The sequence below is a fragment of the Lepidochelys kempii genome, chromosome 18 (assembly GCF_965140265.1).
Source record: "Lepidochelys kempii isolate rLepKem1 chromosome 18, rLepKem1.hap2, whole genome shotgun sequence".
In the NCBI taxonomy this organism is placed as follows: domain Eukaryota; kingdom Metazoa; phylum Chordata; order Testudines; family Cheloniidae; genus Lepidochelys; species Lepidochelys kempii.
Genome location: NC_133273.1, coordinates 8,751,100 through 9,230,837, shown reverse-complemented (window position 1 = coordinate 9,230,837; position 479,738 = coordinate 8,751,100). Strand labels below are relative to the sequence as shown.

Sequence of the window (479,738 nt, the reverse complement as noted above, 5' to 3'; positions counted from 1 at the left end):
TGGGTGGGTGTGGGTGTGTGGCAGTTGGCGATCGCTTAGGGGACGGCTGTTTTCAGGAGATGAGGGTGATGGGCGGGGGGGGGGGGGGCGTTATGTCAGCTGGAAGGTTTGGAAATTAAAGCGCCTAACTTTGGCGCATTGGGTAGGCAGAGAGAGAGCCCCAGGCGAGCTGTGATAGGTTCCAGCGTCTTTCTTTTATTCATGAACCGGGGAAGGGGCACTGTTGTGGGGCCGAGGGACCAATAGCAGAAAGCAGCTTTAACGCCCAGGCATATATAGGGGTTGGGGTTTGTAATTCATTCCTTGGCTTGGCCTCGTTTGCAGGGAAGGCTGGGGATTTTGTGGGGGGGGGGGACGGACAAACGGGGGGAGAAAACTTTGGGAAAGCATCTCCCCGTGGTAGACACATTCCCTTCCCAGGGCACGGGGGCTTCAGCTGAAGGAATCTTTAAGCGCTTACCAGCATTAACCCCAGCAAGGGCAGCCCGGAGCGCCCGGCTTGCCTTGGGCGACGCCTTTCTCCTCCAGTGCTGACTCCTCTCTCAATCCTCTCTCATCAGGGGAGGTTTTGCCACAGCTAAGGACTCAGTAAACATTTAACCCAAGCAACCCTTCTCCCCAGCCTCCATGCGCCCGCATCTCTCCAGCTGGCTCGCTTTAGGGGATCTCTCTCTTTCTCTGCGACTCGTTTGAATCCGCTGACCAAGCTTCTCCCCGCGGCAGGTTGAAAATGAACCTCCCCCCACGCCCACCCACCCCCAAATGCGGGGAGCAGAGAGATGAATCCAGTGCGAATGTGCCTGGTGGGAATAAATGACCCGGAGAGTTAGAAGACCCCAACCCAACCGCTTTGTATGTGGACACATAAACCATCCTTGGCGCCTTCGCAGCCAAACGATATCACCCCTTTCCCTATGCTTCTTTACGAGTTTCCTTCGCTGCGATTTAAGCCCTATTCACGTTTGTATGGGGGCTTTCTCCTCTTTCATCCCCCCAAGTGCCTGGCCCGGGGAAGTCCCGACTGCTTCTCTCCAGACCTGGAGACAAGTTTCTCTCTTGTCTTAGGAGACCCTCCACATCAATCTGGGGATCTGTTTTGGGGGCGAGGGGTAACCAAAGAGTCAAATGCGGGAAAGAGCAAAGTCAATAGCCAGGTGGAGTGGGAAAAGGCCAAGGGAAGTTGTGTAAAAAACTCTCCTAAGGATCCGGGCAAAGATCACGCCTTGATCTATGAACCCAGCCCCACAGACCTTCGCGTGGCCCTTTCTCGAGTTGCCCTGTGTGGCTGGCTCATCATTCGTGTTTCTAACCGACAAAAGGCAGGTTCGAAACAACCTGACTCCGGAGTGCCTTTCCCCTCTCTTCTTTCTTCTTCCCGCTCTTGGGCAAACAAAACTCCTGCCGGGGGAGACTTGCCTCCAGGGAAAACATTTTGCAGGGTCGGTCCCTATTTTAGAAGGTGGTGCTGAGAGCACGGGGGCGTTTGCCACAGAGGTGATTGCTCCCCCCCAGGTGCCATCCACTAGCGTGAGGTGGAGCCGTGGCTTCCCCCTGGGGGACTGTCCCGCTGACCCAGGACAGTCTGAACAAATAGCAAATGTTTCCCTTGAAGGTGGCTGCTTTGGGACTTGAAGGGAACAAAACTCCTTCTCAGCAGGGCATGACGCCAGGGCTTTGCGGACTCTTTTGTTTGCATCTGTAAAAGGACTTTTCCTGGAAATCAGGGAAAACTTTTTCTTCATAAAAACACACGTTGTTGCGACCAAAATCAGGTCTCCCAAACCCTCTCCCATTAAATCGGATCCCCTCCCTCAACGAAAAAGAATATTGCCGTTGCAAAACTAGCCAGAATAGGGAAAAATTCCCAAGATAATATAGGTTTTTGATCACTTTTCCCTCCCGTTTTGTCTTTTCTAATAATAATCAATATGCTGCTAGATAAATGGGTGGTTCTGAATCTCTCTTCCAATAAGGCAAGGGCATATCAGCATCTGCCCCCGCCTAATGAAAAGTCCCCCCCCCAACTAGTAATCGGTCCTCCCATTATAAAATTTCTCCATGCCTGAGGCGTTTGAGGTTGACAGTCTAAAGCGGCAATCCAACCATTCAAAGAGACCTCCCCCCTTCCGCTTCAATTTTTCTATCCTTCCCACTTCTCCCATCCCCGGCCTGGTAGATCTCAGGCACTTTGCAAGGCACAGAAAGAAAATCCCTCCCGTTAAAAGTCGCTTGGAGTTGAACCGTTGCAGCGTGTGTGTGTTTCCAAAGATGACCAGTTCCCAGATACAGTAAAGAACTTGAACTAAGTGATGAGAGTGAGACCAAGGGTTAGTTGATTGACATTGGTTTTGTGCCAGACCGTTATGTTTCAAGAAGGGAGAGACAAAAAATGGATCCTCTCAATTTCTTTCCAAAGAGTCACATCGCTTCAGATATTTTCCATCGCATCCCTTCTTTCCCCCTTCGCTTGTCAGCTCCTAAACTTTTCGGAGAAGCACCCTGCAAAGTGACTGGGGGGGTGGTGGTGGTGAAGGGATGCAACGGAACCGTCTGAACTGACTTTAAGATCCATCTTCGCTGCATCCCTTCGGCGTCGCTCCAATTCGTTATTTTCGCGTCAACTTGTCCTCACTTGGTTGGGAAAAAAATAAAGTTGAACATTGAACGGCTCTGATTTTTAATGCCCCCCCAGCTGATTAAGGAAATGGGGGGGGGGCGGAAATCTTGTCCCCATTAACCCTCTTGCTTAGAACACCTCCTGAGAAAGAATCTCTCTCGATAGTCCTGTAGACACACGATTATTTGAAAAGTGCCCTGCCTTCCCGGCTGCTCTAAGGTCACCTCTCTCGGATAAAAATCCCAGAGCAAACGTAGGATTTGTTTTTCTTACCCTGCCCAAAGGAGCAGGGAGTATTGAAAAAGATTTGACACTAGAAACTTCAGAGCCCCCCGCCCTTCCTTTTGTCCAGTGTATTTTTTGTAATAATCGTCTCCACAGACAATGAGTAGTCTCGCTTGATGAAGGCATTATGGCCAAGCAGGCTGAGGTAACAGCAGCCCCGATCCCACCTCTCAGGGCCAGATTGTTGGCCTTGGACACTTGATTTCCAACTTTCAGCTCTACCGATTGCATCGAACCCAGAGCAGGAGCCCAGTGTCAACTGGGCATTTATCATACAACCAACGAGGCAAAGATGGCACCTGCCTTTTTTGTGTTGGCATTTTAAGCAGCCCTTAATTTTTCAAATTGTGTGTGTGTGTGCTGGGGGGGGGGGCAGTAGGTGTCTATCGGGGGAAGCAGGTTGTCAGCATCATGGGAACTCCATGCCTTGGAAATGCAAGGTGGTGTGTGTGTGTAATAAGCGTGCACCGCTCTCCTGGTGGAAAGCAATTTCACAAATAATTTTTCCAACAATTAAGGAGTGTGCAGGGGTGAAATGGCAATTTCACATGCAGATCTGGGGGCTGCAGAGGAGGGGTTGTTACCTGAGCGCCCAAGCGGAGAGCTAAGAAAGGGGGGGACCCTTTTTGCCCCTTCCCCCAATGCTTTGCTTCATTACCCATGTGCACAAAGGAGAGCCCCCTTCTTTTCTCTCCTGGGAGCGCTAAGCAATAGATTAAAACAAGCATCAATCAAGAAAAGGACCCGAGTAACTGCTTAAAGAAACAAGACAGAATTCCTCTCTTCTTGAAAGGGACTCCTCACTTCTCTGCGTATCTCCATGGTTTCCTAAGGTATGTTTCTGGTTGATAAATGCTATATATCACTGCTCCCTTTGGAGAAATGGCTTGTAAATCAGCACTGAAAGACAACTCATAAGGATAAGGGAATAGGAGTGTTATTTTCCCCCCTCCACCTTCCCCCCCCACCCACTCCCCAGCTCATCTTCCTTTTGCTTCTGGTGGAATTTAGAGCCACTCAAAGGAGGGGTGGCATATGTAAATTGCGGAGGAGCTGGCTAACATGGTGATGCGTCCTGTCAAGGTCTGTTTATTAAATTCTCGACTCGAGGAAGGCATATAGGTTAAGCTTGCCCAGGAAAATCACTTAGGCAACGAACGCGCTGCCAAAAGCAAAGCTGCCCACCTCACTCGCCCGCTTAGTCAGTGTGCATTTTAGAGACAGGCTATTAATGATAGCTTTTTAAAAAAAATTCTTATTCTTTATTTATTAGGATCATGCCTGTGAGCGTCTATTTTGATACTGCTCCAAGAGAGGATTGAAAGGAGAGACCGTCTCTTCAAAAGATCATTCAGACCAGACTTGCCTTTTAATACGTGCTTTTGAAAATATTAAAAGCTGGAGAATTTGATCGTTATTTTGTTAAAATGTAATTAAAAAAAAAGCCGGGGGAGGAATTATTTAAGGGAAAGTTACTCCCTTCTCCTGAAATGTACACGACGATTACTCATGTGAGGGTTTTTCACTTGAAATTTCGGTGTAATGAGGTTATTTTAAAGCGATTATTCGATGCAACTCTCTTTCAAAGGCGACCAATACGCCTCGAAAACCGGGGATTTAAAAAACCAAATATTTCGGAAGGGCTTTGCCGTTGTATGAGAATGACCATTGCAAAAAAATCATTAAGAAAAAGTCACACGCTCGTTCTGGCAACGTTTCCCCCCCGGGAAGAAGAGAGACGGGATATTTGCAGCGAGCATCGAAGACAAGAGGAAGGAGAAGTCGTTTGTTATTTAAAAGCGTACTCCAGCTACATGCCACGAAAGAGCTGGTTCCCAGGGAAAAGTAAAACAAACAAACAAATAACTAAAAAACAAGATCTAAAGGGCACAAACTCGACACATGACAAAGACCTGATTTGCTGTTTGTGTAAAAACGTGAAACGAAATTGACATGAATATTTTCTTGCAGAAACTAAAGGGCTTGATCCAAAGCGTATTGAAATGGCCCAGGGGTGACGATGGGCTCGGCGTGAGGGTTAATTACCTTAATATGTCTGTATGTGTGTAGCTCTATTCTAGTCTGTATCGGCGCTTAAGTTATAACACACTTTATCATCACAATATCGACATATGTGGCCCTGCTTCCTGGCCCGAAAGATCCCCCTTCGAGGAGTTCTGTGTCCAGGTGACTTGCCTTTAGTTTAGCCCGTGCTTTTTATGTAGGCGGATGGACTGAAAAGTGAAAAAAAAATCGGGTTACGAACATTTAAAACCTGCTGCCACTGAACTCCCGGGCTCCAATGGGAGCAGAATGCGACCCCTCTAGTTGGTATGGAGAGAGCAGCGCTGGTCTTTAATGCTCGGTTTGTGAGCCTGCGTCCTCTGCCTCCCCCCCCCCCCAGCCCCCCTTTCTTGGGAAAACAAGGCTCTGTTTATTCGCGATGCTCTTCACTTAATTGCTTAAAAAATAAGACGTCCCATGCCATCAGGTCACAACAGGGCTTTCTTCAAGCCCCAAGGTGGAAGGGAGAAATAGTTTGACGTCCAAGATTGCATTTAAAAACAAACAAACCCCAAACTGGTTTGCAATTTCTTGCATGTCCCCACACTCTCTCTCTCTCTCTGTGATGCAGTCCTTGCAGCCTCACAAGGAAGGCTGCTAATTTGTGTGTAATGGGAATTCATTTATTTTCCCAGGGACTTTCTCAAGGGACAGCAAGGCACAAACTCCCGAATCAAACTCCGTCCAGCTCCGCTCCCTGGCAGGGTCCCGAACAAAAGGCGAAGTGTCACAACGCTCCGGGCTGGATGCCACAGGGCTCCTCGGAGCGGCCTTGCCATTGGGCCAGGTTTAATTTGCCCCGAGTGCGGTCTTAATAGGATGTAAGCCGCGCCCTTGAACAATTACCTTGTCAAAGCCTAACATCGATGGAATGAGCGAAGTATTTTCATTAAACAAATCAAACTAATAAGGCGGGCACTGGGCTTGCTCAGTCTTTGAACCCATCAGTTGGCTTTAGAGAGATTCAGCCGAATCACACTAACTTCTATCCCATTGGTAGTCGCTGCTTAGTTTTCCTAAAGAAGATTAAATACTCCTTGCTCAAAGGCTCAGTTCTACTCGTTGTCAGGGTGCAACATCCTAATTGGGTTTGCTCTGCCTTACAAAGTGCTTTCCCTATACCCTTGCTACCAGGCGCAAACAGCCTCCTTCAGATGGCATTAAGGCAGGGGTGGGGCTGGGGATACTTCCCTCCCTCTGTGTGTTGGGTTTATTCACCATATGATGTGGTAAAAGGATACATAATAATAATCAGGAAGAAGCTGATTGAGAGAAGCTGGGAATGGATGATGGGATGGACCACTTGATGGTTGCCCTGTTCATTCCCTCTGGGGCACCTGGCCTTGGCCACTGTCGGAAGATGGGACACTGGGCTAGATGGACTCTTGGTCTGACCCAGTAGGGCCCTTCTTATGTTCTTACTGCCTCTCCCCTGTTCAGCAGCCATCTCGCAGGGCTAAAGCAGGACACTCCTGCTGATGCGGAAGGGTGTGTCTGGGAACTGTATGATCCTTTGTGCTCCTTCTGGGGGTTGCTGCATGTGGTTTGGAGGGGTGTGTGTGTGTGAGGGACACGGGTGGATTCCAGCTGCCTGCAAGCTGAGGCAGCGTGTCTAGTAGCGAGAGCAGGGACCGAGGTTTTCAACAGTGACTAGTGGGTGGAAGGAGTCTGAGTTTCAAAAAGTGGTGAGCACCTGCCCTCTTAGCATCTAGGGGTCTCCACTTGGGCACTCAACACCACTCAGCACTTTCTAGGGCCCAGCTCTGCTCCTGGTTCAGCCACTTGATCTGGTCTGGTCTACCCTCTGGATTAGCCCCAGTTCCGCAATTCAGGACCAGCAACGGGGCAAGTCCCCAAGCTTCTGCCAAGGAGAGCTGTGATTTGCCCCCTGGCTCAGCTTCCTCCAGTTTCAAGCAGGGTTTGGCTCCACCCTTGCAAGCGGCCTATGCAGCGGGGGAAGCCTATCCGCTTCTCCTTGGCAAGTCACTTCCCCCACTGTGAAGTGGGGCAGATGGATATTTGACCCTTTGTGGAAAGCGCTTGGAGATCCTCAGCTGAAAAAGCGGCTGGAGTTAAGTGCAGAGACTAGTTATATTCCACTGTGTGGTCTAATCCTTTCAGGAAGACCTTGGTGCCAATGAGAAGGAGGGTGAAAACTCCTGGGGGAATGTGGCAGCGGAAAGGTTATGGGAACGGTCCAGATGAAGAGCCTGGTTGTCACTGAAGTGGATGGAATTGGATTCCAGCTGCATATTTGTTTAGGTGAATTAAAAACACAATTCCTGCTTCCCAGAGGGATCACTTGGTTCTAGTTATACAGTTAGTCTTACAGGTGTAAAATAGGTTCCCTTTATGCTTACAGACTCATTTCTTTTTTCATTTGAATTTCAAGGCTTTATTCCCTTCTTTGGATTCAAGTCTCCTACCTGAACCTGATTCTCCCTACTGCCATTAATTCCTTCATCACTGAAATGAATCCCATTTAATTCTCTATCGTGGTTGTTAAGATAGATAAAAAAAAAAGTGCATTTGCAAAGGTTCCCCCAACCCCTGCTCTCTCTCTCTCATCGTTCCCAGCTCACTTGTGTCTTGAAAAGACTCAGAATCAGAAACCTTCTCATCCTTATTCATGGTGGGTTTTCTCTCCTGCTCCTTTTAGAAATGGGGCCATAGGTGTTACTTAGAACTGGAGGTGCGGCTGCACCCCCTGGCTTGAAGTAAATCCTATACATATTTACAGTTTGGTTCCTTTGGCTCTGAGCACCCCCCCCCACACACACCCCCACTGTACAAATTGTTCCAGCCCCCCTGAATGGGGGATGGATCTATTAAAAAGATCTTTGTTTTTTCATAGATTCCTCCATTCTAAGGCCAGAAGTGACCATTGTGATCATCTAGTCTGACCTCCTGTGTAACACAGGCCAGAGACCTGCCCCGCAAATAATTCTTAGGGCAGAACTTTTAGAAAAACATCCAATCCTGATTTACAAATGGTCAGTGACAGAGAATCCACCGCACCCTGGATAAATTGTTCCAGTGGTTAATTACTCAATGGTTATTTGCAGCACTTTACAATTTGGTCCCCACTAGGAGGGCCATGGGACAGATCCTCCGCTGGTGTAAATAGCATAGATCTGTTGACTTCAATGGAGCTATGCTGACTTATGCCAGCTACAGAGTTGGCCCATTATATCCAAGTATGTTGCCCTCAATTCTTTCCTTCATCTCCAATCAATCAATTTAATTTGGATCAGGGAGACACACTTGAAAACCACTGGGATAAAACCAGAATCTAGGTTCTTTGGGAGGTTGATAGGTGAAGAAAAAAAATGTTATCAAACTTATGCACAAAACAAAATCAAAGGGAATCTGCTTCCCCCCACTGGACAGAACAGTTCTGATTATTTATCAGAGTGGAGAGTGAAGGGGGGATAGGAATTAGCTCTGCCTCTGGTAGATTTCAATTTCCCTTCTCTGTGAACAGTGTTAAACCCTCCTTACCAAGAAACAATGTTTATCCCTGGCCACAAAGATGTATCTGCTGAGCAGAAGTGTGGGCTGGATTCTTCAATCTGTTCTACCACTTTCATGCCAGCGAAACTCCAGGACAGTCAATGGAGCTGGTGTAATACAGTGTGGAATCAGGTCCTCTGTCTTTACATGCATCAGATAGCAGGCGATTTCAAGAAAACTGCCCCGGAGACGAGATCCCAGGATCCTCCCACAAGAAGATCTATCCTCCTTCCCCTGACAATTGCTCAGGAATTACTGAACATCCTCAGCTCCCATTGACTTCAATGGACCCAGCCCTGAGGCCCTTATGCAGAGTCAGGCTGTGATCCCAGCTACACTGGTGTAACTCCAGTCAGGGTAGTGGATTTACTCGAGATTTACGCTGTGATGTGCCTGAAAGCAGATTTGAGCCCTCAGTTCTTACTTGTCCATCCCTAGTGAAAACTCCAGTTGAAGTTTTTCAGGCAATTCCTTGTGGTTCCAAATGCAACTGGAGTTAGGAATGGAGCAACAGACCCATTGATCTTCTGGGTCCCGGAGCTACTGGCCTTCCAGGAAAAACCAGTGGAATCCCGGTAGGAATCTGCAGTGACCAGCAGAAACTAACAGAGATCAGGTGAAAGATTCTAATGGAATCTACTGTCATTTCTCTTAAGCCTTACTTAGGCAAACTTACCTTGACAGCAGTGGTGAACAAGCACTAATTAAAAATGGACTAAGGAATGTAGGATTTGGCCCAATGGCAATGGAAAGCACAGCAGCCCTCAGAATCAGGCCCTAATTTTGCTATGGGTAGGGCATCTAGTGAAGTTGGTTGCAACTTATCCCATGCACCGTCCACCATTTTAGCAAACCATAGATTATCTTTTCTGAATCAGTTTCTGAAATACCAAAAGTAAACTCTGGGTATATTTCTCTTCTTGCTTTATCCGCAGAAGGCTGAGGACAACTAATGTCGACAAAGATTTCTTTGCATATATTCCCAGCCCTCCTCCCCAAACTTTGTTAACCAAAATTAAGGTTGAGCATACATTTCACTTTAAAACCAAGAAGCATAAAAGGTTATAGTTTAAAAAAACAATATAAAACTCAAAGAAGTGGAGTTCAGAGTTTCTTACATTAACCTTAACTCTGCCCCACTAACCTTAACTCTACTCTATCCTCCTTTATCCTCTGATATATTCAGGGTCAGCTGGCTGGCTTCTTTGGCCACTACTGTGGAGGGCAGGGACTGTGGGTAAACAGGCAATGATAGGAATGAGGGAAAGGAATGGGGCCACGTGATTCTAAATGAGGTGGAAGCAAACGGTTTCCAGTAGCTGTAACTCATCTGAGGGGGATCTCTCAGCTCTCACTGAATCTTATCCGGGGAACATGTTAGGGTAGCTCTGGAATAGTATTGGTGCAAGCACTCGCATCAGTGTAAAGATGAATTAGGGTGGCTTTGTGGCGCTCATCTCACTTAGCCACTTTCACACCCATCTGAATCCATGGACCAGTAGCATTAGTCCAGTGTAAATGTGAAGAGAATCAGGCCCAATATTTCATACAAATTGCCATAGTAACTGCTATTTGAAAGGCACTATGCTGCAGCACTGAATGGTGAATGTTTGTGAACACAAACTGCAGCAGAAGGCTGGTCTTGTGGTTAAGGCAGTGGGCTGGAACTCAGGTGAAATGGTCTCAGTTCTCAGCCCCCCTGTGCGGGGCTTTGATTGAGTCATTTAATTTCTGTGTCACTTCTCATTGAAATGGGGGCAATACCATGGTTGTCAGTCTTATTTATTTAGACTGTAAGCTCTTTGGGGAAGGCACTATTTCTCATTCTGGGCATTAGTACAGCACCTGGCACAATAATAATAACACCACCTAGCCCTTATATAGCATTTTTCATCAGTAGCTCTCAATGTGCTTTACAGAGGAGGCCAGGATCAGTATCCCCATTTTACAGATGGGGAAACTGAGGCACAGAGAAGTAAAGTGACTTGACCAAGCTCACCCAGCAGGCCAATGGCGGAGCTGGAAATAAAACCCAGACCTGGGTTCCCAACCAGTGCTCTAACCATGAGCCCACGCTGCCTAACTGGGTTCCAGCTCTCAGTTGGGGTCTTTATGTGCCACTGTAATGTTTAATATGGTTTGTGTGTAAATTTACCTCATGTTTCATGAAGCTAGACCAAACGTATGATTTGGCTAGTGCTTTGGACAACTGCTCCCCTCACACATTGGTACTGAATAGTTTTATAGTTTATTTTCCCTGGTCCTCTCCCAAACCAGTAAAACCTGTACAAAATGCTCTCATTTAAAATGTGGGCAGGCTGAAACATCACTGTCTCCTCTCGGCAGGGTCTGTGCTCATGCTAACGTGGCATTTGTTTCTTTGTCAGTGTTGTCTCCTCCCTGGCATGTCACCTAAGCCTGGCAGGGCCTGTTTTAATCCTCGAGAACTGTAATTCTGTCCTTTCCAGGCTGTAATTTGAGAGAGGCTAAGAGTCCCTTTTCGAAAGCAAGTTTGAATTTCAGGAAGTTCTAGAGCTGGAAGGGAGGCAGTTAAGTGGGAAGGAGGTTGAAGCCCCACCGAGAAAACTTCAGTTCCCCGCTTTGCATTCACACCAGGTAGCTTCTAATTACACCAAATGTAAAAGGCCAGAAGGTGGGTGGAGGATGCCACAATAGGAAAGAAAAACATTTTATTAGCTAGTAAACTAAAGAAGAGTCCGCCTGCTCCCCTCCCCCCGCCAAGTCAAGAAATACTGCTCCATACAAACAGCTCTTCGTGTCTTTTAAGAGTTGCAGTCAAAAATAAAGTGGAATGTTTTTTTTTCCTAGCCTTTAATAGTTGGGATGGAAAAATATTTAGCATATCAGGGTTATGGGCCTGATTCATTCAGCTGTTTCTTGGATGAGTTTTACCCCATCCTCACACCATCAAGGCTAATTCTCCTTAAACTCCATTTTCACATGGGCACAATGCCCTTAGCATAAGCGGAGTTACTCCTGATTTACGTCTTCTGACTGCCATCTTTAAAAGGGATGGTCTTTTCCTGTGTCTGTAGAGTGCTCCGTGCAATGGGGCCAATCCCCGTGGGGGCCTCTGGGTGTAATAGTTATAATGATGACAATAATGGGGCAGCGTGGGTCAGTGGGTAGTACTCTGAATGAAAAGCTTACCAACCTGGATTCTATTTCCAGCTCTGCTACTGGACTTGTGAGGAACCTTTGGCACATCACTTATCTGTGCCTCAGTTTCTCCATCTGTAAAATAGAGGTCGTGACATTTCTTTCCTTTGTAAAGCACTTTGAGATCTACTGATAAGAGCTAGACGTGCTCGAGATTTAGCTTTTGTATCCGAGATGCAGTTGCTTCCCCCCCTTCTTTTAAAATATTATTTAAACCATTTTATTGATCTTGTCATAATAATTATGGCACCAGTTCACAATAAGACAAATCAGTAAAGGGGAAAACTCTCACTTTCAACATTCATCACATTTGTGTCAGATGAAGAGAAGTCCTCAGAAACATGGAAGGAAATTTACACGTGACTCAGCCTTATAGCACTTTAATCTCCTGCAACTGTCATTTCTCCTTGGCTTAGCATAAGAATAATGAAATAGCCATTAAAATTAAAATCAGTCCCCCCCCCCCCCAAATCTAATAAGGACCCAGTTACATCAACATCTGAACCATAATCCAGAGTAAAGGCTTGATCCAAAATCAATGGGAGCCTTTCTACTTACTTCACTGGTTTGGAACAGGCTCAAACTGAGCTATCGTCCTTATCTGGCATTTGGGAAGCAAGAAAGGGTTTTTTGTTGTTTTGTTTTGGTTCTGCTTATTCAAGGGCCCAATTCTATCATCCTTATTTGAATCGATAGGACCCAAATCCTGCAAATGAATTCAGGCAGGCATACTCCTGGGCTGGGGTAGAACCTCAGAGAACGCACGGTTCCAGCCACATAGATTTGCTTGTTGGACTGGGGCCTTGCTTCGACAGCAGTCCCATTGACTTAAGTGGGGATACTGGTTTAGTAAAGTACCACCTGGTGTGAGTAAGGGTGGCAGAATGGATTTTATACCAGAGACAGAGGGGTAGATTCTTAGCTGGTGTAAAATGCCCTAGAGCTATGACAATTTCCATCAAATGTGAATCTGCCCCTTAAGACTCTTTTCTTGACTGGAAAATTTGCACCAGTGTAAGGAACTGCTTTAAAAAAACCACACACCTGTGCAGAGTCCCTAATGTAGGCACACTCAAACTGGTTTAAACCATGTGGAATCTGGTTTAGTTAATTCACTAAACTGTTATGTTAAAGCATGATTTAAACCAATTTGAGAGTGTTTACGGGAGGGGTTTGCTCTGGTATAACGAATCCAATTAGTTTACACTGGTGCAAGAAATCCATGCGCAGACCAGCTCAGTGAGACCTATTTTGATCATAGTTGTGTTGGTGTAAATCAGGAGTAACTCCATGGAAGTGGTGTAAGTGAGAGGAATATCGGGTCCAGGGAAATTAAGTACAAACTCCACTGACTTTAATGGGCTGTGGATCATGCTCTGATATAACAAAACGCTGTATCAAAAACTGCAGCCAAAGAAACTTTTGCAGTCAAGATAACAGAGGAAGGAAGCAAACCAGTTGGAGTTGGAGGAGCTCTTGGGTATGTATTTTTGCAGGGACTGTTCTCTGGGAGCTCTCTTTAATTTGGTGCTGACTTCTGAACAAAGAAATTCTCCTACTTGAGACCAGTTCAGGGCTCTGAGATGGAAGATAATCTAGTTACTAATGCACCATAAAGTTGAATAAATATCTGCTGACAAACCCAGAAAACAATGCAGAAGGGTATTTTTCAAGAGTCAATTTTCATTTCCTGAATTTTCATTAGAAAAGTAATGGATAGGTTATTCCTCTCCACTTTGTTATTTTTTCTCCTTAAATCAATTGTTTGTTTAATATCTGGTGTAGCGGGCAATAAATTGATGCAAACACATCATTGAAAGTGAATTATTTGTTTTCATTTGAAAAACTGAATTTTACAATCAACCACTGGAGATGACAATTGAGGGCCTGCTTCCGGTCCCCTTGAAGTCCAGGAGAGTTTTGCCATTGACTTCATTGGGAGCAGGACTGGGCCCGTATACAATATTATCTATTAAGAGCTAACCTTGCAGATTGCTAGATTCTGACTTTAATGAGAGTTGAAGGGGAGTGGTGCTTCCCAGGACTGAGCCCCATCTGTTACAAACACAGAACCTGATTCTGATCTTCGTTTTACTGGCACAAATCCAGAGTATCTCCCATAGACTTTAATCGAATTACTCTGGCTGCATGTATGCCATTGTAACCGAGATCAGGGTTTGGAACTCGTTTTTTAAATCAGTTTTTTAACATTCACAAGGTATTTTATAGTCTCAGGGAAAGAATACCTACCTACCTTTGGAAGGTCTTACCCTCCTCCACAACCCCAACAATTAAAAAGAAACAAGTCATGATTTTTTCCTTCTTCAGTTAAAAAATATGTTCACTGATTAGATGTTGAAACAGCTACTCATGTTATTTCTAAAGCCCGTGGTTACATTTCTTTTATATGATGCCGTATCTATAAAGGAAGGGTCTTTTGCTTTTAACATTCAGGCTGTATTTGAATGTTTGGTATTGATAGGAGATAGAGAGCTGCATGGAAATTAGCCTTCACAACCCCCGGTATGGAAAGACCAGTTAGCAACTATGCTCAGCATATAAAGTGACCCATTCCCTTATCGTAATCCATAGAACCACTTCCCTAACATCACCTCCACTATTCAAGGGAAAGGTAGAACTATCTCCCAGGCTGTAGCTCACTAGATAGCCGAGGAGCCATATACTTATCACAGAGCGCAGCGGGCATAATGGGAACTGAAAATTGCTCTAAAAAGTTACCAAGGAATTAACTTCTAAAGGGTGGAACTCCTCCAAGGTGGTGAACGAATAGCACTGACCAAGCGGTTGCCATACAGAATCAGATTCAAACCTGAGCTCGCTCCTGCGACAACTGCCCCTGGCTTTGTTCACAGGAAGTCAGTTAAGGCCCCCAAGTCAGCAAAGCACTTAAACACGGGCTTACTAGGGCTTCCAAGTTAAGCACACGCTTTGCTGAATCAGGGCTTGACAACATATCTTTAATTAAAGAAGGAAATGGCAGATACAATGAAATGAAGAGCCATACAATAATTATATTGGATAGTGACACAGCCCCTCTTGGGGCCAGCCTGGCTGCTGAGTGCTTCCTGGTGTCAAATCCAAAGAAAGCTGGAAACATGAAGCACTTTGCATGAGGTGCTCCTCATCCTATGGGGTCTGCCCTTGCTCCTGAAGGATCCGAACGTCCCACAGCACTGGGGCCCCACCCCTGCAAGCTCATTCGTGCAAGCAGACCCCTTAGGCCTGTGTGAATGAACCCACAGGAGCCGGGGCCTTGGCCTTGATCCTGCCTTCAGATGAATAATCCTCAAGTGAGTGAGGATTTAGACCTTGGATAGGAGTGGTGGGGAATGGTGCCCTCGGAGCCAGTGAACTTCCCATTCATATGTCCTCTCTGTGTGTGGGTCTAGGGGGCAAAGTCTAACATAGATGTTGGAACTAGGGGTGCTGCAGCACCCCCTGGCTTGAAGTGGTTTCCATTATATCCAGGGTTTACAGTTTGGTTCAATGGCTCTCAGAACCTCCACTATAAAAACAGTTCCAGCCCCCCTGCAGTCTAATCACCCAAACTGGAGTTGGACCAGACAATATGTTTAAAGTATTTTAATTTTAAGGGGAATTCTTATTTTTGGAATATTCTTAGGCACAAGCCCTTTATGGGATGATCTGCCAACCACTGTGACAATCAATAATCCCACATTTTGAATAGCATCCTTAGTTGATTTGGGTTATTTTAAAATCAAACTGATTGAGTTCTATAAATAATAAAAGAGGAACTCTGAAATGTTACATGTTTTCCACAACATGCTTAATAAAAGTTCCCTAAACTAGGTAAAAAGATATCATTTTGTAGCCAATCCACTGAGTGGAGGGCAAAATAAATAAATAAAAAAAATAAGGGCAACTATAAGGATGAATGGAAGCGTTTAAAGGATACGGGCTGGGTCATCTGCTGGTTTAAATTGATGTAGCGCTGATTTACACGAACTGGGCTTCTGTCCCATTGATTTCGAGCTACTTTGATTTGCATCAGCTGGGGACCTGGCACATTGACTTCAATGGGGTACAGCGATTTACAAGAGCAGAGGATTGGGCCCAGAATTTATACTTGGTTGTAAGTTACGGTGCATTTCAGACAGGAGTGGAATGATTAAGCTCAGATGTCTTTATCAGGTGATTTCCTTTCCAAGTTTCATGTCTCCTTGATGTTTAAAAGTTTCAGTTGTGAAACAAATGCAGTTTTGTAGCCAGCGCTGAGATCTCTGCGCCAGTCCACTGGTGCAAGAGCCAGAACCTGTGGATTCTTGCTGAGGCTTCTGTGAAAGGGGAGGCAGGACTGTTCCCTGCTCCTGTTTGACTCTGCTGAACCCCCTCAATTCAAACGTGAAGGGTGGAGCCGGGTGTGGGGACAGTGCCAGGGAAGAGCCTTAGTTTGCTGTACTTGAACCTCCAATGGTTATGGTTCTTCGAGTGTGTCGAAGTTGGGCCCTGATTCAGCAAACCACTTAAGCTTTTGTTTAATTTTAAGCATGAGCTTCAGTCTCCTTGAAGCCAACGGTGCTTCCGGTTAAGCATATACTTAAGTCCTTTGGTAAATCAGGGCCTTAACGTTGCAAGAAGCAAGAGGGACCCAGAAGAGCAGCATGTAAGGGATAGCTTTCCATGAGCCAGAGATATTCTTCCTTGCAGCAACCTCTCCAGTCTCCACGTGCTTCTAGAATGGTGCAGACAACCGATTCCTCAGTTTCCTGGCAGTTCTGAAAAATTGAAAGAAAAAACAAAGGCGGGGGTCAATCCAAAAAGCCCAACATTTCCCCAGTTTTCCAGTGAAACAAAACATACATTTGTTTCGGATCAGGCAGTTGCTTTGTTCAACTCAAAAGGAAACGTTTCGATTACAAGTGTTTAACATTTTTGAAATTTTTAAAAAATAAAACTAAAAGGAAAATTTGAAACAAAGCGGTTTTGATGAAAACAATCGAAACATTTGCGTTTTAAAAGGTCAAAACCAAACCTCCATTTTTAAGGTTTATTTTGGTCCAAACCAATGCGGTGAAAGTGACACGAATTCAGGAAAAGTTTCAATGTTGCCAAATCTGTATTTTTTGCCAAAAACAGTTTCAGACAATGAAGTTCACCCAGCCCTATTAGCACCTCTCCTGGATCCCACCTGCCAAGCCCCTACCCCTGTAAAGGAGGATTAATTTTGAAACTCTAGGAGATTCAGCTCTACTCCTGACTCTTTGTGACCGTCGGTGAATTATCTGTAAAATGGGTATAACAGCACTCACTTCTCATGTCAGTCTAAGAGTCTGTGCAAGGCTTTGAAATTATTGAGCCATGAGCAATGTTAGGAGTCATCTCTCGGGCTGGACTGCTGCTGCTGCAGTTTTGCATTGTGAGCAATGTCCCAACTGCCAAATAATCCACAGGGCCAAAAACAAAGGCCGCCCCAGATGTTCTGAAAATACTAACAACTGGCAGGCGATTGACATGGATGAGCCGCGCTTGTTCAGCACAATCAACGATGACCAGGGAAGAGCAAAGATAAACAGCAGGAAATAAGATACAAGACTATAACACAACAATTGCAAATTATAACCAAAGATGTTGATACATAAGGGAGAGTTAACCTCTTTGGAACGGGGACTGCCTCTTATTAAGTCCCCTATTCTACGAAGATTTCCTCATACTTTTGACTTTATGCATAGCAAGCAGTTCCAATGGAAGTAAAGTTAAGTGTGTGCATAAATTATTGGAGAACCAGGGTGTAGGTGTTTCTACAGCTCCCAACTCTATGGGACCCTGATCCAATACTGTTAGTAGTAGGCTTTGAGAAGATTTAGTTCACATTTGCTCAAATGAGTTTGTCTCATTGATTCTTTTATCCAAATTGCTTTGTTACGTCAATTTATTATGTACACAATGCATTTATGCTTATGTTCATCATTCAATAAGTGATGTTTGCTTGTACTGTTATACAGTAACTCTCTACAAACAATAAAACTTTATCAAGAAGGAAAATGTTTCTTCTTCCCAGAGATACATTTTGTAGTGAGAGGATAGTTTTATTTTACACTCATTTATTCTGCCCTCCCTGAGGGCCAGCCTTTGACCATCCTGCCTACAGAAATCTCTCTGAAATCTCTGGCTGCTTGAAGACCTTCAGGTGGCTTCTGATCATCTTGTTGAAGAAATGTATCTTCAATTAAATATGTCTGCGGTCCCAGGCCAGCAAAGCATTTCAACATGTGCTTAAGTCCATCCCTATTCAGCAAGGTTCTTAAGTAGGCATTAAAGATAAGCTGGTCAGAAAACGGATTCTGTCCCGCTAACGACTGACTTTAAAAAAAAAAAAAAAAAAAAAAAGAAGAAGTCCTGAGCTTGGACAAAAAGCCAAAATGCTGAAATTATTCATTACATTTTTTTTTATTTCAGGTCTACCAAAACAGTGTTTCAACTTTGACCCATTTTCATTTTAAAACATAAAATAAAGTAAATTTTTGAAACAAAGTAATTTCAAACCAAAAACAATCAAAACTTTTCTTTCTGAAAATGTCAACACAGGACCTTTTGAAAACATTTTTTTAAATTGAGTTAAAAAATTACTTTTACTCGATACTTTTTTTGCAAAAAAAAAAAAAAAAAAAAAAAAGGGCTGGTTTTGACAAGACACCATTTTCCAATGGAAAACTGTTTTGATTAGAGTTTTCCGATAAGCTCTGGTTTACGCACATGCTTAAACACGTACGAGAAGACAATGGAACTTAAGCAAATGCCTAAAGTTAAGCATGTGCTTAAGTGCTTTGCTGAATAAGGATGGGCCACTGAATTGAGGCCTAAAGGAATCACTGTATTCTGGATTCCAGGTGCTCTGGAATTTTATAACGTCTAAGAGGTTTAGAACACCAGGAAAATGACCTCCCTTCCTCCTGCTCTGTTGGCAGCTGATGACCAGAGGCTGATCTGCAGATTTTATTTTCTTATCCGAAGCTGTCCTGCCTTCCCCAGTGCACCATTAGAGACACTTTCAGTGCAGGCATCATCCACTCAGAAGCTCCTGCTGCTCTGTGAGCGGTCACCTCCACCTCTACACTTTGCTGCAGAACAATGCGTGGGTTATTTACTACCCTGCAGTCATGCTCCCCAGGCCCACTGGTTTAAAGTCGTGGAGGCCAGCGTGATGGTGGTGGGGAAATCTTCATTCCAGGCTCTTCCCTGGCTCTCCCAGAAACGTTGACCTTTCTCTTTATCCGCACAAAACTTTGTTCCACAGCTGCCTGGTCTCTGAAATGAAACCGTTCACGTTGCAACAGCAGACGGTTGCTGCCACCTAAAGGCCAACGTTAGCAAGTAGAAAAGGCGGACTTGTGGCACCTTAGAGACTAACCAATTTATTTGAACATAAGCTTTCGTGAGCTACAGCTTACAGCAAGTGTTCTTCAGAGGAAGGACTAGCTAGTACTGCTCTGGGGACCCCTTTGAAAGGGCCGGTGTACGCACAGAAGTTGCGTCGGATTAGTTACACCGGTTGCACATCACACCTTTAGGTAGGGCGTGACTACAGGGGGACACGCAGGAAGGTTAAGGTGACTCAACTAAAACCCACACCTCCTAGCTGACAGTTAGGCCAGCAAAACCTCCAGCGTAGTTACAGCTATGCCAATCCAAGACTGCTTCTGGCAGCATATCTAGTGTCCTTTGGGGAGGTGGTGTTACTATACCAGCAAAAAAACTCTCCTTCTGTCACCATATGCTGTGTCTACACTCGTACAGCTGTAGCGTCAAGCCTGTGCCGTGTAGATTAGCCCTTAATCGTCTTCCACTACAGCAAACTCAGGCCACTTTTGCTCCTGGATGAGAGCATTCCCATGGATGTTTAATGCACTTTAACTTTCCACCTTTAGTTGATTTTGCCTTAACTTTCCTGAGTGTCCCCCCTGTAAACCTGGCCTCAGATCAGTACAACTTTGTGTGCAGACCAGGGCAAAGAGAGAGAGAGAGCTCTCTTCCCGGCAGACCCTAGTTCCAACTGCTTGGCCGTCGAGGTAGTTCATTATATTGAAGGGTTCCATAGAGCACAGTCTGAGACCCATTGCAATAGAAGAGATGAAACAGGGACTAGAAATATTTTAAACGGTTACTTGTAGTTTGATTTGAGTCTTCTCTGTGCCAGAAACTTCCTTCCCAGACCCAATTGCAGTTGTTCCTCCCAGTACTGATCCAGATTTCACACTCCATGGCAGAGCGGATGTTGTCTAGGCTTGGTTGCCGCTGGGGTCTGTCAGTCTAAATTGTCACTTCCATCAGATAACACTATGAACTAGAGTCTGGGTTTAGTTTTGCCCCTGGAAAATCTTTCAGCATTTATTTCAGATTTACACCAGCATAGCTGAGATCAGAGTCTGGCCTCATAGCTACAGTCTCCTAAAGTAAAATGATCCTAACACACTTCCAGAAGGTGTGCAGTTAGGTAGAGATTAGAGCTGTTAAATTTTTCACAAAAAATGTCATCCCTTTTTTGTGTCAAATTTCAATTATTTTAACTTGAAAAGCGATGACTTTTTTGTATATATATATATATATATATATATAAAAAGACCAATTTTCCTACCAAAATTTGAATCAGTTTTGAGCAGGTTTCACTGAAATTTTGAGTTTCTAAAATTTTTGACTGTGTTAGTAGAAACACCTGGTAATTTGTTAATTGACAGAGAACCAAGACTAATCTTTTCTCTCTTGCCCTCATGTGTGTCTGCACATCACCCAGCACACAGCTGGAGCTATGGAATAGTTCAAAGAGGAAGACCTGGAAGAAAGAGCCAGTCACAGTAACATATGTTGCTTCTGGATTGGAAGTTAAAGTTGTATGCTGTGGCTTAGCTGGTCCAAGCCTGCCAACCTTTGCTCACAATAGCCCCACCAATGCTCTTACTGGCTTGCCTGTATATTTAAAAGCAAAAGTGTGCTGGGGACAAGTGCCAGTCACATAACCTGTCAACATTTGCCTTCCATGGTTCATGGAAGAGGGAATAGGTAAGAAGGTGTGTGTGTGTGTGTGAGGAGACTGGTTTTCAGAGGGAATGAGGAAATTGGCAAGGAGGATCGTTAGCAAAGAGTTGTCCTGCTTGCCACATTTTCATTTCATCGCTGATCGTAGGAGAAGGCCAGCCGAGTGAATAAGAATAGGTTGGTATCGCTTTAAATAGTTTGTGGGCCCTCTGGTGGTGCTCACTGTGTTTTATTTTTCAGGAGCTGCCAGCACCATTCAGGGCAGCAGTGTGTGAAGGCCTGGCACGATTTGTGTATATTCCGTAAACACGGTTCTTTGAGACCCAACTATGCCTGTGTGGTTTCTTCATATTGTTTTGTCCTGTGAAGAGCAAAAGACAACAACCAGCATTTCACATATACCTCAAGCCATTTTAAAGCTCCCGTAAAAAATATTCTCCAATCAGTATATAACTTGTTCTGCTGAGAGTCATATGATACTGGCCATTATTCCAGCCTAAGAGTTATGATTGTCTTGTGGTGAGTGCAGCTCAAACCCTTTGGAGCTTGGGTTTGGTGTGTGGCTAGAGTCCATTGCTTCTCCAAATTATGTGGAATCCCTGAGTCTGCAAAATTAGATGGGGAATCATAAGATTTCCAGGACTCCTGCTTGTGTGGGATGGAAATACCAGGCAAAGAGCCTTTCTGCTTCCAGCCCAGAATGTAGAAGAGAAGAGGCAAGCAGGAGAAAGAAAGGAAAAAAAAAAAACCCCAAACAAAACAGGAAAGGAAGTTAAGCATATTTTTCAAATTTCCTTAAAGGTTTGGTTTGAGTTTGTGTTGGATAGATCTGGAGGGTTCTTATTTTATTTAAATCTTCTTGTCCACCTCTAATTATAAACTAGTGGAACCATTTACTGTAATTAAAGCATGGTCCTGGGGATCCAGGAAAGCACCCACCACTCTGATCACCCTCCTTTGCACCACTCTTCCCCTCACCTGTGCCAGTCTTCTCTACTCAAGGGCCCAGCCGATGCCACTCAGTGAGGCTTTTTCTGTTGATTTTGAAGGGTGTTGGATCAGGACTTTATGTTGTAGCTTTTCAGGGGAGAGACTGGGCCAATTTTCAGAAGTGCCTAAGTGACTTAGGAGCCTGAGTCCCCTTGACTTTCATTGGGAGCCAGGGCTTGTCTACACAGGCACATTCAGGAAAGTTAATCTGTGTGTGAATTTAAAGTGGATTTGTTAAACTGTAAATAACCTTTCAACTGATCTACTTTGAAAGTTAATGCAGATTAACTTTCCTGAGTGTTCCCATGTAGACACACATTTAGGTTCCTAATCACCTAAGTACTTTTGAAAAGCTCACCCACTGACTCTGATTATCTGTTTGTATAGCACTTACCACAGTGCGACCCTGGCCCTGACTGGGGCCTTTAGGAGCTATGGTAGGACAAATGCTATGTAATATAATGACAAAGGGCCTGACTGATCTCCTATTGGTTTGATTTCCAGATGTAACTCCATTGATTTCAGGGGAGCCACTACTGATATACACCACTGTAAGCGACAGCACAACCAGCCCCATGGATGATACTGTCAAACTGCTTTCTCTTTTCAGGGAGAAGCAGAAGAGGAGACAGTGGTGGGGGAATAGCCTTTATTGTAAAACAGGCACAAGCTGCAAAATCCTGACTGGAATATGGCTGTGTCCTGGGAACCCCCTGATGTTCAAGGGTGGTTGATCTGGGGTTTTGGCTCAGGACCAGTTGTCTTCTAAGTCCCTGATTCACCAAAGCACATACTTAAGGCCCATTGTTGTCATACGTTAAGCATGTGCTAAACTACTTTGCTGAACTGGACCCTAAATCCAGAAATGGGGATTGAATATTTTGTCATGAGGTTTCTTGATTTTATGTGGTGAGGGCAGGGATAGATTTGTTCTACTAAACCAACCAGACTCCTCAGAAAAAAGAAGAGCAGGGGGTGGGCTCTGGCCTCCAGAATTCTGGCATCCCACCCATCCCAGACTCCTCTTCGTGCGCACCCCATGAGCCGTCCTAGACCTGGCCACAGTGCCGGAGTCCTTTCTTCTTCTGTAGCACGTGCTAACTGCCAGGGCAGTCACGCTTTCCCCCGGGTTGTCTTGTAAATCAGGCGCTGATTGCACAGCGAGTTCTGAAGGAAACAGATGAGCCTCAAGCTTGGCTCACATGTTATGGGAAGTCACTCATTTCCTGCCCTGGGCTCTCTGGGGAGAGAGACTTCTCTTTGACAAGACTCTTAATTAGCCAGAAAGTTGGGTCATAACCACTGCTGTGTCTCCCCTTGTCATGGTTAGACTCTAGGGGGTGTGAAAAATTGAAACAGTACAATGAGCGTTTAGAGAAACTCAAGTTAATTTTAGAGAATGAAAGGAGGAATTTTTTCCCCCTGTTGATAATGATTTTCAAACCGTGAATACCCCCAGGAAAGGAAGAGAAAGGGTCTCTCTCTAAACAGCTTTAAAAACATATCCCTCCTAAGCACCTGTGGCTTAGGAGGTGGTGCCAGGCTGCATTAGATGCTTGTGGCATAAAGACTCCAGCCCAGCTACTGGAACTAAAGTTCAGGGCTGTGTGTCATGCGTTTCCAAAGAGCTCAGAGTCTGCATGACTCTTCCTCCCTCCGCATGCGTGACAGGCACGCCTCACAAGCTCCAGAATTTGTGTTCGGTGGGCAGGAGAATCCAATGGAGGCAGAAAGAGACCACCTACCTTGGAAGCTGGAGTTCATCTGGCCTGGTGTGAGAAAACCACCCAGGCTGCAGAAAGGGATAAGGAATCTGCAGACATACTTGTTAACTGGGAAAGAGCTCGTCAGGTGCTTTACAGAGTGGACATGCTGCCAGAGCGCGCTGCCAGGAACTGTAGCAAGGGGACTTTGAAGTAGCCAGGGCTCCAGTAGCTTCTGTTTGTGGCCAGAACATATTGACAAGCTCAAACAAGAAATGCATCTTGAAGGGCCTTAAAGACACCGGGCCTGATCCTCAGCTGGTATAAACTGGCATTACTCCATTGAAGTTAAATGGCTTTATATCAGCAGAGGACTTGGCCAACTGACTGTTTAAATCCCATCCAAGCTGCCTGGGAGGTAGGTATTACCCTTATTTTAGAGATAGAGGGCTTGATATGGGCCCCACTCAGACCTACTGGAGAAGGGGCAGCAGGGCGTCAGCTGTGGCTGATAGATCCTTAGCCACTCAGCCTGGGCATATATTAAAGACGTGTAGCAGCTGCTTTAATTTATACCAGTGGCAAGTGAGGCATACCCAGCCCATGCCAGGCCCCCAGGATGACTCTCACATTCCTCCCTCTCTCCTTACTCAGAGGCAACAGACCTGTTGCCACCAGCTTTCTGCTGGCAGAGAGTTCTGCTCAGGGGAAATTCTCTGCCAGCCACTTTAAGGCCTCGTTAAAGCCATTTACGAGATGCAAAGTGAGCACAGCAGACCAGAGAATCCAGTCCAGAGAATCACTGAGATAGATGGGAGTGGACTAGTGTCTCAGAGGGCCTGGATCAACCCAACATTTGGTGACCCTTCCCCCCTTTCAACCCTACCACCAGGGCCCCCTGCAGACTCTGTGATCTTCCTTTTCAAACTTTGTTCAAAAACGATTTCTTGGAACTTCTCAGTACTTGCTACATGGTCAAAATGGGAGGAAGCTCGGGAGTTGCTTATAAAGATCCTGATCCTGCAAAGGGGATGTAGTAGGACCACTGCCTCCAGAGCACCCTAACTTGGCAAGGGGTGGCCAAGCAGGTAGCCCACCCTCCGTTCCCTCCTGGGTCTCTCAGTAACTTTCCATAGTCCTAAGTATTTAACCCAAGATTCCCTTTCTGGGGAATAATTCATTGAGTCTCTGCACAGTTTCCAGGGGCCCTCCAGGCCCAAACCCTTCCCTCTTGGCTAAGGGATCACATAGCCAACTTCCAAGGCTCATATGGGGCGGTGCTTCTCCCTGGTCCCTCTGAATTGCCCTCCAACAGTTCCACCCAGGTTGGCAACAAAGTCTTTCAGGAAAGTAAACTCAAACCAAAACCTTCATAACAACATTGGGAGCAGTCTTCCAGCCTTGGACACCAGATCACGCCACCTCAGTCCCTTCTCACCTGGGCTGTCTCCTGCAGGAGCCTTCCCGCTCTCAGCTTCTCGGGTCCTGCTCACTCCGTCATTCCAGGCCTCTCCCTTCTCTACCCCAGAGCCCTGATTGGGTCACAGGATCCTCCTCTCACTTGACCTGCTTCATTTTCCCCACCTGGGGAGGTGAGCTCACTGTGTCACAGGTGGGGCTCCCCTTAAAGGGCCTGTCTCCCTGTGACAGGGTCCCACATGACCTCTTAAACCTACATGGAGTTTCCCCTTTGGCTTTTCTGGGCCCACACAGAGGTATAAGTGTACACGCACCTGCACTGATATGCGCCGGCCTGGTGCTATAGTTCTGAGATTAGTTCAATGGCCACTGTTCATCAGTGCATATAAGTTTTATATGTCACCCCCACTACACTCATAGGTGTTATGCACATGATATTGGTATAACATACACATGTCTGTGTTCGCTAATCGTGCTACATTGTACCATGCTTATTCTTGCTCTCTTATGCTACAACACATATCCCACGATGCCCTGGGAGAAATATAGCTCAGCACTAGACAAAGGCAAATACGGAAATGGTCAAAAGCTAGACGGATGAGTGTCATGAAACTAAGGCACAAGGCAATAATGTAAGATGCTATGTATTAGGGACTATATTCACACCCCATGTCATGAGGAATTTCCAACATTCAAACCAAAAGATGGGGAAGGTATGGGGAGGTACCCAAGAAAAAGCTGGCACAAGCTGGTGAGGTAAACTTAAACTTTAAGTGACTTGAACAGCGTTGTGTAACTTATAAACAGCCATGCTGTGACGGCTAGTTTAAGGGGGCATTTAGGAAGCACATCTTCTGCGTAAGGCGACCTGAACGCACTCTGAGCATTCACTTCCTGGGAAGGACTAACTCTTTCTTTCTTGTACCATATTGCTTTGTCTTTGGACAACAAATTTGTCTGAGCTTAGTTATTTGATCTCTTGAACATTCTTAATACTGAACTGCAAGTATAGTCAATTAGTTGGCTATAGTTTTAGTCGATATCACCCTGGCCTTAGAGGCCATTGTGGGCAGCCCTGGCTGAGAAGGGAGAGTGGGTTAGTGGTTAGAACAAGGAATGGGCATCAGGACTCCTAGGTTATATTCCCAGCTTTGTCACTGATTTGCTGTGTCACATCCTTTGTTTGTGATGTGCCTATCACATAAAATGTGGGCGTGTTCTGGGATGCAGCCTAAAAGCAGCTAAACTGATTGTCAAGTCACTGTGGTCCTCTGTTCCTCAGTTTCCCCAGCTGTGGGAAGGAGGTGACAATACTGATTTCCTTCTCGGGGTGGTTGGGAAGCTGACTTATTTAGTAAATTAATTCATGTCACGTAAAAGTGTTTTGAGATCTGTGGTGCCATCCAAGGGCTAAGATGTTCTGCAAAGACTACACGAGAGCTAAGGACTAAGGCCCAGACCCTCAGAGGTATCTAGGTACCTAACTCCCATTGATTTCAAGGACAACTAGGTGCCTAAATACCTTTGAGGATCCAGGCCGGTGGGCTTTGGAACCCAGGATGTATCCACGTACTCAAGTGCATGTCTCTATCTCTACATCTTCCTCCTCCAGTCACTACTCTGTGCCTCAGTCTATTGTCTCTCCGTGATGCTACACAAGTTTGTACCAGGCCTGCATCTTCCCCCCTTGCCTGCAGATTGCCTCTCCAGCTCTTCAGCTGTAGCTTCCACCTCCTGCCCCGCTGGATTTCAGTGAGACGGATTAATGGGTTTGCCATGTCCCTTGTGCCTTACCTGGACATTCCTGCCACGTTCACGACAATCTCCTGGGCTCCTCTAGCTCCGCAGTGACCTCCTGTGGCAAAAAGTGGCCAAAGGAAAAGCAGCTCAGCTGTTAACTGGTGGGACTGACAGGAATCATCATCATAATCTGACACGCTTATGCAGCACCTGGCAGGAAGGAGAAGAACTGACCCTCAGAGCGCTTTTTCAGATTGCAGGACACAAGACATAGCGAGGACCATTTTGCCCACCACTGACAATAAGGCAAGAGGGACCAGTTCGTGTCAAATAAGGTTATTCCACTTAGGGGCGTAGCCAGGGGTGGACCTGGGTGGGACGCAGCCCCTCACTTAGCAGCCAGGCCCACCCAAATCTGAGCGGGGGTATAGTGCTGCCAGAGTGGCACAGAGAATCACTCGGGCACCTGTAATCCAGGAGGGAGCTTTGTGCCCTCACTTCAGAGAGCTAAGCTCCGGCAGCTCTGCCTTGCCATTTTCTGAGCCGCCCCACGCACGTGCCCAGCTCGGCAGGTGAAGCCCTGTGTCTGGGGGCACCAGGGCTAGGAAGAGGGTGTGGTATAGGGGGAGATGCTGAGCTAGCAGCTGCTCAGGGGCTGCCTGTTGGCCAGCGGCGCTCTCTGCACGGCTCATCCCCTGCGCGGCTGGAGGCAGCGGCAAGGCCAGTCTCTCTGCAGCGCTCCCAGGAGAGGATGCACTTTGCTGGGCAATTCAGTACAGAGTCCGGGTCAAGTTGCATGCACAGGCAAGCCCCTGTTCGTGCCCCTGCAGTGCAGCTGGGGCTGAGCCCACAAAGGGGCCATATGGCCTGCAGGAGATGTGAGCCCCCAGCTGAAGGGCAGCAGCCCATACCCTGCAATGAGGCAACCCTCTCTTCCCCCGCTGCAGAGTCAGGGTGCAGCCGAGGGGATCAGAGCTCTCTGCCCCAGCCAGGCTGCACAGCCAGCCGACATGGCCACTGGATAACACAGGCTGGCATTGCCCGTCCACCCGAAAGTCGGAGCCCACCCAAATTTCCACTCCTAGCTATGCCACTGCTTCCACTTCTCTTCTGTATTTCCACAACTCCCTGGGCTCTTCTGAGTTAGTTTCTGCACCTGATCCAATCTGGAAATGCAGACTTGATCAACTCAGATAAGATTTGGCTAAACACCCAGAGTTCTGATTATAATCTAATCTAATCTATCTAATTGCTTATGCTTACGTCCCCTTGAAGTCAATGGGACTGAAGCAGGTGCTTACAGTTAAGTGCTGTGTGGAATCAGGGCCTAGTTACTCCAAAATTTCACTGGTGCAAGTGAGATCAGAATCTGGGGCCCTTTTCGGCAGAACTCCACCTGTGATACCACCAGTTTGGTGCAAGGGGCAGCAACAAGCAACATTTGTCTGAGCCTTGCCACGCAGCTCCAATGTGTCCCAGAGAGAAGGAGATGAGGCACTTGTCCCGCAGGGTTTATTCGACTCCCGCAGCAGGAGCCCCAAACTGAACCAATGAGAGAAGCCTCTCCCTTGGGGTGGTGCAAATGTCGGAAAAGGGGCAGAGGGCAGCGGGGAGAGGCAGGGAAAATGTGTCAAAGGGGGAAGCAGCGGTTGAGCAGACGTGTGAGAAAAGGCAGGCGGAGAAGCGCGTCTAATTGTATTTCTGAGAGCCTTCCCGACGGCATGACATCATCGGCCAGGCGCACTGACAAGTAAGTCCCTGGAGCCGGAGCCCCCACTCCCCTGCAGATTTATAAGGAAGCCAGGGCACTTCTGTCCGTGCCGAAACCGTAGCCCCGTCTGCCTTTACATGAAAGCGTGACCGGAGTGGTAAAAGGAAACGGCTCCAGAAGGTAGCTCTGGTTTTATGGAGGATGAAGCAGGGGGTTTACTTTACACAACTGTGGATCCGGGGGGAAGGAGCTGTGAAATGCCAGCTTGACAGCTCGTGTGGATTGGGCCCAGCACCTGTTATCAGCTCTGCCTGTGGAATTAACCATCGGGGTGCGTGGAGGGGAGCGGGGAACCCCGGCTGAGGAGCAGACGTGGCAGGGAAGGATTCCAGAGTGCTGCCACTCTGCCAGGCCCAACTCCCGCAGCGCAGACCTCTCACTCCATCTCAGGGCCTGAGCCGGAGCGCACCCAGCTCCCACCACGGGGTTTGGCAGGAGCTGCGTTTGCCCAGCCCCTCCATGGGCTCGCCCCCTGGTTTGTGCTGATTTATAGGAACACTGCCTGGGCCGGCTCCTCTGCTGGCATAAATCAGCCGAGTTCCTCTGAAGTTAGCAGACCTTCACTCGGTCACTACAGATGAGGATCTGCCCCAAATATTTCTGGGGACCCCTGGTTTATTTTGCTGTTGAGCCCACCCTTTTGGGAGGCAACAGGACCCAGGGCCCAGGATGGGAGCCAGCACACCAGGGTCGAACCCCTGGGTGTGATGTCTGATCTTGCTGGGTGCCCTTCTCTCCCATTGAGACATTCTCCTGCAAAGTGCTGGTCACCCCTGATGAGGTGCTGAGCACCTTCAACTCCCAGTGGAGCACCTGGGAGTATCTGGCCCTTAACGTGTGACCTCCGGCACATCTCATGGGGTCTGTCTACACTGCAACGGGGATGCTACAAATTTGGATCCTGCTTTATATTAAGGTTCCATTTATACATGGTTGACATAGACTATGCACACCTTCCAGCCAGAGAGCCCCCAGTATCAGGGGGCCACAAGATTTTTAATGTCTTTATTCTCACAACACTCCTGCAAGGCAGGGAAATACTATTAGCCCCATTTTGTAGATGGACAACTAAGGCACAGAGAAACTCAGCATCTTGCCCAAGATCACACAGGAAGCCTGTGGCAGAGCAGGGACTTGAACCTGGCTCTTCCAAGTCACAGGCTATAGAATCATAGAATCTCAGGGTTGGAAGGGACCTCAGGAGATCGTCTAGTCCACCCCCCCTGCTCAGAGCAGGACCAATCCCCAATTTTTGCCCCAGATCCCTAAATGGCCCCCTCAAGGATTGAACTCACAACCCTGGGTTTAGAGCAGACCAATGCTCAAACCACTGAGCTATCCCTGCACCCCTTGAATAACCCTTCTTGGGAGTAGTACCTGTTATACAGATGGTTATAAATACATCGGTAGAAGATGTTATGGATGGTTATAAAAAACCTATTGACCTGTTGGAATCTATCTATGGATTAATACTTTATTAAAGCATTTATTAATCATGTATGAACCCACTATAAAATAGTTATGAATGGAACCACAGTATAAAGTGTGACCAACATTTGCATCATGTTACCCCGTGATCTCCTCCTTTTAAAATACAGACCTTAGCAGATGTGTTTCCAGAACTTATGCCCTTGGTTCATTAAATTGCTTTAATAATGTGCAACAGGTTTGTTTGTTTAACAGCAATTAAAACAAGAAAGGGAAAGTGCATGCACCTGGTTCCACCTCCATTAAAATAATAAAGGCAGGAAAGTCCAGAAACCTGTTTTTTTGTTCAAAATTAATGCAACTATTTATTTAACATAGTGTTTCGGGGTAATACAAAATGGCTGTGGTACTTCCTCAAAATGTCAGGCTTTTGCCAAACAGCTGAAGTGCAATGAGTCAGGTACATTCAGGATGCTTTATTGTCTTTTTCAGTTATTAATCTAGATGTTGACACCTGGGCATGAAGCCATTAGCCTGTAGGAAATTCCAGCTCATACAGCATGCTGCGGTTCATTTCCTCAGCAACGTGGGCTTCCATGAGCACATCAGACCTATCCTCCACTCTATACACGGGCTTCCCAAAGAATAGAGAGGCAAGTTCAAGGTCTTATTAGACCTTCATGATGGTCGATGGCCTGGGTCCAGGATATCTAAGAGATCATCTGAAGCTCGAGGATGAGGACCCCGGTTGACAACTCCACTTCTCTGGCACAACGGAACTTTCTACCTTAAGGGTGAAGCTTGTCTGTGTGGGGGACAGAGCTTTCTTGGGGTCCAGACCAAGACTGTGGAGTGAATTCCCACAGGAACGAAGGACCCTCCCAAACCGCACCATCTTCTGCTCCAAATGCAAGGTGCATTTCTTTGACCTTGCCTTCTCTGACATAGATGCAGAGCAGTATGAACTTTAAAAATCCCCAACCAAAATCCTACTCCAACAAAACACTTTACTGCACACACAACTCTCCACCAGTGGGGAGGAGGAGAAAGAGAACAAACCATATGTGACACATTAGTCAAGTTGCTCAATGTGCTACTGGAAGGTACTCAGATACTTTAGTGATTAGGGTTGTATAGGAATCCATATAGAATAGACTAGACTAGCTCAGCAGTAAAGATGAGCAGGAAATAGTTGTCTCATCTCATGAGAGCGTCTACGATTTTGAAAAAAACTTCTGTTCCAAACTGGGACAAAAATTGAAATCTCAAATTTTTGGGACCTGCTAATCTGAAAGAAGATTCAGATTGGGTCCATTTAAATGTTTAATCCTGATCATTTTAAAGTGTCTGGTTTTGATTTTGAGCTTTTAAAATGTTTTGTTACTTTATTTTTAGTGTATAAATTAACTACAGTTTCAAAATGGAAAGTTCTTTTGAACTGAAGAATGATCCTTTTCATCCACGAGATGTCCAAATGGCACCTTTTGACAATTTGGAGACTTTTTTGTTTTTTTCCCTTCAAAATGATTTTTTAAATCAGGAGATTCGTCAAAACTGACCCTTTCCTGTGAACAGGTCTGGTTTTGATGAACTGGCATTTTCCAACAAAAAATGTTTCACTGGCAAATTCCCAACCAGCTCTTCTCATCACTCGTCAGTAAACCCCATTTGACCTAGCCCAGACCATATTCAGTTCCTGTGGTTGAATAAATACCTTACTTAGGTTATAAGGTCTTTAAAGCAACGACTGTCTTTTTGTTCTGAGTTTGTGAAGCCCCTAACACATTGGGGCTCTGGTCCATGACAAGGACTCCTAGGCAGTACCACTACTAATTAATAATGAATTATGTTCACACTGAGATCAGTGGAATATTTGCCATTAGCTGCAACTGGAGCAGGAGGGGGCCTTAAACTTTAATTTAGGTCCCAGTCCTGCCAACTGCTCTATTCAAGAGGACCCCTGAGCCTACACAGGTTTCAGACCCCACAGCCTACACAGCCGTGTTAGTCTGTATTCGCAAAAAGAAAAGGAGGACTTGTGGCACCTTAGAGACTAACCAATTTATTCGATGAAGTGAGCTGTAGCTCACGAAAGCTCATGCTCAAATAAATTGGTTAGTCTCTAAGGTGCCACAAGTCCTCCTGTTCTTTTTGAGCCTACACAGAGTCTCATTGAAGTCATGGGGACATGTGCCCTTGTGGACCAGCTGGGAGGACGGTGGCTATAATTTCTTAACTAGACCCTTTCATGCTATGAATCTGATTGTTCAAGCATCTGCTGTGATGAAAAAACCATTATTACCATTTACATCACAGTAGCACCTAGAGGTCCCAGCCAAGACCATGGCCCCATTGTGCTAGGCATGGGGCCCTGGAACAGGAGGGGCTGTGGCCCTATAACTTTTAAAAATGGGAGGGCTAAGCCTTTACACTTTTTACTATCTGTAAGGGCAAGAGGGAGCAAGCAGGGACGGAGTCTTGGGGGGAAGAGGTGGTGTGGGGGCAGGGCCTTGGGGAAAGGGGCGGTGCGGGGGCTGGGCCTTGGGGGAAGGGGCAGTGCGGGGGGCTGGGCCACGCTCAGGTTCCGGTGTCCCCCATGTTTTTAGGGAGCTTCCACCGCTCCTGTGCTAGGCACTGTACAAACACATAGTGAGAGAAAAGCTAGAAGGGGAAACTGAGGCATAGACAAGGGAAATGACTTACCTAAGGTCACACAGCAGTTTAGTCCTGTTGGGATCCAGGAACTAAGCGCAGGACTCCTGCATTGTACTCCAGCGTTCTTTCCACCAGACCTCCCCACCACTCTAAAGAGCAGCTATTTTACATCTAGTTGAATTATCCCTGTTTAAAAAATCTTTACCCAAATTAACTTGGTCACTTACTCCTGTAGCCTACAGGCTTATAGCCTTTCATCTGATACTTGCATTTGTGATTCCTATAGGACTTTTGCAGATAAGAACCTATGCAAGTATAAGTGAAAATAGGCACAGAGGTTTCAGGCATGCAATTATCACATACAGGGGGGACACAGGTATGTGGTGCTATATAGTCTGTATAGGACTGTGCACAGGCACATGGTGCCCCCTGTGGGAACGTAGGTGCAAAAACGTTATGTACTGATAAGTTGCCAATCAGATGCTTGTAGAATAGCGTACATTGGCATGATGGGGTGTATAAACCCCACACTAGCAAACCAGTGCTTACTCTGTGCCAGGGCTTGCCAGGGCTGAGCCCCAGAAGCTCTAGGCTTGGCAGTCCATAGACCTGGCACCTCTGGGCTTGCTGTCAGTTATGAAAGTAAAAAAAATGGCTTGAGCCCTGGCATTACAAATTCAGCACTGTGGGAAACAATGTGTTAATAGGAGCCTGTGGCCTAAGATCCCTGTGAGCTGCACGGTGACACAGCAGGCTATAAAGGGCCACGCAGCCACAGGGCCCGGAGAGGAGAGAGGTAGGGCATGGGTGGCGACTGGGGAGGGGAACAAGTTGGAGCACGCAGGGCTGCTGTGGGCCCCTCCCCTGGAGCTCTCTGCTGCCCATGAGGAGAGGGCTAGGGGGAGTCCTCTGGCCCCAGCCCAGGGCCAGCCTGCACCCCAAACTCTTCATCCCTGGCCCCAGCCCAGGGCCTGCACCCCCAGCCTCGGCCCCAGCCCAGAGTCCCCTCCTGCACCTGAACCCCCCATCCCTGGCCCCACCCCAGAACCTGCACCCCCAGTCAGAGCCCTCACCCTCCCACCCCAATCCCCTGCTCCAGCCTGGAGTCCCCTCCTGCACCCCAAACCCCTCATCCCCGGCCCCACCCCAAGAGCCTTTCCCCCCAGCCAAAGCCTTCACCCCCCCAATCCTCTGCCCCATGCCTGAGCCCCCTCCTCCACCCCAGAGCCTGCACCCCAATCCTCTGCCCCAGCCCTGAGCCCCCTCCCACACTCCAAACCCCTCGTCCCCACTCCCGCCAGACATCATCTCCATATTGGTGCACAGAACAAAATTTGTTCTGCACATGCACGTAAAAAATTAGAGGGAATACTTCGTGTGGCCCAATTAGCCCAGTGGCTGACACCTGGAGGGTGGGCTGGGTCCAATTTAGTATTAGTCCCAGCTGGGGAGGAGCTGGGTCATTACAAGAGGCAGGAAAGCTGAAGAAAAGAAATGTGCTCTAGAGTCTCTGGTAGAGGAGTCTGCAGAGCTCAGGAAGACTCCTGCAGGGTCAGGGGCTGACCTATGAGGAGTAATTGGAAAACTTGCCTGCAGTACAGCAAGTTGTGTAGTAGTAAGTCTGGGAAGCTCTCTACAGTGGGGCCTGAGAGGACAGACTGAAAGAGACTCAGATGCAGGCTGAGCCCAGGAAGACAGGAGATGGTGCAAGGCAGGAAGATGCACCTTGGCTGCTTGCAACAGGATCCCTGAAGTGGAACCCAGATAAAAGAGAGGATCTGGGTTCCCCTATGGGCCCACAACAAGGGCTACTGGAACCTTCCCTGAAATACGTGGTAAGGACTCTCAGGCTAGGTGTCAGTACAATGGTTTCACTCTGGGTCTTCAGCCTATTATGCTGTTGGGCACTTGGCTTATCCTGGAAGAGTGAGGACAAAATGTGACCTGGCTGGAGACTCAAGTCACAAGATGAAGTAGAGTCTAGAGACCACCAACAGACCTGAAGGGCCTTGTGGCTGGAGTAACGGAGAAGACCTTGTAAGGCTGTACATGCTGACTGGTGAGTAACTTTATCACAGTGGGTATTTGGTGCAGGCTTTTTACATTTGGGGGAAGGGATAGCTCAGTGGTTTGGGCATTGGCCTGCTTGACCCAGGGTTGTGAGTTCAATCCTGGAGGGGGCCATTTAGGGATCAGGGCAAAAATTGGGGATTGGCCCTGCTTTGAGTAAGGGGTTGGACTAGATAACCTCCTGAGATCCCTTCCAATGCTGATATTCTATGATTCAGTATGAGCCCAGTGTTGCTCCCTTCAAAAGCACTGGCAAGCCTCCATATTGCTGCCGTAATGCAGGAGCAGAATGAGAGTGGTGTCATTCTAGGGATGGGTGATGCAGCCGGATGGGAGAGGCCTGAGCTTTTAATCAAAATTTAAAAACCTTTCCTGGTACAGGCACTGTGCTGCCTTGTCCCACCCGTCACTGGGATACAGCCAGGGTTACCACCTTTGAAATGCAAAAAACCTAGCACTTCCCCCCCCCCCCCCCCCCCCACAAGGCAAGCGTACTGCAGCTCCAACCACCAGGCAAAACTGCAGCCCCCCTTCAACAGCTGCTTATAGTACCCAGAGAGAGAACACCTATCGATAACCCCTTGCACGTCTCTTCCCTCTCGTGTGACTCCAGCCCTCTCTCATGCCCCCTTGTTTTGGTGGGCAGGCAGCTGCTGTGTTCCACAGTTTGGGTCTGTTATTGCTTAAGGCGAAGAAGTGGGAACACAGATGCTGCAGCGTTATAGCTGGACGCAGAAACTGCTCCTCAAGCCACCTGTTGCCCACAGGCTCCCTAGCATTCCTTCAGGGACGCTCTTCCCAGGTTAGCAGAGCACAGGGGCCGCTGTGTGTTTGGTTGTGGGGCTTTAACCTCTTCTGTGGGGTCAATGCACCTCCTTGTACTCGGAGACCTAACCATAAAGCATGGCTTCCCTTCATGTCTCTGAGTGGCTTGGTGGGGGGTGTGTGTGGGGGGGGGGAGGGTATGTTAACTGCTTTATGACCTAGCCGAAGGTTCTGAAATCCTAGCATTTATTATCGACCTATATACCACAGGGCAATGCTCGAGGCAGAGTACTGAAAGGAAACAAAAGTGTTTTCCCTTGTAGGGTTCCAGGTTCCTGCCAGCTCAGCTTCTCTAGTCCGCACTAAATCTCTGCAATAAAGTTAATTGCTGATCTGCTTTAGTTACACAAATCATTGCTATGAAGGCCTCTAAGCAGTGCTAGCAAACTCTGTGTTCTGCTATCCCACCATGTGCTGTGCCCAGTGTAAAACTGAGGGTAGACTTATTCATACTAATTATTTCTACTGTGAAGTATAAAACTACTTTAAGGTCGTGTGTGTGTACACCTCCAGTTCCCTCTGGGCCTGATTTGCTAGCAAAATGGCTTCTAGGGTTTGTGTCTGTGTGTTGAAGCAGTTGTTGTTTTTACAGGGCCCAAAAGCACAGGCATGAGTCTTGCTCTGCACCCCTTCCCCCAAGATTTCAGTGCAGACGTTTCTGCTGTCCGGTCACAAGATGATGATTAAATTCCTTCCTTCCCACTTGGCCTTTCAGTGAAAGCCAAATCAGGATTCCTCATGTGAACTCTCTCGCATCACATGCACACGCCCACACCCTGACACACATCACATTTACACTCGCTAGCATGGAAGGCCAGGCTTGGTTTGAGAGGCCCCTTTAGATAAACAGAGGGCCAAATTGGTCCCTAGTGTGATGCCATTGACTTCAGTGCAGTTACACAACAGATGCATTTGATCTGGTGTGTGTTTGCAACATTTCATTTTCTTGCCCTCTATTTCTGTTGTTGCATCTCCGTTTCTCAAATGGATGATCTTAAGAGGATCCAGGAAAGTCGCACGTGTAACTAAGAACAGGTAGTGGGAAATGCTACCAACCCCCGAAACAGCAAAATATCACATGCTCTGATTTTATATTAAATCGGCCAACAAAATTAAATGTGGAGTGCAAGGGAAGGGGAGTGCGCTGGGGTACAGATGGAGGAAGGAGCAGTTGCCTCTACCCCCCACAAGAAAGCTGCTTCCCAGCTGACTTACCATCCACAAGACAAAAAGAAAAGGAGGACTTGTGGCACCTTAGAGACTAACCAATTTATTTGAGCATAAGCTTTCGTGAGCTACAGCTCACTTCATCGGATGCATACCGTGGAAACTGCAGCAGACTTTATATATACACAGAATATGAAACGATACCTCCTCCCACCCCACTGTCCTGCTGGTAAAAGCTATTACCAGCAGGACAGTGGGGTGGGAGGAGGTATCGTTTCATATTCTCTGTGTATATATAAAGTCTGCTGCAGTTTCCACGGTATGCATCCGATGAAGTGAGCTGTAGCTCACGAAAGCTTATGCTCAAATAAATTGGTTAGTCTCTAAGGTGCCACAAGTCCTCCTTTTCTTTTTGCGAATACAGACTAACACGGCTGTTACTCTGAAACCATCCACAAGACAGTCTTTCACCCCTGGGGATGGTGGTGGGGTGGAGATAAAGGATATTGTGGTGACACCTTGAAGAGGAAAGTATGAAAGGACCATTTGTAGCAGGCCAGACAATAAGGAGAAGCAGGTGGGTCAGATCCACCAATTGCGATCGGGCATGAGATGCCAGTGGACTCTCAACTGCAATGGACCATAAGGGGTGCCAATGGATTAAACCCACCATTTGCAATGGGCTGTAAAGACACCATTGCAGTAGACTCTTCCATAGACAAGGCATTTGCTACCCCAAATATTCAGTTCTCTATACAGCAATGCAAGGCATGGATACTGCACCATGTTACTGTAGCCTTTAGAGAAATGTTCTGAAGAGTGATGGAAAGACCAGATGGCCCATTATCCAGGTGGCCAAACAGTCACTGAAACCTGAAATATGTAAAGCCACAATTGCTCTTCAATCATACAGAGAGCTTATGTAACGCCAACAGACCCCCCCCCGCCCCCCTCCCCGGTCGCCAGTGGACAGGATCGAACTGGGGACCTCTGGAGCTTTGTGCATGAGCCAAAAGCCAACTGGAATTTAGCTAAGGCTGTAGAGCAGACTCATTAATTGCTCTCTAAGTGGTCTTGGTGCCACTAGGTGGGATAGGACACTACACCCAGAAGGCATGTGGGTTACACTTGCTTAATGCTGTAGCTATCCAGAGTACTGGAGAAGTGTTCATTATTCAGCACCTGGAGAGCTGGCTGCCTTAGGATCGCTTGGTGTAATGCTGGGTGCGTTGACCTGGTCAGAAGCTTGCTTTACCCCTGAGGTACTGTAAATTCTGGTCACGAGTCAAGTTTTAATTAAAATGGCCATTTGTGAGCATCCTGCCAGCTCTGCTGCTGATAAAGTGTAAGGACTTTTACCCCGGCTGTATGGGATCCTCATTGTCCGGCTGCTAACTGCACTCCTTCTGGGTCTGTCTAACCACAGTTCCCTCTGTAGTTTCTGTTGGGTCCAATACTCCTAGATCCCTGGCTTTGAACATCTGTGTAGAGTTGTTAAGCCCGGCTGAAACAGTTCTACCCTGTTTGCATCCGATGAAGTGAGCTGTAGCTCACGAAAGCTTATGCTCAAATAAATTGGTTAGTCTCTAAGGTGCCACAAGTCCTCCTTTTCTTGTAGTTCTACCCTAGAGGGTGCTGCATTTCAGTGGTGGGTAAACTGATTCCCATATAGTCTGTTGGTGGAGTTTATAAGGTGCTTTGGGATCTTTCTGAACAAAGGGGGGGCCCATATCTATTACCCATTAATGCCTCTGGATGCCAATTGTACAGAATCTGAGAGGTCTGTATTCTTGCCCCTTGAGACTGAGCTTATTTATACTACAGTAGCACACAGAGGCTCCAACTAAGATCATGGGCGTGGGGTGCTAGGTGCTGTATAAACCCATAGGAAACCACCTATGCTCTGAAGAGTTGACCGTCTAAATAGACAAGAGACAAAGGGTTGGAGGGTAATCCAAGGCGTGGAGAGGTGAAGTGTCTTGGCCATGGTCACACAGCAGGTCAGTGGCAGAGCTGAGCTCTGCCACGAGTCCTAGTTGAGTGCCCCAGCCCCTGGATGAAGCTGCCTCTCACCTAGTCTGTCACCTCCACCCCCAAATCCCCAGCTGAATGCCCAGAAGATGTGGCTGGCAGCGTTCACTGGATTCCATCAGGTGTGTGAAATTGCAGTGCTGGTGAATGCCCTCTGCCCCCATTTATCACCGTCTGGAAGGACAGGTTCTGGAGATGGGCAATGCCAGGTGACGGTGGGGTCTGCTCGCTAGCTGTAACGAACAAGTGAGTAAGGAAAAGCAGACTCCCTCTCAGCATGCTGGCTCTCTCTTCCTCCTGCTGCTTTTTCTTTCCCTCCCCTTCTCCATTTATCACCTGCTAAATATCTGCTAGTGAAAGATTGTTGCAAGAGGCAAAAACAGGTTTTTCCTCTTTCCCTCCATTCTCATTCACCCCAGGAAAATGGCTGCTACTGGGCAGCCCTAAAAATATCCCCTCTCCATTCTTAGCGCTAAGCCTCCTCTCGGGGGAGTGGGGGGCATCATTTGTTTTTTCAGGAGTGCAGGCAAGGTCTCCTTTGCCAAGATTATGTCAAAGTTGGGGGGAGAGACCGAGCCCTCACCTGTGCTGTCATGTTAATGTCAAGAGGCAGAAAATACAGTAGTGCGAATAGATATCGAAATGACAAACTACTCAGAAGGGGGAAAAAAGATGCAGAAGTTAACCCTTTCCGCCATTCCTGAGACCTGGTGCGTGTGCCTATGCCCACAGATCCTGGATCAGATCCTCAGCTGGCGTCCATCCGTGTAGCTCCATTGTAGTTTGATTACACCAGCTGAGAATTTGATAAATGTATCTCCCTGCAAAGGTCGTGCACCACAGTAAATCACTTTTTACTGCGGTGTGTCGCTACATGTGTCCTACGTGCCGCCCCCCCCCCCCCGGTGTAGACCAGGCGTGCGAATGGGGGAACTGCAGGATTCCACCCCAGGCATGAGGCCCTGCTCCTGAGGGGGTGTGCTCAGAGACCAGAAAGGGGACAGAGGGGCAGCCAGCCCTGTAACTGTGGCATTGTTTGGCAGGAATGCAATGCCGGTGCAAAGTTCTCTAGTGCAGTGGAGGCTGGTGATCTCTGATAGCAGGTAGGAAACCCTGGTGCAGCGGGATGCTTAGCACCAGCTGATGGGAGTGTGTAATGCCTGCAATCTGAGCAGGGTACGTGCTGCCCGATGCGAAACACGAGGGAAATAATCCTTTCACCTGTCCACAACACAAGTTTCTCTAATGCCATTCTAGCTACGTGCCTCCCCTCCAGAGCCGAGGGATCCTCTCTAGAGAGTGTGTGGAGAGTTCCATCTGTTGGGGCTTGATGTCTGAAATGCTCAGCGCCCAAAGCTCCAACTAAAGCCAATGGGAACTGGGGTGCTCTGCACCTTTGACAATCAGGCCCCAAGGTCCATTCAGTCCTTGGCCCTCTGTCTCCCAGGGGGAGCTGTGAGTGACTGACCCCAGCTGGGATGGCAGCTGACTGCTGTGGGGACAGATCAGGGTAACTTGGGCAGAATTTAGCCCAAGGGCCAGACCCTCAGCAGGGGTAAATCAGCATCACTCCACTGCAGTGAATGGCCTATGATGATCTACACCAGCTGGCCTGGAAACTTTAAGCATCCTACAGCATCTTACTGAGGCCCAGACTTTCTCCATTCATCCTCTCTCAGGTCAATGGGGTTTCTTGCACCAAATCATACCCCTCATGTGGACATGCTGCACTGGTGCAGTTAGCCTCAGACTGAAACCACTTTGTACGCTGGTACAGCACCTCTAACCTAGGGCTTTGCACTGAGATTCATTAGTGTAGCTAAACTGGTGCATTCCTCCTCCTCCTCCTTCCAGTGCAGACTTGCCCTCAGCCCACCGCAATGCTCAGCGGGGGTGTGCATGTGAGATCTTGGCCTCCCTAAAAGCAGTTTTCTACTAATTTCAGTGTGCCCAGGATTTCACCCCAGGTCTTGACTCTCTGAAAATGCAGAGAAATCCTCTTCCACCTGAGCGGATTAGTTACATTCACACTGCGTGTTACCTTTGCGTTCCAGTGATCTAAGTGGTTCCAACAGATAGATTCTACGTAAGCAGTTTTGGGTAGTACCCAGTGGTAAATTTCACTCTGTCCCCTCTCGTACTGCAACAATAACTGCTCGCTCTTCCTCCAGGTTCCACTCCCTTTTCATTTTTTCCCTTTCTCCCCCTCTCCTTCTCCCATCTCTTCTTCGCCACATTCACAGCCCCGGAGTCTCATCCGACTGCCTGTATAATATTTACTGTGCTTCTCTAGTTACTCCTCCCTTTATGGCCTGTGAGCAGATGGCGCGTGCCCGTCCATTCCAGGGTATGGAGAGCAGACAATGAATTTCCATGATTTGGGGAAACTCCTCCTTTCGGTTCAGCAGCGTCAACAAGCAGAGTAAATCCATGAACTCACTATAAAACTGATCAAAGCCAAGCCATTGAGAAATTGGCAAGATATACAGATGTGACAACAATAGTTGTCACTTGTGTAGTTTTGCCTTGTTCAGTGCAATGACCGAGGACTGTGAGGCCTTGTGTTCCAGAACTGTACAAATCTTTGATTTTGGGACAACATTTATTTAGGTTATGAGAAACCACCTGAGAGGTGGAAAAGCTAGTTTAGGCTCTGTAATAAATTGCACATGCCTTCGTTATGGCTGGGTGGTTTGTTTTGAGTATTTGACTTGTTTTGTATTACTACTTTTCTGCTAATGTCTGTAGGGTGTTTTTTGGTCTCTGCACCTGTTTTCACTGGCGTACATGGACACAGCATTTTAACCTGGAATCCTAGTTCAGAAACTTGGGTTGGTAGATGGGCCATCGAGAGACAAACTGAGAGACAGGCAGGTGTTCCCTATCTAAGCCCCAGAGCGATCCCTGAACCAGGGAAGGAGAGCCACTTCTCCACCTGACTGTGTGAACTGGTAGGTGTGCTCAGAGGCTGCCTAGATGTACATAAAATGGGCTGGTAGGGGGAGGAACTCTCCTTCATAACCTTTAGCCCAGAGTGCTCACCCAGGCAGTAGGAGAGCTCCAGTTCAAGTCTCTTCCCCATCCCATGGGGCGGAGGGATTTGACTAGGGATCTGCCACCTCTCAGCTGAGTGTCCTAGGCAAGGGAATATTCCAATGTGGGACCCCCCTCAGTCTCTCCTATTGCGGTTGCTCCACTCTAATTAAACAATTGAATGATTAAATATTAATTGGGCTGAAGAAGGCGTGAGAGTACTACAGCCTGGTAGTTTGACACTCCTCGAGAGATAGCAGAGCCGTGTTCAACTCCCTAGAGCACTGGCTTTTTGTGGATCGCATTCTAAGGCACCCCTCTTCCCCCCGTTCATTGTGTACAGAGCCTAGCTGCCTGACCCAGGAACACTGAGCAGCACAGCTGGTGACTCTTTTAGGCACCTAAATTCCTTGGTGGATCTGAGCCTTCACCTCGTTGTCTCAGTTCCAACGGCTGTGAGGTGAGACTTAACGAGTCTTCCTTTCTCTGCTGTGTCGATTGACACAGGAAGCTCTTTGGGACAGGGACTCTCTTGTTGTGGTGCCCAGTAATCGCTCTTGGCCCAGAGTGTTTGAAAGAGATCCTCTTTATAGAGCTTCCTTGGTTGCGTCCGAGAACATGGGCTTCTCCATCACCCCTCCCCTAGACCTCCTGTGTGGGAAGCGAAGCTAAAGGTACTGTTCCAACACCACCTTTTCCTGTCCCAGCGAAAACTTCATAACGCTTAACAAGCAACGTTTCTCCAGTACACCGTCCCAAGTACTTGTAACCTGCCTGCTCACTAAACGTACTAACAATGTTCAATTGATCTCTGAGGCACCTTGCACTGTTATCTAGGCTTTGTGGGTCTCCCACAAGCCTGACTTTACACCAACTTGTGGCACTGGGGACCAGCAGTTACATGTCTAAACCCAAACTTCACCAAAAACTCTTTAAATTCACGCCAACTAAATTATGGACTGTTGTCAGACACTATGATGTCAGGTATATTGTCTCTAGCAAGAATAGATTTGACATGCATAATCATCTGTCTAGCGGTAATATCTCCTAGTAAAGCTATCTCGGGGAACTGAGAATAATAGCTTAGAACAACTACATAGTTTCCTCTCAACCCCCGCCCTCCCTCTGCCAGTCAACATGAATCTATGCCTACTTTCCTACAGGGGGACTAATTTTTCCTGTGCCACCAACATGGTGTCTTTTGCTTGACGAGCGTAGCCACTCAGTTAGCTCTTCTACTTGCTCCGATTCCCAGAGCAATGAACCTACCCAGCACCTCTCTTAGCCTCTGCCTTCTAGGGGGATGAATTGCAGGGCAGTTGGGCTCTTTCAGCTCAATTCTGTTGAGCACTTCCCTAGCCTTTCGGAGGTGTTCTTAAATTCTTCCTCAATTGTTTGGGTCCCCTGCCCCTCCAATGAGTGCATCCTCTTGATGAGACCAAGGGCTTGACCTACTTTTAACCCAGTAATGGGTACTCTCTCTCCCCACCCCCTCCCCACCATATTATTAAAAATGGTATCTTTTCCAGTTTATTTACCCATACATCCAGTTTGCATGCTCCTTTAGTGGGGACAAGCTCACCATGGTAAGCCCTGAGTTTTAATTTTTACCTTCCTCTACCTGTGGCTTGTCTTTTAGCGTGAACACTCTCTCTGTGATCACGTTGGCTTGTGCGCCAGCATCCAACTTAATTTTAAGGAACGTTCCATTTGCTTTTAGGTTAATTGTTCATTTTGATTTTTATTTTTGCTCCAATGGTGTCCATTACTCCTATGAATAAGTCAGTGAGGCGGTGGTGGTGTCATCCCCTTTGTCCAACCTGTGCACACTGACTCTGGTGGTGCTTGCAAAGTGATGTCTTCCATTGCATTCCTTGCATCTTTTCCCACATGCCAGGCATTGTCCTGGCTGGTGCTGACCGTGTGTAGCTCCATGAGCTGTTCTTGCTTGACACTGACATTTAGCTCTGAGCCTTTCTGCCTCAAGTCTCTTTCTGGTGGTATTTCGGACTCTCCGTTATATCTAGTGTCTCAACACTGTTCTCCCTTCATAAAATTCCATTGCTTGGCAAATCTTAATTACCTTGCCAAGGGTTAATTTCAGGTCTTCCAGTGGTCTGCTTTTTGTTTTGTGTGTTTTTGTTCCAGATCCCAAGGACAATCTGGTTTCTTATACTCAGGCCTCAGTTAGCCCTGGCAAATGGCAAGATTCCCTCTTCAGCCTTTGATCAGTCAAAACCTTTCACCACCTATTTTTGCACCCCCAGGTTAAAAACATCTTTCCTGTTTCATTGTTACGTGGAGTGCAGTACTCTTCCGATTTGTGTGCTACTTCGTAGTGAGCCTTTTCTTCCAGAGTGAACTGAAAACTGCTAAACACATCAAGTGCATCAGAACCTTCAGAAATAAGGCTGCCTACCTCCGAACTGTCTGGCCTTTCAATGGCACCCGCTGCTTGCAGCTATAGAGTGAATTGCTGTTTAAACCTCTCCCAGTTGTCTTCCATATTTCCAGAGTTTGAGCTTTTAGCAGCTCCACTCTTTCACTTATTTTCCATGTGTTCTCAGTGCCACGTGGTGGTCAGTAGCTGGCATTAGAGAACATAATGACCGCTCTGGGAGCCAGAAATCAACCTTCAACTCTATCAACAGGGGACTTAAGTCTTTAAAGATCAGAAGCATCTGCTTCTTCCTCAGCCACTAACTCCAATCTGCCTCTTACCCACAGCTAATGTTGTAATTTTGCTGTGGCAAAGGATGAGAGGCTTGGCAAATCTGTTTGACTTATGAATTCTGGTTGATCTTATGAAATTTCTGAATCATTGACTGCCTTGGTCTTGATGGATGTGGAGGCTGTCAGGACTGTCTCATGTATTTTTGCCCCCCAAACAAGACCAGAGACAATAGTTGAAGCTTGATGGCTTCCATTCAAGTGAGTGCTCCTTACGGCAATGGACTGGCTGACGCCTAGGGAAACCAGTCCTCCTTTCTGACAAACTTGGTTGGGGTTTGAAGCTGTAGAATTTCCACCCCCCTCTCTAGGCTTCAGAGCCTGAGCTCCAGCCTGGCTGCAACTTCAAAGCACTGTTTACACAGCTATTTTTAGATTACTAGGATGAGCTATCATGCCCCCCAGGTCTGTCAGCCCAGGCTGGGAGGTTCACTGCCACAGGCTGTGTGGATCTAGCCCAAGAGACTCGGTGGTACCGAGTCACAGGAAACTTGAGAAGGAGGGAGAGACATGCATGCTTTCCAAAGAGGGGGCCCTGCTTAACTGTAGGACCAACTGAGGAAGAAGGAAAGTGGCCGCAGAGGAGCGAGGCACTCCATCTTTTGGAGAAGAAGCCATTTGCAGGAGGGTGATCCTAGACTCAGTAGGATATGTCTACACTGCAATAAAAGACCCGTGGCCTGGGTCAGCTGACTTGTGCTCATAGGGCTTATGCCATAGGTTATAACATTGCTGTGTAGGCATCCAGGTTTGGGCTGGAGTCTGGGCTCTGAGACCCTCCCTCCTCATTGGGGCTCAGAGTCCAGACTCCAGCCCAAACCTGGATGTCTACACGGCAAGGTTCTAGCCCTGCAGCCCAAGCTCCAGGAGCTTGAGTCAGCTGGCCCAGGCTCTGAGACTAGGTGCTCTGGGTTTATTACAGCATAGACATACCCTCAGAGAACGACCCAAATCCAAAGAACGCACCAGAGTGGTGAGGAAACTGAAGCAAGCATCTGTGTGTACGCACTTATCATTTCTTGTGCTTGGGGTGTGTGGGTTTTTGAAACCCTTTATAGCCTGGGTGTCTGTTTGGTTCAATTAACTCGTATCCCTGAAGAGATGAACTGTAAGGCAGAGTGCCCACAAGGTTGGAGGTTTGCAAAAGGATGTACTCAAGCTACTGGGGAGTCTGGGGGGGCACAGCGCTGATCCTGGTGGCCTAGGGAGCTGACTAAGGCAGTCCCATTTCTGTGAAGGGGTATCAGATGGCTAGTGCCAAAGAAGTGGGCCCAGAGAGGCCAAGGAAAGACAGTGCTGTGGCCTATTTAGAGCAAGGGAAGCTTAAGAGCCCACTGGCCCAGTGTGGTGGGACCTGATCACAGGAGGCTGCGTCCAGCTGGAGAGCTCTGTCTGGGCTGCGTGGCACAGGATAATTTAGGCCCTCACCCAAAGCCTGTAGGAGTCAATGGAAGTCCAACACAGACTTCCATGGGTATTGGGTCAGGCCCTCAGAACGTTTCAAAGATGCTTCTCCGTAGGGAAAGGGAAGCTCATAAACACCTCCTGAATGGCAGGGCTAGAGAGGTGGGGCCAGAGCTGCAGCTGGTGGCAATAAACATATCTTTGTCCAAGTCAATGGCACTTCCATGCTTTACACCACCTGAGAATCTGGCCTATGTTTTTTTCCCTTGATTGTACTGCTCTAACTCCCTAGGAAATTAAGAAAATACTCCCTTGTCTCAGTCTTCCGGCTCATCTATATGGGCTTAGTGGGAGGCTGATAAAGTCACTGGTGGTCTGGACCCCAGGTAACTTTATTGGGGTTTGGTTCTCCATTCCACTGATGGCTACCTTGTGGAGTAATCCGTATCTGAGCAAAATGGAGGCACTGTGCTAGCAAATCGGGAGCCAGAGCCTCAGCTAGTGTAAGTACAGCATATATTTGAAGTTTAATGGTGACTTGCATCAGATGAGCATCTGGACCCAGAATAGCAGCATTTTGAACTTACTCTTCTCAGGTATACCTGACCTCACAAGGTACAAGGGAATGGAGAATCAAGCCACGGACATTTGTCTTTCTGTCTCTTTTTCTGTCCTCTAAAAGTAGAGATTGAATATCCTTACACAAGATTGTACTGTAATTTGGGGTACCCCAAAATCTGCCCCCCAAATTCTTGCCTTATGGATCTCACAGCTGCTGATAGTAGACCAGCCCCCATCTACTTGGGAAGAAAACGTTGGTATCGTCCCCCTGGTTGCTTTGACCATCAATAGCAGTTCAGAACCCTGATGATCTTTCCAAAAGAGCAAAGGGACCTAAAACTGGTTGGAGTTAAGTATAAACCTTAAACGCTAGTTCAAACAGGCCTTAAATAAGTAGAAGCCGAGAGAAGCTGGAATCGGGCAGTTAAGCAGGCTGAGACTAGACTGTATACAAAGATCATGATGATGGCAGTATGTATTCCCCCCCCCCCTCGCGGTTTTATTGCTTCTGGGAAGTCCTGATGTCTAATTAGAATGCTGCCTGTCGAACAAACAGCCATTTGTGAACTGGCATGCCTAGATGCTTGAGTGACAGAACATGAAAAACATGACTTGGAGTAACCGAAAAGAGGCCAATTGATAAGTGACAGCTCGGGTCAGAAATCTTGCCTTGCCTCCCAGTGGTGTCCAGTCCAGGAGGATGTGGAATTGCATTTTGTGGATGAGTGTTTGTTTTGCTCTGAGGGAAGGAGGGGAAGCGAGAGGGGATATGCCATGTGACTACCGCTCATTTTATAATCTGAGCGGCCTAGTTTAATTCCTCAAAACATGGGCATTCTTGGAAAATAATACACTGCTCTCCTGTACCACCTTTCAACGGAGTGTCTTGGCATATGTAGTAAACATTAACTAGACCCGCTTATAAAGCAGGAAAGAATTATTCGCTCCCTGGAACTGATTGCAGGGGGGAACCTGGACACACAGCAGTTAAGTGTCTGGCCTAGGTCCATAGACTAAATCAGTGGCAGAATAAGGAATAAAACCCAGGTCTCCTGATAGGTGCTCATTCTACTACACAACACCTACTGGTAGTGTTGCTCTGTTCCCTAAGACTAGGTAATATGCATTTTGTTTTGGTTTCATGAATGGGAGATTTATTTACTCCTTTTCCTGGGCGATGAAGAATAGTCTCCTGACCATCACACCATTACTTGTTTGTTGAATGAATGAAAAAGGTTTCTGTGTGTAGTGATTTCACTTCTTCGGGAACACACAATGCTTTGCAGGGGAGTGTCACGTTTGTACTCAACCTTTTTTGTAAACTATCCTGGATCTAAAAAAATGAGTTGAGAATGTCCAGAGTGAAGGTGACCTGCAGGCTAGCCCTAGACATAGGAATCCCATGGGTAGGGAGTCATGTTTGCCATTGGTTTGTGGGGGGGGGGGGCGTGCTGAAAACTTTGAAGACTCTATTCACTGCACTAGAGCTGAGTGAATAAATGGTGTGGTGGTTTTGTTTTTGATTAGGTGGGTAAACTGAAGAGAAATTTATTTTTTCCCCTGCCCCCCAGGTTTCGGGGGGTAGCCGTGTTGGTCTATATCAGCAAAAACGAGTCGTCCTTGTGGCACTTTAGAGACTAACACATTTATCTGGGCATAAGCTTTCATGGGCTAGAACCCACTTCATCAGATGCATAGAGTGGAACATATAGTAGGGAGGTATAAATACACAGCATGACAGTAGGGAGGTATAAACTCCCATCTTTCCATATGCTGTGTATTTATACCTCTCTACTGTATGTTCCACTCTATGCATCTGATGAAGTGGGTTCTAGCCCACGAAAGCTTATGCCCAGATAAATTTGTTAGTCTCTAAAGTGCCACAAGGACGACTCGTTGTGTTTGGATTTTTTTCTTTCAGTTTTTCTTGCCAAAACAAACAAATTGCAATAAAACAAATCCCCCCCCCAGTTTTTTCCTTTTATTTAAAAAAAAAAATCTAGCTAAATTGAGAAACCATCATTTTGAAATGAAAGTTTGAAACACATTTGACCTCTTGATAAGATGGATATATATCTATATCTTCAGGACTGAAACCCAGTTCAACCAGAATTTTTATCAAACTGTCTAAAATTTCACCCAGTGCTACACAGGATTGCAGATTTCCGATGTGTTAGGCTGATGGATGCCAGAATGGTCCATCAAATGGAAATGGAGAGTTTTTTTCCATTTCAGGATTGAAGATGAGATTGAGCATTTGCCAGGAATCCCTGATTAACTGAGATCCATTCTGTGCTATCCTTTGGATGAAGTAAGTCTTTCAAGTATATGACCAATAGGCCTTAGGTTACCAGTTACAGAAATGCTGTTCTTTTCTAAAGACTCTGTAGCAGAAATTAGCAAACACTCGGACTTTAAAAAAAAAAATTAAAATTGTTTTGACTCAATTTGCTTATCTCTACATACCCATGGGTATTCCAGAAAATGAGTTTGCTGGCTGGCTGCACTAGTGAACTTTAAGCCAGATTTGAAAATTTCTGAAGAAGCACATTTAAAACTCATAGTAGGAACTTTGCACCGGAAATGGGATTATAAAAATTACACCCACCCAATCAAGGAATGGAAACCTGGTGTGTGACAAGTAACTTCAGTGGTGCTTGACAGCTTACACCGGCCAGGAACTTGGTCCTATGTGTCCCGATGGAACAGCTTTAATTTTGAATTTCGAACGCTTGCAGTAAACTGATGGTAATCCAAGCTTCAGACCCAGGGGTTAGCCCCCAAAAAACTTGATCACTGGTAATTTTGAATAATAAATGGATTTGAGAAAAGCAGTCTTTTCATGGGCAATTTATGAAGAGAAAAATAAAATGTGTTGAATAAATCAACTGTTACAAATTATTGCCTGGCTCTAGGCTGGGGTTATGTTGTAGAAATCTAAGGAAAGAAGCTGATTTATCCATTTGTGTTCTTGCTGAGAAGCCTTAAGGAGGGTTTACATCAGTGAAAATAATTCTACATGTAAATAGTAGCTAGCCTGGTTCTGCAACATGCTAAGTCAAAAGTGGGACAACTCATGGTCTTTAAACTGGTGCAAAAGAGTTTGCAGGATCGGGGGTGCCTTTTTTAGATTGTAAACTCTTTTTGGGGCAGGAAATGTGTCTGACTCCCCCCCTCTTGTACAATTGGGCCATGATACAGACTGGGCACTACTGGAATACAAATAAGTTATGGAATAAGAAGAGAGATGTAAGAGAGGCCTAATGTTATAACCCTTGTGATGAGTAACACTAATGCAATTAGCGGGATTACTCAGTTTGAGCAAGTGTTACAGAAATAGTCTGTTTTATAAAAACATGTTGGCACTTACAGCTGCTGGGAATTCTTAAACCATCTCGTACTGTAGCTGGTAAATTTTATCTCTTACTCAAGTGTAGGACAGACCCTCAACTGGTTTCAATCAGTGAAGCTCCATTGAACTCATGATTTGCACCAGCTGAAGATCTGACCCATTTGTGTGTCCACTGCCCTGTCTGCAATAAACCATGTTTTTCATGAGAGTGCCCTGTGTGGTAAACTGAAAAGAAATCACTGCATGCTTTTAGTAATTTCCCTTACTTTGTGGTTACTCGGCGAGCTATATAGGTGGTTGCTCTGATGTAAATTCCTCTTGCATTTCTCCTCTGGCATTTTCTTGGTTAGGATAATTGAAGCTTAAATATACATCAATATATGGAATACCACTAGCCCTCCAAAGATCTATAATGCCCTTCCTCTCCTCCTCTCTTCTCCCCCTCAAGCTATGCATGTGACCTACTCTCATTATTGGACAGACCCATTACTGTCCTAGCTTGGTCACAGTGGAGTTTTCTGAAACTGAGACACATGATAGAAGATGTCAAAGCATCATCAAAGCCAGCTTTTCACAGGGTGACCTTGTTTGCACAGAGCCCTTTGTGGACTGCAGCATTAAACTAGCCTTATCAGGCCAAGGGAGGAAAGCCTTAAACAACCAAGATAACAGCCAGAGGGCTTTCTTACTATTTATCTAACATGCTGCATTAAGGGAAGCAGGAACTCCGGGCCTTTTGGAGGTAGTTGGGGTTTTCAGTGACTGACGTGCTCAACATGTGGGAATGTAAGGAGATGTGGAGGGGCTGTAGACAGAAACTATTCCAGGTAAGCACAAGGTCATCTTCAGTTTCTTCCCAGTGGCTGCACCAAAACTTCATTCCAAAATGAGTACTGAAAGCTGTTTCAGGTTCTCTTCCCTCCTAGGATTTGCATTCCCAACTAATTCCCTGCATGAACTATCTACCTAGCTCAAATATATATCCGCATAACTAAGCTCCAAGGGTCTGGGCCAAAGGACACTGAAGTTAGTGGAAAGACTCCCATTGACTTCACTCAGCTTTGGGTCGGGCTCCAGAACCAAGCATTGCTGGTGGTTCTACATTTTTCACCTTATTCAATCAGTGCTAGCCCAGAGATGGCGTTCACACAGAATCATAGAACTGGAAGGGACTTCAAGAGGTCATCTAGTCCAGTCTCCTGCACTCATGGCAGGACTAAGTATAATCTAGTTCATCCCTGACAGGTGTTGTGTAACCTGCTCTTAAAAAATCTCCAGCGATGGTAATTCCACATCTTTCCAGGGCAACTTATTCCAGTGCTTCACTGCCCTGACAGTTAGGAAGATTCTCCTAAATTGCAGCAAGGGTGGGTAAGCTGGACATTAAGCCCATAGCTTCTTGTCCTAGCCTCAGAGGTTAAAGAGAACAATTTTTCCTCACTCTTCCTTGTAACAACATTTTATGTACTTGAAACAGTTCTCCTATTTTTTGTTCTCCAAACTAAACAAACCCAATTTTTTTTCAATCTTCCCTCACAGGTCACGTTTTCCAGACCTTTTATCATTTTTGTTGCTCTTCTCTGGACTTTTTCCAATTTGTCCACATCTTTCCTGAAATGTGGTGCCCAGAACTGGACGCAATGCTCCAGCTGAGGCCATATCAGCGCTGAGTAGAGCAAAGAATTACTTCTCACGTCTTGCCTACAACACTCCTGCTAATACATCCCAGAATGTTTGCTGCTTTTTGGGCGGGCTTGTGATCCACTATGATCCCCGGATCCCTTTCTGCAGTACTTCTTCCTATGCAGTCATTTCCCATTTTGTATGTGTGTGCAACTGATTTGTTCTTTTCTAAGTGGAGTACTTTGCATTTGTCCTTATTGAATTTCATTTTATTTACTTTTAGACCTTTTCTTCAGTTTGTCTAGATCATTTGAATTTTAATCCTATCCTCCAAAGCACTTGCAACCCCTCCTTGCTTGGTATCCTCCACAAACTTTATAAATTTACTCTTAACAAATCCATGCTGACTGCTACTTATCACCTTGTTATCTTCAAGGTGTTTGCAAATGGATAGCTTAATTATTTGATCCATTATCTTTGTGGGTACTGAAGCTAAGTTTACTGGTCTGTAATTCCCTGGTAAATCCTTATTTCCCTTTTTATAGAGTGGCACTACATTTGCCCTTTTCCAGTCTTCTGTACTCTCTCTCCCATTGTCCATGTGTTTGTGTTTGTGTTGTGTTTTTTTTTTTTTTTTTTTTTGTTGAAGATGATCACTAATGGCTCAGATACTTCCCCAGTCAGCTCCTTGAGTATTCTAGGATGTATTTCATCAAAGTAATTCATTCAGCACTTCTGCCATTTCCACATTTGTTAATCCCTCTCCTTCATTGAGTCACAGGCCTACCCCATCCTTGGTCTTCCTCTTGCTTCTAATACATTCGTAGAATGTTTCCTTGTTACCTTTTTGTCTCTAGCTAGTTTGATCTTGTTTTGTGCATTGGCCTTTCTAATTTTGTCCTTACATAGTGTGGTGGTTTATATCCATCCATTGTAACTTGACCTAGTTTCCACTTTTTGTTGGACTTCTGTGCTTCAGCTCATTGAAGATCTCCTGGTTAAGCGAGGATGTCTCTTGCCACACCTCTGATCTTTCCTGCACTGTGGGATAGTTTGCTTTTATGCCCTTAACAATGTCTTTTTGAAAAACTGCCAACTCTCTCTCTTGAACTGTCATTCATTCAGGTGCAAATTTTGGTGATCATTTAAAATGCCTGAATCTCCCCCCAACAAATAATAAAAGATAAGGCTTTCTATATACATTTTTATCTCTTCCCCCTACTTTAGTCCAGTTAGGACTTGAGAACACAGGTCACCCAGCCCTTCCTAATTACTTGTGTCAAGTTGTTGGTATCATGCTGTGCTATGTTATCTAGATCGTCAGATGGTTTGAATCAGCATGGCTCTGTTGAAGGTGATGGGTTGATTGTCGGCTGGTGTAAATCAGTGCAACTCCATTAAAATCAGGGATGGTCTAGCTACACTTAATCCTGCTTCAGCACAGGGGGGAAGATGGGTGGATTTAGATGACCTCTTGAGGTCTCTTTCAGTCTTACATGTCTAAGATTCTATGGTTTCTCTACTCAATCTATAATAACTAGGGGTCTGGAGAGACCTCCATATGAAGACTGTGGGTGGTGCTGGAAGGGGAAATAAGAGGAAACATGATCATTTACCAAGGGATATGGTGGATTCTTCATCCCCTGGAGTTTTAAAATGGAGATGGGATGTCTATGTTGTAGCTCAACCAGAAGTTATGGGTTTAGTGTAGAAAGTATTGGGTGAAATTCTCTGGCCTATGTTAGGCAGGAAATCAGATTAGATCAGTGGCTCTCAATCTTTCCAGAAGACTGTACCCCTTTCAGGAGTCTGATTTGTCTTGTGTTTCCCCTCACTTTAAAAACCACTTGCTTACAAAATCAGACATAAAAATACAAGTGTCACAATCACACTATTACTGAACAATTGCTGACTTTCTAATTTTTACCATATTATACAATCAGTTTGAATATAAATATTGTACTCTACATTTCAGTGTACGGTACATACAGCAATACAAACAAGTCATTGTATGAAATTTTAGTTGCACTGACTTCGCTAGTGCTTTATATGTAGCCTGTTTGTAAAACTCGGCAAATATCCAGATGAGTTGATCTACCCCCTAGAAGACCTCTGTATACCCCCAGGGGTTCACGTACCCCTGGCTGAGAACCACTGAGCTAGATCATAATAATCCCTTCTGGCTTTAAACCCTTTGGATTTCTGAAAAGGATAAACGCAATGAAAGATATACAGAAGGTAAATAGGAACATTCTGTTTACCCTTATTCCTAATATAAGAACAAAAAGACATCCACTGAAACTGACATGCAAACTGAAAACATTGCGATTGTAACACATAATTTGCCAATAGAACTCACTGACCTGCTGTATGTCCTATTACTAAATTGGCAGAATTCAATTTTTATTTTTTAAAATTTTGATGGATAATATCGATTGTTTTCTAGCATTTTTTTTAAAGATATTTTAAATTCAGTTGTGCAAAATTATGGGGGGCAGACAATGGGGGACGGGGGTCAGATTAAAAAAGTTAAAGCTTTTATAACCTTAAGACAAACATTGTCAACCTTACATGTCAAAATATACAAAGTAAATATCCTTAAATCAAACCCTAATCGGTTCTCAAGCATTTTTCTTTGTCTATCTGTAACTGTCTATTAATGATGGAAATATTTTTGAGTTGGTTTCTGTGTGTATGGTGAAATTGACATTTACGGATAAGAATATAATCCTTCAAGACAGTAATAGGTAAGCTTGGAAGCAAAAGATTTCAAAAGCAATATCAGAGCATCCACAGTTATTTCTGATGGGGTGGGGGAGGGGGAAAGCAACTCATCTTATTGTTAATGTAAGGGGTATTAAACCTTCATGTTTCAGAACATAAGACCACCACTAACTTTTCAGAAATGAGGAAAAATCTTCCCATATGGGCATGTCACTCCATAATTGTTTACTAGGGGTTGTTTTTGCTTCAGTCTTCACTTAAAAAGGTTAATTGTGACCATATGCTTAACACATTATTATTAACAACAAGGGGAAAGGATCTCAGGCCAGAGCATGGAAAGCATAGGTTACAGAATAGTTGGGTAAGATAGATACATTCAAGTGGGCAGGGCCTGATATTTCCCAGAGTGCACTTAAGGAACTAGCTGAAGCAATCTCTGAACTATTAGCAATTTATCTCCAAGAACTCATGGAGGACTGGAGAATGGCAGATCTATGGTATTTACCTTCAAAAAATGGGAAAAGGAGGACCTGGAGAATTACAGACCGGTCAGCCAGAAAGATACTGGAACAAATTGTTTAATAACCAGTTTGCTCAAATCTAGAGGATAAATAATAGCCAGCATGTATCTGTGAAGAACAAATCATGCCAAACCAACCTAATTTCCTGTTTTGTTGTTGACCGAGTAACTGGCATAGTGGATAGAGGAGAAGCAGTAGATGTGAGATCTAGATTTCAGTGAGACTTCTGACAGTTTGATATGACCATGTCAGACACAAACTAGGGAAACCATGGTCTAGATGAAATTACTATAAGGTGGGTCCAGAATTGGTTGGAAAAACCATGCTCAAAGAACATCTATCAATGATTTACTCTCACATTGGAGAGGACACACCCAGTGGATGCCCACAGGGGTCTGTCCGGAGTCCAGTACTATACAACATTTTCAATAAGGAGTTAGATGATAGGGCAGAAAGTGTGTGATTAATACATTTTTGTGGATGACACCAACCTGAGGGTTTAAAGCACTTTGGAGGACAGGATTAGAATTAAAAATAATCTTGATAAATGGGAGAGTTGGTCTGAAATCAGCAAGATGATATTCAATAAAGACAAGTGCGAAGTACTACACGTAGGTAGCAAAAATAAAATGCACCAATACAAAATGGAGACTAACTGGCAAGGCCATGGGTGGCCAGTGACCCGGCCATTAGGGGATGCTAGTCCCTGATCTCTCCCCATCTGCCCCCCTTCTCCACAGGATCCCAGAGCACCCCCACCACAGCCTGAGCAGCTGGGGGTGAGGCCCCAGCCACGTTGTGCCAGGTAGCCAGCCCCAGGCCTCTGGGTGATGTGGCCCCAGCACCAGCTGCCATGACTCACTGCAGGAGACAGGCCAGCCTGGGCCAGCCAAGGCAGAGCTCTCTGGGAACCGGAGGAGTGGGCCTGGCCTGAGGGCACGCTAGGCTTTTTGGGAAGGCCCAGCCTACCCCTGCCTACGATACTCGCCGCCCATGGGCGAAGCAATCATGCTGCTGAAAAGGATGTGGGGATTATAGTGGATCACAAATTGAACATGAACTAACCGTGTGAAGCTGTGGTGAAAAAGGCAAATATCATTCTGGGCTGTATTAACAGGAGCATTGTATATAAAAGGTAATTGTGAGGCCTCAGGTGTAGAACTGTCTAGTTTCGGGTACCACGTTTTAAGGAAAAACTAGAGGGGATCACTAAAAATGACAATAGGTTTAGAGAACATGACCTGTGAAGAGAGGTTGAAAACTGGGCATGTTTAGAAGAGAAATTGAGGGGCGGGGGAGACTTTGATAAGTCTTCAGATACATTAAGGGCTGTTAGAGGGGGGTGATCGATTGTTCTCTAAGTCCATGGAAGGTAAGACCAGAAGTAATGGGCTTAATCGGCAGCAAGAGAGGTTTAGGTTAGATATTGGGTTTAAAAAAACACCTTTCTAACTCTAAGGACAGTTAAGCACTGAAACGGGTTATCTAGGGAGGCTGTGGGATCCCCATCACTGGAGGTTGTTAAGAAGAGGTTGGACAAACCCCTGTCAGGGCTGGTCTAGGTTTACTTGGTCCTACCTCAGTGCACTGGGGATGGACTAGGTGCTTCTCTAGGGCTGGAAGGGGCCTCCACTTCTGTGGTTCTCTGAAAGGCAGTTGGGCATTTCTGCCTTTGAGGAAAAATCTCCTAGTGAGGTTTGTTGCACCTGCCACTGAAGTGCTTCGAACTGGCCACTGTCAGAGACTGGATATGGGACTCGTGGCCCGTTGGTTTGCTACAATGCAGCAACTCCTATAATTGGAATCCCTTTCACCAGGGGCTAAAGGTGTGTGCATATTTCCCCCTTCAAACCTCTCTACTTGTAGCCTTTCAGTGCTGGCGTCTGTGAGAGAGCTCTGAGAGCTTCCCATCCTTTCCCTCTCTTCCCTCCAGAGAGGATTCATGCCTCCTGATGTGCCTTTAATGTGTGAATGTTTGAAGACCTAGAATCCTAGAACTGGAAGGGACCTCGAGAGGTCATCTAGTCCAGTCCCCTGTGCTCAAGGCAGGACTAAGTATCATCTAGACCATCCCTGACAGGTGTTTGTCCAACCTGCTCTTAAAAATCCCCAATGATGGAGATTCCACAACCTCCCTAGGCAATTTATTCCAGCGCTTCACCACTCTGACAGTTAGGACGTTTTTCCTAATGTCCAACCTAAACTGCCCTTGCTGCAATTTAAGCCCATTGCTTCTTGTCCTAGCCTCGGAGGTTAAGAACAATTTCCCCCCCTCCTCCTTGTAACAACCTTTTATGTACTTGAAACTGTTCTCCTGTCTCCTCTGTCTTCTCTTCTCCAGACTAAAGAAACCCAATTTTTTCAATCTTCCCTCATAGGTCATGTTTTCTAGACCTTTAATCATTTTTGTTGCTCTTCTCTGGACTTTCTCCAGTTTGTCCCCATCTTTCCTGAAATGTGGTGCCCAGAACTGGACACAATACTCCAGTTGAGGCCTAATCAGTGTGGAGTAGAGCAGAAGAACTATGAGCTGGAAAAGGGATTAATCGAATGTTGTTGTTGTTAGCTAAAATTACATATTACAAAGGTTATGGAATCTCATTATGCAAATATAAACCAGAATTTGCGTTTTGCTCACCATTCCCACTTGAAAGGAAAGAGCTCTTCTGAAACACATTCCCACCCATTCCCCTTCACCCCTACCAGTACTTCCTCACCAAGCTAATCTGCAGTCAAATCATCATTCGGTCTTGAAATTTGTTTAAAATATTTTTCTTTTGAATTTTTCACAACAGCATTAAATTTGAGTCAACAACTTCTGATCCACTAATAACCCCCAGGTCCCTTTCTGTTGTAGGACTGTCTAACCAGGTTATTCCTCTGTTTTGTACTTGTGCATTTGAATTTTTTTTCCCCTTCCTAAATGTAGTGAGAGGCGCTTGCCATGCAAATTGTTGGAAAAACATATGCCAGTCCAGATAGAACATCTACTAGCCAGCCCTCACCATGACAAGGAAGAAACGTGATGATGGGGAAAACCCATCTGAAGTCCGTGGCTGTAGCAGTAAGTATCTTGGTATTTCACTTGCACGTTTAAAAACCATGTCCTCAGGTGAGCAGAACTTTTGCAAGGCTGAAACGGATGTGCCCTTTGATGGGACAGAAAGATATTGTCAGAAAGTTTTACCAATAGTCTTCCCCTGCCCCCCAAAATTCAGATAATTGGGGCCTAATCCTGCATTGATTTACACCCTGTAGAATCCTATTTAATTCAATGGGCCTGACCATTAGACTGAACTGGAGTTTAGGGACAAAAGTAGTTTGCTTGGGGTTGCCCAGCCACCAAACCAGTCCCCCGAGTAAAGTAGAGCAACTTTGAGATTTACATCACTATTGATGGCTCACAAAGGCTATTTGGGCAGCCAGAAATTTATAGGGAGTTCCCTGACACTGCTTCTTTCATCAGCTCCATCCCCACACCCACCAGGGATGTAGAAGCTTCTATGGAGACTGAACACCTCTGGATAGTGATGGATTCTCCCTACCTAGGGGAATCCTCCAGAACTTCTGGATTCATGGCTGCTTAGTGATGGTAGACTGGCACAAAGCCGCTACAGTGGAGCTGAGGATCGGGGCCGACAAAACTGGCTGATTTTACACAAGAAACTGGGCTTCCAATATCTTGTACGAGGTCAGAGCAACATGTCTGTAGATTTTTGGACCAGCATGCCCAGTCTCCAAGATGCCTCAGACAAGGGCATACCTGGCTTTAGCTTCTGAAAGCTTCTTGGCCCTGTAACTAAGCAAGAAGTAGGTTGCTAAATCTTCCTGAGGGAGAAGGTTCTAAGGACCCACTCCAGATCTGTAATTTCTGCTCCTACTGGCCTAGAACCCAAGTGCCTGGATTCATAGATTATAAGGCCAGGAGCAACCACTGTGACTGTCTAGTCTGACTTCCTGGAGAACCCACTCCACATCACTTCCCTGAATTAATTCCAGTTTAAACTAGAGCATCTCTTTTTAGAAAAATTTGCCTGTGATAATCTACCACAACCTTCAGTTAATTAATCCTTTGGCAGAATTTACCATCACAGTTAAATGTGTGCCTTATTTCCAGTCTGAAATTATTACCTACCTTCAACTTCCAGCTATTGGATCTTGCTATAGCTTTCTCAAGGCTATAATTAAATGTTCATTCCCCCTGCAGGTACATATACAGGAGAACCTCAGAGTTACGAACACCTTGGGAATGGAGGTTGTTTGTAACTCTGAACAAAATGTCATGGTTGTTCTTTCAAAAGTTTACAACTGAACATTGACTGAATACAGCTTTGAAACTTTACTATGCAGAAAAAGAAGAATGCTGCTTTTAACCATCTTAATTTAAATGAAACAAGCACAGAAATTTTCCTTATGTTCTTTATTTTAAAAAAAACTTTCCCTTTTTTTAGTAGCTTGTTATAGTACAGTGCTGTGTTAATCTGTGCTTTTTTTGTGTTGGTCTCTGCTGCTGCCTGCTTGCATACTTCCAGTTCCAAATGAGGTGTGTGAGACTGACAGGTCAGTTCATAACTCTGGTGCTCACCCGAAAGAGATCGGAGCATGGGTTCAGAAGTTCAGCATTCAGTATTTTCAGGACTCCAGTCTGAAGTGAAATGATTTTGAGGAGTTGAACCCAGTGCACAGAGCTGGTAGCAAAGAAAGCACAACTGCCACCGATCCAAAGGCCCTTCATTGCCAAAAGAGCCCTCTTATGGGATGGGGTCGGCACATAGGGTTTCTTTGGTTCTAGCTTCCTTGGAGCAGATTGCCAGTGGATACTCCCATTCCCATCTTGTTGCCAGTGGGGTTTGGAGCCATGGCCCTCCTTGGTTTCATGCATGGAGTCATCTAGGTCTTAGCCTGTGGTTCATTCCCATCAGCCCAAGGGGAGCCTCTGCTGTTTTTTGGGAATCATCCGTGCTCGGTTGGTTGAGATGGTGGAAATAAAAAGCCTGGCTTGCCTATAGAAGAGAAGCAGGCTTAACGCCTGTGCATTAAGAATGGCTACCCAGGGATTTTACAAAGGCTTGAGAAACCTGATCTATGCTGGGAACTTTTGCTTTGAGAACTGGACTCTGTTGATGACACCTGAAACTGTTTCACAGTTAAGGTTGCATTTTTTTATGAGAGAAGATTGGATTGAAACCTATTGGAAAGCACTTGCCACCACAGCTTGGGAAGCCTTCAATGGATCGAGAGAGAACAAAACCCAGAGCCATCCAGTACGGGCAGGAGCCATAGGTGTGCATGGTCTTTGCTTTTTGTGGGTTTGGTTTTGTTTGCTCACTGTCTATCTGGTCTTTCCCTGGCTTTTCCTTACTTCCCACCCCAAGATTTATGTGTCTAATAGGTGTGAATCTCTTGCTGTGCCATTTTGGAGTGTAACAGTGCAGCCCAGATGGTCATAGATCTGGTCTTTGGCTGCTCATCTGATGCCATCTCTACTGGCCCTTACCACGGTGAGAGAGGAGTGAGGAGAAAACTTCCTCCAATAGCTGGACCTTGCCTCTGATCAGTCTTCTAACCTCATCTCAGATGAAGCAGGGACCAAGCGTGCCCTGGAAAAGAGCTGCACTTCCCCATTGCCTTGGTGGGAACTGGTCTAGGAACTGATTCTATTGGGCACTGGCTCTTTCATACCCTGGGAATGCTCACCTGGCCTGATCTGGCTGCTTTCTGGTCCCATATGTACCACCAAAGAGCCAGGATGCAGGAGGAACATAGGACATTCCCTTCTGCTCCTGACGCTTAGATCTTTGAGGCCCGTCAGGATTGGAATCCAAGTTCTGCTGCCTTGCCCAGGAGCCTGCCTAAGTTACCATCGCCTGTCCCCAGCTGCCTAAAGGCAGAAGTTTGGCCCATTAACTGAGGCACTGAGACTCCTCCGAGCTCCGTCCCCATAAAGGGGTTGCCTGAGGACCCCCAGAAGACAGCCTGTTGTGCAGGACTCTTAGCCGTCCAAGGTAACGAAAGTCCAACTTAACCTGTTACATGAAATTTGTTTATAAAAGTCAGCAAAAGTTGAAGGCCAACAGACTGGGAAAAACTGGAGTGTTTAGCTTCAAAGAGCTGTGCTCAGAGGCCTGTAAGTCTCCTAGAAGAGTTGCAGGTTGGCATGACGACAAGCAGAGATCCTAGAAATGGAAGGGCGTACTCACTGTGAATGTTAATGGGATGAGGTTGCCACCCCCTGTTGGCCACTGGTTTTTCTGGGGGTCACTAAATGGAGGGGGAGGGATGGGTGGACAAGAAAGGGTGAGCTTCACCATTATGGCTGCCACCCCTACCATCTCCGGGTCTACCATGTCACCGCTGGGCCTTCATCATCCTGATCATGAGGCATCCTGACCAGACCGGAGAGAGGGAACTTGTGACCTTGCCTCTACTGGCTTCAGCTAAATCTGGAACAGTGCCTGGAATGTGAGACATGGGTGCCTCATGTCCTTTTTCCTCCGCCACCTCACTTCTTTCCTGTCTCTCTCCTTTTGCCGTCTGGCTTAGTTGGCCAGGAGTGCATCTCTTGCAACACAGCCGTGAACCCATGATTAGTGAGGCAGCTAAAAGCAATGCCCTGAAAAGCCTGAGACGGGTACAAGTTTGCCAGGTGTTGGAGGGGCTGATTGGACCATGGACAGGACCCTTCTTTCTCTGGTTGCAAGGAAGAGTCCACACCAGAGATGGAAGCTGGACAGTCTCTGTTGTTGTTTTCTGGCTCTTTGTGTGTTTTATCTTTGAGGAAACAGGATGAGACTTTAGCAGTAGCAGCAGCTCCAGACCATCTCAACTCACTCCTTCTCCTTCCAATCTTTAATATAAACCAAAAGCCTGTCAAACGGGGTGGGAGGTGGAGTTGGTTGGTTCCTTTGGAAAAAAGCCTCTCTAGCTAAAGGGAATGAGGGCTAGCATTAAAATGAAACCCTCACTTAATACTTTACATTTCAAAGACTGCATTTCTTTCCTCCTCCTCCTCCTTTCTGTGCCTTCACTAAAAGGTTTAAAAGATTTGTATTTTTATTTTTTCCCTTCATGGTGGTTGTGTTACAATGGGAGTCATCAGCGATGACTTGATGTGAAACCCCAGACCGAGTGGGCCAGTTTAATGTTGTAATTGTGAGCTAACAAACTTTGAACACCCCAGTTGTTTTCCTCAGTGCCTGCTCCAGGGGAATTCTCCCCTGACTGCACCCAAGGCCCGTGTGACTCATCTACACTGACCATTGTACAGGGGCCAGTGTGGGCGTGAGAATCTTGCGAGCAGGCTGGCTAACCTAGTGAGGAGGGCTTTAAACTAGGTTCACCGGGGGAAGGAGACCAAAGCCCTGAGGTAAGTGGGAAAGCGGGATACCGGGAGGAAGCACAGGCAGGAATGTCTGTGAGGGGAGGGCTCCTGCCTCAACCTGCTGATCGCCCCTCATTCTCAGTATATCTCAAGTGCTTATATACGAATGCACAAAGCCTTGGAAACAAGCAGGGAGAACTGGAGGTCCTGGTGATGTCAAGGAATTATGACGTGATTGGAATAACAGAGACTTGGTGGGATAACTCACATGACTGGAGTACTGTCATGGATGGTTATAAACTGTTCAGGAAGGACAGGCAGGGCAGAAGAGGTGGGGGAGTAGTACTGTATGTAAGGGAGCAGTATGACTGCTCAGAGCTCCGGTACGAAACTGCAGAAAAACCTGAGTGTCTCTGGATTAAGTTTAGAAGTGTGAGCAACAAGAGTGATGTAGTGGTGGGAGTCTGCTATAGACCACCGGACCAGGGGGATGAGGTAGATGAGGCTTTCTTCCGGCAGCTCGCAGAAGCTACTAGATCGCATGCCCTGGTTCTCATGGGTGACTTTAATTAATTTAATCTGCTGGGAGAGCAGTACAGCAGTGCATAGACAATCCAGGAAGTTTTTGGAAAGCGTAGGGGACAATTTCCTGGTGCAAGTGCTAGAGGAGCCAACTAGGGGGGGAGCTTTTCTTGACCTGCTGCTCACAAACCGGGAAGAATTAGTAGGGGAAGCAAAAGTGGATGGGAATCTGGGAGGCAGAGACCATGAGTTGGTTGAGTTCAGGATCCTGACACAGGGAAGAAAGGTAAGCAGCAGGATACGGACCCTGGACTTCAGGAAAGCAGACTTCCCATCCCTCAGGGAACGGATGGGTAGGATCCCCTGGGGGACTAACGTGAAGGGGAAAGGAGTCCAGGAGAGCTGGCTGTATTTCAAGGAATCCCTGTTGAGGTTACAGGGACAAACCATCCCGATGTGTCGAAAGAATAGTAAATATGGCAGGCGACCAGCTTGGCTTAACGGTGAAATCCTAGCGGATCTTAAACATAAAAAAGAAGCCTACAAGAAGTGGAAGGTTGGACATATGACCAGGGAAGAGTATAAAAATATTGCTCAGGCATGTAGGAATGAAATCAGGAGGGCCAAATCACACCTGGAGCTGCAGCTAGCGAGAGATGTCAAGAGTAACAAGAAGGATTTCTTCAGGTATGTTGGCAACAAGAAGAAAGCCAAGGAAAGTGTGGGCCCCTTACTGAATGACCTAGTGACGGAGGATGTGGAAAAAGCTAATGTACTCAATGCTTTTTTTGCCTCTGTCTTCACGAACAAGGTCAGCTCCCAGACTGCTGCGCTGGGCATCACAACATGGGGAATAGATGGCCAGCCCTCTGTGGAGAAAGAGGTGGTTAGGCACTATTTAGAAAAGCTGGACGTGCACAAGTCCATGGGGCCGGACGAGTTGTATCCGAGAGTGCTAAAGGAACTGGAGGCTGTGATTGCAGAGCCATTGGCCATTATCTTTGAAAACTCGTGGCGAACCGGGGAAGTCCCGGATGACTGGAAAAAGGCTAATGTAGTGCCAATCTTTAAAAAAGGGAAGAAGGAGGATCCTGGGAACTACAGGCCAGTCAGCCTCACCTCAGTCCCTGGAAAAAATCATGGAGCAGGTCCTCAAAGAATCAATCCTGAAGCACTTACATGAGAGGAAAGTGATCAGGAACAGTCAGCATGGATTCACCAAGGGAAGGTCATGCCTGACTAATCTAATCGCCTTCTATGATGAGATTACTGGTTCTGTGGATGAAGGAAAAGCAGTGGATGTATTGTTTCTTGACTTTAGCAAAGCTTTTGATATGGTCTCCCACAGTATTCTTGTCAGCAAGTTAAAGAAGTATGGGCTGGATGAATGCACTATAAGGTGGGTAGAAAGTTGGCTAGATTGTCAGGCTCAACGGGTAGTGATCAATGGCTCCATGTCTAGTTGGCAGCCGGTGTCAAGTGGAGTGCCCCAGGGGTCAGTCCTGGGGCCAGTTTTGTTCAATATCTTCATAAATGATGTGGAGTATGTTGTGGTTTGCACTCTCAGCAAATTTGCGGATGATACTAAACTGGGAGGAGTGGTAGATACGCTGGAGGGCAGGGATAGGATACAGAGGGACCTAGACAAATTGGAGGATTGGGCCAAAAGAAATCTGAGGTTCAATAAGGATAAGTGCAGGGTCCTGCACTTAGGACGGAAGAACCCAATGCACAGCTACAGACTAGGGACCGAATGGCTAGGCAGCAGTTCTGCAGAAAAGGACCTAGGGGTGACAGTGGACGAGAAGCTGGATATGAGTTAGCAGTGTGCCCTTGTTGCCAAGAAGGCATTTTGGGATGTATAAGTAGGGGCATAGCGAGCAGATTGAGGGACGTGATCGTCCCCCTCTATTCGACATTGGTGAGGCCTCATCTGGAGTACTGTGTCCAGTTTTGGGCCCCACACTACAAGAAGGATGTGGATAAATTGGAGAGAGTCCAGCGAAGGACAACAAAAATGATTAGGGGTCTGGAACACATGACTTATGAGGAGAGGCTGAGGGAGCTGGGATTGTTTAGTCTGCGGAAGAGAAGAATGAGGGGGGATTTGATAGCTGCTTTCAACTACCTGAGAGGTGGTTCCAGAGAGGATGGTTCTAGACTATTCTCAGTGGTGGAAGAGGACAGGACAAGGAGTAATGGTCTCAAGTTGCAGTGTGGGAGGTTTAGGTTGGATATTAGGAAAAACTTTTTCACTAGGAGGGTGGTGAAACACTGGAATGCGTTACCTAGGGAGGTGGTGGAATCTCCTTCCTTAGAAGTTTTTAAGGTCAGGCTTGACAAAGCCCTGGCTGGGATGATTTAATTGGGGATTGGCCCTGCTTTGAGCAGGGGGTTGGACTAGATGACCTCCTGAGGTCCCTTCTGACCCTGATATTCTATGATTCTCCAACTTGGCCATTCCAGGGATACACCCACTCTTCCTCTTTTCTCACTGAAGCAGCCAGAAACAATGCCTTCGGATGCTCCTTATGCATCTTTTGCTCCTCCTTCAGCATGGCCTTCATGACATCAACCCATGGAATCCGCTCCATGGTGATCCTTCTGGATAAGGACATACATGCTATGAATCTTACTCTCCTTCTCTCAAGTGCCCCCAAGAGGATTTAGTTTCATCTCTTGTGCCTTGACCTCTTAGGCATAGTGGGGAAGAGGAAGGTGTGCAAGCAAAGCAGACTTACAAAGAGAAGATCTGTGATGGGGCCTGAATAATTTGCGCTATGATCTCTCTGTTTGGGCACAGAGATTCCCAATACTGCTCGTTTGACCATCAGTGATGCCCACTGGGATGGATATAAGGAAAGCCAACACCACCACTCATCTTCAAGCAGGCCAGCATCTTAATATTTGGTGCAGCCTCTAGCCTTACTGTTAACAACATGGGGAATATATTGCTGTGGAGACAGCAGACTGTTGAGACACCCAAGACCAGCTTGGGTGGAGTCCCCTGTCCCTCCCACCCTGGTGGTCTCAAGTAAGTTGTATGAATTCCTTCACAAGTCTCCCGAGTGATACCGTCTCTCCTTTATCTGTCACACAGATGCTCTTTGATTTTTTTTTTTTTTTGCCTGCCTGGCTGTACCTCATCGATTTGCTAAGCTGCATTTCCTCTGTTAAACCTCCCATGCATTTTATTTCATCTTTTTAGAGAATCAAAACATCTGCAGCAGAAAAATCAAGTTTGTTTTCCCTGGCCAAGAGCTCCAAGAGAAAACAGCTGCCCTCTTATATTCCTGCGACCGTTCAAAACAGGGGAGAGAAGGGAGTTACCTTTTGGTGAGGTCACAGCACTGGTCTGGGAGACCTGGGTTCCAGTCTCGGTTCTGCTACTAATCGGCTGGGTGACCCGGGGCAATTCACTTCTCTCTCTGCCTCCGTTCCCCATCTGTAAAATGGAGATAATGATGCTTCTTGTTTAATTAAATTATTTGGTGAAAGGGGCTGTCTCTTACAACATGCCTGTACGTCATCTGGCACAATGGGGCTTTGATCTCCATTTGTGGCTACAGTAGTACATACAATAACTCCCTGTGATGGGCAGAAAAATGTTCTTTCATGGTAAATGTAATCAAAACCAGTTATTAAGGAAGACCATGAAAGCAAAGGGAATATACAAGTTCAAGAGACCCAGGGTGAGCTATATCGCAATGTTACCCCATTTGACACTGGTATAACTCCATTGGTTTCAGTGGGAAACTAGGTCCATAGGCTTCTTTCTGAAGTGCAGGACTTAGTGAAAATGCAGGAAATTCAGACTAGCCTCAGTCTATAAAAAGCAGGTGTTTGAGGCTATTTAGGTGTGTTCCTGTTTCTCGAATTTCTTCGTGTGTGGAGGGAATGGACCATATCATTGGTTCTTCTAGTCTAATATTCCACCTCTGACAGTATCCAGTACTTGATGCTACAGAATAGCATGAAACCCACTTCCCCGCAATGTACCTGGCTGCTTGGATGATGGGGTTGAGAGGTGGGCTCAGGAAGGAATTTCCCACCAGACAATTGAGATCAAACCTGAAGTGTATGGCCATATCTCTGCTAGCACCTCGAACACCGGTATAAAGGTTTGTTACTGGTCACAAAATGACGTTTTCCCTGAAGTAGCGATGGGAGCCGAGTGTCAGGTTCTATATGCTGGGAGCTTAATTCTCCATTTTGAAGCAAGTTGCTCGCACGCACGCACGCATAATATCAGAGTAGGAAAGATATCACGGACTGCCACATGAGCTGAGCAGGAGTGGGAGTTTCCATCCGGGAAGTACTACACGTTTTTTTTTTTTTTTTTTTGGGGGGGGGGAATGATTCTCTAGAAGAACAAAATTTTATTTATTTATTTTCATGGCAGCCAGGTGCGGAACAGCTGCCCAACTTTTCTGGGGAGCCTCAGTCCTGCTGGAGGCTAGCATGAAATCTTCGGAGGAGCCTTGGAGCCAAGACTGTCCAGGGGGCTGCCCCTCCGTCAAAAATATGGAGATCTCAGGCTCTTTGGCATTCTGCCTGGTGGACTGCCCTGGAGCTAGGGACTGTGGAAGCTCTAGGAACCTGGGTTGCCAAGAAGCTGTGACCCTGGGAGCCACAGTTCCCATGCTTCCAGGCTGTTGGCTCTTCATTGGCCCACCAAGAGGGCTGCCAAGGAGCTGTGTGGGCAAGCTGGCAGGAAACTGCCAGAAACCTGCCTGGCCTGCTTGTTTTGAAATGTGAGTAGCAGGCAGTATTCTGTCAGAACTCTGCCTGGTTTCCATTTGAATTTTGGCAAAATCGACATTTTTAAAAAAAGCGTGGGCTCATAGAAATGTAGGGCTGGGAGGGAACTCGAGAGTTTACATCTAGTCCAGCCCCCTGTGCTGAGCACGATCAGCTATATCAGCCCAGACTGGTGTTTAGTCTAACCTGTTCTTCAACCTCCAGTGACAGGGATTCCACAACCTCCCTTGGAAACCTGTTCCAGAGCTTCACTCCCCTTAGAGTTAGAAAGTTTTTCCTAATGTCTAATCTAAATCTCTCTTGCTACAGAATAAGTACATTAATCTTGTCCTGGCTTCAGTGTACATAGAGAACAGTTGATCACCGTTCTGTAACAACTTTTAACAAAGCTAAAGACTTTTATCAGACCCCCCTCCCCCTGTGTTATGAAGACTAAACATATCCAGTTTTCTTAATCTTTCCCTCAGAGGTCCAGTTTTCTAAAGCTATAATCTTTTTTTTGTTGCTTTCCTATGTACCTTCTCCAATTTCTCCATCGTTCTTTAAGTGTGGTACCCTAAACAGGACCCAGTACTCTAGCTGAGACCTCACCAGTGCCAAGCAGAGTGGAACAATTACCACCCGTGTCTTACATACAACACTCCTGTTAATACACCCCGGAGTAATAGCCTCTTTCACAACCATCATGTTGCTGGCTCCAATTCCATTTGTGATCCACTGTAACCACTAGATCCTTTTCTGTGGTACAACTGGCTAGCCAGTTATTTCCCCATTTTCTATGGGTGTATTAGATTTTTTCTTTTTAAGTTTAGTACTTTACATTTGTCTTTATTGAATTTCATCTTGCTGATTTCAGACTCACTCTCCAATTTATCAAGATCATTTTGAATTCTAATCCTGTCCTCCACAGTGCTTGCATTCCTGCCAGTTGGGTGTCATCCACAAATTTAATAATCATAGTTTCTGCTCCATCATCCAATTTGTTGCTGAAAATATTGAATAGTACTAGACCCATGACTGACCTCTGCAGGACCCTACTAGCTATGTCCTTCCAGTTCTGTTCCACTGGAAAATTTCCAGCTAGCTCTAACTGTAATGGTAGGTTTATTTGTGGTGTATTATTCAGCCACTGGATGTCTGTATGCTATATAGAGTTCTAGGCAGGCTGTAGATCCTGGTAAACAAGAGAGATAAAGCTGGGTCTCAAGATGGGTGGAAGCTGGTTTATTAGTTGTAATAAACATCTCCTATTTAAGATGAACTGTGATTCTCTATATCATGACATGGAATACATGGTTGGTGGTTCACACTGGAAGTTTAAATCATGTTACATTTGCATTAGCCCTTGCTGCTATTGTTACAGTAGCAACTAGGACTCCTTTGAGCTGGGGGTGGGACTAGATGACCTCCTGAGGTCCCTTCTAACCTTGATTATTCTATGAACTAGAGGCTCCAGCTGAGGTTGAGGTCCATTGTACTGATGCTGCAATGCAGAGAGTAAGAGACAGGCCCTGCCCCCACCAGCTATAAATAGACAAGATCATTAAAACCTGGGAAGGGAACCAAGAGGTGAAGCACCTTGCCCCAAGTGTCACAGCGGGTCAGGGGCAGAGGAAGGAACAGAAAGCAGATCTGCAGTAAGCCATGCTTCTGTGCTCAAGAACTGCCTGTCCACTGAGGATCTTTGGAGGGGCTGTAGGCCAGATCCAGGGAGGTACTCATCCCTTAGCAAGAGGAGGCAATGGATATGGAATCATGCCCTCCATAAAGTCAAAAGACATCTTCCCATTGACACTGATAGGTGCTGGATCACGCACTATAATCCAGCTATTAATAGCTGCTTTGGAGATGAATTCCTTCAGACCTGGGCCAAATCTTCTATCCCCTCAACCAGACTCTGCTATAGATCTTCACTCCCCCATGCCCTTGTCTGTGTGTCTCCCCAAATACAATTTGCCATGCCATTCGTCATTCAACAAATCAATTGTTTGCTGCCTTCTGGCGACGTCTTTGAGCAGGAAGGGTCAATAAATACAATCCGGAGCAATTTATTAACTAATAAAATGGAATTCACTGCACCATAAACCCTCCTGCTACAACTGCCAGAAAGGTCTCCGGTATCTTCAGCAGCAAACTCCCCACTGCACGCTTTAGGTTATAACCTGCCCCAGACTCATGTCTGCCTCCATGCTCCGTCTGGTCTCCACACAGGGTGTACGCAGCCTCTTGGCACTGCTTCCTGTGTCCTGCTGAGTAATAAGAATCTACTGATCAAGGATTGACAGTGGGTTAAAGACAGAGTGACCTTGAGGTGGTTGTTCTGGAGCCAATCTAGTTTGGTAGTGAGTTTGAGTTGGAGCCAGGGGATGGCTCCTTCAGTCCTCCTATGCCTCTATATAAATCCGTGGTACAACCACCGCTTGAATAGTTCAGAGTAACAGCCATGTTAGTCTGTATTTGCAAAAAGAAAAGGAGTACTTGTGGCACCTTAGAGACTAACCAATATATCTGAGCATAAGCTTTCGTGAGCTACAACTCACTTCATCGGATGCATACTGTGGAAAATACAGAAGACATTTTTATACACACAAACCATGAAAAAATGGGTGATTATCACTACAAAAGGTTTTCTCTCCCCCCACCCTACTCTCCTGCTGGTAATAGCTTATGTGAAGTGATCACTCTCCTTACAATGTGCATGATAATTAAGGTGGGCCATTTCCAGCACAAATCCAGGGTTTAACAAGAACATCTGGGGGGGGGGGTCCTTACCCATAACTATTTTACATTTGGGGACAATGTATACCTTCAAATCAGCGGCACTGCTATGGGTACCCGCATGGCCCCACAGTATGCCAACATTTTTATGGCTGACTTAGAACAACGCTTCCTCAGCTCTCGTCCCCTAACGCCCCTACTCTACTTGTGCTATATTGATGACATCTTCATAATCTGGACCCATGGAAAAGAAGCTCTTGAGGAATTCCACCATGATTTCAACAATTTCCATCCCATCATCAACCTCAGCGTGGTCCAGTCCACACAAGAGATCCACTTCCTAGACAATAAACGATGGTGACATAAACACCACCCTATACCGGAAACCTACTGACCGCTATTCCTACCTACATGCCTCCAGCTTTCACCCTGACCACACCACACGATCCATTGTCTACAGCCAAGCTCTGCGATACAACCGCATTTGCTCCAACCCCTCAGATAGAGACAAACACCTATAAGATCTCTATCGAGCATTCTTACAACTACAATACCCACCTGCGGAAGTGAAGAAACAGATTGACAGAGCCAGAAGAGTTCCCAGAAGTCACCTACTACAGGACAGGCCTAACAAAGAAAATAACAGAACGCCACTAGCCGTCACCTTCAGCCTCCAACTAAAACCCCTCCAACGCATTATCAAGGATCTACAACCTATCCTGAAGGATGATCCAACACTCTCACAAATCTTGGGAGACAGGCCAGTCCTTGCCTACAGACAGCCCCGCAACCTGAAGCGAATACTCACCAGCAACCACACACCACACAACAGAACCACTAACCCAGGAACCTATCCTTCCAACAAAGCCCGTTGCCAACACTGCCCACATATCTATTCAGGGGCCACCATCACAGGGCCTAATAACATCAGCCACACTATCAGAGGCTCGTTCACCTGCACATCTCCCAATGTGATAGATGCCATCATGTGCCAGCAATGCCCCTCTGACATGTACATTCGTCAAACTGGACAGTCTCTACGGAAAAGAATAAATGGACACAAATCAGATGTCAAGAATTATAACATTCAAAAACCAGTTGGAGAACACTTCAATCTCTCTGGTCACTCGATTACAGACATGAAAGTTGCGATATTACAACAGAAAAACTTCAAATTCAGACTCCAGTGAGAGACTGCTGAATTGGAATTCATTTGCAAATTGGATACAATTAACTTAGGTTACCTTGCATAATGACTTAGCCACTCCCAGTCTCTATTCAAGCATATTTCCCCTTGTTTTTTCCTACCCCCCCCCACTTCCTCAGACGTTCTTGTTGAACCCTGGATTTGTGCTGGCAATGGCCCACCTTGATTATCATACACATTGTAAGGAGAGTGATCACTTTACATAAGCTATTACCAGCAGGAGAGTGGGGTGGGGGGAGAGAAAACCTTTTGTAGTGATGCTCACCCATTTTTTCATGGTTTGTGCGTATAAAAACATCTTCTGTATTTTCCACATGCATCCGATGAAGTGAGCTGTAGCTCACGAAAGCTTATGCTCAAATAAATTGGTTAGTCTCTAAGGTGCCACACGTACTCCTTTTCTTTCCGCTTGAATATTGTGTGCAGGTCTGGTCATCCCTTCTCTAAAAGGATATATTGAAATTGGAAAAGGTGCAGAGAAGGGCAATAAAAACTAATTAAGGGTCTGGAACAGCTTCTGTATGAAGAGAGATTAAAAAACTGGGACTTTTCAGTTTGGAAAAGAGCTGACTGGTGGGGATATGATAGAGGTCTATAAAATCTTGATTGGTGTGGAGAAACTGAATAAGGAAATGTTGTTTACTCCTTCACATAACACAAGAATTAGGGGTCACTCAAGGAAATTAATAGGCAGCAGGTTTAAAACAAAGAAAAGGAAATATGTCTTCACACAACACACGGTCAACCTGTGGAACTCATTGCCAGGGGATGTTGTGAAGGCCAAAACTATAACAGGGTTCAAAACAGAACTAGATAAGTTCATAGAGGATAGGTCCATCAATAGCTATGAGCCAGGATTGTCAAGGATGCAACCCCATGCTCTGAGTGTCCTTAGCCTCTGTTTGTCAGAAGCTGGGCTGGATCACTTGGTTGCCTGAGCTGTTCATTTCCTTTGAAGTAGCTGTCATTGGCCACTGTCAGAAGTCCAGATTCTGGGCTCGATGGACCATTGGTCTGATCCAATATGGCCATTCTTAATAGTTTCACTGGTCTCAGACCAGTGTCACAGACTCTTCCACCACATTGGCAGCATTTGGCCACCTTGCATAGGAATTTCCTACTGGATCAGAAAATCACTCTTAGTTTGTCCAACTGGTTACAACAAAGTGCTGTGAGGTTATGTTTGCCCTGGTTGGCTAAGATGGATAGAAGGAAAAAAAGAGAGAGAGAAGGGCTATAAGAGAATGGACGAGGGTGGGAAACTGATACAGTATGATGGTAGTGGGCAGAATAGGAAGAGCCTTAGATGTGGGAGGAATCATGGAGCATTGGCTCCATGAGGATATTCAGAATTCTCTCGCGGCTGCTCAGAATATGAGAGACGCACGACACGGTGTGCTGAAGGTTAAAGCTGGGATTTCCATTGAATTCCAAGGAGACTTGGGTGCCTACCTCAAAGCAGCAACAACCCTAGACCCACCCCAGACTGTTTAATACAGGGAGGGAAATAACTCCGTGCCTCAAAGTAGCAAAGAATTCCCATTTTGAGTCTAGCTTTATAGAAATAGCCTGGCTCTATGTTTCTAGTCCCCCAGTGCCATGCAACGTGGGTCCAGCGGCCTTGCAACGTAAGCAGTGCTTTGAATTCAGCTCGGGACCTCGGTATTTTGCTGGGACTTCCCAAATGTCTGGCTAGCTCAGGCAGAGGTAAAGGAGAGAGAATGTCAGTGGAACCGCAGGAGATGGGAGGAAGTATAGTCCTGTTTGCTACTTAATGTTCAAGCTTTCAGGTCGGCTCAACTCTTCCTGCTTTCAGCCGCGGATGTGCCTATAGATTAACTTGGCTAATGATTTCCACCTCCTTCACCTTGGAGTGCTTTGAAATACTATTTACTACTTGTGTTGCAGAAGCACCTTAGAGCCCCAAGCATGGGCCAGGACCTAACTGTGTGAGCTGCCATAAAAAAACCACACACAACATAATCCCTGCCCCAAAGAGCTGACAATCTACGAAGAAATAATGACAGAGGTAGCAGTTAGTCAGAGCTGGACGAGCGAGAGTTACAAAAGAGCCCACACAAAGCTAGTCACCGCTTAACAAACCCCTTCCCTGCTACTTTAAAGAAACGATCAAGTGGAGGAAGGAAGTTTTCTTTTCCTGTTAGTGCAGCCTGCAATTAAACAAATGGCCACTAGATGGCACCAGTATGCTGTAGTTCTCTGAAAGTAGCACTTTATAGGGCCGCATCAGGGAAATGTTTCCCCCCCCCCCAGCAGGGCCATGTAGAGAACTCTGTGACAGTTGTCCCCTGAGGGATTTCCCCTCCTTGATACCCCGCCCCATGGAATATCGGATTTGAATGCACCCAAAACCTCAGAGTGAAGCTTAGCTTAGAGCTGCCCCGTTTTGCTTGAGTTCAGTTATGGATGATCTAGCCCAGCCCAGCCTGCCGTGGAAAACTTGCCAATCTCTGAGAGCCGGTCACTGATTCTGGCTCAAGATTCACATGGGGAACAAGACCAGGTAGTTCCAGCTAGTGCACACAGCTCTTGTGCAAAGCCTTTCACTGACAGGAGCCACAAGAGAGTAACACGGAGGGTCAGCTTTTCAGAAGTGCATAGCCCCCACCACTCCAGTTGAAGTCCTTGGGAGCTCAGCACCTTTGAAAGATCGGGTCTTATCACCCGGTTCTGGGATGCAGACTGGCCCTTTCAAAGCTACTTCCCTTAGGTACCTCGGTCCCAGAACCCTGCTGTTAGATGCCCTGTTGCTGCTGGGTTCCAAAGCCATGTGCAGTGGTGTGTGGAGTATGCAACTTTAAGAACCGCGTTGACTTTGAGTGGGTCAGGGCAGCTGTAAGATGGCAGCTGCTGGAGTTGATGAGGGATTGAACCTAAGAGGGAAGTGGGGCTGGATGCAGCTTGCAAGAAAGTTCACTGGGCGAATGTGGGAGATGTGCGATAGTCACATGTTGCACTCCCTGGCCAGGAATGGTTTTAAAACTGAGGTTTTATTAAACTTAATATGCCCCCCCCCGGCTCTCCTGCCCCCTCACCCCCAACAATTGCAGCTGCCATAAACCCCATACCGGATCACCACCAGGGGGACCACACCTTGCTCCCACTCTGTTTGTTTTTTCCTCTTCAGCTGAGCTCCAGCCCTTAAAGGGACAGGGCATAGGTAAATTAACCCTGATGTTCCCCTATGCGTGCCCCACAAACACAAGTTACTGGGCTTGATACAGGAGTCACTGCGTGAAATTCTGTGGCTTGAGCTATACAGGAGGTCAGATTAGATGATCATCTGCTCCCTGCTGGCCTTAAAATCCATGAATCCGTGAACTGGGTTATTCGGCTGTTACTTGATTTTCTCCATGTTCTTCTGATCCAGGTAAAGACATTTGGCGTTCAGCTGAAAGGCGTGACTGGAGGGCTGGATTTTCTGGAGACCTACAAGTCGCTGCACCTTTATAGTTCTGTGAACTCTGCCTGCAGCATGTTACTGAGGGCATGTCTCCACTACAGCCCTAAACTGATCTATGCTAGGTCAACTTACAGCCACTGCAGTAATTACTGCAGTGGCTGATGTCCCCACTACCCTCCTCCTGCCAGTGGTGCGTGTCCTCACCAGGAGCGATGCCACTGACTGAAGGGGGGCTGAGAGCCAGGGCTCTCAGGTGTGAGCAGCTCCCCGCTGGGCTCTCGGCGGCGGCTGCTGCTGGGAGTGGTGGGAGGGGAGCTGCCTGGGCTTCTCGGATCCCAGAGCAGGAAGCCTCCAGGCAGCAGCCCAGCTGGCAGGGTGCTGGAACAATTTGTACAGTGGGGGTGATGAGAGCCATTGAACCAAACTGTAAACCCTGTGTATGATGGAAACCGCTTCAAGCCAGGGGGTGTGACAGCATCTCCAGCACCCCTCGTTCTGGCACCTGTGCCATCTGGGAGTGAGGAGACGGGGGCAACTGGGCTCTAGCTGCCCAGCTTTCTTGTCAATTTCATGGCTCTAGGGAGAGTCTTGAAATTGACAAGACCACCAAGAGCCCATGTAAGTAATGCAGTGTCCATGCAGACACTGCGTCGCCCTAACTACACCGACATACGCCCTACGCCGCTCATGGAGGTGGAGTTATGTTGGTGCAATAGGGCACTTATATCAGCGGGAGCACGGCTGTCGTGCGTACACTGACGTAATTAGGTCAACGTCCACCTGACTGTGTAGCATAGACCAGGCCTGAGTGACACACAGGAGATAGGTGTAACACCGACAGACTCCGGTCGTCGGCGGGTGGGATTGAACCTGGGATCTCTGGAGCTAAATGCATGAGCCTCTACTGTATTAGCTAAGGCTGTAAAGCAGATTCGTTAATCTCTCTCTCTAAGTGGTCTTGGTGCAACTAGATGGGACAGAACCCCACGCCCAGGAGGTGTGTGGGTTACATAGGCACCTAAATACTTTTTGAGGTTCTGGGCCTATGGCAGTTACATAAAAACATCCATCCATAGCTTATTAATTATTAAGTCTCCTACTGCCTCTGAGCTAATGGACCTGGTCTTAGTTTGGGCAGTAGTGGTGCATGCTTTTTGGTCCTGAGGTCCCAGCTTTAATGCCCGCAGACAACTCACCCAGGGGTGTTGTTACACTGAGTTTGGGGTGTGGTGATTCCTGGGGTATAATAATTTGTTCTCCACAAGTATTTAGATGACTGCTGGGAACTGGAGAAAGCATCCAGGAATCCCCAGTGACCCCCCGGCTGCTAATGTGAATCTGGAAGCCCCCATGGGAAAGCACATCGTGTGTTATTCTCCTGTTTAAAATGGTTCAGTCATCCAGTCACGGAGCAGAAAAAATGCCATGGGATTTAGCTGGCCGACTGCATGACACAAATAAACGAAGTCTGCAGACAGCCCAGAGATGTGGTTCTCCTCTCCGGCGATGCTGCGAGGGCCAGATTCTTAGTTGGTGTAAATCAATGTAGCTCCACCAACTACAATGGAGCTATGCTGATTTACACCACTTGGGATCTGGCCCCTAGATTCTATTCCACTTCCTTGTGGTCTTTACAAGGGCCGTGTTTTTGTTCCCTTGGCACCCCCCTGCCGCCCTCCCCCCCAGTGTAGCTGATGTTTCTGTCTAACAATGTGCTTCCTGTTTGAAGGAATAATTTGTTGTTTAGAAAGAACCGACAGGATTTGCTAAATGGATTGGCTCCAGTGAAGGGGCTGGGATAAATTCTGCTCCCAGTTCAGCCGGTACTGACACTGACCTCCGGTAGCTGGATGGTTTGACCTTATAGGTTTACTCTATCCCATGTCAGTATAAAGACAGACTTATGTGGGTTAGGGGAATCTAGTTGAGGTTCTTCAGCCAGAGGTTGAATCCAAAGTTCATTCCAGGGCCCTTTTAGGATTCCCTCAATCCAGGGGCCTGCAACCAAATGCTGGTTCCTTGCAGTGGGATGTGGGGCTTCATTTTAGCTTCTTGTCCCAGGTAATCCATGCCAGCAGTTCGTCATCTTCTCCCAGCGCTCCTAGGACTTTCTACCCAGAGTCTCTCCCAGACGAGCACAGGTCACTCCTCCTCCTCCTTCTCTTCCCAGCACCCCTACCCCTGGGCCGGCAGGAAGCCCGAGAAGGTGGGCTCCCTAGTTCTTGTTGTAGGACCTGGGAAGCATGATTGAATTTTCAGACCGTTCCTCCAGTCGGCCCATTCGTTTTCCACTAAAGGAAGCGCTGATGTGTGGAAGGGAATGTTGCGGTTTTATGTGTTTATAAACTACTGAAGACATCGCCGATCTGTGCTTTGCGATTTTATTGGCCATAAATCCACACTACAGCAGCAGTTTATTGCGCCATAAGCAGACAGGTGGCTGCCCCTTTTACGACCCTTAAAACACTGTATTTCTTGACGCTTGTCCTTTTATGCATCTTCCAAGAATGGAACTGGGGCTGCCGGACTCGTTCGAGGCCTGTGGTCAAACGCTTTAAAAACAAAAGCCCTTGGAGGACGGGAGTTGCCTCCATGGATGTAGATGCAGATCCTGGCTTACCTTGCAAAGGAAATGAGGTGGGTGCTTCCTGTCTGAGCCTGGGGTGATGACGGTCTGCGTGGCTGAGCTATCACACAATTCTTCTTGCTTAGGGGGGAGCCCAGGAGAAGGTACTGCAGGTCCGGAGCATAACTGTGGGGGGCGTCAGGACTGGAACAGATGGAGGTGCGGCTCCTCCAGAGCCAGGAGCCCTGGAAGAGTTGTGTGAGAGGGCTCCCGGACTGCAGGAACAAGGATTTAGTGCAGAGCAACCATGAGGTGCCTAGGAAGAGCCGGGAGTCCTAGAACTGGGCTAGCAGGCACCTTACAGGGTGGGGTCGCCAGACAGGCCGGATTGTTGGCGGGCTGAGCACTGGGCTAGCCGGGGCGCTGTCAGTCTGGAATAAAGGCAGCTAGCCAAGCTGTGGAGGGGATTGAGCAAACTGTAGCAGACTGTTTGTTTGGTGACCGTAGCCCTTTGCAAACGATCCCCCATAATAATTTTTTAAAATGAATTTGCTTGGCAGGCGCTGCGTATCAACTTCAAAGCCTCAATGTCGTCCCACTGGCTAATGGGGCTCTGACGCCACCGGTTTTCAGGGGTTAAATGCTCATTAGTTCTTGTATTCATTAATGAAGCACTCTCCTGTAGCGCTTTCCATGCTTAGATCTCGAAGCATTTTACAAAGGAGCTCAGGAGTGTTATCCCCATTTTTACAGATGGGGAAACGGAGGCACAGAGAGGCAAAGTGATTTGCCCCAGTAAGGCCACTAGCAGAGCCAGGAACAGAACCCAGGTCTCCTGAGCCCTAGTTCACTGTTCGAGCCACTAGGCAACTTTGCCTGACCCTATGTCAGTCATCAACTGAGCTTGTGCTGTGGTGGTTCTTAGGGAATGAAAACTCTCCTTCTGGATGTCCACCTCGGTGTCTGTCTGTCTATCTACAGGACCAATCACCCTAGTATCTAGGGACTTTGGATGTCAAAATCTACACTCCCGTTGAATAGCTCATGGGATATTGAGGATTCTCATAAGTCTTAATGAGGAGTCCTTGTGGCACCTTAGAGACTAACACATTTATTTGGGCATGAGCTTTTGTGGGTTAAAACCCACTTCATCAGATGCATGGAGTGAAAAATACAATAAGCACAATATATATATTACAGCACATGAAAAGATGGGAGTTGTCTTACCAAGTGAGGGTTAGATGCTAACGAGGCCAATTCAATCAGGGTGGATGTTGCCCAATCCCAACGGTTGACAAGAAGGTGTGAGTATCAACAGAGGGAGTGACCCATCAACTCCCAGTCTTTATTCAGGCCTAATTTGATGGTGTCCAGTTTGCAAATTAATTCCAGTTCTGCAGTTTCTTGTTGAAGTCTGTTTTTTGAAGTTTTTTTGTTGAGGAATTGCCACTTTTAAGTCTGTTGTTGAGTGAGTGTCCAGGAAGACTGAAGTGTTCTCCGACTGGTTTTTGAATGTTACAATTCTTGATGTTTGATGTGTATCCATTTATTCTTTTGCGTAGAGACTGTCCAGTTTGGCCAATGTACATAGCAGAGGGGCACTGCTGGTACATGATGGCATGATCACATTGGCAGATGTGCAGGTGAACGAGCCCCTGATGGTGTGGCTGATGTGGTTAGGTCTTATGATGGTGTCCCTTGAATAGATATTCAAGAGTTGGCAATGGGTTTTGTTGCAGGGATTGGTTCCTGGCTTAGTGTTTTTTGTTGTGTGTAGTTGTTGGTGAGTACTTGCTTCAGGTTGGGGGGCTGTCTCTAAGCGAAGACTGGCCTGTCTCCCAAAGTCTGTGAGAGTGATGGGTCGTCCTACAGGATAGGTTGTAGATCCTTGATGATGCGTTGGAGGGGTTTTAGTTGGGGGCTGAAGGTGATGGCTAGTGGTGTTCTGTTACTTTCTTTGTTGGGCCTGCCCTGTAGTAGGTGACTTCTGGGTACCCTTCTGGCTCTGTCAATCTGTTTCTTCACTTCACCAGGTGGGTATTGTAGTTTTAAGAATGCTTGACAGAGATCCTGTAGGTGTTTGCCTCTGTCTGAGAGATTGGTGCAAATGCATCTTGTGGCATCATCCCAGGTGGGCTATTGCTTTTGCAGTGTACATTATTCATGGGGGATGATGGGAGGGTTACTGGAACAAGCCATCCTTACCGATCAGTATCTGACAAACCCTGTAGTCTCTTTAGTCTCCCGTCTCTCAGTCAGTCGGCAAATGACCCTTTCTTCCCTGTCTCCCGGAGGCTTCTGAGGAGCTGGCCTCCAACCTCACTTGGGACACTAGGTGCAGAACGTATTTCATTTCCAAGCCAGTCATTTTAACAGGGAGCATCTAGGCTGAAAAATACGATATTGTGGGTCACAGCCTATAGGCAGTGCAGTCCCTGGATCTGTTGTTTATAGGGGAGGGTCCCCCACTTCCAAATGCTCTAGAACAGAGCAGGGATTAATTTGCTGTTACTAGCAGTGAGTGAGACTGGGAAGGAGAGAACCTGAATTGCTCGTGTGTGTGTGAAGGCCCTAAACCACTAGGGGTCAGTAGAACCAAAAGATTGGGAAGAGGCCCCGCCAACCTGGCTCCTTGGATTGTATGGCTGTATGCTATCGCAGGGACTGCTGCCTGGTCGTGGTCCTCGGAGCATGTAGTTGTTTCTTGTCTTATGGCCATTTTATGTCACTGCTTTGTACCATTAAAAAGAGAAATTTGTAACGATCTGTGCACTGAGGCAAGGAACTAGATGGACAGGGCTGAGGACTCTTGGCCAGAGAAGGCACAGCATGGGCAGGAGCAATACGAGTGTCCCGCTGTAGAGCAACGTCTGTCACTATAGGTGTTAGAAGTTCAGTTTCCAAGTCCACTTGGTCATTGGTCACCAAAGGTGCTGATTAATGTCAGTGGCCTCTGACCCTCCCAAGATATTTACTGGTGGGTACCTGAATATAATTACAAAGGAAAATCAAGGCCACCCGCTGTGCAGATGTTAAAGATAGGGAGGGTTTGTAACTTCAGGATAGCGATGCCTTGAGCTCTCATGGGTTATGGTGGCAGTTGAAAAATAGAGCCTTGTGTAATAATTCCCTACCTTTCTCTGACCCCCAAAGACCTCAAAGTGCCTTGTAGACATTTAGGGTGCGTCTACACTGCAGTCGGGGTGTGGACTTGCCCGAGCTAGCTTTAATCTAGCTAACGTGAATGTGTAAGCATGGGAACTACGGGTGTGGGGGGGTGTGCTGCAGCACCCCCAGGTTTTGCAAGGGGTCCCGGCTGCCGGCCCAGTGCCTGGGACTCTGCTTTCAGCCTTCATGCGAGGTCCTGGCTGCCAGCCCTGCGCCCGGGACTCCGCTCCTGGCTCCACGCCCAGGGTTCGGGCTGCCAGCCCCACGGACAGGACTCCGCCCCCGCCCCCAGCTGTGGCCCCAGCCTCTGCCCCCTACTCCGTCCGCATCCCCCCTTCTGAAGACACAGCCCTGCTCCCGGTCCCAGCTCTAGGGGGCAGTGAGGGGCGCGGACAGGGGTAAGGGAGGGGGGCGCATCTCAGCACCCCACTCTGAAAACTGTTCGAGCATCACTGCGTGAATGCCAGTAACAGGGATCCCATGGCAGCAGAGACTACAATACGGACTAGTCACCCAAGCACCCAGGGTCCCAGATGTGCTTATACAACCCGGGCTGCGGCCATGCCACTGGTTTTGGCATCCATGCTGGCTAGATCAACGCTCGCTCAGGGGTGTCTGCACATTGCTGCACTCACACCTCCGATTGCCGCCTAGACACACCCAGAGTGAGCTGAGTCTCAGTGAGAGATGGTTTGGGTTAGCCACAGATGTGGGTGACACACGCAGTCGGTGGCAGAGTCAGGAATAGGGGCCCAAACTCCTGACTCCTAGTCTTGTGCCTTAGCCACAAGCTTATCCCCCACCCCCAGTCCCCAACACTGTGCTGTATTCCTCATGCAGTTAATCCTTCTCGCTGTTTGCTAGGTCTCAAAGGGGCAGGTACTTGTCAGCACTGACATCATGATGCCGATAGCCTAGCACTGTAACCATGGTTCCAACAGCAGCCGCTGCTCTGGACCAGCTCTCTATGCCCTGGCCCTGATCTGGCCTTCTGGTGAGCCGTCAGTTTGAACAATGCTTGGATGGTGAAGGCTGATTTCATGCACAGAACTTGGATGCTCTGGTGCTAAGTCGGGGGCCCGGAGCAGATGGCGTTGCACTTGCCAAACCTTAGCGCTGGCATGGGATTGCAATTGACAGGGGGAGGGAGCAGCACGAACCAGTTGCTAACTAGTAATTAAGCAGTGAACTGTGTGTGACGGGTTGGATCATGGAAACCCCCTGGGGACTGCCACCTGATGTGCCAAGACTACTTCTGCTCCTGCTTTCCTGCCCTGGCAGCTTAGGACTTCAGTGCCCTGCCTGGTTTGAGCCAGACCCGCTAGCCGGCTGCAAACCCAGACCCAGCTCTGAACCATGTCCCCTAACAGCTGTAGGCTTAACTGAAAGCAGCTTACAGAAGTGTTCCTGTCCTGGGCACTCAGATGCCCAACTCCCAATGGGGTCCAAACCCTGAATAAATCTGTTTTACCCTGTATAAAGCTTATACAGGGTAAACTCAGAAATTGTTCGCCCTCTAGAACACTGATAGAAATGCACAGCTGTTTGCCCCCCCCCCTTAAGTATTAATACATAGTCTGGGTTAATTAATAAGTAAAAAGTGATTTTATTAAATACTACTCGGAGCCACTTAAATCCTACTTTCTGTAACAGACAGAACAAAGTGAATTACCAAGCAAAATAAAATAGAACACGCAAGTCTATGTCTAATCAAACGGAATACAGATAAAATCTCACCCTTAGAGATGTTTCAATACGTTTCTTTCACAGACTGGAGCTGGACATCTTCCTAGTTTGGGCACAATCCTTTCCCCTGGTACAGCCCTTGTTCCAGCTCAGGTGGTAGCTAGGAGATTCCTCACGATGGCTGCCACCCTTGTTCTGTTCCACCCACTTATGTATCTTTTGCATCAGGCGGGAATCCTTTGTCCCTCTGGGTTCCCACCCCTCCTTCTCAGTGGAAAAGCACCAGGTTAAAGATGGATTCCAGCTGAGGTGACACGATCACATGTCCTGTGAGACCCCCCAAGCCTTCATTCTTCCCCGCCTGACTCACAGGAAGGCCTGCCTGCAAACAGAGCCATCCACAGTCAGTTGTCCTGGTTGATGGGAGCCATCAAGATTCCAACCTACCATTAATGGCTCACACTTTGCATAATTACAATAGGCCCTCAGAGTTATATTTCATATTTCTAGTTTCAGATACAAGAGTGATATATTTATACAACTAGGATGACCACACTTGGTAGATAGCTTTGTAATGATACCTTACAAGAGACCTTTTGCATGAAGCATATTCCAGTTACATTATATTCACACTCATTAGCATATTTTTATAAAATCGTATAGCATGCATCACACTGGAAAAGCAGGAGACCTAGCCAGCTGATGGAGAGACAGGTGGAGGGGCAAACAGACAACATCCAAGGGACAGGAAACGCCCAGGAGAACACAGCAGTGCTGGCAATTTGCTTTAACAATATAAACCTGGGCTATCCTACATACTCACTTCTAGTCCCAATCTTCTCACCCATTTCCTGAACTGCAGCCATTCAATCTGCCCTAGCTATCCAATGCAACCAGCCAGCTGCACAGAGCATGGACCCTTGCCTGCATGCTCTTCCTTCCTCTTTCATTAGTCGGAAATCTTTGGAAGAGTTTAACAAGAGCGAAGGGCTGATAGCACTGGCTTGAGTCTGTACAGAGCAGCCAAGTATTTCTTCAAACTTTTCCTGCACTGGCTTTGCTGATGCATCTCAGTGCTGACCTCCTGCAGCATCCCTGGCTAATGCAGCTCTATGTTGATCCCACTTCTGACCTGCAGAAACTATGGCTCTGCTTAGCCTCTGCTCTCCTCCCACCACAGAAACCTGCCAGTCCACACAGTTCTGACCACCCGCCTGCCTTACTCCTCCAACACCGATTCCTTCTTCCTTCGCGCAGTTTAGCTGCAGCATTTCCATGCTGGCCTGGAGGTAACACCTACCATCTTAGTCTTGGGTCCCCTCCACCTCACTGCCAACGAACTCGCAACCGCAGTTGCTCTGAAAGGAGCCACTGACCCCTGCACCTCATCATTGGGCCAGGTCTTAGATTCCTAGGCCTGGTCTAAACTAAAGAGTTAGGATGACCAACGCAACATTGTTCAGGGGTGTGAAATTCCACACCCTTAAGTGGCAAAATGAAGCCGGCCTAACCCCTGGTGGAGATAGCGCTAGGTCCATGGACCTAACTACTGCATTTTGGGGAGGTGGATTACCTAGGCTGATGGGAGAACCCCTTCCGTCAGCATAGGTTGTGTCTACTCTGAAGCACTACAGCAGTGTGGCTGCACCGATGTAGACATTGCAAGTGTAGACAGACCTCTAGATTCCAAGGCCAGAAGGGACCACTGTGATCATCTGTTCTGGGGGTGGGCAAACTACAGGCTGCATCCAGCCTGCCAGCCATTTTAATCTGGCCCTCGAGCTCCCTCTGGGGGGCGGGGTCTGGGGCTTGCCCCACTCCAGCCGGGGAGCAGGGTCAGGGACCCAGAAGCAGTGGCATGTTCCATCTTTGGCTCCTGTGCAGAGGCGCATCCAGGTGGCTCTGCTGCGTGCTGCACTGTCTGCAGGTGCCGGCCCCCCTGCTCCCATTGGCTGGGACATAAGCTAGCTAGCTCCAACAACAGTAGCAGGGAAGCCGTGGCTGTACAAGCCCACTGGGGACCCCTGGTACTGGGGACCAAGCCCACTCAAGAGGCTAGCCCATGCTGCTACCTGTGCTGATGTGGCTTCACTGCTATTGTGATTGGAGCTAACTAGATCAAAGCTAGCTAAGGCATGTCTGCAGTCACACCTCTGATTGCAGTGTGGACATACCTGGGTACTAACGTCCCCCAGGGAGTAGATTGAAACTTTTTGTCTCACTTGTGTCCTGATGTAATGCCCTGGTAAAGTGTCTCTCACATTCCCCTTTAATGGCTATTTCACCTAGAGGATACCCACCTAGGGGTGTTAGTTGATTTATTCCTTTAGCTCAGGTAGTGGAGGCCTGGGCCACAGTGCTGCAGATCCATGGTTCAAACCCAGCTAACGTCACAGGATGGGGGTTGTTACGTACGTCAGTTTCTATATTTGAACTGAGGTCTCCAGAGTTGAAAAGCTAGTTAGTTTTTCAACTTCTTCCTGTAAGTATTTTTAGAGGCTGTTACACATCAAGGTGGGGTTGAGCAGGGACCCTGGGCTCTGTATGGCCCCATGGGGCTAGAACCCAGGCCCACAGAGCTGCAAGGCAGCTGGCATCTCCAGGCTGCCCTCCAGCAACAGCTGTAACCAGCTTTCACTCCACTTTCCGTGACCTGCTGTGGACACAGACCATGGGCAGTTCTGCCTCAAGGGTTTGACCGACACCAGCCCCATGGCTCCTGATTGACTCCTTGACCTATATCAACCGAAAGGGTGTTCCAGGAAGTACCCAGGCAACAGTGTGAATTTCCTGTAGCTGTCACGACTGTTCTTGCTCTTTGCTCCTTGCTCCTGAATTCCTGGCTTTGACCTCTGCTTGATCTGAACTTTGCCTCCTGACTTGGGTACGCCCTGACTACGCACTCCTCTGCTACTCCCAGCCTCCGGGTTGGCCCTGCTCTGACCTGGCCCTGGCTGGGACCCTGACAGGGGGTACAGCAGGGACAGGAAGAGGTAGCATCAGCCACACTTTTGGCTCTTGAAAGAAGAACCACTAGGCAAGGACAAGGAGTTTTGCTATGGGGTTTTCAAAGGAGGTGAAGCAATTGGGCGCCTACCTGCCATTAAAATTCCACGGGACTTGGGCACTAAATCCATTAGGCACCTTTTAAAAACCTAGCCTTAACATCTACTTTCCCTCCTTAAAATCAAGAACTAAGGATGGGATCTTCCAACCTGAGACAAAGGAAGCAAGGAACAACTGCCCTGGAAAACTCTGACGCATTGGTTCCAAGTATCCGACAAAGGAAGGCGAAGATCCCTTGTCTCTGGCTGACACCAGCTAGAAGCCTACAATGAGCAGTCCTGAACTTTTCTATATTTTTAAATAACACCTCCCTACAAGAATGACAGATGGAATGGACAGGGCTGCCCAGCGGCAATCCTTGACGGCAAGACAGATTGGAGTCTAAACGCAGGACGTTGGCTAGGATGAGAGGAGAGCAAGAAGATAACTCTCTAGCCCCTCTGGCCTATTTGTATTCTTCCCCGAGCCTTGAAAGACACATGTTCAAGGAGAATTACTAGCAGTGGAGATAGACCATAAAGTGCTCGAGTCTGTTATCAAGTTGGAGAGACATTGCCATTGACAGAGATGGAGGGAGGAGAATTCACTCTGTGAGATAGAGTGGCAGGCTTGGAGATGCTACCAGCAGAAGGAGATTGCAAACCTTCCCTTTGATTAGGTGACTAGTCCATGTGCCAACAGTTTCCTGTCTTCTGTCCATGCATCATCCATTGTCGGCATGCAGACAAGTCCAGCCCATCTTCTTCTCTTCCCAGGCACTGTCTAAATCCAACCTCCATCCAAAGTAGGGCCTAGAACTCTAGATGAAGTTCTGCTTCTCTTGTGGGCTGCACCATTTAGAGTGGAGACAATTATTCAGTTTAGGTTCTCGCCTTCTCTGGGGAGTAGCCCACGCAGTCTATCCCAGACCCCATTCTAAGCAGGGACAGTAATTCTTTTCATGTGCTCCTGCTCTCTTGGGCTACACTGGAAGTGACACACAAATCAGTTCAAGTTCTTGTACCTCTGGGTTTATTAGCTGGGCACAGGAATCCTGCTGTGGGTTTTCTCTCCATTTCCCATCACAGTAAGAGAGTTCTTTGTGAGCTGGATGTTAGTGCAGAATTAACTGACCTGTTCTACCGGGGACCGTCCCAGGAAAAAACTCCCCCTGCCAGAATGTCTGAGGCTAACCCGCAACAGACTCGGCTGTTCTTCTACTGGTCGGTTTTCGTTTTGCTGACGTCCTGAAAGAGGAAACGTCAGTCTGGCCGCCTTCACAGCCCTTCCCCTCTTGGATCCCCAGTGCCAGGAAAGCAAAACGAGAAGAAGTGGGTAAAGCCGAAGTGACGAGTGCTGAGGCAGCTTTGATTATGTGTTGATGCAGCGTGTTGTGATGTAAGTGAAATGAAAGAAGTGCCTAATGGATTTGGACAGTGGAGGGAGCGCTGATGCTTTCTCACCTACTTAGGCCCCCAGTACTAAAGCTGAGAGGGAAACCAAGCTGAAAGGAGCTTTGTACAGCTCCGCTCCCGGGCAGCAATTTTAACAAGAATCCTTGTTCTCTCTGTCCTCCAGGGTCTGCGTAGTTCCTGGTTTTGGGGGACTCCCAGCAGCAAGCTGTCCATGGGGGCCAGATGGGCCAGCATAGGTGTCTTGATCTGGTTTCCATCCTATGGAATGGGATGTTAGATGGGGTGGGATCTGAGTTACTACAGAGAATTCTTTCCTGAGTATCTGGCTGGTGAATCTTGCCCATATACTCAGGGTTTAGCTGATCGCCATATTTGGGGTCGGGGAGGAATTTTCCTCCCGGGCAGATTGGAAGAGGCCCTGGAGGTTTTTCGCCTTCCTCTGTAGCATGGGGCACGGGTCACTTGCTGGAGGATTCTCTGCGCCTTGAAGTCTTTAAACCACGATTTGAGAGCTTCAATAGCTCAGACATAGGTGAGAGGTTTATCGCAGGAGTGGGTGGGTGAGTTTCTGTGACCTGTGATGTGCAGGTCACACCAGATGATCATAATGGTCCCTTCTGACCTTAATATCTATGAATCTATATACAGGATTTACCGTTTGGTTCAATGGCTATCAGCACCCCCATGGTATAAATTTTTCCAGCACCCCTGTGGTCCAGTGAATAGGGCACTGGCCTGCTAGTGAGGACACAGGGGCTTAATTCCTAGCTTAGCCACAGACTTCGTGAGAGACCTTTGGCATGTCCCTTAGTCTTTTTGGCTATGTCTGTTACAACCCCCCCCCGCCCCCCGCAGAGGCAAGTCTCAGAATTTGGTTCTACAGCCTTGGGCCTGTGCACCACATCCACCTTCCTTGGGGGTCCCGTGTGATGCAAAATCCTTGTGCTGATGGATGAATTTCACTTCCAGCGATCACATGGAGCCAAGAATCTGCCCTAAGTCCCTGCCCCAGGCAACTGACTGACTGTAGGCCACTGTCTCTTCCCCGAGCCTGCCCCATCCCCGCAGCTCCCCCTCCCTCCCAGCTGAATAGCTGTTCCACGGTGTGCAGGAGGGAGGGGGAGGAGTTCATCAGCGGGGCTGGTGGCCCCGGACTTGACTTGTGGACACCCTGGAGTATCCTCGTGGAACCCCTGGGGTCCACGGACCCCAGCTTGAGAACCGCTGGTCCAGGGTGACGTACATTAGCAGTGATCACGTGGCACCGAGCTTCCAGGTCTGCCACAGTCCGAGGTGTACGCTGAGGATAGTTCTCCAGTCATACATAGGTGTGTGGTGGGGGGAAGGGCAGGATGGAGAGTAGGCAGAGGCGTGAGAACAGAAATCTAACTAAACAGGACAAAAGGCACAACTATGTCTCCTTCTGCTAGGATGCATCCATCTTTCACCCCCTCTGGTACAGTGAGGGGCAGGGTACGTTAGCATGGGTCACTTGTCTGCTTCAACAGCTGGAATTGGAAAGCAGCTTCTAGTCCAGTAGTTCCCAAATCAGTGGTGCATGAAGCGGTCCTGGTACCTCAGACTTTTGTTGCTGGAGCTTTAGTTTCCACCCCCTTGTGCCAGCTGGAGAGCCCTACTGAAGACAGTGGACCAGCTTCTGTTGACTTGAATAGGATCAGGATCAGGATCAGATGATGAGTTCCTGTTCTGGGCTCCAGTGGGTAGCAGCTGCCAACCTCCCGTCCAGGTGCGCCATAGTCCATCACGGGCCTTAGGTGCAGCAGCTCAACGTTCAGACCCTACAGTGTTGAGGGTCACAGATGTGCATCGATGGAATTACTGCGGGCGGCTGCTGGCACTAGCTGGTCCACATGAGCTCTTAGGCTGAGGGAAATGGAAGAGAATTGTCCAGAAAGTAGTGATCGGCCCAACCCAAGCCCTCGGCTCCAAAATCTGAACCTGGATTCAAATTTCACAATTGGCCCCTATTTCTAGAATAGACCAAACTAAAATCCTGGATTCTGTCCCCCAAGGGGTTTCATCTGAAGCGGTGGTTTTCAAACTTTGTGTATTGGTGACCCCCTTTACACAGCAAGCCTTTGAGTGTGACACCCCCCTCCCCCACCCTTATAAATTAAAAATGCTGGTGGGGATTTAATTTAATGGGGGCTCGGGGCTGTCAGCTTCCAAGCCCCTGATCGCAGTTTGGGAAACCCTGTTCTAAAGTTTGTAGCTCAGGCTTATCTCTGTGGCAAGGGCTTAGCCATGATCAATTCTGAGGCTACTGGATGCAGACAGACCTTAGGCAGTCTGGGAACCAGAGAAAACCCTAACCCAGCCTGTCCCCTAAATCCTGGCCTGAATTCAGCATTCATGGAACGGATTGCAGATAAGTGGGTCTTAATGCTGGCAGAGTTGCCCGAGAAAGTAGGGAACCATAGTTCTGAGTCTTTCTAGGTCCATCCCCTGCCAGCCTGCAGTAAATGCTTACCAGTGTGCAAACAGAAGAAATCATGCCTCCCCAAGCAGCTGGACTCTGCAATGCGACATTTTAGCTCGCTGACCCCTTTTCGCGCTAGATGGGCTTGGAAAGAGGCCCTGAAGTGTTGTAAACTGGAGCAGCAGACGTTGTAATCCTCCCAGGCAGTTACTTCCACCCAATATGAAAACATATGGCTAATTTTAGGGATGCTGTAGCCAAAGTGTATCTGAAACTTCTAACCAGCCGAGAGCATTATCGTAACAAGATTTCATTCTTAATCCGATATGGCACGAGCTGAACACTCGCACTCCACCTTTGCCAGGTCACTCTGAATACTTTCACTTCACAACACACAGGGCGACTGCATGGTTACAAGCTGATAAGCAACTCTGAGCATTCATTAAGGACTGCTGCAACTCTCTCGACTCACAGGATCATGCGAGGTTGGCTTTTTGGCATTCCTAAGAAAGTGAGCTTAAGGGAACAGTGTCAAGGCTGGTGGGACCAAAATTTGACCAGCCTTCTGAAAACCCCTGGCATCGGTTTACAAACGCCACAATGTTATGCAGGTAGTTGTATTTCCTCAAAACACATGCTCTTTGTCTCTTTGTCTTCAGCACACGAACAACTGTACAATCCCAAACCAAAGTGAGCAATCCAATACTCCTAGGCTACCCTACAATAACAAACCAATAGATACTGTCCAGCACCTCTAATAAGATGACAGTCTCTGGGGCCCAGTTTATGAACGTTGGGTTCTTTTGTTGAACCAGCTTAAGCTCAGATGCTAGGAGCTGATGCTGACTTCTGCTCATGGGTGGGTCTTGTTAACTCTAGCCAGTGGGCAGATGATGGGGGAGGCTGGCTTGGGCAAAGGGAACTAGGACATCGGAGGTGCTGCGGGGAAATCTTAAGTATGGCTAAACTTGGGCTGAGGGTTCTGTTTTGTTCCTGTTGTTCTCATTAAAGCCAAACCTCAGGAAGGGGGTAACTTTGGACCTTACACACTGTGTCTATACTGTCTTTGGAGCAAGGTCTTTGCACTCGGCTACACTAAAAGCACAGCCTAGCTCTCGTGTGTTACCCCTAAAAAAATTAACGGGTTTAGTCCAGCGCGAATGAGCTACCCTATGATAATAAGCCAGTATGTGAAACCAGGAAACCAGGCAGGGGTGGAAACGATCCCGTGTTTAATAAGGACACATATTCTGTGTATTAAATGTTATTTTTATGGCCATTGTTTTTTCAGCCATACGGATCTGCTGCTTCAGCCATCCTATATCTTCCCAAATGGGAATGGGGGAAAGACAATTAGCTGAGAATGCAATCCTTGTGGTGGCTGTGTTTGAATTCCAGATAAAAAGCTCCTCTCCAGGTAGGCCTATCATGCAGAAATAAAAAATGTCTGATGCTTGGCTAGGTGCAGATGCTTCTCTTTGTGCAAAGGGATGTTACCACTTCATCTCTCTGTTTATTTGTTGTGGGGAGAAAAAAACCCCACCCAACCAGCTGTGTCAGACATGGAGATCTCTTGTTGCCTTGTACATCTGTCACCAGACTAGCTCTGTCACTGATTGACAAGGCCTGTGTGTGGGGAATCTGATACGGTCACTGAGCTGCCTGTATTGATTGTCAGAGAGCAAGAAACAAGGCACTTACAGAAGGCAATGCGGCCTATTGGGTAGGGCACTGACCTTAGAATTAGAATTGGGTTCTGTGACCAGCTGTGGTTGCTGGGGTAGGTCACGTCCCCTCTCTGTGCCTGTTTTCCCTCCTACCTCTCATCTGTTGTGTCTATTTAGATGACTAGCTCTTCAGGTCAGGGACTGCCTCCTACTATGTCTTTGTACAGCACCTAGCACAATAGGGCCCTAGTCTCAGGTGCAGCCTAGAGCACTGGTGTAAAGCAAATTAATTATTAGTTGATAGGGAAAAGTCCCCATGCCAATGGTCTCCTCCAGAGCCATTGATGTTTATAAACATAAGCCCATTTAGGTAAATGCTAAAGATTGGCCACAAATCCAACCCTAGGAAGTTTCAGATTTTAGACTCCATTGAGCAGGCATTATCTCTCCCATGGGTTTGAATTGGAAGCCTGGCTCCAAACGGCCCTGAATGTGGGGAAAGCTCAGGTCTGGGTTCAAACTCCCCTCTGGTATTTCTGCTTGGGTCGTATCTCCAGTGCAGTATTGAAGCTAGTCTGCCCTATGGAAATGGAGGATGATCCCAAATCAGGCGGATCCCTTCAGAGATCCTCACCTTCCAGTGTTCGTATCCTCTATGCTAGCACAGGCATGGGGCTGGGACATAGCTGTTAGGGTTGGGCGGTGGGAGAGGGGAGGGCAGGCTGGAGAGAGAGGATGAGGGGTGTGCACAGGGCAACAAGTGTCTTGGGAGTCGGCAACACTGAAGAAATATACAGAGCAAATATGTGTCAGGGTTTAAAAGACAGGCATTGTTTCAGATTTTAGAGATCCACTTAGAATCATAGAATCATAGAATATCAGGGTTGGAAGGGACCCCAGAAGGTCATCTAGTCCAACCCCCTGCTCGAAGCAGGACCAATTCCCAGTTAAATCATCCCAGCCAGGGCTTTGTCAAGCCTGACCTTAAAAACCTCTAAGGAAGGAGATTCTACCACCTCCCTAGGTAACGCATTCCAGTGTTTCACCACCCTCTTAGTGAAAAAGTTTTTCCTAATATCCAATCTAAACCTCCCCCACTGCAACTTGAGAAGGTTACTCCTCGTTCTGTCATCTGCTACCATTGAGAACAGTCTAGAGCCATCCTCTTTGGAACCCCCTTTCAGGTAGTTGAAAGCAGCTATCAAATCCCCCCTCATTCTTCTCTTCTGCAGGCTAAACAATCCCAGCTCCCTCAGCCTCTCCTCATAACTCATGTGTTCCAGTCCCCTAATCATTTTTGTTGCCCTTCGCTGGACTCTCTCCAATTTCTCCTTCAGGAGAGTCCTAAGGGGGAGAGGAGCCAAGCGATTTCATACCAACATAGCACAGACACACACAACACAGGACCCTCCGGCTATGGTAACAGGCTGGAGCAGAGACAATCCCAGCTTCTTTTATCCTTCATGAGACTTCTTAAGATAAGGGATCTGGTGTTTTTTGACACCAAGCCCAGTGACTGTCTTTTTCCAAGGCACAGGCATCTCAGGCTGGCTAATGCCCTCAAAACCTTCCTGCAGTTGGGTTGAGCTTTTAGGCACTGAGGAATGGGTAGGGGCATGGGAGAAATCTCTTGTGGGACATGGTTTGGATCTAAGCTGAACTTCCATCAAAGTTCAGAGAGTTTGGGGTCATGATTCCAGATCCAAAACAGCCTAGCTCTTTAATAGGGTTATCAACCCTCATGCTTCAGGGCATAAACTAGCCAGTCTTGGGGATCAGGAAGAAACTTTCCCCGAGGGTAGGTTATACCATAACTGCTTTGTGTGAGGGTTCTTGCACTCTCCTCTGATGCAGCTGCTGTCGGCCACTGTCAGAGACAGGATGCTAGGCTAGCTGGACCTTGGGTCTGATCCAGTGTGGCAATTTGTGTTCCGGTTGGACCATTATAATGAAGTTTGGATCTGGATCCATATCCACATGTCCCCAAACTTCAAGTGGGGCTTTGGATGTAGCAGGCTGGTTCCCACCCATCTCTGACTCTGGTAGCTTCCCTGAGCAGAGCAGGGGGGCTTTTTAATTTGCTTGGCTTCTGCAGATGTGTTCCAGACACGTCCAGTGGAACACACCCACCATGCAGCTTGGCATGCCATCTGTGCTGTGATGCCCCATTGATTTCAGTGCAATGCATGGGCAGGGCTCCCGGCAGCATGGCGGTGAAACCTGTGTGACTTGCTGGCTGTGTCCTGCGCCTGAGAAATACGCACAGGTGGGAATTAGAAAGCAAAGCAAAGCACGCAGAAGCAAGAGGGTGGGGAGTAGGGCTCGCTCGTAACAGTAGTGTGTATTTTATTACTTTAGGTTAAGAATCTTGTGCTCCAGTTCAGATCTCTCACTGAGCAAACATGGCCTGGTTCTGTTAAATATAAATTGATTTCAGTCAGAACAACTGGTCTGGGAAAACCTATCTGCTTCAGCAAACAAACAGCGGTGCTTACAAGGCTGACACTATCATCACGGCACTGTGCAGCTGGAATTCTTACTTAAGAGCCTCTCTGTACAGCACAGCCAGAGCCGGGTTCAGGGTGTTTGTGGAGCTGCCCAGGCAAGAGTCAAGGCAGGACAGGTTGTTTGTTTAATGGGGGCGTGATTTTAGTGCTCATGACGTGGAGCGGGAGCTCACCTGAGGCTGATGAGGCAAGGATGAGCAAACTTCCCCCATCCTGTCGCTCTGCTAATGCCTCTGATTCTTGACTTGAAGTCCTCCCTGCTGTTCAGTTTTTGGGGTCCCCTGCAGACTAATCAAGGCACCCCTATCCTCAGCTGCAACACCCCCTGTTGCCTTAGCCCTTATTACCTATACCAAGTTCTTTCTCCTGAGCAGATGCTGTTTAGTCATGTAGTGGTTGTCGTGAGGTGAGGAATTTAGCTGCACCGAGACCAGCAAACTCATGTCACTTGTGACCTGAGAAAGAACCAATGATTTTAGTGGAGGAGAAACCAGTGAGAACATGGCCAGGGTACAGAGTGATTAATCCAAGCGCTGCCTCTGAAACCAGCTTGGACTTTTTGCCCCTAAAGCAAGAGCCCTTCTGAAATCCCGGGCCCCCTCTTTCAGCCCCATGGCAAACGACTAGCTCTTTTCACACGCATTCCTCCTGTGTCTGACCTATGCAGGCAGCATCAGACTCACAGGAAGGAGTGAGCTGGGCAACAGTGGCTTGTGCTGCATCTGCTCGTCACCCTCACTGGGGCCCGGGGGATGCGCAAGAATCTTCCCTCTCTTCAGTTATGGGGCTGAGGGGAGTGATGCCGCTAGTGCATCATGTGATTCCCCAGTGGGTCCAGCTGCCCCAGTGCTGGGCCTTCCATATAGAATCGCAAGACTGGAAGGGACCTCGAGAGGTCATCTAGTCCAGCCCCCGCACCCATGGCAAGGCTAAATATTCTCTAGACCATCCCTGGGAGGTGTTTGTCTAAAACTCTCCAATGACAGAGATTCCACAGCCTCCCTAGGCAATTTATTCCAGTGCTTCACCACCCTGACAGGAATATTTTCTTAATGCCCAAGCTAAACCTCCCTTGCTGCAATTCAAACCCATTGCTTCTTGTCCTATCCTCCGAGGTTAAAGAGAACAATTTTTCTCCCTCCTCCTTGTAACAACCTTTTATGTGCTTGAAAACGGTTATCATGTCCCTGCTCAGTCATCTCTTCTCCAGACTAAACAAACCTGGGCCACTGTTGAGGCCCTCCATGGTATTGGAAACAGGACCGTCCTCACCTGCACGTAGGTAGTAAGTGACAGCAACAATTGTATTTATGGTAGCACCCGCTTTGTGTTGGATTATCTATTATCATGATTGATTATTTATTCTGTGGCAGCACCTAGGACCCCAGCCATGGGCCAGCCCCCCTATGGTGCTAGGCACTGTATAAACATAAACGCAAGGAGGAACGTCCAACCCAGGATCAGTCACATAGACAAAGATTAGGGTGGAAGTGAATATTAACATTCAAGGTTAGATTTAAAAATCCACAGGGTGCATGTCTTCCGTTGTGGCCTTAAGTCTAAATGTCAAATGGTTTTCTAAGGAAACACACACAAGGCTACCCGTGATCACTTATGCTGTAAGAGCACCATCGCCCTTGTAGCCTGGGTGTCAGGAGCACTTAGTTTCATGGCTGTCACACTTAGACCACTTAGGAGGTGGCATCCTCTTATCCTAGGAGACGCCGTGCCTGACGGTATGCGTTAATTCCAAGACGCAGTGCGAACAGCAGCATCAGCTGGAGTGCATGCTGGCTGGGTGCCTGTGTGGTGTGTCTTGTCAGCCACTTGGGTTGCTCCTTCAGGTCTCCCGTACGCTAGGAAAATGACACCTTGCTGACAACAGGTGTTGTCAACGGGTGCAGAGCTGAGCGTGGTGCACCCCATTCCTGATGCCTGTTTTCAGCAAGGTGCAATTCTCCCAGAGCAGATAAGGCCGACATCTATGTCTGCCCTTCCTAAGTGACAAATGTCCTCCCCCATCAGCCTGGATTTCCAGATGACATGTTCCTTTATTTCCTTCTGTGAAGGCTCATTTTCAGCCATGGGAATCAGCAGAGGAACAAAAAGCCTCACATTGAATCCTGTTACCCCGGGGACACCTGGCTTTGTCGTGCCTGGTGTCAGTTGTGATGCGCACATGAGAAGAGACCACGCAATCAGTAACAGGCTCCCTCCTGTCTCTCCTCCTTCCCATATTGCCTCCCATTTCACAGTTTCCTTCGGAAGCCGGCGGCTTTAATTTGGCATTTCAGGCTTCCAGGATTATTATTATGTATGTTCCTTTTCTAACGCCGTGAAATTACTTTTAACAAGGAAGTGCCAATTAGTGGATTTGCAGAGCAGGTGTGAAATTTGCAAGCACTGGGGGAAGTTGGAGGAGAGCTAAAGGTGAGTATTGTCTGCTGTTTCTCGGCCCCTGCCTTGGCTGGGCATTTGTGTGAAGCTACCTCTGTGAACATGATGAATATGGGGATGGAATTTCATATTTCCCTTGAGTGATGTCTCTGGCCATTAGCTGGAGACAACTGACTTTACTAATTGCTCAGTTCATGGGGGAAGGAGGTGCGCAGCTGGTGCTTCCTAAATCAATGCCTCCTCTGGGCAGCTCAAACTCAAAATACTTGCAAAGGAAAAAGAAAGGCAGAGAGGGAGAACAGTGGGAAATGAAACATGAGCCATTGCTAGGATGGGTTACCCAGGGTAATAGGTCCCTGGTGTTCCTTCTGACTAGATCCATCTTCTGCCCCACATCCTCTGAGTGCATTCCAATTAGGCACAAAAGTCCAGTCTAGGATTTATTATTGATATTCTCAGGTCAAACAAGAAGTCTAGGGAGAACTTAAAGTGCACTCAAGAAGCCATCTTTTGGAGATTTTGAGTTTGTTTTAGTCAGCCTGCTGCAGATCAAGAAAAAGATCATGGGCCACATCTGCATAGATGACAGAGGGTGTCAACATAAAATTATGGTGGGAAAGGTCTTCTGCTGGCAGTTTTCATCTCTACAGGTGGTGGCATCTTACCAGTTTACAGCCTCTCTACCTCCTCTATCATCGCCAACTTCAGGACAATAGATTAGGGCAGTGGTTTTCAACCTTTTTTCATTTGCAGACCCCTAAAAAATTTCGAATGGAGGTGCGGACATCTTTGGAAATCTTAGACAGAATCTGCGGATGCAAGGTTGAAAACCACGTTCTATGGTAACGACAACCTTTCACGGACCCCTTAGACATAGTCTGTGGACCTCCAGGGGTTCATGGATTGCAGGTTGAAACCACTGGATTAGGGTGACGCTGGAAATACTGATGCACCATAGGGATAAGAAGTAAAATACTCTTGCCTCTCTCACAGCAAAACAGGAAAGATCTCAGGAAAAATTAGATCTGTTGGAAATCCGCGGGATTCTTTTTCTGGGTGGGATGTAAAAGTAGCTACCCGATTGTGGAGACACTTTTGTGATGGAGCATGCAATGTTAACCCAGACTGCAGGGGGAAATAATTTTAGGAACAACAGATGACACTTGAGAATCAGATTAGGCATTCAACTATCCAAATCCCAGCCACCAAAAGAAACACTGATTGAATTGTTCCTGTGATTCCCATACATGAAATTCAGGTGGGACTCAATTTACTGGGGAAAGGGCTATTTATACTGCAGAAGATGCAAGTTTTCCCAAGCCTGCCTAGGGGAGGTTCTTGTGGTGATCAATGAAAAGGTGAGCTGCTGAGATAAAGTGCAAGAAAAGCAGGAAATATTTACAGTATGAAAACTGCTGAATTCTCTTTTCAGCGGGTCACAGTCCAGCAACTCAACCCAGGCACAGAGAGTTTGCCTTTCTATGCAAGTGAATGGAGACCTTGAGACAAATTCTTTGCTGATGTAAATTGGGACTGGTCCATTGAGGTTAATATCTCATTATCAATTTGCACCAGCAGAAAATTTGGTCCCTTGATTCTGTTCCTATTCAAAATCATTTTGGATGAATACATCATGACTCAAGCTGTGCATAGTCAGGAAGGTTATATGCAAAAATTTGTCGCAATTTTGTTTTGGCCCCAAATGTTTACTTTTTTTTGGTGCCACAATGGAGTTTTCTCATGAAAATGGGAACAGTCAGAAGCTCACGTGGTTTGACACCAAATTTGATCTCCAGCCCAATGAAATTTAAAATTTAAAAAATGTAGTGGGTTTTGTACAAAAACAACAGGCCTCTTTTGGAGTGAAAATGAAAGACAAGAATGGTCTGATTTTCTACTGGGAAAAAAATGTGATTGGCGGGGGGTGGTCAGGTTTTCACATACACACAAGTCCATTTTCACAAAACAACAAAACACAAATCTCTGCTACGGTGATGTTTTCAAATGTCACTGCCAATATTTCACTCAGTGCTCCGCTTTCCCCTAATCTGATCTGTAAAGAAGCTGTACATCTAGGGCCTAATTCTGGTCTTGCATATAAGGGTGCAAATCAGGAGGCATACCATCGAAATCGATGGCGTTACACTAGTGTGAAACTGGCCTAAGTGAGAGGAATCTCAAACCTTTTTTGTGTTGTCCGATTCTTTTGATTGTTAATAATACTTATATTGATTGCCAGTTGATTAGAAGGTGATAAGGTTCTTGTCCTAGAATCAGGCTCTGCAGAACTAAAACCAATAAGTTCAATATCTTGTAGGGACCCTCGATGTGTGTGCCAAAGACACACACTGAGGGTGAAGTAAAGCCTTAGAGATTTTTATTAGGATCAGTAATAAAGCCAGGAAAGCTCTAAGCCACATAAGCAGATAGGAATAATACAGCATTGGGGATATTTGTCATATCATTCTTTGCATAAGCTCTTAAATTTCCATACTTGCTCCCTTCCTTGAGGACCTGGTGGTAAGAGACAAAGGACCAGCACTGTCTCTGGCATACCAAATGAGGTTCCTCAACACCCAAGACTGATGATAGATAACCATAGAGCTGAAGGGTCAATTGGTGGAAGGCTAACAATGATTGAAAAGCTCCTCTCTACATGGTGGTTTGCCCTGTTATAAGGCCTGAGTGCTATTATGAATATTCATGATAATGCTCAGCCTGCCATACCCAAATTTAACTTCCTCACCCACAGAATATTGGGGAGCACTTCTCCAGTAGGGTAACACATTAATACCTATCAATGCCACTTAACTCATTACCGTACCCATCGCTTCTTTCTTAAGCAGATTTGCAGTTATTATCTCCATGTTCCTGCAGCTGTCGTTTACCGTTAGTTTTTAACTCCTGCCATTGAGCAAGCTATTCCTAGTTTCCCCAAATCTAAGAGGAACCGTTAGGCCATTTATCTATGCCAAAGGTCACAAGCAGGGCTGGCCCTAGACCAAATGGCATCCCAGGTGCCCCCCCCCATTTGTTAAACTTTTGAATACCTTATGCTTTATTACATTTGTAGCCCAGTTCATGACTTTGATGCATGATTTATCCCCGTCATATGCTAGGATCTGTAAATCTGTATTTATTCATGCCATATATAAACAATAAAAAAGTTCACTTCCTCTAAGCTTATAAAAACTTTTTAATTTTAAGAATAACTGAAATGTACTAACATCAAGAAATTGAACTGTGCACCAACATTGGGTGGACCAGTATTAAACAGTGTAACAGTAGGTGACACTAGTAAAATGTTAACCCTAGTCTGTTAGCAAAAAAGGTCGCTTTTCTCGCCTTTGCCCTCGTGAACTGAAGCACAGCATCGGAGAGATCCAGAGACTGGCCAATGGCATTTTCAAGCGATAAAACAGCCAGCAATGTCAGTCCCTCGTCAGCCATCATCGATCCAAGATATCTTTTAATGAGCCTGAGCTTCTAAGAGCTTAGCTCTCCACTCGTGACTGTGACCGGCAGCATGAGTAGAATCCTCAAAGCTATCCACACATTAGGAAAAGCATTTTTCAGCTTTGCATCATGAATGAATTGGAGAATTTGAAGTGGAGAGTGCTTCCCATGTTACAAAACATGATGGATGTTATTCAATTTGACAACAGGTCTTTATCATTTATGTCCGAACATCCCCCACGTATCAGCGTCCAGTGAAGGTCATTACAATTGTTCAAGAGTGTTTTCCTGTCCGCTGGCTTACTTAGGTCATAAAACCCCCCAGGTCTTTTTGTAGTGCTTCATTTGTTCAAACCTTTCTTCGATGGACACTTGAGCAAAAACCTCCCTCTTGAATTTTTCTTCCAAGCCTCATCTCTGCCCTCATAACCTGTCTCTTCTTCTAATGAATACGAGTTTCCTTGAAGACAAGCTCAACTTCTCAGTTTTCCTTCCTTTCTTTGGCAGCAGTGATGGCATCTTCAAATCTGTTTAGGTCACAATGAAATCAAGGCAGCTTCTCATCAAAGTAGTAGCAGTCGTGACATCCATCAACTGAGTTTGTAATGCTTTACTTACAACGTTACAGGATATCATGCCAAACCATAACTGAGATCAGAAATTGGAAGTCCGTGATCTGGTTTTCCAGGCTTTGCACCTTGTGTTGGATTCTGGCCTTGGCTTTATTCCATTGTGCCAGTCCCATCAGGATGTGGTAATGTTCATAAATAGTTTTGTCAGGCCTTTTCTAGTTGAGTCGTCCACAGACCGGAAACAGATAAAATGTTCCTTTACTTGGATACAGCCATCCTTGTAATCAACAAATCTTATTGTAAATGACATCTTTTCACTGTGACTAATGTCGGGAGCGCAGTCCATTATTACGGCCTAGTACTTCGCTTTGCCGAGCTACATCAATATCAAGCACCTTCCTTGCCATAAGGGCAATCAATTCATTTTGAATTGTTTTGCTGCAGTAATGGTCCATAGCTTCTTTATGAACTACTCGACGTAAGTGCTCGCACATGTCATAGTCGCATTTCCCAAGGAGCTCTACCAAACCAAGGAAATTACCATTATGTTCAGAGAACAACTTATCCAGCGAGCCAAATTATTCTTTGCAAGGAAGAGGGTAATTGAGATCAGACATTCGAGCATGTTCTTCCACTGCTGGGTTTCTACATTACTAATGCACTGGTTTTCTGCATCTGTGCATTTATTCAGCTTGAGTCTGGACTCGACCTCCATCCCAATTGCAATAGATTGCAAAATGGCTGGATGACTTTTCATGGGGTGCATTGGCTAATTTGTGCCAGTAATTATACCCAGAAAGTGCATGCAATGATTTGGCATTTTTGTAAAATTATTTTGCTGCAAAACCAGAACGCTTTGTCAGTTGATTTTGAGTAAACTAGCCAATGCCGATTCAGTTTCACACCATTCTCGAACACTCTTTCACCGTGTGCCGTAGAGAAATGTTGCTTCTGCTCATTTACTGGAAACGTCATGTCCTCAATTTTTCCTGGTCTGTTCAAAATTGCATGATCAATATCGGCAGAGTATAGGATCACCGGCCATAAAGCAGGATCTGATGTATCGATTTGTAGCGTACAGTTTTTCTCACTGCGGTTCCTGTCAACATGTGAGGCTGATTCTTCTTTATCATCTCTCCTTTACACCACCAGGAAAACCGGATGATTCTTGATTACTTTCCTCACATTTCCATTCCTTATCTTCAGGTAAATCTGCTAATTCCTTAGGAATAGGACTGCCCTCATTTACGCTTCGCTCCTCAATTTCTTCTGCACTGGGATGCTCGCTACTGCCTAAAGTACGGTCTATGTTGTGCTGTTTCAGATATTTTCCCATCAAATTTGCCCCGTGCTGCAAGCTAGCTTGCAGTTGAGCTTTTCGCGTTCCTATACTAAAATCCTGTAGGCTTCTTTGGGAGTATCTTTTATTTTCTATGGGGGAAAACAGACCATATTAGGGAGCACAAAAGTCTATGTTCTGCAGTTTTAGAAAGTCATCAAAGTTACGTGTTAAGCATGGCAAAAGAAGTAACAGTATTTCTTTTATATTGTGGCATAGGTAGGAATTCAATAGCTATCTCTGGCATCTCATTAAATATGTCTGTTATTAGTCACTACTTACACTCTTCAAGTCTTAAAACACAAGTACACTTTCACAAATACAATAAAACAAGGTTCACAATATCGCAGCTTGGCTCTCACTTCATTCTTCTATCTCACTGACAGTCTGGCGATGCCTCACCCCTTATATACCCACGAGGGCACGGCTGACAACATTCCAGGCGGTTCAAGGAAAACATAGTTCTTTGGAAGTCTGGAAGGTTCCACAAAATTCTACAAAGGTCCAGAACATTCTGGGAGGTTAGTGAAAAATGAATCCACATATGGAATACCTGACATATTTTACTTCAAATGTTCTATTTTCCCTTTTGTTGCTCACCACAAAAATAGCCCCATGAGCCTGGCACCCCCCCAAGTCTGGCACCCCAGGTGGTGACCTGTGTTGCCTGCCCCTAAATCTGTCCATGGTTGCAGGCCTACTTTACTTAACTATACTTATGCTAACTCGCTTAAGCTAATGTCTTACAGGATACGGGCCGTAGGTTTCTTGTATTACAACTGAATATAATAAAGGCTAAGCTAGCCCTATGGGCTACAGTTGTAGGGGATAAAAAAGAATCAGCGTTAAGAAGAATCAGGCAGCAAAGAAGTGATAGACTAGACTTGCATGTCACTGTTACTCAGTGAACTTCTATTGTATTTGTTTTCTAAAGATCTGCAGCCGTCAGAGGAACGGAAGGTAATTGCTGCCCTGTTTATCGACAGTGAGCACAAAAAGCCTGTTTCTGAATCCAGTTAACACCATCACCACCACGACCAAACTGAAACACTGCATTGGAAACCCTTGTCATTTATGCTAGTGGATGCCATGTGGGGCTGCAGAAAGAATGCCAGGGCAGACATTCAATTAACAGAACTGGGCAGGAACCGTTTTTCACGTCCCTTGAAAATTTGCAGGATTTCAGTTTTTTTCCCCCATGAAACTGAAACCTTTTAAAAGTGTTGGTGAAAAAGCTGAGGGGGAGAATCTCCACCACCACCCCAGAATATCCAGTAGCCTGGTGGTTGAGGTGTTCATGTGAGAGATGCTGATTCAAGTCCCTGGTCTGAATCAGACAGAGGATCCTAACCAACAGGCTATTGGGTGGTATATATGACTGGCAATTCCATCCTGGACCTGAGAAACCTTCCCAGTGAAAGTGTTATTGAAACTGGACCATTCCCATTGAAAGTTTTGGTTTTGACTATTTGGCATTTCCCCGTGACTCTGCCCCCACCCGGCTCTAATAACTAGTCCCATCTATTGAAAGTGCTATTGGCCCCCATCACCCCAGTGTCTGAGCATCTCACAGTCATCAGTGGATTTATCCTCACAGCACGTGCGAGAGCTAAGACAGGGCTATCACCACCATTTGACAGCTGGGAAACTGAGGCCCAGAGCGGTTAAATGATTTGTCTGTGGCCGAGCAGGGAATCGAGCCTGGGTCTCCCAAAGCCAGACTAGCGCCCTAACCACTGGACCATCATCCTCTCTGACAAGAGGAAGATGCAACAAAGACCAGGCCCCATTGTGGCAAGCTCTGTACAAATATAGTAAGAGACAGTCCCTGCCCCGAAGAGTTTATAATCTAAGGCCATGATTCTAAACCACCTTTCAGCTCCTCTGGGGCCTGGCCTGACCTATGCCCTGGCAGAATTTGGGCCCCTTGCGACACCCTACTGGCAGAGGATTTCTGGAGCTCACCATGTTCTGTCTCCACTCTCTGCCGTTGCCCCCAGGAATGCCCCTTTTACTAGGGGTCGGGCATTGAGTGGCAAGAGCTGGCTAATCTAGCTCTGCACCACTCAGGGATTCCTGCCAAATTGATTGCCCCGTTTTCACTCTTTTAGGCTGGAGAACACTACCCAAATGCACAGAGCAGCTGCAAGCGTCAGGACCTGGAGTCCTGACTGCAGGGGATGAATCTCTGGGGGATAACACAAAATTTTCTGGAGATATTCAGGATTAAAATGTGGTTATCAGGTGCAGCTCCAGTGGCAAAAAGGGGCCAGAGTTGGGGGGCTGGATCTGGCCCAAGGTTTGGCTAGTCTGACCCTTAGGTCCCTGTTTAATGAAGGACACTTCAGAAACTATTTGTAGGCTGTGCTGACTCCAGTTGTCCTTTGTAAACAGAAGGGAAGCTAGCAGACTCTCCCTCACTTCTGTGTCTACCGGCTTTTAACTTTCAAGCAGCATCAGCCCGGAGGCTAATTCTCTGCAGTTTCCCATCGTTCAGCTCCATTAATTGTGCTTGACCCTGGGAATGCTCTCTCTATTGATTCTTAGCTATATTAAGTTTCTCACACGCACACCCCGCATTGACTGGGCACCCGACATTCCAGAGGCTTTCTGAACAGCAGTTCGGTATTGATGGTGACAATGTGGGGGTCACTGCCTCTGCTTTTCAGTTACCATCATAGTAAATACAACTCTCTCTCCTTCTCCATCTCGGGATCTTCTCCTTCTCTAGGAAAGAGGTGAACAGCTCTCAAATTGCACTATCTACAGCTGGCTTGAGAAGGGGAACCCAAGATCCAAATTAGCCATACTGATTGACTCTCCATGTCGCTAATACTTCCATCAGCAAATAAGACCTGTTATCACTAACAATCCCTCCGATTAGCACCTGTCCTCAGTCACACCCCAAAGTTCTCCAGCCATTTATGACTCTGCTCCTGCTAGTACCTCTGCCCTGCATTGTTTCTGGTTGGCTGGTTTTCACTCTGGATGCTGTGAGAGGCCACAAGTGTCTGGACGTGGAGTTCCAGCAGCAGGGGATGAATTGCTGGCTGGAGCGGAATGTGCCTGGAGGTAACCACATTTTGGTACTGAATGTGATGAGTTCGGTCTATCACCTAAGGGGCTGAGACTACCTCTGAGCCGGTTTTCCCTGCCAGCTTGGGACTCCAGAACCCTGCCTTGTTGAGCCAGACACGCGAGCCAGCTGCAAACACGGACCCAGGTCTGGTCTACGTCCTCAAAGCTGCAGACTTTGACCAAAAACTGCTCAGCAGGTCACCTATCTTCAGCACCCAGACACCCAGTTCCCAATAGGATCCAAGACCCAAATAAATCTGTTCTACCCTGTATAAAGCTTATACAGGGTAAACACATACATTCTCCACCTTCTATCACACTGATAGAGAGATACGCACAGCTGTTCACTTACTCTGGGTTAGTTAATAAACAAAAGTGATTTTTATTAAGTATAAAAAGCAGGATTTAAGTGGTTCCAAGTAACAACAGACAGAACAAAGTAAGTTACCAAGCAAAATAAAACAAAACACACAAGTCTAAGCCTAGTACATTAAAAACCTGTTTACAAGTAAAATCTCCCCTCAGAGATGTTCCAATAAGCTTTTTTATGGACTAGACTTCTTCCTAGCCTGGGCCGAGTCCTTTCCCCTGGTACAGTCCTTGTTAGTTCCAGCTCAGGTGGTAACTCAGGGATTTCTCATGACTGGCAGCCCTCTTTGTTCTGTTCTATAAGCTTTTATGTCTTAGGCACAAGGCGGGATTCCTTTGTCTCTCTCTGGGTTCCCACCCCTCCTTCTGAATGGAAAAGCACCAGGTTAAAGATGGATTCCAGTGTCCTGTGATATGCTTACATGTCCCTGTAAGACTTCATTACCCACTGGCTAGCACCCAGGTACACAGGAAGGCTTACAAGTAAACAGAGCCATCTACAACCAATTGACCTAGTCAATGGGAGCCATCTAAATTTTAAACCACCATTAATGGCCCGCACTTTACATAACTACAATAGGATCTCAGAGTTATATTTCATAGTCCTAGTTTCAGATACAAGAATGATACATTCATACAAATAGGATGACCACATTCAGTAGATTATAAGCTTTGTAATGATGTCTTCCAAGAGACCTTTTGCATAAAGCATGTTCCAGTTACATTATATTCACATTGAAAGCATATTTCCATAAAACATATGGAGTGTAACGTCTCACTGAGTGGGACTTTGTCTCTAACCTTGGGCTCTGTAGTGGACCCTCCATGTCAGACTTGGAGGGAGGCCACTCTGACATGTTGCTGCAGGCAACAAAGATGAATTAGCAGTTTCTAGCCCAAGCCACCTGGCTAGGGTAGACAGTAACCACAGTCTAGGGGCTTGCGGTCTTCTGGCTGGGGCAAGCAACAAACAAGGCCCAGGCCTTTTGGCCAAGGAGGAGTAGGCGGCCAATCCAGGGTTGGGGTTGGCGGCAGGGAGATCGGGGGACCGGGGCTCACCCTACTCCACTGTGTCCCAGCCCAAGGCCCTAAGAGTAGAGGGGATCCTGCCGAAACACCGCCGACTTGTACTAGGACAGCACAACCTGACCAAGGTCTGATTTCCCTGGGCTACTTCCTACCCCAGTCCGTTGGTGTGGCTCCATAACCTGCAGATTCTCTGTCTCTGAGGGGTAAGTGGTGGACAGCAGTCCCAGCAACTCTTCCCCACTCTCTGGGGGCAGGGTGCTGCATGGCTTGGGGTCTAGTCTGGAGTTCTGCAGCGGGCTAAAGATGTCTGCCTCCTTCGCTGACTCTGGCCCAACTGAGCAGAACCTACTACTTATACTTCATGTCTCTCCCCTCTGCTTCCGGCACAGGGGGTGGGGCTGGCTTGGCTCCCCCCACCATGGAGGGGTGGGGTTGGCTTGGCTCTGCCCACTATGAAGAGTGCAGTGGACCCTCCATGTCAGGCTTGGAGGGAGGCCACTCTCTTCACTACAGGCTCCTGTAAACTGGGTGGGACAAATGCAGGGCAAAGGGAATGGCTGACCTAGGATCTGAGAGCACTTTTAAAACCTTGCAAACAGGCTATAGACATGTTGCTTTACCCACCACTGAAATGCAGCCACCTCTGAGGTGAAAGATGGTCTCCGTGTGAGTGCAGGAGTGCCCCTGGTTGCACCCTGCCACCTGCATTGCAGCCTTGTCTCTCCAGCATGAATCCTGAATTCCCCTTTCAATCAAAATTTCTCTTGCTGGGCACGTCCTGGTTCCTGTAGGTCTGATGCAGAAGGTGGAACTGGGCAGAGAGCTGGCAGCACTGAGGGACTGCACAGAGCAGGGTTTGGTGCTGTCACAGCTTGCCACAAGCATTTTCCAAACAGATTGCCAAGGGGCACAGAGGGTGGATGTTGCTGGGTTGTCCTATCTGCAGCAGGGAGATAGCATCTGGCCCATCAGAAAGCTCTTGCTCCTACTGGCAGCGTTCAAGTTCATTGGGAATCTGACAGGAGCATGATAGGATTTTGCTGTGGCCGTTTATTCTCTGTCTATAATTATTATTATTGGATTTGTTTAACTCTCCAGCATGAGGGGGTTTGAACTGGGCCGGATCCAGTTCTCCAGCCTCCTGGTATTTTTCTCTGAGCCTCTGTCACTTTTGGCACTGGCTCTAAACCCTTTATCAGCAGTGGCCAGTCCAAGTATGTTTCTCTGCTCTGCTGCACACCAACAGCCAGGCTGCATTGTCAGTTTACATTCTGATTGGATTGACACTTCCCTTCTGCAGATAACGCAAAGAAGGGGGGTGGAGGAATCCTAATTTGCCCAGAGCCAAGGGCTTTGCATGTTGGCTCTTTGAAAACAGAGGTGGAAAGGCGGCACGGGCTGGGTTGTCTTGGAATGCAGAGGCTCCTACAGGTTGACGTTGAACAAAGGGTTAATGGCTGCAGTGGCTCGCTGTAATGAACTCCAGTCCTGTAAGGAATCACAGCCATGTGCCTGCTTTCTGCTACTGCTAGGCTGTGCATCCAAGAGGCTGCTAGTAGGAAAGTGCCCTCTCTGATGGTGATGCTAGGAATAGAGAATCAGGCAGGCTGAGAGTTTGTCGTCTAGCGGAGCACTCTGAGAGAACATAGGAATGGCCATGAGGGGTCAGACCAATGGTCCATCTAGCTCAGTATCCCATCTTCCAACGGTGGCCAGTGCCAGACGCTTCAGAAGGAATGAACAGAACAAGGCAATTATCAAGTGTTGTCCAGTCCCAGAATCTAGCAGTCAGACACTCAGAGCACTGGGTTGCGTCCATGACCATCTTGGCTAATAGCCATTGATGGACCTATCCTGCATGAGCTTATCTAATTCTTTTTTGCATCTAGTTATACGTTTGGCCTTCACAACATCCTCTGGCAATGAGTTCCACTAGGTGACTGTGCGTTGTGTGAAAAAGTTGTTCCTTACGTTTGTTTTAAATCTGCTGCCTGTTAATTTCACTGGGTGACCCCTGATTCTTGTGATATGAGATGGGGTAAATAACACTTCCTTATTCACTTTCTCCATACTAGTCATGATTTTATAGACCTCTATCATATCCTCTCTCAGTCGGCTCTTTTCCAGTCTTTTGAATCTCTTCTCATATGGAAGCTGTTCCAGACCCTTAATCATTTTTGTTGTCTTTCTCTGTACCGTTCCATATCTTTTTTGAGATGGGGTGACCAGAACTGCACACAGTATTCAAGGTGTGGGTGCACCGTGGATTTATATAGTGGTATTATGATCTTTTCTGTCTTATTATCGATCCTTTTCCTAATGGTTCCTTACATTGTTAGCTTTTTTGACTGCCACTGCACATTGAGTGGATGTTTTCAGAGAACTATTCACAGTGACTCCAAGATCTCTTTCTTGAATGGTAATAGCTAGTTTAGACCCTATCATTCTGTATGTATAGTTGGGATTATGTTTTCCAATGTGCATTATTTTGCATTTATCGACATTCAGTTTCATCTGCCATTTTGTTGCCTAGTCACCCAGTTTTGTGAGATCCCTTTGTAATTCTTCACAGTCTGGTTGGGATTTAACTCTGTTGAGTAATTTTGTATCATCGGCAAATTTTGCCACTTCCGTGTTTACCCCTTTTTCCAGATCATTTATGAATATGTTGAACAGCATGGATTCCAGGTCAGATCCCTGGGGGACACCACTATTTACTTCTCTGCATTGTGAAAACTGACTATTTATTCCTGCCCTTTGGTTCCTGTTAGTTACTGATCTATCAGAGGATCTTCCCTTTTATCTCCTGACTGCTTAGTTTGCTTAAGAGAATAATATAATGGCTTTTCTTGGGCATCTGGTACCTAGGGTGAACTACATTCTCAGTCTATCTGAAAGCCCATCGTGGTATACACGTGCACAGATAATATCATGCATAAAGCACTGTGGGCCAGATCCTCAGCAGGTGTAAATCAGTGTAGCTCTACTGAAGTCAAAGAACCAGCTGTGTGTGTGTGGAGCATGAGGCCTCACCATTCCCCTGCCCCATGTCCTGCATCAGGAGTGATCAGAGCTGGGATCAGGCCACGTCGCATCCATTCTTCAAAGTGGAAGCTGCCCAGGCAACGTGTGATCCTAGGATCTTGTCGCATCAGAGGTAGAGGGGAATCAGCCACAGTACCCAGGGCTGTGTTCCCAGGGGTGAGCCGGGGGGCACTTTGCATTGTCACAGCTGCCACTCTGCATGGCCAGTGAAACGGAGGAGCAGCAGGACAGAGGGAAGCAGCGGCTTGAAGCCTCCTGTCTGTTGCTCATCTTGTCTCAGCAGCTCCCTCCTGTTTTCAAGCTTGCGTCTCCCTTGGAGTGAGAATGCAACGAGGAACGGAGGCTGTGAGGGAGACTCGGGCAGTGGAGAGAGACCTCTGGGAGGGCTAATCACAGCTGGGAAACAGGTGGGCTAAAGTTCTTGTAAAGAGCCAGCAGGACCTGTGGGAACACCCAGCAAGAGAAGATGTCCGTGGTAGGAAATCCTCTGTACATAGTCACTCCCTCCCTCCTAGCTCCAGGGAGCAGAGCGCGTGGCAACAGCCTGGCACATGGCAGTGCTGGTAAGAAACTGGATGTTTTTCCCTGGCTCCAACCACGACACTGGGGCCGGGCTGACAATGGTCAATAATCCTGTGTCACACGGCCTGGGTCAGAGTGCAGCGATGCCTTGATACCAAGCGGAGATTAGCCAAACTCATGATGATGTGGGCAGAGCCAGATTTGTAGGCTCCTGAGAGGTGAGGTGCCTGCAGCCAGAGACTGGGTATGAAACCCGCTGGCTCGAGCCCTTGCTGCTGGCACAGAGCTATAAAGGAACAAGTCACACAGAGGGAGGGGTCCCGCCAGCTTGGTCAGTTGGCGCCTGCGGAATCCAAGCTCTGGAAAATCGAATTTTTGCCCCTAGTGATTTTCTTGCTATAAGGCAGCTCTTCAAGGTGTTGCATCTGCTGCTGGGTAAAGTCAAAGATGCCTTGATCCAGGGCTCGTTGGGCTGATTCGGTTAAGGCATGCCAGTTTCATAGCCAACAGTACAGAAGGGAGTGGCGTGGCCAGCATCACCTCCGACCACCTTTGATTGCCCTAACCCCATGGGCCCATTTTGCAGACTTCTCTCCCTCCCCCGCCCCACCGGCTGCCATGGTTTGGTGGCTGGGATTACTGGACAACCTGAATTCTGCGTGGGGGTGGGGGGACAACCTGAATTCTGCTGTGAGCCCGTGTGCCAGGTTGCAATGTCACTCACTCACTCAGATTTGGCCTTGCCATCCCTTGTCATGACCGAGAGCTGGTGGACCCAGGCTGGGTGCTAGACCTGGGGTGAAGGTTTTCTGAATCTTTCAGAGAAGATCCAGACTGGTATGGACAAGCACTGTTTGGGATCACCAGAAATATCCAGACATTACCCAGAGGCAGGCGCGGGAAGATATTTTTCCGGATGCGTCCAGGTTTTTGTGTGATGCGGGACACGTAGTCCCATCAGATGACTTCTGAGGGATGTCTCGATCTTGATTCGGGCAGGTCAGTGGGTCAGGCAGGTGGAGGAGCAGTTACCTGAGAAGAATGAGAAAGCCAGATGAGCAAAAGGGGAATGGTTAGAGGGAGAAAGAATTGACGGGACACTGGGTCTTGTACGTGACTGGCTGAATACAGGTGCGCTGGGTTTTGCATGTCACCCTGGTCTCCGGGCTGGTGTGTCTCACCTCTGGATCACGCTAAGGAGTCATATATGCGACTTCACAGGCAGATCTATTGGCTGGTGTGTCTAATTCCTGGGTCAAGTCACTGATGGGCCCCACCCCCAGTTACACCCACTTGATATGGTTCACTCCTCTGTTAAGAAGTAGGCGTATTATGGCTCGTCGTTCTTTCCAGTCTGGGTATCTGCTCTCATGGAGGATAGAAGTTGTATCATTGCCAATTGGTCATTTGGAGAATGTCTACTGCAGGGTTTCTTGCACCTCCTCTAGTGCAGGTGGTACTGGCCACTGTCAGAGACTGGACATGGGGCTAGATGGGCCCCCAGTCTAGTCCAGCCTGGCCATCCTATGTTCTTAGAAAAAGATCACACCAAAACTAGTATGACCAGAAAACTAGCGTGGGGAATTGTACCTTTAAGAGGCCATGAGCCACTTGGGACCAGTTCTTTTGTTACATGGCTCACGTTATGCTGGGCTGTTGAGCTAGAACACCACCACTAGGTCCCCCATAACTCTGGGCCCACGAAGCAGCAGGTTGCTCCTAACTAAGCAGGTCACCATAGAGATCAACTCAGATTCTCAGTACTGTAGTTTCCACTAGCTTTTCCACGTCCAGATGTCCGCAAAAGTCTTTATTTCTGCAAGCAGACAGGGAATTGTGTGAAGGGAAGGGGTTCCTGCAAAGTCAGCCGTTAATGAGCTGGCTGCATGGTCTGGAGAGCTTTAGAGATTAAACTGAGAGCTTTAGGCTAATTCTTTCCTGCTATTTGATTTCTCATGGGGACTGTGTTGGAATGAAACCAAACTCTGGGGGGATGAGGGCTGTGTTCCAGAGGGGGAATGCTACAGGGACATGTTCTGTGGTGTTGCAGACTTAAGGGAACACAGAGGGGCTGGAGGTCCCTGTGGGAATGTTTGTACATCTCCTAGACTAGCTGCATATTAGGGGTGTGTGTGGTAATGAGAGTTTGTATTTGTGTTTGCCTCTTTCATGGACTTCTTTTTAGTGGAGCTATGGAAGAGGGTGTAATAGCATGAGAGCTTTTTTTCTTATGTTGCGTAAGTCTGTGGATGGATGTGGGAAGACTAGATCTTGTACTACCTGGGTCCCATCAATGGCTCCTTAAGGCCAGGGAGAGACCTACACACAAATGCCAAAATATTCTGCTTTCTTAGGGTTCCAGTGGAAGCCAAAGTCAGATGCTCAGCAGGTATCTTCATTCACACCCCCACCTTGAGGTCTTCCCCTTTGCACAGGCCCCGTCACAAGTGACATGCATGTGAGTTATGGTGAGTAGTGAGTGGGTGGTCATGCTCAGAGAGGTCGGAGTTCAGCTTCTGCTTCAAACCACAATATCTAGGAAAGCTTCTAAGGCAAGAACTCAGCCTCTTCTTCTGCTTGTGTTCTTGAGAGAGGATCCAACATCAGATTGTTCTTAGGCCACTTTCTCATGCAGCCAGGTCTCTCCTCATACCCAGACTCTGGGGATGAGGTCCTGGATTGGATTCTCCTTGCCTGTCTGCTTCCTCAAGTAGTCAGCCCTCTCTTCTTACCCACGCTGTGGAGATGGGATCCTGGACCTTCTACCCATGCAGCCAGCACTCTCTTCCGACCATGATGATAAGGATGGGATCCTAGATCATGGACTTTCCCCATGGAGCCAGCTCTCTCCTCCCATTAGCCAGCCTCTTTCCCTTGTAGGCATGCCTCTCTCCTAACCTAGGTAGCAGTCTGAGTACCCCAGACTGGGCTTCTCTGGGTTGGCCGCTTTCCCAGCAGCTGGCACTCCCCATGGCTGATCAGAGAGGCTCAAGGATAATTGTGCAGTAGTGAAGATGCATAGGTATGGCAGGCAATCAGCATTAATTGTGCATGAAACTAACTGCCCAAGCGAGTCATCTGCAGATCAGTAAATGTCTGCCCCGGGGCTAGTCCTGGAATCTTCACTCTTTGGCAGAGGCGTTTAACGAGATCATAATGGAAAATAATAGGCCTTCGCCGTTCCAGGTCCTGCCTGTTATCTTTCATGGCCTGCTTCAATCTGTCTTGGGCCATTCACAGGATGTTAATGGATTTTTCTCTCGACTCCGAAGGGCTGTAGAGGCTGAAGCTAGTTACTGTCTCCCGAGACATCTGATCACACGTCCGGGTTCTTGTATGTCTGGGCTGGTCCCAGTTAGAATGATTCCCAGTCAAACTGGATATTTTCCTCTAAACGAGCATATAACCACTGAGGTGTTTTTGTTTTTTTTTACATGGGAAGCAAAGATTATTTCAGTTCCTTACTGCTGTCAGTGTTGAAAGCCGAGCTAATAGAAAAATGCTAATGATTATTTTTTTGTGGGAAATCTCTAATTTTTTTCTAAATGTCTTGCAGAAATATTTGTTGTTGTTTTTTTTTAATCTAAACATTGATACCTGAAATTTTGGGGGGGAGCTGGGGATTTGAAAGGCCCTGCATCCTGTTATCTGCCCCCTGAATTAACCAGCCCTCCTCCTGTCTCTCACCTCTAAACCAACAGGCAATCCATGAATCTCAAAGGGAGAGGCAGTTTGAATAAGCCTCCCTGTGCTCTGGTTCTTACCCAATTTCCTCACCGGACCCCTTGCTCTTTGGAACCCAGTTCACAGTCTCCTCCCCATCACTGCAAGCTCCCTGACTCCAATTCAGTTAATATACCTGTCCCAGATTAAGTCCACACAGTCATAGGTGCTCCCTCCCATCAATCTATGAAGATCTATTGGGATCTTGTAGGGCTGGGGATCTCTCCACTGGGATTCAGGTTGTCTGTTGCAAAGTTCCCTGCTTTAATGGGGGTGAGGGGAATCCAGAGTCCATAGTGTAGTCTTGATGGGGTTGGTTTTGGAAAGTAGGTGGGAACTGGATTGCGGCGCCCCAGAGCCCAGCCCTGGAACAGAAGGGGTTACTGTAATATGATCTAATCTATAGGGATTCTTGTACCTCATTTGTCACCATGGGACCTTAGTGCCATCGGACGGGATTGGGGTGCATTGGCTGAGTTGTTCAGGGAGTCCAGGAGTAGGACAGCAGAGGGTGCTGATGGTCTGGATGCGGGTGTGTGGAGAAGGGACTATGTTAACATGGAATTGTGTGGTAGGAGACATCATAGGATGTGTGTTAAGCGAAATTGTGTAGTGGGGCATGGTGTGGGATGAAGACTTGTTTGCCGGTGAATGTAGAGTGTCACAGAAGCTTGGACTCTTGGATAGAACATCCACCCAGACGGCCCATTTGGATCTTCGGTGTGAGGGGAGGGATTGAATTTAAAGGGATGGTCGGTCGGCTCCTGAGGAGAGAGGGAGTGGGATCACAGAGGGGGTCTGGGACCAGGCTCAGGCAGGAAGTGCTGCCAGGGTGCGATAGGATCTGGCTTTCCCTAGTGGAGTAAGAAGTAGACAGGTACGGAATGCCATTGCTAGGTTTACTCTTGTGAGCGTTCGGAGCGCACAGAGAAGCTCTTGTTATCTCACTCTAGGTGAGACCGGCTTGTATTTTACCCGCCATCCCTTTCATCCGCATTGAACGAGTGTTTCTGCGGAGAGGAAGTTTAAGTGTTGGTGCAGAGGGGAGGGCTGAAGGCGTGGGTGGGGGAGCAGGACCCGACAGAGCAATAGCTGCTTAAGTGTGTGTTTGCGGGGGGCAGCGAGAGCACGTCTTCCCCTTCAACCTCCCTCATGCCGCTATGGCCTATGGTCTCCCCGGCGTGTGGGAGTAGCTGGGCTGCTCCAGTAGCTTCTTCCTGATGGTTGCAGCCATAATGAATGGCTTGCCTGGGCTTCCGCTCCTCTTGCTTAAGCATTCCCGCTAGGACTGTGGCAGGGAAATCAGCCGTTCTGGCTCTGACACGTGTGGCTCTCCCGGGAGCTCATTTAGGTTGTGCTCATTGCAAGCTCATCTTCTAAATGTTAACTGCTAGGCCTTCCCAGTGGCTCGGAGAAGGCTCTGTTCACTGTTCTCCCACTGGGGCCCATGATGAAGGGGTCCTGTTTAGGCTACAAACTGCTCCAATTAGGCGATTGCTTCTTCTCTTCCCATCTCCGTTTTATATTTCCTGGCAAGGAAGCACAGCGCTGGCTCCGCTGGGAAAAACAGGCCTTGCCTTGACGGGCAGGGCATTTTTCCACCCTAATAGGGGATTTGGTGCTTGCCTGACAGAGGGCTTTGCTGTCTCCGAGGCTATCTAGCCACAGGACAGGCCTGTCTCGTGGGCTGCCCCATAGGCCTCAGCGCTGACCGGGAGGAACCTGCACTGGGCTGAGAAGGGCGTTGAGGTGCCATGGTCCATTCAGAACTTGGCTGAGACTGTGACAACAAACGGTCCAGTTGTGACCCTGCCTCATGGACGCCTCTCCACTGGGACCCAGCTTGGTGCACGATCAGATGGTAACAACCCATCACTTCAGAGCAGGAGCTGTCTTTGGACCTACGACCTCATCTCTCTTCCCCACGACCCAGCCCCTGAGTCACCCAGTCCTCTTGTCTGGTGTGTTCCCTGCCCCCCACCCCATTCCACCACCTTCGTGCTTCAGGCATATATTTAAAACTGGCTCCTGCCTCCCCAGAAGGGGGAAGAGAATGGAAAGGTAAGGAAGGGATTTAAGCGGAAGCCTTTTGCAATGGTGAAAGAGATGACAAGATTATTTGTCTAAGCACCCAAAAGGAGATCGAATTGTAAAGCTGCAGCGATTAAAGGGAAGCTTTTGCAGAGACTGGAAAACAGCAGATTCGTCCCTGGACAGCTCCAACTGGCTAAGCTGCAGGGAGGCTCTGCATTCGCTCAGCTGAGCATCGCTGCCCCCTGCTGGGCTCGAGCTTGGTAGGAAGGTTCTAAGGCACAGTGGGCCCCAGACTGCACCCCTCAGCCATGCCGCTGATGGCAAGAGTTTAACCCATTGCAGGACTCTGGCCAGGGAGACCGTGGATGGGAGGGGAGGCCATGGGGAGAAATCTGTGCTGCCCCATGTCGACGGCCACAGGACCTGACAGTGAGTTTCAGCTGTGCAGGGGAAGGACATAATTTCTGGAGCATGCAATGGGATTCCACATCTGCCCTGTTGCTAAAGCCATTTTTGAGTCATGCAAAAGAAGAGACAAAGACAACACTCTCTGGAGCTGTTCAAGATGTTTTTTCTCTAAGGTGCCATAAGTCCTCCTTTTCTTTTTTCTTTCTGGGTTTCCTGTGAGTTAAAAATGACCGTATTGATTTTATTTGGTGGGGAAGAAAATTCTCCTTTGGTCTGAGCCCTCAGATGGCCAACTCCAGCCAGGGGTGGATTTTTTTTTATAGTATTTCTGATATGTGTTTATGATGCCATCACTGACACATTCTAAACTATCACATGGCTATAACCCCTGGAAAAACTCCCTGCGGGATTGAAAAAGGGTTTGGCGAATGCTCTGTCTTTGCTGTAGCTAGTGAATCAAAAGCCATCAATGGCTTAAGCAAAGGCCAGAGCATAAAAAGGGGAACTTTATGCTGGAGTCTGGGCATATTTCATTGCCGTGCTTATTCACTCTGAGCCTGTCTCCCTTCAAACTCTGTGCAGATTTTAATTAAATAGTTATTCACAAGGCTGCTGTTCTGGCTTGGAAGCCCTCCAAATGGCTCTGTTTGTTCCAAAACTATCACAAGGGGACATGTTCCTCTCCCCCTGCCGATTCCATTCCCCACCTGTCGCCTGCCAAGGTTCATCTTCCGCAAATACTGCTAATTATGTTTATCTGGCTGCAAGCCGGCTCCCCGATAGCATCTTTCATTAACGCTGACCTCTCCACGCTTGCAAGGAGCTGGCTGACGTCCCCAGAGCATTTCCGGGCTCACTCTGGCCTGTGACATTTAACCTGCCATTACTAAGGTGGCAATGCCATTCAGCAGTGCAGTGCGGCTAGGCTCAAAGCCTAATCCCACCTGCCTCTTCTAGCTGAATAAACCCAGCCTGGAAGCATGAGCTCACCTCTGTCACCCTGCTAAAGGATGGTCTTGGGGGTCATCCGAGGGGTGCATTGGCCGGGGATTGATTAGACCTGGAGCTGCACCGTTTCAGTGAACTCTGAACCATGCCTATGTCAAAGCTGGGTACTGGTTTTGCTGGTGGGAGGTACCATCTTGCCCTTTCAGAAAGGGGCACAGGCAGCCAGACCCTTCACTGGTATAATTCAGCGCATTTCCATCGACTTCCTTGAGGTTACACCAACTTATGCCAGTAGAGTTTCTGTCCCAAGCTTTTACTTGGACTCCTTTCCATTCTCTACTCGGTAGATCCTTACATAGTGCCCGCTCTTCTGAGCGCCGGGTACATAACAGATTTTTTGGTGCATTGGTAATTTTTGCTAAATCAAAAAAAAAATCATTTGGAGTCAAACAAAATGTTTTGCTTTGACAAAATTGTTTGAAATTTTGACCACTTTCAAATGTGTCTGGATGGTTTAAAAGAAAATGGAAGGCAATTTGGACATGAAAAGCCACCGCAAATCACAAGTGTCTCCACAAAATATTTAGTTTCCTTGAGGGAAGGGAGAGGGACTCAGGGATATGAATCCCTGAGACCAAGTGAGCCTTAGGGGAGAGGGGTCTGACTAGGAAGAGTGGAAGCAAGGTAGGAAGAAGTCCAGCGGTGAGACCAGTAAGGTTAGGGAAGCTGCAGATCTTGGCTGCTTGGTAAATGGCCTTGGACTGCAACCCAGAGAAGAGGGCAGGCCTGGGTTCCCCTGCCAATCACTGCCGAGGGGTACTGTTTGGGGCAGTGAATTCGAAGACTGCCTGTGTCACTGCAGGAGAGACAGGGTCAGGGCGGTGGGCATGAGGCCTGCCTGATGCCGCTTGAACAGGAAGACTTTGAAGGACTCCCTGCCGGAAGGGGAAGCTACTTAGTGAGCTGGCTGGAGAGCTCAGTCACAAAGGAGAATCAGCAGCTACTGGATAGGGTTACTAACTTTGGTTGGACGAATTCCTGGCAGTTTCATCACATGATATTATCTTTAATCTTTAATTCCTGGAGAATCCTGGAGGGTTGGCAACTCGATTCCTGGAGCGAGCGAAGGGCTGTAGACTGAGAGAGAGAGAGAGAGATGGAGAGTGATGGAGTGAAACTGCAGGAAGGGGCGTCGGCTTGGAATCAGCTCATTCCCAGACCCGCCAGGAGGTGGCGCTGCCCAGCAGTGAGCAGAGCTGCCTCTCCCAGTTCCTCTTGCTCAGCATGTACGGGGAAATGGACCCCTGTGCAGAGTCAAAGCTGACACAAGGCCTATGTGACTTAAGTGCCATTCAAGGCCTCGAAATAGGGCTTCACTGGGGCACACAGGTCTTTGTGCTGGTCCTTCGCAAATGGATGAATTTCAGTCTGTGGGTATGTCAACACAGTGATTGGGAGATGTGATTGCAGCATGGTAGTCAGACCTGCGCTAGCTTTGATCCCCATGCCAGCTCACTAAAAATAACCGTGACATCATAGTAGCATGGGGGGTGTCATGGGATAGGTACTTACCTGCGTGGCTACTCCATACCACCACGGCTACACTGCTATCATTCAAAGCTAGCTTGGGTTTGCCCTGTCCTGATTGCTGTGTAGACATACGCTGTAGGAGTAAGGCCAGAGGAATCCATCAGGAAACCTTTTCTAATTGCATTCCCAGCTCTGTTCTGCAGACTCAGATACCTTATACACGCTACTGAATTTATGGATCCTTATGCAAATAAATAATGTTGCCAAATCTCATGATGTTTATTGTGGGTCTTGTGATATTTGTGGGGGTTCCTTGGAGTCACGTGATATGTGAGAACCTCAGCTTTCATTTTTTTAAAAAAGGAAGCTATTAATCCTCATGATTGCAAGGTAAAAATATGATTCAAGTGCACCCTAAAGATTTAAAAAACAGAAGCTACATAAAAAGAACTCAAAATATATTAAATATCATGGTTTTTAAGACAATCTTTTGATCTGGGGGGCCTGATGCCTGGCTTTTTGAAAGCCTGGGGTTGGCAGGCCTATGGAACCAAGCCCAAATGTTGACGCTTGTGCTCATGTATAGTTCTAATCCACTTCCCTTTAGCTAAGGCTGAAAAACTATTCCCAGGGCTTTCTGTCCCTGGCACCATCATGTATGTTCACTTTCCCCTTTCCGTGAGCACATGTAGCTCCCATCATTATTGTTCATGGAAGTTGCACAAAGGTTAAAAGGAGAATCTATCTTATAGTGGCCTTTTAAAGGAACCTGGATTCTGAAGCCATTCCAGCATTTGTATTTCTTTTACTGATCCCAAGTGCCTTTTACAGTGGCACTATGCTTACAAAAACCATAATTTTATCCAGATCCGCAGATCTGAAATGGAGCATCATATTTAACCTAGTGACAGAGGCTTGTGAACCACTTGTGTATGCTGGGGAATTAAGGAGTGCTTCGTTTTTTTTGTTTTGTTTTTGTTTGTTTTTTTGCAGCAAGGCACTGATTGGTAATAGGCAAACCTCAGAAGTTTGGTTCCCAGATGTACCCAAAAAAGTGAATACTAATCTAAAGATGTAGGATTTGCAATATCCATGTGCAACTCCTGTAATAACAGGCTTTTCTCAAGATATTTCTGCATCTTGTTATGGTCATTACCTGGAAGATCAAAGGCATGTGAACATGCAAAATAATGAGGACATGTTACCTTAACCTGCAATGGATTAATCCACGCAAATGATGGGAGAAGCCTTAAGGCATCATTAAACAAGGGGGTGACATCCAGCAGTGATGAGAGGGGAAAAGGGATAGGCAAAAGATTTCCCAGAAAATGTTTCCATGATTGTTTGAGTCTGACTGAGCCTGGTACTGTGTTACGGCTCAGTGGATGGTCTCTCTACTCCCTGAGCAATTGGAGTAAGCTACAAGGGACGAAGGCAAGTGTTATTTCTTCTCATTCTTACGGTCAGATGGTGAGGTGTAATTGCATGCTAAATTGTATTACACTGTTCAGCCACTAGGTGGCACTGTGTGTAAATACCTTATTTAAGCAAACTTCAGCCATACCTGAGAAAGCATCTTATAATGAGTGCATCCGGTGTGTATAAGCAAGCTCTGTAGCCGGTCCATATCTGGTACAGAAGTACATGACATGTTGTCAGAAGTAAACTAAGGAGGTCACCAACATGCCCCAGAGATCTTCAGCTTTGACAAACCTTCAGAGTGGACAGACTAGGAATGATATTTTTGCAAGGTTTCACATTGCTACTAAGCTCCACTAAGAAACTGGAGATATACAGGTATCTTTTAATATATGCTGTGGAGAAGCAAGCAGGGCATATCTTTAAATCCTTTGTCTTGACTGAAGATAGTCACAAATGACTATGAAAGGGTCCTGGCTATATTTGATGCATAATTTGTACCTCAGAGAAATGTGATTTATGAAAGAGCATGTTTTCACCAGCGAATGCAAGGACCAGGGAAAACTATTGAATGTTTTTCATAAGAGCGGAGCATACACAGCTGGAAAACTGATTTTGGGGAATGTAAAACATGAAAATATCAGAGACAGGCTGGCTACAGATAAAAACCTTCCACGGCAGCTCAAATTAAAAAGAGACGTAACCCTACACACAGTTATTCAAATAGCAAAACAGTCTGAAGTGGTGAAACAGCAAAACCTAGAGTAGTGGTTCATAACCTTTTTTTCATTTGCAGACCCCTAAAAATTTCAAATGGAGATGTGGACTCCTTTGGAAATCTTAGACACAGTTGAAAACCACTGTTCTATGGTAAGGACAACCTTTTGCAGACCCCTTAGACATAGTCTGTGGACCCCCAGGATCTGGGGACCACAGGTTGAAAACCACTACGCTAGAGCAACTTGACAAACTTGAAAAACCTGAAACTAGCTTAGAAACCGCAAACAGACACATGAGTGTTAAAAGTTATTATCATAAAAGCCCTGAGGCCAGGAAAGAGAATTCCTAAGCTAAGTCTCTGTTTACGCTGGCACTTCGTCCGCCAACCCGCACCCGACAAAAGTTTTACCAACAAAAAGTGCCAGTGTGAACAGGGCTTCGTGGGCAGCAGCGCTCTCCTGCCAACAAAGCCGCTGCTGCTCGTGGGGGGCAGAAGTTTTTTGTCGGCAGGAGAGCTGTGTCGTGTAGCCGTAGCCGAAGAGGGACATATTCCAGCCTCCGTGCACAGGGTGTGCAAAAAGCCTCATGTCCGGTCAGGGACACCTAACAGACTGATACGTACTGAACTTGAAAGATGGTGTGATAGTGTAAATGGTAGGAACATCGAACTTAAAGGGAGAGATGGACTGGAATGCTAACATTGTATTGCCCTGTTCCGTCGTTAGGTGGCACGGTGTGGCAAAATACCTTATTTAAACTAACCTCGGTCATACCTGGCAGAGCACTAAAGGATCCTAAGACGAGTGTATCTGGTGGATATAAGCAAACTCTGTAGCCAGTCCAGATCTGTACATGACGAAGGGTGGGCAGATGTGACACTCGTAGGCACAGATGTTCAAAAGAGCTCAGCTCCCCGTGAGAACAATGGAGAATTCCAGTGTGCGCTCAGCCATTGACACCTGTTAGTGGCAGCCATGGGCAACAGAAAGAATCAATCTGTCACTGAGTCTAACCTCAAAAAAGGTCTGGATTGAGTTCTGGGCAAAGTTATGGATTGGTCTCTCTTTTTTTTTCTGAGCAGTCTCTTTTACTGAGCTTTCAGTATTGCCAGCGTGACCTTGGGACCTGATTTTATGGCTATCTTGGCCACAGGCGCCGACTTTCCAATGTCCTGGGGGCTGCGCGACCCCTAGTTCTGCCCCAGGCCCTGCCCCTACTCCACCCCTTCCCCCCAGGCTCCACCCCGCCCCACCTCTTCCTGACCATTCCACCCCTCCCCCAAGCGCGCCACATCCTTGCTCCTCCCTTCTCCCCCTCAGAGCCTCCTGCACACCGCAAAACAGCTGATTGTGGCAGGTGGGAGGCGCGGGGAGGAGTGGGGAGGTGCTGATTGGCGGGGCCCACTGCTGAGCAGGTGGTGCTGGGGGGGAAGTTTTGATAGGGGGGCTGCTGATGGGTTCTCAGCACCCACCTCCTCCCCCCCACCCCATGGATACTCCAGTCCTGGAGCACCCACGGAGTCGGTGTGTGTATCCCTAAGTGCATAGTGGGGACTTGCTAAAAATCCTGTTTGATGGATAGAAGCAGAAGTGATCTCCCTCCACACTGGGCATCACCTTGAGACTGCCCAGCTGAAAAGAGCTGGCTGCAGCTTTGATGGACAGGGCGGCTGGGGAATACAATTATGTGTATTATTGAAGTAGAAATATCTCTCAAATCACATAATGTTTTCCTTGCGCAGATAGGAGGGATTGATTTTCTTCTTGTAATCGGCCTGACATTTTAATGTGATCATCTCTCTCAGCCTGGCTGGGTTTATTGTGTTATTTCACTATTTATTGTTATTTAAACTTGTTTGGGGTGTTTTGTCATTCTGGGATGCACATGCTGGAATTTCATTAAGATATTCAGCTATTGATTATGGGCATAGAACTGTATATTTGCAAGCCTCTGCACTTCGATACATGGTCTCCCATGGCTATTTGTCTTCTGACCTTTTCACATATGTTGGTGAGATTGTTCTGCAAGTGGCAAGCTAATCCGTGTGAATGAAAAACCCTCGTAACAAGACAACTCCCATGTTGCAAACCCCAATGAACTTCTGAGCACCGACAATATCATCTCAAGAACCTGGGGCCGGCTGTGCAAAGGCACTGAGCACCAGCTGCTCCTGTTGATTTCAATGAGAGTTGTGGATGCTCAGCACCCTGGAAAATCAGACCCCAGAATCCCACACTTCTAGCTGCCCGTTACACCTTGTAGCTGAGGTCCCCTCCATGTTTCACCAGTGCTGCTGCATTGCCTGTCCATGAGTCATGGCTTCCTCCTTCATGTCAATTGATGTGCTGCTAAAAGCCATCAGGTTATAGGTACCAGCTTTTCATTTCCTTTTCTGAAGGCTCCCATGTGGCTGTTAGTGCCGGATGCACTGTGGTACCTGAGCAATTTCTGTTTCAGTATGACATTTGTTTTCTGTGCCTCTAAATTTCCAGGCCTCTCCCTGTCTCCTGGAGGCAGCTGCTGTTTTGTCTTTGGTTCTGACGCAGCCTGTAGCAAGGGACACCCACACGCACACACCCACACAGACACCCACACTCAAAAGCCATTTAGATCACAAGGGCACAGGTGCTTTTTGAGCAGGGCTAACTCAACATGGTTACCTGACATCTGCCCAGCGTCCCACAGCAGCCAGGTGCCTTCTTAACAGCCCGTACTCAGACACAGAACGTCCCTCATGCGCCTCATCTTACAAATGTCACCCCAAGCTAAACAGAATGACTAATAATTTGGAGAGTGCATGGGTGGGAGGAGGGGAGATTTCCCATCATCTGCCTGGCTTCTAGTCAAAGCCATTAGTCCCTTGCTCTCATACAAACTGGAGATGGGAACAATCCATTAGCCTCTCTCTGCCATGGTCTCCAAAGCTGTTTTGTGGTTTTAAACTAAATCTATCTAAGGTACTACTCTGTTTCTCATGAATGATTGTGGGTGCTCAGATACTGTGGTAATGTATCTATCCTCACATGGCCCCTCTGAGGTAGGGAAGGGCTATTAACCCCATTGTACAGATGGGGGAACTGAGGCACAGAGAGGCTAAGTGACATGTCCAGGGTCATACAGGACGTTTGTGGCAGAGCAGGGACTTGACTCCAGGTCCCCATGTCCCAAGCTAATGCCCAAGCCACTGGCTCATCTCTTAAGAGATTTATGTACAGCATAATAGATCTCCTGGTTAGGCTGGTTTTTGATCGGAATTTCCATACTGGACCAGACCCTGAGAGAAAGGCTACTACCAGATGCTTTAGAGGAATGTGCATGAAATGCCGATTTAGGCAGTTATGGGAAACCTGCCCCTGGTGAAATCTCTGCCTAACCTAGGGTGACCAGACAGCAAGTGTGAAAAATCGGGACGGGGGTGTGTGTGTGTGTAATAGGAGCCTATATAAGAAAAAGACCCAAAAATCGGGACTGTCCCTATAAAATTGGGACATCTGGTCACCCTAGCCTAACCCCCAATAGTTGAACGTTGGTTTAAACCCAACATTTCATCCTAAATAATTCTTTACTTGGTTTCATTCATGATTTAGTTGGGGATTGGTCCTGCTTTGAGTAGGGGGTGGGACTAGATGACCTCCTGAGGTCCCTTCCAACCCTGAGATTCTATGATTCTATGAAAAAAGAAAAGGAGTACTTGTGGCACCTTAGAGACTAACCAATTTATTAGAGCATAAGCTTTCGTGAGCTACAGCTCACTTCCTCAGATGCATATTGTGGAAACTGCAGCAGGCTTTATATATACACAGAGAATATGAAACAATACCTACTCCCACCCCACTGTCCTGCTGGTAATAGCTTATCTAAAGTGATCATCAGGTGGGCCATTTCCAGCACAAATCCAGGTTTTCTCACCCTCCACCCCCCCACACAAATTCACTCTCCTGCTGGTGATAGCCCATCCAAAGTGACAACTCTTTACACAATGTGCATGATAATCAAGTTGGGCTATTTCCTGCACAAATCCAGGTTCTCACATCCCCCCCACCCCCATACCCACACAAACTCACTCTCCTGCTGGTAATAGCTCATCCAAACTGACCACTCTTCAAGTTTAAATCCAAGTTAAACCAGAATATCTGGGGGGGGGGGGGGCTAGGAAAAAACAAGAGGAAACAGGCTACCTTGCATAATGACTTAGCCACTCCCAGTCTCTATTTAAGCCTAAATTAATAGTATCCAATTTGCAAATGAATTCCAATTCAGCAGTTTCTCGCTGGAGTCTGGATTTGAAGTTTTTTTGTTTTAAGATAGCGGCCTTCATGTCTGTGATTGCGTGACCAGAGAGATTGAAGTGTTCTCCGACTGGTTTATGAATGTTATAATTCTTGACATCTGATTTGTGTCCATTTATTCTTTTACGTAGAGACTGTCCAGTTTGACCAATGTACATGGCAGAGGGGCATTGCTGGCACATGATGGCATATATCACATTGGTGGATGTGCAGGTGAATGAGCCTCTGATAGTGTGGCTGATGTTATTAGGCCCTGTGATGGTGTCCCCTGAATAGATATGTGGGCACAATTGGCAACGGGCTTTGTTGCAAGGATAAGTTCCTGGGTTAGTGGTTCTGTTGTGTGGTATGTGGTTGTTGGTGAGTATTTGCTTCAGGTTGCGGGGCTGTCTGTAGGCAAGGACTGGCCTGTCTCCCAAGATTTGTGAGAGTGTTGGGTCATCCTTTAGGATAGGTTGTAGATCCTTAATAATGCGTTGGAGGGGTTTTAGTTGGGGGCTGAAGGTGACGGCTAGTGGCGTTCTGTTATTTTCTTTGTTAGGCCTGTCCTGTAGTAGGTAACTTCTGGGAACTCTTCTGGCTCTATCAATCTGTTTCTTTACTTCTGCAGGTGGGTATTGTAGTTGTAAGAAAGCTTGACAGAGATCTTGTAGGTGTTTCTATGATCCCACTATCCTTCGTTGTTTCCACTGCATTGTCAATAGTTGTCCTCCTTTGTATTTACACCCTGCAGACATATGGGCCTTGCTCTTGCTGACACTTAACTTTACGCATGCGAGGGGCTCCTTTCAAATCAAGGGGCCTACTCATATGTGTAAAAAAACAAGCACGTGTAGAAAAGTTTGCAGGATCAAGGCCCTGGAGAGCACTTCACTATCCTCTTTTAGGGGCCGATCCAAAACCTACTGAAGTCAATGGACACCCCCTCCTTCCCCCTCCCCCCCTCCCCCCACACTGTGGACTTTGGAACAGTTTGGCCTCATGCACGCTCAAAAAACACTAGGTCTCCCTGCGAATTAAAAACTTGTGATCACTTACTGTGCACTCCTGATTAATTGCTTTTGGTGCTTTGACAAAACTGTATTTTGAAACACCCAGGATGGATGGAAAGCACAGTAATGATTGTGGCAGGTTATGGATCTTAATTATGCCATTTGGGGGCATTTACAGTAATAAGGATATCGTAATAGGGCATGTGATTACACAGTAATAATCTTTGTAAAATTGACATGAATGAGTTTAAAAATTAAAACCTGCATTGAGGATATTTCCACATTCACACCCGTAAAATGTACCTTTAAAGAACATTAACCTTGGGTCAAATATACTGAGATCAAAAGCGAGTAACACATAATTATACTTTGTGCCTCACAGCACCATCATTTTTTTGACCACTAAGCACTTTATAAGCTTTCGTTAATCCTCAGCACCCCCTCCATTGTGAGCCAGGTAAGGCACATACCGGAGATCCCCCCCCACCATGGAAATGCAGCCACCTCTGAGATTGAGCATGGCAGCTGTTTGACAGCCAATAACAATGCTGTGTAGTAGTTTCAGAAGAATAATGAAGAATAATTTATACAACTGAAAGGATAGGGGACATTTTGAGCGACATAATTGTATAACCCAACTTGGAATTTTGGTCAGGACCCCTGGGTTCACACGAGGGCTGTGTGAACCATTCTGTAGGACCCAGAACACCCCATGCACAATCAAGAACCCATACCGACTATCACATTTGTTAGCATTAGTTCAGGGTCATGAGCCATTGACTAGAGCTGGGTAACATTGTTGGCCAAACTTTGTGTTTCGGTTTTTTGGGGGTTTTTTTGTGCAAGAAAAAAGGCAGATTCAGCAGCGCCAAAACATGTGGATAAATTGGAAAGAGTCCAGTGAAGGGCAACAAAAATGATTAGGGGTCTAGAACACATGACTTATGAGGAGAGGCTGAGGGAGCTGGGATTGTTTAGCCTGCAGAAGAGAAGAATGAGGGGGGATTTGATAGCTGCTTTCAACTACCTGAAAGGGGGTTCCAAAGAGGATGGCTCTAGACTGTTCTCAATGGTAGCAGATGACAGAACGAGGAGTAATGGTCTCAAGTTGCAGTGGGGGAGGTTTAGATTGGATATTAGGAAGAACTTTTTCACTAAGAGGGTGGTGAAACACTGGAATGCGTTACCTAGGGAGGTGGTAGAATCTCCTTCCTTAGAGGTTTTTAAGGTCAGGCTTGACAAAGCCCTGGCTGGGATGATTTAACTGGGAATTGGTCCTGCTTCGAGCAGGGGGTTGGACTAGATGACCTTCTGGGGTCCCTTCCAACCCTGATATTCTATGATTCTATGATTCTATGTTGCAAACCCCCTTTGATTTTGCTGAATTGTTTCAGCCGCCCGCCTTCCCCCCCATCCCCACCCCCCCCGAAAATTACAACTGTTTTATTTGGCCGTTTCATGGGCTCCTCCCACCATCCCAGGATTTAAATTTTCAAAATCAAACATTTTGATTTTTCGAATCGAAGCAACTTTTTGTTTAGAAATTTCCTTCAATTTAATTGTCTTCTCAGAAAGGTTCAAAATGGAAAGATTTAATTTGGGGCTGAACGGAATGCTTTGTTTGACCCCCTTGGACCTGAGGGGTTAGTTAGTCCAAACCGCAACTGGAGATGCCTCATCCACACTGCTATTTTTAGCCCAATAGCTTGAGTGAAGCTAGCATACGTCTGTCTACCTCTGCTGGGGGGCACGCTTTCTTGATTGACTGCAGTGGGCTTTGGATCAGACCTTGATATCTTTATTATCACCATTCCCTGGTTCTCCTCCTCCATGACTGTGATAAAATTCACACCTTTAATTTTATTCCTAAAGTTTCTTTTCCGTGTGTGACGGGTTGGATCACGGAAAGCCCCTTGGGGACTGCCACCTGATGTGCTGAGACTATCTCTGCCCCTGCTTGCCCTGCCAGCTTGGGACTTCAGTGCCCTCCCTGGTTTGAGCCAGACCCTCTAGCCTGCTGCAAACCCAGACCCAGGTCTGAACCACGTCCCCCCGAAAGCTGCAGGCTTAAATGAAAACAGCTTAAGAAGTGCTCCTGTCTCCAGCACTCAGATACTCAACTCCCACTGGGGTCCAAACCACAAATGAATCCATTTTACTCTTTATAAAGCTTATACAGGGTAAATTCATAAATTGTTCTCCCTCTATAACACTGACAGAGAGAGATGCACGGCTGTTTCCCCCCCACCCCCAGATATTAATACATACTCTGGGTTAATTAATAAGTAAAAAGTGATTTTGTGAAATACAAAAAGTAGGATTTAAGTGGTTCTAAGTAATAACAGACAGAACAAAGTGAATTACCAAGCAAAATAAAATAAAACATGCAAGTCTAAGCCTAATACAGTAAGAAAACTGAATACAGATAAAATCTCACCCTCAGAGATGTTTCAATAAGCTTCTTTTACAGACGAGCCTCCTTCTAGTCTGAGTCCAGTAATCACTCACATCCCTGTGGTTACTGTCCTTCGTTCCAGTATCTTTCAGGTATCCTTTGGGGGTGGAGAGGCTATCTCTTGAGCCAGCTGAAGACCAAATGGAGGGGTCTCCAAAGGTTTTATATAGTTTCTCCTTGTGGGTCTAAACACCTCCCTCCCCCTGTGTAGAATCCCCTCTACAAGATGGAGTTTTGGAGTCACATGGCCAAGTCACATGTCCATGAATGACTTAGTTCTCTACAAAAACAACGAGGAGTCCTTGTGGCACCTTAGAGACTAACAAATATATTTGGGCATAAGCTTTCATGGGCTAGAACCCACTTCATCGGATGCATGGAGTGAAAATACCGGAGCAGGTATAAATACATGAAAGGATAGGGGGTTGCTTTACCAAGTGTGAGGTCAGTCTAACAAGATAAATCAATTAACAGCAGGATACCAAGGGAGGAAAAATAACTTTTGAAGTGGTAAGAGAGTGACCCATTACAGACAGTTGACAAGAAGGCGTGAGTAACAGTAGGGAGAAATTAGTATTGGGGAAATTAAGTTTAGGAACATTCCCAGGAAAGCTCAGATGTGGATTGGCTTCTATCAAGGTCCATTGTTAGCCAAGTACTTCCATTTACTTGAATAAACCCCTCACACTATGTTGATCAAATCTGCCTTAGGTGCTTTCTACAGCAAACATTTCAAATAAAAGCATAGAGCCAACGCCCCTAACTTCAGATATAAAAATGATACATGCACATGAATAGGATGAATAGCAGAACATAACCTTTGCAAAGATATGTTACATGGCATATGTAGCATAAAATATATTCCAGTTATGTCATATTTACACTCCTAAGCATATTTCTGTAAAGCATTATGGGGTGCAACGTCACACCTTGGTCCCAGCCCTTATGTTAAGGGACTCATTTGCTCTTGTTAAAGGATTTTACCTTGCAGTGCCTCCTTCAAAACGTGTGAAATCCCTTTTGCCCTGAGCCAATCAGAGCTGAGACAATTGGCCAGCTTATACCATAGCATCTGCTTGACCAATAGAGAGCTGCACTGGCTCCGTGTGCAGGATCAGACATTAAGGCAGTTGTGCCCATTAAAACATTTTGCAAAGACATTCTTGTTTTAATTTGCTAACTCACTTCAGAATCTTGTTACCAATTGTTTTCTTTCTTGTAGATTCGATTACAGATTTTAAAAGATGCACAACACCCGATCTTGGTTAGTTTTATTAAATACCAAACATTTGTACTTCTGTAGCATTTAGATAACAAGGCAAGAGGTGCTTTGGATATCCCTAAGATCAATAAATAGATAGCATCTTGCACGGAAGGGCTTCACTGACTTGAATTAGCTTAGCGATGCTCTGTAAGGTAGCTAAGTATCCTTATCCCTGTTTTACAGATGGGGAAACTGAGGCACAGAGCGGTTAAATGACTTGACCAAAGCACAACAGTTAGCCTTACGCAGCTGTACATCAGTGGGGACTGATCCAGACTGGAGACGCTAGGTGCTACTGTAATATAAAGACATTGCAATAATAATCAATGCAGCAGAGGTTTTTTTTGAAATATGAAGGCAATGAGGGTAGGGGCTAAAGAGAGTTGAGGGGGCCTACGTCCCCCCAGATTCTGTGGCTGCCAGGGGTTGGTTTGGACCCAAGTTTGCCTGCTAGTGGATCCTTAACTTTCACCCAGTTGCCTTATACCCATTATGGCAAGCAGGGAATCCCCAGGACAGAAACCTACCCCAGCCACACCCCCGTCCTTCCCCCAGCCGTGCCCAGAATGCCCCTTGTACCTGGAATTCTTGCTGAGGAGGAGGAGGGGGGAGCACAGACAGCTGTAAGAAAAGCCTTGTGCGCCGAGGAGCTGGGCCGCTGCTTTTCGTTGCCAGTGCAAAGGGGCCACGGGACAGCTGTGAACCAGGCCCAGAGCAAGTAGCTGATCTCCGTGCTTGGCTCAGTAGCTGGGGCAAAGTTCGCCTCACTGACGTTTGCCATGGAAACTGCAACTGCATTCAGTGTGGGCTGGGACCTGGGGCTATTTTTGGAAGTGGCCCAGTTCTCTAGCCATTCAAAAACATACCGTGCTGTTGGAAAGCGCCATCTTGGCAGGCCCGGCGGAGGCTGAAGTTGTCTCTTTACTCGCTGAATGATCATGGCCTGGGCATAAACAATGCCAGCTCCCCCCTTGATGCCCTGCCTGGGTACCACAGCCCTGAGCTGGCTCCGCAGCCGCAGCCCATTCAGCTCCCGGCCTCCCTGCTGGGGCTGCCGACACGGGGACATGGGGCTCGCCGCTCAGCTGCTTGCTTTAGGTGATGATGCCTATGGCCATACCCTGCCTCAGTTCCAGCCCTCGCAGGCAGCTGAAGTCCTTGACATGGCATTGGTGGAAATGACACAGTCTGGATGCTGTCCCTTTCAGACTCCCTCCCTCCACCCGCACACTTGAAAAACCTCCAGGGAGCTCCCTTTGCAACTGTCTTTCTGGTACATAATAAACACCCCTTGCCTGCAAGGCATAGCGATGTACCGCACCAGGCACAGTGGAAAATTACTGTAGAGGTGTCCCAAACTTTGCTCCCCTGTGGCAACTTCCCAGGAGCCTGAGGCCTGCATTTAATTTGCACCCACATTTACAGGCATTTAAGGATCCACAAAACAAAGGCACCCACCCAATGCACCCGCTGTTTGCATCTTCTGTGGCAGATGAACGGGAACGGCTAGTGGGAGGCATTTGCTAGCAATGGAAATATACAGTTAGCCTGCTTTGTTCCTCCCCACCCTCCAGGGCCTGCATGGCCACCGGCTGCTTTTTAAGTAGAGAAGGGCTTGAACCAAGGATAAAAGCCCCCCTGAAAGTTTGGATGCAAATGCCATAGTTGGATCATCTCTATAATGGGCTGAATTAGATCTGTGGAAGTGAATATCCCTGGACTTCAGGGAAGTCCGGATTTGACCAGGCTCTGAGTTCTGTGGCTCAGGCTCTGGGAGCTGCCTTTGGCCCAAGAGCACAGGACAAAAGAAGAGAGAAGAATCAGGGTTTTTTTTTTTTTAGCTTCCCATCAGACCGTTGTTTGCACTGTGCCTCTGTCTGGCAGCACCAGGACGACGGGGAAGAGGGTCCCTCGGGGGGAAGGGAAAAGTTGTAACTCCTTGACTCCGAAGCGCGGCGAGACGCAGTCAGCCAGGAACCTGATGTTGGACTGGCGGCTGATGCAGTAGACCAGGTTCTCGACCACGGCGCACTGGAAGCAGGGCGGGAAGGGCGTGCGTTTGGTGGCGCACTCGTACCACAGCTTGGCTTTCGGGCTGCAGCGGTAGACACTGATGCCCATGCTGCGGTTGAGGTCAAAGCGGTAGATGAAGCCCCCGGCGGTGACCATTTCGGTGGTCCGGTCCTTGCTCCCGCCGGCGATGCTGACCTTCCAGCTATCCGACCGGCTGACGTACCGGAGCAACATGTAGCGCAGTGTGCCCCCGGTCACATAAATCTCCCCGTCGCACGCCGTTGCGGTGTGGGCCACGGCGAAGGTGTCATTGGGCAGCGGCGCGGTGAAGGCCCACCGGTCCTGGCGGGGGTCATACCTCTCCACAGTATAGAGGCACTCTCCCCCAATCGCATACAGGCACCCATCCAAGGCGACAAGCTTGCAATGAGGCCTGGCTTGGTTCAGTGGGCAGATCTCCTGCCAGATATTGGTCAGGGGGTTGTAGCAGAAGACCCTGTTGGAAGGCTTCTGGTGCTGGCCCACCCCTTCGCAGCCAGCCACCACAAAGAGGTAATTGAACATGCTGCAGATGGCACACCCCCTAGAAACCGCCTCCACTGGCATATAGGACAGCGGATGCCAGACGTCGCCTTCATTATCATAGTAACAGAGCCTGCTGGTGTGCAAGCTCTGCTCCTGAGTGCTGACGTCCGCCACAGTGACGTACTTCCTGCCCTTCATCCTCCTCAGGAGGATCAGCTCCCTCTCCCTGGCATTGAGGCGCCCGTAGATTGACGGGTTCTTCAGGACCTGAAGGTAATTGTCGCTCATGACCTTATAAGCTGCCTCCTGGAGACTGTCCACTTTCTGCTTCTTGGCCATGCACAGGACATCATAGCAGTTCCCCAAATCCAAGTGGATGTCCACGTCGGACTGCAAGCTTAATGGGACTTTGAAGAAGTTGGCACCAGCAATGAGTTCCACTCTGGGTTCGTTGCTTGCTTGAGGCTGGAGTCTGTGAAACGATTCCGCCCAGGAAACGACGGAGCCGGAGCGGAGAGGACTAGTGGGGGGAGTGCTTGAGTCAGATCTTCTGCCGGCTGGTGTCAAAACCCCAAACCCTTCCATCTGCACCTGAAGTTCGGGGTTATCTGCAATTTGGTGGAAACTCTCTTTCCTGCCCAACCTGCGTTCTGGTTCAGCTGTCTTCTGGGCGGGTGGGAAGGAGCTGCCCTGATCAGATGCACCACCCCAGTCTGCAGGCTCCCCACTCTCTGTGGGATGTCTGGAAGGCAGGAGACTGGGAGAGATGGGTGGGGTGTTTGCTGTTGGTGATGCTCGGTCTTCATCTCCCACTGCCGGCTCCCTGGCTGGTTCTTGGGGCGTAGACATGCGCAGCCAAGTTTCATATTCACTTAGCTCTTCACGGATTTTGTCAGGGTCGTAGAGTGAGCCGGTGTACGAGCAGGGCCGCTCCTTCGACACAGACTGCGAGGTGGACTGGACGTAGTAGTCATAGACCTTGCCTCGCAGGCTAGTAGCAGAGGATGCGGACTGCCGTGGCTTTTCTTCCCTGGGCTGCCTCTCTTTAATATAGTTTTCCTCCACCTGTATCTTTGCAACAGAGGAGAAAGCGTAGGAGGCCTCAGACCTCTTATTGCTTTGGTTGATGGCTAAGCCCATGTCTGACGTGGCATTGAGGGTCTGAATCCTCTCCTGGCCAGCGCAGGCCTCCTGGTTCCAAACCAAACTCTCACTCATGTCTCCTACTTCCTCCTCCTCCTCAGTGTTCGGGGTGGATCTGTCAGCTGCTGTGAGCTCAGCAGCGTTTCCTGGTTGGGTGCTGCAAGGATTGTGCCTGAGGCTGACGCTAAACCCAGATTGCTGCGAGGCTACGTCCCTGCTGTCCTCTACAGAGCCGTCCGGTTTGCTTGCCAGACCGCAAACGTTACGCTTACCCCTGGCTTCTGTTCCTGCCACCGGCACCTCCTGCTCTGCACCGTCTGCTGTTGCCATCGGCCCCGCGCTCGGGACCACACCTGGACTCTGCCCCTCTCCCTCTGAAACAGGCTGCTTTCTGCCTGGCTGTGATTCAGTGACCAGCTGACAAGCCTCTGTTCCCTTCTCTTTCTCCTCCTCCTCCCCCTTCGGCAGCCTTTGATCTTCCCTGAGCGGTGTGCTTTGTGGGCCCCGCGCATTTCCCGGCACGACCGTCCCACCCAGGTGCGCACCTTGATTCCCTTTGCTGCTGCTTGGCCTCACCCCATTGCTGTTGACTTGCCTGTACCTGAGTCCCTCTGGCATTTCTTCTGCGCCTCCCCTTCCAGATCCAGCCTTTTCTCTCTGCCCTGTTCCACGGTCGGCTTTTCGGATCCTGCGGCTGGATGGCCGGGACTTATAGACTCTATAAGCCAAAGTCAGTAGAAGCAGAGCTGCTGCGGAAAGTGCCAGCTTCCCAGTGAGCTGCATGTCTGGCTGCCAGTCCTGGCTGACTTGATCCCCGTTGGTCATTCTTCCATAACAGGCCAGCAGTCAGGAATGCGAAGAATCTGATTAACGATTGCCACGCTGGGACAAGCTCAAGGCAAAGCAGGCCTCTCTCTCTCTCTGAGCTCCCCGAGGAGTTTGGGGGCAAGGTGACTTTCACCTGCGGCAGATAGACTGGCACAGGCTTCCAGCTGGCGGCTGGAGCATTCAGTGTCTGCTTTCCATAGCAGCTTTGCATATTTGAGCAAGGTGGGCTGGGCTGGGCTCAGGTGCAAATGTGCATGCCAGGCAGCAGACAGTAAGTGACATGGAGCTGGCTTTATTAGCCGGGTAAACAGAGAGGCTTAGAAAAAATACAAGTAAGTCAAAAGGCAAAGGAGGGGTGAAAATAGCTTCCCAAGCCAGCCCCCAGACTTTTCTCCATGCCTTTAAACAATTTTTTTTAAAAGGGTCCATTTTGTTTTCAGCTTATCACGAATATGGTAGCTGGGGAAAGGGGCTGGCCTATTTTAAATCCTGGGATGGTGGGAGGAGCCCAGGAAAAGAATGAAAGCCCCCCCCATCTCAGGTGAGGGAGGGGCCAGGAACCAAGAATTTAACCGATTCCTGGGGCCAAAGAATGAACAAACTCTGTGCATGTTGCGGGGGAGGGTCACGGGGTCAAATTGAGGGATGCCAAGAAGAGAACCACAGACAGAGTCCACTGATGTGAGAAGGAGTCCAAGGAGATGGGATACTACCTACAGGACACATGCCTGGGCAAGGGTCTGGAAAAAGGCCACACAGTCGCAGAAGACTGACCCCCATCCATCTCCCGCCTCCTGTACTGATGGATGGCCAGTTTGGACACTGCCAGCAGGAGTTGATGCGGCTTGGTGGGCCCATGGATGGGGAGTGAGTAGAGGAACACGTGCAGGATTGACAGTCCAGGAGAGGGAAGTCCCCTGTTTACCCACACAGAACTGATCACTTTGAAAAGTTTCTCTGCATACTGCCCTGCCCATGAACCTCACTCCTCACCGTGGAGGCATGTCCTGTCCTGGTGAGAGGACATCCCAGCTTCATGGCCTGGCTAGTCCTTATCCTATCTGCTGACAGCAGAGGTGCCAGGTGTGGCGACGTTCTCATGCGGCGGACGTCTGCCTGCTGAAACCTGGGCTGACGGTGGATATCAGAACCAGTGGATCCTGTTAGTTCCAACTTAGAGGTATAAAGGGTCGAGTCTTTCTTTGAGGCAGGGTCTGTGTGTCAATCCACCCATCCATCCATCTTGGACAATCCCTAAGCATAGCCACGCTCAGGGCAAAACACGAGCTGAGATTTATGTGGTGGTGTTTAAATGAACCATAAAGGCAAATGCCCGGGGGGGGGGAAGGGGGCGGAGTTTGGGCCAGCATGTGAATGTGCTCCTTTAGCAGCAGGGTGGAAATGCCAGCTGCTTACAAACCTTCAGCTCATTCCCTCGGTTCCAGGGGGTTACCATCACAGCCGTGGGCAAGGATTGGCTAAGCACCCCAAAGTTCAGGGGCAGATTCAAGACGGGCCATGTACCTCAACCCTGAATCCGTTGTGGGAGGCCTTCGCCTCTAGCAGCAGGAGCAGCTCTGGGAGTAGACCAGCTGCCTTTCCAACCTTGCAAATAACACTGTAGAGCCAGATCCCCATCTGGTGTCAATTGATGTAAAACTCCAGTGACGTCAGCGGAGGATCTGCCCTGGGGTGCTCGTTTCCAGATGTGGTTCACAGCCCCTCCTCTCCCTGCTCCTCCTCCTCCCTCCCCAAGGCACTTGCCGGAGCGGGGGGATGTACCTAGGGAGGTGGTAGAATCTCCTTCTTTAGAGGTTTTTAAGGTCAGGCTTGACAAAGCCCTGGCTGGGATGATTTAACTGGGAATTGGTCCTGCTTCGAGCAGGGGGTGGGACTAGATGACCTTCTGGGGTCCCTTCCAACCCTGATATTCTATGATTCTATGATTCTATACCACAACCCGTTCCCGTCAGGCGGAGCAGGTGACGAGAACACTGTGTTACCCCTCTCTGTGCTGAGGCTCCCTCCTTGGTCGTGTGAGTAAGTAGCCATGAATTTGAGTGCCCTGAGGCAGGGGCAGGAACCGGCAGGGAGGCATTCCCAGTCTTCCTCCTTCCCTGGGGAGACATGGCGACCTGAAGTTCAGTAATGGCAAGTGAAGGGAACCGCTGGGAAAGTCACAAAGTCCTCTTGCTACAACGGGCTGAGCATGGCAGGTGCAGGGAGCAGCCATAGCCGCCTTGGAGTGAAATAAATGATTGCTTAAAAAAAAGGAATGAAATGAACAAATGAAGACAGGAGCAAAATTAAAAGATAATTGGAAGTCTATATTAGGCCGTGTGTGTGTGTGTGCCAAGGTTCGCGCTCAGTGTCATGTGAGAGTAACCAGGCAGCTCCTCAGTTTGCTAAGGGGGAGGATAAAACAATCTAAGCAAACACCGTGGTGCAATGCAAACAAACAGGCCTATTTTAGATGGGATTAGTTACACATTTAATCCAGAGAATGTTTCCTGACTGTTCTTTCTCTTCCCTGAGCGGGATGATTTTTATTCTATTTTTTGTGGCTGGGGGAGGGCGGGACGCGTGATGTGAGTTTGTGACTGGAGCGTGTGGATGGTGGGCGGGTGTTGCCTGGGGTGGGGCGGTATCAGGTGTGTGTAGTGTGGGTGGATAGGTACTTGGGGGGGGTGTTGGTGTGGGATGTAGCTCTGGGGATACAGGCGGGTAGCTGTGGGGGGGGTGTACACGTAAACATGTGAAGTAAGTGGCTGGTGTGTGAAGGGGGTGAGTAACACAGGGTACATCCTGAGCATTTATGATATGGGTGGATACGTCTGAAAGGGGTGGATGTGTGTGCGGCTGTATGGTTGTGTTGCACGGGATCCATCTGTGCTGGAAATCTGTGGGAAGTGTGCATTGTGTGTGGCCAGTCTATAAGCAGTGTATGCAGTGTGTACTTGTGATGTGAGAGGATATGTCTGGGAGGGGGGGGTGTGTGTGTTACAGCTGATATAGACCTGGATGTGAGTGAGTGTGTATGTAGTGAAGCAGGTGAGCACTGTGTGTACTGTGTGTTTGTGAGGTGAAAGGTTAGGGCTGTCGTTGTTGTGGTCGATGTGGACGAGGGATGCACCGGTATATGCGTGCTGCGGTATTTGTGGGGTGTAAGTGTGTCGATGAGATGTGGCTGGATAGATATTTGCCGAGTGTGCATGGGATATATGCGATGTGAGTGAATAAGTATTAGGGGTGTGTGCATGTGGGATGTGTGTGTGTGTGTGTGTGTGTCCAGGAGATGTAGGGGGTAGGTGTTCGGTGTGTGTGTGTGTGTGTCCAGGAGATGTAGGGGATAGGTGTTCGGTGAGTGTGTGCGTGTGTCCAGGAGATGTAGGGGGTAGGTGTTCGGTGAGTGTGTGCGTGTGTCCAGGAGATGTAGGGGGTAGGTGTTCGGTGAGTGTGTGCGTGTGTCCAGGAGATGTAGGGGATAGGTGTTCGGTGAGTGTGTGTGTGTGTCCAGGAGATTTAGGGGGATAGGTGTTCGGTGAGTGTGTGCGTGTGTCCAGGAGATGTAGGGGGATAGGTGTTCGGTGAGTGTGCGTGTGTGTCCAGGAGATGTAGGGGGTAGGTGTTCGGTGAGTGTGTGCGTGTGTCCAGGAGATGTAGGGGGATAGGTGTTCGGTGAGTGTGTGTGTGTGTCCAGGAGATGTAGGGGGTAGGTGTTCGGTGAGTGTGTGTGTGTGTCCAGGAGATGTAGGGGGATAGGTGTTCGGTGAGTGTGTGCGTGTGTCCAGGAGATGTAGGGGGGTAGGTGTTCGGTGAGTGTGTGTGTGTGTCCAGGAGATGAAGGGGGATAGGTGTTCGGTGAGTGTGTGTGTGTGTCCAGGAGATGTAGGGGGATAGGTGTTCGGTGAGTGTGTGTGTGTGTCCAGGAGATGTAGGGGGATAGGTGTTCGGTGAGTGTGTGTGTGTGTCCAGGAGATGTAGGGGGTAGGTGTTCGGTGAGTGTGTGTGTGTGTCCAGGAGATGTAGGGGGATAGGTGTTCGGTGAGTGTGCGTGTGTGTCCAGGAGATGTAAGTTCGGTGAGTGTGTGTGTGTGTCCAGGAGATGTAGGGGGATAGGTGTTCGGTGAGTGTGTGTGTGTGTCCAGGAGATGTAGGGGGATAGGTGTTCGGTGAGTGTGTGTGTGTGTCCAGGAGATGTAGGGGGTAGGTGTTCGGTGAGTGTGCGCGTGTGTCCAGGAGATGTAGGGGGATAGGTGTTCGGTGAGTGTGCGTGTGTGTCCAGGAGATGTAGGGGGATAGGTGTTCGGTGAGTGTGTGCGTGTGTCCAGGAGATGTAGGGGGTAGGTGTTCGGTGAGTGTGTGTGTGTGTCCAGGAGATGTAGGGGGTAGGTGTTCGGTGAGTGTGTGTGTGTGTCCAGGAGATGTAGGGGGTAGGTGTTCGGTGAGTGTGTGTGTGTGTCCAGGAGATGTAGGGGGATAGGTGTTCGGTGAGTGTGTGTGTGTGTCCAGGAGATGTAGGGGGATAGGTGTTGGGTGAGTGTGTGTGTGTGTCCAGGAGATGTAGGGGGATAGGTGTTCGGTGAGTGTGCGTGTGTGTCCAGGAGATGTAAGTTCGGTGAGTGTGTGTGTGTGTCCAGGAGATGTAGGGGGATAGGTGTTCGGTGAGTGTGTGTGTGTGTCCAGGAGATGTAGGGGGTAGGTGTTCGGTGAGTGTGTGCGTGTGTCCAGGAGATGTAGGGGGATAGGTGTTCGGTGAGTGTGCGTGTGTGTCCAGGAGATGTAGGGGGATAGGTGTTCGGTGAGTGTGTGTGTGTGTCCAGGAGATGTAGGGGGTAGGTGTTCGGTGAGTGTGTGTGTGTGTCCAGGAGATGTAGGGGGTAGGTGTTCGGTGAGTGTGTGCGTGTGTCCAGGAGATGTAGGGGGTAGGTGTTCGGTGAGTGTGTGTGTGTGTCCAGGAGATGTAGGGGGATAGGTGTTCGGTGAGTGTGTGTGTGTGTCCAGGAGATGTAGGGGGTAGGTGTTCGGTGAGTGTGTGTGTGTGTCCAGGAGATGTAAGTTCGGTGAGTGTGTGTGTGTGTCCAGGAGATGTAGGGGGATAGGTGTTCGGTGAGTGTGCGTGTGTGTCCAGGAGATGTAAGTTCGGTGAGTGTGCGTGTGTGTCCAGGAGATGTAGGGGGATAGGTGTTCGGTGAGTGTGTGCGTGTGTCCAGGAGATGTAGGGGGTAGGTGTTCGGTGAGTGTGTGTGTGTGTCCAGGAGATGTAGGGGGGTAGGTGTTCGGTGAGTGTGTGTGTGTGTCCAGGAGATGTAGGGGGATAGGTGTTCGGTGAGTGTGTGTGTGTGTCCAGGAGATGTAGGGGGTAGGTGTTCGGTGAGTGTGTGTGTGTGTCCAGGAGATGTAGGGGGTAGGTGTTCGGTGAGTGTGTGCGTGTGTCCAGGAGATGTAGGGGGTAGGTGTTCGGTGAGTGTGTGCGTGTGTCCAGGAGATGTAGGGGGTAGGTGTTCGGTGAGTGTGTGCGTGTGTCCAGGAGATGTAGGGGGATAGGTGTTCGGTGAGTGTGTGCGTGTGTCCAGGAGATGTAGGGGGATAGGTGTTCGGTGAGTGTGTGTGTGTGTCCAGGAGATGTAGGGGGATAGGTGTTCGGTGAGTGTGTGTGTGTGTCCAGGAGATGTAGGGGGATAGGTGTTCGGTGAGTGTGCGTGTGTGTCCAGGAGATGTAAGTTCGGTGAGTGTGTGTGTGTGTCCAGGAGATGTAGGGGGATAGGTGTTCGGTGAGTGTGCGTGTGTGTCCAGGAGATGTAAGTTCGGTGAGTGTGTGTGTGTGTCCAGGAGATGTAGGGGGTAGGTGTTCGGTGAGTGTGTGCGTGTGTCCAGGAGATGTAGGGGGTAGGTGTTCGGTGAGTGTGCGTGTGTGTCCAGGAGATGTAGGGGATAGGTGTTCGGTGAGTGTGCGCGTGTGTCCAGGAGATGTAGGGGATAGGTGTTCGGTGAGTGTGTGCGTGTGTCCAGGAGATGTAGGGGGTAGGTGTTCGGTGAGTGTGTGCGTGTGTCCAGGAGATGTAGGGGGTAGGTGTTCGGTGAGTGTGTGTGTGTGTCCAGGAGATGTAGGGGGTAGGTGTTCGGTGAGTGTGTGCGTGTGTCCAGGAGATGTAGGGGGGTAGGTGTTCGGTGAGTGTGTGTGTGTGTCCAGGAGATGTAGGGGGATAGGTGTTCGGTGAGTGTGTGCGTGTGTCCAGGAGATGTAGGGGGTAGGTGTTCGGTGAGTGTGTGCGTGTGTCCAGGAGATGTAGGGGGTAGGTGTTCGGTGAGTGTGTGCCTGTGTCCAGGAGATGTAGGGGGTAGGTGTTCGGTGAGTGTGTGCGTGTGTCCAGGAGATGTAGGGGGTAGGTGTTCGGTGAGTGTGTGTGTGTGTCCAGGAGATGTAGGGGGATAGGTGTTCGGTGAGTGTGCGTGTGTGTCCAGGAGATGTAAGTTCGGTGAGTGTGTGCGTGTGTCCAGGAGATGTAGGGGGATAGGTGTTCGGTGAGTGTGTGTGTGTGTCCAGGAGATGTAGGGGGTAGGTGTTCGGTGAGTGTGTGTGTGTGTCCAGGAGATGTAGGGGGTAGGTGTTCGGTGAGTGTGTGCGTGTGTCCAGGAGATGTAGGGGGTAGGTGTTCGGTGAGTGTGTGCGTGTGTCCAGGAGATGTAGGGGGGTAGGTGTTCGGTGAGTGTGTGCGTGTGTCCAGGAGATGTAGGGGGGTAGGTGTTCGGTGAGTGTGTGCGTGTGTCCAGGAGATGTAGGGGGTAGGTGTTCAGTGAGTGTGTGCGTGTGTCCAGGAGATGTAGGGGGTAGGTGTTCGGTGAGTGTGTGCCTGTGTCCAGGAGATGTAGGGGGTAGGTGTTCGGTGAGTGTGTGCGTGTGTCCAGGAGATGTAGGGGGTAGGTGTTCGGTGAGTGTGTGCGTGTGTCCAGGAGATGTAGGGGGTAGGTGTTCGGTGAGTGTGTGCCTGTGTCCAGGAGATTTAGGGGGATAGGTGTTCGGTGAGTGTGTGCGTGTGTCCAGGAGATGTAGGGGGTAGGTGTTCGGTGAGTGTGTGCGTGTGTCCAGGAGATGTAGGGGGTAGGTGTTCGGTGAGTGTGTGCGTGTGTCCAGGAGATGTAGGGGGTAGGTGTTCGGTGAGTGTGTGCGTGTGTCCAGGAGATGTAGGGGATAGGTGTTCGGTGAGTGTGCGCGTGTGTCCAGGAGATGTAGGGGGTAGGTGTTCGGTGAGTGTGCGCGTGTGTCCAGGAGATGTAGGGGGTAGGTGTTCGGTGAGTGTGCGCGTGTGTCCAGGAGATGTAGGGGGTAGGTGTTCGGTGAGTGTGCGCGTGTGTCCAGGAGATGTAGGGGGTAGGTGTTCGGTGAGTGTGCGCGTGTGTCCAGGAGATGTAGGGGGTAGGTGTTCGGTGAGTGTGCGCGTGTGTCCAGGAGATGTAGGGGGTAGGTGTTCGGTGAGTGTGTGCGTGTGTCCAGGAGATGTAGGGGGTAGGTGTTCGGTGAGTGTGTGCGTGTGTCCAGGAGATGTAGGGGGTAGGTGTTCGGTGAGTGTGTGCGTGTGTCCAGGAGATGTAGGGGGTAGGTGTTCGGTGAGTGTGTGCGTGTGTCCAGGAGATGTAGGGGGTAGGTGTTCGGTGAGTGTGTGTGTGTGTCCAGGAGATGTAGAGGGTAGGTGTTCGGTGAGTGTGTGCGTGTGTCCAGGAGATGTAGGGGGTAGGTGTTCGGTGAGTGTGTGCGTGTGTCCAGGAGATGTAGGGGGTAGGTGTTCGGTGAGTGTGTGCGTGTGTCCAGGAGATGTAGGGGGATAGGTGTTCGGTGAGTGTGTGTGTGTGTCCAGGAGATGTAGGGGGGTAGGTGTTCGGTGAGTGTGCGTGTGTGTCCAGGAGATGTAAGTTCGGTGAGTGTGTGTGTGTGTCCAGGAGATGTAGGGGGTAGGTGTTCGGTGAGTGTGTGCGTGTGTCCAGGAGATGTAGGGGGTAGGTGTTCGGTGAGTGTGTGCGTGTGTCCAGGAGATGTAGGGGGTAGGTGTTCGGTGAGTGTGTGCGTGTGTCCAGGAGATGTAGGGGGTAGGTGTTCGGTGAGTGTGTGCGTGTGTCCAGGAGATGTAGGGGGTAGGTGTTCGGTGAGTGTGTGTGTGTGTCCAGGAGATGTAGGGGGTAGGTGTTCGGTGAGTGTGTGCGTGTGTCCAGGAGATGTAGGGGGATAGGTGTTCGGTGAGTGTGCGTGTGTGTCCAGGAGATGTAAGTTCGGTGAGTGTGTGTGTGTGTCCAGGAGATGTAGGGGGATAGGTGTTCGGTGAGTGTGTGCGTGTGTCCAGGAGATGTAGGGGGTAGGTGTTCGGTGAGTGTGTGCGTGTGTCCAGGAGATGTAGGGGGTAGGTGTTCGGTGAGTGTGTGCGTGTGTCCAGGAGATGTAGGGGGTAGGTGTTCGGTGAGTGTGTGCGTGTGTCCAGGAGATGTAGGGGGTAGGTGTTCGGTGAGTGTGTGCGTGTGTCCAGGAGATGTAGGGGGTAGGTGTTCGGTGAGTGTGTGCGTGTGTCCAGGAGATGTAGGGGGATAGGTGTTCGGTGAGTGTGTGCGTGTGTCCAGGAGATGTAGGGGGTAGGTGTTCGGTGAGTGTGTGTGTGTGTCCAGGAGATGTAGGGGGTAGGTGTTCGGTGAGTGTGTGTGTGTGTCCAGGAGATGTAGGGGGTAGGTGTTCGGTGAGTGTGTGCGTGTGTCCAGGAGATGTAGGGGGTAGGTGTTCGGTGAGTGTGCGCGTGTGTCCAGGAGATGTAGGGGGTAGGTGTTCGGTGAGTGTGCGCGTGTGTCCAGGAGATGTAGGGGGATAGGTGTTCGGTGAGTGTGCGCGTGTGTCCAGGAGATGTAGGGGGTAGGTGTTCGGTGAGTGTGCGCGTGTGTCCAGGAGATGTAGGGGGTAGGTGTTCGGTGAGTGTGTGCGTGTGTCCAGGAGATGTAGGGGGTAGGTGTTCGGTGAGTGTGTGCGTGTGTCCAGGAGATGTAGGGGGATAGGTGTTCGGTGAGTGTGCGCGTGTGTCCAGGAGATGTAGGGGGATAGGTGTTCGGTGAGTGTGCGCGTGTGTCCAGGAGATGTAGGGGGTAGGTGTTCGGTGAGTGTGCGCGTGTGTCCAGGAGATGTAGGGGGTAGGTGTTCGGTGAGTGTGTGCGTGTGTCCAGGAGATGTAGGGGGTAGGTGTTCGGTGAGTGTGTGCGTGTGTCCAGGAGATGTAGGGGGATAGGTGTTCGGTGAGTGTGTGTGTGTGTCCAGGAGATGTAGGGGGTAGGTGTTCGGTGAGTGTGCGCGTGTGTCCAGGAGATGTAGGGGGTAGGTGTTCGGTGAGTGTGCGCGTGTGTCCAGGAGATGTAGGGGGTAGGTGTTCGGTGAGTGTGTGCGTGTGTCCAGGAGATGTAGGGGATAGGTGTTCGGTGAGTGTGTGCGTGTGTCCAGGAGATGTAGGGGGATAGGTGTTCGGTGAGTGTGTGTGTGTGTCCAGGAGATGTAGGGGGTAGGTGTTCGGTGAGTGTGTGCGTGTGTCCAGGAGATGTAGGGGGGTAGGTGTTCGGTGAGTGTGTGTGTGTGTCCAGGAGATGTAGGGGGTAGGTGTTCGGTGAGTGTGTGCGTGTGTCCAGGAGATGTAGGGGGTAGGTGTTCGGTGAGTGTGTGCGTGTGTCCAGGAGATGTAGGGGGTAGGTGTTCGGTGAGTGTGTGCGTGTGTCCAGGAGATGTAGGGGGTAGGTGTTCGGTGAGTGTGCGCGTGTGTCCAGGAGATGTAGGGGGTAGGTGTTCGGTGAGTGTGCGCGTGTGTCCAGGAGATGTAGGGGGTAGGTGTTCGGTGAGTGTGCGCGTGTGTCCAGGAGATGTAGGGGGTAGGTGTTCGGTGAGTGTGTGCGTGTGTCCAGGAGATGTAGGGGGTAGGTGTTCGGTGAGTGTGCGCGTGTGTCCAGGAGATGTAGGGGGTAGGTGTTCGGTGAGTGTGCGCGTGTGTCCAGGAGATGTAGGGGGTAGGTGTTCGGTGAGTGTGCGCGTGTGTCCAGGAGATGTAGGGGGTAGGTGTTCGGTGAGTGTGTGCGTGTAGTGCGAGTGGGTGGGTGCCTGGGCGTGTGAGTGAAGAGGTGTGTAGATGGTGGAGGCTCTGCTGGGGCAGGCGTTTGTGTACGCGAGGTGCGTCTGAGGTGGGCAGGTACAGAGTGTGGCGAGTGCAGGAGGTGAGGTGTGTGGACCGCCACTCGTTTGTCACTGTCCTTGTTTAATGAGCCAGTGCCCGGGAGCCAGCCCTCTGCTCCGCGTCGGAGGGGACAAACGTCCAACAAGCGAAGGACACAGAAACAATGGGGTGTGGTGCAGGGAACTCTGCCAGCGCTGTTAGTCATTCTGTCCACTGAGTTAATTGCAAATCAACAGCTTCAGCAGGTGGGAACCCAAACAAACAACAAGACCTGCCATGCGAAGTGTTACATCTGGATGGCACCAGCTGTCAGCGTATAGACCGACTCTGAACATCTCCCTAGAGAACTCAGCTCACCTGCTGGGACTGGAGGCAGTGCAGCCTAGTGGCTAGAGCACTAGACTGGGAATCAGGAGACCTGGGCTCTATATCTAGCTCTGCCATGGGCCTGTAGAGCGACTTTGGGCAAGTCACTTCTCCTCTCTGTGCCTCAGGGTCTGTCTATACGGCTTTGTAAACCTGGGTCGATGGGACCCAGGCTTGTGGACTAGAGGTTTCTAAGCCTGTGCTTGAGCGTCCACACTGCGTTGTAAACCTGGGCTTGCAGTTGCTGGATACGGGTCTCACAGCTGTGCTAATGTGTCTGTATTGCACTACACAGACCTGTGTGCAGCTTCATCTACGTCCACACTGCAAAATGGCAGAGCTTGGCCCCAAGTCACAGCGGGACTTGAGCCCTGACCCACCCTTTAGCAGGATCCTAGGTCCCAGGTCCTGAGTGCTTGCTGATCTGAGCCAGACTGGTTTGTGTGTGGATGGAAACAGGGCTTGTGTGCAAACCTGGGTCAGAGCCAGGCTTAGCGTGCAGGGTAGACATTCCCTCAGTTTTCCCGTCTGTAAAATGGAGATAAATTGACCTCCTTTGTACAGTACTTTGAGACTTGCTGATCAGAAGTGCTCTACAAGAACTAGATGTTATTATTATTGTCTGTCACACTTTGATTTCTCCCCATCTCAGGGAAGATGTGGATGATCCAGGGCTAGCAAATTCACTTTAGGTTTAAAAAAAATTCATCCCTAAAAAGTTTATTCCTCAAAAAATGACCCCCCCCCTTTTTTTTTACAAAGTGAAACCACACAAAGAATTGTCCATTTTTTCACAAAATTTTCCGCAACACTTCTTAATCAAAATTGTATTTGAAATTGCCAACAAAATCTTTCACTGAGCAAAAAAACCTGATTGCTAATAATAACATATGGCTGTTGGCCTGTGAAAAATTTGAAGAATGATTTCAATTCAACTTTCAGTTCAAAATATTTGGAGAAATTTTGCAAAACAAAACACACACCAAAAAACCCCACACCTGAAAATGGATCCATTTTGAAAACTGAAATGGAAACAAATTTGGCATTTTTCAATTTTTTTTTTTTTTTTTTTTGCAAAATCGTTTTCCTGTTTTGGCAACCAGATTTGATCAGTATTTTGTGAAACTGTGATTTCAGTCTTGGTGAAAAACACAAGCTGTTGTACTGGTAGAATCATGGTGGTTAGGGAAGTGATTTCTTACCAAAGTAGTCGTTCCATTACACTGCTTAGTGAGGACCCTGTTATACTGGTGTAAAGGGATCTTTTCTGGTATAGCTTATTCCTCTTCCCATATACGACTAAGCTGTACCTGTGTAAACACGTTTATACCCGTGTATCCATACTATGGGGATTGTACTACTTTAACTATACTGGTAGTTTAGACAACTTTGGCTTGTGGGCAAGATGTGATGGGACATACAATCCCCGCACTGGGCAAGGAGGGGTTAAGAAGCAGGTTTGGGCCCAGGCAGCTCCACCTAGTCACACCTGTGGGGCGTGCCAATCTTGGAGGAGAAGCCTTAAAAAGGGAGAAGCTCAGTTCAGAAGGGTCCATCCGGGGACAGCCCTCTTTCATCCTCAGCTCCTGGAGAGGAGCACAGCAGAGACCCAAACTGCCTCTGGCTGCCTGTGAGTACAGAATGGTAGGACCTGGGTACAAAGGGATCAGGCCAGACAGAGCGGTAGGACAGATGGCTGGAAGATCCAGATAGGAAAGAGAAGCTCTTTATTTCTATCAATTCAGTTTCTTTTCCTTTGTTACTTTGAGGACTGAGGCTAGGGGCTTGACCCCAGGGCAGATGCCACCTGAGAAGGTGAACACACAGTGGGAAGTAGCCCAGGGAAGAAGCAAGAGGTCTGACCTCATAGACCTTAACCACTTGCCACAATGATCCCTAGGCTGGATGCCAGGGTAGAAAGGGAGCGCCAGAGTTTTCCAACAGCCTCATTGGGACCACTAGCTGGAAGACCCCGGACACAAGCGGCCAGCAGGGCTATTGGGCCCAGAAGACCAGGACTGTATACCTGGTGTGAAGGCCTGGGACTATAGGTGAAAACCCTTTTTACCCTGAAAGAAGGTTCTGGGGCCTGGCCATGGCTTGGGCCTATCTCACTCCCACCTGTTATATTTGACTAATGGTTTTCCTGAGCTGATGAGTTTGACCTCACTAGGCACGTTGCACGTACAGTACCCATGGGCTATGTTCTCAGCACAGCTCTGACGCTTAGCGGAATGGGGTTAAATAAAACTGCATGCCCACTTGTGCTCCAGGCTCCTCCTGGGAACCTGAGCCAGGTTACATATTTACCCACAGCGCATTGAAACCCGTTTTTATAGCTGCTGGGCGGAGTCTGAGATTACAGCGACTGAACAATTCTTGTGCCCTACAGGAGCTGGAATTTTCCGGTAGAGATTTCAGTGCTGCACAGAAAGATGGCCCTCCTGCCTGCTCTTCAGGGCTCGGAGGAGGAGAGCAGGGATGGAGACTAGGATGTTTTGCTGGTTGCGAGCTACCCACAGGCAAATTCCGTCACAACCTATTCCCTAGAAGGGGGGGAACAGAAAATAGGTGGAATTGTGGGGTATTATTGCCTCCCAAGTCTATGGACCTCTAGATTCTGGCTGGTGGGTTGAGTCAAACTCTCTCTCAAGAGAGGCTGCCATGCAGAAACGTGAAAATTTCACCAGGGAGCCTGAGCCAGTGAGATAGCCAGGCTACTTCTGCAGAGTCATGAGATGTGCTGTTGAGATGGACCCTAACCAAATTCCACCTGGGATCTGGCTTCCTTCCCTCCACCACACTTTCAAGCCAGGAGGGGTTGGGGATCCAACCCCAGATCTCTCACTTGGGTCTCAGGCCCTTCCCTGGTCTGAAGAGCTCTGATAAGGGTCATGTGAGTGCTCAGGATTTGGGGACTTCCCTGACCTGAACCTCTTGAGGTTTGCCCATCACTCAGTGTATGGTAAGGTCTCCAGCCTGGAGGTAAATGTTGAAGGAGACCAGCCTTTAAAATATGCATAATGACTTCACAGAGCCTGCTTTCCCTGGTACACTGTGACTTACAACCCTTTACATGTGCAAGTTGTGAATTTACCCAGGGTCAGAGCCAGGAACAGGACCTTGGGCTTCCAAGTCCCAATCCAGTTGAACGACAAGACCAACCATTAGCATAGCCCACCTCCTTCGTCCACCTAAGTCACTGCTCAGGCAACCAGTTCTCTCTGTTTCTGGTAATAAGTTCCTGTAACAGAATGAAATCTTGCAGGTGTTTGCATTAGATGTGTCTTCAGAACAACACTGTTGTCTTTATCACAATTTGTGGTTTGCATCATGTAGCACCTACGGGGCCCAATCGCAGGACTAGGGCTCCCTGGTACATAACTCCCTGCTCCAGAACTTGATGACTCTTCCTTCCATCTGCCTGCTCAGCTTCTGCTTCTGCTTTTTAATTTGTTTCCAGCATAGTTCTATGAACACTAGACTGTTGATTACATGGCTTTTCAGCTAATCAGGAGCCATAAGAAATAAAATCACAACATAACAATCAGCCTCGTTCCTGATCCCTTTGGATCCCTGTGTTTCTAGAAACAAGGTAGCTCGACATCTCCCCCAAACTCTCAAGGAAACCTCAGCATTTTCCTTGAACCATAGCCAGAGGTTTTCTGTATTAAAAGGGAAAATAAAGCCAGTCTTTGATAGGAATTGCACACAACTTGTTCCAAGTATCTCCTGGCTTCCTGAGCAGTAGCTGGTGATATGGGGGAGGAGGGGGAATGCAAAGAACCCTGGGAGCACATTATACACACTGCCACCAGCAATTCACTCTCAGCACTGCAGCTTGTAAATAAGGAAGCAAGCAACTGGGAATCAGTTAACGTAGCTGTTTCTAAACACCTGTGCATTTTTATCTCCCATGTAATAAATCCCAGAGATGAATGAGAGTGTAGCTGAATCTCACAATTTTAATGGGAGCTGACTCCTATTTGGTATTTTTCTTGAAGCTCTCGCTGCTGGAGTCAGATAATTGCCTGAAAAGATCAGCTTTTGTTTAAAAGAGAACATTTCTAGTCTTTATGGCTGCAGAGAAGAGTTTGCGTAAGTGACCCCTAAAGGCTCAGCTAGAAAGGACTGAAAAGTTTCCTGAGGTTTGAAAAAGTTGGACTAGCTTTCTCCCCATAATTTTCCACTCGTGTGCTGAACCTGGGGGTGGTGCGGGAGTAGGGTGACCAGACAGCAAGTGTGAAAAATCGGGACGGGGGTGGGAGGTGGTGGTAATAGGAGCCTATATAAGAAAAAGACCCCAAAATTGGGACTGTCCCTAAAAAATCAGGACATCTGGTCACCCTATGCGGGAGAGGGAGAGATTTCCAGCCTGTCTTTGCCAGCTGAAGGGTAATTCTACTAAGGTTTGGAGACACCTCTAAACTTTGGGGTACTTAGCAGAACCAAACTATATGAGGTTCACCTATTGTGGATGCCTTATAGGCATTCCATAGCTTTTCCTGAAGCTTGATGAATCCAATTTCTATTTCTCTCTCAGACACCCTATTTCCTGCCAAGCAACCACCTAGGTGCTTGACTTTAAACACTGCAGGGCTCAGCTATCAAACAATAGCACCCAAATTAGGGAACCTAATTCTGCATTTAGGTGCCTAAATCAGTATTGAGATGCCCCAAACGTCTGTGTTAGGTGCCCAGATTGGGCATCCAATTATGAAAATGGACACCTAGGCAACAAGATCTGAAACGTGGGCTCTCTTAACGGCCACAGTATGTCCCCTTGAGCTTCTCAATGTCTCCAAAAACCCAACACTTCATCAGGAATGTGAAGAGGTTCAAACATGAGGAGTGGGGAGATTTTCAAAGGCACAAAGGGCTAAATCCCAAAGAAAGCCAATGCCCAACTCCCCTTTGGGCCTTTCAGTTCTCTCCCTCCATAATGATCCCCTCCTCACTAGTTTAAATTTTCATGCTTTTTCTGTGCTTCCCCGTCATTTGGGCCTGGAAGCAAAAATGCCGGGACATCACAAAGCAGGTGACTCTTGCTGTATTCCCTGTGTTAAATAGTTGCAGTGCATAGATGCAAGAGGGCCTTTTCCAAGGTGCTGTGCGCCCTTCGACACAACTCCCATTTGAATGGAAAGGCTGAAGGGGTCCCACCATCTTGCAAAATTTCAGTGCCAGTAATGTAATTGGGCCGCGCAACACAAGAGAATAACAGCCTCCCTAATAGAAAGACTGGTTCCTGTCTTTGAATCTGCCAAGTCAGTCTCCTTATCAGAAGCAAGATAACTCGGAATCCTCTGTAATCTCTTCTGAGCTCCGGCCTTAGCTCTTACCCAGCCATCTCGCATTCTGTCACCTCCCCAGCCTACACCTGTAAGAGAGCAGGTCTTCGGCTATTGAAGTAAAAGAAGAGCTAAGTTCACCATGCAAGGAGAAAAGAAACCCTTCCAGCTAAGATGGAAGAAGTCTCCTTTTTGCATTAAAAGTCCAGGCTGTGTTTCAGCTTGAAAGAGTGGGTGACATCAAAGGCTCGAGAGCTGCTTTTCATGGGAGCACATAACGAGTCTCTTGATATGTGGGGCTGTGGCTTTGAAGTGCTGGATGGGATTAGCCAGGCTTTTGCTGGCAAGTGTTCCAGAAAGTGAAGAAGAAATTGAGAAACACGGGTTAGTGTTGAGGATCGGCTTGGATGCTGTGAACTGCCGGGGAAGTGGCCGCTAAGAAGATAGCAGCTCTCTGATGAAGGCACATGTGGGGAGATGTAAAGCAGCGGGAGAGGATGGCAGTAGCTCAGCCGTGAAAATGGAGATTTTTTTTTAAAATCACGTCTTCAATTTTTCCTTTTCAGTGACTTCCCTTCCCCAAAACTGGGCTTCTGAGTGCCTCTGGAGAAGGCTAGCCCTCCTAAGGACAGGATTGCAGATGGCAGACCATTATTGGAGGTTGGCAGATAAAGACTCTGATACTGCTGGATGCCATCTTGGGTAGTGCTGATAGTTAGCACTTCCCTTCTGTGGATCTCAAAGCACATTGCAAAGGAGGGGAGGAATCCTTATCCTCATTCTACAGGTGGCAAAGTGAGGGAGAGATGACAGACTTGCCTCAGGTCATCACGCAGTGCTTCTGTGGCAACATCACAAACAGAATTCAAGTGAGAGGACGGCTGGATGGTCCCGTGGCTAGGATGATAACCTAGGACTTGGAGAACCTGGATTTAATTGCCTGCTGTGCCACAGACTTCCTATATGACCTTTAGCAAGTCACTTAGTCTCTCTCTCCGTGCTTCGGTTCCCCATGGGTAACATGGCAACAACAGTGCGTCCGCACCTGACAGGAGTGTGGTGAGGATAAATGTGTTAAAGATAAGAAGGTGCTCAGATACTACACTAGTGAGGTCATATAAGACTCTCTCATCCTGATCCAAACTTTTCAGATGGCCCTTAGCAATGGGTGGGACCACCAAGACCTCCAAGCTGTGTGGTGGGCAGGAGGGCCATGGATCTGGATCTAAATGCTGGCTTGTGCCCATTTCTAAATCAGACACAGGAAAACGTGGGGCACAAGCATGAGCTGATCTGGAGGATGTGTGAGGAGTCAGCAGAGACCGTGTTTGAAAGGCTTCATGCAGGAAAGGTGTTACAAGGAAGGCCTGGGCAGAGGCAAGGTGGGTTGTCGGGCCTATGGGAAGGGCGGGTGACTGTTCTAAGAAGGAGAGGTGGCATGGCTGGTGGTGGCATGAAGACTGGAGTGAGAGGAGGGCGAAGAGGGTGCAGGGGATGTACGCGAAAAGGCATTCTAGATGGAAAAAGTTGGGGATGAGCTGGGGTTGGAACAATTGGTCCCCGTTCAGATCTGGATCCACACTTTGTGGCTCAAGTCCATCCCCAGGAGGTGGATTCACAGCCAGCCACTGGATCTAAACTCCCTTGAACACTGGGAGCTCAGCAGCTCAGACCCTTCTCTAAGGCAGCTCCGAATGGCTTGGCAGACAGGAGACTTGCTTAATGAGGAGCATCGTGGCCTCCAGAGCATGGGGGGTCCTGCTATGAGTCCGGGTCGTGGTCAGTGTCATGGTTGCACACACGTCAAGTCCAGACACACGTTTTTGCGACTCTGCTAATAATTGGCTGCCTGCCTGGAGGGCCTGGCCACCGGTTGACAGACACAACTCCATGGTATTTTCCTAGCTGGCAATCATGTTTTTTAATCTGCACGCAGACCTGAATAGAAGGCTCCGAGCACTCGTGATTCGAGAACCATGAATTATGCATACATTTGTTAGTGGCCTCATGAACTCAGTCAGGCATTAACGGTGCTTGGTAATTACATGGTGGAGACAGAAAGAAAAGCAAGAGAACCAGAGAACAAAGGCCCCTATCACAAAATCACAGCACTGCTTGGTACAATTCAGAACAAGCCGATTAGCTCTTGTACAACAGGAGCGAGGTGCAGTGGCAGAGCTGAGATGCGGAGGAGGAGCAGAACAGCAGGGAATGTTGCTGGGAAGGATCGAGGTTCATCGGCAGAGGTTCTGCAGCAGGTCAGGACCGAGGTGGGACAAAGCTTTCCCCAAGGCACTAAAGCCAGCAATTGCAAAAGTCTCCACTGATTTTGAGTGGCTCGGTTCTGAGGGGCTGATTTCCACCCTGAGCACCTGTAGCTCCAGTGGGTCAATCAATGGGTGCTCAGTACCTTGGAAAATCAGGAACCCAAAAACCAAGCCACTCAGCATTAGTGGATACTTGTGGTTTGTCCTTTTCCTGCCTGTGGGCCGGGCCCTGAATTTCTTCCACCATTTTAACTGCCTGTAATCAGGCAAACGCTCGGTGAGAGTGAAAACTAATTAAGGATTTCAGCAGTCACCCCTGCATGGACAGGGGTTCTCCAAAAGCCTAGGTTTGGTGTTAAGCCTGACGGTTGCACCTGGGAGGGGCAGGAGGACTTAGCCCAAGGGCATTCTGGGGGTTCTAAGGGCAGGAATATAAGGAAGCAGCATCCTTCCCTTGCGAGGGGCACTCAGTGAGCAGGAGATTGTGAAAGACCAGCCTGAGGAGTGCATGAGTCTTCCAGGGTCACTCAGTTGGTAACTGGAGGAAAGCTGCACTGTGACAACAATACTTCACACTTATGGGCTTCGTATCGTGCAAAGCTCTCTTCAGAACTTGTGTGCTCCTCACCCTCTGCAAAATAGGCAAATAATTCTTCTTATTGTATGTGTTTTTTGAGACGCCCCTGGAGCTGACTCTCCTCCACCTGGCTTTGCATCCAGATCTGAACTGTACCATTTGGGGCCATCTCCAGTGATTTTACAGCTAGGGAAACTGGGACAGAGTGGTAGCAACTTGCCCAAGGCTATGCAGTGGGTCAGTGGCAGAGCTGGGGTTAGGCCTTGGGAGTTAACAGCTTCCAGCTCTATATCCAGCCCAATAGACCTTGTTGTCTCTGCGGCTGCCACTTCCTCCCTTTTATGGGCATCAGATTCACCTGCAGGTGTTAAGAAAGAGACAGAAGACCAGGTCTTTAACTGGTGTAAACTGGCATAGGAGCAACTGGCGTAAATCAGTGTAGCTCCATTGAAGTTGTATTTGTGTAGTATATTAAAAAATGTTGGAATTGCAAGCTATTGCTTTAGGAGTACATGGGTATGTGTGGTGGGATGGGGGTTTCTGGTCCTGCTGCAGGCTGAGGGGCTTTGTGGGGAAGTGTGCATCACAATCAAAGTCAGTCTGGAAAGAACTAGCTTAGAACAAGGGAGCAGCCTGTTTTGTCTCCCTTTGGTTTTGATTATTGTGTAATAATTCTGGATTCTAAGGATAAAAGTAGTGTTGCAACCTTCCAACAGATTATTTGATGTGTTCACTTAAATCCTTTGTGGGTATGCCATGAAACATCACAATTTGGAGCTCCACTGAGGCAATGGAGATTTTCACCAATCTAAGGTATGGCCCAGAAAAAAAAGAAAGAGTCTCTTATGTCCTTCAGAAAATGGCATGAAGGAAGCAGGGATCAGCAGACCATATATGAAGAAGAGACAACACAAGAGGGAACAGGTAGCCTACAGAATGGAGCTCTTGGGAAGGGAAGCCACACTGCAAAATGGAGGGGAATGATGGAGAAAGAGAGATTTAATGGAAACTGGTGAATGGGATGGTCCATAGGAGAACTGGACGCAGCAAGAAGAGGCCATACTGGGTCTTCTGTAGGATGATGAATATAACAACCATGAAACATAAGAACGGCCATACTGGGTCAGATCAAAGGTCCATCTAGCACAGTATCCTGTCTTCTGACAGTGGCCAATGCCAGGAACCCCAGAGGGAATGAACAGAACAGGTCATCATCAAGTGATCCATTCCCTGTCGTCCATTCCCAGCTTCTGGCAAACAGAGGCGAGGGAAGCCATCCCTGCCCATCCTGGCTAATATTCATTGGTGGACCTATCCTCCATGAATGTATCTAGTTCTTTTTTTAACTCTGTTGTATTCTTGGCCTTCACAATATCCTCTGGCAAAGAGTTCCACATGGTGACTCTGTGTTGTGTGAAGGTGTCATAAATATAAAGGGAAGGGTAAACCCCTTTAAAATCCCTCCTGGCCAGAGGAAAAATCCTCTTACCTGTAAAGGGTTAAGAAGCTAAAGGTAACCTCGCTGGCACCTGACCAAAATGACCAATGAGGAGACAAGATACTTTCAAAAGCTGGGAGGAGGGAGAAAACCAAAGGGTCTGCGTCTGTCTGTATGCTGCTTTTGCCGGGGACAGAACAGGAGTGGAGTCTTAGAACTTTTAGTAAGTAATGTAGCTAGGTATGTGTTAGATTATGATTTCTTTAAATGGCTGAGAAAAGAGCTGTGCTGAATAGAATGACTATTCCTGTCTGTGTGTCTTTTTTGTAACTTAAGGTTTTGCCTAGAGGGATTCTCTATGTTTTGAATCTAATTACCCTGTAAGGTATCTACCATCCTGATTTTACAGAGGTGATTACTTTACTTCTATTAAAAGTCTTCTTGTAAGAAAACTGAATGTCTTTTTATTGTTCTAAGATCCAAGGGTTTGGGTCTGTGGTCACCTATGCAAATTGGTGAGGATTTTTACCAAACCTTCCTCAGGAAGTGCGGTGCAAGGGTTGGGAGGATTTTGGGGGGAAAGACGTGTCCAAACCACGTTTCCCAGTAAACCCAGATAAAGTTTGGTGGTGGCAGTGGAAATCCAAGGGTAAAATAATTTTGTACCTTGGGGAAGTTTTAACCTAAGCTGGTAAAAGTAAGCTTAGGAGGTTTTCATGCAGGTTCCCACATCTGTACCCTAGAGTTCAGAGTGGGGAAGGAACCTTGACAGAAGGCATACTTCCTTTTGTCCCATCCCTGAATATTTTGAGGTGACTTGTGCATTCAACACACTAGAGAATCTCAGTATCATCTCTTTACTGGATGGACATTACCAATTCCATTTTCAAAGACTGGCATCATTCCCAGAATCCCCTGCCTGGCTTTGGTTGGGTTGGGGAATATGCTATGGAGAAACAACTGAGCCTGTTAGGAGAACCGCTAACCCTTTTAGCATGCTGCTGCAGTTCCGCAACATGCCCTCATGTCCTTGAGTGATATCTCTCCACCTACACCAGTGAAAGAGGGGGGCGGATGGAGAACCATGTTCCAAAAGATCTGACCGTGAGCTCTCCGGTGCACCTTGGAATTATTATCTGGGTATATGCCAAGGATTAGAGTGGTTATTCATGTCCTCTTTCGGTGTGCATTTTATGCGACTAGGAAGGGTCAGGTGGGTGAAAGACAGTGAGGTACAATATATGATCTCTGGCAAGCCCTAAGGGATGTCATAATCCAAGAGCAATCTCTCCATGGGCTCGATCCAGCTCCTGGAAAGACTTCCACAGTGACTCCAAAGAGAGTTGAGAAGAGCCTATTATGTATTGTTGGCGTTGTGGTAGAGCTTAGAGGAACCAATCAGGGACTGGAGTCCCATTGTGCTTGGTGCTGTACATCCATATAGCAAAAAGAGGTTTTCCTGCCAGAAAGAGCTTATTAGTGATAAATAATGCAAGAGACAACAGGTGGCTCCAACAAACAGACAGTGGGGAGCATGCAAAGTAAGGGTGGAAAATATGATAAGCCACGGTCGGAGCACATCTGCCACCCTAGCTATTGTATGATTTGGATGCACAGTAGAGAAAGAGGAGACTTTTTTTTCCCCTTGCTGTGTTGAACCCACATCTCAAGTATGAGTGTCTGTAACATAAATAAAACATGTCGCGGAATTGGAGAGAAACCAGCAAAGCAAGTGCAGACAACATGACCTAAACAGAAAGGATCTCTTCCCTCCTTCTTACTCTAAACTGTTGCCTGATGTTTCTGGGAGTTGTTAGACAGCTGCTGCATCCTACCCCAGAAGTGGCTGCATTTCAATGGTAGGGGAAGTGATTTGTGTGTGTGGTGGTGGGGCGGCGAGGCAGGGAGGATTGGGAAGAGTTTGGGGACTCCAAGAAAAGAATATAAAATAAAATACCTACTCTAAAGGTCATACTGTGGATAGTCTATAAGGACTTGCAAGACTTTAATCAAAAGCAAGGAGAGGAAATTCTTGTTCAGAGTCAGTGCAAGTGTCATTGGTAGGAGTGGGATAAAACAAAGGGCTAGGTGGTGATTTGAACTCCACCCTGTGTAAGGGGTCAAGAAGGAGTCAGAATGCCCCTTACGCCCCTAGGCTGGATCCTGGCCAGGCCAAGGCCAGGCTATTTGCAGTGCACTCCCTCCCAGGAGCAAGAGGTGGGTGGGGAATAGGCAGAAGCTGCCTCCACTCATGGAGTCGAGTAGCTGAGCCCATTCAATGTGGCGGGGGGGGGGTGTCGGAGGGGGTAGTACCTTCCTGCTGGGCTAGGTCAGCAGACAATGATGTCTCCCTAGGAGGAAGCCAGGGGTGGGCGGGATGTGACTGAGAGGCCCTTCCTGGGCTTATCTTTGGTGTAGTGGAACTTACCCACTACCCCTTGCTCAGGGCTGTGCCAAGAGGCACAATCTGGCCCCCAGAGTGACCCCTGCACGTCATAGCCAGGGGAGAGGCAGGTAAAAATGCAGTGTCCACCCCTTGGGGTTCTCCAGGAATCGACCAAGGCTGTTCCGAAGGGGGCAGACTAGATCTGCCAAGAAGCCCTTTCTCACCCTATTATCTGTGCGTTCTGAGGTGTGACTCTCTCTCCCTTGACCAGGGAGACCTGGGGGAGGAGTAAAGGCAGGCCAAGCTACAGACCAGGCTGGAGAGAGATGGGTCCATGAAGGGAACAGGTTGCAGCAGGATGGAGAATGCTTGACCCCAGAGTGCTGCATGGGAGCTAAAGAGTGAAGGGTGAGATTCTTGGAAGGGCTTAAGGGAATTAGGCACCCACGCCCCAATGGAAAGTCAATGGGAGTTGGGTGCCTCACTCCATATGGTGCTCCCTAGCGTCGAATGGGAATGCCCGTCCCCTTGGGCCCTGCGGGATCTGTCCCATGGGCCATGCGAATAGAGCAGCACTGCAGACGACTTTTCCCTCAGGCAGGCCCTGTTAGGCAGATCCCTATGTCAGGCAGTTTTTGCAGTTTTTGCCTCTGGGTGTGTGACCGTTCTCCTCCCCTCCCATCGCTTGTGGGAGCAGGGAGCACTCGGAACTGAGCTGCAAGTGACAAAGAAGGGGGGATGCTGCTTCCCCTCCAAGGGGCCTTCTGGGGAGAGGATCCATTTGGCCCAGGCTTGTCCTTCTCCAGATTGGTGCCTCTGCTGGCATCCTGCGCCCCTCCGTCTCCTAACGGCAGTGACGTCTCAGCGCTTGAGATGCTAATTGAACTTAATTGTCTCCTCTAAGTTTCTCTAAAGCCTTTTCAAAGTCCCCTGAAATTAGGGAACATTGATAACGCCGCTCCTTGGGGTTTTCATCCTGCGTCCTCCCGGAGAACCGTGATTAATTTTTTACAAGCTAATCATATCTCTTAGGCAGATTGTCAGCGGAGGATCTGTCATCTCTCATCAATAATGAAACAATTGGAGCAGCTCCTTACCCCTGCAGCCTCCTGCATTATTCACCACCAGGTCTTCAAACCAAGAAGGGGGGGGCGGGAAACCATGGTGCTTTAATTGATGTCCTTCGTAATTACCCACCGAAAGTTGGATGGGAGGGGGAGAGGAAGGGATGGTGGTTGGGAAACTGATTTATGATTTGCAGCTAGCGCATCTGTCCTCTCCCTTCCTATTTCTTTCTTTCATGTTCACTCACTTTTTTTAGTCTCCCTTTCTTTTTCTGTTCCTCCCTGAATTCCTTTCACAGGGGGGGTCAAAGCATGCCATGCAAATCAGGTCAGAGTTACGGCTCCCAGGGTCCAAGTCAAGGTGCAGAGGAGAGGGAAAGAAATCCTGTCCCATCGTTCTGTGGCTGGCCAGAGGTTCTCTGTGCTGCTTTCCTTAATTCATTTTGTAAGGGAATTAAGATGCTTGGCGTGGAAGATCAAGCCATGAGATCACTTTGGCTTCTTCAGGGATCATTCTCCCTCACGAGGACAGGCAGATCAGCTGTTTGCTGCCTGGCTGGACAGTGGGTGTCGTACGTATCCTAGATACGCACAATGACGGATCGCAAGATGTGTGATATCAAGTGCCGCCGGCCTCACGTGAGCTAGGTGCTAGAGATCCTGAGCAGAGGTTAGCAATGAAGGGGTTAACCTTCTCCCTCTGCTTAGAGGAAGGAGTACAGTTGCTTACCTGAAATGCAGGGATTTCCTGGGGCAGGGCTGGGCCAGCTGTTAGCAATTCATTGATCCATTCCACCAAGGTTAAGCTGAGGATGTGCTGTGACCTGATCTGCACTTCCAGTCAGCACCCGCTCAGCTAAACCGGTGCCGTTTCCATGAGCAGGCAGGGCCTAAGAGGAGACCCAGGGGGAGCGAGCTTCCTCTCCACTCTAGAGCTTGCTGATGCGGGGCAGGCTGTAGAGTTGCCTGTGGATGTGGTTGAACCAAACCACATTGGCTTTTCCCTTATCCCTTCCTCGTGGGTGAGGGGAGCGCCGCTGGCCTGTATTACAGGAGGCCTCCCAGAAGAAAGGAAGTTGATTTAAGGGAACAGTTCTTGGAATTAACTGTAGGCCACCTTCTAAATTGGCATCGCCCCTTGCTAAGAGGGGGGCATTTTCCAGGCTTGATTGTAATGAGCAGTTGGTATTGTCTGTGAGTGCATAGAGATACCTAGCTATGAATAGCTTTAGATTGCCAGTCTCGAGCCAAGAGCATATGCAACGGCTGGCATGCCGTGCCCTCAGCTGGCTGGGGGCACAGAGCGTGCTAGTGCGGGGGAAAGGAAACCGCTTTTAAGACATCTTGGCTTTGGTTAGCGAGAGCCAGGCTGGGGTGGAATGAGGCAAACAAGCATCGTGGTGAGAAACCAAGTGTCTCTCTCCCTGCCCTGTGGATGAAAGAGAACAGGGTTGGCCCATGTATTTACAGGAGCCTTGCATGGAAGTCATCATACGACAACTGGATTCCTGCTCAGATGCTCGGTGCATCCTCTGCTGCACTTTTAATGGCAGTAGCTTGCAAACCCTGCCGGAGGGAAGAATCCCCTGCCAGCTGGCATCCAGCCTGGCAGAACCACGTAAAAGCAGGTGGCCTCGCTGTCTTCAGCACCTGACCTTGGCACATCCTTTGTTGTCTTCTGAATGCTCCTGGCATGCAGTACCAGGGTGGGTCAGCGTGCCTGTCACGTGGCTTTACATACCTCCCATTCAGAGCAATGGACTTTCAAGCCTAACCCCACAGGCTACGTCAGGGAAAAGGTTACCTTTCCCAGACACACCTCTCCATCAGCAAAGGGACTCAGATATAGATTTGAGACCCAGATATAGATCTTTGCACCAACCAATTTATCAGTCCCTCTCTGGCAGCCCAGCCTGCCAGATCTGTATGTCACATCACTTTGCTAGATGGCGAGATTAAACGCCATCTCTGAGGTCGCCTCAATGAAGCGGAGACCATGCCGGTGCCCCTGTCTCTTCAATGCGCTTCATTTCCATGGTTCCAGGCTAAAACGTCACATTTGCATTTAAATGGAGGTCTGGGAGTCTGTAAATCTCCATTTTCCTAGCGAGTGGGCTAATGGTTGTTTAATCATATTTAGATGAACCCCCGGAGCATGAATCCGGCAATGGGTTGGTGCAACATTAATCCAGCAAAAAGGGTGAGAAATAGCCAACTCACTGAGAGAGCAGGTCTGGTCTCACCCTTGGCGTGGCTCTGCCTGGCCTGCGGTGAACAAGAGAAGGTGCAAATGGAGAAATGAGGAAGGATGGCTTTGTCGTTCAGTTTGGAGCCTGGCCTCAGTTCCTGGCTCTGTCAAGGACTTATGTGACCTCAGACAATGTTGTCTCTCTGCCTCTGTTGTCCCATCTGCAAAATGGGAGTATGAATGCTCGCTTCATCGGCTTCTGGGGGCAAAGATTGTCTCTTACTCAGGGTATGAAGCATGCCCAGAGGATGTGTATGGGGGAGTGGGAGTCGGAACTCCTGGGTTCTATTCCAGGATGTGGGAGGGGTATGTGGGGTCTAGTGGTTAGAGCAGGGTGGTTGAGGCTCCTGGGTTCCATGAAACCTCCTGCCACTAAATACTGAATGGAATAACAACACTGTTAGGAGGAATGAATTAGCTGGAGGATGGGGTTGAGGTAGCAAGGGTCCTGCTAAAGGAAAGACAGTGAATCATAGAATATCAGGGTTGGAAGGGATCTCAGGAGCTCATCTAGTCCAACCCCCTGCTCAAAGCAGGACCAATCCCCAACTAAATCATCCCAGCCAGGGCTTTGTCAAGCCTCACCTTAAAAATATCTAAGGAAGGAGATTCCACCACCTCCCTAGGTAACGTATTCCAGTGTTTCACCACCCTCCTAGTGAAAAAGTTTTTCCTAATATCCAACCTAAACCTCCCCCACTGCAACTTGAGACCATTATTCCTTGTTCTGTCATCAGCTACCACTGAGAACAGTCTAGATCCAGTGATGTCTCTGGTCTCCGTTTTGTACAATGGGTAAGAAAGAACTAGCTGGGTTGGTGATTCAGTACCAGGAGATCTGCTGTAAGCAAATTATATTCTCTAGTAGTTACACTGGAACCATCATTCCAAGAGTTACACTAACCCAACTGAGGAATAGAAAAGTACCATGTGACTAAAGTAGCCAATCAAAACAGCCTGAACTTCTTACACTGAACTGCATGCAGATGAGCAAGGCAGACCAAGAATTCTTTCCAGAAACTATTTTGTGACTAGGCAGGAGAAAAATGCAGCTTGTTTCCTGGAGAATTAATGAATGGAAAAAGATGTGAATGAAATGAAACTGACTCTGCTAACCTGTAACTTTTCCAAAGTTTTTGAAAGGTTACAGAATCGCAAAAAGAGCAAGTAGGGTGAAAGGACCCACAAACCTGGACATTGCTCATTTTGTGGTACCGAGTGGGGTGGGGAAAGAATAAAAATTCAAAATTTCCCCCCAAAAAGTCACATTTTTTTGAGGAGGGATGGGAGAGAAAGGAAAGAAAGTTTCAAACTTTGCCATACGGAAACAACTTTGAACATTTTCACAAAATTTCTTTTCAATTTCTTCGCCAGCTCTAATTGTGAGACGCACTATCAAAGTCATGTTTCTGGCCCAGCCAGAAGCAGTCAATGATGAATAAATATGACTAATAATTTGACCGGCAGGGATTTCCAAGGGGCCTATGGGGTTTAGGCACTCAAATTCCATTGGCTTTCAGTGGAAGATGGGCACCTCATCCCCTTAAATACCAGCCACTGTTAAATCTCTTGAGAAATCTTGTTCTCATGCAATTTCCAGACCCAAATCATAGGCCAAAAAGGTTCCGCTGGTTTCAAGGAGCATCTGAACTGGCAAACGTTTATCACATCCTTTGAGGTTTGACAGTCACTAGTGGATGTCAGCAGTGGAACATGGTAGGGAATGACTAAGGTGAACAATAATAATTAATAATGCTTAGCTCATGCACAGGGCTTTATCCTTTCAAAGCGCTGTACAAACACTTGCTAATCCTAGGAATTTATTAACTCCCAAGGGATAAGATAAGGGAATAAACCTGTGTGTGGCTTGTGTTTGCACACCTGCCGGGGAGCTGACCCTTCCTCTCCAGGCAGGTGGAGAGGACTGGATGGACAGTGCAAAATGCTGAACAAGACAGGGAGTGCCATTCTCACATGACTCAGCAGGCTGCAAGACACCCCTGCCTGGTAGCAGGCATGAGATCTAAGGGCAGCGGGGGGGGAGGGGGGTAGTTGAATGCTGAAAATCACCTGCCCATGTCTCCTAGACGTGCCCATTCTCTGCTCACATCCCAAATCCTGCACCCTTACACATGAGTGTGCAGGGGACTTGCCACTCTCCCTCCGTGCAGAGGACTGTGCCCAGCCCCTGTCCTCACTTTCACCACTGCTGACACTTGCCATCGAGCACGTCACCCATTGCACATGGACCGACAAGATCAAGGTCTCAACCAGGGGGATTGTCATTCCACTGACCAGACTGAATGCTGGATCTTGCCATAATGTTCACAGTGGTTCGGTACCCCACTCCACCACTAACTTTCCTAATCCCCTTAGGATAGGTCGGTTTGGCAGCTCCCATGAGCAATCCTTGTGTTTTCTGGACAGTATGCAGCTCTCCCTTCTTTTGGGGATCAGAGGGTGTAGCTCTTTCCTCAAGGGCCTGAATAGGCCGGGTGTGTGTCTCAGAGGCAGCTGCTTGCACTCCGCCCACCCAACCTTTCGGCTTTGTCTCTGGCCCACTCCCCGCCCTGCTTTGTTTGCTTCAAAAACGAACAAAACGCCCCCAAACGCAATTAATTGTGCCTTTCCCAAGGGAACCTTGCTAATCTCCTGTCTGCCCCTCAGCCTGCCAGCTAGGGTGACCAGATGTCCTGATTTTACAGGGACAGTCCTGATTTTGGGGTCTTTTTCTTATATAGGTGCCTATTAACCCGCACGCCCGTCCCGATTTTTCACACTTACTGTCTGGTCACCCTACTGCCAGCCCAAAGAGCAAAGGGGAAGCTCTGCTGAATGGCTCTTGCTTTGAATATCCCGGGATGGGATATTTGCATAATGACTAAAAGATGAAACTCAGCAGATAGGAAGTCTGGCTCCAAGCCATCTGATACCACACATCTCTGGGCTGGGATGTGTCCTGCTTGCGTGGCATTTCCCCTCTTGAAGGCCTTTTAACTCCTCGCCAGATTCCTCCTGCGGGAGGGGATCCAGCCGGTTAAACTCTGGCTTTGTGACTCAATCAGGCATTAACTTCATTCTAGGGGTTCCCTTGAGATTCTGCAGTTCTATCCAAGCAGGCTGCTGGATCACACAGAGTCCCTTGACTCCACCTTAGAGTCTCCTAAGCTGTCTGTGGGAGTCCACGGCTCCTGAATGTAACAAGGCAGGATCCTCACCACTGACAACAATGGAGCGATGTTGATTTATACTTGCCAAGGACCCGGCCTATGGGCTCTCCAAGAGTCTTCTGAATTTTTGGCTGATCTCTGCAGGGTCCTGAGTATCCTGCCAGGCACCCTCAGGTTTCCTGAGCCTTCTATGGAATTTCTGGTTCACCTCAAGGCAGATGTGCAACTAGCTGATCTGGGGGCCCCTTTCTGGTCGTAAACTCTGTGACTTGAGCGGTGTTCTTGGGATCTCTGAATGCTCACCCGAAGCACACAGGAAGCCTATCAGTTCTGTGTGGTCTGAGCAGCCCAGGAGTGTTATCAAATCCTGTTCCACTCTGCGACTCAGAATCGCACCTAGATGGGGGCCTGGGACTCGGATTGATAGGGAGCCAGCGGGATTATTTTATTAATCTTTATCGTGTCAAATATTTCTCGGTCTTTATGGATCAAACAAAGCCTACCTTCCATCAACTAAACAGTTGTGCAAACACAGCGAAAGGCAAGATCATCTGCAATAAATATTTGATGAGATTCGAGGTGCCTGCCACATGGTCGATCTCTAGTTACAGCTGAATTGCAGCTTCCATTCTGCATCCCTGCCCCCTCGACCCCCCCAATACTCATTCTCAGTTGCTTCTAAGGTTCTCAAACAAATTGTTTTGGGGCTGATATTTTCCACGCTTTGTCTCAACCAGGAGTTTTTGTTTGGTGTGTCCGTGGGGGGGATTTCAAATATTTTTTTGCAAAACTTTTGCTCAAACCAGCATAAATAAAAAAAACCCTTCATCCTTCCTCGCTTGTTCTGATCAGAAATTTTGTGCACTGATAACTCAAAAGTGGCTGAACCAATCTTGTTCCAACTTGGCTTCTTTGGTAGATCTCATTCATTTAAAATATATATTTAACCAATATTGTGCCTGATAGGCAGTTCATGTATGAAATTGCCACAACAAGGTGTATGCTAACAAAGTCTTAAAAGAATGATCAAATGACTTTAGGGAATCCATGGCTCTGACATTTAAACTAGGAGGTTTGGAGAAAAGCAGAGCCGTCTTCCTCCGAGATCGCCCATCTCTGACTTGGATTGAATCGGGGGGTCACTTTCATGTAACTGCTTTTGAATTGTGAAGCTTGCTTCAGTGCTTATGTGTTCCAGTCAGGGACAGAAAGGCTGAAATACCCTCAGTGGGACAGGGTTGGTCCTTTGCTATTTCCGAGGGATGATTACTAGAGTGTAACATTGGTAGATGATGCCATAGGCGGGCTTTACACAGATGATAAAGAGATTGGGTGAAATCTAGCCCCACTGTGCAGGAAGGATGGCCCGGTGGTCACTGTGTCAACTTGAGTATGCTGCATTCACTTCACAGGGAGTGTTCACATGCTATGGTAAATGGGCGCCATATAAGTATCATAAGGAGATTGACATCAATGGGGATTTTGTCATTGACTTTATTGGGGCCAGGATTTCACCCTAGATGGTGGAAAGAATGGACTTAGTCTTCTGAGATATTCACCCCAATTAACTCGTAAGCTTTACCTGTCCCCCGTCGATAGCCATTGCTGTTAGATTGCTTATTATTTGATGTCGCACCCCAAATAACTGAGGTTTGGTTGAGAACAAGGTATGGTCCCGGCCCCTAAGCTTCCAACCTAATGGCGCCAAGGCAAAATACGGGTCAATGGTTCAGGTGAAGATAGTGCAGGAAAGATTCACAGAAGACGTGGGCTCTTAAGGAGGAATTTGCAGAAGATAGAGGGCAGGCAAGAAAAGGGAGATATTCACTAGGGTTACTGATATTATTCCTGGCGCAGTTCTTTAAACACAAACAATTCTAGGAGAGTGACGTCTGGCCCAGAGACCAGCAAAGCGTGATGACACAGTCCGTCTGCCGGCCCCAGTAAAGCTTTTGTGTACCTGTCCAGGCAGCCTGGGTACAATTTCACCCGCCCCTGCCCCTGGCAGCAGAACTGTTTTCTCTTGGGGATGGGGGGAACATGGTGGTGCCCCCAAAACAAACAATCTCCAGAGGACAGATAGCTCTTAGTTTCAGTCCTCTTCTCTTGCTAGGACAAAGACCATGACTTCCATGTTCTACGACCATTATAATAAGAGCTTTAAGAAATCCTGTAGTTCTGGTAATCTGCAGCTGGCTTTTCCCTGGGTGGTCTCCCAGCCAGGCCTGAACCAGTTCAGTGTGAAAGGGCAGAGGAGCTCCCATCATGCAGTGCTACAGCTGCGGGGTTCTGGGCAATCCATTTTACGAAATATACAGTCGACCAAAATTCCCTCTAGATCCCCAGCTGCCATGGAGCAGGCAATGGACTAGCACTCGGGAGACCTTGATCCTGTTCCTAGCTCTGCTACTGGATGATCTTGGATAAGTCAGTTCCCCTCTTTGTGCCTCAGTTTCCCCATCTGTAAAATGGGGCTGGTGATACTGTCCTCCTTTGGAAAGCACTTTGAGCTCTGGGGCTGAGGCACACAGAGTAAACGCTCAGAATTTCTATCCATTCATGGTTTTGTAGACCAAGACTTTGGGCCAGGTTCTCATTTCTGCTAAGGCCCCATTACAGCATGCTGGCAGGGCAAAGGGGGCTTACCATAAATGAGAATCAGGCCCTTGGAATTCTGTTCGGAAGTGAGTGAGGAGCCTCATTCCTTTCCAAACCAGTTTCTCCTATTGTGTCTGCGGCTTCAAGCCCTACCTTAACAACTCCTCTGAAATTCCTCGAGTGCCTAAGCGCTACCTTGTCTGAAGCTCCTGGCCCCTTGTCCTTGCATCTGACTCTGTCCTTGAATAGCTCTGCTCTGCTTCCCTCTGAATGGTACCATCCTCAAGCAGGTCATTCAATCGCCCCTTTCTAAAAGCCACAGACAACATCGCTCTAATCTTTTAAAATGACTCCCCGTCTCCTTCTCTTTGCCTTCCACTGTACCTGCTCTATGTCTGTAACGTCCCGTTTATAACAAGGTGACCTGAATAGTGTGGAGTGTTCAAAATGTATCTGACTTGATTATTTCCCCTTCCTTGCCACTGGTGTTATACAGAGGGATTTGGAGAGGCACCCAGCATAGTCTGTCCGATTTTTCTACCTCTCACTTTTGGCATTAAGTAGCATTTGAATGTACGGTATTTGCCTTTTCCTTGATTTGCATCCCTAGCCCCATTACAGCGTGGCCACCCATCCTGCTTTGTGTCCTCCATTCAATGCATGCAGAGTCATGCGAAATAACTTCTGGGGCAGGGTGTTTGGATGTAAAATGATGAGTCTGCCCTGTGACACCTTCGCCACGGGCTTGCACGCTGTCCCGGCCTTGGGACGCATCCTGGCGTGGTGGTGACACGTTTAGCCCATTGGAGAAACTCTCCAAGCTGGCAGCCCTGCTTATGTGTCTTGAGACTGAATTTGAGTGAAGGAGTCAGCTGTGCTCTGCCTCTCTATGGGGTGAAATCCTGGCCCAATGGAAGCGAATGGGAGTTTTGCCATTGGTTTTCATAGCAGCAGGATTTCACCCAGAATGCCCATCACTCCATTCTGAACTTGCTGTGTTGGCAGAATGACCCAATTCCTCATCCTCAGTATGTTTTATCACCTTATTGAATAGCTCTTATTCTGGGGGACATACAAAGGGGCTAAAATCAGACCTCACTACACTCTGTCTAGCCCATCTTTCCACCTTCAGCTGTTCCGCTTACAAGGAGTGAACTTTTCTCTCAGAAGTATTGCACATACACTGCAAGTACAGTTAAAATAATAGAAACTGGGTCACGCAGTCTGTAATTTCAAGTCCTTGGCCTTACACCTTTCATTTCCTAGCTTATTACGGTGACAGGAATTTTTTTACATTTCAGGAGAACGAGGCCAGTGTTTTAACATTTTAAAATGTGTTTTATACACTATTAAATGTATCATTGGAATATAAACGGCAAGACTTTTTATGAACCATATAAAATTTTTATGGCACATATGTACTTTTCCCTGATGAAGTTCTACAAGTCTTGGGCATGAAGTTCTACCATTCAGGGCATGATCCAAAGCTCAGTGAGGTCCATGAGAGTCTTTATTGGACTTTGGATCAGGCCTGTTGTTTGGATCGTGTACCATACAAGTATCTGAAAGGTGTGAACACTATGGATGGAGGAGAATTGTTTCAGTTTCATTCTTTGTATTACAGTAGCACCTAAATGAGATTGGGGGCCAATTGTACTAGGTACTATACATATATATAGTAAGAGACAATCAAGCGCTTACTGTCTAAATAGGCGTCACAGACAGAGAAGGGGAAGGAGATCGGAGGTGAAGTGACTGGCTAAGGTCACAAAGCAGGTTAGTGGGCCTGCTGGGAATATAACCCCATCTCATGAGTCTGAGCTCGGTGCCTTATTCACAAGCCCTCTCTGCTTCTTGTGTTACAGGCAGGAGTCATGGGCCAACATTCAGAAAAGGAAATTTGCTGGGCGAGATCAACTGGCTTGTGGGAGAGTCTCCTGCATGGTAGTGGAAGAGCCATTGCGCAAATCCCTAGAAGATACAAAGTAGGAAATGAGCCCACATTGGACTGGGGAGGTAAGATCAGAGGGGGACTCAAAATGCAGCTCACATTCTTAATGGTGTGCTGAATGAAATGTCCTGAGAACCAAGCAGTGGAGGAACTGGGTGTGGAGATGCGAAGATGATCCATCACAGAGTTTGAGAACCTCTGGGACTGACCACCTAGTAGACCACCTAGTCTCCTCCACCTCTAATTGCTATAAGGCCACAGTTCTAAGAAGTGAGGAGACGGTTTCTATCCACTGATGGACCTGAGCTGTAAAGCTTGGATCTGGAGCCAAGCTCTGGGGCTGTTCCGCTCCTGGTTTGATTCTGGGTCCATACAAGAGTCAATGTAAAAAACCCAATGTGGGGGCTTTATTTATATAATGTTTGTTCTGCGGGATGCTCTGGGGACATGTCCAGACATGTGCACACTGAGAACAATCTCTCCGTTGCCCCAAATTCCTCATGTGAAGGCTTGGCAGTTTGGTTTTAATTAAAAAAAAAATAATTGTGACGGATAATATCGATGTTTATTTTTACGCTTTTTTCCATTTTTATTGATTTAAATTGTCACAGCAGCAGGAAATTATGCGAGACTCAGGTAATGAGAGAGTCAGACAATAATTATTTAATGGCAGTAGATGCTGAGATTCAAAAAGCTAAGGTGGGTAAGTGTTGTAGCAACCAGGCAAGGTACTAACAAACTTCAACAGGACTTTATTTTTAAAGTGGAAACCTCTTTACCAAGCTGCTGCTGCACCCTCAGTAGCTCTCACTCTGCCTCCTCAACTCCCCGTCCCTTCCTGTTTCCTGTCCTTTCAGACTCCCAACAGCCAGTGCTCCCAGTTCTCATCATTACAAACAGCATCTAAACACCACATTCCTTCCTCTCTTAAGAAACTCTCCCAATTAAAATAAACATTGTTGTTCTAACCACAGGAAAAAAGATGAAATGACACTATACTGTTGGCAGAAATATTACACTGAAAACACTGTTGATACTACATAACATAGTCTCTAGTCCAGACAGGTGCCCATCTGGGTCTGACAGGCCGTCTCTCAAGCCCCAGTTCCAGTGCAATGTCTTGTTGTGTTGATACTACGGTGAAGTCATCCAATGCAGACTGGGTGTTGGCATAATCTCCTTTTGGTGCATAGGCAGGTGCAAGATAAGAAGCATTTCATACCCGCCCATCAGAAAGTCGATAGGTGTAAGGTCCCTTCTTCTCTATGATTTTAAGAGGAGCTGTGAATTTATGGTCCCCTTTGTGTAAAATTCCAAATTTTTGTATTCTAACGAAGGAACCACACTCGAACTTTGGTTCCTTAGCACCCCGCCGCTTGTCTGTAAAAGCCTTATGCTTTGCTTGGTTCCGTTCAACTGTTTTTCTCACATCATCCTCTGTTATGGCATCCGGTCGTGCCTTTAACAATGCAGCAATGTTCAGTTTAGTATTCATCTATTTCCCATGCAGTAACTCTGCTGGTGATCTTTGCATTGTGGCATGTCGTGTAGCCTGGTATGCTTGCAAGAAATCAGTAGTGAAGGTTATCCACAATCGCCCTTCCAGTTTAGTCATTTGCAAACTCTCTTTCAAACTTCTGTTAAACCATCCCCATTGGCTTGAGGGTAATATAGGGATGACCTCTGTTTTAAAATGTTCCTCTCTGCTAGAAAAGTTTCAAACTCCAGGGAAGTACATTGACTACCATTATCTGAAACCAATTCTTTGGGGTTACTTTCCCTGCTAAAAACTGAAGAGAGGAACTTAATTACTGTAGCAGAAGAGATTTGTGATGTAAACGCTACCTCAGGCCATTTACTGAAATAGTCTATTAAAGTGATGGCATATCAGCAGTCACTTGGAGCAGTATCAAAGGGTCCTACAATGTTAATCACCACTTTTTCCCATGCAGATTCAGGAAGAGGAACAGGCTGTAATGGAAGGGTACATGTCACTGCTGTCTTATCATGCATTTGGCAAGTGTCACAGGATTTTATGAGTGCTTCAGTTTGAGAGTCCATCCCTGACCACCAATACAGATCCCATAGTCGTCGTTTGGTTCTGACAATTCCTTGATGAGTATCACGTGCCAGGTGTATGAATTTTGACTGTAGTTCTTCTGGAACAAGTAGCTGGTGTGTACCTCGTAGCACACAGCCATCAAGCAAAGAAAGAAAAGGAGTACTTGTGGCACCTTAGAGACTAACCAATTTATTAGAGCATAAGCTTTCGTGAGCAAGTGAGCTGTAGCTCACGAAAGCTTATGCTCTAATAAATTGGTTAGTCTCTAAGGTGCCACAAGTACTCCTTTTCTTTTTGCGAATACAGACTAACACGGCTGTTACTCTGAAACCAAGCAAAGAAAGTTCATCCCGAACTCTAAAATAAGGCAGCAAAACTGGGCAAGGTTTTTAGGGTTACTGGGCCATCTCTTTGTCAGAAATTCCCATAGTTTTTGTTGAATTGGACATGGTGAACAAGCAGCTTGAAATTGTTCTTTTGTAACTGCAGTAAGAGCGCTTGTAATAAGCGCAACCACTACATCCCCATCCTCCAGTGGACCATCTGGTGAAGGCAAAGGCAGGCGAGAAAGGCAATCAGTTCCCACATTTTGGTTTCCAGACTTATATTCTAGTTCATAACTGAAAGAGAGTAGTCTTGCAGACCATCTAGCAATACGGTATCCTGCTCTTCCCAGTCCTTTTGTGGTGAGCAACGTCGTCAAAGGGCTGTGGTCTGTGCGCAACTTGAACGTGCGGCCCCACAGTAAGTTCTCCATTTTTCAGTAACCCAGACACAAACAAGTGCTTCTTTTTCGACTGTAGAATATTTCCTCTCAGCATTACTTAGTGTCCTTGAAGCAAATGCAACAGTACTCTCTGTGTTGTCCTCATGCAGTTGTGTGAGGACAGCCCCAAGTCCATAATCAGAAACATCAGTAGTTACAATTGTGGGCAATGCAGGAGTGAATAGTGCAAGTACTGGACTATGTACAATCAAGTCTTTCACTGTTTCAAAACTAGCTTGTACATCTGTTGTCCACGCTAAGGTTGAACTTCTCCGTAGTAATTCCCGTAACGGTTCAATGACAGAAGCATAATTGGGAATGCATTTTGCATAGCAGGAGGTAAGACCCAAGAAGGAAGGTAAGGTTTGCAAATCTGTTGGAGGAGGAGCATTTGAAATTGCCAGGAATTGATCTGGATCAGGTTTTAGTCCAGCCTGTGAGATTGTATGCCCCAAAAAAGAAGAGTTCAGTTTGTCTAAATTTGCATTTGGACCTATTGAGCTTGAGGCCTGCTTTGCTGATGCAGTTTAGTACAGACTGCAAGTTATTGTCATGCTCCTCAGAAGTATTTCCAAACACGATAATATCATCCAGATAGCACGAACTCCATGTTGATTCTTCAGAATAATGACATCATTTTTTGGAAGGCACTTGGGGCAGATGCGAGACCTTATGGAACACATTTAAAACAAAATAGTCCCCCGTGTAATAAATGCTGTGAGATGTCTGCTGTCTTCATGCAACATAACCTGGTAGTATGCGGTCTGCAAATCAAGAGTAGAAAACATCTTTGCTCCATGGAGTTCTGCAAATACTTTTTTTATGTGAGGAAGAGGATGGCTGTCAATCACAATAGCTTTACTTGGTTCCCTTAAGTCCACACAAAGGCGAATGCCTCCACCCTTCTTCTGTGTCACTACTATAGGTGAAATCCATTCCGAGGAGTCAATCTCTTCAATGATGTCCTTTTGAACAAGTTTTCTAAGTTCCTCTGAAACAGCTTCCCTGACTGAAAATGGTAAGCGCCATAACTCCTGTCGTACAGGCATCACATTATTCCGCATTTTAACTTTATGCAGAAACCCATGAGCACAACTGAGTTTCTCCTCAACCTGGTGTTGGGTCCCAGCTGAAATTGGTGTGTGTACTGCCAGAGTGCTTTGCTGAAGAAGATCAATTCATCCATTAACTACCCTGAGATTTAAAGCAGCCAATAAATCTCTGCCAAGGATAGGAGTGCCTTTGTGGACAATGTAGAACTCTGCAGTTACACAGCAATCACCAAAAGTAACTATTGCTGGCAGGCAGCCATGTACTAGAATATGTTTTTTCAAATAGCACACCAAATGAAGTTTGGGTTCAGTAAGAGGCACATCTTTAATGTAATGCAAATAGATGGAATCAGGTAGTATAGATACTGCTGAGCCAGTGTCCAACATTAGCTGAATAGAGTGTGGTTTGCCTGAGGGTATGGCGGAAACATTTACAGTGCACTTTATTTGTTCTGGAACATGTGCAGTAGTGATTTTGTCCACGCTCAGCACGGTAACATCTGGTATTGTAACTGCATGCACCTGTTGATCAAACTGGCTGCTGTGACAAACTTTAGCAAAATGTCCAATCTTTTTGCAATGATTGCACTGAGCTACTTTTACTGGACGTACTGTGTAGCTTGCAAGGTGTTGTGGGGATCCACAGCGAAAACATGCTTTTATTGTATTTTGAATTTGCTGAGTCGGTGGTTTTCCATTAGTTTTCTTCTTGTAATCGTTTGTCTGCAGCAATAGTGAACTTTTCTGCAAGGGAGTCACAGCCTGAACTGTGCCTCCTGTATCCATGCTCATTATTTTGGCTTCAGCTGTAGCTGACTCAATCTGAGTAGCAATGGTTATTGCTTTTTCTAGTGTAAGTTGTGGTTCTAGAAGTAAGTGTTCTATTACACGAAGCATGGTTGTTTTCTCAATGAGCTGGTCTCTAATCATCTCATCTGCCATATTCCCAAAGCCACAAGTTACAATCAGACTCCTCAGGGAAGCAATATACTGCATTATAGTCTCTCCTGTTTTCTGCTCATGCTGGCGAAATCTGTAGCGATTAGCTACTACATTCACTTTTGGCACAAAAAAGTTCTTTAATGCAGTGAGTGCAGTTTCATATTTATCATCTGAAGGGGAAAAGTGTAAAATATACGCTGCCGTTCTGCTCCAAGGCAGTGGATTAGCAGAGCACACTTTCTTACTTCAGAAATCTCTGTAGCTCTGATTGCAAGCAGATAAGTCTCAAACATATGGATCCAGGCAGTAAAAGCAATTGGAGGCTCACCTGGGCTTTGCAGAAAGGGTGCAGGTGGGTTCAGAGGCAGAAGATCCATCCTCTTCGCGAAAATGTTGTAGCAACCAGGCAAGGTACTAACAAATTTCAACAGGACTTTACTTTTAAAGTGGAAACCTCTTTACCAAGCTGCTGCTGCACCCTCGGTAGCTCTCACTCTGCCTCCTCAACTCCCTCCCCTTTCCTGTTTCCTGTCCTTTCAGACTCCCAACAGCCAGTTCTCCCAGTTCCAATAATTACATGCATGCATCTAAACACCACAGTAAGGTAATACAGTGGTTCTCAGCTGGGTGCGGGGCCCCATGGGGGGCCACAAGCAGGTTTCAGGGGGTCCGCCAAAATAATCCAGAGAGCAGGGCCAGTGTTAGACTCACTGGGGCCCAGGGCAGAAAGCCGAAGCCTGAGCCCCGCTGTCCAGGGCTCACGCCAAAACCTGAGCAACTTAGCTTTGTAGTGCCTCTGTGGTGTGGGTTGCCAGGCAGTTGCCCTGCTTGCCACCTGCTAATGCCGGCCCTGGCTTTTCAGCTACTGGCGATGCAGAAAAACAGTTGTGGCACAAGTGGGCTGTGGAATTTTTATAGCATGTTGGGGTGGGGGGGCCCAGGAAGAGAGAGGTTGAGGACTGCTGAGGGAATAGCTTTTCTTGGACCAACTTCTCTTGGTGAGGGAGACGAGTCTTCAACATCGCCTGCCAAAACAGACCAAGTACTTACGTCTAATCCTAGCGCGTTCTCAAACAGCTTTGTTCTTATTTTGCTCATCTGTAAAGTGCGATGATCATCGCTGGACATATTTTTTGCTGATTCGTGTGCGGTGGAATTGATGTTTACTGACAAAAAGCTAATCCTTCCAAGCTGGTTCGTGTGGCATTCGTAGTGAGGGAACTCTTAGGATACTGTTTCTGTGTACTGCACCGTTAATCTGTGAATTGCAGAGAGTCCAGGTAGCCATTCTGTGTTCAGTTCAGCACAGATTATTGCTGAAGAGGTGCACACACACACACTCCCTCTCTCTCTCTCTCTCTCTTTCTCTCTCTCTGGGGCAGATTCTCTGTTGCTTTGAGCCTTGTGCAGTCGTTTGCGCTTTTCCCGGGCATACACGACTACACAAGATACAGGGCAATGTGAAATCTTGCGTGCTGTGCACTTTCCCATGGAAACGTTACTTTGATTCTCTCTCTTCATCCAAAATCAAAGTTGGTTTTGCTCTTGTCACTGGCAGCAAAGAGTTGACAAACTCCTCCAGGAGCAGGGAATTTTAGTTTGGTCTCTTTTTCCCCCCCTGGAAAGAGAAGAAAAGCCAGCCTTTAACCTCCCGCCATACATTGCCTGAGCACTGACACACCTCAAAACCAGCCCTGCACACGTGCCTGAGAACTGTGCCCCCTCTTGTGGGTGCTAGCCCATCAGCTGCAGACAAATGGGCCGCCCTTTTTTCATCCCTTGGTTGGCAGAGCTCTGCAATAAACTCCTGGTGCAGTGCAGTAAAAGCTCCCTTCCTCTAACACATGCTAATTTGATTTTAATGGAATTCACATTTTCCAACAGTAGTGCAGTGTTCGCCATGTAACTTATAATCATATCTAATTGGTAATTCGAACATAACAAATTTCTAGGATAAATTATTCTTAGATAATAGCCCCTGGAGAACAACTAAGGTGTGTGTAATATATATATATATATATATACACATATGTACATTTTAGTGGATCTGTAAAATAAAGAATCCGTTGATGAATGAGTTCAAGAGAAGGACAGTTTTTAAATAGGGGTTTATTAGATGAATGTTTCAATTTGCGGTCTAGCGGTGCAAGGGGAACCCACAGCCCAACCCCCATACCAGATTGACCTACGCAGTGATTTGCAGGCAGGGCCTTGGAAAGGGAGGGTTTATGGGTCTGTGGCAAATCAAAGGGAACCAACCAGTTCAGAATGAAACTGGATGCTCTCCATAGCGCTGCTCTCTTTGGAACCACTCAGCCTGCAGGACCTGGGCATGATGAAGTGGCTGGAGAGTGGAGTGCTGGGACCCGTGGGCTGGGTTTTAGCTGTTTGTGTCAGAAGGTTGATGGGTTTTATGGAAACCTCCTGCTCTGCAATTTTTCTCAGTCAGTGGCTGCACAGGAGAAGCGGTGATGAACATATTGGACAGGATGCATCTCCAGCCATTCTAGCACAGACCCTGCTGGGGGAAAGTCCATTCCTTCCTCTAGGCCTTAGAGTCTAGGGGTCATTGGATAAGGCCAGGAAATGGGTGTGCCAGCGTGGCTTGGTACTGATGGATCATTTCCTCTCTCTGTCTGTGGTCCTTCTCTACATATGACAGCAGCCTTGATGGGGTATCTGGTTAGATGGTTGTTTCTCTACACAGTTAAGACATAGTTGGGTTTTGTAGCGTGGACAGAACAGAACCACATCCCCAAACCAGGCAAAAGCCTGGGACATGTGAAATCTCACGTACACAATGGAACCATGTTATCAGCAGGTCACTTGCAACTACAGTTGTGTCGTGGGGAGAAGGGATGTTAGAACAGTCTCTCAGCCACTAAGCAGGGTGAAAACGGGTGAGCTTGCCCTAAACACCAGGTACTTCTAGTTTGGGGGTTTGTTGTCAACATAAGGCAGAGGCAAGTGAAATCTTAAGTGCAAAACAAAAGTCTACTTCGTAGGAAGGCAGCGTCCTTCCCAGTGAAACCCTTAGTGTGCCAGGGCTCTGCCATACTGGGTTGGAACGTTGCAGCTCACAACAGCCTCGCTGTATTATTTTTGTCTCCTATCATAGCACTGTTTTGTATGAAGATTTGTTCCATTTTCTAATTGCACAAACAAATCCATCGGGATAGAGGGTGAGGATCTGGGAGCTGGATCCCCAGGTGGCTAGATCCTCTGACTTCCATGATCTGGCCTGTGTGTGTATGTGTGTATTTCTAATTACATTATGGACTAGCTTCCCCAGCAGTGGAAATCAGTGGCGCTTCATTAAAGTTAAGGGGCCAGATCCTCAGCTTTTGTCAATTGGCTCAGTTCCACTGAAATCACTAGAACTCCCCTTTGATTCTTTCTGTCGCTCTGTTTCTGCCTCCTCCCTTTCATTCCTTTGCTCTATACCGATCATCCTGTCCAGGGATAACTTGCGCATAGGGCTTTAAAAATCCCTACACCCCCACAGGGTGGACAATATTATCACCCCCGCTTTGCAGAGGGAAAAACTCAGGTGTGGAGCAGTTAAATGACCTGTCTAAGGTTATCCAGGATTAGAGCTGAAGAATCCTTGGCTTGGACCATGAAACCATTCTGCCAGCTCCGCCGTGTCTTCTGGGAATTAGAACCGGTTGGAAATTTTCCAGCAAAGCAGAGTTTTGTCAGAAAATGCCAATTCTTCGAACCCAAAATGTTTAACAGATTTGACAGATCAAACACAGGTTTCCATGGGAATCCTGACAGCTTGCTGGGCTGCTAAGGACCCTGTGTCTTCCCGTGTCCGCAAATCTGGTGCAGGCAAGCATGCCAGGGCTTCCAGGTTCCTGGTCTAAACTGGTGAAGGCCCCAGGGGGTGGGGATGGGGGTGGCTGGGGTTCAGTGTGAGGTCAGAGTTAATGGTGCAGAAATTCTACAAACTAGCTGTTAACATTGTATTGCCCAAAGGGCAGAGGTTTAGTGAGCTCAAGAGATCCAGAATGGTGGAAATCTTGTACCATTTGGGGCTGAAATCTCATGACAGTGATTTTTTGACTGCATCCCAAATGGATTAAACAATAAAAAAAGAGGTGTCAAAGCCCCTTCTACTTTGGTATCTGACCCAGAAGTGAGTGGTGGCACGTTCAGATCTATGGCTTCAAACTTGAATTTCCCCCCTCCAACTTTGGAAGGGCTTGGGGTTCTCGGTTCTAGTTTTGGACTGTCTCCAGTTTAAAGGGTCTCTTCTCAGCCCTTTGGCTGAGATCAGAGACCTGATCACTTGTGCTTGTTGCAAGACTCCCTGGGAAATGTAACAAGGTCCCTAGCTGGGGTCAGCTGTGGGCATTGAACCTAGGACTGCTGGATGTTAAATCTTTATCCTGGGCAGCCTGACTTTGAGAACGAGGTCTGTTAGTCTTCAGGCAGTAGCAAGCTCAAAAACCTGTACGGGTGGTCTCCCCAGGGACACAGAGCCACTCTGTGTTAGCACGGATTACAAAAGGCAATGGGGCTTGTAGGATACGGTCAGTTTAAAATGTGTGATCACTGGGATGCTGGGGCAGGCTGTGCGCAGTGAGTATTAGATATTTTCCAGGGCTGGTTCAACGTTCTCTGCCAGAAAATGTTTGTTTGTTTTTTAATCTGAAAATGTGGTTTGGGCAAAATCAGCATAGTCCACTAGAAAATATCTGTCACTAAAACATTTCAATATTTCCAACATGCCAGTTACTTTTGCTGTGTCCCTTGAAGGTAAAATCCCCCCCGGCAACAAACCATTCCGGTTCAAATTGATGTTTCGTTGACACTGCAAACGTCAACATTTCATTCTGACCTTTCGTGTTAAAACTTTTTGGTGCTCCGAAATTTTTGCTGTTGTGACGTCCTGTCCTGATGTATTTTCCAACTAGCTCTAGTCTTATCTAGCACTGACCGCGCTCATCCACCCCACAGCCACCTTGTGTTGTCCGCCTTCACTGGCGGTCTTTGTGCATGGGATTGTGCCAAGTCCGTACGAATTAGGTCAATAGCCTTTAGAAAGCCAGTTTCACAGGCAGTGCATTGAAATGCAAAACCTGGAGCCATGGATGCTAATAAATAAGGAAGTCTTGCAGGCCCTGGGAGGCAGGCATCGGCAAAGCCCTTTGTGAAGCCGTGAGCTATTGTCCCAGCAAGGCTGTTTTATACCCCAGCGCCTCAGCACAAGGTAACAAATGAAGTATTGTGAGGCCCACTGAGCAGTGTGAGAGCTCACAAGGGATCAATCACTGGGGCGTGATTTAGTGCTGGGCCTTTCTGCGCCCGTGATCGATTGGGGTATGAAGCAGCATTCAGCAGCCCCCTCAGGCGCACTCTCATGTCCATTCCCCTGCGTGAAATATAGTCCATGTCGGGAGAACGGCTGGCTCCGGGTGTGGGGTGGTTTTTTTCTGATTCGACTTTGTTTCTCTTGCTGGTCTTTTTTTTTTTTTTTTTTTGCTGTTGCTTTGTTCTGCAGTTAGACACCTTTGTAAAGTGTGGAGGCCCCAGTGGCTCTAAATCTGGGGATCTCTCCCTTGCCACAGGAGAGAATTTGAGTGCCGGGCGGATTATTGACAAGTGCAGCTTCATGCAGAATGGACTGAACTGGTGTGGTCATGCCGGCTGGGATTTGCAAAGGGACCTAAGGGAGATTTATGTTGCAGCTTAGCGCTCCGTTGTACTTGGCAGGGAAAAAAACATATTGTAAATGACAGCCTAGGGCGCAATCTCAAGGATAAGCCATGACAGGTGGCCGAGGCACCAGTGGGTCTGGGGGGGCTAGGGGCGGGAGGCTGGGGTAACCAAAATAATAGGGTACTTTAGCACAGTCAGGCTGCGTTTGCATTTCTTAGCGAATCAGGAGCGCTGAGTGCAGCTCGCCATCTGCTTAGCGGCAGTTTTCTGTGTGCAGCACGTCAGAGGGGAGCTCTGGGGGGAGAACTGGGAGGAGGAGAAGGTGATGGCTTTATTATTATTTATACAGGAGTGGGTGGGGGAGGTTCTGTGGCCTGCAATGTGCAAGAGGTCAGATTACATCAGGGGGTTGCGGGGGGGTCTCAAACTTTTTTTGCTGCCTCCCCCTTTGAAAATATTTCAGGCTGTAATGACCCCCCCCCACCAGAAGTGATAGCAAATTACTGTACAGGAGTGAGTACTCATGGGATTGTCACCCTTCCTTCTGCGCTGCTGCTGGCCGCAGCGCTGTCTTCAGAGCTGGGCAGCTGGAGAGCGGCGGCTGCTGTACCCCAGTGGTGCCAGAACGGGGGGGGGGCATGGCGGACCCTGCCCCTTCCCCTTCCTCTTCCCCCTCCCCCCGTGTCCCTGCCCCTCGGGCTTCCCACCCAGGGCAGATGGAGGTGGAGGGGGTAAGAGCCGTGCGAGCAGCTGTGTGGAGCCGCAGTGGACCCTCCACCTGCCCACGGTGCGGGAGGCCCGAGAACATCCCCACTCCCAGTGGCCCCTGGAGGTTCTGCACCGGGCTCCCCACAGCTGCCCATGAAACTCTTCCCATGGTCGGGTGGCGGCTCCGAGGCCCTGCCCCCAGGCCGGAGCCGGGTCAGGAGAAGATCCACGTGGGCAGCGGTGAGGATCCTGGGTCCCTCCACCTGCCCTGGGTGGGAAGCCTGTGGGGGTGGGGACATGGGCTGGGGGGGCAGGCTCCCCACCCCTGCTCCAGCTTCTGGCTTGGTTGGGGGCAGGGCCTCTGGGGGAAAGAGGAGGGGTTGGGGTGTGGCCTTGGGGGAAGAGGAGGGGCCTCAGGGGAAAGGGGTGGGGTAGGCCCTCAAAGGAAGGGGTGAGGCCTTGGGGAGCAGGGGCCTCTGCCCTCCCCACTTTTGGAAAGACTCCACTGCCCTTTGTGTGCCCCCACTTCAGCTTCCCCAGCAATATTTTTTGTGATCGTGCCCCCCCCCCCAGCAACCCCTTTTTGGGTCAGGATCCCCAGTTTGAGAAACGCTGGATGAGATGATCACAATGAGCCCCTCTGACCTTAAAGTCTAGGAGGCTATTCATTTGCATGGCAGTAGCACCTAGGAGCCACAGCCATGGACCAGGACCCCACTGTGCAAGGCACTGTACAAACAGAAAAGCAAGCCAGTCCCTGCCCCAAGCAGCTTCCAAGCCAAGTATAAAACAAGAGCCAACAGCTGCATACAGACAGGGCTGGGGGACAGGCAGTTTGACAATGAAACAACGATACAATATTGGTAGGCAGTGGTAGCCGCACACCAGGTACCTAACCGGTGTCAGTATTTTGTGGGCATCACGGCACAGACGCGTTTTCAGGCGAGAGCCGCAGACCAATGCTGGAGCCCTGCAGCTCATCCCAGGGCCAAGTGGGAGGAGCAGCATGGGAGACAGCAGGCCCTTTCTTGTCTGACAACGCAGCAAGTGGGTGATGGCGGCTGGTGTCACCGGCTGGTTGGAGGCAGGTGTCAACCTTTTGCTAGCCAATGAGCAGTTGGGTGGGGCTGGCCCGGGACGTGCGGCGTTTGACTGGGCGGTTTTCCACACGGGCCAGGGGGCAGCGTGGGAAAAAAGCACAAGGGGGCGAGAGGGAGATATGGGCAAGTGGGGTTGTGATTGTTGGCCGGGCAGAGGTAGGCGTCACCCTCCTGGGAACAGGCTCGCTACGTAGCATGGGCTGGGGGAAATGGTGGCAGGATTCAAGGGGAGGGCGAGGCGTTTGTGGCTGAGGGGTACAGCAGAGGGAGCCAATGGGCACACTCAAGGGGGTGTGATTACTCAGAGCACCCAGCCGGGTTGCTAAACACGTTCTCAGCATTTTGAATGCGCTGGCCTAGGGGCAGGGATTGGAGCCAGCGAGGAGGTGCATGCATTGGGCGCTGCGGGATGTGGCGTGGAGAGGCGCTGTGGCTGTGTGGGTCGAGAGGCTGGGGAGCTGTTGTGCCATACGAAGTGGCCAGACTCAGCCATAGCTGGGCTGGGTGGGTCAAAAGAGCGGGCCAGGGCAGAGCTGCAGCTGAGTTACAAGCTGGATGGTGCTGGTGGCCTCCTTCATGGGGGAGCCACAGGAGGGCGTGATGGGGCAAAAGCAGCAGATTGGGTTAGATTATGATGCAGAGGATGGCTGGACATCCCTGAGGGGCTGTCAAAGGGCTGGGCTGACATGCACAGCCCTACCTGCCACTGAGCAGAAACACACCGCCCAGCTGTGTGTCACAGGCCCTATAGTGCAAGCAGCTGACGACAAGGCTCCTTTAGCTCACAGGGATGGGGCCTGTGGTTTTTGGCACAGGAGGTACGCTCGCTAAGAAGACTTGAATGACCACAGTTAGGGCTATCGATTAATCACAGTTAACTCACACGATTAACTCAAAAAAATTAACTGCAATTAAAAAAATGAATCACGATTAATTGCCCTGTTAAACCATAGAATAGCAATTGAAATGTGTTTAATTTTTTTCTACATTTTCAAATATATTGATTTCTATTACAACACAGAATACAAAGTGTGCGGTGCTCACTTTATATTGTTATTTTTATTACAAATATTGGCAGTGTAAAAATGAAAAGCAAAAGAAATGGTATTTTTCAATTCACCTCGTGCAAGTACTGTAGTGCAATCTCTTTATTGTGAAAGTGCAATTTACAAATGTAGATTTTTGTTGTTGTTACATAACTGCACTCAAAAACAACACAATGTAAAACTTTAGCACCTACAAGTCCACTCAGGCCTATTTGTTCAGCCAATTGCTAAGACAAATGAGTTTGTTTAGATTTATGGACGATGCTGCTGCCCGCTTCTTATTTACAATGTCACCTGAAAGTGAGAACAGGCGTTCGCATGGCACTTTTGTAGCCGGCGTTGCAAGGTATTTACGTGCCAGGTATGCTAAATATTCATATGCTCCTTCATGCTTTGGCCTCCATTCCAGAGGACGTGCTTCCATGCTGATGATGCTCGTTAAAAAAATAATGCGTTAATTAAATTTGTGACTGAACTCCTTGGGGGAAAATTGTCTTTCCCTTGCTCTGTTTTACCCACATTCTGCCAGATATTTCGTGTTCTAGCCATCTCAGATGATGACCCAGCACATGTTCGTTTTAAGAACACTTTCACTGCAGATTTGACAAAACACAAAGAAGGAACCACTGTGAGATTTCTAAAGATAGCGACAGCCCTCGACCCAAGGTTGAAGAATCTGAAGTGCCTTCCAAAACCTGAGAGGGACGAGGCGTGGAGCATGCTTTCAGAAGTCTTAAAAGAGCACCATCCTGATGCGGAAACTATAGAACCCGAACAACCAAAAACGAAAATCAACCTTCTGCTGGTGGCATCTGACTCAGATAATGAAAATGAATATGCGTCGATCTGCACTGCTTTTAATTGCTATCGAGCAGAACCTGTCATCAGCATGGAAGCACGTCCCCTGGAATGATGGTTGAAGCATGAAAGGACATATGAATCTTTAGCGCATCTGGCACGTAAATATCTTGCCATGCCGGCTACAACAGTGCCATGCGAATGCCTGTTCTCACTTTCAGGTTACATTGTAAACAAGACGTGGGCAATATTAGCTCCTGCAAATTGTAACCAAACTTTTTTGTCTGAGCGACTGGCTGAAGTAGGCCTGAGTGGACTTGTAGGTTCTAAAGTTTTACATTGTTTTATTTCTGAATGCTGTTATTTTTTGTACATTAACTCTACATTTGTAAGTTCAACTTTCATGATAAAGAGATTGCACCACCGTACTTGTATGAGGTGAATTGAAATATACTATTTCTTTTGTTTTTTACAGTGAAAATATATGTAATCAAAAATAACTATTAAGTGAGCACTGTACACTTGGTATTCTCTGTTGTAATTGAAATCAATATATTTGAAAATGTAGAAAACATCCAAAAATATTTAAATAAATGGTATTCTGTTATTGTTTAACAGTGCGATTAATCGCGTGATTAAGCGCGATTAATTTTTTTAATCGCTTGACCGCCCTAACCACAACAGTGGGTGTCTTTGATCTATATGATGATGCTCAGCTGGCTACGTTCCAGACAAATTTTATGCGGCATCTAATTACTCTCAGCTGTCCCGCTTGTTCTATTCCATTCCAATCAGGATGTTATAGTGAGCCCATTACCCGGACTCTGAGCCCCTCACCTTATCACTATGGGGTGAGGAAATCCCAGCAAGACATAGCTGAGGGGAATGTGGACTCTAACGGGCGGGGTGGGAGGGGCAGGATGGCACTATCTGTAAATATGGGACTAAATTCTGCCACAGCACTAATGTAAAGGGGACTGAGAGCTGTCACCCATGGGCTGCCGAGGATTCTCCGGGAGTGGGTGACTCCCTGGTTGAGCCATGGCCGGCATAGCTAGCCTTATATGGCCCCCTCCTGGGCTAACATAGGGGCCACCATGGGCTCCATGTTGGGCTTTCATGAGCCCTGTTGTTCTAACAAGGGGTTATTTCAAGCCAGTGTAGTTTAGAGCAGTCCCTGGGCTGCTCCAAACCAGACTTGGGATGGGAACAACATAAACTCAACCCCAGGACAGTGGCGTCATAAGCTTCTTGTCGGTGGCATGCCAGCTAAGCAGCAGCCAGCATTTACTAGGCAGAACTGAGGATTCACCCCTTGGCATTGCCACACCTACATGAGGTCTAGCATGACTGTGCTGTGCTCACACGGGGCCTTAGTCCGGTGCCCAAGGAAGGAAACGGGTGCTTGTCCATTGATCAGGGCGCCATATTGCTAGATAGAAGGTAAGCTCTGCCATTGGGGGTGCACTGGAGGTTCCAGGGAGCCCCAAACTCATTGCATCCTGTGAGCACAAAGCCATGCGTTCTCCGTTGCTGCAACAATAATAAATATTCAGTCTGTGTTTGAGCAGAACAAGGGAAAAATCTTACAGGGCTCACTGCTTTTCCCCAAGCGCGACGTGTTTGCACAGTGTTATTGCTCGCGCCGAACCGGGCTGCGAGAGGAAAACACTAAATCCCACTCCCCCCCGAGCTGAAACAGCCATGCGATTAAGCACCAAATCCCAGTTAAACAAAACCAAGGGGGGAAAAAATTGCAGGTGTCAGAACAAGGAAATTAAATATTCATTTCCGAGCAGGGTTTCTTCCTGGACCCGCACGAGGCATCATGAATAAATGATGCTGTAGCATAATTAAGGCATTTTGTTTGCCTATTAAAATGAGTTTTCAGGAAGTGACCTTTGTTGTTGCTTCCCTCCCCCGCTCCCTTTGGACGAGAGGCTGCTTTTTATTTTATTATCCTGCTAAGCATGTGTTAGGGCCTCAATCTGTTTCGTTGGCACCAGCCCGCAGGCAGTGGCTGGAGCCAGAATCCACTCCTCTCCAGCCCAGGATTTACAGCCAGCTGGCCTGGCTCTAAGGTGCTATTTAATGAAGTCGGCACTCAAGCCTCGCTAAGGTGCTGGAACCATGACGTTGCCCATTGGCTCCAGTGGGTGCATAGGTGCCGACTCCGTGGGTGCTCCGGGACTGGCGCACCCATGGGGAAAAATTAGTGGGTGCTCTGCACCCACTGGCAGCTAAGCTCCTCTTATCCCCCCACCCTGCCCCTCCTCCTCCTCCTTTCCCCGCTCCGAGTGCGCCATGTCCCCACTCTGCCACCTACCGCCCAGCGCTTCCTGCCCAGCTGCTGCCAAACGGCTGTTTGGTGGCATTAGCACACGCCGGAAGGGAGGGGGAGAAGCGGGAACGTGGCGCACTCAGAGGAGGAGGCGGGGAAGAGGTGGGGATTTGGAATGGGGGCAAGGCCGGAGGTGGTGGGGGGGGATGTTTGAGCACCCAGGGGAAAGAGGGGAAGTCGGCACCGATGAGGAGCTGAGAGAAGGGGTAGGTTTGTGGTTAAGTCTCTGGGCTGGGACTCAGGGGATTGCCATTCATGTCATGGAGCTTGGGCAAACCACTTAGTCTCGCCTCTCAGCTGCAATGGGGCTAATAATACTTGTGCTCGCCCATTCTTTGTCTGTCTTGACTATTTAGCATGTAAGCTCTTTAGGGCAGCGGTTGTCTCAGTATGTGTGTACAGTGCCTGGCACCGTGGGACCTTGATCTTAGTCAGGGACGTCAGGTGGACCTGGTTGGGCATTGCCCCATGAAACGTTTTTCATAGACTCATAGGACTGGAAGGGAGGTTGAGAGGTCATCTAATCCAGTCCCCTGCACTCATGGCAGGACTAAGTATTATCTAGACCATTCCTGAAAGGTGTTCATAGAAGATTAGGATTGGAAGAGACCTCAGGAGGTCATCTAGTCCAAGCCCCTGCTCAAAGCAGGACCAACACCAACTAAATCATCCCAGCCAGGGCTTTGTCGAGCCAGGCCTTAAAAACCTCTAAGGATGGAGCTTCCACCACCTCCCTAGGGAACTCATTCCAGTGCTTCACCACCCTCCTAGTGAAATAGTGTTTCCTAATATCCAAAAGAGACCTCCCCCACTGCAACTTGAGTCCATTGCTCTTTGTTCTGTCATCTGCCACCCGTTTGTCTAACCTGCTCTTAAAAATCTCCAGTGATGGAGATGCCACAACCTCCCTAGGCAATTTATTCCAGTGCTTCACCCCCCTGACAGGTAGGAAGTTTTTCCTAATGTCCAACCTAAACCGCCCTTGCTGCAATTTAAGCCCATTGCGTCTTATCCTAGCCTCAGAGGTTAAGAAGAACCATTTTTCTCCCTCCTTGTAACAACTTGTACTTGAAAATTGTTATCATGTCCCCTCTCAAGCATCTGTTTTCCAGACTAAACAAATTTTTTCAATCATCCCTCCTAGGTCATGTTTTCTAGACCTTTAATCATTTTTGTTGCTCTTCTCTGGACTTTCTCTAATTTGTCCCCATCTTTCCTGAAATGTGTCCCCCAGAACTGGACACAATACTCCAGCTGAGGCCTAATCAGAGTGGAGTAGAGCAGAAGAATGACTTCTCGTGGCTTGCTTACAACACTGCTGCGAAGACATCCCAGAATGTGGTTCCCTTTTTTTTTGGTATCAGAACATGCCGTTCTGTTGCAACTGAAAGGGTTTGTGGGAAAGGGCCCGGTGTGACACCTTTCTTTTGACTAAAACAAAGTTGAAACCAAAGCTTTTAAACTGTCAATATTTTGTTTCACCATTTTTCTAAACCAAATCTGGATTTCTGGTTCAAAAGGACGTTTTGTTGAGAGCCTTAAGCTAATTAGAGAAAACAAAACAAACAAACAAATCAAAATATACAAACAAATGGTTGCCATTGAAAACAAAATGTTTTGATGGCCCAGAACCTAAATAAATAAATTGGCCTTTTTGGTTTGCAAATATTTTCAGGATTTTGGTTTGTCACCCTATCACTTTTCTATACAGTAGAAATGTTCATGAGACAGGAAAACAGGGTCCCATGCAGCTCTCCCTTTGCAGGGGCTAACATCATAAATGTAATAATGAATAACAACAAAAGCACATGGAATATGTACAAACTTGGGCACTCAGCAACCAAGGGTTAAAGAATCTGCCCTTGGCCCTAGAATTGGCCTCTGTTTTGTACTAAATAAACCCTTGGCTACCCTTAGTTTTCTCTCCTCTACTCACAAGAGCCCAAGCATTAAGGAGGGCAAACAGATTCTGATTTCAAGTCTAATATATCACGCCTGGTGTAACGCCACTGAAAGCAATGGGGTTACGGCACAGGTGGATCTGGCCCAATCTGCAGTGAGGGAAACTGAGGCAAGGGTTAAGGATGCAAGTTTGCAAAAGCAGCCACAGTTTTTGAGTAAATAACCTAAGACATCTGGCGTCTGATTTTCAGCGGGGCTGAGTGCCTTTAACTCCAACTGCAATCAACGGGAGCTCAGCACAGCTGGAAACTTGGGGTGTGAACCCAAAATCAGTGGCTACCTCTGAAAATTTTGACCAAATTGATTCGTCCAAGATCACACAGAATTGGTGACAGAGCTGGAGATACTTCTGTCCTCGCTCCCAGCCCCATCCTCTATTAGACTTTCTGCCTCCATATGGCTAGATGGGGTGACTTTTGCTAACATCAGTGCCCAAGTTGCATCTGCAAAATATGCGCATGGATGCATTCCCTGTATGTGTTTTTGTGTGTAATCACCGGCCCTTGTTTTTGCATGTGCAAGGACCAGATTGCCCTTTCTATAGGCCAAGGATTGCACATGGCAAATAATATGCACTGCCTTTTACCAGGGGGAATTTTTTTCATTTTAATTAAATCGACTGAGGAAGCCAAGACACAGACAGAAAGAGACCAATAACAAGACTGTAAATAGTTTAGAAAAAGAAAAGAAAAAAAAAGAAAAGAAAACCAATTGACAGAGAGGTAAATGCTGGGTGGAGCTGTTCAAGGGAGGAGGAAGAAGAGGCAAGCCTTCACGTCAGCTCCAGGATCACTGTCAGGGTGAGCATCAAAATTAGTCGGAAGCCGTTGTGGCTGGTCACTGAACCTAGACAAAACAAGGAAGGGTTAGGGTTAGAGATGTGGTGACCAATGGTGTCCTGTAGTTATATGCAAACTAAGAGACTGTTTATCTCTCTCTCTCTATAGCATCAGGCATGGTGCTTTACAGACAAATGGACAAGATTCTGATCACAGTCATGCTGCTGGAGTAACTCCATTGATTTCAGCGACATTAATCTGGATTCCCACCAATGCTAATGGAGTTTAATATTCATTACTTGTATGATGGTAGTAGCTGGAGGCCCCAGCTGAGATCAGGTTCCCATTGTGGTTTACAATCACATGGCAAGAGACGCTTTCGGCCCCAAAGAGCATGCAGTCTGAATAGCCAAGACAAAGGGTGGGAGAACAGAGGTACTGGTATCCCCATTTCAGGGACGGTGAAACTGAGGCACTGAGTGACCTGCCTGCGGTCACATTTGGAGTGTGCGATATTGCCAGGAACTGATCCTAGCTCTCCCAAACCCCAGGCCAGTCCCTTAAGCAAAAGATCATCCTTTCTCATAGTGGTTGGTTCAAGATCAGAATCTGGCCCAGAGCCCTGCCCTGAGGTGCTGATATGCCAAGGTATGATAGTTGCAAAATGGTTGTCAGTGATACACAGCTGTAACTTTTGCTGATTACTGATCTGGCATTCACTAGGTGTGCCAAACCAGTGCAGTTTAAACACTGGGGGAGAGGAGGTGTCCGTGCCATAGGAAAACCAATGGAGGGTGTAAGGTAATGCAGAATCCCTGCCAACATTTTAACATACCCTGCACCATCCCCAGGGCTTCCAGGGCCAAATTCAGCAGTGTCAGAACTAGGCACAACCCTTATTGGGGCAAATTCTCTGCTGGCATAAAGAGCTGCATGTAGAGCTGGCCGGGAAATGCTTTTCTCGACTCTTGAGAATTTTCAAAAAAAAATTTCCCATCCTGAACTGGGATGAAAAGTCAAAAATCTTAAACATGTTCCCAAACCAAAAATCCAAAACCGTTTTCGGGCCAGATCAATCAAATCATCTTCTTTAGATAATTTTGAAATGTTCCATTTCAGTATTGACCTTATTTTGGAGTTATTTTTCTGCTATAAATTAAAATTTCAAAATGAAAAGTGGTTTTGAACTGGAAAATGAAACTTTTGTTTAGCAAATGTCAAAACACGTCCCATTTTGACAATTTCAACCTCCCTTTTTTTTCCATTTTTTTTTTTCAAAGCAGGAGTTTTGTTGAAACCGAACCTGTACTGCCAACAATGCCTTGGGGTAGGGCCTGAATACTACAGCAGGAAGCAGTGAAAGGATGTGCTAGAAAAGGCAGGCTCGGGGCTGGAATACCGCAGATTGCCGTGAGAATGGAGGAGAGCTGATTCAGGAATGATTTTTTCCCCCCTTGTGAAAAATCTGTATGAAAACCAAACATTTTCATTTTCTGAGAAATTTTACAGCTTTTCATCAAGAAACAAACTCCAAAATTGATTCCCCCCTCCCGCCCTCAATTTTTGGGTCTTGTTTTTTTCAGTGAGAACCTGAAAAAGTAATTGACAAAATGGAATTTGTTTTTTTGTATAAACATCTGTTCTGTCAAAAATTACTTTTTTTCATTGGAAAAAAGTTTAGATGAAATTTATTTTGACCAGCTGAAGTGATGATGGTGAAAACAAACTTCTTTGTCTATATAGAGGAACAATCATCATAGTCTGCATAGTTTGTCCTGCTGCTTATTGACTGCTAGGTGATTAGTAACACTACGGATCATAATATAAACTGTCAGAAAACGTTTGGTTCCTTGGGGCGTGGAAGATTCTTGGCCAGAAGACTAAGCACACAGGTTTATCTGTGCATGGCCTCCTAAGAACATGAGGTGTTCAGTTCTAACTCAGAAATTAGCTGTAATTTATGATGAAACGCAGCATAGGATCCAAACTTACCATTTGAGTCCTCTGTTCCTCTTGGAATATTTGGGTTTTCTAATTAAAACAAAATATACACAGATACTAATTAGAATTAAATGCTAATTTCAGATGGCATAACATCAAAAGGAGCTTTTAAGTGCACATTTATCTCATGGGATACGGAAAGCTAATGTCTCTTTCACACCACTGTTGCACTCTGCCTTTCTCAATAACAAGGGTCAGTCAGTGATTGGTGCCCAACGAAGTGGGAAACCCTAAAAAGGGTGATCTTGGGCAGCTCTGATTCTTTGGATTTCCTTTCATTGCTGAGTTTCGGCAGGAACAGAATCTTATCTCTCTAACTGCTCCTGACTGCGGGTCAGAGAGGAATTGAGGTCGGATTTTTTACTCAAGAGTTTTTGCCTCTTTCTCATTTCTAGTCCCGTTCTACTCTCCATACCGCTGGGAGGACAACGGTTAACATTGATTCTCTCTTCGTGGTCTCTCAGCAGCCCAATGTATGAAAAAGATAGCCCTGTCCCTCTCTGCAAAAATGTCAAAAAATGTGTTTTCAGTTGATCCTAAATGATTTTTTTTTTTTTTTGCCCAGAACTGGCAGAGAACCAAAATAATCAGTTATTGTCCCATATGCATTATAAACAACTCCCACAAATGTCACTTCTTGATCATAAATTTTTCAGGACAGGGACCCTGGGCTAGTTATTTGAGCCATAAAATAAATAATATTAATGATTATTCTCAGCTAAGGGCCTGAAATGTGCTGCTGGCAAACATTCGTACAATCAAAATGCCAGTCACACATGGAGTCGCAAACAGCAAATGACAAGGCAGCATGGACAGGCCAAAGGGAAAGCCAGTTTCTATTTGGTCAGCGGTAGTGAGGACATTGTGAACAAGCTTTGCAGATGACACTAAACTGGGAGGAGAGGTAGATACGCTGGAGGGTAGGGATAGGATACAGAGGGACCTAGACAAATTAGAGGATTGGGCCAAAAGAAATCTGATGAAGTTCAACAAGGACAAGTGCAGAGTCCTGCACTTAGGACGGAAGAATCCCATGCACCGCTACAGACTAGGGACTGAATGGCTAGACAGCAGTTCTGCAGAAAAGGACCTAGGGGTTACAGTGGACGAGAAGCTGGATATGAGTCAACAGTGTGCCCTTGTTGCCAAGAAGGCCAATGGCATTTTGGGCTGTATAAATAGGGGCATTGCCAGCAGATCGAGGGACGTGATCGTTCCCCTCTATTCGACATTGGTGAGGCCTCATCTGGAGTACTGTGTCCAGTTTTGGGCCCCACACTACAAGAAGGATGTGAAAAAATTGGAAAGAGTCCAGCGGAGGGCAACAAAAATGATTAGGGGACTGGAACACATGACATATGAGGAGAGGCTGAGGGAACTGGGATTGTTTAGTCTGCGGAAGAGAAGAATGAGGGGGGATTTGATAGCTGCTTTCAACTACCTGAAAGGGGGTTCCAAAGAGGATGGATCTAGACTGTTCTCAGTGGTGGCAGATGACAGAACGAGGAGTAATGGTCTCAAGTTGCAATGGGGGAGGTTTAGGTTGGATATTAGGAAAAACTTTTTCACTAGGTGGGTGGTGAAGCACTGGAATGCATTGCCTTGGGAGGTGGTGGAATCTCCTTCTTTTGAGGTTTTTAAGGTCAGGCTTGACAAAGCCCTGGCTGGGATGATTTAGTTGGGGATTGGTCCTGCTTTGAGCAGGGGGTGGGACTAGATGACCTCCTGAGGTCCCTTCCAACCCTGATATTCTATGATTCTATGATTGTAAGCTGGAGTAACGTGGGACAGAGGAGGATTCTTCCCAAGGGTATAAACCGTACCAAACACTATAAGCCTGGTGTGGGTGTCTGTGGACCCCAGTGGGTTCTGAGCAGTGCAGCGATACATTGAGCCGTTTAACTCAGCTGGCACTCTTTCCAGGACCAACTCCTTCCCATCATGCTCAGCGCTGCCATCCAGGAGCCTGCTCCCAACACGGGTCCAGGTGAACAAGGGCTCGGGGAAGACTTCATTCTGCAGCCAAGATGGGGAAAACAGCTTTAAATACCTGGGTTATTTTAATAAAACAGAGTCATTTTCATGACTGCAACCTCTGCTGACCTTACACAGAGTTAATTACTGGCATTGCAGTCTTTCCTCCTCCCAAAGACCCATGGAGTCAGATATTAAGGCCAGAAGGAACCGTTAGATCTTCTAATCCAAGGGTTCCCAAATGGTGGTACATGTATCCCATGTGATAGCTGAGCTTGATGTACCAGCCAGTCACCTTACACCAATTTTTTAAGGAGGAGCTACGCGGACCAGGAAAGTTGGGGAACCATTGACAGTCTGACCTCAAAGCTGGCAGAGAACTTCACAGATCCTCCAGGTGACAGCCTGGATTGCCTCGAGTCACCCCTGAAATGCTAGTGCTCACCACTTAAGGTACGTCTACACTGCAATAAAAAACCCCTGTAGCACCGACTCTCAGAACCCAGGTCAATTGACTTGGGCATGTGGGGCTCAGGCTGGGGCTACACATTGCAGTGTAGACATCTGGGCTCAGGCTGGAATCTAGGCTTGGAGACCCACCCCATTCACAAGGTTTCAGAGCCCGGGCTCCAACCCATGCCCGAGCCTAAATGTCTACACTGCAATTGTTAGCCCTGCAGCTCTGCGAGCCCAAGTCATCTGACCTGAGCCAGCTATGGCTGGGCCATGGGTCTTTTATTGCAGTGTAGATGTACCCTTAAAGGCTCTAGGGCATGAATAAATTAATTGGCATGGTTAGATTTTAGCTTGCTTAGCTGTGTTAGCCTTGTAAAAACAACACATGCAGGTGCAGATACAAAGGCATGTAGTAGATCTCAAATCCTCCACAAGTCATTTACCGTTAAAGGAATCAGATTAAAAACTCAACAGGCAGCAGGCTGGATGCACAGACAGAGGCTGGTCCTACGCTGCTTTGCAACTGGAGTCTGTGCAAAACACGGGACAAGTGGATATGAAATGCTACCACCCCCGAGAGGAAGATCTGGGAGGGGGGGGGCACTTTACAACGCCTTTGCACAAATGAGAAGGGCTGCAAAAGGTGTCAGGCCCTAGAGAATCTGTCCCATAATAACAAAATACTAGAGTTTAACTCTTGTCTGCTCCAGGAAAAAAGCTGTGTTCATAACTCGGATCATCTAACATGTGGTAACTAACAAGCTAAAATCCTAGCGCAGGCAAGGCAGACTGTCATTATTGTAGGTGTTAGCAGGTCAAGGCATTGCCTTGTGTTAGAACTACAAACTGCCTTCTTTTCTAGGGTGAGCAGATAGCAAGTGTAAAAAATTGGGGCAGGGGGTGGGGAAAAAAAGCCCCCAAAATCGGGGCTGTCCCTATAAAATTGGGACATCTGGTCACCCTATTGTTACAATCATAGAATATCAGGGTTGGAAGGGACCTCAGGAGGTCATCTAGTCCAACCCCCTGCTCAAAGCAGGACAGGACCAATACCCAATTTTTGACCCAGATCCCTAAATGGCCCCCTCAAGGATTGAACTCACAACCCTGGGTTTAGCAGGCCAATGCTCAAACCACCAAGCTATCCCTCCCCCCCAGGCCAATGCTCAAACCACTCTTTCTCTTGTGTTAGCTAAAAGGAGTTAAGAACACATCTTGTTTCCTCGTTAATAGATCCCAAAAAAGGCACATATTTAGTCTAGAGAGAGAGCACCCACCTCTAAAGTCGCAAGCTAGGTTCATAATTCTGCGTTGTTCATTTACAGAATAAATACGCCAGGCCAAAAAGCGTGGGCATTTGTTTAGTGAAGTGATTTCTATTAGACAAAACTCCAAGTGACAACAAATCAATTTCGAACTGGGAGACAAAAGAGCCAATTTCAAAAGTTGACGGTGTAATTGAGCATGCAAAATCCATGGGGAATTGCACGCCTTATTTACGTGTGTAGTTAGTATGAGTGGACATGCAACTCAAGGAACTCTGCAAGCCAACTGCCGTTGTTATCCACCTGTATGCACAATTCCCTGCTTTGCATGTGCAATTGCAGAACCTGCAAACAAAATCAGTGGCTTAGTTGAGGGCCTGACTGCTGGGGGGAAAAAAATCAAACCCTAAAGTCAAACTAAACTAAACCAACCCACTCTCCCCACCCCTAATCCGCTCCTTTGCCAGTCTTCATAAATCTGCTGCATAGGGAGATGTATTACCATCTGTCAGTGCAACAGAAACCAGGCCCTATTGAGCTAGGAGGATAAAAAAACCTGCAGACCTGAAAGCCATGCACCAAGATCCGAACTGTGTCTCCAACTCGGGCTCTCGTTGGGGTCATCATGATTTTGGGGCCCTTGGGAGCCACTGCAGAGAAACAGGAGAGGAAAGAGAATGGACGTCAGCAGAGCATTGAATCCCCAACTTAGACAAACACTGCCATAGTGAGCAGCCCATATAGGTTAATAGTCATACCTTGAATAGGCATTTAGGTGGTACAGTACCATAAGGAAAAGTGTGGGATCAATGCCTAGATGATATAGTAGCTATAAAAAAATGCGTGAGTGACAGAGGCATAGACAGCTGTCTAGATGATTGATAGACAGATACCTTCATGATTGATAGATGGATAGACTGTTGTCCAGATGACTGATAGATAGACAGATATCTTCATGAATGACAGATGCCTACAAGATGGCTAGACAGACAGATGCCTGCGTGAGTGATATATGGATAGACAGGTACTCGAATGCTCAGACTCCTGCTCAGGACCGCTTGGTGAGCAGTGTTCTTTTTTTTAAATAACATATTTATTTAAATTAGATTCTTACTAAAGCAAATCAAATGTTTCCTACAGCATTAGAGGGTAATACAAAAAAAGTTTTAATTAAAATATTTTTTTTAAAAAGGAAAATCTCCATATTTTGTTACCAAAGCCCAACATACAAGGAGTCACCCATTCACTCCTATAGTCAAGGACATGCAGCATTTAAAACAGAACAGAGACTTGTTAAGAATGACTATGCAGGGTTCCCATTGAAATCAATGGAAAAACTCCCACTGATTTCAACAGGGGTAGGATTGGGCCCTTAAATAATTCCACAGATAAATCGCTATTTAGCCCCACCGTTTATTGTTCTTTCCTCTGGTTCCTTTTCTTTCTCTTCTCTCTTCTGACCTATTGGAGTGGCGATACCACGACTCCCCCATGCAATCGCTCTCACGCTGCTACGTTCAGAGTGAGGCTAGGTAGACAGCATCGTTTTAGACAGGACTAGGCTCTCTGCAAGCTGCCCCCATGCTACCCCACCCATGCCACCCCTGAGAACACTGCCAGCAGCTCTCAACCCCCCTCATTATGTTTAATTCCTCCTTCTGCAGCCCTTTGTTTGCATAGATGTCAGATTCTGCAGCAGGAGGCTCTGCATAAAATTGGTATAGTGCCCCCCTTCAGCCCGATGACCACCCCCTCCTTCCAAAGTTGTCTGCTTTTCATTTGTAGAGGCTCTCAAATGCTGGTTAGTTATTCAAATAACCAAGTGCCAGGTAGTTGGCTGCTGAAGGGAAGCCGTGACCCCATGCACACAGTGACTGTTGCTCGGCGGCGGTAATGGGCTTTGCGTGCTCGGTCGCATCTTACGGTGGATGGCGCCCGGTGCATGGCATGAGGCCATGTGCCAAAAAGGAGAAGGGATGAAGCCAAAGGTTCAGCTGGAAAGGTTGCCTGTGCCATTGCCATGGCAACGCCATGACAACTTTGCCTCCTCCTCCTCCCCCCGGCTCGTCCTGGCTGGGGTGTTTTCAGGTTGAGATGAAGCAGCTGAGCAGAGGCCTCAGTGGTGCTGGGGAACTGGCTGGCGGAGTGAGCAGATGACACTGATGCTTTGTCCTACCTTCGCCTCCTGTCACAAGCCCGCCTGGCCCATTCAGTCACTCTGACAGCTCGCCTTGGAGGATGGGGTGAGCGTTGCCTGGAGAAGGGGCACGTCTTCTGGCCTCTTGCTCCCTGGGTGGGTAGGGGTGGGAAATGCAGGCAGACATCTGTAGGGGAGCTTGTGCCAACATCAGTAGCCGCCCTCCCACAGGGAGGAACATCCCTGCCTCTTGCTTTGCAAGGACAGCAGTGGTATGTGGGCCCTGGAGGATAGGCAGGTGGGAAACTCTTCAGCTCTGAGCCAGGAGGGCTGGGGAGATGTAACCTCGTTCTGGATGAGTGCTCTGCTTCCAGGAATTAGGCCATGGCCCAGTGGCTACTCAGTACTGGTAGGGTTCGAAGGCCCAGAGCCTCAAAGGTATCGAAGCACCGAACCCTCCATTGATTTCAGAGAGAGTTAAGAGCATAAATATTGTTGCGGATCGGGGCTTAAATGCATCCCAAGTCCAAGAGGCCGCTGGGTAGTTTCATAAACTGAACATCAAACCCAAGTTCTGGGGAGTCACGCCCCATCTGCCCGACTCTCACTGAGCTGAGGTCTTGCAGCCAAGTTTCCCACCCACTAGGCTCCTCTCTTCAGCCCTGCGTTTTCCCGGCACTGCCACCTGCCTCTAGTCTGGTGCCCCCCTACCCAGCTTGAATGAGTCACAAAACACTCGGGCAGGCTTGACTCCATCCAGCAGGGGGCAGCATGCCATAGCCCAAAATATTCCAATAGTCCGTGTTCTCTGGAAGCCACAGGTTTGCCCAGTTCATGAAGTAACTTTTCTCTCCTTGTCGCCAGCAGGGCTGGGATTTCCGGCACCGCGTCCCCTGCATCCCCACATCTGCAAAGCCCAAATCATTTCTCTTCCAGGAGACAACAGAGGACCGTTCTACAAGGCATTGCTCTAAATAAATCAGAGCTGGGGAGTGGCGCGCACCCTGCCTGGTCTGTTCCCTCTGATTGTTTCTGGCAGCAAATTTATTTTAAACACGGCCTTTAAATATAAATAGCACCATGAGGGGGCTGCCTGGGGACAGCAGGGCCTTCATCAGCAGGCGGGGTGGGGAGGGCTGGCAGCAGGCTCTGCTGAAGGGGACCTGGTGCATATCCACAGGCAGATCACCAGCATGGGGGGGACCTCTTCTTTCTGATGCTGCGGATGGAGCCCAGGTTGTGGCTGCCCCTTTAAGTCCAGCGTGGAACTTGTGGTGCCTGGTAGTGTATTGGCCCCCTCAGTTGCTGCACAGACATATATGCCAGGTAGTGCACTGGCCCATTGTCCCCACTGGCTCCGCAGCTGGAGCATCACAAGCCCTAAAGGCCAGTGAACCCTGCAGCTGTGCAGGGCCTCTGGCGCTTCACCACCCTCCTAGTGAAAAAGTTTTTCCTAATATCCAACCTCAACCTCCCCCACTGCAACTTGAGACCATTACTCCTCGTTCTGTCATCCGCCACCACTGAGAACAGTCTAGAGCCATCCTCTTTGGAACCCCCTTTCAGGTAGTTGAAAGCAGCTATCAAATCCCCCCTCATTCTTCTCTTCTGCAGGCTAAACAATCCCAGCTCCCTCAGCCTCTCCTCATAACTCACGTGTTCCAGTCCCCTAATCATTTTTGTTGCCCTCCGCTGGACTCTCTCCAATTTATCCACATCCTTCTTGTAGTGTGGGGCCCAAAACTGGACACAGTACTCCAGATGAGGCCTCACCAGTGTCGAATAGAGGGGAACGATCACGTCCCTCGATCTGCTCGCTATGCCCCTACTTATACAGCCCAAAATGCCGTTAGCCTTCTTGGCAACAAGGACACACTGCTGACTCATTCCAGCTTCTTGTCCACGGTAACCCCAGGTCCTTTTCTGCAGAACTGCTGCTTAGCCGGTTGGTCCCCACCCTGTAGCAGTGCATGGGATTCTTCCGTCCTAGGTGCAAGACTCTGCACTTGTCCTTGTTGAACCTCATCAGATTTCTTTTGGCCCAATCCTCTAATTTGTCTAGGTCCCTCTGTATCCTATCCCTACCCTCCAGCGTATCTACCTCTCCTCCCACTTTAGTGTCCTCTGCAAACTTGCTGAGTGTGCAATCCACGCCATCCTCCAGATCATTAATGAAGATATTGAACAAAACCGGCCCCAGGACTGACCGTTGGGGCACGCCGCTTGATACCGGCTGCCAACTAGACATAGAGCCATTGATCACTACCCGGTATCTATGTTATTTGAATATATATACGAACACTAGGATGGCTGTCCACTCACTTCCCTCCATACACAGCAGGATTAACACCATCATTCACACTTGAGCTACACAGTATAAAAATGAGAAAACAAATGGGCCTGATACATTTGCTCTGAATCCGCCACTCTGCATTTCAGCCAGCAGGGCGGCAGCACTTGCTCCATTAGCGTAACAATCCCTGGGTTGGGGCTCTCTGCTTCTTCTGAGATGCCCCCGTCACACAGCAGCTCCAAACCAGCACTGACGTGGCAGGACCTCATTGCTGGCCTCAGAAAGCAGCCAGGTTGTGCCACGCATTCCAGCTCAACCCAGAGCCTTCAGACTGGGTCTTTTAAAGAGCCGAATTCTGCCTTTCCCTCATATAGGGCTGGACTGGCACCTTGCCATCTGCCCTGAGGAAGGGGCAACACAGAGTCGGGCTGCCTCAAGGGCCGGGGCTCAGTTTTTGAACCAACCTCTGTTTCAAGGTGGTTCCGTGGGGGAAACAAGCTGTGCACCGTGGGGGAAACAAGCTGTGGGGGAAACAAGGGGAAACAGCCCTTTTCCTGGCACAGCCCTGCTGGCTCCACTCCCCTGTCCACCTCTGCAGAAGGGGGCACAGCAGCTGGGACTGGCACTGGAGGTAGCTGATGCAGAGCTCCTTCCACCCCACCCCATAATTCTCCTCAGCAGGCTCACGGCATTAGGGGGTGGCACACTGAGCATCGCTATGCAGAGATTCCCCAGGGGACAGTCCTGAGGTATGACCCCCTTCCCTCCTTGGGCCTAATGGAGACTTCACTCCCTTGGGATCCCAAGCCCTTTTCTCTCCACTGGCCTGTGGTTCTTTAGGTGTGCGGCCGTGTTGTACTCCCAGTTCACCGTGTACTTATCAGACCCCCATCACAGCAGTATCTGAGTGCCTTCTCCTCTTTAATATATTTATTCTTCCAACACCCCTGTGAGGCAGGGCAGGGCTAGTCACCCTATGTTATAGATGGGGAACTGAGGCACGGAGAGACTGAGTGACTGTCCCAAGGTCACACTGGCGGCCTGTGATAAAGCCGGGACTTGAACGCAGGCCGCCCACGTCCAAAGCAAGTGCCCTAACCGCTGAGCCATCATCCCTGAGCTGTGTCACATAACTAGGGCCCTACCAAATTCACGGTCCATTTTGGTCAATTTTTCACGGTCGTAGGAGTTTAAGAATAGTAAATTTCATGATTTCAGCTATTTACATCTGAAATGTCACGGTGTTGTAATTGTAGGGGTCCTGACCTAAAAAGGAGTTGGGGGTGGGGTGAGGTTTGCAAAGTGATTGTAGCGGGGGGTTGCAGAATTGCCACCCTTACTTCTGCGCTGCTGCTGGCGGGGCACCTCCTTCAGAGCCGGGCACCTGGCCAACAGCTGCTGCTCTCCAGCCACCCAGCTCTGAAGGCAGCGCAGAAGTAAGGGTGGCAATACTGCAACCCCCCCTAAAATAACCTTGTGACCCCCCCCGCAACTCCCTTTTGGGTCTGAACCCCCAGTTTGAGAAACACTGGTCTCCCCCCCATGAAATCTCTGTAGTATAGGGTAAAAGCACCCAAAGACCAGATTTCACAGGGGGAGACCAGATTTCACAGTCCGTGACACGTTTTCCGTGGCTGTGAATTTGGTAGGGCCCGGTGCATAACCCTGGGAAGAGGGTACATCAGTGCTGGCCTGTGATGGCAGCTTTCAGAACCCAGGACCGTGGAGCCTGGGAACGAAATGGGTAGGAGGGGATTAGTTTCTTCACAGATGACAAGTGAAAAAACTGCACAGTGCCTCCCTCCTCCTTTCCCCCAGACCCACCAGCTAAGAACAAGGGGCCAGTCGTGACAGTGATGGCAGGCAGCTAAAAGCAAAGGTTTCTTCACGCCAGTGGGATGCTCAGAAGAGTCAGATACTGTGGCTGGGTATAAAAAAGAAGCTGGCTAATTTTTATGCGCATTAATAAACACTGGTGCAGTCATTATGCCTGTTAATAAAGAGCTAATCAGATTTTATGCTTCAGGATGTGAGCAGATCATGTGTGGAGCTGAGGAAGGACACGGAGGCCTGGACACCCCATATCTCCTCACTGCACAGCCGGCCGGGTGTAGGGAGCGTAGGTGCACCCCCACGGAGAGAGACTAGATGACCAGATAGCTCTTCATTAATCCACCTGTTTCTGAGCGGTTGGATGGGATCCTTTTGCTGCTACAGCACAAGCCCCTTCCCCTTGACTGGGAAGCAGCTTCCTCCTCGGCTGTTAGCAGTCGAAAGCCCACACCAGTGCGGGGCTCAGATGCCAGCCAGCAGAGGGCGCTGGTGCACACACACCAGCCAGTGGGTGACACGCCCGTGACTACGGTGGAATACAGGTGGGTTAGGCGATGGCAGGATGGGTGATCTCCCCTTGCAGGGCCTGCGTGTTTGCCCTGCAGCGAAAGGCAGGGGTGCCAAGGGCAGCTGCTGCATCTGGGCAGAGATCAGCAGGGGGACACGGGCCAGAAACCATGAATCACTGAGATATCATCAGCGCGTCTCGAAACCTGCTCCCCTATGAATAAGCATGAGAGCGAGTCACTCATTAGCCAGCTCTGGCCTTCAGAGACAGCGGGCATTGGTGAGCTAATGAGACAGAGTCCCACCCCGGCCACAGCCTGACGGGCGGTTAATCGCCTGTGACGGCCTGACATGATGTCCTCCGGTAACAGGGAAAGGCGGCAGCGGGTTATTTGCCTCCTCATCCATCTTCCCAGAATCCACCTGTGTCCCTTGATTCCCCACTGCTCAGAAACACCCCTCTGGCTCCATCCTCCTGCCCCCGCAGGGCTGTGATCTGAGTCAGGGTTCCTTAAGGCACAGCAGCAGGAAGAAACGCACAGCAGCCATCTGGCCACGCTCCCCACAGAGCGGGCCCTGGCTCGCTTTGTGCCACAGCAGCCCCGGTGCTTGGCACAACCGTCTCATCTCTTTAGCTCACCACCTGTCTTCTGAGCTTGCTTGGCTCGGCACAGGCTCCTGCCATTTGGGTTCTGGGCCCCTCCCGGAGCTGAGGACGAGCGAGGCAAAATGTGTCTGCTGAAATGGCTTTCGGGGTAAAATGAAGAATCGGCGACACCAAACTGGTTCTCGAATTTGTGTTGGTTTCGACAAATTGCTCGAACCGGAAAAAAACACCCTCAAATTGCGGTGACTTTTTGGGTTCAAAATGATGCTTTGTTTTGAAGTGTCTTTCAATTTTAATGAATGGTTTAAAGAAAACCATTAAAAACCACTCAAGGTTGGAACAAAACCATTTTTTTTTCTTTTCCAGATTACGAAAATGTTTAAAAAAATAATCTTTTTTTCAGTTCCATCCAAATGGATTTTGGTTTTTTTTTTTCAGATTTTTCGGCATTATCAGCAAAGTAAAAACTCTGTTATTGGCCCAGCTGTGCTCAGGAATGGGAGGTTGCTAAGTGCTCCTACCCCTGCTGAAGAGAGGATGTTGCCTGGCTGGGGGAGCAGCCAGTAGTTCACAGACAGGAGGCCACCGCCAACCCGGCTATGAAGAACCAATGTCAGCTCCGTGGGCAAAGCCCGTCTGCCTGAGGAGCAGGGCTGGCCGAGCGAGCACTCCGGCATGTGGTGAGGGCACATGCTGTATGGCTGGGAAAGGGCTCCAGGGGAATTTCCAGATGGAAGTTCTCACATTGGTTCCAGCTGGCAACTTGACTCAGGAAGAGAGCAATGGGGCTACTGGGGCGATGGGAACTCCAACCGGAGGAGTCTGATGGAGCCTACTGGGATTTCCAACACGTCGACTGTCCAGGAAACACCTGGTGAGGGGAAATAGCCAACTTCTGCCTCCATGCATGGAGACATTGGTCACCTGCAAGATGCAACAGCGTGGGAAACATCTGTCCTTCAATCTCTCAGCATGACCTAACAGCAGGGGGTGGCCATGTGGGCAGCAGCCGCCAAGCTCCCAGTACTGCACCATTAGGCTAGTTGCTCTGGAGCGGACAGCTGTAAAAATCAAGCTGGATCTTTGATCTGTTGCCAGCACAAGGTCAGAGAGTGCCAGTCCTGACACAGACTCCAGCCACAGCGAATCCAATGCGCTCACCCCCTCCTCTCCACTCTGACTCTGCAGAGAAAGAAACAACTTCCGTAGAGCAGACCAGGCGCTTCGCTGATGTGTAAGAGCTTAGCCCCAGTGTTCTTATAATGCTGTAGACGAGAGCATCAGAAGAGCCACCATCATAGGCTGCCTTTCTCCTGTGGGTTGTTTGTCGGCGGGGACAGACACAAGGCAAAGCACCGGTTTGTCACATGTGCCAGTAGATTAGCCAAGGAGATGCGCAAATGCTACCATTTGGTGGTGTAGGGTTTGATTCTCAGACCCTGCCTTTTGGCTCACAAGTGGTCAGAGGCCGAGACCCTGAGCCCCCAGGACTGTGGGCAGCTGTAAGTGTTGCTGGATGGTTTATGGGTGCCCTACCCAAAGACGGGCCTGAGCTGCAGAACTCAGATCTGCAGCCAAGCATCCCCAGTGTTCAGGGACTGGAGGTTCTGGTTCTAGTTTAGCTGCAGACCTGACTCCTTTGGGGAACACTGGGCTCACGACTGGAGACTGAGTGACAGCTAGAGGGTTGGGATCACTGTGTGTGGGAGGATGGGATGGGAGGAGCAGAGAGCACCAGCAGATGCTTTTGCACGTCCCATGCTCACACTCATGAACACAGCTCCCCCTTGGCGGGGTCCAGATCTGTAGCAGGAGCACAGCGCAGCTGTCCTAACAAATCCCGTGGTGCACTGACCAGCAGGGAGGTGGGGCAGGCATGGGATGGGATCTGCTTCCAAGCTTTCATTTTGCTGAGCTTCATTCTCCGCAGATACAAACAACCTTCTCAGCAGCAGCTGTCTCTGCCTGGTCCCTCTTGCTCATCGTGATGCCACTGCCTGATCTGAAGCCAGGCACCATCAACAGGATGATCAAGTCCATTGGCTCCTCTTGCTGTTTGAGGATGTTCCTCTGCCAGGCCTCTTCAAGCTGCTAGCCGGATGGTTTCAGACAGGAGAGCTCCACCGTTTCCTTCCACTACATGGGCTCTGGGTCCTTTGATGACAATCGGTCTCAGGGTTTGGGAGGAGAAGAGAAACGGAACCTGGCTCTATAGGAACTTCCTGACACAAGGACTGGATTTCAGGTGGCGAGGAACTCTAAAGCTTTGGTGTCCGGGAGCAGATTTGGGTCAGTCTGTCCTACATGGATTCCAGTGGCTATGCCTTTCTCTCCCCTTGTTAATAGTTCATCTGGATAGATCCCTGGACTTCTGTCCCAGCAGAGTGGTGGAATAGGCTTTATCATGGAGAACAGGGGTACCTTTGGCAAGTCCTCTCTCTTTCCTGCTGCTTCTAATCTTGCTCTGCATTAATTCATGCTGACTTTACCCACCTGTTGCAATGCAAATCTGGCCGTGTTACTCCTGCCCTTGGGCTGAGGGGAAATGCCTTTATGTGTATGTAGGGGAGAGGAGGCACTGACAGGTCCTCGGTACTCAGAGCAGAACAAATCTTGGAGGAGGAGAAAGGCAGACACACAGTGCTTCTCAGGGAACTAGTGATGAGTTAGTCCCAAGGTTTGGGGAGATCCAGAGTTGGGAAGTGCCTGATCCAAAGCCCACTGAAGTTCACAGAAAGACTGCCACTGATTTCAGGGAGTTTGAAATCAGGCCTCAGAAAAGTTTGGCCAGGGCCACTCACTGGTTTGAATCGAATCCAGGATTTGGCAGGGACAGAAAGCTGTTATCACCTGATAACTCAGTGATGATCTATGAGCAATGAGTTTGGGGCCTCTGTTCAATGCTTAGGGAACCCACAGATCCTGCTCCTCAACAATCCCCGTTCAAAATTTTACCCCAGCACCCACATTACTGGGGCTAACGTACATGCGTGGCCAGTACTGGAAGAACAGGAGAAAGGTGTGCTGGCAAAGCTCCACGGCTGTTTGCTTTTGAGAGCACCATGGAGATTCCCTCCCTCCAACAGTTAGAGGGGAAGAAATTAGGACTTCAAATCAGGACTCTCCTTTACACGGCACTGTTACAAATACAGTCTCGCCCCATACACCTCCAGTGAGGTGCAATGAGCCAGCATTTAGCACCTCTGAGGTTATGCTTGTTGAAGTGAAGGGAGCTCCAGTTGGCAGTCTCACTTCCTCTTTTTCACCTGTTTGGCAACACTTGCTTTGTGAGGCCTGCAAACGGTACGGGGCTTTCTGGAATGCCTGCCATCTCGGTCATCGGCAGGGAGTGAAAAATATCTGACTTTTTTTCCATACAAAAAATCAAAATCCAACTTTTTTGGGGGGGGGGGGGTAAACATTTTTGATTGTCTAAAACTGAGCATTTCTAACCAAAAGCAAAATATTTTTACCGAAAATATGTTTAGTTTTCAAAAAACAGCTGGGTTTTTTGGGTTTTTTTGTTCATCCGTCTGCTTTTGTTGTTGAAAAATCTGAAAATTTTCAGGATAAGATGCTGTAAAAGTTCCCAGGAAAAACAATTAGCATTTTTTTTGGCCAGTTCTACTGAGGCTAATTCTCACAGGATCTGGTAACTTGGACTCCCAGCTGGAAATTTACAACAGCACCGAAAGCTCAGATGAACAATCTGCTTCATAGAATCATGGAAGATCACGGTTGGAAGAGACCTCAGGAGGCCATCTAGTCCAACCCCCTGCTCAAAGCAGGACCAATCCCCAACGAAATCACCCCAGCCAGGGCTTTGTCAAGCCTGACCTTAAAAACCTCCAAGGAAGGAGATTCCACCACCTCCCTAGGGAACCAATTCCAGTGCTTCACCACCCTCCTAGTGAAATAGTTTTTCCTAATATCCAACCTAAACCTCCCCCACTGCAACTTGAGACCATTACTCCTCGTTCTGTTATCTGCTCCCACTGAGAACAGCTGAGCTCCATCCTCTTTGGAACCCCCCTTCAGGTAGTTGAAGGCTGCTATCAAATCCCGCATCATTCCTCTCTTCTTCAGAGTAAACAAGACCAGTTCCCTCAGCTGCTCCTCGTAAGTCATGTGTTCCAGTCCCCTAATCATTTTCGTTGCCCTTCGCTGGACTCTCTCCAATTTGTCCACATCCTTTCTGTAGTGGGGGGCCCAAAACTGGATGCAATGCTCCAGATGTGGCCTCACCAGTGCTGACTAGAGGGGAATAATCACTTCCGTCAATCTGCTGGCAATGCTCCTACTAATGCAGCCCAACATGCCGTTAGCCTTCTTGGCAACAAGGGCACACTGCAGACTCATATCCAGCTTCTTGTCCACGGTAACCCCAGGTCCTTTTCTGCAGAACTGCTGCTTAGCCAGTTGGTCCCCACCCTGTAGCAGTGCATGGGATTCTTCCGTCCTAGGTGCAAGACTCTGCACTTGTCCTTGTTGAACCTCATCAGATTTCTTTTGGCCCAATCCTCCAATTTGTCTAGGTCACTCTGGACCCTATCCCTACCCTCCTCCCAATTTAGTATCTACCTCTCCTCCCAGTTTAGTGTCATCTGCGAACTTGCTGAGGCTGCAATCCATCCCATCATCCAGGTCATTAATAAAAATGTTGAACAAAACCAGCCCCAGGATCGACCTCTGGGGCACTCCGCTTGATACTGGCTGCCAACTAGACATCAAGCCATTTATCACTACCCATTGAGCCCGACATTCTAGCCAGCTTTCTATCCACCTTGTAGTCCATTCATCCATTTTTTAACTTGCTGGGAAGAATTCTGTGGGAGACCATATCAAAAACTTTGCTAAAGTCAAGCTATATCATGTCCACCGCTTTCCTCATACCCACAGAGCCAGTTATCTCATCACAGAAGGCAGTCAGGTTGGTCAGGCATGACTTGCCCTGAGTGAATCCATGTTGACTGTTCCTGATCACCTTCCTCTTCTCCAAGTGCTTCAAAATGGTTTCCTTGAGGACCTGCTCCATGATTTTTCCAGGGACTGAGGTGAGGCTGACTGGTCTGTAGTTCCCCAGGTTCTCCTTCTTCCCTTTTTTAAACAAGGGCACTATATTTGCCTTATTCCAATCATCCGGGACCTTCCTTGATCGCCACGAGTTTTCAAAGATAATGGCCAATGGCTCTGCAATCACATCAGCCAACTCCCTCAGCACCCTTGGGTGTATTAGATCTGGCCCCATGGACCTGTGCATGTCCAGCTTTTCTAAATAGTCCTTAACCTGTCCTTTCACCACTGAGGACTGCTCACCTCCCCCCATACTTCTCTCAGCATCTCTGAGTCACCTGAACATGGCTTCTGCTCTGGCCTGCAAACCACATAGCTGGTTATCTCCCAGAATTCTTACACGTGCACCAATCCAGCCAGGCCTTGTCCTCAGCATCAGGGATATTCACCCCTTCTACAGATCCAGGGTCTGCCATGGATTTGGGAGTCTCATTACCCAAAGGGGGGATGCAACACTGCAATCTGAAGGGACATGAGACGTGCGGTGAGGGTTGCGTAGTGAAAAATACTCTCAGCACACAGGGAAACCAATGGGCAGGTTAAGTCCTGCCTCCCCTTTAAGCTACTTCATTTAACAATCACACAGTGACCTTTTCATTGTGCAGTGTGTCTGCTGAATGGGATTTTCTATATTTTTTTGCGCCAGCAAGAGGAAAGAGATAATTAATCTTGGGTGCTGGAACCTGAAATATTAATGAGGGTGGCTTTAATCCTCTCTGGGCTGAAAAATAATGGACTGAGAGGAGCAGCTTTTGCTGTCTGATATGCTTGGAGAAAACAGCAAGGATGCAAGATGCTTCCCCTCTTCTTCCTTTTGAAGTGCTGGGGCTGTTTTGGAGAGGCTCTCATTGAAGAGTGAATTGCTTTACAAGCGGGGGAAGGAGCCACTTTCATAAAGTCAGCACGATTTGGAGCCTTGTTAGTTCCAGCGTTAGTTGCTAAAGACAACTGAGAGCAGAAGATTCCCCGCCTCTCTCCCATAATTTCCTTGTTATACTGAGTTTTCTGCTATGGAGACAGGAATGTGTCAGGAAAGAGGGGTACAGTCAGCCAGGGGTGGGAAGGGGGAAATGGACAGCTTAGCTGATTGGTCATGCGCTAGGAAACCCTTTGATTCTGCAGCGGCTGATTTGAATCCAGCCCAGATAGTGCTGAAGATAGTTACCCTCTGATGACTGTGATGGGTGCAATGAGTTTCGGGGAGAGGAGCCCTCTTTCTGGTTCCTGAGGGCCACATCACAAAAAAACAAACTTTCCTCTCTAGCTGGCCGGCGCGAATGGATCTGCCTGTTGGCTCCCTCAGCAGACATGGACTCAGGACAGCCTTCTCCCCCAGCGTGGGGCGCACTTGCAGGGTTAGCACAGAGGGTGGCTGGGCTGTTGCTGGCCATGCTGTGCCCGCTCTAGGGACAGAGCAGGACTCCAGGGCCGACACAGCCACCAGGCAGGAGGGTGAAGTCCGTGCCGGAGTGGGTGCCTTGAGCGGAAAGGCTAGAAGACCCACTGGAGGATGTGGCTACACTGATGAGTCTGGGCAGTACTTTCAGTGCAAATCCCCCTCTTCCTTTGCATGTATGGCTGGGACCCCTTCATGGCATCCCAGGGCTTGCTTGTTTAACCCTGGAGTGCAGCTCTTTAAATGCACGCTGGGCGCGAGGGGAAGATTTGCTTTGGCTCCTATTGGATAAGGGCTGTTTTGGTATCCAGAGCAGAGGAATGTCTATGAACTGAAATAAAACAAGTAACTTAAATGATGCTGAGTCCATTAAAGGTCAATGGATTCTTGCCCATGAAGCAAAGAGCCTTGAACTGCCCCCAGACAGAGGTGCTCTGGCAAAGACTGGGGGAAAGGGACAAGCTTTGAAGGTCAGCAAACTGGCTCCATCCATCACAGCAAGGGCAGATCTAGATGAGAGGATCCCTTGCCAAAAATGTCCCCTGCCATGAGGTGCTTGGCCCACAGAAGCCAAGATCTGGGCGTGGCACGCTCAGTGCGTCTCTGTAGTGGGGATAGAACATGAGGCGTGAGGCAGAGGAGAGTCCAAACCTCCCAGGGCCACCCCACAAAGGCACCGTAAGCTTTGGCCTGGCTGGAAAGCAGGTGGTGCTGTGGGCCCAGACGGAGAAGCACTGGCAGGGCAGAGCTGGTTGCTGACTAAGCCTTGCCTCTGGCCACAAGGTATTTCCCTTCCTCCACTCTTTGCTCAGCATTTCTCTGGGGACAAGGAAAGGGTGCCCCAGCCCCCCTTATCTTTTGTCTAAAGGAGCCAGCTGGGAGGTTCGGGGCTGTGGGTGTAACAGTGAGCTTTGCTCCTTCCGACTGGGTGCCACAGTGGGTGCCCGCTGCAAAAGGCTCTCGGGGCCGTGCCAACCCTCCCCCGGGAGAGACCCTCAGACCGATGGGTCAACGAGGGCCTGGAAAGATGCCGGCTTCAGGTGCAGCGCTGGCAACGGAGGACACTGAGGCCAAGCCAGCCCTTGCGGATGTGGTGGCTGCCCCATTTCTGGTGGCTGCCATGGGACTGGGCACAGGAGCCAGTGCCATTCAGCACAAGGGCTGCGTCGCCGGGGGAGAGGGCTGGAATCTGCCCCAGCGCAGAGAGCCAGGTAAGAGGTGTTCCGAGGGCCCCACCTTGGCCCCTCGGCCCAGTGCGTGAGGGCGCCCAATGGGCCTGGCAGAACAATCTCCGAGGAACTGGTGTGTGGCCAAGGCACTGAGGGAGAGAGGTGAATGTGGTGCAGGGCAGGAGGGGAACTGAGCGGTTGCAGGTCTCAAACATTCCCCTGGGTTAGCAGAGGGTTAAGGAAGGGGCTGAACGAACAGGCAGCCAGAAATAAGGGAGAGTAAAGGAGACTGACTCCTGGAGCAGCCAACACAGCGTATATCCACTCATCACGCAGCCGTGGTTAAATGCAACCCCCTCTGGGGAGCGTAACAGCGCAGCTACACCACACAATGCTGTAGGAGAAACGAGGGACACCTGCAGAACAGCCAGGGTAATGCCCGCTGTGGCAAAAAGCGCCAGGGCATCTTTCACGCTTGCAAGTGGTCAGAAGCTTGGTTTTACGTCTCCTGCAGGACACGGCCCTTCTAGCAGGACAGCCTCTCCCAGCATCCCCCCTGCTCACCCATTAGCCCAGTTCTGGCTCAGAGAGAGGAGCATCTTCTGATGTATATCTGGCATTACTGCCCCGTACACCCCAGGTATGTGCCTTGGGGGGGGTCACCCCTCCAAGAGCTGACAAGGCTTAGCTCCTGAGAGCGAACAGAATCACAGCTCAAGGTGCAGTTCATCATCGTAAGTAGCGCTTATCTAGCGTTTTCCATCCAGGGATCCCAAAGTGCTTTACAAAGGAGGTCAGGATCATTATCTCCATTTGACAGATGGGGAAACTGAGGCAAGTAAGTGTCTTGCTCAAGGTCACCTGGGAATAGAACCAGTTTCTCAAATCCTAGTCCAATGGTTTCTCCACTAGGCCATGCTCCATTGCAGCGGGCACCGGGGAGGGAGGGAAGCAGCTTCCCTCAGCTGATCACAGAACCCAAGAACCCCCATAGAACCTTGCCTGATAGAACCTAAGAACCCTAAGCTTGAGCGCCCGGGCTCCAGCTAGAGCCCCGACGGCCACACTGCTCTTTTTAGCACCCATGCTCGAGCCCCACTTGCATGGATCTGTCTCCCCAGGCTGGGAGGCGTGCCACCGGCTGCTGTTTAGACACACCCCAAGGGTCCTGACTGCCACCCCCTCCCATAACCAGCAGACACAGAGACCCAAAGAAGCCCCTCAACCCACAGTCGGCAGGCCTCCTTCCATGCCCAGGCAGGAGCAGAAAGACTTGGAAAGCAAAGCAAAGGGTAGGAAAGAGTGTGGGAGGGGAGAGAGATGAGCAAGAGAGAGAAAACACGGTGTGGTAGGAAAGAAAGGGTGGGGGGAGCTGGAGGAGGTGGGATGGGAGAAGGAGAGAGAGGATGAAAGAGAGAAGGAGCGTAGGGCCGGAGGGGTCTTTATCACCCTAAGCCAGACAGACAAAAGCCGAGAGCACTGCGAATCAGACATGACGCCGTGTCCCTTTAAACCACCCCGCCCCCGTGCGCGCCTTACCTAGCGTGACCTCGGCCTGCATGGGCATGGAGAGCGCGGGGTGCTTGACCTCACAGCTGAAGAGCGCCTCATTGTCTATCTGCGGGTTAAGCGTCCACATGAGCATGGCCCGCACCTCCACGGTGCCGTCGCTGAGGGGGATGTGCGTGTGGTGGAAGTAGTAGACGGGCTCCATGTTGTGGACCCACCTCGGGAACTCCCGGCTCACCACAGTCTCTGGGATGATCTCGGTGGCCGGGCTGAACAGAAGTCCCGGGTCAGGGGTGAGGCTCTTGAGGGGGTCCTCCGTGTAGGGCCGCCCGCCCCGGTCCTCCACGTCCAGCAGGGATAGGGACTTCTGCATCTTGGTGTCATCCAGGTCGCGGTTCAGCAGGTTCCGAGCAGCTCGGCCGTCCTGTAACCCGGCGGCGCTGGATGGAGGCTCCAGGAGGGGCACCACTTCTATGAGCTCCCCGTCTCTCTTAAAATACACCTGGGGAGGGAAAGAGGGAGGGCCTGGGTTACTGCTGGCCACTCACCCCGGGTCCCAAAGGACGCCCCCCCTCACCTGCTGGCAAGCACACAGGATTCACAGGAAGAACAGGAGGACGTGTGGCACCTTAGAGACTAACCAAGTTATCTGAGCATCAGCTTTCGTGAGCTACAGCTCACTTCATCGGATGCGTGCCTTATATACACACAGAGATCATGAACCAATACCTCCTCCCACCCCACTGTCCTGCTGGTAATAGCTTATCTAAAGTGATCATCAAGTTGGGCCATTTCCAGCACAAATCCAGGTTTTCTCACCCTCCACCCCGCCACACACAAACTCACTCTCCTGCTGGTAACAGCCCATCCAAAGTGACCACTCTCCCTACAATGTGCATGGTAATCAAGGTGGGCCATGTCCAGCATAAATCCAGGCAGAGTGAGTTTGTGTGTGTGTGTCCCCCCCCGGGAAAAGGGGGGGGTGAGAAAGCCTGGATTAAATGGATCACTTTAGATAAGCTATTACCAGCAGGACAGTGGGGTGGGAGGAGGTATTGTTTCATGATCTCTGTGTGTATATAAAGTCTGCTGCAGTTTCCACTGCATGCATCCGATGAAGTGAGCTGTAGCTCACGAAAGCTTATGCTCAAATAAATTGGTTAGTCTCTAAGGTGCCACAAGTCCTCCTTTTCTTTTTGCAAATACAGACTAACACGGCTGTTACTCTGAAACCAAGGATTCACAGGGACAGCCAGAGTCCCAGAGACAGGGGGGGACTCGATGGCGCCGCATTGGCAGCTCCTTTCTGTGCCAATGAGCCTGCTCCACTCTGACCCCCGTGAGCCGTCCGTCCCTGGGACCAGAGCGTAGCTTCATCCAGCTCTTGGCCTCTGTGGGGCTGCCCATTGGACAGACACTTGTCCGCTCGGGATCACAGCAAACACAACCCGTCCCATCCAGGCCACTGAACGGCTGTTGGACAGCAGCAACTTCCAGCTACGATCTGCCCTGGCTAGATTTGAACCAGCAACCTGGGTCTGAAGGACTCTGGGTCGCACTGAGAGGTGATCTGAGATGGACTCTCCCACCTTCAGACTCCCTGAGACCCCAGTCACCCGACCTACTGATGCATACGGGGACCTAAGTTGGTATCACACACCAAGGAGCCAGGAGAATGGGCAAGTCAATGTGGTGGTGGGGCGGGGGACTCCATTAGCTTCTACCTTCGTATCCCCTCTTGGTCTCTTTTGGTGCTTCTCCATAAGGCTGGTGATCTCTGGCAGAGGTGAGCCGAGACTAGAACCGGGGTCCGCTAACTTTCTAGGCCTGCACCTGGCCACTGAGCTAAAGAAACAGCCCTGCCAGTAATAGTCACAAGAGACGCTGCGCTATGTTACCCACAATGCCTTCCAAGAGCGACAAGGCCAGACAGGCTGAGGTGGCCAATGCCAGCAGAGGACGGTTGGGCAGCGTGACAGGGACGGATGGCCAGAGAGTCACTGGGGTGGGACACAAGTTGGCTCCCTGAGGCTGCCTGCATGAGACATTATTCATCCAGCACTGTCCTCTACCGCTTCGCTGACCCCAGCCTCCTCACTGATCCTGGGACACAGAATGTGTGGGCAAGGCAGAGGGGAGGGTGTGCCACTAGACAACAGCCGATGATCTCTCTGTGCCGGTGCAGAGATGAGCCGGAGTGTCCGAGTGAGGTGAGTGTGTGCGAGACACGGGTGTGTGTCTGTCTGTGTCACAGGCTAAGAATGAGTGTGTGAGAGAGCAAGAGGACGCAGGACTGCTCATGAGCAGCCGAGTGTGAGGGGAAAGTCCAGAGGGCATGAGAGAGAGTTGGAGAGGGTGTGAAGTGTCTGCACAAGAAGGTGAGTGGGGGTGAATGTGTAGGGGGTGTGCATGTTTATCTGAGAAGGTGAGTGCATGCATGAAAAGGTGAGTGTGTGTATATAGTGTGTATCCGAGAAGGTGAGTGTGTGCAGGGGGTGAGTGTGTGTCTGAGGTGAGTGTGTGAGGAAATGGTGTGTGAGCAGGGTGCGTGTGTATGTCAGAGTGCTCACGAGGGCAGCAGCCATGGGTGCGCGTGTTGAGATCTCAGGGTGAGTGTCCCTCGCAGACACAACAATGCCTGCGTAGGGATTTTGAAAGCCACTCTACAGCAGAACTGTATTCCATTTCAAAGCACTCCTTCAAAGTCTCTGAAGTCCCGGTGTAATATAAAGGCTGCAGGACTCTTCGGAGATAAGTGTTTGAAAAATGACACAATATTTTTATTTAAATGCCTTGAACATCAGAATGCAGAGGCTGGAATAACTTCTGATCCTTTGACAGAGCAGAGAACCCCCCAGTCTCCTCTGTGTGTTTATTTAAAGGAAAATCATTCACAAACTAAGTTCAGAGCCTGCCTTCAAAAAAGCTTAGACAATAAAACCTGCCGAAGACATCACCTGATGCAGTGGACTAAGGCCTTTGCTGTGAGCCTGTATGTTCATGTGAGTGCCGAGCAAACGAGAGCATCTAACAGCGTTTCCCTGGGGAAACGGGGGGGGGGGGGGGGCAGAGGCTGGAAAGAGGTGAAGGTGGTGGTGCCAGTCAGAATCTGGCCTGAGCTGGCAATGAGCATGTAGCACATGTGAGATGAGTTTGGTGGATCTCAGCTTCATTCCTGTGGGCAGGTTTAAACATCAGTAAAACCTCAATCATGAAGCACCTTTGGCTGTTGGGGCACACACCCAGGGACTATTCACCTTTACAGGTGGGCCCAGGTTTGGGAGAAACATCCCCTGCTGCTGTCTAGGCTGGACCTGCTCTGGGCCACCCAGAGGACTCCTGTCTTCAGAGCTGTCAGTCTGGCACCTTCCCCCAGAGCGAGACTCAGCTGAAAACAATCCATACTTTGCATGGAGGGAACTCCTAGTGCCTCCTAGGACCCTCCTCCACCTCCTCACAGCTACCCCCACCATCCTCACTGGTGCCCACCACCACCCCACCTGTGCCTGCTATCCCCAGGCATAGCCTCTGCCACCCCCACTCCCTCCACCACTACTCCCCACTCCACCTATACCCACCGCTGCCCCCGCTCCATCCATACCTACCTCTGCACCTGTGCCCATCACCGCTGCTTGTACCCCCTGCCACTGCTAACCCCCACTCCACCTGTCCCCACCACCTATACCTAGCATCGTCCCTGCTCCATCCATACCTACCGTCCCCACCACCTGCATTCACACCCTCTCCCTGACCCATCCCCATCCCCACCACCCCACCTATATCCCCACCCCCACCGCCGTACCTCCCACCCTTCCTGGGAACTGACAACAGGGTGCTGCCTTTCTCCTCCCTCCCCAAGGCAATGGCATTTCTCCCCAGAGCCTGTGGCTGCACTATATCCCACCTGAACCGCTCCTCCCCGCACCATGCCCCCCCTTTACACGCCCACCAGGGTGTCTCCAAGGGCAGCAGGGCTAGCAGAGACAGGGCCTGGCCATCTTTACCACCATCCCACAGCAGGTGTAGATGACTCAGTGCCCTGACACTTGTGCTCCCAGTCACACCTGGCTGGTGTAGACCAGGAGGCAGGGGGAGGTATGTATCACAGCCTTCAACAGCCCCAGTAGGGGGCACCAGCTCCGCCTGGTCTCCACCATGGAAGCCTTTCGAGCCTGGCGGGCAATGACATTGGTTTGGTCGCAGCTTGTGGGTGATCAGGAGTGGATTTCACCAGTGACGCGGGCAGGAGTCCACCTGCCAGCTCTGCCGATGAACCTCACACCTGACTCACCGCCCCGCTGTTATTCCAGTCCCAGGCATCTTCCTTCAGACTGCGCTGCGGGATGAGTCTGTAAAATCAGGAACTAGCGTTTCCCTCGTGGTTTCAAACTAGATCTGGCCCCTGGCCTTCAGGGCACCACGGCTGGGCTGGATGGCTAGCCCAAGCCAAGGCCACTCTTCTTCCTGACATCCCTGCCAGCCGGACGGGGTCCCAGTCCCAACCGGACTGACTGGGGGGCAGATTTCTTTGTTGACTGGAAGAAAATGGAACCTGATTCCGATGGCGGGGCTGGCTGCTGCCTGGCATGCAAAGGGTAAAACCCATTCGTCTCAATCTCCTCCACACAAGGCCAGTTTGATTCAGGGTCTCACCAACCCAGGACGCTCAAGAGGCTGAAAAACGTCCTGGTTCCTGGCTGGCACATGGCTTGCATTTTTACTTGGTGAGGCACAAACCTGTGCCCAGCCAGGTAACATACAGGCCGTTTACCCTGTCTGACCCCAGTAGATTCCTCTGCAGCGCGGCAGCCACAATTCTCTGGCACATGCGTCACTACGGACAATAAGACACTTCGCTTCAGAGACCGCAGCCGTGTATCAGCACCAGGCCCAGCACGGAGTGGAGCTGGGGCCAGAACTGAAGATGGTAGGTAACGAGGGCCCTGGGGGTGAGGGTGGCTGGGGATCCTACAGGGGAGATCAGCCCTGGGAAGGAGGCCGGAGTGGGGGGTTACTATTTGCACCGGGGAGAAGGATCCGAGGAGGGGTGGGGAAGCGCGTCTACTCCAGGGCGTGCTCCACGCAAAGCATCAGGCCCATTCGCCCGCCATCCCGCATGTCTCAGCTTGGACTGTAGCGATGCAGACACATGGCGCATGGGAACGTCCCTCTGGCCTGTAGATGACTCCGCTGCACCTGATTTCATTGCACCTGCTGCAGGCTCTGCAGATGCCACCCTGCTGTCTGGGCAGGGCAGGTGGGCGCTGCCGCCCCTGTGCGCCCTGTACCAACCCCGCAGTGCGTGCACGAGTGCCTGCATTGCATGAGCATGGCTTGCAGGGCTGGAGAGATGGACGGCTCGGCAGGCCGGCAGCGCCAGGTATGCGGGGCAGGAACCAAAGTGCCACGGGGTCTCCCGTGCGCTTGCTGTACTCACCGCCGGGGCAGGCTTCGCTCCAGAGACTATGCAGACCAAAGTGAAGTTCTGCGCTTGGTAGCGGCTGAAGGGGGCGGGCGTGTCCGCAGCAATGACTGAGATGGAGATGGGAGGCGCTGTTGGGGAGAAAGGCCAGGATTATTACCAGTGCCCTGCTATGGTGCCCTGAGCCGCGCCGAACAGAGATCGGACAAGGAGCCTGTCCCACGGGGCTCGCCAGCTGGGACTGGGACAGGGCAGTGGGGAAGAGGGTTGGGACAGGGCGAGCCCCAGAGGAACATGTGGAGACTCAATGTGCCCCTCTCCCCAAATACACAAGCACCCCATATACGCACCCCACACGTACCACACTAGTGCACGTGTAAGCCACACACCTTCTGGGTGTGGGTTCTGTCCCATCTAGTGGCACCCAGACCACTTAGAGAGAGAGGTTGATGAGTTTGCCCTACAGCCTCAGCGAAGAGCCAGTTGGCTTTTAGCTCATGCCGTAGAGGGTCATGCACTAAGCTCCAGAGGTCCCCGGTTCGATCCCAGCGACCGGGGTCTGTCGGCATTACACACTCTGACACACACTTCCAAACATCGGCCAGACCCACTTCCCCCCCGTGACCCGTAATCACACTTGTGTACGTGCTGTGTACACATGCATGCACAAGGTCATGCTCCACCTAATGCACCCCCCACAAGTCTGTGTACACACACCTGTGTACACAACACAGGCGCACATATACAGTACCGCATGCAAACACGGGAACCCCCCCATGCACCAATATATTACTAATATACATGCATATACCACGCCAGATCATAGAATCATAGAATCTCAGGGTTGGAAGGGACCTCAGGAGGTCATCTAGTCCCACCCCCTGCTCAAAGCTGGACCAATCCCCAATTTTTGCCCCAGATCCCTAAATGGCCCCCTCAAGGATTGAACTCACAACCCTGGGTTTAGCAGGCCAATGCTCAAACCACTGAGCTATCCCTCCCCCCGATCACCCATGCCCTACCCCTCACACCCACACACATATACAGAACGCACTGCAGAACCTCCCCAGACACACATGCCTTCTACGACACCAGCCACGGTACATCCATACCCCCCCATAACCAGGTGCCCACACACACTCCCCCACGCCTCCCCCTTGCCCTCTTGTTCTGCACCCCCACCCCCGAGGTGTGTTGCAGAGCAGGTGTTAGCAGCGTGTGCAGTTGACCAAGTTCATGGGAGAATCGTAGTTTCCAGTTGGCCAGACCGTGACACCTCCCAGCCCCGAATGAGAGCGGCGCATGCGTTCTCCTCCCCCGCCATTACCATGGCACGCCGATGTGTGAGTCGCGGCATCACGGCAAATGTCACTTCGGATATCTCCCCTGGCTCCTCGGCAGACGGCTCCGAACAGCCTCGCCTCTCAGCGAGACCCAGCCTCAGACGGAGCCGGAGGCCTGGGCTGTCCCAGCACAGAGACTGTGACGCGGCTCCCACCGCTGAGCTTCCAGCTCCCAGGAGCTGGCCTTCCTCCTGGCATTGACCAACCTGGACATCCACATGGAGGAAGGTGGACAGGCAGCCTCTCTGTCACCATGGGGCCTTTTCCGAGCACGCATCCCAGCAGAGATCCTCTGGGCAGTGCCCACGGACTCCCCTCAGAGCAGAGGGCACTGTCTGCGGTTCTCTGCCCCACGGATCCCTCATTTTTCAACCTCTGACCTCACTCCTGTCCCTGCTTTCTTTGCTCCAAGCCATTAGCTGATCCTGGGGTCTTTGCGGCTCCTCCTTCTGCTGAGGTGTCCCGTCCCACAAGGATCAAACGGGCTAGTGTCAAGTTGGGATGGGAGCGACGCCCTCGTTAACTCGGCATTCGTTATTAATTGCCATCTCCTACCTACTTTTTGGTAGCGTCTTGGTGGCCAACCGAGATCAGGGCCCCCCCGGTGCTAGGCACTGTGCAGGCAGAGTATGGGACAGTCCCTGTCTTGGCAAAAGGTGGGAGAAAGTGCTATTGTCCCCATTGTACAGATGGAGAACTGAGGCCCGGAGAGATTCAGTGACTTGCCCACAGTGAGTCCGTGGCACAGCTGGGACTAGAACACAGAGTGCCTGAGAACTCACACTCCACACTAGAATGCTCCAGTGCCTTAACTGCATGACCACCCCCCTGCTCCGAAAAGCTGCTTTAGCTTAAAAGCAAATAATAAGAACTGTGACAACAATACTAACAAACTCTCGGGCAATCTGACCCTGACTCTCACTATAACTGGTGTTTTTTCCGAAAACCCCAGCTCCTGGAGTCAGGTGATCAAGTGAGAATCTTGGCTTTCATCAAAAAAGTTTCTAGTTTCTGTGGTGGTGGGGAAAAGCTTCAAAACGCGACCTGAGCATAACCTAAAGGCCAAACCCCAGAAGGCAAATAAGACCCCGTGGGGCTGGCAATACTGAAAACTAATCACGAGTGATGCTTAGCAGGTCTGCCGCACCTTTCAGCCAAAGTTCCCCTAGCCCGTCACAGACATTGACTGTGTGAGTGTCACTGCCAGGTAGGTAGGTAGGTATTGTTTAACTGCCTGTTACAGGTGGGCACATGGAGACACAGGGCACGGCCATGACTGGCCCTGGGTTCGCCAACAAATCACCAGCCAAATGGTGGTTTGCACTATTGTTTGCTGAAGGGCTAGGACCTGATTCTGCTCTGAGCCCAACTCTCCATCAGTCTATCTCCAGAGCATGGGCTCTTCAGGGCGGAGACAATGGGCCACAGTCTCTGCTAGTGTAAATGGACATTGCACCCCTGGAGATACCCCGATTTACACCAGCTGAAGACCTGGGCCTTTCTCTGCACATGTACAGGGTCCAGCATACGTTGGATGTGATGTATACCTAAAAATGTGTTGGCCCGTTTAAATCGGGGGCATTACAGGGCTGCAAAACCTATAAACCAGAGAAGGGCCCGATTGAAAACCACAGAGCCGAACTCCCCGAAACGCTGCATCCGGCTGGATGGTGAACTTTGCAGCATGGCCCTGCCTCCGGAAGGACTGAACCAGATCCCAATGTGACTGGACTTGGAAAAAGTTTGGCCTCAGATCCAATTCCGGATCCAAACCCCACAGCTTGAGCAGGTGTGTAATGACGACATGTTATCGGAGCCCCAGAGTGTTTTCGTGGCTTCTAGCCACACAGAAACGGCATGAGTGAGGTGCTGCCCGGATCCCACGCCCATCCCCTTCGTCCGCTACTCACATACTCACTCTCCTGCACCCCCACCCCCCCAAAACGTTCACGCCATCCAGTTAATCTAGGTCCCCAAGCACACTTGCCAGCAACACCCTCCCTTCCCACTGCGGCATCCTCCCAGTGCAGGGGGAGTGCGGTGGGACCTGGTACCAAAGCAGAGGAGGGGAGGAGAAGTGGGGTACCGCTGCAGTGAAAGGCAGGGGGCTAGTCTCCGAGGCCTGGGGACAAAAGACCCTGCCGAGTGGCAAGCCGTAAATTTAAATCTTTTAGTCAGATCGGAGGCGTCGCCGGAGAGAATTCAAAAAGCCCAAACAAAACAAAAGGGGGAAAGGAAAGAGAAAGCGCCAGCCCTCTGGTTTATGTGAAAATTAACTATTGAACTGAGCAATAACAGCAGCCGAGCCGGGGCCCCAACTGACAGGAGAGATAAACACAAACTACCGCATCTGTAGTTGGCAGCAAGGGCTCCTTTTATGTGGCAGCTGCTCCGTAGCTTGTGCAAGCCCTCTGCTGCAGGCTTCTACCTTCCCGCACAAGCCGGCCCCTCCCGTCGGTTAATTACAGCGCAGAAAACGTTGTAAGAGGGCTCGTAAATTTCTCATCTCTCTCCACCCCCACCCATGGGTTACCCCTCCCAGGCCATTCGCTCGCTTGGGCAGAGAGACACATCTCAGGCCGCATCGTCAGCCCCACTGCGCCTCCATCCATTCCCCTCCTGCATCTCCAGTAGCTCCCGCCTTTTATGGGCCAGTAAATCAACACACTCTTCTCTTCCCCCGCCTGTGGGAACCTATTCACATGCTACTCCCATCCCCTCTGGGCAGCAGGAGGGGAAGCCTGATGACTGCTTAGAGCAAAATGGAAACAACACCCAGAGGCCCAGAGTCTCCTTCTCTCGTGAGCAACTGCCTCTTAAAATGCAAGCTCCAGGGCCCTAGTTTATAGGGTGCTGGTCTCAGGGAGACGAGTGGGAGACACAGAAAGCGGACGGCAGTACTGATTGGTGGTAGCAGAGCTAGCTAGCTCTCGGGGTGAGACCGTCAGAGCTCTCTGGGATCATGCTCTGATTGGTGGTGCCCTCTGGTTTGTGTCATGAGACTGCCGGTGCCCGCTGCTGGGTGGCACGGGACCGCTGGTGCCCTCTGACCGGTATCACAGAATTGCTGGCACTGTGACTAGCAAGTCCGCCTGTAGCCAAGCCACCTCAGACTGTGGTTTCACCAGATACCATGCTTTAACTGGGGTGTTTGTTCAGCAGTTGGATGGGAGACGCCCAAGGGAAATCCCAGCTGCTTTTGCAGGCAGTGCAGGTGATGACTCAGTAGGGGGCGCTCTTCTCCCTCTGTCTGGACCAATACCCCCGCTGGGCCGCATCCACAGACAGAAGTGGGGGCTCCGGTCCCTTCAAATCACAAGCCTGCAGCGATACTTCACCCTCACACACAGGGCAAAATCCTGACGTCCTTGGCTGAGACATCCATGAGCGTTCTGCCTGTGTAAAGCCTAACAGCTAACGCTTCGTTTGCCAGTCGCTGTATTGGGCATAGGATCAGCCCCTGAAAAAAGTCTCTCGGCTTTTGCTCATCAGGCAGAACAGTCCCCATTAATAGTCGTCCCCACTTGTAGAGCATAGCAGGAGCCTTACAACTGGTGGGGTTGCCACGGGCCAGATCCCAGCTGGTGTAAATCAGCGTAGTGCCAGTGAAGCCCAAGAAGCTATGCCCATTTACACCAGCTGAGGACTTGGCCCTGTGGGCTTTACCCGCTATGAGAATCGCTAGCTGGATTTCCAGAGACGGAACAGTTCCATTTGACAAACACATGCCTGATTTTAAAGGTTTTTTCCCCCTCCTAATAAAATAAATCAGCAGCCACCAAACAAGCAGATTGTTCTGCTCCAAAAGGCATCTCCTGGGCTTTAGTTTGGAGCATTCTGGTTTGAAAGAGCAGCCAGCACGACTGCCATTGTCTTCTGAGTGCACAGAGTATTAATCGGTTTACCCTCGGCTGGGTGCGGACTTCCCAGTGATTCACTGTTCCTCGTCCACGTCAGGCAGTCACATTTTGGGAAGCCTCCTTTGGTTCTTACCAAAAAAGATTTTCTGCTCCACTTGTCTCCTGACGGAGGTATGGTGTCCCAGAGTAGCACCCATCCCCTGGCAGTAAGCTGGGAACATTATGGAATCGTTCTGTTTCGCCTGGGATGTTTTTCTGACTATGTCAGGAAAACAAATGGCCCAGTTATGATAACTTATAGCACAGTAGTGCCAAGAGGGCCAGACTGAGATCAGGGCCCCATTGTGCTCAGCGCTGTCCACATGTAGCGAGAGAGACAGCCCCGTCCCAAAGAGCTTACAGCCTAAATGGGTAAGACAAGGGGCAGGAAGGGGATCAGAGAAGGGAAAAAACTTGCCCAGGGGCCCAGCCAGAAGCGGAAGCCAGATCTCCTGAGTCCCAGCTGAGTGCCCTAGCCACTAGGCACTTCTACACTACACTACTACACTGCCAATTTCTACAAGCTGTTCTGCACCATTAACTCTAGCTGGCTTGCAAGTCAGTGCTAGGGTTGGATGCAGAGAGAATCCTGCCTCTCTTGGGTTTACCACCATTCACCCAGACCACTTAGAAGGAGGGGGCCCTCCCATTACCTGATACCAGCAAAGATCCATTAGCGTTGATGGGGGTCCAGCTGACCTGTTCTTGCCTGGGGCAAGAACCCACTTCAGCTCCTGCTGCGGGACTTAAGCTTTCATTTTAATAAGTGCCCTATGCTGCCCTGCTGGTCGACGAGTTATCCCTGTGAACATCCCCAGTGCAGTCACTCCAGCATACTAGGGAGGCAATGCGGTCTAGTGGCAGGGCACTGGCTAGGGAGTCAGGCCACCTGAGGACTGTGACCTTTGTGCATGTCACTTTCACCACCTGGTGCCCGTTTGCACACCTGCGTTTTGTCGTTTTAGAATGCAGGTTCTTTGGGGCGGGCGCTGTCTCAGATGATCAGGGGGAGGGAGAGCCTGTCGCACCAGAGGTGACTAAAATAACTTGGGTTGTCTAGCCAAGCAAAGCGAAGGCTGATCGCTCTCTATAAATACACCAGGGAGGGAACCCCAGCTAAAGGACAACACTGGCCCCAGAACAGATGGGGATAAACTGGCCAGGAGTAAACTGAGGCAGAAATTAGATGCAGGTTTCTAACCATTAGAAGAGGAGGTTCTGGAGCAACCTCCCACTCGGAGCAGTAGAAGAAAACTAGTTTTAAGATGGAGCTTGATCAATTTATGAATGGGAATATATGACGAGGCTGCCTGCAAGAGCAGGGCCTGGACATGTTGACCCAGGAGACCCCTTTCCCGTCCTACATTCCTATGTGTGTACACAGCACCTTGCACAGGGGGTGTCACAAGGCGATCCTGTAGTTAATAATAATTGTACCACTGGAATAAGGCCACAGTGACTCAGGGGGGATAGACTGGAACCACGCCACTGTCTGGTACAAACAGGTTACAGAAGATAGGTGTATCCATTGATAAAATGCCCCTGAGTTGGTATCTTCCATTTTCAAGTTTGAGGCTGAGCTTCCTTGGGCACGTCCCTCCCCCTTGCCTCTGGCTTCAGAGCAGGGAAATGCCATTCATCTTCCCTCTCAGATTCTTTGACAGAGCACCATGTGTGGCTTGAATGGGGTCCGCCTTTCCTATGTGCCTTGCTCTCATCATCCGTCTTCCCGGGACGTCTGGCAGGTTGAAGGTCTCTGCCCCTGCAAAGAAGCAGATGAGAACCGGGAGAGGGGCCCAAGGCAGGCCATTCCCGAACGTGGCAGCAGGTGGAAGCTCCCTTTCATGTGTGGATCGTTTTATCGGTTGTGATGAGCGTGGGGCTTGGGGATTTCCCACAAATTGTTCTCAGAGGAGGTGCGGCAGCAAACGTGAGCTCGTTAAGAAGGTATGCAAATCGCAGCACATGCAAATACACCCTGCAGCTGAGATTAGACTTGCTAGGCAAGGCGCCGGATTCCCCTATGGCACCTTCACAGAGGGCAGGATAGAAAAGGACAGACGTAGACGCGACAACGGTGGCTTAACTGGCAGAGATGAGATGGCCTCAGAAGCGGGAGATGCCCATGGCAGCGGAGGGGAAGCCAGGGGCTGCTGCAGCTCCTAGCTGTCGGCTTTCTGATTAGGCTCGTGAGGAGAAACACCTGCACAGTGACAACTAGCTTCAGCCGTGTCCGAGCCAAACCAAAGCCGCCTGGTTTCTGGGCTCTGCAGGTCAGAGCACTGCTGAAAAGCTCGGTCACTTCCCAGGCCCCCCAAGAGACAGGAAAGGGGGTCAGCCAGCGCAGCACATTCAAACACGCATAGCCCGGAAGGCCAGAAGGGACCATCATGACCAGCTAGTCCGACCTCCTGCACATCGCAGGCCGCAGATGGCTGACCTTGAACCCAGAGGGCAAATCCTGTAGCGGTGCCGAGCACCAGGAAGTCCCCCTGAAGTCAGTGGGAGCGGACGGCAAGAAACACGCAGTGTCTTGCTGGCTGGGAGCCGCCAGTGCCATGGGGGTACGGTTGGCGTTCGGCCCCTCGGCATTTGGTCCGGCGGGATGCCAGCTGCAGACACCCGGTCTCTGGAAGGCCCTGGCTGTTCTCTGACTGCTGCCCAGCTTGCTTTGCCACAGGGACCAAGGTTCAACATTGAAGGCACGGTGCTCACCGTAACAGTCACAGCAGGATCGCTCATGCCATGGGGGTGCCTTGCAGCAACTTCGGCGGGGAGAGCAGGAGAGGCCAGGGCTGGTGGGTGCCAGTCTGAGCCTGCCAATAGCCTCCCAGTACCACAGTAACGGCGCCTTCATCTGGACTTCTCCCTTTGCTTTCTTCTGGCGCTGGGATCCTCACATTTCCCCCCTCGCCTCCTGAGGACGGGAATGAACCACAAGCCTCACCCCGTGTCTTTCTTCGCCATGACACGGGCACGGCAGAGGCTAATCGTGCCGCTTAGCCCGCTACCAGGAGCCGCTCGGGGTCCATCTCCCCTGCAGCCGGGGGGAAGGGGGCGTGAATGGCGTGTAGACGTACCCACGCTCAAAACAGAAGGGAGGTCGCTGTGGCGTGGACTTCGGGGCAGACAGCACAAGCTCACCCGGCCCACTGGGAACTCACCTGCGCAGCCCGCAGTGAAGCCCAGGTCGCTGCATCCGCACTGCTATTTGGAGTGAGCTGGCGAGAGTGCACAGCCCCGGGCTGCAATGTGGACGTGCCCTCAGATACTACGGACGCGGAACCTGAACGGAAGAGAATTCATTCTGGCAGCTGCGTGCCTCGTGCCTGCACTAATTAAGCGATGCCCCAAGGTGTGTGTCTGTGCTCCCGGGAGATAGTGCGTCTGTTTGGGGAGGCGCTTTTTCCTCATGCCGCCAGCCCCCTGGGGAAGCGTATTATCTCCCGCTCACACAAACCTCCTGGGCTGTGTCTTGCTCACCTCCACACAAACAGCGGTAAGCACGTTTCCTCGCCTCTCCTGGCGACGCTTCCCTTTGCGAGTACAAATCCGGCAGATATTCCTGATGCTGCACCTGCATTGATGTCCCTAAGCCGAATTCTCCACAGCCGACAAAAGCTCACCCAGGCACTTCTGTCACAGCAGGGACAGGAGAGGAAGTTTCATTGGGTGCTCGTTTCTGGCGGAGGGAGGAGGGAGAAGAGAAAAAGGCAGAGGAAGCTGCTGAGGGATTTTTGGTTCTTTGTTTCCACTGATGCCTGAAGTTTCATTCGGCTCTGAAAAGCCTCCCGAAGGAAGAGCCTCGCTTGGTCAGGGGTAGTGGCAAACTCAGGTTTGTTTTGCAGGCCTCTCTGAGTTTCTGGGGATGGTTAGCATTGCACAGGTGGTCTAAGAGACTCAGGCCTGGACCCAGAAGGTGAGCTGCCGGGGACAGATTCTGCTCTCAGTTATACCAGTTTCACTCTGAGCAACTCCACTGTCAGAGACATTCCAAACTCACGCTAATGCCTCTAAGCGCAGAATGTGGACCAGAGTCACTCACCTAGAACCCACTGGCCAGCTGAGGCTCGACATCTCCAGAGACCCCTGTCCGGCTTTTCTCGGGGGCGGGGGAACCCATACAAACTCCATTGGGAGCACAGACTGGAGGAGTCTGTGCTGGGTGGGAGCTGGAACCAACACAACCTGCTCTCAGAACTGAACAGCACCGGAGATCACAAAAGAGTTTTCCCTTCTCCTCTCCTGCCTGTCCATGCTTGAGCTGCTGCAGGGAGAGAGGAGAATCCATCCACGTTCCCAACATGAGAGAAGAGGCTTGTCTGTCTCGGGGTTACTCCTGTGGGGAATTTTCTTTCCAGCTCTTGGAATAATATGAGGTTAAAACATCAGACAAAAAAGAATTCCATGGGGATCCTCACATGTTCTGCCTGGAGCAGAGACTTTACTGGTGTCAGCACTAATGCAAGCAGGGAACAGACACCTGACCCCAGTGGCTAGCTGCACATGTACTTGAGACTAGGAAATCGATGTCACCAGCAGGTGCTAATGTGATGCCCTGGCTAAGGATGATTATGTCTCCCTTAGTGATCAGAATGCACCCAGGATAAGAGCCTGCTACTTGCTCACACTTAAGGATGACGTACTCTCCTAGCTCAGGCAACAGGGGCTCATGGTTTTGGTGTGAAAGGTTGCCAGTTCTATCCCCACCGGTGACTAATGGTGTCTGCATCTACGTGGCCACCTTTATAATGTGGAAGGACCATGTGGATTTCATGGACCAGAGCAAAAAAGCAGAGTCCTTGCACTGGGAGTGGCCCAGTCACATTTGGGGTTGGAAGGCAGGGAGAGATGGGTTCAGCTCCTACGGCTGATTTGGTGACCCATGCAATAGAGACATCAACAGAAACATCTGAGCAGCAGATTTTGCAAAGTACAGACCCCAGTGTCATGTAATGTGGGGTTTCTTGCACCTTCCTTGGAAACATGTGGGACTAGCCATTGTTGGTGGGAGAATACCAGAGCAGACAAGCAACTGGTGGTCTCATGCAGTATTTCTTATGTCCGTAGTCTTATGTGCCTGGAAAGATCCTCTCCACTTTGGAACAACCAAACCAGAGACCATCCCCTAAGAATCCATTTCAGGATGCTATGGGGCACGGACACTGCTACGAAGACGTGGAGTTGCGCTCAGTAAGGCAGCTGATTCTTTTGGTGAATCATGACCCTTAAGAGCTTTTGTTCCAGGCTCCTGGTGGTCAGAGATACCAAACCTGGGGAAAATGAAGAGCTCCCTGCTCATGACAGCCAATTGGGTGCGGAGCCCCTGAGCAGAGCAGACGTCTGTTCATCTCACATATATCCCAGGGACAACTGGACATGCTAACGCTGCAGAGGAAGATTGCTGGCTGCGGAATAAAGGATGAAGCCACTCTTCTGTCTTATGACAGATGACAGGAGCTTGCTGCTCAAGATGAGACAGTCCGTCACGTCAAAATCTTCCTCTCCGGAGCCTTCGGTAACAAATAACCTGCTCCCTCCTCCCCCGATTCCAGCCCGGTGCAGGCTCCACAGTAAAATCCATAGATCTGTGTCACGGTGGGAGAAAGATGGACATGGCGAGACAGGAGAGAAATCGCTCCAGATAGCGAAGGAGAAAGATGGGAGATGGATATATGGAGAGCAAATTACGGCAACATGCAGGAAATATAGACACCAAGACAGAGGAGATGTGAGAGTTTTAAATAATCTAACTCCCCCAGCCTGATGTTGGCCCTGCCGTGGAATGTGACAGCTGCTGAGTAGCAACCCCATGGAAGATTTGTGCTGGTTTAAGCAGCCAGACCTGATTTTGTTTTGTCAGCTTATGGGATAGTAAAACAAAAGCATCGCACCATCAGACAGGTGCTACCAAGCCCCCGCACTCACATGAGCACTTGGAATTATTGTTCAGAAACTGGTAGCACCTACAGGTAGCACCCTGAAGGAGATCAGGGGCCCAGCACACGAGATGCTGTATGCACACATGATAAGAAAGAGCTCCTGCCCCAGAGAGCTGACAATCTAAAGATAGGTAACAGGGAATACACTTGGGAAGGACGACAATACGCCCACCCCCATTTTAACAGATGAGTCACAGACAGATGAAGTGACTTGCCCAAGCTCAATTAGGAAATCTGTGGCAGAGCCAGGAAATGAACTCCCATTTCCTGAGCCCTAGCCCAGCACTGTCACCACAAGCCCATCCTTCTACGCAGCTAGTAAGAAAAGCAAGCGCAGGGTGCAGCTGCCTCCCAGCCTCTCCGGACGCAGATGCTCTTTCCATTGCCAGTGGCTGGGTAAGGACCTGCTCCTGCCAGCCTACTCCCACCGATCTGGTGGGAGTTGAGGTGCTAAGCCCATCGCAGGGGCAGGCAGCCACTCAGTGCCCAGTAAGAGTGAAGGGAGCACAGTGAACCTTGTTAGGGCTTCCACAGGAGTCCAAAGGGCAAGAGAAATCCCCAGCCGATAGATACTAGCCTGGCATTTGTCTTGGGTTGACGGTCTCTTGTGGCAGCCAGTTCCACAGGCTGATTACGTGCTACACTAGTTACTCCTAGGTTCCCCAGCCATTAATGCCAAAGCAGTGCCCCCTTAGTGGGACCCTGGTACCCACATGAAAAGCCGCTCATTGACACCGTGAAATATACAACCTCACGGCTTAGCTAAAACCACCCAAAACAACAGCTAAGACAGCCTGTGCAAAGAAGATCGCTATCAAGTGGGAGGAGTTAACGAGCCGTCATTCGGCCATGCTCTGTCTTCGCTCAGATAAAGGAGACAGCGGGTAACTGGAGAGGAATGGGTGGCCAATGAGGCCTTTCTGGCCTTTGATTTTCAGGAATCCAACGTAAAAATAAAGCCCGGGCCAGGCTCCTCAGCTGTCATGAAACCGCATCACACCACTGAAGTCAACAGAACTACCTTCCTTTACATCAGCTAGCGGATCAAGTGCCCTGCGTGTTGTCAAAACTGGCATCTCCCCTGCAGCCAGTTAATGCCAGACAGGTTCTAAGAAGAGAAATGCCAGGCTGCTTAGCTTCACTGGCCATACGGGAGTGGCAGAGTGCTTTCTCATTGTCTGGCTCGGCCTGCATCTCTCCATCTCCTTGCTGCCGCGTTGCTTGTAACCTTCCCCTTTTCTCTTTTAAAATCACCCTCCCTCCCCGGCAGCCATGGCCCGCAGACCAGAGTCACTTATCACATGCAATTAAAGGTGCCATCCGGAGGAAGGAAACTTTACCTAATGCTGAGACCTCTAAATTTAGAGCCAGCCGGCAGGGAGTTGTAAAGCATCTCTGCTGACTTAAGGATTGTCAGAACTTAATGATGTCACCATCGGCCTGGCCCGGGATGAACTCAGAGAGACTGGGAGAGAAAGTGAGCGGAGAACAAAGGCCCGTCCCACCTCTTGGGGAGGTTCTACCTTTTGTCTCTCTGTGGGAGCAGCACTGATTAGAGAGGAGAAATTTTGCCCCGAGTTTGCTTCTACCACCAAGGGATATCTGAAGGCAGGACTGAAAAAAGGAAGGTTTCAGAGTAGCAGCCGTGTTAGTCTGTATCCGCAAAAAGAAAAGGAGGACTTGTGGCACCTTAGAGATGAGGCCAGCACCTGACTCAGCAAAGGAAGGAAATTTGAAACCACAATGTACTTACTCAATGTTGCAATGTTGTAGATGGAAGCAAAATTCCTCCCGTATCCCCGTGAGTGATCATTTTATGCCCTGAAGCATAAGATTTGATTGCCCCTATTATCCTAGCTTGCATAGCTGCAAATGTTATTAGCAGTCATAAAATTATCCTGGCCTTTTTAGAATCCAGCCACAGTATTTGTCTCATTGCCCTCTTATGGCAGCGAATCCTCCAGGTTCACCACACACGGCATTAAAGAAGAAGTTCCTTTTATTGGGTCCAAATTTTCTGCTCTTTAATTTCATTTCAGCCTCCACCTGCTCTCCCGCTTATGGGGCCGGGTGAAAGAGAAAAGCAGGCTTGGATCAATTTCACCAGGTGCTTCGTAACTTTAAAGGACCTGGCTCAAGTTCTTCTCCTGCTAAATAATCTTTGGCCCAATTTTTTTTTCAAATGAAGGTGCCCAAACTTAGGCACCCGAATCCAAGGGCCGACGTAATCAGCTTCACATTCAGAGGGGCTTCAGACTATGAGTGCTCAGAATCTCTGAAAAGACCACGTTTTTAGGCTGAGATTTTCAGAAGAACTTATCTATCCACGATACAGCTATGGTCCCCCTTGGTGTAGTATCTGAGCATCTCACAATCTTCAATGTATGTATCCTCACAAGCAACCTGTGAGGCAGGGCAGTGCTGTTATCCCCATTATTGAGATGGGAAACTGAGGCACATTGAGGCAAAGTGACTTGCCCAAGAAATCTGAGGCGGAGTAGGACACTGAACCCTCATCTTTCAAGACCCAGGCGGATGCTCCAACCACTGGGCCACCCTTTCTCTTTCAGTCACTCAGGCACTTAGGTGCCCAACTGCCATAGAATAGTTGATAAACTGGAGGGGGTTCGCAGGAGAGCCATGTGAATGATTAAATGATTGGAAAACATGCTTTATAGTGAGAGACTGGATCTAGATAAGTTCTGATTAGAAAAAAGGCACAAATCGTTAACCGCACGGGTAATTAACTATTCCCAGCTCAGTCACCAACTCGCCACGTGCTCCCACGCCTGACTCCATCCCCCTACACTAAGGAGCATCTTGCCACAAGATTTCAAGGGGACCGTTCACCTAGCATGGGGCTCCGCAATATAGGGATGGCAGAATCAGGCCCTTAACTGTGGTGTGCCTCAGTTTACCCATCTGTAATCTGGGGTGGTAATACCTGCCTTGCAGGGGGGTTGTCTGGAGCCGAACCAGTTAATTAGCCAATTGTGGCTCTCCACTTGCTGGTATAAATCAGGTGTCACTCCATTATCCCACACCGATGGACTCACTTCGGAGTCACACCTGGGTTAATGAGAGCAGCATGCAGCACTTAATGTTTGTGAAGCTCTTTGAGAGCCTCCCACGGATGGGGCCGGAGACGGGCAACGTCCTCTCGGTACGATGCACCTGATTTGCAGAGGTGCTGCGTACCGGATCCTCCTCCTTTCAAGGCGTTGAGCCTGAGCACCCACAGCTCCCATGGATACAGCTGTAGAGGAGAGTGCTCAGCTGTTCCTGTTACGAACTCGAACGATTTAGTGCCACTGGCACATGCCCCCCCAGATACCTGTCTGCATCAGCCCCCTCTCCCCCTCACGGGTGGCTCCAGCAGGAGCTCGAAGCCCGCACTGTCGATACACATGAGAAAGCAATTTTTAAGATGTTGGCTGACGGCTAAACACCCCACTGCAAAACCCAGCCGTTCCGTACCGGCGTCTCGGCAATCGAGCTGCTTCAGCAGCCCCCTTCTCTCTCCGCCACAGAGGATCATTTTCCCAGCAGGGTGTCTTACTTCATTACAGAGAGGCTGGTACGTTGAAAGCTGCAAAAATGGAACACAAGGCAGGGCCTCCAGGGTTGGTGGCGGTGGGTTTTTTCACTTTAATAGGGGTTGCCTGGCTAATCTACATGCTGGGAAGCTTCTCCACTGGTGATTTGCCAGGGGGTGGGGGAAGAGAGAAAGAGGGGTAGAAATAAGGAGGGGGAGACAAGTAAAAAGGGAAGGAGAAAGATCCAGGGGAGAAAGGAAAAGGGGAGGGGAGGGGGAAAAGGAAGAAGAGGGAGACTGAGATAAGCAGCGATAAGCAAGTTGGAGGAAATGTAGATCCCTTTCTCCACGGGGGAGCTGAGAGGAGCCAATGCTTCGTGCCAATCTCAGGCATGGGGGTAGCTGTTTAAGTGCAAACCCCCGGAGGCAAATCTGCGACTTGCCCCTCTGGGCCTTTGCCGTGAGTGAAACCAGGTGCAATGGGGCAAATGGCAGCTTAAAACTGGCATCTGCATCATGGCCGCGACAGTGATGGCTGGAATCGGGGCGACAAGGCCTAAGGCACAGACAAGGCCTAAGGCTTTCGCGAAGATCAGGTGACCCGGAAGAGACGCCTTGGAGTTTACTGTCCTCATAAGGGTCCCGGCAACGCCACCTGCACCCTCGCCCCAGCCTCACTTTCGAGAGGGCAAGGTGAGGGGCATGCTCTGGCGCTCCAGAAATGCACCCTGAGGAGTGACAGGCTGCGCCTGCAAAGAGAGAGGCCCTAGAGAGGGCTCTCTTCAGGGCAGGGACCATAGAATCATAGAATAACAGACTTGGAAGGGACCTCTGGAGGCCATCTAGTCCAACCCCCTGCCCAGAGCAGGACCAATCCCAACTAAATCATCCCAGCCAGGGCTTTGTCAAGCCTGACCTTAAAAACTAATCTAATCCAACCTAAACCTCCCCCACTGCAACTTGAGACCATTACTCCTTGTCCTGTCACCTGCTATCACTGAGAATAGTCTAGATCCATCCCCTTTGGATCCACCTTTCAGGTAGTTGAAAGCATCTATCAAATCCCCCCTCATTCTTCTCTTCTGCAGACTAAACAATCCCAGTTCCCTCAGCCTCTCCTCATAAGTCATGTGTTCCAGACCCCTAATCATTTTTGTTGCCCTTCGCTGGACTCTCTCCAATTTCTCCACATCCTTCTTGTAGTGTGGGGCCCAAAACTGGACACAGTACTCCAGATGAGGCCTCACCAATGTCGAATAGAGGGGAACCATCTTTTGCTGTGTGTCTGTACAGCCCCTAACACTGGGGGGGCCCTGATCACTGATCGGTGTCCCTGGGCGCCTCGGCAATGCAACTAACAAACAGCATCATTCAACACGTGTGCAGCGCTTCCCTGCACCCCAAGCTGCCGCTCTGTCCAGAGGAGCCGGTGCTGCCAGACTGCGGCCCTTCTGCCTTCCCCCCATGCTAGCTGCAAACAGCCTGACTTAGCGCTCAGCTGCACCCGGGCAGCTTCGGGAGCTCTGGTAGCATATGTCCATACTGTGTGGAGCAGCTGCCGCTGCTGTGCAAGGAGATGGGGTGCGGCTGCAGAGACCACGGGGTGTCCCCCACTTCGGAAGGTGGAGCAGGTCCGGCTGTTGACACCAGGATCTGGTTTCTGAGTCAGAAGTGACTCAGCCGTACGTGAGCTCTCTTTGCTCACGGAACATGCACCTCTCGTGCCTAGGTTGGCCGTGACACGCCTGCCTTTCCCGCTGCACCTTGCACAAAGACAGAGCAACATGGACATTTGCAATAAATAAACAGAACCCTGCCAAAACGGGACAGTCCCTGCACATGCTTCACCCTCTGGGGACAGGAGAAAAGAGCACAAACGCAGCAGAGGTTAGTCACATTTCTTAATGCATTACGGGAAGGCTCCGGGATACTACGCTGACGCGTGCAGGGGAAGAACTATATACAATAGAATAGAACCTCCTGGCTCCAAATCTTCCTTGCCGTACAGATCAAAACGGAAGTGGCTCAGACCCAGGATCTGCAGGTGGGTATTTACTTGCCCAGCACAGAATTGTTGTCAGACGCTGCTCAACAGAGCAAGTACTGCAGCAGTGGACGTTTCACAGGCAATTGCGATGAACGTGCACTGGCTGAGCTTTGGGAAAGGTGCAGGATTGGCTCAGTAAGAAGTTGATTATTGCTTATTCCTTGTGTAAGCGGGGGAATGGTCCCGCTATTGTGGGGAACTTTCCTGGCTTTTGCACAACCCCGGTGAAGTGGGCTAGCGAAAGGATCCGAGTCCTCGCTCCCACTTCCTTTATCCAGTGGCCTCTCTGCCCTTGAGGACTCCCCTTCCCCTCTCCTGTCTGGCAGAGTCCTTGTAACCCCAACAAGGCTGGGCCCAGGATTCCTGGGGGGCTCGACCCCCAACCCTGCTCTGGTCACCTAGGACAGGGGCTAGGGTGTCCCCACTCCAGGGTACTCTCTCTGCACTGGGCACTTCTCTGACCCACTGACCATTACATACAAGTTAAAGCAAATGCAAGTTATTTAAAAAACAATTAATTTTAAAAAGAATAAGGAATAATGGGAAAGATTAAAGGAAACACATCACCCCGCTCTGTGGCAGGGAACATCACAAACAGTGTCTCTGGAACGTCAGGGCAGTTCACAGTCTGTTCCTTGTAAGTCCCAGGCCCCTTCTCAGGCCCTGGCTGTGCTGTAGGGATGCTGTGGGTTGGACACTCGCTCTGGTGGTGGCTACACGCTCTCAAGCTCTAAGTGGTAGGACCCTTCTGCCCAGTGTCACCCCCGCCCTGTCGGGGTTACGATCCAAGCCTGGCCTGCAGAGCCTCTTGGCTGAGGTGTCTCCCTGTGCTGGGCCTGCTGCCCAGGGTCCCCATCGCTCTCCCCAGCTGCTCACCGCACCCGGCTCCGGACGGCTCCAGCCCCAGCTCCACCACTTTGTCTCTGCACAGCTGCTGCTCTGCCTCCAGCTCCCTGGGCTGCTTCTCTGGCCCCTCTGGCTCTGGTTGCTGCAGCTCTGCTCCCAGGACAGGTCTGCTCTGCAGGCTGCTTCTGTGACTCTGCTCCCAGCCCTGACTTGCTTCCTGGGCTGCTTTTCTGGCCCCTCTGGCTCTGGTTGCTGCAGCTCTGCTCCCAGGGCAAGTCTGCTCTCTCTGGGCTATGCCTCTGGCTTTGGGGCTGCAGCTCTGCTCCCAGGACAGGTCTGCTCTCTCTGGGCTGTGCCTCTGGCTTTGGGGCTGCAGCTCTGCTCCCAGGGCAAGTCTGCTCTCTCTGGGCTGTGCCTCTGGCTTTGGGGCTGCAGCTCTGCTCCCAGGGCAAGTCTGCTCTCTCTGGGCTGTGCCTCTGGCTTTGGGGCTGCAGCTCTGCTCCCAGGGCAAGTCTGCTCTCTCTGGGCTGTGCCTCTGGCTTTGGGGCTGCAGCTCTGCTCCCAGGACAGGGTCTGCTCTCTCTGGATCTGGCCCAGCTCTGCTCCCCAGCTCAGCTCGGGCCCCTGCTTTCTCCTTAGCTTGGCCCCACACTGCCTGATCCAGGCAATTCCAGCTCACACAGAGGAGGGGACCTCCCTGGCCTCCTGAATAGCCTGCCCGCCCTGTCATTCAGGCTGACCGGGAGCACTGGCCTCTCTCCATTGTTCCTGGGGACTGTCAGTCTCAGGGTCCTGATTTCCCATCAACCCCCCTTTGAGTACTGGGAGCTAGCAACTAAAACACCCCCACTGCATTAGTAAGGGGGCAACGGTCCCCTTACACGTACATTGCGGTAGCCCCTAGGGGCAGCGACCAATAAGCAGGGCCCTGTTGCACTAGGCACGGGACAGACATACGGGGAAAAGACAGTCGCCACCTGAAAGAACTCACAAACTAGCTTCAGTCCCTTTGCAGACTCGGCCCCTCGCTCCTGTGCCGGCCGCAAAAGAGCAACGCTGACTGTGCATTCCGGGGCGGGGCTGCAGTTGTAGGGGCTGGTGCAGAGTGGGACAGAGGTGCTTTGGCGAAACTGTGGGAGAGGGGCACTAGCAGGGCTGGAAAAGCCCCGGGTGCTGCGGGACAGGAGCGAGGGGCTTCGGCAGAGCTGTGCGCAAGGCGCTCGCCTGCACGGCACTCAAAATACCAACGGCTGTTACCAAACCCCCTCCCTGTCCTGAGCGATGAAAGGCACCCGAGCTCCTCGCGTAAAACCCCGCAAAGAACAAGCCAACGCCCTGCGACCCATGCTCAGCCGCGGAGTTGGCCTCAAAGCCAAGCCAACAAACAGCTGGGAACTGCAGCTGGCCTTGGATCTCCGCATGCCCTTCACCTCCCAGGAACCTCTCGTCCTCAGCACCTGCGGGGAGCAGCCCACACTGCAACCTCTCGGAAAGGGCAGCCTGGCCTCCAGGAGAGAGCAAGAAGGTAGGGAGGGAACGAGGGACATTCCCTGCTGCCCGGTTGGCCTCTCTAATGGACACAGCAGGCTTGTGGCTTCTGTGCCATTCCTCTGAATTCAGACGGGTCACAGAGGCTCCCGTGGCACCTAGCGGAGCTGCAGCTCGGGTGACTAGGAGGCCAGTCGCTTCAGTGCCCTGCTGGGAGCTGAGGGAACCTCTTAAGTGACCACCAAAAATCCCCTTGTCGTGGTTCCCATGCCCCCTCGCAGCCTGCAGGGAGGGGTCTCCTCTCCTCACAAGTGGAGGGGCTCACCCTTGCTTCTCTTTTGCGGGTAGGTCTAGGTGCCTGGTTTCCTTAATGTCCCTGCAAGAGAGGGGACATTCCTCCTGACGAGGTGACTGCGGGCGAACGGGTCACCTCTGGGGGCTGAACTCCTTCGTGGCATCGAGGATGGCGCAACTGGCAGGGCATCACGACGGGACCGCATCCCCTTCAAGCGTCTGCCAGCCCTCTAGTGGTGGTTGTGCGGTAGAAGACACACCACAATGAGAGGCCAAGATGTGGGGGGCAGGGGGGAGACCAGGATTGAATCCTGCAACCATGCTGAACGGGACATCAAGGGGATAAGGAATATGTAGGAGGAATGTCTTCCCACTGCACCAGCGCACACCGGGGTGCATTTCGCTCCATCCCATGCCCCACCAACTGCGGCTGGACTTATTTTGCATAAGCTTTAGCCCCTTCAGAGCAGGGTCCCTTCCTCCTCACCACTGTGTACATCACCTCGCACAGCTCTGGTGTACCCCGAACAGTAATTTAATGCATCTGCAGTCTGCCCTGTGCAGCATAGACCACCGGTGCCTCCCCGTACTTGGGGGCACAATCTAAAGGGGAGGACACATGACCGCCCCACGTGTCTCCCCTTCCCTGCTCCACCCACTCCATATCCACCTGCCGAGGAGGGGGAGCAGCAGTCTATCAATGGCTGGTCTCCCTGTGCAGCGACTGCAATGGTGCAGCTAGCCTCCAGGGCAGCATCCTTATGCCCCCTTTTCTCCCCCCGGCAGGAGCACAGCAGAGCCCTTAACGAGGAGTCACCATCCTGGGTGCAAACGCGTTGCTGCTCTTTGCCCGCTATTTGGTTGAACACGCTCCACGGGCTGATCTCGTCCCTGTGAGAGGGTGTCCCACCCACCACGTCAACTGAGAATGTCACGAATCTATAACTGCAGCCACGATGGCTTTATGAATCCCCCGTACCCAGGGAGCTGGGAGTGGAGCCCAGGTTGTTTGCCCCAGAAAGACCAGTGAAAGACCAGTGAGAGGGCACGAGAGGGCAGCATCACTTACTCCTAGGCACAAGGCCATGACGTCATACATAATGGCTGAGAACAGACCGAGAGGCAAGAGGCCCTGGCTGGTACACCCAGGGTCTTCATCAGACAAATTGGCAGAGTTGGCTATAAAGGCTGGGAGCTGCTTTGTGACAGGGTTATTGCTCCCAGGCCTCGGGGCTGCCATGAATGGATTTTTCTCTCTGAAAGCAAAAAGGCAAGAGGCAGCCGAGAGTAGAGGCAGCTGCGCCTGCCCTGATTTCACCCCACTCTTTATACAACTTTTTATTACTAATTGAAGTGCTCTAGGACACAGATGAACTTTCTTTGCTCAATATTCATTAATGCTCCAGCCTCCTTTGTAGAGAAATTGCAGATGCTCTGATGATGGCTTGGAAACTTCTTGCTTGCTTTGACTAGCGCTGGCTCCAGATCCCTGTGTCAGAGGCATGGGCTTTCCTCTGGGTCCAGCACAGCCCGTCCACCTCCAAAGGCTGGGCTACATCACAGAGTTGGCTAGATTCTGATCCAGAGTCACTCCACTGAAGCTACGCTTCCTGGTGTCCTGAGTGCAGAAGTTGGCCAAAAGGATGGAGATCTAATGCTAAATCCAGGTATGTTGGAAACATGCCGCCGGGTCCTGGGGGTTGGGGATCTGAAGACCGAATGCCAAGCCCAGGTGGTCTCAATACCTAAATCCTGGAGACGTGGTACTGAGCTCTGGCAAACCCAATATTAACCCTGCAATGACAAGGCTCCTGGGTGCTGGTTCTTTGGAAACCCAGTGCCACATTGTACAGAATACCATCCCCAAAGACGATGGATAATTAGGAATCCTCTCGGACCAACACAACTCTTCCGTGGGGTGGAGGATGGGGCCCAAAGGGGAGAAGCAAATATGCCTTGGGTTTATTTTGCTGCTGATCACATCACATCATTTGAACCTGCATCTCTTCCCCATAAATAAACGTATCTCCCACTGAAACGCACCAGCTCTTCTTCCATCTGCTGCCTCCCTTCTCCACCGAGGTCGGTCACAGACCCTGAATCTCCGCACATGGATGAAATTAATAAAAAGCTTTTCCAGAGACGGTCCTTCACTTAATCACTAAACACACTTCCCTGCAGACAACTCCGGCCCAGCTCCCCTGTGTTTCCAGCATGAGCTGTCTTTGTAATTTCACTGGGAAGGTTAACTAGCCGGCTGCGTAGAGTTAATTTGTACATGCAAAGCAGGCTGGCTCTAAGCACCCTGGGAGATGGCAATGAGAAACGCACAGGCTCTGAGCAGGGCCACCTGGAGAGGGAGGGAGATGTAAAGCAGCCACTCTTGTAGCTGATTCAGTGAAAGGCAGCTTTGATGAAGGTGAAATGGATTTGGAGAGCACTGATTCTGCAGACATGTTTGACTGGGCCCTCAGCTGGACACAGGTTGCAAAAAGCTCCAAATCAAGTTGTTATTTGCCCAGGTTGGAGGGTTTGCTGGAAGGACCAGACACCATTAGATTTGTCTAAAGCTGAAGGCTTGCCTTCTGCGTGGCAGTGGGAGAGAGCAGTAGGATTTGGATTGTAGGAAACGACACATGGGTGCAAATATGGTGACATAAACATGGGGTTTTGAACCTAATCTTTACTTGTTTGGTACATTTGTCAGCAGAACCGAGTGGTAAATGGTGTTCCCAGCCTAGAAAAACTGTGGAGATACTGGAAAATTTTCCCATCCCAAAGTGGGACAAAAAGTCTAAATCTCAAAATTTTTCACAAACTGAAATTCCACCCCCACCCCCACCCCCCAAAAAATTTCAGTTCAGGTCAATCAAAATGTTTCTTTTAGATTTAGACCTTAAAAAAATTTTTTTTTACTACAGTTAGCTTAAACATTGAAGCAAAATGTCATTTCAAACCAGAAAACTGCTATGAAAACTAAATGAATTTTTCATTTAGAAAATGCCAAAACGGAGCATTTTGGTCATTTCAAAACTTTTTTCAGACAAATGTCAGGTTGAAAAATTGATCCAAACTGACCTGCAAGAAGTTTCAGTTTCCATTAATCAGCTTTTTCTGACCAAAGTCATTTTCTTGAAAAATTCCTATATTAACTGCGTTTGTTGGCTAGGGCAGAGGCTCAAACAGAAAGGCATGTAGCAGACCTAACTGAGGTACATTGGCAGAACTGTGCAACGGGCCCTCTGGGAGAATAGCAGAAGGTGCTACAGGTCAAGATTGCAGAGCTTGAGTGGGAAAAGTTTCCCTGTCCCTGCTTGTGCAATGAGTTCCTTTTACTTAGCACTGCAATCCCTGTAATGCAGTATAATTTTTCATTGTATTTTTGCTGCTTTAATTGCCAATTTAGTTTGCCTGCAGTGTGTGAACTGAACACAATGAAACTGCTAGGAGAAGAAAAGGAGGACTTGTGGCACCTTAGAGACTAACAAATTTATTTGAGCATAAGCTTTCGTGAGCTACAGCTCACTTCATCGGATGCAGCTGTAGCTCACGAAAGCTTATGCTCAAATAAATTTGTTAGTCTCTAAGCTGCCACAAGTCCTCCTGTTCTTTTTGCAGGTAAGGTGAGCTACTACCAGCAGGAGAGGGGGGCGGGGTGGGGAGGGGGGAACCAGGTGCTTTTTAGTTAATGGCCTCAGGAAGAAAAAGCGTCTCTCCATAGACTCCAGTGGGCCTTTTGCATCAAAACTCAAAGGTTTGCAGCAACATTTGCAAAGTGTCTTTAGCTGCGGGAGTCCCTGTTGCCCTTAACTTCTCAAAACCAGCTGGGCTGTAAGCTAGCAGGGTCCAGCGGTGGATACTTTTTGTATCTGAACTAGCTGCGACCATTTGGCGAGGGGAGATGGTGGGGACACTTGTTGTCCCTTGTCCCAGCTTTTTTAGTAGGCCTTTGGTATCCCTGCTTTAGTGTGGCTTCTCTTCACCCCACCAATACATTGTATGTCGTGTGTCTCAGCTGCGTTCTTAGTCAACAACTGGGATTGAACCGGGGACCCCAAGAGCCAAAAGCACAGGTCTCCATAACTTGAACTAAAGAGGCAGACTCCCCAGCAATGGCTGGAACAGACACATATCCTCTGTAGACCGGGGGCAGAGGATGATGCATAACTAGTGGGCTGTGATTCACCTGGTATGATGGAACAATGGGAGGTTCTGATTAATGCCGCCCCTGGCAAGAGAGGTACAGGAACAATCTGCCTTTGCTATCGTCTTACAGATCACGTCTTCTGAGCCACTGGGCTCTCTCCTTATCTGAAAACGGGTCAGCGTGGAGAAAAAAATAAGTGCCGGCGAGCTTAAACTCCTCCCACAATCCAAGCTCCTCCCACTCAGGGCACCCAAACGAGAGGCCATTCAGTGGATGGCACCTCGCGTGCTTTGATCGGGAGTGAAACTGAACAATGCTGGCACTTAGGTCGGCATTAGTAGGCTTCAGAGTTGGCAGCACATCACAGTCCTGACTTGTCCCCGAGCTGTTGTTTCATGCTGCCTGCAGATTTGAGCAGACTGCATCCCTGATGATAAGACTTGCTCTTTCAATTCACCTGGTGAAAGAGTTGCTCCCAGGGCTGGAGAGATGGGAGACAGGGATCCACTAGCACTAGTCCCAGGGGATTAGGTTCTACCCCTGCTACCGGAGGGAGACTCAGCAGAATGCAACCATCTCTTAATAAAAAACCCCACCTCTTCTTCGCTGCAGCTTGGCTTGCTGCAGCCTTGTCCTGTCACTCAGAGTGAGCAATTCCCCGATATACCTTGGGGGGCTTCTCTCAAGTGATGTGAATCATTATCAGCAGTAATTCTCAATTACACCTCCTGGACAGGCTTTGGAAATGACAGAAGTCTGCGGAGGGCACTGCCACTGTCTGTAAAGCCCGTCTTTGGCACCTCGCACACTTCCATCCCATGCTTCTGGCGCCCTGACACCTCTGCACAAGTGGCAAATGCAATCAGTCATCGGAGCACGCGCGGAGGGGGCTGTGCTGAAGGGAGCCAGGTCTGAGGCCTGCAGCCTTCTCAGGTAGGCTAGAGACTATGGGTCCCTTTACACTGCAACAAAAAACCCACAGCAGCAAGTCTAAGAGCCTGGGTCAGCTGACTCAGGCTTGTGGGGCTAAAAATAGCAGTGTGGATGTTTGGGCTCAGATGTTTAGGCTCTGAAACCCGGCAAGCGGGAAGTTCCCGAGCATCTACACCAGTGGTTCGCAGCCAGAGGTATGTGTACCCATGGGGGGTACGCAGAGGTCTTCCGGGGGATACATCAACTCATCTAGAGATTTGCCGAGTTTTACAACAGGCTACATAAAAAGCACTAGCGAAGTCAGTACAAACTAAAATTTCATACAGTGACTTATTCGTACTGCTCTATATGCCGTACACTGAAATGTAAGTGCAAAATTTATATTCCAACTGATTTGTTTTATAATTATAGGGCAAAAACGAGAAAGTCGGCAATTTGTCAGTAAGAGTGGGCTCTGCCACTTTTGTATTTTGATGTCTGATTTTGTCAGAAAGTAGATTTTAAGTGACATGAAACTTGGGGGTACGCAAGACAAATCAGCCTCCTGAAAGGAGTACAGTAGTTTGAGAGGTTGAGAGCCACAGATATATCCAGTGGCAGGCTCCGTCTCTGTTGTGGCGCAGGGCATCAGGAAACCTGGGTTCTAGCGAAAGCCTGTCAAAACTATTTTGGACTAAACATTTTTTCACCAAAAATTGCCATTTCATCATAACCACCGTATTCTGCAGAAACCTATCTTGTCCAGGATGAAACACGGACAGGAGACGCGAGCCCTGCGACAGCCAATAGCCTGCCCATTAGATCATTTGCTTGGGATACAGGAGATCCAGGGGCAAGATCTAGCTATATCGGACTTGGAACAAAAATGAATTTGTTTTTCAGTATCTCGCAAATGACAGCTGTGGTTGTGCTCTGCCCCGACTCTGCTTGAGCAAGCCACTTCCCCTCTTTGTGACTCAGTTTCCCCATTACTAAAGTTGGGGTAACGATACTCACCTGGCTCTTTAGAGCACTTTGAGATCACTGGGTTGATGCATGCTAGGGTCGAGCTCAGTATTCCCGGTTTCCTAACTCCAGAGCTTTTCCCTGATGCTCTTCAGATCTAAATCCACCCTCAACCCCCACGCTGCCAGCAGTTTCCCACAGAGCGGCTGAACTGAAGAGCATGTTGCCTAGTGGGTGCCTTGGGCAGTGCTCAGTGATGAAGAGGTTAATTCCAGTCTCACCTGATTCAGTCCATGTTTGTTCTCTACTCACTGCCTCTTGCTGCAGCTCCGGCTGAAACCACCAGCTCCTGGCAGGAGAGTGGGGAACCCTCTGGAAAAATCCCCTCTCCAAATCAGGCCATATGATAATTTTGAGAGTGCCTTTGTCCGAATGAGCAGGGGAGGTCCTCTAGGGAGATCCTGACAAGGGCTGAGCTGTAGAAAACAGCACATCTCCTGGGAGGCCCTGGACTTGTCTAACTCACAGCCAGCAGCAGGACAAAGGCTGCTAGCAGAGTGCGGGTCCCTGCTCACCTGGCATGAGGCTGGAAGGAGGGAGAGGGGGCAGGGAGGTGTGCAAACCAGAGAAGGGGAGCATGCAAATGACCTCCGTGCTCTCTAGTCCCAGGAGAAGCAATGGCAAGTCGGTGCTTGGGGTTGAGATACGGGGCTAGGACCCAGGAGATCAGCATCAGACTCCCGGGGGCCCATCTACTCTGCAGAAAAAGACCCGTGGCTGGTCCAGAGCAGCTGACACAGGCTCATGGGCTAAACAGAGCAGTGTAGACATTCAAGTTTGGGCTGGAGCCTGGACTGCAAATCCTCATGAGATCATGAGAGGGAGGGTCTCAGAGCCGGGGCTCTAGGTCAAGACGGAACATCTACACTGCTACTTTTAACCCCGCAGCCCGAGCTCCCTAAGCCTGAATCAATTGACCCAGGCTCCGAGACTTGGTCCTGCAGGTTATATATTGCAGTGTGAACATACTCCGGCCGGGTGCCCACAGCCAAGTCACTTCATCTCTCCTTATGCGTCAATTCCCCCTCCATACACGGGGATATAATCTTTCCTTTGACTATGCAGATTATAATTAAGGCTAAGATTTAGTCACGGGTATTTTTGGTAAAAGTCATGGACAGAATATGAGCAATAAATAAAAATTCACGGCCTGTGACCTGTCCATAACTTTTACCAAAAATATCCATGACTAAATCTCTACTTCTGGGGGCCCCTGCTCCAGTGCTGGGGGTTGACTGTCCCGCAGCTGCTGCTCCCGAAGACCGCTCTCTGGACCTCCGAGCACCCCTGGGACTGCTGCTCCAGACACCCCAGGACCGCTGCTGCTTGACCGGTCCCCAGGGCTCCCCCAAGACTGCTGCTCAGGTGCTCCCTGCAGCCAGCCACACTGGCTGCTGTTTCGGCAGTCCCCAGTGCTGGCTGCCCGAGCAGCCGCTGGCGTGGTTGGTCCCGGGGCAGTCACCGGGACCGCTGCTTGGGCAGTCCCCGGGACTAGCCGCACCAGCCGCTGCTCCCCAGAGCCAGCTGCCTAGGCCTCCCAAGCAGTGGCTGGTATGGCTAGCCCCAGGGACTACCAGAGCAGCTGGCCCCAGGTCACTCCAGCAGTGGCCGGTGTGGCTGCTCGGGCAGCCCTGAAGTCAGCCTCCCCAGCCACTGCAGAAGTCACAGAGGTCGCGGAAAGTCATGGAATCTGTGACTTCCGCAATCTGTGAGAAAGAATCTCAACCTTAATGATAATCTCCTTGGAGTCGGGACGTCTCTCACCATGCGCTCACCTATATGAACATTTAGTTTGTGACAAGCCGGGCTGTAAATCTACCCTGCAGTAGCGCACTAACTGGCTGGGTGGACACTGCTGATGTGCACTAATGTTCCTTACTGTGCTACTCAAGCACACTAAGGAACTGTTAGTGCAAGTCAGCAGGGTCCACACGGACACTTAGGGTGCATCTCCACTTACAGCGGTGTGTAGAATACATGCTGCACGCCCAGCTGGCATGGGAATCAATCGCAATGGAGATGGTGAGGCATGAGTGGGTAAAAAGAGCAGAAATCCCTCCACGCCTGAACCCCAGGGTATATTCACTGCTCTCTACACGCCCAAGCAGTACTTCCCACATCTATGCTGCCGGAGCCTTTCCCCGCTGCCTCCCGCTCAGCCCGGCCAGAGACTTTCACAGGTCACCGCAAGTGTTAACATTGCCTTAGTACGAGGCAGGGAAGATGTGCCATCCAGCCTGCTGCAAACTTGATGTTTGGGTAGATAAGCCCTATGTGATTGGGGTCCCCTGATCTTCGCTCCAGCCTCTTGTGCTACCGTTGTAGAGATAACAATAATGTCACTTCAGCCTGGCATTGGAGGCTATAAAATGGGAAAGAAAGCAATGGGAGATGGTTTTCATCTCTAAATTCTGGAGAGAAAGGATTCTCTAGTAGTCAGGGCAGCAGAGTGAGAGACAGGACTCCTGGGTCCAACCCCTGACTCACTGCGTGACCTTGAGCAAGTCACAGTCCCACCCCGTGCCTCAGTTTCCCCACCTATAACTATGGGACAATAATTCAGACCATGCTCCCAGGAGGGGGTGATAAGCCCTAATTCACTAATAATGTTTGTGAAGTGCTTCGAGATCTGCGGGCAGAATGTGCCAGAGGAGAGCAGAAGATCATTGAGAGTCTTGAAGCAGAGCGCGCTGTTAGCAGGGCCATCTTGGCTGGCACACCAGGAATTTCCAAGTGATTAAGTGCTACTGATCAGTGTATTAACAGATGCAGGGCGCTCCACTCATGAGGCTCCAGGGGCTCCGAGCAACGGGAACGGCCAGGAACAGAGAGACATGCTTTATGGTGAGGCTGTTCTCCACGGCTGCTCTGAAGGTCACATCTAGCTGCCCTGCTCATGCATCCTTGTTGCTTTTAAGGCCAATTTATAGACCCAGCAGCTCCGAGGAACAAGGAGTCCCAGAGAGGAGCCTGACCTCACATACTGCCCATCTTTGCTGTTAAAGAACAGGTGGAATATGGCAAGCTGTCCGGGAACAGGGCTTTTACTCTGTTGGTTTCTCGTACAGTTTATCCTTGGTGTCTGGCCCTTTCAGACTCCTCCTCACTGACAGAGACCCATCTCCTTTCGCCTTGTCCGCTTGGAGGAGCCTGCTTTATGGGCGCGTGAACCGACAATGCTAGAGTAGCCCTGTGGTGAGGGAGTGTTACTTGTGCCCCTTTGCGCCCAATCCACAGAGGTGATGGGTATGGTAGAGGCCCCACTCTTTAGCTCTGGCAGTAGCAACCCAAGTTTTGACCTCTGAGATCCTGAGTGTGTCAGCCAACACTGGTGACCATCACACTGCCGCCAGGCACGGGGCAGGCAGCAGCTACCCTGCGACACCAACACCCCCTGACGAGGCCTGGTTACGACTCCGCCAATGAGCAGGGTTTAAATGGGAATGTGGGGTTTTATCCCCATTTTCCCTGGGGAAAATGCCCATTTCAAAGTGAGGTTTCCGTCTGCCAAAGCAGGGTTTGGACGTGTTTCATGCTGATGTTTCTGAATCGACATTTGCAAAGCTTTTCCCCCCTCCCGCCCCAGATTTCACTGTTGTGATGTGTTGTCCCAACTGGGGACCGAAACAAAAGTAGAAATATTGACAATTTCTACACGAGGGAAATACCACTTGCCACCCAGCTCCACTCCTGACCTAGAGCACGTTCTCTCTTGGGAGCCACACCTCAATCCTGACTGGCAGCATCCCCTGCTGTGCCAATCCAGGGGTCCCCCAACACATCTCAATGCCCCTTGGAACGGACAAGCAGTGCCCCCTGCCAGCCAGGGGATGAAACCCATGGTCGGTTTTGTCCATTAGACAAACTTCCACAATGGGCAAGACGTCTGCCTCCAAAATTGTCCCTCTTGAGATCTGAGTTAGAGATGAGGGCTGAGTGCTAAGATGCTGGAGACAATGTGGCCTAGTGGCTAAGGCACCAGACTGAGCCTTGGAAGATGTGGATGCTGGTCTCAGCTTTACTGTTGTGTGACCTCAGGCAATTCACTTCCCCTCTCTGTGCCTTAGTCCCCAGGTCTGGGGACAACGACACTGAGCTGCTTCGAGCGTTACTGCTGGAAAGAACTCGGCGGTATTATTCATTCCCAACACTGATGCCTTTGAAGTGGCCTTGAGTTTCTGAGGAGCGTTTCTGATTCAGATGCAAGAGCAACTCTGCATTTGGCTATTCACTCAGCACTCTCAGGACACGTCGAAAGCTGACAGCCCTACCCTAACCTGAACAGAGTAACTAGCAGCGTATATATAGCCAAGTAACGGACGCAACATAGCAAACTTCTGACTCAACTTCTCCCCCCAGCTTGAATGTTCCCGATACCCCCCAGTGGCATGCCCAATCCCTCTTAGACAGTAGTGGTACCTGTGAGCATGAATCAGCAGAAATCACTGCATCTTTATGCCAGGTGCTAGATCCCGGGTTTAGGATGCCTCAGCAGAGAGGAGCCCTGCCTTCACAGGCATGATCCTCAATGCTACAGGAGCAGATTCCAGCCTTTCCGTGCGAGTGGCGTCAACGTATGCAAACACATGGCAGAGGTGCCCTCTTCTGCTCAGGCTGGATTTGGCCCTTGGGTGCCATACTGCATCAGAACATTGGCCCACCCAGGCCCCCGTGTCCTGCCTCCAACACTTTGGGCTTCAGAGGAAGGCGAAATACAGGTTTGAGCATTGGCCTGCTAAACCCAGGGTTGTGAGTTCAATCCTTGTAGGGGGCCATTTAGGGATCTGGGGCAAAAATTGGGGATTGGTCCTGCTTTGAGCAGGGGGTGGGACTAGATGACCTCCTGAGGTCCCTTCCAACCCTGAGATTCTATGATTCTAAGGTTAATTGTGAAGCATCCTATGGGATAGATAGTGAGTGGGATGCAGGCAAGCAGTGCCCATTGAAGGCTTCCTGGGTGTTAACCCCTATCCTCCCATTTCCTCTGGTCATTAGAAATTCCTCACATGACCTGGTTGCTCTTGGGCTGCATTGTTGCTGGTATGGAGGAGGACAGCAGGAGCGTTCATTGTTTAAATGGGCTCTTTAGCTGAACAATCTGTCCTAGCAGGAAGGATTCAGGCAAGGGGAAGCCAGTCGATACCAGCCGAGCATTGGGCCCTTTGAAAAGCAAAGAGCCTGTGGACATGAGCAGTTTTGTTACGCTCCGCTACAGCTAACCCTGTCTCAGTGCTGTTTCCCTTCCTCGCAGGGCCACTGCCTGCCTTCCCCAAAGCCCTCCACCAAGCGCGAGAAGGTGGGGGAGGCATCTCGGACCCTTCTGAGGTCTGACAGCTAGGAGAAGGAACCCCAGTCAGGACAGGAAAGGTGGCACCTGGCTCAAGAGAGGATGGGAAAGTGCACATTCAGAGCAGGTGGGTGGAACGGGGCAAAATAAGCCCCTGCCCAAGCATGAAGGCTTTGCATTTCTATAGCCCTTTTCATACCAGAATCACATGAGCCACAGGGAGGTTAAGTGACCCACCTTGGGGCATGCAAGGCAATCAGTGGCAGAGCCAGGGATAGAACTGCGGGGTGAGTCCCTGCTCTGGACACTAGAGGATGTTATGTTATGTTGGGGGGGAGGGATAGCTCAGTGGTTTGAGCATTGGCCTGCTAAACCCAGGGTTGTGAGTTCAATCCTTGAGGGGGCCATTTAGGGATCTGGGGCAAACACTGGGGACTGGTCCTGCTTTGAGCAGGGGGTTGGACTAGATGACCTCCTGAGGTCCCTTCCAACTCTGATATTCTATGATTCTATGATTCTATGTGAGGGCCTGGCCCTGGAACATCCCCAAATGATGCAGGTCAGCAGCGAGATGAGCACAGCTAGGCAGGAGCCAGGGCAGGTCAAGGGGGTGTGGGTGGGCATTGGGGACAGGCGGTCCTGCAGGTCGGGGCTGAGATGCACAGGCAACATTCTGGGGGGCCTCAGGTCTGGTGACTAGGACTGCAGCACTGCATGGGGGTCCTGAGGCCGGACGAGCAGGAGGTCCTGCCGATCTGGAACGAGGCACATTGGCAGCGTTGTGTTGGAGCAAAAGACTGGTGTAGAGGGTAGCGTCGAAGGGCAGGGATGGAGCACATCAGAAGAGCTCAAGACCACAGCAGCCAGTGGGGCTGAAGGCTGGCAGGCAGGGGCACTGGTCGAGCAATGTTGGGGCCCAGGCCTGGTGCCGCCAGCCAGGGTGAGGGGCACTGGTAGAGCTGTGGAGTGGCGCTCAGGATGGGCCCAGACCCAGGCTGAGCTCTCAAGCCTGGTTCCATTTGGGTTTTCGCTTCTGATAAAAAGCTTCTCTATTTGCTTTGGGGAGTGCAGAACAAGAGGTCCCCTCCCTCCCCATGGACCGCCCCCCCCCCCGGTGGTAATCTGTAGGATAATCTGCCTTCCCCATTGCTGCTGGAATACTGTTTACAGTGTCCTTAACCCTTGGAAGTACTAACATCCACTTGCCCAGCCAAGCAAGCAAGGCCCTGAATCCAACAGAGACTGTGCAGGCAGCTCCTTGTCCACTGTGGACCCCCAGCTGGGCCGCGCCATGACGCCCAGATCCCAGCTTTGCAATCGGCCACGACCTTTACCACGGATCGAACCCAACGGCCCGGAGCTTTGCGGAAGTTCAGACTCAGATCCCGGCTTTCTAAGCCGCGTCTCCCCCTCTACCAGCGTGAGGCAAAAATCCAAACACCTGCCCATCTGGTTCCGAACATGGGGGCGATCGCTGCCGATCTTTTCTGCGGAAAAGGACCTAGGGGTGACAGTGGACGAGAAGCTGGATATGAGTCAGCAGTGTGCCCTTGTTGCCAAGAAGGCCAATGGCATTTTGGGATGTATAAGTAGGGGCATAGCGAGCAGATCGAGGGACATGATCGTTCCCTTCTATTCGACATTGGTGAGGCCTCATCTGGAGTACTGTGTCCAGTTTTGGGCCCCACAGTTCAAGAAGGATGTGGATAAATTGGAGAGAGTCCAGCAAAGGGCAACAAAAATGATTAGGGGACTGGAACACATGACTTATGAGGAGAGGCTGAGGGAGCTGGGATTGTTTAGCCTGCAGAAGAGAAGAATGAGGGGGGATTTGATAGCTGCTTTCAACTACCTGAAAGGGGGTTCCAAAGAGGATGGCTCTAGACTGTTCTCAATGGTAGCAGATGACAGAACGAGGAGTAATGGTCTCAAGTTGCAGTGGGGGAGGTTTAGGTTGGATATTAGGAAAAACTTTTTCACTAAGAGGGTGGTGAAACACTGGAATGCGTTACCTAGGGAGGTGGTAGAATCTCCTTCCTTAGAGGTTTTTAAGGTCAGGCTTGACAAAGCCCTGGCTGGGATGATTTAACTGGGAATTGGTCCTGCTTCGAGCAGGGGGTTGGACTAGATGACCTTCTGGGGTCCCTTCCAACCCTGATATTCTAGGATTCTAGGATTCTATGATCCCTACCGTGCCCGTCTGTAACTGCTCAGAACAGCCAGCGCTATGCGTGGAACAGACCGTCGTATCCATAGCAACAAGCCGCTGGACTCATAACTTCCCAACACATCAGGGAATTATTTTTTCTTTTTCTATCATTACATCATAACAATCTCTGGTCACATTCCTCCAGTTGCTCATTAACAGCCACGGAATGTCTTTCCCCACTGGTTGTTACTGTTTTATCGGAGACATGTCCAGGTTCTTCAATTGCCCTAGAGCTTATTTAGGACGCAAGAAGCTTCAGGCAACACACATGCAGGTCACTACAGACCACAAAGCGCCATGGGTAAAGCTGTGTCTACCGATATATGTAAACGGAACCATCCCCAAAGGTTGTCAAGCAAAGAGACTTCTGCACGCCACCCGTTCCAGACAGGTGCAGAAATTCAGTCCAGGATCTGGGAGGGAACCTGTTTTCTCTTTGGCCCCGGCTTGATTAGCTAGCACCTTTCAGGCAGGAGACAAGTGGACTGATCTTTTGTGCCTGCTGTAACCCAAACACGCAGGATGTGATCACGACTAGAGAACTGGGGTCAGCATCCGAGATCACCCACCAACTGGAGCTGCAGGAGAAGCTCAGGGTTACGAACACCTCGGGAATGGAGGGTGTTCGGCACTCTCAACAAAACGTCATGGCGGTTCTTTCCAGCGTTCACAACCGAACATTGACTGAATACAGCTTTGAAACTTTACTATGCAGAAGAAAAACCTGCTGCTTTTAACCATCTTAATTCAAGTGAAACCGTTTCCTTACCTTGCCAAATCTTTTTTTAAAAATGTTCCCTTTATTTTTGTTTAGTAATTTACGTTTAACACAGCCCTGAACTGCATTTGCTTTTTGTCGTTGTTGTCTCTGCTGCTGCCTGGTTGCGTACTTCCTGGTCCAAATGAGGTGGGTGGTTGACCAGTCAGTTTGTGGCTCTGGTGTTTGCAACTCTGAGGTTCTACTGTACACCTTTCTCCCCACAGGGCTGGGTGAGGCAGGACTGGCTTCACCTACCTGCCACGTGGGACCCCTCATGGCCCAGCAAATGCAATTAAGCTTAGCCTCAGGGAGCCACGCTAAGCAAGTCACTTTGCCTCAGTTTCTCCTCCGCTCCTTTCCCTGTGTTGCCTATTGTAAGTTCTCCAGGGCAGGGACTGTCTCTCACTAGGTGTCTGTAACAGCACCTGGCCCCACGGGGTCCTGACTTTAGCTGGGGCCTTTGGGGGCGACTGTAATACAAATAATGATGCCACATGACTGGCAGACACACTACAGACAGGGAGGGAAGAGGCTGCATCCCTCTGAGACGGCAGGGGGTGAGGTGGGCAGCAGCATGGAATCGAAGACACAAGTCGTGCCATGGAAGCTCTGATACCCACAGCTGGTCAGGATTTACATGCCGGTCAAAAGGCAGCTCCTCCGTGGCAGCCCGCTATCGCCATACGGGGGCATTAATTCAGCGCTCGCTCAGAGGGAAGAGTGCCGCCTTCTAAATCAGCACCATCGCTTCGTTGTTCCTTCAAGGGCCTGGCATCTAAAGCTGTGACCTCGCCTGGCCCTGCTCAGCTCCTGAGATCTACCAGGCTCACAGAAGCTTCTCCTGCCGCGGCGTGAAGGCTGCAGGCATGGAGTAGATTGCTTTAGCAAAATCCTGCCGTTAGATGGAGCGTGTGGGGGGGGGGAGGTTGGGGTGGGGGCGGGTGCAGCAATTCCCCACATAAAAATCCCTGTGTGAACTTTCCCCTTCTGCCGGGTGCCCTTCCTAATGACGTGCTGGAGAGGAGCTGCCTTCCGTCTGCTGTCTCCTCTCTGCTCAGAGCAGCAGTTACTGCCATCGCGGAGGAAGTCCCGGGAACCACAAACTCCAGCCCAAACTCCCTATTTCTCCCGGTGCGCTGAGCCCTGCCGAGCAGCTCAATAAGTATCAGTGCAGCGTCTGCTCTCGTTCTGACTGCCCCCGAAAAGACTGGGACTTTCCCCACGCTCCCTTAAAATACCATATCCAGAGAGATCACCCTCTTGGCCACATCAGTCAAGCAGGACATACCTGGCCACTTCAGCCATCCCAGCCCAGCCAGATTGCACCAGGCTACCTTATGGGGAGACATGGGCTTCAGACCATCTGGGGATGTGCTGGCAGCAACAGCAGAGGGTGCTGCAGAGCAGATGCTCTCTGCCCCTTGTGCATGGACCTCTGTGGGGCGAGTCACCCTCCACTGGACTTTCTCATTCAGTTTAATGCTCCATTTCCGTTATGCCCCTAACAAAGCACTGTATTCTTTCCCTTGTTTTGGCCATGTTCGTGCTTGGGATGCTCACTGCATGCTGGGCACGGGTTAATGGTCCCTGCATCCTGGCCAGGGGTTACAGCAGAGCAATCCAGCTACTGGCTCTCTGTCTGGTTTGTCCAGAGATTTCAGAGCAGGACTGATTCCTTTCCCACCATCAGCCATAACGCCCATCCTTGCCACCCCCAGCCAGGGAAGAGGCGCTACACTTACACATCACGTTGAGGAATATGTTGCCAGATGCCAGGACCACTTTCTCCCGGGTAGCTCTGTCGTAAATGCCCACATGACACTCGTACGGGCCGTTGTCTGAGATCCGAACCTCCGGAAGACTGGGAAGGGAGAGGGAAAAGGAAACGTTATGGTAACATAACTGATACCTTACGCTCACACGACATCATTACTCCTTTAGGATTCTCCTCTGCTTTACAAATCAAACACACTCCTTATACAGCAGCCACAACATCCACCACTGACTTGCCCCCGCCCCTGCGGCTATTTAAGAGTGCACTACATGACTAGAAATCAGTGCAAGTCCAGCTCTGAACTTTATGAGAACCTGAGGGTCTGCTCAGATCTGGTGTCACTGGTTGGGACCACCTCTGGACACAGCAGCTTTTAACAGAAGGTAGTAACTAGAGATGGTTGGGAAATGGAATTTCCGTGGGAAATTTGTCTGCATTCTGAATGGAAAGTTGAAATTTCAAAAAATTTACCATGGGGTGGACATTCCGAGGGGAAAAAAAAAAGATCTGGAAACAATGAAATATTTCAATTCAATAAGGTAAAAACATATTTCAGTCCAACAATGCTGGAATGTTATCGTAGAGTATAAAACACACACACACACTTATTATAATAAAATTAATATTTTAATATAATACCAAGTCAAAATGAAATGAAATGAAATGAAACAAGAAAGTGGGGCCGGAACATTCTGACCTCATCCGAAGAAAACATTTTGGCATTATCAAAATGAAATGATGAAGCCAAAGTGGCTCTTTATTAATGTCTCCCGTTGAAGCTGAAATGGACACATCCCTACGAAACGTTTTGATTCTGATGTATCCAGCTGACGTTTTTTTTAGCCAGCTCTCCTGGTGACCCTTGCCGTCACCTGAAACTTCTGGGACGCAGGGGGACAGAAAGTAACCGTCATGCACATTGTCAGGTGGCCAGGGCACTGGGGCTAACCCCTCTGCACTTCCTAAGGGTGTGCAAGCGGAAGCCCGGCTAGCACGAGTCTATCTACCCGGGCTGGGAGGCTTGCTCCTAGCCGCAGTGTAGACGTAACACCCACGACCAAGGGTGGGGATTTCAAAAGCACTCGGTACTGGCCAATTGCTATTGCTGCTGGGGTCAAGAGTAAAACACGTGTCGTCTGAAATGGGTACAAAAAGAGGCCAGCTGCGAGTGACGCTGAACATCCCACCTCATCACCAGCAAACAGCCCAGCTCCCCCTAGCACCAAAAGCCTCGGCTCTCTCGGGGAGGAAGCAAGATTCACCAGCACCACTTCTCGAAGCACCGACCACAGCTACTTATGGCCCCTATCTCCAGAATATCAGAGGGCCTCACAATCCTTAATGGCAGCCCTGTGAGGCAGGGAAGAGTCATTATCCCCATTTTACAGAGGAGAAACTGAGGCACAGAGGCTTGCCCAAGGTCACAGATGATGTCTATAGTACAACAAGGACTTAAACCCAGGTCCTCCATACCCTAAGCTAGTGCTCTAACCACTGGACTATCCCCCTTCCCCATACCTCTAGGTGCTTGATGGGGTCACAAGGTGGTACAGCTCATTCACAGTTAGTAACCCACAAAGCTACAATGTAGAGTCCACAGCAACGGGCGACACCAGTCTCTCCCCATTGGCATGAGTGGAGAAGCTAGCAGTGTAGGAAGGCATTCCTTCAGGAGAGAAGCCGGCAGTGATCACTGGAGCCCCGCAAAGCCGCAGATATCCGCTTTATAGCCGTGGACCATGTTTGCGGATCCTGGATCGGATGCGCATACAAATTTTGTATCCACGCAGGGCTCTGGTGATCACCTCACTGTTCTAGTTTGCAGCGGGGATTATGTTTGGTCACCTCTCATCACTGAGTCTTGTGCAGCTAGTCATGTAAATCAGTCCACGGGCATATTAGAAACACGACTGAGCTTTGTTTAAGAGCTTTGTTTAACTGCGTGACCAGAAGGGAAGTGTCTGGGATTTCCTAGAACTCTGCCTCCTAAACTCTCCAGCAGGATTTGAGCAGAAGGCAAACCAGTCCTATAGTGCATGAGGACAATTGCTCAGCACTATACCACAGGGAGGCGGCTGTTTCTTCCTGACCAGACAACAATCAGCATTAGGGCCTGAAGCCCTAGGGGTTGATGGTGCTTATACTTGTTACCATTGCTACTCTTAGAATAGTGTGATTCTCTTCTGCCTTACACTGAGACATTTGCCTCAATCGTGTCCAGTAGCAGGGAGTTTTGTAGGTTAATTATATGTTCTTTAGAGGATTATTTATTTTGTGTCTTTGCTAACTACATCACCTCTTGATTTCTTAACAAACACAGGCTGCAGAGCTTGGAGAGATCTGGGATAGGAGGTGCTTATAAAGAGCAAGGTCTTTTCCCAGCAACATGCACGAATGGTTTAAACTTTTCCTTCCAATGCACCTGTCTACGCTGAACATTTTAGGTACAGTTCAGAGGGATAAAGTGTGTGCAGATGTAAAGGGAAGCAGCAGGCCACATCCCTCGCCATGCAGGCAGGGGAGTTGGCCAGATATGGTGCATTCACAGAGAGGAGTGAGAGAGAAACTTCTGACTGAAGTTCCGGCCAAGGAAGTATTGATTCCAGCAGCTCCTCCAAGCCAGATCCTGACATTTGTCTACTCTGGGATTAAATTGATCCAGTGACACAGCCTTATCCCAGGCCTGAGGGCAGGAGGCCCTGAGAAGGTGAAGCAGAAAAATCAAAGTGCCCCTTACTCATCTCAGCAGCTAACAGAGGAGGAAAATAAATGTGATGCTCGGCTGAGAGCAAAGATGAAGGTTTATTTGTACGAGGGATCGATCGAACTGGCCACGGGGGCACGTTACTGTGAGTTAATCAAATAAAGGCCCCAGGGAGACTCGGTGGCAGGAGGGGCGAGGGGGAGCTACAGACCTGATATGTCACCTCCGGAGCTCAGGACCTGAGAGATAAGGGAACGGGAAGTGAGTCCTGACCTCATCAGCAAGGTGAGTAAATCAGCGTCAACCAATTCTCCCCTGCCCTGTGTTGCTGGTTACACCCCGTGCAGAGAGGTGTAAAATCAGATCAGAGCCATAGCATCTTGCACCCATTTTTCACATGGGGTCATGGTGGGGAACGGGCCAGATTTCCAAAGAGCTCAAAGACCAGGTTTCCAGGTGCTCAGCACCTAAAATCCAGGCCAGGTTTTCAGAAGAGCCCCGCCCCCAACCTGCACGCAGTATGCCGAGCAGTGCTTGGGTGCCTAAAACAGGAGCTGAGCTCTTTAGAAAGTCTAGCCCCCCAGGACTAGGCGCAAAGCAACAAGAATGGGAGGGCAATGCACTCTCTGCTCGCGAGAGAGGCAGGACTGGAAGAGCAGGGGCTGTAGACTACAATTGAGGTGCATTGGCAGGCAAGGTGGGGAGTCAGGACTAGGAAGTAGGGGGCATTGTAGGTCAGAATTCAGGGGCATCCGCAGACCTGTGAGGACAGCCTGCTTACTGCCTGTCTCTATTTACTCTGCTCTAGCCAGATGTTTGCTGTCTCATGTTGCTTAGCCTTAAAGCCCTCACTCCAGATCATCCTCGCAAAAAGCTCTCAGCCAGTTTCATCTCTGAAAATCTCTTGCACCTTTAGAGAGCTCCAAACCCTGCAAACTTTACTTGCCTGCCCCTGCAGCATGGTACGGTCAATGGGTAATATTTAAGGGAGTCCCTACGGGTTAGAGCTGTCACTTTCACCTGGGTGACGCATGGAACACAGGTTCTTAACCCACTAAGCCAAAAAATCCCATTTTCGTTTTCCTGAAATAAAATTTTTTTGATCATTTTCCTTCCACAAACTAATTCAATTTTTTGACGTCTTGTCCCACTTTGGGTTGATTCCCTCCCCCTCCCCAAATCAGAATTTCCCTCTTGTGAAGAATTGCTGTTGTCTGGCCAACTGTCCCTACCACGGACTTCTCTGCCACCCTGCTGCAGTGATTCGATCTGCCCCGCAAACGTTCCCAGGGGTATTTGGATCTGAGCTTTGGACCCACCCCGAGGCCCAGTGTCAATACGTTATAGTTGCCTCGCACACTTCTGCGTGCACTCAGTGGAAGGGTGCGCATGGTGGGGGGGGAAATCAAATAATGGCCATTTATACATGGTGCTCCTATGATACCTTTGGTCTGAGTGTTTCCCAGTGTCCTCTAGACATTAACCAAGACTCAGGATTCCCTGGTAAGCCACACTAATGCAATGCAGCTCTTTGCCCCCCTCTATTGGCCAGACTACACAGAGAAGTTTATGAGTTGGCTACTACCCCTGTTCTAACAACCCTGATCTGTTAGCTCAGCCAGTGGACTTCTACGTTTTCCAGCTCCCAAGGGTCCCCGTTTCAATCTCTAAAGGTGCTTTTACTGGCGGTGTTGTTGCACATGTAATTACCCATTGTACAGATGAGGAACCTGAGGCTAAGAGATTTGCCTCAGTTCAGCAGCAGGTCTGAGAACAGGCTCCAAGAATCCTGGCTGTCCCCCGGATAACAAAAACTTACATTGCACCTGAGTGTCCTTATCAGAGCAGGACAGGCAGCAAAACCCTTGTGGGGAAGATCAAAGTCCTGTCTTTGCCTGTTGGCACTTTCTTTGTTGAACCCAATTGCACCCAGGCCACGACTCTCCTTGGCTTCATATTTTCACCACCTAATCCAAAATCCCCCACCCCCGCTGAGCTGCCAGTGCCTTCTTCCTAAAGTGGATTAAGCAGGCAGGAGAGCTTTTCCCCAGGGGCTTGAGTGGCATTGATCGGCCAGTTGGTTAGCAGTCCGTATTCAGATAACAGGAGCCTGGGATGGAGATTCTTTTCACCAGCAATGGGACCAGGATCAATAAACTATTAATAACTGCAAAGATTTAAGGAGAGATCTGTGTAATGCAGTTCAGCAGCTGGAGTTTACCAACACTGACAGCTCCTCAGAAGGGTAAGTAATTGTGTTATTGAAAAGAAAAGCACATGAAATGCAAGGGCACGGTCAGCAGCAGCAAAGAGAGTTCACACATGGATAGTGGTTAAATTAAACTCTCAGCAAAGCGCTCTCTCTACGAGGCTGGTGCATCCGAACAGCACTGTCTGTGGCCACCCTCCCAGGCACCAGTGAGCTGTAAAGTGCATGGGATAGAATAGTGGTTCTCACCTTTCCAGCTGACTGTACCCCTTGCAGGAGGCTGATTTGTCTTGTGCACCCCCAAGTTTCCCCTCACTTAAAAACTACTTGCTGACAAAATCAGATATCAAAATACAAAAGTTGCTTACAAATCGCTGACTTTCTTGGGTTTACCCTATAATTATAAAATAAATCAACTGGAATATAAATATTGTACTTACATGTCAGTGGATGGTATAAAGAGCAGCATAAACAAGTCATTGTCTGCATGAAATTTTAGTTTGTACTGACTTCACCGGTGCTTTCTACGTAGCCTGTTTTAAAACTCGGCAAATACCTAGATGGACCCTCTGGAAGACCGCTATGTACCCCGGGTTGAGAACCACTGGGATAGATCAACCACAGCCTCACTCCCAGCACTGTACAGAGTGAGCAGAGGCGGGTCCATGTGGTAAAGTTCAAATCCAGAACCAAATCCTCCAGATCCAAAGCGAGCGGTGTGAACGCAGCATGCACCCACATCCAGAGATTGTCCAGGCTCACCCCCATTCCTGACATTTGCCTTTGTTAAGTAACAATAAACACCTGAGCTTGGCTGTTCCTCGGGATATTTCCCTTTGTCCCTCAACCTCTCTCCTGCCTCAGGGCTTGTCTAGCCAAGGAGACAAGAGGTGATGTTAGCACACGTTAGCTAACACATTCTAACTAACATGCCTGAGGTCTAGTGGGCAAGGCCCAGTGGCTTTAACGCATGCTAAGCTAGGAACGAGCGCAGGCTTTAACGTGACCCATTTAGCCCACGTTACAGTCTACACTGCCTTGTCTACACTAGAGGTTTATTAGACTGTTAGCTAACACCTTGTGACATCACACCTTTTATCCGAGTCCTGACAGGCCTTGGAGAGAGACTCTCAACCCACTTATACTCTGGAGCTGATGAGGCACACCTGATCTGACATTCCGGCGTGAGTCTGCAGAATGGCCCTGCACCTCTGTGCAGGGCGGCATCCCTTGATGCCCAGTTGCACTGGGATTTTGAATGGGGCACAGAGGGCCAGAGACAAAGTTCAGGACTGGATCTGAAAGCCCCCGAAGTTCAGCCCTAATGGGAACGTCCTATAGAAATAAATGGGGATAAAACCAATAGCATCCTATAGGAATAGGGTTTAGTAGCAAATGAGGCCTCTACCGCCAAATTTTACAGCCTGGCTCATGCATTCAATAGAAAACAGACTGTTCCCTTTGAATTCTGTAGGACTTTTCAATGAGGAAGGGGGCGGGGGGGGGGGGGGAGGGGGGGAGGTCGCCAGATCAGGATAATTTAGTGTGACCCAGCACAGAGATAAAAACTGAATATGAGTCTGGAGCTCTTTTGAAAATCAGGCCTTACGGTGCCAGACCCACAGCCCCTCCTCAAGCAGCACCAAGCAACCTGACAGTCAGCTGAACAGGCTACTTGGGGATTCTTCTGGCACAAAGAACCTCCCCAGGTGGCATAATGCATCCTCTTAGCATCCTGCACCTTGGGATGCTGGCTTGATACCTTGCTAACCCCCCAACCCCTTGCATAGGATCTAGGGATCCTCCAAAGCCACCCGTTTCCCAGTCTCAGTGATTTGCTGTAAGCTAAAAAAAAATAATAAAATAATCCACTGTCTACTTGGCGACTTCTCCCAGATCCCCGGGAGGTGGCTGATTTAAACCTGTTTGGTTTAGCTGAGCACATTTAAGCATTGCCAGCTAGTTGGCAAGGAGAACACAGAATGGAGCAGCCACTGAGCAAAGGAGGGAGAGAAAAGAGATTCGGGATGTTGCAATCAGAGCGTGGTGGAGTCAAGCATCTTTATTGCTCCTTTCAGAGGGTGCAGAACTCTTCTCTTAAATCCTTTGAAACATCACTCGTGTGACGGTAATAAAACCGCTCAGTGGGTGAAACGGAACCAGAATATAGGATCAAACCAAGGGCTGTTAAAACAACCAGGCAGCCCGTCATGGAAGCCAGAGAGGGGAAGAGAGCGAGAGAGAGGGTGTATTTGTGTGGCGGGTGATAGAAGTGGAAATGGGGCAGAGTTACCGAAGATTGAAACCCTAATGCACCCCACAAATGGAGCCATGTCTCCGTAATAGCGCCCAGCTTCCAGAACCGACGGCATTTTCGATTGGCAATTACAGCACTTCAGAGCTGATGTCGTTATAATTAGCAGGGCTATTGCTGCTGTTTACCGACATCTCATTATGCCGACAGCAGAGCTCCAATGACCCATTGGAAACAGATTCAGGCTCTCGCTGGCTTTGCACCGAAGGGTTCATTCTACCGAAGCTCTCTCAGGAGCTTGCTTGCTCACTCGCTTTCTTAATGAGACAGAGTTTTCTTTCTTTCCGCCGCTCCAGGGGGACGTTTTGGGATGAACACATGAGTTTTTACCAAACCTTGCCACTTCATTCTGGTTCTCCTCCAACAGCTCCTTCCTCTGTTTCTCTCCCTTCCTGTCTTCCCCCTCTTCAGCTCCCCTCCCTCTCTCGGGTCCAGATCCTCAGCTGGCATACGTCAGGGCAACTTCGTTGATGTCACTGGGCCAGATCCTCAGCTGGTGGAAATCAGTGCAGCTCCATCCCGTCCGCAAAGCTTCAGTGCTGGGTGTAAAAGATTGGAGCGCCACTGATCCCAATGGAGCTATGCTGATTTATGCCAGCTGAGGATTGGGCACGTCTCTCTCGTTCCCTCTCTGTACCTATACACTCTTCTGCTTTTCCTTTCTTCCGGCCTCTCCCCCCACCTGTCAGGTGTCATTTTGGGCCTCTGCGTGTGCGCACGATCTGAGTGTGTGTACACGTGTGTGCATGTCTCGGTCCGAGTCCATGCACTGTGTACACGCAGTGTTTGTGTGTGTTGCGTTTCTCTGTGGTATGCGTGCATGTGTTTATATGTCAATCATATAATATGTCAATTATACATCAATGTGTGTGTATAGTGTTAAGGTTCCTTCCCCACTCTGAACTCTAGGGTACAGATGTGGGGACCCGCATGAAAACCTCCTAAGCTTACTTTCACCAGCTTAGGTTAAAACTTCCCCAAGGTACAAATTAATTTTATCCTTTGTCCCTGGATCTCCACTGCCACCACCAAACTCTAACTGGGTTTACTGGGAAACGTAGTTTGGACATGTCTTTCCCCCCAAAATCCTCCCAACCCTTGCACCCCACTTCCTGGGAAAGGTTTGGTAAAAATCCTCACCAATTTGCATAGGTGACCACAGACCCAAACCCTTGGATCTGAGAACAATGAAAAAACATTCAGTTTTCTTACAAGAAGACTTTTAATAGAAGTAAAGAAATCCCCTCTGTAAAATCAGGATGGTAGATACCTTACAGAGTAATTAGATTCAAAACATAGAGAATCCCTCTAGGCAAAACCTTAAGTTACAAAAAAGACACACAGACAGGAATAGTCATTTTATTCAGCACAGCTCTTTTCTCAGCCATTTAAAGAAATCATAATCTAACACATACCTAGCTAGATTACTTACTAAAGTTCTAAGACTCCATTCCTGGTCTATCCCCAGCAAAAGCAGCATACAGACAGACAGACACCCTTTGTTTCTCTCCCTCCTCCCAGCTTTTGAAAGTATCTTGCCTCCTCATTGGTCATTTTGGTCAGGTGCCAGTGAGGTTACCTTTAGCTTCTTAACCCTTTACCGGTGAGAGGATTTTTCCTCTGGCCAGGAGGGATTTTAAAGGGGTTTACCCTTCCCTTGATATTTATGACATATAGTTTATAATATAATGTTCTCTCTGCCTCTCTGTAAGAGTTCAGAGTGCTTTGCAGACAAATACAATCACATAAGGTCCTGGGCTGAAAGAGCTTATGATCTTAAATTGTGTGTATGTGTGATTTAATACACGGGTGGGTGACTGTATCGTGCATGTGTGTGTTGTGTATGTACGCCTGATGTGTATATTTCTGAGGACTGTGCAGTCTGTGTGTATGCACCATTGTGTATATAGAGTTGTGCGTAGGCACGTGTGTTGTGCAACCGCAGAATGTGTACTTGTGTGTGTGTATGTATATGCTATATATGTAGAGTTTAATGCAGGTTTGTGTGGATACTGCATGTGTGTGTACCAAATATGTGTATATGTTTATATATAGGTGAGTACATATATTGTCATATATATGTGTGTGTGTGTGTTGGGTGGATAATATAGTATCCATGTATGTTTAGTTGTGCATAGGTGTATTCCGTGTCTATATCTAAGTTTTGTGTATGTGTGTTCATCAGGTATATATAGCTGCTTGCAAGTGTATGCACAGTGTATATTTAGTGGTGTGTATGAGCATACGTAATATTGTGTATTCATTGTGTACATAGTTGTGTGCTAAGGTATGTATTGCACACGTACTTGTGCATAGGTCCATCAGATATATGTGTGTGTGTATATTTGTACAGGTTTGTCCCGCTCCGCTATTTAATCCTCTCGCCGTGATGGAGCCATGAAAGAAGATGGAAATGGCTGGGTTTCTCCCCCATAATGCGCGAGGCAGAATAAGAACAAAGTAAGAGGCAAAAGTTTGCCAATCCCAGCGGGAGAGGAATGAAAGGAGCAGCAGATAAAGCAGCCCCTGTGAGGATGTGGCCATGGGGCCAAGGGTCTGCCCTCTCCTGAGTACGTCTGATCCGCAAATGTCTGTTTGGCAGCCTGTCTCCCCAGGGAAGGGGGCATTGGAGCATTGCCACCCCTTACAGAAGAATTCATTAACGTCTCGGCAATGACCATGGGGGCGGATTGGTGGATGGTGTGTGGGCTGAGTGCAGAGCTCAACACCCGCTCTGCCTTTCATGCCAGCCCAGAGGCCTTGACACAAATGTTAGGGCCCAGCTGTCTGCCTGTGATGGGGAACTTGACATGCCTGTGGGGGTGATTCTAATTTTGGGGGGAGAAAGCTGGTGTCATATATAGATCTCCAATGAGACTCCTGCTTTTCTGCTAAACTCTCTTTGTTTGATTACCCCATCCAACCTCCCCCCCCGCACCCCACAGGTCTATTTGTCCTGCCCTCCTGTCACATCCTAGGCTGCAAGCTCTCTGAGGAAGGGGCTACCTTCTTTGTTACTTCTCTGCCCGTCGCCTGGCCCACTGGGGTCCTGAGCCTGGTTTCCTGGGTGGCTGGTGGTCTAACCCCTACTCCACAGCTCCACTGTTATCCCCATCGGTCCATCGCCTCCGAGGCCCCCGTTGGTCGCGGGACACACGTGACAGTCCCTGCCCTGAGGAACTTACAATCAAAGCAGCACTAGAGTCGCTCCTTCCCTCCCTCTTTCTCTCTCTTTGCTGACTCAGAAGTTGTTGAAGCTGGGAAAATGGCCCTTCCCCATTCAGGGTTGTGGAGATTATAAGGATCCCCCAGAGTTCAGCATGGTGGGAAGGGCCTGATTCTCATTTACTCCATCCCTGCACTTAGAGCAGGATGGGGCACCAATGTATATGCTCTCTGTTACAAGACTCATCATGTCAGAGTGCCCCCTCATGGCAAGACAGGGTATTACAGTGCTCTGCCTCAGTTTCCCCAATGTCAGTCTTCAGCCTATTCCCACCAGAGGGGTGACTTGGCCCTCCCGACAAGCCACTTTAGCGAGTTTCATCCCTTCTGGGAGTATCCAACCCAGTTGTAACTGGTCAGGCCCCAAGCTGGCTTCTCCCCCCTGGTCTCTTCAGAGTCCCTTCGCCGGCTCCCCTGGGCTGAGAGCAAAGTCCTTCCACATCACCACAGAACTCACCAAAATCACACTTTTCCTTCCAGAGCAGAAGGAGCCAGAGCTTCTCCCTGGGCCACTTTCTGAAGCCCCTCATCTGAAGAGCTCTCCATTCCTCTGCCAGAACGTCGGCCCAGGACTGCTTCCCGGGAGCCTGGCCCTCAATCCAGAGCTCACCCCAGGAGCTAGCTGTGCCCCTGGGCACAACTCTCCAGCCACCACTCAGCTTTACCGCTCTCCTCTTCCGCCAGCCCCGAGCTGCTGAGCTTCCTTCCTCCGCCTTCCTGCACAGGTGCAACAGGCTGGGGGTCACTGAACAGGCCAGACTCACCCATGGCCCTAAAGGAGCAGGCTGCCCGGTTCATCTCGCTCCTTGCTCAGGGGCGATGCCTGGCTCTCGGTGTGAGTTAGAGCGGCCTCTGGTTCCTGGGGGCCCCTGTGGTCCCTGGGAAGCAGACTTTGGCTGCAGCAAAGCGCATGGCAGCCCTGTGTACATCCTGCCCCCTGCCCTGGGACCAGGGCTGCTGTAGAGACCTTACACCAGCTCTACGTGGGCCATGGTGACTCTGTATGCAAGGGGGCTGTTGGTGCTCGCTTTACTGACACCATCCCCGCGGCCTTAGCAGCACCACGAATCTGGCCCAGGAACTCTGGCGACTCACTGTCCCCGTTTCCTGGGAGCAATCCCAGCATCCCTCTGCCTGCGTCATCCTCCTGGGCTGTGGACGGGTTGGGAGCGACCGCTGTCGGCGATATCCCAGGGTAGGCGCGGGTGCTACCCCACCCAAGGGCGACCCCTCCCCGGGGGTGGCATGGGTGGCCGTGTGCATCACAGCAACGCGTGACACCTCTGAGGGCGCATTCGAGTCAGCTGGCGTGTCACGTTCACCTGGGGGCCAGCTCCCCACCGCTCTGAGCCGGCTCAATAGCAGCCATTCACGAGGCTGCTGGACACGTTTCACAACTTTGTTTTGCAGGGATGATTTTTAAATCCCCCACGGACGGCTGTGTTAAGCCAACCCAGTGAACTTTGCGGGATTATTTAAAATAGAGGGCTGGATTCATTTTGTTTTATAGCTCAGTATCCACTCATGATGCAGCGTAGTATCCATGTGGGCGACATCATCACCTCTCTGATAGTCTCGCGTGTGACATCATCAGAGTGACCTCTCTTTGATGGACGATTTTCAGGCGTGATGTCACTATTGCTAGAGGTCACTCCGAGGGTGCAACCTCGTATCCTCATGTGCTACTTGAGTCGAGGTGAGCACCGCTGCACTAGTGCAGTGTCACATCCTCGTGCAGGACATCATCACAAGGTGACGCATCTCTGACGGTGCATCAGAGCTTCCTTTCCCATGACTGGGGCTCTCCAATCCAATCATTAATAAATCCTCATTGCAATGAATCCTTGTGTCTGGCACCAGCAGGGGCTGACATCTCTGATAGTGATCAAAGTATTATTGGAATCTGGATCATCAGGGGGTGACACTTCTCTGATACACGCACCACACAACAAAAACACTAACCCAGGAACCTATCCCTGCAACAAAGCCCGTTGCCAACTGTGTCCACATATCTATTCAGGGGACACCATCATAGGGTCTAATCACATCAGCCACACTATCAGAGGCTCGTTCACCTGCACATCTACCAATGTGATAGATGCCATCATGTGCCAGCAATGCCCCTCTGCCATGTACATTGGCCAAACTGGACAGTCTCTACGTAAAAGAATAAATGGACACAAATCAGACGTCAAGAATTATAACATTCAAAAACCAGCCGGAGAGCACTTCAATCTCCCTGGTCACTCGATTACAGACCTAAAAGTGGCAATTCTTCAACAAAAAAACTTCAAAAACAGACTCCAACGAGAGACTGCTGAATTGGAATTAATTTGCAAATTGGACACCATTAAATTAGGCTTGAATAAAGACTGGGAGTGGATGGGTCATTACACAAAGTAAAACTATTTCCCCATGTTTATTCTGCCCCCCCCCCCGCCCACTGTTCCTCACACGTTCTTCTCAACTGCTGGAAATGGCCCACCTTGATTATCATGACAAAAGGTTTTTTTTTCTCTCCTGCTGGTAATAGCTCACCTTACCTGATCACTCTCGTTACAGTGTGTATGGTAAGACCCATTGTTTCATGTTCTCTGTGCATATAAAATCTCCCCACTGTATTTTCCACTACATGCATCCGATGAAGTGAGCTGTAGCTCACGAAAGCTTATGCTCAAATAAATTGGTTAGTCTCTAAGGTGCCACAAGTCCTCCTTTTCTTTTCTCTGATACTGTACTTTACCTCATCATTGTCATTTACAGCCTGGTCTCATGGAACGTCAACACCGGGTGACACCCCATCTGACTGCACGGCAGTCGGCATGGGTGACACTTTTCCAACTGTCCGTTCCAGCACACTACATCGCAAAACCTCTCCAAGAGGCTGGAGGGAACAGAAAAAGCCCGGCTCGCACAGCTGTTAGCTCGTCTTAAGTTTCACCTTTCCTGGCCTGATTGTAAGAGGAAAAAGCTTCAGAAAGCAACATTTTCATGCAGTCATTTCCATAGAGAAAAGCCCAGGGCAGTTTCTCTCAATGGCATCAAGGGGGATATTGTCAGTGCTGTGTACAAAGGCACTCACCAGTAACTGGAACCGTGTGGGTGTGTAATGAGGGCTGCGTGCATAACTTATCGCACAGCATGTCGAAGAAGGAGCTGTGCGGTGTGTGTAAATCCAGAAGCAACTTCCTGTTTAAAACCTCCCTGGATGGCTGAGCGAGGCTTTTGCCTGGTAACAGAAGGCTGGCTGTTCACACCGCATTGTTACCGCTTGTGTGACATTGTGTTTGTCATCAAATTTCCCCCAGTAGATGGGCCGTGTACCTTTCCCTTCCCGGCTAACAGAAGGCTGGCTGTTTCAGCAGCAAGGTTTTGGTGCTTAGGGGACCGCGTGTTCACACTGCATCGAAAAGCAGCCGTGGCCGAGGGAAAAGAGCGGATGGCGCGCGGGATCAGAACAGAAAAACGACGGCTGAAGAGGAGCTGAATTTTGCAGTCATTAGAGAGTGACGGAACGTGACTTCTGAAACAGGGCAAGAGTGTGCTGGGTCACCACTGGTTTAGAACTGGGGTCAGCTGGTGATGCTAGAGTGCATCTTCCGGCATATGTCAGGGCCACACCTGAAAGCTTTAGTGCTGAGAGTGGAAGGCTGGCTGGCAGGACTCCTGGGTTCTATTCCTAGCTCTGGGAAGGAACATGATCTAGAAGCGACAGCAGGAGATTAAGTGCCAGGACTTCTGGGGTCCGTTCTCAGTTTTGGAAAGGGAACCTGGCCTTGTAGGTAGACCAAGGAATTAGGAGCGGGACCTTAGTTTTTGGAGGGGAGTGTGGTCTACTGGTTAGAACAGGCGAGTCAGAGTCAGGAATGTAGTTTTAACTCCTGAGCGTTGGGCAAGTAGATAATCTCTAACCCTAACCTTGAATTCAACCCTGCTGGATGATAGGTAGCATTTTGCATTGCTGCTCTCTGCCACAGGATGACAGCTTTACAGAGCAGTCAGGGCTTAGGAGCTCTGAATCAGCTGTGATTCCCTCTGGCCAGCATATGGCCCATCCTCTGCACCGCCCCGCTCTGGCTAGCACTGCTGGCTGGCTGTGTGCCCCTGCTGGGCAGACTTTCCAGTGGCTGGTGCTCTGCACTCTGGGTTATGCTGGCTGGAGGGAGTGGGACCCAACCGTGAATTAATCCCAGAGTTTGTTAACTGGGTGTCAGGGGACGTAATGACTTGCTTGTAAAGCTCTTTGAGATCCTCAGATGAAAGCTGCTCCCATCAATAACTCTTGGAGTGCAATCAGCTTGCTCAAACACGGCAGCTAGGCTGGGGAGACCAAAGCTCCAAGTTCAAATTGCGTTCGAGAACCTTCTCTCTACCGCTTTGCATATGGCTGATTGCCAACCCCTGGTACTGCACAGGGAAACCGACTCCAGAGGTACTTGCAAGCACTGCTAAAAGCAAACCTGCTGGAAAACACAGCAGAAGCTGGAGTTTTCTGTGTTATCCAAAAGCAGTCGCTCACAAAACTCCCTCCAAGCTCTACTTGTCTCAAAATAGGACAGGAGCAATTATTTTGTACTGCACTGAGCACCTCGGGGCTGGACGGAAGGAAAAGGTCACAGGAGTTGGCTCCTGCCCAGAGCAAGGTCTTTGCATTGTGGTATACAGTATGATGAGGGGTGAGACTTCCATTTTCCCTGCCTGTGTTGGGGCGGTATTCAGGGCCAGCCCCTGAGAGGCAGTGGAACGAGTGCAGGTCAGAAAATGAAGGGTTTTTTCCCCATAGAAAACATTGATGTTTTGGCAAAAAATTAAAACCCCCAATATTTTGGATGAAAATTAAAATATTTCCATTTGGAAATGCCCCCATGGCGCCCCATGGGAATTGTAGCTCCCATCCTTCTCTGTAGCCTGGGCTCCCTGTTCAGACCACATTCCCATGATGCAGCACCCGCTTGGTGAGGGGAGGCATCCTGGGAGATGAAGTCCAGCTGTGAAGTTCAGCCTGCACAGAGACTGGGGACATGGGCCACCTGAATGACAACTCCCATGAGCCACTGCAGTGCCATTCCTGAATTGAAAGATTTCGTTTTTCAGGCATTCATTATTTTGACGAAAAGTTAAAAATTCCATGGGGAGAAGATACTTTCAATGAAAAATGTTTAGTCAAAAACCCACTTTTCCTGTTTAAACCCCACCCCCCTCCAGGTTAGATGGAAAATTTTCGAGAAGCCCTAAGTGGAACCTTCTTTCTCAAATCCTCCCCCAAAGCCCCTTGATTGTTTATTGTGGATTTTTTAGCAGAGCCAAAACCCTGTTAGAGTAAACAAGCCCCCTGTTAAAGTGAACAGTCACTTGGCAGCTTATTTTAATGGACACATCACTTTAAACTAAGCCTCAGCCATCTGTTCCACCTTCTAATTACCCATGCACAAAAAGGAGAACAATTCACAACTGCATCACTTTACAACACAATAGAAAAGCGAGATGCAGAGTAAGTGATGAAAACGTCTGTGCTTTGCAGGTGAGGTGGCGGATCAGGTGCGTGGACCCTCTCCCAGGCCTCTCCTGATGGAGTCCTATGCCCCCAGACAGGTTTTCTTTTGATTTTCTTCCGGCCTGGAGGAATTCACTGCAGGGTTTGGCTGGGACCTTGACAGCCTGGTTCCCTCACTGCACCAAAGAGTCTCCAGAGGAAGGAAGCTGGGGTGGTCACAAGGATTAATCTAGTCTTCTCCTTGGTGCTGAGCCCATATGGACAAGCTTGGGGGGAGAGGGTGTCTCTGCAGGGGCTGGCGGAAAGGAATCTGCAGCTCTCCCCATCCCACCCTGGTGCTTCATTGCTTTGCAGCTGCTGCTAAAACCCCCACCTTGTAATAGTTCTTGCAGCACCTGTGCTCCCACTCTGCACAGCTCAAAAGATGGGTGTCCGCTGGCCCCCACTCACCCTGAAAAGCCAGCCGAGTGCAATCGTGGCCCACGGAAGTGGTCCCTCAGGGAGGGTTGACCCTCACACCAGCTCCCCAAATTCTCCCACCTTCCTCTCCACCAGGTCTATCAGCATCGCCACAGAAGAAGGGGAAGGATCTTCCCCCTAGGGACTAAAGCGCAGGGATCATAAAGACAGTCGAAGTGCTAAACCGTAGGGGGAACTATGGGTAGGGTGACCAGATGTCCCGATTTTATAGGGACTGTCTCGATATTTAGGGTTTTTTCTTATATAGGCGCCTATTACCCCCTGATCCCGATTTTTCACACTTGCTATTTGGTCACCCTACCTATGGGGCTACATCAGAGATTCTAAGAAGAGGGAGGCTCAAGGGTTAGCATAAGAATTACCAGCCAAGATCACTGACAGCATCCAGGGCTTCACTCCCCAGAGGTCCCAGCTGGGGACGTTGCCTTTGGTTTCAACCCATTTAGGGTTTGCTTCTCCTGAACCTCATGTCTGAACAAACCCCAAAGCCTCAACTCAGTGAAAACCACCCTGTTCCACCAAGACCCTCATGTACAGCTCAGCTCCAGGGGTTCTGGTGAAAAGCTACAGCCTGGCCCAGGAAGCCTGGTTTGAGACAGTCTGGTGAGAGCTCTGAGTCTGGAACACACCCAGCTGAGTAGCATGTGACTAACACTTCCACTGTGCCCAGCCCCGCCAACACGACCAAGACCCAGAACCATCAGGCTCCCAGCTCTTCTGTTTCTCCAAGTGTCTTATTGCCAAGTCACCCGTTTCAACACAGCTAAGGGGCCAGACTCCCAGCTGCACCCAATAAGCACTGGGTGCAGGTTGGGAGGAAACGGGGCACAAAGGAGCCGTCTGCGTCTCCATTATCCGGGGACAGTATTGCACCATCCTGGCTCCCAGTATAATTTAGAGCATCCCCAAGGCTGCTGTAAACTATGTTGCCTGCCACTGGCCCCAAGGGTTGTTCTAGCACCCAGAGATCAGATCCATTTTCCCCAGGGATGCTCCCCGCCCCAGGGGGCAGGCTATGCTGTGGCAACCCTATTCCCTGTTCAGGGATTCCTTCATGTCAGGCCAGAGCCTCTGAATTCAAGTCGGTTTTGCACCAGGGGACTCGCACAAAGCAGCCCTGAGGAGGCTGAGGATCTGGTGCTGAGCTGGGGTGGCTGAAAGCTGTTCCCACCTGGGGCTGTCTGATGGACTCTGGGAAAGGAGTTGATGGCTTCCATCCAGTTCCTGCTCTCCATAGGAGTCCACCATCCAGGGCTGGCAACCGATGCCACTTCTCACAAGCATTAAAAGAAGACCCTTCTGAGCAGGCAGAAGGACAACACTGTTTTGCACTGCATAGTGCCTCAAACTGAGGATCTCCAAGCAGAGGCAGGTCCCCATGTTATAGATGGGGAAACTGAGGCAGAGAGCAGGGAAGTGTCTCACGCGCAGCCCGGCTGCATCAGGAACAGACACTTGAGTCTGCTGATGCCTAGTCCCCTAGTCTAACCATTAGACACAATTGTCTGCGGAAGGCAAACGAGGAGAGGGGAATGCTGTCGGTACGACTAGCCCTGCACCCCTAGCCTACACGTGGAGGGTCACTCAGGGCTCTGTGCAAGTCAGGAGAGTCAGACCTACCACTGCATCCTCTGCACCTCGGTTGGAGTCATTATTTCTATTATAGCACTGCTTAGATCAAGGCCCCATTGTGCTAGGCATTGTAAGGGATCAGAGCAAGAGACAGATCCTGCCCGACATTGCTTATGACAGACAAAGAATGGGAGAGGAAATAGAGGCACAGAGACATACCCAAGGTCACCCAACGGGTCAGTTGCAGAGCTGGGAATAAAGCCCAGGTCTCCTAAATCCCTGTTCAGTGCCCCACCCACTGGATCAAAGTTGCCTTTCGTTAGGGATGGGCTTTTCACCTGCTATCTGAGCCGGACTCAACCATTCAGCCGCTGTCTGAGCCGGACTCAACCATTCAGCCGAAATCTGAATCCAACTCGAAAAACGTTGCAAGTTTGGAAAGTTTAGTTGCATTTATTTTGGGGAGTTCTGCTGCACTTCCTGGTGCTGAATGCACTTGCAGGCAGGCAGGTAGTGCTAAAATATCTTGAAATATCTAGAGTCCCTTCCATAGCGCATGAGACCCACTTCAGATCCCGCCTTAAAACTCAAGCAAGGCCAGTACATGCTGAGCCCATTGGGCTTTCTAAGCTAGCATGGCCTGTGTTCCAACCTGTAGTGCCTTGCCATAAGCCTCAACTCTGAGCTCTCCGGGGCATGTTTGTGCAGCGCCTAGCACAATGGGGCCCTGATCCGTGACTGGGGCCTGTTAGCACTACTTTCAGCAATTTAAATAAGGAGCAGAACACCATTCTTTGGGTCTCCCAGTGCGTTTCTGTATCGGATCACAGTCTGTGTATTTGGGATCCGATCTTGCCAAGTAGGGAGTGCCTTTGGTAACTTCTTCAATGGGAGCTGAGGGTGCTTAGCTCCTAGGCTGGAGGTGCTGGTTGAGACTTTCTCGAGAAACTGCATTTCAATAAGATATTCCGATTCTTAAAAGCAAAAAGCGTCCATGAAACGGCTGGTTTAGCCAAATCTCCCAACTTCAGGAACAAAAAGTTTCAAAATTGTCACAACATCCCGTTTTGGCATTTTTGAACCAGAAAGTTTTGGTTCTTCAAGTCAAAATGACTTTTCTTTGAAACATTAGTAAATGTAGATTTTAAAAAAGGAAAAAAAGGTCAAAATTGAAATAAAAATGGGAAAATTCTCAAAAATGTGAATATTTTCGGGACATCAACTTTTCACCCTGACTCATAAAAGGAAATTTGTCTGAGCTCTCGAAAATATTTATGGAACAGAGAAACTGTTTCCCACCCAGCTCTCGGCAGCAATTCTCAGCATATGGCTCTTGGATTTTAAATATAATGATACCCCTGATTGGGTCATTTGTGGAGAGTGAACCCAGGATCTTTGAGAAGGAGTTGCTGCAGTTTGAGCTAGAGGAGCAGGTCTGCTATCTCAGAGGCAGTAGCAGACTCAAATTTTCATACCTGTTCTTACCACCAGGAGGGGACAAAGTGTCACACTGTGTTAGCATGGGTTACAGAAGGTCCTCAGAACAAGGACTATGTTTTCCTTTGTGTCCTAGAGCGGGACTTATAATAATAAACAAACAGTCACCATTATCCCAGGCTGTCTGTGACTTACAAAACAATTACGTTTTTAAGAAGAAAAAAGTAAAATCCAGGCCCGAATATCTTCTAACTTCATTTTGCTTCTAATTTAACATCTGATCCTATACATTTCAAAGCCTGTTTGAAAAAAAATCTCTCAACACTCTCTGTACAGTTCAGATAACAGCCTTGATGAGTCTTTCCGGATACGCATGATAACACTTCATTAAGACATAGTTAAAGTTGTGTAAACGGCTATCAGTTAAATTGCTATGTCATAAAAAAAAAAGTTTGAAAGTCTGGAAGGTCAAAGTTAGAGACAAAAAAAAGAAAGAAAGAAGAAAGTTTGAATGTTAGGAAATTAATAATTAAAATTCCACAGATAATGTTAACCCTGACCCAGAATTAATATCCACCCGCCATGTGTCTATTTACATATGATGCAAATGTGGCTTTTAGCCATTTTGCCCACAGTAGAGTCAGCTGGTGGCGAGTAGCTAGCACATTGGACAGTGATCCAGGAGACCTGGCTTCTAGCCTGGTTCTGCCACTGGCCTGCTGGGTGACCTAGGACCAGTCACTTGCCTGCTCCATGCCTCAGTTTCCCACTCTGTAAGATGGGGATAATGATAGTGCTCTCCTTGGTAAAGGGCTCTGAGATGAGATCTGAGCTTTGAGATCGACTGATGAAAAGCATGGTATTAGAACTAACAGTCATTATTCTATAGAGTGGGAAATTCTCTGCACTATTTCTCATCCTGAGCTAGTCGAGTTCTCACAAGGAAATTTGCTTTATCCAACTAACATCAACATGACCCACAAATTCTGCTGGGGCCCAAGATCACCCAATTTCAGGTGCGTTCCAACAAAATTAGAGGACTGTACCAGTTAAAGAGCTAGATCCTGCGCAAGAAAAGCTATTGCCCATTTGCCACTCTTCCACATGCAATTGATTCTTGTCACCAGTATCACCCCAGTAGGTACTGGCCCGAGCTGAGGATTCAGGGACCGGTTAACAGGACAGTTCTTTGGGAGATGCCTCAAATTTAACTGCCTAATTTGAAATAAAACATGGAGGTGCTTTTAGGATCATCCCCCATTTCCCAGGCTCTTGCTTTCGGCCCAAGCACTCGATTTACAACCATTTCAATTTTCCTGTCTGTCTTTGCACAGAAACAACTTACGGCCCAACTCCTCTTCATTCTGCAGCCTCTATATGCCTGCTCTTCCCCTTGGAGACCTTTGCATGGCTTCTCTCCACCTCCACCCATGCACCTCACGGCCGCTGGGAGACTGGATAATACTGATACTTCTGGGCTCGAGAAATTTCTCTGCAGCTGGCTTCAGGCTGCATAAAGTCTCTGCTCTGGCAGGTGCATTCCACTTGCCGCAGCCTCTGCTTGGCTCATCCACTACGTGGGATGGAAGTTTCTTCCCCCCTCTCAATCCATCAGTGTCAAACATTGGCTCCGGACTGGGTAGAGGAGAAGCTGCAGCTTGGATCTGGGCAGCCAGAGGTGGCTCCGCTGTCAAAGAAGAGCTGAAAGATCCCATCCACCTCTGCACAGAGCTGCTGTCACAATCGAGCGGCAAACCCCTCCCGCTTGGGGGATGACCACCGCCACCACCTCGGCTTTTGCCACTGCTCGCCAGTTCCCCCATTGGACTCATTTGCCTAGCCGGTCTGTCAGGTGGGCGTGCACCACCAGGCATGGGAGGCTCCCCGAGGACCTGGCAGAAGGGAAGCTCTGGCCATGTGGCATGACTGGCATTGCACAGCACCCATGAGCCATCACGGGTGTGACACAATCTGATTTTAAATGCCCTCCTTGCAATAGGAACCCCCCTTTTGGTTGGCTGCACCAGGGCTGCTGGCGGCTGCAAGAGCAGCTTGCTGGGGAGGAGAGTGGGTGGCAGTTTCAGGACACAGAGCAGATGCTCATGCTGCCTCAGCAATCTTAGCCTGAGGTCCATCTGCACTGATCGTAACCAGAGTCCTTCCCCAGAAAGCATGGGGATGGGTCCCATCCCCTTCTGAGCTGGAGAACACCTCTGCTGCACCCACAGAGGCCAGGTAATCCTCATGGGGAGTGTAATAACCTGGGGACACCCCTCCACGTTCCTGATCGGGACATTGGGAGTTTAGTCTGTGCTGACCAGATCCCCATGCAGTACAGACGTGACCAGTAAAGCCCATGGTTCATGAATGAGTCTCAGAGCCTGGATTTAAGGAGCCCCCAGCAAACAGAGACACAACAAAACATGCATTGCTCACATCCACGTGCTGTCTAGGGGCGGAGAGGGTGAAAGCCATTTTCCTTCTAACTATAAGACCCTAGTGAGGCCCTATGGACCCTAGCAAGGCCCTATTCAAAACTCAGCTGGTGCCCCATGATGTGCATCTAATGCAGGGAAGCCCTGTGAATTGCAGATGCACAGGGACTGACTTGCAGCTGAGACAAGCTTCACCTGCCTAGGGCAGAGAGACGGCTCACCCGATAGGCCTGCTGGCTAAGGGCCTCAAGGGTTCTGGTTAAAATCCCAGCTACAGACAGGGAATCCAGGCACTGGAAGCAGTTCAGTTGGTGTCTGGGAACTAGAAGACGGTCCAGCTGGGAGAGATTCTGTGCCCCCCTTGCAAGGGGAAGAATGGTGCCTGTGAATGGGGGCACTTGGAGTTGTGTTAGGCTTCAGGTTCTGGGCACTACTGTCCTAAATGCAAACAATTCTCCTGCACCAGGCTGAGAAGAATCTACCTAAGGAAGTTAGTCACAGTGGGAAGGATGCATCGGGAAGTGCAGGCTTTGAGGTACAGAGACACCTTCGCTGGCAGAGCCGTGGCGCCAGAAAACAGCCAACACATGACACAGGCAATCAGCGGAGGGCCCTGGCTACTGACTGATAACACAGGTTCTGTCATTAGCTTAGTGCTGGTGACCTGGAACTTGCTAGGCGAAGAGGCAAGCTGTAACTTCTGCTTTCTTTCTGAACTGTGCACATGCCAGCTCCGGGTAGGTCAGTCTCCATCCCTGTGTAATCTCTGGCTCCTGCTGCCATTCCCAAAGAGGCAGCACTGGGGGAGGATGTTTTGACACCTGTCCTTTGCAATCTGAACCAAGGCTCATTACAGGCTGCCGTCAGAGAGAAGTGAGTCATGTGTCAATCACTGTCAGCCAGGCCTGGATTTGAATAGTTGATCCAGTAGCAGAAGGCGCTGGGTTGTATTCCTCAGTCCCGGAGCCATCCAGCCTTCAGGTGACAGATCTTGTCACTCCAGAGAGGGAGGCAGAAGTGAGACACAGATAGCACTCTGGCCACGTCCACCTCATCTTTGTTCCAGCTGCTTCCCTCTGATCCAGGAAAGACAGGACTAGGGGATGCTTCTTCTGTATGCTAGGCCAAATCCTGCGGTCGCCACTCAATATTTACTCAGTTAAAACCCCCAGTGGGCCTCCCCTTACAAAGGGTGTTGAAGCACCTTGCTGCTAGCAAAGGGAACCACAGACCGTGCCCCAAAACAGCAGAGGCAGGGCCAAGCTGCAGGGGCTTCTTCTCCCGTGTGCGATGGAGGACTCACTTTCCAGCGGCCCTCAGGGAGGCACATTTACCCAGCAGAAGGCAGGGGGCAGTTCAGGCTCGCTGTGCAGAGAGCCCCTTTTCTCGCCACCCCACTCCTTCAGCCTCTCCCAAACGGAGCACAGAGACAAAGAGCTGAGAAGACTCTCACGCTGGCAGGACTGAAAACAACCTGGTCCCTGGGGAGTGAACCGGGCTGTGCAGGAGTCTCACACACACACACACACGCTCCCGCCTCTCCTCACACACACACACACACTCTCACACACACACGCTCCCGCCTCTCCTGCTGGGATGGTGGAGCGGTGCGGCCGGCCAGGCTGGATTTCAAGGGGCCCATGGGAGTGCGGATTTTGCAGGTGGCTTGAGGACACCGATCTTTTTGGGTGGGAGGGCGTTACCGTCTTGCCAGGCTGAGGCTTTTGGCTGCACCTGCCAGGGCTTAGACCTGCGGTTACATTTCCCCTTGTGGGGCTCAGGGGACTAGAACCTAAGAAGGGAAGTATTTCATTCACACAGTCCAGACCATCTATCCAGAACTCGTTCCCTCCCCCGTAGCAAGCAGCAACCGCTCCTCACTTCCCCTGTCTGGGAGGGCAGCCATCCCCTGGCCTCCCCCCTTACAGGGAGCTCTGGGCTGGGTCTACCCCTTATGCTGGGTCTCAGGGTGACACCTGCCTGCATCCTTGTCTCCCATTCAGAGGTGCATGACTTGAACGCATAACAGCTCTCAGGCTGTCAAAACCCCAGAGCCTGGCGACGTTCAGGGCTGGGGTCCGGAGCCACTCCAGCTTTGCAGCATGCTGGGAGAGGGCAGCGGTAGAGTGCCCAGAAGCTCATCGTTCAGGGCCCAATTCTGTCAGGGCTGAGCGCCCTCCACACCCCCTGCTACCAGTCCTCAGGTCTCCCCGCAACTGCACGTTAAGCCCAGCCCAGGGTATGGATCAGAACAGTCTCAGGGCTGTGCTTCTCAAGCCTCTTCCCCACCACGTAGGCCCCATGCCCAGGGCGTGTTCTCAGAGGGCCGTACCCAGAGTGGCGTAAAGGGGCCAGAGGGTGCAACTGAGAATCGGGCCCATTGGCTCCAAGCCCATTGGATGTCACGATGCTGCTCACCTCCCCCCTTGCAGGATGGCGCCCCAGGGCCAGGAAGGAGGAGGTCCTCAGTAAGATCATTGTTACCCCTGCACTGAAAATGGGTCCTTATCATAAAATTGAATTAAAGAAACAAAAAGCCTGGAAAATCCCGGCAGGCCCTAAGTCACTGCGCACGCAGGCCCTAAGTCACTGAGCAAGTTACTCCCCTAGCTGGCACAGAGCTGGGATTTCCAGACAGCGCTCGGCTTCCATCACAAGATCATTTCAAGCAGCATCATCTCCAATTTACTCGCGTGCCTTCTCCTCCTTCGCCTGGGGTGCGGTGGCCTGGAGAGATGAACAGAGCTTTCAGGAAGGCTCAGGGGAAGCAGAAGAGCCTGAGCACAACATGGGAGCAGGACGCAGAGAGCTCCCGGTCTGCTGGCAGGATTACGGGAGGGCACAAAGCTGGCGGGCAGACTGGCTGGTACTCTCCTCTGGACGCGCCCTCCTTCGCGGCAGTGGCTGTAGTGGGCCCACGGCAGTGTGAGGCCCTGGCACGCTCAGAGGTCACCCCGATACATTTAGAGTAAAGCAACACTCAACAATTCAGCTCTCTTTTACTGACTACAGCGCTGGCCTGGGACTTAGGAGACTTGGGTTCTATTCCCAGCTCTTCCACGGGCTTGCTGGGTGACCCTGAGCAAGACACCTCCCTTTTCTGTGCCTCAGTTTCCCCACCTGTAAAATGGGGATCAGGATCCTGCCCTCCTTTGTAATGCACTTTGAGATCTACTGATGAAAAGTGCTGTACTAGAGCTAGGGATGATTATTATTCACAGTAACATGAATCCTCCGAAAGCCCAAAAGCACTTTGGGTAAAATTCACCCCTGTGCTGAGGGCCAGCACAAGAGTTACGATACAGATCAAACTGGGTGGCGGGAGGGGCAGAGGTACTCTTCCAACCTCCTCCCACGCCTCTCAGAACTATTGGTCAGAGAGCTTACACATCTCACTGCTACAGTTTCAGGCTCTCTGCAAACTCAGGCAGTGGTCACTGCATCAGTTTGAACTCAGTTCATGTTTTCAAGGTTTCCTTTGTAACCATAACAGCCAGAGACATATTTGTGTGGTTTCTTAATGAAAGCTGAGATGCTGGAGAACAAGAAGCAACTTGGAAGAAGGTCAGAGGTCCAGCCCAATCCAAACTCACCTAAGCACAAATACTCAAAAACAGCCCTTAAGTTAAGTGGAACTTAACGAGCACACAGGCCTTTAACTCATAACAAATTATCTGTAGAGCTGGTTGGAATTCTGAGACAAAATGTTTTTCCATTGGAAAATGCCGATTGGTCGAAAGTGAAACACTTCAGGGAAATGTGTCAGTTAAAAAAAAAACTGGAAAAAAACCTGAAAAAAGCATTTTGACAAGCCGAAAGCTGTCCATGGTACCATCTTCTGGAACAGACCATTTCAATTTCTTATTCTGAAACAACATTTCTTTTCAAAATAGATTTTAATATTATACATTTTTAATTATTTTAAATCTTGAAATCGAAACAAAATATTTCAATCAACCCCAAATGATTTTTTTTAATTTCGTCTTCTAGGAAATTTCAATTTTTTGTTGTTGTTGTTTCGCAACAGAAGAAGATTCAAAACCGCATAATCTTCCATGAGATGGACAATCCCGACCAGCTCTAGTGATTTGCTCAGTTCTAATGTTGACCCGGAGGGCAGAGCGCTCAGGGACCATCCTTTTGTCCTGTGTCTGTACAATACCCAGCACAATGGGGTACGGGGCCACGACTGAGGCTCCAAGACTATGGTAACAATGCTACTTCTAACTAAGCTTTCTGCCCCATTTCTGAACCAGTCTGTTAAGCAAGTGGCATCTCTAGAATATTAGATTTGGGGCTGGCTACACAGTCAGTGCCCAAAGGAGCACCACTAGAACAGTTATGCTATCCTGCACCCCAGAGATGCTTCTCGATTCAGCGAGAAAACTTCTTTAGAAAGGCTGTTGAGAGTTTGTAAACATTCTGAGCCTCTTCTGCTGCCTGCTTTGCACCCCTGTGCAATGTGGCTGTGAAACGCACCCAGATCCGACCAGCCGCATCCGACATCCACTTTGCACCGGTGCAAACGACTCCGCAAGAGGCTTGGCTATACCGGCAACGTGCTAACTGGCTATTTTTAACCAGCACCTGTTAAATGCGAGTCTGCCTCTCATGAGGACAAGGAGAGTCGTGTTTAAAACTGTCAGTGGGTTGTGGCTACCTATCGCACCTGACTCTTCTACAGACAAGGCCAAGATGCAAGGCCATGGAGAACAGTTTACAATGCAGTATCTCTGGACCTTTCCAGGCTAGAGGCAAAGTCTGTGCATCCCACTGGAAAGCTAGGAATCTCCCCTTCCCTGTGTCTAGCTCGCCAGGGTCACAGGAGATCAGGCTTCAGACCTATCAGTGGTTCTGAAATAACTATTGTCCAAGCTGGGCCTCCGGCCAGTGTAATCTGTGGAGGAATTCCTCCTTCAGAGGAGATGGGAGGGAACATTTCTCAGAGAAGCTGATGAAAAAAAGAAAATGGCAGCTGCACGAAGCCAGTCGGAGGCTTGGCATGTTACAAGCACTCCCTGACGGAGTCAGTGGCTTTGACAGCACCTCAGCTTCCGCTTCTGGCCCTATCTAGATCCTATACTCTGTCCCCCCTGCCTCTCCCACCCACCCTCTGAAAGTAAGCAACCCCAAAGCGCCCCAGGGTAATCCTAAGAAACCAGCCAGTGGCACATAGGCACATACCCAATTGCCCCACCCAGATCTCGCCCACACTCAGATCCTGAGTCCTGCAGGTTCACTCTACCCACCTTCAGACATCACCTGCCGCCACCGCCTCCGATGGTTTCAACCACTCTACAACTTGAGAAAACAGAGCGGCAGCACGAAGGAACGCAGATGGAGTCAGAGCAGCTGCCCTGGGCTACCGTGTGTCTGCCGGTTTTCTCTTTAACTGCCGGTGCAAGAAGTTTAGAAACCTCACTTCAGAGTCTTGGCAGTCTCCCCGGGCTAAGCAGCCTTTGTGTATTCCACACGAAGGCGTTGACATTTCCACGCCTGCCCCGCACAGCTCTCTATATTGCAGTCTGCTCTGGTGTGCAGAAGGCAGCTAGCACACAGTAACACTGCAGCACAGCGGGGTAAAGCTTTACTGTCTATTTGGGGCACACGAGACTCAGTTTCTATGGGCTTGTCCGACGGTGCACATGGCTGCCTGAAACAATGGCTGTCTGCTACCCCTGTCAGGTGTTAGAAATCAGGCCTCCAAACCAGCGCGTGCGTGGCTGTCATTCAAATGGTGACAGTGGGTCTTTTGCCTGACTGACATACTGCCGCCGTGGCAGCAGTCTCTATACATTGCACCACCGGTCGGTAACGTGACTGTCACTGTTTTTATGATTTGTGTATCCGGTGTTAGCACCTTCCCGTCCTCAGTCAGGATCAAGGCCCCATTGTTGCTAGATGCTGGACAAACACACTGGAAGCCAACGGGCCAGATCACTAATGCTGGTGATGCAAATGGGCTATAATTTGGCTGCAACCAGCCAGTAGAGGATTGCACTATCGGAGGGCAAGGCCCTGCTGGCTCAAATTGGTTGCAGCTGGGTCTTGTGTTTGCAGCTTTGCATCCTCCCAGCATAGGAGGGATGTTGGGAGAGCAAGTAAGTCAGGGGAGGGGTGGTTGGAGCGTGAGCTACTGTGGCTGAGGCTTCCCCTCTCCTATGCTGATTGATCTTGTACCAGGAGAGAATCTAGTCCATGGTCCCTGCCCCAAAGATCTCAGAATCTAATCTAATCTAATATCAGTCAGCTGCAAATGGCATTTGCATCATCAACCAGTAAGCGTGTCCCATTGCAGAGCAATTGCAAACAGTTCTAGATACCATCATCTTATTAAAGGGAATCGGCAGGCAGGGGGAGCGGGGGAGAGCATGGGAGATGGAGCAATCTGATTGGTGGCCGTTCATTTCAAACCACTTCACTGACGTATTAACAACTGCGTGTGTTGGAAGTACAGTACAGAGCCACCGCACCCTCCTGAATATCAACATAGGCAGGGAAAACGTGGACCCAAAATGTGATTAGCTTTTTTAATTTTAGGCCGGCTTGTTCTTTCCTTAGAACAGATGTAAATGCGGGACGGGCTTCGCAAATTCACAAGGGCATCAGGATCCTGCAAAACCACCCGCCTGAAAAAAACTCGACATCAGTCACACAGACACCCCTGGAACGAACAAAGCACGCGCCTAGCGCCAAGGCTTGGTCATTTGCACGTTGTTCCATCCATCATGCGATTAAGGGCTGTTTAGTTTACCTTTTTTTGTGACAATGCAGCATAAATCTCTGCTCTGGCCAAATGAATCCAAACAAATGACTGTTTCTCCTGCTACTGTAGCTGGTCCACCGGCCACTTGGGGAGCTCTGCGGGGGTGGGGGCTGTATGGCTGGGGGAGTGTGGGTTGCAAAGAGCAGACTTCTGCAAGAGTGGCAGAAGAGGCTAAAAAACGATCTGCGTGGAGGCTGTCAGGAGGAGATGGTAGCATAGCTCCTAAACCGCGCGACGGCTGTGCCAGAATGCTTTGCGGCTTCGCTGGGCCATACCGCACAGCAGGTGCATCCCCCTGCCTCACAGAGTGTAAGAGTTTATCCCTGCAGGGCTTAAGAGCTCTGCATGGCTGGCACCTGTCTCTGATGCCCAGCTCCGAAGACATTAAAGCACGGAGCTACTCCAGCCCGGCTTCTGAGCTCTGAATAGCAGGCCCCTTCCCCATCGGCACAGCTCTTGTGCCTTGCAGAATTCTCATCTCCCCACCAGTTGCCATTTGCTGCAAAACCTAAATGTGCTGCAGAATTCAGCGCAGCTGTCGCATAAATCACAGGGCCCTGCTGCATCATTTAGATCTATTGTGCCATGCTCCCCACAAGGCTTTGGATAGATTCTATGCTCCATCCTTCTTCTGTGCCTCGCCTATTGAGCCTGACAAGCTCCTCAGCCCAGGGACCTTGCCTCGGAAGCACCTAGCACACTGTAGGCACCCTATAAATAATAACCACCATACAGGAACCTTGCACTCCCGTGATCCATTTGAGCCGGGCCGACAAATGACCCTGCCAAAGTTGTCACACAGCCGAAGGATCCAGGTTTCTATGGGGGGCAGTGATTCAGAAAATGGGCTCTTTTTACCTCCTACGAAAACTGGTAATATTTCACTGTGAAGGAGGAATGTTGCTGTTTGCCTCTGAAAAAGGCAAATGCGTGAAAACACTTTTCCCACAAACAACCTCTGTTCCACGGTAATTCAGACAATTTGCACAAGCCATGCTGACAATTATGGATGCTTTTAAGTGTTTAGTATTGAGCGAGTGAAATTTTCTGGCTGCAAATTCTATTAGTTCTACAGTATACATAGAGAGAGGGAGAGAGAGATTTCCAAGTGAAGTTTCTTCTGGTGGAAAGAGGAGCTGTGTTGACAGCTCTGGACCTGGGGAATTTGCATTTCTATGTAACCTGGGCAGCGATGGGGACTTGAACTCACTCCTTTGCCCTCAGCTGGCTGGGGCCAAGGGCGGGAAAGTAGCCTTGCAATCCGGTGGTTCCAGTTCTGGATGGGAGGTGCTATGGATGGGCCAGGAGGAGTCACATCAGAGACAGCATCTCAATGTAGAAGAAATGCAGGGCGAGGGGTTCAAGGGAGGACCTGTCCTAGGCACTTTCCATCCCTTCTCTGGGCCACTGGTTCCACGGTCATCACGATGCTGAAAGCATCCCAGCCTGCTTGGTAAATGGCCTGCATCTCAGCCACGTGAGGGACCCTGTTTCATTGTACGAGGAACGTGTGTGGCCGTGAAGAGGGTTCCTTGCCCAGAGTGTATAATTAGCCCAGGGCGCCCCCGGGCTAAGCCTTTAAGTACCTTTTTGTAACTGGCAGCTTGGGAAACACCCACGCTCTCTCTGTACCTGAAAGACGACCATAGAAGGAGAAGTTATACTTGAGGGCATGAGCTGAAAGCACACGCTGGGATGAGCAGAAATCTTCCTCCTGCAGGGCCCATGATTAAGCTTTACTCCATTAGCTAAGCAGCCAAGGGGGTGGCATGACAGTCACTGTCAGAAGCAGCTCTTAGCTGGCATCTCCTATTTTCCTATGTAGGAAGGGACAGATGGTGGGTGGCTAAGGATGGGGATTTGTGTGCTCACCGCAAGCAAAAGAGTCCCACCAGGGATATGGAGAATTAGTGAGGCATTTCAGAAAGCTCTTCTGGCCCGTCCCTGCTCTCTGCCATTTCCCTTCTTCCTCGCAACTCTGATGCACTGGCCAGAATCCCAGGCTGGAGGTAGCTTTACTATGCCCCCAGCTTGTCTCTGAGCTGCAACGTGCTCTGGGCTTGAGCATCTCGCGGCCTGTTTTGCGCAGGATAATTCAGGACATTTTTGCAACTCCTTCAGTTCCGCAGAGAGTACCATAGACGAGGGATCAGTTCACCACTCCAAGATAACTTCCAAGCTGGTGGGCCTCCGCCTCTCCCATTGTACTATGCAGCATCAATTTCATGTCACTTTCTGAGTCGGCTAAATATAGATTTGTGCCTAACTTTAGCTGCTTGGCTTTCATAGACTTGAAAGCCAGAAGGAACCCCTCTGATCATCTTAGTCTACAGACTAAGTCGAACACAGACCACAGGACTTCCTGGCATCAATACCTGCTTGAACTAGAGCAGATCTTTTGGAAAAGCCTCTGATCTTGAATTAAACATGGCCAGCGATGGAGAACACACCACATCTCCTGGTAAGCTGGCCCAATGGCTAATTAGCCTCACTGTTAAAAATACATGCCTTATTTTCAATCTGAATTTGTTTGAAAATTTGGACATAAGCAATTTGCCCCAGACAGCACAGCAAGTCCGTGGCAGAGTCAGGACAAGAACCCAGACATTCTGCTTTAACGGCTAGCTCCCACTGGCTCGCTCTATCCTGTATCACTATGTAAAACAGGGACTAAATATAGAGCAAAGCAAAAAGACAATGGTTTTGGAAGCAAAACCCATTTGCATTCAGAAAAAAAAAATCTGTCAAGTCAGGGAATGTGTAATCAATTAGTAAAGCCTCAAAAACACTCTCAAAACAATAATTAGTCATGTCAGAAAATTCTACAGCAATCAAACCAGCAGATGAGCAGAACACACACTACCCAGGAAACCAAAATCCTAAACTATGGGAGGAAAAAAACAGATTTCTTGGTGCATTTCTCTTCAGATCACAACTTCCACATTAAGCAGAGAGATGCTGGACTTGTCAAGGTCAATTAGCCACTTCACTGCTGCCGCGTGGGCTGGGCACGACGTGTGGGGCAAAACGTATTGCCAGTGGGGACCCATGTGCTCCACTAAAATTCCTACTTGGCCGGCTCGTCAATGCCACTGGTACGTGTATTTAAGTGGGAGGAGATCCAGGTGGGGGAGTGCTTGCACCTGGCGCTCTGCATCTAGGACACAGGGGAATACAGGCTGGGGCGCGCACCTGGGTGATGTGGCCTCACTAGCATGTTTTTCTGCTCTTTAACATAGATCCCCATCCACTCCAGACCCTCAGCCAGCCTCGAGTGCAGTGCAGATCTAACCTTAAACCTATTCCTTCCTTTGACAGCCTCATCCAGCCTCCCCCACAGTGAAGGTTCCCTCACTGGCCTCTTTGCCAGCCAGGCCACCCAAGCAACCTGGGGTTGTCCCTCCCCACCAGTGTATGCTGAACAATGTAGAACAGCCCTGTGCTGAGCATTGGGACTTTCAGGTCCCACTTAAAGCCCAAGGAATGGGTTGGGAAACCCAAACGCGAAGCTGCCCCAGTCCTTGGGCACCGTTGCTCTCTCTCTCTGGCTACTGTGCAGACATTCCCAGCCACTGGGCCCGGTTCTGCAACATTCGGAGGGCCGAGCGGTGTCAACGGGCCACCAGCGTGCCTCATGAACAAAGCTAGGCTGCTCTGCTCTGCAGCGGGGGAGAAAGCTCCAGAGACACAATTCCTCTCCCAGCTTCCCAGTATGTAGGGACAGCATGCACTCTCCTCCACCCTCCTTTGGGACAGTGAATCTGCCAGAGCAGAGAGAAGGAGCAAGGCAGTGGGATGGCTGGCACCCCCCAGACATGCTCAGAAGAAGCAACCCAAGGGCCTAACTAACAAGACCCTGATGCCAGTCTCAAAGGGAGCTCCCCCAGTGCCTCCAATCCTGCGCACTCCTTTCTCTACATTCAAGGTTTAGCCCTCATGCAGCACCCTCTTCCAACACACCTGCTCCTGGGTATTAGTCAGGTCCCCATGCAGCTCGCTGAAAACAAAGCATGTGTGTATGCACACGGGCATGCACACAAATACATGCATGTGGACGCACACGCCTGCATTCACACAAGAATGCCCAGGCATGCGTGTGGGTGCGCTCACCAAAATGCCCGCACTGACGTGGGTGCTCAGACATACACACGCGAGCAATGTGCCCAAGATTGCCCACACAAACGGGCCCACACACATGAACACCTCTGTGCATATGAGCACAGATACACAAGAATGCATCCGCAGACATGTTCCGTTGTTGTCTGCAGTGCTGTTGTAGCCGAGTTGGTGCCAGGATATTAGAGAAACAAGGTGAAGGAGAGAATATCTTTTATTCACCAAGCAAGGACACTCCACCAGAGAAGGACATCACATTGTGGAATGGGCCACCCAAAGACCCAGACAGAACCTGCTTCAATGCAGAAAAAAAAAACACTGACCACCCCCCCCCCCCCCCAGTTGTCACCTACCACTCCACACTGGAACCCCTCTGGGGTATCACTGAATAATTACAACCCATACTCAATGGGGACCACATCCTGAAAGCAATCTTTCCTGAAGCCCCTCTTCTGGCCTTCAGACAAGCCCCCAACCTCTTCATCAGAAGCAAACTCCCCACAGACAAGGACACACCAACTCAAAGCAGCACCAGACCCTGCCGGAACACCAGATGCTAAACCTGCAGACATATCGCTATTGCTGAGAAGATCAACACCCCTCACAACACACCTTTCAAGATCCATGGGTCTGACACATGCCTATCACAACATGTGATATGCCTCGTCCAGTGCCCTAAATGCCCCAACAACAACTATATGGGTGAAACCAGACAATCACTATGCTCTCAAACAAATTTACACGATAAAAGACAAAAACACTGTAGCACTTGAGAGCGAACACTCTTTACAAAACACTCACTCGATATCTGACCTCTCAGTCCTCGTCCTCAAAGAAAACCCGCACAGCACCTCCAAAAGATGAGCCTGGAAGCTTAAATTCATAACACTCAAAATCATGGTCTTAATAAAGACACTGGATTTATGGATTATTACAATAATCTGTAACCCACTAACCCCCCTTCTTATCCTATGACTGCAGGAGTGTTAATAGGCCACTTCACCCTGAATGGTTCCTTGGAATATGTGCTAATTACTCATGTTAAACAATCTGTTGTGATACTCTGAGTACCTTTCCCAGACCTGAAGAACAGCTCCGTGGAGCTCAAAAGATTGTCTCTTGACCTTCACCTAAAGAAGTTGGTTCAATAACAGATAGTACCTCACCCACCTTGTCTACACACATACACACAAAAATAAAATTACATGTTTAAGTAACCAGCAGCAGTCACTCTGGGGAAGCAACAATACATTCCTGAGGATACAGGAGCGTTTTATTGCCTAGCGCACAGAAAACAAGAGTTGAAATACGTTTAGCACATTCTAATTTTAAGAAATATTGCAAAACTAAATACCTTATCCTGGCCTTTTTAACTTAAATTAAGTCTCCCCCTGATATTTTTCAGGCTCCGGTTTTGTTTGTGTAATGCTGGCCATAAAGCAAGCGTGTAATTAGTAATAAAGGTGACACGCCTCGAAGTAATTTCTTGCTCAGAAGATGAGCTTTTCTGCCTTTATTTATTTATTTATGTTTGGCCTCCTTTCCTCAGTCTATTTTTGATGGCAGTTTATGTAAATTCACCTCCCGCAGCTCCTTCCCCAAATTATGGGATGGACCCAACCTCTAAGGACAGGACTGAACCCTCTGTTGTTAATGATCAGGTAATTAGATCCAGGGATTATCACAGCTGCATGCGTGAAGTCTAGCTGGAGCCAGAATAGCTTGGCAAAGTTCACCTCTCCCCTGCCACTCTCTGAATAACCAGCACCACTGGGCAAAGTGGCCAGGTTTTCCCACACCCCCACCATCCAGGCCAGCTCTGTTCAGCTTATGAGACATGGACATCTGCTCCAGGTGAGCTATATTTGATATCACTGGAGGGATTTTTTTTTAGGACTGCAAATCCAGGCATATTCCTTTTACTTCCCTTCCATGTATGCTCTTATGTACCCAGAAGCCTTTGCTCCTGGCAGCTCCTGCCTGACTGGGAAGGAGAACAGTGATCCGTGTAATGACCCCTCCAACTTTTAAAGAACAAGGGCTCCCAGAGAATCCATCCCAGGTTTCCCACCGAGCCCCGTGCATATTGGGACAGGACTTGGGGAGTTTAGTCAGATTGGGGTGCAGTGCCGACAGGCGCAAGGAAGCTCAGAGTCACATACTGCGCTAGTGAGTCTCAAGGGCTTTGCGTTTGGAGCTCAAAGCATTATTGGGACGTGACAAGCAACTCAACCCCAGCAATGCTGCTTTGCCGGGTGAGTCACCTGCAGACAGGCCAGTGCAAGAATGGGGCCGCTTGCCAGAGGAGTCTATGCGGCCAGTGTAGCCCACTGGTCAGTGCATTAGGCTGTGGGTGTAGCCCGCTGGTCAGTGCATCCCCCTTTGGGCCCGTACACCAAGGACGTGAGTCTGTTGCAGCTGCAGGAAAGGAACCCGGCTCTTTAGCTCAAGCGGTAACGATGGCTGCGTGCTTCTCGCTCTGGTGGTCCTTGGTTCCATCTGTAGCGGTGGCCATTCTACACGTAGTGGCTTGTGCAGAGACAGTTTGTAACTCACTGGCGAGCATGTCGTGTGTCTTAACCCGTGCCTGGAACAGACTCAGGATGTGAGTCTGTTCCACCCCCGCTACAGAGCCTGCTCTTCAGCTCAAGCTACAGAGACCCACGTGGTCAGCTCTGCGGATCCCTGGTGCTGGCCGAGACGGTGGTGGTCACACATGGAGCCTTGGACAGAAAAATATTCCAAATGTCAAGGCTGGAGTCCACGGGGGGAGTGGAGGCAGAGTACATCCTGGTGCCTACCATCCGCCAGGCTGGCACTTGGCAGGGTACTATGTCAAAGTGCACCCCTAAACAGCTTAACTAGGGTGGTCCTGGCCTGCAGGGGAAGGACACTAATGGCATGGACAGACCACAGCCCACGCGCTCAGGTGAAGGCAGAGCGGAAGGAGCAGCTCCAGAGCGCCAGGATTTTGTCTATATTACCCACAACCTCCTGGAAGAGAACACCGCACAAAAAAATCAAGCAGAGCTGAAAAATACAACATTGTCTGATTTGGAGTCCAAGGCCAGGCTTTAAAACAGGGAAACAAGTGAGAGCTAATTAATTAATTAGCAGCTTCTCTCTCCCTCCCTCTCTTTTTATGAGTGTGTTACAAAGAAAATGACTCTCAACAAGGAGTGGACAAGAAAGGGCAAGGGAATGCAGGAGAAAGAAAGAAAGAAAGATGAGCAGAGAGTGTAGTGGAAAGGTTGGCTGCTAAATGGTAAATATAAAGAGAGGAAGGGATAGAGAGTAAAGGGGGAAGGGGAGGGAGAAAAAAAAAGGAAATGGGGAAGAAGTAAAGGAGGGTGGAAAGGGGGCCAAACAAGAGAGAGAGAAAGGACACCAAAAAGAAAGAGGTGCATTAGGAAGAAATAATTTCTTTTCATTATTTAGGGAATTGAAATGAAATCGATGTCATCAGAGCAGGCATGATTTTGTTTCCATTCGGCAGGCAATTAGGTGGCCTGTCCTGTCCTCCTAACACTTTCCTCTCCCTCCTGGAAAAACCACATCCACTCTCCAGCAAGGAGCAGTACAAATTGAAAGGCAAAGCTCCTCTTTTTACATGGTGAGGCCTGAGCAGGTGCCTCTCTCTCCAGGGAACGCCTGAATGGCTGTTCGTGTCCTAACAAACAGCTGAGAAAGAGGCTTGAATGGCCAACAGTCTGTCATGCGGTACCTTCCCTTGGAGACCTGTGCAGTAAAGTTATCTGGAACCCTAACTGCTGAGTACACGCGCTTGTGTGCGAGTATGCACGATGGGGGGAGACAGTAGGGAATTTATTGGCCACATATCCACAGAATCCCTAGTTCTATATAAAGCCCTAATGGGATCACATTGAAAGTACAGTATTGTGAGCAATTCTGCAGTCACCTTATCATCGGGAGAATGTTTGTGAGAATCAAAGGGACAGGTCAGGCCGACCAAATGATTCACGTCTATGTGGAGTGAGTTATGAATAGAGATCAATTACAATGTAGTTGCCTTGGCTTAGGAAAAAAGGCACTGATGTATTTTGGGATTGGGACAAAACAGGGTGTTTCGTGCTGCAATGAGTAATTAAAACAATTATCTGTGACAATGGTTTGATGAGCCAGTGTGGCCTAGTGGGTAGGGCCCTGGACTGGACTCAGAATGCCCAGGTTCTATCCCTGGCCTGCCACTGACCTGTAAGTGTGACTTGAGCACATCACTTCCTGCCTCAGTTTCCCCTCCTGTCCTCTGTCTATCTCGTCTGTTTAGCCTGAGAGCTCTTCGGATCAAGGACTGTACATATGGTACATAGCCCTGATCATAGTTACAGTTCTCTAGGCATTGACAAAGATTCTGGGTAAAATTTCTAAAAGCACATAAGTGCCTTAGGAGCCTAAGTCCCATTGACTTTGAATGAGTCTTTTAGGCTCCTAAGTGCCTATGCCACTTTTCAGACTGGGACTTAGGCCTTGTCTACAGTACAAACGCCTTGCTGGTATAGCTGTACTGGTAGAGGCTCCTAGTGTAGATGCTGCTAGCACAGGAACACACCTCCCCAAATTATATTAGCTAGAAGCCCTCTTCTGCTGACGTAACTGCAGATACACTGGGTTAATGTTTTTTTTTGCCAGCATGGCTTGTCAGCTGGGGGGTGTGTGTGAGTTTTTTACACCCCTGATTAACACAGCTATGCCAACAAAATGTTGTGGTGTAAACCTGGCATGACTCTTAAATCACTTCGGTGCTTTTGAGAATGTTCAGCCAGCTGTCCCTGGAAGCCTATGGAGTGATGTCAATTGACAGCCCCTGAGGATCTAGCCTAGGTCATCATAACTAAGTCAAGAAGAAGATCTGGACACAAACGGCTACCTGAACATACAGGACCAACAGGCAAAGGAGAAAAACAGGTGGAGCTCATCAGACAATTCTATGCAGGAACTATGGGGATTCTGTCTATATTACATGTTGTTAGAGTACCAAGCTCCTCAATCCGTTCCTAATTTCCAGGGAGATGCTCAGGCTATACTGGATGGCTGGACGCTCTTTCTGCCTTTAAATGCCCCGTCTTTCCTGCCCCGAAGGAAAGGGCTAAGGGCAGGGAGAAGCTATCAGAGCAAGCACAGTTCGCCCCCGCATCTTGCCTCTGAAAACTGCACCGTTCCTGCTATCATGCGTTTTGGTAATCTTCCTCGCCTCGTTCTCTCCCTCTCCCACTGCAAGAGAGGATGAAGCGTTGACAGCTGTGATGCCGGGATTTTTCTCTTGCTTGAAATGCATTAATTTGTAAATATCTTCATTTATATGTAAATGTGGCATTCTTATCCCTGAAGTCCTGTCGCCAATCTAGCAAAAGCACCAGCAGCCCTTGCCTCTAACTTGATTCCTCTTCATATAATGTTTGGGTTGTTGGCTTCCTCCCCCCGCTCCCTTCCCTTAATTTTAGTTTAAAAGCTTTCTTCCTCTCTAACGCCTCCCTTCCCCCCTCGCTCTTTGGATGAGCGCAGGTAGGAAAGAACCATTGCACCAACATGTCACGTCCTGACATGTCCATCAAAAGCAGCTGCTCTCGTTTCACTAAAAAGCAGCCTCGCAGACTTTCAGCTATCATGAGACAAAGTACTAGCATCCAAGTTTCCAATCAGCCTTTGCAAAGATCGGCAGATATTCAGAACTGGGTCAGGAGAGACAATGCAGAGAAAGAGAGGAAGATAGGAGCTGCCACAACAGAACTGGCAAGGCGGATTCTTGCTCCTTCTCATCATGGTCTTTGTCATGAGGATGAACATTATGATTTACAATGCGTGGTTGGCTTGTTGGCCATGCTTTGCGCTTTGATTGGCTTCCAATATGCCTCTTCCTCAGGGGTTCTCCAGGCAATGACAGTGGAATGGGCACAGAAAAGGTCAGAGCGACTGAGCGTCCTGATTTCAGTCGCAGTCCTTGGAGACATTACCATGCTTGACATGGGCTCCAGAGAGGAGAGCCCCTGGGTATGAGCCTCCGGTTCCCTGCACCAGGGCCACGTGAGTGCAGAATGCAACAATTCAGACCCGGTAACATTCCAGCCCCACGGCACTGCTGTAAGTGACCGCGCAAGATGCTGGGCTGTGAAGAATCGGGCCCCAGGAGGCCAACCCAAACTCATGAGATTCCATCCCGGGCCTCAGAGGGTGGAGTTCACACTGTGATCATGGCCTTTTGTAAGCCCTCGGAGATGAGGAATGAGAGGAAGTCCACTTGCATGAGAGGAAAGTGATCAGGAACAGCCAGCATGGATTCACCAAGGGAAGGTCATGCCTGACTAATCTAATCGCCTTTTATGATGAGATTACTGGTTCTGTGGATGAAGGGAAAGCAGTGGATGTATTGTTTCTTGACTTTAGCAAAGCTTTTGACACGGTCTCCCACAGTATTCTTGTCAGCAAGTTAAGGAAGTATGGGCTGGATGAATGCACTATAAGGTGGGTAGAAAGCTGGCTAGATTGTCGGGCTCAACGGGTAGTGATCAATGGCTCCATGTCTAGTTGGCAGCCGGTATCAAGTGGAGTGCCCCAAGGGTCGGTCCTGGGGCCGGTTTTGTTCAATATCTTCATAAATGATCTGGAGGATGGTGTGCATTGCACTCTCAGCAAATTTGCGGATGATACTAAACTGCGAGGAGTGGTAGATACGCTGGAGGGGAGGGATAGGATACAGAAGGACCTAGACAAATTGGAGGATTGGGCCAAAAGAAATCTGATGAGGTTCAATAAGGATAAGTGCAGGGTCCTGCACTTAGGATGGAAGAATCCAATGCACCGCTACAGACTAGGGACCGAATGGCTAGGCAGCAGTTCTGCGGAAAAGGACCTAGGGGTGACAGTGGACGAGAAGCTGGATATGAGTCAGCAGTGTGCCCTTGTTGCCAAGAAGGCCAATGGCATTTTGGGATGTATAAGTAGGGGCATAGCGAGCAGATCGAGGGACGTGATCGTTCCCCTCTATTCGACACTGGTGAGGCCTCATCTGGAGTACTGTGTCCAGTTTTGGGCCCCACAGTTCAAGAAGGATGTGGATAAATTGGAGAGAGTCCAGCGAAGGGCAACAAAAATGATTAGGGGTCTGGAACACATGACTTATGAGGAGAGGCTGAGGGAGCTGGGATTGTTTAGCCTGCAGAAGAGAAGAATGAGGGGGGATTTGATAGCTGCTTTCAACTACCTGAAAGGGGGTTCCAAAGAGGATGGCTCTAGACTGTTCTCAATGGTAGCAGATGACAGAACGAGGAGTAATGGTCTCAAGTTGCAGTGGGGGAGGTTTAGATTGGATATTAGGAAAAACTTTTTCACTAAGAGGGTGGTGAAACACTGGAATGCGTTACCTAGGGAGGTGGTAGAATCTCCTTCCTTAGAGGTTTTTAAGGTCAGGCTTGACAAAGCCCTGGCTGGGATGATTTAACTGGGAATTGGTCCTGCTTTGAGCAGGGGGTTGGACTAGATGACCTTCTGGGGTCCCTTCCAACCCTGATATTCTATGATATGAGCAACGGACAGAACTGAACTTTGCTGGAGAACGGAATGGCCCAGCTCAGACCTCATACAGACACAGTAATGTTTTACGTAACCTTAATCCCAGTCTCCGAAGCCTCTTTGGTACTGGAGAGCCCTCTGCTGCCTCAGGGTGACCCGGGCCATGGCTGACTCTAGACCTATGGGAAGCCCACAACTGTATATGGGGGCCCCACCTATTAAACTGTCCAAGTGCTGGTCTATGGCCCTGCACACCTCAAAATATGGAGTTGAAGCCTAGGTGCATCCAGACCAGGCTCTGGTGCCTTCCTTAGGGCTCTGAAATGGTACCTGGAATGCTCCAGAGCCCGCAGCATGCTGCAGCAGGCAAAATTTCACTGGGAGTGAAAATTCACTGGGGGCTCAAACTTCATCTTTCCGGGGGGGGAGGGGAGGGAGGAGCTAGATACCAGGATAGGGTCACAGTGAGGAAGAGGCGAGGGCCACGGGTGATCAGGGAGGTTGCATCAACGTGGACGAGGTTGCTGACCGTCAGGATCTTGCCTGCCTCCTCTGCACAGCTGTCAAATCCTCTCACCTGGGCTCTGGCTCTATATCTTTGTGGGAAGGATCCCAAATGTTGCGGCCTGTCACCAGACAGAGCGGGCAGTGCCCAGCCGTTCAACTGCTGACCAGAAAATTGTTTCAGCAACTCCGGGGCTTCATAAAGGGGATGGACAGACAACCGCGTTTGCATCTGATGCCAGCACCTGTCGCTCGGTGGAGCCAATGAGTCCTGGCTAAAGCTTCCGGTTGCCTGCACTCCTTTCAAGCAGTTATTGACCAGTTAGAAGGGCCTGGAGGCAGAACAGGCGTTAGGTGTTGTGATGCTGAGCCCCACAACTAACTTACAGGCACCTAGAAAATCACAGGCACATACTGGGATTCATGAAGCCTGAGGTAGGCGCAGAGGCAACGGATGGGGAGAGATGACTCCTTCAACAGTGGTTCACAACCCAGCACGCCTGAGCTAGCCAACAGGAGAGGCTGACCAGGGGGGTGTATGCTACCTCCCGCCCCTCGCACAGAGATAGGCGCCTTGCTCTGCTAGCGATTCTCGGCTGCGACCCTCTCTGGCATAAGGCCCCGAGGCTACAGTCACTCCCAGGCCTGTGCTCTCTCTCACTCGTTATCTCTCCGGCACAAACAATTCTGTAATGATTTACTGACAGTGGAGTACATTACATCAGAGAGAATACACTATATATGTCACACTTCTCCTAAAAATGAGTGGTCTGTGCATGGTTTGCCTCATGGTAGGTTTGCACCGTTCAGACCAGGATGAAGACACACAATCTCTCCCCCCTCCTCCTGCCAATATTTTAACCCAGTGGACTCCTCTGAAATTGCTCTCTCATATAACTTAGGAAAGTTCTGAGCACCCTCTTCAATGGAGGCGGAATGGCTTACCGCACTGTTGACTGGTACACCAAGTCCTCTCTCTTGCGATAATTCTCCATGTGTGAGTAGTTGGTGGAGAACATGGCATCAAAGGTGAAGATCTTCTGTTTGATGGTACCACCATCTGTTACCTGCCAAGGACAAACACGTGTATAAGAATTTGATAGCTGGGCTTGTCCTAAATGGGCAGACAGACAAAGCAGCATTGTACATCTTACTGGACCACCATTTGATTCAGAGATGGGTCCAAGCTACCAAGTTCAGAGCCAAACTCCCTCAGAGTCTAGGAGGTGTTCAGATCTGGAGTCTCCATTTGGCTCCATCTCTACGTTTGATGCACAAGCTTTCAGGCTAAAGCAGGGGTGGCTTTTTTATTCATCAACCATGATCCAGCCTAGCTCAAAACCCTGTGCAACAAAAACATACGTTTCCCCAGCACACAGCTCTGCATGGGGCCATGGGCTTTTCCCATCTTGTCTTGTCTTCATGGTGAAGAAAGACCTGGAGCCTCCTCCTTCACAATGTATGGGAGTGACCTCTGTTGGTCAGTGAAAGTTACACAGAAAATAGCCAACCATGCGGCTCATGGGGCTAGTTCCCATAGCTCGCAAGCCCCACGCCATCCGCCCCATGCTGCCTCTGCATCCCTGTCAGTGCTAGCTGATAGTAAAGCCCAGCAGCCAGCAAACCCTCAATCTCCTGCCAACCCAGATCACCTTCCAAAATCTGCGGGAGAGAGGGGGAGGGCAGAGCTACTTCCCCTAATGATCAGACACTGGCCCAAACTACCAAGTTTAGAGGGGTTCCAATCCAGAGTTGTTGGCCAACCTGTTACAGGGATAGAGACCAGAGTCTGAGGGTGTTTAGCTCCGGGAGTTTGGTACCAGACCCGTCTCCAAAATTGTTTATCACATGTTTTATAAATCACAATAGAAGAGTGCCCATCCAATGCTCCATGTGCCCTCAGACAGACAGACCCATCAGTTACCCCAAGATCCAGTGGAATCACCAAGCAAGAACAGAAACGTAACACAAACTAATCTACCTCCTCACACAATCCCCCAAACCGTAGACCACCATCACTGAGCCCTACCCAACGCCCAGCTCCTCCCAGACAAGGAAGGACGGTCCAGTGATTAGAGTAGTAGCCTCATATTTAGGACACCTGAGTCCAATTGCCAGCACAGCCACAGATTCCCTGGTGACTGTGGGCAAGTCTCTCTGGGCCTCAGTACCCCACCATAGTATGGGGATAACATCACTTCTCTATCACCTAGGGGTGTTGGCACGCTGACTCTATTTACCGATTGTGTGGGGCTCAGATGCTCTTGTCATGGGGGCTAGGTAAGGACCTTAGCTAGAAGACAGAAAAGGTGCAAACCTTGAAGGTGTCTCCCCGTCTCCCTTCATCTTTTCTGCCCGCTTTTAAATTTTTATTTCCTTTTCCCACAAACGATTAAAAAAAACACCCCACTCTCATCTGCTAGGCTGTTATCTCTGCAAAGCTCCCTGCTATCCCATCACAAGAGCAGGGGCCTTTTCTCTGGCTTCATTTTCTCTGACTCCTATCTCCAGCCAGCTGATCTGATTTTCTCATTAAAGGAATCTTATTGTAAAAGGCTGCTGGGGATTAAGTTGCCCTGTCGTGTGCCCCCCCCCGACTCCATTCTCTGTAAAGCTCCCAGATTTATAATGCAACCCCCCCCCCACAACACACACACACTTACTTTTTGTGGTTAAGGCTGTTCAAAAACAAATTATTATGAAGTTTTAAAAAAAGTAAATGGAAGAGAGCTAGAACAAAAAATAATCCAGAGGAGAGGATAAAATAAAAGAAAGAAACTTTGATCCACTATTTACACAGTTGGCTTTTGAGGTCTGGCAGTGGGGCTACAATTCCCGCAGACTGCCGGAGGGTCCAGGAGCTCGCCTGCACCGTGCTGGTGCCATAAGAAACAGGCAGGGGCTTTCAAAGCCTTCCCAAGCAGCAGGGCTGCGTGGGCGCACACGCCTTAGATCCACTTAAATGACTTAGCCTGCCGTGTGGCTGCTTGTCTCAGCATCTTCCTGATAAAAATCAAACCCTGAACACTCTGCGAGGGACCTGGCTGCATGTGGACTGCAAGTGGGGGAGGTTTAGGTTGGATATTAGGAAAAACTTTTTCACTAGGAGGGTGGTGAAACACTGGAATGCGTTACCTAGGGAGGTGGTGGAATCTCCTTCCTTAGAGGTTTTTAAGGTCAGGCTTGACAAAGCCCTGGCTGGGATGATGTAGTTGGGGATTGGTCCTGCTTCGAGCAGGGGGTGGGACGAGATGACCTCCTGAGGCCCCTTCCAACCCGGATATTCTAGGATTCTATGATTCTATGGACGAGGACAGTGCCTCTTGCGGAGTAGCCCTGGGTCAAAACCCTGAGTGGGGGGCACCGCAAAGGAGCTCCCTGATTTGCTCTTCCCCTTGTACCCGCTGTGCACTTGCTGTCGGCCCACCTACATCACTGCGCTGTGGCTCCGCCAGCTGCCACGAGAACATAAGGACGGCGATACGGGGTCAGACCCAGGGTCCGTCTAGCCCAGTGTCCGGTCTCCCGACAGTGGCCAGTGCCAGGTGCCCCAGAGGGAATGGACAGAACAGGGCATCAGCAAGGGATCCATCCCCCGTCATCCACTCCTAACTTCTGGCAAACAGAGGCACGGGACACCCTCCCTGTCCATTCTGGCTAATAGCCATTGATGGACCTGTCCTCCATGAACTTATCTAGTGCTTTTTTAACCCTGTTATATAGTTTTGGTCTTCACAACATCCTCTGGCAAGGAGTTCCACAGGTTGACTGTGCGTTATATGAAAAAAATACTTCCTTTTGTTTGTTTTAAACCTGCTGCCTATTTAATTTCATATGGTGACCCCTAGTTCTTGTGTTAGGCGAGGGAAGGGGCAAGGATGAAACATAGGGGAGAGAAAGTCCATGTGTCCCATGGCTCAGCAAGCAATGGGGAGCCTAGCTCTCCATAAGCAAGGAGAGATTTATGGTGCATGAATCCAATGCTGCTGCAAATAAAAGGTGGATCTGTGTCCTTTAAACACAAAGGGGGTCTGTTGCGTATGTGGCTTCTTTCTGTACATCTCAGCAAGCCAGAAAGATGCACTTAACTAAAGGACCTACCAGTGAAATGTCCGCTGCACGACTTTAAAATTCCACTAAAGCTCTAACTAGCTCTTCCATTTCTTCGTAGAGCTTGTATTTCTCACTTGGCCCCTTTGAAAATTAGAGAAGGACCCAAACTAGGACCCTCAGATCCAAACACTTTGAGAATATCAGGAATCCAGATTCAAGTCCGATCCATTTGGAATCCATATCCCCGATATGAATTTCACAAGAGGTGTTCATCTCTAAAAAGGGCCAAAATCACCATGCAGCTCCTGGATGCTGAGCTGTTCAAGGCCTAGACCTGGATCCAAATTGTGCACGTCGGGCTCATCTCTATTTAAAACAAAGAAGTAAACGTGCTAAGGGAATAAAGCGCTCCTGGCACCTTGAAGCTATTTCAGAGTCATTCAGTGGCTTATATGGGAACTGCTTGCACAAATGGAGCTCATAAAAGCCAGGAGCAGCACTTTGCAAATACATGGGAGAAGGAGTCAGCCATGTACATCACAGAGAATGACATTATAAACACAAAGCTACTGCCACAGAGCGGTTCTGGGAGTCTGGTCATGCTGCCTCAAGGAATTTTGCAGCAAGGGCTTTGCCTGGATGGCAAATATGTTTCGCTCTGAATTACGCAAAGGCTGCCTAGTAAACAGTGGCAGGTCTGGGGTCTGTAATTCAGCTCAGGTGGTGGGCAGCATTTGCCTCGCAGTGAGGTTTGTGACGTCCTGGAGTTGATTGACAGTGGCTCAGGTTGATCGAGAATCCAGCGTGGGAGCTGGGCAGCCTATTTTGGCCGGAACTTTTTTTCCCCACCAAAAATGCAGATTTAGTTCAACCAAAATATTTTGCAGATCTGTGTTAAATTGTTTGTCAGACCTCCCCCCAAAAAACAATTCAAGTCGAAACACCTCTTTTCAGTATTTACTTCAATTCCACTGAAAACAGGAGGAAAAAAGCAGGAAAATGAAATGCAACGTTTTGTTTGGGGTCACATGAAACATTTCTTTTGACATGAAATCTTCCCTCCACCCCTAACTTTTTGGTTCACTGAAAATTTCAAAGAAATTTTGTTTTGGGTCAACCCAAACCTAATATTTGGTGTTGACTTTTCAGAACAAAGCCATCAGTTATTCACACAACTCTGCCCAACACAACCCAGGCTCCCACACCTTTCCTCTGACTGGTCTCCTCGCCCACAGCTCGTATGGTAGAATAAAAACCATCAGGGTCAAAAGTGATGGTGCCCACTTCCAGACAAGGAGTTTATGGACATGAGAGTGAAGGGATGGCTACACCAAGACAGCAACAAAATAAAACCACAGGGAGAAGCTTGTTGGGAATTTGAGGAAGGGGCTAGGAGGTCATCAGGGAGCTCTGGATGGTCAATAAATGTACTGATAATGGTGATGATCAATGCACAGATGAAGAGCATCAGTAATATTCCATTTTCAAATCAGCCCAAGCACATGCCTGAGTGCTTCGAAAGAAGGCAGCCCATCTATCTCCCATAATGCAGCTGGCCCAATTGCTATAGAGGAGGGGAAACTTCCTTCCTGACCCCGACAGGCAATCAACTGTGCCCTGAAGCCTGAGATTTGATTACCCTTATCTTGTAGGGTTGGGTACTAAATGCTCATAAAACGTTTCAAGTGCATCCTGTTTTTTGGTTTTAACTCCAGCTGCAGCTTACTGAGTCAACACCCTGCGGCTATGAACTCCATCTATCAATGACACAGCCCCTCTTCATTTTACTTCTGTGCACCGTGTTTGGGCTCGGGGCGGGGAAGAGGATTAGAAGAGGAGAGAGCAAAGCAGGAAGGCACTTGCACGTTGGGCTTTCTGCTTGCATCCGCCTTTCTCCTCCCGCCAGGTATGGCTCCTTTATCTTGCTCTTAAAACGCAGCCTGCACTACCATTCCTATCTCAAATTTCACTCCATTTTTTTTTTATTACACAGAGGAGGAGAAAAGCTGTCAGTAAAACTGTCTCTTCAAATTTATTTGCCTAGGCTGAGGGTTTTTATTACAAAGACAATACATACTCACATATACACAAGATAAAGAACTGCAAAAAGGATGATCCAAGCCATAAAACTCCGGTTCTTTGGGGTAGAAGGGGAAGTTTTCAAGGATATGTCCAATTCACCCTCACCTTTATTTACATTTTTTTTTTTTGGACCAAGCCAGTGAACCTGCTCTGGGCCAGCGATAACGAGGAAGTTTTACAGTTGCTAACAGAGCCAGGAACCTAGTAGTGGCTCTTTCGTTGAGTATCACCGTGGGTTTTCAAGTCATTGGGATTATTTCAGAGATAAGCCAGTGTCTGCACATGCGAGTATCTGCAGGCCTTATTTCAGGCATAAATCCACCCCCAGCCCGCCCCTTTTAACCTGCCCCTTTTGGGATGTGCGTGTCTCAGAGCTCTCTAGTGGCATCATGGAGGCCTATTAAAATTAACGGGAAACTTTCCACTTGATTCCCGTGAACTCTGGATCTTCCATGCGCCGATTTAGCCAGCGACTTAAGCACCAGCACACGGATAGTCCCATTGATTTCCACAGCTGAGTCCCAGGGGGACGCGGCGTTGACGTCAGCGGAATGACCCATGTGCTTGGAATTAGCCACGTGCTTACGCACTGGAACAAACCGGCCGGTTCCATTGGTGGAGACCCTTCCCGCCACCCAGGCTCAGCTGGGGGCAACCGATCTAGGCAGGCAGTGGAGGGCACAGGGTTATCCAACCCATCCAGCCGCCAGTCGAGGGCTCCATCATGCCAAGGCAATGGTGGCTGGGTAGCTAGCCGGCTCTGTATTGTAACCACTGAAGCCCTTGTGTCTGGGTATTTACCCCCTTTATTTCTGTTGAGCCCAATACTGGGAACCCCGACAGTGTTTGCCTCTGTGCTACCCAGAGCGCCCTCCCCGATATCTTGAGGAAAGGGTTCTCACCCAGCACGCACAGGAATGCCCTGCAATGCCTGGGGTCAATTACAGGGCCACCTTGAATCAGGGCCCAAGCCAGTGTGGGGGAGAACTGGGCTGAAAATACTCTCCCCATAACTCCCTGTAGCCCCAGAAGTGCAGCTCCAGCTCTGGACTCTCCCAAAGTGTGGGGCAGTTCAGATGGGGGGAGCCAGGGGGCAGTTTCCGGGCCAGCTCTGGCTCCAAGTTACAACATATGCAATGCTGGTCATGAGAAGAGCTGCAGGTTACAAACACCCGAGGGGGGAGATGGGTTGATTTACACCTAGACACTGTTATATGGGTTGTGACTTGGGTGACCCGGGTTCAATTCCTGCCTCTGCTACAGACTCCCTGGGGGACCATTGGCTTGTCTCTTTGGGGAAGCCCAGAGGAGGGGACTCAGGGCAATTAAACCCGCTGCCGTGAGTCTCAGAGCCCAGGTCAGCCAACTCAGGCTCGGGCAGCAGGGCTAGAAAGAGCAGCGTAGATGTTCCTGCTCGTGCTGGAGCCAGGCTCTGAAACGCTGCAACCAGGAACGTCCACATGGCTACATTTAGCCTGCTGGCGCAAGTCCCACAAGCCCGAGTCAGCCGACCCAGGCGTGGGCTCGCTGCCTCAGGTTTTCTCTTGAATGTGCCTCAGGACAGGTTTCTTGCAGGTGGGCTTGGATCTCTGGCATGTGCCCTCGCCAGGACCAGGGCTCAGACCACTGCCCTGCTGTGTGCTCCAGCAGGAGCACCTGAGGTGGGCAGGGAGGCAGCAGGTACAATGCTGCAAGGACATCCCTGCTGGCCACTCCAGGTACACCCAACAGACCGTGCAGGGCTTCAGAGGTTAATCACTTTCTCACAACCTCAGTGCCCAAGCGCCCATGGGAGCCTCCTGCCACTCAGCCTGCAGTCACCACTCTGAGCCTGTGGTTAATGGACTGGACAGGGACTCAGCAGATCTCAATACAATTTCCAGCTCTGCCACAGACTCGCTGGGTGACCCTGGGTCAGTCACTTAGGCCCAGATCCGCAAAGCTACTGAGGCAGAGAACTTCTATTGATCTCACTGGAATTTAGGAGCCTAAATCGCTTTTGTGGATCTGGGCCTGAGTCTCTCTGGGCATCAGTCCCCGCATCTGTACAATGGGGATAATTATCCTCCCACCTCTTGTCTCCTTGGGAAGCTCTTTGGGGAAGTGGCTGTCCTACCCTGTGTTTGTACAGCACCTTGCACAATGTTTGGTGCCTAACCCCAGCTAAGGCCTCTAGGTGCTATTGAGCAATATATAATCCGAATGAAGCACGACACTCCTTGACAACACCCGCAGCCCTCTCCGGAGCTCTGAGTACCTTTCCCACAGCCAGCAATGAACTCTCCTCTTGTTTATTCTCCCCTAATAAAGTTATATTTGCCAAGACAGGAGCTGGCAGTATTCCGATAATAGCGTTAGCTGCCCATTGTTGTGCAATTAACGGGTGGAACTTTGGATTTTCCATCATGTCACTGCATGCCGGGGGGATGAAGGGGCGGGGAGGATCGGGAGGCTAGCGCTGATTCCTGGGCACCTTCCCTCGCGCCTTGACGCTTGCTTTCCCTAGTCTTGAAACGTCAGAGCAGCTGTTGGTTCAGTGTTCAGTCTGGTAGCCTCGCCCTGCCAAGCCCCACCTCGCTGAGCATGCTCACGGCTTGGAGAGGCCTGGTTGTAGTAGACGTGACTCCGGCTTGTTAAATGAGGACGTAGTGCAGTTAATGCCTTCGCTTGCCCCTTCAGGCAGGCAAACTTCGGGCACATGTGTGCTATTGATGGCCCCAGGGCCGCTGCAAGTCCCACTGGGTGCTGACAATCTAAATAGATACGACAGATGAAGGGCGGGACAGGAAATGACTCGCCCAACGTCACCCGCAGCCAGGAATAGAAGCCAGGTCTCTCGACTCCTCCATCAGCGTCCCACTCACTAGGCTGGGCTGCTTCGTCCTCTTGGGGTTCTGGGGAATTCCAAATTCAGCAAAACTCACAGAGGGCAGGAGGGGGGGACCTGCACTCCGCAACGAGGCCTGCTGGAACCCCAGCTTCTGAAACCGCAGGACTCGATGCAGCACCAATCGTGAACCCAGTTGGTATCATCCACAGCTGGCTTTATTGTCTCTGCTAGCCCTGGGCCACGTGGTATGGGAGCAGCCCAAGGGTTTTCCTCCTCCTGGATACATGAGTGAGGATAGAGGGATGTGGTCGGGGAGCTTAGTCTCCTGTCACCGTCTCCCCTAGTTACACCGGAAAGAGAAGGAGGAAATGCCAGTTGCCGAAACGGCATTGGAACCATGAGCCCCTGGTGCCCACACGGAATGAGATCCTGGGCGGAGGTGTTTTGGGGCATTGCTGGCCGCTGGGACAAACGCAGCTGGCAGCATCTCCCGTCCACCGGGATCTGTAGCCCTGCTTGCAGAGCTAAATCTGATTCTGCAGCTCATCTCCCTTTGGAGAACTCTCCAAGTAGAATGGTTTCGGGCAGGATACGACAACAAAAGCAAACCCCAGTCTAAGAGCCAGAGCTGGCCCTTGACCTCCTGTCTGATTCGCACGATGGGCCAATCAGTCTATTCTGCATCCCCCGGCCACCATTTCCAGGCTGCAATGCTGCAGCAGGAGGCCTCGTGCTCTGGCGAGTCCCCAGCGTCTGAACCCCAACACAGGAGCTCCACGGTGTACGGCGGTAGCCTGCAGCAAATTAGCATCATCGGCATGCTCAAAACACGGTCTTCGCCCTGAAGCAAATGTGCTGCAACAAGTCAATATAATCTATATACGCCTAATCCGCCTACAGTAAAGTGCTGATCAGTGGGACTTGCATCCTGCGACGGCACGGCCTCCCTGCAGAATATCGCCACATGCACCACTGTGCCTCTGCGGATGCATGTAATTTGCATCCTCCGATGGCACGGCCTCCCTGCACAATATCGCCGCATACGCCCTGTGCTGTAGGAAACCCCACATCCTTGCCGCTCGCCGGCAGCAGGCTGCCGCATTGGAACTTTCCTCCCCGCCCACCGCCACGGTACCACACCCACAATCCCAACGTGACGCTACTTAAGCGTCTCTTTTTTTGTTGTTGTTGCATCCACCTATTGTCCCTCTGTTGCTCGTTTCCATGCCGGCTGGGCTTTGCCCAAATCGTCTCATTGATTCTTTCCAGGCTCCCTCCCATCACTGCGTTTGAAGTTGGAGGACGGAAGCGCGGTAAATGCACTTAGGTCTGTCAATGCAACAAGCAAACTGGACGGTGATTTTCACTTGGCCTGTGCAAACAAACAGAACAAAACACCACGAGCCTCCCGTTCTCCCAGCAGCTGCCTTGCAAAGCTACTCTCCTCTCTTTCTCTTTGTGTTCCACAAAACCAATTACAGGTTGGAAATAGCTGCAATAAACTTGATATCCCACTTACAGCCCAATCCCGCGGCTGCTACAAAGCGGAATAGTGGCAGGGAGTGAAAACAGCTTGCGTGTTTTGCTCAAGCTGTTTAAATTACATTCCTGTATTACACACCATTCCAACGCGCTCGCTATCCCACTAACAGAGGCCAGGCATGCATGCACTCCAGAGCTCGGTGCTGGAGGTATTCCTTTTCAGGGAGGATTTCACTGAGCTGATTAGAGTCGCTTCTGAATTCCACATTAAAACAGAGTGGCACTGCCATGAGCTCGAGGGGTAACAGGTTGGGGGAGGAGGGGTTTGCACCTCTTCACTCGCATTAATAAAGGACTTTGCAAATGCTTTCATCAAAAACAGGCTCAAACAGTAACATTTGTGGTCCCAGATCTCAGTGAAAGGATGGCTTGTCATGTGAATAGGCAGTTGTACTGTGGTAGAACCTAAGGCTGTTCCCCCATTACGCTGGGCCCTGCATGGGCAAAATGGTCCCTGCCTGGAAGCGCTTACAAACTATTCCTATTATACACATGGGGAAACCGAGGCATAGAGAGACAAACAGACTTGCCCAGTGGCACTCAGCAGGCCAATCACAGAGCTGGGAATAGGGCCCAGTCTCCTGAGTCCCTGTCCAGCACCCTGTTCTCTAAGCCATGCAGCCTTGCAGGTCCCAAGGGGAGCCTGGCCAAAGCTGAAAGGCAGGCTGGGGAGCTGGGCTATGAGTTTGGAGAGCTCAGTTGCGAAACAGCACAGCCGGACAGCCCGGGACGACAAACATCCACTGGCAGATTTACCCCTCCTGTTTGCCAGCACATTCCCTGGGCTCCGTCGATCCTATTTATCCCCAGAGTAGAAATAGCCACGGCAGGGGCAGCGTAAATTACTCCAAGCCGCCCAGCCAACGTACCTCGATCCTGGAGCAGTCACCTCTCATGGCCAGGTGGGGAGTTCAGCTCCCATGGCCTAGCTAATCCTCCACCCTTGGGCTGAGATTCCAACAAGGTGCAAGGATGCTGATTAAAAAGGGGCAGAGCTGGCAGGGGTGAGGTGTCGGATAACAGGGTGCTGCCAGCCTGCACTGGGGGGCATTGGGCAGATGCATGGGACTGGAACAGCAAGTGATGTTGCAGGTCTAGATCAAGGCACAGAAGCACTGCCCGACAGGGATTGAACTACACTGCGGGGGTGCACAGGGGAAAGGGGGTAGGACTGGCAGAGCTGGGGAGGTGCACGTGGGGCGGCCGGAGTTTTGGCTGGAGGTGGATATGCAATGCTGTGCTCTGGCCACCCCATGGCCAGCATCAATTAACATCACTTCTGCACTCCCTGGCGCAACTCCCCAAAGTCACCGAGAACAAGGAGCTTAAAAAAAGAAGAAAGAAAAGTGGGATGAACCCCACTTCGGAATGGCCTGTTCCTCGGGGGAGAAAAGCCAGCTAATAAGTTCCTATGAAAAGGTGCATACAAAACAGTCTATCTCCAGAGATTAACCCGATTTGTACCCCTTTATTTGAGCCCTGGGGTTGGCTTCTGAGTGAAGCGACATATATTTAAAGTCTGCAGGCTCAGGAGCTCCTGCTTCCCGCACTGCCAGCCCAGGTGCCTCTCGCTCGTTCTGAAAGAGGAGATAATTCGGGGCTGTGGGGCCGGGCACTGGAGGCCGGGATGGGGCTGTTTCATTACGGTGGAGGACTGATTAGCCTGGGCCAAAATCACAGACTATCTCCCCCAGCGTACACATCTGCCAACACAAACACAACCCCGACACACACACGCATCCCCCCCCCCCCACAGCCACAATCTGCATGCACAAAGACCCATGCACGTCTCTCAGTAATTCCACAACACCCATGTATTCTCCACAGCGCACACGTTCCCCACCACGCCCCCATACATCAGTAAACAACCCGGTCTCCCACACACGGCCACACACAAATGACCCCCCTCACACTCATCCCCAACAATCCCAAAACACACACACACACACACGCTTCTAAACACCAGCACTCACCTCGACATACACATGCCAAGCTCACGCACAAAAAGCCACAACTAACCCCACCACAGGCCTCAGCAATTCCCAATCGCACAAGCACCTCCCACAGGACACATTCTCCAACACAAAAAAGATACACGCAGCCTCCACAAACATCCCTAAATAATCCCAGCACACACCACAATGCACATGCCCCACCCACAACCTCCTGCCTTAACAACCACAACACACAGAGACGTGTCTCAAAAATACACACCTCCACCAAAGTATATATACACGTGCCCCTAATAACACCACCACATTCACAAACCGAACACACACACACACACACACCCCATTATTCCTCCCACAATATCCCTCAACAACCCAAGCACAAACACACAAGGCCCACATCCCTCAAGTCACCAAAAGACACCCCCCGGCCCGCCAAACACACATCCCTCCTTAATGCACACCCTCAGCTGAGCAAAACACACACACAAGGAGCTGACACACAACTGAAATAATACCAATAAAAAGAAAGAGAGTGAGAGAGAGAAAGAAAGAAGCATTTAAGGAATCAGAACTGAGCTAAGGACTGCCCGAGGCTGAAGCCTGCACCATGCATTATTTATAAATCACAGTGAAAATTGTATTTCTGTCAAAAAAACAATTATTTCCACAGTGCCAAGAAGCTGTTAACCTCCTGCCCCTTTGTGTTGCCAGAGGCAAGATCCCCTCCTGACTCCCCTCCGGTTACTCTCGCTTCTCCATTGACCTGGCATTTTGCTTTCGCTCTGCCCCACTCACGCCAGCAACGCTGGGAGCCAATCGGGGAGATCTGCTCTTGGCAGAGACAGCTGGTGCCCTGTCTCATCTGGGTCCCCTGCGAGGGGTGGATCGGGATCTCAAGGATCCCAGCAGAGAGGGTTTAGGAAAGCAGGATGCTGACAGGCTAGCAAACCGCGCCCCAAGCCCCGCAGAGATGGGGTACGTCACAGAGTGTTACGAGGAAGCCACTCTTTTGAAATCCCCATAGTGTGCAGCTCTCCTGACAGCTCATTCTGTAGTGGGCTTGGCTGAAGGACCCAACTAGTCCAAAGCCACCCTGGCTGGAGGCTTTGAATCCTCTGCTCAACGTAGCATTGGCTGGTTGGAGACAAACAGGGAGAGATACCAACGAGCCACTGAATTCTCAGCTGCAGGGAGCATGTGATGCATTACAGAGCATGCAGTGACTGCCTGGAGCACTAAGCAGCATGATAGTGTGCACGAGTGCATGAAGCATGAGGTGTATGGTGATCACTGTGCACATGGTAGCAGTACGGAGCATCCCATGGTTACATGGAATACCTGGACAGAGCACGAGGTGGCTGGGCAGAGCAAAGAGCGGTATACAAACAACAGACCCCTCAAGGGTCATCAACAGGGTTCATCATTTTCAGCCCTAAAAATGTGGCCCCCTATCACTTGTGCTATAGGAGTAACTCCACTCGCTGGTAGCGGTAGTAGGCTCTTACCCTTGATGTTGACCAGTCACTGCAGCAGGACGCTTACTTAGTGTGTTATATACGCATCACACAGTAGCTCTGCAGGCTACATGGTCAGCGTGCCCGGTGACAGGTGCGAATGGCAAGCAGTAGCCATACAGAATACTCAGGAGTCATTTGTAAGGTTGTCTTTTTTATTTATTTTTGATGGAAAAGTGACAATTGCCAAAGAGCAAAATGGCAAATTGCATGGGGGGGCACATTACATTTCACAGGCACGGGGGCGGGGGGGGGGGGGGTTCAGAGTCGCCGCCCCTGGGTTTGGCCCTTAGTGGCGCAGCACGGTGATGGGACGATTGCCCAACCCGTGCGCTCTGAGCTGACACACTAAGACTAGTGACTGCAGGCTAGATGGTGCTTTCAATGCACAGCCTTGAGCAAGGGATGGTGCATATACTGCTCAACCCAGGGAGTAACTCCAGGAAGCTTTCTGGAAAGGATAGAGCTTCCTCCTCTCCGTGCACCTGGCCAGCTACTCTGGCCGGTGTGTAGAGGGGAGCAGAGATTCCACCCACTCTCTGCCCCTGTCTGCTCCATCCCTGCCCACTTGCCTGCAGCCAGGAGCATCTGCTGCATTTCATGCCACGAGGCCTGGGTAGGTCTTACTCAGCTCATCAGGGACGTGTGTTTGGGGGGTGAGGTGGAGCTTACTCCCTGGCTTAGCCAAGTGAGGCAAAGCCAAAATCTAGCCCTGTGGTATTTTTCAGACTGGGGGAGGCATCCCATCTTAGGCTGCCCGCGCTGCATAGCCAGCTAAGGTGGCTGCCTGGCTTTCGCACACCCAGATTAAGCCGCGTTTTCCCTGGGAGGCTGGGAATGGCTCTGATCCACAGCTAGTCCCAGGGTAGGGTTAAAAACTCACACTGCTTTGAGGAACTTTGATCAAAGGGACCGTTCTGCTCCATGGAGTTCCGCTGCTCCAGGTCACAACCTGGTGGCGGCGTTTCTTGTCGCTCCGTGCTTTGACCCGTCCCCCGTGACTTCCGCGTAAGTGGCAAAATCCACCATCCTGTCACACACCGGATGAGCTGCGGTTGGCTCTGACCAGTCCCTTTTCCAGCTTTTGCATGAATGCAGCGGCCTGCTGGGCTGGGGTGAGCACGGAGGATGCAGCTACAGCCTCGTGAACTTTTCCTTGGTGGCAAAAGGAGAGGCAGTCACCCAAGGGTTCGGCATGGCCAAAAAGAAAGAGATGCTATATATGCCAGGGCAGAGGATCTGTCTTGTGGCTGTGAGAACTCCTTGTACAAGCAGTTTTGATTTGGGCTAGTCACAGCCTCTTCCTTCTCGGTCCTGTGCGCCCTTTTCTCTTATGCCCAGGCTTCCCAGAGCGGTCAGGTCTTGTGGCGGTTGCATAGTTTCACCAAGCGGATTGTGAACAGCGAGGACGGAGCCACGGATCTCAGTGCATGAGCCGTTACTGCCAGAGCTTAAAAAAGCCGCTCCGGTCGCTCAGACAGCAGCAGGCACAGCCTGGAGGAGCCCCCAGGGCAGGCCAGCTGGCTTCAGCCGAGACCCCTGCGCCCACCTGACTCCTGAGTGCTCACCTGCAATGCTGCACGTTTGACGGCTTCGCAGCAAACTCTCCCTGTCGTGGTTCCCATGGCAACATGACAGCCTGAGCCGAGCCGAGCCGAGCCGTCTGTTGGGCAGCGCTCTGCTCTCGGTGCCCACGGCAGGGCCGTGCCTGGCCGAAGTACCTGGCTGAAGCCAGTGGCGATGCACGGGCATAAATGAGGGCAGATGCCAGCCTGAGAGCCATGCAGAGCCTGCATCCCTAGCCGGCTCCGGCTCCATAGCAAGGGGAATGGGAAAAGCGTTCTGTGTTCCATCACCCATTCACCTGTACCTCCTGGGGTGCACGTGAATAAAACCCCAGCTCTCCCGACGGGACCTCCCCCAGGCCTTACGTAGTGCCCAGGTGCACAACCTTCCACGGCAGGGCTCAGCTAGAGAGAGGCTAAGATTGGAACCATCCAGACCTCCTTTAGTCCCATCAACTTTGGCGGGGAGGGGTCCAGTTGGGACAAACCATCCTTGGTTTGGGGTGGCGGGGTTGCAAATTGCAAAACCCAACCAATGAGATTTTACAGAAAGCAAGTGCACCTCTTATCTACCCCTTAAAGATCAGGGGCTTGATGCGGGGCCGGGGGCACGGAGGGGCAGCTGCCTTCTTATAAAGCACCAAGCACTGGCCACTGCTGGACCAAAGATACTGCAATGGATCTGCTAGAAGAAATTCCATGGGCCAGATCCCAGCTGGTATAAATCAGTGAAGTGAGCAGAGCTCTGATCTATGCCCATTTACATCGACTGAGGATCTGGCCCCATATTCCTAGTGTTATGTCGGGGAGCAGAGGAGGATCAGACACGCAGCAGCAAACCCGTCTCAGGTGTAACTCGGTCATGTTACGCCGAGCACGAACCTGACTCCGAATACAACACTCTGCATTCTGCGCCGAAGAGCCTTTGATAAGATGAGGCGGATCTCTCTGCCGCGACATTTATCTCCCTGAGCGCGGACAGCTCTTGAGTGACGTAGCCGTGGCTGAGTTATCCCATCTCCACTTGTGTGGAGATAAGCGTCGCAACAGAGATCAGCTGTCATGTCTCCGGTATTGTCGGGCTCCTTGCTACTATGCAGGGCTGAAGTTGTCTCTGATGACAGCTACAGTTCCACACGCCTGGTTCCAGTGATTCTGAGCTATAAATGGCCCGAAAGGCACGGGTAGGCAGAGACATTGCTACAGTAGGGCCCTGTGCCTGGACACAGGATAACGGGGGAGTCAAGCCCACCTGTGCCCAGGGGTCCCAGGAAACAGCCAGCCAGCCAGCCAGCTAAGGAAACTCCGCCAGCAGTGAGCAGCCCAGGATGTCCCTGCAGTGGCTGAACTGTCCTTTGCCACTGTCTTCATCTGCTGTGATGAGAAGAGGCTGCCAACGAACGCTGCCTGGGGGATCAGTAGGCACCATCAATGAGCTGCACCCATATACCCACTAGATGTGATCCGCTCGTGCCTGCCAGTGGCTGGGAAGAGATCTGCACCACTGCCCGTGCTCGCTGCGGTCATTCAGCCCCGCTGGTCCGACCTGTGCCCTAGCGTGCCTACCCACTGCAACCCACAGGATCCAACCTGTGCCCCAGGGTGCCCCAGGGTGCCAGCTGCTGTTCTCCACAGGCCCTGCCAATGAACACACCTGTGCTCGGGCCCCCGCCTACCCACTGCCAGGCTGCGCTGTAGCTGAGCAACCCTGCGTAAGATCAGTTTCCCATCCTGCTTCCTAGCACCGGCTTAAAGAGCACATCCAAGGGACTCCAAAGAACAGCTCATCCTACAACCCCCCATTAAACTGTCAAACGCTTTACCCCGCCTGCCCTTCCTCTCCCACCAGCGAGGATTACTGAGACACTGAGAGCTGCGTGCCACCCCCAGCACCCTCCTTCTCCGCTCTGATCCACGTCCTCCCACTCCCTGATATCCACCGCGATGCCCCCCCTTCGCTCTAGGCATCCCGCTGCAGGGAGTAGGCTGGGAGATCCTGCACACACGCTGACCTGTCCGGCAACAACGGCGAAGGCCAACAGCCTGCCCCAGAGGTGGGATCGAACAGTGAAGGTAGGTTGTTTTGAATGGCCCGGATTCCTCAGCTGGTGTAAATCAGTGTGGCTGAATGGAGCTACGCTGACTTACACCAGTGGAGGATCTCGCCCAATGACAACAGTACCTTGCATTTAGGCAGGATCAATGGGGAGGTCAGACTGCAAAGCCACATGGAGGCTGGGGCCCCGGCCATGCGCCTCTGTCTGGGACTCCAGAGATGGGGTATCCAAGAACAGCCCCGAATGGCAAACCTCTTGGACAAAGGGAGAACAAACCCCATCAGTACCAACCACTGGGCCCATACCTAGCATTACTATCAAATCCCTTCTGCTAGCATTACGCCCGTCTCGTCTGCACTGAGCTTCGAATGGTCGCTCCCAGCCAAGCCCCAGTCTGGGCCAGGTACCAGGAAAGCCCATCCAGTCACACCATCTCAGTCAATGATAAGTGAGTGGCCTGTGTGGGAAGAGCACCCCGGCCCAAACGGTCTGGCTGTCGCTCCCAGAACTCACCTGTCCATGCTGAATGAGAGCAGATGACGAGGCGTGGTTTTGTGGAGGCCTTCGGGGAGGATTCCTTGGAGAAGAGGCTATGGGTGGCATGTGAACTTCTGGCTGAGGGAGGCGAGCCCCCAGCCCCACCCCTTCCACCCAAGGCCCCGCCCCTTCCGTGCCCCCCCACCAGAGCCCAGAGTCCCTCACTGTGGCTGCCAGCCCCAGGCTAGCACCCCAGCTCCGGAGCACCAGGAGGGCAGGCCACACGGCCCCAGTGCCCCCAGCCCTGGAACACCGGGAGGGCAGGCTGCGTGGCCCCAGCCCCCCAGCCCCAGAGCGCCAGAAGGGCGGGCCACACCTCCCCAGCCTGAGGTGGGACCACAGCCCTGGGGAGCCACAGAGCAGGAAGCAGGAGGGGACCTGGGGGTGGACCATGGGCAGGGCCACGCCTGGCTATTTGCAAAGGCACAGCCTCCCCTAGCCTATGATACCCACCGCCCATGGAAGAGGATCTGTCTCTCTGTCTGCCTGTCCATCCACCCATCCTTATACGGCTCTCCTCACCATAGTATCTGAGAACCCTCCGACCCTCTTAGGCAATGGAGAAGGGCCTCAACAAACATTGCAGAGGACAAATTTTCCGCTAAGTGACACTGGTGTAAATCCAGAGCAAGGCCGGGGGGTTGGGGGGGGAGGGGGAGGCAGGAATAGCTCAGTGGTTTGAGCATTGGCCTGCTAAACCCAGGGCTGTGAGTTCAATCCTTGAGGGGGCCATTTAGGGATCTGGGGCAAAAAGTGGGGATTGGTCCTGCTTTGAGCAGGGGGTTGGACTAGATGACCTCCTGAAGTCCCTTCCAAACCTGATATTCTATGATCTATGACCGTTGGCTTTGGTGGAGTTGCTCTGCATTTACTCCATGCCACCAAGCAGAATCTGGCCCCTGATCTAAACTCCCTTCCAGCCCGGTTTGTTCAGCTGAAACCTGCTCTTTAGGCACTGCCCCTTTAAACGTGCTGCTCTCACTAAGACCAATGTGAAATGACCCCCCTACGACTCAGGGCTGGGCTGCTTCAGGTAACATCTGCACTGATGTGGGCCAGCTGCCAAAGTAGGTGCATTCGGAGGCCTAGCTACCTTGACAGCGACTCTTTAGCATAAAGCAGATTGGGTGTAACGAGGCCGTGAGCAGAAACACATTCGCCGACTGCTGCAGCTGATGCTACAGAAAAAAAACCCAAACCCTTTCACCTCCCACCGGCAGCAGCAGACGTGGCTTGCAAAGAAATGGAGCGTTTGATTTGTTTGTCCAAGACCAGACTGTTTGATCCCGCAGCTAAAATCGTTACCACCGCTCTTGCCCCTCCCACCTCTTCTCCTGCTTCCCCACCTTCCCCACTGTTAATTAAATGGAGACATCAATAAATATAAGTGAGCGACAACAGATTACTCAGTCTCTCCTCCATCGTTGCAGCTCATCATTGGGCTGCCGTACAGATTGGGTCCTTCTCCTGGCATTCATGCTTTGCTTGCCTGCTAAGTGACGCCTGAAAATTACTTGCATGGTCAAAGAGATATTACAGCAGTCAAAGGTGAGAGCTTTGCTGGAAGAATGGTGTGTAATTTTCAGAACCGCCGCCAGTGCATCAAATCATCCACCCATATCAGTTTCCCGGGAAAAAAAGACTGATAACCTTATTGCACGAGTCACTTCTTTTCGTATTTTTAATCCTTGATAGATACAGCAATGAACGTGGCTGACGCAACGATAAGTTTGGGTGGAAGGGGAAGATAAGAGCTGGTTCATTGACCCCGTGTAGTTACTGCTTCCATGTGGGGGTCCTAGGTTTCATCTCTTCACCAGCTCTTATCTGCTCCCAGGATGCCAGGCCCTGGCATCATTCCAAGAGCAGGAATGGGGGGCACCTTTATGAGGTGCCAATCTAGGAGACCCATTGGTGGGTTCGGATCGGAGTTTCTAGCCAACCTTCGGTGAGTGGAGAGAGGGGAGAAGAAGAAAAGTGAGGGTTGAAGAGGTCTCTGATAGAGGAATTTCTGACTCAGAAAAGAAGGGTATGGGTAGCATATGCTACGTCCACTAAAGGGATCATTTGTAAAGGCTACTGCATCCATGAGCAGCTAGCAACCGTGTCTGGTCCCCTGGATAGGATCAGCAAATGGCCATTTATGCCCATCAGAGATGGGCGCAAAGCCAAGCCTTAGCTTCCTCCCGGACTCTGGGCCAGTTTGGTCCAGAATACGAATTTTTCAGCTTGGCCCCCTCTCTGATCCTGGTGAAAGCCTGATCCCCTGCTGGTGAACGCTGGCAGGTGGAGGTAGAGAGGAAGAAGCCAGACCCAGCATTCTTTCTTTCCCAGCTTGTGCAGCTGCAGCTTCATCCAGCTGAGTTAAGTCTCTCACCCTCGCTTGTTAGTTTTGCAACCTGCCTCTCGGCTCTTGATTGGCTTTTACTCCAGTCCAAAGAGGGAGGCGTGATACACTCCTAAGCTCCACCCCATAGATAAGCTCCACCCATGTGAGTCACCAGAATGAGACGCCACTCACAGATTGGGCAGCTGCTCCAATCAGGATCTTGCATTTTCTCTGAGCACCACTGGGCTTGGCTGTCCCTCGGCAGGGTCTGGCTATGCCTATAGGCTTTGCTGGCTCCTTCCTGGACTTCCAAATGCCACTCACTACTGGCACCAAAAGGAAACATTGCTCACAGTAGACATGCAGATCCATGATGCTTCCTCTCCATTCTCACAAGAGGAATTAAATAGTTAACACTGGTACCATTTGAATGATCATCGCTGGGCACTGAAGCTAACCAACCCTTCCGTGAGATGAACAGCTGAGTTCATACCTCTCCGAGCGACTGTCCCAGGCTCCCTGCAGACTCAATCCTGCATCTGTTACATGCTCCATTCACATTTTTGAGGTTCTGACTGCAACCAGAGCAGCTACAAACTTAATTTGTTTTTAAATGGAAGCTGAGATTCTGGCGAACAAAGCAGCAGCTTGAAATAGCCTAGCTGGTACAGCCTTATGGCACGGACGAGCTGCTTCTGAGCCATACTCCAGACCCAACAGATGTCAGAGCTGAGTGACTTTGTAGCCTGTCTGATCTGGTGCTTCTGAAAGGCAGAGCTGTGAAAATAACCACACTTTTGATTCACTTGCAAAATATAAAGGGAAGGGTAAACCCCTTTGAAATCCCTCCTGGCCCGGGGAAAGCTCCTCTCACCTGTAAAGGGTTAAGAAGTTAAGGTAACCTCGCTGGCACCTGACCAAAATGACCAATGAGGAGACAAGATACTTTCAAAAGCTGGGAGGAGGGAAAAAAACAGAGACAGGGTCTCTGTCGGTCTATATGCTGTTTCTGCCAGGGATAGACCAGGAATGGAGTCTTAGAACTTTTAGTAAGTAATCTAGCTAGGTACGTGTTAGATTATGATTTCTTTAAATGGCTGAGAAAAGAATTGTGCTGAATAGAATAACTATTTCTGTCCGTGTATCATTTTTGTAACGTAAGGTTTTGCCTAGAGGGATTCTCTATGTTTTGAATCTAATTACCCTGTAAGGTATCTACCATCCTGATTTTACAGAGGTGATTTCTTTCCTTCTATTTACTTCTATTTCTATTAAAAGTCTTCTTGTAAGAAAACTGAATGCTTTTTCATTGTTCTCAGATCCAAGGGTTTGGGTCTGTGGTCACCTATGCAAATTGGTGAGGCTTTTTATCCAACATTTCCCAAAAAAGGGGGGTGCAAGTGTTGGGAGGATTGTTCATTGTTCTTAAGATCCAAGGGTCTGGGTCTGTGGTCACCTAGACAAATTGGTGAGGCTTTTTACCAAACCTTGTCCAGGAAGTGGGGTGCAAGGTTTTGGGAAGTATTTTGGGGGGAAAGACGTTTCCAAACAGCTCTTCCCCAGTAACCAGTATTTGTTTGGTGGTGGTAGCGGCCAATCCAAGGACAAAGGGTGGAATATTTTGTACCTTGGGGAAGTTTTGACCTAAGCTGGTAAAGATAAGCTTAGGAGGTTTTTCATGCAGGTCCCCACATCTGTACTCTAGCGTTCAGAGTGGGGAAGGAACCTTGACAGAACCTTTTTTTAAAAAATTGTTAAAAATATATTTATATTTTTTAATTAAAAATTGGTTTGGGTTGACACAATGATTTTTTTTTAATTTTGGGCGGGGAGCGGCAACCAAAACATTTTTTAGAATTTAGTTTTAAGGCAGACTGAATGTTTTGTTTCAATTTCAATTTTCAAATAGAAAAAATCAAACGCTTTACTTCCAAAAAGTCAAAATGGATCAATTTGATTTTTTTAAAAAGTTCTTTTGGGAGTTGTTGGGGTTTTTTTGGGTTTTTTTTTTTTGGACTGAAACATTTCAACGAAATTGATACATATTTGCAAATTTCCGTCGACCTGAATCTGCATTTTTAGATGAACCAAAGTTTCGGATGAAACATTTTGCTGAGCACTCCTGAAGTTACATGTTCCCCTTGACCTCCCGATTCTCTCACTTTTCTGGGAGGACATTTCCACTTCTCCTTGGTCCTCGTAGACCCAGGAGTGAATTTCCAGTTGCACATCTTGGCAGGGGGTGAGATGAGGAGTGTGGGTGGGGGGATTCGGGTCGTTCTTCTGTAGATCTCCCTGTTAATAAAATAACTGGATGTAGTAAAAGTCACACCCAAAGGAGCCACCTGATACATCTTCATATATCCCTGATTAATATCACCAAGCTCTTATGATTCAAAGAGCCAAATGCTCCCCAATGTCCAATGAAGTCAGTGGCGTGGCTCTGGTATAACTCGGCAGAAAAGTCTTTGCTACAAGGTTTATATAACTCTCACCAGACCAGGACCAGCTCCAGCTGTCCCAGCAGGAACCTAGGAAGATACAGTACAACTAGGGGAACAGCCTCCTCTTGAAACCTAGGTGGGCCCCCCAAAGGAGAGTAGGTGAGAGAGAGCGGGGACCTCAGGGTGAACATTCGGCCCTGGTGGAAGTGGGTGCAGCTCAGATGAGTCAATGGAGCAGTGCAGTGGGACGGATGAGTTGGACCCCAGATCCGGCCAGGGCGAGACAGCTGGGACAGCAAATGTCACAACTAAAGTTGTATTTACTACTCCAACCTCAGAAACTCCAGGCCACCAGCCAGTCCCCACCGGTGGCTCGAGCATCCTGGAGAAGGGTTTGCTGGAACAGCAAGTGGCCTGACGGACAACACGGCAGGGCTGGGAATGGAGCTGAGATGTTCGTGGGCATCCTGAGCGGTCTCTGTGATACTCAGGACTGGAAAAGCAATTTGCAGCACAGCCTGCCCCAGCTGAGCCAATGGCAGAGCTCCTGCTGAGTGCCCTGATCAGCACTCTGCCAGCATTGCAGAGGGGCCGACAGAGCTGGGGAGTGCGCCCTGCTCTGTCTAAAGACTGCCAGCAGGCCCGGCCTCCTCTCCCCACCATGCAGGGCAAGCAGGGGGAGCTACGGGGGGGCAGGGCTGCAACACAGCATGGAGCTTGGTTAAACATCAGGCAGTTGAGGGGCTGGTCTTCCTCCCACTGAAGACAGGGATCATGTTCCCATTGACTGAAATGGGAGCCGGACTGGATGCCCAGTTGGGCATGGGATGAAGATACCGGGGCCTATATTTGATGCTAGGATTAGGGGAATAGTGGAGCCCCTCCTTGAACAAGAACAGCCGGGCTTTAGGAAAGGACAAGGAACCACAGACACCAGTGTTGATCATTTGATGAGGGTTAGAGAAACGGCCGGAGCACGACCAGGACAGCTTCGAGCTAGGACAGCATCCGATCGGGTGGACAGAAGGATGCTTGCCCCAGTGATGAAGAAATATGGAGGATCTGAGGATTTAATAACCCCAGTGTATGCACTATATAGAACATGTAAAACAGTGATCCAACCACACTTTGGAACGACAAGCCTCCTTGCAGTGAAAGTTGGATTGCATCGAGGGCTGGCCCTCAGTCCATTGCTGTTTATCATGTTGATGAACTGCGTCCCTATGGGAAAAGAAGAGAGGCTGCTACATGCAGATGACACAGCAATCAGGGCATCCTCAAAGGAAGGCCTAGACACAACAGCAAAGCAGTGGTATGACCAGCTGTCAAGGTTCCTTCCCCACTCTGAACTCTAGGGTACATGAAAACCTCCTAAGCTTACCTCCTGCATGAAAACCTCCTAAGCTTACTTTTACCAGCTTAGGTTAAAACTTCCCCAAGGTACAAACTATTTTATCCTTTGCCCTTGGACTTCCATTGCCACCATCAAACGTTTATCTGGGTTTATTTTTTATTAGGAAAGCGTTGTTTGGAAATGTCTTTCCCCCCAAAATCCTCCCAACCCTTGCACCCCACTTCCTGGGGAAGGTTTGGTAAAAATCCTCACCAATTTGCATAGGTGACCACAGACCCAAACCCTTGGATCTTAAGAACAATGAAAAAACATTCAGTTTCTGAAAAGGAGAATTTTAATAGAAGTAAAAAGAATCACCTCTGTAAAATCAGGATGGTAAATACCTTACAGAGTAATTAGATTCAAAACATAGAGAATCCCTCTAGGCAAAACCTTAAGTTACAAAAAGACACAAAGACAGGAATATCCATTCCTTTCAGCACAGCTTAATTTCTCAGCCATTTAAAGAAATCATAATCTAACGCATATCCAGCTAGATTACTTACTAAATGCTAAGACTCCATTCCTGTTCTGTCCCCGGCAAAAGCACCACACAGACAGACACAGACCCTTTGTTTTTCTCCCTCCTCCCAGCTTTTGAAAGTATCTTGTCTCCTCATTGGTCATTTTGGTCAGGTGCCAACGAGGTTATCCTAGCTTCTTAACCCTTTACAGGTGAAAGGATTTTTCCTCTGGCCAGGAGGGATTTTAAAGGGATTTACCCTTCCCTTGATATTTATGACACCAGCCAAGCAGGCGCAGGATGAAAATGAAAATGACGACGACAGATCATGTGGGTAAGTCGAGGTGCCACAGGGAAAATGGCCATAGAGATCAATGGAGTGAGATTATAGCAGCCTGACCAGTTCAAGTACTTTGGCAGCTGGGCACAGAAGAAGGCGAGCTTGAACTTGAGATGCAGTCCAGGCTGGGAAGTGCTGGAATAACATCTCGGGGTAGGTGTTTGACAAGCGTAGGCCACCGAGACTGAAAGCCCACCCACACAGAGCAATGGTGTGCCCCGCAGTGCCAGATGGTGCAATAAAGAGATGTCAGGTCCCATGCCTACTGGTCCTCAAGATGAGTTATACGAAGAGAGAGATTTTGAAATGGAAGCATTAGGATAGAAGTCAAAGTCCATGACCTTCCTGGTTCGGACACCTACAGAGGATGAATGAAGGGGACCTGGAGAAGGACATGGCAGGACAGGGAAGTAGGGAAGAGACCCCTAGGAAAGCCAAGGAAGCGGTGGATGGATTGAATCAAAGAAGATGGTGAACAAGCAGACCTTAGTGCCGCCGAGGGCGACCAGACGTCCTGATAAAATCGGGACTGTCCCGATTTTTAGTTTATCGACCTGGGCGCACGATGCTGCCCTCACTCCGAGCTCAACCCCACATGGTCAGACATTGTCCTGGCACCTCAAAGCTGCTTGCGGACCGGGTGGCGGGGTTGCTGAGCCCACCATGGCATACAGGGACCGCGACAGCGGGAAGGCAGCCTGTGACTCCCCCTGTAGCCAAGAGCCCCCTGGTGCCAGCACCTCCCCCGCTTTGCTCCTCAATCCCAAGGGCACTCTTTTCTGGGATTGGGGGAAAGGGATCCCAGCAGTGCCCCAAGAAGGCTGGGAATGGCTCCGTGTCCCCCTTGGCGTGACCTTCCCCGCCATCCCTTCTCGCCTTGAGACATTTTGGAAGGAGCCAGGCAGGATTTGAAGGTCTTATTCTCTTAATGGGCTGTGGCAGACAACCCCCCTGCAGGAACTCAGTTTGTCACAGTCTATCAGGCTGCCGGAAGGAGTGCAGATGGCACGTGCGATGCATCAACCCTCTCTTGTCCTGTCCAATGGCTTCTTTTCACTCACTGGAGTAGGGCTGCCTTGCCCCGACACAGACCAGTTTGACAAGCCCGATGTCAGAGGCAGCTAAAGAGCAGCACCGGTGTCAATGTTGCAGTTTAATTAATCCATGAGCTCTCTGCTTCAGTCCCCACTGCTCTATAGGGCATGCGGAGAGAAGAGGACTCTTCCAGATGTTGGGGGACTGGGGGGGGGCAGTACTGCCAAGGACCCTGGGCTTTTCATATGCAGAAGGAAAGCTGTCCCATAGTGTGCTGGGAGTTTGGCGTAGTTGTACTGAAACAGAGGGGACTGCACTATGGTAAAAACAGAACACGCTTCCCGTTTTATAATATTGTGATGGGTCATTTAAAACTACGTGCAGTGTTTTACTAAGTGTATGGAAAATTGCCTTCAGAATGCACACGCAGAGTAATGTGTATGTCTGCACACACACAGAGAACACAGTACATTCACACACACACACACACACTCAGAGAGAACACAGTACATTCACACACACACACAGAGTACATTCACACACGTGCGCACACACACACACACAGAGAACACAGTACATTCACACACACACACAGAACATTCACACACAGTATATTCACACAGGCACGCACACACACTCACAGAGAACACAGTACATTCACACACACAGAACATTCACACACACACACAGAGTACATTCACACACACGCGCGCACACACACACACAGAGAACACAGTACATTCACACACACACACAGAACATTCACACACAGTATATTCACACAGGCACGCACACACACTCACAGAGAACACAGTACATTCACACACACAACATTCACACACACACAGAGTACATTCACACACACGCGTGCACACACACACACAGAGAACACAGTACATTCACACACACACTCAGAGAGAACACAGTACATTCACACACACACGCACACACACACTCAGAGAACACAGTACATTCGCACACACACAGAGAGAACACAGTACATTCGCGCACACACACACACACACAGAGAACACAGTACATTCACACACACACACAACATTCACACACAGTATATTCACACAGGCACGCACACACACTCACAGAGAACACAGAACATTCACACACACACAGAGTACATTCACACACGCGCGCGCACACACACACAGAGAACACAGTACATTCACACACACGCACACACACACGCAGAGAACACAGTACATTCACACACACACACGCACACTCACAGAGAACACAGAACATTCACACACACACACACACAGAACACAGTACATTCACACACAGTATATTCACACAGGCACGCACACACACTCACAGAGAACACAGTACATTCACACACACAGAACATTCACACACACACAGAGTACATTCACACACACGCGCGCACACACACACACAGAGAACACAGTACATTCACACACACACTCAGAGAGAACACAGTACATTCACACACACACGCACACACACACTCAGAGAGAACACAGTACATTCGCACACACACAGAGAGAACACAGTACATTCACACACAGTATATTCACACAGGCACGCACACACACTCACAGAGAACACAGAACATTCACACACACAGAGCACATTCACAGGCACACACACACAGAGCATAGTACCTTCCTTCACTCATGCATACACATGCAGAGAACAGTACATTCACACACACACACACGCACACACACAGAGAGAGAACACAGTACATTCACACACACACACACACACACAGTATAAGCACACAGAGCAAAGTACAGTCATACACTCAGCACAGAACATTCACACACACACACGCCCCCCCCGCCCCGAGAACACCCCCGCCAAGGCATGGATACAGGCATGGAGCCGTCCATACAGGACAGGTTTCCAGAGCTCCGCACCTTCCTGGTCACACAGGAAGCACATGCATGCAGAGAATGGCACATGTACCCCAGAGACACCACAGAGAACACACTGTGCTTGAAGAACAGGAGGACTTGTGGCACCTTAGAGACTAACCAATCTATTTGAGCATCAGCTTTCGTGAGCTACAGCTCACTTCGTCGGATGCACATTCGGTACACACAGAGTACAACCCAGGTCTATGCGTGTACGTGCGCGCACACACACACACACACACCACACATGCACACCCTTAGTACAAACAACCATCCGTGTTAAAAACCACTGTAGGATTCTCTAGCAATAGACCCAACCCTACAATGTTCTGTTGACGCCGAGGAATCTCCCAGAATTTTGACCAGGGCATTCACACTCCCCACACATAGACCCTGCACACACACACTCAGCCCAGATAGACAGAGGGCACAGGCCCATGGGACACACACACAGAGTGGATGCACGCATGGACACAGTATCCATATACAAGAGTGCACAGCTAAGCATAAAGCACGTGGAGATACAGAGGATGTGCCCCAGGGAGAAATTCACCCAGGGCAGAGGGCTGGCACAGGGGTCTGGGCATCACTTTGGACGCTATTGGGAGGAATGAGGTAGAGCTGGTTGGGAATTTTCTGCCAGAAAGATCTGTTGGCGGTAAGTGCAGGTACCACAAAATCAAACTATTCCACAGGTAAGCCCATTAAAAGAAGATGAAGCAGGACATAAGTGATGCTTTGGGGTAGGGGGGTACTCTCCAACACACAGAAGACACGTGGAAAACTTCTTGGCCCACCCACAGAGGACTGAACCAGGAACCTCCTGAACACGAGGGGCTATAGCTTGGACAAAGTGCCAGGTCTGTACAGCTGGCAGCTGAAACACCTCCTCTCCCCTGTGGATCAGCACAGAGCGGGGACCGCTAACGCACACTCACCCACAAGTTCCACGTGTGAACATCCGAGCATATAGAGCAGGCTACTCTTTACACACAGCCTCAAAACTCACAGTTTTGCACACGAGTTCCCGTGTGCATTTAAAACACAAATGTGTGTGCACGGGGTGGATATCTACGTGGCTGCTTCATGCATCCAAAGCAAGCGTGTGCCACTAGGTTCCACAATGACTTGATTTTGTAGTGGCTAAGAAGGAAAGGAAAGGGAAGCCCCAAATTCTGGGCTCATTGGGAAGCTTTATTAGGCCTAGAGTGATGAGAAATGTTTCCTCTGGTTCTTTGAAATAACATTCAGTCCAAACAGGCTTTCCTGGTACTGGATTCAGTGATTACCCAGCAGCTGTGCTCTCATGCTGAAAGCGAAATGGATTCTAAACAATTGCATGGCAGAGCAGCTGAACTCTAAGGACAGGGTCAGCACAAAACAAATGGGGTTAAACTGGCCTTGAATCGACTTAGCCTGGAAATCAGAAGAAGGTTTCTAACCATCAGAGGCTGGAGATTCTGGAACAGCCCCAGAGGAGGAGTAGAGGCAAAGAACACAACTAGTTTGAAGACGGAGCTTGAATTTACAAATTCAATTGACAAAAGGGATTAGCTGATGGGTTGCCTGTGATAGCCGGGACTGGACAGGATGAAAGGGGGACAGGAGGTCCCTTCCAGTCCTACACTCCTAGGGTTGTTCCCTGAGCCCTGCTCCCACGGAGACACCGAAATAAGGGCTGGCTCACGAGGCGGCAGCATGGTCCAGTGGATATGGCACGGGAGGCATAAGCTGCTAATCTAGGTTTTCAGCCCAGCTCTCCCACTGCCCTTTGGAGTGACTCTGGGCTAGTCGCTCGCTTTTCCCCTGTATGAGCGATTCGAGTCTCCTAGTGCAGCACCTAGCACAATGGGGCCTGTTCTCAGCTGGGCCCTCTAGACACCGCTGGCGTATACATGATCGTTATCTACCCGTCTAGGGCCAGACTCTCAGCACCTAGCAGCTCCCACTGGGACCAGATGTCAGAGCCCCTGGAGTTGTGGAAACCCTGCTAGGACACCACCGCTCAAGAGGGCATCATGCCTGCACCCAGCCAGCTCTGCCCAGGGATGCTTTAACCCTGTGACTTGTTTTTTCCACCTTGACCATTGTTACTATTGTTATTTATCTGTGGCATGGTAGCCCCTAGGAGCCTCAGTCATGGGCCGGGACTTCATTGCACTAGGCGCTGTACAAACCCAGAACCCAAAGCCTGTATTTCTTTAAGGCAAAAAGAGGGCCGGTTGGCAAGCACGGCCCGCAGCAAAGAACTCGTGGCCAAGGAACCGTGCCTGTGATATGACCGCAGCTGAACTCTGCAGCCTGCTGTTGGATTACCAGATTGTCGTCAGAACCCCGGCTGTGCATAAAAACTCATTGCTCCCAGCTGCCTGGATTCCTCTCTATTGATACACGTCTGGAGAGAATTGGTTGGGTTATTTTTTTCCCGCTGGTTTCTCAGTGCTGTGAAAAGTAATTTCTCCATCCCCGTAACTTGCTATGGCATGCCAGTGACCACACTAATAAGGTCTCTTGCAGACTCCTGAGCCAGCCGGGATCCTGAGCCAGCTAACAGCTTGACGGCTTTGTCTCTTTCAAGACTCATTACAGGCTAGCTTGCAGGGATGCCACTAACCTATCTCACGCTCAGCTCCTGCTGCATGCAGCGCTTTGATGAAGCTGCAAAAGGTTCCTGAATGAAAGGAAGGGTTGCCTAATGGTTAGGACTCTGGATTAAGATCAGGAAATCTGTGTTCAATGCTTGGGTCAAACACAGGTGGTGTGTGCGCTCTGGGGCAAATCAGTGGAGTTTGGCTACATGGGGACACTCAGGAAAGTTAATCTGAATTAGCTGAAGGTGTGAATTTAAAAAGGATTAGTTCAGGCACATTAAACCACATGTGGATGCTCTCATTCAGAATTTAGGTGCTCTTAATCTGGTTTAGTTTAATTCACCAAAGTGAATTCAGGGGTTTAATACAGTTCAGCTAATCCACTTTTAATTTGGATTCATGTTCCTGAGTGTGCCCACGTAGAGAAGCACTTCACTACTTCAGTTCAGCCACTTCCTTTAGCTCACCAGGCACAGCTAATAAACATTCATGAGTGTGAGGTGCTCAGATACTCTGGTGATGAACGGAGGCCACTCAAGTACCCGGAGAGATGAACACATGCCCACCAAAACCTGGGCTGGCTAAGGTGCAGTGGGCAACACAGGGACCAGATCGAAGAAGAGGGACGTTATCGTGTTTGGGCAGCTGGTCCTAGGGCCTTTCTACGCACAACAAAAAAAATCCCCATCCAGTTTCACCCACCTGTGCATCGCTCATTGCACCCTGGAATGAGAAGGATTCTCCAGATCCAGCCATGGCTCAGTGGCTATATATATTTATTCGCCCAAAGCTCAGAGGGAAAAGAATAGGCATTTTCAGGGGGCCTGAATGGGAGGCACAGCTCCTATTGGCTGGAGACAGACCAGCAGGGGGAGCTGCAGGTCAGCCTGAGATGAAGAGATGGAGTGATGCATGATTCTAGGGTGAGGGGCAGGAGATCCAAATGCAGTGGCCCTAACAAGGGGCCAGAAGACTGAATGTGGACCCGTAGGGATTAAGGTGCATGGACATGTAGGGAAGCTTGCCCTGTGCCCGCTATTCCTAAACTCTGCATTGGCAGCATCCTCACTCACTTTCACTTAGATGAGAAACCCGTCACAAGGAGATCACAGCATGGAAAATAACCCCCTCCCGCCCCACTGGCTGCTGGAAGATGAGCTGGCCCTTGGGATCACAATGGAAAGCAAGATGCTTCCTGCCACTCAGCTCTGGCAGAACAAACACTGCATCAGCGGACTCCAAGCCCTGGAAGTTTGTCTTGTGACTGCAGCTCCGTTTCTCATCTCTACGGGCCTGGCAAAGACACGCTGTTTTTCCCTGCACGCCCCTGAGAGAGAACAGCGAAGAAGAGGGTACTGGGGTGACTTTGTGCAAGGCTGAAAGGAGGGAGTACAGCAGAGGAGGAGCGCGTGTAGCTGGCACGGTCTCTCTTCCCCATGCCACAGGGAGCTGTCGCTGCCTGTAGGGGGCAGTAGCTTTGGCAGGGTTGCTAGGAAAGGGAAGAGCTGTCAAGTGTGCGATTTCCCCTGGCCATCCGTTACCAGGAAGGATATTCATGCCACCGCTAATGGAACGATATCCCCTTGCTTTTGGGGATGACGCATATCCAAGTTACAGGCCACTCGTGGCAATTGAAGATCCAACTAGATTTCTGCCAGAGCTAAGGCGGTAACTCCAGTGTCCTGGCCCCATTCCTCATGGGGTGAATCATCCCTGTCTAAGGTCCCCCCGCAGTGGGTCACTGTCAGACTCACCGTATGTGGGTGAGGCTCTGCTGAAGCCGATGGAGGTTCACCCAGGTGCATGTGGTCTGCAGCGAGGCTGGCGTTCACCTTCACTTCCCGCCCTACACTACTGTTCTGTGCACTGCTGGGTTCCACCCCTTTCTGTGTCCTGCAGGGATTGATGAAATGTGCGAGGGTGGACCCCACTGTGGTTCAGGTTTATACATGATCCACCCCCTTGACTCTTCCTAACTTGAGCCATCCCTCAGTTTAGAGCCAAATCTCCCTCCCTTCCCCAACAACTTATTCTTATCTCACTTCTGTCATAATAAACTACTTGCACCCAGAGCTGCAGAACCACAGGAGGATCTCAGAGCCCTTAGCAAGCATTCAGTAATGCAGCCCCACAGCAGCCTCTGGTAAGCAGAGAGGATTCCCATTTTTACGGATGGGGAAACTGAGGCACAAAGATAGTAAGGCGACATTTTGTAACCTGTCAGTTAATTTTGGGACCCTCAATAGTGGATGCCCAACTGGAAGCTGAGGCTGATTTTCAGAGGTGCTGAACATCCTCATCTCCAAATGATGGTCAATCTCAGCTATGACAGTCAGACCCCCGGGGGGCTCCACTTTGACAGCCAAGGAGCTGAGACACCCACAATGAGCTGGAAGCATTCGCAAAATCGTGCCCTAAGGTTACACAGAGAGTCTATGATAACCTCAGGAATAGAGCCGAGGCATCCTGCTCTGCCCACTGGACAATGCTCCCTCCATAAAGAGGCATTCCTGGCACGGAGAACATAACCACATTGCCGTGAGGCATGTAACAGCACAGTTAACTCCATATTACAGGTAGGGAAACCAGCAGAAGGAGTTGACTCATCTGCTGGCATCTGCTGAATCTGGGAGGGAGCTGTGCATAAAACCCAGGAGTCCCGATTGCCAGTTCCCTTGCTCTAACCACAAGCTTAGAACCTGTCTCCTTAACAAATTAATGCTACATAACCTGTGGCAGTAACTGACTAGCTTTCCTTATTCTGGGTGTTCAGTAGTGCATATTCTGGATTTCTTCCCCCATTCAGGCTCTGGCAGAGTGGGACAACATATCCGATCCTATGGCGATGAGCACCGTCTAAACACCGCTGAATGCGGACGCTGGAGAAAGCTGCGCCACATCCTCATGGACTGCAATTTCTTCCAAACGCTGCTTTATTCCCACTTGACAAGGTGCTTGTCTGCAATAAGCAAAATATTCAAAAGCGCCAAAGATGTCAGCAGCCTCCTGCAGAGACGCTGCTGCTGCAAAGAAGCAGTTCCCTGCAGGCCAATCAGTGCTGGATGGGTCCTGTATTAAAGGGGGCTGATAGCCCCCTCTTGGGAGGGAGGATGGGGCACGGCTGTTGGTAGGTCTCAGATTTCATGCCTGCATTGGAGACAAAGAGACAAGGACGGTGAAGGCCTACTTCCCCATCTACCAGGGAAGCGCAGGTACATAACCCAATAGACTGTCCCCACTGCACTGATCAACACAGCTTCACAGAGGCCAGGCCAGGTAAAAATGGAGCTTGCTTTGCTGCAGGGGAAATTTGCAGACACTAAGATGCCCGATGCTAGCAAATGAGTCCCAGTGGCATGGCCGTCATCTACGCTGGATGAAGTGACCGCAGGCCCAGCCAGATAGTTCATTTCTCCAATAGGTCTATTGCACCAGGATGGCATCTCTGCTGCACCCCCACAGGCCCCGTTAACATGCTCCATGCTCCTCCTGTGAGTGTGAGCCAGCAGGAAACGGGCTCCAGGAAACAAAAACCTTGAGCGCATCCACTGCAGCTGGGAGCCGAATGCTGCCAGCAATGTCCAATGTGCCAGGCGTGCTTAGGAAGCGGGCGCGATCCTGTGCACTGGAGGGGCCCAACGAATGGCACAGCCACCCGCTCACACAGGAAACGGCCCCTCTGAACATGCTCAGGGCGACAGGTGCACTCAAAAGCACGTCCCCTGCAACAGATGTTGCTCGCCCCCATACAGCTGTGCCGACGTGTGCGCTCTCTCTCACCCCCCCCCCCATCTAGTTACTTATGAGCCACACCGTGCCATCGACTTCTAAGCCAAACTCTCCTCTCAGACCAGCAGGGGAGGGGACTTCGGCTTAAATGGCCCCTTCATGCCTGCCAAGTGTTTTGAAGGTGCAACACGCTCTTGTGTATTGCCGCATATCATTTTGAACCAGAGAAAGGCCCTTCCCTGGAGCTGCATGGGCTCCCACTCTCTCCCCCACGGTTCGTGTTGTTCACGCACTTTGCTCGGTTCAGCGTGGTGGTTTTACTTTTCAGAGGAAGGTTTGTTTTGCATCGTTCCCTTTTAAAGCCTGGGTAACGGCTGCTCAGCCCGAAGGCAAGCGGTGATGAGAAGTCGTCGTGTACATCCCTGGCTGATCTGCCTGGCAACAGACCGTCCCGCAGCACAGAAGATGGCATAATTCGCAGGACACAAGCGAAGCGCCAGCCTCAGGAAATCCAGCAGAGGAGGGCGTTTTCTGCTGACACCGTGCACCAGAAGCGTCACTCCAGGGAGCCAGACGCAGCTTTCACCCAGAGCTGCTCAGTCAGAGGTCAGGTCCACTGTACAGCACATGTACAGAGCCAACCACCCATGGGCCGAATGCGAGGCAAGGCGGAAAAAGTGAAAGCTGAGCCGATGCTGGAGGATTATTCATTGTCTCACCCACATGTACGCTACAGGGCATGGAAAAAGCAGCGAAGAAGAGTGGAAAGCACTGTAGATCTGAAAGGCTAAGTACCTGAGATTTTCATTTCAATGCAGCAATCCAAGCTCTCTAAGGGTAAGATGCCCCCCAATTCAGAGACCCTACAGGAGGCCTGTGCACTGATTTACATCCAAAGTCTGTGCACCACTAAAGTCTCGTGTAAACCCCTGAGGCCCTAGGCAGAGATGGATTTCCTAGGTGCGTATCTAAATCAGTGGTCAGTGCGAGTTACAGAGCCCCCATTGTGCCCAATCCACAGAGGATTTGAGTCTGTTACAGCTCTCAGGTGGCCAGCCTGGTTCTTTAGCTCAATTTGTAGAGATTCATGCGGATAGTTCTGGAAGACATAGGTTCACGCCCTGGGGCATCAGCCCAGAGAGCAGCTGATAGATCGCCGAATACTCTAAATAAACTCTGGGGAAACAGCCTCAAAGCCAAGTAAGGGACCGGGCCCAAAACCCAGCTCACAAAGTTGAAGTCTCCATTAGTCTAACCATCACCCTAACCAACTTGGGCTTGTCTCTGTTTCTACCCAAAGCAGTACCGTGGGTGGGGTTGGCTCACTGGAACCCTATGCATGGGCTGGCTCACCAAAAGGTTTGACCGTCGGGCAAAATCAGGCCTGAAGTTTGTACCCAAACCTGGAAAGCAACGCATTTCTCCTGGCGAGCATCCATCCAGGAGCAAGGTGTGTGGGGGGGTCTATTTGAAGTAACAGAACGCTGTCTCCCAGCTGTTACAGAGACTTCAGCGCTGATTTGTTCCTCTATTCTGCTAAGGCTACTTCAGCCTAGTGGTGTAAAGGGGTCCGGAAACAGGTCCTGAGAGAGAGAACGCCCTATGTAGGGAGCTCTCCCGTCACTGTACAGCTGTCGGTGCTGGCTCTGCTCATGAAAGGGACACCTGGTAGGAATGGGGCCTGGCTGGAACACCTTGGGTGGTGGATTTTCTCGGCTTTCCGCAGCCCGCAGGGGTGCCATGGGAAGCAGAAGATAAGCTAGAGCAGTGCCGAGGAGGCTTTAATCTACCTCTCAGGCCACACCAGCCCCAGAATACAGGACGTGGGAGCCCCAGGCAGCTTTGCACCCCCTGGTATTGTGCTCAGTGCAAGGAAGAACTGACTGGGAACCAGGGTTGCACGTGCTGGCACTTTAAGCAGGGCCCAGTCAAGCGGGGACGGGGTGAAGAGGGCCAAGTGCAAGCTGGGTCTATCCTTTGCCCTATGTCGCTCTCACCCATATCCCTGCGACTTTGGCTACTGCCCGTGGAAAGGCCCTTTAATGACTGCGTCCAGAGGCTGCGAGCTCCCTTTGTTCTTTATCGCGCTGACGCAGCCAGGGGGCCATCCAGCCCCCCTGCCATCTCTGGCCACCACTGATAAGTGCAGCTGAAATATATATCATCTATCAAGGGGGGTTTATTGTCTGAACACCGCTTCCGCCCGCTGGGGCAGTCAGTGCCGGGAAGAGGTCTCCATGGCAACGTGCAGCCTCTGGGGGCCCATCTCTCTGGGGATTTTTTTTTTAATGGTAAGAATTGTGCCCTTTCACCTTCCTGTTGTCCTAGATGTTTATATCATTGAGATACATCACAAGTACAGATGGTGGAGCTGAGAAAATGACTGCCTCGTGGTTTGGAAACCTGGCCAATGGAAAGATAGGAAGCTCCCCCCGACGCCCTTCCCTCCATTTCTTATATGGGTAACAAGATACAGGTTCAGGGGAAAATTAGGGGCCAGATACAACCCTTTTGTGCCCCTACAATGGCAAAAAGGGGCCACAATACTGGCTTAACCAGCTTCCTAGCAATCCCCAGGTAGCCAGCTCTCCATCACCCTTTTCTGGCCCCCGTGTCAGGGACTAGGCCAAGGGAAGGCGGGAAGGGGTGTAGCCTTAGAGACCACTGCAGTCAGGAGAAAGTTAGAGCAGCCTCGTGGATACTCTAAATTGTGCCGAGGACCGAACTGGGCTAGGGAAGGAGGAGAATAAAGGTGGGAGTCCCCCTCCCTCAGGTCCTGTGCCAAACAGTTGGTCCTGAGATCTGGCTCTGGATGCTTCGGGCATGATTTCCGCATTCATCTGTGAGCAATAGCAGCTTTTCTTTTAAAAAAAGAAAAGAAAATGGTAGGAACAGCAGCTCCGACGAGGCGGACTCCGCTCCCTTTGGAGCAAAGCTTTCACTTCAGCCTGGTTAAGTGAACTGAAAGCAGAGCAAGAAGCTGCATAATTCTGAGTCCTAATCCCCACTCTGCCAGGTGGCGATGGGCAAGTCACTCACCCTGGCTCACTGTCCCTATCTGTCAAACGGGGATGGTAATGCACAGTTCACTGGAGGGCTTCGAGACTTAAGCACCACAGGGATTTAGCTAATTTAAAGGGCTAAGTTTATGAACTTTCCAGCAAACAACGAGGAAGCCCCAACGTGCTGATTAACAATTCTTCTGGTTTAGCTAGAGATGAGGCGGAGCCATGAAGTCTGAATCGAGAGCACTCAGACCTGAGCTTTCAGGTCCGCTCGTTACGGAGGAATAGGCCAGCAGCTGAGTTCGGACCTGGATCTGGGACCAAACTTCCCTGAAGGAGATTTGGACCCATCACAGGTTTTAGACACTCACAAACTCCTTCTTCCACTGAGCTGCTTGAGGCTCCAGTCCAGCGCGAGGAGCAGCCCCAGCTCCCACTTCTCCCAGGACCACTGTCCTTTGTCCAAGTGCATCGGTTCCTCCCTCTCAGCTGTTGGCCCCACATGCCTGCAGCTGCTCAGGAGTCATCTTCCAGTTTTCCAAAGTGGCCGCCTAACTTGCACTGAGAAAATGAGCGGGTCTGTTCGCTTTCCAAGGAGGAGCACATATAGAGGGCGTTGCACGCACAGCTTTGAAAATTTGACTCTGGGTCAGTTTCTTTAAGGCTTGATTGAGATGTTGAGGGCCCGGACAAGAGTAATGGGACCAGAATACTGTCCAACCGGGATTCAAGGCAGGCTCTATTTACCTCCCAAAGGTATTTCTACAACACACATCACCAGGGTATATAAGCGCTCCAGAAATACCCCAGAGTAGACGGATAAATCCCACCCTGACTCCCCGCGTTCTGGTCCAATCTCTCTCCCACACACCTCCTTCCGCCTTTGGAATATAAAATCATTGGGCCAGAAATCTGCTTGATCTTCGACTCCCAACAGCAAGGAACCTCCAAGTACATTCTGCTTCCTGCAGCACCACTTCCTACAAGCCCTTAAGCTGCCTGGCTTCCAGGGAAAGCACACTGAGAAGAGAGGAAGGGATGTTCCAGCTTCTACGGACACGATACAATAGGCCAGTAAATGGAGGAGCTTTGGGTAGATCCCTGAGCAGGCAGAGAAGGAAGCCAAAGTGGAGGAGGGAAAGGAGCCTTCTCGTGCTGGCACCTTTTGTTGATCACGTCCCTCAAGCAACAGGGCCAGGGAGACATTTATTTGCTTGCACGGTCAGTAAACTGTCGCAAAAGCCAGGGTCGGAGGATCCCATTTGGTTGTGCACAAGGCACCCGTGAGTGGCTAAAAAAGGGAGGGGGAGGGGTTAAGAGCTAGCCAGATACTTGAGTGCAGGATTATGGGGCAGAGGAGCACAAGGGAAGGCTTAGCAGCCATGTAACTCAGTGGCTTTCGGGACAGAGAGTCCAGCAAGGAGAGAGAGGAGGAGCAGGATTATTACGGCGCATGTAGTGCAGGAGGAGATCTAGATTACTGGGAAATTAAGAAGGAGATTTTACATGTGCGGTGGGAGGGGGTCGTTTTATCTAAATGACAAAGAACTAAATCTAGGTTAAGAAATTTGTATTTTCGGTTGAGCCGACCCTTAGAGAGATGCTGCCAAATGTTGTTTCTGTTACCGCTGCCAGCTATTACAGCTGCTCGCTGTGCATCACGGAAGCTAATCCCAACCCTGCTCTGTTTGGCCAGCATTTGTTCCCTCCTCCCCACAGTGACCCCACAAGTGTTTCTAAAAAAGACCACAGAGTCGATTTCTGTAGGCTCACTCCCCGGCTCATTCTCTGCAAGTCAGCACAGTCCTGGTGAGAATCCTACAATTTGATCTTATGTCCACGAGGAGTCCTGCTGAAATCAATGTCCCATTGCCCTATGAAATCCCACTGAACTCAACCCCACAGGGGAATCCGCAGGTTTGGGGTCCTAGTTAATGGCTTCAGAGCCTGGTGGGGGAGCCTCAGAACAGGAACATTCTTGATCTGTAGATCCAACATGACAGAGCTGTTTTTTCTTTTATTGTATCAATACTCTTAGCTGTTCATGTCCTGGGCCACTTCTGAGCACATACTGCTAGTCACACCAAACTGTGTAACAGTTCTGGTGATTTAGACAAGCACAAAGCAATGCAAGACCAAGAAACTCCTTATTGATTGTTCTGTAAGTCATTATTTGGATTTAGATCTGCAAAGACGGAAGGGAAGTGCACCAACCTGTATGCTCCACCACTCACCCAAAGACCCTGAAAATGATAAAAGCCACAGAGAGGTTCACCAACTGCAAAATATCAGGACATGGTTCTTGTGAGCCAGGGACCTCTTAGGGCCAACTGCCAGAGGGCATAGGGATGCATAAGGGTTACCGAGATTCCCTGGGTCTGGTATTTTCATATTAGTTAACCAAAGCCTGTGTCATACTGTTCATCATAGAATCATAGAATCATAGAATATCAGGGTTGGAAGGGACCCCTCAAGGTCATCTAGTCCAACCCCCTGCTCGAAGCAGGACCAATTCCCAGTTAAATCATCCCAGCCAGGGCTTTGTCAAGCCTGACCTTAAAAACCTCCAAGGAAGGAGATTCTACCACCTCTCTAGGTAACGCATTCCAGTGTTTCATCATCATAACTGCAAGGCTGGATAACATGTAAGGAGGTAGGTTTATATACTGAAAATTACGTTCACAAGTTCTGCGACTGGTGGCTTGGCCCCTGAAGGGTATGAACAGGTTTCTTTCAGGCAAGAGATGTTTATCTATCTGTCTAGCTACATATAAATTGTAGGGTTTACAATAAGAACAGGAGGACTTGTGGCACCTTAGAGACTAACCAATTTATTTGAGCATGAGCTTTCGTGAGCTACAGCTCACTTCATCGGATGCGTGCTGTAGCTCACGAAAGCTCATGCTCAAATAAATTGGTTAGTCTCTAAGGTGCCACAAGTCCTCCCTTTCTTTTTGCGAATACAGACTAACACGGCTGCTACTCTGAAACCAGGGTTTACAATGGATGCCCATTTACAGTCTGAGCCAAAGGCCAACGAAGGCCCTGTGAAATCTTCAAGAGAGGGAATTTACAGGAAGAAATAAGCCAGCAGGAGGGGGTCCGGTTCCCGTTTGCAAGAGATGACGATGGATTTTTGGACTGTAACTGTAGGGGCAGGGACTGAGTCTGCATCCTTCACCTAGCAAGTAAGCTGGTGGTGTGTTTGCCTCGTGAAGAAAGGATCACAGCCAGGCGTGGCAGGAAAGACTTTGGGGTAAGCTAACTTTTATTAGACGTGAGGTTGTACAGTGAAGTAAGTCTCGGTTCGAGAATGTAGGTGATTACTTTATTTTATAACCCTTGCTTTCCAGTATTTCTGCTGGCAATTACTGTTCTTCGTTAAATAAACTTGTTTTAACTATAACAATCCCTAAGTGCTGGGTGTTAAGCAGAGCCAAGAGAGATTCTAAGGTGTAACTAGTAAGCTGGGGGGATCCCTAAGTGCTGGGTGTTAAGCAGAGCCAAGAGAGATTCTAAGGTGTAACTAGTAAGCTCGGGGGCCCTATTCAGTGACTGTCCTGACTCTCTGATGACCAGTGAGCATCTTGTCTCAGCATCTTTGCTGGCTTCCCAGAGTAGATGGATGTTCCAGCTTCCCTGCCTGGTCAGCTGGTGTGCCTGATTCAGTGTCGGTCCTGACTCTCCAGGGCTGCTGTTCTGTCTGAACCAAGAGCCCCCTTTGATTTAGTAGCAGATGGGGCTCTTGGTTCCAATTTTCCTTGGAGTCTCAGAGGCTCAATGCCAGGCTTTCTGTAGCTCCCTAGGCCCTTTCCAGGTAGGGAACTGTCATGCTTTCTGGACCATCACAGGAAGAAGGAGAGAGAGCAGAACATCCACCAGAACTGCCAGAAAATGCTATTGAGGGTTTCATCAGCCACTAAATATCACAGGAGCCACCATGGGGCCAAGCTAATGGAAATATACAGGCCTTCAGCATATATGCCCATAGCTATGCAGCATGGTCACCTTTGAAGTTGAGAGGGAAACGAGGTTTCATTAGTCAGGAATATAATTAAAAGGTCTGGCCAGTAGAAGTCATGGGAAATACCATCATCCAACAGCTGCTGAGCTTAAGGAAGACCCAAGAGACCAAGTGATCTGGAAGGCACTGTATGAACATGGAAAGTCCTGAGCGTATGGGGGGAGATCATAGAATCATAGAATATCAGGGTTGGAAGGGACCTCAGGAGGTCCAACCCCCTGCTCAAAGCAGGGCCAATTCCCAATTTTTGCCCCAAATCCCTAAATGGCCCCCTCAAGGATTGAACTCATAACCCTGGGTTTAGTAGGCCAATGCTCAGACCACTGAGCTATCCTCCCCCAGATCATAGAATCATAGAATATCAGGGTTGGAAGGGACCCCAGAAGGTCATCTAGTCCAACCCCCTGCTCAAAGCAGGACCAATTCCCAGTTAAATCATCCCAGCCAGGGCTTTGTCAAGCCTGACCTTAAAAACCTCTAAGGAAGGAGATTCTACCACCTCCCTAGGTAACGCATTCCAGTGTTTCACCACCCTCTTAGTGAAAAAGTTTTTCCTAATATCCAATCTAAACCTCCCCCACTGCAACTTGAGACCATTACTCCTCGTTCTGTCATCTGCTACCATTGAGAACAGTCTAGAGCCATCCTCTTTGGAACCCCCTTTCAGGTAGTTGAAAGCAGCTATCAAATCCCCCCTCATTCTTCTCTTCTGCAGGCTAAACAATCCCAGCTCCCTCAGCCTCTCCTCATAACTCACGTGTTCCAGTCCCCTAATCATTTTTGTTGCCCTTCGCTGGACTCTCTCCAATTTATCCACATCCTTCTTGAAGTGTGGGGCCCAAAACTGGACACAGTACTCCAGATGAGGCCTCACCAATGTCGAATAGAGGGGAACGATCAAGTCCCTCGATCTGCTCGCTATGCCCCTACTTATACATCCCAAAATGCCATTGGCCTTCTTGGCAACAAGGGCACACTGCTGACTCATATCCAGCTTCTCGTCCACTGTCACCCCTAGGTCCTTTTCCGCAGAACTGCTGCCTAGCCATTCGGTCCCTAGTCTGTAGCTGTGCATTGGGTTCTTCCATCCTAAGTGCAGGACCCTGCACTTATCCTTATTGAACCTCATCAGATTTCTTTTGGCCCAATCCTCCAATTTGTCTAGGTCCTTCTGTATCCTATCCCTCCCCTCCAGCGTATCTACCACTCCTCCCAGTTTAGTATCATCCGCAAATTTGCTGAGAGTGCAATCCACACCATCCTCCAGATCATTTATGAAGATATTGAACAAAACTGGCCCCAGGACCGACCCTTGGGGTACTCCACTTGATACCGGCTGCCAACTAGATATGGAGCCATTGATCACTACCCGTTGAGCCCGACAATCTAGCCAGCTTTCTACCCACCTTGTAGTGCATTCATCCAACCCATACTTCCTTAACTTGCTGACAAGAATACTGTGGGAGACCGTGTCAAAAGCTTTGCTAAAGTCAAGAAACAATACATCCACTGCTTTCCCTTCATCCACAGAACCAGTAATCTCATCATAAAAGGCGATTAGATTAGTCAGGCATGACCTTCCCTTGGTGAATCCATGCTGGCTGTTCCTGATCACTTTCCTCTCATGCAAGTGCTTCAGGATTGATTCTTTGAGGACCTGCTCCATGATTTTTCCAGGGACTGAAGTGAGGCTGACTGGCCTGTAGTTCCCAGGATCCTCCTTCTTCCCTTTTTTAAAGATTGGCACTACATTAGCCTTTTTCCAGATCACAATGCTTTTTGCAACGTTCCTCAAACGATGGAAGGAAGGGAACAGAAGGTCCAATTCTCTGTCACTTTCCCTGCCGTAAAACAAGAGTTAACTCCGCTGAAATGAGTAGGGTTACTCTGATGTAAAACTGGAGTGAGGACAGAATTGGACCCACTGTCTGAATGGAAAAGTCTGATTGTTCCAACTGTAAGGTGAGTAAAAAGTTCTTGGTCTCAGAATAGTTTGTATTCCTGTGTTATTGACAGAGACAGGCCTGAAACAAAGCTATGCATCTCAGCTTGAATTCTGGAGCAGCATGCATGGAGAGCCAACCTTTGCAGCCCTGGCCCCGCCCCTCGTTTCTAAACAGCAGGCCCCTGGCTTAGTTGACGGCTTTCCTTCCAACGCTGCAAATCTCTTGAGTGGCTGGCATGTTTTCGCTCTGTAATAAAAGGTTGCGAATTGTAAAATTGTTCCAGCACCTCTTGGTGATCCTTGAAAGTCACTGTGGCCTATGATCGATTATTGTAGGGCTGCCCATTAATTCTAGCTGCATCCCACTGGCTTGGTATTGTAGGGTCTTTCACAGGTGCAAGGCTAAGTCTCTTTTTCTGTTTGTTCACTTCTGTAGGCCTGCCCATGAATGTTGGGCTGCAGTCCTTCTGCTTTGTTCTTGTAGGGTCGCTCCTGAGACCTGGGCCCCTAGAATTATTGGTTTAAAAGGAACAATAGCTTTGAGTCAGTTGCTCCGAGTCCCACCCTCTACTCCTCCTGTTTCCTCCTTCCAGACTGCAATGCTTCTAATGAGGCCCATCTGCAATTCTAGACACCAGCACCTCCTGTGCGTGCCTAGCATTGGCCTCTGCCATGGTAGGTGCCTGTGCGTTTTCAGCTGCAGCCTTTGGGGAGATGTATGTTTCATGGTGCCATTACCCTGGGGGTGTCAGAATGCTGCCCCGAGCTCCCTCCATGTGCCGTCCTCCCTCCGACTCAGTTCACGCTCCCTCTTGTTTCTGATCCCGTCTTCCTTCTGCAATAGATCCGTGCCATCCACCTTCTCCATTGTTCTCAGGATTTTTTACAGCTGAATCATGTCCCATCTTAATCTTCTCTTTTTAATGAATATAAACTTAATTACCCTCTCCTCTCCTCGTAATGCTAACCCCGGAGACTCTTTAGCAGCCCAATTACCCTCTTCTGCACCTCTTCCGATTCTTCATTATCCTCTCTGTAGCACGGTTCCCAGATATCCCAGCTGCAGTCTCACCAGCCTTTGGTACCATGCCATAATGATCTCTTCTGATCTCAGCTCTATTGTTGGCACAACCCTGTGTTCTCTCTGAGCTCAGAAAATTATACAGACTTTGCAAACAGATTTGCAAGCAGGGACTCCGGCTTCAAAAGGCAGAAAGGAACGTAATGGTCCTTACCAACCTTGATGCTGTTTGTCGATTCTCTGACATTTCAATAGCCCCTTGCACCCCACGGCTACATGCAAATACTGCTTCATCCACCGCGCAGGGGGCAAGCAGCTCTGGGGTGAAACATCACAGCTCTTTAAGGGCCCCAGCCCTGCAAATACTTATGCATGTGAGTCAAGTTACTACTCATCCGGACAATGTTTGTGGGGTTGGACCCTCAGTCAGGAAGCAAAGAATATGTCAGCTGATGTGCAGCAGGGGTATTGGAGTCCTATCTGCAGAAGTGAGGTCAGTGGGAGTTGCAGGTACTCAGTACCTCACAGGATTAGGCCTCCAGTAGGCAGATTCCAAGGTGGAATCTGACCAGGACTTTGGGGTTACACTGTTCTTCTGAAACCCTGCGATCTGTAATGACCACAGCGGGTTAAGATGCAGATCTAGCCAATTCCTCTTGGCTCAGTCCAGACGGCGAGGGGAGTGCTGCCAAGCAAACTACGGCACCTAGGCTACACTGGAGCGTCCAAGGACAGACACAGCCCATGCTTGTTTGGTTGTTGAGAGCTGAAAAGGCTACAGCTCTTGGGGGTGCGGCTTCAGGCGCATGTGTCCAGTAATTGCCAAACCTGCCCTTATGGAAAAGTCCGAGAAAATACACCCGGGACAAAGCCAATAGGGTTCTTTAAACAGGTACTGGAACTATGTTTTGCAGCCAGAAGGAAGGGAACTGCGTTCTCTGGGATTTCCAAAGGGATCTAGGTAGCCAGAAGTAATTTGGCCAACTGCTGAACTCGCTTCATCCTAGACGAGGAGCCAAAAACGGTTCTCACCGCCCATAAACAAAAATCCCAGACTGAGTTTTTGGTAAAGCAGAAAATCAGCTTCTGGAAAGAGAAAACCGCTGCCTCTCCCCACCCACACTTTCCTTTTCTCAGTGCAACGCCACCGCCATTTTACTGAGCAAAGCGCAAATTTCCACCACGGTACATTTGGAAATGATCCCGAGCTTTTCCCCTGAGAATGCAGATCCTCGTTCCATTTTTACCACGGAGGCCACAGTAGCATTGCTACAATGTTGCCCGGAGTGATATTCACCAATGCTTGTGAAAATGATGTCACTAGTGAATACTTGTGAAACAAAATAAATCCTCTGCCCATCTGGAATGTCCCTGGGATTATCCTAACAGCTGCATATTGTTATCCCATTGGAGACTGAAAGTTGACAGTATTGATTGTGGCTTAGATTTGGGGCAGCTCCATCTCTTGAACCTGGGCACCACCTATTGGGAAACTGGTTAAGGGCAAAGTGAAATGGCTCACAACAGAGAGAGACTAGGAAGGGTGCTGAGATCTGGATTCAATTCATCTCCTGACCCACTTTTTCAGAAACTTTGCAGCTGTCGCGTACTCTTTGAATCCTTCCAACACCCGCAGGTAGCACTTGGCAGACTTTCTGTGACTGAACATGAAAAACACAGTGGGGGAAGTGGCTTCATCAGAGGAAGCTTGGCCAACTAAAAGTTTCCCTGGGTCTGAAAACCCAGCTCTTTAGTGGTATGTTTGCTGGCAAAGGAGGGGCGGGGGACAGAGATGGCTAATTGGGCTGGTGACATCTGATGAAATAGGAGTTCTTCCTGTAGGATTTTTTTTTCTTGATACCTCCTCATTGTTCAAAGCTCCACTAATAATGGGCTCTGTACCTTTAAGCTATTCTTTATCCAGTATATAATTCTGTTTGGTACAAAGATATTTTCCAATCCTTTTTCATATACATAGTCACTGGCTTTTGTGTATATGTGTAAGACCATTTGCATTGATCATATTACATTGTTAGAGTGTGAAAGGGGTTTCTAAAGTCCTTAAGAGAGATTTCAAAGCATGGGTAATATCCTTCGATCATAACATAGCTCTGTCTTGCCCTTCTGGAGCACCTTTCATCCCAAGCTGAAAGCGATATCAAAACTGTATCAGCCACTGGAATACAGCCTCCTTTGGGGTGGAAAGACGCATTTATTGAACAGGTCACAGCATTGCCGTGCAGCTGAATTCACGCTGGTCTGTGCTCAGATTTTGCACCGCTCTAGCTGTGTCTCTTCAAAAACAGATGCCGTTAAACCTGGTGTTAAATACACCTATTTTCAACTCAATTATAGCCGTAAAAAGGTGCATCTGACAGCATAGCCCGTTCTGTAAATATACAGACATCTGCAGGGGGAATCTCGCAGAGAGGGCAGAACCCCCAGGGAGCACTCCCTCCCCCTGCAACTTTCTGAGGACTCTTCTCCCAATACTGACTCATCTCAGTCAGTGAGATAAGCTGGGGCTTCAGCACCTGCATTGGGGATAGTGGCTGGCTGCAATCCCTTTCTGCAGCAGAGTGCTATGGAGCAGCCCTGTGATGGGAGCTGTTGCACAGCACGGGGCATAAGCGGGGCTCAGAATTAGGGCGTTAGAAAAGTCCTGCTGGCCAAGCAAGTCTCTCTCACCGTTATTCCATCATGTCCACCCCGTTTGGGTGACATTTGCCCCGTGCCAAGGGTGCAGCACTGGACCTGTGCATTGCTTGAGGGCTTTACTGGTGCGTCAGTTCTGGCCTTTTGCACAGAGGGGCATTTAACCCTTGGTGAGTTCTTGCCCCCAGCCCCCGCTCCATTCTCTTTTCCTCATTTTGTTTCCCTTTTCCGCTCAGTTGCAGCCCTGCTCTCTAATATTGGATTAGCCCACTTTCTTCAGAGCTGATTTTCTATTTGCATAATCCTCCCCATTCGGAGACGCATTCCAGCCCTTGGTGATAAGATGATGTGCTGGGGTGGCCAAGCAAATTACACTCTTCGTTTTGAACAGCCATCGAGAGAGGAGGTGGAAGGAAATAACCCGGCTTTTATTTTTATCTCTGAACGCTCCCCCTTTTTCCGGGTGGCAGCTGCTGTTCACACATCTCCTGACAGTCATTTAAATCCAGGGAGTAAAGGTCATCCCTGGGCCTCCAAAGCTGCATCACTCCCTTGTGATGCTGTTTTTCCTAGCTCAGAGAAAAGGCCAATCAAAGCAGAGTCCTCTAGTCGGTCACCTGTTTATGGTTTCTCGGGTTATGTCTACACTGCACACTAAGCCCTGGCTCAGGTTTGAGCCCAAGCCCCATTTCTGTCCACCCACAAATCAGTCTGACTTGAGTCAGCAAATGCTCAGGAACCGGGGCCTATGATCTGGTCAGGGGGTGGGTCAGAGCCTGAGTCCAAGCCCTGTCATTTTGCAGTGTGGATGCAGGTCAAGCCAGAGACCTGAGTCAGAAGGACTGTGCGGTGCAGTGTGGATGTTAGCATGGCTGCGAGCCCTGAGGCTAGCAATTGTAAACCCAGGTTCACACTGCAGTGTGGACGCTCAAGTGTGGAGCCGTCCCTGGAGACATGGAGTCTAGGAGCTCGGGTTCCACAGATCCAGACTTAGGGTGCAACGTAGATATACCCTTATAGAGCCTTATCCACTTCACTGCATAGGATCCTACCAGCCCCCTTTATGGACCCATGGACCATGCCGCCGTGATACACAAGAGGCAGCTCTAGATGAATACTTAGACACATGCTAAAATCTCATTGACTTCAATGGGACTTTAGCACATGCTTAAAATCAAACGTGCTTTCTTGACTAGGGATGCAGACCTTTAGAGCATGTTCTACCCCACATACCTTTCCTGCCGGGTGGCTGAGAAGTGCGGGGGGCAGCTCTGTCGAGTGCAATGAGCAAGAGGCTCGGGGCTGTGAGTTCTAATCTTGGTACTTGCTCTGTTGTGGTTTTTGGCAGGTCCCTTAACCTTTGTGGCAGGGAGGAGAAGAAACCCATGCTGGTATCTTCCACCTGTGCAAAATGCTTGGAAAACAGGAAAATAGTTTGTTTCTGGGCCACTGTGGTCTGGTGGAAGCAATGTGAACCTACAATTTGATTGGAGATATACACAGCAATGGGCCTGATCCCAGGCTGGTGTGAAGCTGGGCTGCCACAAGGAAGGGCCCTTCTTGCGTCTTTAAAACAAACCAAACAAGTGACGAAGCTGCCCTGCACGACTGGTGCCAGCATCTTGCAGAAAAACCTTGTCAGAATGATTTACAAATTGTGTAAATATAACTCCACAGCCCCTGCATCTCTGCACCAGCTCACTCAAGAGCATCATTCATTTTTAAGTGAGTAGGAGACTGCGGCTGGAGCTTTCAGCATCCACCGTGGAAAGATCCATGGAAAAAAGAAGGGAACAAAAGAAGAGGCGGAAGGAAGGGGAGGGGTCACTCATTCGTCGCTGGGTGTCTGGACTGCAGTAAATGGACCATCAGAAATTAAGTTACAGATTGGATTAAAGATCTGTAGGGCCAGATCCTCAGCTGGTGCAAATCCACTGGCTTCGGTTCACACCTTAGAAACCATCTCTGCCTTTTCCATGTGGTCCCTGCAGGTTGGGCTCCAAGCACATTGGCGTGGGTGGGGAGGGGGAGTGCATTGCGACTGCTCGTGCTGTCCCTGTTCTGTGGATAAATCAAGGACGTAGTTTTTCAGGGCTGTCCATCCTGTGAGCACCCGCTCCAGCCCTGAAGGAGTTGGAAAAGCTGAAGGAAGTAAAACCCCGGCTGATTGGGGGAAGTGGCAGCAGCTGGGGGCCACACCCCAATCAGGGCCCAGCTGGCTCTATAAAGGCTTTGAGCCAGACGTTCAGTAGAGACTCTCGCTAGCTTGGAGAGAGAGGGACCTGGCTGCAAGGTCTGAGAAAGTACCTAGATAGGGAGCAGGGCTGGGGAAGGCCCAGGGAGCCGGGGAGCTCGGACCTAGGAAAGTCCCAGGCTGCAGGCCTGGGAAGGCCTATTAAGTACAGGGTTACGGGGGCAGCCACGGGTAGGCAGAGGCAGCAGGTCCAAACCCCCTCGCCTGTGATGAGTGGCTTATACTGGAGTCTGCCCCAGCGAGCGGGGGCTAGTTGGTGACTGGCAGTAGCCTAAGACTGAGGCGAGGTGGGGATAGTGGGTGGGGGTTCCCTTGGGAGGGGGAGACCCAGAACTGTGGGGGTACTGCCAGGGGGCACCCAAGACAAGGGCACTGGGGTCCGGCGAGACACCGGTCTGAAGGAGGCGCTCCGGAGGCTGAATGCTATTTCCCCGAAGACGACCAGCAGGAGGCGCTGCCAGGTGCGTCTGTGCTCCGTGATAGGCACTAAATTTGCTAATAAGAAACTTGATCCTGCCCCCTGGCTCACACCTGCTCTCCAAGGACATGATCCAAAGCTCCCTGAAATTATTGGAAAGATTCCCATCTTGATAATATCTAATATAACTAATATCTCGATTATCTCCCATATGCATGAATCATCAGCACATTACTCCTGAGGGCATTCTGCGCCACTATGCAGAGGAAGAGAAAGTCTCGTCCTCCCCAGCCCAGCTGGACTAGCAGATGAGGCCGGCATAGGATAGGAGCCACCAGCTCGGTCTTCCCCAGTCCTGCCTCCTGCCCCACAGTGATTTATCTCTCTGCCGGCTGTCCTGGGCACCCAAAACATATTTTTGGGGAGAGTCGCATGACCGCTCTTGTGGCTTCCCTTTGCTTCCCACTCAGAAAGTCATTTTGCTGCGGGGAAGCAAAGAAATCTGCAGGGACATGAATTCTGCACATGCATAGTGGCGCAGAATCCACACCCTCCCCAGGAGTAGCACAGCCACATATCTGATCCATGCTCTCACACCCACAGGTGGATTTTTCTCTCTCTCTCTCACACACACACACACAATGATGATTTCTCTCTCTACTGTAGCATGCATCTATGCAAACAACGCTGGAAAAGGGAGAATGGCTTCCCAGACCTTGAAGGAACAAGGCAGGGTCTGTTCCAGTGTTCCCTGCTCAAGTCTCTGGATCCTCCCTGCCATAATGCAAAACCCACAGCACTCCTATCCCCGTCTCCTCTGCGACTCTGAAAATCCTGGTCAGACTGATTTCCTCCTGCGCAGCCACCATGGCCTCTTTGAAGATAGCAGCCAGGGGAGGGAGGGATGCACGTTAGGGAAAAGCTTCTGGGGAATTAAAGGACTGTGGGCTAAATTCAAGGCTGGTGGAGCTCTCCTGAAGCTAATAAAGCTGCCCCATGGGTGAACCTAAACGGGTTTGTCTGTTAAGTGTTTGGGGAGCTAAGTAGTACCAGGGCTAGTGCACCCACCTTTCACCTCCATACACCTGGGCTGGGCACCACATGGACGTCATCTGGCACAACTGGCTGGTTGTTTGAGGGGCTCCCCCATTAACGCACAGCCTCCCAGGACTACGTGTTACCAGGTTGAGATACATGAGTAACTTGTACAGCAGGGGAAGCTGCAGCCTGTACAATACAGGGGGCTGAGATTAAGGAGCAAGGCGTGTTGGCAGAGCTGTGAATTCCAGTGCAGCGGAGTGGAGGCTGAGGGGTATCGGCAGAGCTGGGTGGGGACCTACGACTGGAATAGCACCTCAGCACTGAGGTGCACTGGAAGACCTCTGTGAAAGAAGTTGGCCCAGCACTGCCCTGCACAAAGCCTGGTTTACCCTGGGTTGCACTTAGTCCCTCGCTTCCATGGGCACCGGATTTGTCCACTGATTAGGAGGACGCGGCTTGCCATGCATTGTGCAATCTGTGCAAGTGAGATCCCTGACCCCAGGTTTCAAATGCGTCTCAGTCCATTTAACACACGCTGCAGCACCTCTGACGTGTCATTACGATGCACTGATTTCATGTTTTAAATAGCACCGACACACAGCGCTTTGCCTGCTTGTGCGAGCCCTCCGTTTCATCCCCCAGCCAGAGATGCTCTCTGCTGTCACTCCACCCATTCGCAGGGAAAGTCAGATAAACACCAAGTTTGATTTCCCTTCAAACACAGGCAAAGCGAGATGGGTGAAGTCGTCAAGAACGCAAACGACCCATTCTGGCTGGTGCTCGCCTGGGTAGAGTTACAGGCACCAGATTGGCTTTTGCTCCCAATTCAGACCTACCCCAGCCTTCACCCATGATTCTGCCCAGCACTGACCTGGCTGCCCTCTCCTTGAAGAGAGGTCACTTTGGCCCAACAAGACAGCAGGATCATGTTCCCTGGGCACAGTGCAAGTCTGTCTTTGTCACTCCTAGCTGCCTCTGACCCCACTGTTATTGTGTCTGGCCTGGACGTGGCATTATGGTATACATTTCCAGCTCCCGAGAGGAGCATACTTTGGCAGCCGACTGCCCCAGCATGGAAATAACATGCAATGGCTGGTTTAAGACTTTTTTGGGATGAAAGGCCACACTTGTGTACATTGGGAACTATGGAATGGCTGGACGGAAACTCCCAGATCCAAAAACTGGGAAAATTCCAAGCCAAATCAGAGCTTTGCAGTTGGCCCCTAGCTGTACAATGCCAGATCCAGACCCCCCGAACTCTGGAAGCCAGATCTATGCTTTGCAAAGAAGTCTCCTCTCTCCAGTGGGGCTAACAGGAGCCCCAGCTCCAAACAGCCCTGATACCACAGGGCCTGTCCTTAGCAATAATCTTACAGACACCACCGTGGCCAGCAGACATAAACAGCCACCGCTTTTTCCCTTTCTTTGCAAGGCCCTGCTAGTTAAACTGCCAAAACCCACCAAGGGAGCATCACAAAACTACTGGAGTGAGTGTCAGAAGGGCCCTGGGAACAATCTCACTGCTACTTCTTTGCCATTCATTTAAAAGCAAAACAAAGCCAACCCAAGACTTCCCGTCTCATCTCCTTTTCCCATTTTAGATCGGACCAGGCGGCTATGGCTGGGTAATCGATGCTTCCATCACCGAGAAACCTCTTGACAGTTTCCTCTGACATCCCTCAGCTGCACGGCTCTGGCCTCGCATCATGCACTGGAAGAACAGCCTGCCTGACCCTGTCCCTGTCACAGGAGGGTTAACGGGCGGTCACTTACCCGGTACCAGACTATCTCCCGCATCCTGCCATCCGTCTTGAAGTTACATTTCAAAGTCACGGCATCCCCGACCACCACAGGCGGGAGCGGCTCAATGCTGACAGTCAGGTAGCCTGTGAAATAACGGAGGAAGAGAAACACAACATGAGCCAAGGCAGGGCTGGGAAGTGGGCGCAGGCCTAAGTGAGCTGGGAAACTGGTCCCAAGTGGGGATGGAAATACGGACTGGCTTCCACGTGCCCACCCTCTATTCACTCCTCTCCCTTCTCCTCCTGCAGACACGATCACATCCTCAAGGGGAAATCATTGAGCCTGATTTCCCTCTGCCCTGCCTGTGGGGAAGTCATTTACACCAGTGCCAGGGGTGCGAAACACAACTGCTGCTATGCAGAGACTATGGCCTGCCACGTGTCTCACTGTTCCCTTGTACTCCCTCGTCAGTCTCCATCTGTTGCCTCTTTAGATTGCAAGCCTCTTAGGCAGCAGCCATCTTTTCATTCTGTGTTTGTACAGCGCCTGGCGCGACGTGGGCCTGGTAATGCAAAGAATAATCATAAATGATTTGCCCCTCACCCACACGAGGGGGGTTAACGTTCTCAGCATCGCCAACACCAAATGTTCAAAAAATAGCACGAGTCAGGCCCTCAAAATCATGAGATCGGCTTACGGTGGGGCCCTGTTCTGAAGCTTTCCTCCGCAAACGGGAGGGCGAGCAAGTTACTTTTTTTTTTTTCTTGAAAGCTGAGAGGCTCGTGTAATCACATAACTCCCAGAGCTGGGACCGTAAGTAAAACACCAGCTATCGTAGGATTTGTGATCAAATCACGAGAGTCAGCGACGCTGCGTTTTACACCTCTTTGCACTGGTTTAAATGGCTACACAAGTTGGCAGCATAACGCCCAATCAGTGTGTGTGTGTTACATGTTCCTGTCTAGGTCCCATTCACAGAGGCTCTGGGACTGTTACGGCATTCAGCTTAAGAGCCAGGCTCTGTAGTGCAAATTGAGTCAGGTTTGTAGGTAGACTTGGAAGGATTCAATTTTTATCAGGGAATGTCAGTAAATGTCAATTTCATCACACACACACCCAAACCAGAAAAAAATTAAAATTTACGAAAAGGCAAAGTAAGGAAAATGCTGCTCGAGAACTTACTAATGTTTGAGTTAGGGATGTTTACTTTGTATATTCTGACAGGCGACGTCCAATATTTGTGTTTTAGAGGTTAGAAAGCTTTAACTTTTTGAATCTCAGCATCTACTATCATTAAATAATTATCTGATCTCCCCAATTGTCAGCCTTCCAATGCTTTCCTGCAACTGTGAACATGTAAATCAATAAAAATAGAAAAATAATCATTGATGCTGTCCACCACAATTATATAAAAATGGCTATCACTTTCTGCCACCCCTGCTTAAAGAGCACGAGGTGCCTGATTTGATCCCTGGCGTGTCAACCACCACACTAAGACTCGGGCCATTCTGATCTTGCACCTCCACAGCGCTGAGTTCCATGGATTTACAGCAGCGCCGGCAGAATGAAACCTGTTCCTGCTGTACATGTAGCATTTCAAAAGCCCTTGGCATTGCTTTGCTCCCATTGACATCAATGGGAGGTTTACCAGAAATGCTGATGAGATCAGTGTGCAGTGTTTTGAATTGTCCAGCAACCTGGACAGTTAATCGTTCCCTGCCCCCGATATATCTTGATGCCAACAGATCTAAAGGAGAAAAATAAAAGAAAGGGGTCCTATCTCTTTAAGGCCAACAGGTCCAGTGTGTGATGTGGGGAGGCTTCAGGTGGGAGGATCAGGCTGAATTGCACCTGCTATCTTCTCTCAAAGTGAATCTCAGGATTAATTGTCGCCCAGACCGTGACTCTGAGGGATTGCTTGGAAAGGTGACACATGACCCCACATTAGTTACACAGCCTGAGTCTGGCTTGCGGAGCAGGTGCTTATAAAGGTACTCAGGGTTTTTGGTTACAGCAGCAGTGGGAGGCTCAGCTGCTGGGTGGGGGCTGTCTCTGCTTCAAGGGAGGGCAGGGACACCAGTGCAGAGGGATGGACCCATCACTCCTCTTTCCATGCAGGCGTGTTGAGTCAGGATAGAGGAGAAGGGAGCAGCAGGGCAGCCCGCATGATAGGGCAGTGCCCGGTGCGGTGCTGCTAGACGATCTAGAGTCCCATGGGTCGGTGCTGGGGAGAACGTACTCATCTCTGAGCAGCCAGCAGAGATTGGCTAATGCCCATGCAGCACCTGCTCCTCGGTGACCCATGGGACATGCAGCTGTTCTCCTATCCAGCCTGGCTCATCACGGGGAAGGAGATAGACCGGGTGTTCCCATTTGTTTCAGGTCACAACGGGAGTCTGGAGGTTGAGTCTAGTTTGTCCCCGGTCCAGTTGGCAGCCTCTCCGCAGAAGCTGTGCAGGGTCAGAAAGCTGGTGGTGTGGAGCAGGCCACAAGTCAGGACTGGAGGTTTTTCTGATTCAGAGATATCGCTCCCCATTGATTTTTAGCTTCAGTATTTTCTGTGTCCCATGATCCCTCCCCACTCTGTACCTACAGCCATCTCAGGTCCTCTCCCCACACATTTCTTCCTCACTCCTTGCTCCTCTGGGGCGAGGGGTAGGCAGTGAACGCAGCCCAGATGGAGTGAATCCTTGGGCATCGGTCTCCAAATGCAGGCGAGCTGACCGTCCCGTGTCTCCACTCTCCCCCTCGATCACATTCACCCTAAACTAGCTTGGCCCATGGTTGTGCAATGGAAATGCAAGACGTTGCACTGCTCTGCGCTCTGTCCATCACTGGGGCAGGATCCCTGCTCCATGACAGCTCTGGATGCCTTGGGAGGTAGCAATGGAGAATAAGCAGAGGCAATTCTTGAGCAGAATTCCAAATCAGTTGTCCACATCCAGCTATTTGGAGTCTCCCAAGTCCCCTCAACTTTCCCACCTGGCCTCTCTCACTGTAACGCCCATCAGAAATGGTTACTTCTGAGTAGACTAATCATCCATCTAATCCTATAGCCAGATAAATCAGAATATGCTCTTTGTTTACCTGAGCTGGTGCCCTGTCTCTGGCAATGACCAATGCAGTGTGCTGCAGAGGAAGGTATTAACAGCACACCTAATTGCAAGACACAGTGCCATTCTTCCTGACCTCCTTTGACAACTTGTGCCGTGAAAGCATGAGGAATGTGAGCACCTTTCTGTTTCCATCTCACTGATGGGATCTCGGATTCTGTTCCACTTGGTCTTGAATCTGAGCTGTTCACCTCATGCAGCAGTGAGTTCCACAGATTGCATATTCCAGAGTTACAAAATGAAACTGACCGCTACCAAATGATTAACACTCAGGCACTCTCATAAAGGAGCACCCTCACTGGAACACAATCAGGGGAGAGAACTACCACATGGTCTCCATGGCTCTAATCAGGGGAGGGACTGCACCCACTTGCAGACACCCCTATCACAAGATGTGAATTAAAATGCATTGCTGAAGGAACAAAACCAAGTAAGGGAAATGGAGGCATAATGTAAACAGGGTCAGGAGCCAATCCGCAAAGCCTTCCAACCACTGAGATGCCGAAAGGGTTAACAAAACACGCAGTGAAACAAACAAAAGCCCGCCTTTTGAAATTAATCAGCACCTGGGAACTACAGACAGGAGCTTTCTTCTTCTGCATGCTGCAACCATACCCTCCCGCCGGCCAGGGGGATGGAGGGAAGAAGAGTGGTGAAGCTGCAGGGAGTAGGGGAGAAGACAGGCCTGTGTTAAATAGCTGCTTCTAATTGGCCCTGACAGCGAAATCTTCCAGATCAAACAAGCAATCTGCTCAGGAATGAAAAAAATCCCGAGGTTCGTGAGACTCCCATCCCAGCGCTTTGCGAGGGAATGCGCTGTGTATCGGTTACACAGAGGTCTCCTTGCTTTTCAAAATGCTCTAGAGCACCTGGGATTTTTCAGGACTATTTACAGTGACACAGGGGGGGGCCCTGAGGCTACTGAAAACCACTGCACGGCTATCAGGACTTCAAAGCGTTGCATTCACACTAGCCTCCTCTGGGTTTCCTCGCCATTGCGACGGGCAGTGGGAATAAAGTCGCGAGGTTTAAACGGGAAGTCCGAAGGGCCAGTATATTTGGAATTGCCTCAGGCCCCCTGCACCCACAGAGCTCCTGCTGCTACCACCATCAAACGCTGGAGACGCTCAGGTCCTGGGATTAAGGGTCACAGTGTTTCCCAGGTCTGTGGGTTTAAAGAAGCTAGGAAGCAGCGAAGGAGGGCACAGGTCACCTCCATCCCACTGCACCAGTGTTTAATGTGTAACAGGATTAAATGGATGCATTGCTTTGACTTATGAAATGTCCTGAGAGCCTCCTAATTTAGGTTCTAGGTCCTGATTCTGCCAGAGATTTGCTACGGGTCTCTGGCCAACTTTTCCAAAAGTGACCTGCTGATTTTGGGTGCCTCTGGTTTTGGTTGCCCAACCTGTAACACCTGTTAAGTACTTAGATAGACAGGGAGTATCGCTCTGTGCCTCAGTTTCCCCATGTGTAAAACGGCAATAACGTTAGTGACTCGGCTGAGTGACGTGCTCTGAGATCTTACTTCAAAGTGTTCTCATGGTACAATGAGAAGAGCTGCCCAGTGTGTTTAACCACCCCAGCCCGTGGCACTGACAGAGGCTGTGATTGCATCACAAGGCAGTGACAACACAAGGCTGACACTTCTGTGGCGTACTTCTCTGGAAAGAGGCCCAGCTACACGGCGGGGGCAGGGCGGTACAGCCGCCCCGCTCGTAGTCCGTGCTCACCCGAACAAGAACTTCAGCACTCTCGGCACTTTGGTGCCGCTCACCCCCCGCAGCTCACAAAGGGCTCGGATTGCGCCAGAGATTCGCGGCGGTAGCGAGCTGGCCCCCAGCACCTCGCAACCTTCAATGTGTTTAACCTCACAAACCCCCTCAGGCAGGGAAGCGCTATTATCTCAATCCAGCTGGGGAACTGGGGGTACGTCTGCACTGCAAAGAGGCTCAGAGTGTGGGGGTCAATTGACTTGGGCTCCCGGGACTCAGGCTTCCGGGCTAACAATAGTAGTGGAGACGTTTGGGTCGGGCTGGAGTCCAGGGTCCGAGACCCTTCCCGCTGGCCAGGTTTCAGAGCCGGGCTCCAGCCTGAGCATCTACACTGCTATGGTTAGCCCTGGAGCCCAAGCCCCAGGAGCTGGAGTCAATCGAACCGGGCTCAGAGACTCGGCACAAGGGGGGTTTCTTTGCAGTGCAGACCTACCCAGAGGCCCAGGGAGATGCGAGGCTTGTCCGCACTGCTAATAAAAGCGGCCCAGACGAGCACCCCCCGATCCCACCCCACCCCCGGCTGCTTCTCCTCTAATCCTGCTACTGTGCTGACCCACAGCTGATGCCTGAGGGGAAGGCGATACCCTCTCTCCCACACACACAGACATTGTCACACTGGATCTTAATCAGGGGTATGGGGGGAAATGGGGAACTTCCACCCTGATCTGCCACCACACACACACAAGCATTAAACTCATGTCCAGAAGCACGACGCCTGTGTCTCCCCCCCGCCGCCCCGCACCAGCCTTTCCACCAGTAACTCACTTCTCTCAGCAAAGCTGTCGGAATGGTACCAATTAGCCTTGTCTCCACCACTCCAGTCCCATTTTAAAGTCCTCTAAATTGCTCAACTCCGGTCCCCGTAGGAGGGAATCCTGCAGATTAATTAGAGGGCGCGTAAAGACGTAACCCCTGTTTTATCGGTTCTGCCTGGTTTGCCAATCCATTCCAATGAGCGGCCCCCACCTCCCTCCCCCAGCAACCTGGCAGCCCGAGGCTGGGCAAGCAGATGAGCGACGGATCCTTCTTAACTCCACGCTTCATTATTCTGAATACCTCCATCACTCTCCCTCCTGTATCTGTGACAACATTTATGGCGCTCCTATTAAGAGACGTTTAGTAAAATAACCAGCGATATTTAAGAATTAGAGAGACACACACAGGGAGAGTCTGGGAGATAAATCTCTGCTCCGATGTGAAACGCTCCCAGAACCTTATGCTGAGCGACAGTGCAGATCAGCTAGTGGCGCTCCGCTGTTCCCTGCTCCCATGCCCCCCTCGTCTTCCCTTAGTCCCTTTTTCCATCCCGTCCTTGCTTTTCCTCGTTGGCAGCCGTTATCTGGAAGGGACTGGGAGTCGAGTGTCTCAGGATCTGGCCCCAGCTTTGCCTCTCATTCCCTTTACAAACGTGTCAGCTAAGCTGTCGGGCCTACGTTTCCAAAGGTGACTGGAGAGAAGTTTGGGGTTCCCAAGGTGAGGCCCCCTTGAAGAGCCGGATTATCAAAGGACAGGCATTTTCTGATATTCAGGACCTTTTAAGGTACCACCAGAGACTAGGGAGAGATCTAATGTGGGTGCCTGGGCACTGCTGAAAAATCCCTCTAGATTCCCGTCTGCTTCTTTAGGTTCCTAACTGGCTTTAAAAACCTGGCCCTGCACTCAGGCGATGAAGATCCAGGCCCTGCAGATGACCACGCGGTTAGTCCACAGTTGAGGTCAAATGAGATGATCCCCCATGACCCCTTCCGGCTTTCAAATTGGTGCGAATTCGTGTACAGCGAGCACAGCGGTAGCTGACATTTTTATCGGAGCAAATACTCAGGAGCAACGTGTCGAGCGGCTTTTGCTCAGCTCCCCTCCCAGCAATCCCAGAGTTCAGCAGTCGGTTCCACCCTGATGGAGCCCAGGAATAGTAAAGGAGGGGTGGGGAGGGTTAAAATCCAAAGGCCAGCCTGGCCGATGAGGCGCTGTCTAAATCAGATGGGCTGCCTAGGTGGGATTTATTTGTGTTTGATAACAGGCGCTCGATGCCACGCATGTCCTGAGCGAAGGGGTCACCCACCGCTAGCTCCTGGAGACAAATTCCAACACCCACGCGGTGAAGACGTTCCCTCCATGCTGGGGCAGATACTATTGTAATGCATATTATTCATCGCTGCTCTGGTCCGAGAAGGAAAGTGCTTTTGAAGCCCAGCCTTCTCTTGCTGTGAGAACCCTCTGACCTCTGGGGAAATCGGAGTCAGTCGCAGCAGAAACAGATGGGGATAACCTTTCACTGGGCTCTCAGGCCATCCTCCCGCCCTCTCGTTACATTCCCTGAGCATGTCAGGTAAGCCGATGGGAGCAGAGCACGGAAGAGCAGGAAGCAGAAGGATGGAGATTTTAACTTAAATCAAGCCCCTTTAGTAGGGAGAAGCTGCATAGTCCAGTGGCTAATGGAAATATTTTTTCGTCTGTGTATGGTGAAATCAACGTGTACCGACATTTAGCAACTTTCAAGCCTAGATATAAACACCCGAGATACGGACCATTCATTCACCCATGGGCTCCCTGTCCCCCATTGGTCTCTTTCCTGAGACAAATGGCAGGGAAAGTTATCCCACCTCATGACAGCTGATTGCATGTGCCTCCAGAAAAGCAATGTTTCCAGGTCCCAGAAGGTTTCAGGGATCAGAGGACCAGAAGAGACATTTAAAAAATGAAAGCTGTCTGGAAGGCGAGTGCTGGAGAGGATGGGAGTGGATTTAACAGCTGCGCAAGTGCACCTTGGGGAAAATACATTATGGCTACACAGAGCAATCATCTCATCCCTTGCAGTCCCATTTCCCTTGGTCTGCTCTTCCCGCATAAGCCTGGGTGACTGGCTGGCAATGCAGTGAGTGGCTGCATGAGGTGGGCGAAGCCTTCACTTAGTCTGTGTGAGGGGGTGCAGAGTCTCTTTGAATGGGGCCACCTAGAGAGCAGAGGCAGTGCCAGGAGTTTTGTAAGAGACACGTCAGTAGACAAGAGGGGTTCTCTTTTTTACACGTTCCTCCCGGGCATCTGGCACTGGCCACCGTGAGAGACAGGATGTTCCACGGGTTTGATCCCATATGGCAATTCCTAGAGCCCCGTGGTTTTGCATACGTGAAACAACACGATCAAGTGCAAAACTCACCCCGCAACGGCCACTCCTGTGGCTCCTGTCCCGCAGGGCTGGGCCCAGTTCCCCACTCCGGGTGTTGTGCCAGGGGGGGTCGCTACGTCACTCGCTCAGGTCTGGCCCGGCAGCCCCTCCATCATGAGGGTGGGGAGGGTGCCCAGGCCAAACTTAAGCAGTGCTGTGGCCCCATGCATCAGGCCGCAGTGCCCAGCGCTGGGACCACCCCAGCCGGACCAGAGCGGCAGGTGCCACTGTCAGCAATGCCAGCCACTGCTGAGCACTAACCTATGCTGGAACGAAGCAATCTCCCTCCCTGGCTCACCTGCTGCAGCCAGCATAGGCTGACGGCGACAGAGGATGGGTCCCTGGATGAAAACCTGTTCTGTTCATTTCCTCTGGGGCGCCTGGCATTGGCCACTGTCACATGACAGGATACTGGGCTAGATAGACCTTGGGTCTGACCCCGTATGGCCGTTCTTATGTAGCGCTGCTAACCCCTTGGCTTCAACTTCAACCAGAAAATGAGCCATGTTTGTTGCCCCCCATATCTCCCTAGCATCATTCGGGGGGATCCTCTCTCCCTGCTCACACGACGGGCGATGTAATCCCTGCTTCCTGTTAATACTTTATGAAATGAGCACATGCCAAAGATAGGAATCAGAGCACTGCATTCTAGCTGTTATAAAACGCTTGCTTGTCACTGGATGGCTATTTTATTCTGTTTCGTTTTCCCATCTAACTTCCTCCCATCGATTGCTGCAAACAGATTGCAGGAACATTGCCGAGAAGGGGTCACGAGGTCTCCTGATTTCATTTCATTTTTGTGTGTGTATTTCCTAGTGCTGGTGAAAAGGGTTAGATTGACAGCCCTGGAAACCAGAGTCTTTATTTAGCTGAAGAGCAGGCAGCTTCCCTCTGCAAGGCACCGCAGCTCTAGCTATCTGTCTTAGGTACTTGTCTGCCCCCATCAATGTAGTATCTGAGCATCTCACAATCTTTATCCTCCCAACGTCACTGTGTGTTTCACAGGTGGGAAACTGAGGCACCGAGCAGCTAAGTGACATGGCCAAGTTACTTGGTCACACACGAAGTCTGTGGCAGAGCAGGGAAGGGAACGTGGGTCCTCCAAGCCAGTGCTCCGACCACTGGGCTCATGCCTCCTCCCCATGGCTCTGATCTGGAAGTGAGATGGCGGGGGGGATGGAAATGGTCATGTCTGCAGGTAGCAAGGGTGTCCAGTGGGACGAAGGGAGACCTTGGGTGAGTAATGGGCATTTCCTCCACAGACCTCAAAGCACGTTACAAAGAAGGCCAGTATCATTCCCACCATTTTACAGGTGAGGAAACTGAGGCACGGGGAGGGGAAGCTATTTGCCTGAGGTCAGTGGCAGAGCTGGGAGAGAATCCAGGGTGAAACACCCACTCCAGTGAAATCAAAGGGAGCTTTGCTATTGATTTTAATAGGGCCAGGATTTCACCCAAGGTTTCCTGAGCCCCCATTCCAGCGGCCTATCCACCGGGCCTTGCTGAGGGCAAAGGGTTGAGATTGAAGGCCTGGGTTCAATTCCTGGCTGTGTGGGCCCTTGGGCAAGTCACTTCGGCCCAGATTCACACAGGCACTTAGGTATTCTGACGTTCTTGGCGCCACAGCGCTCAACTCTTAGGTGCCTAGAAAAACCACAGGAACACACGAAGCCTGAGGTAGGCACCAAGGCTCCCTAGGTAACAAATGGGGAGAGATTGCATCTTCAACTGTGGTTCCCAATGCCGGCACGCTAGCCGACGGGAGATGCCGGCCAGAGGGGTGTGAGCTAATCCCTGTCCCGCTCTCAGCGATAGCCTAGATTTTAGGAGCCTGCCTAGCTCTGATGAGCAATCCAGGAGCAGGAACCTTGCCCCCAGAAGCAGGCGAATCAGGCGCCCAAATTGTTCCTTGCAAGAATGTGTTAGGTGCCCACCTCACTTCATGCAAAATGGCCGGAGGAGGAGGTAGCGAGGCCACCTGCCTTGTAACAGGGAGGAACTTCGAGTCACAGGGCCAGAGAAAGAGGAGGAGTCAGAATGGCTCTCTAGCCGGGTGGTAGGAGACCACCTGCTCCACTGATTAATTATCTATCTACCCTGGAGCAGCTTCGACAGGAGAGACTAGGGCAGCCCCCCCACACACATCTGGTGATTAAAGCCCTTTCCTGAGAGGTGGGAGACCCCGCCTCAAATCTTTGTGTCTCCCTCTGACAGAGAGGGGATTGAACCCTGGACTCCCACCTCCCAAGAGAGCGCACTAACCACTGGCCTAAAATGTGTAAGGTGGGTACCACTCCCTCTCCCCCATGGGAGATTTTGAACAGGACCTGAGGATGAAATTTAAGCACTGAGGGGACTTTTACCCTGGAAACTTAGGTGCCCAGTGAGTTTGGTCACCTACATCGTTTGGCAAGACTTCTGCGAATCACAGGGAAGCCTAAAGCATGGAGATAGGTGCTTAAGGCGGGGGTTAGGTGCTTAAGTGCCTTTGTGGATCTGGGCTTCCATCCATCTGGATCTTAGTTCTCCAGCAGTAAAATGGGGAGAATGCTGATCCCTTTGTCTGTGTTGTCCGGTGAGGCTGTCAGCTCTCTGGGGCAGCAACGATCACGCACTACGTGTATACGCAGCACCAGTGCGATAGGGCCCTGATCTCAGCTGACTCCTCTGGGTGCTGCCATCATCTATCTATAGCAATGTAACGAGAGTTTGTGATGTGGACTCTAGAGTGAGTTCATTTCACAGAGCCAGCCAAACCGCTGGCCATCGCTACTAGAGATGGGCACGAACCAGAAGACTGACTCCAGTCCCGTCTTCCGAACCGGTGGGTATGGAGGTACCAATTTACCACGAGACAGACGCAGATCGCAGCTCTCACATCTTTAGCACACATGGAAGACTGCAATGGGCTTTTTTTTTAAAATGGCTGTTTGTAGCCATTGTATCACCATAAGAATGCGACACTGAGAAAGCCCAAGATATGTGCTGTGAGAAATAGCAATAGCTCTCCAGATGGAAGTGTCACGCAGAGAACGTGAAGAGGACCAGAAAGGCACCAGGGTGGTAGAGACCTGAGTCACAGCGCAGAGGATAAACCTGAACTGACTGGGCAAATCGATTTCATTCTTTACACCTGGCAGGAGTTTGCCATGAGCAAAGCACGGAAATAGAACACGATCCTTATGGTATTTACAAAGACATTACTACACATTTCCATGATAAATCCACACTGTACCCCACAGACGAATACTGCACACTCAGTCGTACCGCAAAAGAGAGGCAGCATGGGCTAGTGGTTACAGACCGGAGCTGTAAACCTTGGCGGACCACAATCTGAATCCAGGCTCAGACACGGTCTTGGCAAGCCACGAAGGCCCACCTGTTCAAGTAATGACTAATTTGGGATGCCACAGTTCTTGCAATCGCTGGATGCCTGAAGTTGGGGACTGAAAAATGAAGGGACTGAAAATTAACTTCTCTGTGCCTCAGTTTCCCCCTCTATAAATTGTGGATAACACTTCAAAGGGGTGTTGCAAGGACTGATTGATAAACCTGGGCTTTTAAATAAGGAGGTGATGGGCTCTTTAGAAATACCTAAAATAGACCAGCTAGTTTGTAAAGCTCTTTGGAGATGCAAAACATTTTAAGTGAGTTACGCATTATAATTAAGAGCAGCAGCTTGATGTTCTATTTCTAATAGTTTTAATTATATTTAAGCAGGGAAGCTAAGAGCCCACAGAGAAGGGAAGGGCATGGGAGAGCTGTGTAGGCAGGCAGCTGATGCAAACTCCAGGGCTACAGAAATAGGCTCGTAATGCTTTAGATATCAGGAACTGGTCTCAGCCACTTTTGTAATGAGGGTCATAGAAGTCCCTAGATTGATAGATAGGAATGTATGGTGACAGACAGACAGACATTTGTAGCTGTTGCAAAAAACCAAAGTAAAACCCGTCTCTTCAAGAGCAGCAGCACAGGGGTGTGAAATCGAGATGAGAGTTGAAGAGATTCATTTCCTTGCTTTTCCAGCTGCCTCGACTGTAAAAGCGTTCTGTAAAATCCCACCAATGGAACAGACTCCCAGCATCTGCTCGTTTGGCTTTGCATGAATCAGCGTGCACATGGGGTAGGTATCTGATGGCGAGGAGCTGTTGCAGCTACAAGGCCGCTCTCTCTCTCTCTCTCTGCCGTTCACAGTTGTAACGCGCCCAACTTGCGTGGGGATGGGGGGGAATCCAGAGCAGAGCCAGATGAACAACCAAGAAAAACAAACACACAACCAAGAAGAGCCTCCATAATTCTTATTGGAAAAAGACTGCAAAATCCCTGGTCTAAATGATCCAACACATGACTTCTGACCAGCTCTAAACAAACGGATTTGCTCAGTTGTGGTGCTTAAACCTCCAGTAAGACGCCTCCTTCATCACCCACTGGCTGTAACTGGAGCAGAGGGTTTTCATTACCTTGCAGGAGAGGATACTAAGGGAAGCAGTGGGCCTCAGCAGTGACAGCGCTGGACTAAGACTCAGGAGACCTGGTTTCTGTTCTCAGCTCTGCCACTAGCCTGCTGGGTGACCTTGGGCAAGACACTTTGCCACTCCGTACCTTGATTTCCCCTTCTGTAAAATGGAGGTCACAATATTAATCTCCTTCGTACAGCTCTTTGGCATCTACTGATGAAAAGCGTTATATACGAGCTGGAGATTATTAATATGTTCTGGGCCACATCTTGGATTAACTTCAGTGATGCCCCTTTACATACCTAGCATAGGGCCTTGTCTACTGATGTCAGCCATCTTCAACCTAGTGTATACAGGCAAAGCTGCTACAAGTTGCCATTCAATCTAGTGCAATTTATCTTTCCCTAGCTGCAAATTGCAGTTTGCCCTGTCTACACTAAGAATATGCACCACGACAGCTAAACCAGTGGTGGCCACTGTTTGTTAAAATCCCTAGTGTAGACAAGGCCTCAGGGTCCATCTACACTGGAGCTGAAGCTGTAATCTCCAGCTGGGGCAGACATACCCACGCTAGCTCTGAATAAACTAGCATGCTAAAAACGGCAACACAAGGGGCAGAAGGAACTATCCACGTATTTCGGATCTAGCCAGGACATCCTCAGGACACTGCCACAGCTACGTTTCTATTTTTAGCATGCTCCATCGGTCAGAGCTAGTGCAGGTCTGTCGACCTGAGCTGGGAATTACACCTCCCGCCACAGAGCGGACGTAAGTGAGACGGTTAGTCATTATTTGTACTAGGGCAGCATCTAAAGGGCCCAATGGCGAATGGGACTCCACTGCACTAGGTGGGGACAGTCTGGGTGTAAGGGACAGTCCCAGCTTGTAAGGGCTCGGGGTGGGAGTCACAAAGGGCGTGAAACCAATGGGAGTTAGGCACCCAAATGCCTTTTATGAACCCCTAACTAGACAAGACAGACAATGGCTGGGAGGGGAAACAGGGCCGGGAAGTGACTTGCTCAAGGTCACGCAACAGGTCAGCGGAGAACGTGGTGCAGAACAGAGATCTTCCGAGTGCTGATCTGTCGCCCCACCCACAGGCCCACACTGCCGAGAGACAGCTCTTTCCCTCGACCGCCTGTCTCCCGCCTGTCTCATTGATTTACCTTTCCCCCCACTTTGCCGTTATCGTTCCTGAAAGAAACATACTGCTAGAGGAAAAGGCAGCCTTCTGAACGGGCCGCATGCATGCGTGCGCTCAGACACAGATTGCAGCTAAGCTTCCAGTTTACAAACATCAGCCATTATCCACCTCTGATCAAACTGGCGTATCAGGGTTCCATCCTGAGCAGCGGCCAGAACGAAACAGCTAAAGTATTACAGCCTTATCTGACAAACCGGCAGGGGACAGAGGGACGAGCGGTGCCGATAAGCATGATAAAACCTTGCCTATTTGTTAACAAATGTTGGGAGCCAACTGGACGAGATTACACTTTTTTTTTTTGGTTACAGATAACAGGAGCGATTAAATGAAGGAGACGGCAGAGTTGGAATTGCCAGGCGGCAAAAGACAATGCTTAAAAAAACCCATCAACATGCTGCCCACTCAAGGAGGCCTGGTTTGGATTCTGACAGCATCAGAAAAATCTCAAGATTTGCTATTTATTCGTTGTGATTCTTTCCACCCATGAGCCTCCGGCATGCCCAGCACCCCATTGTACTCAGCGCTGGACAAACATGGAACAAAAAGACAATCCCTGCCCATAAAATAATAATCAGCCTTTGCATTTAGAATGCCTTTCAGCCAAAGATCTCAAAGCACTTTATGAATGATTATGAATTCATTCTCAGCAGCGCTCTGGGAAGCGAGCATTGTAACTATCGTTTACCCCCAGCGAGTAAGTAGAAGGCATACGCAGTTTTGCCCAATGTTCCAGAGCAAATTAGGAACACAAGCCAAGTCCGATTCTCATCTACACCACTGAAGAACTAGAGAAACTCCACTGGCCACAATCCAGTGTCTAGCTGAGCACTCTTGAACCTGCTTCTCAACACCTTTGTGAGGCAGGCCAGTGCTAGTCCCTCCATTTGACAGATGGGAATTCAGGCACATAAATAGTGTATGCCTACACTGCACACTAAGCCCTAGGCTCTGACTCAGGTTTGAACCCAAGCCCCGTTACCCCCCCCCCCTCCCCCACACACACACACACACAAATCAGTCTGACTCAGGTCAGCAAGAACTCAGGACCTGGGTTCAAAGATCTTGCTAGGGAGTGGGTCAGAGCCCAAGTCCCACTGTGACTCAGGTCCAAGCCCTGTCATTTTGCAGTGTAGACACAACTCAAGCTGCAGACCCGAGTGAGAAGGTCTGCATAGTGCAGTATGGACGTGTTCGCACAGCTGTGAGATCTGGACTCGGCAACTGAAAGCCCAGATTTACAGTGCAGTGTGGACATTCATGCACTGAGTCCACAAGCCCAGGTCCCACAGACCTAGGTTTACAATGCAGTGTGGACACACCCATATAGACTAAATGACTTGCCCTAGTCTTGTAGGAAGCCTATGGCAGAGCGGAATGGAACCCAAGTCTGCCCAAAGTCCGGGCTAGCACCTTAACCACTGTACACTTCTTCCTCTCAAGCATTACCAATGGATTTGCTCTGATTTCAGCCACTACTGGAGTAGACAGGCTACACCACAATAAGCCAGGATTTGCACCCCTGAGCTCACCTGGCTTCAACGGGGGTTAGCCCCATCTCCGCAAGCAGGCCAGGTTTGTCGCTAGAATGTGACCTCCCATTCCTGGGCTAAGCTTCAGAAGAGCTTCAGTTTTGGGCCCTCCAGATTTCAGTGTCACAGCTGATGCTGCTGGGCACCTCTGCAAACATGGGCCTTCTTCAGGTGCCCCCATGGGAGGCGGGACCTTTGAAGATCCAGCCCCAGCGGCGTGCTGAACACGGGAAGATCGGTCCCTATGCTCTTCTGGCCAATAGCAGTTTGGTCCATCTACGCACATGGCTGCAATCAGGGCAAATCCCCAGTGCAATCAAGGTCTAAAAGAAGATTCAAGCCGCACTGAATTTCCAGCTCTAATCACTAGACAGCGCTTTCCCCCAGCTGATTCAAAGCAGGACTCTCCTGATGACTATCCCTCATCCCAGTCTCACCCTTCAGCCTGCTCTACAGCAGAGATGTACATTTTTGGGGGAGATGAGCCCTTTCACTCCCTGACGAGCGCAGCTCCTGGGCTGCACTGAGGCCATGTTACTCGTAATGGGCTGCTTTGCCTTCCTGGCTCCTCGCTAAGGCAGGGTTGCGGTTGGGTGACCTTGGTGGGGGCTGGGGAGGCTTTTTTGCAATCCAAACACACGCTGGCGGGCCGAACACAGGCGCCGGAGCACGGAGTGATTTGTATACTCCGAGCACGTCACCTCTTTTCAGAGGGGAGAGAGGCTGCTGGAAAAGTCGTTTTTCAGCGTTTGACACGAAGTCTCTTTCACTCTCTCGCAAAGCCAGATAACGATCAGCAGCCGGAGCGATTAGGGAAATATATACATGGCACGAGGAAGGAGAGGAGGAGGAGAAAGGCGCCATGGCAGCGTCCTGGCTGCATTCGCTGCGCACGCAGACCTGTCGCCGACTTTTCCCTCTGCTCCGTTTGCTGCACAGCGACTGAAGGACAAAGTTCAGCGAGGTTTTTAGGGCCTGATGCTGACGGTCCCAGGTGTTGGCTCAGGCCCTGCTGGAAGACATCGGAGCTGCCTGAAATCGCTGCACCAGATCTTGGCCTTCTCCTGAATTCTCCTGTTTGCAGCGGGAGAGCCTGGGCCCCTGGGGGTAGGGAGGAGGCTGAAACCACTGGCTCCAGAGCTCAGTGCTGTATTGGACTCTCTGGCCACGTCTGCAACAGACATCATGCAAGCCTAGACTCCTTTCTTGGATAGACCTCTTTGTTCTACAGTTTACTCCAGAAACCCACAGCTGACCCCTTTAATTCTAGATCTTAATCTAGACTCTGAAATTCAGGTTCCTTTGTTCTGGATTTTATTCTAGACCCAACCCTCCTATATCTGAACACCTTGAGCCTAGATTTTATCCTAGACTCTTACATCTGGATTCCTTTATTCTAGACATTTCTGGTCTGGGTACCTTTATTCTAGATTTTGGTGCTAGAGTCTGAAGTCTAGGCTCTTTTACTAGACTCCTTGGACAAGCCCACAACAGACACCATGCAAAATTGTAAACGGCACCGCCTCATGCTGGAAGCTATGATGTACTAGTTGTCACTGCGCCCTAGTGGACGGATCGGCAGGGTTGCTCAAGTGAGTCTTTTCGGTCCTACTACTGTGACTGCTCAAAGAGATTCTCCTTTAGCAGTCGAAGATCCTGAGCTACATCTGTGCGTGTGACTCTGAAGTCCTCGGTGGCCACAGCAAGTGGTACAATGCCATGCATGAAGCCCTGCGTGGCTGTGGAATCCATTGCACAGTGCCAGGTACTTAACCCAGGTAGCAGAGCATAGCACAGTGCTGTGGGGAGATGCAAATCTCGTAAGTTACAAAGACACTTTGTCCAGATACTTGCTGCTCTCCAACAGGAGGCATGCAAGAATACCAGGAACTCGCTTCTAAGCACACGCCCCACACCAAAACCACTAGATCCGCCCCTCCCTTCTCCGACCCTCACCACCAACGGATCAATCCACAGGTCACAGAAACATGAGCAAGTCTTACGTAAGACCCTAGTCCTTTAGAGCCAGGGCCAGATTAACCTTCTGTGGGCCCCGGCATCCAGACCATGGCCCCACCCGCTGCTCCAGCCCCCACTCTACCCCAAGGTCCCTTCCCCGCTCGGCCTCTTTCCCCCCCTGAAGCCCCACCAATTGTTCACACAGGGAGGAGGGGGTGGAGAGGAGCAAATGGTGGGTGGAGCCTTGGGAGGAAGAGGCTGAGTGGGGGCGGGACTTCGGGGAGAATGGAGGCGGAGCAGGAGGCGGGGCCCCTTCTGAGTGTGGGCCCGGTTCCACAGCCCCATTGTAAATCTGGTACTGTTTAGAGTTCAGCAAGGCAGGTATCCGTCCCCAACAAGCCCTGCTGGATTAAAGAGCCAAGATAAAGAAATAAAGCATGCTAAGTGCATGGCTGCCAGCACAGGACGTGGGGGGCCTCTCTAGCACCATGGTGGGGACAGTCTGCAGAAGTGACTGCCGCCACCTTTATAAAGCAACCAAGAGGTGACCTGACACGCAACCTTAAACCTGGACAGCTCACACAGGGAACGGGAGCAAAATGCAGCGACGAACACAAGGTGAGGTGCCCACATCCAGCGGGAACAAGGCAAACAGACGGCCGGTTCAAAAAGAAACCAGAGCAAAAGGAAGAGAGCAAAAACGAGCAAGCGAGACAGACAGGGGAGAGAGAAACAGATGTACTGTTCACAAAGGAGCCGGTCCAAAAATGCTAAGTGGAAAAAAACAACAACGGGCGGGGGGCCAGACAAATTAAAACACAAATCCCAATGGACCCTTCCAAAAACCTGCTCAGTGTTTTGATGTGGTTGACAGAGATTCCCCCTGGTAAGTGCTAAGCAGGGTGCCCTCGGCCCTTCTCAGCCAGTTACCTCCTACTGTCACGTACTTACCATCCTCTCTAAGCTTTGACTTCAGTTCACAAAGGTCCCACTCCCCTCCTGCTTTCTTCTTAGGGAAACAACACACCAGGATGCATATGCATACCTGTGGCCTGCAGAAGCCACATAGCCTGACAAATTTGTTAGAGCATAAGCTTTCATGAGCTACAGCTCAAATGCATCCGATGAAGTGAGCTTTAGCTCACGAAAGCTTATGCTCTCATAAATTTGTTAGTCTCTAAGGTACCACAAGTCCTCCTTTTCTTTTTATGGATACAGACTAACACGGCTGCTGCTCTGAAACCTGTCACATAGCCTGAGATGCCCTAAAACCTTGCAGGCTTTCACTAATTAAGCTCTTTAATGGCGCATTTGTCATCTGCGCTGATACCTGCAAGAGCCAGTGGATCTAAAAGCACTCAAACCTCCTGTCTGGCCTCCTAAGAGCAAGTATGCCACCAGGCCACTGAGTTTAACAAACACCAGTGCAGCACATAGACTAAAACTGGAATGCTATTGAGAAGATTAGCATGGCCCCTGCACATTCAAATTCGTGAAGCTCAATGCAGCTTGCAAGGGGCTCTTTCTGGGCAGTTTGGCACAGAGGATACCTGGGGAAACCAAGCTCGGAAGCAGAGAGCGAGCTGCAAACATTTTTTGGGAAGATCCAGAGGTAACAGAGGTTGAGTTTGAAATACACTAAGAAGCTTTACGATGCCCTGTGACTGGCAGTATTACCAGCCTTATGCATTCAACAAATCATAAGTCAGCCCCCCAAAAACCATGAGATTTTAAAAAACTATAATGAATTTGGTTTTGGTTTTTTTAAGATGCCTTATGGATTTTGAGCATTTAGGTGTCCACAGCCACAATGGGTACAAACTTAGGCCCAGATCCTCAAAGCTCCAATTGAAATCAATGTGAGTTGGGTGCCTAAACACCTTTGAGGATCTGGGCTTTTCACCCTTTTTTTTTTTAAATGAAAGATGAGATTCTCAGGCAATCACATGACTCCAAGAGCTGGAGCTTTAAGAACACTAACTATCTGCTAACCAATGCAGTTTTGGGAGTCTCAACACTTGGATTGGTACCATTAGGAGAGAGACAGAGAACGTTTTAAGTTGCCCCTGGGATGATACTACAGATAATCTCTTGCTGGACCCTGTTTCTTTTTCAGTTTTCCAGTTTCTCTCAGTCATTCTCTGCCCCGCCCCTCATTACAAGAAATGGAGTTGGCCTACAAAGCTATCTTGCCCTTGTTATTTTAAATAACCGTTTCTTACATCACTGCACCTAACAAAGAGAACTAAATGTTCATTTTGGACCCCCTCGGTGCAGGCCGGCACATGCATTCTTTGGTGGTCTCACAGCCCCCAGCCACATCAGTATGGGATTCATTCAGGCAATGGACTCCGAACTTCAGAGCACCCCTCAGGCCTTGGGTCAAAACCTGGACCCCGTTCTGGCTATTGTGTGCCACTCAGGTGGTGCAAAACGGCTGAAAACTCAAAGCATCTGGCCCCACGGGGATTTTTCTGGTAGAGCCAGTACACAGCCCCAGGGACAGAGGATGTGGCCGGGGAAAGGCTATGGCTGGGGTTCCACTGTGAACGGATGACCCCCAGCTGCCAGAATGACCCGTCAGGAGACCACATAGGGGTTTTATTTCTTTAGTTGTGGTTTCCAGGACTAAAAGCCACCCAAGCTGAAAGGGTTTGCTTTGCAATGTGGGGGTGAACGAAGAGAGCGCTGCCCAAAAGTGACTTCATTTGGAGCCAGCTGTGCGCCTGTCACACCTGACCCAATTCGCCTTTGGAACTCATTGCCACAAGTTATCACTCAGTAAGTCTCAAGAAAGGCTTGGCCATTTATATGGACAATGAGCACAATCAGAGCACACTCAATAGCAAGGATTAAAAACAAGGATAGGTCTACGCTATTAAAAAAAAAAAAAAGGTGTGTTCTTAACTCATGTTAGCTACCTTGGGTTAAAACAGCAGCGAAGACCTGGAAGCTGAACTTGGGTTAGTAGCTCCAGTTCAACCCCAGGCTGCCTTACGGGACTGACCTTGAGCTGCTAACCCAAGTTAAAAGCCGAGGGGTCATATCTTCACTGCCATTTATTTATTTATTTATTTGGTAAAGGGACCGCTCAGTGCAACTCACCAGATTGCAGGCAGGGAACTCTCTGCTTTATTTAACTGCATCGCAACAGAGTTTGCGGGCGGGGGAAAGTCCCATAGGCTAAATCAGGAAGTAAGGGAGGGGTGGAATATGTCTCCATCTATAATATTCGGGCTAAGCCAGTTAGTTGCTTTACTACGGTATGAACCTGAGATAGCTAACCCCAGTTACGAGCATACTTTTTGGTGTGTGCAAAGGGTACATCTACACTGGAGCGGGAGGGGTAACTTCCAACTCGGGATGACATACCTGAGCTAGCTCCGAGCAAGTGAGGCTGCTAAAACCAGAAATGTAGCTGCAGCGGCACCACGGGCTAGCCACCTGAGCACTTGGCTGGGGTTTCCGACGGGAGCGTACGCAGGGCGGTCAACTCTCCCGCCACCATGGCTACGCTCTATTGTTAGCACATTAACTCAGCCAGAGCTAGCACAGGTATGTCTATCCGAGCTCCAGCTCTAGAATACCCAAAGAGTTACAGACGGGACACAACACCCCTGGCATCAGAGCTGATGCTACCCTCTATTGAGGCCTAGGAGACACTTTTCCTGAGGGCAGCTTATTCCATATTTCTCCATTGCAGGGCTCCCTACATGCACCTTCCTCTAATGCATCTGGGACAGCGATGGTTGGGGATTGGACACTGGGTGGATTCGGTGTGCCAGTTGCCCCATTCCTATAGAGGGAGGCCCGGAGATCGTACCTGGAGACTCTGTCCCACTTGGACGTTTACACAAACACTGGCTTAATTAACCCATGGATAAGAGAGTAAATATCCTATAAAACAGTAAATATCATTATGTCACTGTATAAGTCCATGGTACACCCACACCTTGAATACTGGGTGCAGAACTGGTCGCTCCAGGTTCTTAAAAAAGAATTGAAAAAAGTACAGAAAGGGAAACACAAATCATCCACGGAGCAGCTTCCGTGTGAGGAGAGATTAAAAAGATGGGGACTGTTCAGCTTGGAAAAGAGACGACTAAAGGGGGATGTGAGGGAGGTCTGTAATATCATAAGATGTGGAGAGAGTGAACAGGGAAGTGTTATTTACCCCTTCACACAACACAAGAACCAGGGGTCACCCAATGAAATTACTCGGCAGCCGGTTTAAAACAAACAGAAGGAAGTACTTCTTCACACAACGCCCAGTCAACCTGTGGAACTCCTTGCCAGGGGATGTTGTATAACCGGCTTCAAAAAAGAATTCGGTAAGTTCATGAAGGATAGAGCCATCAATCACTATTAGCCACGATGGTCAGGGACACAACCCCATGCTCTGGGTGACCCTAAGTCTCTGACTGCCAGAAGCCGGGACTGGACGAGAGGGGATGGATCACCTGATAATTGCCCCATGCTGTTCATTCCCTCTAAAGCACATGGCACTGGCCACTGTTAAAAAATGGGACACTGGGCTAGATGGACCATTGGTGTGACACAGTATGGCCACTCCTCTGTTCTTATACCATATATATGGTTATCCTGTGTGTAGCTATCAGGAGATCTTTCTTCTTCATGTGCCGGAGTAAGAGCAGGAGGTTTTGCAGGCTCCAGCTCTGGGATTTCCCCCCCAGCCCTTACAGCTCCTATCACAAACGGTGCCACCTGTCAAGATGGCCACCGCCAGCAGAAGGCTGAGAAACAACAACTTTAATTAAAAACCTGATCTTCAAGTCCAGTTCCTGGTTTCTGCACAGCGGGGATGGGGGAGTTGCGCTGTGTGAACTCGGCCAAAGCTGCACTGAACCAATGGGGTCAGCTCACTTTGAAATGCAGCTTCCCTCCAGCTCCACCCTCTGTTGCAGAACAAGATACACAGATGCAAGTGCGACGAAGACGCACGTGCCAGCGGGCGTGCATATCAACGTGTGTGTGTTCTTCAGTGCATCAGCATGTATGTCCCCCCCCCAGAGTGCGTGTGTGGGCCAATGTATGCACGCCTCTGCATCAGTGTGTGTGTGTTTGCATGGCAGCATGTATGTAAGGGTACAAGCACAACCGTGCAGCAGAGTCCATACGCATCTGTGTTTCAGGGAGTCGGCATGTGAGCACGAGTCACTGTGTGGGGGCGGTACACACCCATGCTTCAGAGCACACACATGGATTAGCAGGGGCATGCACCTGTGTGCACACTCGTGTCAGCAAAGGCACACTTGGATCAACATGCCCACTGCCGAATCCGCTGGAATACGGCGCTGAAGGCCTGGGATGCTGGATTTTGGCAGACGAAGCTGAGGGAATAAAAAGGGTTCAAAGTCTCAGGACAAAGTCCCATTTGTTGGAAGGGGGTTGGGGTCACACTTTGCTCTTGGGCCATCTGCGAACAATACCAGCTGCAGCAACGTCCCCTCTGCCAACCCCAGTTAATAGAATCAGACTTTGCCATGTGACTCTGGCAAAAATCCCAGCAGGACAATGGAAAGATAAGGGGGTCAGTTTGTTGATCATAGATTCATTCATAGCCCTGCAGGCAGCAGGCACAGGGAATCCTAATCAATGCCCGCTCCCCTCTGGCGGTAAAGTACAGTTCTCTGTGGAGGAAGCCTATGCTCGGGGGTGGGGGGAGGAAAAGGGGCTACTGGGCCAGCACCTCCCCATGGAAGAGGGTGTGCAGGGCATAGGGAGATGGAGGACATCACAGGGGACTTTTGAAGGGGAAAGGGAACACACAGCTGGAGGATGCTGCGGATACGGGGCTGAAGCCTAGAGAGTTAAACGTGCAGGTTACACAGATGCAGCCCCTCAGGGTACTGCTGATGGGGAAGGGAATGATTCTGTTTGGGTTGTTTCCTTTCATTGTCTTATACTTTTATTTTCACAAACAATTCTTCCCTCGAAGGGAAAGTGTGGGGGGGGGGGGCAAAATACAGATGGCTTCAGTGCAATCAGCCAAGGCACTGGCCCATCTGCTTCCCAGCTGGGGGAGAGGGAAAGGGCCTTTAAAGACACATCACTTTGTACGAAGGGGTGCGGAGCAGGAGAGCAAATCCATAAACAGCCCCCTCCCCAACTTTAAACCTGCTTGCTCCTGCATCGCCAGTGATGGCCGCTCTCAGCCAGGCGTCTCCGGCAATCTCGCTTTGCCCTCAGTCCCGCCGGTGCCAGCTTGCTGCCCCTGCTCAGGGCAGCGGGGCTAGGACTTTTATGCACACACGGAGAGAAAAGGAGATGAGAGCGTGGGGGGGTCCCTTGCAGGCTACGCCTCTCCCCCATCTCCTCACTGCCCACCAGGGTGGGCTGCACAGCCCGATTCGCCCCTCCTAGCTGGGTGGGGTCCTCCTGTCCACCTGCCCGCCTCAGTTTACCAGTCCTCGCCACCATCACTCTCCCCACAGGACAGGCTTTAGTGCCCTCTCCCTCTCCACATGGGGACACTCCCACCATGGCAGTGACCCCCCACATCCCCCTCTCCCCCCTGTGACAGCCCTTGCTCCTTCCCCCCTTCCTCCCCACCCCCTCCCGCATTGAGGGCCCTGTGACCATACTGCCTGCTGTTTTTTTGTTCTCCCTAAGAAGCGCCATCACCCCTCCATGGATTTACACTGGCTGGGGATCCGGCCCGTTGGCCCGATGCTGATTTATACCCGCTGGCAATCAACACACGGCAGCCACATGCCTGATCCCACCCCACTGTAGCATGCCATTCCCAGAGCTGTGCCCCTTCCCCAGGGCAGCGGCGCACAGCCAGAGACAGGGTCCAATCCCGCGACATGCTGGTGCCCTCAGATGCCACTGAAGCAATGGCCACAGAGGGTGCTTGTGACCTGGTGAGACACCTCCAGAGTCTTGCAGATCAGAGCTTGTACCAGGTGAGGGAACAAACAGGGCATGGTGACGGGTGGAGGACAATGGCAAGACCTCCCTGCCAAGCGGGAAGGCAACAAGTCAAGGCCATCCCTCTCCTCTCCAACTGAAAAGTAAAGAAACAAGCTGAACTCTAAAGGGTCATTCTGGACTTGCCATGCAGGGTCTGGGACTGCCGCGGTCCTTTCCTGAGGCCTGACCTAGCGGGTGCTGCTGGGGGTTCTGTGCTCAGCAGCCAGGCACCAGTGGGGAAGAGAGAGAGGAGCAGAGCCTGGTGGCCTTTCTGGCCATTTCCAGAGTGATGGGCCTGTAGCCAGAGCCTTGGCCAGATGGTCCCCATGATGAGACAGGACATGGGAGTCATGATGGCCCGGAGCAATCAGAAGGACCTGAAACTCCTCAGGAGCCAACTGTGTTCGTAGTGAGCCCAGCACCAGCTCAGCTTGTTCTGCCAGGTGAGCGGATATGGAAGGTTAATTCTCGCAGGGCCACTACGTGCAGAGTTCAGGCACTAGGTTGCTGGGAGGTGGGACAATCTTTGCTCACACAAGACCAGCAAAGAATCACAGAACTGGAAGGGACCTCGAGAGGTCATCTAGTCCAGTCCCCTGCACTCATGGCAGGACTAAATATTATCTAGGTGTTTGTCCAACCTGCTCTTAAAAATCCCCAGTGATGGAGAGTCCACAACCTCCCTAGGCAATTTATTCCAGTGCTTCACCCCTTCATTGCCATCTTTGAGAAACTCGAGTGATGCCCATGCAGAAGGACCCCAGGGTAGGGGCAGAACAAGTGGCCTGGATCAACCACAGCACAGAGACTATTGTGTTACACAAGGTTTGTTAATAGGTGCAGAGAACAAAAACCAAACCACCCTTGCCACATGGACACACACAGAGCAATGTTTACCCTCCAGCACCAGAATTGAATTTTATCAATACCTCTGCAGGCATATGACGAACACAGCTCCTACGTTGCTATCCACAGGCCACAGGGGACTTATGACCATGAACAGCTATGAGGGTTAATGGTCTCTGGCTCAGACCCAGTATCAGGGCCATCCAGGAAACACATCTGGCCCACCATGGGCAGACACAAGTGGCCACTGATTTTGGGTCTCCAACTTGAGACATCCAGGCCCTGAGGACCAACACTTCTCACAGGTTGCGAATGGAGGTGCAGGTGCTCAATACTTGTGGAAATTCAGGCTCCAGGGATGAATTTTTTCAACTAGTTCTGGGTGCCACAGTTTGGGAGGTGGACCCCTTTCGGAGTGACAGCTTGGGCCTAGTTTCCAGAGGTTGCTGAGCTCCTGCAGCTCCCAGTGCTTTGAGCTGGAGTTGTGGGTGCTGAGCACCTTCTGATAATCAGAGCCAAAAAGGGCCTCAAATTGAGCTCCCAAGAATTTAAGCACCCCAAATCAGTGACCTCTTGTGAAAATGCTGGTCCCACTCCTTCTTCAGTCAGTGCCCTGCTAACTCTCAGACAGCGGCTGCAACTGAAAAGCCACCGTTAATCCACTGCGGTTGTGACACATGGCAGTTACTTCCCTCTGCTTACAGCAGGAAATCCCTCTGGTATCTCAGATGCCACAAAGTGGGCTGATGGTGCCTGTCTAAGGACGACCGTAGTAGCAGTACCCTCCATCCCACGCTGAATCGTGCTATCACAAGGAAGCCAGCCAGTAATCTCGTCAAGCAAAGAACACGCGACAGAGTTCCGCTCACCTCTTTAAATAGCTGAGGCCCCTCTCTCGTGTTCTCCTTGCCCTCGGCTGCCCCCTTTCCATTCCTGTAATAGCCTTTCTACAATCAGGTGACCCAAACGGCACACAGTATTCTAATGGCAACCTCTCTCCTCTCTTAAAACAGTGCTGGACTAATTTCTTTTGACTTATATTGGACACCTCTTATGCAGCCTGGAATTGCATGTGCTTTTGTTCTTTCTTTCTTCCTCCTCAGAATTCCCCAGGGGTTAGACTGGCCAATCAGAGGAGGCAGAGCAGCTGCTCAAGAGCATGGGAGAGTTCTGTCCTTCTAAGATCCCAGGGTCCAAACCCCCAAGCACCTGGGATTTCTCAAAGCCACTGGGCTTTAGATGAGCTGGAAAGGGATCGCCCCGATAGACACCATACTCTAGGGAAGATTTCCCCACCTGCCACATCTCACGTGGGGACGTAAGAGCCTCCCTAGGGCAAAGTCCAAGTTTAGACCCAAATGGAAGTGTGTTCTCTTCCAGTGCAGAGTATACACATTCGTGGGCTCACCATCGGCTCTTTGCCCAGCTCCCTTCACTCTTTACATGCCTTAGCTCATGTTTAAACTGCAGTCCACGATGTGACAGCAGCTCAGCCAGGCATCCCCAGGCCAGCATGAGTAAAGGTAGTAGCAATAGATGCAGCAGAGTGGGCTTCGGCAAGCAATACACGTTGGTAACCAGGATTCCAGGCACGTGTAGTCCACGCTGCCACATTTCCACTGCTCTTTTTAGCCATGCGAGCTGGCGTAAAGCTAGCATAATATATCCACCCAGGATCCAATCATGCCTTGGGTTGCAACCCTTAGTCTCTCCCTCCGCCTGACAACTCATTTCCTTTCCACTCAACAAGAATTTCCAGCTGGGATTCACGTAGGTTATTGGCAAAGCTGTCCGAGGCTTTTAACCCAGGGGTTGCTAGATCAACAGATGTATTCTTCCAGAGGGCACCTCATTCTCTGCACAGCTCCAGCCTGACCCAGATTACAGCAGCCCAAGAGCTGCTCTAACTTGTGCCAGCTGCCAACGGTCCCCAAGGACCCATCTACCAACCACAGCTAGATGGTGCATGCCACACCCCCTCTCTTCTTCTCCCACCCCCTGTGGCATGGCGGGGGCAGGGGTGGTACGTGTGAGTACAGCTGTTTGATAAATGAAATATGTCACTAAAACTATACAGCAAACAAAAGGAAAGACTTTGTTTTTTGCTGAAAGGTTCATTTTTTCAACAAAACCAAACCTGAATGGGCTTTTTTTCACTGGGGGAGGGGTCATTTTTTTTACCCCTTCCTTTTCAATTTTTCCCCCCCGGGGCAGGGGAGCAATTAAAGGGGTGGGGCGGAACCTCAGACATGGCAACGAACATTTTCTGCGTCCATTTCATTTTGGTCAAAACCTTCTGTTCATTAAAAACAGTTTCCCTGAAAAAAACAACCCAACCAATTCTACAGCCTCTGGACTCCCCCATGCCAAGGGACTCCTCACAGCCAGGGGGATGCAGGTGGCTTCTGGCTGAGTGGCGCAACCGGGGCGGGATGGGCCACTGAACGGAGAGGAAAGATAGTTCATAGGTTAGGATGATATCGTGGGACTCACTCATGACCTGGGGCGAGTCATTTGCTTTCTCTGGACTTCAGTTCCCCATCTGCAAAGCGAAGACAGTAGCATCGCCCTGTCTCAGGTTACTGTACATTACCAGCTGTGAGCTGCCCAAAGCTTTCAGTGCAGGGGTCCACAGATAGAACCCCCCTGCAACACCCACACACATACACACGTGAATATATATAATATGGTCTTATTTTTATGGCTGGCCTCCACAATAGAGGGACAGGCGCCTCTAAAAAAAATTAACAAGGGATAGCTCAGTGGTTTGAGCATTGGCCTGCTAAACCCAGGGTTGTGAGTTCAATCCTTGAGGGGGCCATTTAGGGATCTGGGGCAAAAATTGGGGATTGGCCCTGCTCTGAGCAGGGGGTTGGACTAGATGACGCCCTGAGGTCCCTTCCAACCCTGATACTCTATGATTCTATGATTCTATGACGCCCTGAGGTCCCTTCCAACCCTGATACTCTATGATTCTAAAAAAACCAAAAGCCAAAACATGGTTTCAGACACTGACTCTGCTTCGGTCAGTACAAGCGGAACCGCAGAAGCTACATTGTTAGCTGAGCTCGGGTATGAACCGAACCCAGACCACTGGCCCATTGACTCCAGTCTCTGGCCAATGCCTTGCGTTCTACAGGAAAGCAAACAAACCTCTTACTGCCCCCGGCCACTCAACGTTAAGAGTCGGAAAACAGTCCTGTCCTGACCCCCTGGGAACTGGCTTTCACCCTGAAGCATCAAGTTTGACGGTCCCCTTGCAGCACAAGGATAATACCTACCCCTGTATTCAAAGGGTGTCTGCGCACTGAGTTCTCAGATCTGACAGACGTGGCCAGATTTAAAGAGAAAAACCACGTTTCTTTTCAAATCCGCAACACAAGCCTCTCTCGGTCTTCCAGTGCAGTGGCTGGGGAACCGAGGCCAAGCTCAAACCCCAGATCACACCTCTGGGGAAGTTTGGAAACAGATCCCGACTTCACAGCGTGGTTCCCTCTCTCCAGTACGTTTGCAACATTTTGTTCCATTACAAAAAAATGGCAGAGACTGTTTGAATCTACAACTGAATTTTAAAGGTTGTTCTGAACAGCAGGGACGGGGGTGGGTTCATCTCTCTCAGAGGTAACCCAGTCAGTCGTCATCGGCAACTTCAATTCATCAGCGTGAATCACAAGCCAAATGCTGCAGAAGTTCTGGGGTTTGGGGGTTCCCCCCCCCTTTTGCTCTTTATAAAGAACTCACATTTCACTGCTAAAATGTTGCATGTGAAATGCAAACTTCTGATTAGATTGTGGCCCATGGAAATACAGTCCTCTGATTAGACTGCATCCCAGGGGGATAAGAATATCTCTTGATAGCGAGCAGTGGGAATTTTTGCTAGACACATAAGAAAATAATAGAGAGATAAATATAATGTCCTTTTAAATCAGGAGTGACACATTAATAAAGGAAGCATAAAGCAGCATGCTCAGTGTCTTCAATTACAAAGCATCTATGGGGGGAAGGATGCAGGCTCCATGCACACCCTCACGGCTTCTTAGCCACCTACAGGACTTCAACAACCACTTGCATGGATAACGGCTGTATCGAGAGAACTAATGTTCCTCCCATGCACCTGGGTCGATTCCGTAAGTCCCTGGGCTTCCATAGGGAGAGACCAGCTGTGGAGCACGGCCCCGGGTGGAATTTAACCCCGTGGCACATGCAAAGGGGAATGGCCAAGCTGGGAGATCCAGGAAAGAGCTGCCCTGCAACAGCAGGTCATATTACCCCGATTGCCTCCGGTTCCACGATCTCGGAGGAAGCCTTGCCCGATGAGTGGCCAGAGCCCTCCGTGATCAGACGTGCAAACAAAGGCATTTGCTTCCCAATGCGAATGTGGAGCTCTGACAGGGACACAAGCAATGGCAGCCAGGGCAGACAACTTTTCATTTAAGTCCTTCACTGATGGTGGACCTAGCAGCTCTCCTTCCTTGTAGCTGGTTTCCATTCAGGGAGATGAGGGAGCAGGGGTCCAGAGCAGGATGTCCTGGCTCAGGTCCATCTCTCACTTAAGGGTCTTGGCGGTACTAGATATTGCTGGATGAAGGCACCTTGGGCCTAATTCTCAAAGGTGCTGAGCCCCCACAATTCCAATGGAAGTCAGGAGGAAATGGAGCCATCTCTCCGATGGGATGTTGCAACCGGTTAAACAGCAACACGCCAACAGTTTTATTGCAGGAAGTGAGGAAAAATACTCTGTCCAACTGCCGGCCCCAGGGGAATTTGGGAAGGCAGGCGGATTCCATCTGGCTATGATTAATAACTCTGCTCTTTCTACAAATGATTGGGCTGTCGCTTTTCTCCATCCTCCAGAAGCACAGTGGCCCAAAGCACCTGGCTGGTGGATTGGTTCAGTGCCAGGGCTGGGGAAGAGTACCGCATCCTGACTAAACAGGAACAGTTTATGCCTTACACACATTTCCCTCGGCAGTCTCTCACCCAAACAATGACGACACCCAACCCTGCTCTGACCGCAAGAGCTGTAGAAACTTCCCTCCGAGCAGACGCGTCTGTAGAAGACAGAGACCAAACCAATGTTTCTTGAGCAGGCAACAAAGCAGACGGCCCTTCGAGAGACCCCTCTCGTTTAAACTTTGACTGATGGTGAGAGAGGAAGGGGACATGTGAGTGGGACAGACGGTGACAGATGGGCTGGCAGCCTCTGGTCCCTTTCATGCAACTCCCAGAGTATTTGCAGTTTGGTTTTTTTTTTTTAAATAAACCTAGAGACAGTGTTAATCTAATATTAATATTTATTCACTGGCTCCTTTTCCTGTTTATTAATGTCTCAGCTGTCGGAGGTTTCTGAAGGCTAATTTTAAACAGGTGACATGGGTAGCTAATTTATGGCCTCTCACTCTGAAAGGAGGAGGGAAACAACACAGAAGGATTCATTGTGCCTCTCTGTAAGGCTGGGAATCTCTCCTGCACCTGCTTCATCTCCCTGCCCAAAAGGGCCAGCGTCCCAGGCTAGAGCAACAGGCTAATCCGATGGATAGGCAGTGTGGTCCAGTGGGTAGGGCCGTTGGACAAGAGTCAACTCCTGGCTCTGCCACAGACTTGCTGTGGGACCTTGAACAAGTCATTTCCCCTTCATTCTCCAGTCTGTAGAATAGGGATATGGATACTGGCTGCCTTTGCGAAGAGCTAGGTATGATTTCTTCATGGCTGGAGGGTTGTGGTTTTGCGGCTGGGATCGCATTTCTAAATCCCTATTGTGGCAGCTCTGTGGGGGGGGGCGGAGAAGGGGGGGGTAACAGCGATTCTTCAGCACCTTTCCATCCTTGCAGGTAAGTCCACATCCAGGGACAGCAGGTTTATAGAAATTTTGGTGGTGCCCAGAACATCCAGAACCCCCCCTCCCCCTGCAAACTCCCCCCACACACCTGCCTAAGGCTCTGGGAGGGAGTTTGGGTGTGGGAGGGGGTCTGGGGTTCAGGCGATTGGGGTGCACGACAGGGTGCGGATGCAGGCTCTGAGAGGGAGTTTGGGTGCAGAAGGGGTGAGAGGTCAGGCTCTGGGAGGGAGTTTGGGTGCAGGGGGTGTGAGGGGTCAGACTCTGGGAGGGAGTTTGGTGGGGGGGGACGGGGTCTGGGGTGCAGACTCTGGGGTGGAGTTTGGGTGCAGGCTTTGGGCTTGGGCAGGGGATTGGGATGCAGGAGGGGTGCAGGCTCTGGAAGGGAATTTGGGTGCAGAAGGGGTGAGAGGTCGAGCTCCGGGAGGGAGTTTGGGTGCGGGAGGGGGTCTGGAGTGCAGGCTCTGGGAATGAGTTTGGGTGCTGGGTGCAGGCTCTGGGCACGGGGCAGGGGTGTAGGAGGGGGTGGATGTGTAGGCCCTGGGAGGGAGTTTGGGGACAAAGGTAGGTGCAGGGGAGGGGTGGGAGTGCAAGAGAGAGTTGGGGGGAGGGGGTGCTGGCTCTGGAAGTGGATGGGGGAGTTCAATGCTTACCTGGGGCACCCCTCCTAGGCGGGGCAGGCCCGGGCGGGGGGTCTTCTGACGCTGCTGTCTCCAGGCACTGCCCCTGCAGCTTCCGCTGCTGGGTGGCAGCGGGAGCCCCCAGGCTGTTTTAAATCGCCCCGGGGTGGCAGTGTGGGGGCGGAGGTGGGAAACTTTGCTGGAGCCGGGCCCCTGGGACAGGAATATTCCCAGTGCCCGGGCACCACGGGCCCATAGAACTCGCCGCCTATGTCCACATCTTCACCCCCCTCCTGGGAGTTCTTGTCCAAGCAAGAGGAGCGGGCTGTTGAATTATGTAGTAACTGGCATTATAGCCTCTTTGCGAGCCAGCCACCAGAGCAGGACACAAACACACTTGGCCGGCTTGTGAACCACATTCTAGCCTGCGTTGTGCAGAACCCAGGCAATGGCAGAGGTTGGGAATAAAACCATGTATTGTTGCACGTATGGGAAGCCACTCTGAGTGCAGCTGAAAGGGCAACGTGGACCGAGCTGGTCACAGGAGGATCTTACATAACCACGATTGCACCTTCTTTCCAGCCAAACCAACGGTCCGACCCGCAGGTGTCCTTAGTGGCCATGGAGTGAATTCACTGCAGTGGCGGAATTAGCGTTTCCAGGGGCCACAGCCTCACAACGCACCTGGTGCGAGGCAGAAAAGCCAGGAGTGAACCCAGGAGAGTGCACATCAAGCACTGGGCTATAGATCTAGCCCGTCAGAATCCACAGCCACTTCCAATCCCTGCTTCTCCCTTATGGCACACCGGCCCATCTTTCCTTTCACCTCCTTCGGGGTTTACTCCCTCTGGTCAGGGGTTTGACTGAGCATCCCTGGCCGCCACGTGGTACTAACAGGGACTAAGCTGGCAGCCTCCCCCCACGAAGGCCGCATACACTACTGGCTTTGCAACGTGTCCCCTCAAGACTCGCAGCGCGGGTGAGCTACACCTTCAAAACCACCACCTTCATTGGCCCTGACTGGGATCCCTGCTGGCAGCCAAAGACTGAATCAGCCCTGCAGATGGGCTCCCCTCTTAGTCCAGAGAGACCCCTCCAGGTTGAAGCACGTGGTTGGATGAGATGAGGGATGCTTATCACACCGTACCTGTTCCGTGGATCAAAGTCACCTGAAGTTTCAGGGCTCTCCTACATACTGACTAGACACCTTTGACCCCCCCCAAGTCCCACCCCATCGTTTGTTGTCCCTCACACTCAGTTGTCTCCTAAATGCTGTGGCCCCTCCCCAATCTGAGGTGTCCTTTTAGTTCCTCTGGGCTCTGCCCACCTCCCCCTAGGATTCACCCAGGCTGGTACTGACAGTGCACCTCTGACCCCCACTCCTTGTTCCTGTTTGCTCATTTGTTGACCCCCATATTTAGTTGATTGCTGGCTCTGTGGCCCCTCCCCTATTTGAGGGGGCGGACCTTTTGTTCTGGTGGGCTCTGCCCACCCGCCTGGCTATTCCAATAGGCTGGCACTGACTATTGCGACAGGACAGAGGGCTCTAAATCACCACAGTCCTGTCATTCTCCATGTTTTAGTAACACGACTAAAGCCATCCACGGAGCATGAAACATCTGCCCGGAATTCACAGAGCTGTGCCCGGGGCGGGGCACGGAAGAGGTTGAAGCCGATATCAAACTGGTTTCTTCCTACTTCCAAAACCACATCATCACCCTCCTAACCAGAGAGGTGTCCTGCTCAGCGAGCTCCTCGTATCTATCTAGAGTGCACCTATCACCATGGCCTCACGGCAGCGCGGTATTTATGTGCAGCCAGGGGCTTGCTAGCTCCCTATTCCACTTGTTTCCTTGGCTTGAGCTCCCTTCGGTCCCTTACAGCTTAAGGAAGCAGGAGATACAACAGGAGACTGAACTGGATTTGATTCAAATCAGCACCTGCTGCTTCAGGGGATTAATTCTTGCAGCTGTGGGGAGCTCACCCCACATTGGTACGATGGTGCCGTGGGTCACGGGTCTATCTGACTGGTCCAGTGGGACTATTTGAATCCCTTTCAGGTCAGGATGGGTAGCAATCCTCGCTCTCTCCCGCACAGAGGAGTCCAAGCAGCAGTCCGGGTCCCTGTCACAAGTAAACGCACAGGGGCCCCTCCGGCTGTAGCATCAGACCCAGTGAGGGGAGAAGAGTCTGGAGGAGCTGGGATAAGTCTGGCTGTTCATGTCCCACCCCCGCCCCTCAGGTGTCCACAAATTCCCCTCTGCTGAGGTGCCAGAGATAAATTAACACATCATCATTTTAATCAGTGCATGATTAGCAGGGCTCATGCATAATTCACGCCATTCATTTGCTGGCTTCCGTCACTCTCTTTTAGAACTGACAGCACTGCACGTGCTCGCCTGGATTCCGCTCCCCCCTCCTGCCATCCGTCTCTGTCCTTGCTCCGTGCCCCAGCTGCTCAAGCAAGGGCAGCCAGGCTCAGCCCCGGGTGCCAGTCTGCCAAGGAGAGAGCACCACAATTGGCATTTGGTGGCCTTTGTGCTGGGCTGAGCTCGCTCATCAACATGACTAGGATGCAGCTGAGGTCAGCAAGAACAAGGAAAGAAGGAGCAAGAGACCACCCAAGATTTTGCTCTCTTGTTCACCAGGCACCCCAGGGCGCTGGCTCTTCTTTTCCAGCACAGCCTCGGACCCCGGAGTTGGGCACGGAAAGCGCTTCAAGAAAGGCACAAAGCAAAGCCCAGCCCCGGCCATCAGGAGGTATGTCTGGTTCCCTGCAGTGCAAGAGGATGTCCTGTGGACATGGGCACAAAGCCATGGAAATGAAAGAGTCAGCACGCACGTGACCGGGGCACGAAAAGGGCCCTCTGAGAGCACTGGTGAGCGCGGGATACCGGCGAGAGTCAAAGAAAAGAGAACTCTGGGGGTAAGGCAAAGCCCCGAACCCCGACAGCATGCATGAAAATGGCAAAGGGAGGCAATGGGCATTGAGCAGTGAACCACACGCATCAGCGAACATGGCACTGGAGGCAAAGGTCACACAGCATAAAAGCACGTGGCACCAGGGGACAAACGGCACAGAGCGGTGAACCCTGGGAATAGCATCTACCCATGTGAAGAGATCCACTGGTGAACGGCAAGCGGCCTTGTTCCAGGACCTGGGGAGAAACCGGTCTCAGAACATTTATGGGCTTTGGCTTTGAGTGGTTTGTAGGGGCTTGTGGTCAAAAGTATAATGTTCCCTTTAGTTAGAGAAGGGGAGGAGCCGGGCATCAGCACCATCATGGCAGTGACTGGGGGGAACTCAGAGGGTGAGCCCCCAGCGTGGCCACACATTGCAGCCAGGCCACTGCCTATACATTTCCTACGGCGACTGACAGGTTCTTTTTGTTCCTCATCAGGCCTTTTGTGTAAGCCCTGCTGGGTTTTATTAGCTGCAGGCTCTGCATCCACTGTGTTAGCAAGCAGATTGTGTGTAAACGGCAGGCCTGTGTGGAGAGATTAGGGGTATAAAGCAGCTGAAAGCTAGACGGCGCAGACAGCCTTGAGACACATTTCAAATTTATGGTGAAAATTTTCAGCCCAAACCCTTTTTTTTGGGAGGGGGGGTGGGGGGGAAGAGGGGGAAATGCAGATGCCGGGATATGAAAATGTCTCATGAATTCACATCAGTTTTGCCAAATTGTTGCAGCCAAATTTTCAAAAAAACAACAACAAAAAAAACCCTCCAAAACTTTTCAACATTTTGGAAACAAGATGCTTCCATGTTTCTTGTTTGAAATTGCTCTTAGTTTCATTTTTTTCTGATTTTATTTGAAAAAAAATGCAAAAGTATTTAAAAAAAATGCTCAAAGTCGAAAAACAAAACGTTTTGTTCATGCCGAAACAAATGTTACCATTTGCCAAAATAATTTTTTTAAAAAAAAAAATCGTTTTTGATTTAACTAAAGCGAAAAATTTTGTGGATGTTTTTCAGAATTGCCAGAAGACCAAAAAACCCCCACATTGTGCACATCGCTCTACCTGGGAATCAGCGGAAGGAAGGTCAGTTGCCCAAATCCTCCCCATCCCAAGTGGCCGAGAGGGTGAACGTTAGGTAAAGTGATGGTAGCTGAAGCTTCCCTGGCAACTGGAGGAAATCATCACTGGTGTAAATCAGGATACATCCGCAGAGCTTCAATAACGCCTCCTAAGCGCTAGTGTGATGCCTTTTGGGCAGCTGAATGGGCAGTGCAGAGGAGAGCTAATCAGAACATAACTGGGAGGAGAGTATTGCAGAACCAGCGTTGCCCTAGTTTGGCTCTGTCCAATGTTGGAGATTTAGGAGCTCCAAACGCTTATCGTCAGGTATGGTGCAAGGCCCCAGCATGGGAGGTGTTTTGGAGGAGAGTAATTTTATGTTGGGAAGGAGAACCTGGCCTTTAGGAGCTGAAGAACCAGCAGAGGAACTGTGTGTTGTCTTGGAAGAGACTCTGGATGTAACCCCTGGGAGGAGAATAGGGTGAGCGGATAGCACGTGTGCAAAGTCCGGACAGGGGTGGGGGATATTAGGCCTCTGAATAAGACAAAGCCCAGAACGTCAGGACTGTCCCTGTAAAATCTGGGACATCTGGTCACCCTAGAGGAGAAGTACTGAGACTGGATGTGAGATAGCAACTCTGTTGTCTTACATGGTCTCATAGCTTCCCCCACACTGCCACAGACATACCGGGCCAAATCCTCAGCTGGCATCAACGGGCCATTGATTTCATGGAGCAATGACTGGCCTGGAATCTGGTCCATTGTTCTCAAAGGAGTTACACTGATTTACACCAACGGAGAATCTGGCCCACAGGTTCGATCAACAAAAAAGTAAGTCTCGGCTCTTCAGCAGTTTAAACACGCACACCCAGGACCCAGGCCAGAGACCACAGGTATCGCACAGGAGAATTACTCGGCGTAGCCCCGCCCGGGTGATCTAACCTGACAGCACTGCATTGCGGGCACCGCCTGCCATCCATAGCTGCAGCTCTTGTACTCCAGGAAACGCCAAACGTCTTGGGGACAATTTGGAAAGAGTCACACGAAGAAACCAGTTTCCTTGCTGCAGTTGTGCTGCGATCTAGGCCGGAGCAAGCAGCAAAGAGGGAGAGGAGAGTAATAACCCAGCAGAGTGGGTAACATTTCTAGGTGTGGGGCAACCCACATTAACCCTTTTGGTGCCTTCCAGCACATCCTTTCCTCTTTTAGCTTCAGAAAGGCTTATTAAATATTGAAAAGCTCAACGAGACTAACTCTAGAGACCTCCATGGGCGGCCAGGGTAGACTTTGAGAGCCTGCTGAGAAGATTATTCTGCTTCGCATTCAGCTGGCTATTAATAAACCTGGCAACTTTCTTCTCCCCAGCTTCATTTTCTTTTATGGCCCTTTTCCTCCTCTCTCTCTTTAGCTTCAGGTCTGGCCTCTTTCCCCTTGTTCCCCTGGATCTTGTGCTTGGCCTCTCTCATCTCCTTTACCTCTTTGGCGCTAGACTTAACCCCTTCCTGGCCCAGGCCTGGCCCCCGCTACTTCTCTTTGGCCTTTCCATTATTCTCTTTAATTGTGGCCTCTCTCTTCCCCTATATCTTCTCCACTCCGACGATGGAAGCCAGCCAGTTCTGACATTGTGCTCTGATGCAGGGGGCACCGAGGGGCCCATGTGCCTGGAGTTTAATGCGTAATGACCCCGATGCGACATGGATGAATCAGCACTGCTTCTGGGTGCCATGGGAGTCACAGAGGTGACTCTGAGTCCCTCCTAGCATAGGGACAACTCTGCTGACATCAATGGTTTTTGTGCCCTTTGATATTAAGCAACAGGTATCCCAAAGCTCTTTACAAAGGAACGTAGGATTTGCCATCCCAGATCAGTTCATTGGTCCGTCAGGTCCAGTATCCCACCTCTGGCTGTGGCCAATATCACTGTGAAGGAAGACAAGACACTCTCACGATGAGCAATGTCAAATGTGCAGTGCTGGACAGGGGGCTGCCCCGCCTGTGCAGGTGATCAGCTTCCTCCCTTTTCCTAGTGCGCACAACCAGCAAACCACTTAGATGCCAGAGGCGAGAGCAGGAGACGTTGCTGGTTCTGCTGCAGCCTTAGAAACAATCTGGGACATTTATAGACTGCCAGGTACCTATATTACACGGAGCAATTGCGATAATTAATTCCCACCTGCAGCAGCCAGCAAAGACCCCAGTCTAGCTTCCTACCGAGAGGTCATCCAGACTAGGCATGCTAGTTAGGGACCTGCTATTGATCCAGGAGCAGGTAACCAATGACAAATCCTGCACTGTGAAGCCCTAAGGAGTTGCTAAACAGACTGGGTCTGATTCCCATCCCATTCACACTGTGTGAATGAGAAGTGACTCAGCTGAAGCATAGGGATGTAAATTAGGAGAATCACCCCCTTCAAGTGAAATCCAGGCCCTGTGCAAATCAACACAAGTTTTGCTATTGACTTCAGTGGGGCCAAGATTTCACCCAGTGGAAATAAAGTATGACACAAAAAGAGAATCTAGGATGAGACATGACAACACCAAGGTACTGGACATGACCGAGAGGGTGGGGGAAAGTAAAGGCAATGAGAACACAACGCTGCAATTGTATAACACAGAGCCTCAAGGTGGGGTGCAGGACTTGGACCCACAACCTTCTGAGACCAAGAGCCACAACTGCTACCAACTGAATCAAACCAAGACTAGAGCAGAAATAGTTAAGTAAACATATCTTAACTCGCTACGTTTTGTAACATCTTGTTCATTAAAGATTAAATGCCAGCAGTTGTTCTCTTTCCTGTGAGCATGGCAAAATACTCCTCTCTCTCTCTCTCTCCTACTCTGTCCCTGGCTCCAGAAATGCCTTATTTATGATCTTACAGGAAATTTACAATTCAAATGTGTCACTGCCTCTCACTGTTAACTGGGGGGCGAGGGGAGGAACACATGTGGGGTGGAATAAAAAAAAAATCAAACAGCCCGATTCTGGGAGTGCCAGATCAGTCTATTCTTGGGGCTTTGCTCTTTGTTATCATGAGCAAAGTGCCGGCACACTCCTAGCTGTAACCTTTTTAACGGGGGAATAAATATTTTAACGCAGGTTAAATGATGCCAAGTGAAATCGGATGTGGCAGACACAACAGGCTTCACACTTCCAAATGAGCTGCTGCTTTTGTAAAAATGAAGGTGGGGGAAGAAAACGTGTGTGTGTTTTTGCTAAAGACTTTAGCTGGGAGGGTGAAAACATGCAAATCTGCCTCATTAATATTGAGTGGCTTGGCAGGTTTTGTGCCCAGACGTGCGAAAGGCAAGGAGGAGGAAATGCCACCCCCCAGTGCCCAGCAGGGAACAGGGAAAGGGATGATCTTGTGCCCATTGAAGCGGATTGCAAAACTTGCGTCAACTTCAATGGGGGCAGGATCGGGCCCCCACTCATGGATCCCTCCCACCTGAAAGCTCGTTAGAATGGCAGCCTCAGCACACTTCCATTTCCAACCCTGCCCTCCCTGCCCCCACAGCCTCTCCTCCAATGTTCATCCTGTCATGTAAAGGCAGTGCGGTCTACTGGATAGCACACTGGCCATGGAGACAGCAGAGCTGGGTTCCCAGCCCTGGCTCCGTTCCTGTCGTTTCACCCTTCTGTGCCTATGTCTGTTCTGTGAGCTTCTCATACCATACAGCTGCCCAGGGCTTAACACAACGGAGCCCTGATCTCAGCTGGGGGTCTCTGTGTCCTATCAGGATACAGAGTAAACCATAACCAGTAGTAATTAGCAGTATAGTTATCCTAATATTACATATTTCCCATGCACAGTAAACCTTCCCCTATCCTCAAAGAATTCCAAAGCTTTCACAAACTATACACAAGACATACCACACTGTTGAGATGCAGCCATCTCTAGGGTGCAGGAGGGTAGCAATCAACCAGCTCAGGGTTGTAGCGGGGGTAGAGGCTAAGGAGAATTTTGGCCAATCCTGGAGTAATCATAGAATCATAGAATATCAGGGTCAGAAGGGACCTCAGGAGGTCATCTAGTCCAACCCTCTGCTCAAAGCAGGACCAATCCCCAATTAAATCATCCCAGCCAGGGCTTTGTCAAGCCTGACCTTAAAAACTTCTAAGGAAGGAGATTCTACCACCTCCTTAGGTAACGCATTCCAGTGTTTCACCACCCTCCTAGTGAAAAAGTTTTTCCTAATATCCAACCTAAACCTCCCACACTGCAACTTGAGACCATTACTCCTTGTCCTGTCCTCTTCTAACACTGAGAATAGTCGAACCATCCTCTCTGGAACCACCTCTCAGGTAGTTGAAAGCAGCTATCAAATCCCCCCTCATTCTTCTCTTCTGCAGGCTAAACAATCCCAGTTCCCTCAGCCTCTCCTCATAAGTCATGTGTTCCAGACCCCTAATCATTTTTGTTGCCCTTCGCTGGACTCTCTCCAATTTATCCACATCCTTCTTGTAGTGTGGGGCCCAAAACTGGACACAGTACTCCAGATGAGGCCTCACCAATGTCGAATAGAGGGGAACGATCACGTCCCTCGATCTGCTCGCTATGCCCCTACTTATACATCCCAAAATGCCATTGGCCTTCTTGGCAACAAGGGCACACTGCTGACTCATATCCAGCTTCTCGTCCACTCGTCCACCCCTAGGTCCTTTTCTGCAGAACTGCTGCCTAGCCATTTGGTCCCTAGTCTGTAGCTGTGCATTGGGTTCTTCCGTCCTAAGTGCAGGACCCTGCACTTATCCTTATTGAACCTCATCAGATTTCTTTTGGCCCAATCCTCCAATTTGATAGGTCCCTCTGTATCCTATCCCTGCCCTCCAGCGTATCTATCACTCCTCCCAGTTTAGTATCATCCGCAAATTTGCTGAGAGTGCAATCCACACCATCCTCCAGATCATTTATGAAGATATTGAACAAAACCGGCCCCAGGACCGACCCCTGGGGCACTACACTTGATACCGGCTGCCAATTAGACATGGAGCCATTGATCACTACCCGTTGAGCCCGACAATCTAGCCAACTTTCTACCCACCTTATAGTGCATTCATCCAGCCCATACTACTTTAACTTGCTGACAAGAATACTGTGGGAGACCGTGTCAAAAGCTTTGCTAAAGTCAAGAAACAAAACATCCACTGCTTTCCCTTCATCCACAGAACCAGTAATCTCATCATAGAAGGTGATTAGATTAGTCAGGCATGACCTTCCCTTGGTGAATCCATGCTGACTGTTCCTGATCACTTTCCTCTCATGTAAGTGCTTCAGGATTGATTCTTTGAGGACCTGCTCCATGATTTTTCCAGGGACTGAGGTGAGGCTGACTGGCCTGTAGTTCCCAGGATCCTCCTTCTTCCCTTTTTAAAGATTGGCACTACATTAGCCTTTTTCCAGTCATCCAGGACTTCCCCCGTTCGCCACGAGTTTTCAAAGATAATGGCCAATGGCTCTGCAATCACAGCCGCCAATTCCTTTAGCACTCTCGGATGCAACTCATCTGGCCCCATGGACTTGTGCACATCCAGCTTTTCTAAATAGTCCCTAACAACCTCTTTCTCCACAGAGGGCTGGCCATCTATTCCCCATGTTGTGATGCCCAGCGCAGCAGTCTGGGAGCTGACCTTGTTCGTGAAGACAGAGGCAAAAAAAGCATGGAGTACATTAGCTTTTTCCACATCCTCTGTCACTAGGTTGCCTCCCTCATTCATTAAGGGGCCCACACTTTCCTTGGCTTTCTTCTTGTTGCCAACATACCTGAAGAAACCCTTCTTGTTACTCTTGACATCTCTTGCTAGCTGCAGCTCCAGGTGTGATTTGGCCCTCCTGATTTCATTCCTATATGCCCAAGCAATATTTCATTCCTACATGCCCGAGCAAATATTATTTATAATAATCCTCCTGCTTGGATGAGAAATGCCATGAAATCTTTAATGTCCCAAAGAGCATCCGAGTTTAAGGACCCCACCAAGATTCCAAGCTACATGACGCTCAGTCAGTGGACCTGGGAATGACTTTTCCTAGAAGATGGCTCAGGGTTTCAAAAAGGTTGTCGAAAAATGAGAGAGGGTTCAGAGAAGAGCCATGAGAATGATTTAAAGGATGAGAAAACATGCCTTATAGTAATTGAGCTCCTTGAGTCTACCTAGCTAGTATAACAAAGAGAATTATAGGACTGGAAGGGACCTCTAGAGGTCCTCTAGTCCAGTCCTCTGCACTCACGGCAGGACTAAGTATTATCAATTCTAGACCATCCCTGGCAGGTGTTTGTCTAACCTGCTCTTAAAAATCTTCAATGATGGAGATTCCACAACCTCCCTAGGCAATTTAGAGAAGGTGAAGGGGTGACTTGATTACAATCTATAAGTACTTACATAGGGAACAGATATTTAATAATGGGCTCTTCAATCTAGCAGAGAAAAGTCTAGCATGATCCAATGGCTGGGAAGTTGAAGCTAGACAAATTCAGCCTGGAAATAAGGCGTACATTTTTATCAGTGAGGATAATTAGCCATTGGAACAACATACCAAGGATTGTGGTGGATTCTCCATTGGATGCATTTCTAGAAGATCTGCTCTAGGGATTATTCTGGGGAAGTTCTATGGCGTGTTGTACATAGGAGGTCAGACTAGATGATCACAATGGTCACTTCTGGCATTGGAATCTATGAATCTAAGTGTTCCCAGGGGCCTGCCTGTGCATTGCAAATACAATACCGAAGACACTATGCCAAGCCACTTTCCGGCTATTATGGCAAATTTCAGAGCTTCTCCAGTTCCCACCATTGGGATCCTGCACACAAAACACTTCCCAACAGAACATGGACATTCCCTGCAAAAGTCCCTGCTGGTGAACCAATTAAACCAGAACTGGGTCACACATATGTTGCAAAAAACTTTTTATGGAACACTGTCTGGTTAAGAGCTTACAAAACTTGTGTGAAATGGTAGCATTTTTGCATACATACTGTGACAGGGTCAGGCCAGATGGCTACAGGAGAGTAATAGAAGACAGATATATTAGCCCCAGGTTAAGTAGGTCCCTTTTCCCTGGGTAAGGTAACAGGGAAGGTTCTAGAACAAAAAGGAACCTTCTGGAGACAATTAAGACAGACAGGCTGATTAGAACACCTGCAGCCAATCAAGAAGTTGCTAGAATCAATTAAGGCAGGCTAATTAGGGCACCTGGGTTTAAAAAGGAACTCACTTCAGTTTGTGGTGGGCATGTAAGGAGCTGGGAGCAAGAGGCGCTAGGAGCTGAGAGTGAGAACGCGGACTGAGGAGTACAAGCATTATCAGACACCAGGAGGAAGGTCCTGTGGTGAGGATAAAGAAGGTGTTGGGAGGAGGCCATGGGGAAGTAGCCCAGGGAGTTGTAGCTGTCACACAGCTGTTCCAGGAAGCACTCTAGACAGCTGCATTCCACAGGGCCCTGGGCTGAAACCCGGCGTAAAGGGTGGGCCCGGGTTCCCCCCAAACCTCCCAACTCCTGGTCAGACACAGGAGGAGTTGACCTAGACCGTGGGTTCATGAAAACGGCCAAACTGAGGGCTGCTGTGAAGCTCCAAGGCGAGCAAATCCGCCAATAAGCGCAAGACCCACCAAGGTAGAGGAGGAACTTTGTCACAATACATAAAAGCCAACCTGAGCCAGATTTCCCCATGAACTATTTGCTGCATGTTGTGAAGTGAAAAAGTCACTTTTGCTCAAAAGGTCTCACTGAAGTGAAAGCAGCCAAGTGTTGTTTATTCCCACATTCTAGCAGGTGGAAGAGGAGCTAAGTGATCCTGAGTTCTAATCCCGCCTCTGCCAGTGGCTGTGCTTGGCAATTACACAGAGCTTTGCAAACATTATTGAATTAAACCACACAACACCATTAAGAGCTAGATAAGTAAATGTTAACCCAGTTTTCCAGTTGGAGAATTTGAGGTTCAGAGATTAAGCCCCAAGTTTTCAAAAGTGGCCACTGATTGGTGGGGGCAAGGGCCTTCTCTTTCCAGATACCAGATTTGAGATGACTTGTGTTCTCATTTGAAGTCTGTGGGAGTAGTGGCTGCTCAACTTGGGATACCTGGTCCCAGGTAAAAGCAGGTCCCAGGTATCCCAAGTTGAGCATCCAAAAATAATAATACACAGACTTAGGGTACATCAACACTGTACACTAAGATCGGGTCTGTGTGATCTGGGCTGATGAATCTGGTGTTTCCAACCCCACGCTTGAACGTCCACACTGCACTGTAAACCCTGAATTATAATTGCTGGGTCCGGGGCCCACAGCCGTGCTAACACGTCCACACTGCACCATACAGACCTTCTGACTCAGGGCTGTAGCATGGGCTGCAGCCAGGCTGCAAGGACAAGGTTTGGATCCGAGTCTCCACGGGACTCGGGCTCTGACCCACCCCCCTAGCAGGGTCCTAGGACTCAAGTCCTGAGTACTAGCTGACCTGAGTCAGACTGATTTGTGTGTGGACAGTAGGGAGGATTGGGGTCAAACCTGATCCGGAGCCTGAGCTTAGTGTGCAGGGTAGATATACCCTTGGTGGCCACTTTTGAAAATCGGCACCTAAACTACCCAGTAAACCAGCATCACAGCCAGCATTAGAAGAATCTAAACCACTTAGTTCCACCGGGCCGCAGCATCCTCTACACTGACTCCCTGCATGCACTTCCCTGCTCATGCCTCAAGCTTCCACATGGGAGCATGATATTTCCTTGCCTCCCTCTCAGAGACATCCACCCTGTGGTCCTTTGCTTTCATGGCAGCGCTGAAATGAGCCTAGGTGAGCCTGAGAACACAAGGCCGCAAGTGTGTGCTTGTATCATCTGCATTGCAGGTCAACCAACAACCCAGAAACAAGGCTGGGTTCCAAATCCCGGCATCCCCGCAGCTTGGGCAGGATGAGGTGGAAACACACTGGATTCACCCACTCCGAGGGCTCGTGGGCACCTCGTGGAACAAGTGACCTGCGTTCTACCACCGCAAGATACTTTATCCATTGTCCAATGCAGCCGCTTAGGGTAGATGCACTGGTGCACCTACAAGCCCTTCGGTAGGGCTTAGGGGAAACCCAAGTCTCCCTGCTCACCCTGTAACTGCTGCAGGCCAGGGAGAAGAGCCTCATTAGAGCAGAGAGGGAGAGCCCTGCTGGCGGAGAGCAAACTGCATTAATACTGTGTAAACAGGATATTAACGGGCCGACCAAACAATTAAGAGCCGGTAATTAAAATTCATCTTCCTTCATACCGCGGTGTATTAAAAGTACAAACATTTAATTAAATGCCTCTTACCTCACTGATTTGCATAAATGGGAAGAAACACTTATCAGTTTGCACCTCTAATTATTCTGTGCCTGTTTGCTGGGCCAGGTGAGGAGGGGCATTCCGCTCAGAAGGTTGGAGAGAAATGACACAGAGGAGGAGGAAGCAGCTTGATATTAACACCAAAGCACCGGCAACGCAGAGAGGCTTGGGAACAGATCAGGCCATGTACCCAGGAGACTGACGGGCCTAGGCACTTGCTGTTCACAGCCTCGGGGTGAACCCTTTGATTCGTGGGTGTGGCTGGCAGGCTAGGACCGGATCGGATCCAGCATGGAGCCTGCACCCTCGAGGCTATTTTTGACGTGCTAGGCCTTGGCAGGCTGTGGTTTTGCTAGGTCTCCATCGCTGGGAGGTGTCAGAAGGGATAGACGTCCCTGGCGATGGCTGGAGGTTTTGGAGCCACCATATATCATGGAACAGCGGAGCTCTGTTTAGCACCCGATGGTGGCCCGCAGACAGCAGGCTGATGACCTTGGGCTGGCTCCTCCGCCTTGGTTCCACCTTCTTCTACAGGCCTCCGAGCTGCAAAGTGCAGGGGTGCTTGGAAGAGCCGTTGCAAGCCAGGAGGTGACTCCACCCAAGCTGCCTGCCCTAGAGGCTGCCGTCAGGTGCAAGCAGGAGGCAAGGAGCTGCGCTCAGAGTGCAGAGCAGGAGCAGGAGAGAAATGTTCAGTGGCAATATTTCCAGGGGAGAATGGGCCAGGTGCCCAGGACATGTGTAGGGAAGCAGGGGAGAAGAAACCAGAGAAGCAGGAAGAAGAGGTGGCTGGTAAGCATGTACCCAGGACCAGATAGCTGGAAAGCACATGCCAGGGAGCAAGCTGCCAAGGCCAGGAAATGTGCCGGGGGGAAGGGAAAGGCAGAGGAAGGGAGACGCATGATTCCATTCTGATTTATATATTTATTTTTTAAGGGCAAATCCCTCATATCCCATCACACACCTACAATTGCGTCAACACTTTTCTCATGGCCGGGATATGAGTAAGGGGGAATGGGGCAGCACATCCTTCCCTCCTCCACTAAAAGCCGAGAGACGCTCCCTCTCCTCTCCAGGGCCGGAGTGAGCTCACACCCCCATCCTCTTTCTCCTCAGCCCACACAGTGAGAGCTCCCGCCTGGGTTTCGCTCTCCTTCGATGCCTGCCCTCGGGGTAATTTGCCATGCAAGCAGCCGCCGCAGGGTTGCCAGGCGGACTGCGCTCAGGAGGGGAGGTGCCCAGGAGTCACCGCCTCTGTGGAGAAGTGAAGCTGCCTGAGATGTCCTACCAGGGAAGGTGCGGGGCTGGCTCAGGCTCCTGGCTCATCCCCAAGCCCCTGCACGTCGCAGAGTGGCAGGCTATGTCTCAGCTACCAGGCCGAGTCCCTGTGAATCATCGTTTGGACCCCGCAAAACGAAACAAATCCATCTGACTCATCAAAGCCGGGAACCAAATGGGAGCAGAACGGTGAGATGGAGAATACTCCATTGTCTGCAGGCCTCCACTTGGCCAGCTAACCTGCGCATGCACCTGGCCTGGGAGGCCTGTTTGTCGCAAGGACACCAAGAGGCCAGAAAAAGAGAGATGCAAACAATAAATAATGCTTCCATTAATTAAAAGCTAGCTACGGAGACATTTTGGCTGACGTCCGGCCGGTGGCAATGGTGCCAGGAGCTCTTCCAGCTCTGCACAAAGCAGCCCGAGCATTGTTCTCCGAAAGGTTAACAGGCCGCCCCTGCACCGAAGAGCCAACAGCCAGGAAGCACAGCCCTGCCTTCTGTGCAGTTCTCCTCCCCGCAACCCGCCTCCTCCCCGTGGTACCAGGGACGGGGAGGTGCCCCGCTTGCCCTCTTCTTATCCCCGTTAGCCCCAGCTCTGTAGCTCTCCGGGGGCTCCTGAAGAAGCCGCTATAAACACCAGCTTTCTGCTGGAAGATAAACTGCAGCAGAATCTGCACAGCCCTGATAAATTAAACCAGGCAGGAGCTCCCTTAGACCCATCGCTGGGACACCACCACGTGCAGTAGAGCGAGTCGCACTACGAAGCCGTTAAAGTCAATCTGGGCCTGAGAGGACATGCAGCCGGCTGGCAGGAGGCACTCTATCAGTGCAATAGCTTGTTTGCTCACATGCCTGTCTCGCTCCCCTCCCTTCTCCCATCAGTCGGTTTGAGCTATGCCACGGAGCACGGCTCAGAGACGGTACAGTGCGCCACTGGCTACACTGGGCTCGGGAATCGTATGCAGTCTGCGGACGGTCATAGAAGATCAGGGCTGGAAGGGACCTCAGGAGGTCATCTAGTCCCACCCCCTGCTCAAAGCAGGACCAACCCCAACTACATCATCCCAGCCAGGGCTTTGTCAGCACCATGAGGAGCAGGGGTGGGTAGTTCTCCCCCAGAGCCCGCAGTGTGGGGCGTGGCATGCCAGCTGGAGCAAAGCCTGCAGGCATCCGATGACAGATGCAGGGACAGCCTGTGCCAGAAGGCAGGCGTTCTGCTCAGGGGTGCCGCGGGGTGCTGCATGTCCTCAGCTAGTGGCTGCAGAGACCAGAGTATCTGGGGTTCATCCGGAGCAAAGTGATGAGGCAAAACAGCTCCCCAGTTTTCCCTCCCCGGACCCCACTTCCTTCCCTCCCCAAGGCTCATAGGGACCCTCACCCGTCCTTTGATGTCAAACCTCTCCAACTCCTGCCCCAGCAGAGGATCCCCCCCACCATCCCAGCACCATTTGCTCTACTGCTATGTCCGCGCATCGCCTGGGATAACAAGGGGCAAGCTGGGCCGATCTCGTTCTCGGCGCGCACGAGAGCACCAGGCACCGGCTCTCCAGGCAAAGCACCGGGGCTGGGAGCTGGCAGGAGTGGCAGAAACATCCTAGTTTGTGAGTAGGGCAGTGGGAGTCTCATGCTGGGGGAGAGGAGGGAGCCTGAAGACACCAGCACCCCCACCGGGCAGGCCTCACTTTCAGAGGTGCTGTGAATCCTGGAGTCCCTCTGCAACCAGGGGGAGCTGTGGACGGTACTCAGCCCCTCTGAGAACCAGGCCAGCACTGGAGACAGGATTCCCCTAGCAAATGGAGGGGAAACATAATCAGTGCAAAAGCATCCCAAGTTAAACCCACCTGGGCTAGGGAGATGGGGGGAATCCTTGTCCGAGTGCATCAGAGGCTAATAAAGCGCAGGGCAGGCGGGCAGGGGAGGGCAGGGCAGCCGCTGCAGATTCCTGGCAATACTTGAAGAGGTTCTGTAGGGATGTGAAATTCCTCCAGAGAACAGAGCTCCCAGGCACGTCGTGGGAGGCGAGAGAAGTGTCCCTATCCGCACGGATCCTGATGGGTTCCCACATCGCGCTTACCACACTTCGTGAGAATGTAAATATCCAGTTCCGGGCACGCGCCCCCAGCGATTCGTCGCCTCGCTCATTACACGCCTCAGAACAGCCATCAATGCTGCACGTCGTAACCTGGCTCCAATGGCTACCGTGTGGCTACTCCAGCTGCGATGGGACTGGCAGGGGGAGAACCATGCACGGTCCTGAGCCGATCCTGCTCCCCGTCTCGGATATGTAGCCGGGGGCCCGGGGCCTAGTCTTGTGGTGGTGAAGTCACAGCTCACAGCAAGGGGGCTTGGGAGGGGAAAATGCAACATAGGAAGAGCTCAGCATCACTCAAGAGGGGGTCGTTCCCATAACCTAGGTACGTCTCACTAGTTTCCATAGGGCCCAATTCCCCATCCCGCCGACTCTGGGCGGCAAGAAGGGGCCTAGAACAGGTGGAATTGCCCCTCCCCTTCGAGATTTCCCCCCATGCAATGGGGGCTCCCTGGCAGTGTAATGTTGGCATCAGGGATCCACCATCCATTTATTTCTCTCCTTCTTCCACCATCCTTCTGCCCTATGGCCTTGCCCCAGCATTCCCATGCCTGCTCCTCTCCCTCCCCTCCCAGGGAAAGAGCAGGTGGCCTGGTTTGCAGCCACATGGCATTTCTGCAGGGGAAGGGGATGAGCCAGGGCTTAGTATTATTGCACTGGGAAGTGCTAATCTGGGGCCCGATCCAGCAAGATGCTGATTGCCGCTGACTTCAAAAGGAGGATCGGGCCCTTGGAGGGCAACTATTCGAGGCTGTTGCCCTTACCCCTGTGCAGGCTCATGTCAGGCTGAAAAATCCAGCCACTTATCTAAACAAAGTGCCCGTCTAGCAGAGCTGTGTATAGACACCCCCGCCCCCAGCCCCTCATGCCCACTTCTGGGAGCCCCCATCACACATTCTGCCAGCCACACTCCCGAGCACTCAACACCGCTGTGGGTCAGCCAGCCGGGGTCATGGCTCTGCCCGCGCCCCGTCGGATGAATGCGCAACCCCTGACATCAGCACGCAGTCGGAGACCCTGTGCTGTGCCCCCCGCTGGCCCCACTCCATCAGTGACTGCATGTACCAGCTCCAGAGGAGGGACCGAGGGCTTTAAAAGCAGCCGGCTGCCTCCCCTTCTGCCAGGAGCTATTGGGAATTTGCCGACGCCGCAAATTTCCCTCGCTAATGGGTCACGGCAGGCATGAGATTAATGAGACTGGCGCTGGGACTTAGCACAAAAGGAAATGCTGGAAAAAAAATTTGTTTCGGGTACATCAAAATGATTTGTTTCAGCAAAATCCTTTGGTTTCAAGTTCGGCTTTTTAAATGGTAGATTTGATTATAATAGAGTAACGCGACATAGGACACAACACAAAATAAAAAAAAAAGTTTGAAAGCAAAAGTCATTTCAGAAAAAAGATCAAAACTTTTTGTTCGGGAACCCCTCCCCCGCCCGCCTGTTTTCTTCTGAAACAAAATTCCAGCAAAAGCGCCCTGATTTCGAACAAACTGCCTGTTCTGATTGACTACAGTCCCGTTGAAGCTTCTGTGACCAGTGCTAACCACCTCACAATGTGTCCCCAACTCCCCGCTTGCCCTAAGCACCCATGTAACGGCCCTGCTGCCCGCCATCTGAGTTTCCCCATTCCCACAGGGGCAGGTGCTCATGCAAACAGAAGTGGAAAATAAATAAAAAAGGGGCATGAACAGGGGAGACAAACTCTGCTGAGAAGTCAACAGGATGTTCCCAGAACAATTTTTCTGTCCAGCTCTGCTTGTTGGAATCCATTCCCAGCATCGCAGGCCATGCTGGCGTGACAGGATACTGACTCGTAGATTCAGTGGCTAGCTAAGGCCGGCGCGGTCTTGTGCTTAAGGCAGTGGACTCACCCACAAGACACCAGGATTCAAATATTGCTTTGGACAGTGACTTTCTATGTGACGATCACTCAAGGTTTGTCTCCGGTCTTGTCTACACATGGAGCGCCTGGTTCTGGTTTACCTTAATTCACTTTGAAAGTGGTTTAGGCCTAGCCAGAACAAGCCATGCTCATCCTAGAATCAGGATGTCTACATGTGGAGTTATTCAGGAGCAGCCATTGCACTTTAAATTCACATCCTATCTTAATCCGAATGAACCTTCAAGTGTAGGCAAGCCCTCAATTTCTACATTAACAACAACACTTCCTTGGTCAGCTCTTTGGGTGGGTGTACAGCACCTGACACAACGGGGCCCCAAGCACGGTCGGCAAGCTGAATAATAAGGAAGACACGACGCTTTTGGAGCTGTAGTGAAAGCAGAGGGATGGGGATAACTAAAGGAGACTAGCAGGTGCCTTGGACTGACAGATTCTGAATTCATTTCTTCCCCACCAGAGCAAACAAACTAACCCCAGGATAAACCTTGGCAGAGAGACAGAAGCACCAGATGCCCAGGGATCAGCTAGGACGTCTGAAGCAGTTGCATAAGTGAACACTAACAGGCAGCCGAAGGCGCCGGGGAGCAGGGCCATCCCTGGTGTATAAAACTTATTCTTGTTAAGCAATCGAAAGGGGCAGCGACGACAGCCAGGCGAGCCGTTCTCCCTGCCTGAACTCGCTCCTGTGCGGGCAGGGTAATTAGCACCTTTCCCAGCCCGCTTTTAAATATTAATGGGCTGTAATGAGATGCCACTGGATGAAGTGCTGGGCTCATTAGGGATGCAATGAAACGGAGAGCGTGGAGCTGGCAGCTTGTGGCAAGGCAGGTCTGGATGGGGACAGGCCTTTGGGTGCAATGTACAATTTGCCTGAGGAAATGCTTTCTGCTCCCCATGCCCAGCCCGGCCTCCCTCCCCACTCAGACCCAAGGCTACCTTGCATCCCCAGTCAACAGAGGCAGCCAGCCCCCTGGGGATTCCCTGGTGCTCAACCCGCATTTGACTTTGGGCAGAAATCGCAGTCCCACTGAAGCAAGGTGTCCCAGATCCACAGTGCAAGCTTGCTTCCCTCCTTTGTCTAGTTCTGAGACTGTATCCTTCAGTGCTAGACCCTGGACATCCACTTCTTTTGTAAAGGGAAGCCCTGGGGCTGCACTACCCCGAAACTGAGTCTCGGATTTCAGCACCTCTGCTTCCCCCAGTGGCTTCTTTAGCTGGCTCCAAAGGAACACGAAGCCCCTGAGAAAGACCACCTGCCTTCGCCCCGTCACCCTGGATAAGCGCAGAGTAAGAGAGAAGAAAGGGAGTCCAGTGGAAGTGTATCCAGGGGAAGCTGGTGGCATCCGAACCTGGGCTGGCAAACCTGGCACAGGGCCTCTGGCCGAGTCCTTTTCCTTGTGTCTCCCCCTTCTGGGGTTAGAGTCACTCACTGACACTCTAACCCTGCCCTGGACCGGATGCCTCTCTGAGACGGTCCCAGGAAATCACATAGTCTTCTCCTTCTTACTGGTGGGACTGCCCCCCAGTCCAGGAACAGAAGTCGCAGAGCACTGGGAGCTAGGAGCTCCTGGAATTTCATCCTGGCTCAGACACTTGACTCCCTCGTGGGGCAGGTCATTTCTCTGTGGCCCAGTCTGCCCATCTGTAAAAATGGGAGGGAAGCAGGAGTGCGAAGTTGCAGAGGTGGCAGGATTTTGAGCCCCCCAAAGATGGGGAGTGGTTGGTTCAGAGGCCAGTCTGCTAGAGAGGGAGGATCCAGGTGTAGACCCCAAGCCCAACTTTAAGTTTGTGGGCCCAGGTGTTTGGTTCAGGAGTATCTCACTAGTTAGTCTTTGGAAAGTGCTTTGAAGGAGTTAATTGCAGAGGCGGATTGATCAGTGGGATCCGAGCCCCACGCTCCCAGCCAGGCCCTCTCTTGCACCCGCCTGCTCTAGCAAGTGGCAGATTTGGGACTCTGATTGGTACTGCCCGCTCCTAGGTTACTCCTCAACCTTACACCAGCCTGTGCTCTCCTCAACCCCATTCGGCTCTACCAGACCCAGCCGGGCCCATACCCTGCTGCGAGCCATGGGGAAGAGAGAGAAGGAGGTGGGGGTGTGCGTGCACAGGGTGGGAAACGAACAGGCTGCCCAGGGAGATGCATTAGAACTAGTAACCCCGCCAGAGCAGGGGTAAATCTCCTTGGTACAAGGCCTTATGTAGCATTTCCTGGGAACCCTGCAGCCTGTGTCACATTCTCCCATGAACCCAGAGGGCTGCCTAAAGCTGTGCAGAGATTTCAAAGTAACTGCTTTACAGATCTCTTCTATGGGAGCATGCTTCTGCTCTGGAAGCTGTCGCTGCTGCTCAAGGGGGGATGGGAACAGACTTAAAAGGCAGCGAGGAATCCTGCCTCTTCCATCCGATGCTGTGAAACAGGCCTTCTGACGCTCATACACACACTGTGCCTGGAAGGCTACAGACCAGGCGTGGGGTCCTCAGGCAGGACAAATCAACATGGCACTTGTTCAAAAAGTCTGTGTTCAACAGAGCTCTCACCAGCCAGGCTCCGTCGTCTTCCAAGGGAGAGGAGCTGGTTGCAAGAATCCCATTAGAGACAAAAGGATCTGGGGAGAGAACTGGAATCGGGGCACTGGGCTCCAGCAAACACTGGCTCAGAACCTCACCTCGTGGTAATCGGTGCACCGCCATTGACTTCAGAGGAGCTACATCGACTGACACGTGCTGTCAATCTGGCCTCCTAAGTAAGGAGCCAAGAGGCTGCTGCCTTCCCCCGGTTCCAACCATGAAGCCAGCTTTGGCTGAAGGAGGAGAACTTCAGTGGTTGGAGCCTAGCACGTCTCCAGCAGAGGGTGTGACGTGCTTCCCAAGTGGGTACTGCCTTGCTGCAGTACCAGGGCAGAGTCTGGGCACGGCAGTGGGGAATTCAGTCTCTGTGGCCAAGGTAGATCAGCACTTTAAGCGCCTTAGAGGTACCTGGTGTTTGCCGGCGAACACCTTGGCCAACAATCAGGATCAAACCAGAGTCCTCCAAAACTAAAAGCATCGGCAGCTATAGCTTGAGCTAAAACTTGCTAGCCAAGACAGTGAGCCACTCCTTCACTAGGACAGATTCCTAGTCTCTGGGGATTGGCCACAGAGTGGGACTTGTATCACACTCACTAGTGAGTTAGGCATGCATCAGCCTTCGGCCTTTGGGATTTCTTCATGAAGAAATCCCAGTTTATTGGTTCTCACTCAAGGACTCTGATCCCTGCTAGGTCTTTCCTCAGTCCTGTCACGGTGCCCAGTTAGGTGCACCCTCTGGCTTTCAAGGTACAGTGGGTGTGGGGTGTTCCCGTACATTGTAAATACCAGTGATCATGTACAGAATAACACCCTGACTCCCAGCTCTGCATAACACAGCTGTAATTCCAGTAAGGGGTTTTGCAGAGTCCATAAAACCAAACAAGACATCTCCTCTTCCCGGACATGGAATTACATCCTTGTTTAATGGGACCTGTGAGAAACCATTATTTAATTTACTACGTGCTTAAAAAAAGCCAACTTCCTGCTCTAGAATGCATCTGACCCCCCACACACACACACACCTTCCTGTATCTTAGGTAAAGATGGATAAACTCATTCAGGCAAAATAAGAACTGGTCTGAACTCTCACTCAAGCCCCAAGCAAAACTCAACCATCTAGTTGGGTCTGGATCAAAATGGCGGACCTAAGACATGCCTCAGCTATGTACCTGAACTAGACCTTGGTATCTTTCTTCCAATTCCCATGCGTTTAGACTGCCTGCATGGCTCCCACCATAATATCTCAAGCACATTGATGGATGAAGTATTTATTTCCATGCTGCAGATGAGGATCAGGGTTGCTAAGGAGTCCAGAATAGAACCATGGTTTCCTGAGTGCTGGCCTACAAGGCCACCCTTCCACTCCCATCCACCTGCTCACCTCCTTTCCTTTACCTTTTAAAATAAGGGCCCAGCAGGACTTGGCAGCCTGTCTGCTCTCCTAAGCTCCACTCATTTGGCAGCCCTCGGAGCTGCCTAGTTATTTGGACTCTGTATGGTCTTGGCTTACAGGGAAGGGCACAGAGTTGGCAAGGAGGGTAGCCTCAAAGGAGAGTCTCAGATGGCGTCAGCAAGTTTCATTTAACCTTTAGCGTCTCCACCCCAACCCATCACCGCCACTCCCTCCCTACACTGGTTCCCTTCACCTGCCTTCCTCCCACCCCCTGTTTCTGGCCCTGCGCTCTGACTCCTGCCTCCACAAATAACTTTCCAATTAGGGCACCGAGTAGTGCCCAATAATAAGGATGTAAACACCTGCTTTTTATAAACCTTGTGTGTGCTGCTAATGAAAAACAGATCGACACCAGACAGAATCATCCATAACAATTACATAGTTTGCGCAAGGAGTGAAACAAAATCCTGTTAACGTCTTCATGGCTCCCTCTACAGCTCATGATCATTGGCAGGGCTGTTCCAGTTCACCAGAGCACAATATGAGGAAGCCTGTCTCCACAAGACATCCCATGCTCACCATGCCCCTCGCTCCTGTTTTCACTAGATCTGAGCCAATGTACAGACTGGACTGCTTCAGAAATTCACCCTCCACATAATTAGCCCACATGGCTAGACACTGACTAGGGCATTTCTCTTCTGGAGATGGAGGGCTTCAGCCTCGAGACAGGACACAAACCAGTCTCATCCTAGTTTCAGAGACATCATTGGGCTACATGTTATAGGGCCAAGCACGCAATTTGGCAACAATGAGCTGGCTGCTCTGAGGAAGGATGGTCTCGTTGTTCAGGACCCTAGCTTAGGACTTAGGAGACCTAAGTTTGATTCCCTGCTCCACCACAGACTTCCTGTGTGACCTTGGGCAAGTCATTTTGTTGTTCTCTCCCTCAATTTCCCCTGTAAAATTAAGATAATAGCACTGGCCTATGACATAGGGGTGTTGTGAAAATAAATGTTAAAGATCATGAGGTTATGCAGAAGAATGAAGAGCTGAGGGAGGACCAACAATGGAATAAAACCCCAAAGGATGGGACAGAAGTGGTGGTTTGCTTTTGAGTTTGGTTAAAAGGCTCCAAGGAAAAGCCCGAGGGACACAGCTCTGACAGAAGAGTGGAAAGGAAGAAGATCCCAGCAGGAGCAGAAGTCGCATCAATGACCAGCGTCATGAGGTACACAGTCCAGGCAGGCTGCTGATATCCAAGAAGAGGAGAGACTTTAGAGGGACCTGGATAGAGGAATGAGTCACAAGAAGAGAGACCACCACGGGTCTGGAATGGCTGTCAGCAAGGGCTGCCAGATGACAGAATAGCTGCTATGCCATGCCTGGGGTACCCTCGTGGTGAGTCAACTTGTCCACACAACAGGGCCATAACCACAAGACTTTTTCAAAAACTACCAAACCTTTTTAAAAAGAAATCAAAATCAGTCAGTAAACGCAGCCAGCAGCCTCGCGGAGAAGATGCAAGTACGTGGATAGGTCTGGTCTACCATCCTCTATCCAATCTACATGCAAATTATTACCAGCCTTGCATTTGCTGTATTGATAAGTCTTCTTGATATATTACATTTTATTAGCCGCTACCAGTCCCCTCCGTACAGCTTGGAAACCATCTACATAAATTATAGATTTAATATTTATCTCTCTCCACCGCACAGATGTGAAGTATGTTTAGAAGCATTTACTCTAGTGCAGTAAAGTTTTATTTATAATTTCTCTCCCTGCCATCAGGGTGCTTAGCTGATCTCTGTAAAGCTAACGGAGTACATCCTGGGCCTGGAGTCCTTTAACGACATCGGGTGGGGGAGGGGGCATATTTTACTACCACATCTTCACATTACTGATTTTGCCATTAAAATATAATGCCTTAGCGTGGTAATAAAGCGCCCAACTGTGGTTTATGGCTGCCGTGATCAGTCTAAAAGTGGTCGCAATGATGGTGGAGGTCTTTTGGGGAGACTTCGTTTTCTCACTCTGCTCTTCTGCTCCCCCGTCCTGGCCTTGTGTCGCTTGACAAATCAGCCGGCGTGGGTCCATGGTTGTGTTGGAGAGCCAAATGATTTCTTGGGAACGAGAGCTGTTTCTTTGGAGGGGATGGACTCTTTTTACCAGACAGATGTTTCCCTCAGCCTGTGCACACACACGCAAGCCAATTTCAATCTGAGGGTTTTTAAAATATGGGACTTAAAATAAAAAAATAAATTAAAAAAATCAGAAACACTTTGCAACTCTACAGCATTTATGCATGTAATAATAATAATCAAATAGATGCTTTAGCAAGGAGATCATTAATTTTAGGGCCAGGCCAGAGTTTTCTTGCTCTCTTGGGAAGACAGCTCAGAGTCCTCTTCAATCTCAAAAGAGTGGCACTGGCGAGCACAGGGAGCGAGCCTTTAATCTGAAGGCCACTGGTTCAAATCCAGCCCAGAGCAGGTTGTTACCCTCCAGTGCCTCTTTGCTGGCCTATGTAAAATGAGTTTGTCCAGTTCCTACCGGACAGAGAGGGGAGGATTTTCAAAAGCATTCAGTGTTGGTCTAACTTTGCTCCCCAATGAACTCATGGCTAAAATTCCCATAACCTCCTGGATGACACCTGGCCATGTCACTTTCCCAGCACACTACTACCGGCAAGCCAGGGTGTGACTCTACAATGCACCAGCCGCTAACTTGTCTGTCTGGTCTCTTTGTTGTTGACTAGGTGTCTGTACAGTGACTAGCCCATGAGGGCCCTGCTCTCGGATAGGGCCTCTAGGTGATGCTGTCACACAAATAATAAAGAGTAGGGGGAAGAAGAACCTGTTCATTCCAAGTGGCGCTTGGTTGGGAGAACGGACAGCTTGTCTGCAGTCTCAGCAGAGGCCCAGGACTAAGCTAACTGTGGAGACTCAACTCCTTCCCCACCCTTTCCAGGACAGGGCTGCGACATGGATTGCGTGGGAGAACCCGGTGCTTCTGTAGCTATGTTCTATGGACCTTGGCATCCAGGGCTGTCCCTCTGGCACCTCCAACCAGCCACCACCTTCATTTTAAACACACCAACTTAAACACCCCGTCTGGGTCTTGCCACTGACATTCTGCGGTTAGAAGGGGAATAGCTGCAGTTACTCAGCAAGGGCAGGGATGGGGCATCAGCCCTAAGACCAGGGGAGGCCAATCAGCTGATGCAAAAAGCCCACCCCCACCCCTCACCCCGTTCAAAGCAGACCTGTAGCCTTTGGTAGGGATGCAAGAGAGGAACAAGGCAGGAGCTGGTGTTACCACCTTGCAAAAGCAGGTTTCCATCCGTGGGAAATTGCTCTAGGTCTACAAAGCAAGCACTACATATTATGATCCTCTGCACTTCACACCAGCAGCGTGCTTTGCAAACAGGCCTTCCCCTTCCTCCTCTAAGTACCTGCTCAGGGAATTGCAATAAGGAGCATGACAGGGCAGCAGAGTGGGTATATAAGTCTCCCCTGTCATACTAATGATGGCTCATTCCAGAAGTGCCGTGGGAGGAGAGAGAAAGATATGAGCAACGTTTGAAGGAACTGTTTGGCATGAGACTTTTCTCACCACAGCTGGACTCTCTTTCTAAAATAAAGCTGGGGAGGGATTTTTAGTTGGGGAGGAAAGATAAGAAAGGTGGGGTTGGGTGGTGCATGGGAAAGAGAAACAAACAGGATCCAGTAAGATCCCACATGCCAATAAAACACGTGAAAAACTAAGACAGACTCGTGCCAAATGCAGAATCACCAGAGGGGGACACTGGAAGGCATGAAACAGTCCGAACCCTGAGAACAAGATCTGGTGCAGTCGCTAACACAGAGGAGAGGGTGAGACAAAGAAGTGCTTTCTCTTCCAGCATCAGCATGGGACAGAGATTTCCGGAAGTGATCAGACATCGTAAAAGACGTTGTATCAAAAGTGTGGGGCAAAGACTTTGCCTGACTCTAGGAGAAAGGACAGAGAGGTTGCCACATCAGGTAATACACTGGGTCAGGGATGGATGCTGCTGACAAATGGAGACAGGGGATGAAACCGGACAGCTCGACTCTCCCCTGGACCAGTACCTGCGGCCCCTGTCTTTCACGTTAGAATCATAGAATATCAGGGTTGGAAGGAAGCTCAGGAGGTCATCTAGTCCAACACCCCTGCTCAAAGCAGGACCAACCCCAACTAAATCATCCCAGCCAGGGCTTTGTCAAGCCTGACCTTAAAAACTTCTAAGGAAGGAGATTCCACCACCTCCCTCAGTAACGCATTCCAGTGTTTCACCACCCTCCTAGTGAAAAAGTTTTTCCTAATATCCAACCTAAACCTCCCACACTGCAACTTGAGACCATTACTCCTCGTTCTGTCATCTGCTACCACTGAGAACAGTCTAGATGCAGCCTCTTTGGAACCCCCTTTCAGGTAGTTGAGAGCAGCTATCAAATCCCCCCTCATTCTTCTCTTCCGCAGACTAAACAATCCCAGTTCCCTCAGCCTCTCCTCATAAGTCATGTGTTCCAGACCCCTAATCATTTTTGTTGCCCTCCGCTGGACTCTTTCCAATTTTTCCACATCCTTCTTATAGTGTGGGGCCCAAAACTGGACACAGTACTCCAGATAAGGCCTCACCAGTGTCGAATAGAGGGGAACGATCACATCCCTCGATCTGCTGGCAATGCCCCTACTTATACAGCCCAAAATGCCATTGGCTTTCTTGGCAACAAGATACATTTGTATCGTTTGTCATGCCAATAGAGTTTCTTTGGATTGTACTGAAAATGAGTGAGTCTGGGGGCTCCACGCTCAGAGATGAGCGATGTGTTAAACACAGGCCAACCCCGCCTCCATTCTGCCTCTCCCAGCACTGGTCCCATCAGATCTCGACACGCTGCCAACACCTGCTTTATGCCGGTGCTATCCGCCGGCTGCATATTTTCCTCGGGCATAACTGAGCCAACGAAGAACAGACCCACTGCAGGCTCATGAAATCACTGGTGCAAAACCGTCTGGGCAACGGCCAAGGCTAAGACAACCACCATATGACATCCACACGCAACATTCAAATACACCTCAGCGTCCCCAGCCACTTGGACAATCCAACTGTTAACTGGAGTATGGCGAGGGGGTATGCTGCAGCCACACAGCACTGTGGGAACTATATGCAAATGACCACAGGGGCAGCAACACTCAGCCCATTGTTAAAAATAGGTTAATCTGGGCCGCTGGGTCCAGCAAAGCCTTACCCGTTGCAAGGCTTGCATTTCCCTGCCTCTCCTCCATCTGCACATGCAGCTGTCCTCGCCCTGAATGAAAGTCACAGGCTGAGACACAACTGGGTCAGACAGGGCCCCTAAATGACCCATTTTTGAAGGGATCGTCTGCTCTCTGTTTACATCTGTGTAAATCCCGCTCCACTGTCCTTTTTGTGGCACCCTGTTTATTTCTGCTGGGCTACATGGGTTGCAAGCGTGAGACTGGCTCTTTGAGGCAGCTTTTCCCCGACGAAGCCAAAATCCCTCTGCTTCCCCATAGCATGGGAGATGTTTTCTAGTCTGGACAGGCCCTCTACGTGCAAACCACATCGGTCCAGATCCTTAGAAATATTTTGGCAGACTCACTGAAGTCAATGGAAGTTCGAAGAACTTTCACAACTCTTAGCGCCTCGACAAGCCATCAGCTTAACTCTTGCCCAGGAATATGGCAAGTTCCCCTACATTACACTCGATGTTCCTCTCCTCTCCCACCTATCCCAGCCTCACCTATCTCACTTCAAGTGCTGACACTGCAAATCACTGTGTGCTGCCTTGCAGTATTTCTATACCACTCCTATATTGCTTACAGGAGTGGGGGGGTTTCTTTACATCCATCCGCAGCATGGCACCTCCTTGTGTTGTTAAAAGCAGCGAATGCTACTTTGAGCTTCTCAGCCATAGATCTCCGGGCGCCTTCTGAATGGCAGCCAAGCACCGTTAGCTTCGTTTTACAGAGGGGAAACTGAGGCACAGAGCTTTACCACAGTGAGCCAGCAGCAGAGCCAAAAGAAGGCAGGTTTCCTGACTCCCAGCCTGGTACTACTTTCTCACTCACACCGATGCTGGCATGGGTGCCATCATGTTTTATTGTTTAATTGCTGACAATGTCCTTATTTCTAAACTAGTTTTCTTCAGATGAACTAAAGCAATGCATTTTCAGAGGGAATTGAATCTGCGACAGACCTGACGTTTAGGAGGAAAAAGAGAAAAAGAAAGCAGTTTCCGAGTTCTGCGAACACTCACACAGAAGTTTCTGGGAAAGAGCAAAACGCACACTTTTCCCACACTTGGCTTTCTCGGGGGGTACTGGGGAGAAAACAATCACACGGAATTAGAATAAAAACTTCCCAAGAAAAGGCCACCTCCAGGCTGAGAACAAAAGATGAGAAAACTCAGCCCAAGTGGCAAAGCGACATGGAGGTCCTGAAAACAGGATGCGAGCATGAAAGAGCCTCTGTCCTCGGCCCTGACTCCAAGGCTGGCCAGCACAAGCGGCCCAGCCATACCAGCAGAGGTAGAGGATTCTGCTGCTCTATTAATCTCTGATCAGGTACAGCCAAGTCAGTTACAAGTGCCCTCCGGTCCTCAGCCTTGCCAATTACAACCCTTCATCCCTTGCCCCCAAGAGCAGGTTAATGTTCCTCCTGGAAACTATTCCAAACCCAAACATTCGCCTGCTATAAATAAAACAGCGTTTTTCCAACAACATCCCTCATCTGCCATGCCCTCTGCCAATGGCTTGTCAACTCGCATTATGCAGGGCAACTAAGATCAGGGGGAAATTTCCCCTTAGCCAGAGACTAACCAGAGCACTCTCCTCTGCTGCGAGGAGGATTTAATCCCCATCAAGAGGCATGGAGCCAAATGAACATCACAGGGACCCGTGTGACTAAAGGCAGAAGTCAGGGGCCATTCAGGAGCATGGCATGAAAGGAGCAGACCCTGAAATCCAAATCTATGTTTAAATCCTGTTATTACTAACTCCGGGCTTGTCTATATGGTGGGTAATGCATTCTACAGGGGTGTTATTTCTAAAGCACACTAATGTGTTTTGCATTAACTGGTTCATGTCGACCCTGCTGGCGTGCACTCAAAGTTCTGTGTAGACAAAGCCTAAGCCTTTGAAGGTGATCTCTCTAGGTACTTATAGGGCCCCCATCACCATTCTATCAAAATATGTCTCGTGTATTTTGCCTCACATCAGCCCAGGGAGGTACAGAGGTGCTTTTATCTCAATTTTACAAATGGTGAAACTGAGCCACAAAGAGGGGAAGGGACAGGGAGCCTGGCAGAACTGGGAGTTAATGCCATATCCACAGGCCAGGGTCGTTAACCACCAAGTCATCCTTCCTCTCAAAAAGCAGAGCTTAGATTAGACCCAGGTCTCCCACATGGCAGTTCTAATGGTCAAAGATGTTCTCGACCCACGGCCCGATCAGCACAGAGCTGTGTCCCATGTGATATGCTCAGAGATCTATAGCTAGTATATATATTGTGTGGATGCAGCACACATAACGAGCTGCATATGTAGCCCACCATGGTAGATAGGTTGGGAACCCTCTAACCCCAAGTCCAGCCATCCAGAAAGCTGCCGAAAGGGTAAAAGCTAAGTCTCCTCAATGACCACATTTCACCACACCCACATCCTTCACTCCTATGTCTCTCACTGTATCCCCTGGCCTGTCCCCGAATGCCACCCTGGCACTGCATCTCGCCCTGCACTGACAAAGCTTGCCCCTCACTGAATTCCCCGGGGGGCACCCAGTGCTCTGCGCTGGCAAAGAGAAGCCAGGCAACTGCTAGCCCTCTCATTTTCACTCTGATTTTACCAGCTGAAGAGCACGGACCATCTTCCAAGCAGAACAGCACAGCTGAAGGGAAACAGCAGCAAAAGAGAAGCGAGCGCCTCGTGGCCACAGAGGAGAACGGGCCAGTGAGGGCTGCTGCTATTTCCTCGGGGACCGTTCATACCCAGGAAGGGAAGGCGACACCTCCACAGAGCAGAGCTTGGGGGAAACGCAGCACCCCTCTGAATGCATGAGAGAGCAGGTGGTCAGTATCACACCTGATCCCTGGCTAGATGTCTCCACTCCTCAGCGTGGATTAGGGGTTCCTGGGTCTGGTCCACAGGGGACCCGAGTCTGGTACAGCCCCCAGAGGCAGCGGCTGGATCAAGCGGCAGCCACACCTGCTCTCAGGTCTCTGGTGGGTCAGCTAGGATGGAGGTCATTGTGCTACCACTATGTAAACAGCAGTGGGTGACACCACAACAGGGACTGGAAGGAAAACAGCCTCAGTCCTACATGTCCTCTACACACACACCACTCACATTGATTGCAAAAGGGAGGAATCCAGTGGGATCCTGGAGGGGCCAGCTGGGTGACCAGATGTCCTGATTTTACAGGGGCAGTCCCGCTATTTGGGGCTTTGTCTTATATAGGCGCCCATTACTCCCCCACCCCTGTCCCGATTTTTCACGCTTGCTGTTGGCTCACCCTAGCATGAGCAGTGATGAGCAGGAACTGCCATCGTCTAGGCCTTATTGCCTGGCGCTCCCATGAAATCAGCGACTTTAAAACCCCCCCCCTTTTTTTTTTCAAACCAACAGAACAAAAAATGAGCTCCTGGAAGGAAGGAGATCTGGGGATACACACAGAGTCTGCATCCAACAAAAGATAGATGGAGAAATGCAGCCGGAAGCAAGGGGTGTGGGTCTGGCCATGACAATAATGAGATCGCGGGCAGAGCGGGGAGCAGCAGAAACAGATTGCTTAAACGTTTCTTGCAGTCACTCTGAAGAAATTAGGTCTCTTCATACAGAAACTGAAATAACAGTGAGAGCAAACACAATGGCCACCCTCTTGGCAGAAACCCTGGGGATTGAACTAGGAACCTTCAGAGCATGGCCTGTCGTAGCCTGAACTAAAGTTCTGTAGGCAACAGCTATAACAACTGCTATCAGCTGTGGATCAGCACAGAGGGGGACCCATCCTCAGGGCCGTCCCCAGGGAGGTGCGGGGCCCAGGGCGGAAGTGTCGAATCCATCACTTCCGGGACCAACCACGCTGGCCAATCACACTGGCCTGCAGGGCCACCCAAAGTGCGGGGCCCGGAGCGGTCGCCCCGATTAGCCATACCCAAGGGATGGCTCTGCCCATCAAACATACACACACGTTACATCTGGTGCGGAGGCCTATAAGAACTCATATCCTCTGTAGCTCGGCACAGACAAGGATCTGTAACACATAATCACCAGTGGGTTACACAAACCAAACATGGCAGGGTGAAAACCTGATCAAAGGAAACCGACCAACAAATAGCCAGACCCAGCTGTGTGCACGCTGGGGATTGGGGTCTTCCTGCTCAGCAGCCTACCCAGCCCCCTTCTTCCTCCAGAATCGTGCCTTTGCCCTCCCATCTACAATAAACACCTTTTATTCCCCTTTGCCCCCCAAGTCCTTTGCACCAGCAGCAGTATGGGCTCAGAGGCGACACCTGAGAGGTGTATGGTTTAATGTAACAAATAAAATAAAAATACTTAGCTGTTTTTATTGGTAGATCTTTACAAAGGTGGGTATTATCCTTCACTTCACAGATAGGGAAACTGAGGCAGAGAGAGGGAAATGGACTTGCCCCACGCAACATGGTGAATTGATGGTCGAGCAAGGAAAGGAACCCAGGAGTCCTAGACCACACCTGCCACTAAAAACAGTAGCTTCGAATTCACAAAACCCCAGGACTCAAACCAGGGACTTCATTCTGCAAAGTTTCCAACTCTCACAAGTCTCATAATATTTGTGCTTTTTTTCCTTAAAGTTCCAGTGGCTGGAGTCAGCTGACTATGTGAAATTTCTAGCCCCCATGTTTTCATGCTTCTCTGTAAAAAAAAAAACACATGACCCCAGTGCTCTTTAAAGGCAGATAAAACAGACTCCAAATTGGGGTGGGAAGTGGGTTTTGGTTTTTCAGATTGGTTTGGGTCCTGATTCTGATTTTGAAACCGGTGGGGTGGGAACGGCTGACCATGATAAAGCTACCCCACGAGCACCACCTGAGGCTGCCCATTGCCAGGGGCTTGGTGGTTTGCTGTTAGCCCACTACGCTTCGTGCTCCAGCCACTCCTATTCCTGTGAGCCCCTTGACCGTAGTATCTGACCACCTCACAAGCTTTGAATGTGTTTATCCTCACAGCAATCCCCTAAAATAAGGCGGAGCTATTGTCTCCGGCTAGGGAGGCTCCTGATGGCTCAGGGCGACTGAGTTCGTCCACGCTGCAATCCCAGGGCAGGAGTGCAGCACCCGCAGAGGTGAGCTAACAACAGCAGCACTGCGGGCTAGCCACCTGCGTACGCTCCTGGTCAGCTATTCCAGCCCATGCTGATGTAGCTTTCCTAACATCGGTACCTAAGCCAGCCACGCTAAAGCTAGCTCAGGCCTGTCTACACCCATGGCAATCGCACCCATCCCCTGCTGCGCAGACATACCCTAAGTAACTTGCCCAAGGTCACACAGGAATTCTGGGACATAGAAGCTGGGTCTCCCAAGTCCCCAGCAAACCACACGCCCATCCACCCCACTCCCTGTTAGCAATTCTCCATAGAAGTCCTGTTTCAATGGCCTTGTGGGGCTAGAATTAGAACCACCTCTCGATGGCGTTCCAAACCCTAGGGGCTGGGCTCTCTCTTGCCCACTCACACACCCGGTCCCATTGGCTTCAGGGGGATTCCCTGCCCCCGTGCTCACCACTATGGTGCATACATTGCTACATCCCGGGAACCGTCTTCGGGAACCTGTCATTCCATCTCCCACCGGCATCTTAAATACGGTTGCCCTGCAAATGCCTCTCCTGAGTTCTCACTGCAAACTGGAAGTCACCCCTTAGACTGCTCTCCATCTGCCCTCTCCACTCACGGTTGTTCCCGCAGTCAGGTGACAGGCTGGGAGTCAGACCAGTAGTGTTTAAATGGCACCTTCAGAACATCATTCATAATACAATGCAGACTAAAGCTCTTGAACAGGATGCTTTGCTGTCCTATTACACTGCTAACTTTAGCAGCTTCCCCGGGGCTCCTGTGCCTGGAAAATTACATCCCCTCTGCTTTTTAATTATTTTTAATCAAATGGAATGACTGCGAGGCCAGCAGGATCTGCTAATCTCTGCACAAAGTCGCTCCCCGCGGAAGGGGGGGGGGAGCAGAGGAGAGGGGTAATCCAGAATTAATTGTGGGAAGAGAAGGAGAAAACATAGTGTAATTCTGGCCACTGGAAACGGATTTTTTCCCCACCTCGAGCTGCCGCTGACCTGAAGTCAACCCACGGGGGTTTCCTTCTGCGATCTCTTGCCACCAGCCTTCCAAAGCTTTGCGTGGCAAACAACCGGCGTTATGGAGTCACTGCTGCTCTACTCCGAACTCCCCATTATGCAAACATCATGAAGAAGCCACAAGACTCTGGCTGGTTTCGCGAATGTCACCAAGGTTTAGTGAAGGCTAGGGGCCCCCATTCACTCCAGGCTAAAGCTTCGCTCCCATCACCTTGAGTGGTCTTCTTCAGGGTGGGAAGGAAGCTCAGAGGCCTTGTAGCATCCTCAGGGGTTCCCCCGGGTTCCCGCTGCGCTCTGGGATCTCAGGAGGAGGTTTACAAAGGTGCAGCACTGGCCTAGGGGACCCAGACTTGAGTTTTCACTGCCCCTATGCCCCCTTGCAGAAGAGCTGTGGGACGGGCAGAAATTTCCAGGTGCCCCATGATTTCCCTTGATCCCAAGGGGTGGAGAGATAAATGCCTCACCTCTCCTGAGCATTCAGCAGCAGTCCCGCAGGACGAGGGCCTCTCCTGCTGCTTTGTGGGCTCAGGATGAGCTGTCCAGCCTCTGAAGACCTTATTATAACTGGAAGCAGCAGGCCTCCTTGGCTTTACCACAGCCTGGTGGCTTGTGATAGAGGGAGTTGGCCACCCTCCTGTCTTCCTTGGGGAGGTGAATAGGATGTCCCTCAAACACACATCCCCACCCAACAGAAGACTGCAAAAGGTACGTGAGCAGGGAGATGTACGTACAGAGCAGGAATCAGGCCAGTGTGGGTGTGTGGGCCAGGTCAGTACCTGGCGGGCATGTCTCAGAGGCCACCCATGCCATACACATGGTGCATTGAAGGGCCGCAAGGGGTTACAGCAGGGGATCCAGGGCTCTGACTGAGGTTCAAAGCACTCAAAAGGGCCCTGAATCAACCCTTCGGAGGCGGGAGGCATTTCCCGTGACATATTTGAGGTGGCTGCCAGTGTGGAAAACACCCCACCCGCCCAGACCCCCTTGATGAGCCACAGGCTTACCGAGCCGCTTTCCCTTAGCTTTTCTACCAAGGACTCTACAGGGGATGTTATCAAGTAGAAGAGGCCTAACAACATTTCAGGTTGGCCAGCACTGGTTACTGGTGACAGGCCTCCCCCTCTCTGTGACTCAGTTTCCCCATGGAAAATGAGGATCAGCCTCACTGCCAGCCCTTTGCTTTATAACAGGCCAAAGCAAACACCTAGATCCACACACCAAAGAACCTTGAGCACACTATGGGTCCATATAGCCCAATGTCCTGTCTCCAGCAGAGGCTAGGACCAGCTGCTTAGGGAAGGTGAAAGAACCCCTGTAGTTCTGGGCTAACACCTTTGGGCTGTAACTCTGTGGATCTCCTTTTTCTCTGGGCCCCAAGCGTTGGAGAGGCTCCATGCACTTGCTTGTACCTTTAATCAAGAGCCTAATTCAGCTGCTATCTCGTTAGCTAACCTACGCCCAGCCTGTTCACGCGGGTGCGCGCTCCTTTCACAGTACATATGTAACTCATTAATGCTAATTATATAAACACCCAGCTCCACAATCTGAAAATTACAGCCTCTAATTCCACACAGAGCCTGGTTCCTTTTCCCCGGTCCCCACGTTGACGAGCGCTTCGGAGGCAGGGCTGCAGCTTGCCTAGCCGTGCTCGGCGACACTTCTGCTCCTTCCTGCCAGGTGGAAACAAAAGCCATTCTTCCCCGGAGGAATACTCGGGTACAAAGGAATCTCCTTTCCTTACACTACAAGCTTTCGTCTTCCAGTGCAAGGCAAGGAACCTTCATCTGACTGCATCCCCTTCTCCCAGCCCCCCTTCGGGCAAAGGACGCAGAGAAGCCTCAGAGAAAACCAGGATTACAGGGTAACACCAAAGGCCCTAGGGCCACTATGAATAAGCATGCCCCATCTATTATTTATTTGTATTGCAGTAGCATCTGGGAGCCCCCCATCATGGAGCAGGTTCCCATTGCGCTAGGTGCTGTACAAACAAAACAAGAAGAGTCTCTGCCCCGAAGAGCTTACACAAATCATCTGTTCCCCTCTCTGATTTTCTGCTCTATCTTCCCTGTGCTGATTATGGGGCTATTGCTATGGTTTCCTGCAGTCAAACAAATGAACCAGCCAGGCAGGGGTCTGCAACATAGAAATTGAGAAAGTGTTGCCTAGTACGTAGTGCAGGCCTCAGAAGATCTGGGTTCTATTCCTGGCTCTGCCATGATTTTGCTTGGACAAGACTCCACCCCCTTTCTGTGCCTCAGTTTCCCCCTGTAAAATGGGGATAATGACACTGACCTCCTTTGTAACATGCTTTGAGATCTACAGATGAAAAGCACTATATCAGAGCATTGTAGGATTATAAGCAGGGCTCCTAGTATTCCTGATAAACACCCTCAAATCCAGATTTTTCCATGATTAAAACGAAACTCTGAACTTCAGTTTCCCTAGCCACAACACAGATAGGTCTCAGTTGAACATGTTTTATATGGATATATTTACTATTTTTAAGCTGGCAGCCCAAGCCCCACCTAGTCTCCGGATTATCCAAATTTTTGATAAGCTGATCTGGCCTCAGTCCCAATTAGATCAGATAATGGGGGTCCCACTGTACATGGTTTTATTTTTTCACAACATGTAAAAATCTAAAGATTCTCTGTAAAGACGCAAATTCTGTTTTTTTCTGTGGCAAACAGATTTCTAGGATCCCCAATTATAAGGAAGAGCTGCGCTGGTCAGGGTTGGAACTCTCAAGCCATTGGTTATGATTTTTTAGTTATGATACACCAGAGTCCTTCTCAATCCCCCCGCCTATTGCCAGATTTAGCTAGAGTTATGCAGGCTTGGGGGGGGGAATTAATTTCATCGAAGAGCGAGTATGAGGATTTGGATTTAGACATTGCCATCTTGTCCCATGCCAAATTAAGAGCCCTGTGCAATAATCAGCTGGGTTTTTATGGGAAGGGAGGCGCAGTGTCAGAGCAGAAATAGGTGACAATGGCCCAGTTGATGCATTTTTAGGAAATCCAATGATCCCAGAGCTTTGATTGGATCAGTCTCTTTACTATTGATTCTTCCTCTCCCTTGGCATTTTTCATATTTAATGTCTATGCCTGTCATTGATTCTGCACTTTGCGATTGGAAACAGATGATTATTCACCCTCCTTTTTAAACTTATCCACAGGCTGCATGACCTAATCGGTTTGAAATTACGGTTCACTTGAAGGGCACTCAGAGAAGAAGGATGGGTTTGTGATTAAGGCTCTGGGACACAGGCGATTCAGATCCAGTTTTTGGCTCGGTAGCAGGTTTTGGACAAGTCAGTTAAGGCCAGAGTGATAGGTTTGGTGCTGTGGACTTTGGAAAATCTTGGCTCCAGTTGTGGGTGCTGAGTAAATCTAATTGGAAATTTTAGCAAAATCAGCTGTTTCGTCAGAGTTAACATGGTTCATCGAGCTGTGCCAGGTTCCATGAATCTTCCATAGGGAAGGTTTCTGGGTCAGCAGAGAGCGAGCAGCACGGGGTGATTAGGGAATAGGCCTGGGACATGGGAAACGCGGATTCAACTCCCTGCTTGGCCTGATTTGGAATGGTCTGGGATAAAACCCCCTGTCCTGAATCAGCAGAGACTTGAACCTAGGGTCAACTGCATCCCTGACCCCTCCTCATCTACCCCCCCCCATCCCACTTTTGCCAAAGTCTGGAAAAGGTTTTTCGTTCCAATGCAGAATGAAAACAAGCTTAGAAACCTTGAAAGCTGCCACGGAACAAAGTTGTTCTCTTACCATCAGCTGTAGCGTCAAGCCCTTGATTGCTCTGTGCCTCAATTTCCACATTTGTAGAAGGGCAATAATGATGTTTCCTTTCTCCAAACCTTGCCTGTGTTGTTTATTTACACTGCAAGCTCTCTGGGGCAGGGACTTTCTCTCACTATGTGTCTGTAAGCGGCTAGCACAACGGGACCCTGATCTTGGCTGGGACTTCAAGCATCTCATTGTCTTGGGGCAGAGAACCAAATCCTCCAACAGGGGTGTGTGTGTGTGTGTGTGTCATATAAAGAAACAGCACCTTCCCCACATAATAAAAACCTCCTAGATCAGAACCGGGTGCTTCCAGTTAGGATGCTCAGCTGGGGACAAATCCCAGGAAAGAGATTAAAAAATGGCCAAAGAGATAAGCCACCTTTAAACAATCCCGGGGTATTGTAGGGGCATAGCGAGCAGATCGAGGGACGTGATCATTCCCCTCTATTCGACATTGGTGAGGCCTCATCTGGAGTACGGTGTCCAGTTTTGGGCCCCACACTTCAAGAAGGATGTGGATAAATTGGAGAGAGTCCAGCGAAGGGCAACAAAAATGATTAGGGGACTGGAACACATGAGTTATGAGGAGAGGCTGAGGGAGCTGGGATTGTTTAGCCTGCAGAAGAGAAGAATGAGGGGGGATTTGATAGCTGCCTTCAACTACCTGAAAGGGGGTTCCAAAGAGGATGGCTCTAGACTGTTCTCAATGGTAGCAGATGACAGAACGAGGAGTAATGGTCTCAAGTTGCAGTGGGGGAGGTTTAGATTGGATATTAGGAAAAACTTTTTCACTAAGAGGGTGGTGAAACACTGGAATGCGTTACCTAGGGAGGTGGTAGAATCTCCTTCCTTAGAGGTTTTTAAGGTCAGGCTTGACAAAGCCCTGGCTGGGATGATTTAACTGGGAATTGGTCCTGCTTTGAGCAGGGGGTTGGACTAGATGACCTTCTGGGGTCCCTTCCAACCCTGAGATTCTATGATTCTATGATTCTATTGGAAGCTGCTTAGCAATCTTCTGTGAAGCAGCTGAATCTTAAATTTGAGTTGTGATGATCAGTTATGAGAATGTCTGCTATGTATGAGCATGTAGCTATGAAACCTGGATACTTTTGATTCTTGTGCGCTACACCTTTACATTTCTCAGCACCCTGCCTGCAACCATTTCTGTCCTCAGCGCTGCTGCAGCACATTACAGAATCACACACACACAGAGCTCACTCTTCTGGGGACTTTACTTTTGTTCTTTCTTTGTGGTGGCCTTTTAACATCTAAACCATCAACATTCTGGACAGAGAGAGAGGAGGTTTGAGGAGGTTGGCGGCAGGCTGTATCTCATGAACTTCCTGCAGCGTGGGGTGCTTTGGCTTAATGGAGGCAGTGATAAGTCCACTCCTTCACTTAGGAGGAACCTGCGAGACACAGGTTAGTGCACTCAAGAAGGCGCACTAATGCACTATTGTTCCCGAGTGGGGTCCACATTTAAAGAAGCGGGTGAGTGCATCCCCCACATCTCATTTAAGGGGACCGGGGGCTACTCCCCCACTTCCTATTTACGAGGGAGCTGCACATAATCTCAGGAGAGTGGTGGTGGAGCTGCCCCCACATACAGCACCTCAGGGAAGCAAAGCGCTGCTCTCCCATCCCCCATTTAAGAGATGTAGGTTGGTGGGTGCGTGGGGATGACACCCATTTTAAGGGCTTGGGGCAAAGAAGGATGCTGCCGAGCTTGGGTACGCCGTGACCGCACTCCTGCTTTCTCTCGTGATGCATTCACCCTCTGGCTGGTTTCTCTCCTCAATTTGTGCCCCCCACCCTCCATTCCCCTTCTGCTGCTCTCCTGGTTTTTTTTTTTAAGACGACAAGTCGGCACTCCAGCCGAAGAAAAAGGCAGCCCCTGCTGACAGGAGACTGTCAAGGGCATTTTTTCAGCGAAGCCACAGCCTGTCAGCAAAGACATCAGGGAGGATCTCCTGGATGTCTCTGTTGAATGGAGGAGATGTATGGCAGTGACTTAAACAGGTCACGCTGGCTGGCTGATGGCTCTCTGCAGATGGAGCGCCAGCTCTGGGCTCCGGCTGACACCACGCTTCTCTCTTGGCCACACTCGACTGCTTTGCATGAATTTTCATTTTCTAGAGCTGTTGCACATGTCTTGTGGCGGTTGTTTTTGTCGTCGTCATCACTTTCCCTTCCAGCTGCGTCCCCTCGGCTCCTGGCTCCTTCCACTCGCCATGTACAGTAAATAGCGGATCAGATTTGTGCAAAAAAGAGACGGAATTGTGGCTTTTATGATAAAAGCATCCTCGGTGGGAAATCCCTCTGCTTCCGAGCGGGGAAAGGAACCTGATCAGAAAGGCCAGTGGAAGAGAGGCTAAGCTCCACTCCCTGGGGTCAGGCAGCAGCCTTCAATAACTGGCCCTTCTGACTCAATGCTACTAATTGTATCTCACCCTCATTGATTTACCTGATTCTACGCACTGCCTGGGACTGCACTTCTAGGCATTCATCCAGAGCGGCTGCCTTCCCGAGTGCATTCTCCTTGGGTTGCTGCCGCGGCTAGAGGACCAACGTGTTCCTCACAGCACAGTCGGTGCGCTCTTCCAGAACCTCAGTGTCTTGCAAAGCGCATTCCTTCCCGCCATCCCTCCAGACCCTCCGCCTTGCCCCACTCACTGCTCTGCGGCTCCCACATCCCCTGACTTGCACTCCTGGGAATCCCGGCCTTCCCGCCACGATTCCTCGAACCTCCCGCTTCCCGTGGCTGCATTTCAGGCCCATTCTCAACCTGCGTTCCTAATCCCGGCTCCTGCTCTTTGCATCCCACTCCCAACCACTCTCTCAAACCTCCCAGGCTTTCCCCGATTTTGGCCATTCTTCCAAAGCGCATTGCTAAGGTTTCCCCCGGCCAACGGAAATGTGAAAATCTGGCCTTAAGGGACTTGTCCAAGGTTATAGAGCTAGTGCCTGAGCCTGGCTTCCAGTCCGCCCCCTGCTCTGGTCACCGAGTCACAAGATGTGCAGGACTCTACGGGAGCCAGGCCCAGCCTGGGAAACATTCCTCTCCTTTCTCTGAAGCATTATGTCCTGGCAAAGTACTGGATCCAAGGCAGGGTCCCAGATAGTCACATACCCTGTCTTTGGCCTGGCACCTGATCTGTATCAATGGCACAATATTGGGCCCAAAGGGGGTACCAGAATTATTGGAAACAGTACGGCAAAACCTTAAGTCCTAGAGTTGGCAGGCTCCCAGATGGCATTGCCTCCAAACCCATGAGACCCTCCCGCGTTCCTGCACGTCACTCCGTCGTTGCCATGGGTGTCACGTGCACTTTTGACCCGCTAATCCCCCTGCTCCTCTCCTTCATGTCCCATTGTTACCGCCTCACCTCTACAGTTACTTATCCTGTTATCGGCTTCCTTTTCTTCTTCACCTTGCGCTCCTGCGCCCGATATCCATCTCCACGCTTTCTGTCGACGCACAAAGCACGATTGCTCATTTGAAGCTACCCTCTTCTCCCCGATTTACACTCTGATTAATAATCCCTTTGCTCTCTCGGTAATGCTGTACCACTAATAAGATTAAAACATATCTCCCTCTCACAGCACCGATTCATAATGCTGATTTACCGTTACTTCACAGCGACTACAGAACGGATGCGCATGGTTGTTACCTTAATCCCTATCCATCTCTACGCTGCAGAGAAATAACTGCTAATTAATACCTTTCTGTCTCCCAACTGCTTCCAGATATGACTGGCGATCAATATTCATTTGGCACTCAGCCAGCTATCCCAATGGCTGATATTTAACTCCCAGCCCTGTTCATGACTGATATTACTTTATCTCTAAAAAAGAAAAGGAGTACTTGTGGCACCTTAGAGACTAACCAATTTATTTGAGCATAAGCTATTGGTTAGTCTCTAAGGTGCCACAAGAACTCCTTTTCTTTTTGCGAATACAGACTAATACGGCTGTTACCCTGAAACCTGTACTTTATCTCTGCAAAGCGATTTGCTTTTCTTTATATTTGTTTTATTTCCCCCTAAGACCCCTTCTTTTGTGGAGTGGGAAGAGGGTCTTCTTGTAACCTATTTCTCCCTATTTCACTAGGAGGGTGGTGAAGCACTGGAATGGGTTACCTAGGGAGGTGGTGGAATCTCCATCCTTAGACGTTGTTAAGGCCCGGCTTGACAAAGCCCTGGCTGGGATGATTTTAGTTGGTGTTGGTCCTGCTTTGAGCAGGGGGTTGGACTAGATGACCTCCTGAGGTCCCTTCCAACCCTGATATTCTATGATTCTATCTCACCCTAAACTCACTGTCCTGTCTCACCTTAATCCAGCAGGGTAGAGGGATACCACTGGTTTCACCTCCCATGGTTTTGGGGCCACCAGCATGCAAGCCTCAACAGGGAACAAATGCAGGCATCAGCTCCCTTGTAACTGATCCTTCCTTCTGGCCCAGGAGTCTCCCTCTTCTCTTGTGTTGTCTGCTAAGGAGGCAGCTCAGAGGAATGGGGTATACATCTAACTTCCAGGCATCTTCAGCTGTTGGGCCACTGACCACCTGCCAGATCTATGAGCTGGGCAGTGGAGTGGCCAGGAAAGACCCTACCCCCCACCCTCACACACATACCCCCCCGACCCCTTCCAAACCCAGGATCTCTCTTTCAGGGGTAGACCACCTGCCTGCCCCCTTTTGGTAGATGCAAGCCTCAGTAGGCTCTGCCAGGTCCCACTGGCAGCTCGCCTTATTCTGGGGCCTGAGACACGGTTAATAAAATATATGCCACCACCTAACTCTCTTATGTGCTTTGCAGCAGCAGATCTCAAAATGCTTTACAAAGGGGGTCAGCATTAAGTGCTTTGAGATCCATGGATGAAAAGTGCTATGCAAGAGCTAGTTATCATCAGCCCCCATTTTACAGATGGGGAAACTGAGGCAGAGAGGTTCTTCTCCCCCCACCCCATAGCTCTGTATCCTGTTCTTTATTTCCAGCTGTATAACAGATTTTGGCCAAATTCTCCTCTCACTTCCTCTGGTGCAGCCCCGTTGATTTCACCAGGGTCACTCCAGCGTCGCTGGGAGGAGAATTTGGCCTTTGGGCAGCAGTATCAGGCTTGGGACTCACCACTTTCCTGGGGATCCCCACTGTTTTAAGCTCTTCACTGCCACCAGCACCTTACCCGTGGGACTGCTGCAGTGTAACTGGTTGCCAAAGGGGGGGGGGGGGCGGGGGCAGGGCTGTCTTCTAATCGCCATTCCACATAAACTGAGTTCCCTCCCCTATACTCATAAAACTTCACTGTGCGAGAGGACTCGCCCTTTGCTGGCCTGACCCCAAATCCCATTCCATGCTGGCGTGGGTGGGGAGGTCAAGCAGTGCCCTTTCCCTTTACCAAGCTCCCGAATCTCCGTTCCAAAAGTCTCCTTTCTATCAGTCACAAGGGCTTTTCTGGAGGACCAAGAGGTCTTCTGCAGGGGAATCTCTTTTGGGGACTACATGGGGGATTTGGGGCAGGAGAGGAGGGAGGTGTTCCCTTGAGGCTATTTTAGTTGCCCTCCCCACAACTCAATGCTGTGTGGGTCCCGTAGGGCCATGCTTCCCTGCTACCTGTTGCTCCCACCCCACCCTGCCCTCAGCCCCCCCGGTGTATCCCAAAGAATTTGTGCATCTTGCATTTTCCTGGGCTGCTGAACCAGCTTCGATCAGGAGAAAGTCAACATCCTGAAAAGCAGCCAGGACGCCTCCCCCCGCAACCCAACCACCACCTCTAAAACAGACGTGGGCTGCAATCCGGCCCACAGAGCCTGCAACTTTAAAGACAACAGCGGCAGAAGGGAGAGAAATAAAATAAAAAAAATAAAAAAAAAAATAAAAAACCAACAGCCTCCAACCTGATGGATGTGGCAGGGGAGAGCGGACGCTCTGCTTTTAATAAAACATAACGAAGCATAGGATCATAAAATATTTCCGTTAATTCAGTGCTCCCACGAGGGTGGGTAATAGCGGTTTGGTAATGCAGTAGGCTTTCCTAGCAGCTGGCCGGGAGAAAGGACTACTGGTGTAGTTAACAGCCTGCCTGCAGCCCCGGGCGTTTTTAAGTGCTCATTTCCCGGGCATGCCCGAAGGCTGCAGTGCCAGGGAGGGCTCTGTAGGGGGCAGTACTAGGAGTGGGGTAAAAGCCTCTCGCCCCCAGTCCGAGGGAACGGAGATCGCATGCATTTCTGACACTTGGCTCTTCAGCCCTCTGTCTTTGATCTGTGTTTGTGCAGCGCCAAGCACCACGGGGGCCGGGGCCACAACTGGGGCTCAGGAGCTCCACGGCAATAGAAATAATTATCTCCCATTTTATTTATACCAGTGCTGGAATTTCATGGGACATTTTCAAAAGGCACCAAGGGAGGTGCGTGCCCAAATCCCATTGGTTGCCAATCGGAGTTGGGCACCAACCTGCTCTTTGTGCTTTCAAAAATGTCCCCCTAAGTACCTAACCCTCCTTCCCAGAGTGGTGCAATGCAGCCCAGGCAATGCCAATTGCTGTGGTAGCTCACACAGACAGACAGACAGGCTGGGGGAGGCATTGCTGGCGAGAGGCACCAGCTTGACTGTCCTCCATGTAGCCCAGCTGGGATGGGCAAAGCAGGGTGAGCTTCCCCCACCAGGCTCTCTCCATCAGTGCAACTCCAGACTCACCACTAGGGAGGGACGAGGCGGTTCCCTCAACCTTTGCCTTCCCCCCTGAGATTGCCAAGAAGGGGCCCGTGAGTGCTAATCAGGGCGGTGGGATTTGTGCTGCAGATACCCGTCCACACCCAGCTGGTCTGGGACTTCCTACCACAGCCACCGTTCCAACACACTTTACGTAGGTAACCAAAAGCCATCAGGTGGTCCTGACTTTCGGACACTACCACGCCGGGCCATATCCCCACCTCCCCACATATCCCCACATTCCCACTTGATCCCACCCTGTTACTGGCCCTGAGCCATCCAGGAACCCAGCAGCAAATCCATACTCTCCAAGCAACACAGCTCCTGTTAAAAGCACTGCACACCTAGTGCTGTGGAATAACCTTGGCTCAGGATGGGTCCAGCAACCCTCTCTTAAACTACTCTGAGGGAACAACCTCATAGATCCCATAACAAAACCTTTGTACCCTGTGGCTAGAGGAAGGCCCACCAGTCAGATTGCATCTCACGTTCCTTATGGTACAATAGGGTTAGAGGTGGTCAGAAGGTTTCTGGTGAGACAGTTTTCCCTGCCAGAAAATACCATTGCAGCTAAACGGAACGTTTGTGGGAAGTTGTACAGATTTCGATGACCTTTCACTTAGGAAAAAAGGTTGGGGAAAAAAACATTTTGAAAAAGTCCAAAATGTTCCCATTTCAACATTTTCAGGATGAAAAGTTGAGCTTTTATGATTTGAAACCCCTTTTCATTTCACAATTACATTTTTTCATATAAAATTAAAGATATTAAAAAAAGTCAAAATCAAAATGAAACATTTGGAATGACACTTAAGGAATTTCTGGGGGAAATTTTGTTTTGTGAAGAACTTCAGAATTTTGGGTTTTCCCCCATTTCAGCAGGAACAATTTTTTCAAAAAATCTCAATTTTTTTCCTGGGACAGTAAATCCATTTTCTGATCACCTCTAGAACATAAGGGGAAATTTGGTCGCCTAATTCCCATAGATTCATTTGAAAGTCCCACTCTAAGTGATTTTCCCAAGGTCACACAATGAAACAGTGGCAGAATCAGAATATTAATTCAGGGATCCCAAAGACATGCTTAAGCTGCTAGACCCCAATGGTTAGCACAACACGACAGTGGTTCTGATTCATAGGAGGCTCTTGGGGACATTTCCTTTGGGTTCCCATGTTTGGGAAGTTCTGTCCTAAAAGGAATACCGTTATGCAGTATGGCAAAGAGCAACAGGTCCCCCCAGCTCAGAGAAAATCTACGGCAGATCAAGATGGGTACAGGGTGATAAAAAGTGGGGTGCAATCACACAGGATCACCTGTGCCAGCCCAGTATATTTCCCCACTTCCCTTCCTCGCCAACCCCCCGAACACAGTGTCTGTCTCTCTCTCTCGACACACTGTGGCAGAAGTGATTAACAGTTCTGGTATCTCTCGGTTCGAAATCTTGCTGCATCTGCTTTGTCCTACATTGAGCACTAAATATAGCCATTAAATATGCTCTCTCCTTTCCGAGAGAGATAACATTGTTTAAATAAGCCCTTTAAATTTTAAAGAGTTTGGGTTATTTTCTCTCTGCAGGAAGCTTTTAGCAGTGTGCATAGACAGCCGGGTGCGGGGAGGTGGGTACCTCTGACAACAGCTTAACACATCCACTCTCCACAGTAACTCAGAAGCCGCTGGAAGGTAACCCAGCAACATCCCATTACTGTGTTTCATGCATGGGGGAAAAATACCCCACCACAGTTACCCCACCAGGAAGCACGTCTACACTGCAAAAAACCAAAGCTGTGAGTCTCAGAGTCTGGGTCTGCAGACTTGGACTCAGGCTACGGTGCTAAGAACAGCAGTGTAGACGCTCCCGCTCGGGGTGGAGCCCAGGCCTTGAAACGTGGTGACGGGAGCTGGGTCTCAGATCGCAAGTGGGAATGTCAAAACAGTTATTTTTCCTCCATAGCGTAAGCCCCATGAGCTCAAGTGTGCAGACCCAGGCTCGGAGACTCACTGCCACAGGTGGTTTTTTCCCCTTTCTTCCAGTATAGACCCTCCCGGGAGATCATTTTCAACCCCATGTTTTAGCCCAAGGAAATCGCTCTCCCCTGCCAACCCAGGTGCACATCCAGTGCAAGTCAACATGGGCAGCATCAATGTATAATTCACATTGGACTTGGTGCCTTCAGAGCCCTTTGCAGATTTCAGTCTTCATGGCACCCCTCTGTATAGCACTTTTCCAAGATGGAGCTTTCTTACCCATTTTACAGATGGGGAAATGGAGGCACAGCGCTTATGGCTGGGATCTGCAGTGGGAACTAAAGGTGTTAGGCAACCAAACCGCACTGGTGTTCCTGGGGGTTGGTGCCTAACTCCCATAGGCTCTTCTGAAAAATGTCACTCAGTGACATTCCCAAGGTCACATTGTGGCAGAATCAGGATATTAATTCAGGGATCCCAGTCATGTGCTTAAACCACTAGACCTTGCTGCCCCTCCAAGCAGCCAATGACTAGTGCTAAATTAAGCAGTTTCGATTCATGGGGACATTTCCTTTGAGTTCCAATATCTGGGAAGCTCTGTTCACCAGCAGATGCCACTGGCTTTCCCTCCCCTCACCATGATGCCACTCATGAGCGCCCATGCTCTGAAAATAAGGCCCCTTTAAGGTGTCCAGTTGGGCAATTACCAACTGAGGCATGCAGGAGAGGGGTAGCTCAGTGATTTGAGCATTGGCCTGCTAAAACTCAGGGTTGTGAGTTCAATCCTTGAGGGGGCCATTTAGGGATATGGGGCAAAAATTGGGGCTTGGTCCAGCTTTGAGCAGGGGGTGGGACTAGATGACCTCCTGAGGTCCCTTCCAACCTGGATATTCTACGAAAATCAGTAGTCACTTGTAAAGCCTTCACCATCAGCCTTAGTGGTCTGGGAGAAGGAAAGGACCAGCTGCTGCTGGAGTCTTTCATTCTGCTACTTCGGGTTGAATACTGAGTGGTCCTGTATTTCTTTGAACAGCAGTTGTCATTTGCACATCACAGCTATAATTATGGCAAAGTATAGCTTCTCACTGTCAGAAGGAAATAACTATCGACAGCAAAATTTGCCCATACTCAATGTTTTAAAACACTTTCTTAAAAAGAAAAAAATATCCCAGACCCAACCCCCCCCGCAAAAAAAAGCATTAAGATACAAATATAGCTAAAGAGCTAAATCAGTTACTGCTTCTGAAAACATGAGATATGAAGAGTGTTTCAAAGAGACGAAATTCTGAGTGGACATTAAATGTGAGGGGTGTTTCCTCCCTAACAACATTTCAGTGTCTGGACATTCAGGGCTAGTGTTCCAAACCCCTTTACCCTGCCCTGGCATGTGCCACAAACCTGCCTGCTCCTGCTGGCATATATCCTGTATATCTATATGGGGCATCCGTTTATGCATTTCCAGTCCGAGTCATGGATCATGTCAATACCTATTTTATTAGATCGTTTTTCATCTGTAGCTGTCCAAGCATAACACTGTCATTCCCATTTTGGAGATATAGAAACTGAGACACAGAGCAGCAAAGTGACTTGCCCAAGGTGACCCAGCAGGCCAGTGGCAGAGCTGGGAATAGAACCCAGGTTTCCTAGGTCCCAGTGCTGTGCTCTGTCCACTAGGTCACACTGCCTATAGGCCCCACCCCCATACCCCACCTAACGTATAAACTATGCTCTCAGTACACAGAAGCTACCTACTCAACCTCAGGCTTTCCTGCAACGCACTCTCCCAGAGCAAAGTAACAACCACCAGTTCTCTTATCCAGTAGATACAGAACGAAGCCCTGACCCTCCCCCACACTCCTGCCATAGCTGGGGGACAACAGTGCCTTCACCTCTTACAAGCTACAAACCTCCTCCACACCCTCCGCCCCGACCGTCTACGGTTAGCATTTATGATGGTGGGGCCTAGAGACCAGCCAAGAACAGGGACCCATTGTGCTAGGTGCTGCATGCATACACACTCCTCTCCCCACACGAACTGGGCATCCTGCTCGAATGCACTTACTCTCCCCCCCAATGAGTAAGCGGCAGGGACACAAAGTTATATGGCTGAATATCCACTATGAGCTCATACAAATCCTAGCTGCAGGCGACAATACTCAGTGTCATTCTCTGGCACACATGCATGACTGTGTCTTATTCTAGCTAGAGGACAAAGGAGTTGAAAAAGACTTTAAATGTACTTGATTTTCATGGTAAAGCTGCCAGTCTTCTGGAGCATACTAGCTGTAGGAATGAAAGAGAGAGAGAGAGATGTTGCCCTCTATTGGCTGCACAGAGAGAAAATAAGGGACCTACTAATGCTGCCAGACGGGAAATTTCCTTTAGCTCAAGTGGTAGAGACCTGCAGTTTGGAATAATGGAAGACCTGTTTTTTCTCCCTAATCCTGGCTCTGCAGACTATTTCCCCTATGACTGCATGTGCTGTACCCAGTGGTGAGCTGGAGCCAGTTCGCACTGGTTCGCTAGAACCGGTTGTTAAATTTAGAAGCCCTTTTAGAACCAGTTGTTCCACGAGGGAGAACCGGTTCTAAAAGGGCTTCTAAATTTAACCGGACAAAAGTGGCTCCTTCGGCACCGACTCCATGGGTGCTCCAGACCTGGAACACCCACGGGGAAAATTTGGTGGGGGTACAGAGCACCCACCGGCAGCTCCCTGCCCCAGCCCCGGCCCCAGCTCACCTCCACTCCGCCTCCTCCCCTGAACACCCCGCCCCGCCCTGCTTCTCCGCTCCCCCCAGGCTTCCCGCGAATCAGCTGTTCGCGCGGGAAGCAGGCTGCGGCTTCCCGCTCAGGCCCAGGGAGGCGGAGGTGAGCTGGGGGGGGAGGTGCGAGGAGGGCCGCCCGCCCGGCAGCAGGTAACCCGGGGTGGGGGGGCGCTCAGGGGAACCGCTCCCCGCCCCAGCTCACCTCCACCACCCTCGGCCTGAGCGGGAAGCCACCGCCTGCTTCTCAGCCCTCCCTGGCTTCCGGCCGGGGGCGAGGAGAAGCAGAGCGGGGGGGCGCGTTCAGGGGAGGTGAGGTGATCTGGGGTCGGGTGCGGGGCAGGGAGCTGCCGGTGGGGGCTCCAGCCCCAGAGCACCCCTGGAGTCGGCGCCTAAAGGTGCCAGTTTTGACGTGATCAGTGGGGGGAGCGGCCGCTCCTCCCGCTCCCCACGCTCCCCTGCCCCTAGGAGCCAGAGGGACCTGCTGGATGCTTCCTGGGAGCTGCCCCAGGTTAGCACCACTGGGACTCCCCACTTCGCCCCCCGGCAGGTCCCTCTGGCTCTTAGGGGTGGGCTGAGCACACACTACGGTGGCCCATGAGACCCTCCTGCCCGGTTCTGGGGGCAGTCAGGGGACAGGGAAGGGGGGTGGATGGGGCAGGGGTCCTGGGGTTGGGGGGGAGCGTTAAGGAATGTGGCAAGTTGGATGGGGCAGACGTCCCAAGGGGCGGGGATGGGCAACGACCCCCTAGTGGGGTGAGGAGGGAACCCGTTGTTAAGATTTTGGCAGCTCATCACTGGCTGTACCTTACTTTACAAGCCATGGATGATGCAGTAGGGCAGGCCAATGAGCAGAGTTAAGATGATTGGTGGGAATTTAACTGTGTATTTTCAGACTTTCAAATGATTCCCTCCTATCCAGCTCCCCCAAGATGTGGCCAAACCAGAATGCCCAGCTCCAAACCTCCCAACTCCAAAAATACTTTGGAGAGCTCTGGACTGGGAGCCGGCTGTGAACTCTGCAGCTCACCCTCTTCTCTGGAGCAAGCCTGCCCTTGCCCCCTGAAAACAAAGACGACCCCCCAGCAAACTCCATGAAAGTTCATGACCAGCCTTCATGACTCAGTGTCCCCGCTCTCATGTTTGGGTTGCTTTGTTTCATAACTTTTACATTCTAAGGAGGATTTTAGCAGAAGCAATTCATTGGAGACTGTCTCCAACAGCAAAGATTTCAAACAAGGTGTGTGCTTTGAGTTAAGACCCTTCTCTAGGGCCAGTTAAATGATGAACTCTTTGTAACAGGGGACCAACTTTTCGTTGTGTGTTGGTACAAGGTCTATCACAATGGGGGGCTGGACCAGGACTAGGGCTCCTAGGTGGTAGGGTGATATAAACAACATCACTCAATGAGCCATACTAAACAATCGCTACTGATTGAAGTACTTATATGGGGTCACACTCCCTAGCTCTCTGGGTACGTGGTATGATTCGCACTCTAGTAATCTCTGAGCACCTCTCAAATATATACATCATAACACCTCTGATGCAGGCTACCATTAACCCCATCTTACAGTAGGGAAACTGAGACAAAGATAGGTTTCAGAGTAACAGCCGTGTTAGTCTGTATTTGCAAAAAGAAAAGGAGGACTTGTGGCACCTTAGAGACTAACCAATTTATTTGAGCATAAGCTTTCGTGAGCTACAGATATTTTGTGACAGATTGGAAGTGCTTAGTACAGCGCGGTCCTGATCAACAATGAGGGCTCCTAGGTGGACTGAAATACAAAATAGACTCTTTGTGTTTATGGCAGAGCCAGAAATTGAACCTAGATCTCCCGAGTCCCAGCTCGGCGTCCAGTCCTTCCTGCACCCCACTTCTTCCCAGTGAGGGAGAAAAGTCAAGTCATCCTTTTAAACCAGCTGTAGCGACATGAGGGAAAGAGAATATAATGAGCAACCTCCTCCTCTGTATTTCACAGCGGATGACAATAGCTGCTCCTCGTTTGCAAGATTTTAAAGCCAAAAATGATTTGGTTGATCAAGGGCCACAAGGTGCCGGTCTTCCCCCCGCAGTCCCCTTTCCTGCTCCGCTTGGCAGAAGCCACTGGGATGGAGCAGCCCTTTAGCATGATAACTGAGGGTCCAGATGCTCGTCCTCCCAAGACATGCTGCAAACAAACATGCTCGAGATGCGCTGCGTTTAACAGAAAGGAAATGCACCGACAAAGGAGGGCTGGCTGGGAAATCACCTTGTCACTAGGAGAGGTGAAATCCTTCCTGTGCATGGGGAATGCTGTGCTGGTCATCCAGAGAACCATCAGCCATGGCTCTTTCAGGCCACCTCTCTGGCTAAGCACCGGGGCTCTAACCCCTAGGTCTAGGGGCTGCTCCCTTCAGGCACTGAGCCTCAAGAGGTTTTAATTTTTCACTCAATTTAGTGTTGGCAAAAGAGTCCAAGGCTGACAGTCCTGGAGACAGGAATCCTCTACCACAGGGCAGGGTCCCATGCACTGCCCCTTCCCCACAGATGTCAGACATGACCGGTACTGGAAGGGCCCCCTGCGGAGATAGGAGGGGAGTTGCGTCTACAGGGCCCATTCCATCCTTGGCTTCTCTGCTGTCCACAAGGTGCTCTTAGTCCACCAGCAGCGGCTGGCTTTATTTAGGGTTCAGACCAGGTCATTCTTTTTAGGCCAGCTGTCATGAGAAGTGATGCTTCTTGACGGGCTGATCGGTGTGGCAGGGACTGACATCAAACATCAACGTATCTGGTACCCATCAGAGCACTCTGCTGTGTCTGGCTGGACACAGAACTCAAGCAATCGGCTCAAGAGAAGCCATGGGTAAGGGAAAGGTCACCCAGCACACCCTGAAGGGCAATGCACTTGAGTTGTGCTGGACTGTGGGGTGGGGGAGGGAAGAGGGAAGCCCAGCGTCCAGGCCCCCTCTCTGAGAATGCCCTGCCGACACCCCTCAGGTAGGTATTTCTGGGGGCTGTTGGTTCAAGCACCTCAGCTGTCTGGATAAGACACTGACAGACTGGAGTTAAAGTAGGGGGACAGATAGCTTCCCTTCCACTGCCTGGCTTGGGTAAGCAGTGCACCCAACAGCTCCCACATCTCGCCGGCTGGGGCACTCAGAGCTCCCATCTATTTTAACCTATGCTACTACCCCAGGTCTGCCCATCCCTCACGCCAGTTCTTCAATGCACCTCAGCCCTGACCGCCAACACTCCGACGATTCCAGCCCCCCACAAAACGCCATGAGTGCACCTCATTCCTGACCCGCAACCACTCTGGGCCTCCCCCCAGCCCCTGCCTGCGTCTTTCAGTCGCAACCACCTCTCCCCGTCCCCAACTGCCTTCTGAGCGCACAAGGTTACACGTGCTGCATTGTGCCAGATTGTGTGACGTGGAGATACCACCATGGGGGGCTGTGGCGAACCCTGGTCTCTGGAGGTGAAAGTTAAGGCCTGCATCTAAATCCTCCAGCCACCTAGCATCGCTTCAGGCCTACCTGGAAAAAGAATATTTATTCCAAAAGAGCCAGACTCTTTATGGTAGGAAAGAGCCAATGTTATAGATTAGGCTGTTAGAAAATTGGTTTATAGCCGAGCCCATGTATAATAATGCATCCTTTATATAGTCACACTTTATATTCAACCTCTATTTATCAATAGCTTATAAAGGGTTAAACGATTAATAGGTGTTCTAATACATGGTTAATCAATTGTTATAGAAGCCAACAGATCAGTCGGTTGCTAATAACCTTGGCTTCTATAACACACAAACGTATCACAGACATCAGTAACATAAGATCCACGAAGCAAGCATTAACCCTTGATAAACTATTTATAAATCTATCTTTGACATAATAAAGTGTAGAGCCATTATATAATGAAAAAGATACAAACATCCCATCATTATTCATTATCTGTATTGCAGCAGTGCTTGGCACTGTAGAGATAGCGAGAGACAGCTTACGATCCAAATAGACAGGACAGACACCAAGTGGGAGGGGAAATGACTCGACCAAGGTCACGCAACTGGTCTGGGAACAGAACTCCCATCTACAGAGTCTCAGTTTAGCGTTGTACCCATTAAGCAGCACTACCTCAATCAGCCTCCCATTCATCTCAGTCCAATTTAAAGTTGCTCCGTTTTTTAGGTCTCCAACAGATTTGTTCCACTTTTACTCTCCTCCTCCAGCTCATTTAGCAAGGACCTCCTCAGTCAAGCAAAGGTCTCTAGATAGGAATTGCAATGCAACTGTCACGACTAATTTTGTCTGCAAAAGAACCTAAACTCTCATCACTATAAGAAGGATGTTGATAAATTGGAGAGGGCTCAGAGAAGAGCCACAAGAATGGTTAGAAAACCTGCCTCACAGTGACAGACTGAGCTGCTTGAGAAGGTTGAGGGGTGACTTAAACACAATCTACAAGTGCCTACACGGGGAAGAAAAATATTTGATAATGGGCTCGTCAATCTAGCAGACAAAAGTATAATGAGTAGAATGGAAGTTGAAGCAATTAGCTACTGGCACAACTTTTCAAGGGTTATGGTGGATTCTCCAACATTAGCAATTATTAAATCAATATGAGCTGGTTTCTAAAAGATCTGCACTAGTTCAAGCAGGGATTATTCTGGGGAAATTCTATGGCTGTTATGCAGGTCCGACTAGATGATCACAGAGCACCTTCTGCTCTTAGAAAGCATGAATCTGCTCTCCAGTTCATTGAACATCTCATCTGACAGGATTAAAACTCCCCTCCCTGGCCTGTCTCAGCTGCTCTGCTATTTTTTGTTAAAGGCCCAATCCCACTCCAGTTGAAGTCAATGGCAAAACTTCCATTAGTGTCAATGTGGCAGGATCAGGCCATGTATAAAACCGATTTTTGCTTTGTAAGGCATTGCGGGATAGAGTTTGCATCTATTGTATTTGATGCCTCTTGGGATTTCAAAGCAGCTTCTCGTCTGCCATTTTTGGATCCCTTTTATTAAGTGCAGCTACCCTCCTGCTTGTCTGATATTCCAGGTTTCCAGCCAGCGTGGTCTCCCCGCGAGCAGAGGGCCAGATTGGCTCCTGGCCTATTGCCAAAGAGCTGAGCCGAATATGTGCAAAAAGGGACCAGACTGCAGCTGCCTTGTGACTACTGCACACAGGCCCTCGTGTGCAGTACTTCAGCAGTTTAGATCAAAAGGGAGCAGATCATTCTGGGATTTGTCATCCCCAAAGGTCACACCTCTGAACCTGGGCTGTGTGTAGTTCAACATGGGGCCTCGTTTTGGTCACTCTTGGGGTGATGCTGCCTTCTCCCCTTCCCCAGCCGGCCACGAGAGAGGCAGAGAGGAGGAATGCATAGGATATTTCTCTCCCTCGGATTCTATTCCCCTGCTCAGCCCCCTGGTAGGAGCCGTCATCTCAAATCAAAGTCATCTTGACTTCTGCTTTGTCCATCATGTGATGCTGACAAATAATTACCAGCCTAAATAGCCCCTTTCACAGGAAGTAAGAATCCTGGCTTCCTTTGCTCAAACACAATCTCCAGCGTGAAGGGAGCACTCATAATCTGGCCATATCTACCTTCTGGCTGGACCTTCCTGCAACCCTCATCACAGAGCAGCCTGGGGTGCATCATTGGACACTAGGCTACATCTCAAGCTGGAGATGTCACCCTCCCTCCCCAGCAGGGTTCTTGCTCTCGAAAGGGTTCCCTTCCCAAAACAGCCCTCTGTGTGTGTGAGCACATTTAACAGACTGAACCGAGATGCCATTTCAGGTCAGGATCACACACCGGGAGTGGACGAGGTTGGGAAAAAGGCCGTGGTGCTGTCATGTCCCCCTTTCCCTTGGGATGCAATGGAGTCCCACCTTCATCACACACACAGGCTCCCCCACTGCTGCCCCCTGGGTTTTCCCTCATTATGAAAAGGCCTAGATTCTCCATAAGCGACTAGGGATTCTGGGTGCTGCATTTCCAGTCTGAGGCACTGCAAAGGGCCTGGGATCGTTGGGAAATGCTGAGCACCCACTTTCTGGAGATCAGGCTTCTTTAGAGTGTCTCAGGTTGGGCCCCTCGAACACAGGGCTCCCTAGAATCGCTCGTCATTTTGGGACAAGCTGCTGAAACTTCCCCACCCCACAAACCCCGGATCCAGCCTCGAGGCACCTTCCAGGAGCACAGACGGAGACCTCTCTAGATCTCAATGCTGCTCAGCCACCAGAGTCCTTGAGGTCAGAATCCCGGTCCTGGACTCGGTTTCCTTCCAAGTCCCAGCAGTAACTCTCAAAGTGGATCAGACCCAGGCCAGGGCGGAGCTCTCACGAAGCGGAGCGGGAGCGTGGGGGCAGTGTCAGAAAGCAGCGGGATGGTGCCAGAGAGCTGCGTCTGGATGCTGCGGTGAGGAACACGCAGAGAACGTAGCTCAGAGAGATGAGACCGCAGCAAGGAGCGGACGGCTCCCAGTCCAGGGCAGGGGCTCTGGTGCCACGGTAACCAGCACGGTGTCAGAGGCTAAGGAAGCTGGACCCATGATTAGCTCCTGTGGGCTAGGCAGCACAGATTGAACCCATAGCCAAGATGAAGTAAAGCCTAATCTCAAAAGGCCGGTCTCACCCCGCAACAAGGGCCCTTCTTCCACACTTTCTGTTCCTTTAGGGCCGGATCCAAAGCCCAGTGAAGCCATAAGACTTCCAGCAACTTCAACAGGCTTTCGATGAGGCCCTGCAAGATACCAAAATGCCCTCAAATCCTAGTTAAATCAACGGGGCCCCAGGGTGCTGACCAGATCCCGCAGAGTCCAGGCCAGCCCCAACCCATGGGACGTACAAAGAGCAGCCAGCCGCTCCATCCCCGTGACCTGCCAGGTGAGACACACAGGGGCCTGAACAGGTTCTGTCCCATCCACTTCCATGAGCTTCAGATCAGGGCCTGCAGTTGGGCGCATTTGCTGATCCAAAGAAACTAAATGTATGGAAATTAATATGCAGATTAGACCTGGCCCCACAGCTCCTCCACACAGCCCTCAGTGGCTCATGTTCCCAGCTTCCTGGGATTTGATAGCTCTTGCATTCATCTCTGTGTGAGGAGAGGAAAGGGGAGGGGAGGGATGGAATAACGATTGCTAATCTTCTCCTGCCGCCCCCTCTCAGGTATTCTGTTCAACACAAATTATAAAACTGTAAATTATATATCGACACTTGGTCAGAACAGCAACCAAATCCCTGGCCCCCTGGTACATTTTCAAAGATACTCGGCCCTCAGAGACTCCTTCCCTTTCAGCCGATGAGGTTTTCACAGATGGAGTCTTGCTTCTCTCTCCAGGATAAACAAAGCATGTTGTCTTCGGTATCAGAACAGATTGGCAGCTCCATGTGCTGCTGGGAGACAGTGCTCCTCAAACCATGTGCCATTGGGGAGCGGAGCCTGTCAGGCCACGGCAGACGCAACCCCCTCCTCTGTGCCCGCACGGGAGCCTGAAGGAAGAGCATTGGACAGGAAAGTTGGTCTTGTGGCCTTGCAGATAGAGCTCCAGACTGTGACTGAGGAGACCTGCAGTCTATTGCCTGCTAGGCAGCCTTATGCACGTCACGTCCCTTCCCTACACCTCAGTTTCCCCCTCTGTAGAATAGAGATAATCATATTAACCTCCATTGTACAGCACTTTGAGACCTACTGATGCAAGTCACTAGACAGGAGCTAGGGATGATTATTACTGTGGTTGATGCAGTGAAGCAGGATTCTGATGAGCTGGCTTCAATTCCTAGTTCTGTGAAGAGCCTCGGCCAAGCCACTTTGTCTGTGCCTCAATTTCCCATCTGCAAAATGGGGCTCATAATCCTTCGTCTCCTGCATGTAGAGGGCAAGCTCTTTGGGGGCAAGGGCTGTCTCCTACAGCGTACACCACACAGCACAATGGGACCCTGATCTAGGTTGAAGCCTCTAATGGCAAGTCAGCCTCCCACTGGAGCTCTCACACTGGAGCTTGGGCTTTCAAGCCCGGGAGTTTGGTGTGTGGGAGGGTTTGGCTCAAGAGAGCCCAGGCCACAGCCTCAAAAACAACATCCCCACAGCTATTTTTAGCCCATTAGCGCAAGTCCTGCTTGGAGGAGTCTGTAGACCTTTGCATCAGATGCAGTGCAGTCATACTGCAAAACACAATAGTCTTCTCCCCATTCAGCAGACCAGGTGCCACAAAACCCTCAGGGCACGTTTTCAAACCTGGGTGCCTCACGGCTTCAGCTCAGCTGGGGGCCCTCAGTGCATCTGAAATGTTTGGCCTCCACTCTTTGGGTCAGCTGTCCACCGCTATCCATCCATGTCCCTTCCCACACCTCCCCTCGTCATCCTAGAATTCAACACGAGGTAGAATAAAGACAGAAATATACGTGTCCTGTAAAATCCTTGGATCAAACAAGACACACAGCACAGCGACCCGATCGCATCACCTCCGAGCTATGCCCTCTTCCCTCTCTTTCACCTGCAACCCTCAACTGTATCCACACAAACCGTGGCAGATGGAGATAAATACTGCACAAATGGAAAATGAAAGACTCTCCAGTGTGCGACTGGGGTTGCCCAGAACAGGCCATGGAACATATAACAACTCAATGCCCGATTCACAAATATGAAGGCGACATCTCCACGATGCATCTGGAGTAGCAGAGCGTAATTATCTGGCCTAACCATGTAAATGTAAAGATACAGCTGTTGCTCTACAGTCACATCAGCCACACAAAGAAGTCGTCGTCTCTCCAGTAAAGAGCCAAATCCTCACGGATGTCAATGGGAAGAACTCTAGCGGACAAGGCAAGCAAAATACGACTCTGAGACTGTAAATTCTGCAAGGCCTGGATCTGGCCTTAGAATCCAGAGTACCAAGTGCTCCTACGGTGCTATAGAAACATACATTCATAATAGAACTGGCTGGAAGTTTTCCAGTAGAACATTTTCCCCATCAGAAAAGGCCAATTTATCAAATCTAAACGATCTATGGTAATGTGCAGGTTTTGATGAATTTCCCACAGAAGTTAGGCTATCCTCTGAGAAAACCCCTCCTGTTATGCGGATTCCAAAACGTGCCTGGGTTTCCAGCCAGCTCACCCGCCCAGCTCTGCACCAGCCCACCTGACGGGCTGCTGGGGAGACCAGGGTCCCAGGCACCTTGACAGCTAAGGCTCCCAGAGTTCTGGCTCTGGGACATAACACCATGTGGTCTGCCATGCAGTCGGAGTTCCCAGGATCCCTGAGCTGCCCAGCTCCCTGCCTGAACCTGAAAAAAAGTTTTGGAAAGGTCAAAACTAAAACCCATCGCTTCAGCTTTTTCTAAATAAAAAGTTTTGGAATTCCTGTTCTGCGGGAAATCCCAAAAATTCATTTTTCATGGTTTCTGAATGATTTTTTTTTTTTTTTAAATTTCACAATTTCTTGCGGAATGGGAAGCCCAGTTTCTGGCCCGCTCTGGCTAATCCCGGTAGGTCAGCTCACAAAGTCCCTTCATTTTTATTTCGCCCCAACCCAGGCAAAACTTTGATGGGATCCAACAGGAGCATAGCTGGTATAAGGAGCGTCAGGATTTGGCAGTAATAAGGGAGGGGAGGCAACGGGATGCTCTGGCTAGGAAAGCATGCAGTACTTTATACCACTGCTGCAGCCCAGATGGGGGCTTCTCCAGAGGAGCACTTGGGGGAGCCCAGTACAGTTACTATGGTGGTGGAAGAGCGATTGCTGGCCTGGTGCTGACCTGAACGCTCTGGATATACTGGTGGATTTTTCCAATGCATCCTGGACAATGCCCTTGTTCCATCACTGCTATTCCTAGCAGAAGATCAAATCCTTATGCCATTGACTTTGATGGGAGCAGGATTCGATCCTCTGTTTGGAGCCGTTAAATCGGACAGAGGTGACTTGGTGGGTGGGGGGAGGACTAGAAGAGAGGGTGTAACTGCAGCAGAGTGGTGCCACCAGGTCGCCTGGGCTGGATTATGACGTTCTGAGGCCCTACACTATGTCAAGTGTAAGACATATCATAAAAAAAATGGATTTTATTATTGTTGTTTTCACAGAAAGGCTGTTGAATATATAAACATGAAAGCTTTATATCTGCATATATACAAAAGGCGAAGTTGCAAAAAGTTGTGAAGCCTCCCGAAACTGACGGAGGGAAGCCAAGACAAATTCATCCTCCTCAAGATCCACTCAACCCACGTCCATAAGACGATCACCTGCGAACTCAATCCCGTGAAGCACAGACAGCGCATGGAGCAGAAAGTGGTGTGCGCACTAAGACACACAATTGTCCGTAGGAACAGATCAGAAGAGGAAAGATCACACGGACCCTTAAAAAACGAAATAAAGCAGGAGGGAAGGCACTATACGACTGAGTGTGCTGGACCGTAAACAAAAGACGGCGCCCCTCTGGTTATTACCCGCCACGAGAGACGCGATACGTGACGTCACTCCTCGGACAAGTCCCGTATGAGCACGAGCTTGGCAGGATTGTTTCACGACACTGCCGTCACCGAGCTCCCATTTTTCCCGGGTTTATCGGCAGTGAGATTATTTATTTGTTGAAATAAGATCTGAAGGCACAGTCCGAACTTTACCAGTAGCAGCTGGCCAACAAAACGCTGCCTTAGGAGACCGATAGCAGACTTATTCGTAGAAATACTGATTTTACAAGTGCAATTATCATATTTTTTCTCAGCCCTGACCTCCCGCCTGTCAATAATGAACAATTAGTGAAGGGTAAGGTTATTTGTGTAGCCAGTTGTGTATATTTTTGTCATATTTGAACTAAAATGGCTATATTTAGAGAGAATCTTCTATCAACCGATTTTGATAACATTTGAAATGGAGTCAGATTTCTTTTTTAGAGGCCCCTCATACTGCGAGGCCCTAAACTGTAGCTTAGTTAATTTATGCCTTAATCCAGCCCTGCAGATTGCCCAGGTAAAAGATTCATTTCAAAAGAAGCCCCCCTTTACGAGGAAACACCCCCCTTTTCTCAGCCACATGGAGCTCCACCAAGGGCTCCAGGGAATGAAAATTCCCAAGAGAAACTCAACTTGCTAGGGCCCCAGCGTGGAGAGAGAATGGAGAGAGAGTCAGGATGCGTGTGTGTGCTGCTGGGCACAGCCCTGAACCAGGAGTCAAGAGACGGCAGGTCTGTTCCTGGCTCTGCTACTGACCCGGGGCATGACCTTCAGCAGGTCACCTCCCCTGTCTGTGCAGACTGTGAGCTCTTCAGGTCAGGGATCGTCACTCGTGTACGTACAGCACTGGACACGATGCAGACCTAATCTTGGCTGTGGTCTCTGGGCACCACTCTAACATAAATAAAGCTATTACACGTACAAAGAGATGGCTGAAAATCACTCCCCTGTAGCTTCTCCTTACCCGCTAGAGCCCCACAAGCCATGTCCTGGCCCCCTCCCTCGCAGTTCCTGTTCTGCTGAGCGGGGCAACAGAGATTATCCAACACTTTCCTCCCAGATCTTTCTCTGATGTCTGGTACTGGCCACCAGTTGGAGTTTAATCACCTGGTTATTATAGGTCCAGTGCCTGCTTCCAGCTGTTGTTCTTATAAATATATGGTTGGCAAGAACAATAATTCCATGGAGGAAAAGCTTTGCATTTGGCTATTGTCCTTGCACTTTGCTAAGAGTGCTCCGGCCCTCTGTGCTCGTGCAATGAATCCACATTCCAAACGTGGTCAAAGCCCAGGACTGAAAACAAGCCCGTGATTGACGGTTTATTTTAGGAAGGAGCCGAGAAAGCGGGAAGGAGATAATGCCGAGGAGATAATGTAAGCTCCAGTCATTAGTTAAAAACAAACCCCATCAGCGCTGCAAGTGTCTCAGCAAAAAGCAAACAAAAGGGCAAAGAGAGCAACTTGGCAAGGGAACAAAAACAGACAGCTCAGCTGATCCTCCCAGCATCGCTCCCGAGCTCTCCTCGGGTGATTTACAAGCCTGGAGGTTTGCAAGGCAAGACCTACACCAGCACTGCCCCCCATCCTCCAAAAAGAAGCTCTCACGTGCACTTGTGCCCCCCACGCCAAGCGTTTTCCTGGGCCTTCTGCACTGAGGCTTTGCTACAGCGCTGCTGAAGCCAAAACCAATCTGCTTGGCTTTTATATCAGAGGTAGGCACAAGGAGGTACCCCGCTGAATTAATGCAGTACTCGCTCCACCCAAAACTCTGCATTTAGTCCCATCACTGGTGGATGCTCCCATCCTTCCTCACAGGCAAAGCTGCGATTCATTCCCAGCGCTCCTGGGTCTAGAAAGCGGCCGATCCCCATTTGCGTAGGGCACACAGCATTAGGCCGAATGCCCCCTTTTCAGTCTACCTAAGGTGCTACTGTTGCTCTGCCTCTGATCAGTTTCAGCTTGTCAAAACTGTTGAAACCTTCTGCCTTGGTAAAGTGCTTCGGATCCCTGGAAGAAAAAGGCTGTACAAGTGCTAAGTATTATTATTTCATCCCTTGGCTGGCTTCCGTATAAATCACAAACCATGGGTTTGTCTAGATTAGGGATATTTGCTGCAGTGTGCATATAGGAGCGGGTTGTGTGGATGTAGCTGCATCCATACACCCCCCCCCATACGCACACTGCAGCCGTACAAACTCCTACTGTAGGCACACTGCATTAGTGCCCCCATTTTACAGATGGGGAAACCAAGGCACGAGAGGGGAAGTGATTTGCCCAAGTTCACCTAGCAGGTGAGCCAGGAATAGAAGCCAGAGTTCACTTCCATGCACGATCCACTCGGCCACACTGTCTCTCACCAGCTGTGATGACAAACAGAGGTGGAAATTAAAGATCCTGGATTTCTTTACTGCACATCAAGGGGACTTCTTAGTTTGTCAGCTCCTCTGGGCAGTGACCAAATCATCGCGTATGTTAGCTCAGCATCCAGCAGAATGGGGACCCAGTTCCAATATTAACTTTAACCACCACCATGCTGGTGGGATGAAGTCTCAACGTCTTGCAGGAACATATTGTCAACATTTTCACCGGAAGTTATCCAGATGGTTTCACTATTTATTAATTATGTTCTATTGCACAGAAAAACCCAAGTTGAAAGGAAACATTTTGATAAATGAGATATTTTTGGAGTAGTTCACTTCGCAAGGAATTCAGAACTTTTGACTTTTTGTGGTAATTTGGGACAAAACCAGGTTCGTAAGTCTCAGAATTCCCTGCAGAACAGAAGCTTCCATTTTCAACCAGCTCCATCCAGGAGTAACTCTGCTGAAATCCATGGAGCTACCACACCTTTACACAGGTAGAGCGGAGATCAGAATCTCACCTGACAGGAGCTGTGTTTATGCGACAGCCACCATCTTATCTACCACACCCGGGTCTGAACTGGGACTTCCAGAGCCAAACACATGAGCTGCTACAGCTCAAGTTAAAGAGCTAAGGCTTTGTAGCGTGTGTGTGTGTCCTAACTCATATTCATTGGGGATCAGCACAGAGGAGGACCTGTAACTAACACACCCACCCACCAGTGGATTACATCTACACTGGCAAAAATGGAACTTGTAATTGACACTGCTGCATGGTCAATTCTCATGTATTAGTGCTGGAAGTTTTCATAGGGCAGGTCCACACTTACAAACACTGCCCTGGTGCGGGTTCACTGCAGCACTTCACTGAGGTTCTTCCATCAGCGTAGTAAATCCACCTCTGTGAGAGGCGGTAGCAGAGTTGACAGGAGAAGTCCTCCCATTGACATAGCACTGTCTACACTGGGAGTTAGGTCAGTATGACTGTGTGACTCAGGGGCTGTGGATCTTTCATATCCCTGAGCGACGTAGTTACACCAAAGTAAGTTTAAAGTGTAGACCCGGCCATAGAATCATAGGACTGGAAAGGATCTTGAGACGTCAAGTCCAGCCCCCTGCACTGTGGCAGGACCAAGTAAACAAGACCTTGCATGGTAGAGAGATCCTGCAGCTCCTTTTGTACCCAACTGCTAGAGTCCAGAGCGCGTAGCAAAATCCTTAGGGATGTGGGGGAGGATTTCAAAGACATACCCGGGAGTTTGACTTTCAATGAGACTTGGATGCCTAATTCCCATCAGTTCATCTGAAAACAATCCCCCAGAGGGTCCAAAATCAGAATGACGCACCCCGACTCGGTACCCACTCTGAACTCGAGGGTGGAGGGAATCTGGCTAAAACGGGGCCTAGAGACAAACCAGCCCTGGGATTGGCAAAGTTACAGCCCAACTGAGCTTTCATAAAGTCAGAGAGCGCCCCGGCTTTGCCTGTATCCAATCAGCATTGGGGGATGGCTGGGTGGCAAAACAGATAAGAAATCTGTTTGGGGCAAAAGTTATTACCACTCCACCATGATAAAGGGCAGATACAATCTGACCATTAATATTTGGGGATAATCCCCTTCCCCCAACATCATCATCATCAGTACCCTTCTTATCTGAGTGTGTGTGTGGGGGGGGGGGTAATTCCCCTGAAACGCTTCTAAACTACCACCATCTCCTCCCACGGGATTGATCAGATTAGCAGAAACAGGTCTCCTAAACTCCCATAATCCCGGCCACCATTAACCCTTTCACATCCACCTGCTGTTCAATCCCCCCCCCCCCCGACACACACACACTTCTGAGGTTCAGGAGACAGAGTCTGCGTGGATGGGAACTCCCAGTTGTTTCTTTGTCCTCCTCCCTGCAAGGATCTTAGAGAAACAATTCTCGTCAACACAAAAAACCCCTCTTTTTAAAATATCCCTTCCTGGGCACAACATGCTCCTCATAAGGGCTGGCGAAGGGAGGGAAGGTTTAGAACTTCTGTTGTTTTGGTGTAATAAAGTTTGCAGAAAGAGCAGGATGTGAATTTTTCAACACACCATCGTTTATTACGCACACCCTCCCACGTCCCCGCCCCCCAACTCAGCTTCCCGGCATGTCTGATGCCATCCTTATCACGCAGCGCTGCATTCCCTGCCTGCCATTGGAGCGTAACGCACCCTTTGCCAGCTGTGCTTCTGCTCGCCAGCAGCTGGATTGGTGGGGGAGGGTGCCGCAGAACAGCTGGATCGGTGCAGTCTCGGGATACCCCTCACCCTCAACTTCAAATCCATCATTGTTAATCGATTCGCAGAGCACATCTCATAAGCCTCAAAAAGCACTTCAGAGGATTACGCTACAAACACATGGTGCAGGGAGCACTTTCACCGGGCTGTGGGCTGCTGCTGCCGGGACAGAGCTCAGCAGCTGGCTAACAGTGCAGGGCCATGTCACGCAGCGGTCTGACATCTGTTCGGGGGCGGGGAGTGGGTGGGGTGTATTGAGGACTGCATTGGAATTGCAAGCTATCACTTCAAGAGCTGGGCGGGGAGGTTTCTAGGTGTCTTTGTAGCAAAGAGCATGAACGGAGTCACTGGAAAGTGCCCGAGGAACAGTAAGGGGTGGGAGGGATGAGTGGTCAGCCTTGCTGACTTTAGGAGCAGCCTGCTTTGTCTCTCTCTGGCTTCTTGTGTGTTATTGTTCTGAATTCTCAGAAATAAAATAGGGTTACATTGCAACTCTCCAGCAAGAGTATTTATATTTTTTATCTAATTTCTCTTTATGCCATGAAACAGAACAGAAAACTGGTGAGGAGGATGGGATTATAAAAATCAGCAACAATAGACAGCCTCTGTTTGCTTGGAATGGGCGACAGGGGATGGATCCCTTGATGATGACCTATTCTGTTCATTCCTTCTGGGGCACCTGGCATTGGCCACTGTTGGAAGACAGGACACTGGGCTAGATGGACCATTGGTCCAAAGAGGATGGATCTAGACTGTTCTCAGTGGTAGCAGATGACAGAACAAGGAGTAATGGTCTCAAATTGCAGTGGGGGGGGTTAGGTTGGGTATTAGGAAAAAGTTTTTCACTAGGAGGGTGGTGAAATACTGGAATGCGTTACCTAGGGAGGTGGTGGAATCTCCTTCCTTAGGAGTTTTTAAGGTCAGGCTTGACAAAGCCCTGGCTGGGATGATTTAGTTGGGGATTGGTCCTGCTTTGAGCAGGAGGTGGGATGACCTCCTGAGGTCCCTTCCAACCCTGATATTCTATGATTCTATGATTCATTCTTATGTAAAAGAAAAAACAGGCTGCTCTGGAGAAGCAGCGTAAGTGATAGTTTGCAATTCCAGGCCAGTTCTCAATACAACACAGGGCCAAGAACTGGACCCTGGGAAGAGTGGATCAATAAACAAGCTAGACCACTACGTACTCCCATGAAGACTGGACCATGTACTTAGAGCACTAGCCTAGGTCTTGGGAGACAGGGGTGCAAGTCTCTGCTCTGCCACAGACCTAATGTGTGATTTTAGGCATGTCACTTAGGCCCCAATTCCCCTTCTGAGGTAACTCTGATGTTTCAAGCTTTCTGGATAGGTGTGGAAACTTTTCTAGCCTGAATACTCACCCGAAGAGATATCCATGGCTGGACTGGCAACATTCTGTCTTCCCACCAAACCAACAGGATTCTGTATGAATATTTTATACTGGGGAACCCTTTCCCTCCATATCTGCACGGTGAGTTGGTGGTTTCTATTGGCATGAATCTTCAGAGCTGGGGGGAGGGAGGGTATATTTCCCAAGCTCTACATCTACACTGAAACTTCACCTTGCCTGACTACCTAGCTGCAGTGCAGGATGCAAATACCAGGTAGACGGTCACCAAACACAGAACTGGGGACCAGGAATTAGGCACAAAGCTGGGAGGTTCACCCCAAGGGGGAGTTGGCAGAGCAACCCGCACAACAGAGGGGAGACAGAAACAAGGAGGAACTTCCTGTCCCAGTGTCCAAACTACAAGGCATTTCCTCCGAGTACTAAAAGACTTTCCATTAAAGGCAATAAGGAAACGTGGGGCCTAATCCTAGGAGAAGGGAGTCAAGAGAGAGACACATGCTTTGCATTGCAGCAACCTGCCGCCAACTCGGAAGTGGACAGCGTATGACAAACGGTCACGGGAGAAAGCCCCCAAATGATACAAAGAAGCCATAGCTCAAGCAGATGCTTGATGGACTGTAACCACTTCTGACAGGGAGCCGGTGGCTCTGGCCCCCTTCTCCGTTTTGGCAATATGCAGCTAGATTGTCATGCCAAGGAAGATACTCGAATGGGAACGTTTGTCAACTGGAGGCAGAGTGTCCTCAGTGACTGACAAGGGGAGTTGTTTGAGGAAAGGGGGCACACACCAATGGGAGATTATGGAGCAAGGCATGCAGGGAAGGGAGGGTGCTTTCTCTGCACACGCATACAAACGCACTCTTTGCAACGTCGCTCCCCGGGGAAGATCTTTTTTAAATAAGGTGGTTGCAGAGAAGGAATTGCAGAAGAGAAATATTCCGGCTCGGCCGCTACAGATGCGCACAGATAGTCCTGGGGCTAGGGAACAGCACAACTGGCTCGTGCAAGCCAACCGGGGATGTATGTGCACAGGCTGCGTATCCCCATGCTGCCCGCGCTCAGGCCGCTCGCCCCTCTCAGCCTGCTGCCTTTGGAAAGTAGAGGCAGGGCTGGGACCCCCGGGACCCAGCACTGCCCCACTGCCCTCTCTCATCCTATAAATGCCTCTGTGCTATCCGCGAATGGCCACAGACTCTCAGGTCACTCCGGGCTTGCAAGCATCCAGCCAGCTGGTGCCAGAGGGTGGCATCAGGATGGCAGAGAAGTCTGGGCTAGATTGCCCCATCCCATGAGGAGTTCCCTGCCACGGAGGTATGTGTGGAGGAGGTCTCCTGACCCCATGGGACAGGGGATCAATGGGGAAGGGTTCCTGTCCCCAAGAACTGCCAGTACAGGATCTGCCCCCCATGAATACGCTCCCCAGAGGCTTTTACGGGCCCCTCTCCTCTCTTTGCTGCATGGCTGCTGTTGGCAGAGACTCTCTGCAGCTGGTCGGTAGCAGCCATAGTACTCAAGAGGCACCGATAGGCTGAGCCAGGATCTGCTCCTCGGTTCCACTGACCCAGCCCCATACCGGGGAGCTGAAGTCTGGCCCTTTAAAGTACAGCCAGCTAGGCTCGTCTCAGGACACTTGTCCTTTCTGCAGGACACTTCGGACTGGATTCAAAGGACACGTGGAAGGCTGGATTAACCAGGATGGATGGCAAAAATCTCTCTCTCCCACACCAAACCCTTCAGTGCGCAGTGGAAATGGCCGGACTCTGAGGATCCAGGAGAGCATCCTTGACCTTCTCAGAGACACCTCCCTCCTGCAGGATTAACCTCTCCTGTGCCAGGCTGTCAGGACCAGAAGGCTGCAGAAGGGCTTTGCCCCCAAGACAGAAAGGCCTGGGGATCTGCAGAGCCTGTTCATGGAGAACTGGTGCAGGTTGCCCAGCTTTTGTCCTGCAGGACCAGCTGCTGTGGAGTTGGTGCCAATGGTGCAAATCTTGCAGACACTCTTATCTAACAGGAGTGAAGGGAGAGCAAGCGACAGTGGGACCACAGGATCAGGAGGGCGTCTACACAGATGACCAGCAAGTCCTGGTAGAAGCTGCCTGACCTCTAGAGCAGAGTATCTGGAGGGGGCATGAATGCATCTGGGGAGGGGCAGCCTCACTGGAGGTTGGAGAGCCCATTCCCTGGGGAACATGGAATTTCTACTTAGCCCTGTTCGTTAAGTGGACCTGGAGAAAGTGAGGAACCTAGTTTGGGGGGGGATGTGAGGGGCTCAGCAGGGTTACAAGCTGGGGGCAGGCTGCTCCACTCCAGTACTGGACACGCACCGGCCTCTCGGCATGTAACACTGGCCTCTGTACATACAGATCTCCCCCCTACACCTCTGCCTGCTGCATCACTTCTTGTGAACGAGTGAGCCCACTGGCTAAGCGGTATATTTTCCTGCCAGACGGCAGCTCCTCTGGGACTACCGGATTCCTCTCCACCCTCACAAACAGAGCTTGTTTTGCTCATTAGTCTGGGATTCCTGGCTCCCGAATAAATATAAGCTCAAAGGACCAATTCACCATAAATCAGAGCTATCCACGAGGTAAGGTTTTGTCCAATTTGTTCCCGGCTTATTGCTTGCCCTGCAACGCAACACCCCACCCCATCAGAACGGTAGCAATTTGCACCCACTTTGTAAATATTTGCACTGGTGATCACACAAGATGTAGGTCAGCCATGAACTAGGCTCTCTGGCCCAGACCCTCAAAAGGTATTTAGGATGGAAGCGAGGAGTCTAACTACCTTTGAGGGTATTCATGTCTGCAGCTGTCCTGGCCAGAGCGAGGTGACAATCTGAAAATATTTCCCGGGAACATACATGACTTTCTGACGTTCAAGTGACTTTGCTAGACTGTCCATGGGCACCAGACACTGCCAAAGAAAAGGAGTTTATTGGCAGGAGCGTTTGAGGAAACTGCATATTTTGAGCCAACCTTGCAGAATATGGACACAAAGGGAATTTCAGAGATTTCAGAAGCCTAATAGACTCGTGTTCATTCTAGGAGGGGACAAACACACACTAGGCCTGTCCAATCAAACCAGCTCAAACGTTGACTATCAAATAGAGTGACTTGCTTGCAAATGATCGATAGGCTGAGAATTATTTGCAGAAATTATAACGGACAAATGAAGACAAAAATCACTCTGTTTGGGACCAATTTGCAAACAGAAAAAGAGGTAAAAGTCAATTAATAAAGTTGTCCCTAGTGAATTATTTCCCCAGATCTATCCCAGACCTTAAAGTGCAACAAAAAAAACGGTTTAGATCAGTGATACCCAGACCTCAGTGGTTCAGTAGCCAAATTAGCGATCAACGTTACCCAAAGAGCCGCAGCAGTGTGAATTCGTTGTTTCATTTACTATAGTATGTTATTCTCACAGCAAAATGACTGACCAAGTATTATTATATCAACTACAATTGGTTAACAACACAGTAAAAGCACCCTAATTGGTTAATAACTTAGATCCGTTAATAATTAAATCACACAGTGTTTTAGGATCAGGTGCTGCAAAGAGCAGTAGGAGACACATTAAAGAGCCACTTGCAGCTCTCAAGCCTCAGTCTGGTATCCCTAATTTATATTCTTGTAGTGCCTAGAGGCCAAAACTGAGGTCAGGGACCCATTGCGCCAGGTGCTGGACACAAAGATGGCAACCAACAGCCCCTGCCCTGAAAAGCCACCAATCGAAATAGACAAGGCAGACAAACAGTGGGAGGGGACACAGGACACAGAGTGGGAAAGTGACTTGCCCCAGGGTCATGGAGTAGGTTGGTATGGGAGCCAGGATTGTCTGCACAAACACTGAGCTTGCAGCCAGCTTGGGTGTAAGTCTACCCCGCACTAACCTGTCGCACACAGAGTGTCTGGGTGGACCTGGTTCCCTAGTGAACTTTGATATACTCTGCTTTGAAGCAGATTAAAGCAAACTAGGGCACTTTAAGTGTGCAACAGCAAGGTCCACATGGATACTTAATGTGGGGTAGAGTCATACCCCAGCTCTCCAAACTAAGGGCTGATCTACAATAGAAAGTTAGGTCTGTCCACCCTATGTCACTAGGGGGTGTAAAAAATTCATCCACCCCCACAAGACATAGTTAAGCTGACCTAAGCCCCTGTGCAGAGAGCAGTAGGTGGATGGAAGAGTTCTTCCACGACCTAGCTACCACTTCTCGGGGAGGTGGATTTACTAGCGACAGGAGGGGTTCTTCCATCGCTGTAGTCAGCGTCTACACTGAGGCACTACAGTGGTGCTGTGCCACTGAAATGTTTCTAGTGTAGACACGTGTGACGGAGTGGGGGATTGTCTTGTTTTTTCCTTGTTTTCCAATGGTTTGCATGCAGAGGGGGCGGGACTCAGTTTCCCTGGGTGTTACTGGTTTAACGAGGTGATGGGAGAGGGAGTCTGTTGTTACAGAGGACCGGCGAGGGAATTTGGGACCCCAGCCAATGGCCTGGAGAATGGATAGCCCAGCGACTGGGAGGCCCAGCTCAGGAGTTGCAGCCGGTTCTGGCCAGTGGGAGGACAATGGACTGTGAAGAGAGGACCCGGTGACCTAACCAGCCAGTTCTGGCCAGAGGACAGAAGAGGGGAGAGGAGGCCCAGGAGACCCTGTTTACCTGGAGAGAAGACAATGGACAGAGGCGGGGCTTGGGGCCGGTGATATTAGCTGCCCAGCTGGGAAGGAGGGGGGCTCTGGGCTGGGGAGAGAGAGCAGGCAGAGCCCACCTGGATGCGGGGGAGATTTGGATGTCCTGTGCTGAGGGAGGCCAGGCCTGAGAGTTTCCTATGCTGTGTTCAAACGCTCAATAAACCCTCCCGTTCAGGGGCGGCTCTACCAATTTTCCATCCCCGAGCCGCTGAATTGCCACCACCGCAACAGTGCCGGGGTTGCCGCCGAATTGCCACCGTGGGACACAGACTGCCGCCCCGCTCTGAATGCCGCCCCAAGCACCAGCTTGGAAAGCGGGTGCCTGGAGCCAGCCCTGCTCCGGTTTTACACTGGCTGAGTGTCACTCCAGTCTAGAGAACAGGGTTGCAATATTCCCTCTGAGAGAGGAGGCCCTGGGGGTCCAGAGCGAGTGGACTCCCTGAGGGGGCCCACGGCGAGAAACAGGTGTGCTAAGGCTCGGAGAGGTGCGGCTCCAGGAGGTGGAGGGGCTTAACCCCCGAGAGAGAGTGGACCCCCGAGAAGGGCTGTCTCACTGAAGGGGGTTCCCCCCACGGACTGCATGGGGCCAAGAGTGGGCACGACCTGTGAGTCCGTGACAACATGCCCTAAGGGTTCATGCAGACAAGCCTGAAGTCTCCTGACCGCAATTTAGTGTCCCATGGGACCATGCTACCTCCTGAAGTGATTAAGGTTTTCTTGTAGCCATTGCTGCTCTTTCTCCAGCACAGAGATGGCCTCAATGGTTTTCTCTCTCACACAGACACACTTTTCTGTTTTTCCCCCCTAGCTTATGAACTCTCATCCTGCTGTCAGAGGATGCTCTGAAGGGCTGGAGCGAATCTCAGCCCCACCCCGCTCCCAACCATTAAACAAGGCTCCCGGCTGCAGTTGTCTATGGTGCACCCTACCGCAACCCACATGTGCACTGGGGTCTCCTTCTCCAGGTAGGAGAATCCTGCACTGACATTTCCACTGCATCACATGGGGCTGGCTGACATGGCCTCCAGCCATTCCCCTGAGCCACGAGCCCAGACTGTCAAGTTTACTTCACTTAGGAGGCTCCATTTGGGCTGGAATCCTGGGCCAAGAGACTCAGAGGCAACAGAGAGGCCCTTAGGTGGCTTTACAGCATGGTTTGTAGCCAGGGCAAACACAATCTGCAAGCAAGATCCTTCCCAATGACACATTTATTTATTGTTTGTACTGCGGTAGCACCAAGAAGCCAAATCAGGGATCGGGCCCTGTTGTGCAAGGTGCAGTACAAACATATGGCAGAAAGCCAGCCCTGCCCCAATGATCTGACAAGGTGTCAGAGAAGAGACAGTAGGTGGGTACAGACAGATGGGGGCAGTGCAAACTGGGAGAATTGAGAGCAGCATGACAAACAGCATTCACAGCACACCAGTTGCCTAGCTTGGCTGGGGTTTTTTAAAATTTGTTGTATCAGAAGAGAGAGGCCCAGCAGTTACATCATTAGCCAGAGACCTGGGTTCAGTTCCTAGCTCTGCCTCGAGCTCCCTGCAAGTCCCTCTAAGCCTCAGTTTCTCCATCTATTATGTCCTAAGGGATAATAGCACTTCCCTCCCTCACAGGGCATGGTGAAGTGCTCAGACACCGTAACGGCGGACCTTTCACCAGTGCTAAGGTCCCCAAATAATAACCAAGAAGTGCATTGAAAATTCGTGCCCCAGTCCCACTCTCCGCCCCAATCCAATACAAAGCAGGGGCCTAAGAGTGTGTCTCTCGGAGAAGTTACTGGACCTTGGCTGGGCCTGAATCTCTCCCACCCTGCACCTTTCGGAGCTTACAAAGCGAGCATTAAATGGCACTTAAATCTGCATTCTCTGGTCACTCCCCTGGGCTGGGGGTGGGGGGCAGCATTTAACATCCCCATTACACTGCTGCAGAGGGGTCCTACCCTGACTCTGGACACCACTGGAGCTCCTACGCGCCAATTCTGGGCATACAGGGAACACCACGCCCATGGATCTCCTGAGCAGGGAATCTCCCTAGTGCAAGGGGGATTCCCTGGAGGTATAAAGCCAGCAACCAGCCCCACACTGCTCCTCCTTGGAGGCCTTGTGGCATGCTGTCCACGTGGCTGGAAGGGGAGGGAGGAGAGGTGGCCAGTCCGCACTGCACTCTGGCTGAACCGGGCAGCTGGGAGCTCCTTGGAGAGACGCCACAGGTGAGGTAAGTCAGAGCAGCTCCTGGGCCTGGTCTACATTGTGCCAGAGACTGTACAAGTCCCTGGCAGCCTCCAGAACCCAGGAAGCGCCAAGATGGCACAGAGCCACCCTGCGCTGTGCTGAGCTGAGCAAATGGACTTTAAGCAAAGAAGAAACAGCCCCTGTGGGTCAATCGTGACGCTGCGTGGAAAGTAAATACCTCGCTCCCAGTAACACTTGGATGCTGTAGCTGACAGCAGCCTTCCTTGTGGGTGTAAAGTACATCACAAAAGAAAACCTGCAGTCCTCTTTTTCCCCCCAGGTGTTCTCCGGTGCTTTCCAAACCCCAATAAAGCACAACTCCCTTCTCCTGGCCAGGTTTTGATGGCCACTTTCCTTTCACCTCTCCCAAGTGCCGATCAGACCGCAGCCACCTGAGCCCAGACGGCAGGTGACTTCAGTGAAAGCTAGAGAAGAGGTACGTGGAGGGCGAGATCACTCATGGCGTGAGAACCGGGGCACTGTCTGCAGGCCACAGCCGGGGAAAAGGCCATTGGAGGATAAAAGAAGATCAAACCAGAAGCCAAAATAAACTCAGCACTGAGCAAATAAACCGGCGTCCCCTCTTCTGGGTCCAAGTAATGTTAAAGGGAGGCCCTGCTGTGACAGCCCAGTGCTGAATGGGGCCAGCTGAGGTCAAACCCCATTTCTCTGGGTTGCTACAGATCTTCCAGGGTAGGTCGGGACAGGAGTAAGAGGCCAGGTCAGGCAGTTTGACCACAGCTAAGGAAGCTGGACAAGTGGCTGAGGGGAATGGGGCTCCCCTCCCCGCTGCCGTCCCCAGTGCACCCCCAGTGCACCGGTGAAGGGTTGGGACGTGAGGCCCAGGTAGGAGCCTCAGCGTAGCAGCTGGATGTGCTGGGCAGGCTTCTCCCTTCTTCCCTGTACAGCTGGGCACGCCGGGTATTCGCAGTTAGCTCGGACCCTCTTGGCTTCCTCCCCCAGCTCTGAAGAGCTCAGAGGCTTCAAAGCCTGAAGTTGCTCCAGTAAAACCCTTCGCCCACCGTGTCTCCCTCCTGCCCCAGAACCAACATGGCTACACCACCGCTGCAAACGTGCTTGGTAACACGCATCAAATGCTACCCTAGCCAACGGGCAGCCAGTAGATCCCAGCCCCCCTCCTCCCCCAGGGCCACCTGCCGGCTCCAGCCAGGTGTGCCCCGCTTACACCGGGGCGGGATCCCAGTCTGGCCAGCTCCATAGCTCTGGGAAATGCACCCTCCCTACACACACTGGGCATCACAGGTAACAAACCAGCCATGCAGGCAGCCTCTGGCACAGCCAGGCGTCCTGCCGGGGGATCTCCGGCTAACGCGCTAGCCGCGCCGCGCCTTGCCAGAGGGGGACGCTGCACCGTGCCTTGCAAAGCCCCCTCCAGTGCCGGGCCCAGCCAGCCGCCTGGGCTGACTCGCTCGGCCGATGGCAGCGGGCAAGCCCCCCACCCGCACTGGGAAGCGCCGCGCCGAGCTGGAGACAGATGAAACGGCTTCCTGGCTATTAAATTTTCACCATCCCGGGGCCCGCTTGAAAGAAGAAGGTCCCAGCCCAGCCGGGCTTCTATTATTCAAACCCCTCTTCCCAGAACAAAGCGGCCGGCCTGGCCCGCAGGGGGGCGCAGCTGGGGGGCGCAGACCGAGTTGCTGTGTGAACCCAGCCGAGCCGCTTGCGGGTCCCGCCGGAGTTTGCAAACTTAGCCAGGCTGGCTGGCAGCCCGCGCCAGAAGCGGCCTCTGCCGGCTGCCAAGGGCGCCCCCTCTCGGATCTGGGCGAGCATCGCCGCAGCCGGTGTCCCCCAGAAGCGCATCTCCAGCAGGGCCGGGGGCGCTCTCCGGGCGGCTCCCCCCCAGGGCCCCCTCCGGCGGGCAGAGACACACACCGGGGAGAGCAGCATCGAGCCAGCAAGGCTCCAGCTACTCCCTAGCGCCCTGCCAGGGCCCCCCAGAGGAACCCAGCGAGGAGACACCCCCGGCTCCCCCCCAGCGGCCGAGCCACCCCGGGCAGGGGACACACGAAAGCGCATTCTCCGGTCCACGGACCCGGCATCTACATGGACCGGGCGGCTCCAGGGGGACCGGACGGGTTTTCCCCCCTCCCAGCTGTGCCGGGAGGGTTCTGCCTCCGGGCTACCAGGATAGCCTTCAGCCTGGGGGCTCACTGGACGTGCCCCCCCCGAGGCGCTGGGTATTGCACGGGAAAGGTTGCACGTTTCCCCGCGATCGCATTGCAGACACCCCGGCCCTAGCGTAGGGCTGGTTTTGTTTTTTTAAAAAAACAAACAAAAAACCACCCCGACCGAGCAGCGGGCAAATCGGCCACCTGAACCCCCCCCCCCCCCCCAGCCTCTTCCCAGCCGGAGCCAAGGAGGAAGCTCCGCAGCGTGGCAGGGCAGCTGAGCCCACGGAAAGGGCTGGTTGAGATTTAAAAGCCTCTTGCCCTGGGCTGACACCGGTTAGTTCCCCCTCCCCCGCTGCTCTTTTTAGGGGGAAAGGAAAAGGGGGTGCGAAGGGGCGGAGGATTGCAGGGGGAGGGGGGCGCTGCTGCCAGCCCCACTCTCAGACCCGATTGCCCGCCTCCAGGCCAAGCCTTTTTACTCCCATCCCTTTAAACCGAACTCAATCCGGATTGTTCGCCGGAGGTTTACACGCCTAACAGGTGCCACTCCGGAGTGGGAGCTGTTGCTAGAGCAGAAAGCCAGCTCCCCTTGCTGGGGTTCCGTTCTCTACCCTGGGTGGCGGGATCTGCCCACCAGCTATTTCTCTGCGACCCCCACTTTGTAAATCACTCGGGCGGCTTTGATTTCCACGCACGCAGAGTTGGCGGCGGCGGTTGTGTTTGCACAGGACGAACCCCGGCCCCCGGCTCATCAGCCGCAATCGGCGGGTTATTATTTGTAACGAGCACTCCACAATGCGCCGTGATTGTCGCTCCTCTTCCCACCGGGGAGCGACTGGCAGCGCGAGAGACCTGCCTTCTGCACCCGCCAGCAGAAGCGGATGGAAAGGGCTGGCATGAAACAACGCCCCCACCCCAAAACCCCAGCGAGCCCCCCCTGTGCAGCCCCCCTCGCCCCCAAACCCAAACGAAACCACCACCCCCCGTGCAGCCCCCCTCGCCCCCAAACCCAAACGAAACCACCACCCCCCGTGCAGCCCCCCTCGCCCCCAAACCCCAACGAAACCACCCCCCCCGTGCAGCCCCCCTCGCCCCCAAACCCCAACGAAACCACCCCCCCCGTGCAGCCCCCTCGCCCCCAAACCCCAACGAAACCACCCCCCCCGTGCAGCCCCCCTCGCCCCCAAACCCCAACGAAACCACCCCCCCGTGCAGCCCCCCTCGCCCCCAAACCCCAACGAAACCACCCCCCCGTGCAGCCCCCCTCGCCCCCAAACCCCAACGAAACCACCCCCCCGTGCAGCCCCCCTCGCCCCCAAACCCCAACGAAACCACCCCCCCCGTGCAGCCCCCCTCGCCCCCAAACCCCAACGAAACCAAAACACTGTTCGCCTAAGGGAAGGGCTGCACAGAGAGAGACCTACCCAGGAAAGTATCCAAGAACCAGAGCAAGTGCGTTACAAAATTAAGCCGGGGGCCAGATCCTCCACTGGAGCTAAATACTTCGCTCCGATTTACCCCAGCAAGCCCATAGGTTTGACTGGAGCCACGCTGATTTACACCAGCTGGGGAATCTGACCCCCCCCCTTTCTTTCCTTTCGGGGTTGAATCAAAGCCCCCCAAGGGGAGGGGGGTCACTCACCCATCACCGCATCCAGAAGGTCCCAAAGTAGAAAGCAAAGGAGCAGGTTGTTCATCTTTCGCATGTTGCCCCCCGGAAAAAAAACTCCATCTGGTTCAGAAGCGCCCCAGCCTTCCGCAGGGCGATCCGGAGAGGGGCATGGGAGGGTTGGGGACGACGGGACAGCGACGTGGGTCAAACATCGCGGCCCGCTGGAGTCCGGGGTGGCGGGGGGAGGAAGAGGAAGGAGGAGGGGATCAAGGGGGGGGGGAGAGGGGAGGCAGAGCCCGAATCAAGGAGGAGACGCTGCACCTGGGTGGCGCGCCCGCCTCTGTCTCTCGTTGCGCGCAGGCTGCCCGAGGAATCCAAATCAGCTGCCCGAGTTTTGGAGGAAATCTCCACTCCGCTCTCCTTCCGCTGCCTCTCCGGCGTGTGCGTATCAGACAGACTTTTCTCTAATCCTCCCTGGCTTCTGCGCTCCCGTCCTTTAAGCCGATTTATTGCAGCAAGAGAGTCACGGCAGAGATCACCCTCCCTCCCCTGCTTTCCCCACGTCCCCCACCCTCGGCTGCTGCTTAACCCTTTCCCGGCTTGCAAAAAATACAGATCTCCCCCGGCTCAGCCTCCCCGGTCAGCGCCCGTGGCTGGCACGGGCCAGGCGCGCAGATGGAGAGCCAGCCACGGGTAGCGGAGAGCCAGAGATTAGCGAGCCCTGGGGCGCTCCAGTGAAAATTGTGCCAGCAGTTTCCGTTCTAATCCCCTTCTTTGCCGGGTTTGGTAAATAACCTTCCCCTCCCCAGGACTCACGCCGCTAAGAGCCCCGAATTCCTCAATGCATCGGTTCAATTGCCCCTTTGATTTGAAGTTAGGAACTGGGCCAGTGTGCAGCAATCCACTGGGGTTTCTTAAAGGTGGCCCTTGCCCTGCACTCCCCAGCCTCACACAATGAGCCCAGGGCTTTATTTTTATTTTAGAAAAAGTGTGTTCTTTAAGTGGGGTGGTGCCTAGTAGTTGGGGGGGGGGGGGGAGTCTGGGAGACAGAACTCCTGGGTTCCATGCCCAGCTGTGGGAAGAGACTGGGGTCAAGAAAAGGGAAGCTGGGCTCCTGAATTGCAGATCTAGTTCTTGCACTGTGGCCTAGTGGTTAGAGCAGGGGGAAGCAGGCCTGCTGGGCTCTGTTGCTAGCCTTCAGAGTCTGTGGTCTACAGTAGAACAGGGGGCTAGAAGCCAGATGCCCCAGGTTCCGTTCTTGCAAGCGGGAGGGAATTAAGATCTAGTGCACCGGAGAAGGGGAAAGCCAGAAGCAGGAATCCTGGGTTCTATCCCCTGCTCTTGAGGCAGCGTGGCCTGCTCCTGTGAGCTGCAGGGCTGGGTAGCAGAGCTCCTGGAGTCTGTTATTTCTGTGCATAGCTGGTCAGGAAATGATTTTTTCTTCCCCAGTGAAAAACTCTGAAGAGAACCAATTGTTTTTGGCAAAACTTCTTCTACAAAACAGAAAGTTGGGGTTTTTTTAATTTAAACCTGTGGCTGAAAAGAAAACACCTTTGGTTTTCTAGCACTCTGGTTTCTCAACACCAACCTGGACAGTTTTGTTCTAAACATTTTGTTCATGGGGGAAAAATTGTTTTGGACAGAACCCTACTTTTTAGTGAAAACATTTTTCATTAGAAAGTGTTTTCAACTGCTCTACTCTAGGGGGCCCATAAATGTCCCCCACCCCACTTTAAATATATTAAACAGATAAAAGCAGGTGTCCCCCCCTCAATAGACTGTCTATCCCCTTACCAGACTTTCTGTCACTCGTATTGTAACAAATCCACAGCACCTTGAATGCCAGGCTTCTCACTTGGTTGCACCATTTTTCTCTTCAGAATGCCCCAGCACCATGTCCTCTTGCTCAAAACCACTACTTGAACTACAGGAGAAACCCTCTGGGCTGTAAGCAGTATAGGGCCTAAGACACACAGCTGAGCAGTTCCTTATTCCAGCCAGTGGAGGGCAGTGGTGCACACATACAGTTGGCCGTTCATTACAGTATTGAGCTGAAATCTGTTCCTTGGAAGATGGCCCAATTAAGAGGATTTCCCAATTAAGTGGAGTGGATTGTGCAAACATGTTTGCTTTAAGAATGAGAGCCATGCAATTCTGCATTCAATCTCATGGTGTCCTTAGCTGGCCCTGCTGCACCTTCTCCTCTCTGCCTCACGAAAGGCTGAGTAAAGATGCAAATACTAACCCTCAATGACAATTTAATGGCTCTGCTCTGCCTGTCGCTATTTTAGCATTAAAACCGGCGGATGGTGGGGATGTTTTTAATTTAATGGCTATAATCTACACTTACTGTGCACTTCCTCTGTTTATGCTCCTTTCCGACGTTTCTGCCTAACACGTCCAGGGACTAGGACACTGGGCTAGGAGGGAGGAGACATTTGCTGTGTTCTTGGCTGTGCCCCTGACATGCTGTCTCACCCCACCTGTCTCGGGTGAAACAGCCCCCTTCTCATCTATATACAGGGACATCAGCCTTGCCAGGCTGGATCAGACCTGGGCATGTAGCCCAGGGGCCTGGCTGACAATAGCCAGCACTAGATGCATCAGAGAAAGGTGTAAGTATCTCCAGTGGGAAGGTGTGGGACCATCTACCCCCAGCCTTAGGTCTCATCCCAATCTCTAATCATCAGAAATTGGTTTAAACCACAAGGCTTAACATTCCCCCCCCCCCCCCCCACACACACACACTTATATATATATAGTTAACGCTAACAAAAAACTCTGGCTGTTTGTGTGACCCATATAAATGTCCAATCCCTCTTTGAATCTTGCTATGTGCTTGGCCTCAACTCCTCCCTGGGGCAAGAGTTCCACAGTCTAATTATGCATTGTGTGGCAAAGTACCTCCTTTGATCAGATTTTAATTTCTCTGACTGTCCCCCTGTTCTTGTTATGAGACAGGGAGAACAGACGCTCCTGCTATACCTTCCCTAGGCCTCTGGTTATTTTATACACTTATCAAAGTTGCTCTGTTTAGCTTCAACTCAGTTTAAAACCTGCTGTAGTCAAACCTGTGCAAAACAATCTATATAGACACTCAGCTCCAGCGAAGCCAAATCAATATAGCCAGGTTTAAATCAAATTGAGAGTCTTTATTCCCCCTCCCCCACACATTTTAAAAAAAAATCATACTTTTAGTTAGGTATGGCCTCAGTTTCCCCATCCGGAAAATATGTATAATGACATTTACACACCTTTGCACTATTCTATTATACACAGATTCTTAAACTGCCTTCATGGTAGTGTATGAATGCCTCGTGAAGTGCTTTGAGAGTCATGGTGGAAAACCACTGTAAGTGCTATCGTGATTTTTAAATCTTTTCGGTTAAGATTTATATTTTAAATAAGCCAACCCCCTGAAAACCAGCCCCAGAATATATCAATGTCTAAAGGGAAAAAGAGAAATCAATTCGTTCTTAAAATTCTTTAGAGTGAAATGGGTTCTCTGCCCTTTTTCATCCTCCAGTGAAAGCCTTGGTTACATATTGCAAAGGAATGAGGCAAAGGTTGTATGTTAATGAGGTCTAATTTTATTTGATCATGGATTTGACAGTTCTGCAGGTCCCCTGCCAGTGAGATGCTGCTGTAGCTTTTGGGTCTTGCATGTCTGTATTGACACGAGTATAAAGAAACAGAGCGTGGCAAGAAAATAATGAAGTCTGAGGCTCTGTCTTCAGAATGAGCCACTTAGAACAGACTGTTGAAAGGCAGGATGGCCCAATGGTTAGGGGCACCTGCCTGCGACTTGGGAAACTGTGGGTTCAAATTCCTGCTGTTCTGGGGCAAGTCCCTAGCCTGGGGCAAGATGCCTTAGTTCCCCATCTATACACTGGGGCTAATAGCACTGCCCTATCTCACAGAGGTGCTGTGAGGACAAATCCATTCTTGGGAAGCATGGTAATGGGAGCCATAAGTATCTAAAATAGGCAGAAAGCTGCAGTCAGTTGGGCTTCCAAATGCAATAAGAATGGGGTCTTGCAGGGAAACATCTGACACCAAATGAGCCACTCTGGATACCACCAAACGTGATAAGAGATGTGCCGGGAGAGCTCCACAAATGCACACCTGTGCACCCTTCCAACAGGCCACGTGGCTCGGCTGCCCTGAAGGTACCCCCCAGCAGAGGGTATTGCAGTGGGTGAAATGCCAGTTGGACTGGCAGCTGCTGGGGTGGGGTGGGGGTTTGCTCCTCCTGAGCTGTGAAGTTAAGATGTGGATCCAAACTTCCCTCTACTGCAGGGTGGTTCAGCTCTGAGCTGTGCAGCAGGCCTGTCTCCGAAATAGAAATACAGGGTTTGCTGTAATGGATGAGCCCAATGCTCCATCTAGTCCTGTAACCTGTACTGGCCACAGCATTGATCCTGTAAAAGAAGCCAGCTGATCCATAATGCATCTTGTCAGTTTTGAAGTCTGGTACCATAGGAGGAAAAATCCCTTCCTGACTCCCACACAAGACCAGTTCCCACCCTGAAGCTTGAAGTCTGATGTCCCTTATCACAGTGTGAGCTTGCAGAGCTGCAGATATTATTAGCGGTTATAAATCACCAAGCTCAGCCTAAACTTCAGCCAGTGTTTGTCTCAAGGCCTCCTTAAGTCCCAGATTTCACAGGTTTGGTACCATAATCAGCAGGTGTTTAATGCCACATACTCCAGCTTTGCCATCTCTGCTGTGTACTAGGCATTTCTTGAACCAGGAGGCAGGCTCTCATACAGAAGCATGGAGGACAGTTGGAACACCAGTTCTGAACCTTCCCCCTAACTTTTAAGGAAATCCTGATCCAAACCCTGGCTTGGGCCTGTCTCTGTAATACAACGAACCAGAACACCCAATCCAAATGGCCTTGAAATCTGGGAGACCAGATCAAAATTTGGGTCTCTCTCTGTAACAGGGCATCTAGTCCAAAACACTCACAATCTTCAGAGCTGGATACAATTCCAGATCCTAACTTCAGGACTCAGGCCCTTCTCTCGTTACAAAAGGGAAACTGATGACAGGCGTGGATGGAGCTGGAATTCAGAAGCTGGATGTCACACAGAGTGCAGAATGGCTGGGTTCTTTAGGGACCATCTCATCTTTCATCTTGTTCCTCCTGCTTGCAGCTGGTCAGTTTGGGAAAGGCTTGGGATCCTCTGGCATACGCCATTTCCCCCTCTCCTCCTTACCCATATACCTGTGCTCAGTTTCTCCACCATTATACAAGCATTCTCTCCAGGCAGCTGGATTTTTAATGTCTCTCAGAGAGATACAATTTGTATCGATCAGTTAGAGCTGTGGGAGTCTCCCTCTAATACACCTCAATGGATAAATGGGCACTTTGAACAGACCAGTCTACGCCATCCTTTCCTGGCTTGCTTGTTTTTCCTCCTATCAGTTCTCTCTTGTTCACCATTCCTTTATAAAAGAGGCCTTGTGAGAAGCAGACGGCAAAGTCAACAGCAGGTAAAAAAAAAAAATAAATCTCTGGAACTGGCTCAGAATTAGAGATGCAGAAAGGAAGGTTTTCACCCTGGGAAAGTCACACTGTCCTTTAAGGGAAGGCAAATGTGCCGGCTTGCTAGTGAACATGCAGATATTATTAATGCTCTTATGATTTTTGTGGAATCTGCCTGATAAATAATGATGTAAAAGAGAACTTGTTTAAGCTCTCTCTCTCTCTCTCTCACACACACACACGCGCAATGTGAAACCAGACACTGCCTGCACATACAGGAAGGCAAGCAAGTGGGGTCTCCTCTTTCCACTTAGGTGGATTAGCAGACAAGGACTGGAAAGATTCCTGAACAGTTTGGGCATCCTGTTCTTCTTGCCCAGAAGGGCCTTTTCTATGTAGCTGGTGCTTATTCTGCAGAACACGAGCCAAATTCTTTCCTCGCGTAATTCGATTGACTCCGGCGGAGTTGCAGCAGCAAAGAATTTGGCTCCTTATTTTGTGTTGTGAGGTAAATAGCAAAGAACAAGCTTGAAGCCTGATCTGGTTTTCATGACAGCTGGACAGGTCTTGACTCCCTGCCTTTGTTGCCCCCGGCAGGCCAGACTCAAGAAGGAACGGAACCCATTAGCAGAGTCCCCTGCCTGGTGGGGACAGTTTTGACTATGGCCTGTCCGTCACTGCAGCCCAGAGAAACAGAGACCCTCTGGGTCCACAAGGGAGCAAGAAGGATACAGAAGGTGCAGCCAGAGCGGCTTTCAGCTCTCTGCTTCCCCAGCTCCGGTAGCAACTGCTAAAAGGGTTCCCACCTCCCCAGCCTTCCAAGTGCAGGGCCCAGCGCTATGGTGTCAAAGCAGGGCTGTCACCGGGGGCGGCTCTTCTGGTTCAGGGAGCGGGTGACCCCAGCTTTCCCTGCCCGGGGACAGCAGGGGATTCCCCTCCGAAAGGAAGTGGAGGAGTACAAAGGCGCCTGTCTGGCTGGTATTGACTGCAGCCCAGTTCAAGCTTAGGTTCGGCTGGGGTTGCCGTGGCTTCCTCTAAACCCTGCGCCCAGGGCCGTGGGGGAAGCTACAGCTGTGGGGAGGCGGGTGTCGCAGTGGATTGAAACAGGATGGGGAGCTCCCACGAGGTCCAGCCCAGGAGGAGAGGGTGCTGCGGGGATACCCCGCTTACTCCAGCCGGCGTGAAAACGGAGAGTGCTGGCTCTGTTTTAGCCGAGAGAATGAATGAGAGAATGAATGAGAGAATTTATAATGAAAGAGGTGCAGGGGCTCATGCAATTAGGTGCCGGGGCTCAAGCAGGATTTTTACATTCATAACGGACACAGCAAGCCCAGAGGTGCAGGGGTTATGGACTGCCAAGCCTGGAGATGCCCGGGCTCAGTCCTGGCACAAATTAAGCCCTGGGGCCACCCCATTCTCATTCTTTAACCCCTGATGACAGCAATCCACACTGGGGAGCACTGTGTCTGGGGCTGCACGTTTCTTCGCAAAGAGCATATGGCTCGCAGAGGCAGGGTTTGGGGCCACTGCCCACCCTAGCTGCCGTGGACTGCTCCTTCCATCTGAAATCGCCTAGCTATTTTGGTGAGACTGGATTTTTTTTTTAAGAAAAGGGATATTTCTCTGGAAAATTTAGGGGGCAAATTAGAGGGAAAACTTGCCCCCTCCCAACCTGTGTGGTCTGGAATATCTGCCGCTCTGAAATACAGATGGGGCCGTGGAAGCTATGTTCTGGCTGCTTCTCCACACTTGCAAACCCAAGGCAGATTAATTCTTAATGACTGCATTACTCTCTGAAATAAAAAAATAAACATCCCCTCAGATGAAGAGGGAATGCTCCAGAGAGCCGTTCCTGAAACAAACTGATCTTTCACGCTTTGTGATGCTGAGGTATTAACCACAGAGTAGCCTGAGGGCTGGCGAGGGGGCTGACAATGACGGCGCCTTCCATGCAAACCCATGTCCGTCGTGTACCAAGTTCTCCACACTTTACAGGGAAGGTGCTGGTAAATTCACTGCACATATGGCCTTGTGAAAGAACCTACACTTGCCCAAGGAACTGACTCTGACCTAAGGCTGAGTCGAGCAAATTGGAGAATGATGGTAAACCCATTGTGTCCGGATAACCAAGCATGCCTGAACCACATGGTTCCGTTAGCTTTTGTAGAAGGCATTCCAAGATGTCTCCTTAGGGGGCATATCTCCGCCCCGTCAGTACCCAGCACTGAACCACCATTTACCTCATACTTCGCTCCCCATTAAACAGAAATAATGATGCCTTATTTTTAAAATCAGCGGGGTAGCTGTGTTAGTCTGTATCCACAAAAACAACGAGGCCTTGAAGGTGCCACCAGACTCCTTGTTGTTTTTATTTTTAGACTGCACCTCGTGCCCAGAAGTCATCTATGGGCTGGAGATGATTTGCCCAGCACTGAAATGCAGCCAGCCTACGGGGATGCTGAAATGTTTTGGGCAGATGAAGAGCACATGCCCCGTGGTAGGGTATTTAAATCGTCCTGCTGCTTGTCATCTGAACTGGGGGTTGGGCCAGGATGCGAGAGCTCTCACGCCTTCTCTTGCAGAAAGTACTGTGGGCTCCTTAACAACCAAAATGAGTCCGATCTCGAGCGGGTTGGGATTTTTTTATTTTTAGGTCAGAAAATGGCAATTCGTCAAATCCAATACTTGTCCTGCAAAAGGGGCAGTTTTGACAAAACTTTTGTCCGGAAGGTTTCTCAGGTCCAGGATGGAATTTCTGTGGTTCGTTGTCACAATTGCTCTCAAATGTGTCAACAGAGACCTTCCTGGGTGATCTAGACAATGAAACATACTGAGAACCAACCAGTGGGACCTCTGGGTGCTGGATCCCACAGGGCCTCCATCTGTAGAATAGAAACCCTTGCTCTTCTGTTCGTTCTTGGTCACTCCAGGAGGCTCTGCCCTAGCTGCTCTTCGTGTCTTTACTAACAAATCAAGTGATTTCCCCAACATTGCATCGTGAATCTGTCACAGAGCTGGGAATCTAACCCAGGTCTCCTGAGTCCCAGTCCAGTGCATTAACCACAGAACCACAAACCTCTGATCACATAGTGAGAAACCCAGATCCCAGTGAGTGTGACGCAACTTGGGGTCTCCTTGCAAATGCGTGGCGTGGCTCTCGCTCGCTGCCCTCTCCCTGGGAGAGCTCCCCCATGACCTAACCCTACGACACAACAGCGACCCGCAGTGCAGAGGAGAAGTTTGAGATGTAGATCATAGAATCATAGAATATCAGGGTTGGAAGGGACCTCAGAAGGTCATCTAGTCCAACCCCCTGCTCAAAGCAGGACCAATCCCCAATTAAATCATCCCAGCCAGGGCTTTGTCAAGCCTGACCTTAAAAACTTCTAAGGAAGGAGATTCTACCACCTCCCTAGGTAACGCATTCCAGTGTTTCACCACCCTCCTAGTGAAAAAGTTTTTCCTAATATCCAACCTAAACCTCCCGCACTGCAACTTGAGACCATTACTCCTTGTCCTGTCCTCGTCTACCACTTGTCCTGTCCTCGTCTACCACTGAGAATAGTCTAGAACCATCCTCTCTGGAACCCCCTCTCAGGTAGTTGAAAGCAGCTATCAAATCCCCCCTCATTCTTCTCTTCTGCAGACTAAACAATCCCAGTTCCCTCAGCCTCTCCTCATAAGATGTTTGTCCCAAAACATTTCAAAGGAATTACCAGTAGTTGTTTTCCTGCAGCAAAATACCTGTGACAGCCTCCAGATTTACTACTGTATCACGAGCCCACGCCCAGAGAAATGTGCAGGGCAGCAACCGAATGCCAGGATGTTAAAGCAGACAGTAAGTCATGTAAAGTGCCGGATAAAAATATTGTTGCTTGTATTGGGTGTCTGGCTTTGTGTCCAGCCGGCGAGACTGGAATCCTTAGAACAGACACAGGCTGTAGCTGTGACCATAAGAACAACCAGACTGAGTCAGACCCAAGATCCCTCTAGCCCAGTGTCCTGTCTTCTGACAGTGGCCAGTGCCAGGCACCCCAGAGGGAATGAACAGAACAGGGCATCATCAAAGGATCCATCCCCCGTCATCCACTCCTAACTTCTGGCAAACAGAGGCACGGGACACCCTCCCTGCCCATCCTGGCTCATAGCCATTGATGGACCTGTCCTCCTTGAATTTATCTAGGTTGGTTTTTTTTGAACCCTGTTATAGTCTTGGCCTTCACAACATCCTCTGGCAAGGAGTTCCACAGGTTGACTGTGCGTTATGTGAAAAAAATACTTCCTTTTGTTTGTTTTAAACCTGCGGCCTGTTAAAAATGCAAGCTCCTGCCATGGTGCTACTCACCGATGTGCAATCAATCAATACATGACTTGGAGTGACACCGCTAGGACTGAGCAAAGCTTTTGTGTCAAGATTTTCAGGTCACTGGGAGCTGCTGGGTTTGCAGCCCTGTTGAAAACCCAGCCACCTAACCAGGGGCCTACATATAAATTTAGGAGCCTAATGTTAGGCTCCGAGATGGAAACTGACAAAGCTGCCCAAGGGATTTAGATGCCTGATTTCCCTTACATTGGGGGCCCAAATCCCAGTGTGTCCCACTCAGTCTCTCACTGCTAAGGGTGCTGGTACTGATGCTTGGAAGTGTAGATACTTGTCTACCAGCAACTAGACCAAGACCACCAAGTGTGTCTGTTTTCTGCTAGTCCCTGAATGTGCTGGGAAATTAAGCTCCACTCTTGTTCCAAGATGGTTATCGTCAGCTCCAGGGTTCTGGGGACAGGAGCTTGTTAATAATCCTGTTTGGTGTCCACAAAAAAGAGCCCAAATGATTTACTTTTAACCATGCTCACATCAGCAGGGTCCTGGGTTCCAGGTGGAAGGGACTCAGATGTTCAGCCAGTTCAAATGGGGGATGTGGCTAAGGGGTTTTCATTCTTGTCTCATCCTACCAGCTGTTACACATACACACCCCCATACAAGCCGCAAAGCCACCCCACCAGCTGCCCCGGGCAAGCCTCCTTGCTGAAGGATGAGATCTGCCAGCTTACCTCCTGCCTTAGTCCCATGGCTCCAGGCAATCCCGAGTAGCGTCCAGTCCAAAGTGAAGAACAAGGGCGGTTCCAAAGCTCACTGTTAAAAAGGGTCTTTTCCATTGACTTTAGTGGGATTTGGGTCAGGCCCAATGAGTCACAGTCTAGGCCCTGTGAGCTCTGCCCATCCCCAGGATGGGGCAAGGCAGCTGCACCCCACATCCTAACAGGGCACTAGCGTGAGGTGGAATTAACGAATCAGCAGCCGGGTGGTATGTCGTCTGCAGAGACAAGCGTGTGGTGTCACTTCTCCCCGATCGCGGATGGAAGCAAGCCCGTCAAGGAGACTAACCACCACCACACTCAGGCAAATGCTAAACACTGGAAGTTACCAACACAGCCATGGTCCTACCGCCCCCATGCGCGCCCCTTCCCCTGCTGCCTCCAGACTCAGCACTGGATCGGCTGGGGAATCGACAGCCGTGGTGGTACCGCTGTGCTGTGCTGATCGGGGTGGGCTGCAAAACACAATTCCCTTGCCAAGAAGTGTGAAGTTTGGAAATGTATTTTCATCCCGTCTCTGAACAGAAATGAGACCTTTTGGCAAATGTCATGAACCAACAGGAGAAAGAAGCACCCCACCCCTGGATAGCCAATAGCCTGGTGGTCAGGACCCCTGGTTGAGACCCCGGTTCAAATCCCCAGTCTGCCTGGATCAGTGCCGGATTTGGGGTTCACTCACTCTAGTTCTGACCTGAAAATGTTATTGGAACAGACATGTTTTGCTGAAACATATTGATTTCAACAAAGTGGCATTTCTCAACAGGAAATAGTTTAGTTGGACATTTTTCTGCCAGTTCTCAAGTGCTTAATCAAGTACTCTTTTCTTTTTTTTTAGGACACATTTTCCCCCTCCTTAGAGTGAATTGCATGTGTCCTTGCCATTTGCTCTAGGAGGAGAGCAGGGCTCAGGAACCAGTTCAAGGATGACCCGTGCCCCTACCCTGGGATGAAGATGTCACCCATTTGGGAGCATGGTTGTCCTTCTCCACCTCCTACCTACCAGTGGTACGGCTAAAACAGTAGCTGTATACTATCTGCTGTAGATTTCAGAGCTGTCCCAACTAGAGATGAGCCTAAATCAAAGCCTTAAATTCAAACACGCCCCTCCCCACCATGCTTTGGAGACGTTCCAAATCCAGATTCAAATTTGGCATCCTCGTCCCCCATCCTTGTAGGGACCTGAGCGTCTCCAACGTTCCTCTTGCTATGTTTGACACAAGAGAGGATGTTGTCCTACTGTAAAATCTCAAGGCTCTTGCCGTTTCTCTTCTGACCTTTTCAGAAGAAGCCTGTGTACTAATTAGCAGAGTAATAATGTGGCAAGGATACGATCCCTCATTAGCTTTTGAGAGATTCCCAGCTACATGACTGATATGCATCTACAAGAAAATTAACTTCAGCATGAGGGTTCCATAATCAAGATTAATGAGGAAGCAGAGAGACAGCAGCAAACAGCTCTGCTTTGCTCTTTTGTCTCCCTCATGCCCTTCGTGGAGCAGGAAGCAACTCCCAGAATGGGGTCTTCTTGGGGCTGCCCCTTCACAAGAAAGGCTCATGCTCATTACAGCTTATTCTCCTGCAGCGGATAGGTTGAGGCCACGAGCTCCAAGCCCTCTTAGATCTGTAGAGGACAAAAACGCGTTCCCATCTAGAGGCCCTACGTGAAATGAGGTTAGGGGCTCAGGCTGGTTCCTAGGGAATGGCTGTCTGCACCTTGCTTGCCACCTTTGCTGGCAATCTCAGCTGAGGAACAACAGGCAGTGATAGTGAGATATCCTCTCCTTGGGGTCCATCTAGATCCAGGTGGAGATGAATTGGTGAGGGACATTGTGCAGATCCTTGCATTGAGGCTGCACTGATCTTTGAGCTGCAGTCTTCTGGTCTCTCTAGCAGCCTCCCACTTCCTCCCCAGGCTTCCATCCATCGCCACGTTAAAGCTGCAAGAAACTCAGAAGCTTTGCCTCTCTGAGTCCATGGGGAATCTTTTTCTCTGTTTCTCCTCACTTGGGTTCTTGCTACCTGGACGCAGAACAGAGCTGGGCCAAAACCAGCAAACTGCTAGGATTTGCAGCGTGTGCTGGTCCTCTATAGAGTATGCCTAGCCACCTAGCGAGCCATGGCCTGAGTCACTTTGCAACTAGTGTAAATACAGCTGGTTTGCCACCGGAGGGCGATACACGCCTCCTTGAACAAATAGTTGAGGGAGCTCAATTAAAGCCTTCCTTAACCTGGGAGAAGTCAGTGGTGGGACTAGAACCCAGGTCCCTGATACTTCACAGGTGAGATGGCTGCTTTGCACCGTAAGAGAAAGGAACAGGCTAGCAAAGTTCAAGGCAGCATGGGCTAGTAGTTCAAGCCCCAGATTGGGAGTCAGGATACCTGGGTTCTATTCCTGGCTCTGGCACTAATTTAATGTGAGCTCTCGAGAAGGCCTTTGCCTCACCTGTCTATTTATGCAATAAGCTATTTGGGGCAGGAATAGTGAAACACTATGTGTATGTACAGCACCCAGCACCCTAGGTCCTTGATCTCAGCTGGGGATGCTAGTCCCCCCTGGAATACAGACCCTAATGCAGACATGTTCCCCACAATTCCTCACAGCCAACTCCTCCCCACGGTATGCAAGGTGTGGGGTTTACATTTTGGGGCAGGCAGTTGAACCCGCACAGAGGAAAGGGGAAAACACAAGCTCCTTTCCCCTGCACAGGCTTTGATGAAGTCACGTTCTATTACTGAAGATGCAGCACAAAGGGGTAATTAGCCACAGATAATTCCCATTAGCATTAATGGGGATTTATCCTTGCCTAATTACCCCGTGCGCCATGCCGCAAAACACACGTCGTAATGTCTGTGCATGTCAGCCCACAACCTGACGTAGCCCTCAAAGCCATCGCTAGAACTGGGATATGTACGGACCCTTTGCCTTTCTCTAGCACCCTCTAGACCGCAGGAGTCTGCAGACATCAGGGAGCCGAGCCTCACCACATCCTTGTGGGGGTGGGGGGTTACCCCCCCATTTACAGGTGGGGAAATTGACAGATCCAAGGTCACACTGGGAGCGAGCAGCAGAGCCAGGGGTAGGACTCTCATTGCCGCTGGGCATTCAGTGACCAGCCCAGCTTTGGTTTCTGTCCCGTGTGGCTAAGATCCATGGGCCTTTCATGTGAACCTGGGCCAACCTCTGGCTTAGAGTTGAAGCCACGCAAGGTGCTGACCCACACGGACCCACACCGGGAAGCCAGGTGGAGCGTGGCTGAGTCAGCTAGACGTTCCCTGTGAGAGAATTGGGTCCTTTTAGAAGCTTGGAAACCTTGCCCAGATCTAAATGGAAGAGGATGCTCCTTGCGAGCTCAAACCCCCAAACAGGGCCTGGTGCCCTAGCCAACTGCATCATAGCCACTTCCATGGCAACAGATCATTACCTCACCCATGAAATAGTGTCAGTCTCAGCAGATGGCGGAGAAGGTGGGATCCTAGAGGCCCATTGCACAAACCCAACTGCAAGGGGAATGTACTTGCGAAGAACAGCTGTACTCCTCCCCCTGGAGGAACCCTTGGGAATCTTTTTAGGCTTGAACACACCCTAACGGGAGATGCTGTTACCTGGTGGCAGACTTTGAACGGAAGTGAACAGATCGTCTCACATGACAGGGTGGCAGGGGGCCAGGATTCGGCAGAAATGCGCCTGGTAGAAAAGCCCAGAAAGATGGACTGTTCCCCTGATTCTAACTAGCTGCCTTCAAAATGGTCCAACCCTCCCGTAGAGAAATAAGAAAAGCCCAGCCAAGAGAGCTGCTAGGAGCCACGCTGTGCTGCCGAGGACCCAGCAGAGGGAGTAGTAAGAAGGGGTGAATGCTAAGAAATATGGTGCTGGGGAAATCAATAAAACCCAGGACTCCCAGATCCTTGTCTTAACCATCCCCACGCTGACACAACACTCTCCCCTGCCACGCAGCGTGGCTGCTCCGCTAACAAGGAACAATTGTCAAATACCAGAGCATGCTGGGAAAATGGACAGAGAGCAAGAAGAGGCAAAGGCAGCAAGAGAATCATAAAAACATAGAATCTCAGGGTTGGAAGGGACCTCAGGAGGTCATCTAGTCCCACCCCCTGCTCAAAGAAGGACCAATCCCCAACTAAATCATCCCAGCCAGGGCTTGGTCAAGCCTGACCTTAAAAACCTCTAAGGAAGGAGATTCTACCACCTCCCTAGGTAACGCATTCCAGTGCTTCACCACCCTCCTCGTGAAAAAGTTCTTCCTAATATCCAACCTAAACCTCCCCCCACTGCAACTTGAGACCATTACTCCTCGTTCTGTCATCTGCTCCCACTGAGAACAGTCTAGAGCCATCCTCTTTGGAACCCCCTTTCAGGTAGTTGAAAGCAGCTATCAAATCCCCCCTCATTCTTCTCTTCTGCAGGCTAAACAATCCCAGCTCCCTCAGCCTCTCCTCAGAAGTCATGTGTTGTACATGCACATAAGTCATAAGAGGCGAGGCAGCCACCTGGGGTCCCCTCCGCTGGTCTCTCCTGTGAATGCCCTGTCAGTATTCAGTCCTGTCTGTCATACTGGCTCAGACCATTCAAACAGTGATAAAAAGAACAGGAGGACTTGTGGCGCCTTAGAGACTAACCAATTTATTTGAGCCTGAGCTTTCGTGAGCTACAGCTCACTTCATCGGATGCATACTGTGGAAACTGCAGAAGACATTCTATACACAGAGACCATGAACCAATACCTCCTCCCACCCCACTCTCCTGCTGGTAATAGCTTATCTAAATTGGTTAGTCTCTAAGGTGCCACATAGATAAGCTATTACCAGCAGGAGAGTGGGGTGGGAGGAGGTATTGGTTCATGGTCTCTGTGTATATAATGTCTTCTGCAGTTTCCACAGTATGCATCCGATGAAGTGAGCTGTAGCTCACGAAAGCTCATGCTCAAATAAATTGGTTGGTCTCTAAGGTGCCACAAGTACTCCTTTTCTTTTTGCGAATACAGACTAACACGGCTGTTACTCTGAAACCTGTCAAACATTGATGTCTCTCCACCTCTCCCATGTCCCTTCCCAAAGCGCTGCCTGCACCCAACCATGAGGGGCTTTGTCTTGCGTGAGAATATCACTAGCTCACTGCACAGCCGCCCGAGGCACCTGAAGGAAGAACAGCCTGGCGGAAGCCTGCCGTTGTGGGGTTTGGTGGCTCTGACGGCCGAGGGGTGGTGTGAACGGGCGTGGCTGCATTGCAAGCCAATAGGAGGATGGGACATACACGGCACGTCTACATGGCAATAAAAACCAGCTGCTGGCCCAAGCCAGTTGGCGCAAGCTAAGTGCAATGTAGACATTCAGGTTCAGATGGGAGCTTGGGCTCTAGGACCCTGTGACGTGGGAGGGTCCCAGAGCTCGGGCTGCTGTCCAAATGAAAAGTCTCTACCACAATTCAAAAGCCTCTTAGCCCAAGCCCAAGTCAGCTGGCCCGGGCCAGCGGTGGGTGTCTCTTTGCAGTGTTGACATACTGACAGATGGAATTTGGCCTGTTTCCTCAGCCCTGGCTGCTCGGTCCTCTCCCAGGATCTCTGGTCAAGTCTGCCTCTCTTCTCCCTAACCCCATCCCACATGGGAGCCGTGCTTTGGCAAGCTTGCCAGGGCCCAGAAACAGGATGGGAGGAATATCAGAGGCCCTGTTTCTCACCACATAAAAGTGTCCAACCCTTAACTGAACCCTACTAAGCGCTCAGCCTCAACAACCTCTTGTTGCAACTGGTTAGTAATAACCCTAGATTTCTGAAGTTCAAGGCCATATTCTCCCTTATTCAGGAAAAACCCACATAAAGGCCAGGAAACTCCATGAGACTGAGCAGAGTGTCCTACAGATCGTTCTGTAAGAGGTTCCCCTGGGCGGTCCCTTAACTGGTGTAAATAGATGAAGCATCAGTGAAGTCAAAGGCTGCATTGATTTACAGCTGTTGAGGGTCTGTCCCCCTAGGGCTGAGACTGTCAGGGCTGGATCCTCCCTCTGAATGGGAACATTGCTTCATTCAAAAGGTCGTTGCACCCAAATGCATTATAGAGATGCAATTGTTTGTGCGTGCGTTCGAGCGTGTTCAAACGTGCGAGCGGGACAGTGCTGTGTGTGCAGGTGTGGAAGGGGCGTGTGAGTGTGCCACGTGCCACATACAAAACTCGTGGCTGTGCGCACAGGTGCTCCAAGCACACAAGTGTTTCTATGCACCAAGGAGTCGCATGTGAAACGCTCCAGTACAGATCCATTTAACTGGGAGTCTATTAACTGTACAGAACAACTGAGCTATAAAAAAGCCCTTTGCTAAAAATAAGCCGGAGTAGCCCTCTTGCTCCGAATGCCTTTTTGCTGCTCTGCTTGTCAAGTCATTAAAATGGGATCAAGGAAATTTCTTTAATTTCGTTCTTAGGCTCAGCTGGTGCATGGCCCTGTCTCAGGCACTTAACATTACCTAGCCAGGTTTTCCCCCTCTGGAACTCCTCCAGAATCCTGTTCAAGACCACTGCAGTCAGAGCTGGGCCTGATTAGGGCTATATCCTTGTTTCCTCATTCCTCTGCTTCACCATCTTTTGTTAGACAGTTCTCGCTTTCTCTCACCAAAGATAGAGAGGGGAGAGAACTACTGAATCATCCAGTGGGCATATTTATAGATCTATCCCCCTCCCTCCCCTCCAATTTTCTAATCTCATGAGGCACCCCCCGATGGAATATACCTGTGGTCTAGAAAGCCGTATCTTGCCTTACTCAGGATGATAAAAGCATGTTACAAATATGAGTGAAGACCTGCAACAGCCCTGTGAGGAAGCGAAGTATTAATGGATTCGAAATCTGCACGAGTCCAAACCTAGATTGTCGGCTGTTTGGGTCAAGGGCACTGCTTTTTTGTACCGTATTTGTACCTAACCCAGTGGGTCCTGGGCACTACCGCTATACAGTGACACGCGGCCAACTGGAAGGTGACAGCTTGCACTGGGACGCACTCTAGGGCCACTTGAAACCTCACAGCGACAGCTGGGATAGAACTCAGATCCTGTCAGTCGACACGTACTGGCACCTCCTACTTTCCGTAGGACTGGACGGGATCTCAGGAGGCCGGCTGGTCCAGCCCCCCTGTGCTGAGTCAGGGCCAAATATACCTAGATCCTCCCTGGCAGGGGTTTGTCCAACCTCTTCTTAAAAACCTACAGCGATGGGGATCCCACAGCCTCCCTTCAAAGCCTGTTCCAGAGCTTACCTAGCCGTAGAGTTAGAAAGTTTGTCCTAATATCTAACTTTCCCTACTGTCAGTGGGCAATTCATCACCATCCTCTTTATAACAGCCCTTAACATAGGTAAAGATTGATTAGGTCCCCTGGAGTTTTCTTTTCCCAGACTAAACATGCCCAGTTAAACCTTTCCACATAGGTCAGGATCTCAAAACCTTTTATCATTTTTCTTGCTCTCCTTGGACTCTCCACATCTTTCCTAAAGTGTAGCCCCCTTAACTGGACACACTACCCCAGCTGAGGACTCACACGTGCTGAGTAGAGCGGGACAATTACCTCCCGGTGTCTTACATACGACACTCTTGTTAATACACCCCAGAATGATATTAGCTACTTTTGCAACTGCCCCACGTTGTTGACTCTCATTTAGTTTGTGACCCACTTTAATTTCAGCAGTACTGCTGCCTAGCCACTTCTTCCCCAGTTTGTAGTTATGTGTTTGATTTTTTTTTCTTCCAAAATGTAGTATTTTGCCCTAGACGTCACTGAATTTCATCTTGTGGATTTCAGACTAATTCTGCACTTTGTCAAGGTCGTTTAGAGTTCGGATCCAGTCCTCCAAAGTGTTAGCAGCCCCTCCAATTTAGTCTCATCCACAAATTTTATAACCATTCTCTACTTCATTCTCCAAGTCATTAATTAAAATATTGACCCAGGACAGACCCCACTAGATACATGCCCCCCCACTTTGACCTCAGACCATTGATAGAATCTATGAATCTATGTCAGACATGAGGTCTGAAAAGGGAAGTGGGTTTGACTCCTCTCAGCAATTCCCATTGCCTCCTGTGTAGGGCAAAAAAAAGTGACTCAAGGCTCTGAAACCCCTCACGAGGCCTACAGAGCTGCTGGGCCATGGTGTAGTCTGGGGGGAGTCTCCACTCTTGGACTACGTGGGTTGGAATTTAACCAGCCCCCACCCCACTACAAAGGGGCAAGGGGGAGGATATTAGGGAGGAAACTATGGGGCAGAAATCCATAGAAACCATAGAACTATGGCAGAAAACCATAGAAACAGCCAATAGTTTCTAAGACATCATCGTAACCATGGCAATGAACTTCCAATTGCCTGTGACATCAAAACCACCTGATGTCTACACAGCTTTGCAGTGTTACTAGAGTAATCTATAACTGGGTTAGGCATCCCTAAGGCTGCTTCTTCATGTATTATAACATCATAACATGCCAGCTTAACATGTCCCCCTGTTAGGGTGGGCACGGGGGCTGCTCTTCTGAATTCTCCCCTGTGAAGAAGCAAATCTGTTCAGTGGAAATAACTGGAGAGCTGGCATCCCGTATGGACAACCCTATGGAATGGAATAGTGCGTGATAACCTTTCCACAGCGTTTACTTCCAACTAGAGTAGTCTAGAGAATCTAAGAGAGAATTTGAACCTTAGAACAAAATTCTATTGAGTGGTTAGATTTTTAAATGTGCCGATGGAAAGCTATTAATCACTATTCGATTCTACAGCTCCTTAGAATAGTTTCTAGAAGAATCCTGTTTAATTGCTAGAGAACCTTGTTGGTTTCATTCCTATTAAACTCTACAGGACTGAGCCATAGGGGTGTTACTGTTAAGTTGATAGCTGGCTATAGCACTGAACTGCTACTGAGTTAAACTGATTCTATCCCTCCCCATAACATCTTTATTTATCCTCACAACATCCCCATGAGGGCAGGTCTATCATCCCTCATTGTACAGATGGGAAATGAAGGCACAGAGAGACTAAATGATTTGCCCAGCGTCCCATAGGAAGTTTGTGGCAGAGTGGAGAATTGAACCTGAGTCTCCTATGGTGTAAGCTAGCATTCTAACTGCTGGACCATCCTTCCCCTGGGTTCCATGCCTTTGCCTGATATAGACCTGCAGGGTGGTCATAGGCAAGTCAGCAAGCTGCTTTGTCTCATTTCCCCCTCTGTACAATGCGGATGATGATCCTCTCGCACCATTGTAAAGCCCTTGGAGATTTATGCATGAAGAGAACAAAACATTATTAGAAACACTGTGGTTTTCCTCTAATCTAAGATGGCCACTAGCTAAGTGTGTAAAGGGCTGGCATTTTTAGCCCTGCTTATTCATGTGACTCTATTCTAGTGTCTAAAGCTTTTAAAAAGTCCCTATTTCACAGCTCTGATGTTATATGGAGTCTAGATATTTGCTTTAGTTAAATTATTGCTCTCTGGTGACATTGTGAAATATGACTCTCTCCCCACAAGCTGGCAGTGGGTTTTTGTCCATATACATTATGCATATATCTGAATAAATAAAAAGACATTAGGGCAGCATTTGAGCTGAGATTTTAATCTCACAGCACTCAGCAAATTCAGATCTAGGGGGTCGGATTCTGCTCCCAGTTACATCAGTATAAATCCGGCAGCAGCACTAACGTCAGGAAAGTCACTCCCAGTTTACACTAGTGTAACATAGCAGAATTGGGCCCTCAGGCACCCCAGCTCTGTCCCTTTACACATGTGTGATCTTATAGTTAATGTGACTACGGCAATATACAGAGCGTAGAGGTGGTTGCAAGTACTTCTGACTAGGATTTGCAAAAAGAGTCCCTTTTTTGATCTGTAATTTAAATCCATGGATTCCGCCCCCCCCCCCGTCGCACAATTCAAGAAGGATTTAAATGACTTGCCCGAGATCACCCAGAAAATCTGTGGAAGTGAACCCAAGTCTCGCTATTTTATCACAGGAGTGCCTAGCTTCCTCAACCTAGATCATAGAATCATAGAAGATTAGGGTTGGAAGAGATGTCAGGAGGTCATCTAGTCCAACCCCCTGCTCAAGGCAGGATCAGCCCCAACTAAATCATCCCAGCCAGGGCTTTGTCAAGCCAGACCTTAAAAACCTCTAAGGATGGAGATTCTCTGGGTGCTAGATGCTATATGTACACAAGAAAGGGACAGTCCTTGGCTGAAAGAGCTTAGCTAGCCAAGATGGCCAAAGGGTGGGAGGAGAAAAAGAGGAACGGAGAGATGAAAGGACTTGCCCAAGGTCAAGGAATGGAGCCAGCAATGGAGAACTCAGATCTGCTGACTTTCAGCTCAGCACCCTACTCACCAGGCCTGAATAGCACCTTAACCACATGACCATCCGACTTAGAATCAGAATCATAGAATATCAGGGTTGGAAGGGACCTCAGGAGGTCATCTAGTCCAACCACCTGCTCAAAGCAGGACCGACCCCCAACTAAATCACCCGAGCCAGGGCTTTGTCAAGCCTGACCTTAAAAACTTCTAAGGAAGGAGATTCCACCACCTCCCTAGGGAACCCATTCCAGTGTTTCACCACCCTCCTAGTGAAAAAGTTTTTCCTAATATCCAACCTAAACCTCCCCCACTGCAACTTGAGACCATTACTCCTCGTTCTGTCATCTGTTCCCACTGAGAACAGTCTAGATCCATCCTCTTTGGAACCCCCTTTCAGGTAGTTGAAAGCAGCTATCAAATCCCCCCTCATTCTTCTCTTCTGCAGACTAAACAATCCCAGTTCCCTCAGCCTCTCCTCATATGTCATGTGTTCCAGTCCTCTAATCATTTTTGTTACCCTCTGCTGGACATTTTCCAGTTTTTCCACATATTTCTTGTAGTGTGGGGCCCAAAACTGGACACAGTACTCCAGATGAGGCCTCACCGATGTCAAATAGAGGGGAACGATCACGTCCCTCAATCTGCTGGCAATGCCCCTACTTATACATCCCAAAGTGCCATTGGCATTCTTGGCAACAAGGGCACACTGTTGACTCATATCCAGCATCTCATCCATTGTAACCCCTAGTCCTTTTCTGCAGAACTGCTGCCGAGCCATTCGGTCCATGGTCTCTAGCGGTGCATGGGTTTCTTCTGTCCTAAGTGCAGGATTCTGCACTTGTCCTTGTTGAACCTCATCAGATTTCTTTTGGCCCAATCCTCCAATTTGTCTAGGTCCCTCTGTATCCTATCCCTACCCTCCAGCGTACCTACCTCTCCTCCCAGTTTAGTGTCATCTGCAAACTTGCTGAGGGTGCAATCTACACCATCCTCCAGATCATTAATGAAGATATTGAACAAAACCGGCCCCAGGATCGACCCTTGGGGCACTCCACTTGATACCGGTTGCCACTTACCTCAGGGCTTTGGTCTCCTTCCACCGGTGAACCTAGTTTAAAGCCCTCCTCACTAGGTTAGCCAGCCTGCTTGCGAAGATGCTCTTCCCTCTCTTTGTTAGGTGGAGCCCGTCTCTGCCCAGCACTCCTCCTTCGTGGAACACCATCCAATGGTCAAAGAATCCAAAGTCTTCTCTCCGACACCACCTGCGTAGCCATCCGTTGACTTCCATGATTCGACGGTCTCTACCCAGGCCTTTTCCTTCCACAGGGAGGATGGGCGAGAACACCACTTGCGCCTCAAACTCCTTTATCCTTCTTCCCAGAGCCACGTAGTCCGCAGTGATCTGCTCAAGGTCATTCTTGGCAGTATCATTGGTGCCCATGTGGAGAAACAGAAAGGGGTAGCGATCCAAGGGCTTGATGAGTCTCGGCAGCCTCTCCGTCACATCGTGAATCCTAGCTCCTGGCAAGCAGCAGACTACTTGGTTTTCCCGTTCGGGGCGACAGATAGATGACTCAGTCCCTCTGAGGAGAGAGTCCCCGACCACCACCACCCGCCTCCTCCTCTTGGGGGACCTTGAGCAGATCACTGCGGACTACGTGGCTCTGGGAAGAAGGATAAAGGAGTTTGAGGCACAAGTGGTGTTCTCGTCCATCCTCCCTGTGGAAGGAAAAGGCCTGGGTAGAGACCGTCGAATCATGGAAGTCAACGGATGGCTACACAGGTGGTGTCGGAGAGAAGGCTTGGGAGCGGTGGTTGTGGAACCCCCATCCCTGGGACAGTGCATCTCATGCCTTCCAGACAGCGGAGTCTCCTTCTGTTCCCTTCCCTCAGATGTATCATCTAGTCCACTCTCCACATTAGTACCTGTGGAGAGAACATGAAAACGGTTGCTTACTTGTATCTGCATTGCTGGTACATGGACACTCCCCTTTCTTCTTCTGGAGGTCACATGCTGCCAAATTTCTTCACCGTCCTCCTGTCCCGGCTGCACAGCCTGCTCTGAATCTTCAGAAAATTGTGTCCGTAGAAACATATCCTGACGTCTGTCCAGGAAATCTTCAGTTTCTCTTACGCAACGCAGGGTTGATACTTGTTTCTCCAGACCTTGAACCTTCTCTTCCAATATGGAGACCAGCTTGCACTTTGTACAGACAAAGTCACTTCTGTCCTGTTTGACAAACAAACATGGCACATCCAGTGCAGGTCACAACAGCTGAACGCTCCCCATCCATATTACCTTCCTTCTACGAGCTTCCTCAGGAGTTGTAGTAACTACTCAGAGAAGCCGGCAAGATGTAAGCCTCAGTGGGCTCTCCCCAGGTGAACTCCTTCTGTTAGCCTCTCTGCTGTTCGCTGCTCAGCTGGTTCGCAGCTTTTTATAACAGTCAGCCCCATTCAAGGCTCACCTGGAACAAAGCACTCCCAAGTCACACTTTTCAACCAACCAACCAAGCACACGGTCAAACTGTCCCACTGTCCCCACCGCAGACACTCAGATACTCACCAACACAGCCTCCCTAATGCAGCCCTTAGCGTACCTTCTCTCAGACAGATCCCAGGCAAACTCCCTCTGTTAGCCTCTCTGCTGTTCGCCGCTCAGCTCGTTGGCAGCTGACTGGCTTTTTAGTTATTATTTTACTTCTCCAAAGCAACCTTTCCTTCTAGTTTCCTAGCCGCAGGGCCCCCCAGGCTGGGTAGCAGAACCTAGGCGGCATAAACAAATCTGCCACATACAGCTTGCCCGCTGTGCACCTTTCCATTCCCCCTCTGATCCCCTTTGTCACAGTCGCTCTGTATTTGCTCTTCACTCAGCTGCTTCCCTGCTCTCTTTTCACCGAATTTCTTCCTGTTGCAGCTCCTTTGCCCTGGCAGTCTCTCCTAAGCAGGACGTGAGCCCAGCAACGTCCCTGTCCCAGGGTGCAACTTCAGCCTCGCCTGTCTTCCTGCCCCCTCCTCACAAACACACCTGCTCTGTCTTTAATCCTGTTCCTGGACAGGGCAGATGGCACCTTTCTCGCAGCTTCTCGCCTCCACCCAGCACCCTCTCTGAGTTCCCCTTTAATTCCCCTTCTTCCCAGTTATATCTCCTCCCATTACTAAGCCAATTACCTCGTTAGCCCAGCAATTGCCACCCAGTGCCAACAATCCCCACCAGTGACAGGTTGGTTGATTCCAGTGAAGCCTGCAGCCTTCTCCGTGCTGCAACCCCACGGACCAGCTTGAGTTAGAGGCAGGACCGTTCAGAACTGGTTCACCCCTCTGCAGGACGAAGCAATGCCACCGTGCTCCCTGGGCAGCTCTCAGGCTGGAGAAAGGTGCAGCTGCTTAGAATAGAATATCAGGGTTGGAAGGGACCTCAGGAGGTCATCTAGTCCAACCCCCTGCTCAAAGCAGGGCCAATCCCCAATTTTTGCCCCAATCCCTAAATGGCCCCCTCAAGGATTGAACTCACAACCCTGGGTTTAGCAGGCCAATGCTCAAACCACTGAGCTATCCCTCCCTCAGCGTGCCCTGTGCTGAGGTGTATTTCACGAGGCCCGTTGAACCGGACTCATGTATCTTAAGCCAGCTGCTCTGCAACCACAGGGAAATCGGACTCCGCGCGGAAAATCTATCAGCAGAAACGTTCCGCTCCTCTACGAGGAAGTGCCTCTCCACAGACCTGACACCAAATAACCACGCACAAGGGCAGAGATCTCCTGAACAATCTTAATAAAACCATGTTGTGGGGAAAAGTCACGGCTCTGAAGTCACATCTGTGGGTCCCGATAACATCTCAGCCCTGAGAGGAGCATCTGCACTCCTGGCAATGAGGCTTTCGCTGTATCTGTTCAGTGCATACCTACGCGTGGGTTCTTCCGTCAGTCCTGCTTCCCGGCTAACACAGTCACAGCCCTATGCAAACTTTACCCTTTGCACCCCTGCCTTGGTGCCCCCCGTTTTACTACCCCCGTTTTACAGGTGGGGAAACCGAGTTACAGAAGAGCCCTGCGGAGATGAGTTCAAACCCCCGTGGACTTCGAGGAAGTCTGGTTACAGGTTTAAACTTGACAAATGGCCCTCTCTCTATCCTGGTGCAGAGCAAACCCCCCCCCCCCACACACACACACACATCCAAATGCCCCAAAGTGTGAAGATCCTGATCTGAACTTGTGGCTTGAGCCCCATATTTAGTTATCAAAAGACTTGCTCAAGGCCACACAGCAAGCCAGTGGAAGAGCATTCAGTGTTCTTGACTGCCCGGTTGCATGCTTAGCCCACTTGACCACATGCTACCATCAGCAGCCAGGAGACCGTACATTCATGCTCCACATGGTTCTGACTTCAGCTCTTTCTACTCTCCACGGGGTGCCGCCGGGCGTAGCTTCCTAGCCAGGCCAGCCTTCCGAGGAGATGCAAAACCAGAGGCCCCCGTGGCTTCCACCACATGCAAATGAAAGATGACCGAGAACCTTTCCCAGAAAGTTGACAGTAACCCCCAACATCCTGGTCATTGCTCCCTTGCTAATCACATGGACTTGCCTGGCCGAGGCTGTCTGCTATTGCAGAGCGCACAGTGGCTGCTGCATCTGTGAGGGGCATCGGCCAAGGGGAAGGAAACTGTGAATGGAAACAGAGACCTACTCATTAGCCTGGGCCACTCTCTGCAGCGCCACTAGCCCAACTTGCCCTCTGCAGGTCCACTCTCCTAAGCAAACTAGTCCCCTTCCCGCTTCCAGGACGACTGATTCGCAGCGCTGGCCTACTCAGCGATGTAGGCCCTCAATAGCTTGGAAGGTTCGCTTCAGATTTGTCCAAAACTTCTACAGCCTGCTCGCCATCTAACCTAAACCAACTAGAACCTACTTGCCTCTCCTCTCCTCACCCCCTAGGTCACAATCCCCTTGGGGACGGGTGGGGCAAGGCTCTTGAAGGCCTGGCGCTTGCTCCCACACTCTGCTGAGCTCTGATTGGCTGCCGCTGTAGGATCTGTCCCTCCAGGCCATGGCACAGGAAACAGGACTTGGCAAACCCCAGGGCATACACAGCTGGGATTAACCTAACCAGTCATCAGGCTATAGGAAATAAGGCCTAAGAACTGCAGTGTGCTGGACAGCAAGGAGTGAATGCCAAGGGGTTGGGGCGGGGGGTGCAGCTCCTGTTTGTATACGAAGGGGCTAAGTGCCCTCTGCTCCCAGCCAACCCCCGATCAGTCATGGGCTTCGTTATCTTACACGTGGTGGTCACCCTTGCCGCAGCGGCAAGTCCTTGGCGTGCTATTTCTGTCCCCAATCAGATACGGTGCCATGATGTATTGATTGCAATAAAGGTTGCTTAAATGCATGCTTTATCCACCCAGACAGCGCCGTCTTGAGCCAAAGGCAGCCCTGACCCCGGAGAGGGGGGAGATGCCACTGTAACATGGAGTGCCGGAAAGAGCAAGGCGGGGAAGAGGGCGAGGGGACAGTGTTAGATGGATGGCCTCAATCGGAGCATGGGAATTAAACCTCGCTCCTTCCCCAGCTTTCTGGCTTTCTCAGCTCGCACCGTATGAAGGTTCTGCCTGTGGCTTGGGCTTTGCTGCTCAGAGGAGGTTTTGCTCCCGCTAGTTGTTAGCTTTCCCAGTTCGCTATAGACCACACTTCCCTTCAGCAGACGGGGCTCCCCACCCCAGCTCTGCTGATGCCCCTCACTCCCGACCTGCAGCACCCTGCTATCCCAGCCTGGGGCTCCCCCATAATCTGCTCATGACCCTCGCTCCTGACCTGCAGCGCCCTGCTATCCCAGCCCGGGGCTCCCCCCAGCTCTGCGATGCCCCTCATTCCTGACCTGCAGCACCCCGCTATCCCAGCCCGGGGCTCCCCCCAGCTCTGCTGGTGCCCCTCACTCCTGACCTGCAGCACCCTGCTATCCCAGTGCTGGGCTCCCCCCAGCTCTGCCGATGCCCCTCACTCCCTGCTATTCCACTTTGGCAGTGGGGATCCATTTGCAACCAGTGGACGCTGCCTTCTTTGGGTACTCCTATGGGAGGCTCCGTAGCTGGCAGCAGCTGCCCCGGGGATGCAGTCAAGCTGCCTACATAGCCCATCCACCTTAACCATGACCCCTCCCCCAGTCAGCAGCTTCAGACTCCATCCCCTGGCCGTGCTCCCTGTGCCTGGGAGGGCTGCAGGCCCACCAACCTCAGAACCGGAGGGAGAAGCTCAAGTGTCATAGCTCAGCAGCGCCCCCCCAGTCAATCTCGGAGCTGGGGCGGGGAGACCTCCGTGCTGGTCAGGAAAGGAGGCACTGAAGAGGTAGGAGATGGAAAGTCTCCAACTAGCTGGGAAATCAAAGTCACCCTTGGGGGCCTGAGGTCGCCTGAGAAAGGGGGAGTCTTGCTACGAGTGACGGGCGAACCCTCACCATGTACGACGCCACCAGGAGACTTGTCGCCTGTATTCTCACCGCTCCAACAGCGGCTAATGAAAGATCTCCAGTCACTTTGCTAAATGAATCCTCCCAGGAGCTGTGTAAATATAAACCTGCCTATCCATATATATCTACACACGTACATATAAACCACATACGAAAGGGGCATCTCAGAATCTGTATAAATAGGCTGATGACATCCACCAGGTAGATAAAAATAAGAACAAAAAGTTACAGGCACTTTCTGTCTCTCGCCAGCTGTCACGTTGCATTCTTCAGAACTATCTTCCTCCATCCTTTTCCGTGGCACGCATGCACACACCTCGTTTGCTGTATGCATGCCCGCAGCCTGGAGAAATCTATGACCATCCTGCTGATTCCTTTCCTGGGGAGGAGAAATGCCCCCCTAGAAATGTTCCTGCAGACTACGCCAGAGATAAAATATGCCAACAGGACCCATTTTGGTGACCTCATCCTCAGTGCTCAGAACTGTACAGCGGGCAAAAATTCAACGAGTAGCTTTTCTTACCCACTTGCTAAGATCTAAGAGAGGTCACATGCCGCTGAGGAAAGAAAAGGAAGAGAGTGAGAAACACCCACACACATGCAGTGTCACTAATTGATGAACAGAGCTGAGGGGACACCACACAAAAGTTCCCACAAATCTACATTTGAACGTGTAAATGAATCCCCCTTGCCCCGGCTAATTGCTCTTTGGTGCACAGTCTCCAGCATGGAGCAGTCTGGCAGGACCCATCACTCCAACATCAATCAAAGCTGGCTGGAAAACAGGAGACTAGCAGGGAGGTGGGGGACAACACCAAAACCCAGTCCGGGAACATTTTCTTGCCCCCACTTTTTCCTGTTGAAATTTGTACCAAACTTTTCACCAACGTCCCATCATTTGATATATTATAGCCCGGTCAGAAACGATAAATGTCTGCTAGCAGATTTTTTCCCTGGTTTTTTGTGTGGTGGTGTTGAAATTTCAAAATCTGAAACATTTCAAGCTGTCCAAACATTGATCCTGAGACTTTCCCCGGAGAGTGAATCCGAATTGCCAAATCTTGCACTGACAATGTGATTCTAAGGACTGGTCTACACACGGGTTTTGTACCAATTTAACAATGTTAGGGGTAATATTTTAATGAAATAGTTCAATCTAGACAACCCCTGGTGTGGACACAGTTATACTGGTATCAAGGTGTCTTCTAGGAGGTAATCTTGCCTAGTGGGTAGAACACTAGACTTGGGATGCAAGAGACGTAGGTTCTATTCCATGCTCTGCCATTGGGCTGCTGGACCACTTCCCCTCTCTGTGCCTCAGTTTCTCCATCTCTAAAATGGGGATAATGATACTGACCCTCATTTATAAAGCGCTATCTTGAAATCTACTGATGGAAAGTACTCCATAAGTGCTAGGGGTGATTACTATAATAATGCTAGTATAGTTTATGCCCCTAAATTTATGAGAATGAGCTCTACGGTTATATATTCCATTACGATGGTATAATCGAATCCCACTAGGGCATTGGATCTCTTTAACCACACTGGTTTTAAATAGATAAACATTAAAGCCCAGTAGAAAACGTGTGTAAAGCAGCCCTGAGAGCTACTCTTACCCAATCAGGGAACAGAAACAACCAAATGCGAAATTCAGAAACCGAACAGTTTCTGAACGTGTGCCTGTTTTGGAAAATGAAGGCAATCCCTGATTCCCAGGGCAGCTGCAGGAACCCAGGAGCATTTGAGAAGCAAACGCTCCACCGTGCTCTGACAGCAGATGCTAGATGATTGCCCAGGCTAGGAAGGCCATGTTTTCAAACCTTGAGGTGTCTGATGCCACAATGGAACAAAAGAACCAATTAGATGAAGGGTTCCCCAACCTTTCCCTTCTGCAGGCCCCTTTGTGAGGCACAGACCTGCCTGTGGACCCATCCCTTCGAGCCCCTTTGTGGGGTGGGGGGTCTAATAATTCGTCTCCTGGGTCAGAGTCTTTAGTAGAATCATAGGACTGGAAGGCACCTCGTGGGGTCATCTAGTCCAGTCCCCTGCACTCATGGAAGGACTGAGTATTATCTAGACCATCCTTGACAGGTGTTTGTCCAACCTGCTCTTAAAAACCTCCAATGATGGAGATTCCACAACCTCCCTGGGAAATTCATGCCAGTGGTCACATCTTCAAGGGTTTCTCTGCAACCATGAGAGTTAGAAACTTACTTTTAAAGCAAAGAAACCTGAGATGCTAATCTAATCTATCACCATACATTCCTATCTATTTAATCATCCATCACCGTAGAATCTGAGTCTGTATAAAGTCAATAGCAATAGTAAAGTCCCCACTGAACTTCACCGAGTCACTGGTTTGTCTCCCTTTTCAGGATCAAATTGCACTTGGGATAGGAATGTTACTTAGGCTATTTTATTTTCCTCTGGTGGGGGGGGAGGTAGGCGGGGGTGTTGGTGCTGTGCGTGTCAGTCATATGGTGAAAAGCTAATGTTTCCTCTGAAGAGAAAGGCTTTGCAGCAGTTCCTAG

General features: G+C 49.8%; 2 protein-coding genes across 4 annotated transcripts; both read right to left on the bottom strand.

Annotated features, from left to right (window-relative positions):
• Positions 1–126,301: 126,301 nt before the first annotated feature.
• On the bottom strand, positions 126,302–133,193 carry KLHDC7A (kelch domain containing 7A). Its single transcript, XM_073316797.1, has 2 exons — positions 129,034–133,193; positions 126,302–128,749 (listed from the first exon to the last, which is right to left on the bottom strand). Exon 1 carries the CDS (start codon positions 132,958–132,960, stop codon positions 130,303–130,305), a length of 2,658 nt encoding a protein of 885 aa, XP_073172898.1. The 5' UTR covers positions 132,961–133,193; the 3' UTR covers positions 126,302–128,749; positions 129,034–130,302.
• Positions 133,194–185,539: 52,346 nt separating this feature from the next.
• On the bottom strand, positions 185,540–450,367 carry IGSF21 (immunoglobin superfamily member 21). 3 transcript variants are annotated; one of them, XM_073316766.1, is made up of 11 exons: positions 449,868–450,365; positions 342,151–342,263; positions 312,284–312,416; positions 290,606–290,727; positions 248,846–248,964; positions 213,384–213,499; positions 207,977–208,448; positions 191,987–192,072; positions 189,551–189,743; positions 187,719–187,757; positions 185,540–185,793 (listed from the first exon to the last, which is right to left on the bottom strand). In XM_073316766.1, exons 3-11 carry the CDS (start codon positions 312,350–312,352, stop codon positions 185,720–185,722), a joined length of 1,290 nt encoding a protein of 429 aa, XP_073172867.1. In that variant the 5' UTR covers positions 312,353–312,416; positions 342,151–342,263; positions 449,868–450,365; the 3' UTR covers positions 185,540–185,719. The 3 variants fall into 3 exon arrangements, with proteins under 3 accessions (XP_073172867.1, XP_073172866.1, XP_073172868.1); XM_073316765.1 differs by lacking the exon at positions 312,284–312,416; XM_073316767.1 differs by lacking the exons at positions 189,551–189,743; positions 312,284–312,416 and having other exon boundaries at positions 449,868–450,367.
• Between the last annotated feature and the right edge of the window lie 29,371 nt (positions 450,368–479,738).

Excerpts from the sequence above, each read along its gene's own strand:
- KLHDC7A (XM_073316797.1), bottom strand. The coding sequence starts at position 132,960 with ATGACCAACGGGGATCAAGTCAGCCAGGACTGGCAGCCAGACATGCAG.
- IGSF21 (XM_073316765.1), bottom strand. The coding sequence starts at position 449,931 with ATGCGAAAGATGAACAACCTGCTCCTTTGCTTTCTACTTTGGGACCTT. Across the intron at positions 248,965-290,605 it reads GTGTACCAGTCAACAGTGCG|TCTTCCGGAGGTTCGGATCT; the intron begins GTAAGCCATTCC and ends CTCCCTTCCCAG. Across the intron at positions 187,758-189,550 it reads CACCAGGCTTATAGTGTTTG|AAAACCCAAATATTCCAAGA; the intron begins GTACGGTTTATA and ends TGTTTTAATTAG.